At 38.0% G+C, this 536,954-nt stretch overlaps 3 protein-coding genes across 7 annotated transcripts; 2 read left to right on the top strand and 1 right to left on the bottom strand.

Annotated features, from left to right (window-relative positions):
- Positions 1 to 132,089: 132,089 nt before the first annotated feature.
- On the top strand, positions 132,090 to 139,812 carry LOC113419504 (histone-lysine N-methyltransferase SETMAR). The gene is made up of 2 exons (XM_026678913.2): positions 132,090 to 132,233; positions 137,848 to 139,812. The coding sequence occupies exons 1-2, from the start codon at positions 132,159 to 132,161 to the stop codon at positions 138,634 to 138,636; spliced, it is 864 nt and encodes a 287-aa protein (XP_026534698.2). The 5' UTR covers positions 132,090 to 132,158; the 3' UTR covers positions 138,637 to 139,812.
- A 9,437-nt stretch (positions 139,813 to 149,249) lies between these two features.
- SUMF1 (sulfatase modifying factor 1) lies at positions 149,250 to 222,794 on the bottom strand. Its single transcript, XM_087954607.1, has 9 exons — positions 222,512 to 222,794; positions 207,020 to 207,193; positions 201,523 to 201,597; positions 176,489 to 176,571; positions 167,342 to 167,464; positions 166,861 to 166,975; positions 162,481 to 162,594; positions 156,079 to 156,138; positions 149,250 to 151,126 (listed from the first exon to the last, which is right to left on the bottom strand). Exons 1-9 carry the CDS (start codon positions 222,767 to 222,769, stop codon positions 151,013 to 151,015), a joined length of 1,116 nt encoding a protein of 371 aa, XP_087810733.1. The 5' UTR covers positions 222,770 to 222,794; the 3' UTR covers positions 149,250 to 151,012.
- Positions 222,795 to 232,791: 9,997 nt separating this feature from the next.
- ITPR1 (inositol 1,4,5-trisphosphate receptor type 1) lies at positions 232,792 to 478,865 on the top strand. Of its 5 annotated transcripts, XM_087954609.1 has the most exons (60): positions 232,794 to 232,993; positions 264,425 to 264,532; positions 264,869 to 264,898; positions 273,385 to 273,455; positions 314,622 to 314,737; positions 329,497 to 329,583; positions 331,429 to 331,587; positions 332,520 to 332,618; positions 332,758 to 332,841; positions 332,929 to 333,075; positions 335,486 to 335,581; positions 339,107 to 339,261; positions 340,540 to 340,639; positions 343,211 to 343,371; positions 343,832 to 343,973; positions 344,072 to 344,230; positions 345,383 to 345,555; positions 346,169 to 346,288; positions 347,520 to 347,714; positions 349,877 to 350,128; positions 351,215 to 351,356; positions 352,647 to 352,800; positions 353,918 to 354,105; positions 360,946 to 361,081; positions 362,236 to 362,288; positions 363,300 to 363,467; positions 363,554 to 363,724; positions 365,378 to 365,443; positions 367,073 to 367,210; positions 368,493 to 368,618; positions 369,925 to 370,125; positions 371,303 to 371,554; positions 372,946 to 373,071; positions 375,207 to 375,335; positions 376,087 to 376,207; positions 377,377 to 377,561; positions 378,245 to 378,393; positions 379,599 to 379,710; positions 385,930 to 385,962; positions 402,546 to 402,593; positions 406,434 to 406,566; positions 411,344 to 411,534; positions 422,067 to 422,247; positions 425,135 to 425,391; positions 427,371 to 427,571; positions 428,480 to 428,590; positions 429,740 to 429,835; positions 431,543 to 431,665; positions 434,087 to 434,191; positions 435,429 to 435,621; positions 437,910 to 438,032; positions 439,962 to 440,137; positions 440,402 to 440,566; positions 445,005 to 445,200; positions 446,530 to 446,634; positions 451,832 to 451,968; positions 456,706 to 456,871; positions 460,695 to 460,855; positions 475,855 to 476,016; positions 477,543 to 478,865. In XM_087954609.1, the coding sequence occupies exons 2-60, from the start codon at positions 264,441 to 264,443 to the stop codon at positions 477,624 to 477,626; spliced, it is 8,202 nt and encodes a 2,733-aa protein (XP_087810735.1). In that variant the 5' UTR covers positions 232,794 to 232,993; positions 264,425 to 264,440; the 3' UTR covers positions 477,627 to 478,865. The 5 variants fall into 5 exon arrangements, with proteins under 5 accessions (XP_087810739.1, XP_087810735.1, XP_087810737.1 ...); XM_087954611.1 differs by lacking the exon at positions 385,930 to 385,962; XM_087954610.1 differs by lacking the exon at positions 264,869 to 264,898.
- The last annotated feature ends 58,089 nt before the right edge of the window (positions 478,866 to 536,954 follow it).

Genomic DNA, 536,954 nt, shown 5'->3' on the forward strand with positions numbered 1-536,954 from the left:
AAAAAAACCAAAAAACAGCATACTTCACTTAATCCTCCAGGGAAAGATTGAAGGCAAACAAGGTCCAGGCAGAAAAATATCATGGCTCCAAAATCTTAGGGATTGGTTTGGACAAAACTTGGCAGCACTTTTGTGTGTGTCTGTTGATAAAAATAGGATTGCCAACATGATCGCCAATGCTCGATGATGGATATTGCACAAGAAGAAGAAGGAACTTATTCTGATGTACTATGGTATAGGATTATATTCTAAAATCCAACCTGAGTCCATTTCAGAATGAGGGATAATTTTTAACAAACAGGAAGTCTTCAGAGTCTGCTAGTCCCCTCGAAGTTAGTAAAATGAAGAGCAGGGCTTTTAACAGTATCTGGAGTCAAGAGGTCAGAATATGAAAAGCACCTCTAGTGAATATGGATTAGCTTCAAGATCATAAGGCAAAGAAAAGAGCTGGCAGTGAGGTGCTTCTGATTCATATAACTTAAAAACCATACCATCCCTCCTTATCATTGATTATGTTTGATTGATTATGTGTCATCAAGTCAGAGTTTACCATAAGTGATCAATATAGATCTATTCTTCCTCATCATTAGAATGGCACCATAAGATGTGGTGTGGACTTATTACTGAGAAATGTGAAACTATAAGTAAAAATTTTAAATAAAAAGTATCACTTGTTGGGCACATAATGGAGATGAGACAACCTCACTGGGATCTATAACTTGACCTTTCTTGTGTAGTCTTAGCTAAGCATGTTCCTTTCAAATTTCACATGCTGGAAGAGAATTCAGAGAGAAGGAAGTGTGACTTGCTACATAAATATATCTCTGTAATTTTGTCCAGTATGCAGCTGAATAAATCCTCTTTTGAGAAGGAAAGTATTATATTATTTGAAATGAAATACGATTAAAAAAAAACTATATGCATTTGTCTTGCACTATATTTCATTGTTATTCTAATCTCTTGGGCTTCCTTCCTTTCATGATAGTTTCTGCCCTTTTATTTTACCTTTCCTTCAGTTTTGACACATTTTATGCCCTTTATCCTTCAAGATGTGGTATGAAAGTGTGATAGGGAAAAAAAGGCAATTCCTGGATTCTTAGGCTAATGGGTTTCTTTGCTCCTGTCCCCCGCAATGAATACTGCCAAGAAGAGACATAGAGTTCAAGTTCAATAGATGGAACCTTTGTAGGTAATATTTTGCATAAAGTGCTCCATAAAGCAAAATATCATCAGAGAGGAAAAGAAGAATAAACCACAAACTGTCTTAATACTGTTCTTCTTTAGTGAAAGAAGGTTGCTTAAATAATACCAAATATCCAACATTAATCATACTGGTGCTTGTAATGAAATATACTCTTTGAAAACCTCAGTGTACCAGTTGATACAAACTCTCTTAGGCTAGCATGGGTTGCTGACTTTTTTTGTGGTCCTATTACAGTGTTTTAAAGAGCCTGCCAATACCCAGCACTGCAGTTGATGACGGATCCTTTATATTATTTGAAGCTGAAGAAGCCTCTTGGATGAGAAGTGAAACATCTTCAAAGAAAAATCAGAAAGTCCTGTTGCCTCTTGAAAAAGCACCTTTGGGATCCTTTATATTATTTATATTATCTTTACATAAATTTTGTGAATTATTTTACACGTGGTTATACATTTGAAGCAACCTTCATGCCATGACTTGACAAAAATCACATGATTTTTTGTCCCTTTACCCAATGAATCCACTCATTTACTAGGACTGCATGCAGAGCCCGTGCATAATATAAATCACATCTGTGATACACATGTGGGCTTCACCCGCTCTCTGCAATTTGCATGAACCCTGGGTCTGTCACAGCAATGCAGCTCCACGCCCCAATGTTTGAAGGAAGGAAGCTTTAGCTTGCTAACAAAGGATAATAGTAATTCCAGTTTTAGATTTAACCTCTTCCCTGATAACTCGTAGTGCTGCAATCTGCCTTTTGCACTAAATGGATGGCACTAAACACTAATGGGGTGGAAAGCCATAATTGCATTAGCTTCTGCTGTTTATTGGCAGCAAGTAGAGTGTGGCTGGCTGGGGTAGCTGTGAAAATCTGCAGAGAAACATTGATAGCAGCCTCCCTTTGCCTTTGTTCTGTTCAAGAAAACAACCACATCCAAATGTCACCAACAGCTCTCAATTAAGTGTGTGTCACACGCAGTAGAAGTCTGAGGATTACTAACCCTGCTGGCTGCTACTCACAGCACTCCAACTGTGCTTTATAGACTGAGGAATAAAATGGGCAAAAGGTTATTTGTATATCTCCTCTCCGAGCCTGATTTTAGATGAAAGCCTGAGTCATGGCTATTTCTGGTCATTAAGTATCAAGGCAGTTCTCAAAAGCTGAGAATTGCTACAAAAAGTACCCTAACCAAATTCCACTATATATTTATATAGTGGCTTCTCTCCAATGAAAGAAAACTTTCTAACCATATCGTTTCTAGTAATTTCTCTTTTCTTTCCTCCTTCATTTTCTGTCAAACATCTGCCAACCTCCATTAAGACCTAGGCCCGTCTGGACATGAAGATGATTGCACATGCAGCCATGGGTGAAATTATGCTATCTTGCTGGATTCTGCAGAATTTCAATAAATCCCTGAAGATTAAGTCCAGGGCGGAGTTGCAATGATGCTTTGCAATGATGAATACCTTTCAGATCTAGAGTTATAGTTGGAAGCCAATATAGAATAACTATACAGGTTCTCAAAGGAAGTAATAACAAAATGAAAATGAAGGCAAGTGTGAGAATCAATGGATGAAAGCAGGGAATATTTATACTTTGTATGGAAAAAATGCCACATGAAAATCATAATTGATAAAGCATCCTATAACTTTACACAGGGGAATAGAGACACTTCTTTTTCAGAGGCCCATGTCTTAGGTTTGTCAAATACAGATTGTTCTCAACTTACAAACATTTGCTTAGTGATTGCTCAAAGTTACAATGGCACTGAACAAAAAGTGATTTATGACCATTTTTCACACTTCTGACAATTGCAGCATCCCCATGGTCATGTGATCAAAATTCAGATGCTTGACAACTGGTTCATATTTATTGACAATTGCAGTGTCCCAGGGTCATGCGATAACCTTTTGCTACTTCTGACAAGCAAAGTCAATGGGGAAGCCAGGATCATTTTATAACCATGTTACTAACTTAACAAATGCAGTGATTCAATCAACTGTAGCAAAAAAGATAGTAAAATAGGACAAAACTCACAGCAACCGTTTCACATAACAAAAGAACTTTTGGGCTTAATTGTGTTCATAATATATATATACAGTGAACATCAATGTGAACTAAGTGTTGTATCTTATGATTCCTGATGAATGTATTTTTATGTACACTGAGAGCTTATGCACCAAAGCCAAAGCCATCTCATCCACTTCTTTCAACCACAACTTTCATGGTCTCCTGCTTTGTCTTCCCCTGTTCATTCTTTCTTCCTATATTTGGCATACCAAACAAATTTAAAATGAAACTTTTTTTTTAAAAAAAAACAACAACTTCTTTCTTACTGTTCTTATCCTGTTCTCTCCATACCTGCAAGATGCATCCCATTAGGTACCAAATGCTAAGTGATTTTCTCAATTAATTGGAAAGTGATAATGATCTCTTCAGAGAGATATTTAATTTTGTATTGAATTTAAGTTAACCACTTTAAGATGGGTTTTAAAAGATTTGATGAACCAATTGTTTCCTGGGCTCTTGAGAATCCCCAATTGCCATTGTTGTACTAAGGGATGACAATAACATTATGTCTCATATGCCTTCTCTGTTCTTTTAACTCAGCATTATCTGAAGATCTATCTATCCAAGTTTTTAAAAAACAAGTCCCTCCCAATTTGTATTAGGCATATTATCCAACATATTTATTGGTAAAGATGAAGGTGATGCGAGAAAAGAGAAAGCTGGATTCCAGAATCTGGATGTGATGTCCCCTAGGTTCATAGAAATAAAGATCAGTTAAATTATTTTGACCTCTCACACAAAAAAATGATAAAGGAACCTCTTTCCTTGACCAGAAATTGGATAGTGATGATTATAATCATAACTATAAAATAGTTGACAATTACAGCAACAACTTAGCTACTAATTTTCTAATTTTTTTTTCATGACAGCCAAAATCAATTGTTTGAGATGGCTGTTTTATTGCCTAATGATAGGGCTTGGAAGACAAAGCTCCTTTGAGCTCTCTCCCTAGCATGAGAGCTATAGTTTAAGCTCTGTTCTTTGCAGCTGCAGAATAGAGTCAGTCAAAATCTTTGCCCTTCCTACACTTCACAGAAAATACTCTGTTCCCTTGACATAACAGGCATCCATCAGATTCTTTTAAATACAAAAGCAGCCGTGGCCGATTGTTTCATGAATCAGCCCTCTGTGTACAGCTGTCTAGTTGAGCTATAAGCACTGACACATCCACACATTCATGGATTTTTCAGCCTTTCTGTGATACTTAAAGGAAGAAAAAAGACTTGTGGAAGGCTTTTAAAAATGTTTTACTTCCAGGTTTGCTCGGAATCTAAAGGCAATTTCTATATACAGAAAGAAATAATAAATCCTTCATATGGCACATCACACAAAATCTAAAGGGAGTCCAGCAAATCAGAATGACTGGTTCATGCATTGGATTCCTGCAATTAGCCACCCTGTCTCATTTATATTGTAAACATGGAGAAATGGTTTGCATTTGAAATTTTTCTTTTTGATGAATGAATGTATCTGGACAGTCATCACAACTCTTGCTGCCCGCTTGTTTCATCATCTCTGCCTTCAAATTGTGATAATCTTACACCAGAGGGATATAATAGAAGCTCATCAAGAAAACACCCATGGATGGAAAATGCCTGCCACATTGCTAAAGAGGTATAGGGGCCAGGTCTGTAGATGAAATGGCTCAAAAATGTTCACTTGATGGAGGACATGAACCAAAATGGTCCTTAAATACATGAAATAGGCCACCATGCCTGCTAATTGGAGCCAATAAAGATCTTTTTATTATTACATAAGATGATTTAAATTAAAAATTGTAGAAAGAGAAGCAATAAAACAGCTGACAAATGTGGAGGAAGGGTCTTTTGGGGGATTTTAAAAATATTTTAAAAAGAGACCTTCCATAATATTTGCATGTTTAATAACTCCCACACACACACTAATATTTTTATAAAATTGCAAATAAATAAATCAAACAGCTAATTTATACAACTCTTTTTTACTTGTTTTTTTAAGGATTTTGGAATAGAGATTAGTCCATAGAGATGATCTCATACCACTTAAGGCTTTGTTTCACTAATATTGGGATTTTAATTAACCAGAAATATAAACTTTTATATGGTATCCCTTTTCAAAAAGATCAGTCCATATAACAAAGTCCTTGTGCCACAAGAAAGAACTTGTGTTTTCTTCCTTATCTTAAAAGCAGTTGCTGCTCTGACATTTTAACAGTCTTCCAGTAAAATCAATAGATTTTATCCGATAGATCCTTTTCACAGATATCCACAGAAGGATCACTCATTAACCAGAAGCTACCACAGGCCAAAGAAGAATGGAGATTCTTTTCATCAAGAAGGTGTATGCAGATGTACATAGAGTACAAACAAAGAAGTCAAGATAATGGTTACTCTTCAAATTAAAAAGGACATGAGCTTTGCTTGCAGGATTGCACCTATCTTCTTAACTTTTTAACCACACCTCATGAAGCCACTTGCATCAAATTCTTCTTGGTCCTGTAGCATAGAGTGCAGAGTGCCTATATGTCCCATGGGCCTCTAAGCCTTCTTTTGCAGTTCTCAAGTTCCCTGAAGATGTATTTATTTACTTATTTATTTATCATACTTATATAGCCATCCATATCCACAGAAGTGACTCTGAGCAGCATACGACAATTGACTGAAATCACATCTTAAAAAATAATTATAAAAACAATTAGTATAAAAAATATAGACTGTCATAATTAAAAATTTCAAAATTATACTTTTGAACCACATATCACCCATGATAGGGGAGCCACCTTAAAATGTGGCCAGTTAACGCTAGTATCAAAACCATGTCTTGAGGGAATTCCTGGACATTAATAGTGGTGGAGCTAATCCAGGGCTGTCAAACTCGCCACCTGGATGCATCACATGCTGGCCACAACTACACCCACTTTAGTGAAGCGGGGGGAAAGTCATGATACATCATATGACAACACCTTGACACGAGTTTGACACCCCTGAGCTAATCTAACTTCACACTGCTGAAATTCATTATCAAAAAGTTAAGAATAACAGTGCATTTCTTTTATTTATTTAAACAGTGAAAAGTTTCTCCTCAGCTTAATGAATTTGTTTTCAATTAACTGAATTTCCCTTAGTTCTATCATTCTTCCTCATTTTTCCATCCCAGACAAAAACATATTTATTTCAAAACTTTGTATCTTTACATTTGAAGTAAAAATCCCTTATGAAGGGAAAAACAACAACGAGGAGTACCATTTCTAATTACACACCAAAAGCAAAGTTACTCAACAGTGTTAATATAAAACTTCCAACATCAATTATCACACGGGGGAAAAAATTACCTGCTGTTGAAATGGCAATAAATAAGGGGCTCGGGGAGCTTTTCCAAGGATTGTGTTGTATAATCAGGACACAGCTACACTACTACCTTCATGTTTTGTTTGTTTATAGGACCACCCATTTCATACAGGTGTCTTTGGAAAGGATAGGATTAAAACACACAGAAAAATGAACTGAAACTTATAACCACTAGTTCCCCAATGTACACAAAAGCCAAAGTTATTCAAAAGAGAATATTACAAAAGTGAATATCTTTTTATCTCCTTGATATTATTTTGCACCCATTCTGCAAGTCCCTTACAGTTTGTAGTAGATTAGCAATATCTGAATCTAGATGTCTATCTTCAGCTGCCATGCATGGCGTTTAAAGGAGCAGCTGGCATAAAGATCAATCCTGCCATTCAGCTGAATTCTTGCAGTCAGGAAGAGACAGCATTTTAAAGACAACTTTAAAATGTTTGGTCTTCTTACTTCATGTCTGCATCACCAAGTGGTACTTTATTTCCTTTTTAATTTAATTTAAGTCAAAAATGCTTGAATTATTTAAAAATGCCATTGTAAGTTATTAATTTTAAATGGTTTTGGAATTAATGTATCTTTCTCAGGACTAGAAAGCACCATGATGCAGGACATAGCATGTACAGGTGAAACTCAAAAAATTAGAATGTCATGCAAAAGTTCATTTATTTCAGTAATACAACTTAAAATGTGAAACTAATATATGAGATACACTCATTACATGCAAAGCAAGATAGTCAAGCCATGATTTGAGGTGATTATGGCTTACAGCTCATGAAAACCCCAAATCCACAACCTCAGAAAATTAGAATATTACGGTTTCCGGTTTGTTTGCCGCGAGCGGCAGGATTTATGCGGAGCTGCGCGATCCCCGCCGCTTAGCGTTTTTTGGGCTCCGACCAGACGGGCACGGAGCTGGCTGCCCTGCAGGGACAGCTGAAGGTAGGGGGATCCGGAGAAGGGTTTGGGGTGTTGCAGACCCCTTCCGGGCCGGCAGAACTCCCTTTTCCCAGGACGGTGCAGCGGCGAAAACTGTGGAATGGCCGGCCACAAAGAAGCTGGCAGCCGGGTAAGAATGCGAGGAGGAAGTGGAGAAAGTGCTTGAGAGGAGAAAGTTTTTCTTGGTTCCTAGGACTCTAAGACATATTTAACAAAATTCCTGAAAAGTATGACTTTCTGAATGATACCTTCGAGAAGAGGAAAAAGCGGCAGTTTAATGGTGCTGAAAGGATAGCTTACCCTCTTTTCACGGAATAAAAGTGAACATTAAGAAACTTATTTTTGTTAGGTGAAAACTGGCTCTAAGCGGTGAGTGGGAAAAGAGAGGACTTAAAAAAATATTTGTATGCTAAGACCTTGTTGGAGGAGATGCCTTAAGGATTGAAAGACTAAAATATATTGCAATAAGACTTTAAGAAACAGATTTGGACTTTCCTTTCTTTAATTGATACTACCCCAGGAGGAGAGAATGGGAACCTCTGTCTTGGTTTGGACTGACTGAGAACTTTGGGATTGTCTTATTTTTCCTTTGGAATATTCTGGCTGTTGTAAGAGAAAAGAAAAGAAAAGATTTATAATGGCTTCTTCTATCGAGGAACTGAGAAAGATTATGAGCAAGCAAACAAAATGGTAAAGCTGGTGTGAAAGAAGCCTTCCTTTTTTTTAGAAATGGCGCTTATTAATTATCAACAAACATTGCAACAGATGAAGACAGCAGAAGAAGAACAAAGGGAGGAAGCCATCTTTAATAAATCTCAGAACTCGACCAAGAGGGAAGGAAGAGGAAAAAGAAGAGAAATAAAGGACTTAAGATTTAAAAAACATTTAAGAAAGGGAAAACAAGGTGCAAAATCAATATAAGGATGGTAAACAAAAGGGAAGAGAAATGCGACAGAGAAGGGAAGCCAGTAAGGCAGAGGCTAGAAGAAGGGGGGCTAGAAAGGTTTGTTGGCGGAAGAAAGAAAGGGAAAAGGTGGAGAAAAGCTACAAAGTTTTGAAATTAAATGAGAAAAAGAAATTTTTTTAGGGATAAAGGATAAGTATAATTTCTTCAAAGAGATTTTGCAAGGTACATAAGATGATATTGTAGTATTGTATCAGAAATAGAAAATTTAAATGGCTTGAGAGTTGATAAAAGATTAAAATGTTGGAATGTTAATAACGATTGATTTGAAAATATAATATGAGGGAGATTTAGAATATTAAACTTTAATTAAAGAGTTTATTAAGATTATGGTATTGATGTTATTATAAAACTTTCATTATAGTATTTTGTTTTTAATATTTAAATCTATTGCTTAACTATGTATTTAATTGTTTTAGATGTATTATTCAGTTAGAACGTACCAAGCAAAATCGGATTGGGTATTTTAAAGATTAATTTGATTAATTTAGTGGGGAGATAGAAAGGCATCATACTCTGATTAGTGATTTCAGGAGAAATTTCTTTCTTTTTAAAAGGAATGAGACAAAGGTATAATAGAGAATGGACAAAAGATATAAATATAATGACTCAAATTAAGATGATTAATTAAGATAGAATTAAGAAGAGTGAAATATGTGGAGAAGTTAATATAGAAGACTTAGAATGGTAAATAAAATAAGTAATGATATATAAGATGAGCTGAATATAATTGAAGTCCATGAAAAGAGAGATACCTGGGTCCAAGTTACTTTCAAAAAGATTTTTTTATGTTTTGTGTGTTGTGTGATTATGTTGTTGTTTTTTGGGGGAAATTAATAAAACCTTGTAGAAATATAGAATGAGAACAATGGTAACTAAGTCAGAAAGAAGTAGATGAAATAATAATAATAAAATTGAATAAGAGTAAAGAGAAATAAAGGGAAATTGGATAAGAGGTTTTTGGTATGTTTATATGGAAATGGTTTAAAACAGAATTATAGCTTATCTGACTTGTTAAATTTATAATGGAAAAAGGTTTAAACATGTAATGGATAATGATGACTTGTGTGTTTTGAAAATCAATAAAACTTGTTTAAAAAAAAAAAAGAAAATTAGAATATTACATACAATCAATAAAACAAGGATTGTACATAGAACAATATCGGACTTCTGAAAAGTATAAGCATGCATATGTACTCAGTACTTGGTTTGGGCCCCTTTTGCAGTAATTACTGCCTCAATGTGGCGTGGCATGGAAGCTATCAGCCTGTGGCACTGCTGAGGTGTCATGGAAGACCAGGATGCTTCAATAGCAGCCTTTAACTCTTCTGCATTGTTCGGTCTCATGTCTCTCATCTTTCTCTTGGCAGTGCCCCAAGAGATTCTCTATGGGGTTCAGGTCAGGTGAGTTTGCTGGCCAATCAAGCACAGTAATCCCATGGTCATTGAACCAGGTTTTAGTGTTTTTGGCAGTGTGGGCAGGTGCCAAGTCCTGCTGGAAAATGAAGTCAGCATCCCCATAAAGCTCGTCTGTGGAAGGAAGCATGAAGTGCTCCAAAATCTCCTGGTAGATGGCTGCATTGACCCTAGACTTAATGAAGCACAGTGGACCAACACCAGCAGATGACATGGCTCCCCAAATCAACACAGACTGTGGAAACTTCACACTGGACTTCAAGCATCTTGCAGTGTGTGCCTCTCCATTATTCCTCCACACTCTGGGTCCTTGGTTTCCAAATGAGATGCAAAAGTTGCTCTCATCAGAAAAGAGGACTTTGAACCACTGAGCAACAGACCAGTTCTGTTTTTCTTTAGCCCAGATAAGACGCTTCTGACGTTGTTTGTTGTTCAGGAGTGGCTTGACAAGAGAAATACGAAATTTGAAGCCCATGTCCAGGATCCGTCTCTGTGTGGTGGCTCTTGATGCACTGACTCCAGCCTCAGTCCACTCCTTGTGAAAGTCCCCAGCGCTTTTGAATGGCCTTTTCCTGACAATCCTCTCCAGGCTGCAGTCATCCCTGCTCCTGTGCACCTTTTTCTTCCACACTTTTCCCTTCCACATAACTTTCTATTAAAGTGCTTTGATACAGCACTTTGGGAACATCCAACTTCTTTTGCAATTACCTTTTGAGGCTTTCCCTCCTTGTGGAGGGGGTCAATGATGGTTTTCTGCACAACTGTCAGGTCAGCAGTCTTTCCCATGATTGTGATTCCTGCTGAACCTGACTGAAAGACCATTTAAAGGCTCAGGCACCCTTTGCAGGTGTTATGGCTTAATTAGCTGATTAGAGTGGGACACTTTGAGCCTAGAATATTGAACCTTTTCACAATATTCTAATTTTCTGAGGTTGTGGATTTGGGGTTTTCATGAGCTGTAAGCCATAATCATCACAATTATGACAAATCACAGCTTGAACTATCTTGCTTTGCATGTAATGAGTCTATCTCATATATTAGTTTCACCTTTTAAGTTGCATTACTGAAATAAATGAACTTTTGCACGATATTCTAATTTTTTGCAACTTCTAAATTTTCTGAAACATTTGTTGGTATTGATATGTTGGTATTGGTAACCTTGAATTAAGATGTGTTATCATTTCACAACTCAGATCTGGTCTGCAAAAGAATATCCTCTAGTACAGAATGCAAAGAAACAGGTAAAAGCATAACTGAAGCAATATCTGTACACTAGCTTTTGATCTTCTGTCTATTAAAACTCTTTTTTAATTCTTGGACTGAGCTTGATCACCTAGCTGTGTCCTTGTTGTTTGCCTGAACTGTTTACCATGACTAGGTTCTCACATCATACTCAACCTTAATGTGATTTCTTTGATCTTACTATGTGTATCCAGCTTTTGTATATCCAGCTTTTGTAATATATATCCATGTTATGTATACCAAGCCACTGCAGTTTTAAAACCATGGTTTTCCACTTAGCACTTTATGAAAATAAATAAGCAAAGCAAAATTTAGTGTGATGCATGAAATCCGTCTCAGAGTTGCAGGTTGCCAGTCTTACTACAAATGCAAGACTATTTTCTATTTGTCCTAGAGGACATCCTCTTTCTCACACTCCTATTTAGCTTCACTCCTGATGATACTTTCAACTTTCAGTGATTATGCTATAAAGAATATAGTAATAGAATGTGTGATCATCAGAATAGCCAATAAAATAAATCTGAAACATCAAAGAAGAAAGACTTAAGATGTGAATATGAAGAGACATCACTTATACAGTATTTAGTAACTCCAGAATCAATCTTTAATATCTGCCAATTCTGTATTGCATATCTATTTCTGGAGAAACTGGAAATACACAAAAGTTTTATATTAGTTTTCAGGCTGGTGACACAATGAAATGAAAAGTGGTTTTAGTGAGAAAAAGCTATCTTATTTGTAAGAAGGACATATTGCAGCCAGAGCCTTCAAGGATAAATTTAAAATAACACTGTTCCTTTCTTCTCTATGTAACATTAGAAAGTTCTTCATAAGTGGCCATTCCCTTTACAAGATCTGGCATGCAATTTTTTCTCAGTAGCTACTGAAATGGAATAGCATTTCTCAACTAATACTAAAAAAGAAAAGTCATTACAAATACAGTAATAACAACATGCACATAAATGCAAATAACAATAATATGCACACAAATTTTTTCACTCACCAATATGCCCATCCAAACTGACGCAAGTGTTATTTACTGCTTTTCTGAATAAATATCAGCAAAATGTTTATGGCAATGGAACCAGAGGTGGCATTCAACCGGTTCGCACCTACTCAGGCGAACCGGTAGCTGTTATTTGGCATGGGTTGCCGAACCAGTGGCAATCCCTGGCTGGCTTCTCCCCCAACCCAGTCGCCCGGTCGCTCACTTGCGATTGCTCTCCTAGCTTTCCGTTCCCCACATCCTCTTTCTCCCCGGGGAAATGGAAGAAAGCCATGGACAGTGCAAGTATCGCTTTCCCCTTGTGAGTTAAAGTGTCTGGAGTGAGAAAGAGCGCGGTCTGATGGGGGGTGGGGGTGAATCGAGCCTTGGAGCACTTTTGCAATGTAAAAGAAATGCATTTTGGAAGCAGGTCTTTTAAAAACTTCTCCAAGGATTCCCCATGGATGCTTCAAGTATCGCTTTCCCCTTGTGAGTTAAAGTGCTGGAGTGAGAAGGAGTGCGGGTCTGACAGAGGGGGTGGGGGAATCCACTCAAGCCTTGGAGAAATGTAAAGAAGCTGCTTCCAAAATGCTTGTCTGTTAAGTGCTCTGTGTGTGTGTGTGTGTGTGTGTGTGTTTGTGTGTATGAGAAAGAAAGAGAGAAAGAAAGAAAGAAATTATTTTTAATTGTTCCATTATTTATCATGTGTTAATATTTTACACTGTCCCTACACTTAGAGTGATTTTTCTGTCTTTCTTTTGCCCAGGGGTACCACATATTTTTCAGGGTTTACATGCATTCAATGTCAATAGTCCAGAGCATAAAATACAGATGCATTTAACAAGAGTTGAAAGGGACCTTGGAGGTCTTCTAATCCAACCCCCAGCTCAGGCAAGAAAACTGAGGATGCCAAACTCTGAGTAGAAATCCTGGGAAAGTTGTCAGAATAATACTTAGAAGGGACCTTGGAGTGAACCCTATACCATTTCAGAGAAATGCCTGTCCAGTCTTTTCTGAAAAACTTCCAGTGATTGAGCACCCAGAACTTCTGGAGACAGGCAGTTCCACTGGTTAATTGTTCTCACTGTCAGGAAGTTTCTCCTTAGTTTTAGGTTGTTTCTCTCTTTGTTCAGTTTCCATCCATTGCTTCTTGTTTGCATTCTGCTTCTTTGGAAAATACATTGTCCCCCTTTCTTTGTGGCAGCCCCTTAAAAGCCTGTTGCCTATCACACTCTTGAGTAAAGCATGTGAGCCATTTCCTCCTTTCAGTGGTCCATAGTACATCTATAGTATGCAGATAATAAAGTCAAAAAAGGTGAACAACATTTTTACAGAACTATAGATAAGTTGAGGCTGGGTGACAAGGAATGGCTGGGAGGGGAGGGGCCAGGTGAGGCACTCCTTGATGTGAGTGACATTGAGTTGGCCACGCCCACCCAGTCACATGACCACTAAGCCATGCCCACCCAGTCACATGACCACCAAGCATGCCCACCCAGTCACATGACCACTAAGCCACACCCATCCAGTCACATGACCACCAAGCCATGACCACCAAATAAGCCACGCCCACAGAACCAGTAGTAAAAAAATTTGAATTCCACCACTGAATGGAACATTCTTTCTGGTGGTTGTGAGATTATGAGTTGAACTGGGCCATTTAATGTGATCATTAAATAGTGATATTCAGGGGAGATCTGGTAAGAGAGCCTTTATATTTCTTCACATTTCTGGAAGTTTTCAAGAAAAGATTGGACAATCATTTATCCAGGATAGTGTAAGGTCTCCTGCCTTGGGCAAGGGAGTTGGACTAGAAGACCTGAAAGATCCCTTCCAGCTCTATGATTCTATGTAAGAATAGAATAGAATTCTTTGTTGGCCAAGTGTGATTGGACACACTAGGAATTTGTCTTGGTGCAAATGCTCTCAATGTGCATAAAAGAAAAGATACATTCATCAAGAGTCAAGAATTCTACATTATCACAACCTATGACACTCCTCTCCTCAGAATTCAACACTAATTAGAGAATGCTCAAGATAAAAGATCAAAGGTTCAAACCTTCTACATCAGGGATGTCAAACTCTGCCCTGCAGGGCTTCCCTGGAAACAGTGAAGGACTGGTCCATGATGCCTCTGCCAGTGAAAACAGAGCAGGCGGCCCTTCCGAGCTCTGTTTTCACTGGCAGAGGGTTGCAGGAGGCCAGCTTGTGAGCCCATTTTCACTGGCAGAGCACTTGGACCACCACAGGCACCCCTGACATGAGTGGTATAGAGCTGGTCCTGTTAGTGTTTTGGGAATTAACCCCTAGCAGAGTATTGCAGCAGTAGTCAAGACAGGCCGCTGATGGCGAAGATCAGGATCAGCAAGCCCAAGACCAAGATTGACAAAAAGAATGCAGACCAGCCACGAATCAAGTGGTGGAACCAGAAGAAGATGGCGGGACCCCCATCAAACCGGAGCAGTTCCTGCAGATGGTCGACGGGCCACAGGAAGCGTGGTCCATGCTGAAGAGCACTGTTCACACTGCCGGTTGCCAACAGCTTGGTTGTACCAAGCCAGGACGGAGACGCATCGAACGAGATACATGGCTCTGGACACCGGAAGTACAAGATGCCGTGCACCTGAAGAAACGGCTCTACAAGGCCTTTCTTCAGGACAAGACCAGCGAGAAGCTCTGCGAGTACAAGACGGCCAAAAAGGCAGCCAAGAAAGCAGTAGCGACAGCCAGAAGCTCCCACTACGACGACATCTATGAGAAGCTGAACACGCGAGAAGGCGAGAATGAGATCTACCGCCTAGCCAAAAGCAGACACAGGAAGACCCTGGACATTGACCAGTTTCATGGGATCAACGATTTAAAGGGGAAATTTGATCGTCAACCCCAGAGACGCTGCCGAGAGGTGGCGGCAATACTCGAGAAGATCTCCACCGAGGAGTTCCCACACCCACGAACCCCGCGAGGTGACCCCGTCAAGGCCCAGTCTCAGGCTTTCACGCCAGAGAGGTCACCGACGCCATCAAGGCCATGAAAAACGGTAAGGCAACAGGACCAGACGACATCCCTGCCGACTTCTGGAAAAAGGCACTACCGGCTCGGCATTGTGGCTGTGCGAGCTGTTCAACAACATCGCTCCACGGGAAAAGTGCCACACGACTGGTACCGCAGCACCACTGTTCCGATCTGGAAGGGAAAGGGCAGCCCAGCGGACTGCTCCAACTACAGACCGGTCAGGTTACTGTCACATACTATGAAGATCTTCGAACGCGCCTCGATAAGTGCATTCGGGACATCGGCGACATCAGCGTCAACCAGGCTGGATTCATCAAGAACTGCGGCACCACCGACGCCATCTTCGGCGTATGGATGCTGATGGAGGCTCACAGAGAGAAGAAAATCCCGCTCCACACCGCCTTCCTGGACTTGGAAAAGGCCTTCGACCGAGTCCCACACGATCTCATCTGGTACGCACTGCGAGATCACGGCGTGCCCGAGCTGCTCGTACAATGGGTCCAACTCCTATACAGATGTCACAAAGCCGTGTAAAAGCGGCGGCTGGGATATCAGAGGAGTTCAATATCACCGTCGGCGTACACCAGGGCTCTGCCTTCACCACTGCTGTTCATTCTGGTGATGGACACAATTACACACGACCTGTACACGCCGCCCCATGGACGCTGCTCACGCCGATGATGTGTTCCTGGCCAACCTGCGCAAGGCTGAACTCGAGCACCTAGTCCAACAGTGGCACGACCGCCGAGCAGTTCGGGCCCGGCTGAACCTAAAGAAGTCCGAATACCTGACCACTGACAACGAAACGACAGGCTCCATCCACGTGAATGGGCAGGAGTTACCGCGCGCCTCCACCTTCAAGTACCTGGGAACTACTCTTGGGGAAGAAGGCCTACTACAAGCTGAGGTGGCAGCCAGGATCAACGCAGCGTGGGGCAAATGGAAGTCCGTCACGGGCGTCCCTCTGTGACAAGAAGATGCCGATGCGCCTGAAGGCGAAAATCTATAACTCTGTGGTGCGCCCGTGGCCATATACGGCGCAGAGTGCTGGCCGACGACCAAAGAAGTCGAAAGCAGACTCCAGACAATGGAGATGCGAATGCTCCGATGGTCGGTAGGCCTCACCCTACTCGATCGTGTCAGGAACGAAGAAGTGCGTGACGGTTCAACATCGTGCCCATCCCCACGGTCATGAGGCAGTCCCGCCACGATGGTTCGCCATGTGAGTCGCGCCAAGGAAGAATCCATCATCAAATCTGCGATGAAGGTGACTGTCGGAGGAGCGAGACCGCGTGGTAGACCTAAGCAATGCTGGATGGACACAATCAAGGCAGATTTAGAGATTGCGAAGGCAGACCCGACATACGTGGCAGACAGAGAGGCGTGGAAGCAGTACTCAAGGACATTAGCGGACCTCGCCAGAGCGCGAGACAAACGCTGAAGAAAAAGAAGAAGAAGAAGAAGTCAAGCCAGGCAGCCAAACGAGAGTGGAAGGGCCCCAGAGTATACACACACTGAACACAAACACTGTTTGTAGTTTAAATAGTTTTTAATCCATTTAGAGTTTAAAGCATTGTCATTCAGTCCATTTGTCATTCACTATATTTCCATCCAGTAAGACTCACTATTACAGTCCAAGTTAAGAGTCTTACAAATATCTTTATCAGCCGATAAAGATATCTTCTCCTCCTCCGGTGCCTCTCTCCAGAGAAACATACGCTGGATATTCAGCAAGACGCTTCAAACAGTAGAACAGTTGAATTCCGCAGTAAATCAGCAAACAGTAGCAGACAGGATCATCTCGGTCACAGGCACAGTACAAACAGTATTCACAGTTAGTCACAGTAAGCTTTCCAGCTTCTAATGCTTCCTTATATTGTAACTTCTAACCGCACCCTTAATCGGCTAATTGCCTGCAACATTGTGCTTAAAGTGATAAGCACTTAAACCATGATATCTAAGTTTTATATATTTATTCACCCAAACCATATTTGGTATCAATGTTATACCTAACATACTCCCTTTGGGTGAAATAAATATATAATACCTTTACAATCTAATCCCATAGTTTTCACAACTCTCCTGGTGCTTACTGGCACCTTGGGCTTTAGTAAAATTATCAGCTAAATTGTCCTCCGACATACAGTACTCTAGCTGAATCATCTTACTTCTTACAGATTGTCTCACGCTTAGGTATCTTAGATCTGTATGTTTGCTCCTTGTTTTTACTGCAATATTTGTGGCCATTTGAATTGCTGCCTGATTATCTTCATGTATAATTATAGGATAATCCACAGTTATACCTATATCAATTAACATTTGTTTATACATTATTAATTCTGTACATAACAGAGATAAACAGGAGAATTCTGCCTCCATAGTAGACAAACTTATATGCTGTTGTCTTATTGACTTCCAGCCTATTAATGTCTTACCCAGCATTATGGCTGTTCCTGAAGTCGACTTTCTAGTGTCTCTTTCTGATGCAAAACTAGCATCTGCATAAGCACTCAGAATTAAATCACCTTTTGGCTCTAAATACAATGAATAATTCATTGTCTTTTAAGATATCTTAATATCCTCTTAGCTGCAATCCAGTGTCTTTCACACGGTGCAGAATTGAATCTAGCCAACTGATTCACACAGTACGAAATATCTGGTCTAGACCAATTACTTATATAAGTCAAACTACCAATTAAAGATTGATAAATCACCTTATCAAACTCCGGCTTTGTTCATCAGTGTTGCTAAACTCCTGACTCATTGGAGTCTTAGCCGGCTTACAAAGCTCCATCTTATAATCTTTTAGCAATTTGCTTATCTTATCTTCCTGAGATATCTTAAAACCTTTCCGTGTTTTCTTTATATTTAAACCGAGATATTTCTTTATCTCCCTAATTGCTTGATCTTTATTCTCTTTCCTAATGATGCTATTATTTTATTTGCTTCATCATTAGTTTCAGTTATCAATGCAATATCATCAGTGAACAACAATAATAATGATACTTTCCCATTTGTCTCCTCTTAAACAGACATGGATCGGCTAAACCAGCTTTAAATCCTATATTGTTTAGTTCCTTTACAATATACTGGTTCCATTCATAGCCTGATTGTTTAAGACCATAGAGGCTTTTCTTTAACAAACCAACAATCATTATTATTCTTATTTTCACTTTTAATACCAACAGGTTTTTTTCATATAAATAGTATGTTTTAATGGGCGTGCAAGTAAGCAGTTTCACATCTAGATGGTTAACTATATAGTTTTTACTAGCTGCCCACACTAAAGCTGCCCTCAAGGTTGCTGCCTTAAGACTAGGTGCAAACACCTCATCGTAGTCATTGGCATTCTGCCTAAAACCTTGGGCTACTAACCTTGCCTTATGAATTAAATTACCATCTTTATCTGTTTTTACCTTAAATATCCATTTGCAGCCAATGGACTTCTTACCTACAGGTAATTTGGCATTCTCATACACTTTCATATCTCTTAATGAATTCAGTTCCTTATTCATTGCTGCATACCAACTTTCTTTTTCCTTAGTAGGATACTTTTTTATTTCTTCTACAGAATTAGGAACTTGATTAATCTGGCACACTGTGTTAGCCTGGTACCTATCAGGCGGTCTAGATACACGTGTAGTTCTTCTGGGAATTACAGGGCTTACAGGAGGACTTTGTTGAACTACTACCTGTTCATCTTCCTCATCCTGTTCAGCTATTGAATCTGTTTCTTCCTTTATGGGCACTATTTCATCCTGTATTTGTCTCTTTACTTTATTTTTAAAGTTACAGGGATAACTAATGGGATTTCTATAGGATTCAATAATTACATCTTTATTGGCATCCTGTTCTAATTTCTCCCATCCTTCATGTTCTAGAAATTGGGCACTAGCACTACATAACACTTTAGATGTGCCTTTCTCCCAAAATCTATATGCCCTATGGTTTGCCTGATAACCAACGAAGAAAATCGTTTAGCTCTATGTTGCCCTTTTTTCTGAGTTGTGCAGGAATATGCACCCATGCTGGTGCACCAAATGTGTGCAGGTAACTTAGGTCAGGTTTCCTGCCATGCCAGCTGGTGAATGCTATTTCACCTGTTGTTGTGTTAACAACGTTGTTCAATATGTTATTAGCACACATTGTAGCCTCCCCCACAAATAATCAGGTAACCCAGAATCATTTAACATTGTTCTAACCATTGCCTGTAGTGTTTGGCCTCTTCTTTCAATAAAAGCGTTATGTTCTGGCCTGTATGGAGCAGACTTCTTATGCTCTATTCCAGCTACCTTAAGTCTGTTCTGGAATTTGTTATTAATAAATTCCGTACCATTATCTGTCACCAGGGTTATCAGTTGCCGTTTAGACTTTCTTTCAGCAAACTTAAGCCAATTGAAAAATGTTGATATGTTTCAGTTTTGCTTTTCATTAAATAGCAAACCCATATCTAGAATAATGGTCCATAATGCTCAGTATATATCTAGCACCCCATACTGGGTTTCTTTGGACCTATTATGTCTGCAAATACTACTTCTAAAGGTTCTTTTGTTTTGAAACCATTTAGCCTATTTGCAGGCAATACTTTGCTCTTATCTTCACAGCAAACATTACAACGCAAATATTTATCACAAGGTTTTAACCTTATTCCTTCAGATCTCAACTGTAATGTTTAGCATTTTAAAATTTACATGCCCCAAACGCCTATGCAATAAATGGATACATTCATTATGAGGCTTTATATTATTAAATACAGTCTGTGCCTCCCTTTCTTACTATTATCTAAGACATATAATGTTCCATTTAAAGCTGCAGTTACCCTTTGTTATCTTTTTCAATTATGCAATTATTATCCTTAAAAGTAATTACATAACCTAATTTATCTAATACCCTTACTGAAAGCAAATTAAACTTTAGTTGCGGTACATACAACATTTTTATATCCTGGTTTATGCACGGACAATGTGCAAGACCTTCACCTTCGCTTTCAGATTCCAGCCATAGCAAGAGATATATGTTGAGAGCTTGTAGACATTTTTATAAATTTTGTCTTATCTCTTGTGATGCAGTGGGATGCGCCACTGTCAACCACCCATAGATCATTCTTCACATCAGAGTTGCTAAACATGGCTAGTTCAAATGCATTCTTTGGCTTTTTACATTCTGGCTTTTCCCTTTTTGCAGAAACTTGCCAAATGTCTTCTTCCTCCACAATTAAAACATTTTTTAATTGTGTATGCTGTTGAAGATAAATTCTTTTGTTCCATGTGCTGTATTTTGCTAAGCTGGTTTCTTTCAAGCTTTGAAGATAATTTCTCTTCTTTCTTATCTTCTCTCAGCTCGTCACGCCACGCCTTCTTCTGGCTTCTTCTAATAGCCTGCCTGTTATGTCGGTTAATGAGAGGCTTTCTTTGGCAATACCTCTAACGAAGTCACATAGTCATCATAGCTTTGATCTAATGAAGATAATATGATGTAGACTTGTTGCAGTTCATTAAATATAAGCTCTTTTTCTTGCAATTCTTGAAAAATGCTCTTCATACAGTTTAAATGAACTAACATATCTCCATTCCTCTGAAGATGCGTCAAAAAGCTTCCGTGTAAGATTTATATGTGCTCCTACACTGTCCCAAACATAAATCTTCCTGAGGTTCTCCCAGCAGTTTGCAGCATTTTCTTCTCCACGAATATGGACAAGCTGCTGATCACAGAGAGTCAGTCCTATGATGCATAAAGCCTGCTCATTTTTCAGTTTAAAGTCTTGTAACTTTTCGTTATCATCATCATCAGCAGGATCCCAGCTACTCACATCTGGTGGGTTTGCTATAATGTCCCACAAACCTTCTTTTGCGTAGAAGTAAACTACATTTCATTGACCATGAAACATAGTTTGTTCCATCCAGCCTGGATATCATGGACAGTTGTGACAAATTTACTTGTGCCATTACTCTTCAGATATTTTGATTATTTTAAACTAATTAAAACAGTTTGTTTTTACAGTAATGTGCAACTCACACCAACTCTCTCTGCTATATCCTGGTTAGTTAGACTATGCTGCTGGCCCATAACCAATGTTAGTGTTTTGGGAATTAACCCCAGCAGAGTATTGCAGCAGTAGTCAAGCCAGGCAGCCAAACGAGAGTGGAAGGGCCCCAGAGTATACACACACTGAACACAAACACTGTTTGTAGTTTAAATAGTTTTTAATCCATTTAGAGTTTAAAGCATTGTCATTCAGTCCATTTGTCATTCACTATATTTCCATCCAGTAAGACTCACTATTACAGTCCAAGTTAAGAGTCCTTACAATATCTTTATCAGCCGATAAAGATATCTTCTCCTCCTCCGGTGCCTCTCCAGAGAAACATACGCTGGATATTCAGCAAGACGCTCAAACAGTAGAACAGTTGAATTCCGCAGTAAATCAGCAAACAGTAGCAGACAGGATCATCTCGGTCACAGGCACAGTACAAACAGTATTCACAGTTAGTCACAGTAAGCTTTCCAGCTTCTAATGCTTCCTTATATTGTAACTTCTAACCGCACCCTTAATCGGCTAATTGCCTGCAACATTGTGCTTAAAGTGATAAGCACTTAAACCATGATATCTAAGTTTTATATATTTATTCACCCAAACCATATTTGGTATCAATGTTATACCTAACAGGTCCCACACACTCCGCCACCCCGCCCAGAGGTCAAACACAATGCTGATGTGGCCCTCAATGAAATCAAGTTTGTCACCCCTGTTCTACATTGAAGGTAGACATGGCTGCATCACTCACTACTTTACAGATAGTCATCAACTTATGACCACAATTGAGCCCAATGTTTGTGTTGTTAAGTGAGACATTTGTTAATTGAGTTTTTCCACATTTTATGACTTTTTCCTGCCACATTTGTTAATCACTGCAATTGATAAGTTAGTAACCCGGTTGTTAAGTGAATCTGGCTTCCCCATTGACTTTGCTTGTCAGAAGGTCACAAAAGGGGTTCACGTGACCCCAGGACACTGCAACCATCATACATATACCAGTTGCCAAGCACCCGAATGTAAATCACGTGACCATGAGGGATGCAATAATAGTCATAGGTGTGAAAAACGGTCATAAGTTCCATTTTTAATGCCATTGTAACTCTAAACAGTCACTAAATGAAATGTTGTAAGTCAAGGGCTACTCGTATTTAATCTGATGCAGCAATGGGTTTATTTGCACTACCCTATTGACCCATTGCCAGAATAAACTGGCTCTCATTTCTGGGAACAGAAACAGATTGGTTCATTCTGAAAACTGCTTCACCAGAGTACTAGACTCTTCCATGTTACATCTCCTTGAGCAGGGATGTCAAACTTGATTTCATTGAGGACTGCATCTGGATTGTGTTTGACCTTGGGGGGCTGGGATGGGTGTGGCCAGGGTGGGCATGGCCAGCTCAACATCACTTATATCGGGGGCACCTGCGGAGGCCTGAGCACTCTGCCAATGAAAATGGGCTCCCAAGCTCTGTTTTCAGCTGCGACAGCCTCCTGCAACCCGCTGCCAGTGAAAACGGAGCTCGGGAGGACCACACACAGCCTTCCCGAGCTCTGTTTTCACTGGCAAAGGCACTGACCTTCACAGTTTCCAGGGTGGCCCCATGGGCCAGATCTAAGCACCCTGCAGGCCAGATCCAACCCCTTGGGCCTTGAATTTGGCACCCCTGCCCTTGAGTGTTTCTGTCTCTTTTGGATATCTCATTTCAGTGTGTTGCAAGCTACATTTAAATTGAGTGCTGAAATAGCATAATAGCCTTATGCTTGCCTTGTAAACAGAAAGTTAAATGTGGTTTGACACCCACATGTAGCATAATTTTTTTAATTATTATTTTTTCTCTCAGCTTCTTACTTTGCTTTTTTAAAAAAACAAGTTAATGAAGCCTCTTTCCATTTATATCATCAGAAGCTGGGGAGTTCCATCCTCAGTTCCCGTATTATCCAGCTCCTGCTGTAAGTGAGGATATGGCAAACCCTCACAAATCCTAGCATCTCTTTCCATGCTCAGTTTTATAAACTGTTTTCCCCCAGATTTTGTACTGCAAAACATCCTATCTTGGATCCCTGGCTTTCAGTTGGCTGTTATTTAATGTTGGCAACCAGTAATGATACTTTATTTATATCTAAGGTTGGCAGTCAGAGGGGATCCTCCTGAATCTGACTGTAACCCTGGATTATTGTTTTGCCTTTGAGTCTGTGTTGACTCCTTGCAACTGAACGAGTGCTTGTGGTTTTCTTGGCAAGATTTTGGAAGTGGTTTGCAACTGCCGCCTTCCTAGTACTGAGAGACAATGATTGGATCAAGGTCACGCAGCTAGCTTTGTGCTTAAGGTAGGACTGGATTCCGTGGTCTCCCAGTTTCTAGCCTGGTGCCTTAATCCCAACCCCAAACTTGCTCCCAAACACTACACCATGACCCTGCATAGCCTCATAATGTCTATATCATCAAAGGGGAGACCTTTTATCAGTTTTGACTGATCAATAGATCAATTGTGTCTCTAGCTAGCTATATAGCTGATATAGCTATTGGTGATGCATGGGCTGCAAATTTGAAGATGGAATTACTGCAATATGATCTCCAGGGCATTGCTTGAATAGAGTTTGGAAATTGCAGGTAGCCTATATACAATAGCATCATAGAGAGTGGTCTCTCTTGAAACGTCTTGTAATTATGTTGTTTAAATAGTCTCACTGGTTGTCCTAGACTCTCCAAGTACAAATCAGGATGATCTTACATAGCTTTAGCCTAATTTAACTTGCAGGACCATCATTCCCTTCATGCTCTTAAGTTATTAATAAGGCACTTTTAAAGCTACCACCATGGTACAGTTAACATCAGCAATCAATTCTGCTGTTTCTATGACAGGGCCTAAGTCGTTGAATAACTTGCCACTAGAACTGAGTCTCACACTCTCCTCATTATAGTTTAGGAGGTGCCTCGAAATATATCTTTTCACCCAGGTCATTTGGAGTTTTATATTGTCTATACTGCTGACTTTTTGTTTTTTAGCACTATTTTATAGTGCTGTATTTTCCAAGCTGACCAAAGCCATTTGGGATTGTATGGCACATACATTTATGATCTTTATAAACCCTTATGCCCTGACAATTAGATATCTTCTCACTTTGTAAAATATGTATCTTCTGTATATGTTGTGGATTTGGGATGTGGCCAGCATCTCCTTAACGTATTTGATTAAAGAAAACGGAAGAGATCATTCGAACACCCAAGTTTGGTGGTAATTAATTCCACATATGAATCATATGTTTTTGAAGTCCTGAAAAAATGTTCCTTCCCTTTTCCATTCTGAATCTATCATATGTCAATGCCATTGTGTGATCCTAAACTATATTGTTTTGAAAGTAAATGGAAAAAATATCTTGCCATTCCCTCCATCACATAGTATTAATATCATTTCAAGGTCGCTTTTTCCCCCAGTGCCATATTTCTGAAGTCCAGATTTGAACAGAGTTAAATTAGAGTGTGGTTTGTTTGTTTTATGGAGGAATCATTACTTTTGCAGAGTGTAGAAACAAGTGGTTAGATAATTCTCACCATTAATCTAATGCCTCTGTACAAGGTAGTCAAGTTTTGTTAATAGTTTTTATACTACACTTAATTTTCAATTTGTTGAAGTGTCAATCTAGGAGGATTTGTTGGAAACCAATGACTTCAGTTTACTAGAAATAATGGATTAGTACAGTTGACAAACCTAGAAATAATTTTTAAAATGCCTTTTTTCATTAGGAGAATAATACTTGGAGGAAGAAAAAAATGCACTCAGAAGCGTAAGCATTAGCAAAGCAAGTCACTGTTAATACATGTTGAAAAATTTATGAGGCATCTTTCCCACAATAGCTGTTATACAATTATAATTCCTCTTTAAGATATTTAAATTAAGTCACTGGAAAGTATATGTTGGGGCACTCAAGATGTTTGATAGGAAAAAAAATATGATCCTGTTTTCATTTCCATTAACCATTAGGGTATAACTGGGAGATTATCCAAGGGATATTAGATTTTGTTTTTGTTTTTTTAAATATTCATCTTTGCCTGTGATAGCAGAAATCACAGATCAATGAATATTGGTCCTCAAAAGCTTTCTCTGGGTGACGGATCCTCTTTTGTCTATGGGATATTAGGATATCAGGTTGAGATAGACAGGATAAGAAAATCCTTCCATTGCTTTAAAAGGGGGGGATTATTCCAGTCCTGAAATTAAAATGTTAAAAATGGAGAGAGGGGGGTAGGAAGAGGAAAGAAAAACTCCCAGGTAGCAATGGGTTCTCATGTTTTGAGCTGTGATATTTCCTTTATCAAAAATTCTCTATAGTTATGACTGTCTTTCCTGAGCTACTTTTCTTTTTCTTTTGATCTCTAATTTTTATTTATATTATTAAACAAGAAGATAAAAGCTAACACAGATGAATAGAAACTGAGAACAAAAAAAAGGAAAAAAATCAAAGAGCAAAAAATACAAGAAAAGAGAAAACAAGTCAAATAAAAATAGTAAAGATATAAGGAAGTGGCTTCTGATATTCCTTACAATAGTTCTAAGTACAAATATAGTTTAACTTCTCTTTCAAAAGTTACATATTATTATTCTTTCTATATAACCTATCTAATCATCAAATGCATAAATCACAAGGTCGTTGTTTTCATTTTGGTGTAAAATGTCCATAAGAGGCTTCCCTTTCCAATAAAATGTAAATAATGCTTTTCTTCTAAAATCAAAGAAACTGATTTATCCATTTTCACAAAATATGTCAACTTCACCAATCACTCCTCCATCATAGGTAGTATCGAATCTTTTCATCTCTGTGCAAATAGTAATCTTGCTGGTGTGATAATACATTGAAATAATCTTCCTTGGGGTTTATTCTAGTTGTTTATCCATTAATCCTAAAAGGAAATGTTCTGGCTTCCATCAAATATTAATCTTTAAAATCCTCTATATCAAAGTATATACTTAGATCCAATTTTGTTTAGCTGGTTTACATGTTGACCAAGTGTGATAAAATGTCCCTTGTTCACAAATATATTGTTCACATTTCTAACATACTCTCCTCAAATGATCAAGAAAGAGTTGCAATTTCTACTCTTGGCTTCAGGCCAAAGAACAGTAGATATTGATGCAAGCCCAAGGGAGATAATTGAAGGTCCATATTGGACATTTATCAGAATAAGACATTTTCAGAATTATTATTTTTTTCAAAAATTCTGAATTCTGATTTTCATTTCAAGTAAGTTGTATTCTTTATTCTTCTGAGTAATTTTTTTTCATGTTCTCTTTTCTTTTTTTTCAATGCATTTATCAACATGAATTAATTTAACAATATGAACTTTTGGACAATGATACATGAATTTGCTAAATGTGTCACGGAACCCGAGGATTCCTTGAAAACCTGACTGGGCTCTATGTTCACTTCAGTGAAAATTCCATAACTAAAATTTTTGCCAAATCAGAGACTCTGGTTTGTCCTTTGTTGATTGGGGTTCTGGTTTCAGTTTTTGCTTTTGTATTTTTAATGTTTCATAGCCTGAAACAGTCGGAAAACTCCTGTGTTAAAACATAGCCTAAGAAGAGCAATGCATAAAAAACATAAATCTTAATTAGATAATGTTATGGTATCATGAAAGGAGATGCACTAAGCTGACCTTGGCTGATCTTGAAAAGCCAAACAGGGTAGGACTTGCTTAATGTTTAGATAGAAATCACCAAGCAATCCAAGGACTCTAAGAAGCAGACTATTATCTAAAGAAGAAGAAGAAGGTAAAAGGAAGCTTTTACTTCCAAGAAAGCTGTATGGATATGCCCATGATTTCACCAAGAATTGTGTCTGTCAACTCATAAAACATTCCTATGCCTGTTTTAGTAGTTCCCCCCCACCCCCAAAGAAAAGGAGGGGAGAGAAGAAGATCTGGAAGAGTAGTGCAGCAAAGTGAAAGTACATTCCAACTCTTATCTTTAAAAGATTGTAACTGTAAATTACATATGCCAGAGTTGGCTTCATTCAGGCCAGTGCCAGTATGTTGAAGTTTGGATTAAGAATCATGATTTAATTAGAGCAATTGCTGGAATCCTGACCTCTTGTATATTTTTTGTTATTGTTGTTATGACTATCCAAAACTTATTTTCCATTTGTAGCCTGGGTTCAGAATAAATGAATAAAATATTCTGGTTCAAAGAGGTATACGTGTAAGAAACCCTGCATGATATGCTATTACTCTGACTTTGAACCTTTTACAAAGTGTTGAGCCTCCACAATTATATCCATGATCACTGGTTATGTTAGTTAAGGGTCTGGGAATCATAAATCAGCCAAATTTATCTGTCATCCTAAAGATGTTGGAGGGGTTTTTAACTCTTTTCCAAATATTTGCATAAAGTAAGAACAGTTGGAGAGGAGCAGGAGCAGGAGGAGGAATAGTTATTTTGTAACCAGGAGCACAAAATTCTATTTAAATAGGGGTCATTTATTATTTAAATGGCCCCCATCTCAAGAAAGAAATATATTTTCTTTCCAAGAATAAGTGCCTCAAAGTTCTGCAGTTTGTTCTTATAAGACAATCTAATATTAAATCTCATCTATCACCCCCTCCCAAAATTAATTCCAGATGTTTGATATACCCAAATGTCATTTCAACTTCATTTCCACTTTATAAATAAATGATATGTTCTGAGTAATACATGCTGAATGATCTCATTTATTCTATAAAATGGACTTTTAAAAAGATTCATGGTTTTGCTTCTCCAATAGGTAACCATCTCCTTTTTCTTCCAAAATACTATTCACAGAAGCTCTTAGTCTCTTTCTCCATGGTTAGAGATCAAGCTCCAAATATGGAAGATATTTAACACTAGTTTCCAATTTCTCCCCCATGCAGAAAAATCCTGGTCTTTTCTTCTCATTTTGGCAGCAGACATCATGAGAAGCAACAAGAGGGAATGTACAGCTGGACTGTAAAAAAAATGCTAGAAGGCAAGAATGACTTAAGTGTTATACACCTGTTTACTCATGTCTGGTGATGATCTGAATTTTTCCAATCCAGATTTAGTAGCCCTAGGCATAGATTAAATGAGCAAGGTATAAAATATAAGGTATAAAGCAGAGGTGTCAAACTCAAGGCCCGGGACTCGGATCCAGCCCGCAGGTTTCGTAGACCTGGCCTGCAGGACCACCCTGGAAACAGTGAAGGACTGGCCCTTCTACTAGAAAGAAAGCAAGGGCATAACATGTAGTTCCTTTCAAATTATTCTCTTCATTTGTTTCTTTATACCGTAATATCAATATCAATTTATGGTATAAAGAAATATCAAAGCTCACTGGCTAAGCCAGCTCCTTCCACAGAAAGTACTTTCCACAAAAGATTATACCCACTCTGCTATCCAAGACAAACAGCTTGCTCAATGATGTAATTTAAATCTGGGGGGTAGAAACAACTCTTTCTTTTGAGCCTTGAAAACTTTTGAAGTTTGTTAACTCTGGTAAACATTTTCGTGATGGTTTTTGAAGGAAAGGATTTCATGAGGTAAAAGAAATTCAGGTGGAGGTTAAATAAAAGCACCAGCTCTGATAAACTCAATAGGATACGCATTCCTGCTCATCTGTGCTGACATGCTTCAGAAACCTTGAGAACATTTAAATAATTTGCAACCTAACTATAATGTACTTCATTAGCAATTTACATTTTTAATATAAAATGCCTGGTGAATGATTTAGTCATTAATAATTTATTACTTCACCTTTTCAGATGCCATCAAGTTAACTTTAGTGTCCAGATATCTGGGACAACAATTAGGAGGCTTAGTCAGTAGGGCCAAGGATAATACCCTGTTTCTCCAACAATACGGCCTCCCCCAATAGGAAGTCCCAGCGTGTTTTATAGGCATGAAATGAAATTAAGCCCTTCCCCCCAAATTAAGGCCTATATTAAAACATGCGAAATGGGGGGAATGGTGGGGGGGCTTGCCATTAGGAAGTACTTTTGTTGCACATCCGGATATGGTGCTGCCTGTGTTGACCCTGATACGAAGTGCCCCACCAACACCGAGGTCAACATCCAAGCCGTCGCCACCCACCCGAAGATGCAAGGGGGGGAATTAAGTCACCCCCAAAAAGACGGCCTAGCCATTTTTTCGGGGCTCAAAAAAAATTAAGACCCGGCCTTATTATATGAGAAACACAGTAGTCCAGCACATCTGGTTGCATTAAGGAACAATCTGTAAGAAACCAGAGTGTTTGGGCAGGTCAGGATAGCTGGAGCAAGCCAGGAAATGTTAGATTTATTTTGCCCTCCTGCAATTTAGCTTAACACCTGTAACATTTATTGTGACTAGCTCTCCTGGAAACAAGATTCCAATGTCACCAGTAGTGAGAAGTGGGAACAAAACCAAATCAATAAAAAAAATTGGAATCAGGGTACAAGAAAGGAAGGTTTCAGACCCAAAAAGTGGATAGGAAAAAATTGACCCTCAGAATAGTGGTGTGTTTCAAAAAAAATTCCTACCAGTTCAGAGCTTGCTTCGGAGCTTGCTTCACTTTGTGCAGTGCTCAAACTTCACCCTCTGAATCAAGGCTGGTGAGCTGTGCAGGCGTGCCTATCGTATGTGCATGCCAAACATGTGAATTGCATGCAGGGCTCAGAGACGGCCCTTCCCTGGTGCTGTTTTTTAGCTCAGCTGAGGCGCAGCAATCCACTCTGCTGTGCGAATCAGCTGAGCTAATAAACAGCAGGATATAGGAGAGGTAAGATCAGGGGTGGGTGGGTGGAGCCTGTGAAAATTTTCCCTACTGGTCCACAAGGACTGGTCAGAACCAGCTGAATACCTGTCTCAGAAGTGTCTGAGGAGAGGAGGAGCTGTGGTTCCAAGTGAAAGCTGCTGAGAATCACTTTGGGCAGCAAGATGTGTAACAGAGAGAGAGGGAGGGAGGGAGGGAGGAAAGGAGGGAGGGAGAGGGGGAAGGAGGGGGGAGAGAGAGAAAGAGAGGATAGATTAAAAAATTTAAAAAAAAATGCCATCTTGCAGCCTAAGCCAGTTGTTTCTCATGTTGTTCACGGCTGTTTATTAAAGCCAATTTTGGAAAATCCAGTCAAGATTGCAGTAGGTTGAGAATGGTGTTCAATTGGTGATGCAATCTGGACCACAGTCAGAGCAGGATCTGAACAATTGTCCTCTTGCTTTTCCCATTCCCTGCAGATGAAAAAATATTTTTAAAAGTAACAACCGCTGACCAGCAATCCAGAATGAAATTACTGCCTAACCAACTGCTGGAGGGAGATGGATGCCAGGCCCCATGGCCAGTCAGAACTTAAGGCTGTTGCTAGAGTGAAACAAAACTCTGGAAATTGTTCACTTTGCAGGGCTTAGGATGGCTCAGTTTGGAAAAACAACCATTTTGAGATGCTATTTTGTATGTGCACATTCTGGGTATATTTGAAATGAGCTGGAAGTGGGAGGAGAACAAGTGTTTTTGCACTCAGGAAGTGGTGGATGGCACCTATGAGCAATGGCCCAAGCAGAAAATGTGGATTTGCCCATACACATGCATAAGGGAGGAAAAAGAAGGCATGTCTAAAAAAGAAACTTAAAAAGGTAACATAGAAAGATCCTGTCCAAGTAGATAAAAGAAGTAAGAGACAATGCATCAAGTTAGGGAGAGACTAAGATTATTTTTGTGTAAATTAATAATACAGGGAAAAGTGTAAGGCTTTGCAACTTCACTTGGCTCAGCTGGGATTCTCCCCTAGGTAGCTAACAAGAAGACATATAGTAGATTTTGGCTGGTACCCATTTAGTGCTGCCGCTATAGTTATAGGCCCCCACCAGGTCCCCCACTTGGAATGACAAGCATTTGCTGCAGTGGTGGGATTCAAAAAATTTTACTACTGGTTCTGTGGGTGTAGCTTGGTGGGCATGACAGGGGAAGGATACTGTAAAATCTCCAATCAGAGGTAGTATTTGCTGGTTCTCCGAACTACTCAAAATTTCCACTACTGGTTCTCCAGAACTGGTGAGAACCTGCTGAATACCACCTCTGATTTGCTGGTTGAATCCATGGGTCCCTTGGTGTCATATTGGGGGTGCAGCCGGTCCAGGGAGACCTTAATTTCCTGCCCATTAAAAGTTCTGCTGGACTTCTATTTGTGGTGGTGCTAGGGGTGATATGCTGGACGAATAGAAGTTTATCTACTTTGGCCTGGCTGTCCCTGGGTCCCATTCGAGCTGGAGTTTCTTTTGTTAATGACATCATTCATTCTGCTTGACCATTACTTGCCAGATGTGCCAGTGCAGACAAGGCAGGGCAGATCCCTTGCTCGGCCCCCAGATAGGACAATAGGGAATTGGGAGGGTGTGTGTGTGTGTGGATCTAATTTAGAAGAGCTAAGAGAAACAGAAGCAGATTAATGGCCCAACCCCACAGCTGTTGTAGCAATTATTTTGGAGGGAGAATTGCAGGGAGAGCTTAACTACATTTTGTGTTGTTGAAATGTACTGCACCTTTAAGGAGATTGTTCTCTCTGTTGTGTATTGTCTGCTAACTCTGAGCAAACCTCTCTGCAGGACAGAAAATGATTCATTCCATCAGGTACAATAGTGTGATACACTATCTCTATATTTGTATGGTTATTGTTGTTTTTGGAATGCAATGAGTAATGGTGATTTGTTCTTGTCTGTTCATAATTAGAAGTGGAATGCTTTTCTACTTTCTACTTGGATGATGCAGGAGAGAGGGAGAGTGTAATTCCTTAGATCACCCCTTGGAAGGTTTGCTAGCAGGTTTTTGTTTAAACTTATTTGCAAAGGAGTTAAAAGGGGTCCAGCTAGGAAATCTCAAGGGTGGCATTATAGGTGTACAGTCGGGCAAAACCCTGGCCAACTTTTGTTCGAAGAAATATAGTTTATTATAAATGTACAGTGTACAAAACAACCTATTCTTTACATAAAAACAAGAATTAGATCTGTTATTAGCACTTTTATTATTTCTTGCTCTTTTGGGGATCTTACTTGCCTTAACTTATTTCCTACATTCCTGCTTCACATCTTAGACCATAATTCTGCTTCTGTTAACTTCTTCTTACTTCTTTTTTATATTTCTACTTATTTCTGTAAGTCTATACTTTATTAGCCATGCAGACTGACTATTTTTATTCCTACTGGGCTCTGTTGATATTCTAGGAACTTCAAGCTTTGCTTCCTTTTTTTCAGCATTCTTCTTTTGTTATCCTTCTTTTTTGCTTCCTCCAGCTCATCTTTCTGTTATAACTTTGGTGGTTTAAACTCATTATACTTTCTGTTGCACACTTGTGTTGCAGCACCTGTATCATTGAAGCCAAGTGCTAGATATGTGATTCCATAATTCCCATCTCTGACCTGAAACCCAGGTTCCTGGGTTCCTGTCCCAGCCCTCCCAGCTATGTCCTTAATCCTTGTCCTTAGCAGAAAGAATTTTTGATGAGGCAATCAGTTTGATCAATGTATCTTTCATTTCCTCATAATTCTGAATCACTAACTCTCATGGGACATGGTGGCTCAGTGGATGCTGAGCTTGTCAATCAGAAAGGTTGGCCTCGGTGGTTCAAATCCCAGCACTGTGTAATGGAGTAAGCTCCTGTTACTTGTCCCAGTTTCTGCCAACCTAGCAGTTCGAAAGCATGTAAAAATGCAAGTAGAAAAATAGGAACCACTTTGGTGGGAAGGTAACAGCGTTCCGTGTGCCTTTGGCAGTCATGCCAGCCACATGACCATGGAGACATCTTTGGCTCTTAAGCTTTGTAATGGAGATGAGCACTGCCCCCTAGAGTGAGAAACGACTAGCATATATGTGCGAGGGAAACCTTTACCTTTACCTTAACTCTCATGGCTCTTCTCTTTGTGTTCTTATAGGGTACAGTTGCATCCTCTCTTGTTGAAATCCCTGGCTCTATCTAGTAAAAGTATCCATGACTTTTCATGGCTAGATAAGAATATCTATTGCCTACTAGAATGAAGCAACTAGAATGGTACCTTCTGTCAACCTGAAGCAAAGACCCTTTTTGCATTCATTCCAATTTAATTTTGGCACCATCACCAGGAGTGGGATTCAAACTTTTTAACAACCGGTTCTGTGGGTGTGGCTTAGTTGATGGGCATGGCTTGGTGGTCATGTGACTGGCTGGGCATAACCAACTCAACATCACTCACATCGAGGCATGCATCTCCTCACCTGGCTTCTCATGACTGTGGGGATGCTGCAACAGTTGTAAGTGTGAAAAACGGTCATAAGTTTCTTTTTTCAGTGCCATTGTAAACTTTGAATGGTCACTCCACACAAGCAAAGTACCAGCAAAGGAGGAAAAAAACTCCAGAGAAGTTCCAGTGACAGGAAGTCTAGTCCTGCCAAGAACGTAATAAGAGTTAATGGAGAGGCAGTTTCTGTAAGCAACACCAAAATGTTTCCTTCCTGCCTTCCTTACAGCATTAGGCCAGTAATGTCATCTAACAACTGGTTTTCCGAACTGCTTAGAATGTTAACAACCAGTTTTAGTGAATAGGTGCGAACCTATAGAATCCCACCCCTGACCACCATCCCAAAAAACCCCAGCCCATATTACTTTGCTCTTGAAACTAAATAGTTATTGATGTTTGACCTAAATATTTTTTCTGCCTTGAGAAATACTATCTCTGTTCTGTACGGTCATTACCATTCTTGTAGACCCGCACAGCGATTGGCTAAGACGCACGGCGAGCTGATTGGCCGAGCGAGCCGCACTGATTGGCCCACCGCGAATCCACCGTGATTGGTGGAAACTAATCGCGGGAGATTCAAAGCGGTGCCATTGGCCGCGGCCGCCGCAGCCAGGGAATTAAAGCCGCCGCTTTTCCCTTCGGAACCCGAGCCGATCTCGGGACTAATAAATGAGCTGAACTGAGTCACTGGTTCCCGAGTCTCCTTCCTAGCGACGGACACGACACTGACGATGAAGGTGGGATCCCAAGCCTGACCCCATCGTACACGTGTCCGGGGAAGCGAGACCGACGAGATGGCCACCATCGTACTGCCCGCACCTTTTAACCCGGCTACTGAAGATTGGGAATCGTACACCGACCGATTCCTAATGTTTCTCGAAAGTAGCAACCTCAAGGATGCAAACGGGCAGAAGAAAAGAGCTGTTTTCCTCACGCACTGCGGGCCCGCAGTGTTCCAAATGGCGAAAGCCCTCGTGAAGCCAGAGGACGTCAAGACAATGGACTGGGCCGACCTCGCACCATTACTCCGAAACCACTATGCCCCGACGTGCCCACCCTCATCCGGCGGCACGACTTCTACCGACGAGACCAGCGAGCGGGCGAGAGCATCGGAGATTTCGTGGCCGCCCTGCGGAATCTCGGAGGCATGTGTGGCTTTACGGACATGGACGAGGCTCTCCGAGACCGCGTTGTCCTGGGACTCAGAGACCCAGTCCTCCAGAGCCGGTTGATGGCCAAAGGCGACATCGCCCTCGCTGACGTCCTCGCAGACGCCACCGCAGCCGAGGCTACCCGGAAGTCACCAGCCCGGATGCGGAGACCCGACACCGGGGACCGGCGCGACTGCCGAAGCAGGCACGGCAACCGAGACGCGCTCCGAAGCAAGCCGCCGAGACCACCACACACCACGGCGACTCGACTCCGCCCCGACGCCAGCGACGGGAAGAAGACGCATCGACTCCAGGCAGACCGGGACCGCGATCGACGGAGTCGTAAGTCGGGAAACTGTGCGCCGGATGCGGGGGTGACCACCCTCGAGCAGAGTGACGGTTTTTCGACGCAATATGCTGGCACTGTGATAAAAGGGGCCACATTGCCCGAGTCTGCCGACTCAAAAAGGACTACAGCCCCCGACGACGAGACGACAGCAACCGGAGGCGAGACGGCACACCCCCCAGACCCAGGGACCGCCAAGCCGAGAGCCGATGGAGCCGAGATGGACGGGGCCGACGAGACGGCGGGAACAGGCGGAGAGAGGAAACCCACCAGACGATCGTCATCGGCCACTCCTCCAGCACAGACGCCCGGAAAGTATATGTGGAGGTGGGCATCGAGGGCGAGCCATGCAAAATGGAGGTGGACTCCGGGTCCTACCTTTCCATGGTCGCATGGCGGGAAATAAAGCACCTGGTGCCCACCATCCACAGGAAGGGACTGGAAAGCCAGAGCCTGATCCTCAAGGACTACCAAGGGAATCGTATACCGGTAGTCGGGACTGGCCAGTTCGAGGTGACTTTCAAGGGGCGAACCGCAAGGCTTCCCCTGACAATTGTGGACCAAGATCGCCCTAGCCTGTTGGGACTGCAGTGGTTTGCACCACTCGGAATCGAGGTGACGGGAATCGACCACGTCCAGGAGGCCAACTGGGAAGAGCAGCTCGCGAGAGACTTCCAGGAGGTGTTCGACGGCACCCTAGGCAAGTACCAAGGGCCCCCCATTTCGTTCAGCCTAGACCCCAGCGTTCCCCCCATTCGCCTGAAACCACGGCGGGTACCGTTCGCGCTCCGGCCAAAAATCGACGAGTAAATAGACAAGCTCGTCAAACAAGGGGTCCTCGAGCCAATCGACCATGCCCGGTGGGAAACCCCCATAGTCACCCCCGTCAAGCCGGATGGGTCAGTGAGAATTTGTGGGGACTATAAGGCCACCCTTAATTGCACCCTACAGCAAAGCGCCTACCCCGTCCCAGTAGTGCAGCACCTCCTACATTCACTGGGGGGAGGCAAGGTCTTTGTGAAGCTCGACCTGGCACAAGCCTATCAGCAGCTGCCGGTCGACGCAGAAACGGCCGAGGCGCAAACAATAGTAACCCACCGGGGGGCTTTCTGCTGTAAGAGACTCCAGTTTGGAGTCAGCGTGGCCCCCGGAATATTCCAGAGCCTCATGGAGAGACTCCTGCAAGGAATCAAGGGGGTGGTGCCCTACTTTGACGACGTATTGGTGTCGGCAACCAACCAGAAGGAGCTAGAGGGTCGCCTGAGGGAAGTCCTAACCAAATTCAAAAACGCGGGGCTGAAGGTTAAGAAAGAAAAATGCCAATTACACACCGAGAGAGTCGAGTTCCTGGGGTACCTTCTAAATCGGCACGGAATTCACCCAACCCAGGAAAAAATCAGAGCAATCAAGGAAGCCCCCAGACCAAAGAATAAAACGGAACTACAGGCATTTCTAGGACTACTTAACTTTTACAATGTTTTCCTGCCCCAGAAGGCGACCGCGGCAGAGCCTTTGCATAGGCTCCTGGACAAGGCGGCTCCATGGACTTGGGAAAAATGCGAGGAAGCCTCCTTCAACAAAACCAAGGACCTGCTCACCTCGGATGCCGTCCTCATCCAATACAACGAGACCCTACTGCTAGCTGTCACATGCGACGCATCACCTTTTGGCGTCGGCGCCATTCTCAGCCACACTCTCCCCGATGGAAAGGAAGCACCCATCGCCTTTTTCTCACGAACCCTCACCAAACCGGAAAGGAACTACAGTCAGCTGGACAAAGAGGCCTTGGCCATCGTTGCCGCTGTCAAAAGGTTCCACGAATACATCTACGGCCGAGCCTTCACCATCATCACCGACCACAAGCCGCTGCTGGGAATCCTGGCAGAGAACAGGGCCACCCCGAACATTCTATCCCCTAGAATGACAAGGTGGTCCCAATTCCTTGCAGCCTACAGTTACCGGCTCACACACCGACCCGGTAAGACGATGTCCCACGCAGACGCCCTGAGCCGCACGCCGCTACCAGACTTCGACACCGACCCAGCACCCACGACGACCACCCTCAGCATAGAGACTCTGCCCGATCTACCCATAACCGCGTCAGACATTGCCTGTGAAACTAATAAAGACAAACGTCTGGTGCGGGTATTACATTGGGTAGAGAGAAGGGGTGGCCCGAGAAAGACGACTTACGAGACCTTCAGGACATTCCGGAACTGACAAACGGAACTGTCATTGCAAAAAGGGTGTTTACTTTGGGGGACCGAGTTGTCATTCCGGGAAAATTACAGGGAAAAGTCTTGGAATTGTTGCATGAGGGGCACCCGGGCATCGTTAGGACAAAGGCCTTGGCCAGAAGTTACGCCTGGTGGCCAGGGATGGACAAACAAATTGAGGCCTGGGTGGCAGCATGTAACAGATGCCAGGAAACCAGACCCAGCCCTCCCGCCGCCCCAATCCTGGAATGGGAAACCCCTAGGGGACCATGGTCCAGGATCCACATAGATTTTGCCGGGCCCACAAAAGGACACACCTTCCTCATCACGGTAGACGCTACTCCAACTGGCTGGAGGTAAGCAACATGAGAACTACCACCACGGAGGCCGTCACCAAAGAAATCAGCAAACTATTTGCAACCCACGGCCTCCCAGATGTCCTCGTATCCGACAACGGGCCCCAATTTACCTCGCTGAATTCGAAAAATTCCTAGCGGAACGGGGGATACGACACACGTTGACAGCGCTGCACATCCGGCGGCGAACGGAGGGCGGAATGGATGGTTCAATTCACAAAAAAAACATCCAAAAAATAGAGAACGGGGAGATCCAAGAAAAAATAAACAAAATGCTCTTTATACAACACATAACCCCGAATACGACAACCAATAAAAGCCCGGCAGAACTATTGATGGGGAGGAAATTAAGATCCCCACTCGACAGACTGCACCCCACATACAACCCGGAAAAACCCCCAAACTCCTCAAGCAGAGACCGAACCTTTAAAACAGGCGACGCGGTATATGCGAAAAACCTCACTGGAGACCCACTCTGGGTACCAGCAACCATAACCCAAGTGACAGGTCCCCGCTCGTACCGCCTACAGACAATCGACGGACGAGCATGGAAACGACACATCGACCAACTAAAGTCTAGAATAGCCATGGGAAATACAACCGACACGCAAGCAAAAACAAACACAGAAGGGAACCCCCAACACAAACCAAGAGGGCAGGGAAGGCCCAAAGAACCAAACACCACTAGAAAGAAACCAGGAATACTCACCGGCAAGCAGCCAACCTCGACACCTCACCAGGAAGAAGCAGCCAGGCCAGCTCAACCAGCCTGGAAAGACCAGGCGGGAGCGGCAACCGCAACTCAACCAGCCCGGGTAGACCGGGAGGAGCTGCGACAAAAGGCCCGGCTCAGACTTCCAGACGGTTCCATCAGCAGGACGAGGAGCAACACGGAACCCGACCGAACCGGCTGGGAACCAAGCACCAACTAACCTGCGCAGGTCAAGTAGACAGGCACGTAGCCCCGCCTACTTACGGGACTACATTACATAGGACCCTACCAAGAGGGGAGGGGTGTTCTGTACGGTCATTACCATTCTTGTAGACCTGCACAGCGATTGGCTAAGACGCACGGCGAGCTGATTGGCTGAGCAAGCCGCACTGATTGGCCGCTGCGTAATCCCCGCGATTGGTGGAAACTAATCGCGGGAGATTCAAAGCGGTGCCATTGGCGCGCGCCGCTGCCAGGGAATAAAAGCCGCCGCTTTTCCTTTCGAACCCGAGCCGATCTCGGGACTAATAAATGAGCTGAACTTAGTCACTGGTTCCCGAGTCTCTTTCCTAGCGACGGACACGACAATCTCAATGTCATTTTTACATCTGCAATGCACCCGTGTTCCTTCCCTCTCCCCCAAGTATGGAAAACATTTGTTTTTGTTGTTCCAGTGATACAAAATATCTCCTACATCTTTTGCTTCTGGTTGGTACTGTCATCTACCTCCCTTGTTCCTTTTGTCAGTTGTTCTTATGCAGACCAGTTTCTACTATCCATTTCTTTTGTTGGGCCTATTATCTTTGCAATGATCCTTCTCATTTCTCAGCTGAAGCCCTTTGTTGCTTCAGTCTTTTTATTTCTTCTTCAAAACATGCTATGAGCTCGTAATTGCTTCAAATATATCCAAGGTTATTTGCAGCCAGGCAAGCACACTAACAGTATAGGCAGGGGTGGGATACGACAGGGTTAACTACCGGTTCAGTGATTTACAAGGTTCGGTGATTTATGATGTGCTTCCCTGCACGCTGCGAGCATGTGCCTGTAAATCGTCATCAGCACACTGCGTGCAGAGAAGCAGCCTTTGAAACAGCCTTCTTTTCCTGCTTTTTTAACTGCAGCTGTGCCTCGCACGGCTGTTCACTTTCCTAGCATTATGGGCCTTTCCAGAGAACTTTACAATGTGTCTGAAATGGGATTACTTGGGCCTGTCCTTCTGCCTCAAGCAAGTTAGTTTGCTTTCTTGGCTATCCGTGGTATTCTCAGGAGTCTTTTCCAAAAGTAAAGTACAAAAATATCTGTACTCTTCCAAGTCTGTTTCTTCAATCTCCAACTTTCAAGTGTCGCAAGGAAAACTCCTAGTGTTTCTAATACTGACACATCAAGGCATTTGAATGTATTTTCCAAGGCTTTAATTGACATTTTCTGACCACACCATCTGCAACTTGCTATAGCAGGGGTGTCAAACTTAACGCCCAGGGGACAGATCTGGCCCATGGGGTGCTCAGATCTGGCCCGCTGAGCCATCTTGGAAACAGCAAAGGACTGGCAGTACCTCTGCCAGGGAAAATGGAGTTCAGGAGGGCTGCATGCAACCCTCCCGAGATCCGTTTTTCCTAGAAGAGGGTTGCAGGAGGCCATCACAACTGAAAATGGACCTTGCTAGGGCTGCGTGCAGCCCTCCCAGGCTCTGTTTTCGCTGGCAGAGGGTTTCAGGAGACCGTTGCAGTCGGAAACGAAGCTCAGGAGCCCATTTTTGCTGGTGGAGTGTTCAGGCTGCCAAAGGCACCCCTGACTTAAATGATGTTGAGCTGGCCACATCCACCCTGGACAAGACTACCCTGCCCCACCAAGGTCAAACACAACCCTGATGAAATTGAGTTTGACATCCCTGCACTACAGCCAACTTGCCATGGCCAACTCACCACAGGACAACTTGCTGCAGGACAAGAGTTACACTAATATCAAAGAAATTGTGAAATAGAATAATGAAAGAATTGAGACAAAATGAGGTATTTGAATGACAAAAATTAGAATAATTTTTACTTATTTTAAATAATTAAATTGAATTGTTAAATTGTCCTACAGTGAGTTGTCCCACCGTGATTTGTCTATGGTGAATTGTCCTATGGTGAGTTGGCAGCAGCAAGTTGACTGTGGTGAGTTGTCCCATTCCATTTCTCTTTGAGTGCTGGTTCATTTACTGTTGGTAATCCACCCATTGCTTCAATAATTTTACTGTTAATTCTAAGCTGATTTCTTTATTGTTATTATTAGTTTGGTTTCTTCAAATTTAATTTTAGTTCCATTTTTCACCCACTGTCATTACTAGAGCTTATAGGTCATTTGCATTTTCACCTATCAAAGTAGTATTAGCAAAACACAGGTTACTGAAGTTTCTTCTAATTTTAAAACCACGTTCCTTCTTCCAATTCAATGTCTGAGAAAATATATATATTAGATTTTGAGTTCCTTACCTATTATAGGTTTTGCATGAAGATAATCAGATATTCTAGGAACAAATCTGTATGGAAGATAAGTTTTCTCAGACATCCAGTCCCAAACTATAAATAAATAGTAATTATCTGAATATGGTTCTATCAGTAACTAATTTCAGCTCTACTGAACTATCCAGTAGCTGTAACCTGCAGGAGTTATATCTTACCAACTCATTCTAATTGACCTCCCCACAAAAATCATAGTCCCAGCCTGAGGTTAGCATGGATCATTGTAGCAAGCTACCCTTGATTGAGCAAAACATTGTCACTTCCAGATAGTCTTAATACTTTTTAAGGGCATTTTGGTTTTAAGTGAAGAAGAAGGTGAATCTACAAGAAATATCAGCTACATACCAATTTCTGTAAAAATATACAATCCCATCTGGAACCAATACAGTATCCAATTATAAAACTTACTATCACCCTTCCCTAGAACTTTGTTCCTATTAGGATTCAACTTGATCTTATTCAGCTCATCATATCCAAGCCTACGTCTACTTCAATGTTTTTATTTTTGCTTGCAAGTCAGTCTCACAAGTTGACAATAAGGGATTATTCCTCAGGTTCTTGGCAGCACTCAGGAGTTTGGAGAGATGAATACACCAAGGATCCACCATTCCATTTCTTTGCTATATCTGAATTAGTTATAACAAAGATTATACAAAGGTTTATATATACAGATTATACATAAAATGTTTTGAAAGCTATATCTGTGAAGCCTTGATCTTCCTTTTCAACCTATTGCTTGCTGTCATCATCAACAAGTGGTAAATGTGTATATCGGAAACAAGTACATGGATATGTAGTTTTTCCTCAGCTGACATATTTTAGAGATAGTATGTTAAACTATAATTATGGAAGTTATGTCTTACTTATTATACAGTTATTCAGTTTTTAGTGAACATTTTTCATACATTTGATGCCATCTAGGTATTCTCTTCTTGAGGATTCTGGCTAAGAAATATATTTTAATGTATGAAAAATGGTATCTCTCACTTCTGCTCTGTTGCACCTTTTCTGGGCTTAGAAGTCAGAGGTGGTATTCCAGAGGTGGTATTCAGCAGCTTCTGACCAGTTCTGGAGAACCGGTAGCAGAAATTTTGAGTATTTTGGAGAACCGGCAAATACCACCTCTGACTGGCCTTGCCCCCATCTATTCTCTCTCCACTGAGTCCCAGCTGATCAGCTGGATCTTCTTTTGTTGTCCAGCACAGGAGAACAGAGCTGGAAAGCAGGTTAGTGGAATGGGGAGGGAATGGCGATTTTGCTGTAACCTTCCCTGTCATGCCCACAAAAAGCCATGCCCACCAAGCCATGCCATGCCCACCAAGCCACATCCACAGAAACAGTAGTAAAACAAATTTGAATCCCACCACTGCTAGAAATGCTATTCAGCCTCAAAAGAATGCCCAAGTTCTGATAAACTTGTCAAAATTAGTCCTTTGACAATTCTACATACTGTTTGTGTATAATGAATTTCATAATTCAATTGGAGTCTACAGTGGCCAATACACATATCTCCTGTGCAAAAGACTCACTTGTGTTCTAAGGATGCTGGTTTCTTCCTGGCTCTTAAGCAGGGGTGGGATTCAATTTTTTTAACAACCGGTTCTGTGGGTGTGGCTTAGGTGGTAGGCGTGGCTTGGTGGTCATGTGACTGGGTGGACATGGCTTGGTGGTCGTGTTATTGGGTGGACGTGGCCAACTCAATACCACTCACATCGAGGCACGCATCTCCTCGCCTGGTCTCTCATGACTGTGGGGATGCTGCAACAGTCATAAGTGTGAAAAATGGTCATAAGTCATTTTTTCAGTGCCATTGTAACTTTGAATGGTCACTCTATACAAGCAAAGTACCAGCAAAGGAGGGGGAAAAAAATTCCAGAGAAGTTCCTGAGACAGGAAGTCTAGTCCTGCCAAGAATGTAATAAGGGTTAACAGAGAGGCAGTTTCTATAAGCAACACCAGAATGTTTCCTTCCTGCCTTCCTTACAGGATTAGGCCAGTAATTTCTTCTAACAACCGTTTCTCCGAACTGCTTAGAATGTTAACAACTGGTTCTAGCAAATAGGTGCGAACTGGTAGAATCCCACCCCTGCTCTTAAGCAGTGACATAGCTGCCAAAGGCACACAACATTTATTGCTTGAAGGAAAGTAGGATTTGATCAAAACTCCTTATCCCATTATCATTCCCCAGAGTTTAGGTTTTATGAGATCAGCAAAGCCTCTTAAACAGCAAAGGCACCTGACTCAGCTGAGTACTTGGGAAATCAGGTCGATAAGAATATGAGGATTATTTTTAAGTGAGATGATATGATAGGAGAGGAGAGTCTGCTGAAAACCTTTTCCTGTACTTCAGAGATAACCATCATATATTGACCCTCAGACATTGATTGTGGGGGATGAGAAAAAAGAGCACTTACAAGAAATAAAGACATTTTAACAGCAAATACAGGTCATTTCTTGGTGGAAGGGTGAGGTGGAGATTCCCAGGAATGCACTGTTCTCAGAAGTCAGATTTGAAAAATTGCATATTCTTGATTATTGCTAATATCCTGAAAACATTTGGACATATAATCAATTTCCCTGAATATTCTGACCAATTTTGAATCCCATCAGGAAAAATTGGGAGGGAGAAGACCATTAAAATATAATGTTCCAGCGAAGCGGATGTTGATTTATTAAAATCCAGTCATAACATTGCCCAAAAACTTTAGTGAAACAAAGATATAACAGAGAACAATCAATGGCTGCTAATGGAAATTTCACTAGTCATAGACTTCTAAAATAAAGACGACTGCAATGGATTCCTAGGCTTTGAATGCTTGCTAAGCCATGGTCTCCAATAGAAGATAGCAAGACCAATTTGTCTATCAGGCCTGACATGATCTAGATTGCATGCTTTCTTCCTCAGCTGTCTGATGGTCTTCCACACTATACAGTATCCTGTACATTTCCCAGAACTGTGGAACTGGGTTGGTATCCAAGTAAAACAAATTTAAAAACTAGTAATGCATACCTAAGTAGGGCTAGAGCTGAATTAGGGGTAAGTAAATGCAAGATGAAAAGTAGGCTTTCTATAGCTCTTGAAATGTTATTTTGCTATTATCACATTTTAAACAGGATTGCCTTACAATCTATCAGATTTTTCAGTTCTAAATTAGACATGCAAATTGTTCTAAGATATCTGCATCTATTATCTTTTGTTGTTGCTATTCAGAGTTGGCAAAGAGATGTAGAGTCGGAAACAGTTCTATCAGACTGTTTTCTGGAATTAATAACATGGAAGTACTTTTAGGCAATATGAGTTCATAAAACTTTTCAAGAATTTGATATAGCAATAAAATGCAGCGTACAATATAAAAGATATTGTGCTTTCATATGCATCATATTCCCATTCTGCAATTTCATAACCAGCACCTCTCCCCCCCTCTCCCCAATTGTTCAAAGCCCAAGAGAGAGTATAAATCTATCTCTCCCACCCCCTCTCATTCTCACTCTCTCACTCACTCTATACTTACTCTATACTCTTTATGTGCATGACTGCATTCCCACTCACATTAGTAATACTATTACTAAATTTGCAGATGATACAACAGTGGTGGGACTCATCTCCAGGGGGGATGAGTCTGCCTACCAAGATGAGGTGGACCAGTTGCTTTCGTGGTGTGGAGATAATAACTTGGTCCTCAACACCAATAAGATCAAGGAGCTTATAGTGGACTATAGAATGAACAGATCAGACATCTAGCCCTTGCTTATCAATGGAGACTGAGTGGAGCAAGTAGCCAGTTTTAAGCTTCTGGGTGTTACCCTAAAAGAGGACCTGACCTGGGGTGCCCACATTGCAGCCCTGGTCAAAAGGCCCCAGCAGAGACTATACTACCTGAGACTTCTCAGAAAACAACAACTGAATGAAAAACTGCTGGTGACCTTCTAGCACTGCACCATAGAGAGTATCTTAACTTACTGCACCTGTGTATGGTTTGCCAATTGCACAGTGGCAGATAGGAAAACACTCCAGAGGGTTAATGTCATTGCCCAGAAGATCATTGGTTGCCCTCTCCCCTTTTTGGAAGAGCTTTATAGCTCCCGCTGCCTTAAGAAAGTTCAAAACATCCTCAAAAATCCATCTCATCCTGGGCACCCTTTTTTTTTTTTTTTGAACTATTACCATCTGGCAAACAGTACAGGATAATAAAAACAAGAACAAGTAGGCTGAAAAACAGCTTCTATCCCAGGGCAGTAACTCTATTAAATTCTACTGTATAGTGCAATATTAATGCAATATCAGGGTTTTTTAATTCAATGTATAGAATGTGAAGGATGTGTGTTTGTGTTTATTTTCATAGTCATAATGCACACTGAAGTTGGTATTTAATTTTGTTGTACAAGGTGCAATGACAATAAAGTAAACTAAACTACCTCTGCTCAATTGCCCAGTACCTCAAACCATGTGGTCCTGTCCACCATTAAACCATTTTTCCAAACAGCCTCCATGTTTCCAATGTCCTTCTTCCCACTTGGAACTGAACCCAGATGGACATGTCTTCCAACAAAATGAAAAACCAGGCTGCTTCCGAAAAAAGCTCTCTGCTCTCTACTATTTGTTTTTATTTAATTATATTTTATGGTATGCATTTTTTTCTCTTTTGGAAAAAGTGCTTGTTGCCAATATGAAAGCATTCTTCTTTCTTTGAAGCAAAACTCTCTTTGTCCAGACACAAGCCTTATTACTTATTATTATCAGTAATATGTATTTTTCTCCCTTCACACACATTTTTTTATAGTGTTACTAAGCAGCCTTCCTGGGGCCATTAAAGAAATTAACTAATTAGTCTGCTGGTCAGCAGGTCACAGTTGAGTCATTATGTAAATTAAATATCAATTACCTTTTACATGCCCATACAAAATCCCCATTAGATTGTAAAAGCAGAAAGCAAAATACCTGCCATTAATAGCAGCAAGTAAGGAAATATCTGTGAGAGTTTTATACTGTTGCCATAGCCTTTCCTTATTATTGCTGTAGATCTTGATAATACATCTACACGCAGGCTGTTTCTGATGAGCTTCTTTGAAAAATTTAGAACAATTCTTATTTAAATTCAATAATTGTCATGGTGTTTCTTCAGTTAACTTTAAGAAAAGGCTGATTGTATTAATAATCATAATACTATCAAACCAAAAATCCCAATGAGAAATTAAATCTTTCTCTGCATCTGGACAAGGAGTTTCCCTGCTAGAGACCATTTCAGTGCATGTCTGTCTGTTTGTCTGTCTGTCTGTCTGTCTTGCCTTCAAGTCAGTTTTGACCTGGGCAAGTCCCTACAGTTTTCTTAGTAAGGTTTTTCAGAACTAGTTTGTCCTTGCCCACTTCTTAGGACTAAAAGTGAGTGACTGGCCTAAGGTCAGTCTATGACCAGTCTTTGTGCCTATGATAAGACTAGAATTCCCAGTCTCCCAACTTCTAACCTAGCAACACAGTTAGAAGGGACTTTGTAGGTTATCTAGTTCAACCCCCTGCTCAAGCATCGTATACCATTTCTGCCCAGTCTCTTCTTGAAAGCTTCCAGTGATGAAGCACCCACAATTTCCAAAGGCAAGCTGTTCACTGGTTGATTGTTCTCACTGTCAGAAAAATTCTCTTTATTTCTAGGTTGAATCTCTCCTTGATCAGTTTCCATCCATTATTCTTTGTCTGGCCTTAACCCCTGCACCAAACTGATTGTCAGAAGCTTTGCAGTGGCAGAATATTTTACCTCCACTGCAGTGGTGGGATTCAATTTTTTTTTTACTACCGGTGGTTTTGTGGGCATGGCTTGGTGGGCGTGGCAGGGGAAGGATACTGTAAAATCTCCAGTCAGAGATGGTATTTGCTGGTTCTCCGAACTACTCAAAATTTCTGCTACTGGTTCTCCAGAACTGCTCAGTACCTGCTGAAATACCCCCTCTTCCTCCACTGGTAATCTGTCAGAAACCAGGTAGGAGAAAGGAAGGCTTGGCAGCTTATTACAAGACTTCCATAGCCCTCATTTTCCCCAACTTTCTATAGTAAAAAGATTTTAAAAATAATGTCTGGACATACAGATTATTCTCGACTTACATCCATAATTCATCCCAGAGTTATTGTGGTTATTGTTAGGATATGTGCAGAGTAACCCTTGTATAAAAAGGATATGCACATGGAAAACGGTTTATGAGAACAGTTATGAAGAAATATACAGCCACACAGAGTTGAACAAGTTGTATTAATGTTGACTTGAAGAAATAGCACAGTCCAATAAACAGTCCATGTCATACACGTTTTTAACATTCCAGAAATATCCAGTTATAAAGTCTTCTTACTGGTTCCATGTCTTTTACAGCAGACAAATATCAAACCATAATACAACAAATAACCTTTGATATCAACAGAATATCAAAATAAACAGGCTTAGTCAGTACCGGTCCGTCAGTCAGTCAGTATCAGTATCAAGAGAGATCATCAGTGAAAAAGAGAAAGAGAATTAAACCATGATCTATAGCTCCCTCTTATGGCAACTTGTAGCATAATTAACCAACCAGAACACAGCATAATACATTACAGTATTTTTCCTTAAAGCTACAAACATATATATTTGTAGTTTACATATTGTCAACCCAACTACGTTATTTACATATACATAACAGTTATAAGTCAAAGCATTACAGGACTGGATTTGAAATTATGACTGTGTTTTTTGTGATGTTTGTTAAGCAACCATAATGGCCATTAAGAAAATCCATTTTCCTCAGTGGGTGTTTTTTGCTGGAAACCGAAAGTAAATGCCAGAATCTGCAAAAACTATTGCAAAATTGGTCACATGACTCAAGACACTGCAAATGGCCATAAAGGTATGTCAGTTGCCAAATGTGCCCAAAATATGATAACATGACCATGGGGTGCGTGGGGCCATCATAATTCCCAAAGTAGATCATAAGTAGCTCTAGGAAGGTCTCTCATAGCTCATTAAGCAACTGATCATAAGTGGAGGGCTTTCCATTCTTTTTTTTTCATTCCCACTAAAAAAAGAATGTAACAGGCAATGTTAGCGAAGCAACCAATAAGCAAAACAGGCAAGAAGGGGAGAGGAAAGTCCCTGTGTTATACATACAGGCACACAGACTCCTTCTGCCCTGGCGAGCATGAGCCAAACAAGTTTTAAGAAAAGGACTAGATTGTTCTCAATTACTCATAGTGTAGTTCTTCCCTCAAAACAACACTATAGAGCACTGCACACGAGAACAACTAAACACAAGAACAGTTTTTTCCTGAAAGCCATCACTCTGCTAAACAAATAATTCCCTCAACACTGTCCAACTATTACAAAGCCTGCACTACTATTACTGTTAATCTTCTCCTCACTCCTTATCAGCCTTCTCCTCCCACTTGTGATTGTATGACTGTAACTTTGTCGCTTGTGTCCTTATGATTTATATTGACTGTTTCCTAGTATGATTTGGTTGCTTATTGTACCCTATGACTATCATTAAGTGTTGTACCTGATGATTCTTGACTCTTGACGAATGTATCTTTTCTTTTATGTACACTGAGAGCATTTGCACCAAGACAAATTCCTTGTGTGTCCAACCACTCTTGGCCAATAAAGAATTCTATTCTATTTATAACTTATACCCCTTGGTATTATTTGCTATGTTCACACAGGCTGCTATAAACTACCCTTTTTTAAAAAGAAAATAATTGATTTTAAAGGATTCTCTTCTCAGTATTTTGTATCCAAAATGGCTTTATGTGAACATGCTGTACCATGGTGTGAACAGTGGATAGTGCCCATTTTTCTGATTCTTTATATCTTTGAATGTATTTGTTGAACCAGCAAAATGCATCCTCAACAGCTTGCTTCTAGCTGAGCCTTAGGATATTTTTCCTCTGAAAGATAAATGAAAGTCCTCTTGATTAAAGAGGGGACAAATCTAATCTTCAGCAGATTAACTGAAAGTATAAGCTGCTATCTTCTCAAACATCGCCTTTATTGAAACAGTTCAAATAGTTGTTATCAACCAGAAGGAATAATAGAAAATCAACCCACAGAATCTTTCTGCAGCTTCATTTTATATTGATGAATTTGTTGGTATCATAATTGTGATATTCACAGGTGAATGAATACACATCCTAATATGTTCAAATAGAAAAAATTATTTTTCTCCACCTCAGAACAGGTAACATGAGTAAGAATAACATAGATAACATAATAATTAAAATCTCATTAAACTATATTGGATCAACATACTGCTTTTATTTTAACAATAGCAAATCAGCCTTTCAGGGTGCCTGCAAGAAATGTCTGAAAAATCAGGATGGCACGCATATCAATGTAATCAAAGCTCTGCCTGTATCCACCATGAAGACTGTGTCTTTTCATTGTCATCATCAGCCATTTAGTCATATCCACCTCTCGGCCACTGTATGGTTCAGCACTCTCCATGCCCCTCTGTACTGCATTGCCTTCTTCAGATCTGCCACGGTCATCCCAGTGTTATCTTTTATAGTGTTCAAGCAGTGGGTGCTAGGATGGCCCCTTCTCCTTTTTCCACTCATCACTCTCAGCATGATTGACTTTTCAAGTGAGTCAGCTCTCATGACATGACCAAAGTATGACAGCCTGTTTGGTGTTCTTGGTTTTGAGTGGATTTTTTTTGGCTAAGGTCCAATCTATCTCTCCTATCCTCACCAAATTATTGAGACAAGAGCATTTCTCAACTTAAGGCCATGAAGACACAGATTATTTTCTGAAGGTTAAAAAAAGACCCAATAAACATCAAACTTGCACCAGCCTCCAACTCTACTCAATCTTCAAAGGAACTCTACCATTTCTTGTCTATCGCAAAGTCAGCTGGATCCTATGCAGCTTTTGGCAAACTGGAAAATGAAAAAGATGGCTTCCAGTATGGGTCATAGCTGACTGAAGACATCTCTGTGAACAATTGGAGATGGCAACTACCACAGAGAATAAAAGACCAGTAAGCAAAAAGAGAGATTGGGAGATTGCCCACAAGTACTCTGAATGACAGCTCTTCGTGATGATGTATAAAACAGTGGTCTCTCTTGTGGATTTGAGCATCAGGAGATTAGGGAGACAATATCTTTGCTTTTAATAGAGGCAGAACTTTTGATAAGGATATAAAGTCATTTACTTTCAAATCACTTTTGGAAATATTCAGTTTAACTGCTTTATAGCTGTTAGAGACCTTCAAAACATTCAGCTTAATTTGGCACCTGTTAAATTTTACTTTTTTCTGATTTAAGGAATTTTAAACAAGAGCCTCAAAAATTTAAAATAATATACAATTGGCAAAAACCAGGGAGGTAGGAGAATTTTAATTTAAGAAACTTTTAAATGGATTAGGAGACCAGAGAGATTTTTAAATGTTGGGTATGTTTGCTGCAAGTCTAAAAAAACAAATATATATTTAAATAATACACTCATAGGAAATGATTGAAAAGGAACTCAATCCATATTAGGAACTGAGGTTTGATGAAAGTTGCAAATGCAACTAGGGGAGCCAAAGGACTAGGCAGGAAAAAATTAAAATGGCTATGTGATTATAACTTGTACTTATCTTAATTAATATCTCAGAGAGGATACAGATTTCAGTGGATAAACTTCTAATTTTTTTTAAAAAAAAAACCTTCTACCTGACATAGACACTATAGAATTTGAAGGCAGTGAAGACAACAAAGTTGCAATTACCAAAATGGGAATACAAAAGACAACGCAAGAAAAGGATCTGGATGTAGAACACCTGCCACAAGAAATCATGGCTGAAGTCTATGGAATTTACAAAGTTGGCTAGTGAAAGTTTTGAAGACTCCTTTAAAATGTCAAAGAGTTAAGAAAGATTAAATCTTTAGGTGCCATAGGAAAGATTTAAAGATCAAAATTGTGCAAAATAAAAGTAAGGAATGTAAAGTGGGACTATTTGACCGGTGTAAACTATTTGTCGGATATTTCTGATACTCCTAATGGAATTTTTCTGCACTAGGATTGAAAAGATGATAATTTCTGGATTGTGCCCGTGGTGGTATACTACTGGTTCAGCCTGGTTCTGCTGAGCTGGTAGCAGCAATGAGCAGCAAATCGGTTCTCTCCGCCGCTCTGCTGTTGGGCCCACCCACCTCTGCCCAGGCTCCCATACTCACCTTTACCTTCTGCTTTTGAAGCACAGCTGCTTTGCACAGCACAGAAGAGTGCCGCGCGGCAGCTGCTGAAGCAACCGGGAGAGTGCAGGCTTGCAGGAGATGAGTCGGAACGCCTCTGCATCTGCGCAAAGTTCGTGTTTGGCAAAGTGTGTGCACGTGTGCAAAGCACATCCACCATGCCATGCCCACTGAACCGGTGGTAAAGGTTTTTTAATCCTACCACTGGATTGTGCATAGATAAAAATCAGGCTTTGGAGAGAAAGCTTTGTTTTTATTTGTAACTTTAAAGGAGAGTGAAAAGCTAGTATACTAACTTATGCTCAGTATGATGAACTTTGGAAGCCATTTTTTAATTATGTATTGTCTTTGTTATCTTTTTTCTTCTTCTCTTTTTATTCTGCACTTTTTGACTTTACTGTTTTCTTTTCTTTCTTTTAATTAGTTCATATTAATTTTAACTATGTTTAGTAGGAGCCATGGTGTTACAGTGGTTAGAATGAAGTATTGCAGGCTAACTCTCCCCGCTGCCAGTTCAGTCCTGACCGGGTCAAGGTTGACTCCACCTTCGAGGACAGTAAAATGAGGACCCAGATTGTTGAGGACAATATGCTGATATTGTAAACCACTCAGAGAGTGCTGTAAAACACTATAAAGTGGTGCTATTGTGTGGTTCTTAGTGGTTCTAAGTGCTATTGCTGTTAAAATTTTAATAAAATTATTTTTTAAAAAGGAAAATGAAAAAGATGATATAGCCTGTAACTTTTTCTGTTTTCCATAATTGAGGTTATAAAAGATTTATATTTAAAAGACTGAAAATGTCCAAAACCTTTGGCCAAAATATTAAGGAAAATATTATTCTGATCAACTATCACATTTTTAACAAATGAAATGAAGCCAACAGCCAATACAATCTGTCCAGACAAGTCAATAGATAAGTGATCATCTTTCATTTAAGATTCATGATGGTCAGTCAAGTATTGATTTGTCATAACAGATAGCAATTTTTTTCTTCTCTTTGACAATGTATCTATTGCTATCACTATTTTGTTTTTCGTTCTTTTTCTTTTACTAATTAAAGAGCAGAAGAAAGAAAGAAAGAAAGAAAGAAAGAAAGAAAGAAAGAAAGAAAGAAAGAAAGAAAGAAAGAAAGAAAGAAAGAAAATAGATGGCAGGGATTAGAAGAGGACTATTTCTACCAGAAAAATATAATGAAAACTACTGATTTAAAAGATGAAATAGATTATCTTCTTAGCTATACTCTGAAAATGTACAAATATAAATGTTTCTTTTAAAATTCATCACTTTATATTAAAGGGACATAAATGTTTAGAACAAAGAAGGCATTAAGTCTACAGGCTCCTCAAAATGTAGCTGCTCATAATTAAGCCATGAGGGACCCTTTCTACTCAATATATACTTTTGTAGAAAAAGCTTATTTTTTTATTTTGAGTTTGGCACTGCTTTGATTACATTGTACCAAATTGTGAATTAATGCTAATATATAGTCTACTATATGTTAATACATGCATTATCGTTTACAAACCAGAATAGCTGGATTGACAGTGGTAAACCAATTTCAGGGAATACCTGCCCAAATACCTGTAACCTTAGGAAAGGTAGGAAACAACATGTAAGTGTCGGTTTATAGGTCATTTCATTACCAAAAAACATGAAATGACATCATCACATTGCAAGGTTTCATCATTCTATTAGCATCTGCCCATGAAACAGGACCAGAAGAAGTGCCAATATCATGCATGAGAAATCTGCACTACCACAGAGGAAGAGAGCTTACGCTATCCACAAATTCACTTTTGGGGAAACCATTGATATCACAAGAACCAGTTTACTGTAGTGGTTAAAATATCAGGCTTCAAACTGGGAAACCATGAATTATAGTCCCACCATAGCAGTAGTAGGATCCTATCTTAGTCACTTCGGTGGGTGACTGCGTGTGGACGCACAACTAATGCACATGCACCTAACAAGCCAATCAGCTGAGAGGATGAAGAAATGAAAAGCTAGGAGTGACCCTCCCTCCCATGTGCTGGTCTTTTATGCTCTCAACTGACTGTCAGAGGCTTTTTTTCCTCCTCTCAGCTGATTGATTTGGCCAAACCAGTAGTGATTTTTACTGCCGGTTCAGTTGAACCAGGCCGAACAGATAGCATACCACCACTGTGCCATAGGCATAAATCCAACTGGATAACTTTGGGCCAGTCACTCTCCCCAGCTCTGCGAAGAAAGCAAGGGGAAACTACTTTCAATAACCTTCTTAAGAAAACTTCAGGGACTTGTCCAGGCAATCAACCAGGAGTCAACACTAATTTGAAGGCACACACATCACATTGATATCATGCCTTATCATGTTCCTTTTAATATGACAATGTTCTTGCTAAGCCATGTCTGCAGATGTGCTTGTGAGGGAGCTTACACAGAAGCGAAAACATCTGAGAACTCTTCAAAATAAACCAAAACAATTGTGTACATTTCATTCTTTCCTTGTTAGTAACATCATTCTTATCACCAAAACTTCCTAGTATGATTAAAAAAAAAAAAAAAAAAGGACAGTTATGGAGTGTGTTCCATTGATCAAAAAAAAAAAAAAAAACCTTGAGGGATAATTGGTTTCATACAAGTCCCAATCTTCCATATAAACCTAGAAAGCATAGCTGTGCTTTATATGTGTGTCTTAAATTTTTTTCATCTGAGACTTTATCCTACAGCCACATCTTTTATTCAATTCCTGACCTAACAATGAATAATCCTTTTCATAAAAAAGCATCTCAGCTAATGATTCATGAAATCCGAAAATGAAAGGCCTAAGGAGCAAACAATAGTTGCTTTCAATGCTTGCTGGATGACTCTCTAAATACAATAGCACGGCAGGATTTTGGTAATAGCTTTTTTTTTTATCTAAAGAAAATCTGCTGCATATCATGATAGGAAATCTCTTTGCATTGTGCTAAGAAATTGAAGCTTGGTAAAATGTAAGCCCCATATACCCCATGAACTCAAGAATATTAAGCTAAATTTACTCATGGCTTAAGATCAACTTTTTTAGTTTTTCTCCTGCAGATTTTCCAACAGAATGTTCATGTTATTGAAATAACTATTACATTTTTACAGTAAGTGATATAATACCTCAGGGTTATGAAAAAGAGAATGTTTTTGTTTATCCTCCATGCAATCATTTTCCTATTCCTTTCAGTTATGAATTTATACATCAGCAGCTGAATATTATCTTTGATTCATTTTCTGAAATGTTTCAATCTCAGTTTTTAGGCATCTTGTCATTTCTCAGCCAAATTATATAGTTGTTTGTATGTGTGCAAACCAACCTCATCATAGAATAAATATGTTTAGCTACGTATTAGCACAGAGTAAAATAGTGTAGAAGTGGGGAAGAAGCTGTAGCTGAAATAAAATAAAGAAGATTAAAGAACAGTTCTATCTTCTTCTTTTTCTCCCTCTGTGAATTTGGGCAATGAAGCAAACAGAAATATAGCCAAAATAGGATGCTGGGAATAAAAGAAATAACTGCATGATTCAACAAATCCCAAAGCTGGCATAACTGCAATTTTTCAGAGGGGGAATAAGCAGAGGGAAGCAGCATTCTTAGTAAAAATGAAAGCATAACATGGATGCGGTATGCTTGGTGCACTGAAGTGGGTTGCTTTGCTTGAAGAAATGGCTGACTCGCATGCTAATAGCAATAGCACTTAGACTTATATACCGTTTCACCGTGCTTCACAGCCCTCTCTAAGCGCTTTACAGAGTCAGCATGTTGCCCCCAACAATCTGGATCCTCATTTTACCCACCTCGGAAGGATGGAAGGCTGAATCAACCTTGAGCCTGGTGAGATTTGAACTGCCAAATTGCAGGCAGTCAGCACTCAGCAGAAGTAGCCTGCAGTACTGCACTCTAACCACTGTGCCACCATGGCTCATTGATTCATAATGGAGTCAATTTGTGAAAAACAGTATTTTGTTGCAGATTCCATTTCCTCTGTTCTGTGGATGAAAGTCCCTTTCATGTAATAATATATGTGTGAGAAGTTTTATATCAAAAATTATTTTATTCTTTATGCTGTTTCCATATTCCCTTAAAACATTAACAGAAGCCACAATGTTCTGAGAATCAGCGTCTCCACTAGATAATTGACAGTCAAGTTGAAATTAAATTAATCAAGTAAAAATAGCAAATGGGGGGAAATCCTTTACCCAATCTTCCTGAAACTCCCAAATAGGTTACCCAGACCTAATCCAAATATCAAAGTATAAGGTCTGCAAACACAAATAAAGTTAAGTAATTTATGATTCTCAGCAGAACTGGGATTGTTTTGACATACACATTAAGAAATAATATGTAATATTGGAGTTAGAGTACTGCACAGTTCTACTTGCAACTCAAAAGTATAAATTATTTTGTATACTTTAAATTTTTCTAATGGTTGTAAAGAAAAAAAACAACTGACAATTATATGTCTCGGCCACAAGTTCACCTCTTGATTTTATTTTACATTCCCTTGACCAAATTATAGTATCTCATGATACGTTAGCCATTTGTGTTTGCTTATTATTTCTCATCTACAAAATGATTCATTAATGAGAGCTACAAAGATACTTTCAGACACAACCTACACCTTTTTCATATTCTTAATATGGCATATATAACAAAATGATTTTTAATAGCAATAGCACTTACACTTATATACTGTTTTGCAGCCCTCTCTAAGCAGTTTACAGAGTCAGCATATTGCCCCCAACAATTTGGGTCCTTATTTTACCCACCTTGGAAGGCTGAATCAACCTTGAGCCCTGTGGGATTTGAACTGCCAAATTGTAGGCAGCTGGCTGCAGAAGTAGCTTGCAGTACTGCACTCTAACTACTGCGCCACAGAGGCTCATAATCACATTTTGCTAAAACAATTTATGTTACCTCTCTGTATTCTCATTGTTGGATGATGCCAAATTCTAGAATTGGAAGAGACAGAAAAACCTTATCATTATAGATTTTATCACTACTACTGCACATAATTTTATAATCTTTTATAAAGCATGGAAAATCTGCCCTCGTTTAAGGCGATATCTTTCCAAAATTGCAATCTTTACTTGCAGGAGAAGTGCAGCAGTTCCCCACTAGCTCCCAGCTACTGGATTTATCTCTTTCCAAGTTATTCTGTTTTTAATAAAGCTCAAAAGCAAAGGTGCCCTTTTGGATAATATAGAAAGAAATACCTGAACTTTACAGCTAAAAAGACCCACCAATCAATTTAAGGAAATACTTTATTTATATCTAGGAATAATTATTAACATTTATACATGTTATGAAACTATTTATAAACAATATTTTTTCAATATTTTTTCCTCAGAGCCAGGCATAATACTGTAGGACTTTCAAAACACTACTTTTAGTACCTTCAGCACAGGAAAAAAACTTAACTGATCTTTCCTATCTCAAAAGATCAGTTAATTAAAGAGCTTGGATAGGGATCCATACAGGGATGGGCTGTTGGGGTTCAGAGGGGTTCAGGAAACCCTCTAGCTAACATTTTGCACAGTTCAGGGAACCCCCAAATCCCACTCCTGGCTGGCCTCACTCACCCTGTCCCACCCCACCCAGGAGTCCCCACACAGCCCGTTTTGGATGCAGGTAAGTACAGTGCTTGCACAGAAGTTTGGGAAGGCTGAGAACGGGTCTGCTTCCAGCTTCCAAAAAGTCTCCGGAGCCTGGGAAGGCCGTTTTCACCCTCCTGGAGGTTCGAGGAAAGCCTCTGGAGTCCAGGGAGGACAAAAATGCCTCCCCCTGCCATGGTGCAGGAGGCTGACTAAGCCACGCCCACCATGGCCACACCCACCCAGCAACCGAGCAGAGAACTCATTGCTAAAAATTTTGAAGCCCACCCCTGGATCCACACCAGAGTTTCAGGTGTGAAGGCTAGGTATGTAATTTTATTTAATTATTTAATTTATATAGCCACCCATATTATGAAACACAGCCCCAGGCAACTCGCAAAAGAATAAAAATATAATTTGAAAACTTATAATTTTTTATCTAACTGCTATTCAAAAGAAGCGATGTTTTCCATCATTACCAGAAAAGATTTCTGAAGTCAGAGGTTTATATTTTGAAATCTAGGATGAGAAAATCTGAGATGCAAATAAAATAATAACATATACTGTACATGAAGTAACTCTGGCTTCACAACCCTTGAAAATGTTAGATTTTGCAACAGAAATTCAAATACAGAAAGCTGACTAGTTCACCAGGATTCATTAATTTCTTTATATAGATAATAACATTGGAAGTAAAGTTTACAATACCAATACTAGATTCTTCCAATGTAACACAAGCAAAACACAAGCAGCAGCTTCAGAGCTCAGAGCAGAGAGGTTTAATTTCACTTTAAACAGCACATATAAATTTCATTTCTTCAGAGCTAAGCCATGCCCAGACTCCTTTCAGTCTCAGCTCCCAATTCAGCTCCCATTGGCTGACCTTGTTACTCATGTCTCTGCCAGTTCATGGATATTCTGACAGAAAAACATTTTTTTTTTTTTGCTGATATATTGTTGCTAGGTTGCTATAATCTTTTTGGCTAGCCAATAAGATTCAACACATCTCTGATCAATCGAAGTATGCCATCCAGGAGTTTCCCCTGAATGGAAACTACATGAAGGAGACAAAATGAAAGAACATGAGGAGGAGGACTCTGAAATAACAGAATAACAGAGTCAGAAGGGACCTTGGAGGTCTTCTAGTCCAACCCTGTGCCTATACCATTTCAGAACATAGTAGGGTTCTATGCTTCTAACAGATGATGCTTTTCAAAAGGTTGATGTAATGGGATGAATGGGTGAGCATGAGGAAAGGAGAGGAGAGATGCTGCCTAGGAAACAATCAGACAAGAGAAGCCCCCAGTGGTTTAACTATCAGAAAAAGAAGCCTATGAAGGGCCTTGTTAAGTTTGGAGAATAATGGAGACCAGACATCTGACCAGTGACTTCAACTCTTTAATAACAGTAGATAGAACAGAACAGAGCAAGGCTATGGGCAGCAGTAACCCTTTTATAGGGTTGGCTGCTACCTTATTAACCAATAATATATGCAACAAGTTCAACTAATACCCAATAAGAAGTGTCCTAATATGGGCCAATCAGGAACTTGCTATGGACCAATCCTTGTTCGTTGTTTAAGGACCAATCAGGTGTGCAGGCTTTCAAAACCCGCTTTGCATTTGGGTTTAGTTCTTTTATTGATTCACAACACCCCTCCCCCTTGGGCTCCGTTTGAGGAGCTGTAACAAAATCCTCAAGATAGACAGGCCGTTTGGTCTGTCTGGATGATTCCGTGGTTCCACGGGTTTGGCCTAAAGTCCGGTTCCGGTGGAGCGTTTGGATGATCTCTGTTAAGCTCCGTTTCGCTGCACGGAAATTCCGTGTTGCTTTCGTTGTGGTTGTCCCCACCAATCAGTGTTTCTTCAGGGTTTACTGCAGTTTGGTTTCCCCGTGTTCACATTCCATGGGAAATTCAACTCCCTCCCTGCTTCGATTCCCGGTACTTCGCTGGGCCGTAGGGTTTCCGTTGGCCTGCTATCTGTCATATCCAAGTCAATTTCCTCGATATTTCCTCCCCCTCAGTTGGTGAACCCGGGAGCCATGGGCGCTGGGTGGTAATCTCGAACGGAGTTGGTCTATGTGGCGTTCCACACCCTCCCATCGTCTGTTAGCAGGCGGTAAGATCTAGGCCCTGTGAGGTGGGTGACGGTTGCGGGTATCCATAAAGGGTCGCGGAGAAGTTTTTGCAAAGATTAAATCACCTACCTTAAATTCCCGGCATTTGCTGCTGGAGCGAAAGCTTTTCGGGTGTGTATGCGGGGTGGAGCCGGTCAAGGTGCGATCGTAGTTTCCGCCCATGAGAAGTTCGGCGGGCGTTTTGTTGGTAACGCTGTGGGGCGTGATGTGCTGCAACAATAAAATTCGATTGATTTTTTTCATCGATGTCGCGAATTCCATTTTGTGGAGGGTCTTTTTACAAACTGTACCATGCGCTCTGCCGTCCGTTCGCCGCAGGGTGCGCGGGCGGGTTAGCGCATGGCGGATGCCCCGGTCAGCAAGATATTGTTCAAATGGTAATGCTGTGAACTGTGGGCCATTATCCGAGACGAAACGTCCGGAAAACCATGTGTGGCAAATAACCTGTTTAATTTGTTGATAACTGAGTCCGTTGTAGTTGTGTTCATTCGATGGATCTCGAGCCAATTTGAATAGGCGTCGACTGTAATAAGGAAAGTGTGCCCTTTTGTAGGCCCATAAAGTCAATATGAATACGGGACCCTCGGAGTTTCCCATTCGGTTGGGCTTGCTTTAGGTGGGGCGTTGCTGACGTCCTGGCAACGTTGACAAGTAGCGACCCAGGCCTCGATTCTTTTGTCGATTCCCGGCCACCAGGCGTAGCTCCGTGCGAGTGCTTTCATCCGCACGATGCCCGGATGTCCGTCGTGCAATACCGCTAAAACAGTTCGTTGCAGTTTGCCGGGATTACGACTCTATCGCCCACAAGATGCAGCCCTTTTGGGAAAACAGTTCGGTTTGGCGGGCTTTGAAAGCGCCCATTCAGGTGATAGTTGTTCTGTTGGCCAACCACGTTCAACCCAGCATAGGATGTGTTGAAGGACCGGATCTCGTTTTGTTTCGAGGCAATGTCTCTGCCGTCAATGGTGGCGCGTGTAGAGTCTCAATTTGTAGCGTTGTGATGGTTGGGGCTGGATCTTCAACCGATTCTGGGACAGTGTTCTGCTCAATGCATCAGCGTGGAGAATTGATTTCCCGGGCGGTGTTGCAAGGTGTGTTATGCGCCACCAAGAATTCAGACCAGCGGGTCATTCTGGGGGATAATATATACGGGGTTGGTTTATTACCCGCAATAATCCCCAGTAGTGGTTTATGATCAGTAATTATTATGCGCATGCGCCCATACACATATTCATGAAATCGTTTAACTGCAGCCACAATAGCTAAAGCTTCTTTATCCAGCTGACTATAATTTCTTTCAGATTTAGCTAAGGTTCGTGAAAAAACACGACGGGAGCTTCTGCTCCGTTCGGTAAGACGTGGGCCAGGATTGCTCCAACCCCAAAAGGTGAGCGTCACAAGTAATAGTTAACGGCAGAGTTTCGTTGTACTGCATAAGTACAGAATCAGAAGTTAGCTATTTCTTTACTTGTTGGAAAAGCGTATTATTCACGTTGTCCCCAAACCCACGTTGCTTTTTGTCTAAGAGTCTATGTAATGGTTCAGCTACCGTTGCTTTATTGGGTAAAAAGACGTTATAAAAATTGATAAGTCAAGGAACGCCTGTAGATCTGCCTTGTTCCTTGGAGTGGGGGCCTTCTTAATTGCCTTTAATTTGTCCTCAGTGGGATGGATTCCTTGACTGTCCAGGAGGTATCCCAAAAACTCTACCCTTCGGTACATAACTGGCATTTATTTTTTTGACTTTGAGGCCGGCGTTTTGGAACCTTTGTAAGACCATTCGGAGTCATTTTTCTAGAATGTCTCTGTTAGGGGCGGCGATGAGTACATCGTCGAAATATGGTAGGACCCCTCTTATTCCTTGTAACAGCCTTTCCATTAAGCTCTGAAAGATTCCTGGAGCGCTCACCCCCAAACTGGAGCAGTTGCATTTAAATGCGCCCCTATGCGTGACGATAGTTTTGCGCCTCCGCGGTGGCGGATCTACAGGCAATTGTTGATACGCCTGCGCTAGGTCTAATTTAGCGAAAACTTTCCCGCCGCCCAGGGAATGGAGCAGGTGTTGCACTACCGGCACTGGATATGCACTTTGTTGAAGTGCGTGGTTTAGGGTGGCCCGGTAGTCTCCGCAAATTCTCAGTGACCCATCAGGTTTGATAGGCGTCACTATTGGGGTTTCCACCGGGCGTGGTCGGTGGGTTCCAGCACGCCCTGTGCTATTAGTTTATCGAGTTGTTCGTCAATTTTAGGTTTTAGGGCGAGACGGCACCCGGCGCGGCTTAAGGCGGATGGGTGCTACCTCAGGAGTTCAAGTTAAATGAGATCGGGGTCCCCTTGTACTTGCCTAGTCCATTCGTGAAAAGCGTCTTGGAATTCTTGCTTGCGAGGCTTCCTCCCAATCGTTGCTTGCTCGGCACGGTGGACTCCGGCTACAGTGATTCGGCGGTCTGAACCATTGCAGGCCTAAAAGACTAGGCCGGTCACGGTCAACGACAGTCAGTGGCAGTGCGACGGTGCGGTCCTTGAAAGAGACCTGGAATCGGCGGGACCCGACAACGAAATTCAGTTACCCTGGTAATCTTTGAGTATAACCCTCTGAGGGTTGAGGTCTTGGCGGCGAATCGACGGAACGAGCTGTTGGAGCATCTTCCAGGACACCATTGAGAGGGATGATCCTGAGTCCACCTCCATTACACAAGGTTTGTTTTTCGATAGCGATTTTCACTCTGATTTTCCTGCATCTAGGGATGTGGCGTGGCCTATGGTAATCGTCTGGTGGGTCTCTTCCTGCCTGGTTTCTTCCCGCCTGGTGGAAGTGGTGGACGGTTTGTTTCTGTAGGAGTGGCTTCCCCATTGGTGATTCAGTTTGTCTCGGGGTGTGCCGATTAATCCTGAAGACTGGCATTCGGCCTGTCGGGGTTTGGAGTTGGAGTTTGTTTGCTTCTGCAAACCTTTGCGATGTGACCTCTTTTCCCATAAGCGTGGCAGAGTGCGTCGAGGAATTTGCAGCTGGATCGTGGGTGATTCGCTCCACATCCTGCACCGGTCAAAGTGAGCGTTGTGTGAACTGGTCTTGTTCCGTTCGGAGTCGGTTGACCTCTTCCTCATCACTATCTGACGGGGATTCTAGGTCTTCGTGGTGAGTCGATGCCGGTTGTCTCTCTGAGCGGCGAGGTATCATTGGCGAGTTGAGCGTGGCGGTGCGCTGGTGCGGCGCATTCGGGCTGCCGACTTCTTGGTTGCTTCTGCTGCAGTGGCTTCTTTAAGGGCATCGGTGAGGCTGATGTCCCCCTTAGCCATGATTTTGCTCTGGATCGTGCAGTCTTCTAGGCCCAGAACTAGGCGGTCTCGGAGGGCTTCTTCTAGGTTAGAGAATCCATGAGAGGCCTCCAAGGTTCGGAGGTCTGCGGCGTAGTTGGCAAGGCTTTCGCCTTTCCGCTGGACCCTCTGGTAAAATTCTGACTAAGGTTGGCACGGTGGGCGTAGTGGGCCCGTAGCAAAGGCTCGGGACGTCCCAGTCCATCGCTTTTACTTGCTGGCTTGGCAAGTGATTTTGCCATTTAAACACGGTAGCCCGCGTGGGTTAGAAATACAGCTCTTTTTTGCTGGCTGTTGCATCTTTCAAGTTGTTGGTCTCTAGAAACACCTGGAACCTATCCATGTACGACTCCCAGTCTTGGTTTCTGGGTGAATGGAGCGGGTGGTACGGCACCGCTGGCCATGTTACCGTTGATAGTGCGTGTTCGACCACGTGCTCTGTTGGTTGCTCTGTAGATCAGTCAGCTCTTGGTCTCCGCATCCCACCTTAAGTCGCCAGTGTTAAGTTTGGAGAATAATGGAGACCAGACATCTGACCAGTGACTTCAACTCTTTAATAAAAGTAGATAGAACAGAACAGAGCAAGGCTATGGGCAGCAGTAACCCTTTTATAGGGTTGGCTGCTACCTTATTAACCAATAATATATGCAACAAGTTCAACTAATACCCAATAAGAAGTGTCCTAATATGGGCCAATCAGGAACTTGCTATGGACCAATCCTTGTTCGTTGTTTAAGGACCAATCAGGTGTGCAGGCTTTCAAAACCCGCTTTGCATTTGGGTTTAGTTCTTTTATTGATTCACAACAGGCCTACCCTAATGGACCAAGCAGTTAAAAGTTGGGGAGGGAAGATTTGCAAGATTCTGTTAATGTAGCCTTACAACAGGGGTGTCAAACTCGCGGCGTCACAGCAACGTCACGTGACATATCCGAACATTTTTTTCCCTTCGCTAAACTGGGGGGTGGAGAGCACATGTTGCATTCAGCCCACGGGCCACAAGTTTGACACCCCTGCCTTACAACATAGTAGAAGTAGCTCATCTAGTCATGTTTCCTTTCTGGTTTAGCTGTGCGTGCTAACACCAATCTTGCAAGGGACAATCTTCTGAGCTATGTCTCTTGTTAGAGAACCTCCCACTGATACTAAGTATGTCTTGCTTTTTCTATTTATCAACCTCATGAAATTAGTAACGTGTGTTTCAAGACTTGGCCTGAAGCAACTATGTCTTTACAAATCAGTAGGCATGACTATCCCAGGAGAACATCTTTATAAGAAGAATGGTAGTCTCAGGGCACCATGGAGGGCTCCCGCTTTGTATTCTCTAGTTCCATATCAATTAACACTTTGTGAGGTTTCTTGATTTTGTAGAAGGGCCCTTTTTCTTTTGGCTAACCAATAAGATTCAACACATCTCTGATCAATTAAAGTGTGTCATCCAGGAGTTTCTCCTGAATGGGAACTACATGAAGGAGACAAAATGAAAGAAAATGAAAGAAGAGAAGGACCCCAAAATAAAAGAATAACAGAGTTGGAAGGAACCTTGGAGGTCTTCTAGTCTAACCCTCTGCCTATACCATTTCAGAAAATAGTAAGATTCTATGCTCGGAATCTACCTGGGACCCTTACTACCAGCATGAAATCCAAATGTCCAATTCTCACCCTTATTTGAGAGATGTCTGCAACAGGGAAAAAGAACTGAAATTGGGAATTAGAGCATGGAAGTTAAAAAGGTGTCACTGTGGGTTTTACCCCAGGAGTCATGACCGACTTTAGGGGGCAGTGCTCATTTCAATTTTTTTAAGCCAAAAAGCCAGCAATGCCTGAAGATATTTACATGGTCATGAAGCTGGCACGACATCATGCTGCAACACAAAGTATACGACAAAACATGGAATGCTGTTACCTTTCCACATATTTATGCGGTATCTAGTCATATACTTTATTTATTTATTTATTTGATTTGATTTGCCAATTGTTTACAAGATAATAAGTATAAGTGTATACATAGTTGTGAATACATGAAATGGGTACATATAAGAAAAATAAAAAGAAGAATAAGAGAAACAATAGGACAGGGATGGTAGGCACATTGGTGGCTTTATGCACGCCCCTACAGAACTTCTTAGGAAAGGGGTGAGGTCAATAGTAGACAGTCTAAGGTTAAAGTTTTTGGGGAAGAAACTACAGAGTCGGGTAGAGTATTCCAGACATTGACCACTCTATTGCTGAAGTCGTATTTTTTGCAATCAAGTTTGGTGCAGTTAACTTTGAGTTTGTATCTATTGTGTGCTCTTGTGTTGTTATGGTTGAAGCTGAAGTATTCATTGACAGGTAGGACATTGCAATGTATGATTTTATATACATGCTTAAATCAGACCGAAGACAGCGTAATTCAAGGTTTTCTAGGTCTAGAATTTCAAGTCTGGTGGCATAAGGTATTCTACAACAAGTAGAGGAGTGGCGAAGTCTTCTTGTGAAATATTTCTGGACTTTCTCAATTGTGCTAATATCAGATACGTAATGTGGGTTCCAGACTGATGAGCTGTATTCGGTATTGGTCTAGCAAATGTTTTGTATGCTCTAGTTAGTAGTGTGATATTACCAGAGAAAAAGCTATGTAGGATTAGGTTAACAACTCTTAATGCCTTTTTATACTTGCATTTGCATGCTTTCAAACTGCTAGGTTGGCAGGAGATGTGCTGTCCTGCTCTCTTCCCCTCTCCCTCCCTCCCTCCTTTCCTCCCTCCCCCCCTCTCTCTCATCCATGGGCCGGATGCATCATGTGATGATCACACCCAGGCCCAGTTTAGCAAAGGGAAAAAAGGTTTCAATACGTCACATGACACTACCATGACATGAGTTTGGCACCCCTGCTCTAAAGGAAGATGAATTGCTCCCAGAATCATCTTCATTGTACAAGAGATTCACCTGTCCTTGGTGATGTCATAGTGTAATCATATGTATTAATATAGTAACAGAATCTACTTGATTCCTTATTGAGTAAAATTACTCCTTTTTTATTTTTGGTGCCTTCAATTTCTTCCAACTAGATAAACATCTTAAAAGGCATTTCTCAATGTGTCTTTGAGAACTCTGAACATGGAAAAAGTCAGGTAAGCAGACAGTTCTAGTGGGAATTGGAAGAACATAAAACTGGTATATGGCAGAAGGAAGTTTTAATGAAGTGTGGTTAATAAAGCTTTTTCCTCTGCTAAGCATATTCCATCCATGGTTAGACTGATGCACTCTCAAAGTGCTGAGGCTTTTTTCTTGTTAACTGTAGTCTTGTAAAAACTTACATTATAGGTCACCAAATGACTGCAACCAAGAGATCTTTTCTATTCTTAGTCTATAAGGAGCTGCTAAGATTCAAATGAAGAGTTTGGCCTTTCAAATTAAGCTCACGATTTTGTCGCTTATCTAAGTGGGTGTTTCCAGTTCACCCTCTCTCCTGAAGTCACAGACAAGTCTCTTTTCACACCTTATAGACAGCTATTCCAATTTTAAACCGTCACTATTTAATTGCCTCATTTTCAAGAGGCATACTAAAGCAAAAAATTCTATCCCCAATAAAGTTTAATGATTAATGAACTGACTTCTTCCAACTCTACCTTAAGCTCTGCTCTAACCACAGGTGACAGATTTTATTGTTCACGCTAGCTATATCCAACACTGAATGAATTCACTTCTATTTACACAATGAGATGCCCTCTGGAGCAAATGTGGCATAGTCTACAGGGGGTGCATATTAAGAAACTATTCCATTATTGCAAAGGCATCTGTTAACAGAATGGTACCACTGGATTCATCCCCAGTGAATAAGAGTTGTGAGACAACACCACAGGAGGTAACAAACAAGCAGTCATATGCCAGCAGCCAAGGATAGTATGAGATATGCACGCAGTTCTAAAATGGCCCTTGAAACGTCATGTAGGACTACAATAGATTAACTTGAAAATTAATACTGAGAGATAAGAAACCAAAAAAAATTCTCTCCAGCCAAAGCACCCATAGACACAACAGAAACACACATGTGTGACAGTGTAGGGCTGAGTCAGATAATACAACGGTTTGAATCTTTCTTGTAAAAACAAAAATGAAGAGAGGTTTCCAAGGTTTATTTTTTTTTAATCCGTGTATGACAGAATTGTAAAACATATAGTCATGTGAATATGTACTCTGCCTGCAATGCTTTTGTCACCCGAAAAATAGATAGAGCCACAAATATGGCACTTCCTTACATTTTGAAGTAATTTAGAATATTTTCATGGGTGAAATGAGTCCCTTAAATTTTAGATGCTTTCAGCATTGATTTCACAACTTAAAATTCCAGAAAGAAACAATCCCTGTTCCAAGCACTTTCAGAATGTGACATTTGGCATTCTACCCCAAATATGGTGGTTTATCCATGAGATCTTTCTCCTCATCATGGCCTAGCTATGATGATATGGTGGGATGTGATAATGTAGCAATGAACATATTATTGACTTCCAATATAACATTTTGGTGTAAAGCAGAGGTGGTATTCAGCAGGCTCTGACCAGTTCTGGAGAACTGGTAGCGAAAATTTTGAGTAGTTCAGAGAACCGGTAGCGGAAATTTTGAATAGTTTGGAATACCACCAAACTATTCTCTGCTTCCTGATCAGCTGGACCTTCTTTTGTTGCCCTGCACAGGAGAACAGAGCTGGAAAGCAGGTTAGTGAGGTAGGGAGAGAATGAGGATTTTACAGTATCCCTCCCCTGGAGTGGGGTGGGAATGGAGATTTTACAATATCCTTCCCCTGCCACGCCCACCAAGCCATGCCCACCAAGCCATGCCACACCCACAGAACTGGTAGTAAAAAAAAAAATTTGAATCCCACCACTGGTGTAAATAGTGATTAAACTGGTCAGAGGGACTGATAGTCCTAAGGAATAAATCTAAAACTAGTTTCCTTAGGATAGTTAATGAAGCTGTCAGTCACCACTCCATCATAAAGTTTTAGTTCTATCAATCAGCATCTTCTCCTATTCCAAAAGATCTGATAATTACGTTTGATGATATTCTTTCCCATTTCTTCATTTTCCAGGATGTAGGTGTGTGGCCAAAAAACCTTGAGAACTTAGAAGCTGCCATCATAGGTTTTCTAAACTTCTGAACATGCTACAAAAGTTTTCATTTCAACAACATATAAATTTGCTATTTGCTAAGAATTTTCAGTCCTCCTCCCCCCCATCTGAAGGTTGGGATGGAAGAAAGACATCTCTGCCTTCTATGGTAGTTACACTAGCTCAGAAATGAATGAATAATTACATCCTCCTGAAATGTATAACACACATCACTGACACTGCTTAATTGCTTTGTATGGAATCTTGTAATGAGAATAAATCATCCAGCATAATTGGTTGCTTATCATAGCCAACTTTCTACTGGATTTCTGTACCATCACCTGTCCTTGTATAAAACTGTATCTGTGTTTGAATGCAAGGTCCTTAACTTCGACATTTTGTGCAGAGGCAATGCAACAGCAACCATGAAGCTCCTCACCAAATCTTTTGCTCAAACTTAAATTTCCACGGGAGGATGGGTCTCTATTTTACCACTGAAAGTGGTGCCAGGCAGCATTTATGAATGCCATGGCATTTGCTTCATTCTCAATAGAATTTGTTTTCTTCCAAAATGCAAAATGAGAACATCTGAAGAATGAAAGTCAATACAATACAACAAAAGATATTGTAACCGTGCCTTTCCATTTATTTGAAGAATCTTGTTTATATAAATGTAGAACTAGCTTTCTGTTTAAATGTCATACACATAGGCACATTCTCGTTTATACTGTTACTACCAAATGGAAATTTCTAAAAATTTGAGTGCAATTATTTAAACCTAACATCACTTACTTTCCAGTCTTTAGGTTAAGTATGCGTCTCAGAAAATAATTAGAAGGAACTTGGTGGATACAATATTATTTAGCCTTTACTCTACTTGGTTCCAGAAAGCCATACTTTTAATTCCTGGATGTGAGGACATGATTCCTAAATAATGCCAAGAGGAAAAAAATACTGTATTTGAATAGATCAGTGAAGATTCTCAGGTCATGGTTGTCCCAAAGATGCTTTTTTTTTTCTTTTTCAAAAGGCAACTGGACTTTGTTGTTTTTTCTGGAATATGTTTCGTTTCTCATCCAAGAAACGTCTTTAGTTCTGACTATGTTTGAGAATATTGAGTTCTCAGAAATAGAAAAGCAAAGTCATATTTGTTTTTTCTACAAATCGTATTTTTAGGAAAAGCAAATATTGAATAAAGATTTGGTTAAAGGATGAACAAAGCACTTGGTTAAAGTTTATGACGAATGTCCATGAATTCTATGTACTGTAGATGCCGTGTCTTCTAACAATGGCAACTTAACAGATTTATTATGCATTGTTCCCATTGTGCACACCTGTTGTGAATTTATACATAATATTGTAGCATTCCATCAGAGAGGCTCTGTAACATAGTTAGAATATGTAGCTGCAGCTACATTGGAAGGCTCAAGCTATGCTTACACAGCATTTGTAAATCTTGTAGGAATTCACTCTTTTTAAAATGGCTACTTTCTGGGTTATCTGAATGTTATGATTCCCTCATTATCCTATCCTGCAAAATGGACTCAATGCCAATTTGACATGAATCTGTGAAGTAAATCAGAAATAGACATAACTCTGGTCGGTGACTGTAGTGAAGTCTAAAAGGCATTAGGTGGCCTCATCTGGTCAAAGCTGTTTTGAAAATAGAATATACCTCAAAAATCCAAAAATCCAAAGAAACTGAATGTAAAAATGAAGGAGCTGCTATTGTAGTTCTTTGTTCAGTATAACTACTGGTCTGCAACTAAGAACTGAGTGTTATCATGAAATCATTAAGGCTTTCCCTGGTGCCATGTTTAAGATAATGGCAGAATGAAATTTGCTTTGAGAATGGTGCTCGGTTTTGTTTCACTAAAGGTCACCACTGAAGACTGGCTAAAGTACACACAAATAATCTAAGTAGGTTATTTAAGTAGGAACTTGTATGTTGAGGCCCAACTGTGTTCATAATGACAGGTCTCACAGAAGCTTTCTAGTGACTGTAATGGCGTGTTGCTTAGCACTATAGCTTGCTTCCTATGTTGAAGACAGGTGATTGTTGGACTCATCCCAAATACTGAGTTATTCTATGCTTTTTCACTTGGCTTGTGATAGAACATGAAATCAGCCACTGTGGTTTATCAACATGTGTCAACTCAGACAATTGCTCCTTGTACAATAATTGTGATTAGACAAACTAAAGTTTGACAAACATATGGATCTAATTTTATTGGATCCAGAAAGAAAGTCCCACTGAACTGAGAGAAAAATTTGCATGCTGAAGGTTTTAGAATTTCCTTCTTTTGATTATTTCTAATTATATGGTGTTCTTTTCAAGATTGGGAAGAAGCAACTTTTTAAAAAAAAAAACTCCACCACTGATTATTAGAAACCCCAAGACAATTTATGACATGACTGAGCACAATAAGATTATTGCCTAAAGAATTTTCTGCAATATCATAATAGAAAATAGATGAATATTTAGTGGCATACAAACCATTTCAAATATGAAATATTTTAAGCTCCAACGACTCAGCTTAAAACTCAGCAGATGTGATTTTACAGAAAGTGCATTGGGGCTGTTCTGACTATGCCATATAAGTCCAAAATGACACCGTTTCAATTTCAAAGCAGGGTTATTTTCAATTCAGACCCTTTTCAGACAGGTCCAAATGCTTCATAACACTTCCAGTGAGGGCACAACAACTCATTTCAAACAGTGTGCTCAAAATGTGCACCACTAGTTAAATGCAGAAGCAGAAAAGAGCATGGCAAATAAAATATTTACATTGGTATAGGGGTTAAAAATAATGAATAAAATTATTTCAGGAAAGAAAACAGTGGAAAAAGCCAACCGTAGGTAGCAAATTAGAGAGGCTGAAAAATAAATGGAGAGAGAGGAATTGAACAACAGATGGTGCATTTAATTATAGACAAAATATGAGTATTTGATCAGTAGATATTTTCATTTGCAATTTACTAATATAGAGGCAAGCAGATTCTCCTGTCATATTTCACACAACAGCTCAGCATATCTCATATGCTTTTAAAGATGAATGATAAATGGGCACTCCTAAAGTTAGTTAAATTCATTCAACAGTGAGAATAAGATTTTACCTCTTAAAAATATTCATCACATATGAATGTTGGTTATAGCTTTAAGATTTTAGCAAAACAGGCAGATAATGGCTACATCCCACACAGAGTTATTCTCAGATAATTTACCCTAATGTGGGCTTGTTTTCTCCACTATATCGCACACTAGATCCTAAATACTGTATACTGTATGTATTTTAAAGCTATCACCAGAAGCAATGCCCTTCAATATGTTTTCAAAAAAATTATAGCAACTTTACCCATTCACTCTCTTTCATTCCACCCCATACCTGGATCCAATTTGGGTCAATCACCAAGACCAGAAGTTTATTCTTCCTGGTGAGAGAGGAGTTCCCTGAGGATGGGCTCTAGCACAAACCTGAAAAATTGGGAGAACTGGTCCCAGTGACTGACCCTGATTGGATTCTGCAATATTGTTCTGCGATACACATATTTGCTCAGTTCGGGGAAGGGGAACAGAAAAAGAAAGACTTCTGGGGAGACTATAATATCATAAAAATCAAAGAACCAAGGAACTGGAAAGAAAGTTGGAGCTCTTTGGAGCCGTGGTGGCGCAGTGGTTAGAATACAGTACTGCAGGCTACTTCTATTGACTGCCTACTGCCAGCAGTTTGGCAGTTCAATTCTCACCAGCTCAAGATTGACTCAGCATTTTATCCTACCAAGGTCAGTAAAATGAGGACCCAGATTGCTGGGAGCAATATGCTGACTCTGTAAACTAATTAGAGAGAGCTGTAAACCATATCTAACCACTGTGAAGCTATAGACTGATTGAAGATGGCAACAAGGCAGATGTATAATCACGCCACTGGGAGCCCGAAGGAGAGAAAAGTACCAGTAACTAAATTCAGAGACAGGAGTAGAAGTAACAAAAGTAACAAAAATACATAGATTAGGTCCTAGGGATCTACAAAGTAGCAGCGTAAGGATTCAGACAAAGGATCAAAACGTAAGGATCCGGAGTGCCAGGGTCCAGAAATTCCATCTTGAGCAGCTTTCCTTTGTTGGGTAAGGCGATCGAGCGATCCGCTAGGATCTCGTCAAAAAATCACAAATTTTTCAGCTGCCTGGAGAGGAAAAAGCTGCCTAGTGAAAAGAAGCTACCTGGTCTAAAGAATCTGCCTGGTCTCGGGAGAGGGAAGCCAACGCAGGGAACGAATGAGCTGTGGGTTTGTGGCAACTGTTGGCAAGGACTGCAAGCTTACCTGCAGGTGAGTGTCTCTCCCCCGGCTCCTTATAGATCAGTGGTGCATTTTTCAGTGGGAGGAAGGAGCGGGTAAATGGCTCAAAGATTTACTGTGGACCCGAGTCAGAAACAACTTAAAAAGCAAAGTCTCTTTAAGCAACTTAAAAAGCAAAGCAGAAGGGGTGGGTGTGGAGATTAAGCAGCAGCGGCTTTATGTTTTAACCCCCTAACTCTGGAAGTTAAATGGCAGCTTGAGAAAAGTGTGATTAAAGGAGGAAAAAAAGGGGGGACTAGATGAGAAGAAGAGGTGTAAAGAAGGTTTTTATTCAGGAAAATTCCCTTTTGAAACTGAAATTGATTGTGAATTCTGATGATGGAAGAACTGGAATGATCTCTACAGTCTCCATTTAAATGAAATCACCAAAAATAATTCTAAACGGCCACCAATTGGGGAGAACAAAGGAGACACACGGAGAATTGATCGTCTCCATATAAATCACCCAGCTCCATTTAAACAACCCAGCTGATTATTCAGCCTGAATTTAAATTCCCACTCAGCTGATTGGACAACCTCCACTAAACTTCCACCCAAATCTCATCCTTTCCAAACTCCAAAGTAGATGATTGGGGAGCTCATTCAAATCTTCTCCATTCAAACCTATCAAACAGCAATGCTTCCTCTTTAAAACAAAAACAAAGCAAAACAAAAACCAACAAACATGGCTTTAAGGAAAAACAAAGGAACTTTACACAACAAACCTCCAATACTTTACTACCTCCAATATTTCAGTACCTCAAGACCAAATATTTATAGATAATGTTTTGTTTATAATCATTGATTTATCATATAATAGTATAATAATTGTTAAATGACCACTAATTTACTGATTCATTGAACTGATAGAGATTTAATACTGTTTAATTGATTATCTAGTCTATTGATTGATTGATTTCCAATATTTCAGTACCTCAAGACCAAATATTTATAGATAATGTTTTGTCTATAATCATTGATTTATCATATAATAGTATAATAATTGTTAAATGACCACTAATTTACTGATTCATTGAACTGATAGAGATTTAATACTGTTAATTGATTATCTAGTCTATTGATTGATTGATTCTTAGTAATAAGTTGATTGTTTGATTTTTAGTAATAAGTAACCTTGCTTTTGATTTGTTCTCTAACTTATCAATTAACATTTATTAATTACCAACATTCATTAAGTAACTGTCTACCTATGACATTAATTAGCTATTCTAATTGCTTAGTGTACTATTGTGATTGACCATGCCAGCCAGAAGCTCCAGAAACTCCAAATCCTCCACTACCAAACAACAACAAAAATATCTCTACCAATGGCCTCACAGACTCCTGTACATGCTTCAAATGTCTTAAAACCATCAACGAAAATAACATCAAATGCTACCTGTGTGACAATCAAGCCCACCTTGCCTGCTTAAACTTAAATAACATCAAATAACATCAAATGCTACCTATGTGACAATCAAGCCCACCTTGCCTGCTTAAACTTAAACAAAGACGTAGCTGATCTCCTAAAAGCATCAGATACATTCCCTTGTCTATGTCCATCATGTTTTCCTAAGCTAAACAAACCAAGTACCCTGCCTGACAGAGTTGATAGCATAGAATCACTCATGAACTCAATAGAAAAACACTTAGCAACATGTTTTGAAACAATTATACAAGAAAGCCTAATTTCTCTTGGAAAAAATAATACAGCACCGATAAGTGACTACCTGTCAGCTCAAAATCAAATCCCAACCCAACAACCACTACCACAACTAATACCTCAACTACAATCACAACTACAACCAAAAATAACCATCAAACCACAACCATAAATAATTATTATCCCATCAAATAATTCCACAAATGATATCTCCTTACTCATCAGAGACACCATGGAACATGATCAGAAATGTCCAAATGCCATCTTATTTGGTCTTGAAGACACCAATGAATCAGATGACATCACCAAAGTTTGCAATATCATAAGCAACTCAAATACAACAAACATCTCTCCTGAAGATATCATTGAAATAACCAGAGATGGCCCTGAGTACAAATACAATGATGGCTCTCTAGCCCCCAAATTTTGTAGAGTTGTTTGCAAAAATGAGTCCAGCAAACGCATATTTATTCATACAATAAACACCATTGCAAAACCAATCCCAACCACAAAAAACTTCGCTTAAGACCAGACTTATCCATATTGCAAAGAATCCGCTCCCGTGAACTCCGCAATGAACTCAAAAGACGTCTAGACAATGGAGAGAAGGATCTCTACATTGACTACCACGCAGATTGTATCAAAAGTAAGTCACAGAACCTACAACTCCACATCCAACCCTACCTCATCCAACCCACCATCACTCAAAACTAGGCACGCACGCCCCTAACTACCTCTATTCCAACTACAACTGGCCTTAAATGCAAGCTACTCAATGCAAGAAGCCTTGTGAATAAACTACCTGAATTTCTCCTCTTACTAAATATGGCTAAATTCGACATCATATTTGTCTGTGAAACATGACTCATTGCATCTCTCCCTGACTCCATTATCACAGTAAGAGACTATCATGTTTACTGATCCGATCATGAAATCTGTAGAGGAGGTGGTGTTGCTATCTTCTATAAAAAGTCCTTACATCTAAAAAACATCCAAGTTACCCAAGAGCTTGCTCTTCCTGAGACCATCATCTGTGAACTATCCTTAAATATCACATTTCAATTCTTACTATGTTACAGAGCCCCTGATTATGACACTGAACAGGTAAACAAGCTAAATTCATTACTAACATGGGCAACATCCTGCCCACACACTTTTATCTTTCTTGGTGACTTCAATCTAACTCACATTAACTGGACCCTAAATGAATGTAAAACTGAACCCATACATGCAACCATCTACAATGCTGTAACAAACCTGGGACTGGAACAACTAGTAACCAACAATACTAGACTTAACAACTGCCTTGATCTAATCTTCTGCAATAGTTTGAATTCAATTTACGGAATACAAATTAAAGAACCCTTTTCCAACAGTGACCACAGCATGATTGACTTTTGTCTCAACATACGTCCACACACAAATCATCACAATGATGTAATCCCCAATTATAACTTCAAAAAAGGCAACTATGATCTTATAGACAATGATCTTTCATCCTTTGATTGGCAATTTCTATTCACTGGATGCAATACTGTAGAAGACCATTACAACATATTTTTACTTGAAGTCAAAAGAGTCATCAAACTATATGTACCAATAACAACTCCCAAAACAAAAACAAAAAAAACCAGATTACCCATAACAATAAGGAAGCTTCAATCCAAAAAGAAATCACTTTGGTGGAAAAACAAATCTGGTCACGTTGCCAACTTCAAAAGCTGCTACAAAAATTTATGCCACCAGATAAAAATTGAATGCACCAATTCCACCTGCACTTTCTACAATTTTTTATAAACAACAAACTAAAAGACTCAAGGTCCATCCCACCCCTGAAAGGACCTAATGGTAAAAACTGCAATGACGACACTATTAAAGCCAACCTCTTTAACACTTTCTTTGGCTCAGTATTTGTAAATAGCAATGGATCATGCCCAGAATTTCCTAGTCGAACCACAGACGACTGCAATGATCTAATACATATCGATTTTACAGAAGAAAATGTTGAAAAAGCACTATGCAATCTAAAACCATCTCTATCTATTGGACCAGACGGAATATGTGCCTACTTCTTTAAAAAGCTATCCACTGCCATAGCAGAACCTCTAAGCATAATCTTTGAAAAATCTTTCAGGACCAGCTCCTTGCCAAAACTTTGGTCACAAGCCACGGTCATCCCGATCTTCAAAAAGGGAGACCCCAGCCTAGTTGAAAATTACAGACCAATCTCTTTATGCTGCATCACCTGTAAAGTCATGGAATCAATTATTAACCAATCCATCATCCTCCACTTAGAAACAAACAACCTATTCTCCAATAAACAATTTGGTTTCAGAAAAAAACTATCCTGCAATCTGCAACTCTTCCACTACAAAAACATATGGACTACACAACTCGATCAGGGCAAAGCAATAGACGCAATCTACATAGACTTCTGTAAAGCCTTTGATTCAGTGGTACACAGCAAACTACTCCCAAAACTAAAATCGTATGGTATCTCTGGACACCTGCATAACTGGATAGAAGCATTCCTTCAAACAGACAACAAATGGTCAAAATTGGGAGCGTCCTATCAAATTCTGTACCTGTCAAAAGTGGTGTTCCCCAAGGCAGTGTTCTAGGACCAACTCTCTTCATACCCTACATAAATGACCTCTGTGATCATATTAAGAGCAACTGCGTTCACTTTTCTGACAATGTAAAGCTATTCAACACCACTGGCAATACTGCTACCCTTCAAAAATACCTCAACTATGTATCAGAATGGTCAAACAAATGGCAACTTCAAATCTCAACAAATAAATGCTATGTCTTACATATTGGCAAAAAAAAAATATCAGAAAATAAAATACAAGCTGAATAGTCAATACCTTGATGATGATCCAAACTCTGTCAAGGATCTTGGAGTACTCATCTCTAATGATCTAAGTGCTAGAACCCATTGTAACTACATAGCTAAAAAGGCATTTAGAGTTATTAACCTAATCTTACATAGCTTTTTCTCTGGTAATATTACACTACTAACTAGAACATACAAAACATTTGCTAGACCAATACTCGAATACAGCTCATCAGTCTGGAACCCACATTATGTATCTGATATTAACACAGTTGAGAAAGTCCAGAAATATTTCACAAGAAGAGTTCTCCACTCCTCTACTCATTGCAGAATACCTTATGCCACCAGACTCGAAATTCTAGACCTAGAAAATCTAGAACTACGCCGCCTTCGGTCCGATCTAAGTATAGTATATAGAATCATACGTTGCAATGTCCTACCTGTCAATGAATGCTTCAACTTCAACCATAACAATACAAGAGCAAACAATACATACAAACTCAAGGTTAATTGCACCAAACTTGATTGCAGGAAATATGACTTCAGCAACAGAGTGATCAATGTCTGGAATACTCTACCTGACTCTATGGTTTCTTCCCCAAACCACAAAAACTTTAATCTTAGACTTTCTACTATTGACCTCACCCCTTTCCTAAGAGGTCTGTCGGGGGCGTGCATAAACGCACCAACATGCTTACCGTCCCTGTCCTATTGTTTCCTTTATTTTTCTTATATGTATACATCAGGGGTGGGATTCTACAGGTTCACACCTATTATCTAGAACTGGTTGTTAACATTCTAAGCAGTTCGAAGAACCGGTTGTTAGAAGAAATTACTGGCCTAATCCTGTAAGGAAGGCAGGAAGGAAACATTCTGGTGTTGCTTACTGCCTCTCCGTTAACCTTTATTACATTCTTGGCAGGACTAGATTTCCTGTCTCAGGAACGTCTCTGGAGTTATTTTTCCCTCCTTTGCTGGTACTTTGCTTGTGTGGAGTGACCATTCAAAGTTACAATGGCACTGAAAAAAGTGACTTATGACCATTTTTCATATTTACGACTGTTGCAGCATCCCCACAGTCATGAGAGGCCAGGTGAGGAGATGGGTACCTCAATGTGAGTGATGTGGAGTTGGCCACACCCAGCCAGTCACATGACCACCAAGCCACACCCACCAAGTAAGCCACACCCACAGAACCGGTTGTTAAAAAAATTGAATCCCATCCCTGGTATCCATGTATTCATAACTATGTTTTTACTTAAACCTATTAACTTGTAAGCAATTGACAAACCAAATAAAATAAAATAAAAATAAATATATATCAGTTTAAGTGTTATTGTTATTTTAATACAAAACCCAGCACAAGACAGCCCATTTCACTACTTAATAGTTTCACAATCAGAAAATATTCCACCGGTTTCTTAAGTTCTCTCCCTAATCAGGAATTATGTCATTGATAATGCAGACAACAATGCAATTATCATAGGCAGAATTAAGGGAGAAGGAGCCAAGCTGGTCAGGAGATGGCTGAGTCAAATCTATTTAAAGAGGGGGTACTGTATAGAATGCTTTTTTCTTTGTCAACTTGGTCCTACTTTAGACATGTTTTCATCAGGTTTCCGCTGAAGAATACTCAGTAACCATCCCTGGAATATTTCTACTTGTGTATCTGTCCCCAAAGTGGTATCTTTTGAAATTTGCCAATACATGCTCTTTACAGCAAATTTTAATACAGCTGGAGCTCAATGTTTCAACAGCAGAGTGAAAATGAAAAGATGCAAAACAAAATTCCTTCCCCTGGAGTAAAAATTGCACCCTGTATCTCTATATTCCAAAATAAATTACAGCTGCCTTATAGCTTCCATCAAATTTAATTTCACCTTATTTCACAACCATGTGAAAAAATAATAATCAATGTCTGACTGTATAATTTTGACTGCATCCACTTATTTCATTATAGTTGTCAATATTCCCTCTTTTATTTAACTTTCAAATCTATTATAATAGTCAACATTCCCTCCTTTATTTAACTTTCAAATCTGCCCTTCCATATATGCATATCAGTGTCTTTCCTCTATACACACATGCTTCAGTCTCTTTGCAGCATTCTATCCAGTCTAAGATGAGGTCATTATAAATTAACATTGACATGATAGAAGAAGTGTGACCTCAGTGGCTTGTATGCAATTAATTACTACTATTCTCACTGAGGCAAAAAAAAATACTTAACCCCCTTTATACTGGGAGGAATATATCTTCCTTTCCTGTTAAGCAGTGACCTATAAATAATACATTGGTGAACTGGGCAGGCAAATGACTGCAATTTGTGGTACCAAGAGGTTACAGAGGGGATCCTAATGTAGCATTGATTTTCTAGATGATAGTGATTTAATCATTAGTAACAACCTTGCTGTTGACACCAAATAAGTGTTTTGCCAGAGATTCTTTCATACTGTGTTCCAACTCATGCTGCTCTGCTTTCAGGTTTTTTAAAGAAAAAGGGGGGGGAGAAATCTCCTGGATATTCCTAAAATAGTGAGAACTCCCAGTTTGAAGGTGGGTAAGTGTAAGCTAGAATGCATGCTGATCAGATAGGGGAAAATGTTCCTAGTCATTTATTATTCTGCATACATACAAAATAAGAATATTTTACACTAAATGCCATGTCTCTGTCAAGATGAATTGGTACCTGCCTTATTAATGCATGGTAAACTACAAATGATGTAAACAGGCATCAAAAAAGGGAAAATTAATTATGAACAATTAGCTTATGATCTACCTCTGCTAAAGCTGATGAAAGTGGGTTACATTTTGAATCTTTCTTTTTAGAAAAAAAGAAAGAAGGACTCAAGCAAGCAGGTTGAATCGTGTGGGATCACTATTCTGCACACTGCTGATAATACCAAATATATAGTAAATTTTAAAACAAAGATCAGTGTTGGGCATTTTTCACTGATATGGTATTCAGTCTTTTAAAGACAAGCAGTCTCTCAGGCCATTTGATTGATAGTTTGACATGTGGAGATGCATTGGGTATTAAACCTACAAAATGAGCTAATGTATCGGGGTCAAGGTGAAAGAGAAAAGAAAAACATTCATAAAGATCAGTGAGAAAGAATGGCACTTGATTCTATAAAAGAAGTGAAGCTTTTTGGGTTTACGTGCAGAGATAAGTCTCTATCTTAGTTTGTCGGGGGGAATCTGTGAACAAAAATTGTATTCTATAAAGCAGGAGCCCATTTTGCCTGCTATAAGTGCAGTAACAGGTGGAGTGATTAGTAGTAACTGGAAAGGAAAAATCTTTCAGGAAAGATAGAAAAACTATCAGAAAACTCAGCACCTCTGAAACTGTCCCCTTCACTTTCCATTATTTTTCTGAGATGCTGCGTCAAAGAACCGTTCTTTCTTAGTACAGGTCATTCCACATAATTTGATTGGAATGATTTTTTATTTTTTTACCTACTACAATGTCTGGCTCAAATTGTAAGTCATTGAAGCCAAGCCAGAATGGACCTGGTTCAGAGGTGGTATTCAGCAGGTTCTGAGCAGTTCTGGAGAACCAGTAGCGGAAATTTTGAGTAGTTCAGAGAACCGGCAAATACCATCTCTGACTGGAGATTTTATAGTATCTTTCCCTGCCACACCCACCAAGCCACACCCACAGAACCAGTAGTAAAAAAAATTGAATCCCATCACTGGTTAATATTTAAAAAGAACCAGTAGTAAAAAAAATTGAATCCCATCACTGGTTAATATTTAAAAAGGAGAATTCTGCTAGAGAATTACAGGTTTAAAAGCTGGCTTGGGAGGATTAAAAGAACACTGAAAGAATGTAATGCCAAACCATATCCATTTTGTTGGAAAGGAAACTGGATGGATGGATGGAGCCCTTCTAGTTACCAGAAGTCAACTTCAAAATTATATCTAACTTTTCTAATACAGAGATTGCTGGATTCATTTCTCCGTTTTTCCACTCATGCCAATATATTTATATTTTCTGAAATGAAAGATTTATTGCATGCTACTTTCTATCAAGCTTTAGGACAACCACCAAATCAATCAAATATTACCATATCTGATGAGCCTGAACCAGTCCAGGGAGAAGCCACAGTTTCAAAAAATGTCTCTCATTTCAAATCTGTGTGGTTTTTAGCTGAGGCAAAGACAAGAATTTTCTCATCACCAATAAAAATGCATGTGCTTACTTGGAAAGTTGTTTAGAAAGCAAATGGGGAAAAAATTATTTACCTGAGTTGGAAAAAAAAAAACCCTCTGCATAAGATTTTGCGGTATCAGATCTTAAAGACAGAAGGTGTTGTTCCAAAGCATATTGCCTTTCTGAAATATTGCTATTTTCTGGCCAAATTGAATGTGAGGATAATTATGTTGGTGCAATGCATACATATTCACACATCAGGCTGCAGTTTCTGAGTAAGCAACATTATGTAACAGTCAAGAAAAGATTAAGAAATAGGAAGCGAAATAAATTGGAGGCAAGAGATAAAGGAAAATCTAACAAAATTTAATTTACACCAATACAATTCATTACCTCTCAATATTTATTATTTGCAAGCCATTTTTGCAACCTCATCTACAAATCACTTCATGCATTCCTTGAAAGCCATCCAAAATGATGGAAAGGATTTGGGTAAAGAGTGATATTGAGCCAATAACTTCAAGCTGTGTTCCAATCCAAATGAAGCTGGCCATTTTTATATGAAGAACTTGAATAAATTGCACATTTTATGTTACTGTGGAGCTCTGTTCTTTTGCTTTAGATATAGTTTGCAAACTTGTAGAATGATTGATCTACAGTTCTTACTGATAATTTTATGGGTTCATGAGAAATCATAAAAGCAGCCTTCATGGATCAGAGAAAAATGGCTGAAGGTAGCCATAAACCATGGAAGATTCTTACTTGGAGGTATATCATAATAGATATACCCCAGAATAAATCCAAGCAATTCCATTTGGGAGTTCTATTTCACAGATTCAAAGTACTTAACAAATTTAACAGATAATCAGAGTTGGAAGGTACCTTGTAGATCATCTAGTCCAACCCCCCGCCCAAGCGGGAGACCCTACACCATTTCTGACAAATGGCAGTCCAATCTCTTCTTGAAAGTCTCAAGTGATGGCACTCCCACAACTTCCGAGGGCAAGCTGTTCCATTGGTTGATTGTTCTCACTGTCAGAAAGTTTCTCCTTATTTCCAGGTTAAATCTCTCCTTGTTCAGTTTCCATCCATTATTCCTTGTCTGGCCTACAGTCGCTTTAAAAAATAGCGGACACCTTGGGTACAAGAATACTCCAGCCAGAAGTGGTATTCAGCAGGTTCTGACCAGTTCTGGAGAACCAGTAGTGGAAATTTTGAGTAGTTCGGAGAACTGGCAAATATCACCTCTGGCTGGAGATTTTACAGTATCCTTCCCCTGCCATACCCACCAAGCCACGCCCACAGAACTGGTAGTAAAAAAGTTTGAATCCCACCACTGACTCCAGCCCCTAAATATTGTGATTTCTGTACTGCTTTACATCTTAGAGGGAAAGCAACAGTCCAGAGTATTTCATTTATCTTACAATTAGGTCTCAACAGGCAGTTGGCAGGCAAAAACACTGTGCCATCTTTGGGGTGGATAGATGGGAGAGAATGAAAGCAATCTGGCTTTGTTTAATGATTCAGAATGGAAGTGAACCATTGTTGCGTAATTTAGATAACACCCTTGCGTGCATCAACCTCATCTATACGATTAACAGTGTCATATATAGTTTGCTTCTGAATTTGATGGTTTATTGAATTTGACAGTAGAATGTGAACATTTTTGCCAACATTTTTGTATGCTCCAAGTGAAAACGGAAGGCACATTATAAACTCCAGTAATGTAAGGCAAACTGTTTTGGAAGAAAACAGTTTGATGAGGAGATAACATGTTATTACCAAATGTTTTAAAACAGACAAGAAGCCAAATCTTTTTCACTACTGTATTTCAGGTTTTCAGCATGTCATTGGGGAAGACTTCAACACTTAGTGTACCACTTTAAGGCCTTTGGCAGTTTCAAAAGATGAAATATGAATCTGTCTTACGACTTCTAAAGAAAAATCCTAATTCAACTATCTACAGAGGAAAGAGCTCTGAACATCTATAGGGACATTGCACAGTTAATTGAATTGTACGAAAGTGTAGGACATCAATGAAAGATCATCAGTGCAATTCTATTGGCAGATCTACTAGTGCTACCAATAAATAGACATGGTTTAAAAGGCATTTTAAATTGTCTTCAATTTCTGGAATATTTGTATTCGGAAATTTCTAAAATAGTATTTCTAAGTATTCTGAACTTCTTGGGGGGTTTTAATTGCAAAATAATAACCATGCTAAAGTGTTTGTTCTGGACTAGAACATTGACTAAGGCATTTGGGTCAAAGCCCAGAAACAAGAATATTTGGTGGCAAAAATTACAGTTATAGAACAGGAAATGTCGTCCTTTCATAAAAAAATAAACTTCATTAGAGACACTTTGTCATGTTAAAATGTTATAACAGAGGGTTGGTTCTAGGACTAAGGACTAACTGCTTATTTAGATTGAATGTCCAGATTTCTTTTTTTTTAATGCAAAGATATTTATATAGAGCAAGAGGAATGAAAGAGCTATGTTTAAATTGTTATTGGCCTTAGGTAGACATGTTAATCTTCACAGGTTCTCACTGCAGTCATGATACAGATGCTTACAGTTCTAAAAGTATTCCCTGGACCTATGATGCTCTTTTTAAAAATAAAAAAAAAAAATGATATTGTGAAAGCAAATCTCAAAAGTATATGTATAATAATATATAGTAGTGGTAGTTTTTTTTAATTATATTTAATTTTAAGATATACAAATTTCAATGTCACTGTTTCTGTTTTCCTTCTTTCCTTCTTTCCTTCCTTCCTCTCCAGAAAATGTAGAGGCCCAAGGAACTGTGAAACTGGCTACCCTATGGAATAGTTTCCCTCTCCTCTCAAAGACTGGAGGGTCTCAGTCCTCTTGGCTTTCTAGAAGACTGCATAGATCTGACTTTTCCTGCAGGCATGGGACCAAAATGTTAGACAAGCCCAAAATACGTTTCCTCTGGTCTATGAGTTGTTGTGTGATGCTCGGTTGTTGTGTTTTGATCATTTTAATTGCACTCTTTGTTTATTTATAGATATTTTATAGCACTGTGTTTTTGCTTATTATTTATGCAAAATAACATCCATATAAACTTTCTCAATAAAATAAAAATAAATTAAATGAATTAATATTACTCCAAGTGGATAATACAGGCCTGGGAATGTACAGCTATTGAAAATGAAACAATGGTAAAGAAAAAGCGTTTGTGATATTGTACAAATCCAAAATAGGTCTTCCTCTGAAACCAGAAAATTTTCCATATCCCCATTCTCACCAGCATGACTGCTTATTAGATACAATTTGTCATTTAATATATTATTAGTTTAATATTTCCTTAATGACACAACTGAGCATAATTTCAGCTTGAAAACATATTAGAAATCCTGCTAAGCTTCACATAAGAAGTTAATTTACCATCATAGAAAAGACTTATTAATCAGAAATTAGAACTGAAAACTCATATGAGGTCCAGTAGTAGCAAGTACAACTTTTAAAAATATTGTTATTTCTGCTGTTATTCTTTTTTTTTAATAAAGTTTTATTTGGGTTTTCACACATACAAAATACAAGTAAAACATCTTTTTTGAAAATACCATGGTCCCAGGTTGAACTTCTTTATACAGACACAAAACTCAATTTCATGCTCATTTTTGTTTTCTATTCCATATCTTATACTATTCTACATTTTCTATATAGTTTTTCCTCTCTTTTAATTTTCTTGATTTTATTTTGATTATCTCATCTCAGTTCAAATCATTATATTTATGCTTTTGTCTGTTCTGTTTCAATTTCATATTATCTTTTCTCATTAAACAAGTTTTCTCCTGTAGTTACTAATTGGAGTATGACACCTTTATATCTTTTAATTACATCCATTCAATTCTTATTTAAACTTCAATATATACCTTAAGGTTATGACCTTCAATATAATACATAATACATAACTTCCAATCAAATTCTGCTTGGTACATTCTTATAGTACACACTATATTCTTTTTAAAAAAGGATTATAAATATATGTAATTATAAACCCTCATTCCATTCCAATTCAGTTCTATCATTAATAATCATTAAAATCTTAACATCTTTAACATTTCTTTTCAATTAAATATCATACTTCCTTAAAGATACGTATAATCTCCATAATTAATTTTTCCCTTATTTCTCTTCACATATGTTTTGTAAATCATTAAATATTCATTTTGTTACATTTATTTATTGACAAGCATTCCACTGAATTACAATAGCTATTTTATCAAACATTTTAATCGTACATTGTTGCATATTTTCTAAAATTATTTCTGTTTCTAATATAACAATACTATCTTATGTACCTTTTCAGAATCCCTTTTTCCATTAAATTTTCACCCATTATCTCTAAATAGGCCGTTTCTCTATATTTTGTTTCTGTCCTTTATAACTTCTTTTCCTTTCTTTCTTCCCTCTCATCTTCTCCCTTCCCTTTTTACCCCTTGTCTCTCTACTTCTAATTCTCTCCTCTGCATTTCCCTCTTCTGTTGCTTTCTGATTTTATACTTATTTTTCACTCTATTTTGGGGTGGGGTTGTTTTTCCCAATCTTAAACTTTCCATTCTCTTTCCCCCCTTTCCATTCTCTTTCCCCCCTTTCCATTCTCTTTCCCCCACCTAAGATTACTTGTTCATTAAAGATGGCTTCTTCTTTGTCGCAATCTTCTTGTTCTGCAGGCATTTCTTGTTGTTTCTCATAGTTCCAAACCTCCATTTCTAAGAACTGAAATAAGAAGCCAAAAGAACCTCTCCCTTCTTGTGCATCTTCTTTGTACTTTTTAAGTTCCATTTTCAGTTCTTCTAAAAGTGGAGCCATTTTAAACAGTTTTAAACAACCACCCGATTGATTTTAGTCATTCAAATACAATAACCAAAAATCCAGAGATCATCAAGTAATCCAAATAGTCCCAAGCTGTTTCTTCTTATTTCTTTTTCCACTTTCTTTTCCTGGGGTTTTTGTTGTGATGTTTCAGTTAAAATGTATCTTTTGGAAGTCTTGTTGAGATTTTGCTGTAAGTTCTTTTTAATTCCAGGCAGTTTCCTCCCTTCCAGATCCTGCCCTTTTATTCTTTTTCTCTCCTTTCCTGTTTTCAAAAGCTTTTGATTATCCAGAAATCTTTATTATTCCTTTGACTTTTTATTTTCAGCATTAAATGCCTATTAATGTCAAAGTGGATTTTTTTTCCAATTTCTTGCTTAAGTCTCTTAGCTGTCAGTATAGGAAAAGGAGAAAAAAAAACCAAATCTTTTCCCTTTTCTCTCTCCTTCACAGCTTAAAAATCTTCTTAGGGAACAATGTTATTGGTTTTTTTTAATAGTTTCAATTCCAGGGTACCTTATTTGTTGCTTTTGCTGTTTGACCCGGTCAACCAAAACTTTCTCTTCTTATCTTCCTCCTGCACATTCTTTTCTGGTCAAGTTCTTCTTTGTGGTGGTCATTTCTGACCACCGCTACAACCGCCTTCGGGAAAGGGAGTAATGGCCAGCTGGGGAGGAGAGATGCGGCTCTCCTCAACCCTGCAGGCAGTCTCCCCCTTCTTCACCACCTCTATGGGGTGGCTTAGCCCCAAAACCAGCTGGCTTTGGGCACTCCAGCGGCAAGCACAGATCGAAACCTCACAGAGATGAGGCTTCGGTCTGTTACCGAAGAAGCTCAAACCGGAAATCCATTTCTGCTGTTATTCTTATTATTTAGTTTTCTAAAATTGGATTGTTACTATTTTGCCTCAAGGATATAATTTTTTCAATGTCTTCTCTTGAACCTGACTTGCTTCTATCAATTTAGTTTCAGCATTTTTCTTTGTAAGATGTTGTAAATTTGAACTCAGGTTCCCTTGATCAATGACTAACACATACCAAGCACAATAACTATCAGACTAATTCATTTTGCAAGCTTATTCTTCAAACATTTTTTTAAAACAAATTTTATTAATTTTTAAAAAACAATACACAAACAAACAAAACATAAAATATAAGAACATAAAACATCTTATTTAGAAACAGCATAATTCCAGATTATCACGTTTCCATACAAACACAATTTGATATACATATTTATCTTATATACTCAACTTCAAATCTTTTTCCAACTTCTCTCTATTTCTCCCATTCCTTCTATTCAATTATATTTCTTTTGTCTTGATTTCTATATCTTTTTATTCATTATGTACTTCCTTCTGTCTTGTTTACAATTCCATTGTTCTCTTCCAACATTCTTCTAGAATTTTCAAACATAGACAAACAAAACACTAAACATAAATACATAAAACTTCTTTTTGGAAAGCGGCTTAACCCCAGGTTACATCTTTTTATACAGACATAAATCAAATTCATGCTCACCTTATATACTATTTCATATCTTATTTAACATTCTATATTTTCTATATGTTGTTTCACCTCTATTCACTCTCTTAATTCTATTTTATATATTTCATCTCAATTTAAATCACTATACTTGCATCTTTTGTCCGTTCTTTTTCAATTATCTATTTATTTTTTCTTTCTAATACAATATTTCTCCTGTAATACTGGTTGAAGTATAATGCCTTTTTATCTTTCCCCTATATTTAACACTTAAAATAATACATACTTTCCATATTGATTCTGCTTAGTACATTCTAAATACTATATTTTAAAATAATGAAAAAAAAGAGAAATTATGCTTATAATATAGTAAAAACAATGTTCAAAAAACTCTATTGTTAAATCTTAGACATTTTATACATTCCCTTTAATGTACTGTTAACTCATATAATATTCCAATTTTCTAACTCTATTTCAAATACTAATATCTACAATACAGTCTTATGTACTTTTGCAGAATCCTTTTTTTTAAATTATATTTTACCCTTTATCTCTAAAAAAAACCTGTTTTTTAACATCTTGTTTTAAGCCTTTGTGACTTCTCTTCCCTTTTTTCCTTCCTTTCTTGTCAATTCTAGCCTTTTTACCCCCCATCTCTCAATCTCCGCTCTCTTAGTCTCCCCTCTCTGTTGTGTTCCTCTTTTCTGTTGCTTTCTGACATTGTATTGATTTTTCACCTTATTTTTCCCTTTCTTGGTTGCTTTTTTAAGTTCTAAATTCTCCATTTTCTTTCCCCTCTTTCTCTTTTCTTCCTCAACTAAGATTATTTGTCCATTAAAGATGGCTTCTTCTTCTTCATCCCAACTTTCTTGTTATTGTAAATCCTGATAGGTAAAAATCGCCATTTCTAAAAAGTGAAAAATAGATCCAGAAGAGCCCTTGCCTTCTTGTTCCTCTTCTTTTAACTTTTGGAATTCCATTTGCAATTCTTCAACAGATAATGCCATTATAGAAAAAGTTTTTTTAAAAAACAACCCAAATGTTTTTAGTCTTTCAAGGAATAATTTCCAAAAGTCCCAAAGTCACAAAGCAATCCAAATCAGGACAAACTGTTTCATTTAACACTTTCTTCTTTTTATATTGTTTTCTTCCTGGGGTAGAATTCAATTACACAGTTCCAAAATAATTTTTTAGAAGTCTTATTGCCATTTATTTCTAGTCTTATAAGCTCCAAGCTGTCTCCTCCAATAAAATCTTAGTATAAGTTCTTTACCTCTCTCTTCCCACTTCTAGCAAAAGAATTTTAGTTTTTAATTCCAATGTTCAGAGATCTTTAATATCCCCTTGGCTTTCAAGCTTAGTTACCTTCTGTACCAAAGCAGGTTTTTCAGATTTCCGTCTGCTATTTCTGTAGGGAAGGAGAGTGGGAAAAAATAACTTTCCCTTTCTGCTTTCTTCCGCCGCTTTTACGATCTTTTTGGGAAACAGTGTATCGTATAAAGGATTAAATTGCCAGGGTATTTAGAAGTTCCTTATTGTCCCGGTTCAGCCAAAAACTTTCACTTTCTCTGACTTCCTCCTGCACAATCTTGTCCGGCTGCAAGCTTCTTTGTGGCAGCCATTGCTGACCACCGCTCCACCGCCTTTGGAAAAGGGAGTTGTGCCGGCTGAGGAGGGGGTTTGCGATACCCACAAGCCCCTGCCCGGATCTCCCCTGTCTTCGGTTGCCTCTACGGGGCAACCATAGCCTCCAAATCCAGCTGGATCGGGGGCACTCCAGCAGCGAGCGCAGTAGGAACCGCGCACGATCGCGGATTCCTGCCGAAGCCTAGCAAACCGGAAGGATTCTTCAAACATTTTTATAAAGCTTGTATTTCATTTTCAGTTAATATTACTCCTCTACTTCTGTCAAGACAATTAAAAGGGATTGTAATTCATGATTCCACAAACAGGTGGAAAAATTATTATTCAGAATGTTTATTGTTCTATTTCTCTTGTTTATATTTAACTTTATAAATAAACTATAATAACAATAAATATAAAACTTCTAATGCTTATTTTGTGCTAGCCATATGGTTAGCTTAAGTACAGTTTAATAACAAGTAGCTCTATTAATGACTAGAATGCTGCCAGAAAACCAATGAACAGCTATGTTTAGACACACATACACAGATTGATGTCTCATCTGGCTCTGATTTTTATCTTGGGTGCTCAATGGTAACAATTATGGGCAGTCTTTCAAAAGTGTTGCACCACCTTTTTCAGCTGTTTTCCTGTTCACATTTCCAGCACTGCAAATTCTAGAGAGAGGATTTACTGCTAGACAGTTTAACATGGTCTGTCTGGAGCCTATTTTATATGGACAGAGCTTGCCTAGTCATACATTCCAGTTTGGCCTGTCAACATACTAAGACAAAATGGTAGCTGTCTTTTTTTTTTTTTTTTTTTTACAAACCTTTAAATCTTATGGTATGGTGCATGAAACACTGGTTTATTCATCATGTTTAAATCAACCAAGGTTTCCCAAGTGGTGTGAACCATAGCTGTCCTTTTACACAGGCTAAAAGTACAGAAGAACAAAGAAAAACTGTATAGATTTATTTTGAAGAAGGCTGATGAATATTGATAATATCCCTTTTTTATATATAGAAAATCAGCCCATGCTATTGCACCTTCTCCTTGTTTAGCAAGTGCAATCCACAGTTCCTTAAATCAGAAACAAAATGGTTGCTAAGTGAAAGGTGTGTGTCTGTGTGTACGTGTGTGTGTGTGTAAGGGGGGGGGGGAGAGAGAGAGAGATGGACAGACAGACAAAGAAATGCTGCAAAAATCACTGATTCCTACCAACTCAGTTAAATAACATTCTCTCATACACTGTCCTGAGCCTGAGTCCCATATCCACCACACTGCAGAGATACTGTTCTCCATAACAAAGTATGTTCCTAAAAAATGCCACCTGCAAGTTAACAAGCTCAATTCTGTGAATGTAATTGGTTGATGAGGACTCAGATTGTTGAGGGCAATATGCTGACTGTAAACAGCTACACAGTGTAAAGCACTTGAAGTAAGTCTAAGTGCTATTGCTATTAAAATCATCCATAGGAGGAGTGGGCAATCTATGCCCCCTTTATCACCTGTGAGCTTCAACTCTCAGAATTCCTGAGTCAGCACTGACCATAGATGTTCACACCTGCTCCATAGACTTATACAGATGCCACATGTTAATCAGTTTCACAGTGAAGGCTTTGGTTGTCAGGCACAAGAAAATTTGGGTAAATGTGCACATTGGTTGGAAAGGAGCCCTGATGGTGCAGTGGTTAGAATGGAGTATTGCAAGCAAACTCTGCCCACAGCCTGGAGTTTGATCCTAGTGGGCTCAAGGTTGACAGCCTTCCGTCCTTCCAAGGTTCGTAAAATGAGAACCCAGATTGTTGAGGGCAATATGATGACATTGTAAACCACCAGAGAATGGTGTAAAGCACCATGGAGCAGTATATACATCTAAGTGCTATTGCTAACATGATGATTATTACCATCATATTACGAACAGTGACTAAACAAGAGTAGCTATATGTATATATGCATATTTGTACCTGTGTCTATTCTATATTATATGACTGTGCAGATCCATGTTTGCACCATAAGCATCCTGAGTGACCCATCTTGGTTTTATTAACCCTGGAGACAGAAATAAATGTGTCATGGCAGTAGGTAAGCATTTGCAATCTCTAACATTTGCAACCTTTAAAGCACTAAGATTGGATTTCTAAAATCAATGGTGAAATGGCCAAGTTTTGTTTAAGCAGGTTTTGTTTTGGGGAAAGTTTGAATGGTTTTAAGGAGAAAGGTTTCTCTTCCCATTTCTAAATCCCATTGTAATACCAAAGGCTTTTTTAAGCCCTCACAGGTCAGGAGACTGAGTTCCAGCTCCGACAAGAACAATATTTTCCACCCTCCGAAAGATAAACTGTCAAAGGCAATTTACCCCCTTGTCTTCTGATAATCCTGATGCAACCTCTTTCTTTCCCACTGATGAGAAAAATGGAAATATATCCCAGCGATCAGTTTGTTCTATCTTCATATATATATTTTTCTTTTTTGCTTTCTCTGTTTGACTTTGATAATATGCTCCTCTTGGCAGCTTTGCAAAATGATCTTGATAGCTCAAAGAACACACTATAATAGCATCAAAATCATTTCATGCTTTAGAGTGCTTTGTTTTGTTTATTTCATTACAAGCAAGCTGGGCCATAAACACAGATGCAGATGAATAGGAGAACAATGTAACATCAAACTAAATGAAGTTAAAAATACTAACCAGAGTATTATTGACTATAAGCCCCATGCTCATCTACAGCCAATCCCTCCCCAAGGGTGGGTGGTGGGTGGGAAATCATTCTTTTGTCCCAAGGATGAAAGAGTGTGACTGTCATATTTTCTTAAACTACAGACAAAATTACTACTGCTGACGCTTTTCTGGATCTTCTTACCAAGTATATGCCTACAAAATGTAACAAAGAATCCTGTCAAGTATAGGTAACTAGGATGAAGCTGTCCTAACCAAACATCTTTCACAAGAGTGACATTGTGCTGTTTTAATAACATTGTTGGCGACCCAATGCAGTAGGTAAGTTGGCCAAGGACAGCTGCATTCCAGAACGAAGCATTCAATTTTACCTGTTAAGATGCATGCTTCAAAAGAAGGCTCCACGCTGATGGAGTTCTCTGTGAGTGACAAAGGAGCAAGAACAAAAAAAGTCCAGTGAAGCACAACCAACCTAAATCTAGTCTTTGGATCAGCAGTTTTGACTGATTGATGATGTACCATCAAGTCATTGTTGACACTTAATGACAGTATAGACAGGTTTTCTCCATGGTGATCATTTCTAACCTAGTGTTTTAGATTGGTATTTTTTTAATGACAGTTTCTATCACCTGAAACCATTTTAAATGACTAGTAGGTTCAGTCCAATTTGTGAAAATCAAATTGATTCTACCAAGGCAGAGCAGTCTTTACAAAGATTAGGTTTTGCAGGTACCGGCATCCTGATAAGACCGTACCTTTGGCTTTACAGACAAATGCCTTGTCCAGGTAGATAGAGAAAAATGTGAATTCCCTTCTTAACTCTAATTGTATTGAAACTGCAGGAAGAAAGAATATACTGTAAGTTCTCCACATTTCTTTTTGACAGAATTTGCTGTGCACAATTGCGATTTAGGGTTTTTGTGCTTATTTAATTCAGTCAGACTCTGGTCACAGAAATGTACTGCATCGAATAAGTTCTAAGAAGAGTTTAGGATTGCAGCTGATATTAGCAGCATCCTAATCGAACCCTCATCAGAAAAATTAAGAGAGAAATATGTATCTGTTGTACATTAGATACAAAAAAATGTAAGCTATTTCTAGGGTAAAATAGACACATGGACATGCACAGAACTAACTTCAATACATCTTTTCTCACAGGTATCCAGCCAGTTGTCAGTAGCTAATAAAGAATCAGTAACTAAAAGAAAACAAGAGCCATTTCTTTTGCCTTTCAATGTGCACAACTGTGCCAAGGGAAAACTTAACAGGTTGAACTTTGTTGACTCCTTCAGTTTAGCAAATTGTTCTGTATTCTGCTTTAAACCGAAGATATGTTATGCTCAATTCTTGTTTTCTCCTTATCAGCTTTGACATTCAGAAAGCAACCTACCTTCAGTTTTGCAATAAAACAGCACTGATAAAAGAGGTGCACAGGGTCATTCTTGCTGGAATATTTTGTCTCTCTGAGCAAAATATATTCCTTTTGAGGGAATAAATCTCTTTTCACAGAAAAGCACCTCATCCCTTTCCTTTCTGTGTAATGTCATCCTTCAGCACTAATGTCAGTGTGAATTTTCCCTCTTCTCTTGCAGTCATGCTCTGTCAGGGCCTATAATAACGTCTGTAATTTTATTCTGCTGCTGCCTCTTCCATAAGCATCAGAAAGGAGGGAAAGCAGTCAGGCAATAGCGGCAAATTCACACAGGCAGAAGCAGCTGTAGGCTGTCGCACAAACGTGGGGGAAGAACAGCATGAAGTTAGCTCAAACCCCTCTGCATTTGTGCTTGTAAGAGAACTTAATGTTGTTGTGCTGAGCCGCAAGCTATTTGTAGCTCTCTGGGAAAGGAAGTGTATGTTAGAAAGGATAACAGTTAGAAGATATTATTGTATGACTACATAAGCACCATTTTTTAGGATTTCATATATGTTTCAGTTCCCCCTTTCCATAAGAATTTGTCAAACAAACATCTACTTCTCATTCTACAGTAATTTAAAACCTCATTGTGAACAATTGATTGGGCTACACAGCATGTTAAACACAGCAGGATTTACAAACTACAATTGCTGACTTCACTGACATTTACAAACTTCAATTCCTGGCATATATCAAAACCAAACAAGCCAAATTTTCACTAAGCACAATATGTAATTCTAGCTATTTGGTCCAGTATGAGCTACTTGGCTCATGGGATTTATTCGGTTTTGCTCTAAGGTTCATCCACTGACACTCAAAAAAAAAAAAAAAAAAAAGCAGATATAGAAATGAACCATAAGGTGTCTTTGAGCAGATGGTCAACCCAGAAATTTGTTTCTAGTCCTCAAGTTGGAGGAGGCCTTACACAGATCTGTTCCAGTTTCCCCCCACAGCTCAGTTTCTTGGGAAGGCTTTTTTTTTAAACCATTAATATTAATCCTTTCTAGACAGAAATCATAGCTGATCTCCTGCAAATGAACTAGAAATCTACCAATAAACACAAAGCTGTTTTCTATTCACAACTGGTTATTCTGAATCTGCTCTCTCTTTACCAAATGAGATTTTTATCCCATCTTAAATCTGAGAATGTCTTATTGTAAAATAGGGGCTTTACTGCAAAGCTATGTACTATCTTCCTTCACACCTTAAATGATCATGAAAAAAACACAGAATACAATGGACATCTAAAACTGGGCAATTATTTATTTAATAAATAAAAGCCCTACTTAACATTCTGTTTTCATTGCTCCAGTCTGATATTTTATGGTAGGTATATCTCTACAAAAAAAACCAAACAGAATGTATGTATATATGTATGTATGTATGTATGTATGTATGTATGTATGTATGTATGTACTGTTTTCCTGAAACAAGACCTACACCAAAAATAATTCCTAGCCTGATTTACAATGTGTACCTAATATAAGCCCTACCCCAAAAATAAGCCCTAGTGAAGGGGAGTGGACATGGCCAGCAAGGAGGCAGCGAACAAGTATGGGCCAATGGTGTCTGGCAGCAACCACAGCCTGTGCAGTCCAGGTAAGTCAATTTTCTGTCAAAACAGCAGGTAAAGGAAGGAGAGAGACACACGATCTGGATGCGCCATGCTGGCCATGGGAAAGCCAAAAATTGGTGGGCTAGAGTGGCAGCCAGCCATGGGAGGTGCATCTTCATGTCTCTCAGCTTGCCTGCAGCCCACATCACCTGCCTTCTGCTCCACACCTCTGACTCCATCAGCTGCCAGTGCCACCATGCAATGAGCTTACTGCAGCCAGCCGCCCACTCCAGCCCAATGACTCTTGGCTTTCCTGTGGTCTGCATGGTGCATCCAGATAGCTTGCCTCCTCCCCCACACCTCTGCCTCTGTTTGCTGCCTGGACAGGGAATCAACTCACCTTTGCTGTGCAGCCCCACAGTGTGCCAACCAAGGGACCAGTGGCCTGCAGCTGCTACTGGATACTGTTGGTCACCACATGCTTACCACCTTTTGTGTGCATGTCAGGGGCAGGGTCCTGAGCCAGGCTGTGTTTCCCTGAAAATAAGCCCTAGTGTTTATTTTGGAGTCCCCAAAAATATAAGACCAGGTCTTATTTTCAGGGACACACAATATGTATGTATGTATGTGTATGTACATTTGATAGAAGTCTAGCAGACAGTACACACTTGGACCAAATTGTTGGTGATAAAAATGGTGCATATTCTGAGAGAAAAAAATAAACAGGCTTTTTTTCTGTTGAAGGGAAAGCTCTTTTGAAGAGAGGTGATTCAATGCACTAGCTACTTTGTTGGCAATTATTTCTGTTAAAGATCTGTAAGCCTCATCTGAGGGCTATATAAATTCCTATTTTTTTTCTGAGATTACTGATGGATAAGGATGCTTTAGTTAATTTTAATATGTTACCAACCTTTTCATACGCAGCAGAGGGCAACAATATGATGCTGACAAATTCTAGACTGAGGCAGGATGTCTGAGGGGTATGGTTTAAAAAAAGTTGAGATGGTGGCTATGATGATACAACAGTTTCAATACATGTGAAAAAGAGAGCTTCAATCGCAGAATTGCAGCCCTCATTGCTGTTCCTATAACAAGGAATAGTAGTTGTTGGAAGTTGACTTGATCTGGTGAAGTAAAGCTTTTCTTTCTCTAAATTGCTCTCCTAACAGCTTACAGTCCCTAGTCAAATTTGTCTTCTGACTTTGAAAAACTATTTCAAGACAGACCTGGTTAGCACTTGGATGTCAGAACACTAGGAAACACTAGGAAACAGCAAGAAAGAGCAGGCTAGGCAGGGAGGTAAAACAAAAAATCTGGAAGAAGACAGTAGTAACTGCTTCCATATTGCTGCCAAGAAAACTAAGCAACAGTTTCTATGAAGCTGAACTCAACATAAAGCTTAAATAAAGGAGAGCCGACCAGAAGTCCATAATCTGTCTTGTTTTGCATGAAAGGGCAGAATTCAACAGATTTGTCAATGTTTACTTTGACAATGAAGCTAAAACATGGGAAAACATACATACAGTTGCAGATCTATTTTGTTCGGTTACTTGAGAACAAAAGGAAATCATTGTTAAGGGAAAGAAGAATCAGGGAGAAGGAGTTTAATCTGTGAGTGTGGTTCAAAACCCACTTCCACCTGTAATTGTTTGGTGCAGTATTTCTCAACCTGGGCAACCTTAAGGCATATGGACTTCAATTCTCATAATTCTAGGAGTTGAAATCTACACTTCTTGAAGTTTCCAATGCTGATAAATATTGGTTTCGTGTGTAATACAGTTGAATGATCATCTCATGATTAAGTTCATAAACAGAAACAAGATGGATGACTAAATTAAAAAAAAAAATTGTAACCAAAGAAAAAGCCCAAGTACAAATCCTGGGAACATTACTGAAATAAAAATTAAAGCTGAGCATTCTTCAGAAATGGTTCAGAAGTGTTTTGACTCATATAAAAAAGCCAGTTTGGTCTAGTGGTTAGGACACTAGGCTATAGAAAGGAGGAGACAGTGAGTTCAAGTCTTGCCTTAGCCATGAAAGCCAGCTGGGTGACTCTGGGCCAGTTTCTCTCCCTAAGCCCAACCCACCTCACAGGATTGTTGTTGACAGGAAAATAGGAGGAGGAAGGTATATTGAATATGTACACCACCCCAATTTATTTGTAATAATAATAATAATAATATTTGTAAAATAATAAAGGTGGGGAAAATACTGTTTTTTTCTTTTATTCTGTAAAGTTCTATGCTGCTTAAAGATTCATGTTAATTTTAATGAGGGGATTCCTAGAAGTAGCGGTATCTTTTTTTTTTTTATAGAGTTATATGTACGCATGAAAAAGTGCTCTATTTAAATGGAAGGAAGTTAATTATCAACCACCTGAACAGCCACCTTAACTTTTAGCCAGTGCTAGTTACTGATCCTCTTCCTCAGTGTATTATTCAGCAAAAATATTTATTCACTGGCATGTTTTATTTTGTCAAGAAAATGCAACAAGACAATTACGTCTTTGTAGCTAAAATGTTCACACATTTAAAACCAAATGCACATATTTTTTGTGACCCATTCAGCCCTGGAATGCACTCCAAACTTTAAATCATAGTAATTCAGGTAACATTATTGCTCTCCGTTTAGTTTACACATTTCATGTTCTAGCATGTTAAAAAATATAATTTCATAGCAACAGTTACATGAATTGTATCAGTCCCATCCAAGAGCGTGGAGGTGTTCCTAAGGTCCTGGGAACACATTAGACTAAAAGCATTTGGAACAGTAACTTCACAATATTGATGTGATATTCTTAACGCATTTTTAAGAATAAAAATAGCTTTTGAGCTGAAATGATATGTTGTTGTCATCATCACAACTTCTTTGTCTTGTCTACTTGTCCTGTGGAGAAGCATCTCATAGAGAGAGAGACATATGATCTCCGCTCTCACGACATTTAGAAAGTCATTGAAAAATTGGCTGCTTTCCCAGCCCTTAGGAAAAGGTGGTAGTTGAGGAAAGGGTGGTAGTTGAGCCCCTGGAGTTTGTTTTACTTGCTATACAGGTAGTTCTTGATATACAACCATTCATTTAGTGACTGATTGAAGTTTCAATGGCACTGAAAAAGTGACTAATGACTGCTTTTCACACTTAGGACCATTGTAGCAAACCCAAGTCACATAGTCAAATTCAGGTGGTTGACAACTGACATGTATTTATGACGGTTGCAGGTCACAGGGTCACTGTCAGATCTACCCCAGTCAGATCCCTTAAGAAAAAAAAGATCCACAACTCCATTTGGGTGAAATGATAAGTTATTTTAATAAAAGCTACTAGCTTCAATAAAGTCAGGCTAGAACTAAATTTTCTACACAAAAAAGTTACAAAGTTTTCCCCTCATCCCAGCCCTCCCCACATGATCAGTTTGTCTTCAGCCCATGAAGAGCCTCGTAAGTGGCCTTGAGTGCTGGCACAAACTGGTTCCACATCTCCCTGGTGTTCATCAAGCTGTCATCTTCCTTTCCTATTTCCCATCACATCCCCATACATGTTTATTGCCCATTTGTTCTCCTTATGCCCCTCCCCTGTCGCCTTTGATGGCAGAATTTAACCTTAGACTGTCTACTATTGACCTCACCCCTTTCCTAAGAGGTCTGTAGGGGCGTGCATAAGCGCACCAACGTGCCTACCGTCCCTGTCCTATTGTTTCTCTTATTCTTTTATTTTTCTTATATGTACCCATTTCATGTATTCACAACTATGTATACATTTATACTTATTATCTTGTAAACAATTGGCAAATCAAATAAATAAATAAATAAATAAATAAATAAATAGAATGCCAGCAACATGCCAAATCAAAGATGGCAGACATGACATTTGCAATCTTCCCAGACAGCTTTTGACAAGCAAAGAGAATGGGGAAGCCAGATTTGCTTAATGACTGCATGATTCACTTAACAACTGCAGTGATTATTTAACAACTGCAACAAATCAGATTGTAAAATGGGGCAAAACCCATTTAAACAACTGCCTTGCTTAGAAACAGAAATTTTGGGCTCAATTCTGGTTGTAAATCAAGGACTGCCTGTAGTAAGTTTGCTTGCTGTGGATTTTGTGCTATCTGTTTTATTATTATTGTTGTTGTCATTATTATTATTATTATTATTATTATTATTATTATTATTATTATTATTATTATTATTATTATTAGTGTAAGTCACCCAAGATCATTTGGAGTTTGGTAATCTCTACATTGCATTAAACAAATAAAATATTTATGTGTCTATACCATGGTTATGGAAAAATTTATAATGTATGATAGGATAAAAACTATTATTAATCCGTAATGAAACTTGACTTGTGTTGTCTGAGACTCTGTAAATCTATCACTTAATTATTCTAATCCCTAAGAACATTCCAGAAGGTACTTTAATGGTCATTTTAGGAACTATCAATATTAAATGACATTTAAATGATGTCACCATGATTTAAACTTACATGACTTGCATTCTCTTAAAAAACTCATGAGGAAAATGTGAGCATTGGTAAGAGAAGTTGTATGTCTGAGAATGCTAATTGTTTCTGGCAAAGGAATTCAACATCCCATCTGGAAAATGTTGATTCAATGGGCAATAACAGAGATGTTAGCAGAAGCCTCATTCTCAGGTTGCCAATAAAGTGCTAAATCATAATAGCACCCTCACTGTTACATCAAGGCAACTTGATCTAAATAATATCACCATGGAGGTCATTATGTTTCAACCACAGTGGTAGGAGATGGCACATTTGACAGAGAATATGCTTGGAATCATCTGCCTTTCCTAACAAGAAGAACTAAACTGAATGCTAAAATGCTGTATAATAAAACTGGCACAGGAAGAGCCTTTTAAATAACAATATTTCCATTACCTTTGCTGAAAGTAAAGATAGCTTTTAAAAATCAGTACGATTATTTCCTGGTCATCAAATACTGTATCCTATCACTATTTCTGGATTATATAAAAAATAACTAGTTGTTTATCTCCTTCTTCCCTTCAGCAAAAAATGTGTGTGAGACAATGAGAGATGAGGGAGGGAGAGAAAGAAAGAGAGAGAGATAACATTTATTCCTCAAAATTTCACAAGGCGGTTTGATTTAAAAAAAGAAAGAGACTAATAATCTGTTAGCTAACTGCAGTTAAGTCTGTGCACCTGTTAAAAAATTAAGGATTATTTTTTTTTGTCGTCCTTTGCAACTACCAGCTGGAATTCATGGATGCAGTCTGCCAATCTTTTATTTGTTTAACCTTAGTAGTCCTTACACTGCATGTTGCAGATGACTCCTGCTTTTTGCTGTCTAGTTATTTGGCCTTTTGGTTTACTTGTTGATTATATTATATGTCTTCTTTAATTAACTAATAGAATCTGTCCAAAAATCTTAAGCAAACCAATAACCAGAGGAAAAAAAGGCAGGAGTCATCTGCAACACAAAAGGAAGTCATTTGATGAAACATTCTCAAACTAGCATTGATTCCAGAATGCTAAGGATAGTTCTTGCATCTTGCGGGAAAGTTAGCATCATTGCTGAATATATATTGTTATCTGAGCTTGGTGAAATGGTTCTATAACCCTGGAGAATGGGATAATGATTGCAGACCTGGAAATAACATTTGCAATTGCCCTCACAAAAATGATTTTTGTCCATAGCCAGCCAATCTTACCAACAGAATTGACAATATTGTCTCTATATATATATATTAAGAAGCAGAGATATATCAATCTTCAGAACTACTTGACTGGAACCTTAGAATAAAAGCATTTTTTTTAAGAATCAAAGAAAACATTGTAGCATTTTCTTTAGTTTTTTTTTCATGCCTCTCTCTTGCATTCTTTGCTATAATTCATATGATAACTACAATTGTACAACAGGACAATTATAGATATATATGCTTACACAAATTAAGCAGTTCTATTATAACCAATTAATCTAACAATGCTTACTTGGACATTAACTTTGCTTTGTTTGGTGGTATTTAGAATTCTGTGCACTTTCTAGAGAGTAGGATGTTTCTCTTATCATTAACCTAATATTCTGTTATGCAAGAATACTTTATTTCAATTGACTACTTGCAACAAATCCAGTAATTACCATAATAATTATTATGACTTTGTTACAATATTGCTCTTCTTTTAACCAAGGAGTTAATAATTTAATCAAATGATTTAATTTTTCCAGCATTATATCATTTCATCATATAATAAATACATTCCAATAAATTTGAATATCACTTCGTCCAAAGATAGCTGTTCAAGTTCTGACTGGCCCTAGTTTCAATGATTAGCTAGTATTTTGTATCTGTAATTGGTAACCAATACAGTATACATCCTGTATTTTTCAATGCAAAATGATACCTTTAATTTATAAAGACATGTGGTCTGACCCCTAGATACTTTCTACATAAAATTGCTTGAAATGCCCAATTTTGTGAGGTGAGCAGTCTATACTGTATATACATTTATACTATTATAGAGATGTTTTATCAGAGTTGACTGTATTTCATTACAATAATTCACACATAGTGTAGTCTAGTCTGCTGGGTAATTGGAGCCATTAATTATTTTTTTTAATATTAAAATTAAAATCTCTTAGCCATAAGAAGGATGTAAAGAATCTCATTTCTGCTGCCGCGATGTAAGGGTTTTGTTTTGTTTAGATATGCATTTTAAAAGAGGATGGACATCTGAAAATATTAAGGTCTATCTTAAAGTCAAATTAACATATTTAGTGGCTTCTACCCCAAGTATAATGATTTTAAGACTACACAAAAATATGTTTACTATGTATTGTAACATGTCAATTCCAACTTGGATTAACATGCATACCCCAATTGTATGGAAATCCAAAATCCAGCTTGCATAGAGTTAAAATATAATAGAAGGAAATTGTTCATATGCATTGAAAAATATTGTCATTATTTTTAAAACAGCAATATAACTATATATTTATAAAATAAAATTGTCTAATTTAGATTAAAACATAAACCTAACTTGTTATAAAAACAGAAACCAGATAATCAACATGAATCTTAAAAATTAATACAAATACTAAACTACTTACTGGGGGGGGGATATTAAAAAAAAAAAACCTAGAAGGCAGAAAAAAGAAAACAGAGAGCAGCTAAATTCAGCAGTTAAAACGCCATTCCTACCCTCTTCCCTATCAAATTAGATACATATCTCTGTCTAACAGCAGAGAAAAGGCTATTTTGGAATCTAAATTTTGGAATTAGGACAAAGCCTGAATAGCAGCAGATTTACTTTTTAAAATACCTCCTTACCAGTGTTTAGCTGCCATATTTTTGCAGCCCAAATATGATGGCTAAAGGCTATATCTATTGGAGTATATTTATTTTTCACATTTTGGAAATGCTCATCATCCTCAAAGAGTTAATGTACGCAATGAAATTCCTCTCAGTCAAAAAATATACTGTATGTCTTAATGAAGCCTGTATTTCTCAAATGCATTTAAAACTTCCCCAAATATCAAAGCAGGCATGGAAAAAAAAGTCTTCAGAGGAAGATAGCATCAACAGCAGCTTATTTTCCTCTATTTTGTCAAAGAAAATACCTGAAAATAATGGCTGCATTAAGAGACTCAGAGGCCAATGCCAATTATGTAACAAACATTCAGCTGTTTTGAGTATTGTAATTTCACGTACCAGAAGAAAAATATACTATCAACCACAGGAAAGATTTTAAAGAGGTCTATTCTAAGCTTCATATGTTTAAATCATTACCATCTTCTATCCATAATTCACATGAAAGAAACATGAAAGAAAGTAGTTTTATGTGTACACAGTTCTGACTTTTATAACCTTTCCTTGACTTCTTAGTCTCTATTCTCCTCCTCTCTCCCTTTCATACATGCACACGCAGACACACAGATATACACACATACAAACACACAAACACACACGTAGCACATACACACTGCTGTCAAGTTATAGGAAAGTGAATAAGAAAGAAGGAAAATAAGAAAGAAAGAGGAAAAAATATATAAGAGAAAATGTTATAAAGAAGCAGTTTCTGATCTCAATAGTGGTTATAAATGGATTTACATTTTGCTCTCTCTTTCTAAAATTGTTTCATAATTTCCTTCTTTGCATATTCCACCTAATAATCAAATTCACAATAATTATTTTCTTTGTCCAGAATGGTATAGGGTCTCCTGCTTGTGCAGGGGGTTGGACTAGAAGACCTCCAAGGTCCCTTCTAATTCTATTGTTCTGTTGTTCTGTTGTTCTGTTATTATATTTTTTTCAGCAAAAAGTCCATAGAATCCAGCATAGTCCAAATCCAGCTTAGATTTTAGGTACTTTCCAGTTTCCATTTACTAATAAATGTAATAAAACTCTCTCATCAAACAAGCCAATTTTGCCATCTCTAATAATTGTCATGTTCAGTCTGTTGCAGGTATTTCCTTGGACAGCAAGATAACCAACAAGCAAGTACTGGAGCACATAACACCAGACATGCCACTGGAAAGAAAAATCACAAAACTGTGTCTCACTTATTTTGGCCATGTAATGCAGGGAAATTCAACTGAGAAAGCAATCGTGTTTGGAAAAGTTAGCAGTAAAGGGCAACCAGACCACCAAAGAACGTGATGGCTGGACACAATCAAAGCTGACACCAGCCAGAGCACAGAAAAAGTCGAGGTAGTGCAAAGGAAGAGGTGAAGGCTCTGGAGCATTGGTGCAATAAAAGTAACCTGGTTCTAAACATTAATAAAACAAAGGAGATCATTATAGAATTTTAGAAAGAGCCAGCACAATCATACTCCACTCAGTATCAATGATTCAGCAGTAGAGGTGGTCAATAGTATTAAGTATCTAGGTGTGCAGACAACTAACAATTTTACAAAACAAATAATAATCTTTTTGCATAATGTAAATTTCAGTCCTTTCAACAACATTTTTCCCATTGTGCCATCAATATATTTTATTCAAAATTCTTAGACCATTTTATCATATAATTTTGACTTGTTCTTCTGTTTCAAATTTTAACAAAAGTTTCTACATTTTAGCAATTACATGTTCATCATTTATGCATAGCTCATTTTCATATTCTATCTTGTGCTGTTGAATTATAAATATCCTGTTATCTAGCTTAAATCTTTGTCTTAACTGTACATATGAAAACTTTAGGAAACTAAATCCCTCTGCAGCTGTTCTTTAAATTTCATTTTGTATTCTCCATTCTTTTGTTTTTAAACGTTTTCTACATGCTAGCCATTTCTCTTTTCTTGCTGTTTCTTTTCTATAAAATATTTTTTTGTGCTGAGACCCATAAAGGCATTCCCTAGCACAATCTGGATTTATATCTATTCCATACTCTCTGTGTGGCTTTTCTAATATATTGATTTTTAAAAAGCTACATTAATCTTAACTTTATTGTACCATACAAACCCATGCCAACCAAATCCCAAGCTCTTCTACTTCTAAATTTCTTTTACTTCTCAGCAGCACCCATCCAAGTCAAGCAACAAGCTGCAAAGTTTAGTTTCAAATCAGTCTTCCTCATTCCTTTGCATCTTGGAGCATTTTATATTTAGCCCATCATTTTTTCCCTTGCTGTACAAACCAAGATATATCTTTCTGTCATTGCTTGAATAGTGCATCAGTTCAGAATAAGGTGCTTGTAGTTAAAAGCATGTCACAGCAGCAACATGTAATGCAGGAAACAGACCTACCATGTCATCAATCCCCCACGTCTTTCCAAAATAGCTAGGTCTTGGTTGCTTTCCTGAAAGTAACAACAGCAGTGCAGACCTGCCAATGGATGGAGCACCATTTTGAAGAACAGGAGCAGGTACAGAAAGTCATGTCATTATGATTCCTGAGGACAGCAAGTCCTCAAAGATGTGTCAGAAGGTATCCTTTTCTAAAGTGTGACAGAAACCACTAGGACTTAGTCACCCCAATTTCTATGAAATAACATTTATTTTCTCCCTTAATTTCAACTAGCTTGTAACCATCCATTTAGGACAAATTTTATCTGAGATATTTAAATGTAGGCAACCAGAAATGAATGATGAATAATTGTTCCTAGGTACTTAAAAGAATTCAACATTACCCGAAATCACAATTCTTACAATTTATCAAAGAAACATTAGACGATATAAAAGTTCATGAGACTCCAGTTAAAGCAATAACTTGATAACTTAATAAATTGTTGCATGGTTTGAATGCATTATATCATAGAAAATACATAAGTAACAATGGTTAATTGTAATCATTTCTTTTCAACCCCAAACACAGTTATATCTGAAATGTCCGCTGTCCTCATACAAAGTTCTACTGCTATATTTAAAACAAACACACAGGGAAAGAGGGAATCATCAACAGATGGTGCTTCTTGTTGTATGTGATGACCCGGGGTGTGGCACAAAGGCAACACAGCCAAATAATAAGTAGGAATTCCTTTATTAGCTCCAAATTTTGCCCCCAAGGCTACCTTATGATCTAGAGAAAAACTCTCCCAGGAACAGCCTTTGCTGCAGAGATTCAAGTCTAAAACGTTGTCAACAGAAAACTTTAACTATAAGTCCGATCAAGGCAAGATGAGGTAATTAATCTGGCAGGGCAAGATACGGAGTTCCAGAAGGGAAATAGCACAGCAGTAAAGAAAAAAGCAGAAGGGAAATAGCACAGTTGGGAGGATGCCAGGAACGCAGATAACCGTAGTCAACACATGATAAACTCACCTTTGTTCCTAGAAAACACAGCTCTCAGATGCCTCTCCTTTAAACTCTCTTCCCAGGTGTGCCTAGTGAAGTGAATCAGGGCCCTTTCCTCCTCCGTAAGCCACGCAACTCACGTTGCTCTCTTCTCTGTTCTTCCCTGCGTGCCCTAGGATGAAGAAGGGGTGGGCATGGGCCTTCCTCTGAACCCCCTCTCCCTTGTTCTACCTCTTCCCTGCTCTGCCCAGCCTGACTTTGCCCTTCCCCAGTTTCCTCCACAGCCAATGGAGTTACACACCCACTCCCTGTCAGCTGTTCATCTTCCTCCTCGGATTCAGACTCCGACAGGGGCATGACATTGTACTTCCAAGCATCTTTTCTCTTCCAACTCTCAACTCTTCTCTTTGAGAGCCCCTCAAGCACCGGAAGACTGTTATCATGTCACTCCTAATCTTTCTCATCATAGGCTAGATATACCTAGCCCCTTAACCGTTCATCATATGGTTTAGCCTCCAGACTCCTTATCATCTTTGCTGCTTTTCTCTGCACACTTTCTAATTTACAAATTCCATTTGTAAGAAAACTAGTGAAGTGACTGAAGTACCATATTGATCCAACTAATTAAAATGAGAAGAAATCCATATTCAGGCAAGACTTGGGTTGTGTCTGCACTCAGAATTCACATTTCAGACAGAATAGCAATAGCAATAGCACTTAGACCACCCATATACCACCCATAATCCTTTACAGCACTCTCTGGGTGGCTTACAAATGTCAGCATAATGAGGACCCAACAATCTGGGTCCTAGTTTTATTGACCTTGGAAGGATGGAAGGCTGAGTCAACCTTGAGCCCCATCAGGATCGAACTCCAGACTGCGGGCAAAGTTTGCCTTCAATATTGCATTCTAATCATTGTATCACCAGGGCTCAGAATGAAGAATACTTCTTGCTCATATAAACGGGGGTGGGGGGGGTGTCAGTCTCTTTCTCTGTGGAGGTATAAAATTTGAGTTCCTTACAAGTATTGAGATGAAGCTGGGAATTGAGGGTGAGAAAAACGGTGGAATGAGATTTCCCAGGATCTTAGACTAAAGTGTAAAATTTCCAGGAAAAAGGTAGATCTAAGAAGAGAAGCAAAGAATTCTTGCTGTTTTCAGGAGGAATACAGTCTAACAGAAGGTGCATTAAATCTTTAATTTGTGTTTGTTGCAATAAGTTGAGACTGATTGTGTTATCTTCCTATACTAATTCAGAAAATTCTGTTTTATATCAGCCTTTACAGGTAAATCTTCTGCCATGTTCCAGAACTTTCCAGTATTTTTCCCTTTAAAAATATACTTGGGAAGAGTGTATTTTTAGGATGGAAAATTCCTATTTATGGTAAACTGTAGAATCTGTTTTGTGGTCTGCCTGTTACATTATATCTTCTTTTATAAATATTTTTTTAAATCAAGCTTGATTCTTGATCCCCACCCCCACCCCTGTAATTTGAATACCCCCTCACTATTGAATGTTCGCATTTTGGAACTTTAAATTAAAAGGAGTGGTTATGTTTTATTTCTTCTTTTTTGTAAAAACATAAACCAATTTTGCTTATCTCTTGCCTCCCAAGGAAGGGAGAAACTAGGCATGCCAATTTTCAGCAAAACCATTTTAAAACATGGTCATGTGATTGTGGGATGCTGCAAACATCCCTTAATGTTGCCAAGTGCCCAAAATGTGTTCACATTTTCGTGGGAGGGAGGAATGATCTTTGGAACTTCCAATCTAGTTCTTTTTCAGGCAGGTTGTAACTTTTAATGGTTGCTAAGCAACAAGTCGTAAGTTAAGGACTACCTGTAGTGTGTAATATATTCTGATTTAATAGTCTTCTGCTTTAAGATACTTTGAACATTTGCTTGTAACATAGACCTATATTTGCTTATTATGAATAAGTCCCAATCTGTAGCAAGAAGCTTATTATATTTTGTGTTTAAGACTGCAACATTAAAGCCAGAATGTATTCTTTAGCTCCAAGTAACTAGCTCTGCAGAATACAAATTTTATGCAATGGGATTTCTCTAATTGGATTTTATTTTTATTTATATTATTTGTTTACCATTAACTTCAGTAGATTATATCACTGAAACAATAAAACATCAATTATACCTTCAACCCTAAAATTAGCATACAATTATAGGACTAGCAAGTCACCAAATAGCGAAAAGCATTTCTAACTTCTGCAGACAAAAATAGCAGCAAGCATTTTATCAGTCTTTTCCTTCCAAAAGACTTGAATTGGTGGGCTGTGTAAAATCAGTAACGGTAAAACATTTTTTAAACTGCTAAAAAATGAAGTACAAATGATACTCAAATAGAGAAAATTAATATTAATTTTAATTAAATATTAAAATTCTGGAAAAATATTTAAAAATGAAAGGAAAATTAAAAATGAGTTTGGACAGTGACCTATTTTTGGAAGAACAGTGAGTTGAGACATACTCCCCACCAGGTGAACAACAGACTAGCTATAATTGGGCAAAGCACAACAACATAACTTTTGCTGAAGGGTGCAATTTTTCAGATTCAAAAGCAAAAAAATGATACAGACATTGTGTAGTGTCCATCTGCAGATCCTTAATGCAGTTGCACTTTGGGTGTGATTGTGTTGTTCTCTGCAATCCTGTGGGGAAAATGTTTAGTTTAAAAAGCCTCTAACAGGTGCTACCTACATCTTGATATGCTCTGATACACCTTTTGTGAATGTGGTACAGGTAGTCCTCAAATCACAACGACAATTGTGCCCAATATTTCTGTTGTCAAGTGAGTTTTGCCCCATTTTACAATTTTTCTTGTCACAGATAAGTGAATCGCTGAAATTGTTAAGTTTGTAACTTGGTTGTTAAGTAAATTTGGCTTCCTCGATGACTTTGCTTGTCAGAAGGTCACAAGAGGGGATCATGTGACCCCAGGACACTGAAACCGTCATAAATATGAGTCAGTTGCCAAGCATCTCAAGTCTCATCACTTGAGACTTTCAAGAAGAGATTGGACTCCTATTTGTAAGAAATGGTGTAGAGTCTCCTGCTTGGGCAGGGGGCTTGGACTAGATGACCTACAAGGTCCCTTCCAACTCTGATTATCTGTTATCTGTTATCATCTGAACTTTGATCATGTGACTATGGGAATGTTGCAATGGTCATAACTGTGAAAAACAGTCATAAGATACTTTTTTCAATCCTGTTGTAACTTTGAATGGTCACTAAATGAACTGTTGTAAATCAAGGACTACCTGTAATTGAGCCAAACATGTTTTATTTTCTACCAGTTCTTTCTTATGGGAAGTTGGATTCCTAAATTCAGGATTCTTATTTTTTTCCACCAACTATAAGATTTTCCTTCCTTTATATCATAGACAATCAAGGTATTTCTATTTTCTGTATGCGGTTGTATTACATTTATTTCGATGCTATGAACTGGAGGAATAATATCTTATATATGAAATAAAGCTATGGAGATATGACTGAAATAATAAATCTTCTGCCAGTTCCCATAAGAATCTGTAGGATATTTTAAAAAGATATATCAGTTATTACAATCATAACCAGAGCTCTATGAAGTATAACAAAAGCAATATATAAGAGGCAAATAGATGTAAGACAAAGTTAATAAGCCAAGTAAGATGACAAGACTAAATAATAAACACACATTATGATGGGTGGGGGGTGTAGGGGGGAAACCATTTAAAACTATGTGGGAGTTTTAGAAATTACCACAAAATATATCATAGGTCAAATTCTATTTAGCTCTAAGAAATGCTACATGTAGGCTTCTTAAAAGATGTATTTCAGAAGGGTTCTAATTCAGTACTCATATTAGGTATGTAAAAAAATGTCAGTAAAGATGGAGGAGGAGGAGAAAAAGTCCATCTAATACAGCAGCTGCATTTATGGGGATGGGATGGGGGAGCAAGTTGAATATCTTATCCTTTTGGTATACATGCACAAAAATCACATTTCCAGAACTACCATTTTGACTTTTTTGACACTTCCCCCCATTAGAGGGAGTTGCTGTCGGTTCACCAGTTCAGGCGAACCAATAGTTAAGATTCTGTGCAGTTCGGCAAACCAGTAAATCCCACCACTGGCTAGCCCTGCCCCCGCTCATTTTTCAGCCTGTTTTCCGGTCTACTTTTTGGGCCAAAAACATCCCGAAAAACATCCTGAAAATGGCCCAAAGAACATCCTGAAAATGGCCTTAAAATGGCCTGAAAAATGGCTTGAAAAACAGACCCCAAAACCCACCTGAAAATGGCCCAAAATAGCCTGTTTTTTGGCCATTTTGGAGGCCATTTTGGGGCCATTTTCAGGCCAAAGGGGCAAAAAAATGGCCTGAAAACCACCCAAAAACAGGCCAAAAAGGCAGGGCGGGGCCAGCCAGTGGTGGGATTAGCCCCAACTATCTGAATCCTACCTCTGTCATTGAGGCTAGTGGCGTAGAGGTGGGGTTGGGTGTAATGAATGACATCACCCTAGTCACATGACCAACCAGCCACGCCTACCCAGCCAGAGAACCTGTTGTTAAGTTATTCAAATCCCACCACTGATTAGATACCATTGCTGTAGAAATATAAACGAATGTATTTTTCAAAATAAAATGCTAGTTGAATTCAAATATCAAACTGTGGGATCCTTCATGCTCTCTGGGCTTGGTGGTTTTCTTGCAGACATTTCATTAGTAAACTAGATAACATCATCAGTGCCAGTCTGCAAGAAAACTACCAAGCTCAGAGAGCACTGAAGACCCCACAGTTCAACCCTGAGCTACAAATATTCTCTTCCATAGATATCAAACTTGATGTTCATAACAAATGTAGTTCTGTGCTGTTGATGTGCTTAATTTTTTTTATCTTAATCTAAGGAAATTTTATTTCTTCAATAAAAACCACAAAAGCTGAAGGCAGCTTCCATCCGATCTAAAGTGCTAAATAGAACATTTAAGAACAGCTTTGCTAGATCAAGCCAAGCTCAGGTCTCTGGGAAGCTCATAAACAAGATAGAAAGCTTCTTTGCTCTTGCTGCTGTTGCTTTATAACCAGCATTTTGAAGGATGTTGCCTCTAACCTGAGTCTTCAAGATTGATAGACTTATCCTTCATGAATTTATCCAGTCTGTCCAGTCATCCAAATTAGCAGTGTTCGTGACATCTTTTACAATTGACTCTACAAGTTAATTGTGCCCTCTATGAAGTTACAATATATCCATTATTTGTTCTAAATCTCCTTCCAGTTAGGCACTCTAAATGGTTCCTGTTCATAGCGTTTTGAGAAAGATAGAATAATCTATTTCTTTATGCTTCCATATAATAAGACCCATGGCGGTGCGGTGATTAGAATGCAGTATTGCAGGATAATTCTGCTGACTGACAGTAGCTCAATTCTCACCGACTTAAGGTTGACTCACCCTTCCATCCTTCCAAGGTCGATAAAAGGAAGACCCAGATTTTTGGAGGCAATATGCTGATTCTGTAAACCACTTAGAGGGGGCTGTAAAGCACTGTAAAGTGGTATATAAGTCTAAGTGCTATTGTTATTGCCATTGAATGAGTGTTGAGATCCAAGCTCCACTCTAATTTATGCACTATACACATATCCAAAAGGGCCAGTGCTTGGCCCTTCATTACAACTACAACACTTGTTCTCTCTCTGTCTCTCTCTTTAACTTTTATCTCACTTTTTCATATTCAACTCAAGGCAAGAAACATACCTAATGTTCCCCACAACAACAAACCTGTGAGCTGACAGAGAGTGTGACTGGTCCAAAATTACCCAGTGAATTTTTTTATGTCCAAGGTGGGACTAGAACTCCCAATCTCCTGGTTTCTAGGCCAATGACTTAACCATTGCACCAAACTGGATTTCATTTTAACAAAATTGTCAGACTCTGTGAGCACCTCTAATCTCAATACTGTGTCTCCTAATTGTTCTTGTTTTTCTAAGCCAAATTGTTTCACACATTCTATCACTTCTTCAAAGTGAAGGTGCTTGAGTTCTCTGATCATTTTAGTTTCCCTGTTTCGTACCTTTCACAACTCGGTTATATTCTTCGTCAAATGCAGGTACCAGAATTGTACACAGTATTCACAGCTATTATGCAGCTATATGACAGATCTACATTAAGGGCATGATAATATTAGCATTTTCCCTTTCCTTTTTTTCCTAGTATGAAATTTGCCTTTTTTTTAAAGCTGCTAGGCAGTAAATTAGCATCTTCACTCCACTATGCTCCCAAGATCTTTTTTATGATTAGTTGCAGTCAGTTCAGACCCCATCAATATATATGTGAAGTTAGTATTTTCATCTAATGTACCTGAGGTTTCATTATCTCAGACTGAATACTCTGCTCTCATCCAATAAGAGTTGCATTATTTCTTGCTCTTTCATATTGAGCTACCTAATTTTTTTTTATCTTTTGCACTCCTGCTAGGACCCTAATGCAAAACAGTGGCGCCAGAGGTATTGCTATTTTAGTCATAAAGGGAACATAAGCTGGTGCTAGATATGAAATAATCTAGCAAAGGGAAAAAGAAATGTTCTGGTCAGCTGGCTTTACAAATAGCTGTAAATTAAAGTTATACAATTAGATCATTAAACCAATTCAGTCAGAATAAAGAGACGAGATTCCTATTGGGAAACTGGATTTACAAGATAAGTCAGAAAATGGTCAAAATGGTAGAGATCATGGATTCCAAGGGACAAGTAGATGCCACACCATTTAAATTCAAATGACGAACAGTGATATGGTCAAAGCAAAGATCAAGGAGTCCAATTTAGGGGACACAAGAACAGGTTATAGCAGGCAATTGTACCAATCACTAAATGCAAGCTCTCAGCTTCTACATTTGGGGGTTTATCAGTCCTAATTACATATTAGCTACATATTACTTACAAGTGGTTACACCCATGTTTTGGGTTTCTGCCACCGTCCGAGTTGAATTGTTTCTTATGGTCTTCTGTCTATCTGCAGCTGGCGATTCTCTTTTAGGCTAATTAAACTGGTCTTTAATTCAAAGACAGAAAAGGGCTGAAAAGGGCTGAAATGCTATCTGAAATAACCTTTTCAACATTGCTAGCAGGAGCCTACTGTATCAGAGCTGCTAATGGGATGGCACTTTCTGTGTCACCTTGGCCAGAAGCCCATTTGTGATCCATTTCTTCATCCAAAGAGAAATCATAGGCTGGCCTCATGTCAGGAAATGAGAGAACTCATAAATATTTTCTTTCTGATTTATTTTCCAACCGATTGCTTGAATGAAAAACCACTGGGCCATAAAATGCTGTTCTTTATTTTCAGATGAGTAACTTGAAAAGCCTTTGTGATCTGGGATTTAAGACTGGATGAACGAGTTGATTTGGTTTGTGCAATTGAAACCAGGTTGAGCTAAACCAACTGGGGGATGGGTTTAAGCCAATTTGACCCATTCTTGCCCCCTCCCTTCCCCCCATAAAAGCAATACTGAGCAGGCCGTGAGGTGACATTGCAGGGAATTATTGGGATGAAACACAATATTCCTTTTACAGAAACTCGTAAGGGAGAAGAATAAAGAAACAAGTGAAACAAAAATCAATCCTGGAAAAAAGGAAAGCATGAGAAAAAAATTCAGAATAACTCTGCCACGAGTCTGCTTCAAGTAAGAGGGAAACTGACAGGCTTTCTGTCAAAGATTCTGTTGTTATTATAACCTACAACAATGCTTCTTAACCTTAGTAAGTTTAAAATGTGTCTGGGGAATTCTGGGAGTTGAAGTCCACACAATTTAAAGTCGCTAAGATTGAGAAACACTGCCCTTCAACAATAAAGTAGCATTCCTGCACTCCTTGCTGTCTCTTTTTCCTGACCTGGTATAATTTAAATGGCTGACAATTATCATGCATCCATTTTCCTGGCTAAAGGCAATAATAAAACTGAAATTGAATCATGCCTTCTTCCTCTTACTATATTGCAGCTCTTTTATTGTAGTTCTCTGCTTAGCATTTTCTTTTTTTCTTTTTTCTTTTTAAAACAAGTTTTATTAATTTTCAAAACACACAAATCATCATTATCCATTACATGTTTAAACCTTTTTCCATTATAAATTTAACAAGTCAGATAAACTATAATTCTGTTTTAAACCATTTCCATATAAACATACAAAAACCTCTTGTCCAATTTCTCTTTACTTCTCTTTACTCTTATTCAATTTCATTATTATTATTTCATCTATTTCTTTCTGACTTAGTTACCATTATTCTCATTCTATATTTCTGCAAGGTTTTATTAATTCTCCCAAAAAAAAAAAAAAAACATATACACACAACACATAAAACATAAAAAAAATCTTTTTGGAAAGTAACTTGGACCCAGGTATCTCTCTCTTCATGGACTTCAATTATATTCATGCTCATCTTACATATCATTACTTATTTTATTTACCATTCTAAGCTTTCTATATTAACTTCTCCACATATTTCACTCTTCTTAATTCTATCTTAATTAATCATCTTAATTTGAGTCATTATATTTGTATCTTTTGTCCATTCTTTATTGTCCCTTTGTCTCGTTCCTTATAAAAAAAAAAGAAGTTTCTCCTGAAATCACTAATCAGAGTATGATGCCTTTCTATCTCCCCCCTAAATTAATCAAATTAACCTTTAAAATAACGCCTAATACCCAATCCGATTTTGCTTGGTACATTCTATCTAAATAGTACATCCAGAGTAATTAAATACATAGTTAAACAATAAATCTAAATATTAAAAACAAATACTATAATAGAAATTTTACAATAACATCAATACCATAATCTTATTAAACTCTTTAATTAAAACTCAATATTCTAAACCTCCCATCATATTATTAAATTTTAAAACCAATCATTATTAAACATTTCAACATTTTAATCTCTTATCAACTCTTAAACCATTTAAGTTTTCTATTTCTAATACCATACTACAATATCATCTTATGTACCTTGCAAAATCTTTTTGAAGAAATTATACTTTATCCTTTATCCCTAAAAAAGATTCCTTTTTCCCATTTAATTTCAAAACTTTGTAGCTTTTCTCCACCTTTTCCCTTTCTTTCTTCTCCCAACAAACCTTTCTACCCCCCTTCTTCTAGCCTCTGCCTTACTGGCTTCCCTTCTCTGTCGTGTTCCTTTTCCCTTTTGTTTACTATCATTATATTGATTTTGCACCTTATTTTTCCCTTTCTTAAGTGTTTTTTTAAATCTTAAGTCCTTTATTTCTCTTCCTTTCACTCTTCCTTCTTTCTTGGTCGAGTTCTGAAATTTAATAAAAATGGCTTCCTCTCCTTCTTCTTCTTCTGCTGTCTTCATCTGTTGTAATGTTTGTTGATAGTTAATAAGCGCCATTTCTAAAAAAAGGAAGGCTTCTTTCAAACCAGATTTACCATTTTTTTTTTGCTTGTTCATAATCTTTTCTCAGTTCCTCAATAGAAAGAGCCATTATAAATCTTTTCTTTTCCCCTTCTTTCTTCTTACAACAACCAGAATATTCCAAAGAAAAAATAAAACAGTCCCAAAGTTATCAATCAGTCCAAACCAAGGCAGAGTTCTCACTTTCTCCTCCTGGGGTAGTATCAATCAAAGAAAAAGAAAGTCCAAATCTGTTTCTTAAAATCTTATTGCAATATATTTTAGTCTTCAAATCCTTAAGGCATCTCCTCCAACAAAGTCTTAGCATACAATTTTTTTTTTTAATCCTCTCTCTTCCCACTCATCGCTTAAAGCCAGTTTTCACCTAAAAGAAATAGGTTTCTTAATATCCACTTATTTATTCCGTAGGAAAAGAGGGTAAGCTTTCCTTTCAGCACCACCAAACTGCCGCTTTTTTCCTCTTCTAGAAGGTATCATTCAGAAAATCATACTTTTCAGGAATTTTGTTAAATATGTCTTAGAGTCCTAGGAACCAAGAAAAACTTTCTCCTTTGAAAAACTTTCTCCACTTCCTCCTGCGCATTCTTACCCGGCTGCCAGCTTCTTTGTGGCGGCCATTACGGACCGCCGCTGCACCGTCTTGGGAAAAGGGGGTTCTGCCAGCCGGGGAGGGGGTCTGCAACACCCCCAAACCCCTCTCCGGATCCCCCTACCTTCAGCTGCCCCTGCAGGGCAGCCTAGCTCCGTACCCGTCCGGATCGGAGCCCCAGAAACGGCTAGCGCAGCAGGGATCGCGCAGCTTCGCGAATCCCTGCCGCTCGCGAAGCCGACAAACCGGAAGTCCCTGCTTAGCATTTTCTTGACAGTGTGCCATACAATTACGCATGCTTTGAAAATCATTGAAGAAAGTGCTCTGTACCACCTGCAAAACTTAACAACTTTTCAGGCACAAATCTGAAAAGAAGATGCTGCCACTTGGAGACAGGGAAGAAAAATCTTTCTTTAAGCCTGAAAAAAGGCTGCTTCAATGAATAGTAGAGAGGTGCTTTGTTAAGCTTGCAGGTGATCCAAAGCAATTTTTGTTTTCAAATTATTTTCAAAACACGCAGACTTACAGAGTGCACTTGGTAATTAATGGAACTTCCAGGCAGAATTGGGATTCTGTTAATGTACCACTCATTCCACTCCTCAACAATGTCCTTGCCTGGTGTTGTGATGATGATTCATCTCAAGAAAATAGTGTTGAATGATATAATCATTCATCTTGAAGCACTCTGATCTAAAACAGCTTAGGAGTTCCTGACTCCATAGCTGACACGTCTTAATAGCTGAAGCAGCTATAACAGTAAGAAACTTAGCTTAATCAACTTTCTACTCCAGCTAGATAATAGTTCCCTAATGATGCCCACATTACCTTAGCCAAAACCACTAAGTCTGAAAATTCCAGCAGTAGTCAAGGTCAGAGATAAACCTGAGTGAACTGACTGAACTCTTATTTCTGTTTTTACTTTTGAAAAAGTGATCGGATGTTCTTCTTCTCTAGTTATGCAAGATGCCCCCTACTACTAGCTTTGTAGCAGGAATACTGAAAAATAGTATTGGTGGAGGAAATCAATAAAGTGGGGCAGTTCATGCAGTGCAAACCAATGTTCCGTGAGTCTCTAGGTAGTATGCACCAAGTAAAGAAAATAAACAATAAAGTATTGTGGGAAGAAATATCCATCTGGTTCAGTTCCAATCTGGGAGAAAGACAATGGAAACATGGAGGCTGATTGGAAAGATGGTTTAATGATGAAGCAGGACCACTATTCTCAGTGGTGACTCAAGGCGGCTTACAACATATAAAACCATAATTTAAAACAATAAAACTTGTAAAATCAAATAAATTAATATGGTAAAATCACCCCCCACCTCACCCCCCCCCCGCCCGCAACAGCAAATTACACAAGCCATTTAATGGGCTCCATCCCACTCTGGATTCCCCAGGCCCACTGGCAGAAACAGGTCTTCAATGCCTTTGGAAGAGAATTAGAATGGGGGCCAGTCTAATCTCTGGGGGAATGACGTTCCAGAGGGAGGGAGCCACCATGGAGAAGGCCCTTCTTCTGGGTCCCATCAGGTGTATATCCCTCAAGAATGGGACCGCAATATTCTCTAACTCCCTGTTCTGATGGGTCGGGTAGATGTGAACCTTGGGTCACGAACGCTTCTTTTCATGACCAAATTGGGTGATGACCAAAAATTTTGGAAAATTGTTGCTTCTGATTGCGAATAGATTCTCGGGTGCCGATCAAATACAGCCATGGCGATTTTCCCTGCTGCAGTGATTTCCCCTTCTGCACCATTTTTTTGTCTGCTCATGTGCAGTCAGTCTTGCGACCAAGGTCTTGGAATGGATTAGAGTCATGACCCGAGGTTACGACCAAAGTCTTGGAATGGATTAGGGTCATGACCCGAGGTTTCACTGTACATGGTTCTGGTGCAGCTGACCAGATGGAGTTGAGAGTGGGTTTTTTTTTATATCTTCTCTTTGGCTTTGCACTTGAACTTCCTGTTCCTGTGCAAGAATATGTATTCTATTGACTATTGTCAAACTCCCTTGGGGCCATGTAGGGGTTATGTAGGAGTCATAGCTGGCTCTATAGGTTGTCTGAGCTCCCAGGTTTGGTTCAAGTTTGCTACTGAGATGATGCAATGAAGACGCTTGTGTTCTGAAAGAGTGTTGGGCAATTCCTATTATGGCTTAATGGCTTTGTCCTGGTTTGGATCTGAGTGAGGGCTATTTGCTTATGAATAGAGCTGCCTAGATACTTGGCTTCTTTCAATAAGCTCTTTATCTTTAAGACTGAGGGCTATTAAGAAAGGTGGGAGCTGCTTTCTGACTGAAAAAACATGTTTTCTCCTGTGGGGAAATATAATATTCTGCCTTTGTAAATATTTCACAAAACATTTCATTCTTCTAGGAGAGGGTGGATGCTAACTTGCTAACTTTCTACAGTATTTTATTAATAAAATGCCAGAGTTCTATAGATGTTAATAATACTTATCATCTCACTAGAACAGATGTAAGGAGCACACATTCTAAGTAGTAGCATGTACAGCAGAAGGAGTGAGCAGAATAAATACTCAGCCACAGATATATGAGTTAGCCTCTTATCCAGGCATCCTCTAACATAACTCAGTCTGTTGGGTATCTCTCCTCAGGTTTATTTCATAGCAATTGCTTCATGAATATTTGTGGTCTCAGAAGAATGTGACTCCACTCTGCCTCTTAGTCAGTAGGCTGGAAAATTAGTTTACATTATGTTGAGTTGAATTTAATAGGATGCAATGGCTTCTAGTTATGTATAATGATGTTTATTAGTCTTCCAGAAGGAATAGGCACCCATACTTTCCAGGATCTCTGAAATGAAACAAATCTCATGGAGGGAGAACAAGCAGCATCATTGCATCTTGAAAATATTGTCTGCCTGTTACAGGATAGACTCTTACAAAGAAGAATACTGAAAATAAATTTTAGGAAAAAAAATGGGAAAGACTTCAAACTTTAGTAAGACTGGGAGAGGTTGCCAAAAGAACACCATTAACTAAGTGTCTCAGTGTGGTTAATCAGATCAAATAAGAAATAATTTATGTTATTTATATTATTCCCACGATTTATCTCTATCTGGTATTTCCCAGACTGCTTATATTTAGAAATGCCTCTTCCTGAGAGAGATGGCTTTCATAAGACTCAGTAGACTAAAATACTCATCCAATCATTTACTTAGAGGATTAGCAATTTGTTAGTTTCATCATGCCTGAATAACAGGATTTGTCAACCAGAAGCTTCAGGATCACTTGAGGCCCTGCAAACCTTTTTAGTAGACATTTGAAAGCAAAATCTTGATTACTTGGGATTATTTTAATGTGGAAGTTGCAAAAAAAAAAAAAAAAAACCTTAAGTAAAATAATAATAAATATTAGGACTGGGAAAAATTTTCAGAAGGGGACTGTTAAACCCACTGCTTGAAGCACCTTCTCTTGTTGAAGGCTCAGCCTGGCTTCTGTTGAAGACCTGCCTGGACCTTGCATTCCTTTGCTTCAGTAACAATCCTGGAATTGCTATCTACGTGCACGCACATGCTCTGGAATGGTGTGAATGTCCAGAAGGAGGCCCTGCTGAGTTGTTAACAGGATATAACCCTAGCGTTGAACAAAGAGTTGAATTTAAATGTTTCTTATATCTTCAGAATGGGGGTTACAATGGTTAAAGATGCTGAGTTTGACAGCCTGAGTTTGAAACCCGAGAGCCTTGTGATGGACTGAGCTCCCATGACTTGCCCCAACTCTGGCCCACCTAGCACTTTGAAAGCAGGCAAATGTGAGCAGATAAATAGGTACCACTTTAGTAGGAAGATCACAGTGTTTTCTTTGCCTCGGCATATAGCCATGCTGGCCACATGACCATGGAAATGTCTTCAGACAACGCTCGCTCCCTTGTCTAAGAAATGGAGATGAGCACCACCCTTAGAGGGAAGCTTTTGTTTTTACTTTACCTTCTTCAGAGTTGAAGAAGTGTCTTGGATGAGAAGCAATACGTCCTCAAAGAAAAACCAGAAAGTCCAGTTGCCTTTTAAAAAAGCACCTTTGGGACTTTTACCTTTATATTCTCAGAAGATATCAGAAGTCATTTTGGCATTGCCAAATGCCCAAAATGCAGTCACATGGTTACAGGGGGAGGGGAAACTCAAAACTTTGAATCCAGGTCATACGACCCCTTTTCCAGGGTCCATCATAAGTTTGAATAATCACTAAGTGACTCATCATAAGTCTAGGACTACTTCCTCTGGAAAGCCTTATGCAACCCCAAGAGATTCAAAAACAAGAAACAGTTTTCCAGTATTTAAAATAAGAAATATATGGGATTTCTATTGTAAGCCTTTAAAACAATTTTTGGAAAATAAAATAGAATCCAAAGATTACTCCCCCCAACCAACACCACCAACACCCCCCTCCCCCCAAAAAAAACCACTACAACCCCCCCACACACACACACAAAGGAAAAACATAAAATTCTGGTCCCATTCCCTTTACATTATTTTTAAAGAATTGTTTTAGAGGTTGTAATTTGCAGTATAACCATTGTTTGTACATAACAGAACATGTATTATTTTAACAGACTGAAAAACACTAGTAAATGTTTAAAATAAATATAAGAACTATGTGTCAGAGTAAAATTAATAAGTAAAATTATAGCCTATAATAATTTCAAGATCTATTACTAAAAATCTGATCTGCTTTTGATATCCTGTGAAATTAGACCACAGACTCTGAACCTAGAGGAACATAAATTTTAATGCAGAACAAATCCATATCATAAGCTGTAATTTAGAAACAATTTTCAGTTTGAACTGAATTCTATGTCAGGTTTGCTGTTATAATATGAAGCTATTCTAGAGGTTGAAGCACATTCCCTCAACTCAGCCATTCTTTTATTAAAAGAATCAAATAACTTTTGTATTATTACTTAATTACAGCCTTCAAAATGTTAAACATTGTATATCCCCGGCTGCCATAGGGTTACCCATTCTTGCTTTAGGAAGTGAAGATATAATAACTAGCCATTGACATACATCAAGATCATGTCACAATAATATATTTTGACATATTCTGGAATATGAACTCTATCAGGAAGCAGAGACTGAATTTTTCACCAGAATATGGGAACCACATCATAATCCCCATTCCATCATGAAATTCCCCAGTCAAATTAATTGAGTGGTACACATAGTCATTTTTTTCATATGGCATGGTGACTGCATTCAGTGTAGTCCTTAACAAGGCAGGTTATACACAAACTCATATTTATCAATTATTGTAACAATGAGCAAAATATAGTGACATCATGCTGACAAAAGGGATGTTGTTTTACTGGAAGCACTGTGGCAAAAATGAAACTCTGAGGTTTCATTACATAAGGTTTATGGAACCTTATTCCTTCAGAAAGCTAATTAGTGTCCTAGTGTTTGAATCAAACATGATTTTACTGCCATCTTTTGGAAAACAGATACACAGCAGAGGAACTGGCAGGGATTAAATGGACTGAACTGGAAGGGATTAAATATCTAATTCCACAATGATGACAAATGAGAAAATGCTGATGGCTAGAACAATAGAGGGAAAAGATTAAGGTCACTGTGATGATTAAGGCAGAAATTCTGCAGGAACAATTAGAGCTAAGAAACATGATTCCTATCCTCTGCTGTATTGCAGCAATAGCCTTGATTAACATTAATAGATTTCTTTGCTAAAGTAACGACAAAACTTTTATAAGAAATACACAAAAAATAAAACCATTTTTATAAAACCCAGATGCAGTTGTAAAATCAGCTAGAATTCTGTGTAGTATTTTGTTAATTTCTTTGGGACTTTTTTTTTTAAATGAGAATTTTGTTCGGGGACAAATAATAGTTGAGAATAATTTTTGGAATGAAAACACTCATTGTTCCTGCCAGAATTCTTATTCCTGTGCAAAGAATACCAACCCACTTTGTGGTCAGAGATTCTCAGCTTTAAAAAAGAGCCTGAGGCTCTTTCTCTCAGTCTGGTTTGGAAACTCAGCTATGCTCATCTGGATTCTGAGCATGAACCAGAAAAAATAAATAAATCAAAGGCCATATTCCTGTTAACTACCATGGGGCCAAAAGAGGATTGACTTTTAAAAACCTGTAAATGAACAGATATGCTAAACGCCCTAGAAATCCATGTAGGAGATTCAGAACGACTGTTGGAGCTATATCTATTTCTTAACATTTGAATCATGTTTCAGCTTTTGACTAGAATAGAATATCTGTAGGCAGGTTTGACTGCTATTAAGAGATGACGAATAAGACCTTTTACAGATCATTGTCAACTTGCAACTATTTGTTTAGCAACTGCTTGAAGTTATATCACTGAAAAACATGGCCTACAATTGGTTCAAGTCTATGACAATTCACCACGGCCAACTTGCCATGGCCAACTCACCAAGACTAACTTTCCCCAGCCAATTCGCCACGGCTATCTTGCTGCAGGAAAACTTGCTGCGGGAAAAGAGTTACACTAATATCAAAGAAATGGCGGAATAGAATCATTAAGCAAAGGATGCAAAAGGAAAGACAGGATGAAATGTGAATGGCAAAAATTAAAATAATTTTTATTGATTTTAAATAATTAAATAGAATTGTTAAACAGTCCCACAGCAAGTTGCACCAGGGCAAGTTGGCCATGGCAAGTTTGTCCTATGGTGAGTTGGTTGTGATGAGTTGGCTGCGGCGAATTGGCACTGGTGAGTTGGCCATAGTGTGTTGGCCAGGGTGAGTTAGATCTAATTGTTGAGTTGGCTGCAGCAAGTTGACTATAGCAAGTTGTCCCACTCCCAATTGGTCATCACACCTACAACCATGGCCATGTAATCATAATTTGGATGCTTGGCAAAGGGATGTATTTATAATGGTTGCAGCTTGTGATTGCCATCTGTGACCAGCTGGCTTATGACAAGGAAAGTCAAGGGGAGAAGCCAGATTCACTTAATGACAGCATGATTCATGCTGAACAACTGTGGCAATAAAAAAAGGTTGCAAAATTAGGCACAGCTTACTTAACAACCATCTTGCTTAGCAATGGAAATTCTGGTCCCAAAGTTGGTCATAAATCGAGTGCAGAATGCAGACCAGAGGACTGCAAACAACAGATAGTCCTTGACTTATGAGGACAATTGAGCTCACAATTTCTGTTGCTAAGTGAGATATTTGTTAAGTGAGTTTTGCCCCATTTTACAACCTTTCTTGACACATTTATTAAGTGAATCACTGCAGTTGTTCAGTTGATAACATGATTGTTAAGTGAATCTGGCTTCCCCATTGACTTTGCATGTCAAAAGTTTAAAAAAAATTGATCACGTGACCCCGGGATGCTTCAACCATCATAAACATGAGTCAGTTGCCAAGCATCTGAATTTTGATCATATAACAATCATAAGTCACTTTGAAAAATGTCCATAAGTCATTTTTTTCCAGTGCTGTTGTAACTTGGAACGAACACTAAATGAACTGTTGTATATCGAAGACTACGTATACATTCTGATGGTAGAAAAGAAGCATCAATATTACTGTTTGTTTCAAACAACATATGGAAATATAAGCTCTTGTTCTTTTTTTGCCCTCCTCCCAAAAGATTTTGCCTGCCAAGGAGTTTTGATCAACAACTGATGATAGCATGTTCTCTCATTATTGAGTGTCCCACACGTTTCCCCCATCAAATAGATCAGGATTAAGGTTATCAATCCATGGTGGACAAATTGATGCAATTTGCTCTGCAAATGGATGTACTCATGCTGCCATCATAACATGAATATTGCACCGATAGGAGGGGTAGAATTCAACCACCCAGGCCCACCTCAGGAGAGGGGGTAGAGATGATTTGAATTGGTTAAAAAATCACCCCTGGTTGCTCTGGGTTGCAATTACTATTATACCAAGCCACGCCCACAGCTACGCCCACAGAGCCAGTAGGGAAAAATTTTGAATTTCACCCCTGACCCATAGATTCTGCCTGCAGTAGACCAAAACAAGAACAAAAGTCAAAATTGCAGGAATCCTACAGTGAACAGTATCTGTAACAAATTCTGGGCAAAGAATTATAGCTTTTTATGCAAATGAAAAGTTAGTGACAAAGAATAATTATGCAGCGCACTTCCTGAAGATAGTACAGCTGACTGTGAGGGATGGAGGGAGGGGAGAAGCATAAATAATATTTAACTAGGTCATACATCTGTATCTTACAGTACTTTAGGCTGCCAAGTATAACATCTGACTCCGGTCCTGAAACATTTTAGTGCCTATCTTTTATAGGTCACCCACCCTCCCTTAACAGCCAACTTGCAACTTGCTAATTTTATGAAGTTGTGTCATTAAATTCATATTAAGATCTTGCTAAAATTAGCATGGCGCTGTGCCTGCAGTAAAGACTTTACTTAGCTTTCTTGAAATGATCTAATCAGCAAAGGAACCTGGGAATTGGGGGCCTTGCAAACCTCCTTCCTTATTTTGTTATGAATGATGAATGGCTAAACTATACAGAGTTCATTACTATTTATTTTTATTTATTTATTTATTTATTTGATTTGCCAATTGTTTACAAGATAATAAGTATAAATGTATACATAGTTGTGAATACATGAAATGGTTACATATAAGAAAAATAAAAGAATAAGAGAAACAATAGGACAGGGACGGTAGGCACGTTGGTGCGCTTTATGCACGCCCCCTACAGACCTCTTAGGAAAGGGGTGAGGTCAATAGTAGACAGTCTAAGGTTAAAGTTTTTGGGGTTTGGGGAAGAAACTACAGAGTCGGGTAGAGTATTCCAGACATTGACCACTCTATTGCTGAAGTCGTATTTCCTGCAATCAAGTTTGGTGCGGTTTACTTTGAGTTTGTATCTATTGTGTGCTCTTGTGTTGTTATGGTTGAAGCTGAAGTATTCATTGACAGGTAGGACATTGCAATGTATGATTTTGTATACCATGAACTTAAGTCAGACCGAAGACGGCGTAATTCAAGGTTTTCTAGTTCTAGAATTTCAAGTCTGGTGGCATAAGGTATTCTACAGCGGTAAAGGAGTGGAGAACTCTTCTTGTGAAATATTTCTGGACTTTCTCAATTGTGCTAATATCAGATACGTAGTGTGGGTTCCAGACTGATGAACTGTATTCGAGTATTGGTCTAGCAAATGTTTTGTATGCTCTGGTTAGTAGTGTGATATTACCAGAGAAAAAGCTACGTGAGGATTAGGTTAACAACTCTTAATGCCTTTTTGGCTATGTAGTTGCAGTGGGCTCTAGCACTTAGATCATTAGAGGTGAGTATTCCGAGGTCCTTTACAGAGCTTGGGTCATCAACAAGATCTTGACTATTCAGCTTGTATTTTATTTTCTGATTTTTTTGCCAATATGTAAGACAGAGCATTTATTTGTTGAGATTTGAAGTTGCCATTTGTTTGACCATTCGGATACATAGTCAAGATCTTTTGTAGGGTAGCAGTATTGTCTGTGGTATTGAACAGCTTTACATCATCAGCGAAGAGAACGCAATTGCTCTTAATATGATCACAGAGGTCGTTTATGTAGAGTATGAAGAGAGTTGGTCCTAGAACACTGCCTTGGGGAACACCACTATTGACAGGTACTGGATTTGATAGGACGCTCCCGATTTTGACCATTTGTTGTCTGTTTGACAGGAATGCTTCTATCCAGTTATTCAGTTGTCCAGAGATACCATAGGATTTTATTTTTAGGAGTAGTTTGTCGTGTACCACTGAATCAAAGGCTTTACAGAAGTCTATGTAGATTGCGTCTATTGTTTTGCCCTGGTCGAGTTGTGTCGTCCATATGTTTTTGCAGTGTAAGAGTTGCAGATTACAGGATAGTTTTTCCTGAAACCAAATTGTTTATTGGAGAGTAGGTTATTTGTCTCTAAGTGAAGGATGATGGATTGGTTAATAATTGATTCCATGACTTTACAGGTGACGCAGCATAAGGAGATTGGCCTGTAGTTTTCAACTAGGCTTGGGTCTCCCTTTTTGAAGATGGGGATGACTGTGGCTTGTGACCATAGGTTAGGCAAGGAGCTGGTTCTGAAAGATTTTTCAAAGATTATGCTTAGAGGTTTGGCTATGGCAGTGGATAGCTTTCTTAAGAAGTAGGCACATATTCCATCCGGTCCAATAGATAGAGATGGTTTTAGGTTGCGTATTGCTTTTTCAACATTGTCTTCTGTGAAATCGATATGTATTAGATCATTGTTGTTATCTGTGATACGGCTAGGAAATATTGGGCATGATCCATTGCTGTTTACAAATACTGAGCCGAAGAATACTAAATCAGAACATGAGTAAGTCAGAGCGCTGTCTGGGGACATTCTGGGGTAAGAAGCAGTCAGCTACTTTGCCTTATCTAGAGAACTAATAACATGGCAATATCCAGCATTTGAGAGTGTTTCTCAATGCAGGTAAAAGAAAAAGAAAAGAAAATCTATAGCTGGCAATTTTCCCTGCCTATCTCTGCAGTGAGAGTGTCTTCTAGAGACAGAAGAATAAGAACTGAACACAAGGCATGCCAGCCTCAGAACAGCACAGATGTGTTTGTAGGTTTCCACTAATCTATGTTATATGTATATATTAAACATCTAACATTTATAATTCATAAGAATAATGAACTCTGAATAACTGTAGTTTCATAGAAACACAAATATACATTCTTCACCCGCTACATAAACCTAAGTAATGCAGTTTTTATAATAGAAAAACTCCATTCAGCAGTGAAACTGGAAAGCTTGTAGGATTTACCACAGGGGTTCCAATGCAAATACATGAGTTCTGACATTTAAATAATTATACATTGCTCCCTTTGTCATCTGCTCCACTTTCCCCGAAGAGCAACCACAATCTTTCCCATATTTTGCATCCTGGCTGACTGACAAGACGAGACCTTTCCTTATGGCTCATGAAGACAGAAACTGGACCGATAGTCGGATCTTATGTCAGTGATTACAGAATCGTTAATTTCTGGCAGTTAAGGGGCTGCCACAAAGAAGAAGAGGTCAACTTATTTTCCAAAGTACCTGAAGGCAGGATAAGAAGTGATGGATGGAAACTAATCAATGACAGAAGCAACTAATGAGAAATTTCTTGAGAATTAGAACAATTAATCAGTGAAATCACTTGCTTCCTGAAGTTGTGAATGCTCCAACACTGGAGGCTTTAAAGAAGAGATTGGATAACCATTTGTCTGAAGTGGTGTAGGGTTTCTAGCTTGAGCAGGGGGTTGGATCCCTTCCAACTCTGTTATTCTGTTATTTGCTATTTAGTTTCCTTCATGCTAAATTAGGGGCCATGATTCAAGCCTTTTTATTACATAAAAAGTTATGCCCTCTTACAAAGAGGAAGTCATGGGGCTGCTAGCCTGATAGGCTACCTTGTTCTGCCTGATGGAGTATCAGCCTGGTTCTTGATGGAAATTAGATACCAGTAGGGAGAGAATTCTCTATTTCTCAACAGTCCCTGTCGGGAAGGAGATGTTAGTAGATATCAATGTAGATTTATTTGTTTATATGTTAATTCATCTTTAATTTTAGTCAGTTCAAGGAAATATACACATCTAAGGCTCTTGTCTCCTGTCTTCTCCACAACAAACCTGTGACATGGGATGGGCTGAGACAGAGGGAGAGAAGGCCCAAATTCACCCAGCCAGCTTTCACTCCTAAGGGAAGATTAAAACTCAGTCTTCCAATTTGTAGCCATCACCTTAGCTCCTACTAAGATAGAGGTGAACCTTTTTTCTTGCACAATTGCCCTATTGTTGTTTAATTTACTGAAAACTGACAAAGCCAATGAATTAAATCTACCAGTGTTGTCTTCCAGAAATATAACTGACATTCTGTAAGTATTTTTTAAAAGCTCATTGAAGGGAAAGGGGCAGGCAGGGAAGAGAAGACCAACGTGAGGATTAGAGTCTTGTAGACAACTTTTAATATGTGTTTTTCCATAGTCCATAAATCCGATTATTTTCAACACCGTGGCAATGCCCTTCGACATTGTATTATTACCTTAGTAACTATGGTAAGAACAAAGGATTTACTTCAGGATTAATAAAGAATGACTTAGAATGCACTGTTTAAATAAATGACAATAAAAATCTAAGTGGTCCAGTAACCAGAGCATTAAAAAAAATCTCAAAATCAATTTATTCCCAGCCCAACCCAATTCGCATGTTTAGGATGAGGAAGGTATATTGGGAATGTTCACTGCCTTGAGTTATGAAGTAATAAAGGCAAGATAAAGATCTAATAAATTAACCAATCAATAAAGTTTTCAATATTAACATAAATAAAGCTAATTTTAAATATTTGTTTTTTAAAAAATGCACAAGCCTAACTGCTAGCCTATCTGTTCAAAAAATGCTATGAAAGGAATGTGACATACCAATTTAATCAATAAATATTCTTCCCCTTGTCTTAAGGGAGGTGATCAGACTACATCTCTTTAAGGCAGAGGTACAAATCAGACCACGCAACTCTGAGTGATCACTAGACGGCAGAAAAGAATTACTGTAGTAATTTTTCTACAGTATCTCTACATCTTTTTGTAGTCCATATCTAAGATACTTAAAGATGTCTTCCCAAGTGCTATTTATTTTATATCTATTTATTTTGAAATACAAAAAACATGAATCTGAAACAATCTTTTTCTTTTTCTACAATATTTATACTTGGTTAATCAAACAATGGCTTGAACAACGTATCAGCTACTTCTAAAGTGAGTGTTCACATTTTGCTGCTTGGGTCTGCCCAGTGAAATTGTCAATTTGCCATCTCCTCAAAGAACCACACTTTCACACCTCCAGAAGGTGTCAGAAACGTCTTCTGCAAATCCTTTCATTTCAAAACCATTTTGTGAAGTGATAAGGGAAAACAGAAAAGATGTAGATGTTACAGGGCTAGGTTTACTTTCATGGTCTAAACCAGGACTGTGATTTTTTTTTTCTGGAATAAACTCCATACTTATGGGGAGAATGAGAATAAAACCTAATTTAATGTATAGATTTAATGTATAAATAAATATAATTAAAATGATGCATCGTTAATGTGATTATTTTCCATTCATCAACATTTTCTTCTTCTTTCACATTACACATTATAATTTGAAAACAACTTTTGGAAATCCCAGTGGCAGCCTCATAGGCTTTGAAAATTCCTTCAACTTCATAGTTTCTAATTTTGCATTTCTGTCCTAAATTTTTAGTAATTTTACATTTGCTTGTCAAAATATCAGAAAAAGTGGATTTCAAAATTGTGTTTTAATGTATTATATTTCATGAAGCTCCCTTGGAATCAATACATGTCTCTATCAATTTTAACTAATATTCATATCTTGTTACCCAGAATGATGCAGTTCTTATTTGTAGAGAAAGTAAACTTTATCAGAGAAGAAGAAAATCCATGCATGCACTTTTATTTTGAATAATAGGTTGAGTTGAAGAAACTAGAAGTTTTCCTGTGTATCAGTTGTAAATTTATGGATGATGCTTTTATGTTTTATGTTATATGTGTTTTGTTCGTTGTTAAAATCAAAACTTTTTTTCAAAAAAAAAAAAAAAGAAACTAGAAGTTTTCCTAATATATAAATTTCATATGTTAATATCAGCACAAAGTCTAGGTAGACCCACAAGTGGAAAACTTAAAACATATCCCACATTGGACATACTTGATATGATGAAGGGGATTATAGAATAGAATAGAATAGAATAGAATAGAATAGAATAGAATAGAATAGAATAGAATACTTTTATTGGCCAAGTGTGAATACTCAGTATACATAAAGAAAAGATACATTCATTAAGAATCAAGAATCATAACATACAACATGACAATTATGTCATCTTACAAAAGCTTATATGATAGTAAATAGAATAGAATAAAATAACAGAGTTGGAAGTGATCTTGTAACAGGGGTGGGATTCTACCAGTTCGCTAGAACCGGTTGTTAACATTCTAAGCAGTTTGGAGAACCGGTTGTTAGAAGAAATTACTGGTCTAATCCTGTAAGGAAGGCAGGAAGGAAACATTCTGGTGTTGCTTACAGAAACTGCCTCTCCCTTAACCCTTATTACATTCTTGGCAGGACTAGACTTCCTGTCTCAGGAACGTCTCTGGAGTTTTTTTCCCCCTCCTTTGCTGGTACTTTGCTTATGTGGAGTGACCATTCAAAGTTACAATGGCACTGAAAAAAGTGATTTATGACCGTTTTTCACACTTACGACTGTTGCAGCATCCCCACGGTCATGAGAGGCCAGGCGAGGAGATGCGTGCCTCAATGTGAGTGATATTGAGTTGGCCATGCCCAGCCAATAACATGACCACCAAGCCATGCACACCAACTAAGCCATGCCCACAGAACCGGTTGTTAAAAATTTTGAATCCCACCCCTGCCTTATAAGTCATCTAGTCCAACCCCCTGCTCAAGCAGAAGACTATACAATTTCTGACAGATGGCTGTCCAGTCTTTTCTTGAAAGCTTCCAGTGATGAAGCACCCACAACTTCTGAAGGCAACTTCTGTTCCACTGGTTGATTGTTCTCATTGCAGAAAATTTATCCTTATTTCTAGGTTGAATCACGATCAGTTTCCATCCATTATCCTTGTCTGGCCTTTAGAGCCTTTGAAAAATAGGTTGAACTTGACCCCTTCCTCTCTGTTATAGCCTCTCAAATATTGGAACACTGCTATCATATCACCCCTGATATATTAGTCTTTATCACAAGAAAAAGTATCCACCCTATTTTTGGTTACCTTTAACAAAAACTTCAAAGGATGACACTGGAAGTTTAACTAAATCTATTTAGCCAAGGTGATTTCATTTTCATTTAAAATTGAGATTAGTTTCAATCTGACAATAGATATTCTTCTTGAGGTGTTAATTAAAGTAATTTTTCATGTTAACTAATTGATATAACTATTTCAGCAGTACATAATGAGGTTGGAATGTATCCAAGGGGTTGCATTAGGATTCCAGGAGTCAGCACCATGTCTACCTCTCTTTCTCAGTTATGAGAAGCAGTGGTGACCTTGGTTTTTTTGACATTGTTACATTTTATAGATTTGATGGTTCTTCCACCTCTAATGTACTTCATTAGGGCTGCACATCTCCTCTCAGTAAACCATAGGGTGCCTCAATTGTTTGTCAGGGCTTTGAAAATGATCTTTGACTGCTCATCAAAGAAAAATCCAGCCACTGATAATGAGCTTGGCCTTATAACAGGGGGGTCCACTGAGAAGCCAGTGGCTGTTTCTTTCACAGAAAATGTGTCATTCATAAAATGAGCAGCTATTGTGTGTTTACATATACTTGGCAAAAAGTACGAAAAATAACAAATAGATTGGTGGCAATTTACTTTGTGACTAAATTAATGGTCAGTATGAATTACATTTTTAAAGTACACCAAGCATTTTCCTCCAGCTGTCTTAGTAGCAAGATAAGGAATCTTTTGAAATAGAAACATGAAACACCAAAAATCTAATAAAAGATACTTTCTACCTTTTGTGTCCCTTTTTCCCATTTTTGATTTTTCATTTATTCATTCACTCATTCATTCATTTGTCCATTCATTTATTTATTATCTTGCCTTTATTACTTTTAGAAATAACTCAAGCAAGCAAACATATTCAATACACCTTCCTCCTATTGTTTTCCTCATAATAATAACCCTGTGAGATGAGTTGGGCTGAGTGAGTAACTGGCCCAAAGTCACCCAGCCAACTTTCATGACTAAGGTGGGACTTAAACGGTTTCCTGCTTTCTAGCCTGGTGCCTTAACCACTAGACCAAACTCGCTCTTTTCATGAAAACTTGGCTGTTTCCTTTAAGCGGGTATGAGGACTGCTTATTAAACTTATTAAACAGGTTTTATGTTCCATGTTATTGTATTTTTTTTCCTGTCGTTTACAAAAAAAAACCCACCTTGATTCTTGGGCATTATATAAAGTGTTGTAATTAATTAATAAATACATGAAAATCTCACTTTTCATCTTTAGGTTTGTAAAGACCAAAAGCATACTATATCCAGTACAGGTTACAGGACAAAGGTGTAACTTGCTGATCAAGAAGTGTACATGATTGCACACACTGTTGCATGCTCTAACAGCAGTTGCTTATAAATGTTCTTTTAAGGGTAGCTCCACATGAAGTGTGTGGTAATTGGGGAGGTGATGAAAACATGATTGACTATGAGCAGAGCCTCCCCACTAGCACAAAACACAAACTTGTACAAAGGTCCTCCTGACCTCAGCTACAATCTGCTCCTCAAACAGGAGGAAATCCAAATTGCATACTCAACTTACAACCAGTGATTGTTCAAAGTTACAACTGCATTGAACAAGTGACTTATGGCTGTTTTTTACACTTACAGCAAGTCACATGATCACAATTCACAATTTGGCAACTGGTCTGTATTTTGTGATGGTTGCAGTGTACTGGGGGTCGTGTGATCACCTTTTGCAAACTTCTGAGAAGCAAAGTTAATGGGGAAGCCACATTCACTTAATAACCATGTTACTAACTTCATAATTCCAGTGATTCACTTAACAATTGTGGCAAAAGGTCCTAAAATGGAGCAAAAGTCACTTAACAATTGTCTTTCTTAGCAACAGAAATTTTGTGCTTGTGAGTCAAAGACTAAAATGGGTAGGCTCTTTTTGGGGTAGTGCAATGCCACCCAGAAGAGATGGGAAGTTCCCAGAAAGGGCGGGAGGGGTGTGTGTGTGAAATCACTCATATATTGTTTAACTGTAGTTTACTCAGTACAAGTACAATACACTATACAAGTACATGTAAATTACATAGCATATTGTGTGGTAACACTGGTTTAAATTGTAGCCCAGCACATTAGCCCCCACGAGAGATAATTCATGAAATGTCATTTTAATGTATACCAATTAGTGTACATTCAAAGTGACAATAAGGTTTCTGATTCTATTCTATTCGTGTTTTTACCAATGTAGTTGTCTATAGTACTACACCCTTAACCCCAGTTTAAAAACTTTTTACAGAAATGAAGGCAAACTTTTTACAAGCTACAATAGCCTTGTTCACCCACTACACAAAACCAGGGCTACTTCGAAAAAGCTAGAAGGCAGCAAAGAGATAATGAAAGCTTTGATAGCTGTACTAGGCCAAAATCAAATTATGAGTTAGTGCAACATGAGTCGTATATTTGTTTTAAAAAGTAGCATGGCATTTCGGAACAACAAATCTGAAGCAGTTTCACTTATCTCTAACACATGCAAACAAAATCTAACAACGACCGATCGCGTTTCTAGTCGACGTGTATTTCCCCATCAAGCTTTTTAAAATCAATATTCAAATAATTATTGAAATGGACAAGTGTAGCAATGCCTGAAAAATGCGTAGAAATTAAGCTGTGAGTGGGGTTGGACCCTTTAGGGTATTTTCCTCCTTTTCCCACGATAAGCGCGACAGTTTGCTCCGCAGAAGACAACCCGATATTGAGGGTGAGGAAAACCAAGTATTTCTAGCTAAAACCCCGTCTTCTTTCACATTAATCTTTTCCAGCAAAAGGAAGGGAGGTAAAGTGTCAGACGAAACCCTGAAGCAACGTACTCTGCACTACTCTATTCAATTGGTCCTGAAGAGACCGGGGGACGGTCCCAAAATTCTTCCCTTTTTGCCATTGGCTGAAGCTCGGTGTTGGTAAAACGAAACTCGGCAGGGCAGCCAATCCCGGCAGAAAGGGCGGGGCAAAGGAAGGCCGAAGGGACTGTTGTTTTCCCCGTAATTGGAGACGGATTATGGATGTGAGTTGCGGGCTGGAGCCTCTGCCGGTGTCCGTGTGGCCGCGGCTGGAGGAACTCCCGACTTTCCAGGTGAGAGAGGAGAAGGAGAAGAAGGGACTGAGCAGCAGCCTGCGGGCAGGGACCGATAGGAAGTTATGTTTTGTACGGACCCGCCGTTGGAAATGTAGCGCTTTTTTAAAACTGCGGCTGTTGCATCGAAAGGGACGCTGGGAATTAGAGTTTTCTGTGGAGCGGTTGTTTATCTGCAGCGGAAGCCTAAAACTTCCGAAAACTACAAGGCCTAGAATTCAGTGCTCGTGGGGCGGGGCCATAGAATGCAACGAATTGCGTGAACGGCGCTTTTGACGCACCTGCGAGAGTAAATCCCAAAGATTTTTTTTTCTTCTTCAAGAGGTTAGTGGACTTTCTGGTTTTTCCTTTGAAGACGTTTCGCTTCTCATCCTAGAAGCTTCTTCAGCTCTGGTTGGATGGTGGGGAATGGAAGGATTTATACTTTATAGCTTCTTGGATGAGAAGCGAGACGTCTTCAAAGAAAAACAAAGAAAGATCACTTGCTTCTTGAAAAAGCACTTTTGGGACAACCATAACTCTCGTGTGTGTGTGTGTGTAGAGAATATATATTCTTTCACATCTTTAGTGATCACTATCTTTCAAATAATGATCCGTATGACGAACAGAAAGAAAAAGGATGTCTGAAGACAAAGACATCGAAGAAATTAAGAGTTTGTCCTTATTATATATTGCAATGAGTTAACTGGTTTTCACATTAGAAATGCATACGGTTTGAAAAACCAGCACTTGGCAAAAAACTATCTTCAAAAAAAAGTAATAAAACTACCAATTGATAAGGTGGTTCTGAAACAACATAAGCTTGATCCTGATAGATGAATCAAACTCCATTAATATAAGTAGATTTCATATGTTTATTGGTCAAGAATAAATTAAGTTACATGTATCTATACAGCATAGGTTATTTTTTTCTTGGATTAAAATATTTTTAAAGTGTTTGAAAACACTTTTTTAAAAAGTATACATTAAAAATAATTACCTCAATTTTAATCCTTAAAGGTGCAGTTCAATTCCATTCTTCAGTTTTGACAATGAGGAATAGCTTTTCCTGCACTGCTTTGCAAATAGTTTATTGATTAGATCCATGAATTGCTTTTTTGTAGAGTGTTAAAGGCCAAGTGTATAGTGCAATCTCCTATTTTTCTCCCACAACAACCCTGTTGAGGTATTAGGGTTGAGAGTTAGTGACTGGTCCAACCAGTTTCATACCTATGTCACCCAATTTCATGCTAGAACTCATTGTTTCCTGGTTTCTAGCCTGATGCCTTAACTACCAGACCAAACTGGGTTTTTTTTAATGGTTATATGAGGGGCATAAATTGAAAATATGGCTTTCATTATATCTCTAGTTTAATATATACTTTTAATGCAGATGATAAACTTTATACTACCCTTTGTGAAAAAAGTCAATTTTGCTTTCCTTCGAGTTAGCATAAGCTGAGGAATCTGTAACATCCATTAGAAGTCACTCTTGTTCTGGCAAAAGTATTGTATGCTGTTACTTCAAGAAATGCTTTTTTTTTTTAAGGTCACTGCAAGTTTCTATTTACTGAAATAAATACTGTACAAAGTATTTTAACATACTTTAGGCATGAAGCTAATTGAGTGACTTTGGGGCAGTTACTCTTAGTCCTTGAAAGCAGGCAATGGCAAACCACTTCTTGCCAAGAAAACTGCCTGAACTAGGCCAGGCAGGAGTCAGCATTGACTTGAAGGCGCTTCCGCCCCCCCTCCCCCTTCCTGCCCATGGATCCATTTTCTATGTAAGCTGAAAAACATTTAGGCTTCCCTTATTGTCACAACATAGACCTTATGCAGATGTTTACATGTGTTGGGTTGGACTCTTATCTTTCTGTAGTGCTACTTCAGGTGTGTTTTCTGATGTTTCATCTACCAGAGCTCATTTGTGCATCAAGATAACCCCTAGGGTTGATGTATAAGAGAGAGGACTATCTACCGTAGTTTCTCACATAATAAGGCCGGGCCTTATTTTTGAGCCCGAAAAAACGGCTAGGCCGTCTTTCGAGGGGTAACTTAATTTCCCCCTTTCATCCTCATCTAGAGCGCCCGGGCAGCCTCGCCACCAGCTGCTCCTAAGGGCGATCATGGCGAAGCGCAGAGAGCTCCCTACTCCCACCAAACACCTTTGCTGCAGACCCAAGACCTTTGGCACCTGCCTCTGTTGCTTTCCCTTCTGCCCATTCCGCTGCCGTTTGAGTGCCGTGGAGCTGCTGCCGCCGTTTGGAGCTGCCTCTGCCGTTGGAGCTGCCTCTGCCGTTTGGAGCCGCCGCCGCCGCTTGAAGCTGCCGCTTCGCGTTTGGAGCACTACCGCTGTTTGAAGCACCACCGCCACTCCAAACACGGAAGCGGCAGCTCCAAACGTGACGGCGGCACTCCAAACGGTGGCGGCGGCTCCAAACGGCAGAGGCAGCTCCAAACACGAAGCGAGCCACCGCCGCCATTTGAGCTGCCGCCGCTGTTTGGAGTACCATTGGAGCTGCCTCTGCCGTTTGGAGCTGCCTCTGCCGTTGGAGCTGCTGCCGCCGTTTGGAGCCACCGCCGCTTTGAAGCTGCCGCTTCCGCGCTTGGAGCACTACCGCTGTTTGGAGCACCACCGCCACTCCAAACACGGCGGCAGCTCCAAACACGGAAGCAGCAGCTCCAAACGTGACGGCGGCACTCCAAACGGCGCCGGCAGCTCCAAACGGCAGAGGCAGCTCCAACACGGAAGCGGAGCCACCGCCGCCGTTTGAGTGCGCCGTCACGTTGAGCTGCTGCTTCCGTGTTTGGAGCTGCCGCCGTGTTTGGAGTGGCGGTGGTGCTCCAAACAGCGGTAGTGCTCAAACGCGAGCGGCAGCTTCAAACGGCAGAGGCAGCTCAAGCGGCAGAGGCAGCTCCAATGGTACTCCAAACAGCGGCGGCAGCTCCAAATGGCGGTGGTGGCTCCGCTTCCGTGTTTGGAGCTGCCTCTGCTGTTTGAGCTGCCGGCGCCGTTTGAGTGCCGCCGTCACGTTGGAGCTGCTGCTTCCGTGTTTGGAGCTGCCGCCGTGTTTGGAGTGGCGGTGGTGCTCCAAACAGCGGTAGTGCTCCAAACGCGGAAGCGGCAGCTTCAAACGGCGCCGGCGGCTCCAAACGGCGGCAGCAGCTCCAAACGGCAGAGGCAGCTCCAAACGGCGGCGGCGGCTCCAAATGGCAGAGGCAGCTCCAAATGGCGGCGGCGGCTCCAAACGGCAGAGGCAGCTCCAAACGGCGGCAGCAGCTCCAAGGGCACTCCAAATGGCGGTGGTAGCTCCAACGGCACTCCAAATGGCAAGTCCCCCACCCTTCCCCTATTTTGCATGTTTTAAACTAGGCCTAAATTTGGGGAGGGGCTTAATTTGATTTTATGCCTAGAAAACATGCTGGGTCTTCCTATTGGTGGAGGCCGTATTGTTGGAGAAACACGGTAATTAAACTTTCATTCCAAGTGGACACTACAGCTTGAGTGTCAGAGAATTTACCAAGCTGCTTTTGAAAGCTAGCTGGATTCATCAAATGAATAGATCCTTACATATGATAAAATCCTGGTCATTTTTTAAAAAAAACTTTATTTCTGTGATATCAGCATTTCTGGAAACTAAGATTCGCTACATAACAAACATAACTGCCTTTCTTTGATATCCTAGGTTATTATTTTCAATATATCACTCAGTCTAAATGCACAGGATTGGTTTAGCAATAGCACTTATATACTGCTTCACAGTGTTTTACAGCCCTCTCTAAGCATTTTACAGAGTCAGCCTATTTCCCCCAACAATCTGGATCCTCATTTTACCAACCTTGAAAGGATGGAAGGCTGAGTCAATCTTGAGCCTAGTGAGATTTGAACTGCCAAATTGCAAGCAGCCGGCAGTCAGCAGAAGTAGCCTGCAGTACTGCATTCTAACCACTGCACCACCGCAGCTCTTTTAATGTTCACTTCAGTTACGGTAGATCATTTAGAATCCTTCCACAAAGAAATGGTCAATTAGTAGAAGCCTGATAAAGCACTGCATTCTTGTAGCACTGTTTTCATGTACATTAAATCAGTTGTAATTTTGTCTTACACCTCCCATTTGTGGTTTCATTTCAATATATAGAATAACAACTTTTTCCAAGTTCTTCTTTCTGCAATTAAAGGATACGTTTGTTATCTAAAACGTCCGAAATCATGGCTTGTCCCATCAGATAAAATTAGATTTGGTAGGCTGGCAAGATAATTTTATTCTTGCTTCAGCTAATAAGGTACTTTAGAGGAATTAAATTATGAATGCAGCCTCAATTGAGCCCTGTGGGTAAGCATCTGCATAGTAAGAAATACAATCTGAAGAAATCATGCTGGAAACAAGGGAGAAAAATGATAAAATATCAATGATGTAGTTTGTTTTAGAATACTGCTAAGTAGCAAACTGATACTGGTTTTAAAAACTGAACATTTTCTTCTGTGGTTACTGGACATAATTTGTTCTTTTTAAAAAAATAAAATACTGTTCATACTGTTCATACTGTTAATGTTTCTTTCCAAACCTCTCTTGTTCCTCATGTTTTTCTGTCTTACTTGCATACGTCTTCATTTAGAAAATAAAACTATTGCAAGGAATAATTCATTTGTTAACTAGAAATTGAATGCATGAATTATAGACTTTTAAAAAGACAATATGCTGACCCCCTTTTTGGCCTCACATGAGTTATTTCCCAGAGTCTGAATGAAAGTACTGGCGCAATTGAACCATTAATATCACTAAAATCTGTTCTCATTTTACACAAGTACTCAATTTCTCCATATAAGTTGCCAAAGTAAAGTAGATAGCATTGTATGTAAGCACAACAGGGATGTTGATAAACTATCTAGAAATAGATGATCTCTTTAAGATCTTTCACCACTAATTAAATCTTTTTATCACTTTTTAAATCATATGATTGTGTGTGTGTGTGTGTGTTTGTGTGTGTATTCACCCAGTTTGAACAATGCATATAAATTGTTAAAATACAGTACATGGCATTTTATATAAGTAAGACAGTTGTTGATAGGTCTATAGGGATAGATGGTCTCTTAAGGCATTTCTATTTTATCCACTTTTTAAATCAAACGTATATAATCACTCATTCTAAACATTGCACGCGCTGATAGGTATTTCTGCAAAAATAGGGACAATCTTTGTAGACGTTAATGAAAAGAAGGACTAGAGGTGACATGGAAGCAATATTCCAATATTAGAGAAGCTGCCACAAAGAAGAAGCTTATTTTCTAAAGTACCAGAAAGCAAGACAAGAAGCAATGGAAACTGATCAAGGAGAAGCAACCTGAAACTAGGGAGAAATTTCCTAATGGTGAAAACAATTAACCAGTGGAATGGCTTGCCCTCGGAAGTTGTGGCTGCTTCATCACTGGAGACTTTTAAGAAGAGATTGGACACTTGTCTGAAATGGTTTAGGTTCTCCTGCTTGAGTAAGAGGTTCGACTAGAAGACCTCCAAGGTCTCTTCCAACTGTATTATTCTTGTATCCTTTTGCCTTTTTACACAATATATTATGCCAGCCTCTTCATATATGAATATACAGTCCTCAAGATGATTTCCTCTGTTTTCTTTTTCAGTATAGTCCCGATCATGTGCCTGGACCTGGAGGCAAACCAGACCCATCTGAGATCTCCTTCCCTGGATGCAGCTGTCATTCTGCTTCCTGTCTCGCCCCAACATGTACTTGTCTTCACTATGGAGAAAACTATAACAACTTATCCATTAAGACGGAAGGAAATGAACTGGGATTTTCAAAGCCTGTTTTTGAATGCAACACTATGTGCCACTGTGGAGAGAGGTGTCAAAATAGAGTAGTTCAACTGGGCTTACAATTCCAGCTTGAAGTATTCAAGACCACTGAGAAAGGATGGGGTCTTCGCACTATGGTATTCATACCCAAAGGACGATTTGTCTGTGAATATGCTGGGGAAATTCTAGACATTAATGAAGCACGTAAAAGGATTCAGTTGCAGACATCAAGTGATTCAAATTACATTATAGCAATTAGGGAACACTTGCATGATGGGACGACAATAGAGACTTTTGCAGATCCCACTTATATCGGCAATGTTGGTAGATTCCTGAACCACTCCTGTGAGCCCAACCTCTTTATGGTCCCTATCCGAATAGATTCAATGGTGCCTAAGTTAGCACTTTTTGCTGACCGTGACATCTGTGCAGGTGAAGAGCTTTCATACGATTATTCTGGAAAGTATCATAATTTTTTGCCCATAGAAGCGCAAGGCAGCAAGCAAGAAGGGAAAGAATCCAAGAAACCTTGCTTTTGTAGAACTAAATCATGTACAGGTTTCTTGCCTTTTGACAGTTCTTTATTCCACAAAGATGGTAAGAGGAAGCAATGCTGAAGGAAAAGTCTGAAGCCAAAAAGAGCAGCTTTTAAAGCTTGCTGCAGGAATGTCCGGAGATGATAAAATCAGCCTCACATATACACATCCCCACACACAAAATGCAGAGATGCTTGTTAAAAGTGGCTGAATGCGTTTAATTATGCACCGATGATGCGGCCCATGGGATGCTTAGATCTGATCCGCGGGGGTGCCCTGAAAACAGTGAAGGACTGGCCCATGGTGCCTCTGCCAGTGCAAACGGAGTGCCCCTCCTGAGCTATTTTCACTAGCAGAGCGCTTGGGCCATGACAGGCGCCCCCCAACATGAGTGATGTTGAACTGGCCAGGCCAGCCTGTCTCCCCACTGCCCTGAGGTCAAACGCAACCCTAATACGGCCCTCAATGAAATTGAGTTTGACACTCCTATACTAGGGGGAGAGGCTACATTTGTGCTCTTTTCCTCACTATAATTCCATGATACAGAGAGGGAAGGATTTTTAACGGGAGGGGGAGGCGAGCCAATATGCATTTTCTGGTTGCCATTTTTTGTTAATACTTATGGTTATGCCCAAGCATTGATAATAAACTAAAGGCTGCATATTATTCCTCTTTATATATTGGCATTAAAATTTAAAGGAGAAGCAGCATTGGGTCAGATTAGTACAGTAATAATTTGCTACATTGTTTACTGGAAAAAATACTATAAGAACTAGTTGATATATATCAGTGACCACCTGGTATGAGCTGGTCTTGTACTCTGTGTTTAAAAATATTTTCCCCCTAATGTTTCTCTGGATCAAAATTCATTTACCACCCTGTAAATCTTTAAAGGGAAAAGGAGGTAGAATTCTTCCATGCTCTGTCTTTGTCATTTTGTGCCTTCGTTAGTTGTGATGTTTGACAGCTCTTTATTGACCTACTCATCTTCAATGCCCTCTAAGCTATGGAAGAAAATATTTCTAAGAGAAAGCACTGCTGCTAAGCATAAACATTTAAACACATGGTATTTATTTTTCTGAGTTAAATGTTCCTAAATATGTGCAAACATTATTTCTTGACCATTCAGGCTTATCTTCAATATTGAGAGATTCTTTTCTTCTGAGTTTGTGTGTGTGTTTGTGTTTGTGTATATACTGTATATTTTGTATCAGGAATTAAAGGCAGCACAAATTAAAATTTGTTCCATCCCAAAAATATGTGTGTCCAACATTTATAACAGTACTTATTCTCTTATTCCTAATCAAGCAGGTCAATTTTGTATTTTCTCTTACACAGTAGTTTGGCAGTATTAATTTTTAAGTTGGAGTTAAGATAATTGTAGTAAGCCCTGGTCACTTGTCCTCTTGCAGACAAAGTACAGAAATATAATTCTTGGTACATTTAACTTTCCATTTCTTGTATTGACTCTTCCACTTCTGTATCTAGGTCTTCATCTTCCCATTTAAAGCTTCAGCAATTTTTAATACACTATAATCAAAATGCTTATATATAAATTTTTAAAAAACTTTATTTATATTTGTAAATCTTGCATTCCCCCTATAAATGTCATTAAATCTCTCAACAGATAAATTTTTTTTCCTCGTTTTTTTCTCTTTAGTTCCAGAAAAAGCAAAAAGTAAGATTCCTCCTTTCTCTGAGATAGGAGAAATGTAATTATATAATGACATCTATATTATAGCTATCATTGGGAGATGGATGGCATACATTTAATATGTTATTTGAAAACATGGTACAATTAATAACTTGAAAGCAAGTTTATATCCATAATTAGATTAGTGAATTCATAAATTAAAATTATGTCTTTAAACTCCCAAATACGAATTAATAGCCACTGCTTTCCATCCAACCTCAGAAGTCAATCCATTTTTTTCTGATATGGAATAGGAGACATTGGACAATATCAGATTCTGAAAAGATTGTTGTCATATTTATGCAACAAGTAAAAGGAAAAGAACCAAATATTTACCTTTCAGTTTATGGTTATGAAAATAGCCTTGACTGTTTCAACTGTATCATGGTAACTTTCCAGTCTAACATGAAATAAATGGTTAAAGGGCACTTGATACTGTAAAGCAAAAAGATATTAACCTAATGGGATATAGATTTAAAAAATCCAATGCAAATTCAGATATTGTCATCACCTGTAATAAGACACAAACATAAATTTTAGAAGAGAATATGACTTAATTATAAAGAAACATGAATAGAAGTTCATATTTTACTTCTGAACTTTCCATAATCTTCCATTATGGATTATATATTTTGCCATCCTCTAGTATATTCTTTACTAAAGAATATCAACTGAAATACAGCCAAAACTAAGTGCATGCTTGTAGAACCCTGAAACAGATGGTAAAATATGAAATATTTGAGAAAATTACCTAAAAGCTGGATGTGTTCAATTATCACTAAATTACCTACTTAAAAACTTGGCAAAAACAAATGTGAAGATATGAAGATCTGTTGCAAGTCCTACATACATAATTTGTGACGTATATGTAACAGACAAGCAGTTGGTAGGATAAATCTTTGAAGTGCTTTTTTCACTCTGAGAAACCTAATTGCCATCTGTATTTTGTTTTCTATTTTAGCCATGCTTTACATTTTTGCTGGGGGGTGGGGTGGGTGGAGTGTTTTCCCAGCAATAGAATTTTAAAATGTCATTTATACCTCTTGTAATATATGTATAAAGCCACATGTTCCCAATTGAAAAGGAAAGGCCCATAGAGAGAATCTCAAGAGTTTGTACAAATGAAAGCCATGGATAGATGATAAAACAAGGATATCATGTCAGGTTTGCTGGATGTAGCTCTTATTTTCAGGGCTTGTGACTTGATTATTTTACCCATCACTCTCTTTCTTGGCAAAACAGGTCTGGGAAAGCCACCAATTGCAGCTAACAGATGAAGACGTAAGGTAATTCTATCATAACAGTGCGGCCACCATTGCCTTTTCAGGCGTCATGTGAATGCCTTGAAGTTCCATACCCTATAAGGTGTTTTCCTTTCCCTCACAGTCTTGCAATTGGTAAAAGGATGAAATGCTGGCTCCAGTTTTCCCTTTTCCTAAACATGTATATTAATTAGCACTTCTTCCTTTCCTTTCCCTTCCCTTGAGACTAGTGAGAGCTGCAAGGTTCATCAAGCAACTTTTCTACAAATATGGAAGCACAGTGTTTTCCAAAGCATAATTACAAGTGCTTTACCCAAAATGCATTTCTTTACTGCACAGCAATGCCCCTTGCCTTCCCCCCTAAAGCCCTCCCTGCAATCAAATTTAAATTTAAATTCCTCTTATCAATCAACACATGTAAGTTTGACTAGCTTCACTTTACATGTTGATTGGTTAGGTTTGAGCTTGCCAAGGGAAACTCATTTAGAAGTCATATCGTTGCTTGATTTGGTGAATGCTTCAAAGACATTTTTCTATGTAACATGAAGATATATGTGTCTCTTTCAGGAGCCTTAAGCAGCTGGAATTCAATAATAAAATTTCAGCTCTTCTATCATATTGAGGATTTCTTCTTGGCAAACTATTACTCTATTTTAAACCACTGCTTTGCTTTGAGATTAAGTTAAGCTGAATTCCAAAACCAGGGTGAGGTGGGTTTTTTTGGGAGCGGGGAATGTCAGTAGCTAGTTCACAGAATAAAATCATGGGCATGGAAGCAGCCAATTGTAGAGAGTCGCCAGAGTTAACACATAAAATCAAGTATCTAATTACTATAAAAAAAAAATTTATTTTGGTCATGGATGTGACACACTTTTTGATATTCATTTGTTTTTAAATGACATATTGAATTATTTGGAGTGCTGATGACATTTGGATGTAAAATCCCTTATTTAATGTAAAAGCAATAAGATTTTTTGATCTTGTCCTTTTCTCTATCTAGTGAGACAGAAGTTTTGCTCCTGATTTCAGTTAAACTGAAAGTTAAACTTTGAAGCTGGTTGGTTGTCTGAAAACCATAGGGGATTGTTCTCCAACCACTTAACTGATTAATCAAAAACAAGCAAAGGCAGTTGAATTCCTCTTAGGTTTATTCCAGAAGAGGACAAGTTTGTACCAACTTCTTAATTTCATGCAATGCAATGTAATGTCCAAGTGGTGCCATCCTATTACAGAACAACAGAAACTACAGCACAGTATTGATATTCGCCTCATAAATGGTACATAGAAGATAAGAAATTCTGCAGCGTCTCCAGTTTAAATGTTTTTTTAAACTGGGAAGAACATTTAATGTTTTTGGAAAGAGGGAGACTAAACTGGAGTGTTTAATATTATTATTCAAAATAAATAGGGCCTGTCCTGCCCATATTTTAAACTATGAAATCAGAAAATAGTCCTAGCACTATTCAAATATGATAAATCATATTGTATAAGTAAATCTATATTCTGAATTTCTACTTTTTCTTTCATTTCCTAGACCCATGACCATAATTTACCAGAAGTCTTTTGAATGAGTCATCTGTAGTAATCTTTAATACTAATCTTTGACTTAGCATTGTAGAATTGGATTTGATCTAAGATGCTAATCATCTAATGTGGATACTAAAAATAATTAAAAAGTGATTGAACCCTCCTAATAGAATGATGCCTGTAGCTAAGTCACATTAATATGACTTAGGCATATAACTAAGTCATATAAATATGACTCACATTTAGAAAATATAAATCAATCAATCAGACTAGAACTGGAAGGGACCTTGGAGGTCTTCTAGTCCAAACCCCTGCTCAAGCAGGAGACCCTATATCATTTGAGCTGTGGTGGTGCAGTGATTAGAATGCAGTATTGCAGGCTACTTCTGCTGACTGCCTGCAATTTGGCAATTCAGATCTCACCAGGTTCAAGATTGACGACTCAGCCTTCCATCCTTCCAAGGTCAGTAAAACGAGGACCTAGATTGTTGTGGGTAATATGCTGACTCTGTAAACCCTTACAGAGTGCTGTAAAAGCACTGTGAAGTGGTATATAAGTGCTAAGTGCCATTTCAGACAGGTGGCTTTCCAGTCTTTTCTTTAAAACCTCCAGTGTGCTTCAGTGATGAAGCATCTACAACTTCTGAAGGCAAGCTGTTCCACTGGTTAAGTGTCCTCACTGTTAGGAAGTTTCTCAATTCCAGGTTGCTCCTCTCCTTGATCAGTGTCCATCCATTGCTTCTTGCCTTGCCTTCTGGTGCTTTGAAAAATAAGTTGACCCCCTCATCTTTGTAGCAGCCCTCAAATACTAGACTACTGCTATCATATCTCCTATAGTCCTTCTTTTCTCTAGATTGGCCATATCCAATTCCTGCAACCATTCGTCATACGTTTTTGTCTCCCAGCCCTTAACCATCTTAGTTGCTCTTCTTTGAACTTTATCCAAAATCTCAACATCTTTTTTGTAATGTGGTGACCAAAACTGGATGCAGCATTCCACCTGAGGTGTTACTAAGGATTGATAAAGCGGTACTAATCATGTGATTTTGGTTCTATGCCTCTGTTTATACAACCAAGGGTTGTATTAGCTATTTTGGTGGCAGCGGCTGCTGCACACTGTGAGCTCTTCTTTAAGTAACGGTCCACTAGAACGCCAAGGTCCCTCTCAGAGTTATTGTTTTGAGCCAGCTTTTGTCTAACCTGTACTTGTATCTTTGGTTGTATCTTTGGCCTAGATATAAAACCTTGCTTTTCTCCACATTAAGTTTCATGTTGTTGGATAGGGCCCATTGTTCAAGTCTGCCAAGATCTTTTTGGATCCTGAGCTTGTCTTCTGGGGTGTTGTCTATTCCGGCTAGCTTAGTGTTATCATGCATATCGTATTAGGTTATTTCTGACTCCCTGGTTTTCCACATATGTTTTCATTACTGTATTCTTACATATCTAACTTATCTGTATTTTGTTTTGTTATAAATTTACGTTATGTTATTGATAAGGTCTTATGAGTATTCAATTAAATAAACAATACATATTAGGTTATATACATGGGGACTCCCACAATGGAAGTGGCATTGCTTCGTGGCTTCTACCAATCTGTTTAAGAGGATTAGTGATATTCTTTACCAAATTTGGCAGAAATGCAAAGAGAGAGGGAGAAACAGCAAGATTGTCATACAATGTTCTATGAAACCATTTTTCCCCTCAGCACCTGGGAAAAAAAAGGAAAAAAAATCTGCACCGGGGGTTAGAAGGACTATGGGACTATGTTCCCTCTTTTTTTTTTTTTTTTTGAGAAACTTTAATACATTATTTCCCCAAATTAGATCTTTTTTCGGGTCTTTTTTTCTGATAGTCCCTTCTTTCCCATCTTCCCTATCTTTTAAAAGAACAATACATTTTACACTGAACTTTTATTATTGCTAATAATTCGTAAGATGCGCAAGAGAGGATTCAGAAAGATGGAAGCTGATTGGACTTAAAAGATGTTTGCACACAATGAATTTGTGAACAGAAATATATATAAGAGCCAGAAACATAGACTAGTTGCCAAAACTGCTTTGAGTCAATGTGGACATCTGTTTTTATTTCTTATCAATCTTCTTTCTAAGGAAGGATGTTCTAATTGGAAAGTGGGACTGTCTTCTGAAACACTGGAGCGCTGCATAGATGAAAATGTTTCTTTCATTTCTCATATATTCCACTGAGCCAAGGAGGCAAAAATTATGAGCAGCAGTTGTGAAGATACATCTGAGTCCAGAGTGTTTTTCCATTTGTGAGCTAAATGCCCGTTCTTGCCATGCTCTCTAGTAATAAAATAAAATGCTTCCAGTACTAGAAACTAATTTTAGGAAGCAATTTACTTATAATTACTTACTTTAATTTACAATTTTGGTTGATTAAATATAAATTTGTACAAGAGACCAGCAACTAATTTTATCATCCTGAAGATATTTTTAAGACAAAAGTCAACTATCTCATTAAGCTGTAGCATGATCTAATATTTTGCCAATATTGTACACTACAATGCAATTGCAACGGTCAAGTGTACCATCATGAGACTGGCTGTGTTGGGATTTACAGTGTGTAGTTGGACTGGAAAGCAAAGTATTCAGAACTGTTGAATATATTTGAACTTCAGCCCCACTGAAGAGATTTATTCAACCCTCTGAAGAAACTTGAACATTTTGTCACATATGGAAGATTAAATAGCAAAATCACCAGGAAGCCAGTATTTTCAGCTGCTTACAAATATTCTAGTGGCAATTGAAGTAAGTCTTCCTGCTTCCCAGAAATCTAGAGATTTCATTTAGACTGCCTAAGCTGGTAACAAGCCAATATTATTCTTGAATGGTTCATAATGTATAAGAGACATTTGCAGTTCAGTATTTACTGTTGTATAGACATTAGCAAGCAATGTGAACATTAAAGGCTGAATATGAATGAGTGATGTGATGTGGCTGCTATCTGATGTTGCATGGAAGGACTATCACCTCCAAATCACCGAAAGGAGTAATTCTATTATTGCACTTAGACAGACCACGTTCTCCAATTCTGTGCTCAATTCCGGTCAACTGAAGGGAGGATTCACATAAAATGGGACTAGTCAGAGAGGAAGTCTTGCAGAAGAGGAAGAAGAAAAGCAGCATGTTGTCACATTATGTTATCAGAGGGATTGCTACATAGAAAGTATTGGTTTGTTACATGCCAGCTAGCGTCAAAGAGAATAATACCTAAATTACAGGAAAGCAGATTTAAGTAAATTGTACACATACACACAAAATTTCTCAGTGCTGAGAGTGGTTTAAATAATGGAACATAATTGTATGGGGAAATGGTCAGATCCTTTCGTTGGATGGATTGAAACAAATGGATGTCCCCACAAAGGCAAGTGTGAACATAAGCATGGCCCCTTTCAGTGTTCTGCCATTCTTTTATTTGCCAGTAGGGGTCGTATTTCCACTGTAATCAAATGTTGGTACAGTAGGGATCTGAACATTCACTTGATTGCTGTTCAAATCTAGATATCTCCCAAGTTCAGACGTGAACTGGAAGGGGAACAATATGAAGACTTCTAATTGATGATTATATGCCATCAGATCAGTGTGGACCCTTAGTGACCATACACAGGGGGATTTGTTCCCAACCTGATCTTTTGGTAGTGATGAAATCTGCAGAAATGCTATACTGTCAATACTGTCTCTCCCATCCCCATCCTGAAACCTGTATAATTTTTCAACTCTAAAATGACATTAGTTTGCATATAGATGTGCAATATTAATTGTCTATGTTTTTTCTCCTATTTTACACGCAGCTTAGTATAGGATACAAAAGTATCCATCGAAACTACTAATTTAAGCAGGTCTCAGATATACAGATGAACAATGTAAATAACTGAAATTGCAGAGGGACCTGTTTTCGCAAAAAAAAAAACCTCTTCCCTGTAGTATCACGAGTCAGGCGAAGAGGAATGCTTTGATAATAACTCTACAGTGCAAAGAAAAACCACAATATGTGTATTATAATAATAACTGAAGATGCCATCCTCAGCTGTTGGTGAAACATCAGGAGAAAGAACACTAGCCTTTGGCATTCAGCATGAAAGCTCATTGCTGCTTCAAACAGCATAATACCCTTTTTGTATTAAGATTCTGATTACTTGTGACATAAACTAATACAGATTTTGTAGGAGAAGTTGTAATTTACTTGGTTCCCAGCTGGACTGACTAAAATATTCAATGATGCGGATGGATAAGCAAGCGGTTAAGAATTACACAAATTACACAGATATTCTAATAGGCCTCAATCCAGAGGCCAAGTGGTTAAGAGTACTGTACATATTTTTCAGTGTGGAAACATTAATAAATTGGTACTTCATTTTGATGAATTAAAGACAAAGAGTTCACTACATAAGTAAATGAGAAGCCTTCAGTGAGCCAGTTGTTATTCCAGACATATGTTTAATTCAGATAATTAAAAAGTTTTAAGTAGTTCTGGTATTCACTAGAATTTTGCAATAATCTACTGGAGGAATAGTACAAACATCCACTCACATTCATTCCTAGCTTGAAATTCCAGCATCAAAAATGATCCACATTCAGGAAAGGCTCTATGAATCTGCCCACAGGTGGCTTCATTTAAGCTTCTTATATTCAAGTCAGTTTCTCAAAGCTTTGCAGGGCCAGTGTGAACTTTTCCTCCCCTTTGTTTTCTTCCCTGGGACTTTAAGACAGCCTGAAGAGCATTTAACCATACCCGGTTTTCAATTATAAAAAGAAAACAGGGATAAGCACACCTGAGTATGTGTTGAAGGATGATTTGTGATGTGTGAGAGAGCAGACAGGAAGAATTTGTTCAGAACCGCTTAAAATCATCATGGCAGTGAAAAAAATGGAGTTATGACCTCAAAATTCTGGCTGTCCCAGCATCACTGGGGTCAGCCCCACATTTGACTATCCTGCTGCCATTGCCCATGAACCCTAGCACCCGCCTATGCTCTCTAGCATCACCCTGCAGGACTCAATTTCCTATGGCACCTAGCCTCCCCGCCCCCACTCCAGTAGGTTTCACCCACTGGCTTGCTTGCCCGGGACTCCCGTCTCTTCCCACTTAATGACCCACATAGTCATGGAGATATGACAGCAACTACCACTGCTAGGATTGTTATTGCCAAGTAAAGCAATTATATGATGTCATGCTTTATGACCATATTGCTTAGCAATATAAATTCTGATCTCAAGTGCCGTTATAACATGGGAACTACCTATACACCAAAATGGCACCCAAGTGTTAAAGGAGAAATTCAGAAAAATAAGTAAATTTGTTACATTGTATAGAAAGCTTCCCTGGAAACACAGGAAAGATAAGAGCCTGTCAATTGGTGATTTGTACTATTTCCCAAAGAATTTCTTCACACATTTGGGAGCATAATTTTCCTTTTGGTATCACGAAGGTTATCTGAACTCTTTAGCTATCAAAGCTATGAGACAAATACATCTACTCAGTTCAGAATATTAGTGTTTTCTAGTATTCATTTTCTCCCAGCCCAAAATACCTTTTGTTTTGTGGTGTAGAAAAATGCTACAATCTGAAATGCATAACTTACAGGTAGCTGGAAAGAGCTCTTTAAAAAATGAAGTTCAAAAGTTGTATCTCATGAAAGAATTATACAGATGTCTTTTCTTAGAGAAAGGGTACTTATGGCTCCTTGATTGTCTATCTGTTTCTAGCTTGTGTTCCTAGTCCTAGTCAAAGATGAGGGGGGCAAACTTTTCCAAAGCACCTGAAGGCAGAACAAGGACCAATGGATGGAAACTAATCAAGGAGAGAAAAAGCCTAGAACTAAGGAAAAATGTCCTAATGGCGAGAACAACTAACTAGTGGAACAACTTGCCTTCACAAGTCGTGGGTGCTCCATCACTGGAGGCTTTCAAGAAGAGACTGGCAGCCATTTTTCTGAAATGGTATAGGTTCAAGCAGGGGGACCCTCCAAGGTCCCTTCCAACTCTGCTATTTTATTTTAAATAACTTAAGAAACCACCTTCATTTTGTCCTCAAGTAAGTGGATAACTTTTTTTGAAAGCAGCACTTGCTAAAATCTCTGAAGACAGTAATCCAGGATTTGGGCTGCATCACATTATTTACTATATTATACTGCTTGCTTCATTTTGTCATCCCAATGCTTTATATATGCCTTTAAGTAACCACACTTAGGCAAGGAGTTCCAAAGTTTTATTAGATATCTCCCACAGCTCTACAAAGGTCTGCTGAAACGAAATGTCAACAGCCTACTTCATAATAAGAGTGTACAGGAAAATGTAACCTGAGATGCCTCTATGCACATTTCCATATTTGCATTATATAGATGGTTTATCTCAGGATTGTCATAGTAATTCCTGATACTGGCAGCTACTTCCATCTATAACCCTCAGGTTCTTTAAATGCAGAATCATAGTTAAAAGGAGCCATTTAGGGAAAAATACATTTTTCTTTACATCAGCTGGTGAAAAATTATGTTGTAATAGAATAAGGCACCTGCTTCACAGAGGACCCTAAAAGTAACTGTTCTCTTCCAATGAGAGACAAGATGGGATTCAGTGACAAGAAGTTAGAAGTTACTTGTCCCCAGAGGTTGTTCAGTGGAAGTTCTCAGAGAAGCAAAGACTTGAAGAGTGTGCTTCCTGATTGGGCCTGGGATTTAGCTCCAGAGCCTCAAGACTATTGGAACTAGTCAAATCAAATCAAGCCCTACTTCTGGCGAACAGTAACTCTTCTATTTGCGTTAGGCTGCTTCAGACTTCTGCAATCTCCCAAACACAAACCAGCTTCCCTCTCATATCAACAACATTGCCACACCTAGCTGCCTTTCTACTCAGCTTTCATAGCCACAGGTTGCTGGGTTACTTAAAGGGGCAAGGTCCCGTCTATGTTGCAGGCAGCCTGTCCTCCCACAGACTTATTTTATATTAAATAAAAATATTTTATTATCTATTATTCCTGGTAGGGGCGGAGGTCACCAAAGTTCCAACACTGCTTGGGCCCTGTAATCTGATTAACGGGACAAACTGGGGACCATCTAATAAAAAACCTTATCCTTGTGAAGAGAGAGCTCTTTTGCTGCCCCACATAGATTCCGGGTGGCCATAGGGAGCAGCTGCCTAATGAATACAACACTTACTGTAAATATTTGTCCCATGGAACTCTTTCAGTGAGGAGGGGAGGCAAGAAAAAGTGACCCCCAAAATTTGGGTACTCAGGCTGGAAAAATGGAGGTCCTAGGAAGTTATCTGCAAAGGCTTGGGACAGGAATGTTTCTCTGCTACAGCTGCTGAAGAAATCAATAATTATCAAAAATAAGAAGAATCTTCAGGAAACATAACAGTAAATCATACTAATTCAAACATACATTATATCAGTATATTTCAGAAAACAGATAATGGCTTATTTTCAAAATTATTAATCTTGAAGAATGTGAAATGGATTTAAGACCCACTGAAACCAATGGAACAAGAAAGTAAGGTAAACATAACATAAATAACATATAAACAGCTTTGAAATCTCTTTGGATCAGAGTAATCTGTGATGTTTTTTATCGCCACAACTGCTGTGTGCTATTCCATCTTAATTAGATGCATTTAAAAAAAAAATTAAATATAAAATACTTAATTACTTCTGTAAATTGATCTATCATTTGAATGGTAATGTCTTTTATTAAAAATAAAAGTATGTCTGATATGATTTAGTTCTTAAATTGAAAGCAACTCAATAATCAAATGTATTTCACGCTACGCGCATTAAATGAAAATGCAACCTAGGTTCATTATCAATCAGGGATCAAAGAAAACAAAAACTGCTGGCTGAAATATTCAGAATTTCCAATGTCTTCTGTTTTGGCAAGACAAATGTGGAATATTTGAGCTGCATCCTTCTTCGCAAAGCCTGGTGAGATCTCTCTGTCCTCCAAGGCTGTCAAGCTTTGTCACTTTAAGTAGTCTGGCAGACTGCCAGCAGCGCAGCGGAACCCCAGATTGGAAGCTGAGCTGTCAGGCGTATTTTGGCTTCGGGCTGCACATCGATATCTATAGCAATAGGACTAGGAAGGAGAATGAGCGGATTACCACAAGTGTTCCCGTGGATGAAACATATCATAGCAGCTTTGCCAAGATGGCAATCTAATAGCTGCCAGGAAGACTATTAGTCATTGAAGGGAGTCATTTTCTACCTAGACTTCACTAAACAGGTGTCCAGAATGGTGCTTCCCATCATGACAGAAACAAGTGGAGCCCAAAGATAATTTGATTCTTACCAGTTGATACAGGTTAATTTCTTTTTAACTTCCTCCTCACTTTTTAACACCGCTTTAATTTTATTCCAGGACTCCTCGTGCCCTCCCAGCGACCACTTTAGTTTCCTTGGAAAAGAAACCACTTTATCATTAGAGAATTGCAGCTGTAGGCAAATAAGAAGACCTTGGTTGCCATAGTGATTTCAGTATCTTGTCACAGTGGAGTGTCACAGTGACTATGCCAGACAGGGAGTATTTGTGGTGATACATTGAGATTGGGGGAAAAAAGAGAGAAATGTATTCTGTTTCCATTCTTAAGGCTTCCAATCTCCAAGATCATCATAATTCTGGGGTTATTGGGCTAAATGAATCATATTGAACCACTGCTTCTCCAAACAACAGCTTTTTATAGGGACTAGCTGTATATTTTTGGATGTGCTTTGCCAGGAATTTATCCTGATTGTTTTTTGGGGGTGGGGCAGAGGCAATACAAGAACTACTGTTTGTCGTGTCAAAAAAAAAATCTGTGACGAATGTTGTCTAGGGACATAAAGTTTAGTGGGAGCAGACACCTATCAATTTCAATGGGGAAAATTTTATTATTATTTAATCTTTTACATATTAAACTTCATATTTTAACTTTATCTAAAAAGATAATGGCTTGCCAAAAATTTGTAAGAAATGAACCACAACTCTCTCTCTCTCTCTCTCTCTCTCTCTCTCTCTCTCTCTCTCTCTGTGTGTGTGTGTGTGTGTGTGTAAAACATTTATCTACTACAGTGGAGTTATAAATAATGAGCAAAAATCAGCAAAAATATTATCTTTATATATGTTCTTTCGTGTAATATTTATATCTTTCATAATATTTTGATACAGTAAACCTATGCTTAAACCTAATACTTGTCCTAATAAAATAATAAGTCTTATGTCATATAAACATAAAGAAAATAATAGCTTTAAAATACATATATGTATGTATGTATGTATGTATGGCATTCAGCTTTGTTCGGGTATTTTCCCACGTCATAGTAGTTGTGCTTTTAAAGTTGTAGCAGCGTTTGGCAGAATCTCATCTGCCATCATCAGGCTTCTGTACAGAAGCCTGATGATGGCAGATGAGATTTTGCCGAAACGCTGCTACAACTTTAAAAGCACAACTATTATGACATGGGAAAATACCCGAACAAAGCTGAATGCTATACATGTAAGTACCCGTGAAAACTTAAGAAAATATATATATATATATATAATTTTGCATATCATACATTTAGGTTTCTTTTTCAAGTCTCAAGGGAGAATTTCAAATGCTTGCATATTTGGGATTAGCAAAAATATAGGAAACTTCAGAGAAAAAGGAATATTGTGTTTGTATGATGCCTGTTTCTCTTAAGCAGAACATTTTTAGGCAAATATGAAACATATATTTGCATAGCACAAAATGATTTTCTTAGTATAAATGTTTCCTTAAATAATATTTTCTCACAGTTTGTCTGGTTGAGGTTCTATTTTCACAATAAGCATTTGCTGGCAGGCAAAATAACAAAAATAAGCCAGCATTTAATAACTCTAAATCTAGAAGTGTTACTTTTTTTCTCATCAATTGTTCTTAAAGTGTCATACAAAATAAATTAGAATATGATCAAAATCCAGTTTAAAAAAAAAATCTAACAAAATTTATGTATTTGTGCTTTTTGGGCCCTGTAATCTGATTAACGGGACAAACTAGACAAACTGGGGACCATCTAATAAAAAACCTTATCCTTGTGAAGAGAGAGCTCTTTTGCTGCCCCACATAGATTCCGGGTGGCCATAGGGAGCAGCTGCCTAATGAATACAAAAGTTGCAGGAACTTAATACAACTAAAAAATAAGGGAAAATATTCACTAGGATTTTCCTTTTTATATTTAAGGAATATATTATTATGTTTATTCACTCAAGATGGACGGAGACTTTATTAAATTATTTTTCAGAAAGATTATGTGCTATTTAACTATGTTCCCAAGTATGGAAAGTAGCAGGAACTTTTAGCAGCCTTAATAAAGAAAACTTATCCTGTATACAATAGACTAAAATGGGCCATATTACTTATCTCTAAAGAAAACTTTTATCCTGTTAATTTAATCAGATCTGCTAATTAACGTGTGACATTAATTTCACCTCCAAATAAGATCAAGTAGAATATTTGATCTCACAATAGAAAATTGAAGTTATGTTACACAGAATGTTTTTTCAATGGTTATTAAATAAGATTCTTTAAAACACTACAGAAGAGAAAGTACATGATTTTTAATTAGAATAAATTAAACAGAGAATGTTATTTTGCTTTGCACAGGATTTTTCAAAAACCTTGGCATTCATTGCATTGGGAATTAGCCAAATGGGTGCATAGGTACATGGATACCTTCCCATTTTAAAATTTGCTTAGGTCTTATTTTAATCAGTTGCTGACTGTTAAGAGTCAATATTTTTTTTTAAATGGATTTATCCACAATTTTCCAGATGTTCTCTTTTTAGGCAACACTTCCATGACTTTCCATAGGCCGATAAATACACAATAAGAAGAACTGTCTGCAGTGCAATTCTTTCCCTTTTGTGCACCATGGGAGGTGTGAATGGCCTTTGAGGGAGGTGTGAGGGCTACAGCCCGAGAAATGAGCAAGACAAAGAAAAATGCAAAGCCAGGACAACAACTGAACTACAATTAATTTGAATTAAAGAAAAGCCTCATTTTAACTAAAAACAATTTAATGTAATTAAATACAATTCAAATAAATTAAAATTATTACTTATCATGTTTGTGATTCATTTTCATCTGTATCATTTTAAAAGTCACAATTTAGCAGAAACTGCTTGAGGGACAGATGGCAGCTGTGATGAGGACACCTGTGTATAGTTCATCCTATGGCCAAGTTGTGCCCTTTTCTGGACTGGAGGAAGGATCCTTCAGATGCCTTAGTCATCTCATAACTGGACTATTACAACATGTACTACCAGACTGCCCATGTAGACCCTCTGGAATCAACAATTGCTGGTTGTCATCTATAAAGCCCATCGTGGCAAAGAGCTTAGTTATCTGAGGGACCGCCTGTCTCCCCTGATTCCAGCCTGTCCAATAAGATCAGAGTGAGATGCTCCAGGTTCATTCAGTTAAACAAGTAAACACATTGCCTGGAAATTCATCCGCCTCCCACCCTATTAAGAGTCCTGCAAGATTTTAAAACATGGCTTTATTTCTAGATCTGAAATAAGGCTGTTTGTTGAGCCTCTGACAAATTTTATACAGCATGATTTTTGTTTTGTTTTGCTGATTTGGGGGTTATTTTTATCTAAGCATATATATTCTTGGTTTTGCTTTTGCTTTTTTTCTCTTTTTAACTTTGTAAATTGCTCAGAGTATAAGTGGACATCCTTCTAAATCTAACACAACAAGCACGCAAGCAAAGCATTTGTGGAAGCCTTCTGACTGCCAAATGTGTAGCTCTGGGGCCTCAATTTCTGTGCCCCTGCTCAAAGGGTCTCTCCCCCTCCATTCAATATGGCTAGTGAAACTCTAAAAAATTCTATATGGGTTGCCCGAGATCTTATTATTCTAATCGTTTGTGACTAAACATAATAGGGATGCGAAGAGCCAAATTGATTCTCAGCCACAGAAACTCACTGGAATGACTTTGGAGCGGTCACCATTTTTCTCCCCTGCCAATTCTATGGGGTTATTGTGGGGTTAAATTGGAGGAGAGTAATATTAAGTAAGTAATAACAAATAGCAAAATAAAAGCAGAGCTTGGCTTCTTCATTTCCTCTTAGGTTAAATAGATTTTAACATATTGTTAGCTGTGACCCAAAGCCGGGACCACTGAGCTTCTATTCAATTATACTGCTCTTGCAGTATCTCACTGCATCTTTTATATATCACATAATAGTTCTGGAAATCTTCTAAGAATAGCATCCTTGGAGACAAAAACTAGATGAAAAATCAGTCTACAACCTAGAGTTCCCCTGTGAAAATTAGCTTGTAGTCCAATGTTTGTTATACCTGTGATGGCCATAATGTATTTATTTTATTTTATTTATTTGATTTGCCAACTGTTTACAAGTATAAGTGTATACATAGTTGTGAATACATGAAATGGGTACATATAAGAAAAATAAAAGAATAAGAGAAACAATAGGACAGGGATGGTAGGCACGATGGTGCGCTTATGCACGCCCCCTACAGACCTCTTAGGAAAGGGGTGAGGTCAATAGTAGACAGTCTAAGGTTAAAGTTTTTGGGGTTTGGGGAAGAGACTATAGAGTCGGGTAGAGTATTCCAGACATTGACCACTCTATTGCTGAAGTCGTATTTCCTGCAATCAAGTTTGGTGCGGTTTACTTTGAGTAAAATAATGGATTTTATTTATTTTTTGCCTCAAAAAGACACTTTGATATTCTTTAAAAATCCACAACCTGGCAATTTTAGGAGTTGATTGCTGGAGAAAAAACAAGATTGTCAAGTTTATTGTTGTCTTAAGAAGATGGAACAGCTAAATTGCCATCAAGCTAAAATTAGGAGACAGTTGGCATTTTATCTCAGTTCAAATAAACTCCAACTAGAGCTTGCTTATTCATCAAGTGATTTCTATTTGACGTACCACTTCTAATAGTCTCCTGTCTTCAAATATTCACAATTTATTTTTTTATTAGCTTTTACTGGATACACAAATAAAGACTGCAGATTACTATCGTAAGACCAATAAATACAGAAGGATATTTATCATTACCTTATGGCACATATAGGATCCACCTTTCTTCACTCGGTCCGACCCTTCTGAAGGTCCTTTCTGGGGACAAAGGGATACCTATTATTGTTGATCCATACAAGACTAACTGTAAGTATCAATCAAAGGAATTCAGAGTGATTTCTTGGAGGGCCGAGTGGGCCATTGTTCACAAGCATACTACAGTTACTGTAGTTTTTACAGCAAGAAATAACAATTGCAATGTTTGAGAAAGGATGACTGGAAGATAACTTGGTATAATTGCTCTAGCCTTAATACAACAGCTATTTCAGTTTTAAATAGCGGCTGTTCTGTCAAGTCTGCATGCAGCATTCTATTTTCGTTTCTCTGTGCAAGTGTGTAATGCATAGCTAGGACTTGATGACAGTATCAAACCTGCAATGATGGATGGAAAATGAAAAGGGATTAGCACAAAATATATCCCCTTTTTATGGAGCTGTACTATTTATGCTGATTTAAGAGCTGAAGATCTCTGGTTAATTTGGCTTTTGCTGAAAACTAGTTGAATGATGAATTTGGTGGTTGATCAACATTCTGATAACGTTTCTTGAAGCTCAGCATTATAGATGTCTAGTTCTTCACACTAATTTAGAAGGCAAGTTCCCAAAGTCTATTATTTCTGCTGGAAATGTTTTTTTTTTTCTTCAAATAAATGAATAGCAAATTAATTAATTAAACATGTGGACAATCCCCATCTCTTCTCCTGCAAAATCCTAGGAGCTATTTGGTGTCACTTATTCAGTGTAATCAGCAGCAGTGGCTAAGTTTGTAATGTTTCAATTACCTCATAGCCAAGATTTTCTGGACAAACAGGTGCTTTGAATCTGTTTACCCCTTTCATACATACATTTAAAAGACCTAAACACCTCTCTAGAAGGAAAAGAAGTGACAAAGCAGGGCTGATATCTGACAACAATTCTGAACTTGTTACTGAGATTTTATCATGTTCATGATTGGGTGTAAATAACAGAGTTAAGTAAAAATTTAACACCCCTTAACTACTTTTAGTTCTCCTTATATGCATATGTTATTTAAAAACTTATTTAAGAACTCTTCTTGACCTTGCAAAAGCAAACATTAATTTAAAATCCAATAATTCTTAACATATCAGAATTTTACACTGGCATGCTCCATATATAGGATTTTACATTATATCTACCCTTTCTTTTTGGAGCAGAAGGGATGTTTTTCTATTTTTACATGATACTGTACAATCCTGTATGGTGCTTTCAGTTAGATTGGTATTATGTATTATATGACTGGATTCACCCTATTTTGACCTTATTAACCTAGGTAGTCAGTTGTTATTCTATGGAATTTAAGCCCTGTACTATAACATCCATTTCTTTCTACTCTGAGAGCTTATGTAAAGGTGGATTACAGATGCCATTCTCATAGATTCTATATATCCCCTCTGGCCACCAAAGAGGACAGGACCTGGATAGCTCCTGAAAAATAATCATGTAAATGAATTCAATTCCAAGTAAAGGTTTGAATCCCATAGAATAACATCTAACTACCACCACTGGTATGATATAGGATGGAACAAGTCATATAATGCTCCAAGTGTGATTGTAACTTTTTCCTCCAAGGACAACTCTACTCAGTGCTGGTAAAAAGGGAGATGTCTGGCCCTCGATCCCTGGACTGCGAAATAATGTAGGGATTGACTAACTATTTAATATCTACATAAGCTTCTGGCACCAGTTTTCTATTTGTATGGAATGAATTATGCAGTTGTAGCTTTCTGTTCTCAGCTGACCAAGTATCGCCATGGTAGTTTACAGTGCCTGGAGGCTATAGGAGTCTGGCTTGGAAAGAACAGGCTTTGACTCAACCACAGCAAGACTGAATAGCTGGGTTTTATTTTCCATGACTGAGTCTGGAAGGGTTACACTTCATCAGAAAAATACAGTTGGGGAATCTTTCTGGACTAATGGTTTTTGGTTGGAGATCAGGTGGCACCCCTGGTCATTAGGGCTTTTGTACAAATCCATCTTGCACATCAATTGTGCCTGTTCCCATAGAAGGCAGTTTTGCTCATGATAATTTACCTCTTTGTCACTTCTTGTTTGATCGAAAGCCATACTCACTGCTAAAGCCCCACCTCGAAAAGCAAGACCGGAGCAAAAAGATATATATCAAGATGTAGTTGACTGTAAAACAAGCTAACCCATTTGTAAAATTGACTTCCCATCTGCACATACCAATGTTTTTCTTAAGCAAATACAAATCACTTTCACAAAGAAACATAGAGGCATGCCCATACATATAGGTAGGTTATACACGTACAACCACAATTAAGCCCTAAATCTTGATTGTTGAACAAAATGGTTAAGAGTAACACCTTCACTCAACAACTGCAATCCCGGCATTCCTGGTTGCGGTCATCAAGTGATTAAGTGAATGGAGTCCCAGAGAAGTAGTTCAGGATGCCTGGGAAGATGAACCCTGGGAGGCTCAACTTTGGAGCCGGAAATCCTCCCTGGTGAAATCCAAGCAGGATCTTCAGCTTCTGAGTGAAAGACGTTTGCACGCAGCCTCATCGTGCCTCTTAGGGTCTCTTCCATCCATCTAAGGCACCTAGTGCTGCTTACCTTATTGCCTTGCCTCTTCACTCTTTGCTTAGATTTTGGCTCCCTCTCATTTCTAGGGGCTGATTAAAAGAGCTGCCTGTCAAAGGATCTCATCTCTCCTCTATACATGGAAGGGAACTCCTTTGTCACGGTACAGGAAGTGCTAAAATCATCAGAAGCTAAGCTCTGTTCTCAATCCCAGTAAAGGAATTCAGCTCCCCTTGGCAGGCAGCTCTTTCAGCCAATCCCCAGAGATGAGAGGGAGGCCTCTCGGCAGACAGAGAAGCAGCTTTCAATCTTCCCTGCCTGCTTCCCCTTTGACTTTCTTTGGAAGCCGGCAGAGAAATTGCAAATGGCAATCACATGATTACGGGGCGCTTGGCAACTGATCGTAAGTGCGAACAGGTTGCCAAGCACTCAGATTTTGATCATGTGACTGCAGGGGAGTGGGGGGAGCAAAAGGCAGAGAAGCACGATTCTCCTTAATAGCATCTGAAAAAACTTGTAGTCCAGCATTTTTTTTAAATTAAACAATCTATACATCATTTAAACTTACAGAACAATTGAAAATGATTTTAAATGATGCTAAACTTCCGTTTGTTAAAAAAAAGAGCTGTGATGCATAGACTGAAATAGATGCTGAATAGAGCTGTTCAGCAACCATCTATTTCCAAAAGCAGAAAGGCTAAAATTATAGCCATCTCCAAGTTAAGAAGAAGCGATTATCATAGTCATGCTTGAATGCTTCTTGGCAATCTGATAATTTTCAGTTAACAAAACAAGATCAGGTCATCATTCTCTTCTTCTTTTTCACATACATTCAGACACAATGGCACCATTAACCATTTTTCGTTACTGTTAACAGCAAAATCTTATTGGCTTTCTACTAATAATTGAAAGAAATGCTGTTCTGCCATTAATAATTTTATTTATTTATTTTATGTATTTATTTTGTCAAGCAATAATAAGATAACAGGTATAAGTATAAACATAGTTATGAATACATGAAATGGATTCATATAAGAAAAAGAAAAGAAAAATAAATAAAAGAAACAATAGGACAGGGACGGTAATTAAATAGATTAAGTTGCCATGCTCACTAATACATTATTCTCACAACCGGCAGTCTTTAGACATTTCACCCCTCACGCAACTTTGTTTTTATTTATTTGACACCCATATTTTATCCTAGTAAATTTATACAGTATGAGAAAGAGTACTAATTTTTATCTACCTTGAATGCCCAAAGTATTTTAGTAGACAAAGTCCAGACCCTGACTTTGGAAGGCTCCAAAGAAGAGAAATGGATATGTAATCCTAAAGCAGTCACTTATGATGACTCCCATTGCAGATGTATGTCTTTCAATTCAAATAAATACATGTGTGAATCAGTCAAACAGATTTATTCAACTCAATAAATCAATAGTCTTGGTAGATAATCACTTAAATACGAGCCAGCAGTGTGCTGCAGCTGCCAAAAAAAGCCAACATACTCCTAAGGCTGCATTAACAGAGGAATAGAATCAAGATCATGTGAAGTGTTAGTATCACTTTATAATGCCTTGGTAAGACCACACTTGGCATATTGCATCCAGTTTTGGTCATCTTGGTGTAAAAAAGATATTGAGACTCTAAGAAAGTGAGAAGAGAAGAGCAACAAAGATGATTAGGGGACTGGAGGATAAAACATATGAAGAATGGTTGCAAGAATTGGGTATATCTAGTTTAATAAAAAGAAGGAAGGAAGGAAGGAAGGAAGGAAGGAAGGAAGGAAGGAAGGAAGGAAGGAAGGAAGGAAGGAAGGAAGGAAGGAAGGAAGGAAGGAAGGAAGGAAGGAAGATAGATAGATAGATAGATAGATAGATAGATAGATAGATAGATAGATAGATAGATAGATCGATCATAGCATCACATCGCATCGCATGGAATGACAGAAGTGGAAAGGGTCTTGGAGGTCTTTTAGTTTAACCCTTTACTCAGGATATAGAGAGAGAGATTGGACAACCATTTGTCTGAAATGCTATAAAGTTTCCTACTTGTGGGTTGGACTAGAAGATCTCCAAGGCCCCTTCCAAGTCTGTTATTCTGTTAACTTCATGCATGAATAAATCAGGCAGAGAAAGTAAAACACTGGTGAGCATTAGTACTAGGTCTTGTCACAACAGATGCCTCATTAGACAAGGGAAATATTTCCTAGTATGAAGCATTGGCAAGTATCCTGAAGGGAGCATGGTGGCTTAGGAAAGTCTCTGATAAAGGTAAATGAAAAAAAAGTTGCATTAATGAAAAATTAAATATCTATAAATTGAAGATATCTTTGCATGTATAGGACATTTGGAAAGAAGTGTCTACATTTGGATAGTGCTCACATTTATTAGACTTACACATCTGCATTAAGACAAAGTGTCTGTTTCAGAAAATGCAAATTAACACAAGTACTTTAAATTCTAATCTCAAGTTGATACATAAACTATAACATAAAAATAGAAGCTATTACAAAAGAAATTCTTGACAGAAGCCTTAATTACAGTAACAAAGCATTTTGCTTTTTTGTTTGTGCAATCTGGAAGAATTTGCATTTACTACTTCAGAAGAATGTATTGATTGATTTTATACCCCGCCTTAATTATCTTTATAAATGATTCAAGTAGCAAACCCACACAATACTCCTTCCTCTTCTTATTCTCCCCAAATCAACAACTCAGTGAGGTGACCTGGGCAGAGGGAGAATGAAGTGAGGTGACCTGGGCTGAGAGAGAATGACTGTCACAAAACTAAGGTGCTTTGGAGGTCTAAACAACCAACACAAAATAAGCAGTTTTCCATTCCATACCTAATTAAACAAGCAATCCTATTTTGCCAGTTACTTAAGCTCGCTGTTTTGAAATGCCCCCATATATGGTTAATAGAATCTTGGAGAGAAAAGACTCTTATTTTACTGAACAAATTTGGCAATGGTTTATTTCATCATGTTTTACTGAGTAAACCACAACTGACTGAGTTTCCAAAGCAAGCACACAAACCGAAACTGTACCATTCAAATCTGAGAGAAGTGTGTGAAAACAATCACATGCATTTTGAGCCAGAGAAGGCTGTTTGCCAAAACAAACCAAAGGCCTATCTAAAGCAACCTCATGCAGCTTTCCACAATGATTAACCATCTGCCTCCTGGAAAACCCACAAAGATATGTGGACAGATTATGGCAATCTTTCTAAACTGGTTGCTCTGCATCTTACATTGAATGTGTTGTTTGAGGCTATGAATTGGAGTTCTAAAGTAAATTAGCTTGAAACAGAAGAATGAAGCCTCTTTCAAATTTAGCCCTTGGAAGAAACAGGGGCAGGAAGATCTTTTCAGAGAGTCAATCATTCCATTTTACAGGCAGGTTTTTTTTTTTTTGTTTGTTTTTTGAGAGAGAAGAGGGCTTCCAGATCTAACAAGGACTCAAGAATTGTATGCCACCCAGAGACACTTGATTGAATTGGGTGGTTACAGAAATTGAAAAAATACATCAATGAAAAGTAGATAGAAAAGTAGATAGAAAGCCCACAATAACATTGGTCAGCTGAGATTTTTTTTCTTTCCACCATGATGAAAAGTTGACATGGAGAATTAATGGAGCCAGTGGGCCACTGCAAAATTAAAGCTTAAGCCAAGTAAGAGAGCTGGCAAACACAAACTCTTGCCTCCAGAATCATACTAGTTTCCATGCAAATTGAGGCATTAGAAACACAGCATTTGCAACTGCTCTAAGAATGGCAACAGCACAATTGTCAGGACAGTAAATCAGCAGCAGGAGATACTCACCTGGCTGTATGTTTCATCTGCAGAATGATTAATTTCCCACCAATCTGATGTCCACTCCCAGGCATTTCCCACAATGTTGTACAAGCCATAACCATTTGGAGGAAATGCTGTTACCTGCCTCAGAAAAAAAAAGTGGTCAACAGTGCAGAAAAATTAGATTATTTATCCTGTAAGTAACCAATGAATTTACTGAATGGGAAAGAAGAATTCATCTGTACAATATTGATTTGCAGTTTTTTTTTGTTCTTAATGATCACGATGATCTAGGTTACAATTTTCTCATTACTAGGAAAAAAACATCTTTCCTTAACATATTCCCTAAATTCTCATGTTTTACAGAAAGACCCCTTGCCCAGATCTTTAGGTACTCTGGCCACAGAAGAATATCTAGTTGTCCATTTGAGCAATTTTGATATATAATCCGTTTTTTAAATGTCATTTTGCTTCAGCTCTGATGCATCAACATTATTTGATGTGTCCTTCATTGTTGCAGCTCGATAACCCTGCTGAAGGATATGTTTCCTTAGTAAGTGCCAACTCTCTTTTGCTGCCAATAATAATAATACTAAGGAAAATAGGTGGATGTGGAATGTTTATCCAACAGTTAAAGAAGAAAAAGGGGCATTGGAAGAATATCTGAAGATAGTGAAGAAGATGCAATGAAACTAGTATATCAGGAAGGCTAGTATATCAATGAGGCTAGTATATCAGAAATACTAGAGAACCAAACTACAAGAAAGTTCAAATGAAGAGAAGAAAAGAGACATGGCAAGGTCAAGATTTATATGCCCAATACATGGAAAAGCTAGCAGGCAAAGCAGATAACAACAAACTCAGCAATGGATAAGAGCAGGAAAGTTGAAGAAGGAGGTGTAAGATATAATTCTGGCTGCACAAGACCAAGCTTTAAGAACAAATGCATACAAATCCAGAATTGAGAAGACAGCCACAGAGAGCAAATGCTGCCTCTGCAAAGAAGCTAAAGAAACAGTGGACCACCTAGTTACCTGCTGCAAGAAGATCATACAAATAGACAACAACTGCATGACAACGCAGCAACAGTGGTACACTGGAATATTTGCAAGAAATATCATTTGTGGTAGAACCACAAAATAAAGAAAGTGATAGAAAATGAAGGACCTAAGTGCTCTTGCACTTTAGAATTCAAACAGACAATCACCTGCCACACAATACCCCAGACTTAACCAATGCTAATAAGAAAGACAAAAGTCTGAATAGTAGATGTGGCAATACCTGTAGACAGCAAAGTAAAAGAGAAAGAACTGGAGAAAATAACAAAAAATAAAGACCTGCAAATAAATACTGTGGCAAAAGAAAGCAAAAATAATACCAGTAATAGTAAGTGCCTTGGGTAGAAAACCAAAACACCTGGAGCACCACTTGAACACCATTGGTATTGACAAAATCACCCATCATCTGCAAAAAAACCTGCTTTACTTGGAACAGTTTACAATTTGCAGTGATACCTGTAACACCATCAAACAACAACATGTGCCTATTTCACGTCCTTGGGAAGGACTCAGCTGGTAACCAAACCTAATCAAAGCAACTGGTTGACTGAGAGCAACCACAAAAAGAATATACACTAAACGTATATGGTGCCAGACTATCAGCAACTCTGGCCAATTGACACAGTTGTTACAAACATTTTAAAATACGGAACAATATCAATAGGTTACCTTTTACTGCATGAATAGAAGTTTCCTATCCAATTCTCAAAAATACACAGTCATGCACAGGAAATCGTTTGTGAGAATTTATGTTAGGCCTGGATCAATAATGGAGGAGGCAAAGCAATCCATTTGAAACAAAACAGCACTTTGATCTTTTCTTTGGTAGGCGATAATCAAAATACATCAGTATTAAGGACCAAAACAACTCATTCTCATTACATGTGCAGGTATGACAGTTCAGTTATAAATTGCCTTTTTTCTGACCCTGACATTTGTGATTAGAGAACGGCTTGTTACAAGAGAAAAGTGCACTACAAAGCTCTCTATCCAGCAGACATAGGAGAGAAATGCCAGATGTACCTCATTAACTTTTTTTCCTACAAATTAATAGGGGTGAGGTTGCAATCAATACATAGAGTCAGCAGCTCCGCTCTCTCTGCCTGTTCTCTATTTTTCACCAGAAGAAAATTAAAAAGTTTCTCAACCTTCCCTCCCCTTCCCTTTATCCTTAGGCTTAATGGCAGGGGATCATTTCTTAGTGATTCTTCTTTACCAGTTCAAAACTGGTGATTGTTGAAAATATCTTACATAGTGACAATGTAAATTACTACACTTTTGAAAGTAACTCTTTCTTTATGGTTGATATTTATACTAACCATAGATAATGGAATAGCCAGAGCTGGAATAGATCACACCAGAAAGGATAAGTGATGGGAACTTTTGTAGAGACTTTGGAGGCGTACACAAGATTTGGGGGCACACTCTGAGATCTCAGATGATATCCCCTTCCCCAGGTAACTATATCTGGGCTCCAAATATCCAGAAGCCTGCTAGATAACAGCAAAAGATGCTTCACACTAATTTTTTGCCTAACCTCTGGTTGATTTATTGTTGCCAGGAAAACTACAAGGATGTGTCCATAAATTTATCAAGAATCAAGCTTAATTTAAGTGGAATCTAATTTAAATGTTGTATTTGAACTAAGGTCTATTACTGCTTACCTACTCTCTACTCACAGCAAGACATGTCAGAATTAAATAAAAATATATCTTGTTGAACATAAGCTTTTTCTGTTTTTTAATGGGAAACTCTAATTTCTGTACCATGGAATTATGTTATTTGGGCTCTCCTTTTTACTTATAGTCACAATGCTTTATGGAAGGATGTTGACTAAAGGCCATTTGCTAGGAGTCTAATGGGCTTCCTTGGCCACCATGAGAACAGATGGATGGACAAGGACAGAGATCCAATCCAGCAGGAATTGTTCATATTAGAAAAATTATTTCTATTATAACAGCTAGATACAAAGTAAAATCATGAATTATTTTTCATTGACCGTCATCTCTTAACCTCTTTGTATCCTTGTTAAATTATTGAGTGCACCAATGTTTTAATGGTGTAGTTAGATGATTTTACACTCTAATAAATGAAGCAGGCTATCTCTTGGGATGCACAAGCTTTTACAGTTCAAAACAACTTGATTTAAAACGCTATCCCTGTGTTAACTTCCTTCAGATTTTCCTGACCTGTTTGTCTACAGATTATCCAAGCACTGTGCGAGAAGAAATATTTCTCTTATATAAAGTGTGCCCATTACCATTTTGTAGGATCCTTGCACCTTTTGTTTTAAATTGCTTTAAGGTTCCTAACTTAGGGGTAGCACTATTATATGCTTCCATACAAAATTACTCTGGCCCATAGGGAGGGTAAATGATCCACATTTCCCTTCATTTTAAAAGATACTTTGTACAAAACCACCATAATTCACCTGTCATTTCTTAGGCCTCATTCCCTAGAAAGGACAACTATGCCTGCAAATGGCATCCAATTTTCTCAAATGGTCAATAGTGATTGCATTGAAGTCAAAAAGAACCACAAAAAGCTTTTTTTGGGAGAGGGAGAGACAAAATTCTGCTGCAGACCCAACATAAAATGGCCATAGCTGTCACAAGCCTATTTTCCCAAATGGGATCCATCTTTACTGATATACCTGATGATTTACATATACCTGGCTCAACTGAGAGAGGGATGTTGGACACCTAGTGGACAATCACTTAAATATGATCCAGCAGTGTGCTGCAGCTGCCAGAAAAACCAACAGAGTCCTAGGCTGCATTAACAGAGGGATAGAATCAAGATTATTTGAAGTGTTAGTACCACTTTGGCCTTGGGTAAGACCACACTTGGAATATTACATCCAATTCTGTTCACCATGATACAAAAAAGATGTTGAAACTCTAGAAAGAATACAGAGAAGAGCAATGAGGTTGATTAAGGGACTAGAGCCTAAAACATATGAAGAACACTTGAAGGAATTGAGTAAGTCTAGTTGAATGAAAAGAAGAACTAGGAGTGACACGATACCAGTGTTCCAATATTTGAGGGGCTGCCACAAAGAGGTCAACCTAGTCTCCAAAGCAGCTGAAGGCAGGACAAGAAGCAATGGATGGAAACTAATCAAGGAGACCATCAACCTAGAACTAAGGAGAAATTTGCTGACAGTTAGAACAATTAATCAGTGGAATGCCTTGCCTCCAGAAATTGTGAGTGCTCCAACACTGGAGGTTTTTAAAATGAGATTGGACAACCATTGCCTGAAATGGTGTAGGGTTTCCTACTTGAGCAGGAGGTTGAACTAGAACACCTCCAAGGTCCCTTCAATTCTGTTATCGTATCACTAACTTACAGGTGCGGTGCCTTTGTAGCCATCTTCCTCTGTATTGCTTCTAGGGAATTCTCCCTGCCAAATATTTGCATAGTGCTGACCATTTGGATGAAGTTTGTTTCCCCATGGGAAAAGTCTGTCAAAAGAAGCATAGACAAAAGTTAAGGAAGGCAGTTGTGCAATTGTACTGTTTAATCATATTACTATAAAAAAAGACTACTATTAAAAAATCGTTAGCTAATGGCATATTAGGGGAGGGAGGGAGAGAGAGAGAAAAAGAGAGAGAAACAGAAAGATAAAGAAAGAACGGACACCCCCCCCCCCTTAAATGTAAATATTGGCAGCTTGCATTAATAATACAATGAACTCACTATCATTGACCTGGATTAACTTAACTTCTAGGGAGAAAGTGATTGTTTAGTTTACAGACTAGGTAAAAGATACACAGTAGTTTCTTTGCTTAATTCATTTTTCTGGAAAATTAGATAATAATGATGAGAACCTGTTTTCAAGACCTCCCCGACAGCTATATTCCCATTCAGCTTCAGTTGGTAACCGTTTTCCTGCCCAACTGCAAAAGGCCACAGCATCATTCCAAGAAACATGAAGAACTGGATGATCCAGCCTGAGAGATAAACAGACAAAGCCAATGGTACAGCAAGGAAAGCAAAAGAGGGCTGGCCACTTTTTAAGATTCTGCAAAAGGGTTAGAATATGTTACCAAACCACAGAATTGTTTGACACAACAAGCGCTGGTAACAAAACCAATAAAGGCAAAACACTGATGCTTACCCTCAGTAGAGTTAGTTTCAATCTAATTAATGGATACAACTTTAAAAAACAAAAATCAGACATAGCAAAAGGTAAAGCAGTTCAGCTTACAAAGGTTGTGGAAAAAGAAAATGGGAATAACAAATGAAAGGGTAGTATTAATCAGGGGTAGCTACCGGTTCTGTACACTTCTGTAGAACCAGTTGCTCTGAAAAGCAGCAAACAGATTCTATGGTTGTATGTCTGCTGCTCTTTTGGCCCACCCACCCGCCCGGGCTCTTACCTGACCTTTATTTCCTGCTTTTTCAACCGCAGCTGCTTTGCGCAACACAGCTGCGGTTGAAAAAGCAGGAAAAGGGGGCTTTTCCAACCGCTACAAACTTGCAAGCAGCGCTGCTCAGCTGTCCGGGCAGCTCAGCAGGTCGTAAATTGCACTTGTGCGACTCATGCATGTGTGCGTGATGCAGAGCAACAGAACTGGCAGTTATACCGGTCGGATCCCATCCCTGGTATTAATTGTATGCTTCTGAAAGGAAAATGGAATAAATTGGCTACCAAATGTCATGTGTTAGCAGTACACATGATGCTTTTAATTGTCTGATTCAGGCCTTTGAGAAGCCTGCTTACTTCTTGCCTCCAAATGTCATGGATGCTCTAACACTGAAGTGTTTTTTTTTTTTTTTTAAAGAGATTGAGCACATTTGTCTGAAATGGTATAGGGTTTCTTGGTCGAGCATGGGTTTGGACTAGAAGACCTCCAAGACCTCTTTCAACTCTGTTTTTCTGTTATTCTTTTGCACAACATCACAACTAAAACTGCTTTTGAAAAATGGCGTACACATTGCAAATAAAACTAGTGTGTTGTGAGAAGCATAGCTTCTGATCACTTTTCCAAACCAGACCAGTACTGTGTTATATTTCAATATATAGCATAACATATGAACCTGTCACCCTTTCTCTAGCTAATCAAGGACATATAATCCCTTTTCAATCCAGTTAATATTAGGAGGAAGGGAATACACCCCAGCAGAGAGTCCAAGTATATAGGCAGAGGATTTATTCTATATGTCTCTATGAATGTGCCAATATGCTCTTACGTAACTTGGATGACAATGGTTTTGAACAACAAATCATAAAAATAACTCAGAACTTTTTTAGCATTTCATTATCTGAAAATAAAGCACACTGACATATACATGTTCAAAGACGCATACTTTTGGTCAGCAACAAATATTAAATCAAAGATGATATAAAACAAATATCAACTTCTGGTCTTTGAAAGAGAGCAACATGTTTATTTATTTTTTCTCTTGTGAAATACCAGTGCTTTTATTTGAGTATAGAGAATGTTATCATACTATCTATTGGACCGGATGGAATATATGCCTACTTCTTAAAAAAGCTATCCACTGCCATAGCCAAACCTCTAAGCATAATCTTTGAAAAATCTTTCAGGACCAGCTCCTTGCCTAACCTATGGTCACAAGCCACAGTCATCCCCATCTTCAAAAAGGGAGACCCAAGCCTAGTTGAAAATTACAGACCAATCTCCTTATGCTGCGTCACCTGTAAAGTCATGGAATCAATTATTAACCAATCCATCATCCTCCACTTAGAGACAAACAACCTACTCTCCAATAAACAATTTGGTTTCAGAAAAAAACTATCCTGTAATCTGCAACTCTTACACTGCAAAAACATATGGACGACAGAACTCGACCAGGGCAAAGCAATAGACGCAATCTACATAGACTTCTGTAAAGCCTTTGATTCAGTGGTACACGACAAACTACTCCTAAAAAAATAAAATCCTATGGTATCTCTGGACAACTGAATAACTGGATAGAAGCATTCCTGGCAAACAGACAACAAATGGTCAAAATTGGGAGCGTCCTATCAAATTCTGTACCTGTCAATAGTGGTGTCCCCAAGGCAGTGTTCTAGGACCAACTCTCTTCATACTCTACATAAATGACCTCTGTGATCATATTAAGAGCAATTGCGTTCTTTTCGCTGATGATGTAAAGCTGTTCAATACCACAGACAATACTGCTACCCTACAAAAAGATCTTGACTATGTATCAGAATGGTCAAACAAATGGCAACTTCAAATCTCAACAAATAAATGCTCTGTCTTACATATTGGCAAAAAAAATCAGAAAATAAAATACAAGCTGAATAGTCAAGATCTTGTTGATGACCCAAGCTCTGTAAAGGACCTTGGAATACTCACCTCTAATGATCTAAGTGCTAGAGCCCACTGCAACTACATAGCCAAAAAGGCATTAAGAGTTGTTAACCTAATCCTACGTAGCTTTTTCTCTGGTAATATCACACTACTAACCAGAGCATACAAAACATTTGCTAGACCAATACTCGAATACAGTTCATCAGTCTGGAACCCACATTACGTATCTGATATTAGCACAATTGAGAAAGTCCAGAAATATTTCACAAGAAGAGTTCTCCACTCCTCTACTCGTTGTAGAATACCTTATGCCACCAGACTTGAAATTCTAGAACTAGAAAACCTTGAATTACGCCGTCTTCGGTCTGATTTAAGCATGGTATATAAAATCATACATTGCAATGTCCTACCTGTCAATGAATACTTCAGCTTCAACCATAACAACACAAGAGCACACAATAGATACAAACTCAAAGTTAACCGCACCAAACTTGATTGCAGGAAATACGACTTCAGCAATAGAGTGGTCAATGTCTGGAATACTCTACCCGACTCTGTAGTTTCTTCCCCAAACCCCAAAAACTTTAACCTTAGACTTTCTACTATTGACCTCACCCCTTTCCTAAGAGGTCTGTAGGGGGCGTGCATAAGCACACCAACGTGCCTACCGTCCCTGTCCTATTGTTTCTCTTATTCTTCTTTTATTTTTCTTATATGTACCCATTTCATGTATTCACAACTATGTATACACTTATAATTATCTTGTAAACAATTGGCAAATCAAATAAATAAATAAAAATAAAAATAAATAAAGCATGGGCAAATATGGCCAAATCACATGTAGTTTGCTTGTGGCAGAGCTAGTCCTACCCAAATCATTAAACGAAGTGCCGCATGCTAATATCTCATAGGACAGATAGCAATTGTATTTTCATAGTCAAACCTAGCAACGTGTATTTTACAAGGACAATGTAACCTAACATTTTTCCATTAGGCAACTCTGAGGCCCGATGGGTCGTTTTCATGATTTCTCCTGTTTTATAGCATAGCAATAGCTTTTCCTTGTTGTTTTATGATGTATCTCTATTTACATTGAAACCTAGGTTTTCTACTCACAGGATACTCAAAACTGAACTACTATATGCCAATAAAAATCACTAAAATTATTCGAATGGACCTTAGCAAAAAGTCCACGAAGAGTTTCCACTCACTAAATGTTGTCTTCTCTCTAATCAAACAAGTAAACTGCCATTTCTGCAATTTTTGTCATCTTCACGAACCATTCCTCCGTTGTGGGAACTTCAGAAGCTCTTCATGTTTGTGCTTATAGCAGGCTTGCTGCAAACAGTTCTTTAAAATCTTAAAGAAAGCTATCAAATCTCCACATAGCATTATCTTCTCTAGGCTAAACATATCCTACTCAACTAATTGTTCTTCATATGTTTTTCTTTCTAAACTCCTTATCATCCTAGATGCTCTTTTCTGAATGTATTCTAATTTATCACTATCCATCCTATAATGGATTGCTTAGAATCAGACACAATATACTAGGGTTCAGTCTATTGCTAATCTTAGTCAATGAAGAGATTATTCTGCCTATTAAATCTTGACAGGAGTATAGGTGAGTAGGTAGATTACTACATTTTGGACAGTCTTCAGTTGTTGGGGCTGTTGCAAGGGCTTCTCTGTCTTACAATTTATTACTGTATCTCTAAATGAGACTGCAGACTATTATTAGAGTGCTGCAAGCAGTCTTTATTCGGTTCTCATTTAAGCTATTAAAAGGAAGTGATACTGAGAAAGCTTTTCATAAATTATATTCATAATGTAATTCATTAATAAGAAATGAACATCAGGCTCACATAGGGTTTAGGGCGTGGCCTTGGAATCAGGGGGAAAAGAAGGTAAGGTAAGGATAAGGAAAAAGGATATGAGTTAATGTTGAACTTGGATGAAGTAGTAATTCTGATTATATGGCATTGGTTTCTTGGTCTAGTAGTCTATCTTGTTGGACTGACACATATACCATTCTTACCCATCATTTAACCTTGTCTCTTTTTGTCTTAGTTCCAGTGTTTGATTCTGATCAGTCTAAAGTGCATTTGTCCACTACCTCCAAAAGAGACACCTACAGTTTAATGTTTTATTTGATCCCATTTAAGCAACACATTACACAGAATATCTATCTATCTATCTATCTATCTATCTATCTATCTATCTATCTATCTATCTATCTATCTATCTATCTATCTATCTATCTATCTTTTCTCCCACGTAAAATTGGAAGTATCTAGGCAACATTTCGATGAAGTCTCATTCATCATCTTCAGGATTGTGTCTTCGGCTCTGTGCACTCTGAGAAGCACAGAGCCGAAGACACAATCCTGAAGATGATGAATGAGACTTCATCGAAACGCTGCCTAGATACTTCCAATTTTACGTGGGAGAAAACCCAAATAACCAAAGATCCACATATATATATATATATATATATATATATATATATATATATATATATATATATATATATATGTGTGTGTGTGTGTGTGTGTGTGTGTGTGTGTGTGTGTGTGTGTGTGTGTGTGTGTTTTTTATGTCTCACCTATGTTCACAGGTGAGAATACAAAGTTCCAGAGTTCAAAATATTCAAACAAGAACAAAACCAGACTCAAAAGGGTAAACAGTACTGTTTTCCAGTCCTTGGCAGACTTCCCGGAATCTGTCTGGCAATTCAGAATTGTCCATAAATCACAAAGGCCGCTCCAAACGTATCCTTTCGACTCATCAAACACTTTGCTTCCAAGCAAAGATTGAGAGTCAGCACGCCTCCTTAAATCACCTGGATGGGCGTGTCAGTCTCTCTAATCAATGTCTGGCTTGACGCCTCCCTTCAGATTGACGTTTCAATCTTCTCCTAGTTCTAGCGTCAAGCCAAGATCTGTCAGTTTCCTCACTAGAAGCCTCTGGCTCATTTTGTGGATCAGTTGCTGGCATGAGCGAAGTCGAAGGTTCTGGGGAGGATTGTCTCTCCGACAATCTCTCATCCTCCTGGCTCACATCTGTGTCCTCTGATAATTCAGACTCCACATTCACAGCAGGCTCCAACCTTCCATCTTCAGAGTCATCAGAGTCAAAACTCCCAGCAGGATCGGGTATTTTCCCACGTCGTTGTAGTTGTGCTTTTAAAGTTGTAGCAACGTTTCGGCAGAATCTCATCTGCCATCATCAGGCTTCTGTATTGTGTTCATCTGTGAGTCAGACTTTTACAGTGGTTTCAGATTTAAATTTGGGGCAGCCTATTGCTGTGCCCGAATGGTTTTTTCTTCATCCTGATTGGTTGGGAGTCTTGGTCTGTGTTTATTGGTCTTGGAGTTTGCTGTGTTCTGCTTGATTGGTGTTTCTAATATCTTCTGTCTGTTTTTTGGCTCTTTTTGTATCTTGATTGGCTGGCAACATTGTGTTACTTTATTGGAGGCCTTTAGTGCAGCTTGGCTCCGGGTAAATGGACGGCTATCATTAGTTAGGAAGCTAGGTTTCATCTGGGTGCCTGGTTGGGGTATGTTTGAGCTGGAGGTATCAGGGGGGATCTGTTTGTGCCCAGGTGTTTGCCTGGCTTGTGGTGTGGAGAATTTTTTGTTTGTGAGTGCAGGCTTCCAAATGATTGACAGTCTGGTGGAATCATCTCTTCTATTCATGCTTTCTGGTCTTTTTTCAATCTCTATGGCTTCTCTGATGATTCTGTGGCTGGGGTTTTCTATAGTGGCTAGGGTTTTGGTGCCATTGAAGTTGATGCTATGACCTGTGGCTTCCATGTGTTGGACTAGTGAGGAAGTGTGTTCCAGCTTTTTTACTGCATTTCTGTGTTTTGGCTGACTAGGTTAAATTGTAAAAGCAACAACTAAAGTACCCTGGAATTTAAACTTACAAAAAATAACATCGCTCCCAAAGAAGAGTCGGAAGCAGTGAAGGGAAGTGAAAAGGGAAAGGTTTGGCTTTTTCTTCTTCTTCTCTCTCCTTCCCTATACTGACAACTAAGAGACTTTAATAAGAAATCGGAAAAATCCGCTTTGACATCAATAGGCAATTAAGCTGAAAATAAAACAAAATGCCAAAGGGATAATAAAGATTTCTGGACATTAAAAATTTTCTTTTTCATAAGCAGGAAGGGAGAGAAAAAGAATAAGGGCAGGATCTGGAAGAGGGAGGAGACTGCCTGGAATTAAAAAGAATCTACAGTAAAACTTCAACAAGACTTCTAAAAGATACATTTTAACTGAAACTTTGTAACTAAACAGTAACCCCAAGAAGAGAAAGTGTTTTTTTGTAATGCCTGTACTAATCTTTCTCACGTCTCTCCAAAGTTCTGCCTCTCACAACCTTCTTTCCCATCTGCCTTCTCCAAGCCCTGAACCTGAGCCCCTTGTTTCATCCCCACGTTGTATGAAATGAGAATTCTTTGCTCTAAGCACAGTAGAAGATAGCCCCTTCTTCTTGAGTGTCCTCATTTCAGAACGCTAGTCTGGGACACTTAGATTAATAAGTAGGTGTCATGATCTAGATCAGGAAGATAAACTTTCACACGGCATTAAGGTTAAAGAGAGCAGATATCTAGAACACTTATTTAGAACTGATTTTGACCTTTCTTTCTTTCCCCTTTAATTCCCTGATGACAATGGATGCTTCTATTTTTGCAATCAGTTCATTTTCATTCTTTCCCATTGGAGACTAAGTAAGAGAAGTACATTGAAGATGATATTATCATGATATGGTTCTTGTCATAAAAGATTTTTTGAAAAAGAAAAAAAGCCAAATGCTTTTACCAGCCCTGAGGGGGAAGAGACTGATTAATACTATGTAATGAAGGCCATTTCACGGCTTATAGTTTTCTCCAAAATAAATCCAGGAAAAATAAGGACCTCATATTAAAACTTTTGCTTTATTTTAATAAAAAGAGGTACAGGGTGGGGTACTGAATGTGGGGAGCAAATCTATTTGCATAAATGAATGCACATGTTTCTAACCTTTCAACCTTTTAAAATTTTCTTTATAAAATAATTCTAGTTATATCCTGTGGTTTTCTGTAGTTTGATTAATATAAATGAAATCTAATTTATACTTGAGATGTGATAATATAATTCACTAGAAATAAAGTATATACCAATAGCTAACTTAAAATTTCAATGAAAAGCGAAAATACAGCCTTCCCAAAATTTGAATACAGGTGTTCCTTGGGTTTATGACCACTTTTTCAGTGACTGTTCAAATTTGTGATGGGGATAATTATAACCAGTCCTTGAGTTTTGGCTGTCACAGTGTCCCTACAATCACATGATCCAGACACTCAGTGCCTGCCTTCAATTATGATGTCACAGCATGTCATAGCAAGTCATCTTTGATTTCCAACATTCACTGCAGCCAAAGGGAAAGACAGCAAGAACTTGGAAACTGCAATCACATGAGGTCCTTGCTTAATGACACATGCAGTCCTTGCCTAACAGCAGCAATTGGGACTGCAGGAACTGTGGTCACTGAGTGGTGCAATCATGTGATGTCATGCTTTACAATCAATATCGTAAATCAAGGACTACCTGTACCCTTGCAACCTTCATAATCAATACATGCATATGTTTTGTATTTATTTACTGAAACTGTAATGAGAAGCAAGCAAAACCACAATTATCAGATACAGGACAGATAGGTATGAGTAGATACATTTACATATGAATACCTCTTCCAACACCAAAACATTCATCTTCTTAGTGATTAGCAAGTTATAGGACCTCCCCTCCCTCATATAAAAGGTACCAAGGGGATGTAGCATATCTCAAGAAACCAATGACCTTTGAAACATCAGCTGGTACTTGTTGCAGCCAATGGTAAGCTTTGGGATTGTCATAGAATAACAGAGTTGGAAGGGACCTTGGAGGTCTTCTAATCCTGCTCAAATAGGAGACCCTTTACCATTTCAGAAAATGACTGTCCAGTCTCTTCTTAAAAGCCTCCAGTGATGGAGCATGCACAATTTCTGAAGGCAAGCCATTTAACTGGTTAATTGTTTTCCCCATTAGGACATTTCTCCTTAGTTTCAGATTGCTTCTCGCCTTAGTTTCCATCCATTATTTCTTGTCTTGCCTTCTGGTGCTTTGCAAAATAGGTTGACCTCCCTCATCTTTGTGGCAGCCCCTGAAATACTGAAACACTTCTATCATTCTCCCCTAATCATTCTATAGGGGGAGGCTAAAGAATAGACTAGACATAGCTAATTCCTGCAACTGTTCTTCATATGTTCTAGCCTCCGGTCCTCTAAGCATTCTTGTTGACCTTCTCTGCACTCTTTTAGAATCTCAACATCTTTTTTACATTGTGGTACCAAAATTGAATGCAATATTCCAAGTGTGGTCTTACTAAGGCTTTATAAAGCAGTATTAATACTTCACGTGATATTGATTCCAACCCTCTATTAATGCAGTTTAGGATTGTGTTGGCAATCTAACAAGAAATTCTAACAAGAAATCTCCCCCACCCCCAAATAAAATCTGATTTAGATAGGTTCCTTTATTCTGACAACACCAACTTGTTTGTGTTTATTTGTCTAGTGATGTTTAGTTCAGTGTATTAAAGTATCTCTCAGTGACTTTGGTACATTTTCAGTAAAATACCAGTAGAAACTAAATACTGTTTGGGGCTCACCTCTTTAAGATATGAGAATCAGGGCCTTCTGGGTGCTTCCAATTGGCTCCTTTAACTGGTAGCCACCAAGGAGCAATTGCAACCTAAAAAACAGGCAAAGAAAATATTGGCGTTCTTCTGAAGGCCTACCCATCCAGCTAATTATATCAGGCAGCTGCCATTAGCAATAAGAAAACAGAGACAAGACACATATGACTCAGTGCTTTCAGTGATGGTATTTGAATGATCATATGTCCATTTAAATAAACATTTGCTGTATATCCAGGTTTTTGTCAGTGTAAGCAATTTAACCAAAATCAACTAAAATGACCACCAACCCCCCACTTCAAATTAACCATAGTTTCAATGTTATCCAAATTAGGAAAGGGTAATTATTTGCTTCGGAAAAAGCCAGTATCTTAACATAATTTCAAACAGTAGTTCAAATCTTTCATAGATGAAATTCAGCTTTCCAATTTAGAATCAGTTATGAAATCAATTTCTTTATGCTATTTGATATCAGTGATTATATCTTTACAGGTTGTTCTTGAGTTACAATCATTAGCTTAGCAAATGTTCAAAATTAAAAGTGCACTGGAAAAAGTGACTTATAACCAGTCCTCACTGGTATGACTGTTGCAGCATCCCCCCAGTCACGTGATCAAAATTTGGGGCACTTGGCAAACAGCATGTATTTAGAATGGCTGCAGTATTCCAAAGTCATGTGATGACCATTTGCAACCTTCCCAGCCAGCTTTCAACAAGCAAAGTCAGTGGAGACTGACTCTGAGGGAGAGGAAGAACAGGGAGTGGAAGTGTGGCTCTGAGGTTGTGGAGGAGGCTAGGGAAGGGCAGAGGCCAGCTGAGCAGTCAGAGGAGAACCCAGGCCCATCCCCTATCCACCCTAGGGCACACAGGGAGGAAAGGATAAGGGAGAGACATGGTCTACTTGGGAGGAGAGCGCCTTGATCCTCTTCATGGGCTTCAGGTGTGAGAACTGCATAAGAGTTTGGACCTGCGTTCTGGCAAACGCTGGAGACAAATCATGTTTTATTTTGGTTTGAGGTTATCTTGGTTGGCATCCTTCCAACAGACTGTGCCTTGTTATCTCCTTGAAATATTTATTTAAATATTTCTCCTGTTCAGTTGTGGAAATTTCATCATTGTAGTTTGTTTGGTTTTTATTTTCACCTCTATCTGCTCATTAAATTTGGACTGTATTGCTTTCTTTTGAAGACTATTTTTGAGTATGTTTTATCTCCAACTGATAATTATTGAACAGTGGAGCCAAGTTGGAGGCATTAAAGGACATTTATTTACATTTTGGATTTTATTATGTTTGTGTTACACTCTGGGACATCACAGTCAATGGGGAAGCAGGATTTCCTGGATAATGACCACGTGATTCACCTGCAGTGATTTGTTAACAACTGTGCCAAAAAAAGATCACAAAATTGGGTGTGACTCACTTAACAATCATCTTGCTTAGCAATAGACATTCCGGTCCCAATTGTGGTTGTAAGTCAATTGTGGACTACCTGTATGTTTTCTCACTAGTTTCTGTTGTGCCTACTGTGGTTAATGAGCATGGAGGTTCATGACCAAGTACCATAATCTAATAATCATTCATTTGGGAGCTTCCAAAATCAGTAATAGAGCATCTGAAGAAAACCATGTTCAGCACCAATGTGCATAGACACATATTCTAACTATTGTATATCAGCTTCAATTATCCTACAATTATCCTATCCTTTATGTGGACTGTCTGCTTGGGACTTGATAATATTAAGCAATCACAACAAAGACTTCAAAATGCAACAGTGTGGTTTCTTAGTTATTCAAAAACCACTCTGGTATTCAAAGAAAGATATGTTATTGGCATTAACATTTCAAGATTTTCTCTTCAGCTATGAAGGTTCAAAAACTGTATTAATTTTAAATAAGTAAATATCATAATTCTTTGGATCATCAGTTCCAAAGATCACAGGAAGAGAATATGATGTACTGTTTATACTCTGTGCTGCAATATAGAGAACTGGATATAATTTACTGTAAATAATAAAATCCTCACATAATCTATCCAAATGATTAATAGAAACCTGCTTCTAAACTTGCTTCTTGCTAAAGTGACTGTTATTTATTGACATCATCTATGTTTCAAGTTGCTTGTTCGAAAAATAAGATAAATGCTTAAATGTATACCTCTCAATTTTTTTTTCAAGAATGCTGAAAAGCTTTTAATTAGATTTTGTGCTAATTAGGGAAAAGATTAAAAACAAGATTATGTAACACACAACCCTTCTCTTACAATCAAGGAACTTAATTGCTTTTCTAATGCACAGCATTTTTAAAAGTCTCATGGTGTTACCTAAGAGCATACAGATGAGCTGAAAATTAACTTAAGCAGCATTATACATAGATAGAAAAAAAAATACTTATTTATGACATTTACTCCCTGTCTTCCACTCCAAAATGAAACCAGCTAGCCTTTCCCTACCACCGGTGAAATCTAGAATTTACTTCATGTAAGTTAAATACCCATTTGTGCAATTAATGACTTATATCAAGTGCTTGATGACCATATTTGAGAGATTGAATATATTCTTTAGCAATTGCCTTGATCCCTGATTTAACAAAAAAAAAAAAAAGCAGACCTGTGTACTAATTTTTCAAGATCATGTATCTTAGTAGCTGTACAGACATCAGAATTATCAGAATTGATCGATCTCTGAGGCCCTTGGTGCTCTCTGACCTTGGTGGTTTTCTTGCAGACATTGCACTACCCAAACTAGGTAACATCATCAGTGCTAGACTAGCATTAATGATGTTAACTAGTTTGGGTAATGAAACATCTGCAAGAAAAGTTCAGAGAGCACCAAGGACCCCTCCTTTCAACACCAAGCTACAAATATTCTCCTTTATTGATAGATCATATTTTATTTATTGATAGATAAATAAAATTTATTTATTTATTGATAGACCTTTGACATAATCCCATTATTTTTATTATCATTAAATCTTTAGCCAAACACAAAGCAGGGCGAACTCAAACTCTGCCAAGCATGTGTGTTTTTCATTAGCCACACAGAATCCAAATTTACTCTTTGGAAGAGTTACCAGATTTGGGCTGCAGAAATTCAGGTGACCAGAAGTTGACAGGTTACTGTTTTCTATATCTCTTTTCTGGCATCTACTAGATTCCTAAAACAAAGATCTGATACAGATATAATCTTTATAGAATGTTCACTTAGCACTTTCAAATTGAGAAGCAGAACTGTAGAAGTTCATTCAAGTTTTTGATTTCACTTTTGGCCTTCCCAAGTTTCACTAGGAAAGATTCCTGTTTGAACAACTGAATAGCTATATGGTCAAGTATCTGCTGTTATCAAGCAATCTTCCCTGTTGCTTTTTTAGAACATGAGATCCTTTTCCTGACATAATATAAAGTTGTCAAATAGACAAAATACAGTTGATGTTGCCTCCTCAATTTATTGTAAGTCCAACCAAAAGGAGAGATAAAAGGTATTGCTTTCTATAAAGTCAGAGATTCATCTAGCTAGCCTGTTAACTGTGGATTTTCTGGAGGAAAAAGAATTGGAAACAGCTGCATGCAAAGCATCTGCATGATTTCAAAGCTATTATTCCCTCTCCAAATTCCAAAGCATTGCAATTGCCTAAGCATAGGCTAAAACAAATAACATAGGACCCTTTATACACCCCAATGTAAGAATCACCAAGAATACCAAAGAACCCAGCAAATCTTTTTCATTGTAACAGATGCCTTTCAAATATACATTCCCCGTCATCACTACCACTGGCAACTTTTAAAAATAATTACAAGCTATCTAATGCAAATCATTTGACGGCAGAATACTCTGATCATCATGGACAGAGAAGTTAACCAGTCTTGAAAGTAACATATACATCCTCAAAGAAAATGTTTACTAATATATGGGAGTTGTCATGGTTCCAACCAAGCCAGCAAAAGAAAAGGCCACACTGTGAGCAGAACAGGTCTTTACTGGAGTCTCAGCTTGGCATGTGATGAACGATACAAGTAAACAGGTTTCTATCCAGCTTTACTGGCTTCTGCTAGCAAGTTGGCTATATGGACTCAGCATGCTCCACCCTCCTGTTCCTGGTTGCTCCCAGCTGGCCTGCAGCAATTACTCTTGCTGCAGCCCTGTTGCTCCTTGGCTGGCTCCAGCAAGTACTTTTTTGGCCCGGCTCCAGCAAGTACTCTTCAGGCCTGGATGGCTTCTAAACTGATCACAGCTGGCTCCTTTCCCAGCATGAGCCCCATCACTGACATCCATCTGTGGCCCCATGCATCTCCTTCCCCCTGTGCGTGTGTAACAATTCCAAAATGTGCCTTGTGGCCACTTTGAACAGTGCGCTGTCTCAGACTTTGACAGGAGTATTAGGACAGCCAGGAAGTCATGTCAATCCCAAGGACTGGATGTATCACTCAGCAATACAATAAAGGCAGTGATCCACATTAGCTGTGTTTTTATGCCTCCCAGATTACATTTCAGGGCTGAAATTTAGCATTAAAAATACACTCTGATACTCAAGGTAGTTCTTGGCATACTTTTGTATCATTTGATTCTTTGCATTTTAACTGATTTATGGTTTATTAAAGGGCCCAAGATCAAATCTTGGAGGAAAACTCTTGCATATTTGCCAATGTATTTTAATCATATATTTCAAACATAGAAAATTGTTGTTGGCATCAATATAACTAAATGACATTCTTGAGGACAGCTGCATCACTAAACACTGCAAGGAACTCTTAGCATTAATAAGGTATCATTGATAAGGTATTAGGACATTATCTAGGTTCCCTTAAAATCTTAGAGTTTTTTTTTAATTTCCATGGCTTTGCACATAAGTAACTTGCTCTTCCATTAAGCAAAACAAAAAGTTACATGGTAAAAAGTGCCACCTATACTGGGAAATAAAAGTTGAGAGGAATGGAGGTAGAAAGATTCACAAAATGTAGCATTAAACAATAGCTTGCAAGTATGTACGGAAGACAAACTCATGTGATGATGCTAACCATGTTCTTCTTACACTGAGAACTGTCTGCCTCTCACCTTTCCCTTTCATCTTCTCAAGACTTCCCTGGATTCCTTGGCCATTCATAGGTAGGCAAGAAGCAACAAAAAGAGGGCCTTTTTATTATAGCACCAGTTCTGTGGAAAATACCCTGGTTGAGATTATTCAAAGCCACAAGGTAATTTTAGTTATTTGTCTAACAGCTAAATATTTAATAAAGTGACCAAGATGATCAAATCAGCAACGACTTGATATCATGTAAGAGTCAACAATATTCTCAATACAGAGAGTTCTTAAGAATGAGGGAACAGATAAGAACAGGAGGTCCCCAAACTTGGCAACTTTAAGACTTGTGGACTTGGACTCCCAGAATTCCTCAGCCAGCTGGCTGAGGAATTCTGGGAGTTGACATCCACAAGTCTTAAAGTTGCCAAGTTTGGGGACCTCTGCATAAGAGTATAATATACAATACAGAGGTGGTATTCAGCAGGTTCTGACCAGTTCTGGAGAACTGGTAGTGGAAATTTTGAGGAGTCCGGAGAACCGGCAAATACCACCTCTGACTGGAGATTTTACAGTATCCTTTCCCTGCTACACCCACCAAGCCATGCCCACAGAACTGGTAGTAAAAAAATTTGAATCCCACCACTGATACAATACATTAGAAAAGAACAAAAATTCTCATACTGCCATAAATATTGGACTTTTAAGTATGGCATATTCCCTTCTTAAATTAATCCAGTTTCTATGTTTTAAAACCTTTAATATTTTAAAGTTATAGTGATTATTTCATACTGAAAATTCAAATTTTAAGCATCACGGTATTTGAAGACCAGGTTTTCCATTCTTAGCGTACGTCTGCAATTGACAGAAATTACTGGCAGACAGACAATTATGAATATGAAATGTGAATTTCTGCCACTTGTTTGCAACAATAAGTTATGGCCTGAAACTATTGTCTCATAACTTATAGCTTTACCTATATGTGCTTTCAGATCAAAACCTAAAACATCCAGCATAAATATACAGACACAAGAAATGGTTTTGCAATGGTTGGGCCATATGTACTTGAGATCAGACCCACAGGTTTGTCATCGAATTCTCTAAACCCAGGTTTGCTCCATTGTCATCTTGGTCATTGTCATAATAACATTTAATGTACATGTAATATACGATATAGAGGTGATTGCATTCTCTTGGTTTCACTGCACCTATTCTCCATCTAGAAAATGAGAATAACAGACACATAATGTTCTCAGGTGAACAATATATTCTCTTTTGGTAAAAGAATAATTTTACTCTTTTCAAAAGTGTACAATTTAAATCTAAGGCTTTGCAAAAAAGTGTGTCATGTCATGAGCGGTGCCATCGTTATTATACCAGCCTAATCAAAGGTTGTCATGGTATTACATTAACAAAGAAATGAATATTGTTGTGGCACATTTGTTCTGAAGCTGAGTGTTCACTTAGCTAGTTGTTTACAAATTCATGAAAATACTTCTAGTTTTTTTTTGGTTAATTGACATGTGTCTCCAAGTTGAAAATGTCCCTTTGAAGTGAAATGTTTGTTTTATCTCATTATACTTAACTTACAAAAATACCAGGAATAGCTAGCAACTGAAAACTGTAAAGGGAGACATTTAAGAATTGATTTTACTTAACCCAACTCTGTTTTTCAAAACCAGGGTCAATCACAACAAGAAAATTCAAGAACTCATTGCCTTCAGATACCAGAAAAAGGAAGGATTTAAATATAATAAATGTATTTAAAATTACAGCTGAAGTTACCACGAGTTTATGTAACAGATTTTTATATGTAACTAGGCCAGAGATGGTCTTGGTAAATTAAATGACACTACTGAAGGCAAATGAATCTTGGGTGAATCCCTGGTTCTGGACTTCTCAGAGAACTCCATCTGACTCCTTTGGAAACAGAACATTGAAATGATGGATTTTTGGCTTGAGAAATGTATCCATAAGTACATATCTGGTAATTAATATTCACTCAATATGCTAGAGTAGACGTTCTTTCCTCTAAAACAGAAACACCAAGGAATCTCTCAGTTGATTTTGAAGTTGCCGAACATCAGACCCAAAAGAATTGCCCAATCCTAGCCAGTAAAACAGGATACTTTGATCAGCAATACAAGCAATTTTTACTTTATGATATAATCCTGAAGTAACATGGAAGATTGCCAGGTTTTGAGTGATGGCACACGAAGTTAGACAAAGAATATGGAAGAGCAACTGTACTGTATCTTCCTCAGACTTGCCAGGACTCTTTAACTTTATATGTTAGGTTAATTTCAATTAATAAGAAGCCTTTTGGCATATTTTTTATGTATCATTCCTGTTTTTTACATTTGGATGTTCTCTGGATACTTGAAAATTATCCCTTTTCTTTCTTCATTCTTTCTACTGGTTAATGACTGCAATAAAGTCATTTGATTTGAATATCACACCTACACTGAAAATCACAGTCTGATATTTTTCCAGACAAGCTTTCCACTTAGATAGCTAAGATAGTGGAGATACAATGTAGATCTCTTGTTATTTATTGGTCAAAATGGGTGTGCTTCTAGGAACAAGGACACATTTTTGGCAACTTTTACCTATAGATGTTTATTTTCAGGAGCTATCATCAAAAAATTGTATTAAAAATGTTTTTAGGCTACTGGAGAAAAGGGCAGTCCCTTAGTAGAAAGAGAACAGAGTAAAGATAAATTCTTTGTCACTTGGTAAATAGCACTTGATTTTCCAATAACCTGGATAGATTCAATACATACAAAGTTAATTATCACCTTTGTGCCTTAAAACACCCTGATATTTAAGGTATAACTAGTCTGTTATTTTCAGTCCCAATTCTTTCTTTCCAATTCTAAAGACGACAACCATTCAATCCTGCTTATTTCATTGTGGGTGTCTTGCTTGCAAGGGCATGCATTTTTGTCATTCCAAATCAGAAAGGTACAGTCATAAAGGAAAGGAAAGTGAGTGTTTACAAGATGAAGGAAAGTGAGTGTTTACAAGATGAAGTATCTTAGGTGTTCACTTTTCTGCAGTTTTCCCCAGCTAGGCTTTCCAAAGCACGTCCAAAATTACACTGAAATGACCTACTTCTGTTCAGCATTTTGCCGCCATGGCAACTACATTGGATTTCCGGTGAAAATCATCTGCTGCCTGTACAAGCATCTCACCTGCAAACAGTGCCAAACGGGACAAAACACTCAAGGTTCAAGACAAAAAAGAATGGCTGGACAACTGAAAGTTCAGATTCTAGATACAACAGAGGCATTTCTGGGTGATGTTTGACAGTAGTCTGTGATATGAATTACATTACATTACTCTGTGTGTAGTATAACAGATACAATGCCACAAGTGGTGCATCATAACTCAGTCAGAAAAGGGCAGTATGTAACTCAGATTTATTTTTTTAACAAACTGCATAGAAACAATGACCATATCAACAGGAATAGACCCAAAATACATCAGGGGCAGTGCTAGCATGACTGATTTTCCATACTGTGTAAGTGCCAGTTCACGCTTCCCAATCACACATCCAAAACATGGGGTAGATATTACAAACGATCAGAAAATAAGTACAGACCTATCTAAGAAAGTGAAATCTGCATCCAGGGATTGATGATACCAATCCCTGGATGCAGATTTCACTTTCTTAGATAGGTCTGTACTTATTTTCTGATCGTTTGTAATATCTACCCCATGTTTTGGGTGTGTGATTGGGAAGCGTGATGCAAACTTGAATGCACACATGAACCTTGATGCAAACTTGAATGCACACATGAACCTTGTAATCATCCATCTATCCATCCATCCATCCATCCATCATTCATTCATTCATTCATTTTCTATAGCTGCCCACCTCAACCAAGGACTCTAGGAGGCTTACAATTCTAAAACTATACAACAGTTAAAACAATTAAAAACAATAAAAATATCCTGAAAATGAAAGGCAATGGTATATAGTCTAGAATAATGGTGATATAACTCATTATTCTTGAACAAAAGAGTTGTCTTCACACTAACTTTGCTATGATCATAAATTCTCAATACAGGTAGTCCTCGAGTTACAAATGTAATGGATCCTGCCCATTCCATTCGTAATCCAAGGATTCGTGGGAGTGAATCATGTGCCTTGAATGGAATTATTCCCTCTCTTTGCCCACACATTCACTGATCAAATGCACGCTTCATTACATACACATGACATATTTCAGGGTGGGGAAGGCTATGGGGGGGAAGGCTAGTGATAGAACAGGCCACCTACTTAAGACCATTCAAAGTCTCTCCTACCCACTGAAATACCTCATGCTCCCCACAATTGCTTTCCTCCCCACCCAACCTGCCACGCCGGGTCACTTACCATGAAAACATCTAGCAAAATGTCTCCTTTCCAGGCTCTCAGCCATGCGCGTCCTTCTGCAGCTCCATTTTGGTGTGGGCAGGCCTTGCCCGGCACTTTGGTGGCCAAATCGGAGCTCCGTTTAGGCCTGCTCAGGCCTCACCTGGAGCGAACCTCCATTTTGGCCAGCAAAGTGCCTGGCGAGACCTGCATAGTCCAAAACAGAGCATCAGAGGGGCAGGGGGTGGGCTCTGAAGCTCTGTTTTGGCTGCCAAAGTGTATGACGAATGTCACAGAGCCTCTGTGGTTGTTCATAAGGGCGAAGAACTGCCTTGGTGGTGCAAGATTCGTTATTTCGGGACTTGTTCGTAAACACTAGGGGGTGCTGATTCAAATATTCACTAAGGGAAGGCTTGTAACCCGGGGATTACCTGTATTCTTAGTTTCTACAGTTCTACCGTGGATGAATCATTAATCTTCAAACAAAATTAATTTTGCATGCTATTTGGGCTTGGCCATTTGTGCTTGGAGTAAGCTCCTAATGTGTAAATCAATTTTTCAAGTTTTATCCTTAAAAAAACTCTTAGATGATGTCAAAAGCTATGTCTATGATGCTTGCATAGTTATTTATTTATTTGATTGATTTGATTTGTCAATCGCTTACAAAATAATAGGTATAAGTATAAACATGAGTAAGAATACAGAAAATAGGTACGATTAAATGGGGACAATAGGACAGGGATGGGCGGCACGATGGTGCATGCCCCTATTATGTTATGTTATTATATTATGCTGAAGAAATCATTCTCCTGGCTTGTTAGCTTTTATACTGTATATAGCTTGAAGGGGGGCAGGTGTCAGCCTCCAAGATCTTTTCTACTGCTTTGCATCTTTCGCCTGCCATGAGTAACGGGGGGAAGACAGCTGGAGGTGTTACATTCTTGTGTTGAAAAAATGAGGAGTCGGGGGGGGGGGGAGTATAAATTCCTGCTCTTAAGTTTCTATTTCCTTGCTTAGCTTTCTTTCCTTTGCGCAACTGCAAATCTTTATCAAAATATGTCAAGGTCAACGGACAGAGGCCTCATCACCACCTGAAGATGCCCACATGATCATATTCAGAACTTTTAATTGGAAGAATCTTTTGAACTTTGGGGGGTGGGAACAACTTCATCACTTTGTATATGTGATCTGCGTGCCTAATTTCTCAGATTCAGAATTCTACCTGTAGCTTCCACTTCGAATTTCAATAAAATATATCTTTCCTCTAATCTATGGAGTCTAAGTATTTCTTTTTTGGATTTTGAATGGAGCACAGACTGACAGCAGGTCAAGGACAACATGTAGCTACGGCTTTTAATTTTAAAAAGCACTGTTAATACCATTTTGATTTAACTTTTTAAAGCTCTTTTAAAAACAAAGAAAAGAAACAAATGTCATCTCTTCAGATTTACTTTTATATTTTATAGCCTGCACACTTACAAGAGGAACCACATTTGGCTAAGCTAAAATGCTACATTAAAGAAAAGCAAGTCCCTGCCTTGCTAGGCTACTGGTCAAAATAATCAGAACAGTATCATTTTTCTATGCCTGCTAGATGATGTTCTGCATGCCAAAATGTCCTAATAATACATTTTGAAAAACAAGGCAAAAGAAAAGTCCTCTAAAAATTACTCTAACCAAATAGGGAAAATCTTTCAAAGGAAGCAGCAGAGCTCAACAATTCGGGCTGGAAGCCAGTCCCAACCCTACAAACATCAGGGACAGGAATTCCCAGTTCAGGCAAGGATCATAATACCCCGATTAGCTGCTCTGAGGATTGACATTTGACTTACAGTAGTAAAACAAAACACACACACGCATACCAGAGAAAAAAAAGACTATTTTTTTTTCTGTATAACATCCTACAGGAGGTAGGTTGTCATGCTGTTTCCAAAGGTTCACTGCAAGGGTTTTATGTGTATGGTTTAATACTCCTGTCTTTATGCTTTCAGGCATGTAAATAAGTCCCATTCCACTTTAGATCTTTTGCTTTTTCAAGACGAGCATAATAATTTCTTTGAAGGGATGCAGTACCAGAATGCAAAGCAAATCTTTGTGACAAAGGCACAGATTTCTCCTAGAAGAGAGATCAACCCAAGGTGGACTTGCTTTTCTACTTCTTACAGTATCTGGATAGGCAAGCATTATTCATGAAGGAACAGGTCTGCAACCTGGGTTTTCTTCCAGACTCGCAGTTCTTACCTGGAGGCTGTGGCTAGAGGGCCCTTTATGCTGCAGCAATTGCAAATGTACCTGATGCAAAAGAACATCATTACTGTAATTCAAGCCTCTGTCTATTACACCCAGTTGGACTACTGCGGTGCATTTTACAGGGGCTCCCCTTGGAAACTATGCAGGGATTGCAACTGGTTCAGAATGCAGTGGCTCACTGATTTTAGTTCTAGCAGTATATAAATCAGTTCTTTTTTTTAAAAAAATGTTTTTTTTAATTTTATAACCGATAAAAATTTCAATTTCAATTGAACAGTGTGTTGCCTGGGTACATGTTATTTTAGAAAATAATGATCAAAATATTTACAGCAATAGTCATTACATTGATATGAATTCAACAACAACAATTATAATAATAATTGCTTAAACATTTTAACAAATCTCCCTGATAACATTAGTTCTTTTCACATTTGCATGTTTTCAACTTCTGTTTCTATTAGCCAACCATTGATAAAACAGGTCCCATCTTAAACATATAAAAAACAGGTTCCATCTGAAACATATAAATCAGTTATCTGGGTTCTGCATTTGATGATTTCTTTCAGGGTACAATTTAAAGTGCTGGCATTAACTTACATATAAGCAAGCAGCCATGGAGATTACCCTGCAGAAACGATGTAGGGATGTGCAAAAATATCCTTCTGCACCCAGAAAACTGGGAAAATGTTAGGAAGAGTCTCAGACTGGTCCCCCCTCCCAGTGCAATAAAAATTTAGTTTGAAACTGACCGTCGTATAGGCATGAAGATGGAGAGGGTTTCATCAGTGATGCTGGAAAGACTTATTCAGAGAAGAGTTAATCACAGAATTTCTGGGCAGAGAGCCAAGGTTGCCAAGACAATTTCATTTAGGATCACTGGCTGTGGGCCAAAAGCAGAAATCTGCCCACCAATTCAGACTGTATAAAAACCAGAACTCTGAAGGGGCTAAGGTTGCATCAGTTCCATCTGGAGAAACAGCAAGTGTTTCATCTCCCATCTGTCATTCCTGTGTCCATCATACTCCCTTCTGTGTCCAAGTACTTTATTCTGTCTCCAGGTCTGATTGTTCCGATTCCTCCTTACGATTGCCTGATCAACCTGGTGAACAGGATTTGTCTGCTTGTCCACATAAGTTGACTATTAAATGACAGTACAGAACTCTATTTAATTTCACTATTAAACTAATCAACGTTGTTTCTGCCTAGACAATTTTTGGATAATTTTTTGGAAATACGATTTGTATTTCCACATCCTAAAAGAACATGTGTTTGAATGTTTGTTCTCTTATCAGTTCCCTTTGCTGACAGGATTGTGCATCACTCCTGTTCCAGCTCCCACAAACCACAGGCTGGGACTAACATCATGACCCTGTGGGTTTGGATAGTGAGAATAAATGTAGAACACGCATCCCTAAAAATAGTAAGAGGAATGTGATTGTTACTAAGCAGGACAGCATGTGTGAATGTCTAAATAAATGGCCTTAAGAAGGGGGTGGGGCACAGTCAGGTTGCAAGATTCTTCTGCAATAGTTTTTCTCGGGAAAGTATAGTTCTAGTCTTCTTGTGTAATTTGTTTCCTGATCTGGTTAGTCTCAAAGGGCTAACGTCAGTCTTGCTGGGTGGCTGAAATGGGGTGATGGAAGACTAAAAGCAGTTTATATATTACTCATCCCGCCCTGTGTTATTTAACTTATGCAACTTATTAATTGTTAATTAATAAATTATCATTAATTATGCAAGTTTATTTGCACAAATCTATACCTAGATTGGGATTTTCTTTAGCACTGTTTGACTACTTTTACGTTTAGTTTAAGAGTACAACTAGAAACAACTTTAACGCTGTTTTTCAGGTTTCTGAGCATGGAGATTCCTGGAAATTCAAACAGGAGAATTCAATACATATGTGAAAAGAATCGATCAGTTCCAAAGTAAATTACCATTTTCTCCAATCACAGAGCTGAATTTAAAATAAACCAATATATATTGTCCTACATGGACAAGTTGTATAACTTCACATAATATCAACAGCAGAAACAAGAACATTTTCTCAAACACAGACAGAAATATTTTTTGTCACATATACCATGTCATAGCCAAATACCTCATCAATGGCTAAACTGCAGCTCAAGAATGTTTTCAAGTTTTCTTCCTTCTCGCTTTATTCAAAAATTATATTTCTTCAACAAAGCATACAGGCTGCAGGATGTGATTAAATCTCAAGCGCCTGTATACAAATGCATAAAGTCTGGGAACAAACAGGGTGAACTCAAACTACAAATATATGAAGTAGATAAGATATAGTTGGAATAGCAGAAACTTGGTGGGATGAAACCCATAATTGGAACATACTGGTAGAAGGATCAAACTATTCAAAAAAAAAAAAACAGACCCCATAAAAGAGGAGGCGGAGTTGCACTGTATGTAAAGGACCACTATATTGCTACAGAAATGCATGAAACCAAAGATGAAAACCTCCTAGAATGCATATGGGTCAATATAAAAGAAAAAAAGAATGACATGGCCATAGGTGTACATATAGGCCACCCAATCAAGCAGAAAATATAGATGTCCTTTTTGCCAGCCAACTAACAAACATATGCAGGAAACACACATCAGTAGTAATGGGAGACTTCAATTATCCTGATATCAATTGGAAAACTAATTCTGCACCAAGTGAGAAATCTAATAAGTTCCTAACCAACCTAGCTGACAACTTTGTTGTCCAAAAGGTAGAGGGTGAAACTAGAGGGACAGCCATACTGGACTTAATTCTTACAAACAGAGAAGAAGTGATAGAGGGAGTTGAAACTGCAGGAACCTTGGGTGAGAGTGACCACGTCATACTAGAATTCAACATAACACAAACGCAAGCAACAGAACATAATGACCCCGGAGTCTTGGATTTAAAAAGAGCTGATTTCAATAAACTCAAAGAGAACTTGGGAAAGATTCCATGGATGAAAATCCTAAAGGGGAAAACAACTCAAGAATCTTGGGAAACTCCAAAAATTGTATGATCATAGAAGCCAAGACCAGCACAATACCACCGAGAAAAAAAAACAAGAAACCCAAGAAGAAACCAGCATGGTTCCACAAAGATCTCTCTGGCAAATTGAAAGAAAAAAAGGACAAGTACAAAAAATGGAAAGAAGGACATACAACTAAGGCAGAATATCAGCAGAAAGTCAGAATCTGCAAAGACAAAGTCAGGACAGCAAAGGCTCAGAACGAACAAAGACTTGCAACAAAAGTTAAAGATAATAAAAAAGTTTTTTCCAACATATAAATAACAAGAAAAAAATCAAGGAAACAGTCGGTCCACTAAAGAGAGAAGGAAGTAACAGGCAACAGAGAGAAAGCAGAACTGCTTAACTCATTCTTCGCATCCATCTTCATGCAAAAAGAAACTATAGCTCAACCCACCAAAAAACATAACTGTAAAAGACAGACCAGAAATAAAAGTTAAAATAAGCAAAAGAATAATTAAGAGAACACCTGTCTGATCTTGATGAACACAAATCACCGGGGCCTGATGGAGTTTTAAAGGAGGTGGCAGAGGTCATCTCAGAATCACTGCACCATATCGTTCAAAAATCCTGGAGCACTGGAGAACTACCAGAGGACTGGAAAAGAGCAGATGTGGTTCCCATCTTCAAAAAAAGGGGAAAAAAACAGACCCAGGAAACTGGGTCTAACATCAATACCTGGGAAGATATTGGAAAAGATTATAAAAAACAGATCTGCCAACATCTAGAAACAAGTAAAGTAATAACTAGCAGTCAGCATGGGTTTGTTAAGAACAGATCATGCCAAACCAATCTTATTTCATTCTTCAACATAGTGACTAAATTACTAGACCAGTAAAATACTGTGGACATAATATATTTAGATTTCAGCAAGGCATTCGACAAAGTAGACCACAACCTATTTCTTAGTAAGCTAGAAAAAAGTGGAATAGATAGCACCACCAGTAGATGGACTCGCAAGTGGCTGACAAACCATACTCAACGAGTAGTGCTTAATGAGTCTAAGTCTACATGGAGGGAAGTAAGCAGTGGGGTGGCACAAGGTTCTGTCATAGGCCCAGTACTCTTCAATATCTTCAATAACGACTTAGATGAGGGAATAGAAGGGGAACTTACCAAATTTGCAGATGATACTAAGCTGGCAGGAATAGCTAACACCCAAGAAGACAGGCTCAAGATCCAGATGGATCTTGACAGACTAGAACACTGGGCCATATCTAACAAAATGAAATTCAATGGAGAGAAAAGTAAAGTCCTACACTTAGGCAAGAAAAACCAAAAGTACACATATAGAGTGGGTGAAACCAGGCTCAATAGCAGTAACTGTGAGAGGGATCTTGGAGTCTTAGTGGACAACCAGCTAAATATGAGCTAGCACTGTGCAGCAGCAGCCAAAAAAGCTAATGCAATCCTAAATTGTATTAACAGAGGGATACAACCAAGATCAAGGGAGGTACTAATACCGTGTTTCTCCAACAGTACGACCTCCCCCAATAGGAAGACCCAGCATGTTTTCTAGGCATAAAATGAAATTAAGCCCCTCCCCCCAAATTTAGGCCTATTTTAAAACATGCAAAATGGGGGGAAGGGTGGGGGGACTTGCCGTTAGGAGCGCCCCACGGGCAGCAATTCCTCGCCACCAGCTGCTCCTAATGGGCGATCATGGCAGAGCACAGAGAGCTCCCTACTCCTGCCAAGCACCTTTGTGGCAGACCCAAGACCTTCAGCGCCCGCCGGTTGATTTCCCTTCTGCCCATGCCGCCGCCGTGTTTGGAGCTGCCACTTCCACGTTTGGAGCACCACTGCTGTTTGGAGCACTGCTGCCGTTTGGAGCTGCTGCTTCTGCATTTGGAGCTGCCGCTGCGTTTGGAGCTGCCGCTTCCATGTTTAGAGCGCTGCCGCTCTTTGGAGGACTGCTGCTGTTTGGAGCTGCCGCTTCCGCATTTGGAGCTGCCACCGCGTTTGGAGCTGCCACTTCTGCGTTTGGAACCCCACCGCTGTTTGGAGCACTGCCGCTGTTTGGAGTTGCCATGTCTGCATTTGGAGCTGCTGCCGCGTTTGGAGCTGCCGCTTCCACGTTTGGAGCACTGCCGCTGTTTGGAGCACCACCACCATTTGGAGCGCCGCCGCCACTCCAAACACGGCGGCAGCTCCAAACACGGAAGTGGCAGCTCCAAACATGACGGCGGTGCTCCAAATGGCGGCGGCGCTCCAAATGGCAGCGGCACTCCAAACATGGAAGCGGCAGCTCCAAACATGGCGGCGGAATGGGCAGAAGGGAAAGCAACAGTGGCGGGTGCCAAAGGTCTTGGGTCTGCAGCAAAGGTGTTTGGTGGGAGTAGGGAGCTCTCTGCGCTTCGCCATGATCACCCGTTAGGAACAGCTGGGGGCGAGGCTGCCCGCGGGGCGCTCTAGATGAGGATGCAAGGGGGGAATTAAGTCACCCCCGAAAAGACGGCCTAGCCGTTTTTTCGGGGCTCAAAAAATATAAGACCCGGCCTTATTTTATGAGAAACACGGTACCACTCTATAAAGCCTTAGTAAGACTAGATTACTGCATCCAGTTTTGTTCAACACATTATAAAAAAGATGTTGAGACTCTAGAAAAAGTACAGAAAAGAGCAACCAGGATAATTAGGGGACTGGAGACCAAAACATATGAAAAACAGTTACAGGAACTGGGCTTGGCTAGTCTAGTAAAGAGAAGGACCAGGGGAGACATGATAGCAGTCTTCCAATATTTGAGGGGCTGCCACGGGGAGGAAGGGGTCAAGTTATTTTCTAAAGCACCTGTAGGCCAGACAAGGAATAATGGATGGAAACTGAACAAGGAGAGATTTAACCTGGAAATAAGGAGAAACTTTCTGACAGTGAGAACAATCAATCAATGGAACACCTTAGCTTTGGAAGTTGTGGGAGCACCATCATTTGAGACTTTCAAGAAGAGATTGGACTGCCATTTGTCAAAAATGGTGTAGGGTTACAAGCCTTTGCGGATGATTTGGTTTTCATTCTGGAAGATCCTCTAGAGACAGCTTTAAAACTATTGGAAAAGATAGAGACGTACGGTGAGATGGCTGGTTTGAAAATAAATAAAGATAAAACAAAGATTTTGACAAAGAACATGTTATTAAGACAAAGAGAAGAACTGGCAGACCTATTGAAAATTCAAGTCAAGAATAAGGTTAAGTATTTGGGGATATATTTGACGTCAAGATGTACTACATTGAAAGAGAATAACTATATTAAACTCAAACAGCAGATAGCACTTGATCTGAAGAAATGGGAAAACCTACAACTGTCATTAATAGGCAGAATTTCAACAATCAAGATGAATATTTTACCCAGAATTTTATATTTGTTCCAAACAATACCAATTAGGCTTGGCAAAGATTATTTTGAAGACTTAAATAAAATTGTGTTGAAGTATATATGGCAAGGCAAGAAAGCGAGAATAAAATTAAAACTTTTACAAGATGCTAGAACTAGAGGAGGATTTGGCCTTCCTAATTGGGAGTTGTATTATCAAGCTGCAAATTTGATGTGGGCTAAAGAATGGATAATATTAAGAAAGACTAGATTGTTGACACTAGAAGGACATGATTTATTACTGGGCTGGCATGCTTTTCTGTGGTATAAGGGAACTAAATCGCAGGGCTATTTTAGAAGGCATTATATACGGGAGTCTTTATGGTTAAACTGGGAGAAAATTAAGAGACAATGTTATTTGAAAATCCCAGTTTGGTTATCAACTATTGAAGCTTTTTCTTATCCTATAACATACAAGAAGGAACAAACAGTTAGATATGGGGAAATATTGGATGAAAAGGGTGAACTTAAAACGATGTAAAATTTAGAAGAACAAGGTATAAAGATGAATTGGTTTTCATATGCGCAAATACACTCAAGGTATGTTAAAGATTCTAAAACAGAGGGATTCTATGATAAATTGACTGACTTAGATAAGATTTTGACAGGTACTGATGAAAAAGTGATTAAAAAATTATATGGTTATTTACTGGAAATTAAACTAGAGGAAGAACAAGTTAAAGAAACTATGATTGCTTGGGGGAAGAATTTTGGATATGGGATTGATTTAGAGAAATGGCAAAAAATGTGGTCTCAAAATTATAAAATGACAATGTCAACAGCATATAAAGAAAATCTGTATAAGATGTTTTACAGGTGGCATTTTCCCCCAACAAGAATAGCAAGAATGTTCAAGAATAAATCTGAAAAATGCTGGAAATGTCATCAGATACCTGGCTCATATTACCATATGTGGTGGACTTGTGAGGACGCTAGAAAATATTGGACTAAAATTCGCATATGGTTGGAAAAATGACAAAGAAACATATAGATTTAAAACCAGAGATTTTTTTATTGGGAATCTTACCTGATACATACAATAAAAATTTGAAATATTTGATTGTAAATGTATTAACAGCGGCTAGGATTGTATTTGCTAAAAATTGGAAGAGTGAGAAAATACCATCACAGGAAGAAATTATTAAGAAAATATTGGAATGTGCTGAAATGAGTAGATTGACATTTGAAATTAGAGAACAAGAAGATAAACAATTCTATGAAATTTGGGACCTTTTCTATCAATGGCTAGATAATAAAATATAATAATGGAATATTTAGAACTTTAGGAAACAATGAATACATATTTCTTTTTTTCTTTGATACTATCTTTATAAAATTTTATTAAGATAGACTTGGTATGACTTTATGATTTGCTATAAAATAAATTAAGTAAACTATAGTTATCTCGTTAAAGTATGAATTAATAAAATTATAGTCAAATGATTGTTTAATAATGATATCAGGCTATATAATTGTTGATTGATAATATGAGCTATTATGTAATATAACTACAATGGAGACTATGAAATGGATGCACAAAAAAAAGTGGCAAACCAACCGACACACTGTCTGTAAACCCATGAAGGAAAGGATGATGTTTTTATGTTTTATGTGTTTTTGTTTATTGTTAAAATTAATAAAACTGTTGTTTTTTTTTTAAAAAAAGAAAGAAATGGTGTAGGGTCCCCCGCTTGGGCGGGGGGTTGGACTAGATGACCTACAAGGTCCCTTCCAACTCTGATTATCTGTTATCTGTTAAATCATTATTCTAAAAAGCCCCATATGGTGCTTTAATGTGTGCTATTTTTACTCCTGTGCATAACATTTTTGTTTCGGTGCATAAAAGGAACATGTTAAAATGAAATACTCAAGTGAAATTTAAACTAATTATTTGCCACAATATTAAATCACCTGGAACTTTCCAACAGACTGCCAAAACGCAATTGAAAACACACAAGTGGTTTCCAACATATGTTGGAAGGTTAATATGTTACTGCACTTCACAGATAAAAAGTCAAATCCCCCTCAAATTAAGTTTAACTTCTGAAGATCTGATTGATTTTTAGGGACTAGCTCTTGATTTTATGAAATAATTCGGGAGGTTATCCAGTGACACTGACAATACCGGAAGATGCATTGCATATTTGTTCAGCTATGTTCTTAAGGTGGAAATGGAGCAGGAAGTATCCCTGATGCATACTGTTTCAGTTTTTAAATACCTCAAATCTACAAAAACCTGGCTTTTGAATCCTACTGCTTTCAGATTCATTTTTGTTATATATAATACATATGTATAGACACATAATCACACATATTTGTAATGATCATCTATGAAAGGGTCATTTTTATTTTTTAGAATTAAGCTCCGTTCCTTCATGCTATGTTTGTAGATATAGGTTTCATTTTTCAAGGATGTTTGCGGGTTTTTTTACTTCCCATAAATATCTCTATCTCCATCTCCAGCTATATAGATAGTTCTTGACTTACAACAAATCATTTAGTAACAGTTCAAAGTTACAACAGCACTGAAAAAAACGATTTATGACCATTTTTCACACTTAGGGCCACTGCAGCATCCCCTTGATCATGTGATCAAAATTTAGGTGCTTGGCAACTGACTTATATTTATGATGGATTGCAGTGGTCCGGAGTCTTGTGATCACCTTTTGCAACCTTCTGACAAGCAAAGTCAGGTGAAGTCAGGTTCACTTAACGACTGTGTTACTAACTTAAGAATTGCAGTGATTCACTTAAGAAGTGTGACAAGAAAGGTCGTAAAATGGGACAAAATTTACATAACAAATGACTCAATTAGCAAAAGAAATTCTGGGCTCCATTGTCAGTCAAGATGTGTGTGTGTGTGTGTGTGTGTGTGTGTGTGTGTGTGTGTGTGGATGTTTGTATCTCCATATATCTATATCTATATATCCATCCATACACACACACAGAGAGAGAGAGAGAGAGAGAGCACATATGGTACCTATTATCAGAATAAAACAAAAATGCAATCATTCCTACCTTTTAAAAATGAACATTCATGTAAGAGGGTAAGACTACACAAAGAAGTATTTATGAAAACAACTGTTTTAACAACACAGATGCAAGCATGTTCTCTCTCTCTCTCTCTCTCTCTCTCTCCTGAACAAAAATTTTACACAATCAAAAAAATTAAATGAAATAAAATAAAATCCAGATTCTGTTTGCATGTATGTATGTATGTATATATGTGTGTGTGTATATATATAGTGTATATATATACCGTATTTGCCGGCGTATAAGACGACTGGGCGTATAAGACGACCCCCCAACATTTCCACTCAAAATATAGAGTTTGTTATATACTCGCCGTATAAGACTACCCCCTCTTCCGCACACCTTCCACTTTTGCACTTTTTTTTTTTTTTGAGGCACTTTTGTGCACCGTGGAAACGAATCCCGTGAAGCTGAAAGGAGCAACCAGCCTTCAGGCCGATGTAGGCGGGCCTCCTTCTCCCAGCTCCCAAGGAAATGAGGCGCTCAGCGGCCTCCGCTCGCACCGCCCGGCCTCAGCTGCAACAAACCAGAGAAGGTATCCCCCTCATTGGGCTCCAGCTCTTTTTTTTTTTTTTTTTAACATGCAAGGCTTGGGAAAAGAGTTTCCTGGTAGAGTGGTTTATTATTTCTGAGTTGCCCAATAATATCTTGTCTTATTTTTTGAAGCATCATCCATATTTTAGTCCCCATCAGAGAAAGGTAAATAGTCCTAATTTCAGAACTGGATAAACCCAGGGAAAGCATACCACCAATGGGAAGAAAATATGGGTGAGAAAGGATATAAAGAAGAGGTGAAACGGGCTATTTTGCAACCCATATAAACTTTGCTGCTCTCTTTCTTCCTTGGGTCTCTCCCCATAGAGGGAAAAGTATAATCAACTAACTGCATGTTCCTCAGAGTAAAGGACTTTTCCTTTACTTGGGCATCAAAAGCACTGACAGCGTTGTAAAACCAAGGATGGAAAGAAGCCATTTCTTTTGCTCAGATGTGGTAGTAAATGGATGGAAGCAATTCCTAGCAAAGTACCATCCTCAAGCACTGGAAACAAGCAGGAAAGGATGCCTACATCACTGGGTTCAAGCAATTGCCTTTAAAACTCCCCCAAGAAATCCAGGGTTTCTGAGAATAAATTTCTCCAGGGAGATTCCTGTTTCAAGAACTTTTCCTCTTCTTTTATTTTGTTTATCCCCACCGCTTCTCTGAGAAGTCAAGGCACCAAACCGACTTCCTCATCCTTTAAGGGAAGCTGCTACACAGGCACCTAACTCTTAACAACCTTCCATTGATTGGAGGGGACCGAAGGGACTTTCATAATTAAGGTGAAAGGCTGAAACTGGTAGAGTGAAAACAACGCCGACTTTCCAACAGAGCAGAGCTGACCCAAAACACATTGCCGGCGAAAGTGACTTTAATGGTTTCATAACGCAGCCCCGCTGCACTAGATGCGCTCATTCTGCCAGAGGGGGCTCTGGGCTTCTTCCCTGAGGATTCCTACATTGGTGGCACCTCTGATGGCACCTCTGAAAGAGGTTCCCAGCTGAGGGAAACAGCGAGGGTTGATTGCGAGGCCTTCTCCTCAGGTCAGGAGCACTAGTGGGTGGTCCCGCTCACGGGCTGCTGCGTGCTTTGGGACCCTCGGCGGGCACTCACCGCACTGCCCCCTGTGCGTGCATGCGACGAGGCGGCAGGCAGCCCAGCCCCATCAGCCGGAACCAGCCGGCATTACATAATCTTGCCGCGATCCTGATCCGGTCCCTGAGCCAGACGAAGCCACCGGCAAACGGACAAGGGGTGGGGGAACTGGGGTGCCGGTTTGATTAGGAACACACACACGCACAACCTGCCTACCAGCGTGGGGAACACGCGGACGCACCTGAGGAAAATGCAGAGGAGTTGCTGGAGGCAGCCGCTGCCGAGCAGAGGCCCCAAATTTTCCAACTAAATACGCCGGGGACGGGGACGGGGAGGGGGTAAGCGGGGACCGTCGCGAACCAGCAGCCTCAGCGGCAGCAGGACACCGCAACCCGCAAGGGTCGGGAGGGTGGGGGGAAGGCAACCGGCTATCCCAGGCTTACGGCCGCACCACTGTCATTCCGGGCGGTGCCGCGGGCAGCCGCAGTGCTTCCCAATTACCATTTGCCGGCGTATAAGACGACCCGGCGTATAAGACGACCCCCCCACTTGGAGGCATGTTTTTCAGGGCAAAAAAGTCGTCTTATACGCCGGCAAATACGGTATATAGTATATAGTTGTGCTTTTACAGTTGTAGCAACGTTTCGGCAGAATCTCATCTGCCATCATCAGGCTTCTGTATTGTGTTCATCTGTGAATCAGACTTTCACAGCCGTTTCAGTTTTAAATTTGGGGCTAGCCTACTGCTGTGCCAGAATACCATACATGTAAGTACCCGCGAAAACTTAAGAAAACATATATATGTATATGTGTATATGTATATATATATATATATATGTATGTATGGTATTCAGCTTTGTTCGGGTATTTTCCCACGTCATTATAGTTGTGCTTTTAAAGTTGTAGCAATGTTTCGGCAGAATCTCATCTGCCATCATCAGGCTTCTGGCATATATGTCCTGTCTCACTTTTCTTCTTTCCCAAAAGATGAAAGAGTACAAACTCACACAAACACAGGCAGGCAAGCTGACTCGGACTTCACAGAGTTAATTTTTTGGAACTGATAATGTCCTTGGCATTCCAACACGCTCTGCCTGCCAAGTCCGAACTGAAAACAAATAAAAATCTACTCACAGAAAATTACAAGGCAGTCCACAAAAATCATTCACGAAGAAAATCTGAAGTAAGATTAAACTTTGTCCCGTACAAAGTTCCAGCCGAAAACACACCCACTTTTATCCCCTGTGGGGTGTGGCTCAATGACTCAGCTCACCCTCTGACCCTCCCACGCCTCCTACGTTGCTGCTCACGTTTCTCCCTACGACACTGCTTAGGATCAAGCAAACACTCTTCCTCTTTACTCCCTGTCAGGGGTTGCTCCGATATGCTTTCCTCCTGATTAATCTCAGGCTGTTCCTCTCGGTTGTCTGATGAAACCTGAGGCATTATCAGGGAGGAAGGCATTGCCAGAGAGGAAGGTCCTGGGGAGGAAGGCATTCCCAGTTCCTCCTCCTCATCTTCCAGGTCTTCTTCCTCTGACAGCATAGGCTCGGGAATCGGGGCCACAACATATATATATATGTATATATTTGTTTTCTTAAGTTTTCGCGGGTATCTATATGTATGGTATTCAGCTTTGTTCAGGTATTTACACACACATTCTTCTGAACAAGTTATGTATTAGCACAGAGTTTCACCCAATCTTGCAATGTCTTTTCAGAGAACCAATGTGGGTTCTCTGAAAGATTTTTGTGAGTGAGTTTCCAGGCCATTTGTCAGCTGATTAGCACCATATTTTGGAAAGCAATTGTTACAATTAAGTATCGCAGGCTTAAGGCTGGGTAAGGAGAAAAAGAGGAATCAAAATAAATATAGAGAACAGACTCTGTTGTCAAAGCAGACCTTGTTCTAATTGCACATATTTGGATGTACCAACACTGGTACTGTGGGAACACATACCTATGACTTCTGAACATTCAGTCTGTAAGACTGTCAAACAAAGATGACTACACTTACTGTTTATAAGGAAGAGTACAGCTTTGTAGTGATTGCAGATGACATGGACCATCACAACATGCCAAAAAAGGACAGAAAGTCACCCTGTTTACTTCTGAGGTTTTACCTTAGTATCTCCTCTTAGAACACACAATTTCGCAATACTAACAATGTCCTCAAAATTAGTCAAAAGCTTACTACTGGCAAGACTCACACACAGCGTAGTAATGGTTTTTCAAAACTAAATATATTATTGTGGTTATAATAGCTTGTTTCCAACTCTGAATCATTGTAATAGGTACAAAACATATTAATATATACAACTTACAGCTTGCTGAATTCCATTCTTTACTTCTTTACTCAGCATGCCTTCAAATACAAAGGAATCACCAAATCTTTCTGCCTAAGGAAGGAAGGAAGGAAGGAAGGAAGGAAGGAAGGAAGGAAGGAAGGAAGGAAGGAAGGAAGGAAAAATAAAATCAGATAATTAAGTATCTTCCCAATAGCAATTTACTGTTACTGTAAAAGAAAACACACACATTTTTCCCAACTGAATACCCTTCAAATAGTAAACTTTCTTTCACCTTCAACCCTGAAAACCAACAGTTATAATTTTACAACATACTCCCTTGGGATAAAATATTACATTATTCAAAGACTAAGACTTTTCAATGAGCTAAAATATAAACTCCTAAAACAGAAACAAAACAGATAGTGACTTTTAGAAGGTCTATAAACATTTCTACTAACTGTATCAAATTCTAATGGAGGAAAGAACAAAAAATCTATGAAATATATGCATTTTACTTATATGTTAGCAGATTTATTATTTAATCATTCATGCTGGTATAACTTAGAAAGTAAGGCTGAATGGGAATCAGCATGTTTCAATCAGCTTTTCACTAAAATGGGATTTGAAAATCTATTGACGTGTATATATTTCTATCATGTCAACTCCATATTTGCTTCTTGCTTTTTATCACTTGGGTTTATTTTTAACTAATAATTGTATTTCAAATGGAGCATCAGGAAAATAATATAACCATGTCATAAAGACATGTGATAAAACAATAAAAAATTACTGTATTATTAATATGTGTATTTTTGGAAGGTAGAGCACAGGTCAATGAGTACTTCAAGCTTGAACGTCAGAAGACTCTGAGTTCCATTTATGACATACTTTGAAACAAAATATCTAAAATAACGTTAGGAACCTATTCTGTCTTCAACCTTGAGAAATTACATACTGCAAGAGATGTCACTTAATCTAAGACCAGATGATCCAACAGCATGACAGCTTTATGTGTTTGAAATTACAAGAGTCATGCAATTTGTGGTTTTCAAAATTTTGAACTCCAGTGTCTATATTATTTCTTGCAATCATCTCTGTAAGTAATTCTGTTTATTACTAGGTTACCAAAACTAATAGTGTCCATCCCCATCCGTGTGTCCCAAAGAACTAGGCTTCTGAGATTATATCAGTTTTAGGGAGGAAGGCAGTGTTATTGGTACAGAACTTTAAACAAAAATTGGTTTTGTTTGGAATTCTACTCAAAATTTCCACCAAGATAAATGACAAAGGAGGTTGAAGTAAAAAAGTGTATTAATGGTGGAATAAAGTGTAGAACATCTACCACATTTTGAATTGACAAAGCAGTCAAACGTGTGTAAAAACAGCTTAATTGCTATTACTATTAATTACTTGTAATATGTTTCTGTGTATGTATGTGTGTTATTGCATTATTAGTGATGGTGGAAGTAAAAGATACAGAGGGAAGATTACTAGCAATAGCAATAGTTCTTAGATTTATATACCTCTCCATAGAGTTTTATAGCACTTTCTGGGCAGTTTACAGAGTTAGCATATTGCCCCCAATAAACTGGGTCCTCATTTTACCAACCTTGAAAGTATGGAAGGCTGAGTCAATCTTGAGCCCCATCAGGATTGAACTCTAGGCTGTGGGCAGAGTTTCCCTATAATACTGCATTCTAACCATCAGGGCTCCTAACCTGTTCCTTACTCAAATTCCCTTTTCTCATCAATTTCATTTTAAAAGTAACCTCAGAATTGCTTTTAGAAGTATACCTTTAGGGATGACATAAACTGAGATTTTTCAGATTTAGGTATACAAAATGTGTCGTGTGTTTTCAAGTTATCATACGTGTTCTGAATAATAAAAATTATAGGTAACTTCAGAAATGGTTTTTTTTCCCACTGATAAAAGCAAAAATGTTTGACCTGCAATTCAGCATTTGACTTTTACATTTGTTCTACACATATACTGCAATAGCAGAAGATGCAGGGAACAGATAGATAATAAGCACGTACATTTCAAATAAACATACCCATAACTAGTGATTATGCAATAGCAGAAGATGCAGGGAACAGATATATAATAAGCACGTACATTTCAAATAAACATACCCATAACTAATGATTATGTCTTTCACATTGCTAGAAAGCAGAAATATTTTTAGATTGCTATAAAAGTTTATCCACTTCTCTGGAACTGCCTACTTTTTGTCTGGCAATACTATTTTAAAGTGTCTATCTCTGTGGCAACATATAACAGAAATATATTCAATATACCAAAATTAGGAATTCTGAATTCCTAGCAGCTATACTATTTCAAAGATAATTGCAGCATAATCCTTGCAGATTTACTGAGATCTGTTCTGTCCTGAAATATACAAAGCAGTGTATTTCTCCGCTGAATGTATTACAAACATGCTACGCCTAAGCAAACAGAGTTTATGATGGGATTCATAAACCAAGACATTCCTGAGCTGAAACTTAAGGAATTTACCCAGCAGTTTCTCCATTATAAAATATAGCAGCACATGTTAGTATAACTAAATTTCATTAGCTATAATTATATCAGCCGCTGATTCCTATTGATCACCAAATCCAAGCCCGCTCTTTTAAAAGTAATTTACAAAAACTTCTTTAAAAATAAATAAAGTGTAGAAACTCCTTTTTACTTCAATATACCCTCCAAATAATTTAACAGCATTCAGCATTCAATACTGAGTTCTTTAAAATAACCACTTTGGGACAATCTTTATTATTAACTATTGTAGGCAGGTGAATCAATATTGTAATTTTTTTTAGCCGATACATATTTTAAATGTCAACATTTCCCAGGATTTGGCCTTCCAGGAGTATATAAATTTAGTTCCCATTCCAGCACGCTGGTTTGGGATGTCAGACAGAGTATCCCATCATATTTCAACATCATCACTGAAATCATGTAAAATAGGGTTTGGCATTTGCTTCAGGATTCTGCCTCCTGAGAATCTTGATTCTCTGCTGATTCCTCCTGACTGCTGAAAACACTGTGGACAGCATTTGGTAACATCTTAAGAGAGAGATGGGAAAAGTGATTTGTCACAGATTAGCAAAGCTGAATGCCATACTGCTGGACTAGAAAAATGCTGCAATCACAAATTTGTATTTATCTAACTCGTTCTAGAACTTGGTTCCTAATTAATTTTGACTTTAAGATCTCATATGCACACTGATCTTTACTTTCATATCCTTTCCTAGGCTCTTTAGTTATGTATTCTAGTTTTTCTTCTTTATTCATGCTTTTAATAAACAACGAGGGTCTGAATTTTTGTACTGCTAGCTAGAAACTTTAAGGATATGAATGAACCAAACTAGCCCAAATTAAATTGCACAAAATCAGAACTGCTAACTGTTAACAGACATCAAAGCAACTTAATAACATTGGTTCCCCCAAAGGAGTTGGTTTGTGCCTGGGGTTCTCCTACATTGTCACCTCCTACTTAAACAGCCCAGGGTCTTTCCTTAGCTCCAAAGGATGTACTGATCTACTAGGATCAATATGTTCTGGTGATAGCAATCCTGTTGTTCTATGATACATTCTGTGAGGAGTAAATTCAAAATGCAGCAGTTTAAACTATTGATGGGACACCACCAACAAGCTAGGATAATTCTTATTTTGAAGGTGCTACATTGGTTGCCTATAGGTTCCTAGGCTTAATTAAATGTACTGGTTATTATCATTAATGTTCTGTATGGCTGAGCTTTGGGATCCATAGTATGCAACACACTGCCAAAATTGAATGTCTATGATGACATCTACTTTGGTGATCAAGAGAGCCTTTTTTTTGCTCCTCTTCCTTAAAAGGTCTTCTCAGTGCAGGTCACCATTTCATAGAATATTCTTCTTCCAGAAGTATAGATAGATAGTCCTGATTCAACTAAAATTTTGTAAGCAAGCTAAATCAGGTCTATTCCAGCATGTGTCTGATCCTTAGAAGATATTAGTTTCATTTTATGGATACTTTTGTAATTATTATTGGCTTTTAATCATACTACTTTTTACTAATTTTTTTACTTTGATATTTGCACATGATTTGTTGTTCCCTACCTGGTTCACTACAAATAGGGGGGGGACTGCAAATATTTTAAAAGAAAGTATATTTTGTTTTATTGTTTTAAAATTTTTAAATTACTCTGTAATATACCTAGAAAGCTTTCATTGTTAGGCAAATTAAAGGAGCCCTGATGGTGCAGTGGTTAGAATGCTGTACTGCAGGCTAACTCTTCCCACATCCAGGAGTTCAATCATGACTGGCCAAGGTTGATTCAACCATCTTTTCAAAGTTGGTAAAAGAAGACCCATATTTTTGAGAGCAATGTGCTGACATTATAAACCACTCAGAGGGTGGTGTAAAGCACTAAGTGGTATAGAAGTCCAAGTGCTATTGCTATTGCTAAAGATCCAATAAATAGAAAGCTTACCCCCCAAAAAGGCATGTTTATGACTGCTTTGTTGATAGCTCTTTCGGTCTTCTGATGGAAGACTGATGGGTTGCATTATCCACTCACATCTACAATTACACCTACAGACATCATAGTTAATGACTGCACTCTCTGTAGATATCAGGAGTCATCTAGAGGAATATGCACTGGAGAAGGCAGATCATTAAGCAGCAACCTTGGAGTGCCAATTGAATGGGAAAGTAAGGGCCAACCTGACAGACACTGGTAAAACGTTTTCACATGCTACTTTCCTGGCAAAATTATGTAACACGTGCTAAGACTATAAGACATGTTACCCACCAAAGGCTAACTATTGGCCCTTGGTAAAGGAGGAGTATTTAGGAATAAACGGACCAAATACTTGTTTTGCTCCACACAGAAAATTTGATGAAATCTTCTATCATCCTGGATTGATACTGTATCCCGAATCACTCATCCATCTTATAAACTATGAGCAGTTTCCCAGGCTATGATTTCTCCTATAGCTCTATAATGGTAGGCTGATAATAGGAAAGTAAACTGTTGAAGATGAAGGAAGATATCCTTTGTGATGTGTCCAACATTTATCTGCTACTGTCTTATAACAAGCAATAGTGGTGCAAGAACTTGTACCTCCTGCTTTACAGGTTGGTCCACTTTTCAATAAGCTACTCTAAAATGCTGCTACCGATAACCAATCAAGGGTCCCTTTCTTTTGTTGGGTGGGGCAAAAGTATTTTTCTTCTGTGCTGATTTTAAATTTTCTCTCAAGAAACACTGTGTTCATCCTAACAGGTAAATTATGTGGGTGTCTTTGTGTGGTTTATTTCCTTTTCTTTGTGCAGGGTGTTCCAAAATGTTCATCTTTAGGAGGTACAGACTCCAAATGAAGAGCTGTGGAGGAATATCTTCTATTTTTCCCAGGCCAATCCAATATCTGACAAGAAAAATATTCCTCTTATAAAATATTCCTTTTATAGCAAAAGTTTACCTTCAAGCTTTATTTGGACACAAACAAGGCTGTTTTGCAAAAACGCCAACTTCTTTCACTTACCTCTGTAACATAGCCAGTAGCATTCACAAACTTCTCAAACTCTGCATTGCTGACTTCATAGCGATCCATGAAAAAATGACCAATGTGGACTCTCCTTCCAGGCCCTTCTCCATCTTGTTTTATAATGGGCTCATCAGTTCCCATTGTAAACACTCCAGCTGGAATCGGGACCATCTGCAAATGGAAGAAGACTCTTTCAGATATGCTTAAATCTTCAAAGGTCTTCTGTGTCCTTTCTTACAGGATGTAGAAATAACTATTGGTCAATATCTTCAAAGTTCAGAATATCATCGGCCAACCAATGGGTGGCACATAAATTTAATAAATAAATACGATATTGTATGAAACATACTCAGTAAACTACAGTAACAAAACACAGCAACCCATGTCCAGAAAACCTGCGTGATTAGGCAGATAAAACAGAGGTACAAAAAGTAGGAGATGGAGAATAAAATCCAAATGACTGGGCAGAATTTCAGCTGTGAAATCTTCAATTCAAAGGATATATCAAAATGGTGACTGCACATGTATGTCGTGGATAGTGACAGATATCGTTAAGTGTCCTACATTTTTAAATCACACACTCAGCTCTGAAAACACAACAAAATGTAACCTTTTTTCACAATGTAATTTTCTGAAGTTGAAAGAGACGGAACTTATCTGATCACGTGAAAAAAATTCTGGTTATAGGAAACAATAAAGCTAGAAGCGTCCATACCTGAGTACATGGGGAAAAGGGACAACTTTGTTTTACTTCAAACATTCAGCTGTCACCCAAATAGTGACACCATCTCAACACTGCAGGTTGCTGCTAATTTGCACACTATTCACAAATTGGTCTTGGCAATATTCAGACTCCTATACCTTTTCATGTATTGCTTGTTGTTCCATGTCTCTTTGTAAGCAAGATCTTTGGCTTAATGGAACAACAAGCAAGAAGAGAGAAAAATTAATGATGTTGTTTAGATCCCTCTCTAGAGAACCATTTCAACAGAATACCTCAGTGGATACAACTAATTTGCTCTTGTCCCTGAATTATTAAGTCTGGCTACTAAAAACTTTTGTAAATCTGCATGAAAGATATTAATTCAAAACTAACTTGTGGGCTAAATAATAAGATTAAAAAATATTGGGCCATATTCAGTTGAAGTTTGTTTATTTTAAAAATTCCATCTTCTTGTAAAAAATCTTTGGTTAACTGTGTCACTTGAATCACTATCTTTTCCTTACTAAAACATGTTAAAAGAAATTAATTTTAATAGGTGGAAATATCATAATATTCTAAGTAAATAAAAAAATTGAATAAGTTCTAGAGACAATTGAGACAAAGGTGAGACAATTCTTATCAAACAAGTCATACAATATAAAGTAGAGCTGTCAAACTCCCGGCCTGCAGGCTGGATGCATCACGCACTGGCCATGCCCATGCCCGGTTTAGTGAAGGGGGAGAAAGTCCTAATATGTCACGTGACACCGCTGATGTGAGTTTGACACCCTTGATATAAGGAGGAAAAGTTTTTCACTTCAGCTCTAGCCCAACTAATTTGGTGAGTCAATATTATTTTTCTCATGCAATTAATATAATGTAATTGTCTTGTTTTGATTAGATTTCTGACGTACATTTTAAAAAATATACGATACTGCTGCACCGGCCATCTCTAAATGTGACTATACCTACTGAAATATGTTTGAATTACAAATCTATATCACTTTTTAGGGCACAAAAAAAAAATCCCAAGTGTGATTTGTTAAAAATTACTTGCCATGAAAGACAGTAAAACAACAAGTATTAAATATAACCAAGTTACATAAGAAGGACAAAATTTCTAAGCATATGTTATCACATGAATTCCCTTTAAAGGCAGATATTATTGATAAGTCGGGGACTCCCAACTTTGGAGGGTCCAGTAGATCAATGTGGAATTCTCACAAAAGAGTTACCTGCCTCCCTCTACTCATTAGATCAAGAAAATGATATCAGAGTTGAGCTGAAAGCAACAGGATACAATGGCATTCCTTCTGAGATCAACAATGCACTAGACGCAAATGCCTTCCAGGCTTTCCGAGATATCTTGGAAGACATTTGGTTGACAGGAAAGATGCTGGATGGCTTCCATGATACCCTCAATTGTTGCTCTCAGTAAAAAAAAGGGGAGGAACTAAATCAGATTGCAGAAACTATAGAGCAGGGATGTCAAACTCCAGTCCCTAGGGTGCTTAGATCTGGCCCACGGGACTGCCCTGGAAACAGCAAAGGACCAACCTGTGGTGCCTCTGCCAGTGAAAATAAAGCTCATGAGGGCTGTGGATGGCCCTCCCGAGCTCCGTTTTCACTGGCAGAGTGCTTGGCCTGCTACAGGCACCCCTGACATAAGTGATGTTGAACTGGCCATGCCCACCCCGGCCATGCCCACCTGAGCCCCTCAAGGTCAAACACAACCCTGAAGTGGCCCTCAATGAAACTGAGTTTGACATTCCTGCTACAGAGGTATTTCACTGCTGTCCATTGCAGGCAAGGTTTTTGCCCATATTTTCCTGAATAGGCTTGTCACTGTCTCAGAAAGGAAATCCTGGAGGCGCAGTATGGCTTTCGGCCAGAATGGAGTACAGCAGATATGATATTTGCCATGAGGCAAGTCAGGAGAAGGACACTGAGCAGAACAAGCTTCTTTACTCTGGGTTCATTGAACTGACAAAGGCATTTGACACTATAAAAAAAAGGCTCTCTGGATCATCTTGAGATGTTATTGATGCCTGAAGAAATTCATGAAATTGATCAACTATTTCATAATGGACAGATTCTTTACAACAGTGATTCCTAGGCTGAATTTGCTATTTCTAATTGGATAAAACAAGGTTGTGTGCTAGACTCAGTCCTGTTCAATTTGTTGTTGCATGTTGCATGTTGTCATGTGCTGTCCACAGCTTGAAAGAAGGTGTGTACATCAGGAATTGATTGGACATCTCTGTCTTTGACCTTTGCTGCTTGAATGCACAGAAGAAGTGCCTCCATACAGTCTTTCAAGAAACCCTCTTTGATGCACTTCTGGCTCACAAAGACAGTGGTCTATAGTTGATGCTGAACAAATTCTCAGATGTTGCTGTGCTCTTTGGTCTAACTATCAGCCTGAACAAGACTGAAGTACTTTATCAGCCCATGCCAAATATCAAGTCTGTGGAACCAAAAGTCACTGTTGATGACAGGCAAGCTGACAAATGTTACCAGCTTCAAGTATGTAGCTAGCGCTGTCTCGAGTGCTAGGTCTTTGGACATAGAAATTGACTCCAGGTTCAGAAAGGCCAACCAGGCACTGGAATAGCCAAATACTTTCTCCCTCCTGCCCTCCCTCTTTCATTAGAATGCTCTACCCACAGCCAGGAATTTGATCCTGACTGGCTCAAAGTAGACTCAGCCGTCCATCCTTCCGAGGTCAGTAAAATGAAGACCTAAATTGTTTTTTTTTTAATAGTTTTTATTGAAATTAAGCTTTAAAAACATTGAACGTGGTGGTCTTTTTTGAGATAGATAGATAGATAGATAGATAGATAGATAGATAGATAGATAGATAGATAGATAGATAGATAGATAGATAGATAGATAGACAGACAGACAGACAGACAGACAGATAGATCACATTGTTATATAAGCAAAATATCACCAAACAATATAAACATTTATATACATATACATATACATATACATATACATATGCATATGCATATGCATATACATATACATATATGTATATATAATCAATCTTCACATTGTTATATAAGCAAAATATCACCAAACAATATAAACATTTATATACATATATACAGCTATATACATATTTACATTTAATCTTTATATCAATTTTCATCCTAAACATTATGTTGCAATAAGATCTCTTCTTAAATTCTAGTTCACGTTTTTTAGACTTCCTTTCATAGCCCTCCATACATAGAAATTTTCCCATACCGCATAGAATTCTGAAGTATCTTTCTCTTTCAATTCTAACATTATATTATCTAGCTCAGTGCACTGAAAAATCTTTTTTATTATTGCTTCGTCATTTGGTATTTCTTTTAACTTTCATGTTTGGGCAAGTAGTAATCTTGCGGCTGTAATTACATGAATGATTAGGTAAATATCTGCTTTTTTAAAATTCTCATTTATTATTCCCAATATAAATATTTTTGGTGTATAATTTATTTTTAAATCCAACATTTCTTCTAGCCATTTCCATATTTTGAAGACCTAAACTGTTGGTGGCATTATGTTGATGATAAATCTTAGGTGTTATTGCTATATTCAACAGGACTCATGTGCCTTTAAATGGCACCTTAATAAATTCAATAAGCTAAACTGAGTTTTTCTCACAACAGACAAGAAGTTTCATCAGCTTTCTTATGTAAATCTATTTTTAAAAGATGCATAAGAAAATGAAACGTTATGCCCAAAGATTGGAACAGAAAATAAAAAATATACACTTACAAAAGGACTTTCACTGAGAATCTATTTATTCCCAAAGGTTGGGCTAGATATGAGATTAGCCATGTTTCCACATCTCTCATGAGCAGGTGTTTAAGGTGTTTAAGTACACAGAAATCAGTGTCAACATCTGGGAAGGCAAAATTTTCTAAATTTAATTCTTAATTTTTTCCTTAATTTCTTATTATTTTTTATGTGCCAATCTTTGTTTCTTTTGATTGAAACAAAACATCAACAATGGATCAGATATGCAGTCTATTTTCCCCTTTCTTCCTGACAGGTGACAACTGAAGTCCTTGTTCCGAGCTGAGCAGGTATTCAAAGATTAATAGCTCACCTTCAGTTGCTTTTGGAAAACACAGGAAAGCAGAATTTCAAGTCTTTGAGGATTAAATCAACTAACAGTGAAGAATCAGTGAAAAATCTTTCCTAATATTGTCAACATGCATAAAAGAGGAGGAAGAGGATGAGGAAAAGGAAGGAAAAAGAAGAAAAAAGTCCGGAGGAGAAAGAAGAAGAAGTGAAAGAAGGAAGAAGGACTTGGGCAGCTCATTGCTCAACATTGCCCTATTGTAGCAAGCTTTCAGTATGTATCCACGTAGGTTATTTAAATATAAATGTGAATCCATGTTTTTCAATCTTGGCATCTTTAAGATACTTCAACTTCAACTTCAACTCCCAGAATGCCTCACTGGTATAAAACTAATATTTCCATTATAAACAGTTATTCATATTACTATTGAACATGAGGGTTGGTTCATTCTCCACTCAGAATTAAGACATATACCAAACTTTTGGTCTCCCCATCACCACCTCCAAAACAAGTCCATGAATATATTCCACTACCTTAGTCCAGTGGCTAAGGCACCAGTTAAAAACCAGGGGACTGTGAATCCTAGTCCCAGCTCAGCATGAATGCCAGCTGGGTGACTTTGGGCCAGTTACCCCATCTCAGCCAAAATCATCTCATAAGAGGTGAAAATGGAAGGAAGGAAGAGTATTGAGTATGTTTGCTGTCTTGAGTTACTTATAAAAATAATCAATGTGAGATACAATTAGCGAACTAAAACCTGCTTTGAAAGATGCTTTCAGAAGGCAGGTTAGAGGCTTCCTGAGATTATTCTTTGCTCTACTTTTTCTGAAGCAGAGATGATGGCCCCATCTGTTACAAATAGCTGGCCCTGCAAGCTTGTGAGGCGGAAGGTTGGGAGTGGGAGGAAAATATCACTAAAGATGGAAAGAACAGCAATGTGACAAAAGTACACACAAAGCTTCCTTCCTTCCTGCCTGCCTGCCTGCCTGCCTTTACAATTAGAAAATATGCTAATATTAATAAAATTATTGGTGAAAGGAGGAAGATTCTTCTTTTTAGAGATTTATTTATTTATTTAGTCATCCATCTTGTCTCAAGGCAACTAGAGTTAGATCACAATGGCTATTCCTAAAGTAATTTGATTTGATTACATGAATTTGCTTATTATAATTTTGCAATAAATCTGACATGATGCTACTGTGTCATAGTAATAACATATACAAGTATAAAACAAATGTCTTTATTTATTTTGGTGTAAGAATTCCCAGTTGATAAATTCTCAGTTTCAAATCCTCTGCGCTTATTCCCTCTATTGATACAAATTAAACTAGGAGACAGAATTCCTAATATTTGTGATAATAAAAATAAATTTAATTCCAAAGCTGATTTATATTTTGAAATCTCTTTTATTTATTATGTCATATTAAAAAATCAAATCAAATCTTTACTATGGTCAAAGACCAGCTTAAGAAGGGTGGGATATAGTCAATTAAAAAAGCATCAAAATACATCAGAATCTCAAAAAATAATTATTATAAAATGCTACAAGGTATAAAACAGAAGGATATGCTTAAAAATAAAACTCTAAAAGGAATCTAAGAGAAGGAACAGGAGCATTAAACGGTTGTAGGGTAACATAAAGGTAGTATATATGCAGACTATCACAATACGGAGCACTGATGACCTAATGCATATGAAAACTAACTTATGACACACGTCATCTGACAGATTTTAAGTGCTGCTATGCAAAATGTGGCAATATTATAAATTGTACAGTAGAAAGGTTGGTATCTGAGGGTAACAGGGAGGTGTAGAATTGTCTTATCCACTAAATATTTGTGCAATAATGTTGAGATGAGGCTAATACAAATGTTGTTATAATACAGACACTGGAGTCTTACTGGGTGCTGTATTGTTTCTATGTTTCCAGAGTCACAGGGACATTGTCTCCCCAGGTAGGGTATCTTCCACTATCAGTATTCAAGGACAGATGAGAAGACAGCATGACATCATGCCTGTAGGAGACAAGCAGGGTGAGCTGAAAGGCGGGGTTAAATGCGTCAATAGTTTCAAGTCATTGCACACTCACAAGAGATCCATGTCCAGACTCCTGTGAATTCCGTTGACCCTTACCTAGCACAAATTTAGGTTGAACTGTTGCTCAGATTCTTGCGTGTATGCAGCAACAATAATCAATTCTATTATTCAAACTCAACAAATGCTCCTAGTAATTTGTGCTTGACAATGTCAGAGTGAAGGCCTTCTGAGTTTAAGTAGAGATTAGTTAAGTATGCCATAGGATTCACTTGTTGGATTCACTGCCAATAAAGGTTGGAGATGTGGTTTAGTATTAAACAAATGAGTTGAAGACTAGCTTTAGTCATTGCTAAAATTTTCAATATATAGCTCTTCTTTGGCTCATCTTAAATCCAACGAATCCTGGGAAGTTTTGAGAACCTTGTTGGTCTGGGATCAATTTCAATATACACATTTAATCCCAAAGCTATATATGGAAAATATTTGGGTTATAGGTTCAATTTTGACCAATTTCCCATGAGGACTTGACATTAAGGGATAATCCCTGTTTAAAAATAGTGGATAAATTCCTCTCCTTGTATTTTTAGTTTGGATCAGTTCAATTGCAAGAAAGCCAATCTTAGATTTTGAGGGCGTTTTTAATTTTACATCAGTGTCTTGCCGTGTATTCAGCTTAAGCATTTGCTTAAGTGTCCTCATGTACCCTGCTCACAAAGCCTATAATTCTACAGATTTTCTCTTGTGATTCTTCTGAACGTACTTCTTTAATGTATAATGCACAAACATTGATAAATACTGTATAAGACAGCACCACACAAAATAATAGATATTTGATTTGCTCACAGTAAGAAATATTTGCCTTCCAAGTGGTTTTTCATTATAGTTGAATATGTTCATTATAGACAGAGTGATAGCAGTCAAGGAGTGTTTTGTACGTTTAAAGTATCCAGGAGTGTAAGCACTGCCTTGCTAAAATCAGGAAAGGTAAAAAACAGTAATAATACCCACTTAACCATTGGAAAATACCATTATTTTGCACTACCAACAATACTTCCTGGTGTATCGCCAGTTTGGTTTCAGGTAACAGGCAAATCTCAAAAATAAATCCATTAAAGCAGACATTGTTACTTTATTTATATGCCCTACCTTACTTCATAAGTTTTGTTTGAGGTCAAGTAGCAGGATCTTATCCTCCAAGTCAGAGATTGCCATGATGAAACAATCAACATCTTCAAAGGCATATAATTCACAATGTAAGGAAAAAAAACATACTATCTCTTCTGGATATCCTCACCAGAGGAAATGATAACAAATTAAATGTGTCTATCAAAAAACAACCCATATTAACCAAGTGCTCCGTTAATAAAATAACAACCCACCCTCCCACAGGAGAAGCTGTTTAAGAACATTATTCAGGCAAGCACAATCTAGAACACCAAAAACAGTCTACTTGTAATAAAATGGATACTCAAACAACTTTATCAAACAGTATCTCACCAATCAACTCATTACAGCAAAATCAACAAAAGCTATGAAAAGGATAACATCAAAAATATCTCAGAAATATCCAGAAACAGGATTTGGTTTAGCTTCTCAGTAAAAGACAATCTTATATGCAGGTGGCCTAAAAGAAGACACCATAAGGTCAGAAAGGATTCTAGCATCAGCTGAGAACATAGGTCTGTTGGCAATTACAAGTGCTCCAATGTCTGTTGAAAATAAATGTGTGGTCTGCTGGTTTCTATCTGGAGTAAATTGGTAGGCAATTCTCAGATGGGTGAAAGGTTTCAACTAATTTGAATTTAAAGGATGGCAGATGAGATCAGAAAAACAGTCACCAAATTCAAGGATAATAATAAGAATAATAGTGTCCAAAGGGAATGGCATCACAATACATATAGCCAAATGATCTTAGTGTTTGGTTTGTACTGAAGGTGGACAGGAGAAGAAGATAAAGCGAAGATACAAGTGTAAACCATCCAGTCGCTTCCCAATTATTCAGTGCAAGAGTGGATGGTGCCTACAATATTTTAAGCCCTTTAACCTAGAATGGTAAAAAGTAATAGCACTTGTAAAGGAAAGTAATGGATCTGTCTGGAACACCATAGGTTAAGTTGCATATATATCAAAGGGGAAAATATGCTAAGTACTTTATGCTATGCTTGCCTAGAAAAGCAGAGGAGATTCAACTTATGAATCTCAGCAAATCAGCTATCGAGGTTTGGAATTGGCAATGTACTGATCTGGGTTTGATAAAATTTGGCTTATATTTGGATTGATGTTAAACATTTTCTTTTTCTTTTTTTAAATAGAATTTTTCTGTTTCAATCAGTCCTGAAGACCATGTTTGTGGATCCCTGGTTTCAGTATTTTGGGTGTTTTACTGGTATAAGAAACATAGTTTACACATTGTGTGGTACAAAACACAGAGCCCCATGGAACTAGGCCAGATGTGCATAATTTTGCAGTGTTGGTGGTAAACACGGAAGTCTCTGCAAAGAGAAAGCATGATTTACAACTGATTCTACAGAAACAAATGGATTTACTTCTATAGCCCATTCCTTAATGTTGCAATCCCATATTTATCCTCCTGTTCTTTCTATAGAGTGGCTAAAGTTGGTGGGATACTCTAGTTGGTTGGAGAAAAGGAAGAAGAAATAAATTATCACCTAAAGTTTAGTAAAAATGCCAAAATACTGGAAGAGAAATGTTACCAAACAAAAACAATAAAACAATAAAAGTAAGTAGTGTGTGCACTTGATATAGTAGCCTTTCACTTTTAAGATGATTTAATTGTAAAATGTTTGTCTTTTAGGTTGTCCTTCACATCCCAATACTTTGTTTTAGCATCTGAAAAAAGCTAATTTAAAAATGAGGCAAAAAAAAACATTTAGAAACATAATCCATATACAGTATAACCTGTCTCTTGCCCGCGATAGTTCTATTCACATATATTTCTAAATTCCTATCTGCTGATAAATAATTGAAAACAAAGAAAAATTAGAATTTTTTTAAAAAATGTAACAAATGAGCAGTAGAAATTGAAATAGTCATCTACTTCATAACTTTCTGGTACAATGCCCAAAATACTGAGCTTTTAAAGCCTTTTGGAAATGGACAACTGGTTTTAGCTAGAGTCAAAACAGCTCTAAAACATTAAGGAGCATTTATAAAATTAGTGAAGTAAAGGTAGGTGAAAATAATTTGCCTTTGGAATGATTTTCAGTTATCAATGTTATATAGTTTTAGTACAAAAAGCCACTTTGCATCACATTCTCGGGTTGAGCTTTGGCAAAACAAAACAACCATCATAAATATGAACCAGTTGCCAAGCATCTGAATTTTGATCACATGACTGGGGATGCTGCAATAGTCGTAAGGGTGAAAAAAGGTCATAAGTCACTTTTTTCAATGCCACTGTAACTTTGAACAGTCAATTAAAGAACTGTTATAAGTCGAGGACTACCTGTATTACATGAATAACAAACAGGGGTAAGGTTATAAATTATGTCCACCATCTTAAATGCTTTAAAAGAAGACAAGATACAAGACTGCACACACATTCTGTCTCTCCATATAGATCAATTTACGCTAATTTAAAATTAAATTAAATTGTCTTCTGTTCAACATTGAATTATATAGGAATGTAATTATGAACTGCATTTATCTATTTTGTTTTGCTAAATAACAAGTCAGCAGCCTGGATTATAATCCACTAAATTTAGGCAATCTCAGCCATTGAAGTGCCACTAAGTCATGAGAACATAACTGGTGCTTTCAAGTTATTCTGATTCCATAATTACTGAACATGTGCCATACCATCAGGAGACAACAGAAGATGTAATATAACATTCTGTGAGTACCACAATTCTGTAGGAGACATAGTATAATTCAGCATGCTTATAGTTTCATTGAAAAATTTAAAGGTCTTTTATCCACATAGAAACAACAAGTAGACCTCCTGGGCACCTTTCTGTTTCCTCCCACTGAAGAAACTGAAAAAGAGAAATTCCCTATAATTTTCCTTCAATTTGTATTTCTAGACAGTGACAAATAATGAGAAATTAGGCTGCCCTTGCTACTGGCAATCATTGCTATAATATAAACTGATATTGTAAAGCCCAGTCTGCAATTTAACAAAGCATCTATCAAAATCTTGCCTTAAAATACTGTTTAAATCTGAACATTTGGCAAATAATAAGTATGTGAAGGGGTATTCTCACAAAACACAGCTAGAGAACAGTTCAAGTTAATCAGGACAAAATTGGCTGAACTAAAGAAAATGTTTAATGTATTGTCCAAGAACCCAATTAATCTCTTTCAAAGATGGCCATTATTTCTAATGACCTACATAGTGCAAATCAATTAAGCTGTAGCAGTATTAAGATCAGCAAGTTTACTGAAAACGTCCAATACAGCCTTAGATTTTGTATCAAAGACTTGGCAGAACAATCAATTATACAGCAAAGTGGATGGAACAGCTTGATTTTTGCAGATAGCTTGAGACAACCAGTCTCTTTTGAGCTTACAAATCCTTCAGAAATGGAACCACCACATAAATTCTATGTCTTAAAAATACTAATCTCTTATTACTTATATATGTTCTAATCAAGAAAGATATATCATATGGAGTTGTGGGGTTGATTGCTGCCCTGAAAGCCTCCCCTTTGCCTTTCTCAACTTGACAATTTTCTTGCCTCCTTAAATTATATTTTTTTAATAATTTTCTCATTTTTAAAATTTCTAATTTAAAAAAATTAACTCTAACATTTTAATTTTATATATTTTGATGCTGTATAACCACCCTGTGTCCCTCTTTAAGGGAAATGGGCCATTCAGAAATGTGAAATGTGTATAAAAAATAAGCTGCTTAGCAAATCGTGTTAAAACAGAGGGAGCAAGACAATTAAAGGAGAAAGCAGGGCCATTTCAAATGGGTTTATTAAGTCCAGGGGAGGTGAAAATGTGAGAAAATAACTCTAGCTTAACTCTATTAAGTATAGGTCATGCACAATTACTTTGGTAGACTTTCAAGATTATGCTACATTACCCTAATAAGTGGGCAGTGTGGTGGTTTTGTGGTTAAGATGCTGGGCTTGTCAGCTGAAAAACTGGCATCCAAAGTTTGAGACCCAACAGTTGATGAATGAGCTCCCATCCTCACCCAGATTCTGCCAACTTAACAATTCAAAATAATTCAAATGTGAGTAGATAAATAGGTACCACTTAGGTGGGAAGGTAACAGCATTACATGACATGATACTGGCCATATGACCTCAGAAATGTCTTTGGACAGTGCTGGCTCAATGGCCTTGAAACGGAGATGAGCACCATCCCCTACAGCCAGTAACGACTAACGGAGTCCACAGGGACTGCTTTACTTTACCCTAATAATAAAGATATTTCAAGTAATCTAGTTTTTTTTTTCCTTGATGCATCTGCCCTGAATGACTTGACGGGAATACGATAAATGAAAAACTAAGTCAGATGGTTTGTGGAGAATGCTAATTTTATTCTCAATACAACTGAAATGGACCATAATGGAGATTTAAATAGTTGCTGATTAAACACTGTTTTAGAATCACATGCCATTCTTATAATGTAAACTATTTTAACCAATGACAGCATGTTTTAAGCCAGCAAAATTGTATTTGAATCAAATTCTACATATTTAACAGAAGCATGAAAATGAGAAATATACAAGAGCTAATTGCAATCAATTGAAGGCAAAAAGAGGAGGAAGCAGCCAAGGATGAGATGATTGCATTGTGTCACCGATACAACAAAACCCCATGAATTCAGGAAATCCAACAGTAGAGGACAAGGAGGGCTTAGTATATTACACTCCATGGGGGTCATGAAGAGTCAGACACAACTTAATGACTGAACAACAATAACAACTGTAATTAGATCTGTATCTTAATCCTATAACTAAAAGCACTTCCAAAAACAGCCATCTTGACAATCTCTTCTAATGCTGTACTGATCTTACAATTAAGGATGTTGTTTAAAATAAAGTCTTAAACAAAATCTGGCATCAGCATGACATCATCTAGCCAATTTTGGCTGCTGTCAGAAGCTAAAGAAAGCTAACCTGCTTAATACTTGGATGGGGATTATTTCAGAAACCTAAGGAAGTGGGCCTAGATCAGGATATTAAAACAAAATCTAGGAAAAGATAATGGCAAATAACCTCCATCACTGTGCCAAGAAAATTGCAGGTAATTTTGAAGATAATAGAAGGTGAGCTTGATTCCATGATAACTTTAACTTGTAATCAAAATTCACCTGTTCAAATAGCTTACATTCATTGTGCTTTGCTCTTGACTAAATAGTGCAAAGGGGAGGAATTACCCTTCATTCTCTCTTGGAAAGCTGTTATATAGTTGAAAACAGAATGAACATATATGTTCCTTCTCCTGCAGAAAAATAACCCAAAGGATTAAGCAGAAACACTCTTCTCTATTTTATGGATAAGCAAGGATAATTTCATTTCTCTGATGCTTGTTCTCAAACAGGAAGAGAAAATAGCATTTTTTGCTTGGTGCTGAAGGGATTAAAGTTCTTCCTTGAAGGATCAAGCATAGCACTATGTCTTTAAAGAAACTCTGAGCTATGGCAGTGGGGGTGAAGACTTTGACCTCTGCCTGTTGATGAACAGGGAGGAGCAGAATACTCTGACCTTCCTTCACAACATAAATTGCCAGGAAGTGAATGGAAGCTGTCAAATGATCTATGATCCTCTGATCAGGCCTCCACCATGTTCATTTCCTGATCTGTCAGTACTTATGCTACCCTATGCCATGTCTTGCTTTAACTATGGTTAGCTGATTAATCCACAATTTGCTGGATATATACACACACTGTAACTCCAAAAGTATATATTTTGCAATGCTTCCATTGCCAGATTGCTGAAGAGAAACAGCAATTTATAAATAGGTAGTACATATCTTGGTTTATACATTTTTAAAAAAATCTCCAGATGTTTCATGTGATAAAAAGCACACACATGGAAGTTAAACATATTTTTACAGTATTTTTTGATTAATCATGTTTTAGAATTAGATGTTAGAAAATCCAGTGATCAGACTAGTCTAAGCATTCGCTAACATAATACCTTACATATGTTTTGGAATTCAACTCCCATAAGTGGGACTGATTGATTGGGGAGTAGTGATTGATGGTGATGAGACATCACAACTCATATAGAAAAGGAAGGGGCTGCTCATGCAGACACTAATATATTACACACTGATAGAACCTTAAATGTTACATGCTGCAACATATAAAAAATTTTCCCCACATGGCTGCTTTTGGAGGAGTCCCATTGCAGCCATCCTATTCCAATCTCTACCTCTCAGAACCTGCTCTCATTTGAGTTTAACAGATGCAGACTTCCCTATAATTCTCAATCCAAGAGGAGCACTTCTATACCACGCTGCCACAAATTGTTCTCATCATAAATTGTCCCATCTATTCTTCCTCCAATCCAATCTACTGTAATATCTTCCAGAACTGGGTTATGTTGTTCACTTTTATGTCTCTTCCACTTTCATCAACTTTCTAGAGCAGACTTTCAACTATTCTTCAGCCCTTGCTTTTGGCACTTTGGCTGCTCATCCGCATGATAAGCTATAACAACTATCATGTTGGCCACCATTCCTCAGATCCTGTGGATATGGTTGGTCATTGAAAGTTTTCCTTTTCATGGATCCCAGTGTTGCCACTGCAAATGATGTTCTGCAGTGGTACAATACCTATCAACAGATCAGCTTTCTGCACAGCTGCAGCTTCCTGTTTTCACTCAAAACTCAGAAACACCAGCAACTTCCAGATCACAGTGGCCAGATTATTGGCTTCCCTTCTAATGGTTAGTTTCAGGGTCCTTCATATTTCCTTTTCTCGGGTAATTCTTCTCCTCTGTCACTTTTCTGTTGCAGTATCTTGCTCATTTAAATATTTTCAATTATCTAGCCCATATGACCCAACAGAAAAAAATATTTCCCTTTCTTTATTCAAATTATTTTCACCTCTCACCTGAATATATAATCTCATCCCACTCAGTGCCACCTTAGCTGAGATACAAAGCAGACATAAAGCCAATTCAAGTGTTTTTTAAATATATTAGGGCTGAACTGTGTAACAGCTCACATTTTTGTACATCATCTCTAAAATTGAAAAGTACAGCATATTTTCAGCTGAAAGTATTGCAAATAGGATTTTTTCAAGATAACTGATTTTGCTAAGATTATTGGTCTGTGCTGGATCCTTCCCAAGTAAGTACTTTTTAATTATTTTGTTATAATGCATTTTTAATACTAGTAAACACAAAGCTTCACATAGCTTAGGACCTCAGCATGTCTTAATCTACACCTGGTTGTAATCCAACAAACTTGGATAATGCCAGGTTAGAGAAGGTTGGAACCTCTTGGCATGTGGGCTTGTTATAAATTGGTTTACAGATGCTACACGTGACTGAGATGGTTGTTCGTTAATTTTTTCTCACCGCACATACGATAAGAAACACTGAACTGAAAGTAACATCTAGCAATCACGTTTTAAGTTATGTCAGACGCTCCAGAAACGCTGTTACACCCGCTGCTCGCCATCCCATCATTAAAGCTTCATTCCTCATTAACGCCACCAACCTATCGCCCCGTTTACCTACCTTCATACCCTCGTTTTTCGAGCGGTCGTCTCCACGGCGATTATTTGGCTGCTGGGAAACATTCGCCTCCAGAGAGTATTTCCGTGCAGCTCTTTCCGCATCGCTTGCACGACTGTTGCTGCAACCACAGTCCCCCTGATCCTCCTCTTTCCCGGACTTTCCTTCTTCTTCGCTATCGTCTAAGCACTCTGCGGATCGCAGCCACAGAAGCCAGCAAGTATAAACCACCCGAAACAAATTGTGCCTGGGCGCAGCCATATTTTAAGGAAAGTCACGTGAAAGAGAAGACGTCAGCTGACCACTTTCCGCCTACCGTGTATATATATATATATATATATAGATATATAGATATATATATATATAGATATATGTTGGATTGGATATTGTATTGGATTTTTTTTTTTTTTTTTATATTTATAATATTATATATTTATATATTTATATATTTTTATATTTTATTATATTTTTTTTTTTTCCCACTCACTCGGAAATTTCATTCCAGCACGCGAGGTTGCGCGACGGCAGGAAAATCCGGACATCTATTTCTTTTTGCTAAATCACTTTATAAACTGAAATTAAGGATTAATTCTATTTTGGATAAAGCTGTTTGTTACCAGGCTTTAGGAAGTGAAAGGAACATAAGGCAGAAAATACAGGTGTTTAAATGAGTTACTAGGTATTTAGCTACTGGGATATCATTAAGAGCTCCTGGAATATGATTTTTTAAAATCGTATTTCAATAAATGAAGGGTTTATCTTCCACCTGATCTGGTCAGTGACAATGTCATTCCCAGTAACAAGACAATACCAAAATTAAAGAACCTATAAAATGAAATAAAAGGACAAAGATGATGTACCCACATGAGATAGGGAGAATTTTTTGAAACTCCTTAGAAAATCATAAAAGCTGAAAATAAATAATGCAATCAGTGGAAATCACACACTGGCTATCTTTAATGTTGTAATCTTAAATATTATAAACTGTCCAGCATCTTTTTGGAATATGGTGGCCTTGAAAGCCAATAAATAAATACATTCCATTGAGAGCAGAGGTAGTATTCAGCAGGTTCTGACCAGTTCTGGAGAACCAGTAGCAGAAATTTTGAGTAGTTCGGAGAACTGGCAAATACCACCTCTGCTGGCCCTGCCCCCTTCTATTCTTTGCCTCCTGAGTCCCAGCTGATTGGCTGGGTCTTCTTTTGTTGCCCTGCACAGGAGAATGGAGCTGGAAAGCAGGTTAGTGGGGTGGGGAGGGAATGGAATTTTGCAGTAACCTTCCCCCAGGAGCGGGAGGGAAAGGAGATTTTACAGTATCCTTCCCCTGCCATGCCCACAGAACCAGTAGTAAAAAAAATAAAAATGGAATCCCACTACTGATTGAGAGGATTTTAAAACTGAATGAAATAGGCCAAACTCTCATCTGTGACTTGTTGAGATTTTGCTGACTTAAGTTCTTATGAAATGAAAGCATACACTTCTTTTGATAAGTTATATCTTTTTCCAAAGAGCTTCTGAACTGATGCAATTCAAAGAAGCAATTGCTTTAATTTAATCCAATTTTGGAATGCAGCATTAAATTCCATTGCATATGAGCCAAATTTTGGAAGATTTCCTATATAAGGAGTAAAAACAATGTGGCATATTCAAATATATTTATTTAAGTCTCATGTTTCCCTGAAAGTAAAAATAAAATTAAAAAAATCCCGTAGCTAAATAGTGCACAATAGTGTTCTAGCTTACTCCTTTTATTGTAGTCCTAGGGATAAGCATGTGCAGTTTGAGATCACACTAAACCAAAAAGATACCATTTGTCTATCACATGTGATTGATTGATTATATGCTGTCAAATCAGTGTGGACTTTAAGCAATCACTGTGCTGCTTCATTATGGTGATGGAGGACGGGATGTTCCTGGGAAGGATGAGCGAAGAATTCTAGGACTGTATATCAAAAGGAATCTAGCATGGTTACCCAAAGGTCATCCCAGTTAAAGCAACATAGGACCCCAAACTGGTGAATTATCTCATCCAGCAGTTTCATGTAAATGTTGAAAAGGAGTGGGGGGAGAATAAAATTCTAGGGCATGCCACAAAGGAGAGACCTACCAATACCAACTGTACCAGGCCCTTGAGAAAGAAGAGAACCACTATAACATAGAATCCCCAACCCATGGAACTGGCTTAAAAGGATATTTTGGTCAATGATATCTAAAGCCAATAAAGAGAACAAAGACCGCCATCTCAACTCTGGAGGTGATCAACAAACATGATCAAAGCTGTTGCAATATTAAACTCTACCCTGAAACCTAATGGAAACAGGTCTAGGTAATCTGCTCCTCCAGGATGCTCATCAGCTGCAATTAAACCATCAGACGCATAAAATAGCTAGATAGCATGGGTAAATTCTCAAATGCATGCCTTACTATATCAGAGTTAACACAAGTCTGATCTTATTCATTATGCTAAACTATTCTAAAAATTGAAGCTGGTGAGGCTGAAATCTCCAATTTTTATGGCAGAGAAAGTTCTTTTATAAACAAAGAACAGGTGGCAGAAACTTTTAAGGGCAGGAAATGAGTATCCATATAGCTGTTGATTCTGGAAGGCAGGAGAAAGAGATAATGGGTTGAAATATTGGGATCAACATGTTGACTTCTGGCTGATGTTAGGTGGAGAACATATATGTCACATAGATCTTCCTAATTCTCAGCAATAAATTTTGGAGCAAAAGAACATTGAATAGAGAGAGCATCTAAACATTATACTAGGCATAAAGTATGTCCAGTATTGATTTTTGTCCATATTTGAATTATTTGGGCTGAAGAGACATCATCAATGTGCTTTGAAATGTGCTCGTCAAGTGCATTGACTATGGGTCCTTGAATGGTAATGAAACATTTACAACCAAATTGCCAAGCTTGAAGCTCAGCCCCACAGCCCAACTATACCAATCCGAGCTACATACACTGCTCAAAAAAAATAAAGGGACACAAATATAAGACATCCTAGATCTGAATGAATGAAATATTCTCATTAAATACTTTGTTCATTACATAGTTGAATGTGCTGACAACAAAATCACACAAAAATTATCAATGGAAATCAAATTTAGCAATCCATGGAGGTCTGGATTTGGAGTTACACTCAAAATTAAAGTGGAAACAAACACTACAGGCTGATCCAACTTTGATGTAATGTCCTTAAAACAAGTCAAAATGACTCAGTAGTGTGTGTGGCTTCCACATGCCTGTATGACCTCCCTACAACACCTGGGCATGCTCCTGATGTGGTGGATGGTCTCCTGAGGGATCTCCTCCCACACCTGGACTAAAGCATCCCCCAACAACTGGACAGTCTGTGGTGCAGCGTGGTATTGGTGGATGGAGCGAGACATGATGTCCCAGATGTGCTCAATTGGATTCAGGTCTGGGGGGGAACGGGCGGGCCAGTCCATAGCATCAATGCCTTCGTCTTGCAGGAACTGCTGACACACTCCAGCACATGAGGTCTAGCATTGTCTTGCATTAGGAGGAACCCAGGGCCAACCGCACCAGCATATGGTCTCATAAGAGGTCTGAGGATGTCATCTCGGTACCTAATAGCAGTCAGGCTACCTCTGGTGAGCACATGGAGAGCTGTGCGGCCCCCTAAAGAAATGCCACCCCACATCATTACTGACCCACTGCCAAACCGGTCGTGCTGGAGGATGTTTCAGGCAGCAAAATGTGACCCTGTCACATCTGTCACATGTGCTCAGTGTGAACCTGCTTTCATCTGTGAAGAGCACAGGGTGCCAGTGGCGAATTTGCCAATCTTGGTGTTCTCTGGCAAATGCCAAACATCCTGCACAGTATTAGGCTGTAAGCACAACCCCCACCTGTGGATGTCGGGCCCTCATACTACCCTCATGGAGTCTGTTTCTGACCATTTGAGCAGTCGCATGCACATTTGTGACCCACTGGAGGTCATTTTGCAGGGCTCTGGCAGTGTTCCTCCTGTCCCTCCTTGCACAAAGGCGGAGGTAGTGGTCCTTGTTGCCCTCCTACGGCCTCCTCCACGTCTCCTGATGTACTGTCCTGTCTCCTGGTAGCGCCTCCATGCTCTGGACACTACGCTGACAGACACAGAAATCCTTCTTGCCACAGCTCACATTGATGTCCCATCCTGGATGAGTTGCGCTACCTGAGCCATTTTTGTGGGTTGTAGACTCCGTCTCATGCGACCACTAGAGTGAAAGCACCGCCAGCATTCAAAAGTGACCAAACCATCAGCCAGAAAGCATAGGAATTGAGAAGTGGTCTGTGGTCACCACCTGCAGAACCACTCCTTTATTGAGGATGTCTTGCTAATTGTCTATGTGTAGAGTTGTAATTCCAGGAATATTCCTATCTCGGATGGCAAACCTCAGATAAAGAATGTTTCCAAGCAAATACAACTCAGGCAAAAAGTCACTAATCTAAAGGAGGATTAGAGAGAGGAAGTAAACATATGTTAGACTTTAACTAGAGATAATTAATTGTGTTAATTACTATTATGCTAAACAGTAACGAAAGTTAAGCAGTAACCAAAGTTAACCAATGTTGGAGGATAATTAAAAATGTGTATAAATGCAAGACTAGACTCTAATAAAGATCATCATGATTCAGTTGATCATGATCAAACAACTCGACTGCCTCGTCATTACAATATCTATGCTTTCCACCTGTTGTCTATTCCATTTGCACAACAGCATGTGAAATTGATTGTCAATCAGTGTTGCTACCTAAGCGGACAGTTTGATTTCACAGAAGTGTGATTGACTTGGAGTTACATTGTGTTGTTTAAGTGTTCCCTTTATTTTTTTGAGCAGTGTATATTCAAATACATTTCAAATACTGAATTATATTTCTCTGAGTTCATACAACATGCTAACCACACAAGCAAATCACATGTTTTAACTATGAAGCAAACACTTTCAGTGGTATATAAATAATATGAAAGAAAATCACTGCTTTTACCTTAGATATTAAAACCTAAGATTTATTAACCTTTGTACCCTGAATTAAATAAGAGGTAAAATAAAAAAAAGTCATTGGGTAATGGGTCCCTTGTAAACTGAACTAATAAACAAATGCATTCCAATTAAAATTGCTCAGTTTACAAACAGACTTAAATATCAATATCAAGAGTGTTGTAGAAATCTTCAGATCTATGCTACTATGTTTAAGATCAGCCATTCTCTTCAGATAAATTCCTGATTATAGTTCTTTTACTTAAAAATTAATTAACATAGAGCATTTGTATCAGTAGAATGATTCAGTGCCCTGTGAACAATTTTGGGTAATAAAAATAGTCAATGGCTGCAACTTAGTTCTTTATTTATTTTTCAACTTATTTGCCACACCCAACAATTCTAGGTAGTTTTATTTGAATGGTATCTCCATTTGCCTAGACAAAAGACAAATTATGGCAAAACAGATCTGTGGGAGTCACAAGATAAATTCAAATTTATGTCTTATCAAACACTTAGTTTCTTGTAACAGAAGATTTATGAGAACAGCTAGGTCATTTCTCTAAATTTTCATATGTGTTCGCTATCCCTCTTCTATGTGTATAATAAACACATGGTAAAGGAGAACAAAGTGAGATTACACATCTCTTTTACTGGGGGGGCAGGGGGGGGAATTGAAGAAAAACAATCCTCACTTTACTGAACAAATATTTCTAAGACATCATGATGAAATGCAATTTTCTGGCTATGTACCTGTTCACTGACTGTGAAAAAGTGCTGGGAACTGTACCAGGAAATATTTTTTTAAACAGAAAGATGTCTTGAAATCAAAGCATAATTTTACCTTGCATCATGATAAGATTGTGATTGACATTTTTTAAATTAAGCAATGGAAAAGGGCCCTGGGAATAATCAGCATGCAAATAAAGGTCCTCATGTAAGTGTGCATCCAAACTGACTGCACATTAAAGTTTAACTTAATAATGCATTGTCTTGCTTATTAACTGAAGAAAATTGATATGCAACATTTTTATTTAAAAAACTCCAATATATTTAATATTTGGGGTAAATGGCTTCAGATAAATCAAACTTAACATTTTTTGTTGTATCAGTGTATAGGGAGTCACTGACACTGAAATATAAAAACTAGATGTAGATTTATCATTTTGTATAATATAGTAACTACTCTGATCATCCTCCTATGCACGAGAAGTCTGCAGTTCTTGATGCTTTCATCAGTTCCAAATGCTGGTGGTATTGCCAATCAGAACAAATGCATTCTTGACTAAGTTAAATTCATGTTAAGAGTGTTGTGGATTTCAGCCAAAATATGGCAAATATGTGTGCAGACCATTGAAGGCAATAATTAAATTTTAATTTCTTCTTATCAAGCATTCTCTGAGGTGTCTTATATGGGGAAGGCAGGCAATCCTGATGCTCCGTGCGGGCCGCAGGCAAGCTGAGAAATGTGAAGACAAGCCTCCCGCAGCCAGCCTCCCACTCCGTCCTCAGTTTCTCAGCTTGCCTGCAGCCTGCGCAGTGTGTCCGGATTGCATGCTTCCCCCATGCCTCTGCTACCATCTGCTGCTTGGCCAGGTACTCAACTCACTTGCACTGTGCGGGGTGCGCAGCCCCAGAGTGCGCCAACCAAGGGGCCAGCAGGCTACAGCCAGACATCGGCCCCCGTGTGCCCACAGTGTTTTGTGCGCATGCCAGGGGATGGGGCGTTCAGCCAGGCTGATCACCCTGAAATTGTGTTTCCCCCCAAATAAGCCCTAGTGCTTATTTTCCAGCACTAGGGCTTATTTTGTAGTCCAAAAAATATAAGACTGGGTATTATTTTCGGGGAAACACAGATATTTGACCCGTCTAGCAACAACCCTAATCTATACCCAAGACAGAGACCAGTCAGTCTGTTCCATTTCTTTTCAGCATGTTTTAAAATAAGTCTTTTTAAATGAGTATATAGAAATGTTTTGTTGACATTAGAAATTTGGATAAAAACTTATTAACAAAGTATGTTTCCATAGTTTGAGAAATCTCCAGTGGGCCAAGAATACACACCAGGGATTCTTTTTATTTGTCCGGGATCCTCCATTGTTGTGACATTCTTAGCAAAGCAAACAGATCAGAAACAATGAATTCAAATTTAATTAGGGAGCCAAGCCTCCTTTGGGGATCAGGTTGTGTTATATTTCATTTATATTTTGTAATAATGATTCGGTTGATAATGTTGTTGCCTTATGAAATACATAGAATGACTAGTTAATTTTTCCAGGAGGATAAATGCCATGAAATTATAAAATGAAAGCCTTAGTATAATAAAGCAAGGTCCATCTAGCAGCTTCTTGTTTGCAGACAAATCTCCCTAGAGAGCTACAAGTAAAATTCCCAGGTTACAAAACTCTCCTGCTGTTCCCTCCAGCAACAGATATTCATAATCAAGTGGGATATCCATGTAAGTCTGCTGCAGTGAAAACAATAAATCTTTGAACTTTGCAAAATGACACAGGTTTTGTGTCTTTTAAATGGGAGGGCAGGGTATCTTCAAGAATGAAGTCAAAAGTCAAATCTAGAAAGTGCCCATTTGGTTTTTTTGTACTTCTGTGTTTTCCTTGTTTTTACTATGTATTTATGTTTTATTCTGTAAATTCCCAGGATTTGTCTTCTGAATCTGGCAGCATAGAAACACAACAAATAATATTTTAGGACACGAGAATAAAATTGAATCTATACACTTTTGTAGAAAGCAGAAGATACTACATAGAAGGTCATAATGTCTGGCAATCACATACCTTAGTGCAGTGGTGAACCTTTTGTTGTGGTGTGCCGAAAGTGTGCGCGTGCTGGCACCCACAATACAATGCACCCTCCCCCCCACACATGCGTATACAACACCCCTGCCCCACCCCCTTACCTGCACTGCGCATGCACATGCCTCTCAGCTGATTTTCGGCCTTTTTGAGGTCATTTTTGCCCTCCTGGAGGCTCGAGGGAAGCCTCTGCAGTCGCAAGAGGCAAGAAAACGGGCCTTCTGGAAATACCAGAGGTGCCCATTTTCAGCCTCTGGAGGGCCTCTGGAGCCCAAGGGAGGCCGTTTTCACCCTCCCGGAGGCTCGAGAGAAGCTCTGGAGCCTCAGGAGGCTGAAAACGGGCCTATTTCGGCACTTCCGGTATTGCCAGAAGGCCCATTTTTCCGCCTCCCGAGGCTGCAGAGGCTTTCCTCAAACGGCCTCAAACGGGCCGAAAATCAGGTGGGAGGCACGTGCATGCGCAGTGCAGGTAGTTTGGCTGGGGCTCGTGTGCCCGCACAAATGGCTCTGCATGCCATCTGTGGTATGAGTGCCATAGGTTCACCATCACGGCCTTAGTGGAACAGGGATGGCTTGGGCACAGTAGCCCATACTCTGTTAACTTTCTATTGGGAAAGAAAGATGTGGATTTGCCTTGAAGAGGACTCAGGAGCTGCAGTCTCAACCACAGGAAGCAAAAATACTGATTTACGTCACCAGCTTGGTGTTTCCATCCTAAGATGTCAAGTCACTCTCGGCAGCTTACAACAATATTATAACCACTACTATGGTTGATAGTTTCACTTTCTCGATGCTTTGTGGTTTGTATGTTTTAAGTTTTACTAATAGTTTTTAATAATGGCAGCTTAACTTTTTATAACTACAGTATTTATATTGTTTTATGCATATTATGACTATTAAGTGTGGTGCCTGATGATTCTTGACGAATGTATCTTTTCTTTTGTGCACACTGAAAGCATTTGCACCAAGACAAATTCCTTGTGTGTCCAATCACACTTGGCCAGTAAAGAATTCCATTATATTCTTTTAAGTATTGTACGTTGTCCAGTGTAACTACTTGGGAGATATAAAATGATAAAACAACAAAACAAAAAAAAATCCATCTACATCACTGAATTCTATTAGGCTTCTATTATCACAGTCAAACAAATGGCAACTTCAAATCTGAACAAACAAATGCTCTGTCTTACATATTGGCAAAAAAAAAAATCAGAAAATAAAATACAGGCTGAATAGTCAAGACCTTGTTGATGATCCAAACTCTGTCAAGGATCTTGGAGTACTCATCTCAAATGATCTAAGTGTTAGAGCCCACTGTAACTACATAGCCAAAAAGGCATGAAGAGTTGTTAACCTAATCCTACCTAGCTTTTTCTCTGGTAATATTACACTACTAACTAGAGCATACAAAACATTTGCTAGACCAATACTTGAATACAGCTCATCAGCCTGGAACCCACATTATGTATCTGATATTAACACAGTTGAGAAAGTCCAGAAATATTTCACAAGAAGAGTTCTCCACTCCTCTACTCGTTGCAGAATACCTTATGCCACCAGACTTGAAATTCTAGACCTAGAAAACCTATATGCCGCCTTTGGTCCGATCTATAGTTTATAAAATCATACATTGCAATGACTTATCTGTCAATGAATACTTCAGCTTCAACCATAACAACACAAGAGCACACAATAGATACAAACTCAAGGTTAATCGCACCAAATTTGATTGCAGGAAATACGACTTCAGCAACAAAGTGGTCAATGTCTGGAATACTCTACCGGATTCTGGTTTCGTCCCCAAAACTTTAACCTTAGACTTTCTACTATTGACCTCACCCCTTTCCTAAGAGGTCTGTAGGGGGCGTGCATAAGCACACCAACATGCCTACCGTCCCTGTCCTACTGTTTCTTTTATTTTTCTTATATATATATATCCATGTATTCATAACTATGTTTTTACTTATACCTATTATGTTGTAAGCAATTGACAAACCAAATAAATAAATAAATAAAATAAGTCTTTCATGATGCCGCAGATGGTCAAAATTCTTGGCTCGTTCCAGGAAATTCGGAAAAGAGTCGACAAGTTGCAAAAACACCGGGGAAGGGGCTGGAGAGAAAAACTATCCACAAAATTTTCTCCCCTCTTTCTTATAGCGGGACCGGGTTAGGGAGAGTATTGCTGGACCGAAGACACAGCGGCAGACGGAAGAGAAAAGCAAAAAAAAAAAAGGCCGTGAAGGGGAAACTTCCACGGTCCGCTAACCGAACATTCCTTTTGCTTTGACAGAGAAACATTGCTCTGATGTCCGAGCCTCTCGAGCCGCCCCGTCCTTCCAGACGGGAAGCATGCTGGGAACGGTAGTCCTTTTCTGAGACTCCGTTGGCTGGCAGAGGGCGGTGTGATTCGTTCGGTGGGAACTACATTGCCCATGAAACCGGTCGGGAGTATATAATCAGCTGCACCCGAGCTTCAGAAGTGCAGTAACTATGTGGCTGTGCTGTTGAGCTCTCTCTCTCCTCTCTTTCTCCCCCGCTGAGATTTAAGCCGGAGCAGGAGCTGCTGAGCCTGCATCCCTAACGGAATTCGGCAAATTCAGGGACATGGGATTACCAAGCTGCTAATGACCCTTTTCTCGCTCCAGCTCCAGGGCGAGCCGAGATCCCAATGCAATCAGGTAAAAGGCAACAGAGGGTGGTGGAGATGAACATCCCGGCTAAAGTGTCCCCCCCTCCCCTCACACTTGGCTCTGCAAGCTTCTTTAAACGCTGTACCCCCCACCTTCACTTCCTCATCGGTCCGATCCCGTTTCTAGAGAAGGGAAACCGTGGCTTTGGCGGCGGTGGGGAGAAGCAACAGTTCAAAGGACGCCGCTTTCCTCCCGCCACTCTTCTTTCCCACCCCGAAGTTTGCAGCCCCCGTCACCTGAAGCAGAGAGAGTTTTGAGAGGGAGGGGTGGCTGCAAGGAAAAGCAAACCTCGTTTAAAAGGCGTCGTTTGTGAGAAGGAGTTCTCGGTCAGTTAAAACAAAACAAAACCCCAAAAACCTGCCTGGCAAACGGATGCAACAAACCGTTATAAGGGTGCGGATAAGTTGAGGGAGATGTGAACGAGGTTTGTGCGTATCTAGATGGTGTTTGGCGAACGAAACAGAGGAAACCTCGGTGGGGGCGAGGGTTCCCCGGCTTTCTTAAAACTCGCATGTGGCTCCGCATCCGCTGCTTTTCCCCTTTAAACGGTTTCGTGTAAATGTCGTCTTTAGGGTCCCGGCTTGGTGGTTTGCTTGAGAGGCTTTGTCCGGCCCGGATGGGTTGGGTTGGGGCAGGAAACTTTTGACTTCTGAGGAGCGAGGGGACTGCCTAAGTTTCGATCGCGTTTCTTTCAAGAGGAGCGGAAGAAAGCTGACCCGGATTGGCTGAATGAAGTTAAGAGTGAAAAGTTGCGTTGCACCGATGCTCCAATTTAACTCGGAGATTTAACTTTTGAGAGTTAATTAAGCGATTGAGTTGTAATGCACAAGCCTACTAGCCTGGATTTCCTGGAGAGTGAGAGGGAGAAAAGATAAACCAAGATACAGCCATACAAGCAACAGCAAACCCTGCTTGGGCATTTGGGTGTCTCAGTCCTGTCTTGTTTGCATATGTAGAAGCCTGTGTGTATGGATAAAAAGCCATTAAAGAGAGCCATGTTTTTAATAGCTCTTAGCATGGTGATACTTTGTGTTTATTTAAAGATAACACAAACAGTTAAAAAGTCAGTCCCTTTCCTGATCTATAGTATGGGATTAACTGTTTTCTGCCTACTGAAAGGACATTTTTTGTTGTTGTGCTTTCCACCACAACCCAATTCCTATGATTGTTTATACTGTGTCTAGTTTTTGCACAAAACCATTTCTTTAAATACATTTTATTCATTAAGCATAAATTGGCTGAATTTATAAAATGCTAAGCTGTGCAACAAAACAATTAAGTTTACACATTGTAGTAAATTAATAATGACAGACCACCTAACAGCTTTCCATGATGTGTGAATAAGGACAAAAAAGTTGCTCAACTTAATTGATTCACTTACAGCCATCTTGCATAAAATTTTGGCTACTATTTTATTGCCACCTGCCTTATTATGATATTTAGACATTTAAAATGTTGTGTCACCTGCAAACTTGGTCTCTTGTTTGCTTATCCTCACCCAGATGTGTATAGCCTTTGCTTCCTGCCTTTGAAAAAAAATAAGAGGCCTTAGTTGGGTTGCTTTATATATATATTTTTAGCAATGAATACTTCCAAACTGTTTACTTGAATTGCTTACTTGTGATTAACTGTTTATTCAATTCATTCTGTTTTTTGAGTGTGCACAGCATGCTTGTCTAAAGTGTCATTGTGTTGTGTAAGCGAAGCTAGTATGATTTGCTAGCTATGGCTTAAGTTATATGAAATGAGCCAATTGTAGCTTAGTCACTAAACTGGCTTTGAACAAACCAAGGCTTACATTGTATGAACAGAACCTCAAAGTAATTTAAGTAATTGCCCCAGGCAGAAGTCTTATAGATTTCTCTTCGACATGGCTCTTGCTCTGTAAATGGTTTCTCTTCCATCTTTTTTCCATGTAGGTATTATGTTAGCTGCTCTGTCATTTCCTGGTTTCTCTCTGGATTCCTTTGACAAAATTAATTTTGTAGTTAGTAGCTTCTAATCCCAGGTAAGAAGGTTGGTTTAATGAGCAAGGTTATTCATGAAGGTATTTCTTTTGTACTTATACATAGTTCAATGTGCTTATAATAACCCAACCATTTGCAGAACAACCAATCACACTTTGCATGTGGTCTCCAGAGTGTACTTGGTGTAATCTTCCAATATCTCCAGTTTTCCTTTGAAGCCAACAGAGTGAATGAAGTCAAAAGTTGTTTTTGCAGTTTGAAAGACTTGATAGGGCAAAAACGAGTGTCTTAAGGCTAGTACACTGTTAAGGAACCCAATTCACCCCAAATATCCTGAATGCAGCTCCAAAATGGGACCTTTCCCTACTCACTTTTGGAGACATGCAACATAAAGATTAAGGTTGGGCTAGCAGAAATAGCTCCCTTTTCCTTGACATCTGTGGTTTGTTGGGTTTGGGTTTGGGTTTAGCAAGCATGTTGTATGAAAGCAGTCATTGTGGATTTGCAAACCATAATTAAAGAGAACATTATGTTACCACTGGGGGCTTTAGCGTTCTCATTTTATTAAGGAAAATGGAGTACATTGCTACATTGGTTACTAAGAAGGTTTCAGGTACATTTTGAAAGGTTATTTTGATCTGAACAGCCATCTATTCCTTGACCTTAGCAAATCTCCTTCCCTGGTAGAAGTGACCAAGCTGGGGCAAAACTTCTTGAGATCCTCCCAATCTCAGCAGAGACCTGCAGACACTGTTGCTCGATTATGGCCCCAAGATCCTGGAATAATGGAAAAACTTCCCTCTCAATCACAGGTCAACTACCTTTATTAATGACCTTCCAGAGTGCCTTTGAAGACTGAAGTGGGATTGCATTTTATACTCATATTTTCCTGTATTTATTTAGTATTTGGTTCTTACTGATACTGTTTTTATTGGTGTTTTTATTTTTTATTTTAATACATTATTCTGTGCCTCTCCATTCGCAATTGGTGTAAATTACATGGTTTGCATGATGATGTCACAATATGCCTGGCATGGTTCTCTCTCCTCTTTGCCCATCCAACTGTTAGGATGCAGACTTTAACCAAAGACACTGGGACACATTCCGATGGAACTACAGTTTTCTTGGACTGAGTGTATATGTGTGTGTTTAACTAACTGATTTGCTATGTCCATGCAATTTATTAAGCCGTGAATCATATTTTATAATTGGAGGTGGCTGAGTCTGTATAAAATCCTACCATGCCATAAAATCATAGTTCATGATTGAAAATATTTGAGTTTATACAACATACTAATCCAATACACACAAACCACACAACATAGCACATTATTTAAATCTACCCCATATAAGTAATCTTTACCATATCGCTTCAAGATAGGTCTTGTCTGCTTTTAAGGCATATTAGTCATAACATGTGAGATTCTTTGATAGTATTTTCTCTACTGCTGCGAAATAAGTGTATGGATAAACTGGGAATTCAACTAAGAGCTCATCAGTCATTTCTCTCAGTTTTAGGCTGCATTCTGTATGCAGACAGGTCCTTTAATATTTTCCCATGTCAAAAAAGGACTCTTAATATTACCAATATAATTGCAAATAGCAAAGATTCTTTTCTAAAACAGATAAATTGCATATTTTCTTTTCTGTTAATATTCCACTGCCATTAAAAATGTTTGTGATATACTTTGAGATAGTAATTTGAGTGCTTGCTTACTCTTGCTTCTATCAAGCTTTTAAAAATATTTGCTGTATAAGTTGAAGGATGTTTTATATAAACATGCATGACTGTTTCAAATTTGGCTATGAATGGGTCTTAAATGGTCAAAAGATGGGTGACTTCGGTTGCCTAATTCTTTAAAGTCTTGGTAACTAACAATCTAAATATTTAGTTGTTACCTAGACTACAATAATTGGACCTTTTAAATAAAAAAGTTCTTACATACTTCCCAATGTGTATTTTGTAACTTCCTGTTGATATTCTACTGCTATTAAAAATGTATATGATATATATTTGAATAGTGGACATTCGAGTACATGCTGGCTCTTGTTTTCTACCAACCCTATGATTCTTATTAAAGACTAATAATCAGACATTGCTCAAAATACCTGAAGCAGAAAATGCAATTAATATTCTCAATACATACAGTAACAGAAAAGAAATACAATAGTAATGAAATAATTGTTTGATATTACCAAGTACACCAACATGGTATATCCTGACCTGAGTTGTTGTGTGCAAGTAGGTTAAATTAATGTCTAAAGTTAGGATGTAAGAAATTGTCTTTTACTGAAAGGGACTATTGATTACACTTAGACCACTGATGGAGACCCAGCATCTGCAGCTCTTGAATGTTGTAGTTCAGCAGTTTTTGGAAGCTGTAGGTCAGGGGTGTAAAACTCGTATTGTCACAGCATCATCACGTGACGTATCGTGACTTCCCGCCCCCCTTTGCTAAACTGGGTGTGGGCATGGCCAGCCCATAGCTCATGGGCTGTGACGCATCCAGCCCATGGGCCATTAGTTTGACACCCCTGCTGTAGGTTCTCTATTCCTGGTGTACTTTGCTAGATTTGGCTACCATGTTAAATCTTGACTTATTTAACTTTGATTTATTTGATTTAAATAGCTGCCCATCAAATATACAAGATTCCAGCTGCTTACAATATGCTACAGTTACCTAGTTTATCCATCATACCACACATGTTGTATAGAATGGTTTGAAGTAGTTTACTGAACAATCTATAGTAGACTGGCTCAATATAATGCTAAATAGACAGTAATATGGCTTAGCAGATAGTTTGAATTTAGTTAATGGTGATCAGTATGCTTGCTTCAAGACACAACAGTTATTGTAAATCAATCTGGATTTAACAGTAAACTATAACTCATCTAAGACTGGAATGGAAGTTTCTAGTCTTCTCAAAGGAAAAGATGGAACTATTCAATCAATCAAACTACAGGTTCTCCAGAACTGGTCAGAACCTGCTGAATACCACCTCTGCCACAAGTGCCTATGTGGAGGCTTAGCCCCTTGTGATCCTAACAGCACATTTGAATGTGGCAGGATGTATTTCACTTTCTCAAAGCATTTTTTTTAAATATAACAGTGAAGGATGCTACTGACATGCGGCGGCTATCCCAACCACACAACAGTTATCAGACTGAAACAGGCTGGTTTAGCAGGCAGCAAGCTCCAGTTTTCTCAAGGCTGTAATGCAGCATTTGAGGATTTGACAGATACTGTACATTTTTGATAAAATGAGTTGATTTGTGTAACTCACTGGAATAAAGGAACAAGTATTCTAGCTGTTGGTTCTCAGTTTGATATATTGGGAGAAATGCAGTTTCTGTCTTCTCAGAGCTAATTTTGGGTTTTGACAGGCTTTTAGGTTCTAAATAAGGAATTATTTCGGTGAATATAAAAACACCAGTGTGCGTTATCTTGACTCCTGTTTCTTCGGTGCCTCTGCCTGAGACTCACAGTACTGACAATTAGTGTTGGAGTCCATGCTAAAAATACTTAGCATGGCACGGTGTTCTTCATGCTGAACTTTTTGGCAGAAAAAGATGATTAACTATAGAAGTGCGATGGGGAAGGGAAGGGAATATGTGGAGTAATGAGGTATAGCTCTTTTTTATTAGTCCAATTACTTAGACAAAACCAGTATTTTGGATTACTTTTGGTGGGATTGGATGGAAATAGGGCATCCATTCTGAGTCTTCCTAATCTTTCAGTGGCTTTTGTCACAATCAGTGATGGTATCCAGCTGTACTGGCTCTGGAGATTGGGAATGGGTGACACTGTATTGTGTTGGTTCTCCATCCTCCATGAGCAGTTCTAGTTGGTGTTGATGAGGTACAGCCCACTGTCTGGGATGTGGGCTGTATGTGGGGTGCCACAGGGCTTCAGGTCTCCTTTTAACATGACATGGTTAAGTTCATCTGACTATTTGGGGTGACATAGTATCAGTATGCCTATGTCACTCACTCATTTTTATTTCATCACCTGCAGCTATGTGAGACATCCTGTCTCAGTGCCTGGAGGCTGTGGAGGCCTGGATGGGATACAACAGGCTTCAGCTCAGCCAAAGCAGGACCAAATGGCTTTGGAAATCCAGTGCCAGGGTTCTTACGTCTTTTGTTCTGGGTGGGCTGGCACTGACTCAGACAGATCCAGTGTGCAATCTGGTGGTCTCCTAGACGTGCAGCTCTTAGTTAAAGAGCATACCTTCAGGTTGTGTGGCAGTTGGGACTGTTTCTGAATTGCTCGTGGTTACAGATACTCTTGTAACTTTCCATCTGGACTACTACAATGCAGTCTACATGGGGGCTGCCCTTGAAGGACACTTGGAAACCTCAACTGGTGCAGAATGCAGCTATATGGGTAATCAGTGGCACTGGTTATTCTGTGCACAAGTCCCCACAATTTTGTGAGCTGCATTGGCTGCCAGTTGTCTTCCAGTGCAAAACAAGTTTTAAAGTGCTTCGTGGTTTGTTTAGTCAAGATTATTTAAGAAATACTTTCTGCCCATTATTTCTGCCCATCTTGTCCAATCCAGCAGGATGGGAAAGCTCTGGGTCCCAATGGCTAAGAAGTGTTGGCTGTTCAGTGGCTAAGAAGAGCCTGTTCTGCTGTAGCATCTGCCCTCTGGAACATTCTCCCTCCAGAGATCATTTTGGCCCTAACCTTCTGGCCTTTCGTAAGAACCTAAAGACATGGTTCTGTGTTCAAGCTTGGCCTCCAGATGTATGAAGAAACTTGTTTCCTGGCTATGTCAATTATTAGTTTTCTTGTAGTTTAATATTTGTGTAAGAGCCGTGGTGGCACAGTGGTTAGAATACAGTATTGTAGGGTAACTCTGCTCACACAGCCACTGTAGCCACATTCCTACAATCTTTAAGGGGCTGAAGATTGACTCAGCCTTCCATCCCTCCAAGGTCAGTAAAATGAGGACCAGATTGTTGGGGGCAATGTGCTGACTCTGTAAACTGCTTAGACAGAACTATAAAGCACTGAAGTGATATATAAGTCTAAGTGCTATTGCTTTTGCTACTGTATATATCTGTACTTTCTATCATTCTTTGTGCCCAGAATCAATATTCACTCAAAGGAACCAAAAATGTAGGACTGGAATTATTTAAGTAAGGCCAGAGCAACTGATTCCCTAAGACTGAAGGCAGAGGTCATCATGAGGACCAATTATGTATTATCACTAGTGGTAAAAAATCTGGAAGCTACACTGCTTGGATCCCTTTAAAGTGGTATTTCTCAACTGTGGCAACGTTAAGGCTTATGGCCTTAACATCCTGAATTCTGGAATTGAAGCCCACACATCTTAGTTGCCAAGGTTGAGGAATACTCATATAGGAGATTACTGGAAACTTGAAGATTTAGTTATTTATTATGCAAATTTGGCTAAGGTTGAATTTTAGGATTTTTAAAACAGCCCATTCAAAAGACACCATACTGGAGAAGATAGTCTTTTATCACATACTGCTCTTAACAACTCTTCCCTTTGCAATTCTTCTCTTTCCTCTTTTGAAATTCTCAGAAATCCCCAGTTAGTTTGAGCTGTTAATTCTCTATTTGGGGAAATATTTAGTATTTTTAACAACCACAAGCAAATCATTCTGGTGTGTGTTCCAGAAATGTAAAACGTGGGTAGCCCATTTATTAGGCAGGTTAGTGGCTCATTTTGTATTTGTGGCAATGCACTAAGCCCCAGTTGCAGACTTACAAATTTGCACTGCACAACATCATGCTCTCAACTGTCATGCATTCTGCAGAATGACTGCAGAATTCAAAATTTGAAAACAATGTAAATATTTGTAGTGCAGAATAGCTCTACTGATTGGGAGAGGGATGTGTTTTCATTTTGTTTCATTTTTTGATGATTGTTTGAAAATGATAATCCAAGGAGAGTATGATCCAAACTAGAGTCAATGATGTCAGCATTGGCAGAGGAAGATTCTTGTGTTTGGCAGTACATCACCACAGTATTTATCTCTGCCCAGAACCAAGCAAATTACCACATGCAAAACCAGGACGTCCGACTCTAGCACTGATGATGTTACTTAGTTTGAGTAATGAAACATCTGCAAGAAAAAAGCTCAGAGAGCACCAAAGGACCCCTCCTCATTCTATATCCATCCACTTTCTCTTTTGCTTGTTACTGGCCCAGTCTAACCTAGATTGGATCTTTAGTGGGACCCCAATTGAATCATTATTTGCTGAAGGAAAAGCATTGCTGGATTGTATCTTCCTAGACTTGGCAGCCTCCACATATTGTGTGACTACTTCTTTGGATCAAGGCGCTGGGGACAAAACTTGCAACTATAGAGGAAATGTTGGTTGAGAGATGTGACATGATTTGTAAGTATTGGAGAAGCCTTCTTGCAGGACAATTTCCCCCCCTCACTTTCTGTCTTTTTTAGATTTTTTAACTTCTCTGATTTATTGTGAGGGCTTAAAGATGAACAGAAGAGTACCTCTGAATATATGTATCGGCTTCTAATATTTTTTCTCCTTCCACATTGATGAAAGATGAGGTTTGTCCTCTCTTGTTGATTGGTTGTATTTGTTAGATCTATGTAATATTTTTGAATGAATTAAGCGTGGGCATACCCTGTTTCTCTGAAAATACGACCTACCCTGAAAGTAAGTCCTAGCTTGATTTTTTTTACACATGCACCCAATATAAGCCCTACCCTCAAAATAAGCCCTAATTAAGATCCTGCACACTCCATCGTGCATGGGTAAAAAAATTAAGCTAGGGTGGGGTTGGGCTGGTGATGGAGCTGCTCTACTATTTACCTTTGGACAGTTGCAGCCAGCCCTTGCACACCCCAACACCTGCCTTGCCGGCCCATTTCTTTTGCCGCCACAAGGCTGACAAGTCTTTCCTGAAGGGCTCTGTAGCTGATAACAAAGCTCCAGATTGATCCGGAGCTCTCTTATCGGCTACAGAGGCCTTCAGGAAAGACTTGCTGGCCACAGAAGAAGTTCCCGAAGTCCTCTGACAGCGAAAAGGAGGCTGGGGATGATGCGTACAAGTGAGGTTAGTCAGTGGATGATATCCCCCCAAAATAAGACCTAATGTCTTTTTTGGTGGCAAAAAAATATAAGTCGGTCTTATTTTTTGGGAAACATGGTAGTTTTACCCTTGAAAACAGGATGCATGTGTGTCCTACATGTTTTCTTGGCTGCTGCAGTGATTAAGATAAAAATGGCTCTGATCTTCTATTCTCTTTGTATTTTGAATATCACTGCTCCCAGTCCAGTAAGGTTGAGAAGTGGTGATGTGGAACTTTTCCAAAAGATTACTGATCTTTGTAGTAGTTGCCCGAAAAATGCCATAGGAGAGGTGTGTTGAAATCATGTTTCTTTTGACTTTTAGTCCCCTCATTCTTGCTCCCAATATCTGCTTCTGTATGTTTTATTTACCTAAAATGGTAGTTTTCCTTTCAACTCAGGATTTGTAGAGCAGGTCATATTTTAGAAAATGTTTTGGAATGCAGGCAAAAGGTTTATATCGGTACAAGTTTTCTAGTTGGAAATTTCTTGTGTCTGACTTCTATTTCTATTTTTCTACCCGTTGAAGAATGACAGGTTTTTTTTTTAATTTTCTTCCTAAGGATTAGAGAGTGAGATATGGACCTAATGAATATAATTGTCCTTAAGTTATAATGATCACACCACTCCTGCAGTCACATGATCACAATTTGGGCACTTTTCATTTATGACAGTTGCAGAGTCTTAAATCATGTGATTGCGATTTATGACCTCATTGTCTTCCCTTCTTCAGCTTCCCCCAATCTTATCCACCATAGTAGCTTTTTCTAAACCTTATCCATTTTGCCATATCTTCCTTCCTAGAATTAATCTCCTCTTTGCTGTTCCAACATACTGTCAATCTATTTTTCAGCCCATACTCTATCAGTTGTAAGTATGCTGAGCATTTTGACTGACATTATCTTTCTATTCTCAATAGTTAACATTAATCACATCAAATGGAATGTTTTTCTTGTTTCATTTTAGTATTCATAATAGGCTTTGTCAGTAGTGATTTGTACTGTCTTCTACAAGTTGAGACTGTAGAAAGCTTGTTGTCTTTGGCTCAATCATGGTTGGCTGACTGTACAAGAACATTGTGATGCCATCTACTTATTTCAATTTTTGACCTTCAGTTTTGATACCAGATGTCCACTCTTACATTCATGTGTATCTTCATAAATACATTCAGAATATATTCTATTAGCATATGCAGTAATGGGTATGCCTCCTTGTCTGTATTTTTTTCCCTATTCAGGGAAAGAGAAACACCCACTGTTTCTCTACCTTGACTTCTTACAATAGTTTCTTTTTTTTTTTTTTTTTTAAACAAGTTTTATTAAAAGTTTCAACAACAAACAAATCATTACATATTAAATCTTTCCCTGTCTTTCTACAATAATTTCCCCAATATTCTCATAAAACACAAACACAAACAAACATAAAAAAATCTTTTAGTAAAGTACCTTGGCCCCAGTTACCTCTCTTTGCATGGGCTAAAATAATAGCGCATATCACTCTTCACAATTCTATCTTATTTAATCCATCTTAATTAAATCATTAAATTTGTATCTTTTGCCCATTCATTATCCCTCTATCTCTTCTTATAATAAAAAGAATTTCTCCTGAAATCACTAATCAGAGTATGATGCCTTTCTATCCTCCCCTAAGTTAGTAAAATTAACATTCAACATAACAAATACCCAATTTGGTTCTGCTTGGTACATTCTATCCACCAAAAATGTTTAAATACATTGTATCCTCCTTTCCTTCGATATTTTATTGCATTTTAAAATCAATCATTATTAAAAACTTCAACATTTTAATTTCTTATTAAATCTTAAACCATTCTAATTTACTATTTCAAATATAAATGTTACAATACCATCTTCTGTACCTTAGCAGAATCTTTCTTACAGAAATTTATATTTCATCCTTTGTCTCTAAAAAAAATCCCTCTTCTCCCATCCAATTTTAAAGCTTTGAGGCTTTTCTCCGCCTTTCCCCTTTCTTTCTTCCCCCACCAAATCTTCCTACCCCCTTCTTCTTCTAACCTCAGCCTTGCTGGGATCCCTTCTCTGTTGTGTTCCCTTTTTCTCTTGTTTGTTATCATTATATTTACTTTGCATCATATTTTTCTTTTCTCAAATGTTTTTAGATCTTAAGTCCTTCATTTTCCTTGCTCTCTTCCTTCCTTCTTCCTTAGATAAGTTTTGGGATTCAATGAAGATGGCGTCTTCGTCTCTTCCTTGTTGTTCTTCTTCCGTTTCCATCTGTTCCATTGTCTGTTGGTAATTGACCAGCGCCATTTCTAGAAATAGAAAAGCTTTTTCCATGCCATCTTTGCAGGCTGCTTTGTTTGCTCATATTCATCCCTCAGGTCTTCAAAAAGGAAAGCCATTATAAATAAATCTTTTCTTTTCTTTATTCCTCTTTCTTCTTACACCAACCAAATATTCCGAGAGAAAGGCAAAACAATCCCAAAATCCACAATCCTCAATAAATCCAAGCAAGCCAAAATTCCCCTTCCTCTTCCAGGGGTGGTATCAAACAAATAAAAAAAAAAGAGTCCAAATCTATATTTTAAAGCCTTATTAAGATTATATTTCTGTCCTCAAGTCTTCAAGGCATCTCCTCCAACAAGATCCAAATTTATATATTTTCTTTATCCTCTCCCTTCCGGCTTAATTCCGTCGGGAGGGAGAGTAAACTTTCCTTTCAGCACCTCAAAATAGCCGCTTTTTTTCTCTTGTGGAAACAATCATCAAAAAACCATCTTTTCCAGGAATTAAATTAGATAAATCTCAAAGCCCTGGGTCGACCAAGAAGAACTTTCACTTTCAATAACTTTCTCTTCTTCCTCCTGCGCATACTTGCCCGGCTGTCAACTTCTTTGTGGCGGCCATTGCGGACCGCCGCTGCACCGTCCTGGTAAAGGGGGTTCTGCCGGCCAGGGAGGGGTCTGCACACCCCAAACCCTTCCTCCGGATCCCCCTTACCTTCAGCTACCCCTGCAGGGCAGCCTTGCTCCGCACCCGTCCGGTCGGAGCCCCAAAACGACTAGCGGCGTAGGGATCGCGCAGCTTTCGCGAATCCCTACCGCTCAGCGAAGCCGACAAACCGAACTCCCTACAATACAATAGTTTCTTGTTAACCATAAAGGTTCCTCAAAGGAATCATTAGGTATTCTGGCAGTCTTGCTAGCCTGAATATATTCCCTATTCTGGTATGATCAGTCCTGGTATATATTCAACCCTTGTTGTAGTCAGTAATGCAAAAATAAGTCTCCTGCTATTCCTCTATTCATTCCATTATCCTCGTTTTAATTTTCTTGTTATTTTTTTGCTCTATTTCTTGATAATCTCAATTGAACTTTTTTTTCCTTGTCCATTTTACCTTGGCACTAGAAGTCTCAGTTCAGTTGTTATGTTTTTATTATTCAGCATTTTTATCATCTGTAGGTTTTTTTTTTAGTTTGATATGAAAACCACTTGAATTTTTTCCTTTTTGAAATACCAGATTTTTTTTAAAAAAATGAGCAAGGGCAGATGAATATTCTAATTCTGTGAAATTTAGATTATTGCAAATAAGTAGTTTGCGGTTGTTTTATTAATGTCATGGCTAATTGGGTGCATTTTTTCGGATCCATGGACAGTAGGTATGCTGCAGTCTTATGAAAGGCAATGTATCCATAGCGATTAACACACTGTCACTTCATCATATTTGGAAGCATAACTTCAACCAAGCTTACAGATGAATGTTATGCTAACATTTTTTGCCAAGAGGGACAAGAATAAATCTTCATTTTCTTTTTTTCCCCTTTTGCTGAAATACTCCATGAAATAAATCTTGCAAATGTATTATGTGTGGAAACGATGATATTGTTCCTTTAGGATTGATTGAATTCAGGACAATATGCATTTTTACTGAAGGCATATTTTTGCTTGATGCATTTTTCCGATTGCTATATCACAAATGCAGAAAACTTGCTGAAACTCAACTATTTATAGCCAATAAAACTGCTGCTGAATTTATATGCGCATTTTCTTTTTAGAGGTTGAATGAGGGTTTGCTCAAACTTTGCTCATCCTCCCACCCCACAAAACCTTTTTAGCCTATGAAGTATAACAATTCTTTTTTTCCCCATATGGCGATTGTAAGCTTATATTTATTAATTGGGCCTATCCTGTCCCTGAAGGCTTCCTCTTGGATTGAGGTCACCTGTGATTTGCCACAATTTGCACTGTGTGTTTTTGTTTTATTTGTTTGTTTTTGCATAAGGTAAGGGATGACACATATGTAACATATCTGATAATTTCTAGAAGATATTTTGCCTCTTTTCCCCCCTAAGTAAAGGCTGAAGAAGAAACCTACTATTTTTGTCCTTTATTGTTCACATTCTTAAAAAAAGAGTGCTTTCACATTAAAGTGTTTTTTACCATTCTTTGAAATATATGGACTTCAGATCAAAATGTCTCTTTTATTTCAGTGATTTGAAACTATAAACGTTCCAGCAAATTGTTCCGGTGAAGCAGGGGTCATTTTTAGCTACAATTTACACTTCAGTTCACAGCCCAATAGTGAAGTTGAGTCTTCTATTTTGTGCACCACAGAAATGAAAGAAGCATTTCATTTTTATCTGGTGGCCAGTGAGAAGATTGCTCTAACTGGGGAACTTCATTCTGGTGTGTTGTTATAAATCCTTTTATCCTTATAGAAACCTTCTCAGGTGCCATTTTTGAGAGTGGTACATTACACATGCTCAGGTGCCACATAAAACTTTGTTACCTTTAATAGAAACTATGTTTCTTTCCCCCAGTGATTTCCAGTATTAAATTTATCTTCACTACTGATGATCCTAAATATTGCCTATATGACAACACTTAAATCGAACATCAAAAATATTTTTGGTTTTGGCAAAAAAAAACCTTAACTAGACAAGTATACCAACAATATTTTCCTCTTCTCTTTCTTTGGTTTGGAAGAAAAGTTTAGTAAATTACTATCTGCCAAAGTCTTAGTCACAGCTGCTGTTCTGTCATTAACATGAGATACCATTCAATAAATATATGGAATGTATTAAATGTTGTTTAAATGTTGGTGTTAGTGTGGTGTTGGGGTTTTTTGGTTCAATGTGTGGAGGGTGAAGGATGTGTGTTTGTGTTTATTTTCATGGTGTGCACTAAAGATGGTGTTTGATTTCATTGTACGAGGTGCAATGACAATAAAGTAAACTAAACTAAAACTAAACTAAATGTCTATATTATCTTCTTTACCCTTTGGAGGAGTTTTCATAGCAATCTTATTGCAGGATAAGAGGAGAAATTCATTATTTTTCAGATTACAACAGATAACATTTTTTGAAGCACTTGGAATATTCTAAGTATGCCATGACTAGTTATAAAATGTCTTCCTTGGGGAAAGTTTGCCAGCTGACAGAATGGCTGCCATAATAGGAATGGACAATCATAAGTCAGTTACCAGGTGACAGAGTAATAAAATTGACCTCTTTAACTTCCCCGAATGTGTCCTATGTTTTGGGGAATAACAATACTGGAGGTTACCATAGTATAACCATTTTAAATAAAGTTAGATCCACAAAGAATTAAACTGTAATACATTAGTTAGACTGTAATTTCCGTAAGATTTCCCTTTGCTTATATACCATATAGGGGTTTGATTGTATCCAAGCAATTCCCAGCCAGATGTAAGTCCTGACAGCTGACGTTCATCTAGGTGTACTGTAAGGATTCCTACAGTTATCTGTAAAGTAGCTATGAAGAATGAGACTAAAATACTTCTCTTTAATGATATCTCTAAAAACACTTTAAAGATTAGCAGGATTGGGAATGTATTTTTATCTTTCCTTAGATATAGGGGTTTTATGAAACATATAGATTGTAAAAATATGTATTGTTTCTTTATAGTGCTGTGATTAATATACATTTGCCTTTTCACAGGGCAGAAAGCTATTTTTATGCAATATAGTATGTTTAAAAATGTTGCTTTTTATTTAGCATATGTTTTATTAAAATTTGGATTAAATAACATGACTGCAGATTGCCTATAACTGTAGTGCAACTTGGGTTTTAACAGGGAACTTAAATGAAATACTGATGAGACAGGTGTTTTAGACTGTTGCTTGGCTAAGCTTTTAGGATTGGGTTCAAGGATTCATTGGAAATGGATTTCTCGAAACCTTTAAGCTCTTGATCGCTGTTGAAACAGTAAATGTTCTGTGCACTATGTTGTTGCAGAGAATTTTTTTTAAAGAAATGGACATGCAGAGTTTAACAAAAAATAACTTAGAATTCACTTTCTGATTCTGTTCTGATTCAGTCCCTTTAGGGAGAAGTCCAAGTTCTTCAAATGTTGAAAAGCAAATTCAGTTACAACTGTTTGACTTACATTCTTCTTAATATGTGTTTGGGAAGTATGGAAAAGCTAGACTTATATGGGCCAAAACAAGAAACTAGAACTTCATTTAAAAAGAATCCTACTGGGATTTTTCCTTCCTATTTTGAAAGTAGGTTTCTTGGCCACCTATGACTCTCTACATAAGGCACATGCCACACTGCTTCAGGGATGCTGTACAATTGTCTTGTACAGCCACTTTGAGACTTTATTACTGTATAGATTTTGGATGTTTGTTCAAGCAATTGTAAAGGGGAAGAGACTAGTTTCCCTTGCAGTTTAGGACATCTTTATCTTCTAACAAAAGAGAACGGATAACAGCAGAGAAAAATTGCCTACTGCCTGCAGAAATTTGGAAGAGCAAGTAACAGTTCTCCAGGTTTCTTCGCAGAAAATTGAAACTGAAGAAGGTCCATGGCGGCATCTAAAACCAGGTGTTTTGGGGAAGGCAAAGGGGATTGGATATTGTTGGGCAAAGTGAAAGAGGCAGTGTAGTTTGGAAAATAATTTTGATTAATACCATGTGTGATGCATTTTCCTCTGTTGGAGGTCAGAGGATTTTTAACAATCAGAAATTTTAGCAAGAATTATTTTTGTTTCATAAGTAGAAAATAAATGTGGGTAATGTTATGTTAGATATACACTAAAATTGGTTTGAGAAAAAGGAAGTATAGTAAAATGCTGGTCTTTAGTTGTAAGTGAAGAGCAAGAGTTGCTTGTACTGGTTTATATGGAGATGAATGCATAAGTTGTGCTGTTCTTTGGTTTTTTTTAAAAAAAACTTCTTGGCAAGTCTTTTCTTTTTAATATCATTAAAAACTTTTTGGCAGAATTGCTTCCTCAGCAGTTTGGTATTTTTCTCCTTCATTCTGCTATTTAACCCACCTGCTCGTTTTTATTTTTCTTCAGCAATATGAGTAAGTGCTTTCTACATTTAATTCAGCTTTATGGCAGCTCTCAGAAATATCAGACTGCTGTCCCCATAACCTCTGTCAACATGGGCAAGATAGGGAATGGAAATTGCATCCTATCAATGTTGGGAGACTCGTGTTAGAAAGTATTGCTTTAATGAGTTAATGATATTCCAGATCATAATTCCCTGAATTACAACATGACATAGAATCTTATTTACTTACCCTCATTTGGTCTAAATAAAGCAGGATCCTATTGTGCATAGGATCCCATTGAAAAGTTCTGGCTTACTTTTTATTTCCAGAACTATATCACTATCCATAAATAATATATTACTGCTCTTTGAAGTCATGGTTTGTAGTGACCTATTACAGACAAGTAAACCAATGTTTAAATTAGAACTACCATTTTCAGTGACCGGTACTTAAAGCTGCAATTACTGAATGCCCTCACTTATCTGGAGAAATTTGTTTTTAATGTTATTATGTTAAATTAATGGAAGAAAAGTACACATATATGCAGTGTTTACAAAATAATATACCTTCAAAAAAGAGAAAAAAGGACCTTTAAAAATTATGTCAAGAGAATAACTGCTATTTTTTTTATCGTATTGCTTGAAAATTGTCTTCCTTGATACTTTGTTTACCTTCTTCCTCCCAATTCAGACATTTATAGGTATCTCGTATTTCCCGGCCCACAAATTACTATTTTTCCTTTTAATCAGCCTTTTAATTCCATCATTCATTTTAAATAATGTACACATAATCAAGACTCATTATAAGCATGTTTTTTTAAAAAAACATTAATCAAATTCATTCATCCATTTATTTGTTCATTCCTTCATTCTGTCATGAAGGGTTTTATAGGTAGAAAGGAGCTCCTTAAACTGGAGTCAGAAATCGCGTGGCAACTGCTGCAGCCTTTGTAATGGTGAAGTGCTCTCAAATGTACATTCAAGCCATGACCAAAAAAATAAATTTAGATATAAAGTTCCTTCAGTACCTTATCTTGTTGGAATAATGATAGCACTCTTGTGACAGTATGTAATCTTTTTATTAATATACTTTTTTGACATTCCTGTCACTTCCTTTAAGAATGTTTTATAGCAGAATTTGATAAGAAATTTGCAAGATAACGGTGATGGGCCAGTAATAAAATGTCTGCAAACAATTAAGCTCAGAGAGTGCCAAGGGATCCAAAGTTCAATCCTGAGCTATAGATATTCTCTTCTGTCATAATCATATATTTTCATAATCATATATAATCATATATTTTTATGCATGGAGGGAGATTGTTCACCAAGCCACCCTAGAACTATGTTGTAGTAAGTAACTGTCTTCATTGCTTGAATAAAAGTATTTTATTAACTTTATACAGGCTGTCCCTATGTTAAGAATGTCTGATTAAAGGATAACCCTTACATACAAATGGCCTATTACTAAGAATGGTTAACGGCCATCTCCTTCCTCAAGCTGACAAGGAATTTAAGCCATACGATGCTTTCAGGAATCACTGAAGCTGTGTGATTTTAATATACAGCCTGCTTTCAGAATTCCTGAGAAATGATGTGGCTTCAGTCTTCATGAGCTTGAGGAAGCACAATGATGTCCAGTATTTTTAGTAGTAGGTAGACTGTTTATAAAGACAAGTTCCAACATAAATACAAATTTGAGTTAAAGAGGGAGTTAGGAATGGAATTTGTCTTAATCCCAGGGACTGCCTATGTGCTGCTGGACTATGGTTAAGGAACTGATATTTTGGGTGACCTTGATTTATTTACCTATTGCTGCCCTATATAGTTAGCTTTTACCTGAAGTTGGATGTGTATATTGCTGAATTTCCAAACACCTTGTTTGTGTGTTTTATTATGCTCAACTAACTCAGAAAAGAAAAATTGGAATCATGCAACAGCACTGAAAGAGTAACACAACTCCAAAATTGATAAACAATTTTAAAAAATCAGAAACAGAAATCTAAAAATTATGTTAAAAACAGAGCTCCAGAAAAAGTAGCCGCATTGCTCAAAAATCATATTTGTTGACCCTTTGTCAAACAATTAAATAAGAGTTGCTTGGTAGTGAGATGGGTGACATATACATTTAAAAATAAGTAAACATTTAATTTACTCAATAATTTGTTTTAATCAATAATTGGTTAATTGTAAGACTATTTAAATATTAGCAAAATATTTAAATCATTACATTAATGAATAAGGTATTTGTAATCTGTCCTTAATGTAACCTGCATTTGCAAAATCATCTTCCTGTCCCTTTCCCCATTTTTCTTTCCACCTCCCCCAATTTAAATTGTATCATTAGTCTACCTATTCATTGTATCTAATAGTGAATTGCAGTTCATGAAAGCTTTTGCCTTTAAATAAAATGTGTTAGAAAAGTTCTAACAGACCTGTTCTGATTTTTTTGTCACCATAGAGTAACACAGCTCTCCTCCTACAATGCTTCCAATGTTTTATAATAACTCATTTAGTCATCCCCATGCCTGCTAAAATCTTCAGTCCCTGATGTTATTGTTAACAAGTTTTAAAATGTAGATATGGGATTAGTTTCTGACAAAATTATATTTCTCTTCTGTCCTTCATGATGGACATAAAGAACTTCTTAGGTGGTCCTAGTTTGAATATATTTCAACTATTTAGGTCAGGGGTAGGGAACTATGGCCCCTTTATGACCTATGTACTTCAACTCCCAGAATTTTTGAGGGAGCATGGCTGGCTCAGGAATTCTGGGAGTTGAAGTACACAGGTAATAATGGTCCCATTATTATCTGTGTACTTCAACTCCCAGAATTCCCCACCCCCGATTTAGGTAAATACATACTTTATTTTATAAATCAATTAAATTAAATTTCAATATTCATAGACAGTCCAACTTTGAATGAAAAATGGTGAAGGTACACACATTAAGTCTACTTTTATTCTTTGTTTTTTCTAAAAGCATTTGACTAATGTTCAGAAGGACAAGAATTGTGAAGTTGATGAACGAAGCCTGTGATATGCCGACACTCCTCTTATGACCCTCAGAATCTCTACCCTCAAACTGACAGGACCAGAAATAACACCCCCTTTGCTTTTATTTACCCATTGTGAGTGGAAAATATTGGGCAAAATGAATATTATACATTTTGCAAAATTAGAACACCCATTTCTCTCTTGAAAATGTACTGGATTTGGCTGGCATATTCTTGTGGTAGATGGATAGTGGTGAAAACATCCCATGACAAATTGTAGAAAGACAGCCTTGGATAAGGAAGTCTCCAACTTTCCTTTTTAGGGGAGGTTGTTGAGAAGATGGGCTTCTGACCAATTTCAATCAGATTTCAGATCTGAATATTGTAATGAGAAAGTGCTAATTACATTGCCATTGACCTCTGTTGGGATAGGGGTGGTTTGGCTATTCTAGTTCTCCTTGATCCCCCTGAACATTTGAAGCAATTGGTCGTGGTATCATTCTGGACCACCAACAGGGTACAGAGTGGGTAGCCCTGGGTTGCAGTGATTCTCCTCAGTTCTCTGTGGGTGGCTCTAGTTGCAATTGACACAAGTGGGCAGGAAGAGTTGAACCCAAAGCCCCTCACTTGTGGAGTTCTTCAGAACTCAGTGCTCCCTACCCTTTTGTTTAAGATCTGTCTAAGGTGCTGGATGAGATCATCAATTAGTTTGAGGTTCATAGTGATCTAGTTGTCTTCTGTTAATTATGCTAACAAAAATATTCTCTTGTCAATGCTTCTGTTCCAAAATAATCATTATCATGATTTCTGTAACATATGCTTCACTGTTTGAATACTTCCCAAGAATCCTACTCCGTGTAAAATATTGTTGTGATTTCTGTATATGTAGTTGGCTTATTTTGCAAAAATCTGGAGATTCTAAGAATAGATAGTTTTGATGACTGTACAGAGAGTGGTATTTGCGCATTCTCATCTATCTTTTTGAGATTAGGCTTGCATGTCTGAACAGGCTTATTTTTGATACTACAAGCTTTTTGATGCTAAGTTCAATGTAGTTTCATAATTTCAGTTTTGAATAGTAAAAAAATAATCAAACCAAATGTTAATTGTATAAGCTTGCAGTGTTCATAGGGTAACATAATAAATAATCGTTGTAAATCAGTTTATTTATATGAACCTAATGAGAATTGAAGCACAATATTTAACAAGTCTCTTAACAGAATATTGGTGAATCTTTTGGATTTTTTGCAGATATGGGCAGAAAGAATAAATTCTATAAGCTAAATATCTTTATCTTTAAGTGCAATAGACATTTAATTATATCACCTTTGTGTGGTGTTTTAGTATATTGCTATTTTTAATTTCTTAATATGATATAATCTCTATTTTGCTAAACTATAAGAAACAGTAGGAGGTACAGAATGATAAGATTTGCAAGATTCTGTTAGGACCAATGTCCATAGAAGAGGGGCTGAGAAAAAGTATGACTTATTTGTAGTTTATAGACTTGAGAATTATGCAAAACATTTTGTAATGACAGGTTCATGCATGGAATAGCAGAGTAGGGCAATATGCAGATCAAAAAACATGACTCTGGAATATGCATATTGGTGGTACTGTAGAACCAGAATATGTATATGTCCTAGAACCTGTATTAAAATTAAAATATAGGAGACAGTGGGGGAAAGGCCAAACCACAATGACATGCAGTTCACAGTGCTACCAAAGAGAATGGTAAAGAGAGGGAAAGCATTGAGATGATTGGAGAAGAAATGGATAAATGGGGACTGTTGGATTATGCTACCTTGAATTCAACCATGGCAGCAACAGTAGCAAATTGGAGACAAAAATACTAATGTTGGATGGATCAGGGAAAAGTAGCATGTGGGTCATGCTACCCAGAAAATGAAAAAAAAAAGTATGATGTACAGTACATAGCATCAAAATCTGATTATATTACGCAGTGTGATGATGATCAATTCTTTTTAATAGCTGTGAGAGTTAGTACATTATATTGAAAACTAGTTTTTTTACGGTTGTATATTTCACATTCTTGTTATCAAATATACAGTAAAAAATGGACATCTTGGACTTAGTAAAAATCAGATGATAGAGATGGATCAATTGCATGCTGAAAATGACTCATAACCATATACTAAACTGATTTTGTTCATGAACCTATATAGAAGAGAAAAATGAAGTTTGCATTGCAATTAGAAGTGAAAAAGATGTTGAAGGCATAACCCTAAATCTTAAAAGAAAAAGCATAGTAGAAACAAATTAGCACAGAAATTAGTATGCCCCTGTGACAGAGGTGGTATTCAGCAGGTTCTGACCAGTTTGGAGAACTGGTAGCAGAAATTTTGAGTAGTTACGAGAACTGGCAAATACCACCTCTGACTGGAGATTTTACAATATCCTTCCTCTGCCACACCCACCAAGCCACACCCACAGAACCGGTAGTAAAAAAATTGGAATCCCACCACAGTCCTGTGACATGCCTCCACATGAGTGAGCAGGTGTAATGGCAATAAGCCTTAGTTTTTTAATCTGACTTGGTGTTGACTAACAATTGCTGGGACTCAAATACCTTGCTAAACCATAATGTGGTTTGTTTTATTTGCATTTAGCACATTCTCAGAATCTAACCAATGATCACACCTGTCTTACGTCTGATCTCAGTGTTCCGGCGTCACTTTTGTTATCACTGCTCAATTGTTTCTCTTTGAGCCATCAACAGCATAGTGAAATCTTGCACTCATAACACACATTCAAATACAGAGCAGCATGTAAGCTTCATTTAACAATAAATTTGAATAATTGTACAATCAGACAAAGGTGCCACTTACAGCAAGGTCAACCAAACTAAGAAATGCTATAGCTAGTCAATCATGTCAACTACATGTTCAACCACTTAGTCCAACAGTAGATGAGATTTATCTTCAGATCCAACATTCATCTTCTGGAATTTTTATGAGGGAGTTCTTTTGAATGTTTCTATTGACTTTCTTGGATGCAGAAATGCAATTAAAGTAGGTCTAGCACTAATGCCTCCCTGTATCAGTAGCCTTCTGCTGTAGTAATCTGGTAGCCCATGGTAATCTGGTAGCCCATTACGAGTCTGGTCGCCCATGGTTGGGTTTCTCTAGTTCCAAGGATCTTTGAATACAGTAGGAATTAAAATGGATAACAATTAAATTTCTGTTTTGGAATGTGGATAATTTTTTTTAACTGCTATTATTCCTTGATCCACCATTCAGGTTTAATAAGCTTTTCTTCCACCTTTAATGTAAATGAGTTAGTACTCAGTGAAATGAAGTTTATAGTTTGAAGGCTGTATTTTTCAGGAAGTGCAAATCTTGATGCTGAAACTTTGAATCCAAATAGGCAGAAATAGTTTTCATGCCTGCATGACTTATTTCAGTTCTAGTTGAGGGGTGGGTGTGGAGGAGCCTTGACCTCATTCTTAAAAAACTTCCGACTTGTTCCTCAAATTCATTTTCATGTTTTGCAGCCTCAAAGGATGAAAATGACTAAGCAGAGCTTTATAAAGACCATTGTTGAATGTTGATTTGCCCATAACAGTTGCCAAAAGTATTTCTTTCCTTTTGAGGTGAATATCACAAGGTTCCAGGGTCCACTCATTTGATGATTTTCTTTGTGACTGTAAAGTTGATGTTCTTACACAGTTTTTAAAAACAAAGTAAAAAAGATTGAAAGTTAAGTCTACACAGCAATAAATGTATCCAAATTTGCTGCTACCACAGCCTCCATTCATTGATCCTACGTTAACACAGCTTGACTAATTTTCAATAGTTCGGATGTTCTCATTCATAAAAGCTTGTCTTTTAACAGAATTTGTTAGACAGCAACCAGACTTCTTCTATGGACTTTTTGCTGATACTAAAACCAGGCAAACTTTCACAAGTACTGCAAGTGGTATAGGAGCTATACTGTATATAAAGAAACCATATGTAAAAATTTATTTTTATCCTCCTTTATTATTTTAGAATAGAATAGAGCTGGAAGGGACATTGGAGGTCTTCTACTCCAGCCTCCTGCTCAAGCAAGTGCATAATCTTGATGCTGAAACTTTGAATCCAAATAGGCAGAAATAGTTTGCTGGCATGCCTGCATGACTTATTTCAGTTCTAGCCTCACAGAGGGGTGGGTGTGGAGGAGCCTTGACCTCATTCTTAAAAAACTTCCGACTTGTTCCTCAAATTTTCAGGACATTTAGGCCTGTTTTGCAGCCTCAAAGGATGAAAATGACTAAGCAAGTGGCTTTATAAAGACCATTGTTGAATGTTGATTTGCCCATAACAGTTGCCAAAAGTATTTCTTTCCTTTTGAGGTGAATATCACAAGGTTCCAGGGTCCACTCATTTGATGATTTTCTTTGTGACTGTAAAGTTGATGTTCTTACACAGTTTTTAAAAACAAAGTAAAAAAGATTGAAAGTTAAGTCTACACAGCAATAAATGTATCCAAATTTGCTGCTACCACAGCCTCCATTCATTGATCCTACGTTAACACAGCTTGACTAATTTTCAATAGTTCGGATGTTCTCATTCATAAAAGCTTGTCTTTTAACAGAATTTGTTAGACAGCAACCAGACTTCTTCTATGGACTTTTTGCTGATACTAAAACCAGGCAAACTTTCACAAGTACTGCAAGTGGTATAGGAGCTATACTGTATATAAAGAAACCATATGTAAAAATTTTATTTTTATCCTCCTTTATTATTTTAGAATAGAATAGAGCTGGAAGGGACCTTGGAGGTCTTCTACTCCAGCCTCCTGCTCAAGCAGGCGACCCTATACCCATGATGGTGAACCTATGGCACACGTGCCACAAGTGGCACGCAGAGCCATTTGTGCTGGCACGCGAGCTGCAGGCATACTTAACCTCACTGCGCGCCTCACAGCTAATTTTTTTCCCCAGTTGGTTTGATGCCTTTTTCAGCCTCCTAAGGCTTGGAAAAAGCCTCTGCAAGGCTTTTCAGGACGAATTATAGGCCTGTTTTGTCACTTCCTGTAATACCAGAAGTGATGAAACGGGCCTATAATTCATCCTGAAAAGCTTTGCAGAGGCTTTTCCCAAGCCTCTGGGAGGCTGAAAAAGGCCTCAAACCAGTTGAAAAATCAGCTGTGAGGTGCAGTGCAGGTAAGGGGGTGGCAATCCCCCCTGCCACATGCGCAGGGGGTGTGGGGAGGGGCACACGCATTACATTCTAGGTGCTGACACGCAAGTGCATGCGTGCACGCTATTGCGTGTACAATTTTTGGCACAGGAGCCCAAAAAGGTTAGCCACCACTGCCCTATACCATTTCAGACAAGTGGCTGTCCAGTCTTGAAAATGTCCAGCGACAAAGCATCCATGATTTCTGAAGGCAAGCTGTTCCACTGGTTAATTGTTCTCTTTGTTAGGAACTTTCTTTTTAATTCCAGCAATCCCATTGCTTCTCTCCTTGATTAGTTTGCAACCATTGTTTCTTGTCGTGCCCTCTGGTGCTTTGGAGAATAATTTGACTCCCTCTTTGTGGCAACTCCTCAAATATTGGAATACTGCTATCCTGTCATCCAGGGGTGGATTCAAAAATCCCAGCAATTGGTTTGCTGCCCGGTTGCTGGGTGGGCATGTCCATGTGGGGGTGGTCTACAGGAACTTCTGGGATGGCTGTTTTCACCTTTAAAAAACCATTAAAATAGTTTTGACAATAATATATCACATCACTCTTTCAAAATTAGAAATATTGAAATATTTAATAATTAGAACATGCTATGCCTTATAATTTTCTAGAAACAATGGCTTGTTTGATTATTGCAACAGATATAAAAAATGCAGGTTACAACCACCACCAACAAAATAGAGGTTATGTAATTTTGTCATGCTGTGAACCACTGACATCTTAAAAGACAGCTTTCTTATTATCTTGATATCACAAATTTAGGAATCTGCAGTTATTAATTTAATAAACTAAATTGAAAATCTTGAAATACAGTGATTTTGAAATGTAACACAGGGGAAAAATCCCCTTGAGCTGGTTGACTCTTCTTAATAATAAAAGGTTAGAAAATTACTTTTACTTGGAGAATTGAAGTTAGAGGAAGACTTAATATCTCCCTTGAGCGTGGATGCTTAAAAAGAATTTCTTTCCCTTGTATAAGCATTTCTCCTTTCTTTTAATATTGTTGATACAGTTTGATAATTAAAACAATGTCCAGGGCTGTACTACTTAAGACTTCTCAATTGGAATCATAAATTCAGTTGAACACTTAGAACAGATTTGACATAATGCAATTCCCCTTGATCTAAGTATATACCTATATAAAAATGTGATGAGAATTTTCCTCTGCAAGCCATAATTATGCACATGTTCTGTTAAAAAGGATCCAGTAGAAATTACCTTTTTTATCCTAGTATTTTAAATACAATTATTGTACAGCTAAGGTATTAGCTATTGTAATATCTCCTCTCTGCCTAGTCAGGTTGTCTATCTGTAAAGCCCAAAGGACAGTCCAACCAGGCTTGTCTCTGCCTGATCTTGCAAACTCTGCTCTATGATGCATTGGGATCCAGATTATCCTTCCAGTTCTGTTTACATAAGCCAAAGATAAAAAAGAAAGAAAGAAAAAGGCTAAATCAAAGGCTAAATCATTACAAAATGCAACAATAATTATCTCTGAAAACCCTGCTTGTATAGAATCCGTGACTGAATGTGGACCACATACAATTCATATCCTCTGGTCTTTAAAATAATAATAATAATAAAAAAACAAAGTTTGAGATACATTTCATCAAACAATCTTTGGTGTCTGTCACATAAGTTTTCCCAGAGCATTTGACAACCTTTTTGGCAACAGTCCAAGCACAGTAATTGCAAAATTAATAATAAATTGACATATTCCATATTTTTGAAATATTACCATCATACATTAAGTCCATTAAATCTTAAATGCCTCCTGAGAACCTGATTCCTTGTGAGAATATTCAACCATTTTAGAAGCTACCAAGAGATATGATTAAATAATCTATGCTAAGATATATTCAAATATATTGCATGTCCTGTAAAAGAATGTCAATAATTTTTTAAAAACATTTGTTAATAACCCCAATAGATCCAAAAAATAATTTTTGATCAGTTAACTTCATTTTAGGATCACAGAAAACATATTTAATTGAATAAGTAGTCCTTAACTTAAGACCATTTGTTTAGTGGACGTTGAAAGTTATTACTATGCTGAAAAAAGTGACTTATGACCAATCCTTACACTTATATGACTGTTTATTTATAAAATTTATTGGCTTCCCATCTTACTATAGGGTAGCTCTGGGCAGCTGTTGCAGCATCCTGCAGTCATGGGATCAAAATTTGGGAATATCAGGGTAAGTAAAATAGATCCATTGCAAGCAAAAACTCCGAGGCAGGTGGATTCCTCAAATAATAGCTTTATTGGAAATATATTGGCACATATCTGGTGAAAACCAACTCTGAGGGGGCCCTTGGTTTTCACCTAATTAGAAGTGAAAGTTTTTCCCTCCGACACATGGCCCAATCAAGACAGTGTCTGCTGGTCTGGTGACATCTCTCGTCTTACCTCCAGCCAGGTGTGAGAACATCCTTGGTTCCCAAGAGAAAGTATTTTATTTTGACTACACAACTCCAGCTATCGCGAATCCCCCCTCCCTATCCCTCAGCTTCAGCGTGGCAGCACTGAAGCTCCAAGATGGCTTCGGCCAGGCCAGCTTCAGGGTTGATGGGGCACTTGGCAATCTGAATGTATTTATAACATTTTCAGGGTCCTGGGGTCACGTAACTGCTACTTATGATCTTTCCAGCCAGCTTCCAATAAACAGTCTCAATGACAGAAGCCAGATTTGCTTAATGACTGTGGTAAAAAGTTTGTAAAATTGGGTGTGACTCATTTAATGACCACCTCACTTAGCAATGAAAGTTCTTCTCCCAATTATGGTCATAAGTTGAGGGCTACCTGTACATTAAACCTTGATGCCAATATTCTAATTTGTATTTTAGAAAATTCCAGCAGTCTGTTCCAGATTCCTCTTATATTATCCATATTTATTTAGTATTTTAAATTTTTTTTAGTCAGACTGATTTGTTGGCTTAGCTTTCTAAAAACGTTTTTCTACCGTATTTCTCCAACAATACGGCCTCCCCCAATAGGAAGTCCCAGCATGTTTTATGGGCATAAAATCAAATTAAGCCCCTTCCCCCAAATTAAGGCCTATATTAAACATGCAAAATGGGAGGGAATGGCGGTGGGGGCTTGCCGTTAGGAAGTAATTTTGTTGCATACCCGGATATGGTGCTGCCTGCATTGACTTTGGCATTGGTGGAGCACTTTGTATCAGGAGACCTTCCGCCACCGTTGCTTTCCCTTCTCCCCATGCTGCCGTGGCATTTAGAGCAACGCCGCGGCATTTGGCGCAGCCACGCATGGCCAGCCAGGGTGGGTTGGGCTGCCCTCTCGGGCAGGGGAGGCTTTGTCATACTGGTAGTAGGGCATCGTTTTTAAAATAATTGCCTTTGCCTTTGAAGGAGAAGGGAAGGCGGCGACAGGAGCGCCTGAAGCCGAGTGTCTCCGCCGTGTTCCGGTTGCAGGGAGGGGCCCTGGCTGGCCGCACGTGGCTGCGTCAAATGCCGCGGCATTGCTCTAAACGCCGTGGCAGCATGGGGGGAAGGGAAAGCAATGGTGGTGGAAGGTCTCCCGATACGAAGTGCCCCACCAATGCCGAGATCAACATCCAAGCGATCGCCGCCTGCCCACCCAAGGATGCAAGGGGGGGGGGAATTAAGTCACCCCCGAAAAGACGGCCTAACCGTTTTTTTCGGGGTCAAAAAAAAATAAGGTCCGGCCTTATTTTGTGAGAAACACTGTAATACATTTGTATTGATGTAGATTACTGTAGCAACAATAGCTCTGATCCACATAGAGCATAATAGGTGCTTTAAATAAAGGTATTAGTATTCAGCTACTTTGGATGAGTTATAGTTGTTGTTTTTTTAATTTCAAAGGTTTTAATAATATCATTAATCATGAGACAATTATAGGAGTTGTCCCATTTTCTACCCACATTTTTGAAAAAACAAAACAAAAACACTTGCCATTTTTAGTTAAGAATTATTCCTGGGAGCTATTTTCTCATGAGAATGGGTATCAGATTTTAATTTCCTGTTCAATATTGTTGAAAGATATTTAAAATGCTAGAAATACAACAGATTTCCTATTATCCTTAGAACAAAACATTTACTGGGATTTCATGGATGCTATACTCCTGTCATCTTCATTTCATACGGAAAATATGTATAACCGAATAATATAATATAATATGTATAACCAAATAATATAACTGGAAATCAGGAAAATTACTGCCATTTTCATATGAATATCCGAGCTTTAAGAGAGAGAGCCTTGGAGTTTGACCATTCCATGATATAATAATTAGCATACCAATTTATCTAAAGCGTGTCCCCATACAATCATAAATCCTCTTAGTTTAAAAAAAGCTGCCATTTCTTCAATTTTCTGTAATAGCTGTCCAGTTATTTTAAAGTATAATAATACTTTTAAAGGACTTTAGGTTTTCCCTATATTTATGATGATATCTTTCATTAGGCCACTTGCAATATTGGTTTGCTTGGGAGAAAGATAGTTGCCAAGGTAGCATGGCTCCAAATGCCTTCCTTTGACTTGTCTCTCTCCTTGTACAAATATAAAAGAAAAAAAAAGGTTGGCAATTTTTTCTCAGCGGGGTTATAAATAGAGCTCTCTGGACTTCTAAACAAATCTTTCAGATGTTCTCCCCTTTATTGCTATCCAAAGTGAGGAAGCTCAGATGCCAAGCCTGCCACCTCCTTGATCCTAACAATTCCTTAAGTGGTCCATTTCATTTTATTTATTTGTATCCACCTTTATTACTTTTACAAATAACTCAAGGTGGAGAACATATTCAGCATACCTTCCTATTTCCTCCACAATAACAAACCTGAGGTGAGATGAGTTGGGCTAAGAAAGAGTGACTGGCCGAAGATCATCCAACTGGCTTTCATGTTTAAAGTGAGGTTAGAACTAAACAGTCTCCTGGTTTCTAGCCTGGTGTCTTAATCACTAGACCAAACTGGCTCTCTCATTTCCTGGATTCTTGTTGTCTCATTTCCTGTATTGGATCATCGATCGCTGCAAAAAAAAATGTAGAAAAGTCAGGTGTGGTCATGTGATACCTAGACGTATAACCAAAATGATTTAGAACCATAATTCTGGGCTCAATGACAGTTAAGACTATGTTGTTATCTGATAGTGCTTGAAATTAAAAATGTATATGAAAGGCTAGAATAAAGTGTAGCAATTGGTAACATCTTCTATGTTACTGTATGTGTATCTTTGTTTTTTGTTCTATGAAAAGTAAAAATAAAATATTTGTGTTTTTCTATAGTATAACTAATAAATATATTTTGTTATAACTTACATATCATTAAATCAATGAAATACATTGGCATTTGATAAGAGGCTAAGTAATTCATATATTTCAAAATGATCCCAATTTTAATTGTTTTGGAAGAAAAACTAGAAATAATCCTTTCCCATGGTTTCAAAATCTCTGTCAGGGCTCCAACAAATCCACCCTCATTGAAATCAAAAGTCTCTAGCCGCATCTCAGAGAAAAGAAAATTGATTTATTAGAGGTTGCCATGTTGGCGTGTCGCTGGGTGCAGCCAATACTAAATCACATCATACATTTCCCCCTTGACCCTGGACTTCCCCCCACCCCCTGGATGTGACTTCTCCAATGGGACACATCCATCTCCAAGAGTCATCCATCATGCTCTCCAATAACCTTCTTATGCTCTGACAACTTTGGGCTACCGGGGTGATTGTCTAGGCATTTCAAGAATGCCTTGTTTCCCCCCACTCCCTTTTTCTGGCAGCTAAAAAGACCAAAGGAGTATCTTTTTAGTTGACAATTGCTTTTCTTTTAAAATGTGAAAATATTGTTCCAAATGTAATATAGGTAGTCCTCAATTTACAACAGTTAATTAGAGACTGTTTGAAGTTACAACAGCACCGACAAAACTGACTTATGACCATTTTTCACACTTATGACCATTGCAACATCCCCATGGTCCAATGATCAAAATTCAGACACTTAGCAACTGACTCATATTTATGATGATTGCAGTGTCTCAGGATCATATGATCACCTTTTGCGACCTTCTGACCAAGTCAGCGGAGGAACTAGATTCACTTAACAACCATGTTACTAACTTAACAATTGCAGTGATTCACTTAACAGTTGTGGCAAGAAAGATCGTAAAATGGAGTAGAACTCACTTAGCAACTGTCTCATTTGGCAACAAATTTTGAGCTCAATTGTGGTCATAAGTCAAGGAGTGTCTATACTAACTGTTACATGGAGTGGGATAATTTTTATTACATTTTCTATACTTCTATTAAAATTAATGTTAAAAATTATTTAAGACTTAAGGCTTGTTAAAACTAGTGAGAAATAACAGCAACTTTTGGGATAGCGTTGCTTAGATTCAGCTAAGTGTTCCCTTTGCAGGTAGTCCTCAGCTTACCACCACAGTTGAGTCCAAATTTCTCATTGCTAAATGAGACAGTCGTTAAGTGAGTTTTACCCCATTTCGTGACCTTTCTTGCCACAGTTAAGTGAGTCCCTGCAGTAGTTCAGTTAGTAATAACGGTTGTGAAGTGAATCTGGCTTCCCCATTGACTTTACTTGCCAGAAGGTTGCAAAAGGTGGTCACATGTCCCCAAGCACTGCATCATAATGACATCATAAATATGAGCCAGTTGCCAAGTTTCCAAATTTTGATCAGGTGGCCATGGGGATGCCGAATTCGTTGTAACTGAAAACTGGTCATAAGTCACTTTTTTCAGTGACGTTGTAGCATTAAGCGAATGGTTGTAAGTCTAGGACTCCCTGTATATTCCTCTATGGTTGTGTGTAAATATGTGAATTTACATTGGTGACAAACTTTCCTTGAACTTCAGCCACCGTGACAAACAACGTTGTTGAACTGGGTAATATTAATAAGTTCGTTTTCTCTCCTTCTAGAGCCAGCAAGCCCCAGATGTCTGACAAGATGTCAAGTTTTTTGCACATTGGAGACATTTGCTCTTTGTATGCAGAAGGTTCAACAAATGGATTTATCAGCACTTTGGGGTAAGAGCTGCCATTTTATTTTGCTGCATAGCATATATTTATTGACTGTCATTGGAGAAATATGGGACTAGTCATCTAATAGTGTATGCCAGTGGTTCTCAACTTGAGGTCCGTGGACTCCTGGGAGGAGTACAGTCTCATCACAAGGGGTCCACGAAGACTTGAAGAAATGTTATGATTTAAATCTTGGGTTAAGTGTTAGAAGTCGGTGGCCATGGTCTGTGGCCAGAAAAGGGATTTCAAGTGGGTCCATGGAGAAGAAAATGTTGAGAACCACTGGTGTATGCCATCATCCAGTGTTTAACAGTACTGGGTATCTCTTTTTTCCCCCTACAGCCATAAATCCTGGGTTAAGAAGTTTCCCAGGTGAGTGACCACATTTCAGCCAAATCTAATTTTTTTTTTAAAAAAATCTCCCTCTTACTTTCCTTCATTTTTGATGCTCTAAGAACAGTCTTAAAAGAGATATCAAAGAATGGAACTACGTAGGTATATATTCTGGGTGAAGAATCGGGAATGAAAGATGTTTAGAAGGAGTTCTTGTTAGCAATGAAGCAATGAAAATGGTGCACAGTGGGGTTTTTTCCCCTTGACACATCATGAACTAGATCCAAATCTGCTACTTTGTAGAGTTGATAGTAATTATTAGCAATATTTTTTTCAGAAAATGCGGAACTCAGTAAGTGGGCAGCATTCATTCATTTATTTATTTTATATCACCCAATTTCTTCCCGACTGGGCAGTTGATGGATGAAAGCAATCAGGACAATAATATAATATAGTGATAGAAATCAGAGAACGAAAGATGGCAAAATCCGAGCAACAAGCAAACCCAACATTTTCCAATATGGGATCTTTAGTAACCCTCACCAAAAGCCTGAGTGAAGATCCAACTCTTCAAGGTAGTACAAAAGTACAGAGAAGAGCAATCAGGATGATTAGGGGACTGGAGACTAAAACATATGAAGTACGGTTATAGGAACTGGGCTTGGCTAGTCTAGTGAAGAGAAGGACCAGGGGAGACATGATAGCAGTCTTCCAATATTTGAAGGGCTGCCACAGAGAGGAAGGGGTCAAGCTATTTTCCAAAGCACCCGAAAGCTAGACAAGGAATAATGGATAGAAACCGAACAAGGAGAGATTTAACCTGGAAATAAAGAGAAACTTTCTGACAGTGAGAACAATCAACCAATGGAACATCTTGCCCTCGGAAGTTGTGGGAGCGCCATCACTTTAGACCTTCAAGAAGAAATTAGACTGCCATTTGTCAGAAGTGGTGTAGGATCTCCCGTTTGGGCGGGGGGTTGGACTCGATGACCTATAAGGTCCCTTCCAACTCTGATTATCTGTTATCTGTTATCTCTGCAAAACACCAGCAGGATGGGTACCACCTGGATCAGTGTGAGAGGGCAGATGCTGTTACAGGTCCCAATAGATGGCATTGATTAATTGAAGGAATCCTTTCCAAGATCAAATTATCTGGGCAAATTCTATGGGAGGTAGGCAGTTCTTCGAGTACCCAGACCCTATGCCATTCATTTATATTAGTCCTTGACTTACAACCACAATTGAGCCTCAAATCTCTATTGCTAAGGGAAACATTTGTTAAGTCAGTGTTGCTCCATTTTATAATCTTTCTTGCCAGAGTTGTTAAGTGAATCAGGGCAGTTGTTAAATTAGTAACAGGGTTGTTAAGTGAAGCTGCCTTCCCCATTGACTTTACTTGTCAGAAGGTCACAAAAGGAGATCACCTGATTACAGGACACTGCCACTATAACAAATATGAGCCAGTTGCCAAGGGTCTGAATTTTGATTATGTGACCATGGGGATGCTGCAACCGTCGTAAGCAGAAGTGGTATTCAGCAGGTTCTGACCAGTTCTGGAGAACCGGTAGCAGAAATTTTGAGTAGTTCAGAGAACCGGCAAATACCACCTCTGACTGGCCCTGCCCCCATCTATTCTCTGCCTCCCAAGTCCCAGCTGATTGGCTGGGTCTTCTTTTGTTGCCCTGCACAGGAGAACAGAGCTGGAAAGCAGGTTAGTGGGTGGGGAGGGAATGGAGATTTTGCAGTATCCTTCCCTTGCCATGCCCACCAAGGCACGCCACGCCCACCAAGCCATGCCTACAGAACCGGTAGTAAATTTTTGTGAATCCACTGGTCATAAGTGTGAAAAATGGTCATAAGTCACTATTTTCAGTGCCTTTGTAACTTTGAATGGTCACTAAATGAACTGTTGTAAGTTGAGGACTATCTGTACTAAATATAGAATTTTAAAGGCCTACTCTAAGGAGTTTGGTAGTGCATATAAATTTTGTGTTAACATTGGTGAACTCACACCTTAAATTGTGCAAAGCTATGGTTTATTTTAATTTACTGAGTAAGACGGAATGGTGTGGTTTTGATATTGAATCAAAAAATAGTTTATGTACTGTAATAACTGCGCTTAATGAGACCATGACAAAATTAAACAAACCACGTTGTGATTTAGTGTGATATTTGAACTCAGCCATTGGCTGTGTGTGGACTTAGTACTATGAACAGATGATGAACATATACAACAGGGAGCCTTGGCTCATATATCATCTCTCTTCTCCAACAGCACTTTTAGACTTCATTGTCCATACCTTGCTAATATTTGATCCTGCCAAATTTCAAATAATATAATTTGTTTTTTGCTTGCAGTAGATCGGTCTCAACCTGTAGATTATGAAATTGGCTTGTTTAAGCAAATTGTATGGAAGTTAACATGTAATGAAGTACACTTCTGTCAAAACTTATATTTTCCTGGTAAGCTATCATAGGAGTGGTAGGAAAAACACTGATATGAATGTTTACTATAAGTCATTTTCATGCTAAGATTTGGTTTCATGCTCCATCTAAACATGCAGACTAGATTCTGAAACTGCTGGGTTTCCATAAAAGTTTAAGACTTCAAAGGGAAGCCAGGAAAGAGGAGAGAAAGATTTGATTTTTAAATATGACAGAATATGTATATATAAACATATATGCTTATAAGTGATACTTTTGAGAAGTGATTTATATAGTATATATATAGTTTATGCTATATTACCTACTAACTTTCCTTTAGAAATATGGGAAACCTTCTTTGCATGTTTGTAGAAGGCAATAAAATATAAAATGTTAAATTTTGATAAGAAACTTGGCAGTGTTTCTTCTGAAAGCAAAAAAGGAATCGGAGAAGCAACAAATCTTATATGAAATACTTTTTTTACAGATGGCCTTAAACTAAAAGACTATTGCATGCTAATTACAAAAAGAAGAACAATTGCTTTTCTTATATATCTATGTTGCTTTTCATATTCATTGGATAACGATTTAAATATTAAACTAAGAAATAAGTTACACAGAGGTAATAATTTTTTTCATAATCTTTTTGGAAGCAAACCGCATTTAGTTTCTGGCATCTATATTTCTTTAGCAGAACAAAATTTCAAATATAACAAGATACAATTATATATTATCCAGGACCTTAAACAACACACACAACAGTAGCAGCAGCAATTCTAAATTCAATAGAAATTGCCAATTAGACAATCTAAAAGTGTTTATGTTCTTATGTAAATATAGGACATATAAGATAAAATCAAATTTCACCTACTGTATTACCACATTTTTAAGAACCTTCAAGCAATAAAGAGATGTAGTACATAGAATATAAATTTACAAAACTGAAGTATTGTCACACAATTCTCTAGATGAAGCATTATGGACAAAAGACTGTTTCTTTCAACATAGGAAGAGCCTTTTATTAGCTCAGAGCATATGTATCCAGGATGGGAAACCGAGACTAATATCACATACAGTCTTGGAGTCTCTCATCTGTTCTGAAGGATTTGCAGGGCTCAAAATCACTTTTGATTCACAATTGAGTAAGAATTTTTTTTTAATGAAAATGCTAGTTATTGATGACTACAGTATTCTCTGCTTTAGCAGATGGTAGCAGCTACCTTGGCTGAACTTAGAAGAGAAGAATATTCTTGTTACTATGAGAATAAGAATACTCCAGGAATGTTAGTTAGATTGGGAAAGTGAAAGGAACATTTTTAGAAGAAGACAGTGGCAAATCACTGTTGCATTATTGCCCAGTTGGTGGTGATTTTTTTTATTTATTTTTCCAGATTTTGTTCTATTGTACTTTATTAATTTATTTGATTTCTTTTATTAGTTTTTATTTTAAATACTGTTTTACATTCTGTAAGCCGCCTTGAGTCACCATGGGTGAATAGGCGGTGATATAAATTCAATAAATAAATAAATAGATGTATCCATGTAATCATGGGGTTGACTCAAAGGAATTGTTATTTATTTGTTTACAGAATTTTTAAGTAACCTTGACAAAAGTGTGGACAACTGCAATATCCCATTTATTAAACATACTTAAGTTACTGAATTATACTTCTCTGCAGGCAACTCTATTTTTATTGTATAGAACTGAACCTCTTTGAGAACTGAAAATGAATAGATGAAGAAAGTTATGGGGAACTGAGAACCTTCTATTGAGAAGGCAGGAAGGAAATCGTTATAGACGTTGCAGCTGCTTTAACTGCTAAAAGAAGCAGTTAAGAGATGAACAGAGAAGTTAAATAGAATTGCGAGTGCCTTCCCAAGATCTTCAAATATTAACACATATGCCGTTGTGATCACATAGATATTGAAAATTGCCTTCTGTGTGTGAGCAGAACTGATTTGGTATTAATTTTTGGGTAGTTTTATTAAGTGTCAATTATTTGAAGTTTCACTTGATGCTTTTGCTGGAAAAAGCTGCTGTGTTGAACTGTAAGTCACTGCTTAGCCTGTGTATGAATATTTCCCAATTCTTAGGCAATATCTAGTATCTTATAGTTGGTGTTCAAGAAGAGTTTTAAGCATGTGGGAAAAGATAATTAGAATAATGGTCAAATGGCTAAGATGACATGCAGCCTTAGTGTAACTAATGTTATATTAGTAGTGCTGATCCTCAGTATTTTTTTTGAAATCAAAATAGTATTTAGTATGAACAATCCTCCCAAATATTAAAAAATTCAATGTGAAATGTACTTATTCCTATATCACATTAAAGTCGGAAACCTGCAAGAGATTATAGATTAGAATTCATGAACAAAGGAATGGACTAAGTTTAATGTGTTTTTCAGCGGTGTGATGCTGCCGGTTCGCATCAGTTCTGACGAACTGGTAGCACTGGTGAGCAGTTGACCCCACCCACTTGCCCCCACCCTTTCCTGTGCTTTATTTCCTTGTTTGTGAGCTCAGCTGATTCGTGCGGCAGAGCAGATCGCCGCGCCTCAGCTGTTTTACTCGCCAGCGCTGAATACAAGGTCAGTTTTGAAGCTTAAAATCTGTGGTATATGGATGCTGCGCACGCATGCAAAGCACACTCTCATAGAGCTGGTAGTAAAAAAAGGTTAATCCCACCACTGGTGTTTTATATCCAAGTAATAAACTTAATTGTCATTAATACTATATAAACTTTTTTTTTCTATATTCCCAGAATAGTAATTCTTTGCCTATGATTTAATTTTCGATGAAGGTGAATCTTTCCATATATTAGAATTAACAACCTATTTGCTATAATTTCAGAAAACTGTAAGATAACCTTTGACTTCATATTTCTATTCTCTAATTCTGTTCTCTCATTATTCTCCAGTTAGGTCTTATTTTGGGAAAATGCGGTAGTAAATGCGTCCTGATGATCTTAACTGGGGCTTACTTTTGGGGTAGGGCTTATGTTATGAGCATTCTAAAAAGCCATGCTAGGGCTTATTTTCCAGTTGAGTCTTATTTTTAGGGAAACATTATGGACAGGCCCAGAACTCTGGAAAATGCTCTAATGCTGAGAAAAGTGGAAGGAAAGATAACAAGAGGACAACCAGCAGCAAGGTGGAGAGATTCAGTTACACAACAATGATTTAATTAGGGCAACTGCCGGAATCCTGACAGAGTGCACCTTTGGAAGATTTGAAAGAACATGTTAGGGATAGATTGTCATGGAGAAAACCTGTCCTTGTGGTCACTACAGGTTGAAAACTTGATGACACACAATCAATTAAATTTATGCTAAATGGAATAGTCATTAAAATGGAGGAGCTTTTTGCTTCTTTTCAAAAGAAAAGATGAAAATTTATGAGGAGCCAGAAATAGTAAAAGTTCAGATGCATAAAGTTAACTGTATCCCACTGAAAGTTCTAATTCAGTAGATTGCAACTCTCTTGGATTCCTTGGAGCCAAAACAGAGAGGTCTCTTGTAGCTTGTAAATTCTTCATCTCAGCAAAGATCAGCCTCATGATCTACTGAAAGTTTCCATATTTATACAGTGAAACCTGCCAGTTGTTAGAGATAGCCAAGGCCATGCTAAATTTCACTTAAAGCATAGAGGCCACCATAAACCTTCTGCCAAATTGTCTCCAGCCTGCAATATATAAGGCTTATTTTTCTATTTTTAGAATAAATTGGAAAAACAGTGCAATGTATGTACCTTTTTCTCTCTGGATCTTCTGCTTTTGACGTGGCCCAAATTACTTCCAGAAGCAACAGTTTATTTCTAGTCTTGTAATATGTGCACCTGCACTGATATTTATTTACAGGAAGTAGTTTGCTCTGAGATAAGACAGTATCTGGTTTCCTAGGAGTTAACAAACACGAATATCAATCAACACATGTAATTTCTCATGTATATCTATACAGCCAATGGGTTACCTTGTCAACAGCCTTTTGATGTAAAAGTTAAGAGTACTGAAGCTTCTGTAATGTCAATACCTACTATGGTCACTTTAACATTTCCGGTTATAATAACTGGTCATTTTGCTACCAGAAATTTTGTTCACTAACTTCTCCTTTTAAGCTTTTATTATTTTCTAGTAGAGCACTTATCCTGACTCAGTTTGTTTGTACATGACGATGATACATTTGCCGTGGTTTATGGTTTTTGATAAGTACATATAATCAATCAAGCTATCTTCTGCCTTTAGACTTGTGCAATTCATCAGTGATCATTGCTGGCTTACACAGGGTTCCCATGGTTATCTTGTTAACCAAAGCCAGACACATAAAATCCATGATTGTGATTTCAAGGGAATTGTAGGTTGATGTATCCCTTCCCATAAATGCAGAACTGTTTATTTACATGGACATTTTTCTACATAAGAGCTAAGTTCGATTTGTGGATGCATGCATAGGGTTTTTAATGACAATTTTAACAAGGTTGTTTCCTTATATAATGAATATTGTAGTATATATGCAACCCTTGAATATAAAATTTTCCAAGGGAAGATACAAGCATAAGAAATTCATAGGTATAAAAAATTAAATGAACATGTTAGGTTAATAAGAGGGTAAAAGAAACAACCATATAATGTGAAATATATGTTAAACTTTTTTGTGCTGCTATTACAAAATGTTTAATTAAATTTCTGTTTAAATATACAGTATATATGCTTAGTTGTACTTAGTTGTGTTGAATTTCTTCTCACCCAGGAAGTTTAGTAGGAAATATTCCTCTTTTGACTGGTTTTCTTTTCATTAAGCGCTGGTAAGTTTGATTCGGAAAGTTAACTATTAAAAGGGTTTTTTTATTCAAATAAATTAATTAAAAGAATAACAGTTTGCCATAGGTAGGAAATAGTTAAATAAGTAGATAGATGTTTTTTGTTGGCCTTTTGTAATTTTTCTGACCATATTCAGAAATCTAAAATAGATAGTACACATTAATGTTTATTTAGTAAAATGGTCACAATTAAAATCAGTAGACCATTTCTGTTGTCTATTGCTAAATGGGTATAACAGTGTTAATAATGATAACAGTCCTTGACTTATAACAACAATTGGGACCCAAATTTTCATTGTTAAACAAGGCAGTTGTTAAGTGAGTTGTATCTGATTTTACTATTTTTTGTCATGGTTGTTAAGTGGATCATTGCAGTTTTTAAGTGAATCATGCAATCATTAAGCAAATGTGGCTTTGCCCAATGATTTCCGCCTGTTGGAACCTGTCTGAGAAGGTCACAAATAGCGATTACATGACCCTAGGTTACTGCACCCATACATGTCGGCTGCCAAGCACCCACATTTTGATCACAACACCATGGGGATGCTACAATAGTGTGAGGAGTAGTTGTAAGTCACTATTTTCAGTGCTGTTTTAACTTCAAATGGTCACTAAATGAATGGTTGTAAGTCAACTATATGTAGTTAATATGAAATAATAGCCCCCAAATAGCATATACCCATACTCTCATGCCATGCAGCAAGACACATTCATTATAACGTATATAATTTGATATCACTTTATTTTCACTGGGACATTCTCATAAAATAAATCTAATTCTTCTCCAGTGGATAAGAATTCATTTTATAGCTATTGTCTGTGTTCCATTTTTGTATAAATTTGATGTGCATGTGTCCATGGATGTATATCTTATTTTATGCAAGAAGAAGAATGCTGCTGTGAGTAGAAAAGCAGTTGTATTATTTCATATATACTGTATATAAACAGCCTGCTCTCTAATGTCAAAAATTATTCTTTGAAGTTTCATATTTTTCTCACCTTTATTTCACCTTCTGGTTTTTAAAATTCAACTACACTTGCCACTAGACTTACAGGTGTTCCCCGAGTGCAAATGAATTTGCATTTTTGAGGAACACAAATGAAAATAAGAATGATAGAATGTAGCATCTGGGAAAAGTCAGATAATTCAGCTACTTTTGTAACTTAATCTTGGACAACTTATTTCTCTTTCCTTCTTCAAAAGAATCTTAAATTGGTGTCAGAAAATACTAGTTTGGAGGTTGTAATGTTAGGTTTAATTCTGTTCCCCATTTTTGCTTATTACAGACTTGTTGATGATCGATGTGTTGTACAACCAGAAACAGGTGATCTTAACAGTCCTCCTAAAAAATTCAGAGGTAAGACAGTCAACTGCACCTTCAAATGATATTTTTCTGCCGGCAGATAAAGAAAATTAATGCTTTTACTGAATTTTATGTTATAGAACGTAAAGATGTTTTGTCACTTTTCATGGAGTTTTCAAGGCCTTTTTAAAAATCACATGTACTGAAGAATTTTACCCATTACAGCAAACATTTTACATTTGTTTCCCTTTTATTTCACTGATTTATCTATGCTGACAGCTATCCTAATGGCATTTCCCCACCACCAACTCACAGTGGTGTCCATCATCCTTGAGTCATTTGTGTACTGAAAAGTCTACTAAATGGTCCAGTTTTCTTCTTTAAAAACCTGTACAGATGGAGAACCCACAGTGCCCCTACACATCAGGCTTTTGTATAGTGTTCGTCTGTGAGTTAGACTTTTATAGTGGTTTCAGATTTAAATTTGGGGCAGCCTATTGCTGTGCCAGAATGGTTTTTTCTTCATCCTGATTGGTTGAGAGTCTTGGTCTGTGTTTATTGGTCTTGGAGTTTGCTGTGTTCTGCTTCTAATATCTTCTGTCTGTTTTTTTTTGGCTCTTTTTGTATCTTGATTGGCTGGCAACATTGTGTTACTTTATTGGAGGCCTTTAGTGCAGCTTGGCTTCTGGGTAAATGGACGGCTATCATTAGTTAGGAAGCTGGGTTTCATCTGGGTGCCTGGTTGGGGTGTGTTTGAGCTGGAGGTATCAGGGGGATCTGTTTGTGCCCAGGTGTTTGCCTGGCTTGTGGTGTGGAGATTTTTTGTTTGTGAGTGCAGGCTTCCAAATGATTGACAGCCTGGTGGAATCATCTCTTCTGTTCATGCTTTCTGGTCTTTTTTCAATCTCTATGGCTTCTCTGATGATTCTGTGGCTAGGGTTTTCTATAGTGGCTAGGGTTTTGGTGCCATTGAAGTTGATGCTATGACCTGTGGCTTCCATGTGTTGGACTAGTGAGGAAGTGTGTTCCAGCTTTTTGACTGCATTTTTGTGTTCATCCAGGTGGGTGCTTATTCTTCTATTGGTCTGTCCAATGTATGTGGCCGGGCATGATGCACAGGGGACTTCGTATATCCCTTGATTTTCCAGGTCAATTTTGTCTTTGGGGTTTCTGAGGATGGCTGCTATTTTTCTGTCTGTTTTGAAGGCAGTCTTGATGTGGTGTCTGTATAGTATCTTACTAATTTTGTCTGTAGTGCCTCTTATGTAGGGCAGGACAGCTGTTCCATGGGTCTGTTCATCTTCTGGGTCTCTATTATGTCTCAGTGTGTTTTTGTGGATCAAGTTGGTGATTTTGCTTTTGTGGAAGCCGTTGGCTGTCAATATTTTAGTCAGGGTGCATAGTTCAGTCTTAATGTGTGTCTTATCTGGAAAACCAAGGCATATACGAAGTCCCCTGTGCATCATACCCGGCCACATACATTGGACAGACCAATAGAAGAATAAGCACCCGCCTGGATGAACACAAAAATGCAGTCAAAAAGCTGGAACACACTTCCTCACTAGTCCAACACATGGAAGCCACAGGTCATAGAATCAACTTCAATGGCACCAAAACCCTAGCCACTATAGAAAATCCCAGCCACAGAATCATCAGAGAAGCCATAGAGATTGAAAAAAGACCAGAAAGCATGAACAGAAGAGATGATTCCACCAGGCTGTCAATCATTTGGAAGCCTGCACTCACAAAAAAAAAAATCTCCACACCACAAGCCAGGCAAACACCTGGGCACAAACAGATCCCCCCTGATACCTCCAGCTCAAACACACCAGGCACCCAGATGAAACCCAGTTTCCTAACTAATGATAGCCGTCCATTTACCCGAAGCCAAGCTGCACTAAAGGCCTCCAATAAAGTAACACAATGTTGCCAGCCAATCAAGATACAAAAAGAGCCAAAAAAAAAACAGACAGAAGATATTAGAAGCAGAACACAGCAAACTCCAAGACCAATAAACACAGACCAAGACTCTCAACCAATCAGGATGAAGAAAAAACCATTCTGGCACAGCAATAGGCTGCCCCAAATTTAAATCTGAAACCACTATAAAAGTCTAACTCACAGACGAACACTATACAAAAGCCTGATGATGGCAGATGAGATTCTGCTGAAACGTTGCTACAACTTTAAAAGCACCACTACTATGACGTGGGAAAATACCCGAACAAAGCTGAATGCATTGTCATCATTGCCATCTTCTGATCTCTTCTAATTTGTTACTTTTTCTGAAAATGTGGTTCCCAGAGTGATACTTCAGCACATAATCACCACACTCAGAATAGGAATGCACCTGACTTAGGTTTAGCTTCAGTTTCCCTTCTGGGGCTCATTTTATACACCATTCTGTCATAATTCAAACCAGATAAAAAAGTCATGAGAGAAACTGAGTCACAAGCAGCAGTTTTATTTAGCATTTCTCCTCTCCTCTCCTCTCCTCTCCTCTCCTCTCCTCTCCTCTCCTCTCCTCTTCTCTTCTCTTCTCCCCTCCCTTCCTGTTCCCTTCTCTTCCTATGTATCTACTATCACTGGTATTTCATCTGTGCTTGGGACATTTTTGCTCGACAGCTGGTTTATTGCTTCAAATAGAGTCAAGTTCAGAAAATATTTTCTCTCTACAAATATTTCTTTTATTGCATAATCCCGTTTATAAATAGTTTCTATATTCCTATAGTTTTTGTGTGTGTTCTTGTAATTTCATTGCTTCTTTCAGATTTCTGCCAGTACTGTTCTTGAATAACCTTATCTTTAAATGTCTTTGTGATTTTCTTTCTCTGTTGATATTTTCAGTTAATATTTTGTCCCTTTTTACTGAAAAGCTTACATTCAATTATTATACTTCCTGTTTGACTATGGCTTTCATCCACTCTTCTTTCTTGGTTTCAAGCTGTTTGGATTTCTTTTTTTACCATTTTGTTCTGCTTGGTTCATTTATCTTTTATCTCTTCACCTGCCCCTACAGATTCTCTTTCGCTAGAGTTAAAAGTATTGATTCTGTATCTTATATTAAGCTTAAAGTCTGACAGTATATCCTCCATGTAAAGTTCTGTTAGTATACCAATGATTCTTTTAAAATCTAATGCCTGTATACGATACCCATAATTCATGGTTTGTTTTGCTGCACCTGGAAGTATTTTGGTTGGCTGGATGGCTTTCCACTCCACTTTTGTTTCTCATAGTCAATTTGATTCCGATGTTGTCCATATGGTGATCTCCAGACGTACAGTATGCATTTACATTCATTGAAGCAGATGTTGACAATGGACAAAGAGCTACCTTTCCAAATATATCTTTATTAACTCTGCATAATTGTGTTTGCCCAGTTCAATTTTCCAGGTTCTTCTCTTTCTTCAATTTTAATGTTCCAAATACTACATCTTTTCTGGACAATGCACTTAGCAATTCTTGAAACTTGCTATAGATTGGTTATGTATCATCAAGTAGTTTTCCATTCCTGGAAACCACCTGGATAAATTTTCCTTCATGACCATCCAGCCCTGACTTGTTCTTTTCAAGTCTATCAATGGTGCACACAGCACCACTTTAACCAAGCCCATTTATCTTATAGCTGGTGGTCCTTTTCCTATCTTTTTTCTACCTTTCCCATAATTCTTCAATGTTTGCTACATTTGCACTTTTAGTAAAGGCATAGACATCAGCTTACTCTTATTGTCATTGTTGTGCGGTTTATTGAGTTACAACCAAGAATGGATCTCTTTTCAATGTGTGAAAAATCATCTTTGCAACAGTAAATATCCATTCTCTAGGAAGAATGCTCTGCCTTTGTTTATTTGGTTATCCTCCACAGCCTACATAACTGATTAAATTGTTACTGTAAATAAGTTTTAATCCTATCATAGAGTGTAAATCATTCAAATCAGTTAATAATTGGAGAAGCATATGAACCTAGTTAGGAAAATAAATATTGCCATTTTAGCAGTGGACAAAAAATGAAATGACAAACAGAAACCAAACATTTTATAATGAGTGGGGGAAAAAATAACGAAAACAGTTTTGAAGTCACAGTATTATGAGAAGGCTCCCTAAGAAAGGAAAAACAGATTGATAACTTCTTGGTTTTGCAAATCATGTTGCATAGTCATTCTTAATAGGCAATCTGATTTAGATGTCTAATTCTGATAAGAAATGATGAAACTTGGCATGCAAAATAATTATGGAAGTCCTACACCTGTGATTTTCATACCATTATATTATTAATGTTTTATATTTGTTTCTTAGCTTTCTTTCCAAACAAAATAATGAAGTTCTCAATTATTTTGAGCTTGATTCCTGGTGATTTCATATAAATTCCATAATGTTTATTTGGTGGAATTATTAGCTGTTACTGTCTTCTGAAATACTGCTGTTATGTCCCAGCCTAGCCTTGAGTCCTGGTACAATTTACTGGTCCTATCTGAGTATTAATAATAAAGAGAATATTTGTAGTTCAGGGTTGACATGAGGGTCCTTGATGCTCTCTGAGCTTGCTTGTTTTCTTGCAGATCTTTCATTATCCAAACTAGGTAACGTAAGCAGTGCTAGTCTGATCATGTCACCTAGTTTGGGTAATGAAATGTCTGCAAGAAAACAAGCAAGCTCAGAGACCGGCGACCCCACTAAACTCAGCTGCTACCTTTTGAGATGTTCATTCAGACATTAAGCATACATTAAAATTTATTAAAGGCCTAGAAGGATCCACATCCACATTATGAAGATCAATGTGATATAAATAAAGTCTGGCTTGTCATATCTGATATTATAAATATACAATGGTATATTGTATGGTATGGAGTTGTATTGAATACTTAATCATTTTAATAATTGAAGAATGTAGTAAATAGGACAGTTATTTGAAATGCAGCTGGAATATAGTGCGGACACAATGGGCAGAACTGTGTCATAGAAATGGATGAAGCATTTTCAATTTGTTTTTGTTTGAAGTACATTGGTTCCTTTAAAAAAAACCATACATGTGTTTTCCACTGAAAACCTTAGGAAATTATACTATTTAACCAGGGGTGGTATTCAGCAGGTTCTGACCAGTTCTGGAGAACCGGTAACGGAAATTTTGAGTAGTTCGGAGAACTGGTGGTAACCTTTCCCCAGGAGTGGGAAGGGAATGGAGATTTTACAGTATCCTTCCCCTGGAAAGGGGTAAGAATGGAGATTTTACATTATCCTTTCCTTGCCATGCCCACCAAGCCACACCCACCAAGCCATGCCACGCCCAGCAAGCCATGCCCACAGAACTGGTAGTAAAAAAAAATTGCATCCCACCACTGTATTTAACTCTGATCCCAGCCAACAATCTTTGGAAAGAAGAGATGCTGTTTAAAACTCAGGACTAAAGCAGGTGAATTGGAGGACAGCCCTGATCAGAGGCTTTTGCAAGGGAAGGTAGCAGGAGAAAAGATACACTGACTGCCAGTTTCACCTGTCAAGTTAAATGACTGAGGTGCCTGGTATTTTACATAAAATATAATGTGAAACTGTGATGAAGTATAATATAGATTCCCAGGAGGGAGGGAGCACATTCCAGAGGAATAAGAGGCAGATAGTTTGTGTGAGAGAAAGTGAGTGAAGACAGCCCCTCCCTAATGGTTCCCAGAATGTAGCATCCTGTAGGTAATAGTCTATTTTAGTTTGGCAAGATTTCGTCTGTAGGTGTAGAACAATAAAGAAATCTGCTTGGAAGAATCACTGGGTGTCTGTCTTGATTTCTGGAGCTTAACAAAAATTGTCTCTTAAATCCATCTCTAAAGAAGAAGAACACACGTCTATTAACAATAAATAATCCGAAGGCAGAAAGTCGATATGGGGGGAGATGATTTCCTGTTCTTAGCATAAAGTGCAAAATGTACAACTCTCTGCCTGTTTGGCATAGCTTATGTGTTTGTGCTCAGTGCTATGAGATTCTGGCTGTCAGGAAGCAAATCTGTTCTCTTTAAGCCAAGATTGGCTTCACTAGAGATGATACAAAGTAGGGAATGAAATGTGATAGCTTTGCCTGATTCTCAGGATGATAACTCCTATGCCACAATGGAGAATGAAGATCTTGGAGAAGAAGAACCTTTCAGGATAATAGAGATGTTGTCATAGGAGGTATCTAGTCCTTGGATGATAAGCTCATATCATGTATGAAAGAGAGTTCTCAAGGGAATTAAGTGCTTTTGGGTGTTGATGAATTATTTTTATTTATTGTATTTATCAAATTTATTTGCCACCCATCTTGTGGTTCAGGTGTTTGATTCAACAATTAAAAATGCAGATAGATGAGTTTGTTTGTGTGTGTAGGCTGCTATGAAATTGTGGATGCCAGGGGTCCATGTTAGCATCTAGAAATCTAGACAATCAATTCCGGAAACCACATTTAGGCTGCTAGTTAGCAGAAGGAGGTTCAAGACTATGTGATGTATGGGTTTTAATGACCCGATATGGCTGCTATTCTGCTGGCGTGAGTCACCTATTGGAGCACACCAGTAGAACAGCAGCCATGTCAGACATCTATTGGAGCAAGTAAAAGAGGAAAAAGAAGCAGGTCACTTTTGGCTTGCAGTGGTAGTTGTGCAATCACAAGGGCTGATGAGATGATCTGGCTCTAACCAGAACTGGTGAGGTGAAATGTTGAGACACCAGTCCCATTGACCTAGCCTGATATATAGGTGTTGAGGACAGAGTCCTGAGGAGTGGGTAGAACACCCTTCTCCTCAATTGCTGGAGGACATACTATGAGTCTGACTAAAAATTGGAGAGAGGAGAAGGAGAGGAGAGAAAAAAACCTGTATTGAGTGGCTGCAAACAAAAGCTGAAGAGAGAAATTAAATGTATGGAATAGTTGCTGTGGAGAGCCATGGTGGTGCAGTGGTTAGAGTGCAGTACTGCAGGCTGCCTGTTTGGCAGTTGAATCTCACCAAGCTTAAGGTTGATTCAGCCTTCCTGAGGTTGGTAAAATGAAGACCCAGATTTGTTGGGGGCAATGTGCTGACTCTATAAGCCACTTAGAGAGGTCTGTAAAGCACTGTCAAGCTTTATATTTTAAGTCTAAGTGTTATTGCTATTGTTTGTTGTCTAAGTGGGTGGCTTGCTGGAAGGAGGGAAATGAGGACCCAGAGGAACCATAGCTCTACCAAAGACCCAGGAAAGAAAGGAGGAACCTGGCTGGCTGCAGGTGGCAGCTTCACCCAAAAAGGGAATCTGCTGTTGGTGGTAAAATCCTGGTCTCTGGGAAAGAACTGGGCAAAAGATCATGGGAGATGTTATTCCCCAACAGGGAAGCAGTTGGGTTAAGCTGAACAGTTCCAAGATAAGGTCAAACCATGCTAAGCACACCACATCAAAAGTCCAGGATTGAAATGGGAAGGTTTTTTTTTGTTTTTTGTTTTTAGTAAAAAGGGAGATTAAAAACAAAGCAGCTAGTAGGAGAGCTAAAGGGACATGTCATCTCTGGGACTAGGTGGACATCAGGATATGTTGTGAATTACTTGTAAACAGGTCTCCCTGTAAATAGTAAAATAAAAAGCATAAAAGCCTCCATCATGTTTTTCTTTATAAATTTCCACTTTTTCAGAGCAAAATATGCCTCTAGTTTGAAAAGAACCCCATCACACTGTGACAGACTATTAAGGTAGCATTTTCAGAAATGCTATCTTGTCATGCATAGATAGGGCCAGCTAGACAGGTTGAATATGAATAGAATGTGAATATAATGGTGATGCCAGATGAAAAAGTTTAGATCTGATGGATACTGGGGACAAGCTGAACTTGTTAAAAAGAGGCAGTTTTCACATTTAATAGCAGCTTTTAAACTGATCCCTAGAGGAAAACTGGCAGGTACTGGGCAGTATCTCAGGTAAAAGGATATAAATGTTATAGGATCTCCTATAGGAGGTATGATTGGGAGGGTTAATGAGTGGTCGTGTCAGTCACGAGATGAAAAGAAAACAAAAAGACAGTGAAAATGGCCTGTGTCCTCAACATTTAAAAAGGACATAAATGATGGAGTAGCTGGGAAAGCTGGGGCATTGGAGCTAATAATGTCTGTGGATCACTGATGTATAAGCTGCCTGGAGTCATTTACTGAGATGCGTGAGTATAGAAATGAAAGAAAGGAAAGGAAATGAAAGAAAGGAAAGGAAAGGAAAGGAAGGAAGAAAAGAGAGAGAAAGAAAAAGTAAGAGAGAAAAAGAAAGAAAGAAAGAAAGAAAGAAAGAAAGAAAGAAAGAAAGAAAGAAAGAAAGAAAGAAAGAAAGAAAGAAGAAAAACAAACAAACAAACTATACAATGGTGCACCCAAAAAGATTCTGTGCCAGAGCACTGGGAATGAGACTACAAACCCAGGGAGGATCTGGGAAATGATAAACCAGGAAGAATAATGTATCTTCTAAATAAATGGATAGAAATAATAGTAAAAGAAAAATATATATCAATATTATTAGCATTGATACATATTGATATATATCAATATGATACATTAGCATTGATTCTGCAAAGGTCAGTTCTGGTCTCATCAACTTTAGAAAGCTGTTTCAGAATGTCAGCCGGCATATATATGGAGATGATTCTGTTGACATATTATAGTTAGATTTTCAAAAAGCCTTTGACAAGTTTATTATCAAAGGCTCTGGAATAAAGTTAGCTGCCATGGATTAAGTGGGCTGTTATATTGATGGACTGTTAACTGATTAAAAATAGAACAACAATAAGTGATTTTTTTTCCCCCAGTGGAGAGAAGAAATAAACAGTGTTCTTTAAGGATCAGGCTGGCCTAGTGCTTTTCTATTTGGTCATGAATGTTTCTCACATAGGGACCAGTAAGCTGACCAACTTTGGTGGGTAATGAACTGTTTAGGCTTCAATGTGATTTTGAAGAGCTCATGAAGGATTTATTTCAACTAGTTGAGTGGTCATCCATATTGCAAATACAATTCAATTTTACTAACTATAAAGTGATACATGTTGGAACCCAAACAATCCCTAACTTCTAACTACATATAGACCTTGATGGTACTATCTATTACTAATCAGGAAAAAAGATCTTGGAGTCATAGTATATAGTACAATGAATATCTGGCTAACAGCCATGACAAAGGCACATTGTGTACTAAGAAACAGTAGGAAGTGGCGTGAATAATTTCTTTTTAACATTGTAATGCCTTTATACAAATCTATGGTTTATCCTCATCTGAAGTACTGTACAGTTCTGATTATCATATTTGAAAGGCACAATAGAATTGGAAGAAATGCAGAAAAAGGCAACCAAAATTATTAGTTTCCTATGAATAGAATAGAATTCTTTATTGGCCAAGGAATTTGTCTTTGGTGCATATGCTCTCAGTGTACATAAAAAGAAAGAAAGAAAGAAGCCTTAGCTTCAAAAAAAAAAAAAAGACAATAGAAAAGAGATAAGAGTTGAGGGACATAAAGTACAAGGAGGAAAATTGAAACTAATAACAAATAAAACAAATAATTTATTCAGACAATGCATCCTAATTAACTTGTGGAAATTACTATGGCAAGATGTGATAATGGCCACTTCGATTGTTATAGATTAGAAGACTAAACAAATTCATGGACAAGGGACCTATTAAAGGCCCTTTACCTCTGGACTGGGCAGGATGTTTCCAACAAGCAATGGCAAATTGTGATGATATGGGTTAATATAACAAATCTTTTAAATACATACATGGGCTGTTCAACCTGGACTTAATTTTTTTATTTCCCAAGAAATACTGTTCTGCACATGAAATGTGAATCTGAAGATAACATCGTTTTTCCATATAAGGCTATGTACTGTTAAAAATATTAACAGTACACTAACAACTCTCCTGTTGACTGTTGCACCACTGAGAACGTGATTTGAGTGTCATGGTTTATCAGGGAAGATTTGTTTGACTTCTATACCCTGTGAACACAGTACAGTAGCATCTTAATTTGAAGAGAAAATTCACCCCTCATCCCATCCCATCCCTACATATATACTGTAGGTCATATGTTTTCATCAGTAAACTGATCTTAGTGATAATATATTAGTGCCTTAAGTGTAGTCTAAAATAAATCAGGAGCTAATTTACAAGATTTGGTCTCCTATATGAAAGCTTCATTTGGAAGATGGGAAATCAAGATTATCACATTAAGTAATATTAGATTACTTTATACATAATAGTTCTTTTTTAGTTATACCTCTCTTTTATTTATAATTGGAAGTATGTATATTTATTTGGGGAAAATCTTCAAAGGTTAACTAGGTTAATAGAGCACTTGTAACAATCCTTATAATAATATAACAATGCAATGACAGCTTGTGTCATTTAATATCAAAAGTGTGATGGGCAAACTTTCTTTGTTGTTTAAAAACCTGTTCTGGAAGAAATTATAACACTGATGTATCCTCTGCTCCTTAATAATATATCTTTTAAAATGGGTAATTTAGAGTACATTGATGCTTGGGTTGCTAAGCAACACTTTGAGATGTTAAAGTTCAAAGAATGTACATACTTAAAAATCTCTAAAACAAAATCTCTTAGTACTGTAAAGCTTAAGGTAAATACTTTTAAAGTCTGTTTGACCTTTTAAATCTGTACTGTAATGTTCATTTTTATAATGCTTTGGTAGCAACACACAGTTTCATCTTAGCATTAATCTATTGGAGCAGGATGTGTATATTAAAATAGCTAATTTAGAAAACAGTTGAGCTTGGCTGTGTAACCATGATTTGAAATAAAAGAGGTTTAAGCTCATGTTAATTTCTCTTCTGCCCTCTAATCAAAAGCTTATAGCAAAAAAGAAAGAAGAAAAGGTGAACTATAGATGTACTTAACGTTCTATAGTTCTTTCCAGTTACCTGCTGATTAAGGTTTAGATACTCATATTTTATACCCCTGTTTTTTTGAAACCACTTATTCTGTGCTTCCTGTCATTGCTATAGTGGCTTGTATCTGACTCATGTTAAGATCTCCCATGTATAACATTTGAAGTTAGTAGGATCACCCATTCTGCTGCTGTGACATTAATGGGGCAACTTTTTTTTCTCTGTATCTTATATTAATAATCAAGAGTATTCCAGTCTTTTGACTGGAATCCAATAAATAGACATTCAAACCTATTCTCTATTTCCAAAGTGATTTTGATTTGACGCCACTGATGAAATTAAATTCCATCTAGAACAGGGCTGTCAACCTCGATTTGATTGAGGGTGTATCAGGGTTGTGTTTGACCTTGGGGGCCAGAGTGGGCATGGCCAGGGTGGGAGTGGCCAGGGTGGGAGTGGTCAGGTCGACATCACTCAGGTTGGGGCGCCCCTGGTGTCCCAAGCGCTCTGCCAGCAAAAATGGGCTCCTGACCTCCATTTTTGTTGCAATGGCCTCCTGCAATCCTCTACCAGCGAAAATGGAGCTGGGAAGTGCTGCTCGTGGCCCTCATGAGCTACATTTTTGGCTGTGGTGGCCTCCTGCAACCCTCTGCCAGTGAAAACAGCTTGGGAGGATCACATGCAGACCTCTTGAGCTCCCTTTTCGCTGGCAAGGCCCCATGGGCCAGTCTTCTCCATTTCCAGGGTGGCCCCACAGGCGAGATCTAAGCATCCTGCTGGCTGGATCTGGCCCCCAGGCCTTGAGTTTGACACCCCTGATCTAGAAGAAAGTATCAGTTAGCATATCAATATGTAATCTAGCCAAAAATTGATGAGTGCAGCTTTTCTCTCTATTTCAGGGACATGAGTTATGTTTAAATAGTAAAATGTGAAATTAATAATTGAGTTTATATTAAAACCAGAATAAGAAAAATTTCTTTATCCAACATTTCTAGGCTCTTCTATTTTGTTCCTTTTATTTAAAAAAAAAATCAGATAATTTTAAAGTTATCTATTAGTGTCACTTATGTTTTGATTTATATAGCATTGACAACAATGCTCTTCCAGATTTTATGGTATATTTCTATGTGAGGAGTATCCTTCCAACTGAGAATAACATGCGAAACATTTAAGTTAGCACCAACTCTATCAGATCATTCTCTTAATCTAGGATTTAGTAGACAGCTAAGTCCTGTCTACAATGAAGGTTTTGGAAAAGATATTCAGGTGCCTTAAGATGTCATTATTTACAGAGATTATAGTAATGTAAGCAGTGGAAGTCCAAATTGGATTCATTCATTCAGTTCAATCCAATTGCCTATGCCATGATTTTGGGCAACTAACAATGAGTAAAAATAAGATAAAAACCTAACAAAATGCTAAATAACTTACTTATACTATGCAGCAGCCAAGATACTAATCATCAGTTAGCACAACCATGATACAAACTCAGTTACAGAGACTAAGTCCCAAACCAGGTACCCAAGGATTTTAAAAAGCCCAACAGAGTTCCAGCAAATCTAAGCTCCAGGAGAATGATGTTCCATAGAACAGATGTTACAACAGAAAGTATTTTCTTCCTAATTTTCTTCAGATTAGATCCTTAATAGAGAGTATACCTCTCCTGCCACATTTAATAGGACAGTAGATAGCAACGAACAAGTAACCCAATCCCAGGCCATACAGAAGAAGCGGGATGGAAAGAGTATTGACCCTTTTGAACATTGGTTTTGGAGAAGGCTCCTGAGTTTATCATAACTAGTCAAGAAATAGATCATTGAACCAATCAACAGTTGAATTCTCTCTCAAATGACCAGCTTCAAATTATTCTACTTCAGACCCATTGTTTGAAGACTTAGTTCTTGGAAAAGGGTCTAATGCTGGGAAAGATAGAAAGAAAGAAAAAGTCCAGTAGCTAGGGAGATGGATTTAGTTACAGTAGCAATGGGTGCACCAGTGGAAGATCTAAAAGACTAGGTTAGGGACAGATCATCGATAATAAAATCTATCTGGTCACTAAGAGATGACACTGATCTGATTGCAGATAATCAATCAATCAAAAGTAATCCTTCAAATTGAGTTCCAATGGTACTTGAATGGTTGCAGGCTTTTGAAATTACTAACAGCCTGATTTTAGAAGTGATTACCATTAGTTAATTGAACTTCCTTTATCTGCATGAGCAGGTTCCAATTTTTCTTATATACAGTTAGAATAATTAATCAGTGGAATGAAGTTGTAGATGCTCCAACACTGGAGGTTTTTAAGAAGAGACAACCATTTATCTGTTTAGGGTTTTCTACTTGAGCAAGAGGTTGGACTAAAACAGGGGTCGCCAACCTTTTGGACCTCAGGGACCACCGAACTCATAATTTTAAATCCTGAGGACCAGTAATATGAATTTTTAAAAAGATAAATACATTTGTAAAATAATGATCAGAGAATTTCCATTTTATTAATATGAAAATGCACTTATTTAATATAACAAAATGCTTAAATATATTTAATTTATTTTTTATTTTTTATATCAAATTATATATATAAAAGTATCTAAGGTACAAATTAAAAACTAAAAGCAATATATAAAAGCTATTTGAAAAAATCAATGAAAAGAAATCGATGGCAAGATCTATGCTAAACACTTTGCAAAATAACTCAGTTTTGTAATATTGTTTTACAAGGTATCAAATGCTACCACATGGACTATGTCAGAATGGTGTTGCTAGTACAGGGTATTAAGCCTGGTCTTCATTAAGCCTCTCTGACTGCAATGTTTGAATGCCTCCGATTTCCAGCCATATTGATGCACAGCCTGGGAACTAAATTCAAAAGATCACTGTCCCACTCCTGAGGACACGTGGATTCCCCAGCCACGTTTGAAATAACAGAAGTGGGAGGGAGGCGAGAGAAAGTCCCTTTACCTTTAGAGGTGGGGTTTTAGCTCTAAACTCCTGACAGAGAGACGGTGGGCTAACTTTGAGGAAGAAGGCTTCAGAGTGAAGCACTATGGTTTTCATTATAAGCCTCCCCCTCCTCCACTCCCCTTATTTGCATGCTGCCCCAGGCCGTCTGGGAACCAATTTGGAGGCCAGTGAGCCCCCGCCCCCATCTAGTCCTCTCCCAGCGTTTGAAAGCCAAGGAATGTCACTCCTCTAACTTGGACAACAAATGCTACTCGCATTTGCGTGGCATCATCATTCTGCCTTTGCCACGGTATATTTGCGGCAGCTTGCACCTTCCAGCCACTGCCGCTTCGGCCCACTTGCGCTGTGCCACCTTCCCGGCTGCAACAGCACCATTACCTCATTCCAGCTGGTGAGGGCTGCGCACGTACCACCCTGTTCTGACCGAAGCCTCATTCCAAGCAAACAAAAACCAAAGAGAGAGAAAAGCAAAATATTTTTAATGCTTCTCTGTGAATTCCGTTCATTCACAGTAAAAACGCTATTAAAACTAATTGTCCCAGATAAGAACAACCCTTGCCAAGGTTGTGCAAGGCTGCCAAGAACACTAGATTAAATTGCAAGGAAATATTCAAAACCAAAACTCTCCAAACACAAAGCAGGATAGTCTGAACTTCTGCAAGACTTGAAGTGCAAGAACTTCTTTGCTTCCTGTAAAGAATCCCATCTTTAAGGACTGGCTTTTATACCTTAAGGGAGGGGCCATCACCTTGCAGCCTTACTCCTGAGTCTCCTGTGCTGCTGCAGCTGTTCTTTCCTTCGAGCAGCCCTGTGCGCACATGCACCAGGCACAGGTCATTGGGATCCTCTGCTGCTCGGGTCCGCTGCCAGCCTCCATAAGCTCCGAAGACAGCACTCCATTCTCTGACAGTCCTGGGCCCATCCCTGCATCACACTCAGGCCCTTCATCTGAGTCCTTGCTCTCCGAGACCTCAGCCGTCCCCACCTGCTGCCGGCGAACCACAACACACCCCCTATGGTGAAGATTTCCAGCCCCACCATGGGCCAGAGCTGCAGCAGTCACAGGACTGGCCCTTTGGTCATCCCAAAGCAGCTTCACCACCCGGGTGCATCAGCCTGCCATGGAGGAGCTGCTCTGGGATGACCAAAGGTCTAATCCTGTGACTACTGCAGCTCTGGAATATGGGACCGACTTTCCCACCAATGTTAGCAAGCCACCCTGGGGCGGATTTCCCTCCCCCACCGTTGGTCTTACCTCCCAGCTCATGTGGCTCTACTGAAGGTAAGGTTTGCACTCGGGCAGTGGGTAGGGGCCAGTGGGTGGGTGGGCCATGTGGGCAGCACGGCCTTGTATTCCCGCACAGCCTGGATTAATTGCTTTGGGGGGTGCTTTGGGGGGGGGGACATTTCTCTGCGGTCCACCAAAATTTTCTCGTGGACCACCGGTTGGCGACCACTGGACTAGAAGACCTCCAAGGTCACTCCCACCTTAATTATTCTGTTACATGAAAGTTAATCTATTCAAATATGAATTGATGGAAATATATTTATGTAGAAGTAAAATCTTGTAATACAAACAGAGTGTAAAGAATAAAGAACATGACCTTGACAGTTCCATCACCGAACAAGGAGGAACAAACTTGAAAATGTTACACAATACTGCATGAATATGCCTTTTTTAGCTGCATAGCTTATCTTAATCCCTCCTTTACCTTTATGAGATATTTAACTTCATGAAAAAAATGAAAGCAAGCATCTGAAGACATTGTATTATGTCTTTATTAGTATTACCGTTCCATTTAACAGCTGTTTTCCAACCAAAGACATAATGTGTTTTTGTTACCATAGTTTCTGTATAAGATCTGACCTTACCTTCAATGACATTCTGTTAGAAAGAACTAGATAATCAGTTTTCTATAATTAGTGTGTACCCTACTTAATAAGCCAGTCTGAGTATGAATGAAATATTATATGTGGATAATGGACGTCATGAGACTGATGTACCTTGATAAATCTATGAAGAATTAAAATTGGGGCTGCTTAACCTACTTGTAGCTTTTATGTCAGGGAAGCTAAAATGCAACCAGTAGCTGAGAACACTATGTTTTAAAATCTGTACTTCAAGTTCCACACATTTGCATAAACCTACGGTTGCCTTCCTTTAATTTTTACAGATTAAGAAAATTGAGACCAGTCTTTTACTTTGAGATTTCTACTCTTTTCCTGTTTGTGGACCATTAGACCACCAATATATAAAATAAAGGAACATTTTGGACACCGTAGCAAATGTATTTCTCTAGGTGATTGTAAACATAAAATGGGCAAAAATATTTACAAAAACTCACAAGATGTGTGTGTGTGTATGATATCTGGAGGCCACCAAACTCCAGAATGACTGTTCCCATCTCTGATGCTTTGTACAACAGTGCCAAAATTTCATAAGATTTTGAGTCCAAAGTCATACATCATTTAGTGATTTCATGTGACTTGGGCAATTAAAAAGACAAACATACTTTAATTGTTATTCTGGTACTAGGGAGCATTTAGAATCCCTATTATTAATAGATCCATGTCTTCTTAAACTATAGATTTGAAACCATTAGTCTTAAAAACAATTTCAGTATTTACTATCTAATCCCAGAGGCCCTAGTGTCTATGCTGGTCCTAAGTATAAAGCCAGGAGCAAGTTTCAAGGGTTTCCATGCTGGAAAGTAGTTATTTCTGGCTCTTATGGAGAATAAGTATTATCTAAGGATGTAGTCTGATATAGTAATTTCAGATAATTGCACTAGAAGATAGGAAAGATGAAGAAAAGGCAGCAAGGGCATCTCATAATTATCTCTTCCTCTGAAGCAGGGAACACTTCTGGGTGGCACGTGGACAACTAAAATGGCACTTTAGAATCTTCTGAACACTATTACAATTATATACTGTCATCTATTTAACAGGTATAAAATGCTCAGTGCCTGTGATAATATTTTGAAATGTTCCCTTTGAAGAAGAGCAGAAGGGGGAGGCAAGGATGAAACAGGGAGAATGACAGGGAAAGCATAAAAAAGCCAAGTAGGAAAGGCTAACTCCAGAACAGTTCTTAAAATGTGTTGGGTAAAACAGATGGTTGCCTTTTCCTTAGCTAACTGAACTGAGTTGTAGAAAGGACAGACCAGAAGAAAATAGGTCTTCTGCTGGTTAAGTGGATGGGAACTGTGGGGTGTGATGACCCGTAGTCTCTCAAAATAACCCCAAACCTAAAACATATATTAAAGTCCGGTAAAGCCTTCAATTTAACTTCACTGTTTTATTAGGCACAGTTTAAAGTCACAAAAGTAAATAATGAGGCAAACAGAAAACCAAAACAAACCGCATTGATGAGAGTTCTGAAGCAAGCCGAAATACCTAATTATAAACTCCAGGAAAATAACCGAGAAAAGTCCACGGGAAGAACGCCAGCAAAGATAAGCCTCTTTCAAGGTGAACACTAATTGACTTCAGCAATTCTAACTGCGCAGTCGCAAACTTATATACATAGCTCCCACCTGCAAGCCACGAGGATCATGGTAATCTCCTCTTGAGTAGACCTTGCTTTTCCCTGCGTGACCTAGGATGGATAGGGGATGGGCCTGGATCCTCTTCTGACTGCTCAGCCGACCTCTGACCTTCCCCAACCTCCTCCACCACCTCTGGAGCCACACTCCCACTCCCTGTTGGCTGTTCCTCCTCTTCCTCAGAGTCAGACTGAGGGGGCAGACCAGGGGCATGACATGGGGTGTGAAATCTGTTCATAATTAATGTCATGTAAAAATCAGTTTTAACTGAGTCGAGAGATAACTGAAGAATATGAAATTGTGGATTACACATTGAACAAGTCTGAAGCAAGTTCAGAAAAAGTGTGCCCAAACACAGCCTCGTTTTTCCATGATGATAATACAAATGATCCACCTTTGGATGGTGTTATCATGAGCTTTGCCTTCATGGGCCAAGTGCTGTAGAAAAACGATTTAGTGCTTCTCTGGTTTGTCAGTGTCACGGTTAAATATATAAGGACACATGCCAGGAATGTTCACAAACTATGATAAAAAAAAAGTAAAGATGGCAGCCACGATCATGCAACGGGAAGTTCAGCTGCACCATTGGTCGCTGCCATTTTGACTTTTTATTAACAATCTTCTGCAGACATCCCTGACACAGACACACCTACGTGGTGTTAAGGGAATTTGTTTACTCGTGTATGATGCAAATCATGGCAGAGTCTTCATTTCAGATCTGAACTATAATCTATAATTATAAACTATAAACTATAACAAATTAGAACTAAGGAGAAATCTCCTGACAGTTAGAACAATTAATCAGTGGTATGGCTTGCCTCCAGAAGTTGTGGGTGCTCCAACACTGGAAGTTTTAAAGAAAAGATTGGATAACCTTTTGTCTGAAATGGTATAGGGTTTCCTGCCTGAGGGGGGTTGGACTAGAAGACCTCCAAGGTCCCTCCCAACTCTGTAGTGTTCTGTCCTGTCCTGTCCTACCTAAGCAATGCATTGCTAATGTGCCCTTTCCTGGAGACTTCACAAATAAGCCAGTGAGCTTCTTTGTATGTAGATTGTAACTCCATTAATATATCTATGCAGGAGAGTGCTTCAGCCCTTGTTTTCTGCCCTTGACTTTGCCAGTCTCAGTGGTTTTGTTATGCTACCTATCAAAACCAGCCTATCCAGTTCCTCTGTGCCAGCAATTGTCCCACTGTCCTCTGTAAGAGCTGTCAAGGTGACATGTGCGAGGATTGATGGATTTCACTGAGCCCAGGAAACCACAGAGTGATTCTGTCATCTCTTTGAAGATGGAAAGCTTTTATACAGAAGTTAGGCAGATAAAAAACAAATCTAGAGCTAAGATTCAGCATAGAAACATCTTTTTCAAATATATTTTAAACTATAAAAAGTGGCTTATTTTTTATCCAGATAATCCAGTTCCCAAAGTAGACTAATGGTTACTCTTTGAATTTCAGTATCTTCAAAAATGAACTTATATCATTTTTTTAAAGACAGATTCTGCTTTCAGTAAACAGTCTTCTAGTTTCTGCTCTAAACAGAATGTACTGTTCGGTTGACTGAATACTTGTATTATTTCACTGAGATTTGCTAGGTTTGGGGGGGCATTATAATCTTTTTTTTTTCCAGAAGAGGTTGGTATTTTCTGTGCAATATGTGACAATATACTGTATTTTTCTTCCAATTGTGATGTTAAATGTAAGCTATATAATCTTGTGATCTGTAGCTTTTGCGAATATAAAAAACACCCTATTCATATTTTGGGTGGCAGGGCCTCTTAGTTCTATATTTACTGTCAACATAATTTTGGCTGGATCAGTAGCTTTGTGTTTCTTTTGTGCATTGTTTCAATTAAAAGTTAAGGATGGCGAGGTATCCAGTATTACAGCTTTTTAGGTATAGCATTTGTCAGAGAATAAAGACTGCTTTGTAGCCAGGATGTACCTTGATAAGGCCATAATGTTTTGTTATCTAAAAGTTAAAATAAAAGACGATAAGGTATAGTGAAGGAAAGACAGTACAGGTGAAATGAGCAATATTATTGAGAAAGCTTTTTATCTGTCTTCCCACTGTCTCCTTTATAAAACTGGTTGTGTGTTTTTCATTTTCTTCCTAAGTATGTTTGTGTGTACACATTAATAGACATAATAGAATGAACTTGGACATATTGAATGCCAGATATTATAAAATAATTAAATGTCTGCTAGCAATTCAGAATGGATGTATGTGGAAGAAAACCTCTATATTACAAGTACCTATTGGATTTTATTTTATTTTATTGTCCCACAAATTAAGACATTTGCTTCTTCTGGTATGAAGATATTTAGTGTTGCTGGAGCAGTGTCTCCAAATTAATATACAAGGAATTCTAGCATATGCCATTCTTCCCAATATAGGCAGTCCTTGACTTACAACAGTTTGTTTAGTGAGTGTTCAAAGTTACAATGGCACTGAAAAAAGTGACATGACCATTTTTCATAGTCAAGACCTTTGCAGCATCCCCATGATCATGTGATCAAAATTAAATTGTTTGGAAATTGGTTCCTATTTTTAATGCTTGCAGTGTCCCAGGGTCATGTGATCCCCTTTTGTGACCTTCTCACAAGCAAAATCAATGGGGAAGCCTGGTTCACTTAACAACCGGGTTACTAACTTATCAACTGCAGAGATTCACTTAACAACTGTGGCAAGAAAAGTTGTAAAATGGTTAAAAAAATGTCTCACTTAACAACAGAAATGTTGGGCTCAATTGTGGTCGTAACTTGAGGACTACCTGTATACCAAAAGAGCATTTTGAAGTACATGAACCTGACTAAACAAATCTGGAATGAGGAGGAAACAAAAGGCTGATCTCTGTCACAATGATTTGGAGAAAGGTTCTACCTGCATAAACAGACAGGACAGAATTAATAAAAATAAATAACAGTTTAAGTAGGAGAGCATAATATATTAGGTCAATATGTGAAGTCAACTATTGTGGCTTAGAGGCTCTGGTTTATGGTTTAGCATTTGATTTAAATCTGGTTGGTATATTATTTTTGATGCTCCTACTGAATCCATTCCTTTTACTTCATCATGGGTGTGCAACTTTTATTTACTCGAGGGCTGTACTCATCTTTTTTTTTTTTTTTTTGTAACGTGTTGGGAATCTCATTCAGAATGTGGGTGGGGTTGCTTTTACTTTCTGCTTCATGGAGAAATGTAAGAAATTTCAAAACCAAAGAAGAAATGCTTTTTCCAATTCATCAATAAGAGTTGCTATTACATTGAAAAGTAACACTGACTGACATAGCTCTCCTTAATAATAAGGAAGAATGCTGCACTTTTGTTTTGGAAAAAAAAAAGGAAGAATAACAAAAAGAAATTTTGTTAACTAGTACAGATTTTTTAATTAGTAGAAGGAGCTATTGGGGCAGGGATGTCAAACTCACGTCCTCATGGCGATGTCACGTGACATATCAGGATTTTTTCCCCCTTCGCTAAAACAGGTGTCGGCGTGGCCAGTGCGTGACGCATCTGGCTCTATATTAGTATCATAGCCATCTCTGCTTATAAAATTGTTGCAGCTGACTCATCTCCACGTGCATGTGACTCTATGGTAGGGGTGTCAGTCACAGCCCATGGGCCAGATGCGCCACATGCTGGTTTAGCGAAGGGGAAAAAATTTGGCCAGCCCGATTTAGGGAAGGGGGAAAAAGTCCCGTTACATCACTTGACACCGCTGTGATGATGTGAGTTTGACACCCCTGCTCTATGGGATGGAGTAATTGATAAAGAAGAATATTTGTAGCTTGTAGTTGACATGAGGGGTCATTTATGGTTTCTGAGCTTGGTTGTTTTCTTGCAGGCATTTCATTTCCCAAATTAGGTAACATCATTAGTGTTATCACCAAGGTCCCCTCAATGGAATAACTATATGGAATAAGCCTCTGATCAGATAGAGTTTGGGTAAAGTTTGGGAGGCTTGCAAGGGAAGACAGCCTGGAAATTATTGGAAAGTAGTTGAGTACAGAGATGATGGGAACAGCCATTAGATTGGGAAGATCAGTGAAGAGGTTATAGAGAAGTAGGAGGAGGACAAATGAAGAAGCAGAGGATAAGGACAGCAGACAAAGAAGGAAAGCTGAAGAGACCATTGCTGTGAGTGGATAGAGTGGACTGAAGGAGGCACAGGGAATATAGTATTTGGAGGAAACGTTTACAAAAGCAGTGAATTTGAGGACATGGAGATTGAAGGACTATTGTGGGCCATCTCAGATAACCCAATGGTTTGAATCTAATTCATGGTACTGAAAGAATAGTGAAGTTAAAGAGAACATGAAAAGGATAATACAATGTAAAGTATGCATAAGTATGCACATTACTTAAAACAAGGGTAATAAATTTGGTGTGGTGCTTGGATTGATCTTATATTTTTACCCCCATTTCATAAGTATGTTCCTTTATGTTCTGTTCATAAATATTTAATGTGAAGCTGGTGTGTTAGTAATTTGGGAGACCATCAAATGGTAAAAAGAGAATACTCCATTACTAACTGCTTTAAATTGTTTTATATTTAAAACCAGTGGATTTTACTTATTTCTAATAGCATTATGGGCATGGCATCCAAGCAATTAAGACATTGGACTTGTCAATCGGAAGGTTGATAGTTCAAGACCTAAGTACTGCATGCTGGGGTGAACTCCCGTTACTTGCCCCAGCTCCTGCCAACCTAGAAGTTCGAAAACATGCAAGTGCGAGTAAATAAATAGGTATCACTTCTGTGGGAAGGTAACAGTGTTCTGTGCTCCTTGGTGCATAATCATGCTGGCCAACTGACCACGGAAGCATTTTCAGACAATGCTGGCTCTTCAGATGTGAATCAGAGATGTGCACCACTCCCTAGAGTCAGTCCTGACTGGCAGTGGAAACTTTTACCTTTTAAAATGGCATTCTATGTCTCTAGCTATAATGTCTAATGGAAATTTCATGCTTGTCTATGGGAAAGATTTAAAGTTGGTAAAAGCTAAAGTTGGTAAAAAAAAAAAAAAAGGAAGAAGACAACTTACTGTATGTCAAAAGGAGTCCAGCACGTGAAGATTTTGATATAAGTTTCCTGTCTACAATAGCTTAGATCAGGCTGGTTAGCTTCAGAGATAGAATTTCATTGGATTGTTGAGTCTATACCTCTGCAAAATAAATAAATAAACTGGTTAAGTAAAGACAGAACATTCATGAATATAATAATATAAATCCCCTTTGAGCATTTTACAATTCCTACTTGCAGTTCAGATGGAAATACACCTCCGTAGTACTTCAGCAGGAAAAACAAACCGAGACGTTTATTGCTTTCTCCCATAATTTGTACCTTTCTAATATTTTGCCATAGTCTGTTTTCTTTTGCACCCAATTTCTCTTACAGAGATTGTGTAGGCAAACAGTAAATCAACCTGTCTACCTTGAAGCCTGTTTCTCCCAATCAACATTTGGCAGTGATTAAATTTAAAGGAAAGATGTATGTTTTATATAAATTTTTTTGCTGAAGCTGAAAGATGAACCAATTTTTGCAAACGGATGTAGCAATAAGTCAAATTCTGGCCTTCTGAGATTTTTCTCTTTTCAGAACCTGGGAGGGACAGTTTTAAATGTTCTCTGTAGGAGGCCTAATATCAGATGGTGGCATTTTAATGTTCTGTTAATGTTGGGAGCCAATTTTTTTCTGTGGTACAAAACAGAAATTGGCAAGATAGCTTAGGCAACAATATATTATAGTCACTACTAATGCAGAATGGTGGCAAATTGCTTCTAAAGCAGAAGAACCTTGACAATTTGCCAAAATACTTAAATCAAGAAAATAAGTACAGTAGTCTTAAAGCCAATACAATGATTTCTATTTCCTGTATTCCTTCTGTTCTTTTCCCCATTGCTCACATATTTCTTTTATTTTATTGTTTGCTTATTATAATCCTTTTCTCCAGGCGATCAAGGCAATGTACATATCACTCCCTTCTTTATTTTATTTTTTGCCAAACCACAACTTTGTGGGCTGGGCTGGGCTGAATGAATGACTATAGCTGAAGGTGGATTTGAATTGCATCTCATCAGTGTCAATCCAACCACTGCATCACTTTTACATGTGTATTTATTTAATTTATTCATGTAGCAATCCTGTCACCACTTAGAGTGCTCCCATTTATCTCAACAGAATATATGAGAGTATAGGATTGCACTGGCATTTTCCCCTGTTGTGGTGTATTTGCCTAATATTGTGTCAAAAGTACAGACAAAAAGGAAGCAGCGTTTATATTGCTGTAGTGCACTAATGGAAGAGACAGTTCTAATAATATACCTCTAATGGCTGTGGAATGTCATATCTTGTGGTTTCACTTTGTTCTTTTATGGAATAAGATGTTGTTTCATTGACATTCCAAGACTTGGAGATGAGAAAAACCACGTCATTCCACTTGGGAAAAAGGGAATGTACTTGTACTTTTGTTTTCATCTGAATGTGCTTGGAATATGCATGTGAAACTTCCTAGTGTACTACAGGAATTGTTAATGTATAGCTTTCGAGATATGACTAATAATTTATAGCAATTTAAAGAAAATCAGGAAAACTATAATCTGCCTGGTATGACTTGTTATAGATCTTGGTGTACATTCTTTTTGCAGTTTGGTTTACAATTTAGAAAGCACCTTGGAAAAGGCTGAATGTAAGCTCAATCCAAAAATATGTTTTCAATGTTAAATATAAAAAAAAATGAAGGTATCCATTTGTAAAGGTTTCAGTATAAATCAAAGCAGAGTGAACATCTGAAGTTATTCCAAAAAGGTATAGCAAACATACATAAATAAATTGTGTTTTCTTTTTTTTATAGCTTCTAATGGCCAAGAATCTGAGCTAATAAAATAATAATCTGAGCTTCTAAACAGCTTTCGCAGCAGCGTAATGTCATTGTACACTCTTAAGTATTTGATTTATCAGCCATTCAATCACAAGGGCTCTATTGGCCTCATGATCTTGCTGTGAGGTTATGAGGCATTCACCAGTCTATTATGGTGCCCTCCATATATTTTGAACTAGAATTTCTGTATAAATTATCACAGGTAATAAGCAGTATGGTCTAAAAATTCTAGAAAGAAGAAGATTAGTGTTAGATCTGGAGGAGTGGGCGCAATAATGGAGACAAGGCATCGGTAGTAACTCAACTCTTTAATAGTGACTTCAGAACCGAGCAAAACACTTGGGCAGCAGCAGCTCTTTTATAGAGCTGGCTGCTGCCGCAATAACCAATGGGAACGAGTTTAACCGCACTTAGTCTTCAAATAAGGGATGCCGCTGTCAGCCAATCAGGTTAGCCGAAGGCAGCCAATCATTGATCGCTTACTTGCGGCCAATCCGAAGTGCAGGATTACGAGCCTGCAGTTGGAGCCGCTCGAAGAGTTTTTAATAATGAGTTTATTTAGTTAGTTTGTAACACCCCTCCCCACTAGGTTCCGTCTGAGGGGTGGGGTGACGTATTCTCGCAAATAGGCAGGCCGTTTCACCTGCCTGTTCGATTTCCGCTGTTCTACCGGTTTCTGTTCAGGTTCCGGTGGATCGTTTGTAGAACCGGGTGGTGACGACGGTTCCACTGTCGCTGGGTGAATCAAGGCTGTTTTCTTGGTTGTTTTCTGGGTTCTCTGGGCTTGCTTCCCTGACTGGGCTGCTATGTGGCGAGGCCATCCCCCGGCTCGGGCTTCCGTCGGGTGGTGAGTATCCCCTGGCTGGTTGTACAGTCTGCTGGGCTTCACTGATTGGGTCCTCTGTTATTTCTATTTCGGCCCCCTCGTCTTCCCTTCCCCCCAGCTGGAAAATCAGGGGGTGAGAGAGTTAGGCGCCAAACGGGAACGAAGTTGGTCTATATGGCGCTTCCACAGTTTGCCGTCATTAGTCTGCAAACGGTACGATCTGGGGCCTGTTAGCTGCGTGATGGTAGCGGGGACCCACAATGGGTCAGCCGAGAAGTTTTTCGCAAAAACTAAATCGCCTACCTTGAACGCACGACACTTGCTGCTGGAACCGCAAGGTTTTTCTGGCGTGTAGGTTGGGTGTAGGCGATCGAGGTGTGAGTGAAGTTTCCGGCCCATCAAGAGTTCGGCCGGGGTTCTGTTCGTGGTGCTGTGCGGCGTGATGTGTTGAAGAAGAAGCATCCTGTTTATCTTGTCGTCAATATCGCCATGTTCCATTTTGTGCAATGTTTTTTTTAATGAATTGTACCATACGCTCGGCCCTGCCATTGGCCGCAGGGTGAGCTGGCGAAGTTAAGGCATGGCGGATGCCCCGGTCCGCTAGGTATTGCTCGAATGCAAGGGCAGTGAACTGGGGGCCATTATCCGAGACTAAAACATCCGGCAGTCCGTGCGTAGCGAATAGTCTATTTAACTTTTTAACAACGGCTTCTGTTGTGGTGCTTTTCATTTTGTGGACTTCGAGCCAGTTTGAATAGGCATCCACCGTTATTAGAAAGGTGTGTCCCTTGGTGGGTCCCGCAAAATCAATGTGGATGCGGGACCAGGGGCCACGAGGTGGATCCCATTCAGCTGGAGGTGTCTTCGGTGGGGCAGCGCGGATTTCCTGGCACTTGTTGCATGTGGCCACCCAGGCTTCTATTTGATTATCGATACCTGGCCACCACGTGTAACTTCTCACTAACGCCTTCATTCGCACGATGCCTGGATGACCGTCGTGCAATAGTTTTAGGACGCTGTGTTGTAATTTTTCAGGAATGATTACTGTCTCCCCACAAAACGCATCCCTTCTGTGAGAACAGCTCCGTCTGTCAGTTTTTAAATGGTGTGAAGATGTTGTCGGGTTCGTTGTCCGGCCAACCTCGTTCCACCCAGCTGAGGACCCGAGCCAATGTGGGGTCCTTCTTTGTTTCCGCTGCGATGTCTCATGCAGCCAGGGGTGGCGAAGGGAGAGTTTCGATCTGGAGCACAGTAAGGGTTGGAGCTGGATCGTCTATGGCTTCCGGCAGCGGAGAACGGCTCAAAGCGTCAGCGTGGGGAATGGCTTTCCCCGGGCGGTGTAGCAGTTGATAACCATATGCGGCTAGAAACTCTGACCAACGGGTCATCCTTGGTGATAAGATGTGGGGAGTAGGCTTGTCCCCCGCTAATATGCCAAGCAATGGCTTGTGGTCGGTTATTATAGTAAACGGCCGTCCATAGACATATTAATGAAAATGTTTAATAGCGGCTACAATAGCAAGAGCCTCTTTATCGAGTTGGCTATAGTTCCTTTCAGTCTTTGATAATGTTCGGGAAAAGAAAGCAATAGGTGCCTCATTGCCGTTTGGTAGAACATGGCTTAAAATGGCTCCCACCCCGAACGGCGAGGCGTCATACGTGACAGTTAAAGGCAAAGTCTCGTTATATTGCATTAATACAGCGTCGGAGGTCAAGAGATCTTTTACTTGCTGGAACGCTCGTTCTTCCCGTTATCCCCAGACCCAGGAAGCTTTCTTGTCTAGCAGACGATGTAGGGGCTCAGCTACAGTCGCCTTCTGGGGCAAGAAGATATTATAAAAGTTAATGAGTCCCAGGAAGGCTTGGAGGTCCGTTTTATTCCTAGGTCTGGGGGCGTTTTTTATGGCTGTTACTTTTTTTTTGGTAGGATGAATTCCCTTTTTATCAAGGAGGTACCCCAGGAATTCAACCCTCTTAGTACGAAGTTGACACTTGTCTTTCTTTACCTTTAACCCGGCGTTTTTGAATTTTTGGAGAACCGCTCTGAGTCGGGTCTCCAACATGTCTCTAGTGGGGGCAGCTATCAAGACGTCATCGAAATAAGGCACGACCCCTTTTATGCCTTGCAGCAATTGCTCCATCAGGCTTTGAAAGATGCCTGGTGCTACACTCACGCCGAACTGGAGCCTATTGCATTTAAACGCACCTCTGCGCATGACGATAGTCTGGGCCTCAGCAGTCTCTGCATCTACTGGTAGTTGCTGGTATGCCTGGGCTAGGTCCAATTTTGCAAAGATCTTTCCGCCGCCCAGGGAGTGAAGAAGATGTTGAACCACCGGTACAGAATAAGCGCTTTGTTGAAGCGCGTGGTTTAGGGTGGCTCGGTAATCCCCACAAATTCTTATCGATCCATCCGGTTTTATGGGTGTTACAATCGGGGTTTCCCAACGGGCGTGATCGATCGGTTCTAACACCCCTTGGGCTATCAATTTGTCCAATTGTTCATCAATCTTTGGCTTGAGTGCGAAAGGCACTCGACGAGGCTTAAGGCGTATGGGCGCAACATCGGGGCTGAGGTTAAACGATATGGGGGACCCCTTGTACTTGCCTAGCTTCTCTGTGAATATGTCCTGGAACTCCTGGACGAGGGCGGCTTCCCAGTCACTGCTCCCGGTCTGGTGAATGCCGGCTAGTTCAATCCCCAATGGAGCGAACCACTGTAAGCCCAACAAACTGGGCCGGTCTCGATCGACGATGGTAAGAGGCAGAGTTGCGGTATGGTCTTTAAAGGAGACCTGGACGTGGCGGGACCCGGCAACGGGAATTCGGTTTCCCTGGTAGTCCCTTAATATGACTTTCTGGGTGCTGAGGTCTTGACAACGGATGTCAGGGATCAACTGTTTGAAAGTCCTCCACAAGACCATTGATAGGGATGAACCCGAGTCTGCTTCCATTACGCATGGACGATTCTCAATGGCGACCCTCACTCGGATCTTCCTTGCATCCAAGGATGAGGCGTGACCGATGGTGATGGTTTGATGCGTCTCTCCTCGTCTAGCTGACGCAGCAGGTGCTCGATTTCTGTAGTGATAGTGGTTCCATTGGTGATTCAGGCGATCCCGGTTCACGGGCGGGCTGTCTGTAGCTTGGCAGGAGTTGTTCTCTCTACGGATTGGACTTGATCCCCGCTTGCTCCTGCAGACCTTGGCGATATGGCCCCTCTTTCCACAGGAAGGGCAGAGTGCGTCGAGGAATTTGCAATCAGCTCACGGGTGATTTGCCCCACAACCGGCGCATTGACGTGAAGGTTTTTGGCTTCGCTGGTCGCGCTGGTCGCGCTCTGACCGGAGTCGGTTGACCTCTTCTTCCTCACTATCTGATGGGGATTCGAGGTCTTCATGGTGCGCCATTGTTGAGTGCTTTTCTGGGAAAGGCGAAGTATCATTGGCGAGTTGACGGAGCGGTGCGTTGGTGCGGCGCATTCGAGCGGCCGACTTCCTGGTTGCCTCTGCTGCAGTAGTGTCAGCGATGACATCTGCAAGATCGATGTCCCCTTTGGCCATGATCTTGCTCTGCGCCGTATGGTCATCTAATCCCAGAACTATGCGGTCTCGCATAGCTTCTTCGAGGTTTGAGAAACCACAGAGTCCACCCAGGTTCCGGAGGTCAGCGATGAAGTCTCCAACGCTCTCGCCTTTTCGTTGGTCCCTCTGGTGAAATTTGTGTCTTCTGATGAGGATTGGTACCGCGGGTGCATAATGGGCCCGAAGAATGGGAGCGAGGTTATCCCAATCCATTGACTTAACCTCTGCAGGCTTTGCAAGTGCCTTAGCCATTTTAAAAACGGCAGGCCCGCAATGGGTCAGGAAGACCGCTCGTTTCTTGCCAGGCGAAGCGTCCTTCAGGTTGTTGGTCTCCAGAAACATCTGGAACCTGTCCATATACGAGTCCCAGTCTTCGTTAGCAGGGTCAAATGGAGCGGGTGGTATGGCGCCGCTGGCCATCTTGCCGTTGTTGACGCTCTTTCAGCCACGTGCTCTGTTCGGTGCACAGCGAGTGCTCAGTTGGCTCTATTGTCTCCGAATCCCATCCTCGTCGCCAGTGTTAGATCTGGAGGAGTGGGTGCAATAACGGAGACAAGGCATCGGTAGTAACTCAACTCTTTAATAGTGACTTCAGAACCGAGCAAAACACTTGGGCAGCAGCAGCTCTTTTATAGAGCTGGCTGCTGCCGCAATAACCAATGGGAACGAGTTTAACCGCACTTAGTCTTCCAATGAGGGATGTCGCTGTCAGCCAATCAGGTTAGCCGAAGGCAGCCAATCATTGATCGCTTACTTGCGGCCAATCCGAAGTGCAGGATTACGAGCCTGCAGTTGGAGCTAAGCTCGAAGAGTTTTTAATAATGAGTTTATTTAGTTAGTTCGTAACAATTAGGACAACTGACTTACTCATAGCACTCAAATTCTTCTTTTCTGGGAAGAATCCTATAAATCAGTGTACTGATATACTTAGCTTCCAAGAAGAGGCCTACATTCAAAAGACATTCATGCATTTGTTGTTTTTGTACATATACAGTCCCATTTATATAGTCATTTCCATCACTCTACTAATACAGAGATTGTCCATCATAAAATTCCTTTTTCTCTGAGTTTTAATTTGTTCATTTCTACCTTCTTAGCTGACAACCTAGATAGTCATTCTGGGATAAGATTACAACTAACTCAGATTAGCTGGGTATCACCTGAGTATTGATATAATTCATTCAGTGACCATAAAGCAAGACTCCTTTAACAAAAGTTTCATGGCATGTTCAACATATTTGGATGGGATTCTTTTTGTGTAAAAAAAAACCTTAAACCTTAAAAAAATGAAGGTATCAATTTGTAAAGGTTTCAGTATATATCAAAGCAAAGTGAACATCTGAAGTTTTCCCAAAAAGGTATAGGCAAACATATCATAAAGAAATTGCGTTTTCTTTTTTATAGTTTCTAATGGCCAAGAATGGCTTTAAGGTTTAAGGTTTTTTCAGGTTTACCATGTAGTGCCAAGAACAGAAAAGAACAGAAAAATGGATGGATGGATGGATGGATGGACACTTCAAAAATAAGAATGGCAGTGTTATCTCTTGAGAACATGGAAAATTCATGAATAGACATCTAATATCTACTAAAGCCAACTTTATATTTCTGTTCAGACAAATTCCTTTCTAATTGTTTTCTTTCTGCTCACTTTTATTCCACAAGTGACTGGGGTTGGGGGATTTTATGGTTAATATTCCAATAGAGGAAAATATAGGAAGCTTAGATTGAACTATGGAGCCCTATTCATTCTCTCATTTTTCTCTCCTTCCATCCATTATAATTCTTTGATTTGTAATACACTTTTGATTTGAATGTATCCAAGTAGAAAGTAGTTCAGCAAGTATGAAGTTTAGAGTCTGAGATACTCATAGCTCTAGCTAAACTTACTACTAGCTGTTTAACATTATGAATATGGCACACAATTATGGAGGAAAATAGTAAAATAGGAGCATTTTTAAATAAAACCTAAAGGGCAATGGCAAAGATCATAGGCAGCATTCTTCCCTTCCCCCAAGATCCATGAAATTTAACTATTGGAATCCAGCTACCAATTTTGTAATCCCCAAACTGCTGGGATGAGTTGACATTTGATACAACCTGTGCATACCTGAATTAGAAAGTAGGGGAATTTCCTCAAAAGTTTCTCCTAAAATAAAATAAATGCTGTTTTGAAACACACATTTATGTCAAGAGCACTTTTTAGTTAAGTGTAATCATGGAAATGACAAGTATTCAGTGGAGGAGTGTTAAAGCACCTAATGTTCTGTATATCACCTCAGGATGCACTATGCATTTTAAACTTAGCTGCTAATCAGGCGGATATTTATATCTCATACCAGGAAATATTACATTTTCATTATCGCACTGAACAGGACACTGAATTGATGGTTTAACTACAATCTGTAATATTTCTTCTGCATTTAAAAATATTTGCAATTTTATGAAGTCCGGGTTAAATGTCTGTTAAGTTCCCTTTGGGGGAGACTTTCCTTTCCTCGTGGTTTCTAAGCATTTGTTCTTTCCATCTGCATCCTGCCTCTAATAATACTGGTATAAGGACATGTTCTTTTATCCAGCTGTCTGATCTTTAAAACATATACACATGAAACTCAACCGCAGTGAGGCCTGCTTCTTTGTGGCATTTTGCTTTTACTTGCCTTATTTGGTAAAGCTGTGTTCCTTGCTGCTTCTGGAAGAAGCCGTTCTGCCAGTTTAGTGAATTATTTTCCCACTTTCGTTTCTCTTTCGAAAGTCATTGCAATCAATTTTAATCATCAGGAGATCTTCCGTTTTAATGAACTTGGAGTATCATCCCTTGAAAATAAGCTTGACAGAAGGTTATTCTGCTTTTAATTATGTTATTTGATTCTTTTTGATTTGAAAGAACTGAAGTCTGTTCCCACTGAAATAACTTTTCCAGAAAATAACAAATGCTAGTTCTTTAGAGCAATGTTTCTTGAGCCATTTATTCTCAGGATCCCTTTTCAAATTATATAGGACCTTAAAGGACCTTTTACTTGAATGGATTACCCTTATCCATATTTACCATATGAAAAATTAAAATGGATTCATTCATGGAGTATTTATATATTGTGTGAAAATTGCAATATTAAACCCATTAAGTATTGACATAAATAAAATATTTTGCATGAAAAAACTAACCTGCATTTTTTAACAAATAATGAGAAGGATGACATTTGTTTTTCAGTTTTGGAAATAACTTTAATGTCAGGTAAATAATTTTGATTTCTTCGACACCGGGAAGAGTATTAGGAGATCCCCTGGAGTCCTTGGACCACACTAAAAAATACTGTCTTAGAGAATCACTTTCAGTGTTCAAGAGAGCATGGAATACATTGATGCATTATTTTGTGTTGTTTTCACTTTGGCTGGGAAAGGGGAGGGGCACAAATTAAAACATGACAATGTACAGAAAATGTACAACTATTTGTTTAATGGCTTTTCAAAGTTACAAGCACACTGGCAAAAAGTGATTTATGATCTGTCCTCCTATTTACAACCGCTGCAGCATCTCCACAATCACATGATTAAAATTTGGGTATTTTAACAACTGGCATGTATTTATTATGATTGCAGCATCCTCGGGTCATGATATCACCATATGAGATTTTTCCCAGCTGAAAAAACTAAGGGAAGGGAAAAATCACTGAGAAAATGCTAAAATAGTAATCAGATATGGAATAGAATACAAAGATGAATATGAAATTGAGTTTGTGTCTGTATGGAGAAGTGATAACCCGGGATCATGCTATTCTCAAAAAATATATATATATATATATTTTATTTGTATTGTTTTGTAAAAACCCAAATAATTTTTTTTACCAAAAAAAAATATTCTCCAAAGTACCAGAAGGCAAGACAAGAAACAATGGATGGAAATAATCCAGGAAAGAAGCAAGCTGGAATTATGGAAAATCTTCCTAACAGTAAGGACAATTAACCAGTAGAACAGCTTGCCTTCAGAAGTTGCAGGTGCTTCATCACTGGAGGTCTTTAAGAAGAGACTGGACAGGCATTTGTCTGAAATGGTATAGGCCGGGTCTCTTGATTGAGCAGGGGGTTGGACTAGAAAACCTCCAAGGTTCCTTCCAGCTCTAGTCTGATTGATCCCACTGCATGATTCAATTACAATTCTAGTGATTCGCTTAATAACTGGCAAAAAAAAACCACTTATAAAATTGTGTGCAACTTAGCAACTCTCTTGCTTAACAACAGAAATTCTACTCCTGATTTAAATAAAAATAAAAATACTACCTCTTGATTAAGTATGCACTAAATATATTTAAAGCATTTGATTTATTACATTGGACCTCTAAAAAAGGGACTTTAGAGAAAGGTTAATTTGATCAAAAATTTGAGACACTTGTATCTGCAATCTAGCAAAATTGTGGAAAAAATAATTTGAATTCAAATCCTATTGCACTTCATGGAATGAGACAAGAATGTTGATTATCTACGCAGCTATTTTTATAGCAGTGAGAATATTTGCTTCTATAGGAATATAAAATAAAAATATTAAAGGAGGTATTAGGGTGAGGAATACTTATGAAAGACGTGGGCCATTTATATTTCACTAATGGTTCAGATTTACCATACCTGAAATATATGAGATATTAAAAGATAAATAGTAGACTTTGAAGGAATTTCCAATCTCTTAATTTTCAGAAATCACAATATTACTTAATGTTTCACTACAAGTTCAGAGAAGATAAAAAATAAATATTAGATATTACTTTGTGTAATTCACGGATTAAGTATTTAATTTGGGGATTAAAATTACAAAAATCCCAAATAAACTGTTGCAAGCCCAATTTTAACATTTTGCTAAGTGATGAGAAGTGAATTTGAATTGGGGCACGAGATGTTAAGATTTTTCTCTTGAGTTTGTTTATTCATTCTGGGGGTCTAAATTTCATCATGGGGTCTTGTTCTGTGACATCTCAAAGCAGTTAAGACAATTTGGGGAAGCTTTTGTTGAACCTTACATATTGCAGAAAAGATAAGCAGGAGGCCATCACAATATGTAGATGCAAAGAATATCATTAAAAATTGTTATTTGTTTTAAAACAATGGCTTGGGTTCTGCACAAACTTGATATGGTTCCATGGAAGGGCCAAAAAACGACTCCAATTCAAACATTTTCAATCAGTGGAGTTGTCTCTTAATCAGAATTATATGTTATTGTTATTGATACTACTACTATTACTATTACTACTATTATTATTATTATTATTATTATTATTATTATTATTATTATTATTATTATTAATTGATGGGCTCCATTGGTTGAAAAAGTTTGAAAATCCCTGGTTTAGGTAGTTTATGTTCTATTTTTCCTCTGCTGCCTTTGCATTCACTCATGCATGTATGTGCTCATTCATGCATGCTTCTCCTTCTGTTTAGTCCATTATGTACACACAAACATGGTCACTTTGGAGAACTGCTTGTAGATATTGATTATGGCTGCATGTCATTTTAAAAGTTTGAGCTAAAACATATAAAAATGTTGCTTTAGTAAGAATATTCTGCCGCATGTTGTTGTTGTTTTTGCTTTTACTGCCTTTCTCAGTATCTGTGTCATCTCTTCAGTCAAGCAAAGGATTGCATAAAGAATTATGATATTTTTTTCCAGTTATTCCAAAGATTCATTAGTGTTTTTTTGGTGCCTTTAAGTCAGTGATGACTCTTGGTGATTGCTTGGACTAATCTCTACAATTTTGGGGGCAAGAGTTTAGGAGTGGTTTTTCATGGCCTTCTCCTAGAGCTGTGTGCCAGAGTGTTTGACTCAAAGTCACCCAGATGGCTTCATGCCTAAGTTGAGACTAGACCTCCCAGTCCCCTGGTTTCTACTGTGGTGCTTTAACCACTACACCAGCTGACTCTCTATTCCAAAGTGATTCACAGGGGTTCCAGAAAATTATTCTTGTGATTTGTGTATTTGTTGTAATTTGCCCCTCAGATATTTTTGTGTGACCCATAGCATGCCATTTTTCCAATTCTCATTAGATGGGACAGTAGTCCTCAAATCATAACCATAATTGGGGCCAGAATTTATGTTACTAAATAAAGTAGTTGTTAAGTGAGTTTTGCCTGACTTTATGAACTTTTTGTTGTTAAGTAAAGCATGGTAGTTGTTAAGTGAATCTCATGGTCACTAAGCAAATCCAGCTCTCCCCATTGGCTTCGCTGGCTGGAAGCTAGCTGGGAAGTTGCAAAGGATGCTCCCATTATCCTGAGATACTGCAACCATTGTTAATTGCCAAGTGTGCAAATTTTGATCACATGACCGTGGGGATGCTATAACAGGAGCAAAGAACAGTTATTTTTTTCAGTGTCTCTATAACTTCAGATGCACGCTAAGCAAATGGCTGTAAGTCAATGTCTACCTGTATATGATGATCGGGCTCCAGAAAATGGAGTAACAGCCATTAGGGAGAAACTATTTTTTTAAAAAAAACAAACCATAGTTGGGTTTTTTAATAATTTAAGTGAATAACTTTTCTCCAAGATATTTCTTTTCCTATGAAGATAACAGATAATCAGAGTTGGAAGGGATCTTGTAGGTCATCTAGTCCAACCCGCCACCCAAGCGGGAGACCCTATACCATTTCTGACAAATGGCAGTCCAATCTCTTCTTGAAGGTCTAAAGTGATGGCGCTCCCACAACTTCCGAGGGCAAGATGTTCCATTGGTTGATTGTCCTCACTGTCAGAAAGTTTCTCCTTATTTCCAGGTTGAATCTCTCCTTGTTCAGTTTCCATCCATTATTCTTTTTCTGGCCTACAAGTGCTTTAGAAAATAGATTGACCCCTTCCTCTCTGTGGCAGCCCCTCAAATATTGGAAGACTGCTGTCATGTCTTCCCTTGTCCTTAATTTAATGTCAGAGCATATGTGGAACAATTCTACTGCTAGATTCGCACTAGTGTACTTTCTCAAGCAGAGAATAAAAAGTTTTGATATAGTCAGGATACTGGAATAATTGTCAAGAGACTATTTTGAGTTGACATGCATTTTAAAAGAAGTGCAGCTTTTCAACCTGTAAAGAGGGAAAGCCACAGATGAAACAGATGTATATGTTTTATAGCAGACCCGATATACCTGTATTTTTGCTGCTTTTGCTGCTTATTATCTGACCAGAACGCAATATATGTTATAAGAGTCTATTCCCATTTCCACACATGTTCCCTATTGTATCACTTAAAAAAATAGGAATGGGTAAAATATTAATTTGGGAGAGAATATATTGTAGGTAATAGAATTGCTGTCTTTGCTTACTTTGTTGAATTGCTTTAATAGGTATCCTTTTAACCCAAGATTTATATCTTGATGCATTAAACTGAAAAACAAAAACAAAAAAACCCTAGCAATCTGTTCTTCGACTATTAAATTAAATGAATATTAAATGAAAATTTAAAAATATATTAAAAACATGCTTGGTAGTCTATTGCTCAAAATATTATTTCTTCCAGATCTTCCTCATTTCATGTTTATTTTTTAACAAAAGATAAACACACACTCTTGTGTCAATCTCAATTCCAGGTGGACTACAAACCCTACATAGAGTTTTGTTTATAACATTACACAACAGGTTACCTTTGTTTTCTTTGAATATTTTGTGCACTTCCCAGTCTAGCAAAGAATGTGGGCGATCTCAAGTGTCTGTCCTCCAAGGAATAAACATGGCTGCCTAGGAATTGCCACTTGCCAGGGAGGGGAGATGCAGCTCCCCTCAACCTGGCTGGCGGTCTCCCCCTCTTCACCCACCCCTCCAAGGTGGGTCAGGATGAAACCGGTCCCATAGGGACCCTTCTCACAAGGGAAACACGGACCAGAGCCACACATGATCGCAGTCTCTGAACCGTCGTCGACAGAAGTGCCACTGGAAGTCTGCAGAGAAATGTCACCCTAAAGCAATTAATCCAGGCTGCATGAGAAATGTCACCCACAAGTCTGCACCACCCACATGGCCCGTGGGAACACATTGCAAATTGATTGCAATTTGTGACTTTTTTCTTCTGGGTCACTTGCATTGTGAGCAACACGAGGTAATGAGGAGAGGGGGGAAGGGCAGAGGGGGGAATTTGCCCCATGCACCTGGCCTGGCCACCGGGCTGCTTCTTTCCGCTTCTTTCTTCTTCTGCTTTTAGCTGCAGGCATGGAAAGCAGCAAAAGTCTTTCTTTCTCTCCCCCAAACTCCTCCAGAAATGAGTCTTTGAGAGCTTGCAAGGCATCCTGCTTCAAGAGGCTGCGCCGGCAAAGACTCATTTCTGGCAGAGTTTAGGGGAGAGAAAGACTTCTGCTGCTTTCCTTGCATGAAGCCAAAAGTCAGTCAGTCTCTCTCTCTCTCTCTCTCTCTCTCTCTCTCTCTCTCTCTCTCTCTCTCTCTCTCTCCCTCTCCCTCCCTCCCTCCCTCCCTCCCTCCCTCCCTCCTTGAAAATGGAGCTGGAGACAGTATTCTGCGATCCCCAATAAAGAATGATTGATCGGTAGGAAAACGGGGTGGGGAATTTTCCTGAAAACTTTTTTTGGGGATTTCCCCAGAGTTGCTGTGGACAGAGACCCTGGGAAAATCCCCAAAAAAGTCTGCAGGAAAATACCCCACCCCATTTTCCTACCGATCAATCGTTCTTTATTTGGGATCGCAGGATACCCCCCCTCTCTCTCCCCCTCTCCCTTAGAACAGAGCTGAAAAGCAGGTTAGTGAAGGAATGTGGCTGCTTTGGAAGGGGTGTGTGGTGTGTGAGGGACCTCTGTGTGTGGGGGGGAGGGGGGGAGAGAGAGTGGGAGATCTGCTCTAACCTTGGATGGCTGGCGGTGATGGCTCTCTCTGTCTCTGTCTCTGTCTCTGTCTCTCTCTCTCTCTCTCACACACACACACACACACACACACACATTCTCTCTCTCTCTTCCACCAATGTCAGCAAGCCACCGTCAGTCAAAATTCATATTAGTAGTCCGCGGGATTTAAAATTATGAGTTTGGTGGTCCCGGAGGTCCAAAAGGTTGGCGACCCCTGTTCTAGGGGATGAGAGAGAGTGACTGGCCTAAAATCATTCAGGTGACTTTATGTCTAAGGCAGGACTAGACCTGAAAGTTTCTAACCTGCTGCCTTACCCTCTACACCAGAGATGTCAAACTGGATTTCATTGAAGGCCATATCAGGGTTGGGTTTGACCTTGGGGGGCCGGGGTGGGTATGGCCAGCTCCACATCACTTGTTTTCACAGCACCTGTGGTGGCCTGAGTGCTCCGCCAGTGAAAATGGGCTTCTGAGCTCCATTTTCGGCTGCGATAGCTTCCTGCAACCCCCTGCCAGTGAAAACAGAACTTGGGAGGGCCACACATGCATCTGGCCCCCAGTTTGACACCTCGCTCTATACCAAACTGGCATTCCTGGAATTGAATATTTAGCTGATTCACAAATGTTACTGTATAGTCCAGAAAAAAGAATACAGGGAAGTAGTCTTGAGTCTGTTGGCCAACCTATTTATCTTTATTTAAAAGTAAAAATGTCTTCATCATGCTTGAGAACTTTTTATAGGTTCAGTTTTTCCAGTGCTATTATATATTGCCCCTGATTTATATGACATCCTATTATAAAATTTGATGCTAAGCATGCTCAAAAACCATTGAAAATATTGTTAAAAGCTAATTGTTATGGCATATCTATTTTAATAACATTTGTCCAACACCCAGTGCTGGAAATTACTAATTCCTCATTAGGATCATGAAGAAAAGACACTGAGAGTTGTTTGTTGTTTCCAGTGATTATGTACCTCAGGAAGAAGAATAACAAATGAGGGGTCCCACAATTCCTTCTGAGAGAGAGGGGGAGGGAGGGAGGGAGGGAGGGAGGGAGGGAGGGAGGAGAGAGGGAGGGAGGGAAGGAGAGAGAGAGGGAGGAAAGAGAGGGAGGGAGGGAGGGAGAGAGAGAGAGAGAATGAATGTGTATATTTATATTTGTGTTGTAGTCTTCTGCAAAGGAATAATTTAAGTAAAAAGAAGACTCAATTCTGGGACCAGCCCATCCTCTTCCTGTGAAAGATTTAAGGAAATGTAGAGTAAAATCAGATAATAGCAGAGTGAATGAAGCCAAATATATGTATCCCAGGATAATGTTCAGTGTCCAGTCTGGGTCGGTCACTGGGACCAGAAGTTTAGTCTTCCGAGCATTCAGGCTCGTGCTGAAGCCCATCCTTGGGGAACTTCTCTGTACCAGAATGTTTACAGAGTGGTGGAATGACCCATTTGTTCTCTTCCATAATCTTTTAAGAGATATTCAGTTCTGAAGTAATCTTTTTTTTTCTTTAATGTCATCTTTTTGAAATGTTACTCCTATGCAACACCTATATATAACCAGCAAAAAGAGAATACATAATAGAACTGTATATTCTATTGTGTTATCTACTGAATTACATAATAGCAATCTAAAGTTTTATTTCTGTCTAATTGCAAAGAGGCACTTGGAACAGCTGTTCTATTTTTTCACATTTCTGGCAGCTATAGAAGTTTTAATAGTTACTTGGAGCAGACAGTTTTGAAGGAGCTTGATTTAATTTTTGCATTATCAGTTGCTTAGCGACCGATGGGAGGAAGTAAGGTGCTCTGAATACTGGAATGAAGTCTCTCTTCTTCACTTCCTGTCCCTGCAATTGTATTTTGCCAAGCTCTTGGTGTAATTCTATGACATGTATTCAAAATTTTATGTCATCTTGACAGTATCAAATGGTGGCATAGCAAATCAAAGGGATATGCTAGAACTGTGGGTTTTTTTTAAAAAAAAGTTTGATAAAAATCCAAAGTTTGTTTATTAATTTATATAGCTGCCCATTGTACATTCATGCCTCTGAGTGACTTAACAAAATTAAAACAAACAATACTATCCTCCTCTAAAGTAACCATTCAAATATTAAAAACATTAAGACTGCACCGTACAGTCACAGGACAGCACAGTCAACTTTAGAGTCTTACCAGTATGGGAAGATTTAATAACTGGAAAGAATTTTAATTCGAATTTAGATTTATACTGTCTCTGACCTTCCTTTCCATATTTACATGACCCACAAATAACCAAAACTAGAAAACCATGTTGCAAAGATCACCAATCTACTTTGGGTGATTAATGAGCAGGCTAAACTAATTAACCTGAGCAAATAATAGCAGTCTAGGAAAATACTTTCACAATACAAAGTTTCCCTGGGTACACACAGAGGTGGCACCAAAGCCTCCCCACCATAGAAACACATCAAAGGGAAAAGTTCTGCACACTCAGCAAAGTAAGTTAAGAACGTTTCCATCACAATTGAACTTCTACCAAATTAAATATTACAGAGGTTACATTCACAAACTCATCCATACCCCATAAAAGAACTACCATTCCTAAGCACATGTGTGATCTCTGTCCATTTGTAGGTACCCTCTGGAGCAGATTCTTTGTCTTGAATAAAACCGCCTGCATCCTTTTTAGTCAGCTGTCCAGTGTCATTCTTATGCAATCCTGCTTGGATTGGGAGCTCAAATACTTCTGGGCTCTGCACCACTCTGATTCCCAGGCCTGATGGCAAAGCCAGGTCTTTAGAACTTTGTGGAGGCCAGAAAGGCTTTCCATTGAGAATCTGTGTTAAAGTTGTTAGGAAGATGTTGTGCAAATGCTAGTAGGGGCTTCCTAGATTTGAGATAAGCATTGTCATTGCTTCTTTTTGTAAGTTTGGTCATCCAGCATGGAAAGTCTTCATTCAGGTCTTCTTGCAATCTCTAGTAAATTTCTACAACCAAATAACTCTTTGTGTCTTTCATTTAACATTTAGTTCTGTTAACCAAACAGTCTCTGTGGGATTTCTATATTCCAATTTGTTAATTTCTTTAGTAATCAAGCCATAATCTTTGTACAAAACATACAATTTGAGTATTTGAATTCCTTTTTAACATCCAAAGGACTGTATTTGTAATAACTTTTCAAACTATTCTGAAAAGAATCTACATCACTTTTTTGTTTAAGCCATTAATGTCTGTTTCATATAGAAGTTAAGTTTTGATTTAGAGCTAGAAAAAAATGTTACTTTATTTCTCTGAGTCTATAAATTTTTTAGCAGAAACAAGAAACATTAAAAATACAAAACAATGCTATATTTTTTCCCCAATGTAAGGTGTTAAAAATGTTAAAATGGGTATCAAAGCTTTTAAAATTTAGTATGGGGGTCAGTACTTCACAAGCACTTCTATGCTATCTAATATTTATTATAATCAAGGATTAACAAATATTTCACTTCAAAATTTCCCAAAATAATTTAGAAATAATTTGCTTTATTATCTCAAAAAATTGACAAATCTTTCCTTCATTTAGGATGTTTTTGGGGATACAATAAAAGGTAGAAGTTATATAGTGTATTGTATTATTCCTATTTTCATTCCAAGAACTTTCGATTTCCTGTGACTTGTTTTAAATTGTGTCCTTGAACATAAAATGCACAGATCAATAGAGATAGCACATGTTAACAGTTGTTACAATAATCCATTTCTTGTGTCTCTTTATAGATTGCCTTTTTAAATTATGCCCCATGAATCGCTATTCTGCACAGAAGCAGTTCTGGAAAGCTGCTAAACCAGGAGCTAATAGCACAACTGATGCAGTTTTGCTCAACAAACTACACGTGAGTATCTATTCTGGAGTGACAGTCTTCAAGCTGGTCTCAATCTACAGGTGAAACTCGAAAAATTAGAATATCGTGCAAAAGTTCATTTACTTCAGTAATACAATTTAAAAGGTGAACCTAATATATGAGGTAGACTCATTATATGCAAAGCAAGATAGTTCAAACCGTGATATGTCATAATTGAGATGATTATGGCTTACAGCTCATGAAAACCCCAAATCCACAATCTAAGAAAATTAGAATATTGTGAAAAGGTTCAATATTCTAGGCTCAAAGTGTTCCACTCTAATCAGCTAATTAAGCTATAACACCTGCAAAGGGTTCCTGAGCCTTTAAATGGTCTCTCAGTCTGATTCAGTAGGAATCACAATCATGGGAAAGACTGCTGACCTGACAGTTGTGCAGAAAACCATCATTGACACCCTCCATAAGGAGGGAAAGCCTCAAAAGGTAATTGCAAAAGAAGTTGCATGTTCCCAAAGTGCTGTGGAAGGGAAAAATGTGGAAGAAAAAGGTGCACAAGCAGCAGGGATGACCGCAGCCTGGAGAGGATTGTCAGAAAAAGGCCATTCAAAAGCATTGGGGACTTTCACAAGGAGTGAACTGAGGCTGGAGTCAGTGCATCAAGAGCCACCACACACAGACAGATCCTGGACATGGGCTTCAAATGTCGTATTCCTCTTGTCAAGCCACTCCTGAACAACAAACAACGTCAGAAGCGTCTTACCTGCGCTAAAGAAACACAGAACTGGTCTGTTGCTCAGTGGTCCAAAGTCCTCTTTTCTGATGAGAGCAACTTTTGCATCTCATTTGGAAACCAAGGACCCAGAGTCTGGAGGAAGAATGGAGAGGCACACATTGCAAGTTGCTTGAAGTCCAGTGTGAAGTTTCCACAGTCTGTGTTGATTTGGGGAGCCATGTCATCTGCTGGTGTTGGTCCACTGTGCTTCATTAAGTTCAGGGTCAACGCAGCCGTCTACCAGGAGATTTTGGAGCAGCTTTATGGGGATGCTGACTTCATTTTCCAGCAGGACTTGGCACCTGCACACACTGCCAAAAGCATCAAAACCTGGTTCAATGACCGTGGGATTACTGTGCTTGATTGACCAGCAAACTTGCCTGACCTGAACCCCATAGAAAATCTATGGGGCATTGCCAAGAGAAAGATGAGAGACATGAGACCGAACAATGCAGAGAGCTGCAGGCATCTTGAAGCATCTTGGTCTTCCAGTGCCACAGGCTGATAGCTTCCATGCCAGGCTGCATTGAGGCAGTAATTGCTGCAGAAGGGGCCCAAACCAAGTACTGAGTACATATGCATGCTTATACTTTTCAGAGGTCCGATATTGTTCCATGTACAATCCTTGTTTTATTGATTGCATGGAATATTCTAATTTTCTGAGATTGTGGATTTGGGGTTTTCATGAGCTGTAAGCCATAATCATCACAATTATGACAAATCATGGCTTGAACTATCTTGAACTATCTTGCTTTGCATATAATGAGTCTATCTCATATATTAGTTTCACCTTCGCATTACTGAAATAAATGAACTTTCGCACAATATTCTAATTTTTCGAGTTTTACCTGTAATCTCAGGGCTACCAATTAGTTGTTCCAAAAGAATGTTGCACTGAGTTCCAGCTAAAGATTTGAAAAGGAACTATTTACCTATGGTAATACAGATAGATTTAAATATGTGTCTATTATATTTTGAAAGGTGGACTTTATACTTGAGGTCAGATATTTGTGTATTCTTATTTTTCACAGCATGTAGATGTTTCCTTTTCTTTCCTCCCTCCTCCCTGTTCCCCTGACCTCCCCTCCTTTCCCCCCTCGAGGGGTGGGATTCAAAATTTTTAACAACTGGTTCTGTGGGCGTGGCTTAGGTGATGGGCATGGCTTGGTGGTCATGTGACTGGGTGGACATGGCTTGGTGGTTATGTTATTGGCTGGGTGTGGCCAACTCAATATCATTCACATCGAGGCACGCATCTCTTCGCCTGACCTCTCATGACTGTGGGGATGGTGCAACAGTCATAAGTGTGAAAAATGGTCATAAGTCACTTTTTTTCAGTGCCATTGTAACTTTGAATGGTCACTCCACACAAACAAAGTACCATCAAAGGAGGGGAAAAAAACTCCAGAGAAGTTCCTGAGACAGGAAGTCTAGTCCTGCCAAGAATGTAATAAGGGTTAACGGAGAGGCAGTTTCTGTAAGCAACACCAGAATGTTTCCTTCCTGCCTTCCTTACAGGATTAGTCCAGTAATTTCTTCTAACAACCGGTTCTCTGAACTGCTTAGAATGTTAACAACCGTTTCTAGTGAAGAGGTGCGAACTGGTAGAATCCCACCCCTGCCCCCCTCCATCCCATCTCACTCTGACTCTGACTCAAACAGCGTAACTCTGGGAGAGCATACAGCTCAAAAAATAATAAACAAACAAATAATAAATAAAACTCGCCACCTCCCAATTTAATTACAAAATATAAATATTGTAAACATTAAATGGCAAACAAGCAATAAACCAAACAACCAAAATGAAACTTTTAGTTAACTGGCCCCTAATCTAATGTCCAAGGAAAGAGCCTGGTCTTACATGGGTTTTCTTATAACAAAACAAAGTTGGGGTGTGTTATATATTGGAGGGGGGAAGGGTCAGTTCAGAGAGCAAGGCCAATCACAATCAAGTCTTACACAATGACAAGATTCAAAAGAAAGAACCGGGAGCGTGCCCTCAGTAGGAGATATGGGTAGAAGAAGGCAGTCTCTCAAGTCCTATGAAATGTAGGTTTTAATATTTCCGCCAATATTGTAGCCATTATTTTGTAATCTACATTTAAAAGTGATATTGGTCTATAGTTTTGAATTTTTTGTGGGTCTGATTGTTCTTTAAAATAAGAGTAATATATGCTTCCAACCATGATTTAGGCATGTTAGCATTCTCCAGGGCTTCATTGTATAAGTCCAATGATATCTCCTCTATTGTTTCTTGGAATTTCTTATAAAATTCCGAAGGAATTCCATCTGAGCCAGGGTTCTTATTTGCTTTTTGTGTTCCAATTGCCTTCCTAATTTCTTCTATAGATATTTTATTATTCAAATTTTGTTTCTCTTCATCAATAATTTTGGGCAAATTCTTTTCATTCAAATATTGATCAATAGATTCTTCTGGTACAATTTCATAAAAAAACTCCTTAGCAATTTCTTTCTTTTCTTGGGTCTGCATACATAATTTCCCTTCCTGATCTTGGAGAGCTACGATCGTTCTCTTTTCTTGTTTTTTTTTAATTTTATGGGCTAACCACCTCCCCGGCTTATTTGCGTTTTCAAAATAATTTTGTTTTGCTAATTTAATTTTTTGGGCCAAATCTTCCTGTACATTTAAATTTATTTTATGTTTTACCAGATCAATTTCTTTCTTAATGTTGGAATTGTTTGGGTCCTTTTGTCTACTTATTTCCAAATCTTTCAGTTTCTCCCTCCATATGTTTTGTTGCTGTCTTTTTTCTTTATTCTTTTTAATACTATAAGCAATAGTTAGACCTCTCACATAGGCTTTGGCCGTATGCCAAAGATTCTGTAGAGAGGTATGTTCTCTTTTGTTTATTTCAAAAAATAGGTTCAATTCTTTATCATTTCAATATATTCTTTATCTCTTAATATGATATTGTTAAATGTCCATCTTCCAATTTTTCTCTTTCCTTTCCATTTAATTTGAATGGGATTATGGTCAGCCCATAGATTTGGCAAAATCTTGATCCTTTCAATATTCTCCATTAACCTAGGGTCCATCCATATCTGATCTATTCTGGACCAAGAGTGGTGGGGGTTCAAAAAAAAGGTATATTGTTTTTTATTTGGATTTAATTCTCTCCACACATCTTTCAAGTTAAGTTCTCTTACCATATTATTAAAAGACGAAGGGTATTTCTCCTTTCCTTTCCTTTTTTTTTTTGGAAGTTCTATAATCTTTATCTTTGTCTGGGACTGCATTATAGTCTCCTACAATGCATACGTTAGCATACTCAAATTCTGTTATCCTATGTTGAAGCCTATTTTAAAAGTCTTTTTGGTTTGTATTCGGAGCATATATTGTAATTAATAACATCTTTATTTCTATAAAGAGCATTCTCCCTTCTTGATCTTTGTATATTTGTTTATGTTGCAACCAATCCTTTACATATACTACAATACCCCCCCCCCTTTTTTTTTTTTTTATTTGCAAGTGCTGGGTACATTTTACCCAAATTTATATTCTTTAAGAGGTCTGCTTGATTATCTGGAATATGCACTTCTTGGATACAAGTTATGTCAGCATTTTGTTTTTTAAGTTTCTCAAATATCTATTTTCTTTTTGATGATAGATTTAAACCATTGATGTTGACTGAAAATAAAGTGATTTCTCTATCAGTGTCACTGACTGTGTGAGGCATTTCTTGTTTCATTTCTTGTTCTAGGCTCTCTTTTTCTTAGTCTGTTGCCTTCCCCTTCTTCTCTAAGATTTTGGGGTTTAGAGTGTGAATCAGATTTTTTTTCTCCAGAGAGTTGTTCCTCTTGGCTTCTTATATTTAGGTCGTCTCTACTTTCTTGTTCTTCCTCGGATCCTATGTGTCGTTCACGAAATTCCTGTGCTTTTTCAATTGTATCAATTTTATATTTTTTGTCCTGCCACGAAACTAAAAGCCCCTCTGGGGTGAGCCACCTAAATGGAATACCATTTCTAATAAGCTGAGTTGATAAAAATTGGTAGCCCCTTCTCTGCTCTCTGACTCTCCTAGGTATTTGTTTCAGTGTAACCGCTTCATGATCTTTGTATACAAGTGGTTCATCTCTGGTCTTACTATAGAGCAGGTCTCGTGTTATCTTCCTCGCAAATCGAATATGAACCTCTCGGGGTAGTCTATGTCTCCTTGCATAGTGTGTATATACTCTGTAGACCTCATCTACGTCATTTTCAATTTCTAGTTTGGGTTTCTGTAAAGCCTCCGCTATCAGATTCGTCATAATTGCACGTACATCTTCCTTTTTGTCTTCCACCACATTTTGGAACCTAAGATGAAATGATGCCTTCTCTAATTCCATGTGTATCATCGAATCCCGGGGTTCGCAGTAGATCACTTTCCAATTTTGTTCTGAATCCTCTAATTTGTTCTCCACCATCTCCGTTCTTGCCTCTACTAAATTTAATTTCTGTTCATTTTTTTATCACTTTTTCCTGCATCTTTCCAATCTTACTATTCAAATTTTGTATTTCATTTTTCACTTGTCCTATTTCAGTTCTCATCTCTGTTTTCATATCTTCATGGTTCCTCGCTATCAATTCGTGGGTTTTTGCCATCATTTCCTGCATCATAGTGAGCGTTGCCTGTACTGTCTGCAGGCTTTGAGCTGAACTAGTTTTTTCTGCCAGTAGCATTGCATCTATAGATCTCTGCCCCATAGGTGAAGACGTCGTTGTTGTAGTTTTCTTTCCTGATTTTACATTTGTAGTTGATGTTGTTGCCATTTTAACTATCTGTAGCAGCTCTTTCCAATCTACCATCAACTATCCCTAGCAGAGCACTATTTTCCTCTCCTTTTCAGTTCAATAGTAATATTAATACATATATTATTATATTATTAATTACCAAAATTCTATTATGGAAAATCACAATCAGCTCTTATTTCTATTTTTTCTTATTGAATTTATTCAACTATTACAATACTTAAGAGAATTCTATATTAATCAAATACAGATATATTTACTCACAAAATCAACAGTCTTATATGCTTAATTAATTAATTTAAAGCAGCCAATTCATTAAAGTAATTAAATTCTTATCTATATATAAATATCAATTAATCTATTTCTTTAGAGTTCTTAGTTATATGCTTACCTCAGGATAAAAATACCTCAATTTCTTACTATATGATTATTACTTGAAGGTCTGAGTTCTATATTTATACAACACACTTTCAATTGTCCAGTTATTCAAAAATATTAACCAGTATTCTTAACTCAATATTCTAATACACATATATCTATTAAGATTATGTTTTACTAATATTATTTAGTTACATATATGATTGACCAGCTGAATAATGTCCATGGATGATGATGATGATCATCTTCTTCTTCTTCTTCTTCTTCTTCTTCTTCTTCTTCTTCTTCTTCTTCTTCTTCTTCTTCTTCTTCTTCTTCTTCTTCTTCTTCTTCTTCTTCTTCTTCTTCTTCTTCTTCTTCTTCTTCTTCTTCTTCTTCTCCTCCTCCTCCTCCTCCTCCTCCCCCTCCCCCTCCCCCTCCTTCTCCTTCTCCTTCTCCTTCTCCTTCTCCTTTTTTAAGATAAATGTCCTCTTTAAATTTGCACAGTCACTTTCACCATTTCGTTTCTCCTTTCTGTTTCGGCTTCTTCTTCTTCTTGCTCCTTTATTCTTTTTCTCCACACAGTCCTAGTTTCACTTATAAATCTTAGTTATCTTGTTTCTTCCTTTTTTCTTTATCACAGTTATCAGACAAATATTACAATTATAATTTCTTTCCTCCATCCTTTCCTTAAATCTTTTAAAGTGTCAATTGTCCTCTTTTCAAGTTTTCACTCTCAGCTGTTCTTCCGATCTCTCTGTCTCACTTGGACACGTCACTGTATTAGTGAGTATTAAGAAAGTATTAAGTAGAATTATCCACACTGATCAGAATGGCTTCCTCCCCCATAGGCAATTAAAAACAAATACAAGAACCATTATGAATATATTAGAATATTATGAAGTACACTCAACCAAGACAATGGCATTGATATTCTTAGACGCCCAGAAGGCTTTTGACAACCTGAATTGGAACTTCCTTATTAAACAACTAATAGGCATGAAATTTGGTGAAAATTTTATAGGATTTATTATGACAATTTATAACATGCAAACCATAAAAATATTAATAAATGGGGAAAATACAGATACCATAAAGATAAATAAGGGAGTAAGACAAGGCTACCCCCTAGCTCCTCTATTGTATATAATGGCAGAAGAGACTCTCTTAGCACAAATTAGGCAAAATCAAGAGATTAGAGGACTAAAAATTAAAAAAGAAGAATATAAACTCCAGGCATTCGCCGATGATATGGCATTTATATGAGAAGAACCCTTAGAAACGAGCCCTATACTACTAAGAGAAATAGAAGACTATGGAAAGGTGGCAGGGTTAAAAATTAACAAAGAAAAAACAAAAGTGTTAACAAAATACTGTACAAAGGAGCAGAAGGAAGAACTAGCAAATAAATTAGATATGCAGGTGGTAAATAAAGTAAAATACTTAGGGATCTGGTTGACTGCTAGATGTTCGTCGATTAAAAAAGATAACTATGATAAGTTAATAATGCAAATAGTTAAAGATTTAGATGATTGGGCCAAATTGCAGTTATTGTTATTGGGACATATTTTGACAGTAAAAATGAATATTTTGCCAAAACTGTTGTTCCTGTTTCAGACAGTGCCAGTCAAGTTAGCAAAGAACTTTTTTGTAGAATTAAACAAATGTATATCTAAATTTATATGACAGAGGAAAAAACCCAGAGTGAAATATGAATTATTACAGGATGCCAAGAAAAAAGGAGGATATGGCCTTCCAGATTTTGAATTATATTATGATGCTACTATAGTAAACTGGCTTAAGGATTGGGTTAAATTAGAAAATAGAAGATTATTAGTATTAGAAGGTTTTGATCTCCATCTTGGCTGGCATGCCTTCATGTGGGATGGAAAGTCTAAACAACATTCATATTTCCAAAGGCATCATGTAAGAAATGTATTGTTCAATATCTGGGAAAAGATTAAAGAAAACCACTACCCAAAGGTTCCATTGGGGCTATCTACATTGGAAGCAGTAACATATCCAAATCTATTGGATTATGAAAATATTGTCAGGTATAAAGATTTACTATATGATTCTGGAGAGCTTAAAAATAGGAACCAAATACAAATTCAAGGAAAGGAGATAGCATGGTGGCCCTTTGCACAAATACAAGCCCATTATTAAAAAGATAGACAACAATTTGGCTTTAATATGATCCCACAAGAATTAGATAAAATACGGCTAGGAGAGGAAGAGAAAACAATTAGTAAAACGTATAAATATTACAAATTAAAAGAAGAAACAGTCACAGAATCTATAATAATTTGGGCTAAAACGTGGGTCATAGTATTGAATTAGATAAGTGGGAACACATCTGGCAAACAAATTACAAATTAACCATGTCAGTCTCGTATAAAGAAAACTTATATAAAATGGTTCATCGCTGGCACCTACCTCCTGTGAGACTGGCTAAGATGTTCCCCAGCCTACCACCCAACTGTTGGAAATGTAACTACGCACAAGGAACATATTTTCACATGTGGTGGACTTGCCCATGTTCTCAGAAGTTTTGGAGAAATATTAGAAATTGGATTTTAAATATAACAAAACAAAATTTAAAACTTGAACCTGAAACCTTTCTGCTAAGTATGATAGATTTAAAAATGGAGAAAAAATATCAATATTTAATTTTGTACATCATAACTGCGGCCAGAATAACCTATGCACAAAACTGGAAACAGTCTTTCATTCCTTCAGAGGATATGGTAATTAAAAAAATACATGAATGTGCTGAGATGGATAGCCTAACCAAATTGTTAAAAAATAAAAAAAATAGTGACTATTATGAAATATGGAACATTTGGTATGATTGGTTAAAGAAAAGGTAATATTTGATATTTGGATAAGTTATGGAAATGACAGAAGACGTGCATTTAATTATAAACTATATAGAGAAATTAAAACATTAAAAGAACGAAGGAGTTAATGTAACAAGGCAGATCACGTCAATGATAAAGATAAAGAAAAAATTTTTTTTAACCATTGCTCAATATACGCTGTAAAATGTGTATATGTATGTATATGTGTGTGTGTGTGTGTTGATTTGTCTGTTTTAAATGTATGTCAAATAAATGGTTTTTTTTTCTAGAATAAAAAGTATATATATAAAAAAGAAATGTAGGTTTTAAAATGGATAACCAGCATTTTGAATTGCAACTGGAAGCCTACTGGAAGCTAGTGCAGTCCATAGAATAGGCTGTTGCATGGGCATAGCAAGATGTGCCCATAACTCCTGTGTCACTGCATTCAGATCCAACAGAAGCTGGATAATCTTCATGGGCAGCTCCATGTAGAACTCATTGCACTAATTCAATCAGAAATGACTAAGGTATGAGTGACCATGAACAAGTCCTCCTGGTCCAGAAATGGGTACGACAGGTGCACAAGGTACAGTTGTACAAAGCTACTTTCTCTGGTCACAGCTGTCACCTGCTTTTTGAACAGGAGCTTTGAATGCCGGAGAAACCCCTGAGTCTCAGTGGGGTAAAGCCAACTCATCCCAACCCAAAGAACAAACCCCAGATCTGAGGACTCCAAATCCATAGCCCTTTACTCTTGGTAGAGTTGAACCACAACCCATTCCTCCTTGTCCAGGACTTTACAGCATCCACATGCTGGAAAAGAAGTTTGACCACTTCACTGAATGTCTGAGGACAAAGATGTAGAACTGGATATCATCCATATCTTGATGATACCATACCTCAATGTGACCTCCCAGTGGCTTCATGTAAATATTTTTTAAAAAGGGAGGAAGGCAGAGCCCTGAGGCAAAGCAGGAGCCTTGGGCTTGACTACTTCCCTCACACCAATAGAGACTAGAACTGGCCTTGGAAGCAGAACCACAAACAGAACAGTGCCTTCCACTCGCAACTCCCTTAGCCTAATATAGTGTGCAAACCCAGAAAATGGGGGGTGGGGGGGGGGAGAATGAATAAATCATCATTATGACTGCCTTATTTATTGAATCTTATAAACTCAGCCAGTGTTAACTTTATCTGAAAAACAGAAAGCAAAACAAATATTTATGTTTCTACAAAATGGAAGTAGAAAGCCGAAGCACGTATTTTTAACCAATGAATTATTTGCTTTATATTATTTTTAATTGTTTTTAAAATGCTGTGAGCCAACCAGAGTTGCCTCTGCAACATTTATTAATCTTTGGGATGAATGAATACCAGTAAATATCCCTTTTTTATATGTCTGGTCCTTCTGAGGAAGGAAGGAACCAAATTGAATCCAAAGAACTAGCATTATAAGCCGCAATGGTACAGTGGTTAGAGTTCAGCATTGCAGGCTACTTCTGCTGACTGCCAGCTGCCTGCAATTTGGCAGTTCAAATCTCACCAGGCTCAAGGTTGACTCAGCCTTCTATCCTAAAATGGTGGGTAAAATGAGGACCCAAATTGTTGGGGGAAATAGGCTGACTCTGTAAACTGCTTAGGGAAGGCTGTAAAGCAGTGTGAAGCAGTATATAAGTCTAAGTGCTATTGCTATTATGGTATCTGTAACTGGAAATGTATAACTTCTGTTCAGGGAAAATAATTACAAATTATTTGATCCTTTAAGTCAAATCAGTTCCTGGTATTAAAAATGCCTTTGGTTAATCTTATAAACATTTCATGTGGTTAGAAGAGATTAAGAACCTGTTCTTTATACAATTACATTGTCCAGCCGTGCACACACTCTCAGTTGAATTGAAACCGAGGGCTGTTTCAAAAATAGCTTGATGGGATCTAGGCTGGGTAAGAATACAAAGCAGGCAGGCAAGCCCAAGCAAGCATTTTGATCTTAGCCATATTTAGCAGCACTAAGAAAAGGTGTCTCGTGTGTGTGTGTGTGTGTGTGTGTGTGTGTGTGTGTGTACATACGATTATTTGAAATGCTACAGGGCTCTTGGCTGCAGCAGGATAAGTCTTTTCTGAACAGTAGAATGCAATAGAGAAAGCACAGATAACACAGTGGTTGGCTTTTAATGAATAATTTCTCACACAACATCTGGATGTAGAGCGTTCATTGAGAATCAAGGCTGTTTCCTGTCTTGGTACTTTTTCTTCCATGTGGTTTGAAGTAATCTGTAAAAAAATGTTCAACATGCATTTTTAGTCACGTGCCTTTTTGGCTTGTGTATCTAATGGTGGAATTCAGGATCTTCTGCTGAATAGATCAAGCTGTGCTAAGGGTCAGGTTATTTTAAACTAATACCATTTAAGGGATTTAGGAATCTGGGACGGTTTTCACTGGAATACAAAATTAATTCTTCTTTTAACAAAGTGACACCTAGTGGCTGCAATGCAGAATAATTCCTTTGCTTGTGTTTTAAAAAAGTACTAAAAATGGCATCATTTTTTAAAAAATTCATGCAAATCATGCTACAACTTCATCACCAACAACAATGTAAAACATGCACACTTTTTATTTAAAAAAAGCTCAAGAGGATTTAATAATTTGAGATAGACTGGTTTAGGGTCTCCTAAAAATCAAGACCTCAAGGAAAAAGGGAAAATAATTTGCATGTTGGTTGTATCAAGTTCCAGTGCCAACAGTACTGAAAAAAACCTGAATTATGACCATTTTTCATACTTATGACCACTGCAGCATCCTCATGGTCAAGTATTCAAAATTTGGGCGCTTGGCAACTGTATGATGGATGGAATGTCCTGGGCCATGTGGTCAGGTTTTGTGACCTTCTGACAAGCAAAGTCAATGGGGAAGCCAGTTTCACTTAACAACTGTGTTACTAACTTAACAGCTGCAATGATTCACTTAACAACTGTGGCAAGAAAAGTCATAAAATGGAGTATAACTCACTTAACAACTGTCTTGCTAGGAAATTTTGGGCTAAATTGTAGTCGTAAGTCGAGGACTAACTTTTTTTGACCAGTGTTTCTTAAACTTTTTGCTCTAAGGATCCTTTCCCACTTTTAAAAATTATGGAGGTGCAATGGTTAAGTTAGTAGCCATTGTGAGTGAATCTGGCTTCCCCATAGACCAGGGGTCTCCAACCTGGGCCACTTTAAGACTTGTGGACTTCATCTCCCAGAGTTCCTCAGCCAGCTTTGCTGGCTAGGGAATTATGGGAGTTGAAGTCCTCCAGGATTAAAGTGGCCCAGGTTGGAGACTCCTCCCATAGACGTCACTGGTTAGAAGGTCACAAAAGGGGATTACATGTATCTGGGGCATTGCAACTGTCATAAATATGAACCAAGCATCCAAATGTAAATCACATGACCATGCGGATTCTGCGACAATCATAAGTGTGAAAAATAGTCATAAATCACTTTTTTTCAGTGCCTTTGTAACTTTGAACAGTCATTCAATGAATTGTTGTAAGTCAAGGACTACCTGTATACTGCCCCATACTATTTTACAGCACTGTTTAGGCAATTTAAAACAACACTTTATTGCCCCCAACAATCTGGGTTCTCATTTTACTAACCTTGGAAGGATGGAAGGCTGAGTCAATCTTGAGTCCTGTCAGGATCAAACTCTAAGCTGTGGGCAGAGTTTTCCTGCAATGCTGCTTTCTAACCACTATACCAATAGGACTCCTATATCACATCCTGTGCTAAGCACATTGAGCTAGAAGTTTATTCCACAGTTCTTGGTCTACAGCTACAGTCCCCACATCATTCCATTTAAGATTAATGTTTTTCAGATCTTCCCAAATTGTTTGGTGTCAGGTTTTCTGTGGCCTTCCTCTTTTTCTCTGACCATCTGGTTGTATCCAATCACTCATGAGGAGCACATGTCCAGCAAAGGGCATTCTTTGCTCTGTTACTCTCTCAGAGAGTGTTTGGGAATTACTTCTTTGTAGAATGTCCTCATTTGTGACATGATCCCAATTTGAAGTATGAAGTATCCTTCTGAGGTAACATTGTTGGAAGTTGTTGATCTTATGAATAATTCTTGTGGTAGAATTGCAGATCTCACTAGTGTAGAGGGCAGCCAGTATGACAATGACATTAAATGATCTGATCTTGGTTGCTGTGTTTATGGCAGATGTGGTCCAAACTGAGCTCCTTTGTTGAAAGATAGCAGTTGCTTTTCATATTCAGCATTTTTATTGGATGGGTGATACTAGGATTTACTATACAGTATTGAAAATTAAAACTGTATTTATGGTGGTGGTCATGGGAAGCACCCAGGGGGTGTCGACCATGTTTTAACAAACAAATTTTAGCAATAACAATAGCACTTACACTTATATACTGTTTCGTTGTGTTTTTACAGACCTCTCTAAGCGATTTATAGAGTCAGTATATTGCCCCCAACAATCTGGGTCTTCATTTTACTGACTTCGGAAGGGTGGAAGGCTGAGTCAACCTTGAGCCAGTCAAGATCTAACTCTGAGTTAGCCTGCAATCCTGCATTCTAACCACTGCACCACTGTGGCTTCTTGGATTTTGATGTTTACTTAGCATTAGAATCTACATAGAAACCTTACTGACATTGCAGTAAATGCCATTTTGGTCTTTATATTTTTCCTGTCCATCCTTTCCTTCCATTTGTATGGTGGGATTTAAAATATTCTTCCAAGTCTGCAATGAATGTCATTATTTTCAGCAGCATCTTGTGGTCAGCTTGTAGAACTACCGGTATACTTGAAATGCAATTTTTGTCTTACTATTATCTAGCAGAAGAAAGATAACTTATTTCTAAAAATAGGGCTTTAATTTACTATAAAATTTGCTCTACAGGTTCTTGGGATTTTATTTTTGTTTTTCTTCTGTGGTTCATTTTTTTTCTTGAAATTACTTTAGATGTGATAATTTATTGTTTGACGTTGTATACCAGCCAAAGTTCTTCTGGGCAGATTAGAAATATAATACATAAGTAATTATTTTTGGATTTGTACTCTGTCCAAAATTTTAAATTCTGTCTGTATTTATTGGGAGGAGTTCTAAAATGGGTTGGAATCAGAGGTGGTATTCAGCAGGTTCTGACCAGTTCTGGAGAACCAGTAGTGGAAATTTTGAGTAGTTCGGAGAACCGGCAAATATCACCTCTGACTGGAGATTTTACAGTATCCTTCCCCTGCCACGCCCAACAAGCCATGCCCACAGAACCAGTAGTAAAATATTTTGAATCCCACCATGGTTGGAATATTTTGGATTAATCCACATGCTTATATAGGCTATTTCATTTCTAATGTTATATTTTTAGTTGTATATGAGTAAATATGGATGTAATAATGGTTCTGCCCTTATAGACTTATATAAACTGTTTGTAAACCTCAGAATGAATGTGAGATTTAGAAAGAAATTTCACTGCTGTTTCTGATATGAATCTGAAAGTTAACCTAAATTTATCATCTATGACTGATTTTTAGTACATGTCTTTGTTTCCTTTTATATTTTTCTTTCCCCTGCTCTGTACTTCCTTTTACTTCTCTTCCTCTTCCCTTTCCCTTCATCTTCCCTTCATCTTTATAATCTATTAAAATCCAAAAACCAATAAAATGAGCCAACATTTCTGACTTGGGTTAGAAAGCAACCAATGGCTGAAAGCAGGCATTTCAAAATATGAATTTCAAAAGCCAGGAATAGGAGTGGAATTATAGTGGAGCAATCCAATTTTACACAGCAACAGAAGCTTTGATACTTGAGAATGGAGTTGGATCCATTGGAGTTTAGCCTATTCTGAGGGGATTAATTACATTTAGAATGTTTTAGTTAGTCATGAGTTACAAGTATGAGTTCAGTGGGTGAACTCTTAAGTGTTGTTGAATTCAGTTATGCAATGATTTTGAGGGGGGAGGAGAGGAAATTGAAGTATTGTTTATAACATTTTTCATTTTAAAAAGCAACTCGTTGCAGATTTTCCCATCCTTTCTCAATAGCGAATCTTTTGTTTGTTTATTAAACTTAGCATGCTGCAGATTTGGAAAAAAAGCAGAATGAGACAGAAAATAGGAAGCTGCTTGGTACAGTTATCCAATATGGTAATGTTATTCAGGTAAGCCATGTCTTCAGCAAGTCTTGTATAGTACAGGTAATTTAAATTATTTTCAAACCAGCCTAGAGAAAAATGCAAAATGATATTTCTGAAAACATTCTGGTTTAAAAATGTCTATGGAAACCAAGAAAAAAATGAATTAGTATTGCTATTCTTATTTGTTCAGAGATTATATCCTAGTTAGCAGTTCAGTCAGAATGAGAAACCTTTGGTTCTCAAGGTGTTGCTGATATCCAACAACCACCAGCCTCTGCTTGTGTGACCAAAGGTGAGGGATCTCATTCAACAACTTTTGAGATGTTACAGGTTCCCCCAGCATAAGTTAAGTCTTCAGACTTGTTGTTGTTAGTCACGAAGTCATGTCTGACCCATTGCGACCCCATGGACACTGTTCCTCCAGGCCTTCCTGTCCTCTACCATCCCCCGGAGTCTATTTATGATTTAGTGACTCCATCCAGCCACCTCATTCTTGCCGTCCCCTTCTTCTTTTGCCCTCAACTGTTCCCAGCATTAGGCTCTTCTCCAGTGAATCCTTCCTTCTCATTAGGTGGCCAAAGTATCTGAGTTTCATCTTCAGGATCTGGCCTTCTAAAGAGCAGTCAGGATTGATCTCCTCTAGAACTGACCTCTTTGATCGCCTTGCAGAACAAGGGTCTTGCAGGAGTCTTCTCCAGCACCATAGTTCAAAGGCCTTAATTCTTTGGTGCTCAGCCTTCCTTATGGCCCAGCTTTCACAGCCATACATTGTAACTGGGAAAACCATAGACTTCCATGACAAAGTCTTCAGCCTATGTCATCCTTAAACCACCTATTTCTGTGACCTCTTAGAAGCATTAAGATTTTAGGAGAGAGGTCTATCTTTTGTGGTGATAGGAAGCACCCACTCCTATCTGTTGCCTTTTTTTGCCCCATAGTCTGGATGTTGGCAACAAAGAAGAAGAATTGCAACACAGAATTAGGGCTTTTGGGGGTGATCTGTTTGAACATCTACAGGATACCTATGGGATATTCCCATTCTTCCAGACTCTTGCTCTGTTTCGTCAAATAAACTGGCTAACTAAATATTCAGGTTCCAATGTCAGAGTGTAGTTGTCTGCAGTGGCTGAAATGCCATTTGTGAGAGAGGAGCGGGCTCCCAATTTTCTTTTTTTTTCCCTTTGATAAAATTAATGTCCGGTAGAAGCTTTTAGAGATTATGATTTTTCCAAGTTCCACATCTGGCTTTATTGGTACAGGAAGCCCGATTGGTGCTCGAAGTTGACTTATTTCCCAGTGTCAACATCGTATCTTCATCTTCATCATACTTCCATTACCTAAATATTTATTTAAGACTGAAACATTCTTTAAATACTTTGAGAGAGTCACATAAAAAGAAAAATCCAGTTTAAAGTTCTTGCTATGTCATGAAAATTGTTAGGAAACCTGGAATGTAACTATACAAGCTTCAACAAGCCTTAAAATAACTATACAAGTCTTCAATAAACTTCTTCCTAAACTGGGAAATATCGCTGGAACAGTAGAAAATTGTGGGTAGAATGCTCAACTGTTGCATATCATTCTGTTTTATAATATGAACAGTACAGGAATTTTAAAAGCATCAATAAATTACATTTCTACTTCAAACAGTAATCAGTTGTTAAGCCATGCTTTGGGTGACATTGCTGCATATGCCAAAAGGTGATGATTTCTCACATTACCCCATGACTTGTGATACCTAACCACTATGTACATTGTATTGAGCCAAAAGCAAATCAAATGATAATCTATATAAAATGTCAGCCTTGTGAATAATTATTGCAGTAGGCACAACAATTTTAATTTGTTGTTGCTTTTCTTTCTTTCCAGCTTCTGCATTTAAAAAGCAACAAATATTTAACAGTAAATAAGAGACTTCCAGCTCTGCTAGAGAAGAATGCTATGAGAGTGACACTAGACGAGGCTGGCAATGAAGGTTCCTGGTTTTATATACAACCCTTCTACAAACTGCGTTCTATAGGAGATAGTGTAAGTTGACAGAACTGCCAGGGAAAATGGTTTGCAATATGAAATGTTAAACATTTTCTTCATCACATACTTTCTTGTAATTAATTAAATGCATTGTTTATATAATGCAGTCCTTCTTCTCCATGCCCTCCTATAAAACAATTGTGCACGAGAGAAAGAAAATTATTATAGAAACAAATGTTCTGAAGGCAAGAAACATTTTTAAAGAGTAGAATAATAACTGTTTAGATTTTGAATGATTGTGAATATAATGTCATTCTGTTCACTTAAGAACTGTGCTGGATATTTTAGTTTCCATCAATGATCATTTATTTATTGCAATACATATTAGCCTCAAAGCTCCAAAGAACTCTTTCTGTTCTTTCTGTTCACCTTGGCTATCTAATGCAACACAAGCATTATTCATTTGTTATTTAATGCATTTAATTACTCTCCCTATTAAATTTACTCAATTTATTTTAAATAACTTATTTGTGCCATTCTTCAGCAACTCATTCAATTCATGTATACCAAAAATTGTGGTATATCAAAATAAAAAGAGTACACTCAACTTTGCCAATGCTTGAAAGAATTAGAAAGACTGAAGCTAGAGAGGGAATTCCCTAAAGTCTCTGTGTATCACCATCCTCAAAGTTTCTCTCCAATCACCAGCCTTCCTAATCTTAGATGGTATGATTATTGAGGATACTTTATAAAGATGATCTTGGTTTATGTGAACAAAAGCACATGGAAGATGTCAAGACAAGGTTGAATGTCATGCTTAATGTTACTCTTACTTTAAATGTTACTTTATTTTCTTAATACTTTTGATACCCTAAATCTAATGACATTCATTTCCACATAAATTTGCAGTCAGTTCCAGTAGTAGTAGCTTTATAAAATATTGTCTTTGTAAAGGTAAATGAAAATGACATGGAAACCTTGTTTTACAGGTGGTGATTGGGGACAAGGTAGTCTTAAATCCTGTTAATGCTGGCCAACCTTTGCATGCCAGTAGCCATCAACTAGTGGATAACCCGGGCTGCAATGAGGTAAGTTAAGAGCTCATGAGAGTTAGAAATAACTGATGTGCCATTTAGTTTTCCGCAGAATTGTCAAGAGGGACAATTAATTGTGCATCATGGTGTGTCTTTGTATTCTTGTTTTATCTGTGGCATTCTATTTTTGTAGGTAAATTCAGTGAATTGCAATACAAGCTGGAAAATAGTTCTTTTTATGAAATGGAGTGACAATAAGGATGATATTCTAAAAGGAGTAAGTTGAAAGATACACCTCATCACTAAGTTTTTCACAAAAACACAACCGAAACTTCTATTGATTGATCTTTCATTGTCCTCACAGGGGGATGTGGTACGGTTGTTCCATGCAGAGCAGGAGAAATTTCTTACTTGTGATGAACATCGAAAGAAGCAACATGTTTTTCTGAGAACTACTGGGAGGCAGTCAGCCACTTCTGCAACTAGCTCAAAAGCTCTGTGGGAAGTTGAGGTAAAGATGGAATTAAAAATAGCTAATGTGGCTTTCTAATGAGTATTCCTACACTGAGAATTTCAAACCTTGATGAAAAGCTGAAAGCTGTGTTGAAACACAGGTCACTCTGTTCTTGATTATCATATTTCTGCTCCACATTTATTAAAGGAAATTCAGATTTAAGTTTTGATTGTTTTCTTGGTGCTCTTTATTCTACAGCTGGATGTTCACACAGTGTGTTGCTGTTGAGCAATGGAAAATAAAATATTGATGTTTTCCAAAGCAAACAATAGTGCTTCCTATTATTAGAAGTGGTTTTGCTTGAAATTATTTTAATTGCAATAAAACAAAATAACGTTTGTTTTTATACAATTATCTGATTGATTTAAGATTCCACAAAAAGACCGCAACAATTAATCTTCTATGAATGCAGCCATGATAATTTTAACCAGTATCACTGTACTGTGTGTTACAAAAAAAATTCACCCTTTTATTATTTACACACTTTCTTTAAGAGATCCTTGAAAGCAGCTCACTATGAATGGCAATTATTGCAAGACAGAGCAACATTTTAGAGCAATACAAATATTTAGGGGAAATGGGAAGGGCTGCAATGATGGGACATTGTTACAGAGGAGGAGACCATTTCAGACCAAGTAGAGCTAGTTTCTAGAACACTGTATCTGTGGCTTTTGTTCAGTACAAAAAGTTGTTATCAATTCCAGACAATTTGGATCCAAGGGACTGCAGAAGAAAAGTAATGCAGAGCCTGTTGGTGGTCTTGGGATCATAGATTGCCTATCTCTGATTTAATGCTTTGTAATGTATGGGAACATAGTGCTCAAACAGAATTCTTTCTACTCCATGTGAAAGCAACTCTAATATTAGCAGAGTCTCTTCTTTCTTTAAAATAAAATCAACCACACAGTAGTTAACAAAGCCCCCCAACACATACACACACACACTGAAAAGTCTCACAAAGCCAACATGGGGATTGCAGCTATCGTCTCCATCTGCTCCAAGCATATATTGGAAAAAGCTGCATAGAATAACAATCCAGCATAAAAGGTGAACTTTGACAAGACAAATGATTTATTAAAATTAGCTTGCATATTTTAGTTTAGTTCTTTTTTTTTTCTTTTAAAGGATATATTCTTTATTAAGGTTTTCTTAAGACTATAAGATATTTTGAGAAATCACTGTATTATCTTAGTCTTTTTCCAGAAAAAGATTGTATTATTATACAATACAAAGCTCTATTAAAAAGCTCTATAATGATAATTTTCCCATGCCTAATATAGAACCTGGACAAATTTAGAAAACAAGTGGAAGCACAGCTGGTCATTTCCCCCTTGTCCAGGAATATTATGAGTGTTCCTATCAATATATATGTTATATCTCTGGAGTCATTCAGTAAATATTTCTGTCCCAAAAGCTGCTTTTTCAAAAGGCAACTGGATTTTCTGGTTTTTCTTTGAAGATGTTTCACTTATCATCCAAGAAGCTTCTTCAGCTCTGACTGGATGATGGAGAATGGAAGGATTTATACTCCTTGCAGACAGCTAGACATTTGCGTTCAGTCAAAGTTGAAGAAGCTTCTTGGATGAGAAGCGAAACATCTTCAAAGAAAAACCAGAAAGTCCAGTTGCCTCTTGAAAAAGCACCTTTGGGACAACCATGACCTCGATGACTGAGAATCTCTACAGACAGTAAACATTTCTTTTAAACAGATTGAAGAATTCACCCAGCAAATACAACCAAATTTGGGCTTGTGAATGTTTCCATCTTTATTAAGCAATAAAAAATTTAAACTCCAAAGTGATTAAAAATGTTTGATTTAATTAAATTTTAAGTCTATAAAAGGCTACATTAAGAATTCTGAGCTTGGTGGAATTACCATAACACCCAGCTGTTTGTAAGAGACCACAAAAATATCAGTTTTTGCCATCTACTCACTCAATTCCCACAGGCCTTCAGAATACATATGGATAATCTCAAGATCTCTGCTAGGTCTGGAAAGAATTTTTAGCAAGCTGGATCCAGCATTCAGCTGTATTTCAATTGTAATGTTTTCCACTATTCACAGGGCACAAATTTGCCACTCCTCACTGAAAGCAACGGTGCACAACTATTGAATATTCTTGATTTATAAAGTATACTTTCTCATTTTTCAGGTATATTTTCCATAGAGAAATATAACATTTTAAATAAGTTGAAGTAACCAGTTATTTTTGGATGAGTCCGATTATCCCCTTGGTTTTCTAGCTAATGTTTTGTAGCTAATTTAAATAAGATCTTGGTTTGTTATTCCCTTTTCTTTTTCTAGAGTACTATTTTTGGGCATTTTGTTGACAATCCTATCTGCTTAAGGAGAAATGACAAATACTATTCAAAAAGGCAATTCTCAAGAATTATTATTACTTTATAGGTAGTACAACATGATCCTTGCCGTGGTGGTGCAGGCTATTGGAATAGCCTTTTTCGGTTTAAACATCTTGCTACCGGACATTACTTAGCAGCTGAGGTATGTATCACGAGAAATCCTCTTATGAAACTTTTCCCTAACAATCTGATTTCTCATGTTCCAAATTACAGGCACATTTATCAGGTAACCATCAAGAGTTGCAAATGATTAAAAAGCTGATGTGTTATTTGGAAAGAACACAGGTCAATACCACTGGCATTTATTTGAAAGAAATTGTGAAAATGTGCTAAAATCTACGCCAATGACTTTTTTGTTACTACTGCTTGGATATACCTTCTATTAATAGAAACCAGTATTGAAAAAAATGGTCACATCTTTCCACTATATGAATGAATTGAGATATTCACATATCCCATATAATTTTGCTGATAACTGTTTTTGAAATTATCTTATATGTCTCAGATTTTTCCTTTCAAACTTTTTTGGTGTCTGCTTTGATTTTTATGGGTGAATTACATAGCATGGAGCTTTCTAAGGGTGCAATATTTATACAACAAATATATTTCACTACAGTATTTAGATTTTGAGATGGGAGAAGTCCAGTTGGCTTTTTTTCCTTTTAACTGCTTGTGACTTTGTTCCTGACTTTCTGGAAGATAATCAGGAATGTCAGTCTTTAGAAAGGGAAGGGAAGAAAACCCTTAATTAAAAAGCCAATGTTGACCAATGTTCAGATTACTGTGATAACAGGAAGGGAAGCTGTTGAGGGAATCTATGTGTTTCATCTCCTGTCTCTGAATTTTGGTCTAATTATGGCCTTTGTGCGGCTTTTCAATTTCTAATGGGAGTCTATAAGGAAACTGCCACAGATGTAACAGGGGCAAATCCCTACTGGTTACCCAGCAATTTGAATTTGGTATGATATTTATTGGAATATCCTGATATGATATTTATTGGAAGCAGGGGGACAAATCAAGGCTGCAAATGTTGTAGAGGAAAGATTTACCATGGTGTTACAATATGAAGTATTGTGACTAATGGATATTGAAAACTGGCCAATGATAATTTTAGACATCTAAATAAGCAAATTTATTTTTATTGTGGCCACCCTGAATTATATCAACTTCTGGGGTTTGACTTAAACAACGTTTTTCTAAATTATATCTTCCTAAACAATAGGAAATAATAGCTCCAGGAAAGTGAATGGAATGTTTACTGATTATTGTCATGTCAACTATTTGGTAAATCCAGAAAAGATTGAATAGGCGGCCAACGTAGATAAACAAACACAGTCTTCATTAGCTGTTTCTTGAGAGCTAAAATATTAAAATGGTCAAATTTGCCTACATATTATTTTAATTTTGTGATAGTGACAGAACATAGCCAAATTTAACTATAGCTTTTCAGAAAAGCTATAAAAGATTATACTATTATACTATTGGTACTTGGATGGATGAGCACCAGGAAACCTCTAAGCTGTTGATAATAACCTAAACTGAACAAACATCTGTAGCATAGTAATGGCAAACTGCCCTTTTCCCAATAAAATTATTCTGAGTAGTTACCAGGAGTCAAGTTAGATGGTAAGGGAGATTTTACATGTAGAAAAATAACTCAGTACCCTGGAAATGAAGAATCAATGACTCTTGGACAACAAATCAAATCAACAAATGATCATTTATTGCACAAAACCTATCACTGAGAAGTATCTTCTGTCAAACTGCTGTTTTTCAAACCTATCACTGAGCAGTATCTTCTATCAAACTGCTGTTTTTCATTACTTACTTTTCTCCATCAGAGGGCTAAATTAGAGTAAGAGAAATGTAAAGGTATCCTTCAAATTGAGCAATCCTCATTAGACACATCCATGCAGTTATCTTGACAAAATATAAAGTGGTTTGTCATTTCCATCTTCATGTTTTTCAACTTTCCATACTATTTATTCTGTGGACTGTCCAAATGTATAAATAATTCTATGTGTACACATGTATTTCTAGCAATTTTACTTAAACTTATGGCTGCAAAGGATGATCAATAGTCTTTCCAAAGAACATGTCATTCTGATTTTTTTAAGAGACTGTTTTTTCCCTTCCCTTCATTTCTGTCATTCAGTCTCTATAGTTGCCTGTCATTTGAATCATATTTTATTTATTTATTTATTTATTTATTTGATTTGCCAATTGTTTACAAGATAATAAGTATAAGTGTATACATAGTTGTGAATACATGAAATGGGTACATATAAGAAAAATAAAAGAATAAGAGAAACAATAGGACAGGGATGGTAGGCACGTTGGTGCGCTTATGCACGCCCCCTACAGACCTCTTAGGAAAGGGGTGAGGTCAATAGTAGACAGTCTAAGGTTAAAGTTTTTTATCTTCTACCAAACTCTGTGTTTGGCAGGAATGCTGGGAAAAATCCAGCACAGCTGATATATGCACGTATCTTTTATTTTGGGGAAGTACTTCCAGCTTTAACATATCTAATCCATTCATTATGTTTTGTACTAATTGTATTAATTTGCATGAAAATTCATGTGGTTTGTTGAGGTTAACATTTTCCCCAGACAATTCCTTGATGAAAAATGAAGAGGTTCAGGAATAGCCTCTTATGACATATGGAGGACATACTCCGTATTATTTTATGACATGTGGATGATCTCTTGTACTTACTCATTTCGTCTATGTGCTACCATAGAACATTTTTCAGACATCATCACTGAACTGGAAAAAAATGGCTTTTTACTATATTATTGCTGTGCTGTAATCCAACTTTCTAACCATTATTGTTTCAGAATACAATTTTGATATTTTCCTTTGTTTCTTACTCTCCCAAAAATCTGTGCTTTCTAATTAAAATGTGATTCTGTGGTTTTACTGTATAATTTGCATCCATAATAATAATGCCACGTAAATACTTACCAATAAAATTAATATTGATACCTATTAATCTTTGACCATTATTTAAGGGCTATTAGATGTTTTTAAACCTAGCTCATGTGATGATTTCTTAATTGCTGTAAACACATAAGCTGTATTAAGCTATGGTTTGTTGTAAATGTTAGAGTAATTTTTGTAGACATGTGAGCTTGATGCTTTTTGTCAGATCTTCATTTTCCTTTTTAGCACTTTTTGTTTTGAAGTCATAAAGATTGATTAATGATTTTAAAGGTCAATAAGGGTAGAACAGAAAAGAAAGGAAGCCAGGAGTAAGCTTGGCAATCATAAACTATATGCATCCATTAACGTATTACCATATTATGCCTAACCTAAGTTGTAGTTTGTAAGCAAACAATAGCATGATTTATTTTATTATTCTGAAACAAGCCATGCTTTATTCACTGATATCATTTATCCCATGAAGCCAAATAGAAGCAAAATGTATTATGCTTTAGCACAAGATATGCACTTAGTCAAGGTTTTAGAAACAACTGAGCTTGATCGTAGCTTTTGTACAAGATCGATTAAATCCTGAGAGCTAATGACATGTAGCGTTATATGGTTTCTATGTCTATGCTTGAATTGGAAGCATGAAATCCAAGACTGAGTTTATGCATAGTACCTTATCATTAAATCTGAAAAATTGTCTTTGCAATTTTGTCTGATTTGAATTTCTCTCCACAGCTGGATCCTGACCAGGATGCAGACAGAAGGGGACTTCATAATACTTCAGAAAAGATGGCATACTCTTTAGTCTCTGTGCCTGAAGGAAATGACATTTCTTCCATCTTTGAGCTTGATCCCACTACACTGCGAGGAGGAGACAGCTTAGTCCCGAGGTATGATGCTAAGAAGAAATGTGTGTGTCCGAGGTGATTTACCTAGGCACATCATCACAGAGAACAGCATTTTAGTAGAAATAAATTGAATAAATTTCAACTCAAGATTCTATTTATATGATCCTTTTTAAAAAAGATTGTAACCCACCCTGTTCATTGCAGCTTAATATATAGCAAAGCAAGAAACATCAAATGTTACAACAATGAAATAATAACAAATTAGCCACATCTGATCTTCAAAGGAATGCTTGAGCCTATAGTCTTAGGCCTTGCAAAAGTCAATGCCAAATGTACCTGCAGGATAAAAGTGCTCCAAAGCACAAAGGCTACCATTGAAAAGGACTGCCAACTGGTCCATATTCCATGAACTATGGGAAGATTTGAGACCTTCAGTGAGCCCTCTCTGTATTAATAAGGTCTTCCCTGACACATCTTGATGCTAGGTTGTAAACGTTAAATAACAGAATTCTGTGGAACAGATGAAGAATCCTACTTCGTGTCTGACATCATCCAATAAGAAACTATTTAGTAGCTTCATCAGGAAAGGAATTGCGGTTGGGCCAAAGCAATTCATTGCAAATTTCCTGTTTCCCTACCAGAAATATATGTAAATTTTGGTCAAAAAATACATTAAGAGTTCTGAATCTAGTTTTATTCTTAGTAAATAAACAAGTGACATCTGGGCCAAAGGGGTGAATATTTTTTTTAAAAGGGCTACTAAACTAGTTTCATTTCAAACTGTTTGGCATGAAATGGAATATTCTGAACAGTTTCTAACTGCTAATATTTGAAGAACTCTTTCTAAGCTCAAAGTACTTAATTTCATGCTTGAATCAGCAGTTTTGTACTTAAAACAATGTTTTATAAAACATGTTCGGAGCAGGTAGAAATGAAACATTTTCCATAATCCATTAATTCCATGGTATGAACTGGGCATTTGAATGTGCTCTTAAAAAGTGAGGTGATGCTTAAAAAGCAAGAGCAAGATGTTCCAGAAGCAAATTTAAATCTACAACTTTATCAGTGATTTTCAGATTCAGACAGATGCTGCCAATATTACCTGGGACAGATATTCCAGCTTAATTTTTTTTTTAAATTTACTTTTTAAAGAATCTTTTTAATGCAGAATGCCTGATGGTTTCAATTCAGCTTCCTTCACTACCCTGCCATAAACATTGATTGTTTGAAAAGTTCATTTTATTTTATTTTTCCACGAGAAATTGCGACAGATTTATTCATCTGGAATCTCTTTAATGAAAATGTATCTGGTCCTTTCAGGAACTCTTACGTCAGGCTTAGGCATCTATGTACAAATACCTGGGTTCACAGCACAAATATCCCGATTGATAAAGAAGAAGAAAAACCTGTGATGCTTAAAGTAAGTCCTGCATGGAACTCAGCTCATGGAACTGTTTAGAGCAGTGGTCACCAACCGGTGGTCCGCAGAGAAATGTCCCCCCCAAAGCACTCCCCCCAAAGCAATTAAACCAGGCTGCGCTGCCCACATGGCCTGCCTACCCACTGGCCCCCACCCTTCAGCCAAGTGCAAACTTTACCTTGAGTAGAGCCATGCGAGGTGGAACTGGAAGGTAAGACCAATGGTGAGGGAGGGAAATCCGCCCCGGGGTGGCTTGCTGACATTGGTGGAAAGTCGGTCCCATATTCCACAGCTGCAGTAGTCACAAGACTGGCCCTTTCATCATCCCAGAGCAGCTGCTCCTCGACCCGGGTGCACCGGCCTGCCATGAACTAGAGGAGGTGCTCCGGGATGATGAAAGGGCCAGTCCTGTGACTACTGCAGCTCAAGAATATGGGACCAACTTTCCCACCAATGTCAGCAAGCTTCCATCAGTCAAAATTCATATTAGTGATTCACGAGATTTAAAATTATGAGTTTGGTGGTCTCTGAGGTCCAAAAGGTTGGCGACCTCTGGTTTAGAGCATAAAATTAGCAAATCTCAGATTATCACAAATTTGATCTACAAATAAAGGAGGATATTTGTAGCTCAGGAATGAAATTAAGGGTCCTTGATGCTTTATGAGCTGGGTTGTTTTCTTGCAGACCAAACTAGATAATGTCATCAGTGCTAATCCCGATGATGTTACCCAGTTTGGGTAATGAAACATCTGCAAGAAAACAACCAAGCTTAGCGAGAACCAAGGACCATCACATTTGACCTAGTACATTATTTATAAAGTTGTAATAATGTTTAATTGAGAAGTTTAGCGTAATGGATAGGCATCAGATTACGGGAGAACATGAGTTCTAGTCTTGCGTTAGGCACTGAGCCAGTTTGGGCCAGTTACTTTCTCTGAGCCCTGGTAAGAAGAAAGCAGTGGCAAATCACTTTGAAAACTGTTGTCCAGAGAAGTATATAGATATTGCCAGATATAAGTCTGATTGAAGACACAAAAGAGTTTATATATTGCATGTTTATAATTCAGTGTAAATTCAGTGTAGATACAACTTACAATTTCACAATACAGTAAATCGGTTAAATAAAGCACTACTATCCAACCTCACTCATTACTGGGACAAGAGAATAACTTGGTTTAAGGGCATATGTTTGTAGGAAGAAAAGAAACATTATTCAAAAGACTTTTGGATCATGGCACTTGCTCCCAATGTCTTTTTTATCCCATAAATAATGCATGCTGGATTACTAATTTATTTTAAAGATTTGTAGGGCTGTGTAACTAAAACTATGTAACTCTGGACAGCATATTGATAAAAACAAGCCATATATCAAAAAAGAAAAAAGTAACAACGAACAATACAGTACATAAATATAAATTGATGACAAGTCATATAACAAAAGAACTACAAGGGGACTCCCACTCCTCTGGCCCCAATGCCTGGCTTGAAAAGCCAGGTTTTAAGGACTTTCCTAAAGGTAAGAAGAGTTGGGGGGGATGTCTCACACATCGGGGAGAGGTCATTCCAGAGAACAGGTACAACCGCAGAAAAGGCACATTTCCTGGGTCCCATAAGATGACGAGGTGGAAACTAATCAAGGAGAGAAGCAATTTAGAATTAAGGAGAAATTTCCTGACAGTTAGAACAATTAATCAGTGGAACAACTTGCCTCCAGAAACTGTAAATACTCCAACACTGGAAGTTTTAAAGAAGAGATTAGATAACCAGTTGTCTGAAGTGGTGTAGGGCTTCCTGCCTAAGCAGAGGGTTGGACTAGGAGACCTCCAAGGTTCCTTCCAACTCATTCTAATTCTAAGAGATTTAAAAGAAGGAACCTGGATCATACTCTTCCCCATGGAAGCACGTGTGAAGCACACATGTTCTTATGAGAGTGTGATCCTTCAAATAGCCCAGCCTTATGCCACGTAAGTCTTTAAAGGTAATAATCAGCACCTGGAATTGCATGTGGAAGCCTATTGGCAGTATTACAAGAGAATAATGAGATGTACGCATAATTATCTGCATTGCTGCATTCAGGATAAATTTAAACTTCTGGATAGTTTTAAAGGTAGTTCTATGTAGAGCTTGTTGTAACAATCCAGTTGGGAGGTGACCAAGGTGTAAGTGAGCATACTTGTACTGATCCTGTACTGATTATAAAGACCCTGTGCTGATTGCTAGATTTTTGAACTGATGTACTTGGCAAACTTCCCCCTTAAGGTAACAGCCTTAAACCTACTATTTTTGTATATTTTTGGTAGAATTACGATTTCTGCTAATGACAAAGAGGGGAACTCTTTTCCCATAAACCTGCATTTATGAATGTATCTAATGCATACTGGCACAACTGTCCTAAGTAAATAATTGAAATACTTAAGATATGGGTTTCATGTATATCTTATGAAAAAAAGAAAGAAATTGAGTTGTGCACTATAGTGTTTCCTATTAAAATTTCAACCACGATTTCTCTAATGCATTCCTTACCACCATTTCCTCTGTTCTTGGGTACTAAAATTACCCTTTTAAAAAAAGATTGGCACCTCTCCTGTAAAAGAGGACAAAGAAGCTTTTGCCGTGGTACCAGTTTCACCTGCCGAAGTTCGAGATTTGGACTTTGCAAACGACGCAAGCAAAGTATTGGGCTCCATTGCGGGCAAGTTGGAGAAAGGAACAGTAACTCAGAATGAAAGGAGGTAAGAGGGTCATAATCCATTTTTAAAGAAATACAGCTTTTATATCCATTTTTGTAGCATCAATATCAATCCTGCAATACCTCCAGAAATATTTGCAGAGCTCAAAATGAAATAAAAAGAAGCACTGTAAAAATGAATAAAACTGTATTGGATCATTCAGTCTTACAGAATCTCCATGTTTGCATAAGTAATTTTGTGAAAGCATGTGAAGACTACAACCAGATTGAAAATTCTACATTATTTTAGGCAATAGAAAATATTGCTAAACTCATCTTGAATTTGGACTTCTTAATATTTTTAAGAATTTAAAGAATTTTTGAAACTGGTTTTGAATTAAATAGTCTTGTATGTATCTGTTTTCTTAACTGAATAGAGTTACAGAATGCATTATTGTGTGGGATATGCTGATATTAAATTTTGCACTAAGAACTAGATTTTCTTTTTTAAAAAATCTCTCTAGATCTGTTACAAAGTTGCTGGAAGATTTGGTATATTTTGTTACTGGTGGAACAAATTCTGGTCAAGATGTACTCGAAGTCATGTTCTCAAAGCCAAACCGAGAACGGCAAAAACTAATGAGAGAGCAAAATATTCTAAAGCAGGTAGAGTGCACAACTCTTGTAATTACTAAGAGCTTATACACATTTCTGACTGTGATGATAGGAAAGGTAATTTCTTCCTTCCTCAAATAATGCTCCAGATTTTCAAGTTATTGCAAGCACCATTTACTGACTGTGGAGATGGGCCGATGCTGAGATTGGAGGAACTCGGAGATCAACGCCATGCTCCTTTCAGACATATCTGCCGGCTCTGTTACAGAGTGTTAAGACACTCCCAACAAGACTACAGGAAAAATCAAGTAAGTAAAATTTGAAAGAATTTAACCTTACCAGGTTGCAGCGCCTAGCTAGCCTTAGGTCATCTAAAAAAAATAAACTGCTTTTGGATGGACCTAATCGCCAGTAGATTGAGAAATTGAACAAACATACCAGAGGTCAGCCATGGCAAGCCACTTCTCTGTTTTTGACAAGAATCATAGTCATCAAGTTGGAAGACACCATTTTTAGGCCACTAAGTCCCAAGCACCTGCTCTATGCAGAACTCCAAATGAAAGCATCCCTAAGAGATTGCTGGTCTCTGCTGTATCTCATCTAATGAAGATGAGTCCAGTGCCTTTTTTGGTCTCTGTTTGTGACACAGAATGCTCTTGATGTTAGGACAAATAGCTCTTACTAATCACAACATAACTTTCTGCTAACTTGACCATGATTTGCATTTTGCAATCTGGAATGAGAGAAAACAAGGTGGTGACCTTTTACTGTGTGATATCCTTCCATGTATGAAGAATGTTGTTTATTTATCCCCCCTTCAGCATCTTTCTCAAGATTAAATACTCCTAACTTCTTCAACTTCTCTTACTCTCAGTGCTTTTGTATGTACCTGTTATTTCTCTGAATTGTTCTTAAATTCCTGGGATTGTGTGCAGTACTTCATGTAGATTCTGAGTAGAGATACTGCCATGATTTAGAAATTATACTTGTGCTGTTCCCAGGTATGTCATGCTGCTTGCTTATTTTCTGTTTGTGTCCAACTACAATCACAGGACCTTTTTCACAAGAACTAAGTAATGCTATATATCATGCCAGATACATCCCACCCTATACCCGCAACCTGATTTTTATTTTCTAACTGAATAACTTTTTACTTTGGATTAGTTAAATGTGAAATCATTCATTCATTCTGAATGGATCTTCAACTTGCAAACTTCCATCCATATGATATTTGGGCTTCTTTCAAATGGAAAATAATTATCAGTTGCTTAATGTGAACTGGATAAACTATTTTTTAATTTGAATAGCAACTGGGCTGAAAATCAGGACTGAACACCTGGTTCAGTCTTAGGGATATGTCTAGTTTTTGATTAAGAACAACCAATAACTCCCTTAAATCTATAAACAGTGGAATTAGCATTTGTTTTCTTTCTTCCTCACCCCTTTTAATACTTTGCCAGGAATATATAGCCAAGCAGTTTGGCTTCATGCAGAAACAAATTGGCTATGATGTCTTAGCAGAAGACACTATAACAGCCTTGCTCCACAACAATCGCAAACTGTTGGAGAAACACATCACAGCTGCTGAGATTGATACCTTTGTTAGCCTTGTAAGAAAAAACCGAGAACCCAGGTAAGCTTTTTAACCAATTTGTCTGCAAACAAATAATAATAATAATAATAATAATAATAATAATAATAATAATAATAATAATAATAATAATAATAAAGAAGGCATGAACATTTAATTGTGGCTCAGATAGCCATATGGCTAATAGCAGTTTGGACTTTAATATATTTGCTTTTTCTTTATGTTTTATTCTGCTGCTGTACTGTGATATCCCTCCTAATCACTGGACTTTTAATAATTCCCAAGATATTGAACAGGTTATCCAAATGCCTGTTCTTTGCGCTCAACTGGTTTAACATTTTAATGGAGTTCTTTTTTTAAAAAAAGCTCTATTCTACCTTATATTATTATGGATTAGTATACTTGATTGAAATGGAATCTGCTGCTATTTGAAAATGGATTCTGTGAGAATCTTAGCAATTTTTAAAATTTAAAGATTTTTAAAAGGAGGTGTTAGATGATCAAAAATGGTAAATCAGCTCAAGAGCTTTGTAATTATGTACTATGAAGCCACAAATATATTTCTGCAAATCTTTAGCATGTTGTTTATAATATAGTTTAGTGGAATCTGGAATATTGTGCCCATTTTTTAGACTTTGTTTTCTTCTCTGAATAGATTCTTGGACTATCTTTCTGATCTTTGTGTGTCTATGAACAAATCTATTCCGGTCACCCAGGAGCTGATTTGTAAAGCTGTATTAAATCCAGCAAATGCTGACATACTTATTGAGACTAAGTAAGTTTAGACATTTTTAAATATATTTCTTCATTTTAGAAAGAAGACAACTATAGCAAAGGTGGCAAATAAAATTACTACCAATTTGGAAGAAATACACAAAAAATGTAGAAATTATTTATAGCAACAGCACGGGTGCTTTCTGGATTCTCCAATCAGCTTATAAGCCTAGAACTAGACAGTACCTGATGAAATAGATTTTAAAACAATCAATAAGAACCATTGCTGTAAAATGCATGATTTGTTACTATAGGTCAGTCAGTGGTGGCTAACCTTTTTGGGCTCCTGTGCCAGCACCCAGAATGCAATGTGCGCCCCCCTCCCCATGCCCCCTGTGCATGCGCGTGCAATCCCCACCACCTTACCTGCACTGCACCTCACAACTGATTTTTCGGCTGGTTTGAGGCCTTCTTTGGCCTCCCAGAGGCTTGGAAAAAGCCTCTGCAAGGCTTTTCAGACCAAATTATAGGCCCATTTTGTTACTTCCGGTATTACAGGAAGTAATGAAACGGGCCTATAATTCGGCCTGAAGAGCCTTGCAGAGGCTTTCCCAAGCCTCTGGGAGGCCGAAAAAGGCCTCAAACCAACCGGAAAAAAAAATCAGCTGTGAGGTATGCACATGCGCAGTAAGGTAAGTTTGACTGTGGCTTATATGCTGGCACAAATGGCTATGCATGCCACTTGTGGCATGTGTGCCATAGGTTCTCCATCATGGCTATAAGTAGTCCTCAACTTATGATCACATTTGAGACCAGCATTTCCACTGATAAGCAAGGCAGTGGTTGAATGAGTCATGGCCGATATTACAACTTTTTTAGTCACAGTTATTCAGAGAATCACTACTGTTGTTAAATGAATCTTGTGGTTGTTAAGTAAACCTGGCTTTCCCTATTGACTTTGCTTATCAAAAGCTGGCTGGGAAGGTTTCAAATGAGGATACTAAGACTCTGGAATGCTGCAACCATCATAAGTACATGCCAGTTGTGAGGCGCCTGAATTTTGATCATGTGATTGTGGGGATGCTGCAGTGGTTGTAAGTGCAAGGATTGTCTGTAAATCACGTGCCATTGTAACTTCAAACAGTCATTGAAAGGTGAAAGGTGGTAAATTGAGGATTACCTTGAAAGGATGTGATGTTACATCAGGTTTTGAAATCTAATGGAAATCCAGCCATACATCCCTGAAGGTAGAAATACAAGTAACTGTTCTTCATTCTTGCACAATTCTCCAGACTGGTCCTGTCTCGTTTTGAATTTGAGGAGTTATCATCTGGAGAGAACTCACTGGAGGTTGGTGAGGATGAAGAAGAAGTCTGGTTATTCTGGCGAGACAGCAGCAAAGAGGTCCGTAGCAAGAGTATCAGAGAGCTGGCACAAGATGCTAAAGAAGGACAGAAGGAAGACCGGGATGTCCTCAGCTACTACAGGTTAACATGACAAGTAACCCTTGGCTTTGGTAGCATAATCCTGAAATGTGTACACTAGAGCTGCTTGCAATTTTATTAAATGGCCTATTCTTATGACTTGAACTCTAATATTCATAGTTAATTTTAAATGCTAGCTATAAAAGCATTTTCAATTTGGAACTATTTGGATATAGCCCCAAACATGCATTTTCAAGAGGCAACTGGACTTTCTGGGTTTTTGTCTTTGAAGAAGTTCTTGGATAAGAAGTGAAATGTCTTCAAATAGAATAGAGAATAGAATAGAATTCTTTATTGGCCAAGTGTGATTGGACACATAAGGAATTTGTCTTGGTGCAAATGCTCTCAGTGTACATAAAAGAAAAGATTCATTCGTCAAGAGTCAAGAATCATAAGGTACAACACTTAATAATATTCATAGGGTACAATAAACAATAAAATCATACTAGGAAACAGTAAATATAAATCGTAAGGATACAAATGACAAACAGTCATACAGTCACAAATGGGAGGGGATGAGTGATAAGAAGTGATGAGAAGATCAATAGTAATAGTAATGCAGACTTTGTAAATAGTTGAACAGTGTTGAGGGAATTATTTGTTTAGGAGAGTGATGGCATTTGGGAAAAAACTCCTTGTGTCTAATTGTTTTGGTGTGTAGTGCTCTATAAAAATCAGAAGGTCCAGTTGCCTCTTGAAAATACACCTTTGGGCAGGGGTGGGATTCAGATTTTTTAACAACTGGTTCTGTGGATGTGGCTTAATTTGTGAGTGTGTGTTGGTGGTCATGTGATTGGGTGGGCATGGCTTGGTGGTCACATGACTGGCTGGGTGTGGCTTGGTGGTCATGTGACTTGCTGGGAATAACTTGGGGGTCGTGTGGTAGGTGGTCATGTGACTTGAGTAGGCATTGCTAGGTTGTCATGTGACTGGGTGGGGGTGGCCATTTTAGCAGTCCATTTTGCCAATTTAGCAGTCCATTAAACAGTACACAGTAGCCTTCTTTTCTATTCTTCTTTTTAATACTGCATGAAGTTTTTGCTCTAGTTTTTTTTTTTTTTACTGGGGGGAAAGGTTGGCAATGCCTGGGGAAGGAAAGGCATGCTTTCCACAGGTCTCATGGCTATATTTAAAGGGCCAGGGTTTGGGACAGCCATGACCTGGATGACTGAGAATCTCCATAGATATTTGGATATAGGAAAGAACTTGGTACAATAACAATTTCATGGAGTTATTCTGCTTCATGCAGTGACCATGTACGTAGTGTGGTTTTATATGGCTGCTTCTGAATTACAAATAACCGAAAGGATTGGGAAAATCAGTTGTCACCATGAAAATCCTTCTTTATTTTTTAAAATATAGAACTGTTTTTTTGTTCTTTATATAGGCTGTTCTTTCAGAGGTAAATAGCATTGGTCAATCTGATACATTTTTCAAAGGCATTGGCTATATGGTAGTGTTATTCAAAACAGTCTGTAAGTAGTTTGGACTCCAGGGCTGTGCTTGTGTAATGTAATGTACACAAAAAAAATTAATTTAGTGACACCCTGCCATCATTATAACCTCATTAGAATGCTTCATTTTTAAATTTGATGATTTCCATGTCCTGTAAGCATGGAATATCTACCAATTTGAAACTGGATGTTAGACACTAACAATATATGTTTTGTACATGATCCAGTTTACACATATGCACAATGTCAGCCGCTCCAGTTTCGTGGCAGAATTTCGAGTTTAATTAAATAGGGAATGAAGTCTTGAAGCATGAATGCTTGTTAACTAAATTCACAGTATAATTTATCCTCTATTTTAAAATCTGATTAATTTATACATAAAATGGATTTCCCGCTCTTCACATCAGAATATGTATCTTATCATGTGTTAAGTATACCTTCTCTGTAGCAGTGCCTGACCTTTAGAGTGAGGTTTCACACACACCCCCAAGATCCAAATGTCCCCCACTCTGCTATTGTTGTACCTCAAGCCTTTGGCAATGGAGAGTGAGACCTCTTTCTTCATTACAACTGATCTGTTGTGCTTGGCATCTTTTATCTTTCATTAATTTTATTATAATTCATTTAATGCGAACTGCCATGATTATGATGACGATTTTTCAATCTCTGAGGTAAAATTATGCTTTCCTAATTTTTCTTCTGCTTTACAAGGTACCAGCTGAATCTTTTTGCTCGGATGTGCCTTGATCGCCAGTACTTAGCTATAAATGAAATATCTGGACAATTGGATGTAGACCTTATTCTTCGCTGTATGTCTGATGAAAATTTGCCTTACGACTTGAGAGCTTCATTTTGTCGACTGATGTTGCACATGCATGTTGACCGAGATCCACAAGAACAAGTGACGCCAGTGAAATATGCTCGACTATGGTCAGAGATACCATCTGAAATAGCAATTGATGAGTGAGTATTTGTGACCAAATGATTCTCTCAATGAAGCACGGTGACCTTAAATCCTTGGGATTCTTCTTACTCTTAAAGAATTCTCTTGTGGGAGAATTGCTATGTTAGCCAGCTGTTGTAAAAAACCTCACAAATCAGAAAGAGTCTAATAACATCTTTTCCAGCTCATAAAATTTGATGCCTTCTAATAAAATCTGTTACTTGAAAAAAGTGTCTGTTATATTCTTTCTGGTAAGAATTTCCAGTATCATCACATTCTATGCAAATTATAAAATTGTACAAAAATATTCTGTAAATATTTTGGACTCCAAGGCTGTGTTTGCGTAATGTAATAAACACACACACATACACACACACACACAAACTAATTGAGTGAGAATCTGCAATTGTACAATTGTACACATTATAATATTTTGGTTAATTAACTACAGTTGAGCCCAAAATTTATGTTGTTATGCAAGACATTTGCTAAGTGAGTTTTGCCCCATTTTATGACCTTTCTTGCCATAGCTGTTAAGTGAATCACTGCAGGTGTTACGTTAGCAACACAGTTGGTAAGTGACTCTAGCTTCCCCTTTGACTTTGCTTGTCAGAAGGTCTCAAAAGGGGATCACAGGATCCCGGGACACTGCAACTGTCATAAATATAAACCAGGTGTCTAGCATCTGAATTTTGATCACATGACCATCGGAATGCTGCAATGGTCATAAGTGTGAAAAATGGTCATAAGTCCCTTTTTTCAATGCCATTGTAACTTTGAATGGTCAATGAATGAACTGTTGTAAGTCGGGGATTCCCTGTATTTTCATAAAGTGTTTTGTGTTAATCTAAATCAGGACTGTCAAACTCCTGGCTTACAGGCCGGATGCGTCACACGCTGGCCATGCCCATGCCCAGTTTAGCAAGGGGGGGAAAGTCCTGATATGTCACATGATGCCACCATGATGATGTGAGTTTGACACCCCTGATCTAAATCAAGTAATAAATTTCTTGCACATTTTTTTTCAAAGGAAAAAAGGAGGCAAGACTTTTTAAAAATGGTCACATTTTTTGTTTTTGTTTTCTTGTTTTTGGATTGTTGTTTAGCTACGACAGCAGTGGAACTTCCAAAGATGAAATCAAGGAGAGGTTTGCACAAACTATGGAGTTTGTGGAGGAATATTTAAGAGATGTTGTTTGCCAAAGATTCCCATTTTCTGATAAAGAAAAAAATAAACTCACCTTCGAGGTAAATGTTTTATGCATCAAGCTGAGCTGCAAGACCAAGTATTAGTGATGCTAACCATAAGTGACTCAGTGGTCAGATCATGTACACATATTTGTATATTTTCTCAAGTCTACCAGTTGATTTAGTCATAGATAAGTTGCATCGCACCTGCCCAGCATTAAAAAAAAAAAAGATTTAAAACCCAGTTTCCAAATTGAGTTAAAAAGATTAGGGGGCAAGAGAAGAGAAAGATTTCTGCCATGTAGAAAATCTGCTAGTAAATCCAGCACTAGCTGAAAAGAATATCAATAGTTAAAGGCAGCTTCAAATGTTTTCCAGCAACTTATCCTATTTGCTTAGTTTTATACCTTTCTATCCCCAGTAGGTTGCTTTGAATAGGAAGTTTACTAGCAAATTAAAGCAATAACTATGCAATAGAAACAGCAGTGAAATACAATATGGCAGACATCTCAGTATGCTAATAGCAGTATCTTAAAATACTTGAGAGAACAAGTAGGTTTTCATGTGGCACTGAAAAGCCATAATGGAGATGTTGAATGGCCTCTCTGGAAAGACTTTTCGGCAAATATGTGAGGCTGCTGCAGAAATTATGATCTTTGTTTTGCTCCCATCTGCCTCATGTAAAAGACCTAGAAAATTTGTCAACTGCTATAAATGCTGGAGATTTTCCAAAATCATACATAGAAGTTTTTACCCACTATGTTTTTGTCATTAAAAACTCCCAACATCTAATCAACAGGAAAGAAATAATAATAATTAAATGGCTGACAGATATAATGATATGTTAAAACGAAATTGTTCTTTTGCTATTCTTTGTGTTGTATTTATTATGTAAAGAGTAACAGAAAATAAGCAGTCCCCTCAACATTAGAGAATGTAAATTATCTGGACAAAAATCAGCTCTGAAAAATAAGAAGTATAAAATCTGAAAAAAAAAAACATAGGCACTGATTATTCAGTACAATACTATAGCACTGGTATGTGTTTTAGAATAAAGATATTTAGAAACTTACCATTTTGCATAAAATATTATTTCTACATTTACTTATTTGTCAGATTTGACAACTGCCCACCTCCCTCACAGGGAGATTCTGAGTGGTGTGTAATAAAATATTAAAAGCATAAAAATAATATATAAAATTTCAACGAGGCAAGGAATGTTAAAAATTAATTAAAAGGCAGGAAATGACTTTGGTACCTTAGACAATTTTATGAATTTTAAAAACAATATTGAGTTTGTAAAAAAAAAAATCCAGTACAACTGATTCTCTTTTTTTCTTTTAAAAACAGGTTGTGAATTTAGCCCGAAATCTGATATATTTTGGCTTCTATAATTTTTGTGATCTTCTAAGACTAACAAAAATTCTCTTAGCTATTCTGGACTGTGTTCATGTTGCAACTGTTTTCCCTATTACAAAGGCAACAAAAGGGGAAGAAAGTAAAGGTAAGAATGGCAAGGAAAAGTGGAAGAGACGTTGAGAGACATTTGACCCATCAAATAAGAGGATGGCATGGTCTTTAGGTTTTTTTACTCAGGACAGGTGCAGTATTAGATTGCTATCCACAATCATTTCACATTAAGAATCAGGGTAGAATTTCCTACAAATGCATTCTAATGTAGAGCTGAGTATCTTATTTACAACATTTATACATTTTATTTGTATTATTCAGAGATGTAAGTTTGTGAGATTACACTAAATCTTGCACTTACAATCTTGAGAGTTTGAAATTATGCATTATAATAAGATGCAAACAGTATTCCTTGAATGGTAATTTATGGGAGTATCTTGCAAAATGTCAGTACAGAGAATTAGTGCCATTTGATTGCATGTAAAAATAAACCACTCTGCTTTGTGGCATTCCATGAACCTTTCTGAATGCTGAAATTTTTCTTTTATAAAAAATAAACACAATCTTTCCTAGGGTTCTTGAACTAGTATAACAAAACCCAAATGGCATTTATGAAACAAGCAAAATATCAATGCTTTAAAGTGATTGAAATTTTAATAAGTGCTTTGTAGTTTCAGTTTCTTATTTACAAAGCATACACCAAGTTATTCAGGTTGGCCAAAAATACTGTATGATTTTTAGCATCTATGTCAGCTTTTTGTGCATAATTAGATAATACTAGAGATGGCATAGTTATACTTCAATAATGTACTGTATAGAACAGTCACATGTTCTATAACAGTGAGATGAGATTTCTCTTGATTAAGAATTATGCAACTTTAGTTCTGCAGTCATATATTAGAGCCAGTTGGTCTAGTGTTTAAGGTACCAGGCTAGAAAGCAGGAGACTGTGAGTTCTAGTCCCGCTTTAGATATGAAAGCTGGCTGGGTGACTTTAGGCCAGTCAATTTCTCTTAGCCCAACTCACCTCACCTCACCTCACAGAGTTGTTGTTGTGGAGAAAATAGGAAGAGGAAGGAGTAATAGGTATGTTTATCACCTTGAGTTATTTATAAAAATAATAAATGTAGGCAATCAATCAATCAATCAATCAATCAATCAATCAATTCAAATTTAAAATATTTGTCTGGGGTATTTATCTGTTTCTGAAGGGAGCAATGTGATGAGATCGATCCATGGTGTTGGAGAGCTTATGACCCAAGTGGTACTCAGAGGTGGTGGGTTCTTGCCTATGACACCCTTGGCTGCTGTCCCAGAAGGTAACGTGAAGCAAGTTGAACCCGAGAAAGAGGACATCCTCGTAATGGATACCAAACTGAAAATAATTGAAATCCTCCAGGTATAGTTCAGATGACACGGCATGGACATTTTTGCTGATGTCAATTCATTCTTATATGGTTTTGATTTTTATTCAACACAATTAGAATTGGAAGCAAACAAATGTTTTTCCCCAACTATATTAACAGTAACATAATTGTTCATGAATCTTTTGCAGTAAATCACTGAATAAGTAGAAGGAAAATATTATTGAAAAGATGAGGAGCAGAGCAATTCAGTAGAAATGTTTAGGAAGCTGGCGTGCTCCACTAACAGTAGTTCAAAGTCTTAAGCATTTTTCAGAACCTCTTTTAAGCCTTGCACAATTTGTATACTGTTCAATTCTGCGGACATTCGAACACTATTCAAGTCAACATATATAAAGTTACAGCATATCTTTCTATATAACTCAGTTCTTTCTTAGACATGCATTCTTGAAAGAATCTTGAGAAAATTTAGGAAACTGAAGATTTTCATGCCTGCTATATATTTGTAAGACTCCCAGAATCACCATGTAGAAGAGATAGTGGTATAAAAATTGATTGAATGAATGAATGAATGATAAAGCTTGAGCAAGGAGAAATGTCTATATAGAAGTGATTGGACATACAGATTTATTTTCTGGTATCTCTAGTTAGAAAGATCAAATGTTTAAATTTGTTAAAAAAAATTGTACCATTTTTGTTGTTATTTCTCACAAATATTGATTATCTGTCAATTTGGAATCATTTATATCCAACACTAATGATAATGTAAGAATTTATTTATTTACTTCTTTTATTACATTTATATGTTGAAGTGACTCTGGGTCACTTAAATACATCCCATTGAAATCGTATGGTTATATTTATTTATTTATTTATTTATTTGATTTGCCAATTGTTTACAAGATAATAAGTATAAGCGTATACATAGTTGTGAATACATGAAATGGGTACATATAAGAAAAATAAAAGAATAAGAGAAACAATAGGACAGGGACGGTAGGCACGTTGGTACGCTTATGCACGCCCCCTACAGACCTCTTAGGAAGGGGGTGAGGTCAATAGTAGACAGTCTAAGGTTAAAGTTTTTGGGGATTTGGGGAAGAAACCAGAATCAGGTAGAGTATTCCAGACGTTGACCACTCTGTTGCTGAAGTCGTATTTCCTGCAATCAAGTTTGGTGCGGTTTACTTTGAGTTTGTATCTATTGTGTGCTCTTGTGTTGTTATGGTTGAAGCTAAAGTATTCATTGACAGGTAGGACATTGCAATGTATGATTTTATATACCATGCTTAAGTCAGACCGAAGACGGCGTAATTCAAGGTTTTCTAGTTCTAGAATTTCAAGTCTGGTGGCATAAGGTATTCTACAACGAGTAGAAGAGTGGAGAACTCTCCTTGTGAAATATTTCTGGACTTTCTCAATTGTGCTAATATCAGATACGTAATGAGGGTTCCAGACTGATGAACTGTATTCGAGTATTAGTCTAGCAAATGTTTTGTATGCTCTGGTTAGTAGTGTGATATTACCAGAGAAAAAGCTACGTAGGATTAGGTTAACAACTCTTAATGCCTTTTTGGCTATGTAGTTGCAGTGGGCTCTAGCACTTAGATCATTAGAGATGAGTATTCCAAGGTCCTTTACAGAGCTTGGGTCATCAACAAGTTCTTGACTATTCAGCTTGTATTTTATTTTCTGATTTTTTTTTGCCAATATGTAAGACAGAGCATTTATTTGTTGAGATTTGAAGTTGCCATTTGTTTGACCATTCAGATACATAGTCAAGATCTTTTTGAAGGGTAGCAGTATTGTCTGTGGTATTGAACAGCTTTACATCATCAGCGAAAAGAACGCAATTGCTCTTAATATGATCGCAGAGGTCATTTATGTAGAGTATGAAGAGAGTTGGTCCTAGAACACTGCCTTGGGGGACACCACTATTGACAGGTACTGGATTTGATAGGACGCTCCCGATTTTGACCATTTGTTGTCTGTTTGACAGGAATGCTTCTATCCAGTTATTCAGTTGTCCAGAGATACCATAGGATTTTATTTTTAGGAGTAGTTTGTCGTGTACCACTGAATCAAAGGCTTTACAGAAGTCTATGCAGATTGCGTCTATTGCTTTGCCCTGGTCGAGTTGTGTCGTCTGTTGTATTGGTCTAGACGGACACACCAGGCAGACGCAGGAGCTGAAGAATAACGTTTCTTTATTTGAAGCAGTAACAGATTAACATGGCTGCCCAGCTGGGCTGGCAGCCGGCTGGCTGGAGCCGGGCCCCAACTGCCCCCAGTTGATGCCGTTTGACAGCTCCTTATATAGTCTGCTGTCAAACGGCACCAACCAATGGGAACAGTAAGATGGTCCCGCTCAAAATGCGGACCAGGTTGAAGACTTAGCTAGTCAGGGACACAACACCCCTTTCCCTAGCTAAGGACATGCGCTGCCCAGCCTTTTGGGAATACAATGGTATAACCAGGGAATTGAACTAGTGAGGAAATTGAACTAGTGGCCAGGGCGAGCACCTGGCCTGGGAAGGAGACCCTGACAAACGTGGCAAGCAACCCTGCCCAGGTGACCTCCCGCCTGTGGCGGAGTAGGGGCCCACATCCCAAGGGTTGTGGGTCAAATACTGACAGCTGCCTGCCTTGGAACCAACGCTGTAGAGATGGCAGGTCTAGCTGTGGCTTGCACAAAAAATGGCACCCCACCTGTCACAAGGCAGGAGCCTGAGAAGGGGAACCAGGTAAGATGGTGAATAAACCTGTCTGGTGACTGCCTGCATGGGGTAGGGCAGAGGTGCCTGAACCCTAAGGCTGGAGGCTCGTTGTGCTCTCCTGGCCCCCCTTGGGACAAGAACATCCAACCTCCCACCTACCTAGCTTTGCCCCCTGGGGTAGTGCTAATGACAAAGGGAGACAAGCCAAGGTGGGAGAGACCCTGGAGGTGGGTGCATGGAACTTCCTTGTTCAACGCCTGACACCCCCTCCCCTAAATACGGATCCATCCCCCAGAGCCATTGGAAGGGGGCAGAGAGAATTTTATTATCTGCATCTCTGCAGAGCCAATGGCTGCACCCATGTCCACAATGGTGAAAAGCCTGAAATGGAGAAAGGCCTGGAGCTGAACGCAGCAGGCCCACGAAGAGCTGCACCCGCAGTAGGCCCATCGCTCGGCAGCCGGTGGAAGTCGAGGAGGCGCTCGGGCTGTCGGCGGCCACGGCGGAGGCGGCAGCGGCGGCGCGATGGCCGGGACGGGAGGCGACTGCAGCGGAGGTTGCGCGGCGGCTGCGGAGAGAGACGGCGGCTGCGGATGCTGCGCGCGGCGGCGGCGGCAGAACGGAGGCCGTGGCGGCGGCAGGAGAGGCAGGCGGCGGCGGCGGAGCGAGGCGGCGGCTGTGGAGGCCCGCGACGGCGGCGGCAGAAGAAACGGAGGCCGCGGCGGCGGGCGGGAAGCCGCAGCGGCGGCAGAACGGAGGCGCGGTGGCGGCAGGAGAGCGGAGGCAGCGGCGGCGGCGGCAGCGAGGCCGCAGCGGCGGCAGAACGGAGGCCGCGGCGGCGCTGAAGAGCGGAGGCGCGCGCGGCGGCGGCAGCGAGGCGCGGCGGCAGAACGGAGGCGCAGCGGCGGCTGAAGAGCGGAGGCGCAGCGGCGGCTGAAGAACGGAGGCGCGGCGGCAGAAGAGCGGAGGCGCGGCGGCGGTAGGGAGGCAGCGGCGGCTGAAGAGCGGATGGCGCGGGCGGCGGCAGCGGAGGCGCAGCGGCGGCTGAAGAGCGGATGGCAGCGGCGCGGCTGAAGAGCGGAGGCGCGGCGGCGGCAGCGGCGCAGCGCGCGCGGCGAGAGCGGAGGCGCGCGGCGGCGGCAGAAGAGCGGAGGCCGCAGCGCGGCTGAAGAACGGTGGCGCGGCGGCTGAAGAACGGAGGCGCGGCGGCGGCAGAAGAGCGGAGGCGCGGCGGCGGCAGCGGAGGCCGGCGGCGGCGGCTGAAGAGCGGATGGCGGCGGCAGCGGAGGCGCGGCGGCGGCGGAAGAGCGGAGGCGCGGCGGCGCTGAAGCGGAGGCCGCAGCGCGGCCAGAAGAGCGGAGGCCGCGGCGGCGGCAGCGGAGGCGCAGCGGCGGCTGAAGCGCGATGGCCGGAGCGGCGTCCTTGGCGGGAGCGGCTGTCGGGAGTCGCGCGGCGGCGGCAGCAGCAGTAACAGCGGCCGGATCGGTGTGGGGGTGGAAGTGTAGTCTCGCCGGCCTTCACGGCCTTGAGGCGAAATCTGGACCTCTGCTAGAGGCTGTAGGCTTTTGCGCTCTTGTGGCGCCCACGGGGTGGGGGTTTTTCGCCAGCCTTCACGGGCCTTGAGCGACGTCTGTTCCTCGACTGGGGAGGCTTTTCAGACTTCTGCGCTTTTGGTAGCGCCAACGGGGTTCGCCAGCCTTCACGGGCCTTGAGGCGACGTCTGTTCCTCGACTGGGAGGCTTTTCAGACTTCTGCGCTTTTGGTAGCGCTAACAGGGTGCCTTTCGCACGGAGGCTAGAGTGCCTGTCAGGCAGTGACTTTCTCCTCAGCTCAGGGAGACTTTCTCCTCAGCTCAGGGAGACTTCCTTTTCCTCAGCTCAGAGAGACTTTCTTTTCCTCAGCTCAGAGGCTCTTTTAAATTTGGCGCGCAGAGACTGTCTGCGGCTCCAGACATTCTGTGGCTTCAGCTCTTTCTTCAGTGACTTAGCTTCTTGCCTGGGTGTCTCTTCTGACATCCCATCCTCGTCGCCAGTGTTGTATTGGTCTAGACGGACACACCAGGCAGACGCAGGAGCTGAAGAATAACGTTTCTTTATTTGAAGCAGTAACAGATTAACATGGCTGCCCAGCTGGGCTGGCAGCCGGCTGGCTGGAGCCGGAGCCCCAACTGCCCCAGTTGATGCCGTTTGACAGCTCCTTATATAGTCTGCTGTCAAACGGCACCAACCAATGGGAACAGTAAGATGGTCCCGCTCAAAATGCGGACCAGGTTGAAGACTTAGCTAGTCAGGGACACAACATCGTCCATATGTTTTTGCAGTGTAAGAGTTGCAGATTACAGGATAGTTTTTTCTGAAACCAAATTGTTTATTGGAGAGTAGGTTGTTTGTCTCTAAGTGGAGGATAATGGATTGGTTAATAATTGATTCCATGACTTTACAGGTGACGCAGCATAAGGAGATTGGCCTGTAATCTTCAACTAGGCTTGGGTCTCCCTTTTTGAAGATGGGGATGACTGTGGCTTGTGACCATAGGTTAGGCAAGGAGCTGGTTCTGAAAGATTTTTCAAAGATTATGCTTAGAGGTTTGGCTATGGCAGTGGATAGCTTTCTTAAGAAGTAGGCACATATTCCATCCGGTCCAATAGATAGAGATGGTTTTAGATTGCGTAGTGATTTTTCAACATTGTCTTCTGTGAAATCGATATGTATTAGATCATTGTTGTTATCTGTGGTACGGCTAGGAAATACTGGGCATGATCCATTGCTGTTTACAAATACTGAGCCGAAGAATGTGTTAAAGATGTTGGATTTAATGGTGTCGTCGTTGCAGTCTTTACCATCAGGTCCTATCAAGGGAGGGATGGACCTTGAGTCTTTTAGTTTGTTGTTTACAAAATTGTAAAAAGCACAGGTGGAATTGGTGCTTAGAAGGTTTTCCTCTTGTTTAATGTGATAATTGGTGCATTCGGTCTTTATCTGGTGGCATAAATTTTTGTATCGGTTTTTGAAATTGGCAACGTGACCAGATTTGTTTTTCCGCCAGAGTGATCTCTTTTTGGATTGAAGTTTCCTTATTGATATGGGTAATCTGCTTTTTTGTTTTGTTTTGGGAGTTGTTGTTGGAACATATAGTTTGATGACTCTTTTGACTTCAAGTAAAAATATGTTGTAATGGTCTTCAACAGTATTGCATCCAGTGAATAGAGATTGCCAATCAAGGGATGAGAGATCGTTGTCTATAAGATCATAGTTGCCTTTTTTGAAGTTACAATTGGGGATTACATCATAGTGGTGATTTTTGTGTGGACGTATGTTGAGACAAAAGTCAATCATATTGTGGTCACTACTGGAAAAGGGTTCTTTAGTTTGTATTCCGTAAATATGTATGGTCAAAATATGTTTAATAGAGTTATAGTGCTATTCAACAGTTTTAGACAATCCATTTTTTTACAATACTGTACAATGAACACTTTAAAAGACTGATTACCAATAGTACTGTTTTTCCAGACTTTACCTGGTATTCTCAAACAGTGTTTATTTCAATTCTAATGCTAATATAAATCAGATGTAAGCTTCTGTCAGGCGTGAAGAATTAGGACCACTAGTTAGCAACATAGAAGATTTATTCAAGCCTATGCACAAGAATCTCATCAACAGTAAACTGGTGCCGGATAAGGCTAAACGAAATTCAGGAGGAGTTGGAATTGGAATCCTTGTGAGAATGCAACAGGTCTAAGCTGATGATACATTTAACTCAGCCCCCTAGCAATGTCTGTACTGCTCTTACTGCTCTTTTTCAGCCTTAGAAAGAAGGCAACCAATCAATCCACTAGATTTACAGTTTGTTTTTTTTCATTATCTTTAGAGGTCTCAAAACTGCATGAAACTGTGCTTCTGTTGTTCTCTCAAATCACTATTGATTCAGATGAAATTTCTTCTTACTTAAGTTGATTTTAAGTATAGAAAATAACTTCAGTTATTATTTGTTATTGTTTCTGTTTATATCATGCATTTTTGGCTAAAGTTCATTGATACTTTAAATTTGGTAACCTAAGATCCATCACAGTTTAAGCTTATTTGTCTCTTGGAATACAACCTGGATAACATTGTATAATTAATATTGTTTTCATTTTTATTCAAACATTGGAACCACCAGTTTATTTTGAATGTGAGATTGGATTACCGAATCTCATGCCTTCTATGTATATTTAAACGAGAATTTGATGAAAGCAATGCACAGACATCTGATTCACCTTCAGGGAGCAATAATCAAGAAATGCCAAATGTACCAGGTCAGTAATTTGCATATTGTTGCATTACAGAGTACAAGCAAATGTTTTTCAGCTTGGGAGCTGCTGTTTTTTCTCTTGCTGATGATGGATCCCTTCCAGTGAGATCCCCTCACTCATCAAAAGAGGCACTACAGAAAGTATTGGCCCATTATTTTTAAGATTTATGAGATGGTTTTCAGGCTATTGGTGGTGCATTTTGGGTCACAAAAGCTTAAATATATCCATTTTCATGTTGATGTTTTGCATTAACATTTGAAACACATTTTGGCAGTTTCAACTTTTCCCCCACTGACTTTTTTATGACAGGAGGGAATATTTTTGTCTTGCACAAGATTAGCACATTCTTTTCTAGTCTAACACACTCAAAATGTCCTGTAATATTGATTTTAGTCAGTATAAATAGCAATACTTTTTAGGCTATTTCTTGTGGCAATTAATATCTAGAGCAGCTCAGAATAAAATAAAGCAACATCCATTCCACTTTCTAAGCAAAGTAGAAGTTATGGCAATCTGCTACCATATTTGTATGTTGCAAAAGATGTAAGCATGGGTTAAATTAAGATTTCTTGTATTTTGGGCTGGCGTTGAGAGTTGCAGTCCCATATCTCTGGAAGAAGCCAGATTGGGGAAGGTGTCTAAATATTGTGATCAGTATATTTTGATTTATGTACTTGAGTGAAAGGTGAGATCTTTGAGTTACTGATAGATCTACTGTTTGTATATTCTATGATACAGTTCATAAACATAGTATCTTTTTACATGTGAATTTGTGAATGAGTGGTATTAGGAGGAGAAAAGCACAGATGGATAATGTACAAGTTGCTTATTCATCTTCTGCTGAACTGGGAAAATGACAAGAGCATGTTTTAAAATATTTTTTTTAAATAGAGCATCTTCTGCTATCTGTCTTAGTATAAATTGTTCCATTAAGCAATTTCTGTGGAAACTGTTTACATTTCCCTCACTGGCTTAATTTATATAATGCTTTTACAGTTTTGAAGCAGGAAAAACTGCCTTGCTTGTTAGATGTAAGTTCTTATAGTTCACTTATTTTATTCTTCAGAAAGGGGGGGGGGGGAGTGATGGCTTGATTTGAATTATTGTTTTATTGTTCTGAACTCAGCATAGACCACATTATTTGTTTTCCTTTACAGGTGCTCTTGACTTTGAAAATATTGAAGAACAAGCAGAAGGGATATTTGGAGGCAGGAAAGTAAACTATGGCAATTTGTATTCTTTTGTTCTCAACTATATGTAAAATAGTTTCTGGAAACCTGATGTTCATAGTTTTAGAGGATAAATTCTGAGGGTTCACATTACACTACTAGTGTGCCCATGGGTATCTCTTTTTGTGCCCTCTGGGACTCTTTTGTGATTGAGCATACTGTCTTGGCAACTGTTTCCCAAGAATGGAGGATGAATATGTTCTCAAAAGTAGCTACCTGGGCAAAATATTTGTGAGCATTCAAATTGCTTGTACCAATTATTTGAGAACCCACTTAGTTACATATAAGCCTCCAACATTGACTTCCTTTGAAAAACACATTTAATAAACAAGCAAATAATATTGGCCATGCACTATAATGCCTAGATCTTTTCTATTTACCAGATTTAAATGAGGTTTCATCTATTTTATTCAGTTCTCTTGTTCTTTCCTTTGCTTGTCCTTTTCTTTGCTAAAATACACATAGGGAATTTTTATATCTAAGAAGTGGAGGTTATTTATGCTCCATCAATAAAGAAAAATAAAACAAATAGGTTGGAGGAAAACTAATGCTGTAGTTTAGGAGCATCTTTTATTGTGTGCTACAATGTTGGGTCGCATTCTACATGACATGAATGCAATGATGAGTGGGGATTAAATATCTTTATTGTGATAAAATATGAATGTTGAATGTTCCAACATTATGAAGACAAGCTGGGTAGAGCTCACCTAAGAAGTTTGGCAGTCAATGAGAGAAAGAAGTTACTAATTTTCAAGGACAAAATGCAGATGCTTGGTGTTGAGAGAAGTACAAAGGGAGAAAGTTGCTAATGAAGAAGCTGTCATTCACTTTCCACTGGTGGTTAAATAACTGACATTATATTCAATTTTAATTTATAGTGCTTTCTCCTAACACCAGATGAAATACAGTCAGGGAAACTGGGCTGTCCTTAAGCTTACTTAAAAAGTAAGAGTTCTTACTTTCATTTTAATGTTGTTATATTTTGTGTTTTTAGTGAAGAGAATACACCACTAGATTTGGATGATCATGGCGGCAGAACTTTCTTGAGAGTTTTGCTCCATTTAACAATGCATGACTATCCCCCACTAGTATCTGGGGCACTTCAGCTACTCTTCAGGCACTTTAGTCAGAGGCAAGAAGTCCTCCAGGCCTTTAAACAGGTAAATGCAGTTGTGCGATGTTCTCTAGTTACTTTGAAATATAGAGCAAACACGTACTGCAATTAACCGATTGCAATTCATGTAAGGTTCAACTGCTTGTTACCAGCCAAGATGTTGACAATTACAAGCAGATAAAGCAAGATTTGGATCAGCTGAGGTCCATTGTTGAAAAATCGGAACTCTGGGTATACAAAGGACAGGGGCCTGATGAAGCTGCAGATGTAACAACAGGAGAAAATGAACATAAGAAAAAGGAGGTAAGAAAAAGAACTTTTATTAAGGATTTTTAATATTATTAATTACGTTCAATCTGATCCCATTTAATATCTTCCCATTATAATCTATCTAAATAAATATTTTAGGTCCAAACCATATACAGTAAATCCAGAGTTCTTCACAGTTTGCTAAAGTCTAAATCTGGTGAATATGATTAAGATTCATATTTGTGTATTAATTTTATTTCCCTTCCCAACATCCTATTAACAACCTATTGATTATTAAACCAAAATGTGCAACATGAAACAATCCTAAAATAAGATATATCTACAGTAATATTATATTTTCAGCGTTACAGTATCTATTTCAGAACTTGGAATAGATTCTTATTATTCATCACCCTGGGATGTTCAATGATACAAAAAATAGTATTTTATAGATGTAACCACATCTTTAAATCACATCATATGGATTAAACATTCTTTAAAACTTATCCCACTGATATCCAACCTAGGTATGTAGCTCAGGGTCTTGTTGCCATCTGCGCTTCGTTCTTTGCTTGTCCACATTTCATAACCAAACGCCACTCATATTCTAACCCTTCACTCCAAGCTATAGTATAGTTAAGGCAGTTCTTTTTTAACTTGTACATAAAATTTAACTAGTTTTAAGAACCTCTAAAACCTTTCCAAAGAATATTAATAATTTAGGAGTTTCACTCATTGCTATGTGTTAGTCCTAAAGTATAAGCTCAAAAGTTCATTGTTTTTTTTAATACACAATCATTAGGCAAAGTTAGGTGACCTACGGCACATCTTAAAATATCAAATATAGTGGAGAGATGTTGAGAACTATAGCTAAATAACTCTTGGAAAGACACAAATACACACACACACACACCCCACACAGCTTCTTGACCAAGTGCAAAAATGGTTTAACTTAGACACTCCATGAAGTAAGATTGACAAAAAAACTTTATTAAAATCTACAGCTCACAAATACAAAATTCTTTTAGTTAAAAAAAATAAAGTATTTTAGCATAAATATGAACAGTCAACATTCCAATAATATGTTAATGTAAAGTGTAAAAAACCTAAAACTTTCTGTTATACAGTTAATAGAGTTGTGGTGTTTCTTTGTTTGTTACTGGTTTTTTTTACTGTAAAATTGGAATGTCTCTTGTCAAATTAACATGCTTGCCTCCTTTAAATCCATGTGCAAATTAATTCAGCAAATTCATCCTTCATTACGTGCCATAAACTGAAAGAAAAATGTTTAGTTGCATGGTGAGAAAATATCAGCTTAGACGTGTATGTGTACAATGTCAGCATGTCTCAATCTTTAGTCTGTAATAATAGCATTAAACATACAGTACTAAAACTTAAGTGGTTATTGAAAAATTGCTACAATAAGGTTGACAGAAAGGAAATAAAATTTTGCCATATGCCTTCAGTAATTACTACTAGATAATTAATGATAGGATAGAAATTGATCTTACATGAAGAAAATCATCTTCATACATATTTAAGATTTTGTTAAAACTTCCACCCGCCTTTTCTCAATGCTTCAGTTTAGGCAAAACCTGCTGCAATAGTAAACATTGGAGAGTTCTGGTAACAAAAAAAATGCTCAAAGTGTATATTCATGAACTCCAGAGTTTTAAAAAGCAATATTGATCTTTGTTTGTCCCCTAGGAAGGTCGCAGCAAATCATCTAAACCAGAAAGCACTAGTAGCTATAATTACAGGGTAGTAAAAGAGGTAAGATTCTTCCATTCCCAAATATCAATTTCTTTTGTACTCTTTTCTTTTTTATGTATACACTGAAGAATTTTAAATGTGTAACAGAGTAATTATGTTATTGTTTGAACATAAAATACTCTTTGACTTAGGGAAGATAAAAAGGCAGTTGCTGGATACATGGAGTTCTGTAGTTGAAGAGTTTGGGTTCCTAAGGAACAGCTAAATGTTCAGTACAGGGATAAATATTTGTGAACAATCTTAAATATCATAACTCGGTCTAACTAGATCTTAACAAGCTCACGATGTGATAAATTAGGCAAATGAAGTGTTGATAATATGTGTGATCTGTATATCTTAATTTGCATTTCAATTGGGCAAATAGTTTTAAATTCATCCCAATATGTGCTCCCAATTGCTTGAGGAGGGATGAAAGGACAGAAATAGAGGCTTGCTATATAATTTCTAACTAACACAGATAAGAGATAACAGATAATCAGAGTGGAAGGGGACCTTATAGGTCATCTAGTCCAACCCCCCGCCCAAGCGGGAGACCTTACACCATTTCTGACAAATGGCAGTCCAATCTCTTCTTGAACGTCTCAAGTGATGACGTTCCCACAACTTCCGAGGGCAAGCTGTTCCATTGGTGGATTGTTCTCACTGTCAGAAAGTTTCTCCTTATTTCCAGGTTGAATCTCTCCTTTTCCAGTTTCCATCCATTATTCCTTGTCTGGCCTACAGGCACTTTAGAAAATAGCTTGACCCCTTCCTCTCTGTGGCAGCCCCTCAAATATTGGAAGACTGCTATCATGTCTCCTCTGGTCCTTCTCTTCAGTAGACTCGCCATGCCCAGTTCCTGTAACCGTTCTTCATATAATTAAATCTCCAGTCCCCTAATTATCCTGGTTGCTCTTCTCTGTACTTTTTCTAGAGTCTCAACATCTTTTTTATAATGTGGTGACCAAAACTGGATGCAGTACTCTAGGTGTGGTCTTACTAGGGCTTTATAGAGTGGTATTACTACTTCACTTGATCTTGATTGTATCCCTCTGTTAATGCAACTATAAAATACGTGAAGGTATATGGTTAGGAGTCTCTTTTGCCTCTCTCTTCCCTTTCCTCATTTCAAATAGAAAAAAAAACTAGATTGACCAATTAAGCATTTTTGTCAATCATTCTGCTTCTGCTAGAGAGAATTTTCCTGAAGAAGGGCTCCAGTACATGTCCAAAAGCATGGAAGACAAAACCAGTGGTTCCAGTGATCAACCCAGATTGGATCCTGTAGACCTGATATTGCTTAGAGCAATGCAGATAATAGTGTCAGCTCCTGGAAATATTGATTTATCCACATGAAAATTTTAAGATTTGGATGATTTTTTTGCTGTATGTTTGTTACTGAAATATGAAGAGACAGAAGCTTGTTGTCCTTGAATATGAAAACTAATGAGGGTCCAACATTGCTCTTTAGTTATGGTAGCCACAATCTTAACAAAATTGCTGCCTTATTTAAACAGTTCATTTCTTTGTTTTGTTCTTAAAACCAAACTCTTTGATTTGTATCATTCTTTGTTCTGTCGAAGAAACAGTTTTTCCTTCTGCTTTGTCTGGGGAGAAAAATCGGTTTCTAAAAGGAATATTTATTTGCAGATTTTGCTTCGCCTTAGCAAGCTTTGTGTCCAGGAGAGTATCTTGGTCAGGAAAAGCAGGAAACAGCAGCAGAGATTGCTCCGAAACATGGGGGCTCATGCGGTGGTACTGGAACTCTTACAAATCCCCTATGAGAAAGTGAGGTTTGCATGCATCTTTTACTTTAACTTTGTCCACAAAATATTTTCATACCTTTATTACATCTAAAGCCCACCTCTCAAAAATGGCACTGAGCATCAAAGAAGCTGCTAGTGTTAAGTCTCTATATCTTTGGAAATGGTTTATTCATTTAATGCTTAGCAATAGCACTTAGACTTATATACTGCTTCAAAGTGTTTTACAGTCCTCTCTAAGAGGTTTGCAGAGTCAGCATATTGCCCCCAACAATCTGGATCCTTGTTTTACTGACCTCAAAAGGTGGAAGGCTGAGTCAAACCTTGAGCTGGTCAAGATCAAACTCCTGGCTGTAGGCAGAGTCAGCCTGCAATACTGCATTTTAACCACTGTGCCACCATGGCTCTGTTGCTTATTGAAGCAACATTGGACAGAATTTCTGCCAAAGCTTTCTCTATTACAAGGATGAATAAAAGAAAAAGCCAGAATAATTTGGTTTTTATTGAGAAGGAGATATAAATGTCCATGAAGTGTCTAAAGCAATACCTGGTCCTTCAGTTATGCATAGAAATTAATATTGTAATTTTTGTAGCTGATTTTCTTCCCAATTTAAAATTGGTAAATGTATATAGTCTTGAAGCAATTCAACAAGAGAAGCAAAGCATCACAAAGGATGAATGGCAAGAAGACGTACAGAACAGTTGGGTGTTCTGAGTTTAAAACTAGTGAAAATGGGGGGGGGGGATGTCCAGCTTCCTTTCATTGGGCCAATTGCTTTCTCTCAATCCAACTTCCCTCACAAGAGTAGAGTTATAGAGAAAATAAGAGGAGGGAGCATTAGGTATTTATGTTGCCTTGAGTTGACCAACTCATGTAAGGGAGTAAGGAGTTTCTTAGTAATGATGTTTGAATGTTCTAATAATTGTGTGCATACGGTATGTATGTTGATTGTTAGCTAAATGTTATGAGGATCTTCAAAAGAGAACTTGGCTACTGTAGTTTTAAAAGGTGTGTCTATTCTTCCCATTAATAAAATGATCTGTGCTAATGGTTTTCTGAGCACAGACTGGCAATGATGTTCTGTAATTGGCTATGAAATATTTAGAAATCTTGTAAGTGACTGGTGATGGTAACATGTTACATCACAGAACCTTACCCCTGCTTTCTTTAATTTGCTTGATATAATTATTATGGACAGGCATGGATTCTATTTGTCTAATCCCAATGTAAAACTATTAGAATAGGTCATCCTGAAGCTATTGTAATCTTAATCCTTTGGGAGATTTATTTTGTGTGTGTGTTATAGGCTGAAGATATACGCATGCAAGAGATCATGAAACTGGCCCATGAATTTTTACAGAATTTCTGTGCTGGCAATCAACAAAACCAGGCTTTGCTACACAAGCATATAAACCTGTTTCTCAACCCTGGGGTAAGAAATAATTAAAGTCTATTCCATAAACCTGTTTTATATTTGTCCCAAGTGGTTGAGTTTTGAGTTTCACTGAGAGTTTTCTGGATACAAATCCAATTTTGAAATCCTCATTTCTGCTTCATGCCAAAGCCTGTGTGCCTTAAAAATACAAAAACAGGCAAAAAGTCCTAAGTCAAGCTGTTCTTTCTTGGCACACAGAGTCACTCACAATTTTACCGAGTTACATATCTTCTATTGCAGCATATTCAATAGTTCGGGGTGCTGCAGTACAAATTATGTGATGGAAAAGTTCATAATAAAGCAGAAGGAATGTGATGTGGTTCAATGAATGAAACCTGTGGTTTATGTTTTTCCAAGAATGGTACAGCACACCAACCAGCAATAGCTCATTTTCTGATGGTTTATTTTTTTTCTTCAAAATGGGTCACTGGCAGACTCTGAAAAACAGGGGTGTCAAACTCAAGGCCCACGCGCAAGTTCCAGCCTGCATGGTGCTTAGATCCGGCTTGTGGGGACGCCTTGGAAACAACAAAGGACTGGTCTGTGGTGCCTCTGCCAGTGAAAACGGAACTTGGATGGGCTCTGTTTTTGGCTGCGATGGCCTCCTGCAGCCCTCTGCCATGAAAACAGAACTTGGGGGGGGGGTGCTCTGCCTAGGGTTCTGGATATCCTGTGCCACCTTCTGGGGGGTCCTCTGTGTGGCCTGAAAGGGACAGTGAGGCTCCTCTGGAGGACAAAGGTTGGTCTTTTCCCTGGTCTCGCCTTTCTCCACTAAGACAATGCCCCCCTGGCCACCACAGGTACCCCTGACACAAATGATGTTAAGCTGGCCACGCCCACCCAGTCCCCTGAGGTCAAACAACCCTTATGCAGCCCTCAATGAAATTAAGTTTGACACCCCTGCTTTAGAAGATGACCAGGTTGAGTCGCAGGTCAAACATGTCCCAGTCATGAGTCTGTTCATGCCCACAGGAGATCTAAGTCCAGCCCATCTTGAATCCCATTGACCCTTATCTACCATAAATTTCCTTGGACTGTTAGTAGTTCAGATGCTTGTAGAGAGTTTAAGCTTGCAATAAATCTTTATATTCATTTGAACTGCCTGTATCTTCTGATTTCCCTGGCCCTTGACACTCTGTCTTGCTTGTAATCTGCAGTTTGTAAGAAAATAATCCCAAGAGTCTGAAAGGTATGGATAAAGCTGTCTTATTAAATGGTACCCTTGATTTCTAAATCCAATACACAACACCACTTGTTGAGTGGTTAATATTGTTATGTTCTGTTGTTTTGCTCCTTAATATAGATACTGGAAGCCATGACAATGCAGCATATCTTCATGAATAATTTCCAGCTCTGCAGTGAAATTAATGAGCGAGTCGTTCAACACTTCGTGCACTGCATCGAAACGCATGGAAGGAATGTCCAATACATTAAATTCCTCCAGACAATTGTTAAGGCTGAAGGGAAGTTCATTAAAAAATGTCAGGATATGGTCATGGCTGAGGTGAGAAAGATGCATCCGTACTGCATATTTATAGATATACGATTGGCCTTAAGAAACTCCAAACTATGAGAAACTGGCTGGTTGTCAGATATCAATGTTCAGGAGTTGGTATTAAAAGCTATACTGTAGTCCACAAGATACTGTAGTAATCAGGACTGGAACTAAACAATGTAGTCATAAAGCACAATGTCACGCAACTGCATCCTCTAATGAGAGCAATCCTGGCAGTCTCCAGTTGCTGTTGTTATCCGAATCCCAGTGATCATTACCCTGATGCAACTAATTCCCAGACCCAAGCTTGGTAAGGAAAGGCAAGGGAAGATAAGGAACTGCCTCCTCTTTAATTCCCACCACCTGCTTATCATTCCACTGCCATCCCGGCCCTTTTGGACAACCTGCACAGGTTGTCCTTGGCAGCAATAGCACTGGGGCTGATAAGGCAGCTTGGGGCCTTCAGCAGTCTCAGCCAGCTGTCACTGCCCCCTTGTAGTCACCCTTGTGCGTCCCTGATGTGACAACTTTTATCAGAGTTATTTGATCTAATATTTTAATGGTTTGGCAAGTAAAAAAAAGGTATAATATGTTAATTTTGTAAATCTGTTTTGTTTGTGAAGAAACACAGCTATAAAAAACAAGAATGAGCTAAGTGGTTTATTCTCTAAGGAAAAAAAATAAAAATATGGTATTTAAAGAAATGTCTTACTAACAAGAGCCATGTCACTTTCTTATAAGACTGCAAATCAGCATCTTATTTTAGATGTGATCTCACATATTTCAGTGGGATTTACATTCTAGTAAATATGTTTGCCAGAAGGCATTAGTATGTCTCTTCTGTTTTTTTTTCTAAGAGAAGTACATAGATTTGCTTTGTGAACTAAACTCAAAAGAGTGTATGCGTTAATTAGTTAGAATTGAAACCACCATACCAATTTTCTGTAACAAGATAGAGCGATAGTCCTGATATCCCATATTTGCATACCTTCCCCAGATTACCCTTATTCATAATATAAATTTAAGAAACATGTCAAAATCTTGCTGTAGAAATGTATGAACTGTCAAAGAAATATTGTAGAAGACATGATAATGATTGCAGCTTTCTGATTTGCTAGGAGCCTGTTGAACATTGTATTAATTGTTCTTCATGTAGGATGGAATTATGACTCTCTTCTCTTGGTAGTTGGTCAATGCAGGGGAAGATGTCCTTGTGTTCTACAATGACAGAGCCTCATTCCAGACGTTAGTGCAGATGATGCGATCAGAACGGGACAGAATGGATGAAAACAGTGCACTCATGTATCATATCCACTTAGTAGAATTGCTGGCTGTTTGCACAGAGGGCAAAAATGTCTACACCGAAATCAAGTGCAACTCTCTTCTCCCCTTGGATGATATCGTTAGAGTTGTAACCCATGAGGATTGCATACCTGAGGTAACATGCTGTTTTGCTCGCTCCTGCTTGTTAAGCTGAGGTGAACGGCTGGGAATTATGTTTTAATCAGGATGAGGAACTTTACAGAAGCTTTTATACTTTTTTTAATTTGTGGCAATGAAATCTTCATTGGCCTCTCCCCTACTCCTCCCCAAAGACAAGTATCATCCCTCCTTAGATCAAGGATTCAATTAAGGACAGATTATGGTTTTCATTACAGCTTAAACAAGAGCAGACAATATCAAGGGCTGTTATTAGAAATTAATTCCCTTTTGGTAACTTTTTTCCTGGTACAACACCTATAAGATTTTTACCATTTTCACAGATAGCTAAATGAATCTTAAGTTTATTTTTTTTAAAGTTTATGACATTTTCTTCACTTTGACCTTTGTTTCTTAGAAGGAATGTGCCTATAAGCATTTCCTTGGTATCTACCACATTTGGTATCAATTGAGTAAGAAACCACCTGTAAAATGTTGCATTTTTATATTTTATGGTTTATTGTATTTTATGGTTTACAGAACCGGTGTAAAATTTGATCACATCACATGACGTATTGAGACATTTTTGTGGGGCCAGAAGGGGTGTGGCCTGCACATGACACATCTGGCCCGTGCGCCACCAGTTTGACAGGCCTGGTTTAACAGGAATAACTCTGAGCCCAGCAAACTCCTTAGAAAATGAACATGATTGGTGGCAATCTTCTGATACCTGTAGCACTACTTTTTTACATAAATAATCTATGTTCATTTAAACCCTTTATGATTCTGTTGTCATTAAGACTATCATGAACTGTATAATGCTACAAATAACTTTCCACTAAGATTGTAAAAAGAGGCTAGCATGTATGTAGGCTGTACATAAAATGTTATTGCTGTGGCAGGACTAAAACTTCTGATATTTAAAAAGAGGGAATAGCTGTCACCAACTAATATACCATGGTTTTTATAAGAGATTTTGGATCTAATCTACTTCAGAATGAAATACTGTACAATTTGCATTCAAATCCTGTTTGAAATTGCTGCAAAAATAATTTTGTTTCTGCTTTCAGTGGTAAATTTCTGCTTTCTCCCAGCTGCCTCTCATCTCCTTTTGTGAAAAAAAAAACCTCAGTTAAGCATTATGAAGGCTAACTGCCATATCTTTTCAATCAAAGTCTAAAATGATGTGTTGAACTGGTTTGTGGTTTGCAACAACTAAACTGATATTGATAATGACTAACAAATCAACTAAGCAGGATAATATTTTATAGAAATAAAAAAAGAATGTGGCGAGGAAGAGTTTTATCTCTGAGAATGGAGTTATTTTTTTTCATCATTGTCCAGACTTATGTGACAGTTTTAATCTGTTTTTTAGAAGGGTATATAAATTATTTGATTTGTTATCTTCAGGTGAAAATAGCCTATATTAATTTTCTAAACCACTGCTATGTCGACACAGAAGTTGAAATGAAAGAGATTTATACAAGCAATCATATGTGGAAGCTCTTTGAAAACTTCCTTGTTGATATCTGTAGGGTAAGTATTTGTAGCTGGAAATATTAAAGCGTAAATCATGCATGTCACATTTGAATGCTACATATAAAATTGGAAAAGGCTGGAAAAATCATATCCATTGTTTCAGTTTCATTTGAAACATTCTCCATAATTTTATACATATATGGCAATTAGATTAATTACAATAGTAATTAATAACATTGGCTTCCCTCATGTAATTACAGTGATAATATGTGTCTATTTAGATTTATATGAGGTTTCATAATTCTGAGGTTTGCAACCCTCTAATCCTTCTATAATTGCCCCCAGCTTCCAGTTCCTAGTTAACTTTTCATGCTGTTGGTTTTCTGTTCTGAGGTAAGCATAGATATCTATGATGAAAAATTATATTAGAAGACTTTTTAAATGTTTTTATCGTAATGCTCGTTTTTAGATACTGTTCTTTGTCGATATTGGGGAAAAAAGTGATACAAAACACAACAGAATAATAGAGTCAGAAAGGACCTTGGAGGTCTTCTAGTCCAAGCTCTACTCAAGCAAGGAGATCCTATACTATTTCAGACAAATGGTTGTCCAATTTCTTTTTAAACACCTCTATTATTGGAGCACCTACTACTTCTGAAGGCAAATATAACAAGCCCTTCACTTTATCCTTTCTCTTAAAAAGAAGGGGTCCTTGTCAAATTTCCAGCCATTCATTTCCTTCAAGCAAGACATTGTATTGCTACACTTCCTCTAAGCACACACATACCCTTCTATTTCCCCTCCACCCAAAGTTAACTTTTGAGTTATTGCGCACACTCAATCCTTACTGCATGCTAGGTGTATTGGAGTGTGTGTGTGTCAGGGAAATGAAATGATGTTTGGCTGACAATTGTTCCTACAATCCTAATGACTACAACTTCATTCATTGATAAGTGTGATTTGTAATCTGGTTTCTATCCAGTGAATAGTAAGGACATGGATAAAATCAAGTTTTCTTCTTGGAAAAAGTGAATTATGAAATATTTCCTATTATTTTCATTTTGAATGCTACACCAGATGCTTGAGAAAAGTGTTGATATGTTGCTACTAGCCCAGCTCTACCTAAAATTATTTGCCATATAAATTCTGCTATATGGTATATAAGAAACTTAATAGTAGATCTTTCCAACATAGGAGCGAATTTTTTTTTTTGTCCAAGAGGCCTTGAAGTTTCAAAAGAGAAGGAGGATCTCTATTTTTTAACTTTCAGACTAATGGTTGGTGTATTTGTTCCTATTCTCCACTAGGTCTCAAACTCAGAAGTAGACATTTGTAGCAACATTATTGGTGGTTATAAAAAGTAATTTTTTAAAATGCACATATAGGAAGTTCCCAACTTACGGCCACAATTAAAACCAGAATTTCCATTGCTAACAAGGAGAGAGTTATGCCCAATTTTACAACCTTTCCCCTGCCCCCCAGGGTTATTAAACAAATCACTGCAGTTAAGTGAATAATATGGTTGCTAAGTGAATCTGGTTTCCCCTATTGACTTTGGTTGTTGGAAGCTGGTTAGCAAAGTCACAGATGGTGATCACATGACCTCCCGAGATGCAGCAACCATTGTAAATACCAACTGGTTGCCAAAGAGCCTAATTTTGATAGGGATGCTGTGACAGCCGTAAGTGCAAGGATTAACAGTCATAAGTGCAAGTCACATTTTTCAGTGCTGTTGCAACTTCAAAGGATCATTAAATCAAGTTGAGGATTACCTATTCCCTCCCCAAATGTGCTTTACATTCTTTCATAATTTCGAGAAAAGTTACCTCTCTAGGTATATTAACAGATAACAGATAATCAGAGTTGGAAGGGACATTGTAGGTCATCTAGTCCAACCCCCCTCTCAAACAGGAAACCCTAGACCATTTCTGACAAATGGCAGTCCAATCTCTTCTTGAAAGTCTCAAGTGATGGCACTCCCACAACTTCGAGGGTAAGCTGTTCCATTGGTTGATTGTTCTCACTGTCAGAAAGTTTCTCCTAATTTCCAGGTTAAATCTCTCCTTGTTCAGTTTCTATCCATTATTCCTTGTCTGGCCCACAGGTGCTTTATTAAGTTTAACTGCTTGGCATTTGTGAGAGGATTAGAATTCTTGCATCATTTTGTTTTAACAGATTGCATTATTTTCCAGACTTGCAACAATACCAGTGATAGGAAGCATGCAGATTCTATTTTGGAAAAATATGTGACTGAAATAGTGATGAGTATAGTTACTACCTTCTTCAGTTCTCCATTTTCAGACCAGAGCACAACTTTGCAGGTAAAGAACTAAATAGAAAAATTAAACTATGCAAAGCAAAATGAGATCTATGTTTCTTACTATTATACCCTATTTTGATCTTAGAACCACTTCTGATATTGTGAGTTATACATTATGTTTTTGGAGTTGGAAATAATTTCTGGAAAGATTGAATTGTAGGTAAAACTAAGAGGTTGATTGTTTCAATATTCCACATTTCCCTGAAGGGTGCTTTCTGTAGAAGGGCAGGTGATTCCTACCTTCTAATTTTTAATGTTTAGCATAATTTGTAGTAATGTTACAGAGACATCTACTGGTCATTTCATTGTTTCCTATGAGCCAATTCCATTTATAAAATATCTATGTCGTATTTGTAGCCTAATTTATACACTGACATTATTGAAACATGACTTTTTTCATTGAAATTTGTCTTAACATGTTTTACACAAAGAAATAGAATTAGATTTAAATGGATTCCACCTACAGCTTACAATAGATGGTGTTTCCTATTTTAGGGTAGGTATTTTAATTTTACTGATAATTTGAAAAACATTATGATTGCTTCAGTAGGTAATGGTGCAAACTATATACCCCAGACTTCAAGGCAATTTGCTTTTAAAGTGCTGTATCTCTGGGTTTCACAACAAATCACTTTTCATGCTTGTTTGCTTAGTTTCGGTCCCACTCTTCACATTTCTTGACCTCTGTTTCTCTTTTTGTTACCCTCCTATTTCCTTGAATTGAAATGTACATATTCTTGTTGTCTTTTTAGACTCGCCAGCCTGTGTTTGTGCAGCTTTTACAAGGTGTGTTTCGAGTGTATCATTGTAACTGGCTCATGCCCAGTCAAAAAGCATCAGTGGAAAGTTGTATCAGAGTACTTTCAGATGTAGGTAAGAAAACTATATTGATTTTTTGACTTATTAATCATTTTTCTACCTGCTGCAATTTAAATCCAATGCACATGATAGTACAAAATATACTATACCTAAATACTTAAACCCACTAGCAACGATGACACGGCTTCATATCCCAAACACACTCCAGAAGAGTTCTATCTTCAGCTTCTTCTGGAAGGTGAATAATTTTGGAATTTCACTGGGGAGCCTTATCTAGGACTGTAATAATTAATCCACATAAGCTCTTTCTCTTCAATATATGTCTATCAAAAATATCTATTCTCCAAAGCACCTGAAGGCAGGACAAGAAGCAATGGATGGAAACTAATCAAGGAGAGAAGCAACCTAGAACTAAGGAGAAACTTCCTGACAGTTAGAACAATTAATCAAAGGAACAATTTGCCTCCAGAAGTTGTGAATGCTCCAACACTGGAAGTTTTAAAGAAGAGATTTATCTGAAATGCCATAGGGTTTCCTGCCTGAGCAGAGGGTTGGACTAGAAGACCTCCAAGGTCCCTTCCAACTCTGTTATCTAAATTCTAATTCTAATCTTGCCCTCAGATGTTCTCCCTTTTCATCCGTTACTCTAAATTATGCTGTTTTTTTAAATAACTTGAAATATTGAACATCGGAACATATTTGTTCAAGTATTTTTGTATGGAACCCCAGCAGTCTAATCAAATATATGCTTTATTTTCACAATTAAGAATGTTATATTAAGCATGATAACTCTGTATTACCTTTGGTTATAGAAGCTTATTAACCTTTGTGAATTGGGAAACGAGCACAGGAAGAGGCTGTGAGAAATTCAGGTTTGGCTTGGGTTTCCCTTTGGCGTTCATTTGTTTGTTTGTCAAATTTAGATACCGCCCATTTCACTGTCTAAATGATGATGAGCAGTTTACAAATGAAATTTTGGTTGGTTATTATGGGTACAGAATGCTGGACTAAAAGGTTTTGCCTAATAGAAGCTGCTATATAGTGTACATGCAAATCTAGTGATATCAAAAACACAAACAAAACCATTTCTACCAATGTCAGTGTTCCTTATGTAAATTTGCCCTTTCATTTCTCTAGATGCGAATCTGGATCATATCCTTCTTAAATGCATGTTGTATAACATGTCATTGGTTGAACAAATGATAATACATTATATATTTCAGCAAAGAGCAGAGCGATTGCTATCCCAGTTGATCTTGACAGCCAGGTCAATAACCTCTTCCTGAAGTCTCACAACATAGTGCAAAAAACAGCAATGAACTGGAGGATGACGGCAAGAAACGCTGCTCGGAGAGATTCTGTGATGGCAGCATCAAGGGATTATCGTAATATCATTGAGAGGTTGCAAGTGAGTACAGATATATCAATATCTGCTTTTAAGTATTTAGGGGATGTGTGATTTATATGAAGAAATAGCATGTCACCCCTTTGAGGTAGCCCAGGCAAGAAAACCAATTGTGAGTACTGCCTTTATTGTAAAGTTACAATAATAGAATCTTGCAAGACTGAAACTACACCTTCCCCACCCACCTTCTGAGATGTTTGCCGTGCCCCTAGTCCCCTAGACTAAACTGCCTTTTACCTGATCTTTGCCTAGTCAGTGTCTTCTTGCCCTGTTGTCTCTCAAGTACATTCTCACACACCTTGATATGGCCCTAGGTATTTAGTATGTAATAAATGTTATTAATAGTAATATTAATATTAGTAGAAAATGCCTTTTTGCTTTTTATAATGTCCATTTACAGATTTTAGTAAGTAAATGGAAATACTCTAAATATGTGTTCGCAGTATTGTATTGTAAGTACTTAGTGTTTGTAACTTTAAAGAAACCTTTTTCTACTGACAGTGAGAAGAGAAATGTAGAAACAATAAAATTTGTTTCTGCAGGTTCCCATTATAATGTTAGTATTTAAAGTATTGATCTTGTTTTAATTAAGCATATTCTTACTTAATTGGCATAATTGTTTTAAAAAAGTACTTGTCTGTATGATTTGTCCATGTAAGTTTCAAACTAAATATGCACCTACTTAGGATATAGTATCAGCTTTGGAAGATCGCTTACGGCCACTGGTCCAAGCTGAATTGTCTGTATTGGTGGATGTCCTTCATAGACCAGAACTGCTATTCCCAGAAAATACAGATGCTAGAAGGAAATGTGAAAGTGGAGGTTTTATCTGCAAGTAAGTTGAGGGTCAGCATTTTCTTTATTATGTTAAAATAATTCTTGCTCTCTTCTAAACTGTTACTATAGGTTAGGGTATATTGATCTTATTTTGCTATCAATTTGTTATCATACTTTGTTTCTTGTAATATTTTTGTAATATTCTAGTAGCTTTCCACATGGATCTATTGTTACTGAAGCTGGTAATAATGGCTTCTGAAAGCAGAAAGTAATTTTAATAAAATTGTACTACAGATCATGTGCCGTTACACAGTACTTAATGACTGGATTCATATATTGCATTAGTCATTGTTTGTTTAAGCCACAACAGCATCATTCATACCATATGCTAAACCAGTCATATACAAACCACATTGTAGATTACCATGTTATGTGAATCAGGCCTTGGTATTCATCTTATTTATTTAGAAAATGACAATATTGGGTAGAACAGTGAAAAATTACTCTGAGGATAGATGGATAGGTAGGAGTCTCTCAATCCTGTGAGAAAATGTGTATGGCATAATAATGTGGCATATTAAGTTTTCTCATCCTGTGTTCATCTGCTTGATGTAAAAATGCAGCATGTTATTATATGCTGGACTGCATGGGATCTGGTCAAGAAAACAAGAATGATTCCTTCTGTTAGCAACCACAAATCTCAGGTAAAATTTATCCTTAGTTTAAGTATGAGGATCCTGGTTAAGTTTTGCTAGTGAACGTAACAAATAGACCATTTTGAAAAATATGTTTATACCTAATTTTATAACGTATGAATGAATTAATTCTTTCTTCAGAAATCCTTGTAGACTATAACAATGTGTTGTAATTTTTTTGTTTCTGATATATCATCTTAGAACCTCCTAGTTCTTAAGCCACGAGAAGCAACTTGTATTTTATGAAATAAGCTACAAATATTGTTGTTCCTTGACAGAGCTGCTTAATTTTAGTTCGCTTATTCCACATTTGTGCAACTTTAGTTTCTCAGAGCAGATTATACTGTACTTCAAAGTTTTCTATATAGAAAGTGTATGGATTTATTTATTTATTGCTTCACATACAGTATATTTCTGAATTATGCTTTGAAGGAAAAAAAATAACAATATGGTTGTCTTTTGGACAATTGGTTTTTTCTATCACCTTTAATGCAAATACCTACAAATGCCTTCCTAATTGAGTAGACATTCTAGTACTGAAACAAACTGATCAATTGGTTGTTTTCAGGTTAATAAAACATACTAAGCAGCTGCTGGAAGAGAATGAGGAGAAACTTTGTATTAAAGTATTACAGACACTCAGGGAAATGATGACCAAAGATAGAGGCTATGGAGAGAAGGTACTTTGATTAAAAGTCTACTGTTTTGTCTTTTATTCTGTCTTTTTTTTTTTTTTTTTTTGCAGAGTAGTTAAAATGGCAGTATGGGTTCTTTATAATTGTTGCATTTATTTTTTTAAAGTCAAAAACAATGGTATGTACAACTGAATTGCTTATTATTTCCAGTTCATTTTAATAGGACAAGGGACTCCTAAATTCTGCAGCATCTCTTTTTCATCACTGTTGAGGATAATGGATTATATAATACTTAAGTATATTATATATTTCTTATTTGGAGTGGCCTGGTGGACTAGAGGTGAAGACATTTGCCTCTCACTTGGAAGGTTGAGAGTGACAGATGTTTCTCTCTCAGGGCTCAAAGAGAGAGTATCTGCTGTGAACTCTGCATAGTCATCAAGAAGGGCATCTGGCCAGTAAACGCTGAATTCCATTCAGTTGCCTTGACTCCACCCCGATAAGAAGGATTACAGGGTCATAAAAAATGCTAAGTAGCTTTTAATCACTTTGGTAACAGACAATAACACATAGTTAATAGAAATAATAAATCCTGTTCTTTGAAGGTTGTGATCTAGGCAAGTTTTAATCTTCAAAATTTGCTTTCTAGCTCATTCAGTAAACACATTGGCAGAAATATGCAACCATTAAACCTCCAGATATCTATTTACAAACCAGTTGAGCATCTTGAAATTTAGCTTCAGCAAAATCTGGAGGATTATACGTTCACCATCTCTGTATTCATTCCAGAGGTGGCATTCAGCAGGTTCTGACCAATTCTGGAGAACCGGTAGCGGAAATCTTGAGTAGTTCAGAGAACCAGCAAATCCCACCTCTGACTGGAGATTTTACAGTATCCTTCCCCTGCCACCACTGATTCATTCAATTGTAGATAAGCTAATTTCATACTGATTCTCAGAAAACTGGCATTCCAAAATGGATTCTTTTTTACTTGAAGATATAAAACATATCTTATATGAATGTTATGGATATGTAAGCCTAGGAGACTAGCAAATTTATGCCAGTACAGGGTTGCATAAGTGTCGGCACTTATAAAAGCACCAGCATAAATGAAATTACCAAAATTTTTCACTGGCTGAAATGAAAAAAATTGAGGGGGAAAAGATATTGCATTTTTCCATCAGGTCTGAGCAACACCGAGAACTAGTCTTGGCAGATATTCTCCCATTTACTTCCCTATATTGTTAAATGGCATGGATGTGCAGAAAGGAAGGGGTTTTGCGTCCCTTCGTTATTGCCGCAAAAAAACAAGTTAGGAATCTTAGGAAACTGGGAACTGTGATGACCCGAGGTGTGGCACAAAGGCAACACAGTCAGATAATCAGTAGGAATCCCTTTATTAGCTCAAACTTTGTCCGCAATATCCTGGTTACCTTCTGGCTGAAGAAAAACTCCCAGGAACAGCCTTTGGCTGCAGAGAATCAAGTCTAAAACGTGGTCAACAAACACTGTAAGTATAAGTCAAATCAAGGCAAGATGATTTAAAATTAATCCGGCAGGGCAGGAGCAAGAATTCCAGACGTGAAGGCATGGCAATAACTCAACATGGTTGGGAAGATGCCAGGAACACAGATAACTAAAATCAACACAAGATAAACTCATGTTTGTTCCCAGCAGCTGCCGCACTCAGCATGCATTTCTTTTAAACTTTAGCTGTGGCTAAAGAAGGGAATCAGGGCCCTTTCCTCCCCCGTAAGCCACAGAACCCACATTGCTCTCTTCTCCATTTCTCCCTGCGTGCCCTAGGATGAAGAGGGGGTGGGCCTAGGTCTTCCTTTGAACTCCTTCTCCCTTGTTCTACCTCTTCCCTGCTCTGCCCAGCTGGACTTTGCCCTTCCCCAGTTTCCTCTACAGCCAATGGAGCCACACTCCCATTCCCTGTCAGCTGTTCATCTTCCTCCTCGGATTCAGACTCCTACAACGGCATGACAGGAACAATGCATTAGCTTAGAGCTGCTGAAGTTGAGAACTGTATCTCCCATGACACCTTGTCATGCCGCTGCTATGGGAGAAGAGAAAAACAAAACTATCAAGTCTTCTGCCTGTGTTTGCTGCTGATTGGATGGGAAGTAAATTAGATGGGAGTGTTTGTTGGCATTAAAATTTAAGGCTCATCATATCAAGGAGTATTTTCTCCCCAAAAATGTAATCTAACTGCTATAAGTGTAAAAGTGATGGCCATTAATTTGTGTATTGAATGGCTCACTAAAAGATGATAAATCAATTAATGTTGCCTTTTGACGAGTTTCCTTTGATCCTGAAATTGTTGTGGCCCAAAGAGTTCCACAGAAGTAGAAGAATATATGCCCAAGTTGATTGGAGAACCAATGAATAGAGTTAAATGGCCCGACATAACAGATGCAAAAAACCTCATCGAACTGGATGACCTTCTCTGCTATTTTAGGTCTATGTGCACTTCTGATAAAAGGGTCATGATAAACTAATTATATTGAACTACACAATCATTTAACTGGTCAGTTGCAGAACTTTTATATGACTGAAAAACAATCAAAGAATAATCTCTAGGAAAAAAAGTGACAAATGTTTTCTAAGAAATCTTAATTATTGTTCTGTTAAGCTGGGAAGGACTTAAGCCCTCAAATTATTTGAAGAAAGTAGCAAAATGGGGTATTTTGGCAAATCTTTCTCTGAACACATGAATTTGATAATCCCAAGCATTCTGAAGGAAACCCAAAGGTGCTTTTCAAGATGCAAAAGAAAAAAAAAGCACCTGGATGACTGAGAATCTCCATAGACATTCTAAAGGGAAGTTGCTGTGAAAATCTGTAAATCTGTTCTAGGGCCCTTAGCAAGAGGCAAATCAAAAGGTTACATTGCTAATTGAGAGCTAAGTGCACTTTAGGATTTCAGAAGCAACCCAGAGCAGTTGTGTGTATATTAGGAGGCTCTCTAACATGAGCTGCTTTCAGTTGTACAGAGAAGAACATTTATACATTTCACACTTTTTATAAACAGTTGTCTGGAATATGTCTAGTTTAATCAGCTGCCTAAGATTGAGCCAATGCCCAGTATTTAAAATGTGTTTCCTTAAAGTTCCCAACAGAAGAGAATCACAAGATCACAACATCTTCCTTATTTATCTATTTCCACCAGTTGTAATGGTGACTGGTCACCATAAACGTCAATTTTAGCTTGACGAGAACATGCAATAGATATGGCTCAATGTAAGAACTTATTCACAGCTGAACCCTTTCTGAGTCTCAGCCATATTCAAACAAAGGCAGCCAGCCTTTACTTTCAAGCTATCCCAACTGAAAAATAATTTTGTTTGTGTGTTTTGCTGGATGCTTCATTAAAATCTCCTGATACCTCGAAGCTCCAAGATTATGTGGAGAACAGTTTGAAATTCCATGCAATTAGTATGGAAAACCTCTAAGAAAAGCAGTTAACGAGAAGAAATGTTCATAGGAGATTGGGAGGGTGGGTGTCAAAATGGAAAAGACAATGATACCAAGATTGATATGAAAACTAGCATGGCATCTCACATTGGCAGCAATCTACTTTGCAGGAAGAAAAGAATACATGCCAATTGTACGGCTAACCATTTAGCTAATTTTCAACCTGATTCTGCTTTATCAAAGTGTAAATCTACTATATTGTGTGCATCTTTGAATTTATTTAAAAATAATAATTACTCTTTTTTTCTGAAACATATTTATTTCACTTAGTTATTTGAATAAAATGTTATTCTAATTTTTTTCCAGTGGTGAAAAAGTCGGAATAGGGCAGATTCTAAACATTATAACTTATAGTCTAAAGAATTATGTGACTATTAAGATCTAAATTCCTTATGTCAATCTGTTATCTCAGTAGCAACTGTATTATAGTTTCTATGAATGCAAACTAAATGTATGAAATATATTAAAGACAATCATGGTACTATTGATTATTTTAAATTTAAATCTGATATATTGGAAAAGTTTAGTTAAATAGATTAATTATTGTAAATTAATTAGAAATAGTGCAGCATATGAGAATTGTGAATATAAGCAAATCAGGGGCAAGCTTGGAAACATCTGTGTGTAATGTAGCCATGATAAGTAGCAAAGAAGGATCTTGTAAATGAAGAAAATCTTACTTGTATTGGTGCTCTAGGAAAAGTAACACTTTGAGCTAAAGCCTTCCAACAATAGATAAAATATAAGAAATACTGTTTTACTTATTAGTTGTTTACCAAATCTATTTACTGTACAGGTAATCCTCGACTTCCAACAGTTCATTCAGTGGCCATTCAAAGTTACAGTGACACTGAAAAAGTGACTTACGACTATTTTTCACACTTAGGACTATTGTAGCATCCTGTAGCATTAGATGCTTGGCAACAGCTTCATATTTATGATGATTTCAGTGTCCTGGGGTCAAAGGATCATCTTTTCTGACTTCCTGACAAGCAAAATCAAATAGGAAAGCCAGATTCACTTAACAGTCATGTTACTAATTTAACAACTGCAACAATTCACTTAACAACTGTGGGAAGAAAGGTTGTAAAATGGAACAAACCTCACTTAACAAATGTCTCACTTAGCAACATAAATGGGCTCGATTATGGTCGTAAGTCAAGAACTACATGGATAGACATATAATTCTTTTTCAGCCATTTCAGAAAAAAGTTAAATGGTTCGCTCCAGTTTTATGATTTTATGGTACATATAGGTTTGCTTTTTTTTTTTAAACAGTGTCAGTATAGGAGCAGCTTTAATATATTTCTTAACCATGAGAAAATAATAGTAAAAGTCTCTAAAACTAAGAAGCTCAGCTTAAGTCTCTTTTTCCTGTTAAAAGTTACGCTGCAAAGAGTACCAACTTTATGATGCTGAATTTAAGTACCGACAAAGACTTTATAAATGGCACCTGCTTGATTTCTATATGAGCTTAAAGTACAATCAAATTTACCCAAGTTAACTGATCAGTGTACACTTTAAAACAAGTTTGCTGATTGTGGATTTCAGTGTTTTTGCTGACTGTGATTTGTTTTTATATCAAGGAAAAACAACATTTCCCTCAGCTGCACTTTTATTCTGAATATACAGATGAAGTTAAATTGTTATGCTTGTTGTACATAGAAGTTGCAGGAGTTGCATTGTATTGAATCAAGCCAATGAACAATCTGTGTGAAGCAAGAAAGAAATATGCTCTGGGGCTCTCAGAAGGATGGATTGATTATATTATTTTTTTTAACATAGAGTTTACAAACTACCAAGCGGCTATGGGTTATGAGGAGAATGCTTCCAGCATCTACTCAGTCTAATAATATTAAAACTAGATGTTTTGGGATAGGATATTAGATCCTTTTCATGGAACATACAAATGGTACCATAGGAGCCACACAATATCAAATCCCAAGACACCTGGTTTTAATATTATTAGGCATAGTGGATGCTGAAAGCATCCTCCTAATAGAGTAGTCCTTGACTTACAACCATGATTGAGTCCAAAATTTCTGTTGTTAAGTGAGACATTTGACCAGTGAGTTTTGCCCCATTTTACTACCTTTCTTGCCACAATGGTTAAGTGAATCACCGCAGTTGATAAGTTAGTAACCTGGTTGTTAAGTGAATCTGGCTTCGCCATTGACTTTGCAAAAGGTGATCCTATGACTTGGGACACAGCCACACTCATGAGTATGGACCAGTAACCATCTGAATTTTGATCACATGATCATGGGGGTGCTTCAAAGGTTGTAAGTGTGAAAAACAGCCATAAGTCAATTTTTAACTCACTACTGTTACAAGTTGAGGGCTATCTGTAAGCTGTAACCACTTGATCGTTTGTAGATTAATTATAGTAAAAATAGTATATTATTATTATGCATTTAATTGTCCCACTGAAAAGTTTACATGCTTTTAAAAGAAAAAGTTATATGAAACAATAAAGAATAAAACGCTTAATGATATAGGGATGTACGGCCATATTTTCCAAGACACTGTTAGTTAGGTTTATCCATATCTGATCATATGTCCTACTAACATAAGCTAGTATGTCTAATATATTTATATCTAGTGTTATATTCAGAGAAGATGAGAGAGGTGGGTTGTTTTTTTTTGAATCAACAATCTTACAAAAGAACTGGGTTGAAAGAGTGGAAATTATGATTCTCAGTGTCTATAACTGATTATTTGCCATTTCTCTTTCATTAATATTTATTTTCAATTTCTTTTTTCTCCCTCTTGTTTTTCTTTTTAGCTGATTGCACTTGGTGAATTGGATAATGCTGAGGTTTTGAATTTCTTACTTTATTGTTTCTTTAGTCTTCCCTGGTGGTATCCTGAAGTCAGTAGCCATGTAATATGTCGTGCTGTCTTGTCAGTGTTTATGCATTGTGGTTCTCATGTTTGTGCTAGTGATGTAGTGGAGTGTAATTTGTCATGCCATGAACCATTTAATTTTAATTTTATATTTTGTTTTCCTGCAAGAGTATTGTCTGAACATATTTTTGGATTCAGTGATGTTGTATTCTTTCAAATGGTAGAACACTGAATGGATAACTCTCCCCTGCAGTATAAATGAAGATGTTTAAACATTTAACATACTATTTTATAAGAATTCTTTGAATTTAGAAATCTTAATGTGCAAAGAGGAGGGAGGCAATCAGATCCTGAATCTTGAATTTGCTATTTTGTAAAATTGAAAGAAAAGATGACACCTAGAATTAAATAACTACTTTGTGTAGCTTGCCTGATTAATTTTTTATGGCAGTTTAATGTCAATAAATCAGCAGGTAAAAGTCTGCTATAATCTATAGTTTTTCTTCTAACTGAGCATGTGATTCTAAGGCATACATGAGAAAATCAGTTAGACTATCTGACACTAGGGAGCATGTAGTTTCTGAATCAGCTCAAATTAGCCTTGTCTTTGCTCTGCTGGATTTTCTACCATCAAAATTCCACTCATAATTTATAATCATCAGATACTGCTCCATGACTATCAGAGATTTTGGCTTTTTTTTGGTATTAGAAAGATTGTAGAAAAAAAGCATAAATTAGGTGGAGTAGTTGGTCAAGTACTCCAGTACTTTGTTTTAATTTTACTGAATTTTGTTAACTAAAGAAATGGGTGAAAATTCTCTTTTAAAGTTATTTTATTGCCCCCAGAGTAATTTAAACCAACTCATTTAGCTTCAGGGTGTTGAGAACCACACTATATTCCGAACTTGTGACCATATACGTGAAATTTAGGATACTTGTTTTTTACTTAGATTTTCTGTCAAATGAATGCTTTCATACATCCTGACTAGCTTTGCATTAAATCAGGATTGAGATCAAGCTCAGTTTAGAATCTAGACCTCAATTACCAGTGAAAACTTTGTTGGCTGATTTCAGTGGGAGGATTCCATACTAGCAGCAGGTGTATTTATAAATATAGGAAATGAACACTATGTTTATTAAAAGTGTCTTCTGGCAGGAGTTTGCATTCCTTGAAACTTTTCAGAGGAAGCACAGTGTTTTCTTTTTCTACCAGCCAATTTACATACACGTGGCACAAAGAAAGAAATGCCTTTTTAAAAGTCATATTCTGTCTCCACTGAGCTTTACAATTGAAGAAGAATAAGAAAATTCTTCCAGAGGGAAAACATGCTTGTGATTGTGACGCATGATTCTGCAAAAGTTGTATTTCTTCAAGAGGAATTAGAGATAAACAGGGCTTTTTGTAACCATTTTGATATAACAGCCCTTTAAAAGTAAAGTGCATACTGAAATGCTCTGGATAAATGTATTATTAAACCAAACTGGTGTGTGAGATAAAATGAAAATCTGAAATACAGTAACACTTTTAAAAAAATCAGGGTAGAAATATTTAATTTCATTCTTTGAACTAGTCAAGATATATAATACAGTACTTCTCAAACACAGCACCCGCAAAAGTTGTTAAATTTTATTCATCTGAATGTTTCAAGAATTCTTGAAGGTACCAAAACAGTATTAAATTATAAGATACTGTCTCTCTCAATCTCTCCCACAAACTTACTTAGTAAAGGAAGTTTGGAAATTACTTGTTCTTCCAAACAAGAAATTTATAGCTCTTTCAGAAAGAGAAAAGGAAGACTTATTAGCCAAACCTTTCTCTTTTTCATAATAGGCCTTTTAACCATGTACAGTTTTTTTAAAAAACTTACTATGTTCAATATTGTTGTGGCCTCGAACTAGATTGCATAGCTACAGTGTCAAGCACATCACGTCAAGAGCACAACTATTATAGAATCATCGTTACCCTGCTCATGCATTTATCCCAGATAGCCTGTATTTTTTAATTTATTTATTTAGAAAGAGTTTATTTATAAAAGTGGCATTTATCACACGCTACTTCACCGTAACGCTTAACAATTAAGCTTTGCCGGAAGGGGGCACCCTGATGATGCTGAAGAAACTGAAAGATGTCCTACTTAGCTTTCTCCCTCCCTTCCTTCCCTCCTACATTGCGGTGAACTGCACTGTTGGACATCTGCCAGCGTTCAGGCAGCAGTTACATAAGAGGCAGCTTTTTTCCCCCTGGAATTTAGGCTCTCTGCTGATGTGTGACCTTCAGCAGTAATTGCCAATAGAATGTGGTGGAGCTGTTTACTGTTCAGTCCAGACTCTGGCTGTCAGTATCCCAGACTGCACTGGAAGATACTGCGTCTGAGTGGTTGTTAATTCTTTTTTTAAAAATAAAGGGCTAGTACAAGCTAAAGAAGCATCGAAAGAGCTGTGCCCAAAGCATATGCAAAAACCTACTTTATAAGAGGGATTTCCTCCCAAACCCCCCCCAAAAAAAAAAAAAAAACCACCCCTGGATCCAGGTCAGTTAAGATTGCATTAAGTAAAGAACATTAGGAAGCAGGAGGGAATTTTTTTTAAAGAGAAACATTTTAGGGTAAAATATACCCAGATTGATTTTTCCTGAATACAGTGGATTGCAGCCTAGACATTATTAGCCTTCTCTGCTATCATCGTCTGCAAACAAATAACGTTTCCCTGTTACTGTTTGCCTATAAACTATTGTCTCCTTTTACCTGTAGAAGAGAGTCCTGACAGAATAAATTATGATAACAAAGAAAACTCTCACAGAGGAGAAGGTGTAAGGGGGCATTTTTTGCTGCCTGGTAATTTTGACTGCAGTTCTTTCACATAGGGAAGCTTTCTATTCCTTGCTCCCCGCATGAGTGGGAAAGAAAAAGAAATGCACATCAGACTGAGGCAAAGAGTTTCTTTGTATATTTTTCTCAGTTACTGACAGGCACACCGAGTCTTAACATGTGTATTTAATTTTTTTAAAAAACAAAAAAACAAAGTTTGCCAAGCAGTGCACAGTAGTATTCACCAACACTGAAAGACACGTGGTGATTGCCCAGTTTTTTTCCAGTCTCAAGTGAAGCAGTGATTTTTAGACATAAATTGCTTAAGTTAAGGCCTACCTGCCTTAGGGGCTGTCTCTCTAATGATTTGTAAGAAAATATGTAATTCATCTCTGTTAACTTGACTTTTAAACCCTTTAGTTGCTTTAACTGTATAGTTATTGTACACCACCATACAATAGGGAGGCAGAAAGATAAGATAACAGATAATCAGAGTTGGAAGGATCTTGTAGGTGATCTAGTCCAACCCCCGCCCAAGCGGGAGACTCTACACCATTTTTGACAAATGGCAGTCCAATCTCTTCTTGAAAGTCTCAAGTGATGGTGCTCCCACAACTTCCAAGGGCAAGCTGTTCCATGCAATACAGGCTCTGTATCCAGGCAATACACAGATATTAGTAACAGGGATGACTCAGAATAAAAAAGTTAGATAAGCCCTAGATAAGTTGCAAGCTTGCTGGGTATCAATACTTTAAGGAAGCTGGGGCAGAGCCACAAAGTGGATATGAGAATAACTCCAGGTGTGCTATTCAAATTGCACTCCTTTAAGAATATACTGTTCTCATTTTAAAGTTCACCCTAAATTAAAGAAGAATGAATCAGGCTTGTGATTACCTTGTATTTGTACAGCCAGGTCCCAGTAAAACAAATGCATTGGTACACGGATTGAAGGTGGAATGTTCTAATAGTTTGAGACAGATTTAGACAGATGAATTTTCCAATCCATATTTTCCAAACCACATGTTTTAGCAGCTCTCAAACTATGAATTGAGAATCCCCTGGAGGAAGTCTTGCAAGTTTGGAGATGGGTCTAGTTTTGTTTAAAAGCTGATTGGGCTGACAAAGCAAGCGATAGTCCAGAAATACTCAGGTCTTCTTTATTTTACCCATGCAAACCCTCAATGGAAAGTTGTGAAACCTCAAAAATAGGGAACTAGTGATTATAGATTAATATTATTTATTTATTAGAAGGAAGTTATGCTTTTTCCCTAGCATAGATCTAACCCCCATGAAAGCATTCGTTTTATTTCTGGGGTATGCAATACAAGGCCATGTATCATTTTAGGGATCCTTGTTCCACAAAATTTGAGAATCCTTATTTTAAAGCAAACTTGTACCATTGCTTCACAAGCTGTAGGCATAATAACTTATACTATTAAATTGATGGTCAGCATTTTCCTCTTTCTCTTTTAGTTGCTCTTGCAGAATGGAAAATCCTTGTATGAATATTGCAAAAAGTTGAAAAGCCACAATGCAAACTCAACATGAAAAATTAAAATAAACAGCAGTAAACATTACAATAGAATGGTGTCAACCCACTTTGGGCAATATCATCTCTCAAAAGCTCTATAGTACAACTCTGTTGGCAGTTTTTTGGAAGGGTGCCAAAATTAGTTCCAGCATGATCTCTGGATGAAGGTTGTTCCATTAATTGGAGGATATTTTTAGTTGTATTTAAGTAGTGGGAAAATCTTACATTTCTCTTTCTCATAAAACTGCAGAGGGAATGGGGTAAGAAAAGCCCCATTTAAAGCTCCGTATTTTAGCAAATTAATCCATACTTATAGTTTATATTTTTGCTTGGATGCTTTCTTTGTCATTGTTTTAGTCATTGGCTAATATGGAACAATGGTCTTTCCTAAAACCTTTTTGTCTATATATACCGTATATGCCGGCGTATAAGACGACCCGGCGTATAAGACGACCCCCAAATATTTCCACTCAAAATATAGTTTGTTATATACTCGCCCCCTCTTCCGCACGCCTTCCACTTTTACACTTTTTTTTTTTTGAGGCACTTTTGTCTACCGTGGAAACGAATCCCGTGAAGCCGAAAGGAGCAGCCAGCCTTCTCCCAGCTCCCAAGGAAACTTGGCTCGCACGCCGGGCTCCGCTGAGGTATCCGGCTGGGGCTGTCAGGAGTCGTTACCGCTGGCGCGGCTCAGCGTGGCTCCAGTCCCACGTTGCCTCGGGAAGGGAAAGGCAAAAGGAAGAGCCGCGGCGGCGCCGCAATGGCAGCAGCGGCTCCTGGTTTTGCCTTTCCCTTCCCGAGGCAACGCGGACTGGAGCCGCGAGCCGCGCCAGCGTAACAACTCCTGACAGCCCCAGCCGGATACCTCAGCGAGCTCGGGCGGCGAGCCTCGTTCCTTGGGAGCTGGGAGAAGGCTGGCTGCTCCTTTCGGCTTCACGGGATTCGCTTCCACGGTGGCAAAAAGTGCCTCAGCCGCGGCAGCCGCAGTGCTTCCCAATTACTATTTGCCGGCGTATAAGACGACCCGGCATATAAGACGACCCCCCCAATTGGAGGCATCTTTTTCAGGGCAAAAAAGTCGTCTTATACGCCGGCAAATACGGTATGTATCTCTGAAATCTATTACTGGGGCAAGAGTCTCTCAACAAATAGGAGAGCCAAAACCTTCTGCAGGACAAAATTATTTGAAATTTTTCTAAATACATTATGAATCAAAAGACTGTTATCTGATTTAAAATATGTAAATTAACACTTAAAGTCCATTAACATAGTAGTGTTGTTTTTAGGGTGTTTAGCTCTTACGTGAGACCATACTACTGAAGAAGTTGCTGAGTTATCTCCAGTAACTTCAAGAAAGCTCTACAAACCATATTGTCTTGACTATATTAAAGAACTGAAATGAGTAATATATATAAAATGGGAAAACTTTATACATATATTAATTTTATATTTATAATTTACCTTTGTAAAAGAACTTATTTTTATCTGAAATTGTGATGGAGAGAGAGTCAACCAAAAAAATGAACCTCTAAGCATAATCTCGAACCTCTAAGCATAATCTTTGAAAAATCTTTCAGTACCAGCTCCTTGCCAAAACTATAGTCACAAGCCACGGTCATCCCCATCTTCAAAAAGGGAGACTCCAGCCTAGTTGAAAATTACAGACCAATCTCTTTATGCTGCATCACCTGTAAAGTCATGGAATCAATTATTAACCAACCCATCATCCTCCACTTAGAAACAAACAACCTACTCTCTAATAAACCATTTGGTTTCAGGAAAAAACTATCATGTCATCTGCAACTCTTACACTGAAAAAACACATGGACTACACAACTCGATCAGGGCAAAGCAATAGACGCAATCTGCAAAGACTTCTGTAAAGCCTTTGATTCAGTGGTACACGACAAACTACTCCTAAAACTAAAATCTTACGGTATCTCTGGACACCTGCATAACTGGATAGAAGCATTCCTGTCAAACAGACAACAAATGGTCAAAATTGGGAGCGTCCTATCAAATTCTGTACCTGTCAACAGTGGTGTCCTCCAAGGCAGTGTTCTAGGACCAACTCTTTTCATACTCTATATAAATGACCTCTGCGATCATATTAAGAGCAACTGCGTTCTCTTTGCTGATGATGTAAAGCTATTCAACACTACAGACAATACTGCTACCCTTCAAAAAGACCTTGACTATGTATCAGAATGGTCAACCAAATGGCAACTTCAAATCTCAACAAATAAATGCTCTGTCCTATATATTGGCAAAAAAAATCAGAAAATAAAATACAAGCTGAATAGTCAAGACCTTGTTGATGATCCAAACTCTGTCAAGGATCTTGGAGTACTCATCTCTAATGATCTAAGTGCTAGAGCCCACTGTAACTACATAGCCAAAAAGGCTTTAAGAGTTGTTAACCTAATCTTATGTAGCTTTTTCTCTGGTAATATTACACTAATAACTAAAGCATACAAAACATTTGCTAGACCAATACTCGAATACAGCTCATCAATCTGGAACCTACATTATGTATCTGATATTAACACAGTTGAGAAAGTCCAGAAATATTTCACAAGAAGAGTTCTACACTCCTCTACTCATTTCAGAATACCTTATGCCACCAGACTCAAAATTCTAGACCTAGAAAATCTAGAACTACGCTGCCTTTGGTCCGATCTAAGTATAGTATATAAAAATCATACATTGCAATGTCCTACCTGTCAATGAATACTTCAGCTTCAACCATAACAACACAAGAGCAAACAATAGATACAACCTCATGGTTAATCACACCAAACTTGATTGCAGGAAATACGACTTTAGCAACAGAGTGGTCAATGTCTGGAATACTCTACCTGACTCTGTGGTTTCTTCCCCAAACCCCAAAAACTTTAACCTTAGACTGTGTACTATTGATCTCACCCCTTTCCTAAGAGGTCTATAGGGGGCGTGCATAAGCGCACCAACGTGCCTACCGTCCCTGTCCTATTGTTTCTTTTATTTTTTATTTTTCTTATATGTATCCATGTATTCATAACTATGTTTTTACTTATACCTATTATCTTGTAAGCAATTGACAAATAAATAAATAAATACATTTAGGTTGCTTTTTGTTCAATAACGTATACATTGATGGCCTTCTAAATTGAGATGGATGACATGTTTCAGATATTGTTGAATTCCAATAATCCCTTATTAACACTTAGCAATAGCACTTAGACTTATATCGTGCTTTACACCACTCTTTGAGTCAGGGGTGTCAAACTCACAGCGTCACGGCATCATCACGTGACCTATTGGGACTCTTTACTCCTTTGCTAAACTGGGCAGGGGCGGGGCCAGCACATGATGCATCCGGCCCGTGGACCACAAGTTTGACATTCCTGCTCTAAGTGGTTTACTGAGTCTGTATATTGCCCCCAAAAATCTGGGTTGTCATTTTACCGAACTTAGAAGGCTGGAAGGCTGGTCAGAATTAAACTCCTGGCAGTGGCAGAATCAGCTTGCAATATTGCATTCTAACCATGGAATGCACCACCACGGTTCTTATTATTATTGGTCATTCTGGCTATTCAGCCATTCTGGCTGAACCATTGGGAATTGTTTTATATGCCTGTCTTAATTGACTGGAAGGAGTGGAGAGACTACCAGGCTTGAACTAATTTTAGATAATTAAGCATATTTAGTTTTGTTCAGAAATACAAAGATAAGAGTAATAATAAAAGAGAATATTTGTAGCTCAGGGTTGAAGTGTGGGTCCTTGATGCTCTCTAAGCTTGGTCATTTTCTTTCAGATATTGCATTATACATTACTCTTTTATTACATTTTAGTGTACTGATGATGTTACCTAGTTTGGTAGTAAAATGTCTGCAAGAAAACTACCAAGCTCAGAGCACATCAGGGACTTCATTGTTAAGAGTAATATGAGCATTTAGTTAAGGAACACCTAATAAAGACAAAGTTAAGGTTAATTCAGGAGTACCTAATAACAAGTAACAAAGAAGAAATTTTATGTAAAAATATACCGCAAAGAATGGAGTAAAAAAAATGGGGGTGGGAGGGGCTTGGTCTAATAGTTATCTTTACATTTGTCATTCTGAATGTAATAAAGAATATGATATTTGTATTTATTCTCTGAGACTTAAAAGAGCTGCTAAGGTCTTTTTATCAGATTTTTATTTGCAAATTAATTTTATGTTAAAATATTTATTTATGCATTTTAAAAAATACTTTGTACTTTCTAATTTAATTCTCAGGTGTACTGAATACTAAATTGAAAGAAAGGTGGAAATAAACAAACAAATGTACATTGTATGTTTGGTTGAGCTTATGTCAGGATGTGTGCATAGACTGCATTTCTAAATAGTTTTTGCGCTTTGTTTTTTCATATAAGTCAGTTCTGAAGGCAATTTAGCAATTTGGTTATTTAATTTAATCTTTAGACTTACTTTTGTAGTCAGAACATTTTATTTTAACCATAAGAGCTCCTCATTTTTTAAATAAAAAGGACACTTAGTAAGCAGCAGTACAGAAACAATGAAGATGGGATTCATCCTAAGAATTTCTGATAAATACAGTCTTTTTAATATATATTTGTAAACATTGGGAAAGATGTTCCCTGCCACTAAATTCTAAACATACAAAATAGATGCATTGGTTCTGTTCAGTTGCAGTTAATAAAACTTCAAGAAACACAAAATCCTAAAGCAAAACCCAACTTTGGCAGTATTCAGCTGTGGATCTGTAGTCTTTTCATAGTAATTTTATTAAACATTACAATTAGAAAGATAAAAACTAATCAAGCTAAAAAAGTAAAAGAAAAAAATTGTGCAGAAAAAAAAGAAAATAGAAATGACTTTACCCTTCACAAGTATAAACAATTTTAGTAACCTATAACCTTTTCTTAAAACATAGCAAATAATCTCTTCTTCCCATTCCCCATCTCTTACTCATACATACATTTTTAAAAACCTCCTTGTTTCAGTCCTGATTAACAAAAATCCATTAAAGGTTGCCAGAATAAACAACACATCTATTTTAACCTTGATCAAATAAATTAAATTTAGATTGCTTCCTTTTTATAATCTTGATCTTTAAAGTCTTCAAATAATGCCTAATATAATGCCTGTCATATTTAAATCCACATTCAGATCTCCCTCATTCTTGTCCAGTATGTCTTGTCTCTCTACCATAACATTGTTTAAACACAGTCTGTCATCTTCTACTTGAAAGTATATGTCACATAATTAGCAGACATCTGTCAGACATTCATTGGATGGTTTCCCAGCTGTTATGGGAACTACGTTAATGTGAATTGCTTGTGTAGCTAGAAGAGCACATGAAGGCATTTGCCCCTGAAAATTGTAATTAATGATAAATTTCTGCATAGCAACAGAGGAGTGTCTTGTTTCATTGAGATTGCCATGAAACTCTTAAGCAGCTCTGAAGTGATTTACAAGGCCTTCATTAGCTACATAAATGGCTGCAACTATGTTATTTAATAAGGTGGAGAGCTAGTGTGGTACAGTTAGTTCTTGACTTACAGCCACAATTGAGCCCAATGTTTCTGTTGGTAATCAAGACAGTTAAGTGAATTTTTCCCCCATTTTATAATAGCAATAGCATTAGCACTTGTATATCACTCCACAGTACTTTACAGCCCTCTCTAAGCTGTTTACAGAGTCAGCATGTTGCCCCCAACAATCTGAGTCCTCATTTTATCAACCTCAGAAGGATGGAAGACTGAGTCAACATTGAGCCTGGTGAAATTCAAACTGTCAAATTGTAGGCAGCCAGCAGAAGTAGCCTGAAGTACTGCATTCTAACCACTGTGCCACCATGTGCAACTTTTTTTCCCCAGAGTTAAGTGAATTACAGCCATTGTTAAGTTAGTAACACAGTTGTTAAGTTAATCTGGTTTCCCCATTGACTTTGTCAGAAGGTCGCAAAAGGTGATCAGGTGACTCCCGTACACTTCAACCATCATAAATACATGCCAGTTGCCAAGCGCCTGAATTTGATCACATGACCAGGAGATGCAGCAACCATCATAAGTGTGAAAATCAGTCCAAAGTCACTTTTTTCAGTGCTGTAACTTTGAACAGTCACTAAGCAAACTGTTGTAAGTTGAGGACTCTGTACTATAAGATGTTGAACTAGAATTTGGTAGATCAAACTCATTTTAGCTAGAGAAATTTCACTGGATGATTTTGGGCTAGTCATTCTCTCTTGCCCATTTTATTTCACATGGTTATTATTATGGTGGATACTGAGGAAAATAATGTAAAAAAGGCTCCCATCAAGTCCTACAGGAAAAACAGGATATAAATCTAACAGCTAAATAAATAAAACCTATCTAACTATTTGATGACTGTGTGTGTGGGTGTGGGTGTACATGCATATAAATGTATATTATTATATAATAGGTGTGATACTGATAGTCTAAACAAGTTTATCACATTTAATATTTGGTAATTTTACTCATATATTTCCCTCTTCCTAGATTCTACATGGTTTACAGACATAAAATGTCATTTATTTAAACGCTTGTTATGTTTTAGCTGGGGAGGGGGAGAATAGCATAGCACAAATTTAGTTAGGGAATATTTCAAAATGTAAACTAATTGGCAATAAAACTATTTTTTCATTCACATCCTGTGCATTGAATCCAATTAGATTCACTTAATTACTGGGGGGTGTTCACCATTGAAAAAGGATAATTTGTGGTTAGGTCCTCCCCTCTAAAGACGTTCTTTTTAAATTACTTTAATATGAGGTCTTTGGCCACATTCATTTATTCACTGAGCAGTGTTTGTAAGTTGTCTCAATCTGTACAGTATTTTACCAAACTACTTTGTACTTACCTATGTACACCTGTAGGTACCGGATTTTCTTAATAGAGTATCATTTAAATGAAGAACATAATTACATTTACCTTGTGTGTTTTAATTTTTTTATGTATATTAGTCAGTGTGTATTGTTATTGTTTGATGTTATTTATCTTCACTTCTGTGTCTTGGCCATGCATTTAAATGTAAAGTTTTGTATTTTAATATTTGCCTTTAAATAGCTGCCTAAGTCACCTGAAATGGAAAACGGTATAGAGTTGTGTCGTGTATTCACCTATATTTATAGAATGTAGAAATATTGGTGATTTTGAGAGTAGCTATAGTTGAGCATAGATCTGTGTTTTGGGATGTTTGAAATTTTAAACTAATCGTTAGATATTATTCAATGAGCCTTATATGTTTTATCTCTTAGTGTTTGAATCTACCATGCAGATAACCATTAAAACTAATGAATTAAAATTAATGTACAATATTTTAAAAGTGTAAAATCATTGCAAAATAATTATGCAGTGATAAAACTAGAAATTTAAACCTTAGTGCATGTTGTGTGTGTGTATTTACTTATCAAAAGTACCACTTCAGGTTTATTTTGGTTTATCAGAAATTTCACCCTGAATCTGGGATATTGCAGACATTAATCACAATAATTTCCATCCTATCCTAATCTTCCAATGAGGAATTTGGAGTGTAAAACAAGGATTAATTGATTATAAAGTCATTTTTCAACTTTTAGACATCTTTTTTTCAAGATGTGTACTCATAGCCACTATAATTGAATCCATCATCTTTTTGCTGGTTTGTTTGTCTTCTTCTATTTCCTTCCAATTTCCCAGCATTGAGCTTTTTCCAGAAAGCTGGGTGTTTGCATAATGTGTCTGGAATAGGGTAATTTAAGCCTAATCATTTATTCAGTGATCTATCAGTTTGTTTTCCTGGCTGTCCATGATGTACTCAGGAATCATAAAATGACAGGGCTGGAAGAAACTTTGGAAATCTTCTAGTCTATGCCCTGCTCAGGACAGATGTCATATACCATCTCAGTCAAATGATTGTCCAGTCTGTTTTTGAAAGAACATGATGATCTTTCATTCTTTCACTTTAAAGAAATGTACCATAGGTACAAATGTCTAAGCTCTTCTTGTTTTTGTTTTCAAGAGATGTTAATTTGTCTTAAATAATAATACAATGATATTCACATTCACTTTTACCTCTAGATTATCAGTGATCTTTCCAAAAGCCTGAAATATTTTCTAAAACTCAATCGAAATTCTGTTTCTGACTGAAACATATGTTAAACTATAGTTAGTGTTATATTCAAACATATATTAAACTATAGTTAGTGTTATATAATTAATGACAGACAATGAGTCTCAGGTTTAAGTGCTATCTTTCAGAAAGTTAAAAAATAAAATTGCTGTCAGTATTAAACTAACTGCATTTCTGTAAAAGACATGTTATGCAAAATTGAAAATAGCTTAAATGAGCTTTCCCTAAACTGATATTCTCTAGATTCAGTATATAGTTATAAATGCATCAGAAAACAGCCATTCGCAGGCTGCTTACAAAACTGTTGTATTAACACAAAATAAGTAGATCTGTTCTGAAGCCAGGGAAATGAGCAGTCAAGAGTATATTAACCAGAAGGGAGGAAAAGGCTTCTGATTTAAATCTTAAGGCTGCTAAAGGACTTATTTATAGGTCTTGCTTTCTGTGTTCTGCAGTAGACAGCTGTTCTGCCTTGCTTCTTGTTTGCAATAAATCATACCCTCTAAGCCTTGATTTGGATTATATTCCCGAATGCAGTATTGTGTTTCTAGAGAGAAGAAAATTATAGCTATTTTGGATTTGAAGTCAAGCAGCGAGACCTGCATACTTTTCATCTCAGGAGGAAAATGCTTCAACCATGAGAGTAAACACTTTATACAGACATTACTGCAGTGCTGTTGGCTGTAGATTAAGTTCTTTGGTCCAGAACCAAGTTGCTATCCAGTGGACGAGATACCATCAATGATTGACCAATTTGCCAGCAGTTAGGTAGAAACTTCCACAATAAGTGGACCATTGGATGGATGTACAACTGGTTGAAAAATCATAACCAAACAACTGCTTGTCACTGAAGAGAAGTATCAAATAACATACTTCAGGTTGCAATCTATACCCTCTGCTATTCAGTGTTTTTATAAATGACTATTAACCATGGGGGCAGGGGGGACGCAGAAAGGAAGCTCTCTCTGTGCCTGATTGAATCTATACTCATCAGGAGCAAGACCTGTATGCGTGGGTTGGGATAGATTACCTTCAGGGAACTTTTTTTGGTCTCCATCTCTTTTCTTAGGAATGGGGGAAACTGTGCCAGAATTTATTTTTATTTTTAGCTCACCTTTATTACTTTAATAATTTGCTCCTTCCATTGAAATTTTTTTTTTCAGCTTTTCCATGATATCTGGCCAATGGAATATTTGATTATTTGAAATTCCTGTCTCCTTTGTCATGACTTTTGGTGATCTTGTGTTAGAACAGGTTTCAAGGCTCATGTTTCTTCTTATCAAACATGTTGCCCTGCCAAGCTTCTTATTGCTTCTGGAATAGCTCATCTGATTATTATTCAACATGTTTTTTTAAACTATGGGTTTTATCATAACCTCATTTATCATAGAAGTTCTCTTCTGGTATGTTTTAGGTATATTACCAATAGAACAATTGACTGAGGCTGAGTTTGCTTATAATAATTTTGTTCATATTTCCATTCCAATGTTGCTGTTTTAATAGCAATAGCACTTAGATTTACATATCACTTTACAGTGCTTTACAGTCCCCTTTAAGCTTCCTTTATGTATTGGTCTTCCTTCCTTCCTTCCTTCCTTCCTTCCTTCCTTCCTTCCTTCCTTCCTTCCTTCCTTCCTTCCTTCCTTCCTTCCTTCCTTCCTTCCTTCCTTCCTTCCTTCCTTTCTCTCTTTCTTTCTAGTATTTTTTAGAATTTATTTGATTTTTCAATCGCTTACAAGATACAGGTATAAGAATAAACATAGTTTTGAATACATGGGATAGATACTTATAAGAAAAATAAAAAGAAACAATAGGACAGGGATGGTTGGCACAATCCATGCACACCCCCTACAGGCCTCTTAGGAAGGGGGTGAGGTCAATAGTAGACTGTCTAAGGTTAAAGTTTTTGGGGTTTGGGGAAGAAACCACAGAGTCAGGTAGAGTATTCCAAACATTGACCACTCTGTTGCTGAAGTCGTATTTTCTGCAGTCAAGTTTGGTGCGGTTAACCTTGAGTTTGTATCTATTGTGTGCTCTTGTATTGTTATGATTGAAGCTGAACTATTCATTTGCAGGTAGGACATTGCAACGTATGATTTTATATACTATATTTAGATCGGACCAGAGGCAGCGTAGTTCTAGGTTTTCTAGGTCTAGACTTTCAAGTATGGTGGCATAAGGTATTCTACAATGAGTAGTTTTTGTAAGCTGTTTACAGAGTGAGCATACTGCCCCAACAATTTGGGTCCTCATTTTACCAACCTCAGAAGGATGGAAGGCTGAGTCAACCTGGACTGCTGAAGAGCAAACTGATGACAGTCAGCAGAGTTAGCCTGCAGTACTGCATTCCAACCACTGCATCACCACAGCTCTTCATTTTAAGCTACCTGTAATAGCCATCAGCTCTTCTCCTGACTCCCTTCCATTCCAGACATTTTCTCATGGGAAGCCACCCAGAACCAAATCAAGAATCAATTGGATCATATCGTGAGTTCCTAGGAGTGCTCTGCTGTTTTTGATAGTTTCTGTCACTACTATTAAAAATAGTCTACGCAGATATGGGAAGGTCATGGAAAGCAGCAGAAGACACATATGTCTATTGTCTCACCTGATAGTAGTATTTGCAACACCTTAATGGCCAAATCACCTAACTGGGCACAAATTCTGGCTTCAGTGTCTCCCAGGAATTCTGATTCTCAGAAGAAAGGGAAGTGGATTTGTGTTAGGGAGAAAGTTGCCGAGGAGAGTTTCGGAATGGAGGGAGTACCTGACAAATATAAGAAATTAATCTCCACCTACCCCTATTTTTTCCTATTGTCTGGAAGAAGACATAGTAGAATACCTCAAAATAAATGAATCATCCCTAATTTATGTCAAAGAATTGAATCTCCACCCAGGGAGACAAAAATGTAGAAATGGAAAAGTAGAATTTCTTTCATTTCCTCCTGACCAGACAGTAGGAATAAGAGATCCATGTAGGGCTTCTAGTTCCAGGGGGGAAGTAAGAACAAAAATAGAGAAGGAGGCCAAGCAAAATTATTATATGGACAAGATAAATGTGAAGTCCAGGAAAAGAACAACCAACAATTCATTGACCAGGAAAAATAAGATGATTTAAATCCTGGGGTCTTTATTTTATATGATTTCTATATAGTTATTTTTTTGTATCAGGCAAATGTCCCATACATATCTAACATCTTTGCAGCAATAAAACTCTTTATGTATTAGTTTTGAGCCTGATCATCTTCTAATTCCTTTAAATCAATTTTTTACTATACCTCACAAACTGAATATTAAATCATAATTTTAACATTATCTTACAAAAAAAATCATTCACCCGAAAAATCTATTAAAAGATAATCAAGACAAAACAAAAAAATTACCGTTATCTAGAAAAAAATGTTACAATGAAAGGAGGATATCTCTTCAGGCAGAAATTAAATATTTTTCCATGTTTGGAAAGATTTTGAGGGAAGTGAATTGTATGTAAAATTCAGTGTGTTCAATGTAAAATATGTGTTTGCATGGTGGCAGCCATTTTTCCATTTGTTATTATTACATAAGTCAAACTTTTTTTCTGTATTTATTAAGCAAAGCAGCAAACAAACCAGGAATGTAAACATTAATATGATCAAAGTTAAATGATGAAAACCTTCAGTAGTTCAGGAGTGAGCAATCCTTGAGTTTAAACAAAAACCCACTCTGCTGGGCTCCAAGATGCACTGAGAATGAATCTAGTGAGGTATCTGAGAGGCATGAATGATGAAAAAAGTGGATCTTTTGGTGAGAATTTTAAGGATTGGAGATTTTTAAGGACAGAAATATATCTGGATTTCCTCAGGCATACCCATTTCTACTTTTATCTGGAAAATTTGTGCTGTTCAAAATTGGCCATATTTTTTTATTGTGTTGTGGCAATTGGGATTTGTGGGCTGCAGGTTGCCCACTCCTGTGTTTTTTTTATCACATGATTTAACCTCCTGTACTACTCTTGAGTGATATAAACCATTGTATAAGACCAATACTTATTTATTTTAAATTTATTTAATATTTCTGTAGTACCAATCTTTTTTAAAAAAATCTCTTCATACTCGCCAGGAGCTTGATCAAAGTCTACCAGAGAGACAGCTTGAAGATCAAAAAAGGGTATGTATCTTCAGCAGTGGATTAAATTGCAGAAGGGCTTTGTTTTTTTATATATATATTTGTTTTAATTAAGGAAAATACATATCTAAAGAATGAGAGTTTTCCCTCAAAAAGTTAATGAAAACAAAAGAGGCTTTAAAGCATGGATTGGGCACTTAGAAGTTGTTATACAGGTTCTTAAATAATATTCTCTCTTCCTGTCTTAAATATGTTACTACTGTGGAATTTTACCTGCAAAATTTGTTGATTTCTGATTTGCTTATGATATTGAAAAACAAGTCAATCAGTTATGTTCCCAGAAATCCGTGGGCCAATGAATTATTTGGTAATGCATTGTTGCTTTGATTATATAATGTCTTTACCATATTAGATTTCAGGGAATGAATTAAGAGAGAAGTACTGTAGTAGAAGCAAAATTCCATTTAACTTGGAATGATTGGAGCCTTGGTAAACCATGTTTTTTCTATCCTTTTCTGTCAGTTGAGCATGGTACAGAACCTCTATGTGAGGGGGTGGGTGGTTAATAAATGATAATAAATTAAGAAAGAGAGAGAGAGAAAGAAAGAAAGAAAGAAAGAAAGAAAGAAAGAAAGAAAGAAAGAAAGAAAGAAAGAAAGAAAGAAAGAAAGAAAGAAAGAGAAAAAGAAAAAGAAAAAGTATTGCACAGAGAATTAGAAACAAAAATATCTTTACAAACTGAATGGCTGTAATCATAATGATGATTTATTGTAACAGTATAAAGTGTACAATTCTTTTACATATAACACTAATTCCAGAAAGGAGGAATCATGGAAGATTTTATCCTTTTGCAGTAGTAATAACTTTCTTTTAGGAATATTGCACTTCCCAAGTTAATTACTCTTTATTGGGAATAACATAGACACTTAAATCTAATTATCATGAGTGCTTTTTTATTTTCTGTGAAGATGAGAATTAAGCTTATCTTCAATGTATATCTCAAATATACAGTATGTAGTGATATCATTGTTGCTACTGGTAACAAATATTGTATCTTTGAAGCAGAAAGATGACATAGTTGAAGTGGAATTAATTTGCTTGATTTTGTTGTCTTCAAATTATACAAATGAAACAATTGATTTCAATAGATTAGATTGGTAGGTGGGAAGATAGGTAGGTAGATAAATAGATAGGTAGGTAGATTATTTATTTTGTTTTATGAGACCCAAACTGCATGCAACCATCGTTAGTTGAATTCAGCTTTTATAAGGCCTGAAAAATTATTATTGTTCAGTTCAGACTATGATACATATAGTCATGTTGTTACAGTAATACTGTTTACAGCAAATATTAGTATTGCCTAATTTGGGATATATATGCTAGGAAGTACAGGAGTGAAAGTTTGGTATATCTGAAGGCAGGATATTGAAAAGTTTGATTTAATAAAGCATATTTAAATGTCACTATAACATAGTTCATGAAAAACTGCTACTAGAGCATTGTCTCTTGGTCAAACACAGCTAAGTAATTGAACTGAAATTCTTTCTACCTGATAAACTGACTCAAATATTTTTCATCTTTTTTTTTAAAAGGGCAATTATGTGACCTATAGGAAAATCAAATTCAATCTTAGTGGCACTTGTTTCTCATTGGAGTCAGTAGATTGTGTGAATAAGATCTCTTACTGGAGGCAAAATTGTTAGTGCTTGAGGAAATGCTTCCTGTAATCCTTGATACAGTTATCTTTAGTCATGGTAAAACCAGTATAGACTCTGAGAGATCAATTACTGTTCCTGTAAAACATGAGATATACATAAAAATGAAAGATACAAAAGTGGTTTTTATTTGCAGAAAATTATTAATATCCTTTTCCCTGCTCTCTTAAGAAACTATGTGCATATGCCATTTTTAAGCAGCTTATAACTTAATATGTTAAATGTTCAAAGCACATGGAACTAATTACTTCATGTGGATACAAAAATGTACAATCAATAAAGTTATCTCCAGGCTGTTTACTGCTATTATTATTTTATTATTGAGAGTATTTATTTTCCACTTAAAGATACAGAACATCTTAGGCGATAGTGAGAGTGATGTGTGTGTGTGTATGTGTGTGTGTGTGTGTGTAAATATTTTCCAAAAGTATAATGTAAAACTATTTATAATTCGAATGCTTCTTTCTCAGTTCTAAAGGGTGATCCTCACTTTCAAGATTATTCTAAATAATAGTCTAATTGTGTTAGAAACCAACAGACTAGTCTTCCAATTCATTTTTAAAAGCTTCTTTACCTCTCACTATGTTTGAATGGGAGGAGCTCACCGGTAAGCTCCAACAATCTATTTAGCATTGTTATATTTCAGGAATCAGCTGAAAGGAAATATAAATCCAATGCTTGAAGAAAGCCTGTCAAATTTGGGGATGTCCATAGGTAGTGTGTTTAACTCCTCACGAAATTTGGATGCAGCTGATTCAGTTCCAAGGATATGTTGTGCAACAAAGGAATGCTTAAGAGGCTTAACTCATACTGAATTTTCTATGAGCTTGAGTTCTGTATAACTCTTAAATTAAAAAAAAACCTTTTGTAAAAAGTTACCTCATGCTATCTTGAAATTAGATGAAATCATACTTCAGGAATATTTAGACAGTGTTAAAGTTTGCTTCAATCTCATAAAAGAGTGGCCAATATTCAATGCTTGCAAAATTAATATATTGGGACTTTGAACTATTCTAATCTGTTCCCCTTTTCACAACAATTGTTCACTAGAGCAGTGCTGAATGTGCCAGGAGTGGATGTGTCAAGAATAGAGGTTCATCTGATGGTGGTGATGGGGCGTAAAATGAGACAAAATACAAATGCACTCACATTCTATCCTGCAGGTTTATTGCTGACAGGGGAGAACAGCTCTTCCTTTTTTTTCAGAAGTCAATAATAAGACAGTAAAAAACCTGAAACAATATTTATTATTAGATTTACAGTGTTAACTTACCTGCTTGGACTTCCTTCTAATATCAGTTCTCCAATTTGAGATATTTGGATGGCTTCTCTTTATTGCAATCATCTTGGCAGCATTCTGTAAAACAAGAAAACCATTTGCCCTCATATGCAGCTACTGAAAATTAAAGGAAAAATTATTCTCACTTTAATTGCTTAGTTTTATATTTATAGACAGTTCTAATATTAATTGTTATCATTGTGCTTATAGAGGTGGGAAAGAAGGAGATACAGGAAAGGGGCAGTGGTGTCCATTTCCTATCATGTGACATTTCTGTTGAAATATTTGCATTTCGTGATCCTCCTTTTCAAAATTTTAAGAAATTGTTAGTCAGAGGTATGTACATTAGGTTGTAATGATCTGAATTTAAAAGTTAATCTAACTGAATTAGGAAGTTCCAAAGTAAAGGATATACATTCAACTTATTTCATTGATAGAGACAATAGATGCACATATATTTTATTTCATGGTAAGAAATGTCTTTCTGGAAGTCTAAGAAGGGAAAATTTGTGTAACATATACTTTCAATAATTGTGATCAGTCACAGAACTATAATACTAGTTTCATAGATATTTAAGGGCTGCATCCTATATACTATTTTCACTGCTTTTTCCATGTTTCATTCATATTAGAATATGCTATTTTTAGTGTAAATCTATTTATTAGTAGCATGTATAAATGTATCTGAAGATCTAGACAGAACATTTCTAAATGGGTATAGGTACACTGTGTTTCTGTTGTTGTTTATATACATTCATATCTCTTCTTCCCAATTTTATTTCTGTTGTGTCTCTGACCAGCTAAAATCCAATTTTACTATTTTTGTTGACTTTGGCTCACTTGTTCCATTCATCATGTGTTTCTGTCTTTCAATATCTTTGAATTAAGGGGGAAGCCTTGAGACAGATTTTGGTAAATCGTTACTACGGGAACATCAGAAGTGGAGGAAGACGAGAGAGCCTCACCAGCTTTGGCAATGGGCCTTTATCTCCTGCAGGGCCCAACAAACCTGGGGGAGCAGGTAGGATGTTTTCAGTGCCGCTTGATTACATGTGAGACTGTCATGTTGGCTCTTCTGTCCCCTAATTGTTGGTTGAATCTGGCTGAGAGTCTCTGAAGCTGTTTCAGCAGGTATTTTTCATCCTCTGTTACCTCTCTGTCACTCAGAAAGTTGTCTCTTGAATTAAACTATTGGAAACTGGCCTGTTCATTAACTTCCTCCCATCCTCCCCTTTTTTTCTAATTTATTATGCATGCATTTTTACTAGTGTGAAACTTATTGATATTCATAATTTTGATACAGTCTTTAATAAAATCAGTAACCATTTTATTTTTTTATTTATTTTTATATCACATTTTTGAAATACCCATTTCTCTCACAGGGGGATTATTTATTAAACATTAGCATTTATTAAAGAGATAGAAACAGCAAAAAACAAAATAGCCCATTTGTGTAGTGCAAGGGTGTCAAACTCATGTCATCATGGCAGCGTCATGTGACATATCAGGACTTTCCCCCCCCCTTTGCTAAGCCAGGTGTGGGTGTGGCCAGCATGTGATGCATCCAGCCCGTGGGTCGGGAGTTTGACAGCCCTTGGTATAGTGGGTAATGTGCTTGGCTAAAAACCAGGAGGCTCTGAGTTATAGTCCTCCCTTAGAATGGAAACCAGTTGGGTGATTTTGGGCCAATCCTGCCCTCAAATCAATGCACCACAAAGAGTTATTCTTGTAGGGAAACAGCTAGTATATTTATCAACAGGTTTTGGCCATTAATTGAGAACATTTTTATGCAAAGGCTTCAGCAATAAATCAGTTTAATTGAACCTTCATGTGTGGATCTTAGCTTTCATGCCTAACATGCACTTATGGCAGTAGATCTGGCATTACTGGTTGCCATTGTTAAGCACAGTTGTCAGGTGCAATGTCATTGTCAGCCTTCAAGATCTTCTACTACTGCTTTGCATCTTTTGGCTGCCATAAGTAATGGGGGGAGGAGGGGGCAACGTCTGGGAAGAGAGCTGGAGGTGTTACATTCTTGTGTTGTGTAAATGAGAAGAGGGGGGAGTATAAATTCCTGCTTAGGTTTCTATTTCTCGCTTAGCTTTCTTTTCTCTGCACAGCTGCAAATCTTTATCAAAATATGCCAAGGTCAACGGACAGAGGCCTCATCACCACCTGAAGATGTCCACATGATCATATTCACAACTTTTAATTGGAAGAATCATTTGAACTATGGGGGGTGGGAACATTTCCATCACTTTGTATATGTGATCTGCGCGCCTAATTTCTCAGATTCAGAATTCTACTGATGTTACCACTTCATTTTCAGTAAAAGATGTCTTTTCTCTAATTAAGGAGTCTAAGTATTTCTTTCTTGAATTTTGAATGGAGCACCACCTGACAGTCATGTGATTGTGATTTGCGACTTCCTGTCTCCTTTCCTACTGACTTTGCATGTTGGAAGCTGGCAGTGAATGATGTAAATGGCAATCACACAACTGTGGGGTACAATATTTGTAATTGTGAGCTGGTTGCTAAGTACCGAAATCATGATTACATGATGGCAGACAATTCCAAGGATTATTCATAATAGCAATAGCACTTAGGCTTATATACCACTCCATACTGCCTTACAGCCATCTCTAAGCAGTTTACAGAGTCGTCATATTGCCTCCAACAATCTGGGTCTTCATTCTACTGACTTCAGAAGGCAGAAAGGCTGAGTCAACCTTGAGCTGGTCAGGATCGAACTTCTGGCTGTGGGCAGAGTTTGCCTGCAAGACTGCATTCTAACCACTGCACTACCATAGCTCATAAGCCTTCAATGCCATCATAATTTAGAACAGTTACTGAACATGTGGTCATTAAAGGAGGACTATATGTAATGACAGACTATCTGACCTAAGGAAAAATGTGGGACTGCTAAGAGATTATAATTTTCAATATTTGCATGCAAACTGTCCAATGGTATCTCTCCATTCAAGAATGAAACAAGATGGGAGTTCCGGTTTGAGCTTCTTCGGCGACAGACCAAAACCTCGTCTCTGCGAGGCTTCGATCTGTGCTTGCCGCTGGAGCGCCCCAAGCCAGCTGGTTTTGGAGCTAAGCCACCCCGTAGAGGTGGTGAAGAAGGGGGAGACTGCCTGCAGGGTTGAGGAGAGCCACATCTCTCCTCCCCAGCTGGCCATTACTCCCTTTCCCAAAGGTGGTTGTAGCGGTGGTCAGAAATGGCCACCACAAAGAACTCGACCGGAAAAGAATGTGCAGGAGGAAGATAAGAAGAGAAAGTTTTGGTTGACCAGGTCAAACAGCAAAAGCAACAAATAAGGTACCCTGGAATTGAAACTATTAAAAAAACAACAATAACATTGTTCCCAAAGAAGATTTTTAAGCTACGAAGGAGAGAGAAAAGGAAAAAGATTTGGGGTTTTTTTTCTCCTTTTCCTGTACTGACAGCTAAGAGACTTAAGCAAGAAATTGGAAAAAAAATCCACTTTGACATTAATAGGCATTTAATGCTGAAAATAAAAAGTCAACGGGATAATAAAGATTTCTGGATAATTAAAAGCTTTTGAAAACAAGAAAGGAGAGAAAAAGAATAAAAGCGCAGGATCTGGAAGGAAGGAAACTGCCTGGAATTAAAAAGAACTTACAGCAAAATCTCAACAAGACTTCCAAAAGATGCATTTTAACTGAAATATTGCAACAAAAACCCCAGGAAGAGAAAGTGGAAAAAGAAATAAGAAGAAATAATTTGGGACTATTTGGATTACTTGATGATTTCTGGATTCTTGGTTATTGTTTTGAATGACTAAAATCAATCGGGTGGTTGTTTAAAACTGTTTAAAATGGCTCCACTTTTAGAAGAACTGAAAATGGAACTTAAAAAGTACAAAGAAGATGCACAAGAAGGGAGAGGTTCTTTTGGCTTCGTATTTCAGTTTTTAGAAATGGAGATTTGGAATTATGAAAAACAACAAGAAATGCCTGCAGAACAAGAAGATTGCGACAAAGAAGCCATCTTTAATGAACAAGTAATCTTAGGTGGGGGAAAAGAGAATGGAAAGTTTAAGATTGGGAAAAACAACACACACACACGCAAAAAATAGAGTGAAAAATAAGTATAAAATCAGAAAGCAACAGAAGAGGTAAATGCAGAAGAGAGAATTAGAAGTAGAGAGACAAGGGGGTAAAAAGGGGAGGGAGAAGATGAGAGGGAAGAAAGAAAGGAAAAGAAGTTATAAAGGACAGAAACAAAATATAGAGAAACAGGGCCTATTTAGAGATAATGGGTGAAAATTTAATGGAAAAAGGGATTCTGCAAAGGTACATAAGATAGTATGGTTATATTAGAAACAGAAATAATTTTAGAAAACATGAAACAATGTATGATTAAAATGTTTGATAAAATAGCTATCATAATTCAGTGGAATGCTTGTCAATAAATACATGTAACAAAATGAATATTTAATGATTTACAAAACATATGTGAAGAGAAATAAGGGAAAAATTAATTATGGAGATTATATGTGTCTTTAAGGAAGTATGATATTTAATTGAAAAGAAGTGTTAAAGATGTTAAGATTTTAATGATTATTAATGATAGAACTGAATTGGAATGGAATGAGGGTTTATAACTACATATATTTATAATCCTTTTTTTAAAAAAAGAACATAGTGTGTACTATAAGAATGTACCAAGCAGAATTCGATTGGAAGTTATGTATTATGTATTATATTGAAGGTCATAACCTTAAGGTATATATTGAAGTTTAAATAAGAGTTGAATGGATGTAATTAAAAGATATAAAGGTGTCATACTCCAATTAGTAACTACAGGAGAAGATTTGTTTAATGAGAAAAGGTAATATGAAATTGAAACAGAATAGACAAAAGTATAAATATAATGATTTGAATTGAGATGAGATAATCAAAATAAAATTGAGAAAATTAAAAGAGGGGAAAAACTATATAGAAAATGTAGAATAGTATAAGATATTGAATAGAACACAAAAAGGAGCATGAAATTGAGTTTTGTGTCTGTATAAAGAAGTTCAACCCGGGACCATGCTATTTTCAAAAAATATGTTTTACTTGTATTTTGTATGTGTGAAAACCCAAATAAAACTGTATTTAAAAAAAAAGAATGAAACAAGATGTGATAAACTTGGACAGACCACATGGTCTCTCTTGTAAATCCTAAATTCTGATCATAATGTGTATTCTAACAGGCCCAAATGACATTTATTTGTATTGCCTTAACCAATTTAACCAACAGATTTAAAAGGAGAATGGGAATTAAATGAATAATTATATTGTTTGTGTCACCACAGTGATTAATTGATTAGACTAGTTTGCACCTAATTATAGAAATCCTCTGGGTGGTTTATAATCAGTCTGTAATAGCATCTGAACTAGCCTTTTTAGAAAAGTTTTGTGGACTTCCTTTTTCAAATGGTTTGAATTACGTTGGTTAAATTTATTCCTGGCTTAGTAATTTATGGTTGCTTCATGATAGTTATGAAACTATTCTAACATTGTTTCTATTTATAATGCTATCACATTTGAGCTCCTTGAGGTTGGAGAGAATATTAAAAAATAAAAAAACATTTCTAATAACACCGTCACTTGCTAACACCATAAAGAGCAAAGCATGATAGTGCAAAGCAGATAATAAACGAGAACATATTCACAGTTAAAACTTTCTTTGCTTGCTTTAATTATTTGAAGGGAAGCGACACATTTTCTAATGCTGAGAAACCCCCAAAAGCTTCATTTTTGTTTGTTTCTTTTTATAGGAGGTGGATCAGGATCCAGCTCAACAAACCGTGGTGAAATGAGTTTGACAGAAGTCCAGTGTCACTTGGATAAGGAAGGAGCATCCAATCTAGTTATAGACCTCATCATGAATGCCACTAGTGATAGAGTTTTCCATGAAAGCATCCTGTTGGCTATTGCCCTACTGGAAGGTGGCAACACAATTATACAGGTAGGAAAAGTATTCCCATGCAGATGCAGGTATCTGCTAGTTAGAGATCTGATACTATACAGGAATCTTGTATGAATTCTCAGAAATAGCTGCCATGGGAGTATCAGTGGTCAAAAAATATCTTTACTCAAAGGCAGATGGGTAGGGTACACTGTTTCCGGTATCTCAATCACCATACCTTTTTTTAAAGACAAAAATGAAAAGCTCTATTGCAACCATACACCTTCTTTTGTCCCTTTCAGTCAGTTTTTACTCCTGGTGACTGCCTGGACTAGTCCCTGAGATTTTGGCAAGATTTTGCAAGTGGTTTGTTGTTGCTTACTTCTTACAGTTGAGAGAGAGGGACTGAGGTCACTCAGCTGACTTATACCTAATGTAGGACTAGAACTCACAGCTTCCTGTTGCCCTGATAGACCGGAAAGAAAAACAACAACAACAACACTTTATCTCTCCCCTGGTAGGAAGCTGTGGTAGAAGGCCTGGAGATCCTGTGGCTTAGAGGTTAATACATCTACCTACTATGCAAGTAGCCTGGGTTCGAATCCCAGAAGGTATGGCTAGCTGATGAGAGCTAAATAGCTTGAAATAGATGTATACTAGTCTCTCCTTATTTCTTTGTGAGTAAAACATAAATTCAACACAAAAACATGGGCATACCATACCATGAGATGTAACATGGGCACACCAATGTGTGCTCATTACTGCCCATGTCACTGTATTCTGAACCCAGATGCAACTTTTGGATAGTCTTCAAGGGCATTCCTACATAGAGCTGATTGCGGTAAACCACTCTGCAGGTTTCTAAGCCAAATGTAACATGAGCAGTGCCAGGAAGAGCTGCAAATATTATATTTTGTGTAAAAGGCCACTTGGCCATGGCTGCCACCTGCTCTTTAAGCAGAAATCTTAACTTCAGAAAGACCTCCAAATTGCATACCATTTTTTTCTGGGCTAGTGCAACTCCATCTAGAACCCAAGAACAAAAAAACCCTGAATCTACAATCCCCAAAACTCAAGTTTTGGCAGGGTTGTGAGCTAATCTAGTTATTTCCCATCCAGACTCCTACATTCTCCAGTCACTGAGACAGAACCTGCATAAGATCACTTGTTTGATCCAGGACAGAGCTATATCATCAGAATAATGATAATAGTTCACCCCATGTCATCAGATTTCCACATTTAAGCCTGAATTCTTGAGCTGTGCTGTATTTTAAATGAATAGCAGTAGCATTTAGACTTATATAGCGATGCACAGTGCTTTACAGCACTCTCTTACTTTACAAAGTTAGCATATTGCCCCCAACAATCTAGGTCCTCATTTTATTAACTCAAAAGGATGAAAGGTTGAGTCAACTTTGAGCCTCATCAGGATCAAACTCTACTCTAGGGCAGACTTTGCTTGCAAAACTTCATTCTAACTAATGGGCCACTAGGGTGTAATTCTTGTTACATACTATAACAAATTGTCAAATATTTAATTTAAAGTGGGAAACATGAAAAGATGAATTAAACAGATAATAATAGAACTACCTAGGACTGGAATCATAGAGACTTGAACAGAAAAAGAGCACATCATATCAAAGCCAAAAGGTCATAGAAAATTAGAGAGCAAATGTACTTTGTGTTGATAGAGGGGAAATCGTTAATGATTTATTAATGAAAAAGATGGACATCAGAGAGGAAGATGGTCAAAGCCAGAGTTGGAGGAATGAAAGCACAGTTAAACTAAGCAGCAGGTTAAAAGTAAATGGCATAGGTCAACATTGAGAATAAAGATGACAGTGGAATCTTTCCAGAAGAACAGGAACCAGAGAGAAAGGAGAGGTTAATAATTTGGAATCGTGGAGTTATAGCAGCAAGATAAAGCTTAGCTAGAACTTGAGGTAAGAAAAATGTAAGAGAAAGAAGTTTGATAGGCAGGAGTATTATTTAAGCCATCTTCAATTCTTTTCTGTTCCAAAACAACAAATCTATTCTCTTTCTTTCCCTCATCTCCACATATAGAAAACCAACCACATTGCTTATTCTCCCCCAGCCCCTGGCTCGTATCTAAATAGAAAAGTCTTAAAAGCTGTTTAACAGCCTGATAAAAGCACAGTTATTCCAAGTTGCACAGTGTACTGGTCGCCTGTTCTGAAGCATCATCCATTCCTGTAATACTGTAGCTAGAAGAGGTGGGTCAGCCACAGCATTTGCGTAATGAGCAGCATACAGACTCAGACTCTCCTTAGACAGAAGCTCAGAATAACTTTCAAGTACCAAACTAACTAGCTAACTTTCCTGTTGATGGGTAGTCAAGTCATCATATGTGACTGTGGAGGAGATATGGGTGAACAAAATACCAATGGTGTAAAAGGAGAGGAAGAGAATTGACAGCAAACCTGTTCAGTTTTATCTTTAGTTGTTTTTAATTTTTGATGTATTTGCTACACATGGAAATCATAGTCCAGTCTTCTCTTCTGTAGGTATAAAAGAAATACAATTATCCAGGCTAATTAAAATGACTTCCTAAAATGAGATTTGCCCAGGTAATTAATGTACAAATTTTAGAGTGTCTCAGAAAATCAGGACAGAACAGCACGGGGCTTTCTTCTTTTTAATGTAACTTTCTTTCGGCATGAAAATCAGCTACAGGTGGATTCAGGTTAATCCCTATAAGGATTAGTCTTAGATAAGCAGGAAGAAGCAGGCTTTTTGAAACAAGGTCATGCTCCTTTTTTTGTTTTTTTGCACAGGAATCAACAAGGATGTTATATAACTTCTATTTATATTCAACTGGCTAGTAGCTGCAGGCATACAAAACAAGCAAAGGGAGGAATTTAATGAGCTCTGAGGGTTTGCTCACCTTCTCAAGCTGGTAGAGACAGCTTGAGATCTTTTGGTCATTTTTTTTTTGTTATGCGTCAGCAAATGAAGCTAGTGGGTGGAGTGGGTAGGTGGACTGACTGGTTGCCATGGTTTTCTTCAGTTCCCTTTTCTGTGCTATCTCTTCCAATATATATATATATATATATATAAGGGTTGCTGACTTTCAGGAGCCAGTAAAATGTCCTTGTTCTCACACCCACATACAAATCCTTCATTCAGGAAGGAAGTAGGATGTCTCTCTCTCTCTCTCTCTCTCTCCTGTACCGATAATGTGTGGTTTAAAGGCTCACTATACTTCTGTGGGTGTGTGTTTGCTGCAGCTGTGTTAAATGTGTGAAGAAAGTGGTATTTTTTTAAAAAACATATTGAAATTGTAGTCCCACGACTCCCACAGACCCAGAACCATCTGGTTGTTCTGCTACATTTTTAATCAGTGCAGGGGAACAAAAAAGCAGAACTTGTGATATTACCTGTAATTTTTGCACATTAATCCATCCTTTGCTCACTTGAAATCTTCTTCCCTTTTCTGTTGCTTTCTATGCTTGCCCTGGATGTTTGTCCCTAGTATAAAGCAGGAAGCTAATTAGCATTTGGGCAGCAGAGACTCATCTCATGCAAGACTTTTTCAGAAATCAAGTAGGTAGCCATGGCCCATTTGACAGTATAGATTGCTCCCAGTGGAAGAAAACTACTAGTAACTCTGTCCTCAGTTCTGAGGATTGATTTGACACAACATCACTAATACTGGACTGTATGCTAAAATTACAGTCTCTAATTGTGGGTAATCTATTGGTGCTTCTGGTTATTTTAAAATCAGAATTGGCAAGTTTTAGACTTGTGGACTTCAACTCCCAGAATTCCTGAGCTAACATGACTGGAGGAGGAATTCTGGGAGTTGAAGTCCACAAGTCTTAAAGCTGTCAAGTTTGAAGACCCCTGATGTAGTTCCTTATCATAACTCGTAAGGAACGAAAGAGAAATCCCTCACCAGATATGCCTTGCTGGCTGTGAAAGCTCCCTTGCCCTAATCCATTTCCATGCATAGCATAGTAATAAAAGTTTAATTCAGTTATGGTATTTCATCAACAGAAGTGTCCAATAGACGGTTTCAGGTCAAGAGAAAGGCTGTCTAATGAACATCTAAATCTAAAATGTTTGTGTTGGCTTTATATAATATTTGAATGTAAGCGTAAAGACAAGCTTATGTTCAGTAAAAGTTAGGAAGAAGCTAAATAGATCCTAATGAAGATGACCTTGAGCTGATCATTCTCTCTCATCCCAACTTGCCTCACAGGGTTGTTGTTGTGAGAAAAATGGGAGGAAGGAAGAGTATTAGATATGTTCATTTCCTTGAGTTATTTATAAAAATAATAAAGGTGGGATATAAAATTAAATTGGGATGACAACATCAGAAATGAGGAGGTTATAAGCTACCTGGGAAAGCCAAGGGAAATCATCAAAACCATTAAAAAGTGAAAGTTAGAATATTTTAGGCATGTGATGCAACCCAGAAAAATACAGCATACTTCACTTAATCCCTCAAAGAAAGATTGAAGGCAAATGGGGTCCAGGCAGGAGAAGAACATCATGGCTTCAAAATCTAAGGAACTGGTTTGGACAAAACTCAACAGCACTTTTTCGTGCGGCCGTTGATAAAAATAGGATCGCCAACATGATCACCAACATCTGATGATGAATATGGCACAAGAAGAAAAAAATTAAAATTAAAATAAATACATTCAAGTGGTTGGCTAAAAGTCAGCTGAAATGCTAATTTCTGTGGAAGAACTGTCTATTAATGCTAACCAAGCTAACAGGGTTTCTTTAGTTTTCAGTATTGCCCTCATCCTGTGTTGTACGTGATAAATCAGTCTTTAAATGTTTATCTGTGAAAAATACATTTTCAAAATTCTTACTTCATGCACGTCTGGTTTTTTGCTTCAGTTATATTACTGTAAGTGATTTGGATTCTTGGTATGTTCTTGTATTTTTCTTTAGAAGTGGCATCTGATGAAAGGATGCTGCTCTGATCACATAGAGCTGGAAAGAGCTGATATTGTAATCTACAGTACTTCACTGCTGTCTTACTATCAATTATAGGCTCAACCATAACTGATATAAATTCAAGCTTTTGAAATAAGATTCGTTTGGCATGATCTGTTTTTGAAAAACAGAGAACAGAATAACAGCTTTGGAAATGGACCTTGGAGGTCTTCTAGTCCAACCCCCTTGCTCAGGCAGGAAGCCTTATACCATTTCAGACAAATGGTTGTCCTGTCTCTTCTTTAAAACTTCCAGTGTTGGAGCATCCACAACTTCTGGAGGCAAGTCCTTCCACTGATTAATTGTTCTAACTGTCAGGAAAATTCTCCTTAGTTCTAGGTTGCTTCTGTCCTTGATTAGTTTCCACCCATTGCTTCTTGTCCTGCCCTCAAAGGCTTTGGAGAATAGCTTGATTCCCTCTTCTTTGTGGCAGCCCCTGAGATATTGGAACACTGCCAGCATGTCACCCCTAGCCCTTCTTTTCATCAAACTAGACATACTTTTCAGCAACATGAGGCTCTTTAATCACTTTTGAAATATGAAAATGGATCAGACACTTTTAAAGTTCTTTTAATCCCACCTTTATTATATTTTATAAATAACTCAGGGCAGAAAACATATGCCTTCGTCATCCTATTTTCCCCACACAACAGTTCTGTGAGGTGAATTGGGATTAGACTGAAGTCACCCAGCTGGCTTTTATGTCCAAGGCAGGGCTAGAACTCAGTTTCCTGGTTCCTAGCCTGTTTTTTTAACCGCCAGATTAGGGGTCTCCAAATTTGGCAATTTTAAGACTTGTAGACTTCAACTTCTAGAATTCTCCAGCCAGCATAGTTTGAAGACTCCTTCACTAGACCAAGCTGACTATGTTGGTATTACAAAACTCATACAATCACATCCCAAAAAAGGATAAGGATAAATGTTTAGCAAAATATTTCTTACCGTTAATAATCGAGACAAAAATTACACTTCAATTTTTTTTACCACTGCAAATGAATGCTTTACATAAGGAATTCTTTTCTCAGGCATTTAAATAAATAAATTATATAGAATTTATAGAGGTTAGAATTTTATAGTCTGTATAGAATTCTGGCCACAGACCTGCAATGTCAGGTTAAAACAAGAAGACAGTGGGGAGTTTCTGATTACTAAATTTGAGTGAAAGCCAAACTTCTTTATGCAAATTTTCAAGTTTCCTGTTATCTAAGTTAGCACTATGGTATAAATAAATAATTACAACTACAGCACAAACCTAGGTAACCCTATTTGAGGTAAATGATTCTAATACATATGATAAATGTGAAAATTCACAAATATGAGCAAAATCTAATATGAACAAAACCATCCTTAAGGCATCATTAATTCAGCTTTTCGTTCTAATAGGTTAGCTGCATTGCTATATCACTCATAGTTCATGCTAAGTTTTTACCATTTCAACAGCAGTTCCCTGGTATACTGTGGAATTAAAACATGCAAACTGCTATTCAGTTTGAGGTTGATTTATCTGTGGATGAGCTTATTTTGTATGAAAATATGTACAAGATACACATATTGTATATATGCTGATAAGACCATCTGCAGATAAGCCAACCCAATTTGGGGGATATATTTTGGCAACTAAAATTCTTGGCTTATCTGCAATATATACAGTATTCAGAAATTTATTGAGTATCAAAAATAAATATACTATGGGAATATGAATATTCAGTGCTTAAACTGAATTCTCATTTTGCAATGGCCAGTATTTGTGAAAGGTTCCTAACAGCTTGTAGCACATCATAGTAAATGATCCGATTGTGAATGCTGCCCAACACATGAGAGTTGTTAAAGCTTTCAGAAGGAAAGAGAGGCATATGGCATTGTGATTATGACAAAAAAGAAACCTGGACGAAAGCAATTCCCAGGAACAAAAATAAATGGAGGAGAAGGAGATTATTCCCAATATGGATTATTATTAGTCATTTAGTATATGGCATATCATACATGGACTAGCTGTGTGTGTGTGTGTGTGTGTGTGTGTGTGTGTGTGTATTCTTAAGTTTTCACGGGTACTTACATGTATGGTATTCAGCTTTGTTCGGGTATTTTCCCACGTCATTATAATTGTGCTTTTAAAGTTGTAGCAACGTTTCGGCAGAATCTCACAATACAGAAGCCTGATGATGGCAGATGAGATTCTGCCGAAACGTTGCTACAACTTTAAAAGCACAACTATAATGACGTGGGAAAATACCCGAACAAAGCTGAATACCATATATATATGTGCAGGTCTTGGTGTGTTCGGGTCTTTTCCCGTGTAAGATTGAGAGCACACGGGGAAAAACAGAACACGCCAAGACCTGCATACCTGTACCCATGAAAATCTACGAAAACATATATGTATGTATGTATGTATGTATGTATGTATGTATGTATATACACACAGACCAGATAGTGCCCTCAGATTACAGCCAGTCATCATGTGAGTTTGATGTGGGAACCCACTGTCACAATGAGGGGAGGATACTGTGCCCCATTTATACAGAGAGTCCTGGCAGACACCAAGTGAGATGCAAATCTTATTCAGGATTGTCCATTGCTGATGTAATTCAATGGCACCTTTTTATAGGGTCATTTATATATCTTCCTATAACTGGGCTTTCAAGGCCCCCACTTGGCTTTCCATTGGGAATGGACGTGAAAGTTGTTGGGCAAATGTTGGGCAAGTGCCAGTGGGGGCTTCCTGGATTAGGCTCCCTTAATAGGATTGTGTAATATTGGTAAAGGAAAGATATAACAGCTACTCACATACTGAAGCGAAATGGAATCACAGGTGAGCTCCTTACATGATCCTTACATGTAAAGTAGTGAGTATACAACTTGTATAACAGTGCAAATGTGCTGTCCCCTCAAAATAACGCAACACACAGCCATTAATGTCTAAACCCCTGGCAACAAAAGTGAGTACACCCCTAAGTGATAATGTCCAAATTGGGCCTAAGTAGCTGTTTTCCCTCCCTGGTGGCATATTAAAGAAGCTGAGGGTTAAAGGTGATGGACTGGCCAAGCATGTCTCCAGACCTAAACCCTATTGAGCATTTGTGAGGCATCCTGAAATGGAAAGTGGGGGTGTGCAAGGTCTCTAACATCCACCAGTTCCGTGATGTCATGGAGGAGTGGAAGAGGACTCCAGTGGCAACCTGTGAAGATCTGGAGAACTCTATGCCCAAGAGGGTTAAAACAGTGCTGGAAAATAATGGTGGCCACACAAAATATTGACACTTTGGGCCCCATTTGGACATTATCACTTGGGGGGTACTCACTTTTGCTGCCCGCAGTTTAGACATTAATGGGTGTGTGGTGCGTTATTTTGAAGGGATAGCACATTTACACTTTTATACAAGCTGTATACCTACTACTTTACATTGTAGCCAAGTGTCATTTCTTCAGTGTTGTCACATGAAAAGATATACTTCAATATTTACAAAATGTGTAGGGGTGTACTCACTTCTGTGAGATACTGTATGTGTGTGTACACAAACACACACACATACACACATTTCATATAGGCTAATTGCAGCAACAGGCTAAAGCAGGGATCGCCAACCTTTTGGATCTCAGGGACCACCAAACTCATAATTTTAAATCTCAGGGACCACTAACCAGTTATGTGGGTGTGGCCTAATTTATGGGTGTGGCTTGGTGGTCATGTGCCTGACTGGGCATGGCTTGTATGTAAATATTATAAATATTTGTATAAATATTGAATGTTTTATATAAAAAAGAGCAACTTTTACGTAAAATCAGGCAAAGCAGGAAGGAAGATTAAGTTGCTCACAGAATTACAGATTCATTTAGAAATCTATCTGCCATTGGCTAGCTCAGTCTGTCACACAAAATTTGCTTGCAAGCAAACTCATAAAATTTGCTAGCAAGAAAACTCACAAAATTAACTCACAACACACTATGTATGTAAATATTGAATTTTTTATTTTAAAAAAGCAACTTTTATCCAAAATCAGGCAAAGCAGGCAGATTGAGTTGCTCACAGAATCATTGAGTGACCTATCTATCTGCCATCAGCTAGCTCAGTCTCAAATTTGCTTGCCGTGAGTCTGCACTGAATTTGCTTGCAAGCAAACCTTCAGTCCTAAGGGAGGTTCGGCTCTGCTTAGCTAGAAAGCAAGAAATCCAACCATTTCCTGCTTCCTAGCTGATCTAAATCTCCTGGCACAGCAGAACAGATGATGGTCGGAAAAAGGAAAAATAGCAACTTAGCAGACAAGTTTGCCAGGTAAGGAGTGAGTGGGTGGGGAGGGTTCCCGCGGGCCATCTGGGCTGAGCAGCCTTGTGTTTCTGTGCAGCCTGGATTAATTGCTTTTGGGGGGGAATGCTCTGGTGGTGAGATTTCTCTGCAGCCCACTAAAATTTTCTCATGGCCCACCAGTGGGCATGGCCCACCGGTTGGTGACCGGTGGGCTAAAGCAAACCACCGGGCGAGACCGGGTCGTTGAGCCTGCAGACGCAAATAAAAATAAAAAAAATTTCTCTTTCAGAGTTGCTTGTTAGGGATCAGCACAAATGAAAGAAGGGGGGAGCAGCCGTCCTTTTCGGTCTGGTTGGGTCCCCGCTTTGGTCGCCCTCACCGCCCAGGAAGGGGGGGGGGGGAGGGGGGGGGGGGGGGGGTTTTGTGGGGTGTGAGCTGCCCCGCGCATACCACTGCCCGCCGTATCGTTCAATCCTTCCTTCTGCGGCGTTTTTGGAGTGCAGCAGTTCTAACATGTTTCGCAGGGTCTGTAACAACGAAGAGGGGAGGTGGTCAACCTATTTTCCAAAGCACCCAGAAGGCAGGACAAGAAACAATGGATGGAATAAATAAAAAATCTTGTAAACAATTGGCAAATCAAATAAATAAATAAAATAAATAAAAAATCTTGTAAACAATTGGCAAATCAAATAAATAAATAAAATAAATAAAAAATCTTGTAAACAATTGGCAAATCAAATAAATAAATAAATAAATAAATAAATAAATAAATAAATAAATAAATAAATAAATAAACAAACTAATCAAGGAGAGAAGCAACCTGGAATTAAGAAGAAATTTCCCAAGTGTGAGAACAATTAACCACTGGAATAGCTTCCCTTCAGAAGTTGTGGGTATTGCATCACTGGAAGCTTTTAAGAAGAGTCTGGGCAGCCACTTGTGTGGAATGGTATAAGGTTTCCTGCTTGTGCAGGGGGTTGGACTAGAAGACCTCCAAGGTCCCTTCCAGCTCTATTATTCTGTTACTCTTGTTATTTTGTTATTCTTGTTAGGGCATGGTATGCTTAACAGCTGCAATAGTTGCAACAAACCATATTGAGGAGAAACTATTCCATAGTCACTGTTTTTTACTTTTTCTGCTCTTATTTCCGAATTAGCAGTTGTGGATAGTTGGTTCATAATTCTACGCTGGCTGTGAGGTTATAATTCTTTATCTTTAACAGTTTTTATTTAGTAATATTGCAGTAGCTCAGTTAATGATTGTGGAGCTCACAGAGAGCGCATTTAGTTTTTTTTAAATTTATGTCTTTGATATTACAAAGATTTCATTTTTATTTCTAAACTATCAGTTTCCTGGGCTTTTATTTTGCTACAGCACTCCTTTTTTTGTCGCTTACTGGAAGATAAGAAATCAGAAAAATTCTTCAAAGTTTTTTATGATCGTATGAAAGTTGCTCAGCAAGAAATCAAGGCCACAGTCACCGTTAACACCAGTGATTTGGGAAACAAAAAGAAAGATGACGACTCCGACAGAGATGTGCCAGCAAGGAAGAGAGGTAAGGTTTAGGAGCTACAGTAGAGTATGCCCAATTGAAAGTAAATAATCATGTGATTAAGTATTTTATTGATCCTCTGATTTTGGTCCACAGAAGGAAAAGAGTGCTATCCTACCATGACATCATCTTCCTTTTTCAATTTTTTTTGGATATGGCAATTACTGAAATGGTGACAGGTATTCTCAATATTCGTATGCCAGCCAGCTTGAGTGTTGCTTCAGCTTTTCATATAACATTCTCTGCTCTGCAGGCAGTAAGATCTAGAATTCTGTAATTAAAAGCAGACTTTCTCAATTCAATCTAAAGATAAATTAGGGTTTTTTTTCAACCACTTCCTGGTAGGAAAGATTAGTTGGTGACATCACCATTCTCCGGGGGTGGGGGGGACACCCAATTGGGGATTCCTTTCATGTCCCCAGCAGGAACTGGAGCAAAAAAAAAAAAAAAAAAGCTCATCTTGAATGCAGACTTGCTAATCTCCAACCCAACATCCTAACCATGAGAGCCACCATTCTCCTATGAATTAAGATGCACCTTAGGAATTAAATCTTAAACTTCTCTATCACTTGGTGCACTGCTCTGACATGCGACTATGATGGATCAGTCCATATTGCCAATAAGGATGAAATAAAATAGATTGTTCCTAATATTTAATAGTTGTTGCACTAGGAAGTTGTTCCAAGTCATCCAGAATATGAACCAATGTGTTAGACAGCCATATACAGTTTGTAAATATATATATGGTAAGGACATAATTTTGAAGAGCAGAAGATTGGTATTTTAATACTACATATTTTAAGTAAAAATAAATAGATGCACTAACTGTGGATCCAGTGGATAAAATAAGCACCATATTTACCCAAAAGAAGTAAGGTTCATCCCTACGTGGTAATTACCTGTGAGTTGGGGTGAGGGGGTAATCTTACACTTGATGACTCCATAAGCATAAACTACACTTCTAGAAATGAAAGACCAGGAAGCTTAAATCAGTGCAGGTATCCCTGCTGAAAACCCAAGATGCTTTTCATGAATGGTGAAGAATGCTATTATTCAGAGGATAATCTCTAACTTTAAATAGCGTGCCTTATTTTAAAAGTGGTTGATTTTAAGCAAAAGGTCTAAAAGTCAATTCATGCAAGTAATCCTTGACTTACAACATTTTGTTTAGTTCAAAAGCTACTTACGACTCAAAGCTACTTACGACTGTTTTTCACAGTTATGACCACTGCAGCATCCCCAAAGTCACATGATCAAAACTCAGATGCTTGGCAACTGACTCACATTTACGATGGTTGCAGTGTCTTGGAGGGGGGGCATCACACGATCACCTTTTGTGACGTTCTGACAAGCAAAGTCAATGGGGAAGCCAGATTCATTTAACAACGGTGGCAAGAAAGATCGTGAAATGGGGCAAAACTCGCTTAACAAAGGTCTCACTTTACAACTAAAATGTTGGGCTTGATTGCGGTTGAGGGCTACCTGTATTATTTTCTTGCTTCAGGATCTGCCCTGTTTTGTAATAAGGCTTCCAGTAGATGTACAGATGGGGGAAGTGGGACATAGGGAAACGGGGATACACACACATACGTACACACACACACACTCTAACCTCCACATATTTATTGCCCAGCAGGACATGCCCAGGACTGATTACATAAAGAGGGGAAACCTGACTATTTCACAGGATTTTTGTGAATATGTTCCTGGCTATGCTATTTCGAAGAATTCTTCCTCATAGATGGTTAAGAAATCAGTGGGGGGCAGGCAGGGAGGCATGGTTGCCTCTTCTTTTGATAACTTGAATCCCTGCCCAAGCAGAACTTGGATTTTTATTCCTTAAGCAATTTAAAAAAATGACAGCATGAGAATAAGCTGCATCCACAACTGGTCATTATTAAAATGGTGGTTGCTGTTTCCAGCATTTATCCGACTTGACTGCAAGGTCTTTTTTTTTTTGGCATTACAGTTGCTTTCGTTGTCATAGCAGACCCTTAACATAGGGATCTCCAACCTTGGCAACTTTAAGACTTGTGGACTTCAATTCCACAAAGTTGAAGTCCACAAGTCTTAAAGTTGCCAAGGTTAGACAACCCTGCCTTACATATTATGCCATTTGTCTGAAATGTGATGGTTTCCTGCCTAATCAGGGGTTGGACTAAAAGACCACCTAGGTCCCTTCTAATTCTGTTATTCTATTCTAAAGCAGAGGTGGTTTTTCAGCTGCCTTTTCCTGATGTCAATTAGGGCTGAGAGGAAGTAACTAACCTAAGATAATCTAGTTAACTCCCATGTTCAAGGGAAGTCTAGAACCCAGGTCTCCCTGGCGCTAGTCTAGCATCCTAACCATGATCTGTAATGTCTGTTGCTTTGTCATATGTAAACTATGCTCATTTGAATCAGCGACTGTCTTGAATTTCATTAAATCTGAGCAGTCTGCTCTAATCATGACGGAATCTGGATCCAATCCAATATGCTGAAGTGTAAAAGGAGGAGGAATTTCTATTTATCCAAAAGAATTTTACTATACTTTCAGTGAACACAGAGAGAAAATTAGGACTTAATAGTGTTTCATGTACTAGGCGTTTCGGTGGCAGTTTCTAGACCCCTGTCAGCAAGTCTGTTTTACAATAACTAAGCATCATGTACTAAAACTTTTAATGACTGTATTTATGTTTATTTAATCTACGGAGAATTGTCTTTTTGAGGTTGTTTCTATGCACTGCTAAGAAATGAGATGAATTGGGCTGGCTTGTTAAGCTTATCCTAATCTAGATCCTTTTACTACAAAAAGGCAAAATGCTGAATGGCAAAGATGTGAAGTTTTCTGGAAATGGTGAAGGGGACCGCACCGTTATTTGCTAATGGGATTTATCATTGTGCATTATAGCATTAAGGGAACCCCTGACCCAAATAACAGAGGAAGTGAGAGATCAGTTGGTTGAGGCCTCCACCGCTACAAGGAAAGCATTTAACACCTACCGAAGAGAAGCCGATCCTGATGATCATTATTCAGCTGTAGAAGGAGCACAGTCTGTGGCAGATAAAAACAAAGATGAGCTGGAGATGAGCCCTGTCATCACAATAATGCAGCCCATCTTACGGTTTTTGCAGTTGCTGTGTGAAAACCACAACCGGGATTTGCAGGTACACATGCATTTGCCATCTATGAAACACACTCATGAGCCCCAATGTGTCTGGTGACACCTTACTTTGTCTGATCTGACTTTTGAATGTTTTTAATTAATGAGTTGAGAAGCTAGCACATTGCCAAAACTAGCACCAGCCTCAAACCTCATCTTTATTTGGGTGGATGGAGGAATGGATGGGCTGAAGTAGTTAAGGTATTGTAGGAGGTGAAGAAGGAGGGAAAATATTCTCAACTACTAGTAAACAAGCACTTTGGGACTAGCGTAACACTCCCCAGCAACCATATTGTAAGAACATCCATTAACATCTTCTCACATTTCAAAAGTGCCTAGCAACCCAGAAAGTGGGAGCTCCAGGGTACCTAAGAACACATCTAACAATTCTGTCTCATGAAAAAAGAGTTGGATTACTTAAACTGAGAACAAGGGATAATTTGTTAGTAATAATTAGACCACTATTTTTGCTTTTATTCATCCCCTTAATTTTCCCTTTCCCTGTCTCTCCCTAGTTGATGCCTTGCTGTGTGGAACTGTTGATCTTAACACATATAGTTATGTTATGAACTGGAAAGCCCAACTCACTGAGCAGCAAAGGATTATCTAGTTTGAAGTTGTGTGATAGTATTTTCTCCTTCTTGGCTTCCTTGTGGGAATGTGGTAGCTAATGGAGGCTACAAAATAGGGCAGGAAGTACAAACGTCTGGAGCCTATAACTTGCCCACCTCAGAGATAAGAGTATTTCATCTTAGACCTTAACTGTTGTGTGCGAAATTCTTTGGATTTTTGCTGTGAAACCCCAAATCATCTGAAAAGCATTTTTATTTTCTTTGATCGTTCCCTGATGATTTACCTTAGGGCTTTTCCATACTGCAGCTTGAAACTGCTTGACACTGGCATGTAAACTGGCTAGAAGTGAAACAGGTTCAAGGAACTCCCTTTACAGACTTCTGCTTCTTATTTACAGAATAGCTGTGATCTATTTTGTCTTGACTTTGTTTACTACAGCCCCAAACTGTGAACTCTCCTGCTTCTTTATCCTTCCCGTCCACCCTGGAAAGACAAGCTCCAGTTATTTTCCTTTCTGTGGCTGGGTATTTGGGGAAAGTGGTTTCTATTGATTAATCTTTTCAATGGGTCCATTGACTCCCACTCATATTTAACGTCTTCCCACAGTAGTAGGCCAGTAGGAAAAAAGAAACGCCACAACTTTTTAACACTTTCTCTATCAATTGGATTAGAGGAAGAAACAGGCAGAACAGCTGAATCCCTGACTACACCAGAGAACTCATAAGGATTTCAATATTCCACCAATGAACCCTGAAAAACAAAAGAAACACCTGCCGTTGATTAACTTTGCACCTAGTAGTTGAAGAAAAGCATTACCGTTTGCAAATTTTAACACATTTTGGGAAAGATTATCTGGCTGAACCCAATGTTATTTCCTTTTGGGTGGGTAGGTCTTTTGTTTCAGCTTGTCCCCTGAAAGAGAACAGATGAACAGAAAGTAGAAGAAGTTCAAAGGATTGGTGATTTGTCCTGCTCTTTTCCAGGAATACTGACAAAGATGCCACCAATGTGGCAAAGATGATTTAGCAAGCACTGGAGAAAAAAGATTGGGGAGGTTCTGATGCCTTGTTCCTTTTCATCCCATCTATGTGCCAAAAAAAAAAAAAAAAAACATACAAGGGACCGTTCAGATCTCTCTGCTTCTGCTGTTGGTGCCTATTGTAAATATGCTTCTCAAAGACCGCAGCAGAATTTCACACTGCTGTTTAGATGGGAAAGTCTACTCATACATACAACGGAATATACAGAGGATTGTTTTGCCCTGTGCATGGGTTGATAGACAAGTGTTTCTAGTACAGATGCCAGTAGATACCATTGAATTTGAAAAATTGTGGGAATAAACTGTTTTTATGTTAAAAAATGAAATTCATAACTTTTTTCTTTCTCTGTTATTGCTATGCCCCTCTCTAGAACTTCCTCCGTTGCCAAAACAACAAGACTAATTACAACCTAGTGTGTGAGACGTTACAGTTTTTAGATTGTATTTGTGGAAGTACAACTGGAGGACTTGGACTGCTTGGGCTCTACATTAATGAGAAAAATGTAGCATTGATCAATCAGACTCTGGAAAGTTTGACAGAGTACTGCCAGGGACCATGTCATGAAAATCAGGTATTGTAGTTGGGGCAAATGGGAGGTGTAGCTGGCTTGGTGCAAATTGAGAGGCTAGCTTGGAACACTGAGAATTCCTGTTACTATTTTGCAATGTTTAAGTTTCAACTTGGAGCATTAAGAAAACAAATAAGCATGTGATTTTATGGGTGCATAGTATGACCGGAGGCCCACCTACACTGAGGATTATGGCAGTGTTAGAAAGGAATGATTTGCTAGCATGGAAATTTCCTATTAGGGAGAAAGAATTATAGGTAAACGACTTTGCTCCATTGTTACCAAATTACAAATCTCCTTTGTCTGTGTGGGCATTCAGGTGGGTAGCTCTAAATCAATCTTGACTCATGCTTGAATAAGTCCCTGAAAGTTTTTCTGCAACATTTTGGAAGTGCCCTCTACTTCTGAGGGCTGAGCGGGAATGACTGGCCCCAAATCATCTTGCTGCCTTTGTGCCTAAAGTACAATTAGAACTTAGAGTCTCTGGGTTTCTAGCTTGTTTTTTTTAACCACAACAACAAACCAAATTTCACTGGGCGCTGCTTTTTCGAAGTTCCAAATGAACGCATAGTTATTTTATTATACATAATCATACACATAGGTTCATACACATATTGACATTTACAATCATTATTTAGAACTGTTACTACAACACCACTACATGTACTGAATTGTGGCTCAGGTGTCTGTTTTGTTGAAAGTCCCTGGTCTTTCTCCAATAATATTTCAGACTACATTCTTCTCTATTCTATGGTAAATAGTAACTTCAAATAAATCTGTGATTACATTTATATTACATCTTAACTAAGCCAGCATTTTCCAAACAATTCCTCTCCTAATTTGCAGGGTTTTTTGTAAAATAATCATACTATATATTGTTATCTTTTTCCACTACCTCGCCCTTCATGTAGAACTGCATTGCTACTCATGAGTCCAATGGTATTGATATAATTACAGCATTAATTCTCAATGACATCAACCCCCTTGGAAAAAAGAGGATGGATCTTGTACTAGAGCTGAAGGTAAGTAGATACTTTAACCATGAAAATGATCATTATTGCAAGAGAAAACAAACATTTATGCTCAAAATGGTTGTGCAAACTCTCAGTAAGCCCAAGAAATTCACTAAATGTCTTAGACAAGGTAGTATGTACAGGAATTAAGTTTGAATAAGACTTAAACTACACTAAATTAACTAAACATGACCTAATGTAAATTTGCAAGGATGCAGCTTAATTTATTTCTTGTATGTTTAACTAACCATTAAAATTCAGTCCCCAATTTATGAAATTGAAGGAACCAGGATAGTCATCACAAAATATGTCATGAATCTGCTCTATCAAATAGGATTGACACATGCCTTGTAACTGAAACTCTATAGAAAATTTAAACATTAGGGAGCAGGTGATTCAGGTCTATAGATAAGAAAACAAACTGCAATAAAACAATCTTTATGTAGTGATACTTTATGGTGGGAATTGCAGTTTACAGAATCATAAGTTTTAAACATTGTAGTTCAAAGGACATTTATACAAATAACTCGTTAGAATTTGTTAGTCATAATCTAACGTTTTCAATGTAGATTGCTGTGTGACATTTTATTATTTATATGCTGTTCAGTTCCCAAAGACTGTAAGCAATGATACAAAATAGAAAATATACGTGTGTGTGTGTGTGTGTGTGTGTGTGTGTGTGTGTGTGTGATCAAATACAAACCTTCCTGTCCATTATTATAGGAAGGAAAAAATAGTTATGGCAACAATAGTTAGCTACTGCAGGGATGGAATTTTGCAATCTGTATTTCTGCAAAACAAGACTTTGTAAATGCAAAATTCATGATCTTAACTTACTGTGTTAAATATTATGTAAGAATGAGGTCTGTTTCGTAGCCTCTTGGAAATTGAGTGCACTGTACTGCCAGAGCCCTGATCTGAATGTAAATTATTTTTCTTAAGTATTTAAAGAGCACAGGTTTTTAGCAGTTGGTTTCTAGACTTCATTGTACATACAGATACTTTTTGGACTCTTTCATTTGTTTTTTGTCAAAAAACAAAGAAAATGCACGAAGTAGTAGTCATATTCATCTGCGCTTTAGATGTGTTTTTGTTTTTTGTAGTACATGGATATTTTAATCAGCTTACTTTCCTTAAAGTTCCTTTTTTCCCCCCCAGAATAATGCCTCAAAGTTACTCTTGGCTATAATGGAAAGTAGGCATGACAGTGAGAATGCAGAAAGGATCCTTTATAACATGAGACCAAAAGAACTGGTATGTTTCCAAGAATTTGCTTCCATTAATTTAGACAGCATGAAATTATCTTGCTGCCAGATGTGTGATTAAGATCACACTATTTTGGATCTTATAAACTGAGGCCTCTCCTTAACTGAGCCCTATTATGCTTAGCAGTAAATTAAAAGAGCTTTGTTGTATATACACTGGTATATTTTAAGTTGCCTTAACTTGAGATCTTAAGAAGCATTATTTTCTATTACAGTCACAATATAATTTTAACTGTGATCTGGCAATATAGTTCTATCGTATCGGGGTGGGTGGGTTGGTTACAGGCAATGTTCAGATCAAATAGAGGAGAAAATTTGTTTTGTAAGGTAAAATTATATTAAACTATATAGAAATATATCATGGCAACATGGTGGCATTTATATCCAGATTTCATTCTCACAGATAGATGGCAAGGACATTTGTATTGATTTTTGCCATTAGCCTTTTGCGATCTTGAAAGATTTGCTCCAAGGGATAGGAGGATTTCATGAGTACTGTGGGAGCCAATTCAAGGGATGAAAAAAGCAGTTCCACTCCTTCTCTTCTGTTAGCCAGACTTCCCAGTGGATCAAAATGAAACAAAAGCATTCATGGAGAGAAGGATTTTACTTTGTATGTTCAATGTGAAACACTGAGTGAAAGAACTTGAAAGGAGACATGCTGAAATAATTAGCTGTTCTGAGAAGTCACATGTCCCATTTGTTTTCATATAAAGGTAGTCCTTGACTCACAACCATTCATTTAACAACTGTTTGAAGTTACAATAGCACTGAAAAAAAGTGACTTATGACCAATGCTTGCATAGCAACCCAAGGCCACATAATCAAAATTTGCACACTTGGCAACCAATACATATTTTCAATGGTTGCAGCATCCCAGGGACAGATGATCTTCTAGCTAGCTTTAGACAAAATCAGTGGAGGAAGCGTGGTTCACTTAACAACTGTAGTGATGGCAATGAAAATTGTGGTCCAGTTATGGTTATAATTCAATGACTACCTATATTTAAGAATAATATGTCTAACAGCACTTAAGTTCAGTGTAGAAGCTTGGGAAGTTATGACACTCTAGCACTTCATTGATGAAGACCAAATAGTGGGGGAGGAAAAGAAGGAAAACTGCTGAAATTTTATCACTGAGTTTTTTTTATTCTGAGATTTATTTTACTTATTTTGATGGACCTCTTAAAATCTCTATGTTGATGAGACATTATGTATATTATTTAAAATACTTTATAAGATAAAGGTTTGAAGTAGTCATTTAGATGTTTTTAAAAAGCTGTCTAAGTATTCTTTTGTCCTGTTTTAAACAAACAACAAAATGCAAGCAAGGAATTCAAACCTATATAGTTATAGTAATTGTCTGCGTCAAGAGTATAACAGAATATATTATTCAGCAATAATGGCGTGGGCTGGAGATAAAGTTTAAGGCTTTATTTTTGGCGTTCATTGCACTGAGTCAGTTTATTTCTGATATAAATTATAGTTGTTTAAAAACCAACAGCAGTAGCAGTAATTTGAGCCAGTGATCCTCAACTTCAAAGGATAGAAGGAAATAAAAATGACTTCATATAAGTTTCATTTTCAGAATATCTGAAACAAAATGAAAATATGAATCAGCTCAAATACTTGGATTTTGTTTTTTTCCATATATATATATTTCAAACTTGTGAAATGTGTTTCTCTTTTTCTACAGGTAGAAGTAATTAAAAAGGCCTATCAGCAAGGTGAGGTTGAATTTGAAGATGGAGAGAATGGTGAAGATCTTGCTGCATCTCCTAGAAATGTGGGGCATAATATTTATATATTAGCTCATCAGGTAAATTTTTATTTAGCCCAAGATTTAAAGCTTTTGATTCATAGTAGTTGAATCATACACTGTAGGAATTCATTTCAGGAGTGTCAATATGAGCCTTGTTGGATTATTAATACTGAAACAAAAAATGAAAGTACCGTATATACTCGAGTATAAGCCGAGTTTTTCAGCCCATTTTTTGTGCTGAAAAAACCCCCCTTGGCTTATACTCGAGTCAGATTCCCCTCTGAAAAAAAAATGGTGTGGAGCTCCGGAGCTGGGCAGGCGCTTCCCTGCTTCCGTGTTTCCTTTGCAACTTTTAAGCATGGGGGTAATCGGAAGCAGAAAAGTTCTTGCATGAGGATATATTTTTTCTTTTTTTAACTGTTTTTAGGGGGGTGGGAAAGACCCACCATCATGTGAGAATGCTCAGACACGAAATCTATCAGCCCGAAAATAAGTGTGTGTGTGTGGGGGGGGAATTTTAACAGAGGGAAGATGTAGGGAGAAGGCAAAAGCGACGGAAGATCCTTCAGGGGAAACTGAGGGGGAGACTCACCCTTGGTCCAGATGAGCCCCCTTCCCCGCCCCTAAGGAAGCAGAGGCAGCCAGCAAGGGCAGGCAAGCCCCACTTCACAGACTCCGTCCGTCCTCGCTCCCACCCATCCACCCAAAGCCACGAAGTCCCCCAATCGTGCAGCCCAGAATCGCCCTCCCCTCAGGGGGCAGCAACGACGCCCAGTTTTTCCCGAGACAAGAAGCTCCGCCGTGCAATGAAAGCGCCCTGGCTCTAGGCTCGCGGGCTCAGAAAACAATGCGAGCCGAGGTCGCTTCGGCTCCGCTCGGCTTCTCCAACATCCGGCGCCGCCCTGTTCTATGTGCTGGGCCCGGCAAGTCCGAGCAGCCAGTGCGTGGAGCAGGGTGGCGCCGGAGATCGTTGGCTGCCTCTTTCGCAGCACGGGAGGCCTCCCCTGGCTGGCCAGCTGCTCTCCTCCTTCTCTGCCTGTTTGTTCTGTGTGGCCGAGGAGGAGGAGACCGGCCGGCTGGTTGGGGAGGCTTTCTGCGCCGAGGAGGCGGCTGCTGGTCTCCGGCTTTGCTCCGTTTCTCCGATGGTCCGGCGCCGCCATGTTCTTTACTCGGGCAGCCAGGCGCCTGCAGCGGCGCCCATGGCGGCAACAGGCAGTTCCGCCCGGGCTCCGTTCAGGTGTCCGGCTGGGGCTGTCGGGAGTTGCTGCCGCCAGTGCGGCCTCAGTCCCGCGTCGCCTCGGGAAGGGAAAGGCAAAAAGGAAGAGCCGCAGCAGCGCTTTGCAACGGCAGGTTCCTTTTTGCCTTTCCCTTCCCGAGGCGACAGAGGTAGACAGAACCGGTAGAAACCCACCCCTGGACATATTCAATTTTGAAGCTTCTAAGATTGTTGGATGAGCAGGCCCAAAACCAGCCAGGGAAGTGATTGAAGCCTGGGAAATTGGCTCCTCATCAGTCAACAGGAGTGCTGATTTACCACCAGCTTATCAACTGCTTAGGAGGCCAGGGCTTAGCAGCACAAGAAAAAAACAACAGCCAACGACTGACTAGTCATCAATATCCCAATCAATATCTAAAAAGCCACATGCAATAGGTCCCATATAAATACCACACATAGGATAGCCCAAAGCACACATTCTGGTAAAGAGAAGTTCCCTGAAGAGGGGCTCCAGCATGAGTCCGAAAGCTCAGAAGACTAAACCTCTGGTCCCAGTGACTGACCAAGATTGAAAAGACAACCAAACTGTTTTCATTTTGAAAATGGTTACTTTAGTATTATTCAAAAATGACAAAAAGGAATTGCTGACTAGAGGCTTTTTGCCAAGTAAGAATTGTACTTTTTGAGTTGTATTTCTCATACTCAACTTGCCAACTTTTGGGGATGCATTTTAAACGAGGTTCTAACAAAGACAGGAGAGAGGAGTCCTTTCATTTTCTCTAATTTTGGTTGTGTGTTTGCAGATGTTTCATTACCTGATTAGGTAACATCATCAGTGTTAGCGAATGTTGAGTGTTCCCTTTTTATATACAGTAGCTTAAGTACAGTGCAGCAATACTGTATCTAGTACAATATTAGTACCAATAGAATAACATAGTTGGAAGGGACCTTTGAGGTCTTCTAGTCCAATCCCTTGCTTAGGCAGAAAACCCTATATCATTTCAGACAACTGGTTATCCAATCTCTTCTTTAAAACTTCCAGTGTTGCAGCATTTACAATTTCTGGAGGCAAGTTAATAGTTAATTTAATATTGGTTTTAATTTGACCAAGTCAATATCTGATTTGATTTGAAGTAAAGTCAGCTATTCCTCTATTTTGCAATTGAGTCTTTCAATAGTTCTGAGTTTTTGCTTTGTTTTATTTTTTTAAGTAGGAGATGTGGGCAAGCTTCCTTGTCTTCTTAATTGTTCATTTATTTTAGCTTGCTCGCCACAACAAAGAATTGCAAAACATGTTGAAGCCTGGAGGCCAAATAGATGGAGATGAAGCTTTGGAATTCTATGCCAAGCATACAGCTCAAATTGAGGTAAATACCTCAAATTATATCAAATTAATCTTAAATGGAACTGTACAAAGAAAAGTAACAATTTGGTGTAGATCTTATATGTCTAGTAAAATAGTAATTGAATTCTACATGTGTCCTGAATATCTAGTTACAAAATCCCCTCAATCTTTAATGAATGTGAGTCCTTCCAAATATCTACTTCATTTTTCTTTTTTTCTTAAAAAAAAAAAAAGGCTAACACCTTAAAAATGTGTTTTGATTGGGCTATTGTAGTTTTTTGTTTTTTTTTTGAAGTAAACAAACTAAAAGTATACTTCAGGAAAAGTCTTGGGGTAAGCATGAGAGACTTCTTACAGTGGAAATGAAATAGTATCAAGAATGCAATGGAATTGGCTCTTCAGGAGTATCTTGTTTCCTTCAATAGACAGACCTACTGAGCTATACAGCACAGACTCTAGGTACAAAATGTCCATTCCAGAGGAATATAGTAGCTTTATTAAAGAGCTACTGTATTAGACATTACTTTTTTTTCCTACGGCTTGTCTAAACTATTGAGCAGCTTCTCAGGTTCCTGAAAGTCATGCTCCAGTTTCATGAACCTGGGGCTTCATATATGAAAGCTGTCTCTCAAGCAATATTACAAAATACCCCAAACTCTTAAATAACACAGCTCTTTCATATTGCTCCAGTCAAATGCTAACTCTGAATTTCCCCTCCAATTTAGTGCTTTTATGAAACAAAGCTAACTAGGTCTTTGAGGAAATATACATATTTAATTTTTCACAAAATCATCATCTTATACTGTATTTTTTTTTTAATGGAATCAATTTAAAAATAGGAAGAAGTGATTATATCGGTTTGATTTGATTTAGGTGTTGCCTGATTCCAAAGTGACTTTGGATGGAAGTGACCAGTGCAGATGTATTTGTTTTTTTATGACTTTTTGTATACCAAATAATTTCATTTGAAACAAGAAGATGAAAGGAGGGAGGACAGAGGGAGGGAGAGAGGGAGGGAGGAAGATTATCCATCTACCCAAGTAATTCTTGGCTAACAACTGAAATAATATAACTCTCCTATGTGACTTGAAATGTGAAAAGAAATGGTGGCAAGAGAACTAACAGTGTTAACAAGAATACAAATCAGCAAGTATTTAAAAAGATACCAAGAGTTTCAGAAAGTTTTGCATACTGAGAAATAATATAATCTTCTTGTGACCATACGCCATGCAAATTAACTCTTTACATTCTTCACGTAGATAGTTAGATCAGATCGTACTATGGAGCAAATAGTCTTCCCTGTGCCCAGTATATGTGAGTTCCTCACCAAAGAATCTAAACTCCGGATTTACTACACTACAGAAAGGGATGAGCAAGGCAGCAAAATCAATGACTTCTTTATGAGATCTGAGGACCTTTTTAATGAAATGAACTGGCAAAAAAAGCTAAGAGGTAAGTTTGGGCTGGGGACAGAAAAGGTTATCATTTGAAATTATATAATTCCTGATTTGAAATAGTGAACTTTTTTCCCTGAAAGAAAAAGAATATTAGACTTTCATGGTGTTTTCTTTTCTTTTCGGTTTCCTTTCATTTCCTTTTTTTCCATACAAACATCCTACTTTGGGGTTTCCAGAAGGGCTTTGTTTTAACTCCATTGAGCCTGTTGCTATTTATTCCCATTATATCCCCAATTAATGTTTTAAACATGTAATACAAGGAAGTAGCTAAATGATTCTAACCCTGTCCAGTCATGGGCACACCAACATGCCTACCCTCCCTGTCCTATTGTTTCTTTTATATATATTTTTATTTTTCTTATATGTATCCATGTATTCATAACTTATGTTTTTACTTAAACCTATTATCTTGTAAGCAATTGACAAATAAAAATAAATAAAAATAAAATAAAAAAAAATAAATAAAATGTCTGACTCTGAGGCATGGTACTCATCTCCATTCCTTGGCTGAGGGAGCCAGTGATGTCCAAAAACATTTTCTGTGGTCATGTGACCGACATGGCTATATGCTAGAGGCACACTCTTACCTTGCCACCAAAATGGTACCTATTAATCTACTTGCATTTGCATGCTTTCCTGCTAGGTTGGCAGGAGTTGGGGTAAGGAATGGGATCTCATCCCATTGCAGGGCACTCAGATCTCAATCCCAGGCTTTCAGCTCAGTTCCAAGATCCTTATGCAGGTTGCAACCTTATGGCTAAAATATACAACTAACCTCTGACAGTTTTAGGTTTATTTATTTTAGTCTTCATTATTTTAAAGCAACTCTGCTGGGATTAACAAAAAACTTAACAATTTTGTAATGGCATAGGATTTCTTGAACTAGGGGGACTTCCGGTTGCAGCGCTGTGGCAGGGTGGAGAGAGAAGAGCAAGCTCTGCTCTCTCATCCCCCAATCTGCGTGTTTGGAGGCCCTGGTGAGGGGCATGTAGACCCTGGAGGGGAGGGGAGGGTATCCTATGACTATCATTAAGTTTTGTATGTTATGATTCTTGATTCTTAAGGAATGTATCTTTTATTTATGCATACTGAGAATATTTACACCAAGACAAATTCCTTGTGTGTCCAATCACACTTGGCCAAGGAAGTATTCTATTTTAAGCTTTCAAGGAAAGGTTGACATTTGTACAAATGTCAGTGGAGCTTTGTGCACAGATTTTATGTGAGCAAACGAGATAAATTGTCAATGTTTAAACTGAACATGGAAAGCTAGGGATTGTAAAGTCATTAGAATGTGGGTTTAGCACAGGCTGGGAACTTGTCACTTACTAAGACAAAACACAGTTCTCTTTTGCTGCCACTTATATTCTTGCTAATCCTACAGTTTATTGCTGGGAACCTGCCTATGGTCTTAACATAGTCTTTCTTTTGCCAACATAGACTATGAAAGGATTCCTGGGTCACAAATTTTCACTGTTGGTTTTAGGCAAAATAATAAGAAAGGTATTGTAAGTTTCATGACAGGTAACAAAATTTTCTGGTCTACTTGCAACTACTTGGTCTTATAGCCAAGCCTTTTTTGTGTTCTGTTTTTTGTTTGATTTTGGGCATTTTCTGAATTATTGTGTAACAGATTTTAATATGTTCCTCTTCTAGCATTTTGTGTTTGTGTGCTTGCCCTCAGTTGTACAACCCAGAGGCATCCACACTGCTGACCAAGTGGGATAAATGGCAAAAACAGCACTGCACTCTTGTGGCTCAAGTACAACCATTTTGTCCTTACCTCATCACACCTCATGTGTGAAAAATAGTGGTGGAGCAGACTGTGCAGCACTGTTTTTGTCACCTTGATGAAAGCATCTTCTCCTATGGATCCCAATCTGGAAGGTGTGCGCAATGTGATTTGATAAGATAAAATAAAAATAAGATATTTAAGGTTAAATTATATCCTGCTACATCCAGTTTCAATCTGAAACTAAAATTCCACTGTTATAAACTTGTACATGGGTATTTTATACATGTGATTTCTGTTCTCGTGATATTTACAAGTTTAAATGGTTATATAAAAGCTAGTTCATTTTTAATGTGGTCTTTGATTTGAAAAAAACAACTTCACATGAACTTCTGAACTTTGCAAAGAGCAGTTAAAGAGAGACTTAAATAAAATAATAAAGATTACTCATAGCTGGTGTGTCATTCTAGGAAAAGCTGGCAATATATCGTTGTTTTCTAAGATTTATTCCTTGTTTGAATCCATCAAATATTTTTTTCCTCATTTTGCAGCTCAGCATATCTTGTATTGGTGTTCCCGCAACATGTCCTTCTGGAGCAGTATTTCATTCAATCTTGCAGTCCTTATGAATCTACTGGTAGCATTTTTCTATCCATTTAAAGGAATCAAAGGAGGTACCAATATTTCAAATATATGAAACATAGAATTTAATAGTTATACCACAAAGATTTGAGGCAGAGGGAGAAGTAAATGAAGGATATAATTTTGGTAGCCGTTTAAGTGATTGTGATGCTAAGCAATTTCCTAAATGATGAGAAACCCAAGAAGAAAGTATTGAGAATCTAATTCAGGAGTAGACAACCATGGCCCCAGAGATGAACTGAGTTGAAGTCCACAGGTCATAAAGGAGTCATAGTTGACACCCCTGGAAATTGTGGAAATTGGATTTTTCTGATGTCTGTCTTATTTACAAATATTATGTGTAAATATGCAAACAGAGAAGAATTAATACACATCCCTTAAAGAAGGCACAACACCAGCTAAATATTTTTAGATGTCAAAGAAGTTGAGCGAGAACCAGTATAATTAAAATCACTGCTGTCCCTTTTCATATTACTGCTAGCTTTATTTCAGTTTGCCCTCCAGATTCTCTCCAATTTTGGGGGGATTATATATTCCAAAACAGGAAACAAAATTCTGACCATCAGGAATAGTGAATGTTACTTTGTCAAATTATCTATTAATTTATCAAGTTCATTTATACTAATCAATACCACCAAAAATAATTATTCTCTAAGTGTTTGCTGTGACAAAGCCTGGAAGATGTGAATAATTAGATGAACCAAAATGACCAATCTGTTATAATTGCACATATCAGAGAATTAACATTTGCCATTAAGACATTTCAAAATAGTTTCACAGAGCTTGCTTTCTGGTCTAGATTATTTTTATTGATACGTCCATCCAGCTTCTTATTCAATTTTTTAAAAGATATATTTAAATATCCTTTAATACATATTTAAAGGTAATGCAAAATATTATGTATCATTATAATGCATACATTATAATGATACATAATATTTTGCATGAATTTTGTTTTAAAATAAGCACATTAAAATATGTTTTCATATATTGTTGAATTAAGGAATATGCTCAAACTTTTGCAGAAATATTCAGTCTAAAGGAATGGTTATACTCTAGTCCTCAGGGTCAAATTAGGTCAGTTCACACTGAACTATGCAAAGATCAAATTAAGACATGTCATATTTTATCTTAGCTTAAAATTCCTTGTTGCTTCGGAAAGCGGAAAATCTCAAAACCAAATCACTGCGACCAACTACAATGACCGGAATTCTTTAAAGGCATATCAGTTCAATTGACAAGGAACAGATGCCTCTCCTAAGGAGTAGAGTAACATGCTGGGAGATGCCGTCATCTTCAGGTTATTAATATTTGGTATTAGATTCAAGCGGATCTAGGTTTTACGATTCTGATTAAAATAGTATTTCATCAATACTTGCAAAATTTACAGATTTAAAGACTAAAAACAGAAGAAGTTGTCATTGGGGCAGGCCACTGATATATTTATTTGAATGCAGACTAATTACGGTAATTTAAGTGTAGTGAAAGGGCCTGTTCATCACAGCATTTAGATGTTAGTAAGCTGAATGACGTTCAGAAGACATTAACCCGAATCATCTTCCCATGCTCAAGAATGTGGCAGCGTGGAAGCTTCTGGCGCTAATATGGCTTCCAAAGCTGACAATAGCATTTCTCTGGGAAATCTTGAAAATGTTTCCTGGAAGTAACTGCCAAGCCTGGCTAGTTTGTCCATAAGTTTGTTTTCAGAAAATTTATAAAGTAATTTCTGAATTGATAAACTTGGTTCATTTGTTCGGAAAAAAGACTGGACTATTGTAGATTCCCTGGAATCTGTTGTGCAGCTTTTCTATGTTTTACTCTGCTGCTAATTTGTGGTTTATATGTGAGAATATTGTGACATGTGTCATTGTTTTAAATTGTTGTTAGTAATGGCAATGGCTTTGTGGAGCCATATGAGGGGAGAGTAAATAATAATGAATTCTGGATGTTTTCTTTACCAGGTACACTGGAGCCTCATTTATCAGGCTTACTCTGGACGGCCATGCTGATATCGCTTGCCATTGTTATCGCTTTACCTAAGCCCCATGGCATTAGGGCTTTAATAGCTTCTACAATCTTGCGATTAATTTTTTCTGTAGGTTTACAGCCCACATTGTTTCTTCTGGGGGCTTTCAATGTAAGTGTAAAATATATTTTTCTGGGATTTGTTGATATTTTAATAAAAAATGGTCTACCTACCAAACTAGGTTTTGTTTTTTAAATGAAGGTTGTGCCCCAGAATTCTAGCTGTGTTAGACTTAAAAGGAAATATTTGAAAGGAAGTTTTCTGATACAGTATTGCAGATATAGCTCATGTAAACAATTTTGAACTTGACTTGTATTAAATGGAGAGTTAGCATTTTAACCATGCGTTAATCTTCTATCTGTTCTTGCTCTGCAGGTTTGTAACAAAATTATATTTCTGATGAGTTTTGTGGGTAATTGTGGAACCTTTACTAGAGGATACAGAGCCATGATCCTTGATGTAGAGTTTCTGTACCATCTACTATATCTTCTGATTTGTGCAATGGGGCTTTTTGTTCATGAATTTTTCTACAGTTTATTGGTAAGTTGTTTCTGTGTGGGAACTTACCTATGATAATGTTTGTTGATCATAATGTCCATAATGTTACATTGACAAACATGTATAACCAGAGGCCTTGATGGTGATATGCAGGAAACCATTCTGATTGTCCTTGTTGGAAAATTACAGCAAATGTTTCTATGATATTGAGAAAGAAATGATAAAAATGGTAATTGGTGCTTTGAAATTGCAGTCCCTACAAAACCTAGAAAAATAATTAAAAATTCCAGTTTCACTCAAATCTGTGATGCAACCATATCAACTCTGCATAGTATGCATGCCACCCTCCTTGTACTATACAGGTAGTACTCGAGTTACAACAGTTCACTTGGTGACCATTCAAAGTCACAATGGCACTGAAAAAAGTGATTTAGGATCATTTTTCGCACTTATGACCATTGCAGCGTCCCCATAATCATCTGATTCACATTCAGATGCTTGACAACTGACTCATACTTATGACAGTCACAGTATCCTGCAGTCATGTGATCACCGTTTACAAGCTTCTGACAGGGTTGCAAAAGCAAGGTCAATGGGGAAGCTGTATTCCCTTAACAACCGGGTTATTGAATTAACAGCTGCTGTGATTCACTTAACAACTCTGTCAAGAAAGATTGTAAAATGGGACAAAACTCACTTAACAAATTTCTCACCTAACAACATACATTTTTGGCTCAATTGTGGTCGTAAGTTGAGGATTACCTGTACTACCTAGTAGTATAACTATAGTAGATACACAATCGTTGGAAGACCTCAAGGACCAAGCTTAAGGACAGATTTGTTATAGAGAAAAACTATGTGGTTACTGAGAGCCGATATTGACTTGATGACCTATAACCAATCAAACAAACAAACAAATAATTATTCAATCAATACACACTACAGATAGTTCACAACTTGCAGGCATTTGTTTAGAGACCTTTCTAAGTTATAGTGGCACTAAAAATAGTGACTTGCAACCAGTTCTTGCACATAAGACTGTTGTGACATCCCCACCATCAAATGAACAGAACCTGGTCCCTTGACAGCATGTATTGATGATGCTTGCAGCATCCTGGAGTCTCATGATCACCATTGGCCAGTTTCTGATGAGCAAAATCAATGGGGAAAGACGGATTAGTGAACACATGATCCACTGCAATGATTTGCTTAACAACCATAGGAAAGAAAATTGTAAAATTAGGTTCAACTCACTTAACAACTGCCTTGCTTAGCAATGGAAATCTGATCCCAATTGTAGTTATAAGTTGAGGACTACCTTATAACATACAGTAAATATATAGCCACATGCACACACACACACACACACACTGAAAGCAAATGTAACACAGGTGATCCTCAGCTTACAAGGGTCATTTAGTGACCATTCAAAGTTACAACGGCACTGTCAAATGTGACTTATGGCCGTTTTTCACAGCTATGACCTTTGCTGTGAACACATTATTTATATTCGGATTCTTGGCAACTGGTTCATATTTATGACCGCTGCTGTGTCCTGGAGTTATGGGATCCTCTTTTGCAGCCTTCTGACAAGAAAAGTCAATAAGGAAGCCAGATTCACTTAAACTTATTACAAGTTTATCAACCTCTGTGGTTGACTTAGCACTGTGGCAAGAAAGGGAATAAAATGGGGCAAAACTCACTCAACAACATAAATTTTGGGCTCAATTGTCGTGAATCGAGAACTACCTGTATAGTGATTAAAGTACTGGACTATGATTGGGGTGTCTCTGATTCTAATCCTCCCTTGGAGGAAGCTGCCTGGGTGACTTGTTCCAGTCTCTTTCTCCCTGGAGTTGACTAGAAAGTTGAAAAACTTCCATCTATCAACTCACACTGAACTAGTGTTGCAGATTACAACTCATAACTTTCAGGCATGTCCAAATTTTATCCTCCTGCATGGTCATTTGAGAAGAGATTTGTATCATTATTGTCACATCAGTGTGATCCTCTGATGCGAAAGACATATTTAGGGGATGATGCATTTTTAGCTTTTCATTTCTGTATCAAAGGCATTCTTTTAAATGTACAGCCTAAGAAATTATATATACTGTATATTTAATCTTTTGCAACACACTTTGTTTTAAAAGAATTGTCTGGTCTAAATGGAATCTAAAATAATTGTTTAACAGTTCCACACCTGCAGAATGCTATAGTGTAAAATGCTGTAAAGTACTATAGTGTTTTTCTTTCCAAAGGGAAAGAAAGACTCCCAAAATGGTCTTTACATCCTCATTTTATTTTTTAAAAGCCTGAGTGCCTCTTTTTTTTTTCCTGTGATAAGGGGGGAAATGGCTCAACCCAAATAAAATTGATGTCAGTGAAACTAATTAATTAAAAGGAGAAATTATACATTTTAAAAGGATACATGTAATGACTAAACTGCCTGTCAGTTCAGTTTGGTTAGGGATCATCAAATTAATTAGCAATTGTTTTGAGGGAAAGCATCTGTTCTTTCTAGGGCTTTGTCTTGAATTGTACTGTGTTGTGTACATGCCAATGAGGCTGTCTTAACCTATTGATTCCTGGGGAATCAGTTTTACCCATGAGATAAAACTGATCAGAAATTAGCTGCCCTTTTCCCTTCTAAAACACATGTAACATCAAGTCCAAGAGAGATGCTCGTTAAGATTTAGCTAGGGAATCTACACATAATTATATAATTGTTTGCAAGAAACCATGGCGAGAATGATTAAACTGCAGAGACACTCTCTGGGAAAAGTTTTGATCTGTCCTGAGATTTAGCTAACAGCTTCATAGCAGTTAACATAAGTTTCAGCAAGATTAAGGTCTTGAGGTAAAGTGTGTGTGTGTGTGTGTGTGTGTGTGTGTGTGTGTACTAAAAATAACAGTTCCCTGTTCTCTATCCATCAGATTTTTGTATTTTTCTTTCCATTTCAAGCCAGAGAAATTATGAAAGAAATGATACTTAGTTCATAATAGAGCTAACCATTCGCTATTGAAAAAGTTGTGTTAGGAGATTTTGAGTTTCCTGTGATTTGGTGGATTTAAAGTGGCACATGTCCAGCAGCTGGTTATATTTGGCTGATCTTGTCAGGGTTTAAATACTAAGCATACTACAATCAAACGAGGTCCAACACTTTAGAGTAGACTGGGAAGTACTTATCTAATGGTGAAAGTTCCAGGCCGGTAACCAGGAGGCTATGAATTTCAGTCCAGTCTTAGGTATGAAAGCCAGTGAGTGAATTTGGGCTAGTTACTCTCTTTCAATCCAATTCAACTCACACAGTTGTTGTTGTTGTTGTGAAGAAAATAGGTGGAGGAAGAAATATTAGGTATGCTCTCTGCCTTGAGTCATTTGTAAAAATAATAAAGGCAAGATTTTTTTAAAAAAACATCTAAAGTAAACACACAAAAGCATCACAGGAGAAGGCGGTAACAAATTACTTCCCTACTGTTGCCAAGAATTACTTCCCTACTGCTGCCAAGAAAACCGAATAATTCTGTCTATAGAATGGGGAAAGGCACACTTAGCCTGAAGAGGTTTAATTTTTTGCTTTATCAGCTGGTATGAAGTGCTTAAGACTGAAAGAAAATCTTTCCCGTTTGATTTGAATATTCCTTTTCTCCTTAAGAGTGTTCAAAATTTAAGAATATATCCAGATGATGAAAAAAGTAGACTAAAAATAAAAGAGTGTTTAGGAAGAGAAATTCGTCAGAGATATTACAACTAGATAACCAGTGCATTACTCTTTTGCTTTTAACATAGAACATCTGAGTTTCTAGAATAGAAATCAAGGAATACTGACAGCTGTCAGCAAACCAGCTTTATTCTTTCAGTTTATAATAATGTTGCCGGTGATTTGTTTGTTTATATAGAATCAGAGAGTGGAAGGAGCTGTTAAGGCCATCAGTGCAGGAATCCAAAATGAAGTATCTCCACCAAATGCCTATCCAGGCTCTGCTTAATCATATCCAACAAATGGAAGGTCATCATTTCTCTATATAATTGGTTCCACTGTCACACTGCTCTTACTGTTAGGAAACTTTTCCTAACATTCAGCCAGGAACTGCCTTCTTGAAACTTAGGATTCTTACTTGTCTCTTGTATTCTGAAGCAATTGCTTTAAAAAGTGAGGCCTTCTATTTGTTTTTTAGTAAAAATTCACAAAAAATTGACCTGTCTTTTCTAAAGAAGTGAGTATCGGGATTTTATTTAAAGAACATATTGTTCAATTGTTAATGTAAAGATAATGTATGTGATAGACCAGGGGTGTCAAACTCGCGACCTGTGGGCTGGATGCATCACACGCTGGCCATGCCTATCCCCAGTTTAGCGAAAGGGGGGAAAGTTGCGATACATCACATGATGACACCGTGTCATCACGAGTTTGACACCCTTGTGATAAACCATTACCTCATTCATTGTTAATGCATTGAATAAACTGTTCTTTTCCAGCTTTTTGACTTGGTGTACAGGGAGGAGACCTTGCTGAATGTCATTAAAAGTGTCACTCGCAATGGACGATCTATCATCTTGACTGCTGTTCTTGCTCTTATTTTGGTTTACCTGTTCTCAATAGTAGGATACCTGTTCTTCAAGGATGACTTTATCTTGGAAGTAGATAAGCTACCTAATGAGACATTATTGCCAGGTTTGTATTTAATTCTTGGCCAAAAAAACAAAAACAAAACACCACAAATGGCAAAATAATAATAATAATAGGGAATTTATCTTGTGAATGCTAATCCCTCTCCAGCCCGCAGGCAATTTCTTGCTAAAACCAGTTGTACTTTAGCTTATTTATGCTTACAACTTGAGTTCTTAGTATTTTGAAAACTTAACTAATATGATTTCAAAGCAAATCAGGACCACATGTAGAAATGTATACATTAAGAAATATAACAAAAAATAAATGTACAGGTAACCTTTATAGTCTAATTCTATACCCAGTATATATTGAAATAATGTGATTTGGATTGTATATGGGGAAAATGTAATGAAAAAGTCCTCCTTCCCCCCGTAAATTATGTTGTTCCCAAATATTGTATTTCACTAGAAGATATTAGTCACGTTTATATGCCCCTCCCCATATCACAAAAAGCAACCTCTGTTTATGCATATAATTTCTGGAATATCTTCCATGTATGAATTAATATAAATCCATATGCTGAAGTTCCCAAGTGACAATAATCAAAACCTGAATGCACATATAATGGGTACAATATATAGTGAATGCACTGACCCCCACCCCCCTCCCTTGCTCTCTCCAACTTCTCTGGGCTCAGCCTGAAAGCCTGAAGATGACTTGTACGTACTCGCATTTACTTGGATGTGAAAGCAGGTCTTTATGAAATCTGGAATCCTATAAGATTGTCCTGAGGGCTATATGTCTATCTAAGCAAATATAAGTATAGTACTCCATCACCACCACCCAGCCAAATATGAAGAAGTCAGAGTGGGAGATAGGGCTACCTGCCTTCTAGCTATTTTCAAACCCAACCCGAAGAGACTATATACTTGTCACTAAATGCATATGCATTAGGAATTAGCATTGGCCACCTTATGTTATCACAGGTGTTCAAACAAAGGTAGCCTACCTCCCACATTGTTTTTCTGGAATATTTGGTGGGTGGAAAATGAAAGCACTAAATAGTCTGCTTTTGCAACACCTGAATAAAAAATACTATCTGTTCAATGAATTTAGATAAGCAATATAGCTGTTGATTTTTACATAATCAATTATCAATAATTTCTTAATGTTAAACCCTCTAAATTTAAGCAGTGTTGACAGCATGTTATGTCATATAACTATTGCACTAAATTGTTCTTGGTGCTTTTTCAACAGAAATAGTACATATTTTAAAATTAGTAAGCATTATAATGAGTAACAGCAACATTTGTTAAATAGATGTGCTAGTTACATAACAATTTCAAGCATTATTTAAAAGTATTTAGGATGTCTTGTTTTACCCAATTGTAGATCAACATAATGAAATTGGAGAGCCAATGACTAGAGAGTTCTTATATTCTAATGTGTGCAAAATAGAGGATGGTGAGAATTGTTCTTCTGCTATTCCTTCTACAGGCAAGTATATTTCATATGTTTTTTCACATATTAGTTTGTAAAGTGTAAATATTTCTGAATGCTTCTAATATAATTGTGTGCTTATTCATTATACTTCATGTCTCATACATACTACTATAAGGACATCACGCCATAATCATAAAAAGAATAGAATACAAAATTCACATTGCTATGTTTCCTATTGTTACCACCCTAACATTTGTTGTTATTGTTAAAGGCAACAAATCAACATTATTTACAAGTTACCCTCAACAGTGTTTTCCCAGAGCAGAGGTATATCAACCATTTCATACAGTCCTTCCTCAGATATTTCACATTTTGTTGTTTCTTATTTTTTAGCGGGGGGAGGGGGCAGTAAAATTACTCATTGTGTTGAAAAGCTAGGAGTGTAACATATAACCTCATACAATATGTTGTAAATTATTTCTATCCTGGAAAATGAGACATAGGACATATTTTTATACTATTAAAAATGTTTTATTCACAGCAAGAGTGCCCAATTCATGTCATCTGAAAGGACCGTTAGTTCATTTTTCTTAATGTGTAACAATTACTACAGCCAAAACAAATGCAACATTTTCTTGGTAGAATGAATGCACAATTAAAATTACTTTGAGGGGACACAAGTTTATTTTTTATTAAGTTTAAGAGGGCTAGGATGCTGCATTAGTTGTGGATAAATTCTGGGACTCATGAACATTTCATTCTTCCTCAAATGCTATAATCTAATCTCCATCATACAGTAATATAAAATTACTCATTTTATTACTCATCTGTGCATTACTGCCTCTTTTAGTGCGGCCTTACCCACATATTTTTTTCCACCACATTTTCCAGTTCCCCCACTGCTACCATCAGTGGCAATAACATTCAGGACTTTGTATTCATCTAGAATTATTATCCTGATGTAGTGTTATATGCATGGAGTAAAACTTTGCTGACTATTTTTGCTGGAAAACTGGTAGCAGATATGTGTATTTCTGAATTCAGGAAGACATATGCAAAGTGACATTGCCTCTTCCTATCTCACAATTGGTAGACATAGGTGGGCTCCAGAGTTTGTCATAAAGTGATAAGGAAGAACAAGAGTGGGTACTGGGGAATACAGGAGCCAGAAAGTGGGTATAGAAAAAGTTCAGTTGTTCATTATCACAGTCCAGGTAATTTTGTGAACATAGAAATATGCATCAGAAAGATATTCAAAGTTTTCAATCCTGGAGATCAATGGGGTGATAGATGTCACAGCCAGATCACCATCACATCCAAATTAGCCAAATTGTATGGAAACCAATCACCTAATTGTTGGAAATGTCTGAAAGAACGGGGCACATATTACCACGTATGGTGGTCTTGTAAAAAGGCTCAGGAGTTCTGGTAGCAAGAATGATATTTGCTCAAACTTGGAAGACTAGAGAAATTCCTAGGGAAGATGAAGTGGTAGATATTACAATGCGCCAAAATGGATAGGTCGATATTAGAACTGAAGGATAAAGACGAGTCAGAATAGATATTAGAACTGAAGGATAAAGATGAGTCAGAATACCACAAAATATGATATAAATTTTACCAATGGAGGGATATGAAAGGGAGTTTGCAAAATGGAATAAGGACTAAAGGTGAAATAGGAAGGATGTGAGAGATTACTTACTTAAGAGGTAATGGGAAAGGACTTTTTGAAAGTTTGCACTCACAAACAAAAAAATCTCTATACCATAATCCAGGCAAGCACCTGGACACAAACAGAGCCCCCCTAATACCTCCAGCCCAAACACACCCCAGCCAGCTACCCAAATAAAACCTAGCTTCCTAATAAATAATTATCGGCCATTCACAAGAAACCAAGCTGCACTAAGAAACCCCAATGCACAAAACACAATGTTGCCAACCAATCAAGAACACAGCAACTCGAAGACCAATAAAAACAGACCTAGACTCCCAGCCAATCAGGATGAGGGAAAAAAACCATTCAAATAAAGCAGAAAGCGAGCACCAACTTCAAACAAAAAACAGCTGCCAAGCCTGACACACAAGATTAAAAAGAACCCAATACACAAGCGTGAGAATGGCAGATGAGATTCTGCCGAAACGTCACTATAATAAAAGCACAAATATTAAGATGTGGGAAAATACCCGAAGAAACCTAAATACCTTACATATAAATACCCGTGAAAACAAACACACACACACACACGCACACACACACACACACACACACACACACACAAAATGTATGGTATTCAGCTTTGTTCAGGTATTTTCCCACATCATTATAGTTGTGCTTTTAAAGTTGTAGCAACGTTTTGGCAGAATCTCATCTGCCATCATCAGGCTTCTGTATAGTGTTCGTCTGTGAGTCAGACTTTCACAGCTGTTTCTGTTTTAAATTTGGTGCTAGCCTACTGCTGTGCCAGAATGGTTTTTTCTTCATCCTGATTGATTGGGAGTCTTGGTCTGTGTTTATTGGTCTTGGAGTTTGCTGTGTTCTGCTTGATTGGTGTTTCTAATATCTTCTGTCTGTTTTGTAGCTTTTTTTGTCTTGATTTTTTTGTCTTGAGCTACAAAACAGACAGAAGATATCAAGCAAAACACAGCAAATACATGGAACACTTTGAAACCAATGCTCTAGACAAATCCAAACCCAAACCCAAACTCTGGCTTACATATGTAGACGACACTTTCGTAATTTGGCCACACGGGAAAGAAAAACTGGACAACTTCCTCACACACCTCAACAGCCTACACCCCAAAATACAATTCACCATGGAAAATGAAGCCAACAACCAACTTCCCTTCCTGGGCGTCCTAATTTACAAAAAAACCAATGGCTCCCTAGGACACACCATCCACCGGAAGAAAACACACACCAACCGCTACTTAAATGCATAATCCCATCACCACCCTGCACAGATCAACTCCGTAGCCAAGACCCTGACTCCAGAACCAAATGCCTAGCCAACAAAGACCACCTGAGAACAGAATTACACACCCTCACAAACGTATTAATTTGCAATGATTTCCAAAGAAGCACAATTACCAACCTAATCCTAAGGGAGACACCCCCCAGAAACCGAGACACAGAACAGGACAACAGTATTGCCCTCCTCCCCTACATCAAAGGCACCACAGATAAAATCAGCAAAATTCTCCACAAACACAATAACAGGACAGCCTTCGGCACTGACCAAAAAATAGCCAACATCCTAAGAAACCCCAAAGACAAGATCCAGCTAGAAAACCAAGGAGTTTATGCAATGCAACAATTGCCCAGCCACATACATTGGACAAACCAACAGGAGAATAAATGCACACATCGCAGAACATAAGAACGCAGTCAGAAAAGAAGAAAATACTTTCTCCCTTTTCCAGCACCTTAAAGCCACAGGACATGAAATTAATTTTGAGGGAAGCAAATTAATCTCCAATACTGAACACTTCAACAAGAGAATAATCAGGGAAGCCATCGAAATAGAGAAACACCCCCATAACATGAATAAACGGGACGATGCCTCCTGCCTACCAGACACCTGGAAACTAGCCCTCACCAACAAACGAGTCCCAGGCATGAAAACCAACACCGGACCCACAACAACACATGACACCACCACCATTCTCCTTCACCAGACTCAAACCCAAACCCATCCCATAGACGAAAGACAACCACTGTCCAGAAACCAGACCACAGCTGCATCACCAGCTGCCATGCACCCTGACCCCCAAACCAAGCAAACGGACTCATGCCATGAACACATATCCATAGCCTCAAACTCGGAGCCAAACCAAAACCCGTAATGTCACATCACAGCCACCCGCTCAGGATATCACATCACAGAACTCAGGAGGTTATACCACAAAACCTCAGAATGTTGCAACACAGCTAATGACCCAGGAGATTACAGCACAAGACCCAGGATGTCACAATAATAGAACTCAGAAGGTCATCACACAGCCCATTACCCAGGTCATTACAACACAGACACACAGCCAATACCTCAGCCACACATGTTCTTACGAAAAAGCCAGCCAATCTGCAACTATCAACTCAATCAACCAATCAAGAAATGACAAAACAGCCAACCTCCCCACCAGTATATATAGGGAGGCGGCAGCTCACATCGCGCTTTGCTCGCACAAGCATGAAGCCGAAAGCACCAGCCTGAAGATGGCAAGTGGGACCTCGTCAAAACGTTGCCAAGATGCTCTCAATCTTACACGGGAAAAGACCCGAACACGCCAAGACCTGCATACCTGTACCTGTGAAAATCTACGAATAGATAGATAGATAGATAGATAGATAGATAGATAGATAGAGAAATAGAAATAGATAGTAGATAGATAGATAGATAGATAGATAGATAGATAGATAGATAGATAGATAGATAGATAGATAGATAGATAGATAGATAGATAGATAGATAGATAGATAGATAGATAGATAGATAGATAGATAGATAGATAGATAGATAGATAGATAGATAGATAGATAGATAGATAGATAGATAGATAGATAGATAGATAGAACTTTAAAAGCACAACTATAATGATGTGGGAAAATACCTGAACAAAGCTGAATACCATACATGCATACATATATACATAATTTCTTTCTGAGTGTCATAAGTACTGACAAAAATGTATGTCAAAAAAGACCACCACATTCAATGTTTTTAATGTTTATACTTTATAACATTTATATTATTTTTTAAAAGTAGAGAAAGATATTCAAAATTTTCAGTAGACAAAAACGAAAGTGTGATCAGAAAGATGTTAAAAAGTTTTCAGTAGACAAATTATGTATGTGTAAATTAATTTGGTTGGAATTGGTGGCTACCTGGAAGGTTCCAGAATTATAAAAGAATCTTGGTACTAAACATTAATGACATGCTTGCTTCTGAATTATAATTAGAGATAATCTAATGCTTCTTCATATGCCTGCATTAAAAAATGTGCTTATATTGTTTCTTGTAAAGATATCCCATGACATTAAGATAAGTTTCCAATTTTTTGAAATTTCACATAAGAATTCTGAATAATCCAAGGAATCACAAAGCTCTGCAAATAGGTTCTTGAACTATAGAAGAGAGGAAGAGAAGCAAGGAATGGTCCTTATTTGGCTTTAAAATGCTTGTACAAAATATGTAAGAGATCTTCAGACACCCACTCTCTCACGGTCATATCCAAAACTTCTTTTATTTAATAGAGCTAGCTTCTGAAGAATCTGAAGAGGATAAAGAACATACATGTGAGACATTGCTGATGTGCATTGTTACTGTGCTTAGTCATGGGCTGAGAAGCGGGGGCGGAGTAGGAGATGTACTCAGGAAACCATCCAAGGAGGTAAATTAATGTTACGTGAGAAAGAAATAGTACGTGTTTGTAATGGCAATGAGGAACTGAAGATCCATAAACCTTTTATAAAATATAAAAATAAAGATTGAAATGATATTTTATAAAGAATATTGTGCAAAGTATGAGTATGTATGATGCCAGCTAAATGTGTAAATGTCAGTGTTGATGTTTTAATAATAGTTATAGTTACTCTAATACAGAATTTACTAATGTTGCAGTATTACCAGGCCAAGAGCTTTCTCAAATTCCATTTTTTAAAACTACCTGTAAACATATTTTTGACCACGAATAAGTGTTCTATCAAGTATGGCAAGAGTGCTATAAAATTGTTTCCAACACTATTTTTGTTGTAGAGTCATAAAGTTGGCAATAATCATTCTGTCAAAGCTCCTATTAAGTTCAGGAATCCATATTAGAATAATCATAGAATAACAGAGTTGGAAGGGACCTTGGAGGTCATCTAGTCCAACCCCCTGCTCAAGCAGGAGCAAATACTAGCCTCTACCTGGGATTGAACTCACAGCCTCCTGATTGTGAGGCGAGAGCTCCACCTCTAGACCACCACACCTAGACTACTAACTGTTTAGCCTCCACCTGAATGCATCCAGTGAAGAAGAATCCATCCATTTTTTGGGGAGCTGATTCTGTAGTAAGAATCATGCATGTCATGCTTTGTTTTTAATATTATGTAAGAAACTGCCTTCTTGCAAGCTAAATCTAAGTCCATGTCCTGCACTGTAGGGCAATCGAAAACATATCTTGACATTCTTCTATGCAGGTTTTTTTTTCCAGTTTAATTTCATCCCATTTTAATTTCTCAAGGCTATATCTTTCCAGTTCCTTCAAACTTTCTTCACAAAACCTAGCTTCAAGTCACCTATCACCTTCTTTGTCCTTCTCACAACATAATGCAATTTATCTAAATCCTTCTTAACTGCACGCAGTTAGCAAGATGAAAAATGAATAACGAATAAAATGAATTTGTTTTGGTGATTTAAGAACTATACAGTTGTTGATGTACCCCAATATTGAATTTACCCTTTGTTCCACATTTGGTAACAAATAACATTGCCAAACCAGAAATCCTCTATTTTGATTTGTGTTTCCTAAAAAGAAAAATTTGCATTTATCTTTGTTACATTTTATGTTTTCATTTTAACCAATTTCTTACAGCATTTAAGATTGGGTGAATTTATTTTTGTCATCTGAGATAGAAAATTTGTTCCATTCTTCATCCAATGCATTAATAAAAATGTTTATGACTACAGGCCCTTCGAATGGCACTCTATGCAGTATCTCATTCCAGTTTGAACCAGTTGTGTGTCCAATTAATTGTTATGCCATTCATTCTACATTTAATCTATCTTGCTAATTGAACATTATGGTTAGTTCAACAGATACTTTGATTAAAACAAGACATGTTTTATCTATATTATTCCACTAATCTGCAAAAGAAGTTAGCCAGTCAAAACTTGCTATTGGGATAATCTGGAAAAAAATTATACTTAATTTGTAATCATCACTGCATTATTTTCAAGATGCTTTCAAGTTGATCGTTTTCTTACACACTCATGCCAGACTGTCTGGTTTGTTTCTTTCTCCTTTGAAGATGGAAACGATTTTGCTTTCTTTCAGTCATCTGGCATTTCACCCATTCTCTAGAATTTCTCAAAGTTACTACATAAAGGTTTCAACAGACCATTAGCAAATTCCATTGGTAAACTAAAGGCTACTCATTTGGCCTTGGAGAATCAAAGCAGAGTCCCTGACTTATATTTCTGTCAGTTTGACATTTCAATCCTGCTCTTTCCTTCTTTTCCTTTGCTAGTACTTCATAAATCTTATTTTTCTCTCATTACAGAGCAGTTAATAGAATGATTCCTCTATCTTTTATTTTCATCATATATAAATAAACCTTTTTGTTGTTGTTAGCATTCTTTGCCAAGCTTCACCTGAGTTTCACATCATCACTACAATTCTTAGCTCTTTGTGCTCTAATTTGATGACTTCTACTTCTTCTTCGTAGCACCTATATTTTGTCCTTTTCTGCTTTCAGAATTTGCTAAGCTTTTGTGCAGCCATATTGCCTTCTGCTGTCTTCCATTTTATTCCTAACTGAAATTGTGTTTTTAACATCTTTTTTTCTAGGAACTCCCACTCCTCTTGAGCTCCATTTCCTATTAGTTCCTTCTTATATTGGATTCTATTTATCATTTCTCTGGTTTATTAATATCAATTTTCTTAAAATTTAAGACACTCATTCAACTACGCTCAGGTTTAGAAATCAGGAGTGTGGGCACTAAGGATAGAGTTGTGGTCTCTATTACATACATAAGTGCCCATCGTGTTTAGGATATTATATATAATAATGTTATATGCAAGAAAGAAAAGAGATAACCAAATAAAATAAATCAAACCATATAAATTAAAGGCATTAAATGAGAGAGAGAAATGGAAGGGAATATAGCTGAATATAATTTGCACCAATACTATTTGCTATTATTTCTTCATATATTTGTACCCTTAAAAACCATTCTTGTTTATATGTCCATACATTATTTACAAAATAATGCTGTACATAAAATACACTATAATTTGTTCTTACCTGTCTTATGAGGATCTGATCAACTCAAAACAACATTATAACAGAGTTACAAGGTACCTTGGAGGTCTTCTAGTCCAACTCCCTCCTCAAGCAGGAAACCTTATAACATTTCAGACAAATTGTCATCCAATCTCTTCTTTAAAATCTCCAGTGTTGGAGCACCCACAACTTCAGGTCATTTCACTGTCAAATTATTCTAAGTGTCAGAAAGTTTCTCCTTAATGCTAGGATGGTTGTCTCCTTGATTATTTTCTATCCATTGCATTTTGTCCTGCCTTCCATCCAACCTCAACTAGGTTTTTCTTTCCTTTTGACCCATTCATTGTTCCTTCCTGTATTTGTTTTGTAATTCATTCATTCTCTCTAAATGGCCACACAACCCATTGTATATCCTTTATACAGTAGTTCGCAATGTGTCCAAAATATGGACTCAATATTCAAAAGCAATCCATATTCATTGAAGCTTATTACTCTTGACTTTTTTCTTCTTGCTTTAGTTCACACACTTTTTCAATATGTCATTTCCACTGCATTCAGTTACTTCTACATATATTTCTTCTGATAAACTTTCACTTCCATTGAACAAAGAATTCCAAAGTATACTCTTAAGCACACCCACTTTCATGTCTTTCAAGATTCATTCCTTGCAACAGACAGCATACTATCTCATTTGTGGGTCTTCAAATATCTCCTTCCCTATCTTTATAAACATTCTACCCAAATAAGCATGTTCCTTTACTTGTTCTAGTTTTTCATTGTTTGTGTATATTATAACATTCATTCTGTTTTTCATATCAAAATCTGGAAACTTGAACTTTGATACGTAATTTTTATGTTTGTTGCATAATACAGTCTACCTAAGATTCACTGCATATGCTCACTTTCCCACCCAATATACCTATAACATCACACAGTCATTTCTTATAAATTTCTAAATTCTGTACTTCAATATCCTTAATGGTTTAATACAAAATATATCACACACCCATGTCTTATTTCCTATTTTATAATCCACAAATATAATGTGGCATAGTGTAGCATGTATTGTACATAGAAATAGGAAACAAAAATAGAAAATAAAACCTACAAAATAGAAATGATTTGCCAGAAAAGAAAGCCCAATCTATATGTGGCATCTATATATCAATCAATTTAATTTACATACAAAAGACCCCAAAGTTAGAAATACAATCTAAACTTGGCAGTTATTACAAATAAAATATGTAATAAATATTATATAAAAGACTTAAGACCCCAGTTCATTGATTTGTTACTAAGAGCCTTGCTTTTAATCATCCATAGTTTAAAAGCTGGTTGTGCTACTATAATTTTTAAGATTTTTATCTGCAAATATTTTTTTTGCATACTCAGAAGTATTTCTTCCTGGTTTGGATTTTAAAATAGTCCAGATTATTTCCTGCCAAAGACTCTTATAAAATTCCCAATACAATTAATGTTATCCACAAATATTATCCAATATCATTAGCATTACAGGGGAAAAATCTTTGAGAGATAAGGTTTTTCAAAAAATCTCCCATATAGTATACTTGATAGCAACACATTTAATCTAGCTTTTGAAAAAAAAACTATTCTTTATTTCTTAAATATAAGTTATTCATATATTTAGGGAATTGAAAAATGTATCTGTACTTAATTCCAAAAATTACAAGTGAACATGATACTTTAGCTTTAGCCATTAATTCCTGTACTCCTGCATCTCAAAAAATTTTATGGGTCTCCAATTTGGATCACATTTCCTAACAATAAGCAGGCAAAAATTTTAAGTTGTATTTTGTCCCAAGTTGTGTTCCCAATCTGTTATTCTGTTGGAATATAACAAAGACCTAGTTAAGCAAATATATGTTTTTAAAAGAAGGAACAATTGCTTCAGGAAATCCCAAATGAATCCTTTGTAGATATCTGGTTTAAACAGGTGACTTAAAAGATTAGTCAGATTGGCATTGATCCTGATTATTTATTCTCCAGAGGTATTTCATCAGCAATTCATTGTATCAAACAAGGCATCTATAATGTTCACCCGTCAAATAATATTCCTCTTTGTAACTTTGTTTTTTTTTTAACACTTTTCACTTACTTTTGGAAAACTATCTGCATTTTAGGAACCTCTCTTTGCTGCAAGAGTGATATATGACCTTCTCTTCTTCTTCATGGTGATCATTATTGTCCTTAATCTGATTTTTGGAGTCATTATTGATACCTTTGCTGATCTAAGAAGTGAGAAACAGAAGAAAGAAGAAATTTTGAAAACAACATGCTTTATTTGTGGTAAGTGTCAGAATCATCAAGAGTTCAATTCTAGGTAGATGGGGGAATGTCTCCATTCCCCAAAAGAAATGCACACATTTTTGTGACACAATCAACATTTTATGAAAGTTTTTAGAATAAATTGCTAGGGGGCATGTAATGTTAAGGCTTTGACAGAGTTTTTTTTCCCCTGAAGGCTACTGACCATAGGGTAAGAGGGTAGTGGATTAGCCAGAGTTAAAAAAGTAGAAATACATGGCCAGTTCTAACATTAGAGAGATATACAAGGTAAGATATCCTGGAAATTTGGTGCTAAGATAATGTTTTATAAATTATAAAGTTTTGTAGTTATGGCTGAACAACATGGCAGTTGTGTAAACAGCCCAGACTGTACCTATATTTTAGATCTGACCTGGTAGAAACTGGACAGGAAAGAGAATTATGGTGGAGAATATAATGAAACTGTGAAGCCAGAAATTAACTGTAAAACAAAGGCAGATTCCATGTGCTGAAAAGTTATGAAGGAACTCAAAAATAGAACTGCCAATATAATAATGCCTTGTACAAATATAAGGTGGGACATGGAGTATTTTGGATATTATAGAACCAAAAAGTTAAAGAGCAAATTTATCATTAACCCTAACCCTATGAGGAAGAACTGGAGCCATATGCAGGAAACACACAACATTAGTAATGGGAGACTTCAATTATCCTGATATCAATTGGAAAACTAATTCTGCACCAAGTGAGAAATCAAATAAGTTCCTAACCAACCTAGCTGAACTTTGTTGTCCAAAAGGTAGAGGATGAAACTAGAGGGACAGCCATACTGGACTTAATTCTTACAAACAGGGAAGAAGTGATAGAGGGAGATGAAACTGCAGGAGAAACTGGGTGAGAGTGACCATGTCATACTAGAAATCAACATAACACAAACACAAGCAACAGAACATAATGACACCAGAGTCTTGGATTTTAAAAGAGCTGATTTCAATAAACTCAGAGAGAACTTGGGAAAGATTCCATGGATGAAAATCCTAAAGGGAAAACAACTCAAGAATCTTCAGAAACTTTAAAAAGTATGATCATAGAAGCCCAGACCAGCACAATACCACTGAGAAAGAAAAACAAGAAATCCAAGAAGAAACCAGCATGGCTGCACAAAGATCTCTCTGGCAAATTGAAAGAAAAAAAGGACAAGTACAAAAAATGGAAAGAAGGACATACAACTAAGGTACAATATCAGCAGATAGCCAGAATCTGCAAAGACGAAGTCAGGATAGCAAAGGCTCATAACAAACAAAGACTTGCAACAAAAGTCAAAGACAATAAAAAAAGTTTCTTCCAACATATAAATAACAAGAAAAAAATCAAGGAAACAGTCGGTCCACTAAAGAGAGAAGATGGCAAGGAAGTAACAGGCAACAGAGAGAAAGCAGAACTGCTTAACTCATTCTTTGCCTCTGTCTTCACGCAAAAAGAAACAATAGCTCAACCCACCAAAAACATAACTGTAAAAGACAGACCAGAAATAAAAGTTAAAATAAGCAAAAAAAAAATAGTAAGAGAACACCTGTCTGATCTTGATGAACACAAATCACTGGGGTCTGATGGATTACATCTCAGAGTTTTAAAGGAGGTGGCAGAGGTCATCTCAGAACCACTGCACCATATCTTTCAAAAATCCTGGAGCACTGGGGAACTACCAGAGGACTGGAAAAGAGCTGATGTGGTTCCCATCTTCAAAAAGGGAAAAAAACAGACCCAGGAAACTATAGACCAATCAGCCTAACATCAATACCTGGGAAGATACTGGAAGAGATTATAAAAAAACATCTGCCAACATCTAGAAACAAGTAAAGTAATAACTAGCAGTCAGCATGGGTTTGTTAAGAACAGATCGTGCCAAACCAATCTTACTTCATTCTTCAACATAGTGACTAAATTAGCAGAACAGCGAAATACTGTGGACATAATATATTTAGATTTCAGCAAGGCATTCGACAAAGTAGACCACAACCTACTTCTTAGTAAGCTAGAAAAAAGTGGAATAGATAGCACCACCAGTAGATGGACTCGCAACTGGCTGACAAACCGTACTCAATGAGTAGTCCTTAATGGGTCTAAGTCTACATGGAGGGAAGTAAGCAGTGAGGTGCCACAAGGTTCCGTCTTAGGCCCAGTACTCTTCAATATCTTCATTAATGACTTAGATGAGGGAATAGAAGGGGAACTTACCAGATTTGCAGATGAAACTAAGCTGGCAGGAATAGCTAACACCCAAGAAGATAGGCTCAAGATCCAGATGGATCTTGACAGACTAGAACACTGGGCCGTATCTAACAAAATGAAATTCAATGTAGAGAAAAGTAAAGTCCTACACTTAGGCAAGAAAAACCAAAAGTACACATATAGACTGGGTGAAACCAATAGTGGTAGCTGTGAGAGGGATCTTGGAATCTTTGTGGACAACCAGCTAAATATGAGCCAGCAGTGTGCAGCAGTTGCCAAAAAAGCTAACTCAGTCCTAAATTGTATTAACAGAGGGATACAATCAAGATCAAGGGAGGTACTAATACCACTCTATAAAGCTTTAGTAAGATCACACCTAGAATATTGCATTCAATTTGGTTCACCACATTATAAAAAAGATGTTGAGATTCTAGAAAAAGTACAGAGAAGAGCAACCAGGATGATTAGGGGACTGGAGACTAAAACATACAACGAACGGTTGGCTAGTCTAGTAAAGAGAAGGACCAGGGGAGCAGTCTTCCAATATTTGAGGGGCTGCCACGGGGAGGAAGGGGTCAAGCTATTTTCTAAAGCGCCTGTAGGCCAGACAAGGAATAATGGATGGAAACTGAACAAGGGGAGATTTAACCTGGAAATAAGGAGAAACTTTCTGACAGTGAGAACAATCAACCAATGGAACAGCTTGCCCTCAGAAGTTATGGGAGCACCATCACTTGAGACTTTCAAGAAGAGATTGGACTGCCATTTGTCAGAAATGGTGTAGGGTCTCCCGCTTGGGGGGGGGGTTGGACTAGATGACCTACAAGGTCCCTTCCAACTCTGATTATCTGTTATCTGTTTAGCTTCAAAAAAAAATAAAATAGGGAAAGATACACATTTTTAAAACGTACCTAAAATGTAATTGGAGAAAAAAGCTTTTCTCCTTCTCTTAACATGACAGTCATTTTGAAAAGTTACTATCACCATCTTGCCCCTGACTTGTGGGCTTCTCAAATGCATTTTATTGACTAGTATGTAAAAAAAAGGCTGCTGTAGTTGCACTAATTATCTGATCCAAGGCTCTTCTTATGTTTGTTTGTTCTTAATCTTCACACACTTACAAATGCAAAAACAGAAATCAGTTCTCAGCTATTGGTGAAAGTCTATGTTTTCTTTATATATTCTAAGTCTTCATTTTCTATAAAATTGTATGCAGAAAAGGAAGTTTTATGAACTGTGAATCACCCAGAGTCATTGACTGAGATTGGCAGTCATAGAAATAGAACAAACAAACTAACAAAGAATATGTGGTATATTCTTAATGTTTGAAAATATTTAAGGGCCAAGTTCCTTTGAAACTTACCATTACCAGGAAAAAATGTCTACAATCTATAGGTAGTCTTAAAATTAAATAAAACCATGTAGTGCTTTCTGATCCTTAAAAAAAGCTGTTTTGAACAGTTTTATATTACTGGGGTTGTCTTTAAAAGAACTTCAGTGGATTCCAGTCATCCAATTAACTAGTCAGTGCGCTATATGGAAACATGTTGTATGTGGTCAAATGTTCTTCCTCCAATTGTGTTCAGAGGCTGTGTTTTATTTTGCTCATTAGGTTTGGAAAGAGACAAGTTTGATAACAAGACGGTGACTTTCGAAGAACACATTAAAGAGGAGCACAATATGTGGCACTATTTATGCTTCATTGTGTTGGTAAAAGTAAAAGACTCTACAGAATATACAGGGCCCGAGAGTTATGTAGCAGAAATGATAAAGGTGAGTTTTGCCATGCTGTGTGTGAAATATGGCTTGTTCATACTTCTTTTAATTCTCCTAACGTCTGAAAGTCTGAATTCACATTCTATGAAGATTTTAAAGGATTTGTAATGAGCATTAATGTGTACCTCTTTATTTTTTCTTCCCTGTGGAAAAATATTGTTCTTCAGAACAATTATGATTTGTTTTCACAAAATTAATGTCTTGTCAATGCCTGATATTTTTGCAACTCAGTGTGTGGCCACACAAATTCTTTTGGCCCTCATTATGTTGGATCAGGCCCATAGTTGGCACAGTGGTTGTGAATTCACTGTAGGCCACTCCAGAACTCTTGAGGAAAGAAGGAAGCCACGTAGAAGTCTCCCAGCACTACTAGGTGGGCAGAATTTGAAGATGGAAACACTCCCTTCTCTGCCATCAAGTTTTCACAACTTAATCAAAGTCTTCTCTTTCATGTGCAACCTAATTGGAAATACAAATTATTTTGTTATATTTTATTATGAGCAGACAGCCCTTGGGCTCCAAAGATCTGGAATTGTGGGTCCCAGTGTATAAATCCCCTGGAAAAGAGGAGTTAGTTAAAGGTTCCTAAGTCACATTTTCTGAGTTAGGCTTACTCTCATTCTCCTGTTATATCTTTTCCTATGAGTCATGTCCTGTTCTTCTGTCGTCGTCGTCGTCCCCCCCGCTGCCCTGCCCCCATTATTCCGGGATAATGTTGTGGGATTGAATCTGGGTCAGTCATTGGGAGCAGAGGTGTTTTGTCTTTTAGCAGTGAAGTTCTCTGAAGATGAGCTCCAGCATGAGTCCAAAAGCTCAGAAGACAAAATCCCTGGTCCCGGTGACCGATCCAGATTGGATTCTACAATATCTTTTCTTGGCACACCAAAATCAAAATCCCATTCTTCTGTGGCCTCCCCGCCTGCCTCCAAAATACTTGACAGCACCTCCAGCCTATCATTCCTCATCTATTTAAAGTTATAATTACCGTATTTATCGGCGTATAACACGCACAGGCGTATAACACGCATCTTCATTTTAAGAGGGAAATTTCAGGAAAAAAAATTAAAAAAAATTCTGCCTGCCTGCCTTAGTTTCTGGTTGTTTGGGAGCAGCTTCGGCTGAGAATAATAACTATTCGCCTCTTTTACTCAGCCGAAGCTGTTCCGATTCAACCATTAACGAAGGCAGGCAGGCAGGCAGAACGGAGCACTGCGGGCGGGCGGGCGGGCGGACGGGGTGGGGGAGAAACGGGCGCTTCAGGGAAGCTGCGGCGACAGGAAAAGCCCCCCCCCCGCTTCTTTGAAGCAGTTTCTTCCTGTGCTGGTGGAGGAGCGAGAGAGCGACTGAGAGAGCTGACCCAGAGAGAAGGACAGGCTTCGGTTGCTTCCTCCCTCCCCTTCTTTCATTTGTGTCCTTGATCCCCGATCCCAGCAGCATTCACCGAAGGCTTCTTAACATTATATCGGCGTATAACACGCATACATCATTTGCCCCCTATTTTCAGGGGGAAAAAAGTGCGTGTTATACGCCGATAAATATGGTACGTTATACTAAAGCAGGTGATTTTAGGTTAAATCAGCAACTCAGATTTACAGGTTACCAAAGTGCCACTCAAACTACTTTCTCTTTTTCCCTTCTACCACCCCACTCATGTTGGATGGATAATATACTATTTTCATCTGGCTATTACACCAACTTCAAATATGGAGTAGCATTTGAATGTGTATAGATCCCAGATGCCATCCTTGAAAACTTGCAGTATAAAAAATAATTCCTAAAAGAAGGTTACATTTTTCCAATTAAGTTTAATCAATTGTTTTAACTGTAATTATATTTTGGTTATTCTAATCACAGAATATGACCCAATAGGCATTTTGTGATCATGACAAGATTAAATTCATTAAACTGTTTAAAGGATTTTTGAAACAATCAGACCAGATTGATAAGATAATGGTACTGCCATTGTCTTCATCTTTGGGTCACTAAACTTCTTAAAAAACGTATATCTATGGGAATCAAACAAACTGAGCTAAGCAAGTCTTCTAGTTTCTTTTAGCTTTCTCTTAACAGCAAATGGGATAGCTTTCTTGTTTGTTTATATTTCTGTACGTCAATTTAAGGATTGAACTTTAAAGATTTTTTTTGTAAACCCTCTTAGAGGCTGAATGCTTTTGTTTTGCCAAATGCTCATTTAATCTTGAATTCAGCTTCTTGATTAACTTAAAGTACTGATGGGCCAGGAGTGTGTGTTTTGTTTTTCTCATGCCTTCTGCCTCATCAGAAGTCTGTCTGGATGGCTATTCCAGCTGAATATTTGCCTCTGTTTGTAATAAAATACATGCAGTTGCCCTTGCAAGATGCATTATGCAGTATATATTAAATGGTTTTTGAAGATAAATCCCCTTAAAATCTCTCATTATGTAATTTATTCTGCTTTGAATTCTTTTAAGTCTGTGTCCTACTTCTGAGTATTCCCTAAATAATAGCTTCTTTTAAAAAGTGTTGTGAGTAATCATCTGACAGTAGATTAATGGGTTAGAAAAGCTTGTCACTTTATCTTGTTCTCACAGAGCTAGAAAGTTTTTGGAATGTAATTTTGTATTTAAGTCAGAAAGCATTTGCATGTAAAAATAATTGAATGTTGTATTTGTAATGGCATACAACTGATAAAAGTTTTGTAAACATGCATTAGTACATATTAAGGAACTTTCATACAGAAAACAGCATGGCTTTTTTATAATTTAATAACCATTCACACAGCAATCTAGCAGGATTTTTTTTAAAGAGAAAGATGGTTTTCTAAGTACATGTGAAAATGTCAAGCAAGTAATTGTTACCAGAACTTTTTATGGAACAAAATGCCTTTTTAAAAAAATAGATACTCCCATGTTCAACAAGGCTTGCATTCCATAGAAAGAAGCTGTGTGTCCACATATCAGTAAAAATAGGCTTTGCTGGTTATCTCAGGAACCACATTACCAGTAACTGCACTTAACTTGTCTTGGCTATCAAGAGTGTTGAAAAATACCAGATTCTCAAACTGAATGAGCCCTCAGAGTCTCCCATAAAAATATAGCAACTCCACTGCACTCTAGATGGTGTGTCATGGCTGGTGTCAAACCAGAAACCCTCTGAGTACCATTTCAGAGAAGGATACGCCTCCTCATGCTTTGCCTGGTCTCAGTTACACAGGCCAGGTCAGATCTCTCACCTAGGATTAGATCCCAGATGAGATTAACTTTATTACAGGCCGACCTGGTATTTAAAAGTACCAGCTGGAGTTAACAGAGCTGCTCAGAATTTGACAACCAGGAACTGGAGACAGAGGCAGGGGACTAATGGAGCCTATAAGAGACATTGGTTTTGTGTTCCCTGTGAGCAGTCCATCCTATTTCCCACAATATATATCCCATTACCGCTGCTAAAATAATCTTATTCTTACCTGCTTTTAATTCTCCCAGACTACTCCTCTTCCTCCTTGTTCCCTGCTCACTCTTGTCCTGTTACATCATCCTTTCATACTATGTTTCTTGGGTTATCAGATTGTCATCAGGACAATGTTGTCAAGTACTCATTGCTAGCACAACCACACCCTAATCTGCAACCCCCTATGAGGATCAATTGCAATTCCACCCTCCTTCCATCATTCATAAAATTCATTCATGAATTTGAGTAGCGACTGCATACTATTTCTCAAGGAAAGTGATATTTAAACAATGGGGCATTGTGCAAGTGAAAGAATAATTTTGTTAGAAGGCTTAAGACTGCAGGCACCTTTTTCTCTTTATTGGTATAGTGCAGAAATACTCTTTCCAGATTTAAAAAAAAACAACAATTATGGGACATTTTCATAAAAAGACAAGTTCCACAGGGAAAATGTCCCAGATTTTTTTTAAAAAAACTGGAAAGAATATTTCTGCACTATACTTAATGTGGATTTAATATGCCCAGTTAATTTTATAGCTATAACAATTGGCTTTTAAAAAAATGGGGTGTGCCACACCATGCTGCCCCAGGATAGAACAAATCCATTCTGCATGTATCTAGTATTGTCTGCCCTCTAGGGGTATAGTTGGTATGTACATTTGCCATGGCAAACTGATGTTTTGTGCCACCCTGTTGTCTCATTGTTTCATTAATTAAAAATAAAAATTGGAATGGTCTATAGAGCTGACCACCTGTATGATAGGATATGTAAAATCATTTTTTTTTATTGTAATTGGCCACAAATATGGATCTTTCTGACTTTATTTCAAGGACTATTTCTTGGATTGGTAAGTAGGCTAGTTATCAGATTCCCTTGGTTGCCATAAAAATGAATAAAACAGGGATTGCAACCCTTTACATCCTGAGATAGAATTATTAATAATTTCCTCAAATAACTTATATTAAAAACTCTTTCAGATTGAAAATTGCAGATCTGGCTACTATAAAATTTAGGTGGTCCTGCTGACTCATTCTTTTACTGATCTGTACTATGTTTAATCGGTTTTATTTCTCTTATAACATGCCTTTCTCTTTTTTCTGCGGATTCAGGAAAGTTCATTGTAATCCTTTCTTATGGGTAGTGATTTAGCCAGCTAAACATTCATTGCCTATCTTAATGCTTCTAGGATTCCCTGCCTTATAGAACTTCCTTGCCATCATCAATTTTATTTTCCCAAAAGTGCAAAACAGTATAAAAGAATTTACAGTTGGCTTTACAAGAAAACACAAGGGATTTGTGGAGGACACTGTGAGCTGACCAATATTCCCTCTTTGTGATCAACACAGAAAAGCAAAAAAGTAACTTAACTAGTACCTTGAAATACTGTAGTTCAGGGGTGTCAAACTGGCAGCCCAGATGTGTCACGCTCAAGGCATGCCCATCCCAGCTCCACGAAGGGGGAAAATGTTGTGACACATCATGTGATTGGCAACGTGATGCCGCAAGTTTGACACCTGTGCTGTAGTTCATTTAGAAACAAGCATACATTTGTACACTAATTCCCTTACCATATTACTGTGATGGAAAACTTGGGGATGGGTGGATGAATAGATTGATGGATTTCTGCCATCTCGATATTGCATAGAAAGGCAGTGGCAATTTTGTAAGTTATTTTTAACCTAAGTATTAATAACTATATTTGCAAGATGCTATAGTGTCTGGAAAAGGGAAGGTATCTTGTAATTAGTTGCAGAAGTTGTAATTAGTTGTAATTGAGCTGCAGGAGTTCCACTGCAGCTGATGCAGGCTGCTTTGGCTGTTTGTAGGTCTCTACTCCCACACACTGTAAGCCAAAGTGAGCAGGGTGAAATTGAAGACTTCTGTTTGAATCTCCCTTTCCTTTGGCACAGGACCAACCAGCATGCAAATCACCGGGCAGCTTTATGTGGATTATGTTTTTTTAGCTACAGCCTTGAACAAAATAGCTTGCTTGAGTCAGGAACAGGAAAGCAAAAAGAGCCAAGAGTTTCCACCAGTAGGAAAACGGATTGTCCAGAAGTTCATGTATTGCAGTTTATAACTATCACAGTCTAATTCCAACATTAGTTGACCAGATACATCTAAAGCAGATTTTGAACTGTCAGAAAGTTCTTGTATGAAATGTATTTAAAGTTTAGGAGTTAATTTTTCCTTAAGTCCAAATAATGGTACTCTGCAGAGTCCCTAAAGTGTCTCTCTCTGTGTGTGTCTATGTGTGAAGATTCTCTGTTAATCTGCCATGTACAGTTTTTTGGAGACTATTCACAGTCAAATAAAATACTAGGAAAAACTTTTTTTCCATTAAACTTGAAGTTTAAGAAAGGATGTAGAATTGTTTACTCACATAATTTACTTATTTGTCTTGTATGCCACCCATCTCATCTACAAGCATTTTTACTACTTTGGAAATATCAGTACTAACTACAGTATTGGATTGGTGGGACATGAGTAGACTTATGTTGACTTGTAGGGTTGTTTTTAAATTAGAGAACCTAACACACACAGAAGAATTTGCAGATATTTGAATAAAATTGGGATTTGTCTCATACGGGCCATAACATGTCAAAATGGCTGACATATGACTACATATGACTACATATTTGGGTAGTAGTAGTAGTAATTGCTATTGCTTATACTTGTATGCCATCTAATTCCCAATGACTCACAACAATTAAGCAAAGAAATTATGATAAAATCAATAAAGATGGTGGGTGAAATAGTCCAGTGTGGTGTCTCACTCTGCCTTGCCAAAGGTCTAGGTGAAGCCTTCACTATTCTTCTGAATAAAAGGAGATGATAACCCTCTTCTTGGAATGAACTTCATTTCAGAGGGTAGACATTGCTACAGAGAAGGTGCATTTCTGTGGTCCTAATCATTCACATTGTTTAATAAACCCAGATGGCACCAACCCTACAAGATTGAAGTGGTCAGGCAAATGTTATGGAAGTCAGGTGGTTCCTCAAGTAACTGGCCCATATGCTGTTTAGGACTTTATAGGTAACAATCAAAACGTTGAATTCAACCTGGAAGCAAACTAGCAGCCACAGAGGTCTTATATGGGCATACCAGGGATAAATAAAAAGAAATCAAGTTTTAGGACATTGTTTGAAGGGACTAAAGATCAAGACTATTAAAAATAAATACAGTTGTTTTATTTGACCTAGGATAAAATAGATGTTATTTTTTTTTCTGGTAACCCTGTGAATTTTTGTACTGTAGTAACAAGGCTTTAAGGATTTGTTTATAGATAAGAGATAAGATATGGGAGGAAGAGATTGTTTATATTTTAAGGTAAGGTGACAAATTATTAAAATTGATTATATTTGCTGTGTTGAAAGAGGAAGCAATTTTTATATATCTTTTCTTTTTGCTTATATTATTTTTTCTTTTCTATTTTTTCTCATATGTACCTTCTTTTTTTCTTTTTCTTTTTTTGTTTGTATTAGTTTTTAGTGTTGCAATTGTAATTTTTAATAAAATTGCTGTTTTAAAAACCCTAAGTTTTGATTTGATTTGAAGTAATTGTTTTCTTTTAAAAAGTACAGAAAATTGCATCCTTAAAATTAAGCACAAAACAGACTCTATTTTTAAAATTATCTCATTCTGTAGCCCCAAGAAACATCAGTCTAACTTCTTTCAACTATTTGTGTCAAAACAGAAGAAAAACTGGGGTTCGGCATTACCTGTTCTGCCCTTCTATTCATTTGGTCATTTTCTCCTATATCTATTGCCCAATATTTTCAGAGTGAGGCTCCATTACCTTGAGCAGGTTACAAAATATTACTGTATACAGACAGTGCGTCTGCATACAGTGTTTTTGTTAAATGAGCCTTTTTATGCAATTAATTCCAGCACAGCCACTCATGCTATAATCTGTCCTGGTTTATTTATGTAATCTCCTGTGTACCAAACAACAAGAACTAGGTTAGCATAAGGCCTAGCACTGTCATAAAATGAAAGACCCAGAGGAACCTCCTCTGGGCAATCCCTCAAACGTTTTTTCATCACTGATTATGTAAAACCTTAGTGGCGCTTCCTTGTCATGAAAATTACTTCATCATAGGAAACAGCTGCTAAGCTAACTGTGAATTTCCCTGTAGCCTTGAACTATTTCCAGATGATTTTAAACTACACAAGTCTTTGAACATCCTAGCTTTTAAATCATGGAAGTTACCTTTACTTCCTTCATTATTTTAAGGGTTTCCACCTGGCAAACTTCAGAATATCACTCAGGTAGTTGACCTGTTTTATTAATTTCCCTTTTCTTGTACAAGGAAGCTCATGGGTGACACTGGGAAATTAGGTGTGGTTAAATTTAGTTAATAGGAGGACAACAATTAACTCCAGACACAGAGGGGGACCAGCATATCTCAGTTGTGTTAAATAAGCTGGGAAGAAAATAAGTGGTTGGTTAGTTTCTTTTCCTCCCTTCCTTGAAAAAAATTATAAAAGGAAGAAGTAATGTGTGGCAGAAGCCCAATAGTTTTGCTCACTTCACTTAGATTTTTCAGAAATTACTAAATAATTAGGATTCGATTCATTCAAACTTCTAAAAATCCCCTTTTAAACTCTTCCTAATTTTTTTTCTGTGCCATCTCATTCTACAATCTGTAAAAAAAAAAATTAACTTCACTTTTTCCTTGCATTCACCCTTTCCACATCATGTGCATTGCCTTGTGAGTAAAATTCTGAGAATCAAAATTGAAATGTGGAAATGGATCTGCAAAAAGGATTTTCTGTTCTCATAGAAATGGCCTAAGAAGTTATTCTTGAATTATTTTTCCTGGTGATTCTAAAATATCCATTCTTAATGCCATTAAGTGTCTAGTAGTTCATATGCTGAAAGGAGCAAAATCTTAGACAGGAATCTTATCCTCTTTTCTTTTCTTTTCTTTTCTTTTCTTTTCTTTTCTTTTCTTTTCTTTTCTTTTCTTTTCTTTTCTTTTCTTTTTGTTAAAGGGGAATGCAAATCATCTGATGTCATGATCCTTGGCAATTGTTATTGTTTTGTAGTAGATATCCATCTTGGAAGGGTTATCATACGATTCCTATTATATACTACAACCTCATTTTATCACAGTAACAGTGCAACAACACAAATGTGCTCTTGGACCTGTACTCAGCAGTTTAAATCTTGGTCTATTAGTTTTGCTATGCTAACAACTCTTTTTTTTTTTTATGAGGCATCCATTTATTATTTATTTATTTATTTTAGAAAATTTATATTGTTGCCAACTTGCCCAGGGTGACTCAAGTTGACTTACACAAATATAAAAACATCATATAAAAGAATAATAGAAAATAATAAAAAATAATGAATTAATAAAATAGTAGCCCCACCCCCCACTCATACCCATCCCGGTGACAATACATATTTATACAAGCCATTTAATGGGCTCTGTCCTGCTCTGTGTTCCCCAGGCCCACTGACAGAATCACATTTTCAGGAGCTTATGAAAGAGTGTTAGGTTAGGGGCCAGTCTAATTTCCAGAGGAATGATGTTCCAGAGAGAGGGAGCCACCATGGAGAAGGCCCTTCTTCTCAGTCCCGCCAGATTTATCTCCCTGGGGGATGGGACCATAACATTCCTCGCCTTCCCGCTAGCTCCATCTCTTCATTTGAGGGTGCCATCTTTTTCTTCAGTGCTAAACTATTTGCTACATTTTAAAAAAAAGTTGCTGTGGGCAGGCGGGTGGGTAGAATGTCAGAATGCTTATAATGCAAAGTCCTTTTGAACCACTGCCAAGGTAGATGATGTATTAAAAATAAAATCCATGTTTGGAAAGACCCCCTATAACGAAATTTCAGTGAAAGCATGAAAGAGCATTTCTCAGAATGCATTAAATTTCCCCTCATGTGGGGAAACTTCCTTTTAATTTTTTTTTTAAAAAGAGTTGTGGATGCTTTAAAGCTGTGGGCATCACCGCCCCCATGTCTGAGATTCTGATGATAGTTACTTGAAAGGAACTTTTCCAACATTACCTAGAAAAGAGCTAGCCAGAAACAACACTTGTGGTTAGCCAACTTCCGTCAGTGGGTTAATTCAGTTTGTCTGTTCAATAGAGGAAGCTTTTCTGGGAAGTGGGAGCTGACAACTCAATCAGGGTTGTTGGAGGGTCACAGCAGATAGTGCATAACAACAGTGGTGTAGGGAACAACAATAGGAAGGGAGGGTGTAGGTGGAAACATGGAAACGAATCCAAAATAAATCTTTAGGGTTGTAGCTCACTTCATGTATGGTAAAGAAGTTATAGCAATTTAACAGATTGTGCTTGCAGAATCAGGCTTCAGGGGTGTTATTGAAATAACTGAAGGATTACTTGACTTGAAGATTTTTTTTACAACCCATAAGTTAACAAAGAAAAACCAGAAGCAATGACCAATTACTGTACATCAAAAACAATGCAATGGTCATATGAGGCTTGACAATTAAGACTCAAGCAGTCTAAAAGAGAAAGTGAAAAAAATATTGTTCTAAAAACGATGTAAAAGAATGTAAAAGAAATAGATAAAGAAATAGATAAATAGAAATGAAATATAATGAAAGAGGAGGCTTCATAATATCACTCCAAGATCAGGACAATCTTAATACCTTCTAATGAAAGTTGCTGCAATTAGAAACTCTGTTAGTGAAGGAAAGTTCTGATCTATGGTTAAGAAATGGATCCCTTCTCCTTCACAAAAGATTGGGATTGTATTAAGTGGTGGTGAAGTTATGTCTGTGTTTAACTGGCAAAGAAAGAGCAACAGAAGAACACACGAGAAAGGGTCTCAAGGGGTTTTTTTTGGACAAGGATAGCATCTCTCAGTGAATCTTACTCCTCTTCCCATCTGATACTGATGATATTAAGATGTTGAAGAGGGCTAAAGAAAAGGTTCTATTGAGAAAACAAGTGCAATAAGTAGTTCAGTGATTTTAAAAGTCTCATCTGGAACCCATTACTGAAAGCTGGTTTTAGCATCTAGTCCTAGATGCATCTGCCTGGCAATGTCAAAGACGGTTTGACAGATTTCTGTTTTAGCTTTCTCTAAATGTAGAGGCAGCAGAGACTAAGTATAAGTGCCACAGGACAGCTAAGTTTTTTTTTCTTTCCAGCTTGATGAAAAGCCATCAAGGAGAATTAATGGGGCCAATGGGCCATTAGAAAACAAGAGTTTAAGCCAAAAAGTTTTAACGTGGACTCTTGCTTCTGGTGAAATTATATCAGCCTCTGTGCAGATTAAAGCAATTAAAGCACAGTATGGGATGTGGAAGAGCAATGACTAACAGGCTTTAAATCATAGTAGATGCATACCTCTGTACCATATAGCATATAGGATATGTTTCACCTCTAGAAAGCGTTAATGATCACAGGACTGTATCTTTGGAGTGAAAATATTGCCTTGGTACTATTGTTAGCTTTGGCAGAAATGGCTCTCATTAATTCTGGATAAAGTGTGGTGGCTTGAAAAATGATACCCAGGTATGTAAACCTGGGACTTGCTTGGTTTTATTCTTTCCAATTTATCACTGGCTTTTGTGGCAACTTGCTCTTTCCAGGGGTGGGGGGTGGGGGGAATCATCATTTTGGTCTTTATTAATTTATATTTTTTTGCTTTTTAATTAATGACAAAAAGGAAGCAAAACACAAGGATAATTGAGTTGGAGATATATATTGTCAAAGAGAAAAAAAGAATACATAAAAGTGCTTTAACAAAAAGATACAAAAGATTAAGAAAAAACAACATAGTACGTCTTCAGTGAAATGATAATCCAGACATTCTTGTGTTCAGCTGACATTCAAGAGAGGAGAGTTGACTTGAGGGGTGCAGATGATGACACTCAGGGAGATTTTTGTGTACGTGCAAGAAAAATGCCTTTAATCAATGGCAACTCTGCTGGAGCTGATTGACTGGTATATGAGCCACCTTTGATGTTCAAACAGACTACAGTGGAAATAAAGAAGTTCATTGACAAACCAATGCAAGTACCACAGTGGTCCTCTCCTGTCGAATCAATAGAGTATGAAAGAGGTCACAGAAGGCAGCAAGCAGAGTGTATACCCAGGAGAAACGTGAGGGTTCTATCAGAGGTCAAGAAGCAAATTGGCGGCTGATGTCAAAGAACGAATCAAAACAAGACTTGATGAAACTCGCTTAGACATTTTTGTAACTCAGATAATTGCTTTCTGATTTTTGTAGCATAAGGTGTAATTTTGAGAAGATAGATTTAACAGTATTTGGGTTACAAGAGACTTTTGTGGGGTATGTGATCAGATGTGGATTTACCAAGCTAAATGTTGTGCAATTGCAAAAATAACAGCACACTTGAATTCTTGGTGTAAAAACACATATTTTTTAGAACTCCTCACTGAAAAAAATTGTAATGACACACCCTATTATAACATATAACATAATATACAATAACATACAAAAATGTCATTGTAATTTTATAACATGTTACAAGTCCTTACATGCATGTCTAATACAAATATTCAAATCCATATACATTCAAATTTATACATATTTCTAATATGTTTATACAACTCATGTAGGATTGGAAAGAGAAATCTATGGCTCCATTTATTTAATGGTTGAAACCCTGCTTGCATTTGCATCACCAGATTGCCTATAGATGTGTGCATCGTATAGTCAAGTATAATGACATATGTCATTTATGTGGAATACAGTAGTTTTTCTAAAAGGTGGTCTTAGCAGAATTGATAAGCCCTTTCTCCTTAGAAAATTCTGTTAATCCTGTCAAGGCCCGGGAGCCACATCCGGCCTGCAGGGTACTTAGATCTGGCCCATGGGGGCTGCCCTGAAAACAGTGAAGGACTAACCTGCAGTGCCTCTACCAATGAAAATGAAGCTTGGGAGGGTTGCGTGAGGCCCTCTCGAGCTATTTTCGCTGGCAGGGGGTTGCGGGAGGCCGTCACAGACAAAACAGAACTTGGGAGTCCGTTTTCACTGGCAGAGCACTCAAGCGCCCCCAACACAAGTGACATTGAGGTGGCCACGCACACCCCAGCCCCCCAAGGTCAAACACAACCCTGATGTGGCCCTCAATGAAATTGAGTTTGACACCCCTGTGCTAAAGTCTGAGGCCTACCTGGTGTGAATAAAATCCTTGCATCATTGGCACGCACCATCCTTGACTACTGAACTTGAACAAAAATTGATTGCCAAATTTAATCTTTTGATTTGTCCTTTAAACTAAATTCTGTAAATGAATACAGTTTTGAGTGGGAGGTAGCAAAATGAGTCAATGTTCTTACAGAGGCAAGAGAATGTTGTGGCTCCAGAAGTAATGTTTTTAAATAATTGATATTAAGCTGATAGTTTATGTTTGCTGAGAATAGCTATATAACTGATTAATTTGGTGAATTAAAAGGCAAAGCTAATTATTTTCCAAGGAAAGTGTTTTGTACCTGACCTCATTTTTAGTTTTACTTCTTCTAACCACATAAACATTGAGGGCCTATATGGGGACACAATAACTTATCTAGAATAATGTTTTTATTTATGAGAGTATTTGCAACAAATGCTTTCCAAAGAAGTACAGCTTTCTATTCCCACATACGCAGTTGTAAGCATTATATAGAATTTTATTAGCTGTGAGCGTAGCTGTTTTTAAACATTTACATTTAAACATTCATTTGAAAATCAAACTATGGGAAGTCATTGACATATGACCACAATTGAGCCCAAAACTTCTTTTGTTAAGTGAGACATTTGTTAAGTGAGTTTTGCCCCATTGTACGATCTTTCATGCCACGGTTGTTAAATGAATCACTGCAGTTGTTAAGTTGATAATACAGTCGCTAAGTGAATCTGGCTTCCTCATTGACTTTGCTTGTCAGAAGGTGATCACATGACCTTGGGACACTGTAACAGTCATAAATATGAGTCAGTTGCCAAGCATCTGAATTTTTATCATGTGACTTTGGGGATGCTTCAATGGTCACACTTTTTTTACTGCCGTTGTACTTTGCACAGTCAGTAAGTGAACTGTTGTAAGTCGAGGACCACCTTTAATCTCTGGAGGATGCATTAAAAATAAAAAGGTGAACATTATAGAATGGAAGCAATCAAGATGCATCTGAAGGAGTCAGATGTCAGTGGCAATATTCATTCTATCTTCCTTTATTTCTTTTATTGTGGTTGATTGACCACCTCAGACACTCTTTAAAGAGATGACTCTGATTGCCTCTTTGGTCACTGCTGTATTTGGATATAAGGTATAAATGCTTAAATAAATAGCAGTAGCAAAAGTAAAGTGATGAATGTGCCAACATGGTTGAATTCTTAAATAATATGCAAATATGTTATTTCATTATTATTTATTGATATACAACTTGATTTACAACTTAGTTAACATTCAAAGAGTTGAAATTGGTATTTACAAGACTTGGATCATGACACTGAAATATGCTGTGTTCCAGTTTCAGAAGTTATCTCTACACCTCCCAGCTTTCTTACTTCCTCCTCAAACTGTTCTCTGAATTTTAATGTCCCCAATGTGGGAGAATAGAGAATCGAAGCACTAAAATGAATAGTACTGTATTGCAATACTACAATAGATTTCAATGATTGTAATATTGTATTGTAATATGAAGATGGATGTAAATATATACCAATGTATACATGCAATGGGCAGGGTTACTTATCGACAAATTTCCAGACCAGTAATTTGTTATTGAAGGGTAAATATGAAGTTAAAACCCTTATCTGTGACTGGAGATTAACAGGTTTCACATTGGATTCTGTGTTGAATCCATATTTGGCCAACTAAGTCAAGTCCATTATCTTAGTGCTCCATATTTATCATGTAAAAATAACAAAACTATTCAAGGCTCTCAGATGTACCCATTTTTTATTTATTTACGGGACTGTATAAAATAACATCTGCCTTTCTAGGTGATTGTTTTCTGTAAGAATAGGAAAGCCTAGCCATTAAAATAAACAGTTCTTCCTCTGTGGTAGAAGCCCTAAAGCCAAGTAAACAAACCCACTTTCTCTCTTGTGAACCATATCTCATTATTATTTCCATTAAATACTTTGAAAATATGTTCTATTCTCAGAGTGATCGGGTTCAATAAATTAGACTTATCCTTTCATTTGGGAGAAAAAATTAAATGTCTTCTCCATAAAGCTTCAATGTTCTACATCCTTGCTCCTCTTAGTGTTTTCCCAATTCAAACAATTCTAGATTGCTTCTTGGAAATTGAAGAAAAAAGTGTCAGTAGGAAAGAATTAATGAAGGGAGGAGCACATCTTTCCAGGCAAAGTCCAAATATTTCCTCACTACAGCTAAAGATTAATTTGCTTCAAAACTATGAGGTTCAATTATTCTAATAATGGTTTGTTTTGGGACTTCTGACCATCAGGCAAATTTTCCAAGATAAATATTCCAAAGCAAATATTTTAGGGTTTGAGGTTATTCGGCTTTCCCCCCTCTTCTTTACAGTAGAGGTTTGTGAAACTTTGACAATATATCCTTTTGCTTATAATTAAAATGCAGATGATCTTAATAAATTACATTTCAGGAAAGAAATCTGGATTGGTTCCCCCGGATGCGTGCCATGTCACTTGTTAGTAGCGACTCAGAAGGAGAACAAAATGAACTTAGAAACCTGCAAGAGAAGCTTGATTCAACGATGAAGCTGGTATCTAATCTTTCCAGTCAGCTGACGGAACTTAAAGACCAGGTACAATACATTGAAAAGATGTTTACCCAAAAATAAGGCTGGTTGGGAAAGGTGTAAACCTGATTAAATGGGAAACAGGAAAATTGGCAGTGTATATCTGATCTATATAGACATCAACAATAGTACTGTTAATAAATTGGCATTTTGACCTACTCCCCTCACTTCAATAAAAGACAAATTTGAATGGGGTATATAAGGCAGCTTGAAACTTTAGTCTGTAATCTGTTTTTTGTCCAAATCCAAGGGCTTGAGGCCCATAATTACTCTTATCCAGGAGATTGTTTTTAGCTTTGCTATTATAACATATTTTTAAAAGTGTATTTTGTTTCAGTATCTCCCAAATCTGTTACATCTGGTGGTGTTTGACTGAGCAGACAGCCAAGGCTCTACTCTTGGGGCTTTAAAAGTAATAATAGCTTGGGAATACTGAGAAATACCCCAAGGTTGCACATCAAGTTCCGGATGTTATAGACCGCTTTCCTTGCTTCCCTGCAAGATCATATAAAACTACAATGCACATAAAAATGTCACAAAATGTACTAGATGACTGTTGCTTTGATGGCAAGAATACGTGACTTAACAAATACGTGACTTAACTTTAGTTTAGCTTCACTAGTCTTGTGAAAGTTTTCATCTTCAGCTGGCTTAGTTTTTAAATGTCATTCTTGCTATTATGAAAATTAGTTTATAGTAGTGGTGAGACGTTTTCTTCGCTACAGCAGAAAAAATGAAAACCCAGTTCCTTTAATACAAAGAATTACTTTGGAATATAGAAACTGGGGGTAGCAAGGATGTTTCCTGCATATACTGTATTTACAGATATGAAAAAAGACTGTATTCAGAGTTAAATCACAACAAACTCTACTGCTCTACAAGATGTGCTTTAGCTTGTTTCTTCCTAACATAACAGTTCTTCTGATCAAATAACAGGATTAGCATTGGGGTGCTTCAGTTCCCTCTGACTGTTTCCAAACTTTGTAAAGAAATGGGTTAGCAAACTTTGTAAAGAAAAGGGCTAGTCTAGTAAAGAGAAGAACCACGTGAGACATGATAGCAGTCTTCCAATATTTGAGGGGCTGCCACAGAGAGGAAGGGGTCAAGCTATTTTCTAAAGCGCCTGTAGGCCAGACAAGGAATAATGGATGGAAACTGAACAAGGAGAGTTTTAACCTGGAAATGAGAAATTTTCTGACAGTGAGAACAATCAACCAATGGAACAGCTTGCCCTCGGAAGATGTGGGAGCGCCATCACTTGAGACTTTCAAGAAGAGATTGGACTGCCATTTCTCAGAAATGGTGTAGGGTCTCCCGCTTGGGTGGGGGGTTGGACTAGATGACCTATAAGGTCCCTTCCAACTCTGATGATCTGTTATCTGTTTTCACTAACTGTACCAGGCAAGAGTGCATTACTTGTTGCAATCAACTTTGGGAAATAAAGATGACCACAATAAATAGCAGTAGCTTATTCTGTGGTCTGACGTACAGGAAGTACTTGTGTCTACTGAGTAAATGTTTCAATTTTCCAGATGACAGAGCAGAGGAAGCAAAAACAGCGTATTGGTCTCCTAGGACATCCTCCTATCAATGTGAACCCACAGCAACCAGCATAAATTGGATGGGTGGTGTATCTCCCCATTGGATTTCCTTCCTTCCTTCCTTCATACCAGAGTTGCGGTCCAGTTCTTAAAGCTGCTTCAGTGTATTCCCAGTTCATGTAAATAAACCTGTTTTTTAAATACTGTATGTACAGAACTGCTCTGAGAAAGAAAGGGGCTTATAAATATTGGCATATTATGAGAAGAGGATTACATTTGTACCTTCAAAGTGTGTTTTTATAGGAAGAAAGGCACATCTAATTTGCACTTGAAAAAAGGATTTATGTCTAAAATAATACATGAGCTGTATTTTGTATTTAAAACCTCAGATAGCTAGTATTTATGTTTTATACAATTGTGCAATATGAATTATGCAATCACACTAGTTACTTTAGGAATGTATCCTAGAGGGAGTGCACATTTTTGAATCTGGTGTCATCTTACTCCATTTGCAAAACAACGTCAAGTGTCCACTGATACAGGCTGCTGTCAAATCCTGTTCCTAGTGTGGTTTAGTTCTCCAGGCCATATCCCCCACCACTTTTTTTGGAGGGGGGGGGGGTAAAATACTGCATTTGAAATAGTTTGAAGCACTGTGGCAATAAAGCCTTCTTTTATTCCAGCCAACATTGCTCGATCTCCCTATTAAAAAAGTTTAAAAAAAAAAAAAAAAGCTTATTGAGCTGGTCCATTGATTATGGTATTGGAAAAGTTATTCAAACATTAATTAATGAATAAATCTTGAAGGGAATCTTTTTTGTTATGGCAGATTATATCAGGATGGTTGTCAATGGCTGGTAGTCAAGGTAATCTAATGAAATATTTTTCTTGGCTTTGGTGCCATTTTGGTTTAGAGGAACCTAGAATAATATAGATCTATCCGTTTATCGTCTGTACATTTTGTTACTGTATTCCAACAGAGACACATTTCCTTCAGTTATACTTTGTACCAGTTAAAAATAAACTTGGCCTTCTAGGACCCCTAGCTGAGCACTGATTTTCCAATACTTGTGAAAGAGCCACTAGATATAGATTATGCTTTAGTTTTTCTTCACACTTTGTTAATCTTAAAAGATTATATAAATATATATATAAATATAAATGTCATCTAGTTTTGTACATGATCCTCAGAGATTACAGAAGCAATCTCTGCTTTTAATAAGAAGCAGGGAGATGAGTGTTTATTAAAGTTTGTAAATGCAAAAATATAGATATTTAAATAAATGATAAAATAAATATGTACAGTGTTCCAGAGTAACAGCTTCATTCCTTGCAAGTAACTTGAATTTTCTTTTCAGAATAAGATTTGGTGAAAAGAACATCCCCAAATCAATGTGGTTTGTCAGTTTGTTTGTACTTCCCTCTGTAATATATGTATGTATGTATGTGTGCGTGCGTGCGTGCGTGCGTGTGTGTGTTTTCTTAAGTTTTCACGGGTACTACATGTATGGTATTCAGCTTTGTTCGGTTTTTCACGTCATTGTAGTTGTGCTTTAAAGTTGTAGCAACGCTGGCTGAATCATTTGCCATCATCAGGCTTCTGTATTGGGTCTGCCAGGCAACACAATACAGAAGCCTGATGATGGCAGATGAGATTCTGCCGAAACGTTGCTACAACTTTAAAAGCACAACTACAATGACGTGGAAAATACCCAACAAAGCTGAATACCATACATACATACATACATACATACATACATACATACATACATACAGTATTCAGCTTTGTTTGTATATAGATAGATAGATAGATAGATAGATAGATAGATAGATAGATAGATAGATAGATAGATAGATAGAGATAGATAGATACATACCCCCCCCCCCACATATATATATAAAACTCAAGGTGGCAACATACTTAATTCTCCCTCTTGCTCCTATTTTTCTCACAGCAAAAACCCTGGAGGTGGGTTGGGCTGAGAGTGACCGGCCCAAATTCACCCAGCTGGCTTTCATGCCTAAAAGTAGCAGAATTAGAACACACCATCTTCTGGTTTCTGTACTAGATGCAACTGGCTTATGAAGAAGCTTTGAAATAATATCTAGTGCAAGCAGGACAAATCTTTCCTGAAGTACTACATATTTGCTATAATAAAAATAACTTTCAGCCATTGCACATGATCTGTATTAATTTGCTCTGAAGTGGAACTGGGATCTTGTGAATTTTCCCCTAGGTAGCAGATGTATGTTTACAGGACAGCAAATGTTAAAATGTAATTACACTTACCAATAAAGGAGACTATCAGTAAACAATCCAACCAAAGAGTCTCTAAAACTGCCCCTACCAACACTGATAGGCAAGCCACCAGAGTATAAACTGATAGCAAACAGCACTCCTTACTAGCACTGATGATGTTACCTACCGTAGTTAAGGATAATGAAACATCTGCAAGAAAACAAACAAGCTCAGAGACCACCAAGGCTCTTAATTACATGCAACATTAGCAAAGTTTGCACATTTTGCAAAAATATTGTTTTTATATCTTCTCATTTTATAAAGTCTAGTTCTAGCTGTGCTTTTCTGCTTTGAGTTTTATCTTACCGAGTAACACAAGCAGAGCCAGGAATATGTTCAGAAAGCATTGCTCCGTTAAAAAGAAAGAGACTACATTTTAAAACATAGCTGAAAGTATATGAAACCTGACCCTACATTGGTTTATTGTTCATAATCTAAGCCAAGATTTTTAGCCCTCTGAATTCTCGTATAATGGTAACCATAATGTGCACCTGTCATATACAGCCAAGAACCAAACCAAATGAAACATATTGTGGTTTATCATTATATATGAGCCATGACTGAAGTTTAATGTGATGATTTCTCTGAGGTTTAATACTGCTATTGAAAGCTTGGTTAGCCAATAGAAAGAATGCATTTTTAAGAACAGCTTAAAGAACAAGGAAAAGGAATGCATATGCTATGCAACTCTCATGCAGACAAAACCATGCTCTGCCTTCAGTTTTCAGGTACCAATTCCAGAGACCTGTAGAGGGGGGTTTTTGGAACAAGAAAGTTTGAGGGTTGAATACAAAACAAGTTGACATTTAATGTAGAAAAGAGGGATATATTGTGGAAAGGAAAAACCATCTTAGATAGATTCATACTCCTTATAAACAATAAAGTTTGCCATTTTTGGGTTCTCCTGAATTTATCACTATCTGTGAAGGGACAAATGAACCTAAGGGAATGCAATTTGCATTTGTGTTCCCATATCAATAGCAATAGTACTTACATACCGCTTCACAGTGCTTTACAGCCCTCTCTCAGTGGTTTACAGAGTCAGCACATTGCCCCCAACAATCTTGGTCCTCATTTTACCGACCTCGGAAGGATGGAAGGCTGAGTCAACCTTGAGTTGACGAGAACTTGAACTGCCAAACTGCAGCCAGCAGTCAGCAAAAGTAGCTTGCAGTACTGCATTCTAACCACTATGCTACCACTTGCAATGGTAGGCATCTCTAGCAATATATATTTTTCCCCATGGATTCTTTGCTGGCATAGTCTCTTTTGCATGAGTGGCTACTCTTAAGAGGGCTTGAGTGTACTATGTCAACCTCAGCAAATGTCTATCCCAGGACAGAGGCAGTCTGCAAGCAGACTTTCCTGGTTCACTTCAAAAGTGATTTTTGCATTCTGTGACGGCCATGTGGCTTCTCTGCTGTTCTTTAATTTGATTCAACCAACAACTAAGCTGTTCTTGATTGCTGCATGGAGCTGCCGGTTTGGCCTTTCATCTGGTCATTAGTTGCTGCTCTTCACAGCTCCTTTTGAGGTGCCTAAGGAGAGAAGCACAGCCACATAAAGCCTGAAGCCCATTAAACTTCACAAGTCAAGATTCTCATATTGTCTGGGACCCTTCTGTACCTCTAGTAAATTGTTCTTTGTGGCACCAGTTCTCTAGTTCCTATCCATACTTGTAACCTGTGTATGAACAGGACATATAGATATGGTTCACCAAGACACTGCTTATTCAGACACAACATTTCAATGAAGTGCTTGCAGTTAAAAGCCGAACTTGCTTTTGTGGCAAAGACAATATTTCATCACTTCCTGCTGCATAACCCATACACAGCACTGTGTCTAAACATGTATCTTCTTCTAAGCCATTCAGCCCAAGTAATACTCAAGTCAATACTGTAACATGCCCAGACTCAAGTTTCTGTTTCCTATTTTTAAGGATAATTGAAATTTCAGCCAATAAAGAATGATCTATTGGCTTTTACTTCTTTTTAATGCCACCCAAATCCAGCTGCAACATCGATAGAATCCTCTTACTCTTTGCGTTAATTTTATCAGAATCTCTTAAGATTTAGTTAAGCTTTGCCACTGATTTCCTTCCCCATTTGGGTTCCTCAATTAATAATAACATCTACATTAGGATTACCTTGCAGTGAAAAGGAACCAAAGGACTGGAGCATATTTTTTGATACTTCTGCTTTAGGTAATTATACCCATACCCCATTTATGTCAATGACTAATAAGCAAAACCAAAGCCTAAGGGCATTTAAAGTAACAGCTTAACAGCTCCACAAAGATAGTTTTTTGTATCAGTCATTTATGGATTGATTGTAAATGTTTATAGTGCTGTAGTTTCAATACAGAAAGACATAAGAATTTTATACTGCTCACTACCCATTTTTATTCAATGGTGATTTTCTTATTGTCAGCTTCATAAATATAACATGATGCGAGAGGGAGGGCTTTTTATTATCAAGATGCACTCAGTTATCAGATTAGCATATATGGTCTTTCATCCACATTCATATATTCAAAAATTACAGGGGGTCTCCCCTCCCCTAAACTACCCCAGATTTTTCATTTCAACCTTTCTTTTTACAAAATATTATCTGTTTGCTTAATAATCCCAAACAAATGATCTGTTTATTAATTAATTATCTCCTAGATAGAATAATTTATTCAGTTATATATATATGTCACTCTAAAGTACATCTTGGGGGTGTGGTGGCTCAGTGGCTAAGATGCCAAGCTTGTCAATCAGAAAGGTCGGCAGTTTGGCCGTTTAAATCCCTAGCACCACATAACGGAGTGAGCTCCCGTTACTTGTCCCAGTTTCTGCCAACCTAGCAGTTTGAAAGCATATAAAAATGCAAGGAGAAAAATAGGGAACACTTTGGTGGGAAGGTAACAGTGTTCCATGCGCCTTTGGCGTTTAGTCATGCTGGCCACATGATCACGGAGACCAGTGGTGGGATTCAAATTTTTTACTACTTATTCTGTGGGTGTGGCTTGGTGGGCGTGGCGGGAAAGATACTGTAAAATCTCGAGTCAGAGGTGGTATTTGCCGGTTCTCTGAACTACTCAAAATTTTCGTTTACTGGTTCTCCAGAACTGGTCAGAACCTGCTGAATACCACCTCTGACGGAGACATCTTCGGACAGCGCTGGCTCTTCGGTTTTGTAACAGAGATGAGCACCACCCCCTAGAGCCGGAAATGACTAGCATATATGTGCAAGGGGAACTTTTACCTTTATTTTAAAGTACAACTTAACACACCCAATGAGATTTACCTTCTCATATGAATCAAATTATCAAACACTGTAGAAAAAAATTACAATAACAGGAAAAAGAATCCACATTTTTAATCAAAACAACCCTCTTTTTTCCTCAGACCACAAATCTTTATATTCTATGTTGTGGACAGTTCAAAGTATATAAAATCCCAACATAGAAGGTTTTTTCTTCTTTCTGCACAATTTTTTGTCGTCTTATCAAATACAGCTTTTGCCAAGAATATCGATATCAAATATACTTAGTATATCGCAAATTTCTGGTCTCTCTAATATATTCTTCATATGTCCATTAAAAATGGATTCTTCAATTCAGAATTGAATGTTTGGTGATACTCAAAGACCTGTTTTTAATTGCATGACTAGGTAAAGTGATTGAAGTGAATTCCTTCATATTGATGGCTTGGCTAGCTATTTGGATTTCACTAAGCTAGCCATCAACACCAAACAGGTTATTAATCATAACAATAACACCACACTATTGATCAGTGGATTCAATGGTTTCTAAACCCTTGTTGCTTTCAATTAAAAATAGCTGTGTGTGTGGCTGTCTTCTTGTATGTCTGAGAATGTGGTGTGGTGGTTAAGGTGCTGAAGTGGGGAGATCCAGGCTCCCATCCTCTTTTAGGTATGTATGTCACTTGGGGTCAGTCACTCCTTCTCAGCCCTAATCAGCTTCAGGCAGTGTGACAAGTTGGCTGAACACCAACACCCTTCATTGCATCATGCATGGATTAGTTTTACTGTAAGAATTAGGGAAATGTGTTGTGAAACAGAAGTTCCCCCCAGCCATGTGTGACAAATCAGCCTTCTGTAACTGGGTTGCTTTTCAAAATTCAGTGAATTCTAGAATACTTCTAGAGGGCACCAAGGTTGATGAAGGATGATCCACAGTCATGCGAAGAGAGACACAAGCCAACCCATAGTTGTTCGATCTTAGGAAGAACACTGTGAAGAACTTTTAAGGATATTTTCATTGATAACAATATTAAGTGCTACTCAGTTACTATAATATAAATTTGACAATCATAAAACTATAATATTTGTGAAGACAATCTAAAAACATAACAACTGGATAAAGCAGAGTAAATTCCAGTAACAGGATAAAATAGCTTTGTATTATAGATTGTAGATGTGACTGTTGCAACAACTGCTATCTTCTATGTATGACAGGAAAAATAATGTATAACCTCTAACTGTAACTGTAAATAATGTATAACCTCTAACTGACTACTTAGTACGAACTACTGAACTCCACTTTAATTGTAGTTAAACTGAGCTTCCTAAGAGTTAATTCCATGTAACCAAACACAAGATTGCAATCGAAACCCCCTGTTCACGTGAGCTCTCAGTTTTATCCCTATTATAAAGTTTTTATTTATTATTTATATTTCCTCTTTCTAAACCAGTGGTTCCCAAAGTGGGTGGCACCACCCCCTGGGGGGCAGTGGGATGACTTGGGGGGGGCGATAAAAGGCAAGGGGCATGGCAGAGAAGTGCTGGAGGTGGGCCTTCGCAGGGCGCAATTCAGCTTTCCCCGCACCCCACTTGCCTGGCTTGCTGGTGGCCAAGAGGAAGGCGAGCCAGAGCTGACCCGTTGCCACTTGGGTCCTTCCTGGATTGTCCACAGCTGCTGGGCCTTGCCTGCTAGGGGCGGGGTGAGGGGGGCAACCAAGGAGCACAATACTATGCCTCCCACATCTTGCCTGCTGCCCTTTCTTCTGCTGCCCGCTAGCCTGTGCACTTTGGCTGAATGCGGGCCGCCACTGTGAGAATGACGCGAGTCAAGCCTTGCAAGAGCAGATCTTCCACCCATGGAGCTTGCATAGTGGCGGCCCACACTCAGCTAAAACACTCGGAGGGGTGGCTGGCAGAGGACTGATGCAGCCGCGTGAGCCTTATGTTTCCTGGTTGCCTCCTGGACTCCCCGTCAGCAGCCATGACCCGCAAGCCCCAGCAGCTGACGAGATGTGGGCTGGCGGGGAGCCGAGTAGTGACGGGTCTGCCCTGGCTGGCTCACTTTCCTGCAGCTCACTTCTCACACAGCTCCTGTGATGGACAAGGCTGCAGCCTCACTTGAAGTTCCCAGCCCTTTCCCCAAAAGAGGGAAAGGTGGAAGTCCTGTCTGTGGCCCCTTTGTTGGACCCAGAAGCTTTGCCTGCCGGCTTTTCCAGGCAACATGGGACCAGGTGTGAATGGACAATCTCACCCTGTCCCTAAGACTCTGGGAGGCTCATCACAAGCGACACTGCCAGGTGACTACCTTGTTGGAAGAGAGGGAGAGAGAGTAAGTTTCAGGTGGGTCTCCTAGCTTAAGAGGAGAGAGTGAAGGAGGAAGGGAAGGGAGAGAGAGAGAGAGAGAGAGAGAAAGAGGAAGAAAGAGAAAGAGAGAAAGAGAAAGAGAGAGGAAAGAGAAAGGAAGAGACAAGAAAGTAAAGAAGAAAAGGGAAAGAAAGAAAAAGGGAGAGAGAAAGGAAGAGAAAGGAAGAAAAGGGATAGACAAAGAAAGGGGGGATGGAAGGCAGGGACAGAAAGAAAGAAAAAAAAGAAGGAAAGAGAGGGAGGAGAAAATGAATGAAATAACTAGTCCAACCACCTGCTCCAGCAGGGTTAGAAGGGAGTGTGTGTGTGTCTGTGTGTCTGTGTGTCTGTGTGCGTGCATGGCTGTCAAAACTCCAAAAACAGGTTAAGTAGCTCTGGGAAGGTCAGTCATAAATTAGAACACTTGTTAAGCAACCAGCCATTAAGCGAGGATCACTTGTATTTGGTTTGCCAGTCACATAGCCACCAAACCACGCCCACCCAGTCACGTGACCAGCAAGCCACACCCACAAATTAGGCCACACCCACAGAACCAGTTGTTAAGAAATTTGAATCCCACCCCTGGGTGGGTGGGTGGGTGGGGGCACTGAGGATGAGTTTGTAGCACCAAGGGGGCGGTGGACTGAAAAAGTTTGGGAACCACTGTTCTAAACCATCCATCTCCCTCAGAGATTGACATATATTAAACAATGGCTATATAAGCATTTAAAATATATCATTTAAAATTCAGCAAACAAATGCTACACTTTTCACTGTTTATTTTTGATGGTTGTTTTTGTTTTGTTTTTGGATTTTGATGAAGTTTTTACAAAGAGGAATGATATTGTCTTTGAATAACAAATGTATGCATTTGGTTAATGGAATGAAACATGGCAAAATGTTTCGGAACTAACCTGTACTTTCATGCCATTGCAAAGTCCCACTTTTGCAGCATATTAACTCAGAATGTGATTCCTATGGATTGAAGGTCTGCATTTTCACAATAGGGAAGAGTGAGTGGTTGGCTTCCTAATTCTGTAATGGAATTTTCATTGGTACTTTGTTAAAAATAATTATTCTTATTTCAACAACAACAACAATAATAATAACAACAACAATAATAATAACGACAATAATAATTTATATATATTATTTCAAACAACAGTTCAATATGAATTATCCTACTCTTTTCTTTTTTTTTTTTTAATAAATTTTATTAAATTTACAATTAAAAACATATCGACATTACATACACAAAAGGAAAAAAAAAAAAAGAACACTCGGTCTTACAAACTGGAAAGAAAAGAGAAGAGGAGATGTAAAAGAAAGAAAGAAACAAAGGAAGAGAAAGAGAAAAAGAAAAAAAAAAGATGCGTTTAAAAAACAGACAATATCCTTTTTGACAGTCTGCAAGATCCAATTCTCCTACCTTAATTTGAATACACACATCTTATCGAAATCTATGCTTAAATTACCCATTGTCCATTAAGCAGTTTATCTCTGGACTAACCAATTATACCAAGAGTTCCAATTATCGTAAAATGTTGAAGCCTCTTTGTTTTTAAGTGCTATAGTTAATTTATCCATTTCTGCACAATCACATATTTTCTGGATGACCATTTGTTCTGTAGGTGCATAGGGTGATTTCCAACACTGGGCAAACGCTAATCTGGCTGCAGTTAGGATATGAATTGTTACATATTTCATCTTTTTGGGTAAATGTTTATCAGAGATCCCTAGTAGGAAGAACTCTGGTTTGTATTCGATTTGTTCTTTGGTTATCTCCTCCAACCATTTTCTGATTTTTTGCCAATATTTCTGGGTTTCTTTGCAAGACCACCACATATGAAAGTAGGTTCCTTCTATGCTTTTACATTTCCAGCATTTTGGACTCGTGTTTGGGTTCATTTTCGCCAACCTCGAAGGGGGCAAGTGCCATCTATAAAACATTTTGTATGTATTTTCTTTATATGCTGCCGATTTTGTAATCTTAATATTTCTGTTCCAAATCTTTTCCCATTCTGATAATGTAATACTTCTTCCGACATTCCTGCTCCAGGCTATCATGTTCCCTTTGACTATCTCTTTGTTCTAATTCTACTTCCAGTAAGTATTTATAGAATTTGGATATGTTCTTTTTGTTTGATCCTAGAAAAATTTTATCTAAATACTGCAGTTTGTTATAAATTCCAAAGTCTTTTATATCTTGTTTGTATCTGCTATGGATTTGTATATATAACCACTGATCAATTTTAAATCCCTGTTCCTGTAGTTCTTGTCGAAGTTTTTAATTTCCCTTGCGGATCTAATAAATCTTTATATTTAATCATTTTTGTTATGTCCAAATTATTGGGATGTACCATTGCCTCCATTGTTGATAGCCAGATCGGAATTTTTAGATAGTGTTTTTGCATATTTTTTTCCAATTAATTAATAATGAGTCCCTAATGAGGTGTCTATGAAAGTAAGACTGCTTGGGTTTCCCTACTTCCCATAAGAAGGCATGCCACCCTCTCTGGAGGTCATGCCCTTCTAATGCTAAAATTCTTTTGTTAAGTAAGTTCACCCAGTCTTTTATCCATAATAAGATAGCTGCCGAATAATATAATTCCCAATTTGGAAGGGCTAGACCCCTCTACTTTTCGCATCTTGTAAGGCCTTTACATTGATCCTGGGTTTTTCCCCTGCCAAATAAATTTAAGTGTGATCTTATTTAATTCTTCAAAAAAATTTTTGACAACTTAATTGGGATTGTCTGGAATAAATAAAGAAATTTTGGTAATATATTCATTTTAATCGAGGCAATCCTGCCCAATAAGGAAAGCTGCAACTTATTCCAGGATTCTAAATCTTTCTTTGTTTGTTGAAGTAGTTTATCATAATTGTTCTCTTTGAGTGATTTACCTTGTGGTGTTAACCATATTCCTAAATATTTGACCCTTTTTGTTACCTGTATCCCCATCATTGTTTCTAATTCTTCCTTCTGGTTTTCTGTTAAATTTTGGTCATTAATTTCGTCTTTTTTCTATTAATTTTTAATCCTGCCACTGTGCCAAATTGTTCTAATTCTTTTATTAGATTATAACCTTTTTCCATGGGTTCCTCCAAAAAGAAAACCATATCGTCAGCAAACGCTTGTAGTTTATATTCTTCTGATTTGACCCTCACTCCTCTAATTTCAGAGTTTTGTCTAACCCGTGTTAAGAGTGATTCTAGGGCAAAAATGAAAAGAAGAGGTGAGAGAGGGCAGCCCTGTCTGACACCTTTTTCTATATTTATTGGATCTGTTTGTTCGCCATTGATTAGTATATTAGCCTGTTGTGTGTTGTAAATAGTTGTTATAATGTTTTCAAATTTGGTACCAAGACTCATATTGTAAATTTTTTGAATTAAAAGTGCCAATTTAAGTTATCAAATGCTTTCTCAGCATCTAAAAACATGAGTGCGGATTGTTTCTCCGGGTGGGCTTCATAATATTCTAGGACATCGATAACGGTTCTTAAATTGTTCTTTATTTGTCGGACGGAAGAAATCCATTTTGATCTTCATGTATATGTGGATTTAAAGCTTGTTTTACTCTATTAGCTATGATAGAAGTAAACAATTTATAATCGGCATTTAAAAGTGAAATCGGTCTATAGTTGTTGATGTATCTATGATCTGCATCCTCCTTCGGGATTAGCGAAATCAGCGCCCCCTCCACGAGTCCGGCATCTTGGCTGCCAGAAGTACCTCATTAAACACTTCCAGCATCAGTGGTCCTACTAGTTCCAATATTGCTTTATATAGTTCTGCCGAATCCCATCTGGTCCTGGAGATTTGTTATTACTTTGATTCTCCATTGCTGACTTCAATTCAGACCATGTAATATCTTTATTCAATAACTCTATCCATTCCTCTCCAATTACCTTGTCATTCGTCTCCTCTAAATAAGTTCTTATTTTATCTTCATTAACTTCCTCCTTTTTATATAATCTTTGAAAATAGTTGTAAATGATATCTTTTTTTCTTCTCTATCTCATGTTGTAAGACATCTTTCTCATCCATTAGTTGGTGTATCAATCTCTTTTCTTCCATTTTTTAAGTTTATGGGATAGCCATCTTCCTGGTTTATTTGCATGCTCAAAATAATTTTGTTTGGACCTTTTCAAGTTAATTTCTATTTTATCTTGTTCAAGTAAGTTCAATTTATGTTTAATTGTTATTAACTGATTTTGTGTTCTCTGGTTTTTTAGGGGATTTTTGAAGTTGTATTTCTAATTCTTTAATTTGTTGTTGGAATTTATTTTGTTGGGCATGTATTCTTTTATTTCTCATGGCATTATAGGAGATTGTTGTTCCTCTTATAATTGCCTTCATTGTATCCCAAATATTTTGTTTCGTGGTTGCTTCATTATTATTTTCTTTTAGAAAATAATTTAATTCCTCTTTCAGCTTCTTAATGTACTCTTCTTCGTTTATTAACTGAGTATTTAGTGTCCATCTTTTCTTTGTTTTTCTCCTATCTCTCCAAATTAGTTGTTAAGTAGCTCTGGGAAGGTCAGTCATAAATTAGAACACTTGTTAAGCAACCAGCCATTAAGCGAGGATCACTTGTATTTGGTTTGCCAGTCACATAGCCACCAAACCACACCCACCCAGTCACGTGACCAGCAAGCCACACCCACAAATTAGGCCACACCCACAGAACCAGTTGTTAAGAAATTTGAATCCCACCCCTGGGTGGGTGGGTGGGGGCACTGAGGATGAGTTTGTAGCACCAAGGGGGCGGTGGACTGAAAAAGTTTGGGAACCACTGTTCTAAACCATCCATCTCCCTCAGAGATTGACATATATTAAACAATGGCTATATAAGCATTTAAAATATATCATTTAAAATTCAGCAAACAAATGCTACACTTTTCACTGTTTATTTTTGATGGTTGTTTTTGTTTTGTTTTTGGATTTTGATGAAGTTTTTACAAAGAGGAATGATATTGTCTTTGAATAACAAATGTATGCATTTGGTTAATGGAATGAAACATGGCAAAATGTTTCGGAACTAACCTGTACTTTCATGCCATTGCAAAGTCCCACTTTTGCAGCATATTAACTCAGAATGTGATTCCTATGGATTGAAGGTCTGCATTTTCACAATAGGGAAGAGTGAGTGGTTGGCTTCCTAATTCTGTAATGGAATTTTCATTGGTACTTTGTTAAAAATAATTATTCTTATTTCAACAACAACAACAATAATAATAACAACAACAATAATAATAACAACGACAATAATAATTTATATATATTATTTCAAACAACAGTTCAATATGAATTATCCTACTCTTTTCAACAATGACCAATGTGTTCTGAATATCAGAGTACTTAAGCTTTAAAGAGGGTCCTTTGATTTTCCTTTCCAGTCACAAGATTACATGTAAAATCCAGTAAGGAAAAAATAACACATAACCTTGTGCGATATACCTAACAAATATATCACATAAATGTATCAAATATATCTTGACCACTTTAAAGTCTGAAAAGATGAAGAGGAGTGAATGGTGCAAACCACATTTGAAGGAATCAATAATGTAGTTTAATGCAGTAAGTAGGGACTGAAAAAGAGGTCCTGCTTTAACAAACTCAGATTTGCATATACTAACATGTATGAATTGCATTTGTATACATTTGCCATGGTCTTTTTATTGTGGACTACAAAGGAAATATACATGGATTTCTTCTTCATATTATCTTCACAGCAAGAAGGTACATTAGATAAAAAGCTGAGCTTCATACATCAGACAAAGTTGGTGGCTTAATATTTATGGAGATTCTCAATCATCCAGGTCATGGTTATCCCAAAGCTGATTTTCTTTCTTTCTTTCTTTCTTTCTTTCTTTCTTTCTTTCTTTCTTTCTTTCTTTCTTTCTTTCTTTCTTTCTTTCTTTCTTTCTTTCTTTCTTTCTTTCTTTCTTTCTTTCTTTCTTTCTTTCTTTCTTTCTTTCTTTCTTTCTTTCTTTCTTTCTTTCTTTCTTTTTGGGAACTGAAGAAGCTTCTTGGATGAGAAGCAAAACATTTTCACAGAAAAAAACAAGAAAGTCCAGTTGCTTTTTGAAAAGCACCTTTGGGACAAAGTCACTGGCTTGTTTTGGTATTATGTTGAACCACACTTTCAGGCCATGTTTTGTTTGGCTTGCTGAATTCCTAAGTAGCTATGATGTATAGATTGAAAAATGTTTTGTTTTGGGCTATTGCTCAAAGTTGTTTCTGTGTCTTGCCAAAACTCTCAAATCAATCTGCAGGACCATGAGATCAAAGCAGCTTGAAAAGTTAGACAAAGTAATCACTTGGGAGATCAACTTGGGGTACACATTCTCAGTTTTTCCAAAAACAGTAATTAAAATGACAATGTAATGTATCTATTGAACACAGACAATCATTGACTTACTGGATCTCTTCCTCAACCTGGTGCCCCCTAGAAGTTTTAGATAACTATAATTGAAGTTAATATGAAAATCCATTGTGCCTAAAAGGCACCAGATTGGAGAAGGCAGCACTGACATCTACTCTACATTTCTCCCTCTTAAGTGCATCATGTATGCAATAGCTCTGCTTTACTTAACCTAGTACATGCCCTGATGGCATCTTTGTATCCATCATGCTTTCTTAATCCTATCTTCATCTCACTCCTGGCCCCTAAGTGAGATGGGCTTAAATAATCTTCAGCAGTAGTAAGGAGATATTTTCCTCCTTGTTTGGATGCCATTCAGAAGCAATCTCAAGGTGTGTACAATCTATTAGGCTTTGTTATCTTTTACTTTAGAGCAGGGGTCCCCAACCACCGGGCCGCGGACCGGTACCGGTCCGTGGAGCACTCTGTACCGGGCCGCAAAGGAAAAAAAAATGGCGGCTTTCTTCGCCTTCGGTGAATGCTGCTGGGATCGGGGATCAAGGACACAAATGAGAGAAGGGGAGGGAGGAAGCAACCGAAGCCTGTCCTGCTCTCTGGCTCAGTGGCTTCGGCTTCCTCCCGCCTCGTTCCTCTCTCAGTCGCTCTCTTGCTCCTCCACCAGCCCAGGAAGAAACTGCTTCAAAGAAGCCGGGGGGGGTGGCTTTTCCTGTCGGCGCAGCTCCTCCGAAGCGCCCGTTTCACCCCCACCCCACCGCCAATCAATCCAGGTTCAATCCAGTGCTCCGTTCTGCCTGCCTGCCTGCCTTCGTTTCTGGTAGTTTCGGAGCAGCTTCGGCTGAGAATAATAACTATTCGCCTCTTTTTCTCAGCCGAAGCTGCTCCGAAACTACCAGAAACCAAGGCAGGCAGGCAGGCAGGCAGAACGGAGCACTGGATTGAACTGCGGGGCGGGCGGGCGGGGGGGTGAACAGGCGCTTCGGAGAAGCTGCGCTCCGAAACCACCAGAAACGAAGGCAGGCAGGCAGAACGGAGGATTGAACCGTGGGCGGCGGGGTGGGGGTGAACGGGCGCTTTGGGGAAGCTGCACCGACAGGAAAAGCCACCCTGCCGGCTTCTTTGAAGCAGTTTCTTCCTGGGCTGGTGGAGGAGTGAGAGAGCGACTGAGAGAGGAACGAGGCAGACACCTGAGGGATGAGGCTGAGGGAGGGAGGGAGACACCTGAGGGATGGGGCTGATGAAGGCAGGGCCGAGAGGCGAGGCTTCTCAGCCGTCCTGCAGGGACTATCTGTTGCTCAGGGTTGCAATGAGGAGGCATTGGCATTCCCTGAACTTGGTGGTTTTGCTGGCAGACGTTTTATTACCCAACTAGGTAACAACATCAGATGTTACCTAGTCAGATAATGAAACGTCTGCAAGCAAACCACCAAACTCGACCCCCGGTCCTTGAAAAAGTGTTTCTGAGTGAAACTGGTCCCTGGTACAAAAAAGGTTGGGGACCACTGCTTTAGAGGGAAGTCAGTGGCCTGGATTAGCTTCAAACAGTGGTGGGACATAGTTCAGCAATGGAGGCCGTGCCAAGCCACTATAATTGTTTACCAACTCAAGGGTATGAGGAAACACTATTGAGAAAGGGCCCTTAAACCATTGCCATTCACTTGCACCTGAAAATATAAAGTTGCTTTCTCTGAAATTTGAAAAACAACTTGAAAACCTTTCTTTGATCAGCAGTGGTTTTTCATGCATGGGAAGAATGACTAACATTCATATCAGAAAGTAACAAACAAGCAAGTATGAATGTCAAGGCTCTAAAATACATACCACAATATTATAGCAAAGTATGATATTGAGCCAGAATTTACCAGAGAGGCAGTTACATATGAAAATAGAAAACAGGAGCAACAGAAGTAGAATATATGCTTAGGAAAATGTTTGGTTTCAAAGTCAGATGTCATATGTCAATTGTACTCACTACAGGAAAAAAGACAGAATAGTTGCTGACTAGCTACATTTGGGGGAAATTCCTTTCCTGCTCCTATTTCATTGGGACAGAAAGTTAACCGCTATTGGTACATTATTAGTAACTTTTCAGTAGCATTTCATTCTTTCCAATAGCCAAACTTCTTGAAACTATTGCATACTTCATCGGAGAAGGAAAAAGGAAATTCAAGGGTAAGAGATAAACTGCTTCAGCAGCTCAGAGTCCTTCCAGATTGGTAGTATTACCAATCAAAAGGCATTGTGCAGATATGCTGCCTCTTCTTAATGGGTTCATGTACAAAAATAAGGGGGAAAAATGGAACTAGCAATGGGAAATCATGGAAATGATAACACAATATTTAGCTCAAATGCAATTATTCCGTGTGACCAAAAGAACTGCTTAGTTACAACTTCATTTAGGAACACCTTAAGGTTTCCAGATTCAGTATGGACTAGTTACCTATTACATTGAATTTAGTCTGATTAAATCCACAAAAGAAAAATGAAGACATAATAAGCTGACACTTTGAATATCCAGCCTTGAATATTCTGTCTTTCTCTATTTCCCCACATACACATACTCTGTCTTTCTCTGTTTCCTTACATACATACACACATACATACACAAACATACAATCACACACATATGCATGTATGTATAAAGAGAGGGAGAGGGAGAGGGAGAAAGACAGACTAATAGAACAGATTGTGCTATTTCAAACAATGAGGCATTTCAAACAATGAGAAACAATAAATCAGGACAGGCTTACAAAACTTCCTGACCTTGTTCCTGAGAAAATAGGTTTCAGAGCAATTCAAAAGGCAGGTAGAATGAACAAGGCTTTTGATTTTTCAAGTAGAATGGTTGAGAAGGTTGGACTACGTTTACTCTTGCAGAGTTCCTAGGATAAATCTGGACTCTTTTACATGAAGCTGATGTGAAAGGTCATTCTGCAGTATGGGGTAAGGTAACATCAATACAGGTAATCCTCGGCTTACAACGGTTCACTTAGTGACCGTTCAAAGTTACAATGGCATTGAAAAAGTGACTTATGACCATTTTCCCCATTGCAGCATCCCTGTAATCACTTTATTTATATTCGGATTCTTGACAACTGACTCACATTTATGATTATTGCAGGGTGATGTGATCACTTTTTTGTGACCTTCTGACAAGCAAAGTCAATGAGGAAACCAGATCCACTTAACCGCTATGTTATTAATTTGACAACTGCAGTGATTCATTTAGCAAATGTGGCAGGAAAAGTTGTAAAATGGGGCAAAACTCACTTAATAAATCTCTCTTAGCAACATAAATTTTGGGCTCAATTGTGATCGTAAGTTGAAGTCTACCTGTATGTGATGATTCCTACTTCCATTCTGCATGAGTCTATTTGTGAGGAAACTTCAGCAGGTGCAACCTCCAAAGAACCAAGGAGTTATGAGTGCATCAAGTTTTGCCTGTTTACTGCAGGGGCTGCAACGTTTACCTGTTACCTTCTAAGTTTAATGCTCAGTGCTGGTAGTCATCTTTACTATATGTCCATGACCACCTTCTTAAACTGAATCTGCCTGTGGAGTAAGATTTGGAAGAGATGGCTGGCTGAGAGCTCTACAACCAAGGGAATGTCTTCTTCAGAAATCCCAGGCTTCACTTCTCAGTGACGATCCTTCTCCTTTGAACAGCATGTCCTAGAAACTGAGAGACTATGAGTTCTAGTCCCACCCTAGGTACAAAGTCAGTTATTTCCTCCCAGCCCTAGGAAGAAGACAGTGGCAATCCACTTCCAAAATCTTGCCAAAAAAACCTGCATGGACTGCCCAAGCAGTCACTACAAGTAAACACTGATTCAAATATGGCACTATATTTATTTTTGTTATTAATCTTCTGATAACAAACCTGCTACAATGATAAAGCTGCTTATTTATTTCCTATTTCCCTCTGGAAATAGAGGGGCATTTAAGTTACAGTAATAAATCTTGATAGAAACATCTTTCGTTAACATATAGATCTTCCTGGAATATCTATAAACTTTATTCCTCTCAATATTTTACAGTTATAGCCCAATTTATTTTTCTTTAAATGTACCTCAATGGTATCCTGTAGAAGGAGATCAGGTAGAGCTGGAAGGCAGACTTAAACAAGCCATCAGTTTGGAGTCATTGCGTTGCCACAAGAGACCTAAGTCCAGCTCCCTCCCCCCAAGTTCTGTTGACTCTTATCTGAGTCAATTTAGATTTGACTGTTAGTTGACTAGATTCTTGTGTAGCAATGATAAACACTTCTGTGCTTTGAACTCAACAAATGCTCTGGGTTATTTGCACTGGACATACTCAGTATGAATGACTCCACAGTACTCTTGCAAAGCATTTTTAAAGTTTTATTCTAAAAATTCCCATATATACAGTATATCATGCTTGTAATCGTAAAAGCCTTCATTTGCCATCTGTCACTTCCGATTTGTATTTTTAGATAGATATATATGCTGTTTAAATTATGGGTACTATGTTTTCATGAAATACCTTGCCCATATATGTGTTCCTTGGTGTATAGTTATTCTGTAGAACCAATTAAGACACACCTTTGTAAATAATGTGGATGTGTGAACAAATTAAGAAAAAGAGTAATATTTATTGGCATATGCCTATGCTCAAGTAGAAAAAGCAGACTTGATTTTGTTAGGTTGGTCTTGTTTATACGAAACATAAAATATTATTTCAGATGGTTTCTTATTCTTTGCATAGAGAATGTCAGGTGAATGAAGGTAGAATTTCAATGTAGGTATACTGAGAGTGTACCAAGCAGTTCAAAACTACACAGCAATTCCATTTGCCTGCCAATATAAACATTTCTGCACTAGCTTGTAAAATGTGAATCAAAAGCCCATCCTTGCTGATCCCTTTATCTTACAATGTGCCTTCATTGTGGAGCTAAAATAGACCGGATTGGTTTTAACAAATAGATGGCACTGCTATTTTATCACCTTCAGATTTCCTTCAGGTTAACAAGTTGGATGAATGAGCATCAAACATTACCAGAACAAACTACCTCTAGTAACGCCCACTATCCCCAGCTGTATAATTATCTATGATGCTGGAAAACCCCTGTAAAATAGTTTTTGCTGTAAACAGAAAGTACCAAAAATTCCACCAGTTTTGCATTGCAAAGCCCTGGGTAAAGATTTGAGTCAAACCTCAGGTCTGTGGCTTTTGTGGGAGGGTGCCTCTCAGAATTACTGTTATCCCCTATCAAAAAGGGAAATCTGCATGTCATGTCTGAATAAGATTAGGGAAATCTATGGTAATGAATATCTTCCCATCAGTTAAGGCCCACATATTTCTGTGGCCAGCCAAACTTGTACTCCTTTCAAGGTAGGCATTTTGCAAAATGCACACAAAAGAGAAATTGGCAGAGGACAAATGCCAGTATACTTTCATAAAGGTAATTCTGGGCTGCCAATGGGCTCCTCAGTGAAGAGGACGGCAGTAGTCAAATTGTTATGTAGGAAACCAACATATATTTGGTCCAGGTTCTTTTGATGCTTGGAAACATCAGCACCTCAGGCTGCATGTTTTAGAAGAATGTATAAATTTATCAGCCTTAAATGAATATTAATTGCCATTGCATTATTATGGTTTGTTATGCTTAATTTCTTCTTGGGGGCTATAAAACCCTAATTCCTGCAAGGAACAGAAGGGGCAAGTGCAGAACTATCAATATATTTTCTCTTTTTCTTTTGAGGGTGGATAATTTGGGCAACGATCTCTTCCTGTGTGGCACATTGCTCATCACTTCCTGATCTATTCCTGAGTAATAGGATGTATTTATTTAATTTTAACATGCTTTCCATTAAAAGTAATCTGAAATATAATTACATTTGCAAAAATTATAGCATGACACACATTAAACTGAAGATAACACTGTTGTTTTTCTTTGAGAAGGACCAATGGCGTTTTTTAATTTCTTGGCAGAATAAGAAATATTCAGACTTCAAATGAATCCTGACAAGTTGTAGAGTATTAGGTCCAAGGATTTGATGTTATTCAGTGGCAACCTAACCCAATACTTTTGTTTTAGTTAATAAAAAAAAACCTCCAAATTCCAGCAAGTAAATGGCCAAAGTGAAATTGTGAAATAGTAGCTATTTTGCAGCATTAATTCATGTTATGGCATATAGTGGCACATTAATTCATGTTATGGCATATAGTGGCATTTTCTCAGTATCAATGTCCAAAAAGGCTTCTGTGTTGTGGCTCTTGGACTAATAAACTGATTGTGCCAACTTGAGTTGGAGACCCCAACACAGATGAAGGTATATGGCAAATTCATAGGTAGAGTCTCTAGTGGGTCAACTGTGTGTAAGGAGAGGTTCACTCTTCCATTTCTGTTTCCATCTCATTCAGTCTCTACTGAAATATTTTAGGATGTTGTTATGCCATACACATACTTGAAAATTTAATTCTTAATAGTGGAGAAGCTTTCCTAGAGCTCAGAAAGATCCATACACCTCAATCTTGCATTGTTTCCTAAGTTCCAGGTGTCCATCACACAAACAGATAACATGATCCTCCAAAAAGATGACCAATCCAGGTGTAAGAGATATTTCTGACACAGCAGTTCAGCCAGCCTACATTTCTCCCCACAATCAGTGTGCATACCATACCAAAACTGGTCTCCAGTTCTCACCTGGGTAGCCAGAGGTAAAATCACTCACTCCTCTTATAGGTAGAGTGGGCTAGGAACCCTTCCCTGTTCCCAGCACCAACACTTTGTTTTGGCAGCTTCTACCAAAAACTTCCAAACCAAAGATCAATCAAACCTTGACATACCATTTATGAAATATTAGTCTCAAGATAATCATCCATTAATAATTTGATCCCAATAATGGGCAATACTGTTTTACCCTATGGTAATTATGCTGAATGAGAATGAAAATATTTTTTTGCAGACTTACTATTTCAGAGATGGCCAATGCAGGGTTGTGATGCATTGTTTAAATAGTCTACAAGGTGACATATCAGTCACCACAATACTGTTTATCAATACCAAGCCTACCCAAAATAGTCTGTCACTTGAAAGGGCATGATTGCTCAGTCAGACCAATTATTACTGATAATGTCAATGAGGTAATGTCTTCAAATTCCAGGCCCGTTAAATGTTAGGGGTTTTTTTGTTTTTTGTTTAATTATCTGCTGGTCCTTATGAGCCAGTGTAAAGAAAGAAACCATCAGAAGGAAAAATATTAATCAAATTTTGTTTGGCTTAATTCAGTAATTCGGGGGATTTATACAATTTCAAATGAATTAGAGGCTTTCTAATTCTACTTATGGCCTAAACCAAAAACGATATTCAGCTAACATTTTTAAAGGACACTAAGTTTCTAATCACTTCAGAAATTACATATTAACAATTTTAAAGCTTTTAGAAAACTCTAACCATAAGAATAAGAAATTTGAAAAGTCCTTACCAAATGAGTTTATTGTCAACTCTTAACAAAAGAAAAAGTATTTATAAGCTTAAGAACATAAAGAATCTGAAATTTACAGCCAAAGGCTAAGTAAGATTTTGATCTTAGAAAATTATAAGTGGACAAAGTTTCCAGATAAATTTGGAATATTGAAAATTTTACAGCAATATTTCAGAATTAATCATAAAGAGAAACAGCTTCTAGATGTTTTGGTTTTGGAAGATATAACAGAGATAAATAATTCTATAATTTTAATAACTGAACACTAAAGGGGGAAAAGAGTTAAAATACTAGCCTATAAAATATAAAACATTGTAAAAGTGAAAATACTAGGGGAAACTTTTGAAAAATGGAGTAAAAATTAGTAGCTAGAACATCAATAATGTCAGTAATGATGTCCGCTTCTACAGATACACTATGTCCAAAAGATGTTACTGAAGAAATAAAATATGTAAAATAAATTTTATCTGACAAAATAAAGATGGTATTGAAAATAATTTACAGCTGACAGGCCAAGATAATGACTTGGAAAAGGTTATTTCACTAGATTTACAAAAGAAATTGATATTTTAAAATTAAAAAGGAAAATACAAATGAGAAACCAAGAGAGTCACCAGATAAATATTTTTCTTCTGGATGGAGGGTAATTAGGAGGCTTAATAAAGCTTGAAAAAATCTCTTATAGAACAAAGAAGAAATTATGATAAAACAAATCTTACAATAGTTGAATGAATCCATGATTAAGATTGTTAGAAGTAAAAGGAAGATATATAAAGTTGGGTCATTTGATCAAAATTAAATTAAGATTTGTTATTTCTTGCAACCTTTTAAAGAATTTCTGCTAACAGCAGGACTGAAAATATAAAGTTTGAAGCATTTGTTTATAGACAAGAGATGGGCTGTCGGATGAAGATTTTTTTTGTAAGCTTAGAGGAAGTAAAGTCACCAAATGTGCCTTTACTTGTTGTTGTGAAGGTTGGAAATCTCTCCTTTATGCTATATGCTTTATGCTATATTTTTCCTTTCTTTATTATATTCTTATATTTGGGGTTGTTGTACCTACCACTATTGGTACTAACAATAATACTATCAATAATACAAAGATTGGTACTATCTTTGCTTTCTTTTGCCACAGTCATTCTACTATTTGCAGTTCTTTGTAGTTTGTGACTTTATACAGTTCCTTCTCTTCTATTTTGTTTTTCCCAGATATTGCCAAATCCACTACCCGGACTTTCTTATCTTTTTTATCAAGAATGATTAAGTCTGGAATGTTATGTGTCAGGTGCTCATATGTCTCAGAACACTTGAGTTTTTTCGTTTTCTATTACTTTGTCTAGTTTGCGGTCCCACAAGCTTTTGCTAATTTGCATTGTTACTACTTTGTCATTTGTTTGTCAATCTGTGCAATCTTCATGCAGAGCTAAGTGGCTCTTAGTTTCTTCAGTTTTTCTGCAGAAGTGGCATTTGCTGTCTATTGCTGTCTTTGCAATTCTGATTTTGTATGCGTTTGTTCTTAAGGTTTGGTGTTGTGCAGTCAGAATAAGCTCTTCTGTCTCTTTTTTTCAATTTTCCTGCTCTTAGTCATTACCAAGTTGTTGTTACCTGCTTTCCCTGCTTTTTTTTATTATAAATATACCAGCCATATAATACTTTGCCTTGCCATGTCAGTTTTCTAATCTTTATTTGGTCTTTCTTATAGGTCAGTTTGGTCTCTCCAATACTATACTCCAATAGTAAGTCTTCATGCCATATTACCTTTAATGTACCTTCTTCACTGTCCTTCAGAAGTTCTTCCAATGCCCTAAGTTCTTCTTCAACAGCCTGGTGCATTGCAACATTCCAGACCTACCTATGCAGAGTAACCAGAATCTGATTATTATTGCTAAGTAGCTGCATTTTTTGAAATAAAAAATGGGCACAGAATATATTTTCAAATAGACACTAAAGTAGCAGGCAATAATACTCCCACAAAAGTCTATGATTAATCAGTTCCCTAATGAACAATGTGTTTTGATTAAATGGTAGGTCAACTCTTTTCTCTATATCTTTATCCTACAGTTTTATGCAGAACAAAAGCTAAAATACAAAGCTTCCTAAATATGGGGCATAGTTTACTTCCTTTCTCAAGGCAGGTCCCAATCCGTGTTCCCAGGAAGCAAAAGGTCCAGCCCACACCTGCTGCAATGAGGGATGCCTCAGAGCCCGGTGCTCTCTCTGCTCCTTTTTAACATCTACAGGAAGCAATTGGGTAAATCACCCATCACCATAGGATACAGTACCATCATTAAGCAGATGACACGATCTAGCCACAGGTGAACAGAATGGGGAAAAACAGGTTTCAGCTAAACCCTGATAAGATAAAGTGGATTAGGTGGGGTACTCTCCTGCATCTGAAGGCTTACCATCTCTGGTCCTGGATGGGGTTGCATTGCTCCAGACAGACCCGGTGTGTAATCTGGGGGTTCTTCTGGACTCACAACTCCTGTTCTAGGAGCAGATGGCAATTGTGCTTAGCAGGGCCTTTGTTCAATCCATCTTATGCATGAATTAGCTTTGTCCTGGATTGGGAAGTCCTCTAAGTCTCTTATGCCATGATCATCTCTCAGACTGGAGAAGCTAGTGCAGAATTCAGCAGCATGGCACCTCTACTAAATAAGGTACATTGGGTGCTGGCTTGTTATGACCTGTAATTTATTTATTTGCTTGCCACCCATCTTGCTAACGACCTTCATGGTGCAAGCCAGGTAGGCTGAGGAACCGTTTCATCATTAGTATATGACCCAACCCATCCAGTCTGGCAGGAGCAGCATGCTAAGGACCCCATCAACTAAAAAAAAAAAATCAACTAGTGTGATCTAGGACAAGAGCCTTTTCTGCCATTGCTTGTGCCCTGTAGAACACCTTACCCCTGGAAGTGAGGTTACCCCCCCCCATTCTTTTGGTATTTTGGAAGAGCAATAAGCCTTGGCTTTGCCAACTAGCATGGGGATCCAAGAGTGATATATACTCCTGGAGATGGTGGATGAATAATTTACTGAGATAACTAGCTCTTATCAGGATGGTCAACTTCTTCCAACAAGTGCACAACTTGAAAAGGGATACAAATAAACAAAAAGTGGCATTTCTAACAGGATTATTGATTTGGCTTCAGCAACCATTAGAATGGCAGATGTTGCAGGAACACTGCCATTGATTCTCAACTACATAAAGTACATCTTTATGTACTTTGCTACTTACATCTCTTAGACGTATCATTTTAGATATTAAATAAATGGGGGAAGGGAAACCAAATCCCATTTAAGTTCATAAATATAACGATATAATCATTATATTGAAACTTTTCAGCAATACGACATAATATTACATGTGCTAAAGATTACAGTGACTGACTGTAAAGTGGCAAGGTTTTTATTGTTCATTGTATTATATCCCTTTCATGGAGATTTAAGGGGGATCCAGATAGTATTGTCTTCCAGTTTTAACATTTACATGTACATACATGGCCATACTCCCTTTCAACCCAAAACTCTGCTAAAGAAGGAAAGATGGAATATTTTCACAATGCTGGCTGGTCTGTCAATTTGGGGTTTTCCCACTCCTGCCTTATGAACTCCTCTGACCTCTTAGTTTCTTCTACTCTGTGTTCTATGTCTCCTATGACCTTTTTATCAAACATCTTGCCCTGCCTTTAACCTTCCCCAGTTCTTCCTTCTCATTCATGCCTCCTCTGCATGCTTCCTTCTCTTTTAAAGTTTCCCACTCTATTGCCGAACTATTCCTCTGCCTCCTGTATTCCTCTTTGAGATTTTGCTGTATATAAAATTACAAACAGAATGAAACTAAGAGTGTACCTAGAGTCAAGGCAGCAGTACAAAAGACTGACAGGCTTTAATTACAATGCTTACTTCTCTGTAAAACAGATGGGATATAGGCTTTTCCAACAATGGAGTCTGATAGATGTTTTGATGGGAACCAGTAGGTTCGTGCCAACAATTTGCAAGAACAGGAGAACACAACACAGGAGGATGAGATACATATATACATATATATGTATATACTTTTAAGATATATGTATATACTTTTCCACAACAGGAGAATGGTGTTATGCTTAAGGTGGGGAGGAGACTCAGGTCCCTGGCCATTCTCAGGCACAGAAGCTCATGGGTAACTTTTTGTCTGTCACTTTCACAGCCCAACCCATGTCAAGGGCAGTGGTTCTGGAGAAAAAAAAATAGGAGGACAAATGCTGCTGTCAGCTCCTTAAGGCTAGACCTAACTCTGATAACAAATAATACTCAGCTCTAAAATAAGTATTACCATGCTCCATTTATGCATGACAGAGGTCTTAGCAAGCCGAATTGGAATTTTTATCACACCATACACAAACTCCAACACCCCATTACCTTCTGCAGCACAAATCCAGATGCATGTAATAACCAGGTGAGAGCGAGACCATGAAAATCAGGCTGAATGCATCAAAAATGAAACTTTGGGGCAAAAGGTTGAATGGGAGAGTACCCTGAAAAAGGTAACCTCTGCCTTGTTGGATCTCTTAATATGAGGTTCAATGTTTACAAGCCAATAATTTTCTGTCCTATTATGTTTGTTTACATTTATTTCCAGGTTTCACAATACTTCTAATATTACTATTATCAAAAATGATGGGTTTTTTTCATTTGTACTTGGCTTAAATTATTTCAGAGTCTTGTTATTATCAATGTTTGCTAAGTGTGGTTTTTAAAAATATACAGGAACACTACTAATTTATACAGGAGTATCAGAATGGACCTTTTAAGTGGTTGGATTTTGTATAGCTCACTTAGAAATATTTGTACTTCTGAATATGGGGACCTGGCAATCTTTCATAGCAGGAACCGAACCTGAAGCATTGGTCTGTCATGAAAATATAATTCTTCCAAAATACCAGTAGGAAAAATTATCTTTTATTATTAATAATACAATTATTGTTTTATTTTAAAATTGCAAAAACAAGTTCCAGGTACTTTGATACAAACATTTTGCCAGAGATTCCAGAACTTCACATTCAAGCATTTTATTCCATTTGCTCATACAACAGGTTTTATTTATTACTGTATAAGCATTAAATAAATTCAGGTTTAAGATGTTCTCATTCTCTGTCAAGTTATAATTAACTTAAATGAGGGTAACTTAAATTCTAACTTCCTTTTTCCAAGTTCTGCATTGAAAAACTTCCCAATTCTTAAAAATATAGACAAAGCAGAAGTAATCCATCCTTAGGAGCTTGAGATATAAACCTGTCTTCTGATAACAATGACATACATTTTGTAATGTAGCACTACTATATCAAGAGCACTGCAGTATCTGAGTACATTAGTAATTATCAGTAATTGAGGTCAATAAAGAAATTGGGAAAAATAACCATAGAAGTAAATAGAGGCAAATCTTGCTTGATACCATACTACTCAGGGTAATTAAAAAAGAACTAATGGGATTAGAGAAAAGGGTCCCTTTATCCAGTTTAAAAAGTCAACAAAATAAAAAAAATGCAACTAATCTTTAGTTAAGTGTAAAATGGTACACATTGGAGCAAAAAACTCAGAAAGCAGCAGCACTTCTTCACACCATGCATTAATTTATCTGTGGAGTTTATCACTGCAAGATGTGATAGATATTTTGAATGGCTTTAAAACAAGGTTGTATGGGTTCATGAGGGTCAAGTCTAACATGGTCCTTAGAACAATGCTACTCCCTATTGGGATCAACAATATTATGCCCTCACTATCTGCTTCAAAGTTACCCAGAGGCATCTAGTTGTTTCCTAAAAAGCAAAATACAAAAGTAAAATGGGCCTCGCCAACTGCGATAAAATTATTCTTATAATCTTATTTCACCATGATAATCAGTTGCTTTTAATCTGCTTTTCAATCTTCCTTATCTTCTGCTGGTGAATTTATCCATTAGATCAGTGAATACTTTTCCTGTGCTGAATACATTGTTTATCAGTTTAAGGCACTCACATTAACCATTGTTAAAACTAACAAAATTATCACTTTTTCCTTAATACGACCATGACTTTATCAATCTCTCTCATACACCTACCTTCTAACTTTGTGGACATGTCACTGCAGTTGTCTGAGCAGAAGTGATTTCTCATGGCCTTTTTCAGATTTCCCCCCCCTGCATTCCCAACAAAGCGTACAGTCCTGCTGTTGCTTGGTAACTTTCATCTAAGTATTAACTAAGCCCAAATTTACCTAGCTTCTGAAGTTAAATAGAAGTCTTGAAAGAGAAATATAAAATTAGGGAACTAGCATGAAAAAAAAAGATTCATCTTGTAATTGTATAAAGAAAGGTAAAATTGCTGGCCTAAAACAAATATTTTAAGCAAATTTGCCTCTGACACTATTAGAACTGAGAAAAGGACTCTGGGTAAGCTTGGAGAGTTCTCACTCTTCTCAGATAACTCCATGTAGAGAAAATCACATTAATCAAAAAACCTGGTTGTAACTATCAAAATAAGTCAGTCTGTAGATAATATAGGTAGTCCTCAATTAGTTTGTTTAGTGACCATTCAAAGTTACAACACCACTAAGAAAAGAGACAGTTTTTAACATTTATGACTATTGCAGCATCCCCATGGTCACATAATTTAAATTCAGATGCTTGACAACTGGTTCATATTTATGACTGTTGCAGTGTCCTAGGGTCATGTGATCATCTTTTGCAACCTTCTGATAAGCAAAGTTAATTGGAAAGCCAAATTCATTTAAAAGCCACATTACTAATTTAACAACTGCAGTAACTCACTTAACAATTGTGGTAAGAAAAGTCATAAGATGGGGCTTTGGCCAAAAGTAGGTTGAAACTTTTCGGAAAGCTATAGGCCAGACATAATTTGAATACTTCTTCATATTTTTTCTTGAAGAGGAGATATTAGAAATAAGGTATCATTTTGCCATCAGCTGGCATCACTAATATGCATTTTTGGATTGTGCAAGGCAATCCAAACTATACTATTTGGGGCTTGATATATTCTGTGTTATCGAATTCTAGCATGGCAGACATTTATGAAGGACTTGGCAGTACTCAATATGCGGATAGTGGACAGGACCATTCATATGTCTAAATAAATACTTCTAATTTTTCCAGTAGTCAAACAATGTTGTATTACTGAAAAATGAAGCTGTGTCCAAAATGTTTATTTATCAAATCTATAAGGCTCTTCAAATTTAGTGATGCTGGGCAGCATACAATATTAAAAGCAATAACAGCAACAATTAAAAAGTTTAAAACTGAAAATAGTAAAATCAGCACCCTGTCAATATCCAACATTCCCACACACGACCCACAACCTAAACTAACCAGAGGGAGAAAAGTCAAGCCTTAAAGACTTGTTAGAATGAGGTCAGAGCAAGAGTCACACACAGATCTCTAAGTGGATCTTGTTCCAGAGGGCAGGCATCACAACACAGAAGGGTCACTTCCTGCATCTCCAGCAAGGTGGCACTGTTTAATTGATGGGATACATGCCAACTCTGTTGGATTGAATAGGACTGGGAGACACTACAGGAGACAGATAGACCTTCAAATAACCATACCCCATACCATGAAAGACTTTCCAAATGAAAAATAGCATCTTGGTTTTCAAAACATGTTATCAAGCAACTTTTCTTCAAATGCATATTAATGAAGTTAGTCAGTGGGTGTCAGGAATGAATATTCATTCATTTTTTTTCATATTCCATATTTTCCCCTTGTACTATCAATCTGCTGAACACTCAATTCTAACGGTGCTGTCTAATTAATGTCTATGTATATTTACCCCATAGGGCTGGCTGTAGTATTTTCATTAATCCTTATTATCTTCTTTACTCCCCCCTCTTATTAGTATTATTACAATGATTATTATTCTGCTGCTCTGTTGCATCGGAGACAAATTTCTTGGGTGTCTAATCACATTTGGCTAAATATTCTATTATACCACTGCTTTTTCATTTTTATTGTCTGTAGAACAGCAAAATATCCAATCAATTTTTAACAGCAGAGCCCCATCGCCAGAAAATTAGCATATCTATCTATCTATCATCACATCTCAAAAAGAACATTATGGTGTTAAAAAATGTAACCAAAAATTTGAGGAGTTAATAGAAGCCTTTGAAATGTCAAGACTGTTTAAAGAAATATATAAATCTAATAATCAAGGAAGCTTTGAGCACCTAAATTTTAACAGTGCTACAAACATATATGAAGATCAGATACATACAATAAATAAAACATTTTGGATTGAAGACTATTCTTGAGTGAGAAAAAGAGCTGCATCCAGAAGTAGTCCTCAACTTACGACCACATTTGAGCCCAAAATTTGTATTGCTGAGACATCTGTTAAGTGAATTTTGCCCCATTTTGTAACAGTTAAGTGAATCACTGCCATTGTTAAGTTAGTAACACGGCTATTAAGTGAATCTGATTCCCTCATTAACTTTGCTTGTCAGGTCACACAAGCTGATTGCATGACCCCCAGCACTGCAACTATCATGAGTCAGTTGCCAAGGGTCCGAATTTTGATCACATGGCCACAGGGATGCCACAACTGTCTGGTGAAAAATGGTCACAAGTCCCCTTTTTTCAGTGCCATTGTAACTTTGAAAGGTCACTAAATGAACTGTTGTTAAGAACTACTTGTACAACATTGGACTCATCAAAGGTTTCAGGCTATTTCCTACAGAACAGGAAGAGCCGTCCTAGACTTGGGTCTAGCAACAATCTATATATAATACATACAATCCCAAAACGCACAAGATGATAAATACAGCAGCAAAAAGCAGCCAGCGTTCGCGTTGCATTTATTTCTAGAACAAGCTAGACATTTTTTTCGAACTAGAAAAAGAAAAGAAAAAGAAAAATCCGACCCCGAAGGGCATTGATTCACATATGCCCGCCCTGCCCTTTTCTTTAAACGAGCTTCAGTTTCCGAGGAAAAAAAGCTTTATGTGCCAGGATTATTGATTTCCTCGTCAATGGAGATCCGCCCACGAACGGGGGCGATTGAGGCACCTGTAAAGGCGTCACATCGCCGCCACCCACGTTCACGGGGCGCCGGCAAGCTCCGGGCGGGCGCGGACTTTTTTTTTTTTTAACCTCTCTCTCTCTCTCCCCCTTCCCCAAAGCAATTTTTCCATATTCCCGGAGGAAGGGGGTTTCTTTTATTTTGTTTGTTTTATCGTTTGGAGCGAAGAAGAAACCGGCAGGAGTTGGTTGGAAGGGAGGCTATTCGCGAGAGGGAGGGGTGGGAATGCTGAGCGTCCAAGGAAGCCAACCCAGAACGAGCCCAGCACACAAACGAGAGGGAAGGGGGAAGAGAACCCGTCCAGGGTAGAAAGGGGGGAAAGCGGCGGGCAGAGGGCAACGCTGGCCGTTTCCCAAAGTCGTGAGTTGAAGAATTAAAAAAAAACCAAAAAGGCTCGACGTGATAAAGGCTGAGGGAGACGCGGCGTTTTAGGCACCGCGCTGATTCTTCGTGTTTTGAGTACGCCTTTCGTTCGGACCGCGATACGTGTTTCGATTCGGACACGTATCGCTCCAACCGTGTTTGGATGCGTGTTTCTTTCGGACCGTGGTACGAGTTTCGGTTCGGACACGTTATCGCTCCAACCGCAGATTTGCCACCGCGGCAAAGCCTCTCCCTTCCGGTCTTCTTGGAAGCCCTTTAAATCGCCCCCAGACGGGAGTCGCCTTGGCCACAGGGGAGAGGCTGAGGGGGCGGGGCGGAAGCAAACCGACGCTCGGCCACGAAGAAAAGAGCTCGAGGCGTCCGCAGCCCCGCCCCCTGATTGGAACCGCGACACGTCCGCGCCACCCACGTTCTCTTCCGCGCGCCCCCCCCCCTCACGTGGCTCCGCACGCTGGCAGATCGGCGAGGGCAGACGGCGGAAGAGAGACGCAATTGCGCCACGCGGGGAGGGGGGGAGGGGGAAGAAGGCGGGGTTGCTGACGTCAACGGGAGACCTTTCCTGTGTTGCCTCGTTGACTGGGTTGATAAACCTAGTTTTGGGTTTTTCCGGTCCCCTTCAAGGTTTCTAGGATTTTGTTTTAATTTTAAAAAGTTAAAAAGTGTTTCTATTATACGTTTTAAACAGATAAAAAATAACATAGCTTAAAACGGATTTATTGAGTGTTGTTTTACATTTTGTTTTGTTTTGTGTAGAATCTTGATTTGAACACAAATCTTGCGTTTGTTTTGGAAACCCCCACCGCTGGCAATCCTGCGTCTTTCCGGTGCTTCTTGGTCATAATAGCCAAAATGTATTGCATGCAACTGCCTCTATTGCAGAAGGACGTGGGTAGCAAAAGAGATTTGCTGCAAAGCCCCTCATGACAGCTCTTAATAAGGTCCTCCCCATGCCTGACGACCGAGGTCACCTTAGCTTTCCTCAGGGGACCCGCTCCAGGTGGCTCTGGAGGACACTTGTCACAAGGGCCTGCCAGCATAGCCGATCAATATCCAGGAGTTGTTGCCGCTCCTTTGAAGGCAGTAGGTTTAGGGAAGGCTCAAGTTAACCCTTATAAATACAGGTAGTCCTCAACTTACGACCACAAAATTTAGGTTCCTAAGTGAGAAATTTGTTAAGAGAGTTTTGCCCCATTTTATGACTTCTGTTGCTATATTTGTTGAGTGCATCATTGCAGTTGTTAAATTAGTAACTCGGTTGTTAAGTGAATCTGTCTTCCCCATTGGCTTGACTTGCCAGAAGGAAGCAAAGCGGTGATCGCATGCTCATGGTGTCAACTAAAAAGATACTCCTTTGGTCTTTCTAGCTGCCAGCAGAAAGGGAGTGGGGGGAAACAGGGCATTCCTCAAGTGCCTCAGATAATCGCCCTGGCTGCCTAAAGATGTGGTGCGCAAGAATATTACTGGAGAGCATGATTGATGACTCTTGGCTATAGATGTGTCCCATTCAGTGGTGGGATTCAAATTTTTTTTACCACCGGTCCTGTGGACGTGGCTTGGTGGGCATGGCAGGGGAAAGATATTGTAAAATCTCCAGTCAGACGTGGTATTTGCCGGTTCTCTGAACTACTCAAAATTTCTGCTAACGGTTCTCCAGAACTGGTCAGAACCTGCTGAATTCCACCTCTGGTCCCATTGAAGATTATACATCCAGAGGCTGGGTGGAAGACCAGGGTCAAGGGGGAAATGAATGATGTATTTTAGTGTCTGCTGCATCCAGCTTAACGCCAACATGGCCACTTCTAATAAAACTTTTTTTTTTTTATTCTGAGAAATGCGGCAAGAGACTTATGATTTGAATGGGGGTGGATTTGTTGGACCCCTGACAGCCAGCCGACACTCCAAAAATCACTTCCTGACATCTGGAATGGGTGGAGAGAAAGGTTAACATGGCAGAGGGGGGACTATTGGAAGAAAGTCTTCTAGAAGCAGCCCAGCTACGAACAGAAGTTGAGGATGGAATCGCAGGCGAAGCCGAGAGGCCTGAACAAATAACGGAAACGAAACCCCCCACAGCTTCGGAAGGTGAGCTCCCACAGCCTAAAAAGGGAGGAAGGCCCCTGAGCGAGCTGACAAGAATGGAATGGATGTGGGACTGGGAACAAACCAGAGCCCCAAAGCTCTTGTCGGGATCCCTGGGGAGATCCATAGAGCAGCTGAGGGAGGAATTTGACTGGGCTGCCATTAGAGAGGATGGTCCGTCATGCTGCTCAAAACAGGGGGGACTTCCCACAGAGCCTTCTGAAGTGAGGAGAAGCAGATGGGATTACAGCCCTCCTCTATCCAGCAGAAGAAGATAGGGCCCACAACAGCAACCAGTGCCTCCCCCACGCAACAGGTAGCTCCTTCCTCCTCCTGCGTGAACTAGAGACCTCAAGCACAGATTTACAGAGGGCGACAGGAAGAAGGCAGAGCAGAGCTCTACGAACCGCCCCGGCTCGGGGAAATTTATGGGGTGCCAGACCAGCTAGCTCTATTCCTTGACTCAACTGAGATCCACCTAGAACGTTATGGACACCTCTACCCTTCCCCTAGAGCCATGGTGAACGCCATTTCTGAGGGGCTGGAGGGAGAAGCAAGAGGATGGGCTAGCAACCCTCCACAAGAGAACGGCCCCCCAACTGCATGTTGCAGATGACTTCCTACAACTGCTGGTGGCCTGGCATAAAGAAAGACGTGGATAGCTATGTGAAGAGTTGCACCATTTGCGCCGCGATGAAAAAACAACCAGGATTGCTATAGTCAGTTGTGGAGCCAACGAGACTGTGGGAGGAATCACAATGGATTTCATCGTGGAGTTACTGAAAAGGGGGAAATATGGTGATCTGGACTGTAATAGACTTATTTTCCAAACAGGTGCATTTCATACCATGCAGCGGGCTACCCTCAGCCCACCAGTTAGCCAAGCTGTTTTTGAAACACATATACTGCCTGCATAGAGTACCACAGAGAATTATCTCAGACAGAGGCATCCAGTTCATGGCTAAATTTTGGAGGGAGTTCCTGTCATCCCAGGATCTTAGCTTGGCTTTTCATCCAAGCACCAATGGGGGGAGGGGGGAAGAGAGAGATTGAACGCCATGGTAGAACAGTATCTGAGGTGCTACATGAATTATCAGCAATCCAATTGGGCGGACCTCCTGCCTTTTGCGGAGGTCGCGTACAATAATGCTGTTCACAGTAGTACAGGGCTAACCCTCTTCAAAGTAGTGAGTAGCATGGACTTCATCCCAATGCCTGAGTATCCAAGGGATCCCCCCTCCTCAGTCAGTCTGACCGATTGGATGTCAATGGTGAAAGCAACTTGGGAGAATGTAAAAAAGGCGCTGTCAAAAGTGGCACAATAAGAAACAGGCAAACACCAGGCCCCCCAAAGGCCATTCCAGCTGGGGGAGAAGGTCTACATCTCCACCAAATACTTGAGGTTAAGGATCCCTAGTAAGAAGTTGGGGCAAAAGTTCATGGGACCTTTCCGCATAGTAAAGGTCATCAACCCAGTCACGGTGCAACTGAGGTTGCCCCAACTGCTAGGGAAAATACACTCAGTATTCCATAGTAGCCTCTTAAAATCCATGGTGGGATCGACCCTGAGGACGCCACCTAGTGAACTTTCACACCCAAGGTGGCACAGGAGACAACTCCAATATTTAATCAAGTGGAAGGGCTACCCCTTATCAGAGGCATCTTGGGTAAAGAGTAGGACATTCCTTGTGATGAGGTTCCATGCAAAAAACCCAACCAAACCTGGGCTGGGGGGCGGTTCACAACCCTAAGGTCTATACCTGCAATAAATTCGTTTTCTTTTTGTATTGTACAGGTCACCTTCAAGAAGTGAGGGGAGCTGAATGTCAACTAAAAAGATACTCCTTTGGTCTTTTTAGCTGCCAGCAAAAAAGGAATGGGAGAAAACAGGGCATTCCTCAAATGCCTCAGATAATCGCCCTAGCAGCCTAAAGTTGTGGCGCGCAAGAGTATTACTGGAGAGCATGATTGATGATTCTTGGCTATGGATGTGTCCCATTGAAGATTATACATCCAGGGGATGGTTGGAAGATCGGGGTCAAAGGGGAAATGAATGATGTATTTTAGTGTCGGCTGCATCCAGGTTAACACCAACATGGCCACTTCTAATAAAACATTTTTTTTTACTCTTGACACATGCGGCTAAAGACTTACGATTTGAATGGGGGTGGATTTGTTGGAGCCCTGACACATGGGACACTGCAACCTTCATAAATAGGAGTCAGTTGTCAAGCATCTGAATTTAAATAACGTGACCATGGGGATGCTGCAATGGTCATAAGTGTGAAAAATGGTCACAAGTCATTTTTTTCAATGCTGTTGTAACTGAACGGTCAGTGAGCGAACCACTGTAAGACGAGGACTACCTGTAGTAGACCGTTAAGCAGCCTGGAGGGAGCGAGGTTGTAAGACTTCAATACAGGGGTCCCTGGCGTTAATTTCAGCAGCCCCTGTCTTCAGAAGCAGAATTCTATGTGGATCTTCTTAGGCTTAAAAGGCAGCATGTAAAAAATTAACTTCCCAACCCCTGTGAAAAGTTGCTTACAATGGTCAATCCTCTGAAAGCAATTATTCAGGAGAGGTAAAATATGATCAGCTATCATAGAATGAACTGAACTTGTAAAGTCATGGGAACCATTCTTAATGGCAGTAGTTGGGGGCAAACAGAAAAGCCAGCTTCAAGCAGCATGGCTATTGCTGGTTGGGGAATTCTGAGAATTGGTGTCCACACATCTTAAAAGTTGTCAAGGTTGAAAAAAACTAGGCTAACACATGAGCTGTGGTGGCACAGTGGTTAGAGTGCAGTACTTCAGGCAGGGCTGGGATTCTTCCAGTTCGCACCTATTCGCTAGAACCGGTTGTTAACATTCTAAGCAGTTTGGAGAACCGGTTGTTAGAAGAAATTACTAGCCTAATCCTGTAAGGAAGGCAGGAAGGAAACATTCTGGTGTTGCTTACAGAAACTGCCTCTCCCTTAACCCTTATTACATTCTTGGCAGGACTAGACTTCCTGTCTCAGGAACTTCTCTGGAGTTTTTTCCTCCTCCTTTGCTAGTACTTTGCTTGTGTGGAGGGACCATTCAAAGTTACAATGGCACTGAAAAAAGTGACTTATGACCATTTTTCACACTTATGACTGTTGCAGCATCCCCACAGTCATGAGAGGCCAGGCGAGGAGATGCGTGCCTCGATGTGAGTGATATTGAGTTGGCCACACCCAGCCAATAACATGACCACCAAGCCATTCTCACCAACTAAGCCACGCCCACAGAACCGGTTGTTAAAAAATTTGAATCCCAACCCTGACTTCAGGTACTTCTGCTGACTGCTGGCTGCCTGCAATTTGGCAGTTCAAATCTCACCAGGCTCAAGGTTGATTCAGCCTTCCATCCTTCCGAGGTGGGTAAAATGAGGACCCAGATTGTTGGGGGCTAAAATGCTGACTCTGTAAACCACATAGAGAGGGCTGTAAAGTATATAAGTCTTAAGTGCTACTCTTGTTGCTAAAAGATTCTCCATCTCAGGCAGTAGCTTTCAAGAGCCATCTCTACATCTCTTCCATCCAAACAAAGATTTTGAAAGTATATTTATGTCCACTTCAACCTCCCTATATACTTTCCCAACTTTAGCAGTTTGTTATGGTTAACATTTCACTGTTAACTAAATTTTGGCAATTTGGTAGTAGAGGCATAATTATGCACCATTAATCTTAGTAAGATACCATATTTGAATTGATAACTGGACATTGAACATGCCAGTCCTCTACTATCATTCAGACTATTTAATCTATTTCCCTTTCTTTTGACAATGTACTAGGCCTATGATTTTGAGTTGTGAAAAACATGTATTGATTTAAAAGATTTAGCAGTACTTCCAGAGTGGTTTGCAAGTTTCCAAGACTGTGATAAATCGCTGTGACAGCTTTATATGTGGATGTACTCTAGGCAGGAAGATATTTGGAACATCTTTTAATAGAAAAATATAGAGCATTTACCTTGGCATACTTTAATATTCTTTACTCAGCAGTTCGAGAATGCAGACTTTTTACCTTATTGTAAAAGATTCTGCTCTTATAGAGAAAGTCTTCATTGATTCTTTTATAAGTATTTTCATAATACTTCAATATGTTCAAGAGTTATGTAAAATGTTCTGCACTTGGAAAGGCTGGCTTTGCATGGTTCATGCCTTAACCAAGACTTTTGCATTTTAGATGCAGGAGAGGAGGGAGTACGAGCAGGGAAAGGCTATGAGTGAAGGCTTGTTTTGGTAGTGGTTTGCAGACATGAGTGATGACTGAGGAGAGGGAAGGAAGAGAAAATGCTGGGAAGTAGAGATGGACGACTATACTACACAGGCCATCAGCAATGGCAACTGAGGAGAATCTGGGGAGAGGGGAAGATACTGGAAGGATCAGGGACAGGTGGCCTTGTGAAATATTTAAACCAACAGTAGAAATAGCACTTCAGAGGAGACAGGAAAGGGAAGGAAGAGAAAGTGCTTAGAAGAGGGTGAAAAGTAGGCAAGGGGATTGTTTTGTCCTAGGCTTCCACAAAAGGCACTAAGCAAACTCGAATGAGTCCTGGAAAAACCTATTTTATTAAATGAATGTGAATTTATTGCATTCACATTCGGCCAACGGCCTGGCAAACAGTCTTGCAAGGGTATAATTATTAGCTCAGACCTTATCTTGGAAAGCTGCCTGGTAAATATTTCCACACGCAGTGCTGACAGGGGAGGGCTGTGCGGAGTCTGTATTACACAGACAAATCTTCACGAGGCTGGAATGAACAAACAAACAAATAAATTGTTTCCAGCAAAAGCCCCCTCCCCTTTTGTTCCTTTTTTAATCCTTATGGGAAGGGCCATTCCTCATCCACCTGTGGTCTTACTCCCACGTCGACCCTGAGCTCTTAATTGTTCCTTCCTTTTGGCAGTTCTGTGCAAGTGCAGGCTGGGAACTGATTCCAGAAGCTCCCCTGCCTCACAGCTGTCCGAGCCCAAAGGCAGCAGATAACTGCCAGCCTGCCCTGGCCCCATCTCTGCCTCTGATGCAGAGCCCTTGTCTGAGCCTTCCTCAGCCTCCAGGACTGGCCCAGGTTCATCCCCAACCTCCTCGCTGTCCAACTCTGCTGCCAGTTCTGTCAGCCGCCAGCAGGCCACAACAGGGATATGCTATAGTGGACCATCAGTGGGAGTCACAACTGATGGGATAGAGAGAAGAGAAGGTGCTAGAAAAAGGCTGGTGGTGTGTTAAGGAGATATGCCAAACTCTGGCATTGGTAGCAGCAGCTGAGGCGAGGTAGGTGAGGGTGGGTGCCAAAAGATCAAAAATGACTTGAATCTGTAGGATATGCTCTGCTTGTATGTCACCAGAAGTACTAAGGAAGAGAAAGTACTGGGAAGATCAGGAACTCATTCAGCAGGGTTTTTTTTTACACTAAATTGTCTCTCACCTTGTAAAATCACCATGAATTCCCTCTAAATTATGTTTCTTCTATGGTGCAGCTAATTCAAATGATTATTTGTTTTGGATTATTTCTGTATCAGAAACACTTAATGAGTGGGATATAACTCTTCTGTGAGAATTATGCAAATTTGAATATACACACAATCAATACAAAACAGTTGATAGATGTGCCATGTGTAGGATGATGAGTAAGAAGAGTGAGGTGTAGAAGTGGTATTACAAAGACAATAATTCATTGAAGTAGACAAAGTTTGTATTTTTTTATTCAAATTTACTATTGATGTGCTACTTTCTTAAAGTTTTATGTTCTAGTGGCCTTGTTTCCCACTACTGTTCTTATTTCTAATGAATGTTTTTGTCTCTAAATGTTTCTATGACTGAGCCAAAAGCAGGTTTAAGAGAGTGGACAATCCACTTCCCTTACTAATGCCGTTTTCTTTTCTTTCTTTACACAGACTCAGATACACAGCACACAGACACACACACACACACACACAGAGCACACACAACATTAGATATCAATGTAAAGTTTTTGGTTTCTAAGAAAACTAAGTCACTCAAAGGAGGCTTCACTGTTATTGAGAAGTGTTGGGGATAGTACTTCTATAGAAAGGCAATGGAACAATCTGAGTTTTAGGTTACATGATAGCCATTTGAGAAACGCTATTTGCAAAATTGCCTGTCTGCAAAGAGTGTGTTATTTATACTTACTTCACACTGTTTTTCTCAGCAGTAACCAAGCTAACTTGTGATCAAACCCTTGCTCTTTCAGTTTCAAGTTTGAAGTCTGGGAGAAAATGATGTAGCTTACTTCTTAACAACTGGATTTTAAATATTATGATTAAAACAGATACTGTAGTACATGTTTTGCAGAAATAGATTCAGAAGATGATTTTAAAACTTTTATTTAGGAATATTTTTTTTCAGTTTACCTAAGACAAGTAAAAAAAATCAAAAGTGTCTTTCTATTGTCTTCTAAATTCAACTCTGGAAGATAAAAGACATTTGAAATTTACCTTAACTCTAAATTTAATGCTGGTGGAGTTTGCAGCACTCTGGTATCAATCTCAGTATTTCTGATCACATGGAAACATAGGAGCACATGGGAATCATATAGACAAAATCTATAGTTCTTCCAGCAACTTTCTAACAATCTTTCTGATCCCACACATCCACTTTATCCATTGCCTTTCCCTCCTGCTTTCTTCACTCCTGCCAACCACATATTCTTTTATAGTCCACCATTAGCTTGACCAAGTAATCTGAGTTTCTTTCTGAGGATTATAACCTTAGGAGACCACTTCATCTTTATTTGGCTTGGAGTCTTCTTGCAGTCTCTGATACTCTTAGCAACAGTCTCCAGATGCATAATTCAAAGATGTCTATTTTTTTTTCCACAGCCATACATTATCACTGGGGGGAAAACATTATTCCAATGTTTGCTGTCATAACATTATACTTCATAATCTTTTCTAAAGTTATCATTATCTTCTTTTTAGGGTTAACATTTTCTTCTCAAAAATAGGGTCCTTTTTATTTTTAAGCCCCCCCAACACAAAATTGCCTACTGCATACACATAGTTATTAATCATTCTAGTTGACATTACCTTTGTCATTTTAATTTTTAACATAAAGCCAGATTCTTTATTTTTAATTTTTGTTCCTATAAAACATTTTTCTAAGTTTTTAAAATTTTACCTAAATGATGTTTTTTGCATATCCCAATTTATTTCATAGAAATATATAGTCACTCATCCCAGATAAGTGACTTGCCTAGCTTATAACATTATAAAAATAAAAACGGAAAAAACATAAAAAATGTAACAGCTGATAACGATAGTCACTCCTCCATCTGGTCAGCCTGTGCTCATTTGAAACCCTTTGCAACGTTCTAAAATCCACCCAAAAATGATGCGACTCCACTAATGCACTAGCCTCTGCATCATGATGGGAAAGCAAAATTTATTTATTCATTCGTTCATTCATTCATTCACCTTTATTGGTGGCCCAACTCTAGTGGACTCTGGATGGTTGTTTTTAGTTGTTTAGCATCTGGTTTTCATTTCCACTATCAGGTTTTGAATTTATTTAAATTCAATATGCCATCAAGATTGGTGTCAAGTCTTTGCACCTACATAGATTTTCTCCATGACAACTCTCTTGGTCCTTCAAGTATTCCAGAAGTGCATCCATTGCTATTGTAACTGAGTCCATACACTTTGTTGCTGGTAATTGCCTTTCTTTCACCTTTCCCAGCATTAGGACCCTCTCAAAACACTAGGTCTTTGGATAATGTGTCTGAAATATGATAATTATGATAGTTAAGTATGATAATTTGATCCTAGTCATTTGTACCTCAAATGAAAACTCTGTGTTGATTTGTCTGATGATCTATTTGTTTGTTTTCTTGGCTGTTCACGGTACTCTTTGGAATCGTCTCCAATACCAAATTTCAAAAGCATAAATATTCTTTCTATGCTGCTGCTTCAGAGTCCAACTTTCACTTCCATAGAGTACCTTGCAAAGAGTACCTTGTGCTTGTACTGTTCAAATCTTTGTGGGTATAAACATCTGAATATTTTTTCCAATGCCTTCATGACTGTTCTACCAAGTACTAATCTGCAGAATACTTCTTGACTGATTGTTCCTTTAATATTGATGATTGATCCTAAAATGCAGACACTAATCACCATTTCTAAGGCATTGTTATAATGGTTGTCATTAGTGGGCTCTTCTTTATATTTAATTTTATTCTGATTTTTCACTTTGCTCATTGACTTTTATTATAAGAGCTTGAAGAGCCTTTGCATTTTTGGCTACCAGAGTACAGTAGTGTCATCAGTATAGCATAAGTTGTTGATGTTTCTTCCTCCAATGTTAAACCATGTTGTTCTTCTGTTTTTGACCCAATTTGGCATACTTGTTAAGATACCAGGCTAGAAACTAGGAGAACATGAGCTCTAGTCCTGCCTTGGGCACAAATCCAGCTGAATGACTTTGGCTAGTCACCCTCTTTCAGCCCTAGGAAGATTTCAGTGGCAAACTAATTCCAAAATCTTGCCAAGAAAACGGCAGGGACTTGTTCAGGCAGTCATTATTTACTTTATATAAAATATTCCATAACTGGAGTGAACTGTCCACAAAGACATTGCTGTATCCAGTAAAGCCAAGGGAAACATCCTTCTTATATTCTCTTCTCTGTCCATTTGTCATCTTACAAATTAACTGTCTGGTTTTGTGTTTATCTGCCTTTCTAAAATTGGCTAGTTCATTTGATAGTTCTCTTTCATTTATGGTTCTAATTCTTGTAATATCTTAAGAAAAATGTTGCTTATGTAGGGAACTAAGTAATATACACAATCTCCTGCGGTTTTGTTCTTCGGTATAAATAAATGCACATTTTCCCAATCTGTAAGCCACATGGTCTTGTTAGATATGTGTTGACACAGAACTGTTAGCACTTCTGCTACCTTCTCCTGCAGCTTTAAACAGTTCAGTGGGTATAAGCACCTGGCACTTTTCTATTTGACAGCTGGTCTTGTTTCCTAGTGGAGTTGTTTCCTGAATATATTCTCTCACTACAAATGTTTCAATAATTCTATATTTCCTTTTGAACAATATTGAAGTATATTATCTAATCTTCTTTTAACCTCATTTTGCATTTTTTACAGTTCTTGTATTATTAGTTATACATTTTCCTGTAATTGCTCTTATCTTATTAAATGCATCTTTCATTTTTTCTTTAACTATTTCCCATTATTTGACAACATTGTTGATTAAGTTGTTTGCTTAATATTGAAAACCTGTATTTAGTTTTCATGTTTTTGTTGCTCAAAGCTTTCAGTTTTTTTTGTCTCTCATGATATTTTGTTCTGAAAGCCTCTTCGATCTTTTTCTCTTGGAAATGGTGATAGTATTCTTTTTTTTCTCCTTTTCATGATGTATTTTTTCAGTTTTCATTTTACTTATCTCTTCACATAGGTCCTCAAATTTTCTTTCACATAAGTTAAATACATTGAATATATTTCCTTACAGGAAGCATATATTTTAACTATACAATCTCCATTCTATTCCTATTGACATACTGCTCTCTATTAAACAATAATAATTCATGATCTGTTCCACAAAGAAATGTCTTGATATATTAGATTGTACTTTTTAGTTCTCTCTTTTTTGTTATGAAGCTTGTTTGATCATGTCTTTAGGCCAGAGAAATAAAATACCTATATGTAAATCTATATTATTTTCTGTATTTATTGCAGGAAGTTCAAATCTTTTTAAAGTTTGCCAACACTTGTATTCCATTCCATCCATTCATAGCACTCCATCCTGCCTAGATGTTACATATATCACCCTTTGCAATTTGCTATAGAATTCACTGTTTTTCACTAGTGCATCTGACGTTACTACATATACTTCAGAACATTGATAATCACTGGAAAATCATTAATTATGACCATTTTAATTTGGTCTTATTGGGTTGTAGCCATGAAAACAGTAATGCCTTTTTGATTATCATTACTGTTCTATTCTATCTCACAGTCTCTTGATTATCTGATAGGATTGAGTTTTCCTTGGTTAATGCTTCTCTCATTCCATGTTCCAATTGTATACGTAAACTGTGAAGCTCCTTTTTCTGTACTGGCACCATTAATGCCAAGATTTCCTTGCAGTTTTAATAGGGTTACATCATTGAGAACTGTAGTTAGTAAAATTAGTAGTGAGGTTGTTTTGCTATTCACCAATTAAACAGCAGGGGCCTCAGGATATAGATATAGAATTTTATAGACATACAAGTATTAATTTTGATTATGGTTGGACTATGACCCAGTAGGGCATTATAAATACTGGTTTCTTTGCCTCCAAATTTACTTAGGAAAGTTAAATGTTTTGTCTTACTAACTGAAAGTATGCCTTCTCTCATTGGGATTTCATCAACTGATGACCCAAATCTCCTAAATGTTGCAGACATATCCATGCTTTTTTACAGCAACGGCACAGTGGTTTGTTAGTGCCTTTTCTGGGTTTGCTTTTGAAGTAGCTAATTCTAGAATGGGTTGGTTTCATGCTTGTAAAGACCTACTTAGTCTTGTATTTTGAATTATTGGTACTTCACCTCTTGGCCTGACCAATAAGTTATTGGTCACCAGGCTCTGCTTATTGCTATCAGTCACTGGAGCTATTGGGCACTGCCCCAACCCCATCCTAAATTTGGAACTGGTAATCCCCTGAAGAGTCTGGCAATGACTAAGTCAAAAAAGTTAAGAAGAATGAGTTAAATAGGTTCAGAGACTCATGAATAATATTAAGCAAAAGCATCAATTTTTGAATCTAAATTTTTTTACTTTATTAATTCCAGGAAAGAAACTGACCATTCATAATAATTGTCATACTTCCATATCTGAGGCCATAAACACTTTCCTAGATTTTGTGAACTTGGTTAAATTTGAGAATTCATTGCAACTAATAATAATAAATATAATAGTATAAATCAGGGAAGTCAAACTTGCAGCATGCGGGCTGGTTGCTTCACATGCTGGCCACCCCCACCCCTGTTTTAGTGAAGGAGGAAAAAGTTGCGGTACGTCACGTGATGACAAAGTGACACTGCGAGTTTGACACCTCTGGTATAAATGGTCCAATAAATAAAAGACAACATTTCAGATGTATCTTATTTGTGTACCATATAATTTTAATATAAACAAGAAGTTCACACAGATTTTCAATACAGTAATTTATCTCTGATGGGAAACATAACATGAAATTTGTTTTTATTGCGTTTATTTTTGGTTATTTTTATTATCCCTTTTTATGACCATGAACTTGCTTGGATTTTTATTTTTCCTCAAATCTAATACAGTGTTTGCATTCAAAACTTAACATTAAATTAGTAGTCTTATGCAGATTTACCTATTTGCCTACTTTCTTTAATTTAATATAATACACCAGCACAGTTATTTGACAATTTATATTTCCTTTTTAGAACCCTTCTGTGCATCAGAAACTTGAAGGAAAGAATACCAAAGTTAGAATTCAATGCATATTGCCATTTTTTTTCTGAAAATACTGAAAGAACTGTGAAACTCTACTGATTTGCAAATAAACATTCTTCCCAACAGCAATATGAAGCTGAACATTTTCACTACATATTATGGATGAATAAATATTATTTAAAGGGCAGTGACATTGGAGAACATCTACCCAGAACAATTCAGTAAACAATGTCAATGCATTCTTATTACAGAAACTTTTTGAACACCCAATTATCCCATCATCTCTGTAATTTCTCATTTTCATGATAGCTTTTCCTACTTGTCATTATCTCAGTGCTTATCTCACAACATGCAGTGATTATATCAGGGGCAGCTTCATTTTCCTTTGACACCCTTTAATTAAATTACAACATGTGCTGAGCATAAAAGGGAAAATATTGGAGGAAAAACATATCAGTGAACTCTTATTAGAGTTCCATTTATGAAACAGCAATTTTTACAGAAAAAAGTGGCTGACGAAAGATTTTCTACTTGCCATTGAATGGGCCACTTTTTCCCAGCATTTTCCTTCTCCTGACAGGGGTTTCTCCATAGAAAAGGATGTGGTGCTGCTACTTAATAGCTTTTACATGGAATAATGGCTTTCACATCTTTTGAGAGAATCTAGATTTATTTCTGAATATGACTTTACTGCTATTTTGAAAGTGAATCCCCTGCTACACAGAAGGTCAGCTTAACCCAGAAAGAGAGCCAGGTCCTGCCAATTTGTATGTTGTGAGGTGTGTTATCACTGGGTTCATTACAGATTTGTGCAGGCTTTGTCAAAAATGATTTCATGCCTCACTTTTTTTAACCATTTTAATTTCTTGAGATGGGGGTGCCGTTTTGCCTTAATATAGTCCAATCCCATGCCCATCCACAGGCTATTTCTGAGTTTTGAAATCGTAAGAGCAAAACCTGACTCATTGCTGGCATTGTCATTCCTTTGAAGCATTGAGGGCAGAGCTTGCTCATGATCAGTTGCTGCCTCTCTATTTACTCAATGATTCCATTTAAGGGTCATCCAACTCCACACTGTGGGTACTTTATGGTTAAAAAACAGAAAACATTAAAGAGATTTTACCTTAACATTAAAGAGATTTTACCTTTGGCCCGTTAGCTTGGTTAATAAGATGGGGATATGGATTTAGCACTCTTTTAGAAGACCACTAGACTTGTGCACTAAATTAGCTCAACTTAGTTCATATTCAGGGAACATCACTTTTAGTCAGGCAATTTGACATGTGGCTAGACATGCTGTTTTATGTTTAAACTTACCGATATTCATTTAACTCCAGTAGTTCAGCAATTGGACAAATTGCTGATGGAATTTCATACCCGAACAGTAGGGTTTGGCCAATAGCCCATAGACTTCTTTGTGAGAATCAGGGACAGAGAAAAAAAAATGCAGAATGAGTTTCACCCCAAATGCTTCAGGTACTTGAGTTTAAAATTTGCTGTAAGCTTTCCAATTTTTAGGAGTTTGGGTATAGAGGCAATCAGCACAGATTTTCTTTTAAGTACATCTCTGTTCAAGACTTCAGTCTGAATGGGAGATTTTATTCACATATGAGAAAAATTATAAGAAAAATCCAGGCTGAAATTTTGCCCTTTTCTCTGACTTTCCAGGGTCAAATAGACCATTATGCACAAGTGGGTGGGGAGACACTCTTTTATGCAATTAATGCAAATTACCTTCTGATTCAGACTGTACTACTGAAAGCCACAAAACATAAACTGAAATGATGAAGAGGGCTGATACCCTTGGGGAAACTGGTTGCAAGGAGATTGTGACCTTGTTCCTCTTAATGTGAGTAAACTTCTCTTTGAACTAAATGCTAATTAAGTCCTGCAAATACGACACAGGGCACATGATGATGAGCAGGTTATTGTGTTGTTAGCCCTTGCAAAAGACCTACATAATATTTAGAAAGTGCTTTGATTTCTGTTATCTTGTAGATATTTACGGGCTTGTTTTTATTTATTTTTTTGCTTGATTCGGTAGCACAGAGATGAAGTTAGCTTCACTTTATGCTTAATTAAATTAAAAGGGGAATAAATTGGTGTCCAATAAAATGTACATAACAAAACTTAAAAGTTATGTATTTCACTCTTGATCTCACTCCTACACATGATTTTGTATGTGAATGTTTAAGGAGGGTGGCTTCCCCCACCCTACACACACACACACTCTAGTAGTGCAATTATTCACATTATATAACCAACTCAATGCTAATTTTAATCAAGGGTTTGAAAATACATTTAAATGACATAAGGGGTCTCTCTTGAAGTGAATGTGCCAACATATGCATGGAGGAAGGAGGAGGATGTAAAAGCAATGTCTTCCTCTCTAACACCGTGTGCTTTCAAATGCAGCACATACAGAGGCTTATGTAACCTAACATAATCATTACTGACTCACACACTTACCTCACAATGGAGCTGGCTAAAATTAGATTCCCATTCTTAAGAGTTAGAACTTTTCCTCTTCTGTTCACTGGGATTTAAATGTAGTAGACTGGATAACTTGTTCTTTTTGCTACTTTAACTTGGTTCACTGTGCGTTGTTTGTACCTTTTCCTACTGCCCTATGCTCAAAATCCCAATATAAATCAGTAAAAATTCAAGTCCTTTCTGAGTGAAGATTGAGATCTTCTTTGTTTTGCTTTTGTTTCTTGAAATGGGTGTGTGTCCCTTTAAAATACAGTGTTTGGATTACTTCTACTACACCGAAGCAAAATTACAGGTAGGCCTCAACTTACAACCATTTATTTAGTGGACATTTGAAATTAGAAAGGCATTGAAAAAGTAGCTTTTAATCATTTTTCACATTTACGCCCACTGCAGCATCCTTATAGTCACGTGATCAAAATTCGGATGGTGGCAACTCGGATGGTATTTATGACGATTGAAATGTCCCAGGTTCATGTCATCACCTTTTGTGATCTTCTGACAAGCAAATTCAATGGGGGAAGCCAGATTCACCCAACAACTGTGTTATTAACAACTGCAGTGATTCCTACTGTGGTAGGAAAGGAGGTAAAATGGGGCAAAAGTCACTTAATAACTGTCTTAGCAACATAAATTTTGGGGTCAATTGTGGTCATATGTCAAGGACTGCCTGCAATGTCTTCCCACCAATCAACATTTCTTCTCTATTTATTACTTAATTTGTTATTTACTTATCAAATGTAGAAACTGCCCATTTCATTCTCGGAACAACTGCTAGATTGTCCCTGGCAAAAAAAGAATATAAAACATGTGAAATAAAGCAACAAAAATGTTTACAAGAATCATGTCAGTATTATCAATAACCATTAAAAACATCATTTCCAAAATATTTTAGAATCAAATGAGAATAGAATAGAACAACAGAGTTGGAAGGGACCTTGAAGGTCTTCTAGTCCAACCTCCTGCTTCGGTAGGAAACCCTATACCACTTCAGACAAATGGTTATCCAATCTCTTCTTAAAAACTTCCAGTGTTGGAGCATTTATAACTTCTGGAGGCAAGTTCTTCCACTGATTAATTGTTCTGTCAGGAAATTTCTCTTTAGTTCTAAGTTATTCTTTAATTAGTTTCCACCCATTGCTTCTTGTCCTGCCTTCAGGTGCTTTGGAGAATAGCTCAACTCCCTCTTCTTTGTGGCAGCCCCTGAGATATTGGAACACTGCTATCATGTCTCCCCTAATTCTTTTTCATTAAACTAGACATACCCAATTCCAGCAACCATTCTTTATATGTTTTAGCTTCCAGTGACCTAATCATCTTTCTTGCTCTTCTCTGCACTCTTTCTAGAGTCTCAACATCTTTTTCACATCATGGCAACCAGAACTGGATGCAGTATTCCAAGTGTGGCCTTACCAAAGCATTATAAAATGGTATTAATACTTCACATGATCTTGATTTTATTCCGCTGTTTATGCAGCCTCGAACTGTGTTGGCTTTTTTGGCAGCTGCAGCCTACTTCTGGCTCATATTTAAATGATTGTCCACTAGGATTCCCAGGATCCCTCTCACAGTTACTATTATTGAGTGAGATACCACATATACTGTGCCTGTGCATTTTAGTTTTTCTTGCCTAAATGTGGAACCTTACTTTTTTCACCATTGAATTTCATTTTGTTAGATAGTGCCTAATGTTCAAGTCTATCAAGATCCTTCTATATTTTGAGCCTGTCTTCTGGAGTGTTGGCTAGTCCTGCCAGCTTGGTGTCATCTGCAAATTTGAGGAGTTCCCCATCTATCCCTTTGTCCAAATCATTGATGAAGTACTGCATCTAAAACACTGCATATTTCCTTCCATGTAGATATAGTCAGGGGTAGGATTCTACCTGGTCGGACTGGTTCTATATAACCAGTTGTTACGATTCTGCACAGTTCAGAGAACTGGCAAATCATGTCACTGGCTGGCCCTACCTCTCCCCACCCTGGCCACTCACTCCTTACCTGGTATGTGTGCCATCCAACTTGCCTGCATTGTGCGTTTGCCTAATTTTTGGTAAGTTGCTATTTTTCCTCCACCCAACCATCAGCTGTTCCAATTATCAGCTGTGCTGGGAGATTTAGATTAGCTAGAAAGCAGGAAATCATTGGATTTCTTGCTTTCTAGCCAATCTAAAAGCAGAGCTGAATCTTTGTTAGGACTGAAGCTTCTATTTTTCAGTGCAGATTCAGGTAGCAGATTGTAGAATGGTAGATCTCTGAGTGAATCTGTGATTCTGGGAGCAACTCAATCTGCCTGCCTGCTTTGCCTGACTTTGGGTAAAAGTTGGTCTTTTTTCAATTAAAAAAATCAATATTTACACAAATATTTACAATATTTATAAGGTGACCAACCGTCCTCCTTTAGGGAGGACAGTCCTCCTTTCGTAAGTTCTGTCCTCTCTCGAAAAGTGTCCTCCTACATGTCCTCCTTTTTGATATTTGAAGACTAATCTGTAAATCTCCATATTTGATCGATGCCGAGCAAATCCGTTGTGTGTGATGTGACGTATGTGTATTTGACATGACAATTCATGAAGGCTCGGTACAGTGCAACGAGACTCGATTATGAAATGCATGCGCTCCACACAGGATAATTGTTTTGAGAGAGTGTGCCACACGCAAGAGTGCGCCACATGCAAATGCACCGCATGCAAGAGTGTGCCGCACATAAGAGTGTGCCACGCGCAAGAGTGCGCCACACGCAAGTGGCTTTGTTTTTTTTCTTCAATTTATTTGTGTCCTCCTTTTCATTGTAAAAATGTTAGTCACCTTAATATTTACATACAAGCCACAGCCAGCCAGCCAGCCACATCCATAAATTAGGCCACTCTCACAGAACCAGTTGTTAAGAAATTTGAATCCCACCCCTGGATATAGTTCCATTGAGGACTGAGATATTAGATTAATTCTATAAATGCATTATCATTCTTATTAAAATGCTACTATCTCTGGGGACAGCAGAACCAGAGCAGGAGTGGGAGGAAAAGTTAAACATTGCTTCCTATTTATATTTCCAACAAAAATAAACTACCTGGTCCCAAGTATTGTGAGGCAAGATTTTACGGGCACTTGCAAATGTGGTTGTCTTTAGTACAACTATCAATTTCAGTGCAAAAGTAACATATTGAGGGTTCATTAACTTATTCTACCTCACTACAAAGAGTCAGAAATCAATGTTATTTTTTCTTTTCTTTTTTACCCTATATTTTTCCTCCTTTACTTTCCCATTGTTTTCATTTTTTTTTTGAATTTTATATTAACTAACTAACTAATAAAACTTGAGAAATCAAATATCAACATCAAAGGGCCATATTTGTCAGACTGGTGCCACATCTCCATGTGAAGCTATCCTGCTCCTGATCCTCAGCTCATATGGAATAATGTTTGTGATTGGCACTCACACAGCTGATACAATTAAGGTTACCAATTTGTATTGACATTGTGCAATGATTATTTTTAGGCTGTATGTGAAAGGTATTTACATTCATCCTAGTTATTCCATAATATTCATTCATGCTTTATCTTGAGAAGTGCATTAAAGAAATATATGGAAGATATAGGAGTGTTAATTCTTAGATGTTTGTTTTTTGTTTAGCTTTTTTTTCTTCATTTTATAGAAAACATTTAAGAGCTTTTATAAAATTGTATAACAATAAAATGATTGTCTGACTTATCAAATGTGTGGTTGTTAATTTGTGACATAAACGTGACACAAACTCAGAGAATTCCTCAAATTTTAACAAAGGTGGGGAGCCATAAGTATAGTTATTTTCTAGAGCTCCCAGAAATACTACACCTTTTCTGGTGACAAGGAACAGATTGCTGTTTCTCCAAAACTAACATTTTGAAAGAAACAATGACTGTCCCTAGGATCAATGTAAGAGAAAAGAGCCAGGCTTTCCAGTTCAGTAACTCTGGGCAGTTGGGCAATCTTCGATACTTCACTTTCCCTTCCAGGACTCTCCAGATTGCTAATTCCCAATATTCAATTATAACAGAAAAGCAGTATCCTCTTCTGATTTGTTTATTTGACATTTTTACTGCTGCTCAGTAGTCCAGCTATGAGTCTAAAGGGTTCTGGTCATGTATATTTTATATAATCTCTCTCTCTCTCTCTCTCTCTCTCTCTCTCTCTCTCTCTCTCTCTCTCTCTCTCTCCCTCTCCCTCTCTCCCTCCCTCCCTCCCTCCCTCCCTCTCTCTCTCCCTCTCTCCCTCTCCCTCTCTCCCACCCCACCCCGCTCCATCTCCCTTAAAACCAGCAGCTCCAAATGATTCTGGTGTCGGAGGACTTGGTCCTCTGAGGGATATCAGGTGGTGATGTTGTCAAACTCTTCATTGTATCTCTACCAGGTCATTGTTACTTTTATTTTCAAGTTTAACTAGGGGGAAAAAACACTTTTTATGAATGGAGGTGCCAATCTTTGCGATATTGACCAATCAATGAATTTCCCTGGAAATATTTATAGTAAGAGGTTACTATTTATAGTAAGTTTGAAAAAACAAATGAATAATTTTCATTCCAAAACCATTAAGAGTGTAAATGAAAATTGGTTTTGATTAAAATAGTTTAAATATTAAAGTAACAGACCAGTTCTTCCCTGAAGAGAGTTTAAGAGAATGTAGAAAAGGGTGTTGGAAGAAAAGGTCAAATCTGTTATCTATTGACAGAGAAATGCAAATTAAAATGAAGGGCTGATTGCTTTGTTGGCTTTCACCCCAAATGGAATTTTTATTCTTGCAGACAGAAGTCAGGAACATCAAGCTGACCAGTTTCAGCAAGCATACAAAATATAAAAGCAGCTTCATTCTTGTTTTTAATCTATGTTGTAAATCACCTATAGCTTCTTTTAAGTAAAGGGTAAGATTTCAATATTCTTCATAACAGATACTGGAGAATAGATTAGTCTGCTGTCTCCAAAGGCTCCAGGGAAGAACAACTGCTTTGAAGATTATCCCTGAAAATAAATATTGTTCTGTGAATCCAAATGTTTCCTCATGAGGCAAAGATCATCTGAAAGGCAAGGGGCTATTAGCTCATGTTCCTTATATGAAGGCTCCTACTAACAGAAGAACAAACCTTTCAGCCATATATTGATTGAGCTCACTAGCCCAAACATATATGTATAAGTATCATCATTGTGAGCTGCCCAGAGTCATAGAGAGTCAGGTGGCATGTAATTTAATAGATTATTAATATGTGTTCATAACAATGTGAAGTCACAATTGCCATTTTTTAACTGGTGTTGGCCTTCCTAGGCACTGAGTTCTTCCCAAGAACCTAGGATGCCATCAGGCAGAGGTGTCAAACTCGCATCATCACGTCGTCACATGATGTAATCATGAATTTTCCCCTCTTTTCTAAACTGGGGGCGGGCGTGGCCAGCATGTGATGCATCCAACCCGTGGGTCATGAGTTTGACACCCCTGTCATAAGGTATCAGTGTAATATATGTGCAGATCCAAGCAGTTGTCTTTTGTGTTTGATAGATGAAAATATTCTCAATGCACAAATTTTCTAAGTGTCATTCAAGATTTTTTTTGGGGGGGGGGGTATGGCACCCTATGCACCAGATACCTGATCACCACAACCCGTATATGCCATATGCTTTCAATTTTGACTTTCAGATCTTGATACTTCTTTTTATGATATCATTACCATTATTATTCTGCAAATGATCACCTCTTACCCTAAGTATCTTTGTATGACAACCAGGGGTGGGTTTCTACCGGTTCTGTCCACCTCTGTAGAACCGGTAGCTCCGAAGAGCAGCAGACATAGAACCGGTTTTATGTCTGCTGATGTTTTTGCCCACCCGCCCGCCTGGGCTCTTACCTGACCTTTATTTCCTGCATTTTCAACTTCAGCTGCCGTGTGCACGCAAGCGCTGCTCAGCTGTCCAGCTACCAGGCTGATGACAATTTACAGGTGCGCTGGCAGTGTGCAGGGAAGCACATCATAAATCACCGAACTGGTAGTTAACCCTGTCGGATCCCACCCCTGATGGCAACCAATGCAAGGGCCACCACATTGGGATCACAATTCATCCTGGCTTTTTCAGCAGGCCAGTTGTGATCCTACTTCCTGGGCATGACTATATAGTTTTGTGATGGTCTTTGCTGTTTCCTGACATGTTTTTGGTCATTATATTGTTTTGTTGTTTCCCTTTTGGGTCTTATATATTTTAATGGCAATAAGCCTCCTAAAGTTGCAATCTGCAATGGAGGCGGCCTATGTGTTTGTTTAATACATACTTAAATACTAGATGTTGAGATTCTAGAAAGGGTACAGAGAAGAGCAACAAAGATGATTAGGGGACTGGAGGGTAAAACTTAAAGAATGATTGCTACAAGTGGATATGTCTAGTTTAATGAAAAGAAGGACTAGGGGCCGCATGAGAGCAGTGTTCCAGTATCTAAGGGGCTGCCACAAAGAAGGGGGAGGGTCAATCTGTTCTCCAAAGCATCTGAAAGCAGAACAAGATGCAATGAATGGAAACTAATCAAGGAGAGAACTAATGTAAAAAACAAGGAAGAGTTTTCTGACAATTAGAACAATTAATCAATGGAACAAATTGCCTCTAGAAGTTGTGGGTGCTCCAACACTGCTCGTTTTTAAGAAGAGATTGGACAACCATTTGTTTGAAATGGAATAGGGCAGTGATGGCTAACCTTTTTGGCACCAAGGGCCCGAAGCATGCATGCACATTGCCAAAATGTACTGCGTGTACGCCCCATGCATGCGCCCCATCCCCCTTGCATGTATACATGACCCCTTGCATGCACGCATGACCTCCCATGCATGCACCCTTCCCACATGCACGTGTGACACCTTGTGCATGCACCCCCACCGTGCATACATGTGTGATCCCCCATGCATGCGCCCTGCCCCTGCGCCTGTGTGGCACAGACCGGAAGACCAGCTGGACAGCAAGAGCCATGTATGCATACATGGCAGAGCTGAGCTGGGTGATGGCTCATGTACCCAGAGAGAGGGTTCTACGTGCCTCCTCTGGCACGTGTGCCATAGGTTTGCTATCACTGGTATAGGTTGTCCAGCAGAGGGCTGGACAGGAAGACTTCCAAGGTCCCTTCCAACTCTGTTAAATGGTATATATTCCAAATAGTTGTTAGATGCTATTCGTCTTCATTTCTAATACTATCAGCAATACCTGTAACAAAGAAAGATAAGATTGCGACATTTTATTCCTATTATTTCTTACAGTCATATGCTGCCTATCTCACTATTGTAGTTTATCCAGCAACCCCTATTCACTAAGCAGGAATAAGCTTCAGTGAACTTCATGCAACTACTTTTGAGTAGACCAGAACAGGATTGCATTGACAGTTGCAATTTCATGCATATTCATAAGAATGGGAATGCATTTTGTTCATCCATTCCTTTTTTGCCTTCCCTGTTAACACACAGTCACGGCAGAGCACAAGACAGTCACAGGACAATGAACTTCACAGTGCTTTAATTGTGTAGTAAGATGTTGGTCTCCTAACTTTATATTTGGAGTTTTTGCACTGTAAAACTTTTTTTTTATTCCATGCCAAAATTCCATAGACTTTTACTGCTGCTTCGTAAATGTAGTAGAAGCCTATAAAATAATATAGTATTCTGCAAGTAAGAAAAGACAATAATATCATGGGTTATGTTGGTTGTGTATTATTTTAAGAGTTGAGAGAGAGTTGCTTCACCCACACTGATCTTTGGTTTATGTATTGGAAGGGTGTAGGGATTATCAGCTGATGTTTTTTGTGACCAGCTGAGTTATAATGGCATGATCAAAGGTCAGTTCCTCGATGGATAAATAGATCTGTTGAATTTCACTATGAATAGAAGTCTTGTTAGGCTGAGAGAATCCTTTAAAACACTTTAAAAGGTTACAATTTATTGAGAATCAGCCTTATTACATAATACTTATTACTGTATATACTCGAGTATAAGCCTAGTTTTTCAGCCCAATTTTTGTGCTGAAAAAATCCCCCTCGGCTTATACTCGAGTCAGATTCCCCTCTGAAAAAAAATGGTGTGGAGTCACGGCCTCCGGCGGCTGCGACTCCCAACAGCCCCAGCCGGGAAGGGAAAGGCAAAAGCGCTTTGCCTTTCCTTCCCGAGGCGGCGGGACTGGGGCCGCGCCGGCGGTAGTGACTCCTGACTCAGGGGGCCTCCGAGGGAGGGGAAGAGAGTGACTCCTGCCTACCGCTGTCATCATCATCTTCTTCTTTTGGGTTAGTGAATCAATTAAACCTTTCATGATAGTGAGATCGTTTCCCAAATTAATTATTTTTATTTTTGAAATTTACCAGTAGCTGCTGCATTTCCCACCCTCGGCTTATACTCGAGTCAATAAGTTTTCCCAGTTTTTTTGTGTAAAATTAGGTGCCTCGGCTTATATTCGGGTCGACTTATACTCGAGTATATACAGTACATACTTATTACATATTACATATTTACGAGAGAAAACTATTTTTAAAATGTATGCTCACCTACCTACTTGACCCAATCATCATATACATGCATTCTTAAAAATGATTGTAATGTTATTGGCAACATAAATTGCAGGAAACTTTGCTATTAAAAAAAAGGTTAAAATGTTTTGGTTTTGCAGTTATTGTTTCAAATTTTTGCTGTTGTTGTAGTTAACAGAACTTTACTAGTTGATTACAAGCTAGAGTGCAATAACATCTGCTGATCAAGGAAAGTCCCAGTACAAAATTTGAGGGACTTTTTCATCATGTGACTCCATGTTTAACTATCACAAGATGAAAAGGAAAAGGAAAAGAATCAATCGAAGTTTAATCAAAGTAGGAAACATCAATAAAGCTGATTCAAGCAAAGACAATAAATGATCAACTTATGCTGTTATGCAACCCTGACAGTCAGAAAATTTTTGTTATTTTTTATATTTTTAAAACTTTTTAATCTCAATTAATTTTGATTTTAATGTTAATTTTATTGATTTTACTGTACACTGCCCAGAGCCTCTCTCTGAGGGAAGAAGGCAGTTAAGAAATACAAAATATAAATAAATTCTGTGATAATTCTACTGCAAGTTATCTCCCTAATATAGCAGCAAAGATGCATGGTGCTAACTGGTACTATATTGGGGAGAAATGTTACTGCTACTACATGGGGAGTTTGGATGAAGTACTCAGTATTGTTAGGGTTGAGAATCTTTAGAAGATTCAGCATACATGAAAATCGTGTTATTTTTCATCTTTCTTTATTACTGTATTGTTCATTGATGAGGAACTAAAGGTGAATTGACCCTGTTATTGGACTTAATTCTGACCTGAAACACAAAAGAACTTTATACAGGTAGTCCTCCACTTATGACCACAATTGAGCCCCCAATTTCTGTTGCTAAGTGAGACATTTGTTGAGTTTTGCCCCATTTTATGACCCTTTTTGCCACAGTTGTTAAGTGAATCACCGCACTCATTAAATTAGTCACAAGGTTGTTCAGTGCATCTAGATTCCTCATTGACTTTGCTTGCCAGAAGATTGCCTGACCCTGGGGCACTGCAACCGTCATAAATATGAATCAGTTGCCAAGCATCTGAATTTTCTCACATGACCATGGGGATGCTGTAACGGTTGTAAGTGTCATAAGGTCATAAGTCATTCCCCCCCCCCAGTGATATTGGAACTTCGAACGGTCACTAAACAAACTGTTGAAAGTCGAGGACTACCTATATATTGTGAGGCCATTATTCCCCATAACATATGTAAGATCAATTTTTAATAAATACCTACTTCTTATGTTCCCTTCTTTGTAAATACAATCATTTATTTATATTCAGTTAATTTGGTTCCTTGATTACTTGCCTTCTCTATCTAGCTCATATAGAATATAATTTATATCATCTGGATATTCTTTGTCATATTCAGCTTACACTGGTTATTCTAAATCAGGGATGTCAAACTCGCATTGTCACGTGACATATTGTGACTTTTTTCCACTTCGCTAAACCGGGCAAAGCCAGTGTGTGGATCAGTGGTAGAATTCAATTTTTTTTACTACCAATTCTGTGGGCGTGGCTTGGTGGGCGTGGCAGGGGAAGTATATTGTAAAATTTCCAGTCAGAGATGGTATTTGCCAGTTTTTCCAAACTACTCAAAATTTCCACTACCGGTTCTCCAGAACTGGTCAGAACCTGCTGAGTACCACCTCTGGCCTGGATGCATCCTATCCTGCCTGTGGGCCGTGAATTTGACAGCCCTGTTCTAAATTTTCTGCTGCTCATGCTTCAAACTGTTCTGGGTTTGAATTTCTAAATGGAACTGGAAGATGTTTTGGATCACATAAAGGAATTTATATTGTAACCCTGTTTTGACTCAATAAGATTATGATGACCTTGACTATATCATATATGACTTCATATATATTTAGAACTTTGACTTTGACTTTTTTATCTTGTAAGAGTAGAACAAAGAGATACCGTACATCTTTGTCATTCTGCTGAGAATTGTGTGTGCATTTTTTAGCCTTTAGCCTAAGCCTTTTATAACCCTTACAGGATTTACATGGATTTACATGAAAAGATATATCACTAAGTCACTATGTTTCTCCCAAAGTGAAGAGACAACTCTGATCTGAAACAAAAAGAAACTGATGGTGATGCAAAGAATGGACCATTATTCTCCATAACATTGGTAGATTCCACTTTTGAGAAATGCTAATTTCCTCACAACTATCATAAGAAGGCTAACTTAACCATAGCAACATCAGTCATTAAATGATTTGAAATTCTGTTTTAAGTAACAGATTTATATACTAATAAAACTGATACAAAATATAAAATGGAAGTTGGGTAAATATCTTTCCAGGAAAGAAACTGCTGCTATTTCTCTATTTCAGTGGTCAAATATGACTTCAATAACTGGCCAATAAATACAATATGCCATGAATGAGATCAAACATAGTACTAAGTTTGCTAAATACAATCCTGGTTTAAAAAAGTATGAATGGAACAGGCTGGGAGACAGATGGATTTTAGAAGAGAAGTTGTATGATGCATTTTACAGAAATCTAGCAGTGACAAAGAATTTACAGTAACTCAGAGTAAATTTTTCTAATGCTTAAAGGAGTTCTTCAAACAAAAATTTGCATCAGATCAATTGTAGTGATATTATGAGTATTCAATATATCTGTAGGACAAAGCTGCCTGTCTCGTTCACACTATTTTAAACCAGTATTTTATTTAGCAAATTTAGTTCTGTGCTTTTTAAAAAGTTTATCAAACAGACACACAACCTTTGTGTGTGCTTATGTGTGAGTGCTATGTTATCTATGTGTATATCTGAAGGAATGAAACAAAGGCAAGAAGGGGCTTGGCTGTAATCAAATCAAGAATTGCTGTATCCATAAGAGTTTGTTTTTTTAAAAAAAATCAAAGACTGTCTCTTTTTATTAAAAAGTTATGCCCTCAATTTATTCTCTGCAAACCAAATATATTGTGATTTTTCTTTTAAGGTTAATGAAATCAAGGATTGTGATCATTTCTGCAGGGAGGCCTTAAAAATTAAGATTGTAGCCACAACCACATGATGTGCAGCATATGTAGAAAAGGGCAAGGTTTCCATCATGCTATGATGGCTACCTTCTTGACACATACCCTTTTATTCCCCCCCACCCTTTACCCTCATCCGGGGAATGTCCTTGGCATTGATGAAGGTTTGGGACCTGAGTCATAGATTTTACTGCTATGATTCAGGGCAGAGCTATTTAATGTTTCACTACCTTCCTATTTATTAATACATATTTAATAACAGATTTACTGTCTGAAATTGGACTCTTAACCTACAGAGCTATTTCAAAAGGCTGAAGTGAATATGTGTAAAGCACTGACATAAGGCAGATAGCCACAACACATGCTTAAATCCAATTATTATCTAAGAAGTCCAAGTGCAATTAATCTCTGTAATACAGACTCCTCTGATCTATATGATACATGGATGCAGGACTGTTAATCTTTGTCCTTCCACTACAAGCACCAAGCATTTCCTAAACAATGGAGATAGGACCATTACTGTGGTAGAATCACCTGTCTCACCCAATGGGCCATTGCAGTGTACATTCTTACAACCTTTGAAGTTGGTATCCCATTAATTCATTCCATTTAATTTTCTAAACTGAAATTTTACTTAGCATTTAAACTCTTTAGTAGC

Source organism: Notechis scutatus, chromosome 2 (assembly GCF_049901735.1).
Source record: "Notechis scutatus isolate UNSWTSFEM ecotype Mainland chromosome 2, rNotScu1.2, whole genome shotgun sequence".
In the NCBI taxonomy this organism is placed as follows: Eukaryota; Metazoa; Chordata; class Lepidosauria; order Squamata; family Elapidae; genus Notechis; species Notechis scutatus.

What these genes read in the sequence shown, in the direction of transcription:
- LOC113419504 (XM_026678913.2), top strand. Translation starts at nt 132,159, where the DNA reads ATGGATGTGAGTTGCGGGCTGGAGCCTCTGCCGGTGTCCGTGTGGCCG. An exon ending in AGGAACTCCCGACTTTCCAG is followed by an intron (nt 132,234 to 137,847) that starts GTGAGAGAGGAG and finishes TTTCTTTTTCAG; the next exon opens with TATAGTCCCGATCATGTGCC.
- SUMF1 (XM_087954607.1), bottom strand. Translation starts at nt 222,769, where the DNA reads ATGGCTGCGCCCAGGCACAATTTGTTTCGGGTGGTTTATACTTGCTGG. An exon ending in CGAAAAACGAGGGTATGAAG is followed by an intron (nt 207,194 to 222,511) that starts GTAGGTAAACGG and finishes TTCCATTTGCAG; the next exon opens with ATGGTCCCGATTCCAGCTGG. An exon ending in AGAATGGAATTCAGCAAGCT is followed by an intron (nt 176,572 to 201,522) that starts GTAAGTTGTATA and finishes CCTGTTTTTTAG; the next exon opens with GTTGCAATTGCTCCTTGGTG.
- ITPR1 (XM_087954609.1), top strand. Translation starts at nt 264,441, where the DNA reads ATGTCTGACAAGATGTCAAGTTTTTTGCACATTGGAGACATTTGCTCT. An exon ending in ACCACAACCGGGATTTGCAG is followed by an intron (nt 425,392 to 427,370) that starts GTACACATGCAT and finishes GCCCCTCTCTAG; the next exon opens with AACTTCCTCCGTTGCCAAAA. An exon ending in AACAACATGCTTTATTTGTG is followed by an intron (nt 456,872 to 460,694) that starts GTAAGTGTCAGA and finishes TTTGCTCATTAG; the next exon opens with GTTTGGAAAGAGACAAGTTT.